The 576,716-nt window shown below is 40.0% G+C and overlaps 18 protein-coding genes and 3 long non-coding RNA genes across 43 annotated transcripts; 11 read left to right on the plus strand and 10 right to left on the minus strand.

Annotated features, from left to right (window-relative positions):
• The first annotated feature begins 2,360 nt into the window (after window positions 1-2,360).
• On the plus strand, window positions 2,361-101,051 carry adgrb3 (adhesion G protein-coupled receptor B3). Of its 9 annotated transcripts, none has more exons than XM_044045381.1 (31): window positions 2,361-2,645; window positions 4,257-5,025; window positions 41,547-41,657; window positions 44,083-44,244; window positions 49,762-49,926; window positions 50,678-50,842; window positions 52,472-52,636; window positions 53,154-53,255; window positions 59,240-59,346; window positions 60,586-60,783; window positions 62,662-62,730; window positions 65,237-65,345; window positions 69,713-69,859; window positions 70,804-70,879; window positions 72,260-72,362; window positions 72,801-72,844; window positions 81,667-81,793; window positions 82,839-82,942; window positions 83,066-83,168; window positions 89,726-89,876; window positions 91,603-91,672; window positions 92,047-92,113; window positions 93,276-93,379; window positions 93,689-93,787; window positions 94,021-94,192; window positions 94,576-94,671; window positions 95,475-95,514; window positions 96,904-97,583; window positions 97,733-97,768; window positions 98,663-98,767; window positions 100,073-101,051. In XM_044045381.1, the coding sequence occupies exons 2-31, from the start codon at window positions 4,272-4,274 to the stop codon at window positions 100,259-100,261; spliced, it is 4,620 nt and encodes a 1,539-aa protein (XP_043901316.1). In that variant the 5' UTR covers window positions 2,361-2,645; window positions 4,257-4,271; the 3' UTR covers window positions 100,262-101,051. The 9 variants fall into 9 exon arrangements, with proteins under 9 accessions (XP_043901316.1, XP_043901319.1, XP_043901317.1 ...); XM_044045384.1 differs by having other exon boundaries at window positions 93,276-93,361; XM_044045382.1 differs by having other exon boundaries at window positions 60,589-60,783.
• A 2,619-nt stretch (window positions 101,052-103,670) lies between these two features.
• On the minus strand, window positions 103,671-147,271 carry lmbrd1 (LMBR1 domain containing 1). The gene is made up of 16 exons (XM_044045921.1): window positions 147,196-147,271; window positions 145,244-145,420; window positions 144,364-144,427; window positions 134,568-134,665; window positions 132,561-132,628; window positions 131,310-131,398; window positions 127,068-127,141; window positions 120,593-120,718; window positions 119,727-119,879; window positions 115,959-116,023; window positions 115,747-115,849; window positions 114,060-114,164; window positions 113,806-113,955; window positions 113,058-113,139; window positions 105,864-105,955; window positions 103,671-105,529 (listed from the first exon to the last, which is right to left on the minus strand). The coding sequence occupies exons 1-16, from the start codon at window positions 147,259-147,261 to the stop codon at window positions 105,419-105,421; spliced, it is 1,623 nt and encodes a 540-aa protein (XP_043901856.1). The 5' UTR covers window positions 147,262-147,271; the 3' UTR covers window positions 103,671-105,418.
• Window positions 147,272-155,477: 8,206 nt separating this feature from the next.
• LOC122781686 (collagen alpha-1(XIX) chain) lies at window positions 155,478-241,410 on the plus strand. Its single transcript, XM_044045632.1, has 54 exons — window positions 155,478-155,670; window positions 158,247-158,368; window positions 158,961-159,035; window positions 159,121-159,220; window positions 164,430-164,553; window positions 164,672-164,947; window positions 165,502-165,582; window positions 166,557-166,679; window positions 167,201-167,263; window positions 170,641-170,685; window positions 172,692-172,736; window positions 179,789-179,842; window positions 181,405-181,440; window positions 183,019-183,048; window positions 183,150-183,176; window positions 183,663-183,707; window positions 199,251-199,295; window positions 206,219-206,263; window positions 206,338-206,382; window positions 207,595-207,627; window positions 210,947-210,985; window positions 211,120-211,164; window positions 211,511-211,546; window positions 211,814-211,858; window positions 213,029-213,082; window positions 213,564-213,617; window positions 214,969-215,049; window positions 216,626-216,667; window positions 217,888-217,965; window positions 218,312-218,347; window positions 218,562-218,615; window positions 218,833-218,886; window positions 219,421-219,462; window positions 220,681-220,785; window positions 221,584-221,637; window positions 222,052-222,105; window positions 222,807-222,860; window positions 222,968-223,021; window positions 223,371-223,415; window positions 224,291-224,341; window positions 224,491-224,535; window positions 225,764-225,790; window positions 226,904-226,957; window positions 227,815-227,859; window positions 228,188-228,232; window positions 228,330-228,392; window positions 228,786-228,821; window positions 230,312-230,356; window positions 230,809-230,952; window positions 231,906-231,972; window positions 232,067-232,195; window positions 236,322-236,399; window positions 239,352-239,468; window positions 240,762-241,410. Exons 2-53 carry the CDS (start codon window positions 158,281-158,283, stop codon window positions 239,450-239,452), a joined length of 3,336 nt encoding a protein of 1,111 aa, XP_043901567.1. The 5' UTR covers window positions 155,478-155,670; window positions 158,247-158,280; the 3' UTR covers window positions 239,453-239,468; window positions 240,762-241,410.
• Window positions 241,411-243,065: 1,655 nt separating this feature from the next.
• col9a1b (collagen, type IX, alpha 1b) lies at window positions 243,066-256,444 on the minus strand. Its single transcript, XM_044045633.1, has 32 exons — window positions 256,251-256,444; window positions 255,744-255,806; window positions 255,616-255,651; window positions 255,456-255,518; window positions 254,362-254,415; window positions 253,959-253,994; window positions 253,669-253,692; window positions 253,507-253,560; window positions 252,857-252,910; window positions 252,684-252,716; window positions 252,543-252,599; window positions 252,383-252,436; window positions 251,133-251,186; window positions 250,979-251,032; window positions 250,808-250,861; window positions 250,673-250,726; window positions 250,525-250,578; window positions 250,389-250,442; window positions 250,219-250,272; window positions 249,718-249,762; window positions 249,579-249,632; window positions 249,439-249,492; window positions 249,290-249,343; window positions 248,453-248,524; window positions 248,233-248,268; window positions 248,105-248,149; window positions 247,972-248,004; window positions 247,718-247,864; window positions 246,248-246,302; window positions 245,333-245,521; window positions 245,156-245,233; window positions 243,066-244,106 (listed from the first exon to the last, which is right to left on the minus strand). Exons 1-32 carry the CDS (start codon window positions 256,323-256,325, stop codon window positions 243,910-243,912), a joined length of 2,040 nt encoding a protein of 679 aa, XP_043901568.1. The 5' UTR covers window positions 256,326-256,444; the 3' UTR covers window positions 243,066-243,909.
• Window positions 244,100-248,676, plus strand: LOC122781689. Of its 2 annotated transcripts, none has more exons than XR_006361836.1 (6): window positions 244,100-244,192; window positions 245,355-245,461; window positions 247,712-247,855; window positions 247,989-248,046; window positions 248,125-248,282; window positions 248,473-248,676. It is a non-coding gene; the product is annotated as an uncharacterized LOC122781689 (long non-coding RNA). The 2 variants fall into 2 exon arrangements; XR_006361835.1 differs by lacking the exon at window positions 244,100-244,192 and adding an exon at window positions 244,327-244,407.
• Window positions 244,817-245,145, minus strand: LOC122781690. Its single transcript, XR_006361837.1, has 2 exons — window positions 244,977-245,145; window positions 244,817-244,945 (listed from the first exon to the last, which is right to left on the minus strand). It is a non-coding gene; the product is annotated as an uncharacterized LOC122781690 (long non-coding RNA).
• Window positions 256,445-257,286: 842 nt separating the features above from the next.
• Window positions 257,287-260,690, minus strand: LOC122781688 (collagen alpha-1(IX) chain-like). Its single transcript, XM_044045635.1, has 5 exons — window positions 260,231-260,690; window positions 260,048-260,121; window positions 259,291-259,377; window positions 258,638-258,770; window positions 257,287-258,381 (listed from the first exon to the last, which is right to left on the minus strand). The coding sequence occupies exons 1-5, from the start codon at window positions 260,245-260,247 to the stop codon at window positions 257,937-257,939; spliced, it is 756 nt and encodes a 251-aa protein (XP_043901570.1). The 5' UTR covers window positions 260,248-260,690; the 3' UTR covers window positions 257,287-257,936.
• A 1,545-nt stretch (window positions 260,691-262,235) lies between these two features.
• On the plus strand, window positions 262,236-276,214 carry fam135a (family with sequence similarity 135 member A). 4 transcript variants are annotated; one of them, XM_044045439.1, is made up of 21 exons: window positions 262,236-262,514; window positions 264,431-264,560; window positions 265,133-265,212; window positions 266,762-266,901; window positions 267,324-267,394; window positions 267,528-267,701; window positions 267,932-268,058; window positions 268,894-269,047; window positions 269,615-269,692; window positions 270,096-270,145; window positions 270,713-270,871; window positions 270,966-271,039; window positions 271,174-271,328; window positions 271,441-273,400; window positions 273,519-273,679; window positions 273,787-273,878; window positions 274,069-274,166; window positions 274,373-274,524; window positions 274,659-274,769; window positions 274,874-274,987; window positions 275,135-276,214. In XM_044045439.1, the coding sequence occupies exons 2-21, from the start codon at window positions 264,484-264,486 to the stop codon at window positions 275,338-275,340; spliced, it is 4,233 nt and encodes a 1,410-aa protein (XP_043901374.1). In that variant the 5' UTR covers window positions 262,236-262,514; window positions 264,431-264,483; the 3' UTR covers window positions 275,341-276,214. The 4 variants fall into 4 exon arrangements, with proteins under 4 accessions (XP_043901374.1, XP_043901375.1, XP_043901376.1 ...); XM_044045440.1 differs by having other exon boundaries at window positions 270,716-270,871; XM_044045441.1 differs by lacking the exon at window positions 269,615-269,692.
• Window positions 276,215-276,282: 68 nt separating this feature from the next.
• Window positions 276,283-287,101, plus strand: zgc:172136 (uncharacterized protein LOC566376 homolog). 3 transcript variants are annotated; one of them, XM_044045445.1, is made up of 15 exons: window positions 276,283-277,305; window positions 279,654-279,847; window positions 279,991-280,081; window positions 281,076-281,155; window positions 281,340-281,416; window positions 281,560-281,746; window positions 282,325-282,480; window positions 282,947-283,012; window positions 284,440-284,508; window positions 284,594-284,768; window positions 284,921-285,193; window positions 285,312-285,443; window positions 285,571-285,641; window positions 285,728-285,866; window positions 285,955-287,101. In XM_044045445.1, exons 2-15 carry the CDS (start codon window positions 279,770-279,772, stop codon window positions 285,984-285,986), a joined length of 1,626 nt encoding a protein of 541 aa, XP_043901380.1. In that variant the 5' UTR covers window positions 276,283-277,305; window positions 279,654-279,769; the 3' UTR covers window positions 285,987-287,101. The 3 variants fall into 3 exon arrangements, with proteins under 3 accessions (XP_043901380.1, XP_043901378.1, XP_043901379.1); XM_044045443.1 differs by having other exon boundaries at window positions 285,728-287,101; XM_044045444.1 differs by having other exon boundaries at window positions 285,315-285,443; window positions 285,728-287,101.
• Window positions 287,102-287,786: 685 nt separating this feature from the next.
• On the plus strand, window positions 287,787-299,315 carry tarbp1 (TAR (HIV-1) RNA binding protein 1). 2 transcript variants are annotated; one of them, XM_044045377.1, is made up of 29 exons: window positions 287,787-288,809; window positions 289,260-289,357; window positions 289,447-289,516; window positions 289,824-289,978; window positions 290,084-290,136; window positions 290,217-290,314; window positions 290,416-290,551; window positions 290,637-290,733; window positions 291,005-291,094; window positions 291,209-291,356; window positions 291,464-291,730; window positions 292,139-292,236; window positions 292,326-292,484; window positions 292,598-292,827; window positions 292,916-293,150; window positions 293,293-293,481; window positions 293,589-293,788; window positions 293,869-293,940; window positions 294,101-294,221; window positions 294,544-294,654; window positions 294,740-294,889; window positions 294,969-295,055; window positions 295,152-295,357; window positions 295,439-295,520; window positions 295,609-295,780; window positions 295,858-296,043; window positions 296,332-296,456; window positions 297,483-297,619; window positions 298,945-299,315. In XM_044045377.1, the coding sequence occupies exons 1-29, from the start codon at window positions 287,894-287,896 to the stop codon at window positions 299,114-299,116; spliced, it is 4,860 nt and encodes a 1,619-aa protein (XP_043901312.1). In that variant the 5' UTR covers window positions 287,787-287,893; the 3' UTR covers window positions 299,117-299,315. The 2 variants fall into 2 exon arrangements, 1 of the variants encoding a protein (XP_043901312.1); XR_006361822.1 differs by lacking the exons at window positions 296,332-296,456; window positions 297,483-297,619; window positions 298,945-299,315 and having other exon boundaries at window positions 295,632-295,780.
• A 640-nt stretch (window positions 299,316-299,955) lies between these two features.
• Window positions 299,956-303,435, plus strand: LOC122781599 (5-hydroxytryptamine receptor 1D). The gene is made up of 3 exons (XM_044045378.1): window positions 299,956-300,188; window positions 301,281-301,441; window positions 301,557-303,435. Exons 1-3 carry the CDS (start codon window positions 300,026-300,028, stop codon window positions 302,826-302,828), a joined length of 1,596 nt encoding a protein of 531 aa, XP_043901313.1. The 5' UTR covers window positions 299,956-300,025; the 3' UTR covers window positions 302,829-303,435.
• On the minus strand, window positions 303,350-350,573 carry slc35f3b (solute carrier family 35 member F3b). Of its 2 annotated transcripts, XM_044045379.1 has the most exons (8): window positions 350,381-350,573; window positions 349,319-349,533; window positions 313,095-313,437; window positions 310,155-310,374; window positions 306,905-307,030; window positions 306,322-306,514; window positions 306,084-306,173; window positions 303,350-305,460 (listed from the first exon to the last, which is right to left on the minus strand). In XM_044045379.1, exons 1-8 carry the CDS (start codon window positions 350,476-350,478, stop codon window positions 305,225-305,227), a joined length of 1,521 nt encoding a protein of 506 aa, XP_043901314.1. In that variant the 5' UTR covers window positions 350,479-350,573; the 3' UTR covers window positions 303,350-305,224. The 2 variants fall into 2 exon arrangements, with proteins under 2 accessions (XP_043901314.1, XP_043901315.1); XM_044045380.1 differs by lacking the exons at window positions 349,319-349,533; window positions 350,381-350,573 and adding an exon at window positions 326,223-326,484.
• Window positions 350,574-357,079: 6,506 nt separating this feature from the next.
• On the minus strand, window positions 357,080-365,928 carry kcnk1b (potassium channel, subfamily K, member 1b). Its single transcript, XM_044046404.1, has 3 exons — window positions 365,543-365,928; window positions 361,674-362,069; window positions 357,080-359,466 (listed from the first exon to the last, which is right to left on the minus strand). The coding sequence occupies exons 1-3, from the start codon at window positions 365,895-365,897 to the stop codon at window positions 359,210-359,212; spliced, it is 1,008 nt and encodes a 335-aa protein (XP_043902339.1). The 5' UTR covers window positions 365,898-365,928; the 3' UTR covers window positions 357,080-359,209.
• Window positions 365,929-367,809: 1,881 nt separating this feature from the next.
• map3k4 (mitogen-activated protein kinase kinase kinase 4) lies at window positions 367,810-388,759 on the plus strand. Of its 3 annotated transcripts, none has more exons than XM_044046026.1 (27): window positions 367,810-368,018; window positions 373,476-373,666; window positions 373,759-375,185; window positions 375,937-376,197; window positions 376,405-376,557; window positions 376,858-377,015; window positions 377,105-377,221; window positions 377,330-377,429; window positions 377,678-377,761; window positions 377,859-378,125; window positions 378,327-378,476; window positions 378,841-379,002; window positions 379,276-379,409; window positions 380,114-380,192; window positions 380,299-380,377; window positions 381,189-381,282; window positions 381,635-381,757; window positions 383,070-383,158; window positions 383,255-383,335; window positions 383,439-383,630; window positions 383,719-383,789; window positions 384,426-384,542; window positions 384,633-384,792; window positions 384,903-385,025; window positions 385,326-385,432; window positions 386,343-386,522; window positions 387,677-388,759. In XM_044046026.1, the coding sequence occupies exons 1-27, from the start codon at window positions 367,987-367,989 to the stop codon at window positions 387,695-387,697; spliced, it is 4,752 nt and encodes a 1,583-aa protein (XP_043901961.1). In that variant the 5' UTR covers window positions 367,810-367,986; the 3' UTR covers window positions 387,698-388,759. The 3 variants fall into 3 exon arrangements, with proteins under 3 accessions (XP_043901961.1, XP_043901964.1, XP_043901962.1); XM_044046027.1 differs by lacking the exon at window positions 367,810-368,018 and adding an exon at window positions 368,137-368,312; XM_044046029.1 differs by lacking the exon at window positions 381,635-381,757.
• A 1,509-nt stretch (window positions 388,760-390,268) lies between these two features.
• On the minus strand, window positions 390,269-395,404 carry agpat4 (1-acylglycerol-3-phosphate O-acyltransferase 4 (lysophosphatidic acid acyltransferase, delta)). Of its 2 annotated transcripts, none has more exons than XM_044046599.1 (9): window positions 395,158-395,404; window positions 394,181-394,362; window positions 393,882-394,051; window positions 393,632-393,793; window positions 393,373-393,526; window positions 393,140-393,242; window positions 392,979-393,054; window positions 392,439-392,637; window positions 390,269-391,528 (listed from the first exon to the last, which is right to left on the minus strand). In XM_044046599.1, the coding sequence occupies exons 2-9, from the start codon at window positions 394,356-394,358 to the stop codon at window positions 391,437-391,439; spliced, it is 1,134 nt and encodes a 377-aa protein (XP_043902534.1). In that variant the 5' UTR covers window positions 394,359-394,362; window positions 395,158-395,404; the 3' UTR covers window positions 390,269-391,436. The 2 variants fall into 2 exon arrangements, with proteins under 2 accessions (XP_043902534.1, XP_043902533.1); XM_044046598.1 differs by having other exon boundaries at window positions 394,181-394,384.
• A 4,917-nt stretch (window positions 395,405-400,321) lies between these two features.
• On the plus strand, window positions 400,322-405,017 carry LOC122782215. Its single transcript, XR_006361895.1, has 3 exons — window positions 400,322-400,378; window positions 403,553-403,656; window positions 404,452-405,017. It is a non-coding gene; the product is annotated as an uncharacterized LOC122782215 (long non-coding RNA).
• Window positions 405,018-406,640: 1,623 nt separating this feature from the next.
• On the minus strand, window positions 406,641-424,318 carry thbs2a (thrombospondin 2a). Of its 2 annotated transcripts, XM_044046479.1 has the most exons (23): window positions 423,918-424,318; window positions 423,596-423,664; window positions 422,471-423,024; window positions 422,065-422,149; window positions 419,472-419,671; window positions 417,578-417,718; window positions 417,396-417,489; window positions 416,903-417,073; window positions 415,810-415,986; window positions 415,297-415,470; window positions 414,538-414,665; window positions 414,282-414,434; window positions 412,942-413,160; window positions 412,748-412,855; window positions 412,499-412,658; window positions 412,289-412,407; window positions 411,966-412,200; window positions 410,769-410,996; window positions 410,408-410,679; window positions 409,936-410,033; window positions 409,591-409,730; window positions 408,516-408,546; window positions 406,641-408,211 (listed from the first exon to the last, which is right to left on the minus strand). In XM_044046479.1, exons 1-23 carry the CDS (start codon window positions 423,949-423,951, stop codon window positions 408,208-408,210), a joined length of 3,594 nt encoding a protein of 1,197 aa, XP_043902414.1. In that variant the 5' UTR covers window positions 423,952-424,318; the 3' UTR covers window positions 406,641-408,207. The 2 variants fall into 2 exon arrangements, with proteins under 2 accessions (XP_043902414.1, XP_043902415.1); XM_044046480.1 differs by lacking the exon at window positions 408,516-408,546.
• A 15,535-nt stretch (window positions 424,319-439,853) lies between these two features.
• Window positions 439,854-471,450, minus strand: wdr27 (WD repeat domain 27). The gene is made up of 24 exons (XM_044046548.1): window positions 471,091-471,450; window positions 469,845-469,986; window positions 469,397-469,521; window positions 469,151-469,264; window positions 469,022-469,073; window positions 468,829-468,899; window positions 468,550-468,664; window positions 468,330-468,432; window positions 466,543-466,634; window positions 466,068-466,132; window positions 465,029-465,141; window positions 464,076-464,149; window positions 459,829-459,898; window positions 458,887-458,955; window positions 458,699-458,802; window positions 457,994-458,083; window positions 457,536-457,657; window positions 455,378-455,511; window positions 455,169-455,266; window positions 454,342-454,463; window positions 452,275-452,372; window positions 448,434-448,536; window positions 446,361-446,459; window positions 439,854-440,596 (listed from the first exon to the last, which is right to left on the minus strand). Exons 1-24 carry the CDS (start codon window positions 471,283-471,285, stop codon window positions 440,543-440,545), a joined length of 2,424 nt encoding a protein of 807 aa, XP_043902483.1. The 5' UTR covers window positions 471,286-471,450; the 3' UTR covers window positions 439,854-440,542.
• Window positions 471,451-473,303: 1,853 nt separating this feature from the next.
• psme4a (proteasome activator subunit 4a) lies at window positions 473,304-496,940 on the plus strand. The gene is made up of 46 exons (XM_044045698.1): window positions 473,304-473,968; window positions 475,540-475,680; window positions 475,824-475,940; window positions 478,921-478,965; window positions 480,275-480,424; window positions 481,033-481,096; window positions 481,186-481,260; window positions 481,639-481,761; window positions 481,850-481,942; window positions 483,307-483,572; window positions 483,721-483,907; window positions 484,014-484,103; window positions 484,196-484,260; window positions 484,753-484,903; window positions 485,006-485,104; window positions 485,197-485,266; window positions 485,412-485,479; window positions 485,571-485,786; window positions 486,591-486,748; window positions 486,910-487,005; window positions 487,283-487,338; window positions 487,452-487,508; window positions 487,594-487,649; window positions 488,246-488,344; window positions 488,442-488,504; window positions 488,578-488,673; window positions 488,805-488,936; window positions 489,052-489,261; window positions 489,821-489,957; window positions 490,174-490,227; window positions 490,314-490,443; window positions 490,544-490,625; window positions 490,743-490,896; window positions 490,987-491,056; window positions 491,165-491,290; window positions 491,373-491,525; window positions 491,660-491,764; window positions 491,844-491,935; window positions 492,018-492,149; window positions 492,224-492,432; window positions 492,614-492,699; window positions 492,822-492,950; window positions 493,919-494,074; window positions 494,988-495,150; window positions 495,647-495,780; window positions 495,901-496,940. Exons 1-46 carry the CDS (start codon window positions 473,772-473,774, stop codon window positions 496,033-496,035), a joined length of 5,487 nt encoding a protein of 1,828 aa, XP_043901633.1. The 5' UTR covers window positions 473,304-473,771; the 3' UTR covers window positions 496,036-496,940.
• A 1,043-nt stretch (window positions 496,941-497,983) lies between these two features.
• gpr75 (G protein-coupled receptor 75) lies at window positions 497,984-500,906 on the plus strand. Of its 2 annotated transcripts, XR_006361801.1 has the most exons (3): window positions 497,985-498,295; window positions 498,568-500,544; window positions 500,692-500,906. XR_006361801.1 is itself a non-coding variant. In XM_044045138.1 (2 exons), the coding sequence occupies exon 2, from the start codon at window positions 498,682-498,684 to the stop codon at window positions 500,323-500,325; it is 1,644 nt and encodes a 547-aa protein (XP_043901073.1). In that variant the 5' UTR covers window positions 497,984-498,295; window positions 498,568-498,681; the 3' UTR covers window positions 500,326-500,906. The 2 variants fall into 2 exon arrangements, 1 of the variants encoding a protein (XP_043901073.1); XM_044045138.1 differs by having other exon boundaries at window positions 497,984-498,295; window positions 498,568-500,906.
• Window positions 500,907-501,554: 648 nt separating this feature from the next.
• On the minus strand, window positions 501,555-507,034 carry erlec1 (endoplasmic reticulum lectin 1). 2 transcript variants are annotated; one of them, XM_044046683.1, is made up of 14 exons: window positions 506,709-507,034; window positions 506,477-506,581; window positions 505,533-505,613; window positions 505,320-505,397; window positions 505,151-505,211; window positions 504,731-504,777; window positions 504,414-504,637; window positions 504,083-504,224; window positions 503,612-503,773; window positions 503,469-503,528; window positions 503,124-503,248; window positions 502,950-503,027; window positions 502,750-502,825; window positions 501,555-502,416 (listed from the first exon to the last, which is right to left on the minus strand). In XM_044046683.1, exons 1-14 carry the CDS (start codon window positions 506,847-506,849, stop codon window positions 502,345-502,347), a joined length of 1,452 nt encoding a protein of 483 aa, XP_043902618.1. In that variant the 5' UTR covers window positions 506,850-507,034; the 3' UTR covers window positions 501,555-502,344. The 2 variants fall into 2 exon arrangements, with proteins under 2 accessions (XP_043902618.1, XP_043902617.1); XM_044046682.1 differs by having other exon boundaries at window positions 505,151-505,214.
• Window positions 507,035-576,716: the final 69,682 nt, after the last annotated feature.

The following is a 576,716-nucleotide window of genomic DNA, read 5'->3' on the forward strand; positions in this document are numbered from 1 at the left end:
CATCATGTCTTATTCAGCTCTGACTACATGGAATCACTTTTCAATGATAATAATGTCCATTCTGTCTCCAGACTGCAGAAACATGCAGAGCATCTTTGGGTCTCTGGAAACCTCCTCACTCGAGAAGAGTGGTGGCAGTCTTCCTGACACTTGGCACTTGGCCTCCACATGAGTCAGTGGAGAGAGATCCTTGTCATGTTTTCATCGTTCAATTAGGCTTTGTCTTTGCTTATTGAGCCAAAAGTTCCCTGAATGCCAAAGTCTCCATTAGGGCCGTGAAAAGTGGGCTGGCCTGAGGTCACCGCTGATGTTCCACTGGCTGCCTTGGGGAAGACTGGAGTCAGAAATCAACCCAACCACACTGAATGACTCCAGTCTCCTTTAGACGTTTGGCAACAGATTGACACCGTTGTAAACACAACACACAAACAAGCTCAGATTCTCACACTGCTGCGTGGCTGATATACTGTATGTCTGTGTGCACTTCTGGAGCTTTCTTTGCAAATGCTGGCTCGCAGACACTTCACACTGAAACTTCCCGGAAACAAACAAACAAACGGGCTCCTTATGCAGCATCTGCTCACATGGAACTCGTTCAGTCAAGGCCTAAAAGTGATGGCTAATGATTGTAAAGTGTGCACGGCACAAGTGAGTAGATCGGCTGACACACAAACATTAAAAAAAGGAGAAAAAGGAAGAAAGAAAGAAAGAAAGAAAGGTCAGGGAAAAAGCCATGATGCCTTATTCCTGTTTGCACTGCCAAGTTGAACGCCTCTTTTTTGAATATGCTAATGCACATTAATATGCAAATGAACTGAACTTGCGTGAAGGTCATTCAGATTCATTTCTCATTCATTACTATGTTTTAATGAATATGAAGAGTCAGGGCCTTTACTGATGAATCTAATGTTTTATTTGCACCTGATAGCCTGAGAAAAGATCTACCGGTGAGAACAAAAAAAAGAAAAAGTCCTCTCTCCATCTTCAGTGAGGTGGCAATGATCAGCAGATACTCCATATGTCCATTACAGTTCCATTATTCCCACGAATTCAGCCAGTGGCAGTGAAGGCTATTGCAGAGCCATGCCGCATTGTCAGTGACCAAATGCTGAGAGCCTGCAGCTTTTATTGGACTTAATTGACTGTTGAGTAAAATGCTTCAAAGAAATGTGTGGAGGGCAACTGAGAAGCGAAGAAGACATTAAAGCTGAGGTTGAGCTCCTTTATTCGTCTCATGGAGACGTTTTTTTATAATATTCTTACCTGAAATACACACACACACATTCCCCTATGAGAGAGAGAGAGAGAGAGAGCACGTGTCTGAGGAATTGTTGATGGAGGAGGAGTGGGGGGGAACAGCAGTTAGGAGTTGCACCTGTAAGCCGCAAAAAAAAAGACAAAAAGAAAAGGAAAAAAAAACTTTCCAAAGAGAGCAGAAGTTGCTCCATGCGCATTTGTTCCTCCGGCAGCACGAAGGCGGCGAACAGGAGGACGTGGAGCGCGTTACACACCGCCAACCGGCGGAGGAACCAAAACAACAGCGTCTGTCACCCACCAGGAGAAAAGAGAGACAAAAATACGCAAGTTTTTAGGTCCCAGTGAGAGAGACGGAGAGAGAGAAATACAGAGTGCGTGTGTGAGAGAGAGAGAGAGAGAGAGAGGGAGAGGAGGGAGAGAGATGATGCAGCTTCAGATTAAGACCATGTTTAATCCCTACTTTCCCCCTGAACAAAATAATCCATGAAGGAATATTCCTGTTTTTGGAGAGCGCTGCAGCAGCGAAAGCGCCGCGTCGCCCTGGCACAAGCGAGAGAGGGTCCAGTTCAGGGGGGGAAACCCTTTTGACTCGAATTAAAGGGAGGCTGCATGAGTGTGGAGGAGAGACAGAAGAAGAAAAAAAGAAAAGAGAGGGAAAAACGGGGAGGGCAGGGAAGAAAGTGGTGGCGGTGCCAGACGCAGCGGCAGTAAGAAGCGTACGTACGTGCTTTATCTTAGCGGCGGAGTGTGTGACGTGATATTGCAGCCTGCTCCTGGAGCTCTGCAAGCGCCAAGCACCGCGCGTCTGTTTCTCTCTCTCTCTCTCTCTCTCTCTCTGTTGTAACTCACTAGCCCCCCAACATCTCTCATCCACCCACCACCACGGATCCCTTTCTTTTTTGTCATTCCCCCCTTTTTTTATCTCCCTCTCACGGAGTGGGGGTGCGCGGAGACTCGCAGGAGAACAAATATCACTGGGAAACATAGACGCGCGGAGTCTGCCGAATTAATTTATGGTAATACTGTATGAATTGCTGTCTTCTTTCCATCACTCCAAGAATTTCTTTCTCTCTCTCTCTTTTTCTCTCTCCCCCTCTCTCTCTCTCTCTCTCTCTCTTCCCATCTCTTTCTCTCACCCTCGCTCTCTCTCCTTCTCGGTGGCTGTCGTGTGTTGTTGCGCTCCGTTATTGATGGGAAAAAAAACCAAAAAAGGAGAAGACGGGAGGATATGATCGCATTTTATTTTTTTACCAACTGAACCATCTTGTTGCGCCGGACTTCTACTGTCGGGGATGGGGAGTATCGATTCACTGGAGGGCTGCAGAATTTATTTATAAAGGATGTGGTCAAGTATGTTGGGAAAATAGCCATAGCTTCCGCAGTGTAAGGTAAGATTATTCTTATTATTATTATTATTATGATCGTCATCATCATCAGTACACGATGCCTCTGAATCATTCATTCATTCATATGTCATATGTGTCGGGTAAAGTTTCGCCTCCTCGTTCTCGCACAGTCCTGCATTCAGCGTGATGGCTTTGCAGCTTCCATTCACTCACGTCGAGTCCAGAGTGCTTAACAGATGCCTTTTAAAAAAAAGAGGGGAGATGATCTCTCCTTCTCTCTCTTAGGAGGCGAAGAAAAAAAAAATCACTTTAAAGTGCAGCGCGTCGAGCTGACACTGCCTGAGACGCAGCCCCGTGTCTCTATATTCAGATTTCCTCTTGAGACGAAATTGCTCATAGAAGCCGAGGCAATAAAATCAGCGTCTCCTGACGACCCGATTTATCGTCTCCGGAATACTAATTTTCGCGTGTATGTAGCCGTGGCCGTGACTGTTGCGGGAGGACGAGGAGGGAGGGAATCATGTGGATTTATCGCGAATAAAAAGCTGATTTCACTCCACGCTGCTCCCACGGATCCCCACATAACACACACACACGCGCGCGCGCGCGATCCTGATGCAGTGTGATGGACAGGGGTTTTTTTTTGTTTTGTTTTATTTTTATAAAAAGGATGAAGTTTGAGACACTGCGAGTGCAAAACGTGCCCATCCATCCTCAGCTCTGTGGAATCTGTATGGGTTTGTTTTTTTTTAGTGGGATTTCAACGCCTACACACGCGCACACACACACACACACACACACACACTGCTGTGACACAGCTCACAGCTGCATTGCCTGTAGGATTAAAGCAATCAGGACATCGCATTGCATTCTCTCTCTCCCCCCACTCTCTCTCTCTCTCTCTCTCTCTCTGTGTGTGTGTGTGCGTGTGTGTTTCTCTCACACCAACACGCTTGAGAGCGCGTGCACGCGCACGCACACATACACTGGCTCTTTATCAAATTGCATTGTCAAATATGTCAAGCCCTGAATTTCACAGGCGTGCAGCTCGCGTCAGTGGCCCCAACAAAACGCGCAGCAGTGAAGTCACGGTGACCAGGTGGCCGCAGAAAGACGTTTATTCCTCAGTCCTCCAGATGTTATCAAAGTGTCGTGCAAAGAAACAGATGAACTCACGAGGAAAAACAGCTTCATTTGGATAAAAAAAGATAGATATAAATAAATATTTAATGCTGCAGTTGCATCCCACAGCTTTCACGAGGACCGCACTGACTTTGGATCACAGTCACTGCGTTTTTTTGGTGTCAGATGTTATTTCAAAATAGCCATATTTGTCCCTCCAGGGATTGCGCCATACCAAATACGACCCAATTAATAACGTCTAAATGACTCACATTATTGCACCCGCTCCTTAAAGGAAGAAATAAATAAGCCATGGCCGTAGCGGCCACAGGGTGGCAGTGTTTGCACAAAGTATAGCAGTGGAGGAGGCAGGATGAGCATGCAGAAGCCACGGTACTGAGGTTAAAGTGTCTTTTATTCCTCCATTTTCATGGCCAGACGTCATAAGAAAATGTGTAAAGCCAGTCACGGAGATCATGTGACCTCTGCTTTGACATTCCTCTGTGTAATTCTGTCCATCTCTCCTTGCAGGCCAAATGACATAGGATGAAGGCTGTTCGAAACCTGTTGATTTATATATTTTCCACATATCTTCTGGTTATGTTTGGATTAACTGGTGCCCAAGATTATTGGTGTTCCACTCTGGTCAAGGGGGTCATCTATGGATCATATTCAGTGACTGAAATGTTCCCTAAGAACTATACAAACTGTACATGGACGCTGGAGAATCCAGACCCTACCAAATACAGCATCTACCTGAAGCTATACAAGCAAGACTTGAGCTGCTCCGAATACTCGTTGCTTGCTTATCAGTTTGATCATTACTCACACGAAAAGATCAACGAATTGCTGAGAGTCAATGAGTCTATAGTGTACCTGTGCGATTCAAAGAATATTTATGTATTTTTGCTCTACGACAAGAATTTTGTTCAACTACGGAGAGTTTTTCCCTACGATTATAACGGATTGACGCCGCAGAAGCTGGATGAAGAGGAGAAGTCCATCGTGGAGTTTTTGGTGTTGAATAAGGCGAGCCCCAGCCAATTCGGGTGTCAAGTGCTCTGCACATGGTTGGAAAACTGCCTGAAATTAGAGAAAGGGACAGTGGAGACGTGTGGGATCGTGTACACAAAATGCACATGTCCTCAGCATTTAGGCGATGGAGAATCAGAGAGTATGCTCATGCTCAACAATGTGGTTTTACCTTTAAATCCACAAACGGAGGGTTGCTTGTCACCTCAACTACAAGCCGGACAGGTCTGCAATCTGAGCGCAGAAGTGAAACGGCCTCCTAAGGAAGGTAAGTATCCTGTCAGTCTCCTTCTTTTATGCTGAAATAAATGTAGAATTAATGGACTACTGTACTGCATAGATAGATAGTAATCATGTCGGTCAAATGTGCACATCAGTGACTCCCTTCTCTGCCCGTATTGCATGTTTGAAGTGTGATGGCCCATGAAACAAAGAGCACACATAGATATCTAGACTCCCGTTGGCTCAGAAATGTGTCAAGCTATAAGGAACAAAGCTGACAGAGGAGTCGGGATGCAGGAAAGACCACACCAGCAGAAACCAAACCACCCAAAGTGGTGTTTTCATTCAGTTGGATTCAAAATGCACTATCATGGCTGTGAATTTAAAATGGCTGTTTTTATACACATCAGCACAGAGTTAAAATGGCTGTGAACCCCAAGCCAACTGTTTTGGTGTGTTTTTTTTTTTAACTCTTACGTCACAGTCGTCCATACATGGACCAACAGTGGTCAATGTGGACAAATCAATCAGGTTTTATTGGCATCTACGAGACATGGAGTGATTGGGATCGTGGATTGGGCAGCGTCCGCTGGGACCACGTTTGCTCATGCGATGCAACGTTGAACAAAAATGTGTTGATGTGATCGATCTGGGAGTTAAAAATCTCGTTTCAAATGTGTAGAAACCAATTAATAAATGTACAGGGATTGAAAGAATTTCAGCATCCTCAAAGCTGAAGGCCCATAGAGCAATGCAACGTGTTTTCGCGAAATGTTGGAATTAATCAATAATGAACTTATAGTCAAGAGTTTACGGAGATCAAAAAAAACTAGACCCACTTGCAGCTGTAATTCACACATGTGCATGTTTGCACATATGTACATAAATTGCGTCTATCTACTGACATCCACGAGTAGATATGGTGAACATTTGCAGTAGTAATAGATATAGGTCATTATGTTCACCAGTGTTAGGTAAGAGGGGGAGTGTTTGTAGTCAACACATTTCTGTAGCCGTCTGAATCACAAAGGAGGTTCGTCTTGATGCATAGCTGCTTGCATTCTAACAGATAGCAGAGGATAATCCCATAGGGATATGCTACACATTTCAGAGGTGAGGCACATTTTCCACAAGACAAGAAAAAAAGGGGCATTCATCACAGCTCTCCGAACCAAAAATAATGAGTCAACCTTCAGATCTTATTTTGGGGAGAGGGGGAATAATGATAGCTGGTATGTTATGGAGCCGTGTTGATTGTGGCACTTACCGAAATAACAGTTTCTATAATTGTGCCGTGGAGAACAGGTGGCAGTTTTCTAATCCAGAAGAACAGGTGAAGTTCACCCATTGGTTGAGGCCTGTTGTGTGCTGCAATAAATCCCACTTATAGGCATGGGTTAGGGTTTGGTTTTTATATCTGCATTAATAGACCCAGATTCTACTATGCCTAATGTCTTTTTACTGCTTTCGTACTCTTGGTCTAAATTTTCACATGATTTATTAAGAGGCGAGCCTCTATCAAGTCACAGACAATAGAGCACTTCAGCAAAAATGCGTACAATCTCTCTCACAACTCACTCAGAACTCGTCTAACTCAGCTACGTATTTTTGTTCCAAATACTTTTAGCATTATAAAGTGAATCTTGAATCCCAAATATAACTGGAAAGCATTATGCTTATTTCCGCAGAACATTCCCCGCTCTAAAATAACATTTAGCATGTTTCTATCAGCATGTTAATAACAGCTTAAGTGCACAGCTTTTTTTTTTTTTCCACTTAGAAGATTTTCCACAAGCTTCTATTTATAGCGTCGGTTGATGGGAGGTTCAAATAAATCCGTTTTCATCTGGATAACAGGGAGATCACCACAGGGTTTTTAAAAGAGCATGGTGTCTCCCGTGGCATTGTTGGGACAAAGTGGGTGTTCCTGGTGCAGAATAAAGCATCACAAACATTGGACAAGGGCTTTATTTGATAAAATGGCTTGTCTTTTGATCTCCTCAGTTCCTGGGAGAGGATGGCTTTAGCACACATCAAAGAAAAGCAAGGCTGGAGGTTGTGTACGCCGGCCATGCCACTGCAATGCCCCACCAGTGTCTCGCACAGATGGAGGAAAAATGACATTTTAAAGGTTAAAGCCCGTAATTGTTGACGGTGATTGTGCAAACAATGGCCTGGCCTCAGTGCTTGACAGTGTGGGGATTGTGAAACCAGCAGTGACATCCTGAATGTACTTGGGTGACTCATGTGTGCAGTCTAATGTTGATTGCATTTTCTAATTTCATGAATAAAAGTTAGGTGGCAGCACAATGGTGCAGTGGCAATCGCAGGAAGAGTGGTTTAATTCTCTTTTTTCTTTTCTGTGCTAATGTGGGTTTTCTCCCATATCGCACGCACAGCGAGTCAAGTATACTGTTGACTCTGAGCTGGCCACAGGTGAATGAGTAGTGACTGAATAGCTCTGATGCCTCGGTGCCGTGCCCTGGTGTTTTCACGCTGTCAATCCAATTAAGGCTCAGATCCAGCTGGTGTGGAAATACTATATGCTAACATGAATTCAGGAAATGATTCACAGATTCTCATGAATTTGAACTTTCCGTAAATAAATCGGCATCGCGGAAATAAACGTCACAGTCTTTATTCAGTGGCTCAGTCTGATTCGACCCAATTGGTTGGTACTTTTCATGGTTCATTGTTTGTGAGGAATGTGCTTTGTTACGTGTCCTCCATGGTGTTCATCAACACAGTTGTAAGAAGGCTGTTTAATACAAAGGAGTTAAACACTCACATCTCTGGGTTTTTTTTTTTTGTGATTTTCGCACTAAAGTGATTTGCACGGAAGACACTTAATAAAGACAAAAAGAATCGTGTCACTTTTGTTTTTACCCCCCATCCGAATATCATTATGAAGCAAGAATGAGATCCAGGCACAAATAGCAAATAACAAAGACTGAGTGCTTAAAAAGCCTGTCCTTTCTTGCTATTTTCTTTTTTTTAGAGCGCATGGATCACCTTCTAGCTCTGAAGTACGTCATTTACCCATTTCTACCAAGAGAACCTGGCACACAGACTATTCTTATTGCACTTTGGATGTCAGAGCAACTAGTTAAATATCATTTTTTAGAATCATTATGATGACGTCTGATATATTTCCGTTCATATACCTCTGCCTCCACTGTCTCTTTCTGCAGTGTCACTGGCTTATAGGTTATAGTGGGGAAACTATGACAAATGTGCCTGTGCCAGTAATATGCCTTCTGGAGATTAGGGTTTATAATTAGTTTTAGACCTGACAAGGCTACGAAAGAACTGAAGCTCATAAGTATGTTAAATATTCAGATAAATATTTTATGAGTTCACAAAGCGGGTCTCCAAATTCACTGTTAGCACATGAAGCAAGTAAGACACATTTGAGTGCTGATACTTTGTTTTTTCAGTTCAGTGCCGATTGTTTACACATTGATTCGTCGCTTACATGCACCATGCAATATGTATGTAATATATAAATTCTTTATTTGTATTCTTTAGCTGTGTTTAACCGTGGTGATTAAAGTCAACTGCCGCAAAGCTGATCCACGAGGGTGAACGCACAATTCTGTATTGCAGTGGGTTTTCATAATAAAATATAAGAAATAGATCCGCTAATTGCAGATGCTAATCTGTGCAGATGCCTGTTTGATCATTATGGTTTTTGACGACGCAGACCATGTGCCATGTGGAAAATGGCAATAGGATTTTATTGGCAAATGTGTGTGGAGCGTTATAATGCACCGTCACCTGCCAAAGTCCTGAGCACTGCAGCAGCTCAGCCTTGCTGCCTCACACAGTGAGGCCTTTTATTCACTTTGGATCTCAGTCAAGTCACTCAGTAGTCACACTGCATTATGCTCACCCCCATTGTTCAGTACACTTGGAGGCCATTTTAGTTCCAATTCAGTGAAGGAGAGAGCTCAGCTCAACAGCACAGAATCGGTTTGTTTTATCATCGACGTGTAATATTTGTCTTTGGCTGTGCTAATGTCCCCATACCAGGATAAAATAACTTTTAAGAATAGTGTCCTGTTGTAAAGGCTGTTTCCATGTTCTGCTCCCGGATTATTTTAAAACAGTATCCGAGCGGTGCCCTCTGTGTTCATTCTTCTGTATTAAACCTCCCGCGACAGCTGAGGAAATGCTAAAGGAAGATGTTAGGCGAATGACAAGGTCAAGACAAAAAAGGGGGATGCGCCGTAGTGCAAAAATGCCAGCCATCTTCTCTGCCTTGCAGACTGCATATTCAAATGTATCTTTAAAAAAAAAAAGGAAGAAAAAAAAAAAGATAGTGCAGAGGTTGAAGTAATTATATTTAAGCTGTAATTAACATCAAAGCTCTGGGTTGAGCCATGTTTTCTAAAACATACACAGAAACCTGCTGAGATGTGGTCAAACATGACTGTAGCACGCACTTGATTTCTCTTCTACGGGGTCTGAAAGTGTGAGTGAGCAGTTGTGTTTTTGTGCAAGGCTAAAAGATTCAAATAGATTGTGTTTAAATGGAACCACACACTGTTCCTGGATATAAAAGGTGTCAACTAAGTCAGTTTACCCAGCGCTGTACAGGGAAATCACACACACTCGTTATGTTTAAAGTTCTGCTTGAGCCACACTCGCACTCACCCATTTGATGCAAATGGGCTCTTAGGAACCGCAAAAAGTCTCTGTTTTCTAACCACTGCAATTTCACGATATAATAAATTATGGGTTCCCACAAACAGGGCTCAGTATGGATTCTATTTTGTGTGGGAAGTTAAAGAATTTGGCCGATCCCAGATAGCACTTTGAGGTAATTGTCTTATTAAAACTCTGGAATTTAATTTTCAGGTTCTTTGAACTGAATTTGTGGTCCAAAACGAAAACAGTAGAGTTTGCTGCCAAAGTCTAATTTGCTTTAGTTGTTTTACTGAGCTCATTATGAATATGGTAATGTCACATATTTCTGCACGTTACTCACAGTTAAGCAACAAGCGTCATAAACTGATTGTGACAATCGCACCGTGTAGACGCTGCCAAGCGACCGTCAGTTCGAGGCTGATTCCATTCGCCACCCGTCAAAGCTTAGTCCTGTCGCTCTTTTTAGTCATATGTACATGTTTATTTGAGAGGGAGATGCGTAACATTTGGACGAGAGGGTCTTTCTATAGCAAGTGTGTAAACTTTATTGCACAGCGACAGCCTTTCCCACATGCATCACTCCTATAACGGCCAGATTTATTCTTTCCCCTTTTGACTAACCTTCATTTTGTTAAAGCTGCACATTTCCACAACCCCACTAATACAACACATTTTAACGATTGCCTTTGAATAGGTAAGAGGCCTTATGAATGAATGATAATGTGTTGATGCAGTATGAATAGTTTATGTAGTTCTTTTCTTGGATATGCAGCGCGCTAATGGACACATGACTAAAACTGAAAAAGAATTATGGGCGTTTAATTATGCTCCCAAATGTACAATGTCATTTTAATTTTACCCAATTATTAGATCCTCCATCCATGGAAGTGGCCCACAGGGTATTGGACTGACTGTGGGGCTAGCTGTGATGCAAACAGTGATAACCTGGCTGGATGGATGGTGGATGTAGATGAGCTTGTCATTTGACATGGATTTAACTGTGATTTCAGTCTTGAGGCTACGTTTCGCCAGCGCGGCAATCGGAAGTCAGAGTGAAAAACTCGACACAACACAAACCCAGGCTGTGTGCCACTGGCTGGGCTGGCTGCAAAGAAATCTGAGCCTTGTGTTGTCACAACTGAGTCAATGAAATTCAGTGAAAGTGGGAGTGGGACAACGCAAGTGTGGACGTGATTTATGGGATTCAGACATCTAGAAAGCATTGCACAGTAAGAACTAGTGGCTCCACGCTCTGCATGAATACATTTAAAGTACAAATGTACTCTTATCTGAACTATACCTCAAAGCAACTTAATTCTTCGTATATTCATTAAATTAAGCGAAATACAGTATTACCCTGCGGTGTAGTGTCAAGTGTATTGGAATAATTCAATTACATGCACTTAAAAATGTACATTTAAACCCACGTCTCTGAAATGACTTAATCAACCCAGAGTCCATGGCTGTGTTGTTTTTTTTTTGCAGTGTCATGAAGGTGACAAGTCCAGCTTTTTAACTTGAATTGTAATAAATGTCATTCGTGGGGAACAGTTGTTAATAATGTCATATTGGCGGAGGAACTGTAATCACAGTAATGGCTGACGTAATGCAGTATCTGATTTTCTGTCGGCAATGAGGAATCGGGAACGTCTGATTTATGATCGTGCATATTGTATTTGTTCGCATGTGTCCTGTGATAAAGTCAAAACAACGGCAGCACTAATGTGCAGTTAAGGTTTTTAAGATTTCAGATTTCATTAATACAAAACGTTGTTTAGATGCTTTTTGTAAGGGGCGACCGTTGGTCGAGATTTTTTTATTTTAGGTCTCGTCGTGTTGCACAACACAGAAAATTACCATTTGTAATTGCATGTCTTGCTTTGACATCACAGCATTTGTTCCTACTTTGCAATTTATGAGTTAATGATAAGTGGACCTTATGAATCAAAGAGGGAGCCACTGTTTGCTTTTTTTCTTTCCCTTTTGACTTCAAAGCGGTTTCTATATGCAAACACAACCAGTCTCTGTAGATGAAGAAAACTGTCTCATCTTCTTATTTATTATACATATTAGATTTTTTTTCATTGCCATCGTATGCATAATTCAGCACAAACAATTGGTGATTCCCTGCATTAAAAAGATAATGTTCCTGCAGGATCACATCGCAAGAGAAGAATAGTGACACCGTAAACTTGCAACTAAAACTGAGAGTGAGGTCAAGGTTTGTTGTGTTTTCCGCTATAATCCAGCTCACTGTAAAATCCATTTAGAATGCAAAATCTATTACATGGTCCTCAGCCAGTGTGTTTTCATCCTTGAAAATATGAGCAACCTTAAGAAGTCTGTGAAAGCTTTTCCCTGCAGTTCAAGATGAGTGTGAATCTACCACAACAAAAAACTACCAGATGTCTTGAACATGTTTCAATATTTTCTAACTAACAACAACAACAACAATAATAATAATAACAATAACAATAATCAAACTTTTATGTGGGCTGGCTCAATGTGCTAAATTTTATATCAAGCCTTTGTTGTGCGGTGCCAGAAATGTTAATGTAAATTATGCTCCAATCTCCAGCCTCTCAGTTGCATGTTCCTGCATTGCAACCCAGTTAGTTTTGGCCTGTCAATGGATGGCTATTTCAGCCTACAGAGCAGAGCCATTTGCATAAACATCCACCCACAAAACCTGGCAAATGAGTCTGTCAGTCAAAGACAGTGTCTGTGTGGTAAAGTGGAAGCAAAATCCAATTCTTTTTTTCCCTCAAGGGGCTTGTGTTGCTGCTCTCGCTGGCATTCCCTCTGCAGGGTACAGAGAGTGTCCTCGTGTAGTTGAAATGGATGCTGCCTTTAAACTTACATGGTTTATGTTCCAAGGCTGCGTAAAAACCTCCCGACACATTCAGTGTCATCTAACAATATCATGCCGCGCAGGCGTGCTTCTTATCAGGCAGTAAGACAAGTTATGTCGTTACAACTGGGTATTTACTGTGGAATGCACATTTGGGTTCGAGGACCCAAATGTGAACAATCTGATCCCAGATTGTCCAATTTAGAACTCAAAAAACACCCTCCTATCGCTAGAAGTCAGAGAATCCAGATAGGATTTCTTTTCGAACACTCAAATAACCACGGGGAAGGTTTCTTCTTGCTATATCAGAACTCTAGATGGGCTCATTCACAGAGCTCATTTTTTTATTTGAAATAACACAACCAAACAAAACCAGTCAGGCACATGACTGGAAAAATAGCATAAATAAAGCATAAATAAAAAGGGGCATCACATATCTATCTGTGCTACTGGACACGTTTGTAACTGCAATCAAACAAAAGACTGTATTTTATTTCAGTCATTCAGGAAACAAACACAGAGTATCTAAGAGTTTTAAAAAGACGATGTTCTTTTAAACGTCAGCACTAATTCTTGACTAATGCGTGATGAGATATTTCAGTCAGTTTGCTACTGTGGATGAAAACAGCTGGCGTTTGCTTACACTGTTTCCATGGAGGACTGTGAAGAGTTGGCTCCTCTCACAGCGAAGCAAAGTGTTACATTACATTGGACGGGATTTATAAATAATCATTTTCATAGCAATCTAGTGTCAGACATCGCAGCTTGTCTTTTAGTACAGCACAGAGCGAGAAACATGAAGGGAACCGAAATGCAAGAAAATTTCGTTTATAGATGCGATTCAAACCAAGTGCTGAAATCTGATGTGAGCAGAATATCTGGATTTGAGAGCGTGTGCATGTCACTGTCCGTCTGTTTCACTCCAACCACTAACGTCCACAGCATGGTTAGCCTGCCTCATCTTTAACTCATCTGTCGGCGATGCAGGGGGCAGACGTCTGCACCGCTGCTTTGTGTGATATACACCACGCATGAAGACAAAGAGAGAGACGGTCTGTAGTTGTGTCCAAACCTAAAGCAATGAATATCACACTTATGTCATTTTAAATGGATGATCCTTTTCCATATAGTAGCCATATTGTTTTCTTTTAGGGATTTCGTTCAACGTTTGGAAAACGGTGTTTACAACACCACCGTTACTGTATGTATCTCACTGTGTTATAGGAAGTATCTTTAAAAAAAGACATATGCTGCAATTGTCTCCATGAGGACACATTCTTTGTTTTCCAGCATCAGTTGAACGGCACCATAAAGGACTAATTCTTCCCCCAGTCGATATTACAGAGAGCGTAATTGCTCTACTTGAGTATTTAATATTATAAACATGCTATATCCCTAAATAAGGCTTAATTGTCAATTTACTCACAAGCTCCTTGAGGTCTTATTGGCAGCATCAGTGAGCGATCTCTAAACGTGGAAAATGAGCAAATCGTACTCCACTAAACTGTGTGTGAAAGTCTGCTGCAGGGAGCCCTTCCCATTTAGCCAATACAGAAGACTAGTGGAGTATTTCTGTGGCCTATGCAGTATCTTGTTAAAGAGAGAGAGCTTTCGGAGCACAGGAGTGAAATGGTGAAATGCGATAGATAAATCTGGAGCATTTGGGAAATGGCCTAAGATTACGGAATCAATACCACCACAGGTAGTTCACACCTCCCAAACCTGCTCTGATTTAGTAACAGCACCAGTGAAATCCTTTGAATCCTGTGACATTACTAGTTTCTAATGGCAGTTTTTGTGCAAAAGCCACCGAACATAACAGCCTGCAGTGTATTTGAAATGAAATACTGTGGGCAGATGGTGTCTAGCACAGGTTTCTGAGGATTACAACTGTACACACACACTGTGCAATCTCAGGCATTTTTAATATGAACTAGGGGACAATTCTTACATTTCATTTCTTCAATAATAACTACAGCAGCTGGATATGTTTGACCAACTCATGTTTACAGGTTTCTGCTTTCAGTTTGTCTCGGTTTTCTTTTTTTAAATTAGAATGACTCAGCAAGACAGCTTGTATCTCAGTGATGTGATTTGTTTTCTTCTTTATTCTACATTAATTTGCTTGCAAATTTAAAGTCGGGATAATCTGAAACACTTAAAGCTGCAGTGGCTGGTAGAGTTTGTCTCTTACTACAGTGACTCCACCAAAACTTCAGCCTTCCACAATCACTGCTGGTAATTTTAACCCTTTAACACCGAGTGTATCGCAATCGACATGTTCATGCAAGCGCACGTTGCATTGTGGTAATTATGCAGCAGTTTCTGAAAGCTGAGAAGTTGCACGTCAAAGCCAATGTGTGGGTATTACGGTAATTTCACTTGTGCCGTTGCAGGAAGCTGAAGAATCAGCATCTTTGTTGCCAGAAAGAGAAAAAATTTTTTTATTTAAAACAAATATTTAAATATTTTGTCTTCTTCATTTTGAATTGTTAATACACTGTTTTTAACGTGCAGTAAATTCTAAATAACTGCCAGATATTGAAAGCTATTCTGGAAAAATGGGCAAAAGCACTTACTCACAGGACATTTTCTGGCCCTTTTATGGTTAAAAAACAAACAATAAAGTCCGGACGGGCATGTTGATGCTTAGGTGTTAAAGGGTTATGTCATTTTGGATGGTGTCCTTATTGTGTAAATCAGGAAAAAATGCTTCCCAGAGAAGATTGTAATATAATTTAAATGGAGACCCATGTCATAGAGTCCACATGCACACATAAGGGTAGACAGAGGGTCAGGATGCAGAGTGATTCGTCCACTAACTGGAAGGTCGCTGTTTGACTGGCAGTGTGTGAAGGATGAATCTAAGAGCAAAGAGCTCTTTATAAAAGCCCAGTATCGATGTACATGGGAACAGGTGAATGACAACAATTGTAGTGTAAATATGTTTGAGTGGCCATCGAGACTCGAGTGCAATGCAGACCATTTTGCACATACACTAAGCAGTTAAAGTATATTTAAACAACAATGGTGAATAAAATGACGGTGTTATTTGTAACATCAGAATAATGATATGCCATTACACTTTCGAGCCTCGTTTTTCTATCTCCCGTGAAAAAAGCATTCGTCATAGCGGTGGCTCTGAACTACATTTTATATAACAAAGTGACTGCTAAAAGCCTCCATAGATCTCGGTGCAATCTTTAATTTTCCTAATTGAAGTTTCACATCAGTTTTTCAGTTCGTTTTATTTGCCATAGCTCATTAATAAAAGCAGTTGGATTGACTTTTATTTCACTTAGCTTTGCCGTCTCCGGGAGACAACCTGTCACCCTGGGTACTCTGTATATCAAATGTGGCTGGGATGTAAATCCATGTTCACGTCTGTAATCTGTTTGTTCTTTGATTTGGTGCATTAAAAAGGGACACCTTTGTTTTCTGGAAGAAACATTAATAGACCGTTTCTATGTGTGAAGCAGTTTTCACCAGCCTTTGATGTTGTCTCTTTGAAATGTACATCTATGAAAAGAGGTCAGACATGCAGCTGCTATGTGTGTGTGTGTGTAAAAACCTGTAGTTGTTACCCCTTCAGGACGTTAGCTGGCATAAACACTGACCTTGTCAGGACCAGTAGTCCCTAATGGAGACCAAAGCCTGGTCCCAATGAGGCAGAACCTCATTTCTGAGGTTCTATGGCAAGGGTTGGGGCTACAGCGTGGATTAACGCTTTGTTTGGACTGCCCAAATGAATGAAAGCAAACCTCTTTGTGTGTGTGTGTAATATCAAGCTCATGAATATAGAGCAAATGGCACTAAAGTGGTAATGTAGAAAACACACCACCTTAATTCTTATCCCCCTCCTCTGAGTTATTGTATTTTTTGTTTCAGGCACTATGATTAGACTTTTCTTGCACTTCTCCTTGGTGATGACTCAGTACTCATGCTATGCATTTGTACCTGCTTTAAAGATTAAACCACAATGCAATATTGAAACTTACAAGTTTAACAACCATAGTTGAGTGCATAAATCTGTAACTCGAAAGAAGAATTCACTGCAGCTATAGCACTGGACGTTCTGAAAGCCATATGCTTAACCAAGTTGGTTTTAAATTCTATAAAGCGAATGCTTTATTAAAATAAGAAGTTAAGGTGACCCCGCTGTACTTGGAAACCTATTGAAATAAAACCCACAGTGACTTTGCGGGGACTGAATGTTTTTCTATTAGGAAGAGAAATGTGAGTCTAGCAATGCTGTGAAACTGTGCTATTGGTTTTGCTTTGACAGAAAAGAATGGATTACAGGATGCAGAAGAGTTGTTGTTTTTTTTTTGTGAAAGCAACTTTTCGAATTCAAATTTCCCAACTGTTCTGTAAAATAAAGATTTGTAAATGTATTGCATAGTTTTTTAGTTATGACACAGCGGGTCAGACGGCTTTCAATTTGTCTGTAGCAAGGGGGGGGAGTTTGGTGCAATGTGTGTAAAGTGCAATATGTAAACCGTTTTACCGTTCCTTATTTTCTTATCAGGAGGTTGGCCACCCGACTATGGAGCCAAAATGTGGGGAGTTAGTAGAATTAATGAGGGTAAAAAAGTCAGGACTTTTCTCTGTTGACCTGATTAAATGTACAAGTAAAACACTCGATATAAGGCCCGAGTCTTCTGCTGCATGTTCCCATGATTTATTTGATGCAGGCCAATTTGAAAACTATTAGCAAAAGCTATTTATTTGGCTACCAAATCTGATAATGTAAACTGTCAACACAGAAAGAGGTCAACTTTGAAAGTTCTGCATTCGGGACTGTTTTTCCGTCACACACAATGACAATATTTTTAGTAGTTATTATCAAAAAGATGATGTCATTTATTCCATTTTGAAATAAGAATATAATTGATTATTGATTACAATTGATTTATTTTAGCATTGAAATCTTGATGTATAATGAAATGTCCCTTTTTTTTAAAACATTGTGTTTATCCACTCTCATAATCCTAAAAATGTATGACATTAAAGTTGCTGTTGCTGCAAGGCTACTGAGCAGTAAAGGAGGCCGTTCAGGTTCCTCTGGGCTCTAACACCTGGCGCCGCTCTGTGCGTTTAACGCTCTATGGGCACATTTATATGAAAATGTCTATACCCTGCTCTCATACTGTGATCTAAAGCTATCATTTAGCAGGTGCTATGGAGTCTTGAAAACCTCCTGCTTAAGAGCACTGCCCCTTAAACCATATTGCCTTCCCATCAGCTCAGTGGAATCACACGCCCCGACTGTTGTGATGTTGTCTCGACAGTCATAGAAAGTGCAATAATTGCAGTTTTTTGCACGGGTATGAGGTGACAATTAGAGGGAAAAAAAAGAGGATTAGCAGTGGGAGTGAGAGAATACTTTGCCATTTGGCAGAGGGGAAAGTACACATATTGAATTGTGGGAACAATCAAGGCTTTCTGTGAACAATGTTCTTTGTGGATGTCAAGAGATGCAGCGTTGACATTTTTCCCGGGTGGCTTCAGATAAGCGATAAGGCCTGCATATATTTTCATACTAACACAGGAGGTTATTATGTTGCCTTTTTCTTTGAAAATTGCAAAGTTCACCTGAGCTTTGTGGAATTAAAGTGTGATCAACATCTTTACAGTCTGTGGTGCCTCATATCTTTGACCCAAGTTACAAATGACAGGCGGAAGGCACTGGTTTTGTTATCGGGGTTCGAGCTGCGCAGACTGAAGTATTGCAATCAGCCTCTGAGGTCAGTGTCAGTGGGTGGATGCAGAGCTTGTTTGTCCTAATGTCAGTGCTTATCACAGCAGCTTGTTCCAAAGAGTCCATGCCTGCGTGGCCCTATTATGGAAACTCCCCGCCTATGAGGCCTCACTCTTTAGTCCGTGAGGTGAATTTCACCCTCCATTTGCCGTTACAGTCTCTACCCTCCAGGTCGCTGTGTACTTCTTAGAACTTGCACAGTTTACAGATTGGATTGGAAGTGTCGTTCTTAGAGCTATTTTAGATCTGACATATGTTGCTGGGACAGCAGTAAAGACAGGAGAGATGAGTTAATGAGTTACATGTCGTTTGTGGATATGTCTTTGCAGCATCACACAGTTTGTGTACAGGGGAACCTGAACGTGAAAACAAAACCGTGGGCTGATGGTTGGACACACAAACTAGCTGACGATAACCCCAGATGCACTGAAAGAACTAAAGGGCAGGCCAAAATCCAATCAAGCTTATCAAACAAACATAGTAAACAAGGCAAATAAGTCAGCCAAGGGAAAGGCAGAAACACAAAACTTGGTCAAAGATTTACAGGCAAACACTAGGAAGAAGGTGAGCGAGCTAAGCACACAGGGGTAATGAAATCAATCTGACAGGGACATGTGGTGAATGCCGGGCTTTATATACAGGTTGAACTGGTGAAAGCCACAAGGACAGGAAGAGGGCGTGGTTAGGTAAATGGTGGGACATTTAAAGTAACAAAAACAAAACAGGAACTGCAAAAACAACTGGGTTTTGAAGGTGATAAAACATGTCAAGAGCCTTGATCCAAAACCCTCGCAATCAGACTCAACACTTTTTTTTCTTGTGATTCAGGATTAAAGGAGGTGGCGCCGATGCCAAATCAAACACTGAAACAGCAGTTTTTAAAGAAGAGAATATTCACACATACATATTTATATCTATGGTTAAATCAGCGAATGCATTACATGTAAAAATGTTCCATAATTATTTTCAAATAAAACCAGTATATCCTCCGTGGTTAACATTTTCCCCACTCTTGCTTCTGTGTTTGCCGGCTGAGGTAATATTGTGATTAAATCACATCAGAAATGTTCCTTCGGGTCTCACCGAGCTCAGTGAACCATTATCAAATGTGTTTGACGAATCAGATATTGAGCAAGAAGTTATTTTGACAAAGCAGGCAAGTAGAAGTGTGGATGTGGATGATACTTGTGGATCATTATCACATGGAGTGATGCCTGCAAACCATGGATGTATCCATGCCTCAAACACACAAACACATCAACAATAGTGGAAACACAGCAGTCAGCTGTTTCTGGTAGTGGAATGGGATTTCTGTATGAAATGAACCACAACGCAGCATATAGTGTAATGATGATTATGGCACGACAGCCATTTTGGATGCACTGAGTGGACAGGGGCAATTTCCAAGATTGTTAAAGCACCAGGTTGTATCTAACCGATTGTTTACTTAAAATGATATGAATAACTGCAGTTGTAATTGACTTAACGATCCGAGGGAATTAAGCTCCACCATCACAATGTGGAAATATTTCCCTCTCTTTGTTATTTGTTGTCAGTTTGCAATTTTCTAGCCTTGTCGTGGAGTTGCTAAATGAGCTCTCATGTGAATTACCTTACATGGTAAACAAAATGAATGTCTGTGTGTTTTCACCCTACGGCCACACTTGTTCACAGAGAAAATCACTATTTTTTTGTCCTTGAGAAAAGAACACATTTGGATGTTTGGCCAGTACTTGTTATTTTTAAATAATTGTATTTATTGGTCCCACAGAGGTTTTGGACATTAATAGTGGAAAAAAAGAAAGAAAATAAATTTGATATCAGAGGGAGGGTTGCTTTGTGTCCATTCATGCAGCATGTCAAGTGTGTAACTCCAAGTCTGACTGAATTCCCAGATGGACTGAAACCATCAGTGGCAGCCAAACAGGGGAATCTAAAGCAAACAATACACATTTTCTGCTGGGGTCTGTCTTTCTAGACAGAGCAGCAATGGTAAACTTAGTGTGAAAGTGGTATTTGGTCTGGACAGTGTCTCTCTGCTTTTAATTCACAATGCCAAGGATTTGGTTTGGAAACCCCTTCACGTTCAAAGGGTATAGGGCAAAGACAAGTTAAGCCAGAAAACCTCCTGCCTTACAAAAAAGAACACTCCGATTCTATTTATTATTCAAGACCTTGGACTGTCAAGTCAAAATATATGCCAGCCATCAAATAAAGCCAGTGTTGCATCAACAGAGTCGTAACACTGTTGTGTCCGTTGTACTTCGAAGAATAAAAAAACATAGAAGAATAAGACAACCGTGATAAAGATGTGGTGAAAACCAGGCCGATACATTTTTTGGACTGATCAGCTTAAATAATTGGATATATACAGTATATACCGCCTAAATCTAACAAGCAGAAAGGGCGACTTGCCCCTAGCGGAGCGGAGGCGAACACACGTCATAAAATACATCAATTTCCCACTAGTGCTTGTGTACTGGGGAAAAGGGCAATAGTCCAATTGAATGGCGTAGTCAACTTAACTGTGCATGGACATAGTGAATGTCTAAAGTATTCACACCAATGAGCCATTTTAAAATGAAAATGGCAAATGGAAAAAATGAAGTGGAAAGTGAGCTTTGGAACAGTCACAGACATTCACATTTATAGGCCGGATCCCAGCCTTTGTCTTGAAGCCAGTAATAAAGATTTAGCTTAATTAAATTGAGGATCTCAGGTAGCAGCACCAAAGCATTATTTCTATTTTTATACATAGAAACTGTTTATATCGAACACTTTCGTCAAATTCAAGCTAACCCTTGAATGATGTTGTGTTACGTTTGTCACTCCAACTCTAACCAAAGTCAACACATTTTCAGTTGCTGTTCATCAGATAAAGAACCAAAGAACTGTAGTATAGCATTTATATTGTGAATTTGTCACCTCATACTCCAAGGACGCTGTATTCAAATTTAGAAACATTAACAAAGGGGCTAATTTAGAACACATGATTAACACATGATAGTAGTATTTTAACTTCCTTAACCTTAACTACAAAAAAAAGACAGCGTGATTGGAAACTATCACAGATATCACTGAAACTTGACAAAAGCATTAGCACCAGATTTCAGAGAAAGTAAAATTATAGCATATTGGCTCGTGGGCATTTGTGCCTTACATATTGTCCCAATTTGAGTTGGGACATAATGTACCCACTGGAGCTGGATTTCTGTGTCTGTTATGCCAGAGTTGTACTACTTCTGATCATCCCTAAGCTCCTTCTGTTGGAAATTGCCATGCGGGAGTGGTGGAGAAAAATGAGATCAAATACCTGATTATGAAGGCACATTTTTAACACAACTTCCCAAAAGCAGATTAACGATATAGACTACTGAACACCAATTCTCTCGTTTTAAAATGCACCTTAAAAACAACTCCTCTTTATAGACATACCGTGTTTCTAACAACCACTCAGCAATATCTTTGTTGTGCCACTTCATACTGATATTTTCCGGAACTGCATTCCTACTACAAAATGGTGTACACTTTATTTATCATGCATTTCTTAATGAGTAAGTATATGATCTTGCCAACAGGTATTCCAAAGCAACAGCAGACACATCTTAGACTAATAAATCAGAATCTTCCATTACCAATGTACTCACTCAACAACCAGGCCAGGGTATCTCCTGGCATGTTGCATTTTGATATTTTCATAAACATAGTCCTATTATTAGCTTGTCCTGCAGCCCTTGTGACATCAGTATGACTGCAGCAGTTTCCCTTCATGTGTCGCCTTTGCCTATTACACTTGATCTGACTCACCAGCGCGCTGTGGCCATAGGCTGACATTTCCTTCCACCTCATTAGCAGGAAGGCCAGTGAATGAAGTGAACGCCGCCTCCTACTCCAGTTAGAGGTTGACACCTGGGACTGTACAATATATATATTTCTTTGTCATTTACCTTAGACATCAACTGTGAAAACAGATACAATGAACCAGTTAGTGTCGTGCAGCTGTGATAGTCCCTTTGGAAATGATGAAAACACTGACTGCATACATTTCCCTTTTTCAGTGTGGCCATTGCACAATGGTGGTTTTTGTTTTACAGCGGCCAGAGATTGGCATATCGATCCATACCGTTTCCACTAAACATCATCAGATGCAATTCATGTATTTTTAAATGTCACCTTGGAACAACAGAGAGACATTTCTCCGCGCAGTTTTCCAAAAACAGCATTTAAACATATTAAAAGCAGACGTGATTGCAGTTCTGCAACTCTTGCAACATTAAGCCAGTAATTTGTTGGTGTGGACCATGTTATTGCTGATATTTGTTCGGTGCACAGTAAGTGTTGCTGTAGCTCATTAAATTCTTAATTGAAAACAAAAGCACAATATATTATTTTATGAACTTTTTTTGACCCTTAAGTATTAGAGTAGTAATGATCATTAATTATGTTTAAATATAATCTAAATCATGTTATCACAGTGTGATGAGCTGTATGGGAATACATGCTTGTTGTGCCCACTGATTCGGGTTCGGATTTATATGTGGCTCACACCTACTGTAAAGTAATTCTCTGTGTTAGACTATATTTTCACCTGTCAAGTCTTTTTAAAGGGCAATCTTTGTTATTAGTGGGTTGTTTAGAGCAAAACCATGAGGTCACCTTTGTTGCTTTCAGTGGCCATGCCAGCTAGGCAATTTGAAATTTTGCCATTTCGCTAAAGAGACTTAATTATGGATGGGCTAGAGCAAGCATTTATCATATTTCATACCTAATATTATGACATATTTGTCAGAGCATTAATTTAGATTAATGGCATGGGGAGGGTTGTGGGTTATCTGCAAAGCCCTTGACAGCTCATCCCTTCAGAGTCAGATGGTTTTAATGAAGGTGCACTGTACAGTGTGCAAATGTATAACAAACCCTGAGCTCAACACACAGTAAGTGTGCACGCATCCAACCCAGGAATGCATACAGAGTTAAGAGGAGGCAGGTGCTCGGTCCAAAAATAAATAAATGAAACGGTGAGGGAGGCAAAAGGGGGGGAAATTGTTCTTTAGATAAGAGCAGGTAAAGGGAAAACCAAAAATAGGTTAGTCATCAAGGGAACACTCACCCCAGACTGATTCAGTGACCCCCGCATTCATCGAACATTTGAATAATCTCACGTTTTAGATCAGCACTGAAATCCCTTTTGTTCTAATGTTGCAATAAAGCTCTACAGGGCCACCAATTAAAAGCCAACTTCACTGAGCTCTAGCTGGATTTCGCCCATCCATATGTCTTTTGACCGTCAGCATTGGCACAACAGTGTACAGAGAACGCCTGCATTATTCAAATGCACGTCATGTCTCCGTTATCTGTCATGCAGAGGGCTGTCTAGCGCCGTTAAAAAAAAAGGTGGGTGGTATGATTGTGTGCTCTCTGCTTGTCGCTGAACTGAATTGAACTTGACACATAGGCAAGAGCACAAAAACATACGATCTCAATATGCATATCTTAATCAATATGCATGTAAATCAATGGCTGCTTGTTTTCTTTCTCATCTGCTTATTGTGGCATTGTATACATATATATACATATACATATATATATCTATAAATGTATACATATATAGCTATAAATGTATATATAGATAAATCTAGAATGTAAATGTATATCTAGATGTATCTATATATAGATATAGATATATATATACTAAAAGCCATACATCTCGCAAAGATCTTCCTCTCTTTTCCTCATTTCGCTTGTTTTGAAACCCTGCAGAGAATTTACTGCCCTGACCATCACCGCTGGCCAACTGCTTTGGATTCAAGTCACATCAACTTGGGAGTCTCAATAATGCCTCGAAATGAGCCAAGTTCTCATTAAAGGAATTAGCAAACACCCCACTTAAACTTGATCTGTTGTCCACATTCCTGTTGCTTTGTCCTTTAATAGAAGATTTTCCAAAAAGGGGACATGGAAATGGGCAGGGAGCGCCAGCTCCCCCCTCCCTACTGCAATAGAGTGGTTTACACATTGGTTGACTTGGTTGCTTGGTAACAACAAGGTGGGCATGCGTTTCTCATCTTCGCTTTAAGAAAATTTTGGTTTTGTACTCATCTGATACACTTTCAACTGACCAAGCTCAATATCCCACAAATGTGAGTTCGGCGTCATCTCTGGACCAGAAGATTGAAATGAGTACAGTGTGAAAGTGCAAGGAGATTGACAAAAGCTTTCACTTGGCAGTATTATATCAATCCTTTACACAATTTACTCAGTTAGATGTTGAAGTGAAAGTGAGACCAGTGTTACTGGTTATCTAATATTAAGTTATTTTCTGGGACAGAAGCTAAATCTAGCAGACATTAGAGCATGGAACCCCAGTGAGTTCGCAAACAAACGCCTTCTTGTTCTAACTCCAGAAGCTCCACTTTGTGTTGCTTGTGGCATTGCGGTCCCCTTTGCCCTCCCCTTGCTTACTGAGAGATGCTGCTGAATAGACAGAAGGCGTGACTTCAGTGGGGTTAGAGTCAGGAGGCTGTAGATGACAATCACGTGTGACAATTTTGGGAAAACAAGTCCTATAGCCATGTTTTTATTCAGCTGAATATCAACTAAACCCAAATAAATACATTATAAGCATCTATAAACAAGATCATGGGCTTGATTCAAATGATCTAAGTGCAGACACTTTGGGGGGGAACAAGGTTTCCATGGTGCAGGCATATATTTTGAAAAGGTTGCATTTACGGTTTTAATTAAACTTGGGTGTGTTTTGGGAGTACCATGCAATAAACCAATCAAACTTTCATCTCTAATTCCCTCCAAAAGCAATTGCCGCGTGCACCTTGGCAGGCTGTTAGTATAAAAGCAGATTTTACATTAAGACACAGCATTTTCTGCAAAGGAAACAGATCTGCTCTGCACAAGCGCCATCTGTTTGTGTGCAGCAAGCAAAGTTAATGCCCATTGTACACACCCTCTTACAGGTGCAAAATAATTATAACAACACATTTTGTATGGTTCAAAGAAATGAACTTAAAGGATATGTTCGGTATTCACTGCACCCACATGGCTTTGTTAGAGGCTTTTATTCTGAAGGACACGGTTTCTTCATTGTAGGAAATTCTGAAAGGTCGCTATGTTAATGCTACATACTGGACTTCAACGTCCCATTGTATTAAATAGATGGACAAACAAAGAACAGGATACCATAAATTCAGTATGGAAAATAGTCGCTGTATTAATGTTTAAAATCTCATCAATAACCTGAAAATACTGCAGATAAAGCCATATACTCAGTCAATATAATTGGCTGTAACTGTAAGTTGAACCACAGTAGGTGCTCTTTTATGCTGCAGTCCTCTACAATTATCTTATAGGAGTTATATATATATATATATATATATACATATATATATATGTATATATGTGTGTACAGGTCCCCCACTATCATCAATATATCACAATTAAAAGTTCAGTGTACTTTTTTAAGACAGTGTGGAGAAAGTCATTAATAGACTAGATCTCCGAGCTGCAGTTCCAAATAATTGAGCCACCTGCTAACACTTAGCATTGCAGTACAGAAAAAATGGCACAATAGAATGGTCATCATTTTGGGAAGTAAAATGTGTTACTTATTTCTACAGTAATCACCAAGTAGTAGCTTGTGCCCCCCACACATAATGTGAAATGTGTGGGGGGCACAAGGGAAGATAACGTTCAACTAAATAATATGGAAATAACTGATGTTAAAACGGAATCACCTTATATTTAGAAATAAGATGGCATTAACTCCCTGTTACATGATTGTTAATATTATTACCATGTGTAACTGTACTATAATGTAAAGTTTTACCAAATGAGAGACACAATCGCCAAGTGATTTGTGCTCTTTGGAGAGACATTTCAAATGGAAACGTGTCACGTACTTCACATGTCCCTAAAAATCTGGTTTCCAAAAAGCAAGGGGTCTGCTGTCAGCTAATCGTAAATTGACCTGGGGAGGTCAGTCAGTACATGCTGTCCAGCTACGGTTGACCGTGATGTTGAAAAACAAGGAGAAACGGACTGGGCTCCTTTCTAATGAATCATGAAGGATGTCATTTAATGAAGGCTGTCTGCTGTCTCTGTCGTGTGCCTGGAGACAGTGGAAATGCTGATTGCTCCAACTTCAAATGAATGTATTGCATTTTGCATTAACTTATAAATATGGCCGTGGAGAAAGTGTCTTGGCTCATTAGTTTTAGCTATTTATATGTTATGGTGTATTTGAGATAAAGCTAGATATATAGTGGGCCTACTGTTTACTCACAAATGATGTTCCTAGCTGCAGAAAGGCTAGCGTTAACCAACGGAGGGTAATTATTTGCCTTGGAATATTTTTTTTTCCAGCTGTACATTCTGTGTGTAAAAATAGCCGGTGTTCAGCATCACTACTGCTGTCCAGGTTTCGCAGGTTTTCTTTGCTAATACATATACACAATAAATATTGAAATACTAAATTAATATCGCAGCACGGGCCACAGTGCTCATCAGCAGATAGATCTGTTTGCACGTCTCCAGTGTGCGTGCCTCAAAATGCCACTAGAATTAACCAGCAGGGGATGATAATTGTTGCTCAGAAAAAGGCTGCGCAGACACTAAGTGGAAATATGTTGCCTTTTAATGGGAGAAATCACAACAAGCAGTAAAATGCCGCCTTGTGGGAGTCGACAGATCAATAATGTTATGCAAGTGGACCCATTATGGGTTTGAATTGCTCTTTTATGTGTAATCTCCACAGTCAGGTATACGTGATTTTGTTTTAGTACAAACAGAAGCACATTGAAACATCTTGGGTAAACAATATTATACCAAAGTTAGGTTCAGAAATAGTTAGACACTGGGTTACAATAGAATTACACCAATATTACATCGATATACTATAATATTGGCTACATCTATATACTATCATGTCTACTTTCAGCTATTTATGTTATGGTGCAAAATGAACATGCTTTTGAAGCTAATAGGAGACGCACTGCATCTGTCAGTCGTATGTCAAGTGCCAAATAAAGCAACATCTTGTACTGTGCAGTGGGATGAGTCCATGTGGCTTGTAGTGGGAAGCTGGCTGCTTGGTACTAGGGCTCATGGTGAACATGAACAGGAGCTGTGTGGGAGCTGTTGGACAAGCTCTTCCATGCCAATGTATTCAAAAAAAAGGAAGTGAAATTTAGGCTAGTGTAGCATTTCATTACTTTGCGGACAGCTACTCCATCTAGTTGGATACTAATAATCTTTTGTAGAATAAGTTAACTACTCCAATTCAGTTGCGGGTTGTTGTTTTTTAAGATTTTTTAAAAGATGAAAAATAGTCATCTCTTGTTACTGGCTTTGGTAAACCTAAGTATTATTGGAGCAGTGATTTAGTGTTCACAACTCACTCTGTTGACATATAACTCTATCGATCAACATCTATTGTCCACATAATTAAAGTAATCACTCATAAGCATTAAAAAAATAAACTATGTTTCAGGTCAATAAATAACGCTTAACTTAAAACAATCATGTCAACCTTATTGTTTGATTAACGATTTACAACTTAACTGTAACAACCTGTCGGTCACTGCTCAAAGCACAGGGAAATATTCTGTCGCCAAACACCAATAAAATGAACGAGTGAACACACTAATCAGTTGCAATCCTAATCAATCAATCATTCACCTCTGTCTGTGGTGTGACAATTTGCCCATAAACGCAAACACATTGGAGGACAGATAATGACAATATGCAATATACAATTCAACAGTCCAAATCCAAAGACATTCAGCTCACTGAAATGCAAGACAAGACAAAGTCCTGACCTTTGGGAACAGCTCTGTTGAATTTTACTTGATAAACGACGATAAAATCAATATTAAAAAAAGGTGCCACCTATATTTCTGGTAATCCATCCATGATATGAAGATTTTCCTCGGCTCAGTGCAGAAGCTCAGTGATTTCTATATTCTTCTCGACAAAGGGAACTAATGGCAAGATTGTAGTCATTTTATCTAAAGCTCCTCCTAATCCTGTTAATGTTAAATATGCAATTTAATATACCTGAAAAGCAATCTAAGTAAAAAGAGAAGATTGTCCCCAAAGGTGCTGTGTACCCGAATGTCAACTGATTATTCTGCAGAATGGTCAGGGACTGGTACTGTAGAGCACAGAATATAGGGGGAGACGAGGCCTCACAATGAGTGAGTGAAAATTAACAAACCTACAATAAAAGTCATGCTAAGTTCTTAACTGGTGCAAAAATGTTCAAGGTGGTTTCTTATACTTCTAATACTTATAACTCATGACATTTGGTTAACATTTCACAACTCGTTCATTCATGTTTGAGTAAATCAGTGAAGAAGTAACAAAGACTTCTTGCTGAAATAGTTTTGTTTTTTTACAGTGCTATCTCGAGTTCTCCCTTAAAGTAAGGCATACCCAAAGTGAGGTCATTAATAATTCAAACAGCCGTACACTTCTACAAACAAACTCACAAAGACGACTGCAGGCCCAGTCATAAAAGAGCACTCAACGTCAAAGAGGCTTTTAATGTCTTCAATCCTGATGTTGTGTCCCCCTTTTATTAGTTTAAAGGTGTGTTATCATATTGACTTAAAACATCATTTGCCCGAGATGTTACCCACTGAGTAGTGCCAAATCCCATATGCTAGAGGGAAAAAAATGGTGCTTATTATTATTTAGTGTACACTGGCTCTGTGCATGCTAGCAACAACTAAAACGTTGGAAAATTACAGACCAAGGTTTACATAAAAAATCAGGCAGCATGCTTTAACAGTTAAGAAAAATACATTATTCATGATGTAAAGACAAGTAATGGTGTTTTAATGGATTGCACTTAAAATTATAGATTACCAGTGTCTGCTATTGTTTTCTGTGCATTTTACATGGGCTTTTGAACATCCAGATACAGGTTGCTCCATAGAATTCCATGTGCATTTTATGTGGTTTGCGGAGGAAAATCATCTCGTCATTATACTTCTGTGCCGTTTCTTTCTCATCTGCATAATATTCTGTAGATACATGAATAGGACGTTGAAGCCTCTGATTAGCCTCTATTTTTATATCATCTCATGTCCGTGGAGATTCAATTACTGGCTGAATATGGATGATTTATGTGACCATTCAGTCGCGCTTGATTTGAAATCAGGAGGAAATACAGAACAAATGCATCTATCAGTGGCTTTAAACGCCATAATGAGGTGAAAGGATAGTCAAGACTGGAATGGTTTCTTTTGCCTGCTATACTGCGATTTCCACTGTCTAACTCTGTGTGTAGATATTGATGTCCTTGAACTTTTGCCTAGTTTAATAAATTCTAATTAGATTAGAGCAAGAGAGGGTATGAAAAGAGCTTTTTTCTTTCCTTCTCTGATTAGGGTAGGGGAAAAAAAATGTGTGTGGTGCTACGCAGAAAGGCTCATTAAGGCTGTTCCCACAGAAGTGCAAGGGAAAAGGAAGGGGATGGTTCCGTCAGGCAGACTCACACTCTATATGTTGTTTTAAAAAAACAAAAACAAAGAATTGTTGGATGCTGAGTCATAAATATGTATTGATTATTTAATGCACGAACCCTGCCGGAAATCTTTTCATTAAGAGCGTGTCACAAAAGTAGGAGCTATTCCAAGTACTTAGATGAATTTGAACACGGTAAGTCATTTTGTTAATATTCATCCAAGCAAGAGCCCCATAAACCAGGAGACTTCATGTAGAATATTCACCATAGCGACAGCAGATAATTCTCTGTAAATGAACCGCTCCACCTGGACCATCAACGATGTGAAGAAAGGGATATGTTTTAAATTACCTCCCTATTCCAAAGGCGTGCAGGACTTTTTTGGTGTGGCTCAGAAGGCCTGAGAGCTTGGACTGCATATCAGACAGGTACATCGACAATATGTGAACTTGCTGACAATAGGTCGGGCAGGCTATTCAGGCAAAGCTATTGGGGGGGCCAGGGTGTCATGAACCTTTAAAACTACACGTTCCTCTGCAGCAAGTGTCTCGCCAGCTTCTTCTTTCAGCTCTCTGAATGGACAGCAGCCTTTGTGTGCCCGGATAATGCACTTCAATCATCCTTAATGTCATATAGCTAAAAAGGCTCAGAAGCAGCTTGGAGGGGGCTTTGTTCCCTCTCCGATCCAAATGGAAAATTTGAATGTGTAATAGGATTTAGAACTGTACGTATATTTCATACTCTTATACTGACCGGTTGTGTTGAGAGCTGTGTTGTGTGCATATAGGGATGGGAACACGATGAAGAGCTGTAGGTGTTTTCCATTGACGTGTGCTTGTGACAGCTTATAGCAGGAAACATTTAAACGGCCCTGTTAAGGTTAAAGCTGATTTAATACACTTTGTTGGTTGTTTTTTTTCATATAACACTTAATATTCTGGACATGGTAGGTTGCAGGAAAAGCTTGCGGTGTGGTAATCAATTCCATGCATTGGCCGTCACTAAGATGGTGAATGGCTAATTGACCACAGTAATGGTGCATGGCTATGCGGTGGTCGACGATGGAGACGCGCACATTAAAAAACAATTAATTTCCAATACCAATGTCACTCTTGGCTGCCTCTGCTCCTGCACATAACAAGGAGCTGTCACTGATGAATCATTTCATACTCCGTCTCAAATTTTGGCTAGGTAAAGTTAGAAGACCTTCCTATTTGGATTGATACATGATTGGGTTTGTCTGTATTAGAGCAATCTGATGAGCTTTTCAGTTGATGAGTCTATTTAATATCAATCCATCCTCTCCGGCAATAACCACGAGGTTGAGATCTGGTCATGCACTGATCACATTTTCTGTTTCAAGCAGATGAGCCAAATTTCTTTTGCTCTTGTTTATAGAACATTTTAAGCTGCAGCAGGCTAATTTGCTCTTTGGCAGCTCCACGTGGCAACAAGACATGATTGTGGAAGTTGGAATAGCTTTTGCCACAAATTGCACCACTTCAATGAACCACACATTTTAGCCTTAATGTGATGGTTCTTAGTAGCTGGGTAACGGTGGATTTGATTTTTTTCTTTTTTTAAACTGGCTTCAGTATTTGTTGGAGGCTGATTCAGAACTTTTTAATCCAAATTTTGATGTGTTTCCTCTTAACCTATAATGTGACCATATCAAAGAAAACTGCCCTGTGCCTATATCAAAGTAAAATACCTACAACGAGGCACTTGTGTGATGGAAAACGCAGTGCCCTTGACTATATGGCATAATCTGTGGGTATAAGTGGTGCATTTGATGGAACATACTGTTATAGCTGTTTGTGCACTTTAAATTTGGTTACTTCCATGGCCTTTCAGTAGCCAAGGACAAACACACAAAATAACAGATGCACAAGTGAATGATGACTTTTTGTTTGTTTGTTTTTCATCAGGCTGTAAAGCATTATTTCTAAGGATATTTGCAGAGTTTTTTTTGTAAATAATAACATGAAACCCTCTTCAGCGTGTAAAAAAAACCCCATCTTGAATTAATTATTAAAATCATTTTCTTACTCCACACAATTGTCTTGCCCTGCAGTTACAATTACCCTTCAGCATAATTCCAACAGCACTATTCAGCATAATTTAAAATTAAGATAATGCTTCTTTTCGTTATTACTTTAAATGGCACTCAGCATCTTTTCTAGAGCTGCAAATAATGATTATTTTCATAATCGATTAATCTGTCGATTATTTTCTCAATTAATCGTTTGGTCCATAAAATATCAGAAAACCATAAAACATGTTGGTGTTTGTCAAACCTGGAAATGATGATGTTCTCAAATGTCTTGTTTTGTCCACAAACCAAAAAGATTAACTTAAATGATTTCTTTGTTATCCAGAGCAAAGAAATTAAGAACATATTCACATTTAAGAAGCTTAAACAATCGGAAATCTTGTTTTAATCATGAAAAACACTTCAAACCGATTAATCGATTATCAAAATAGTTGTCGATTAATTTAGTAATCGAATAGTAATCGATTGATCGTTTCAGCTGTAATCTTTTCATTGCAAATGTTTGGAAACAAAGACAGGATGCTTGTATTAATCCTAAAAAAGTCCTGGCATCATACTAGGTAAGGTTATTGTATAAGCTGGAGTTTGTGACTCAGACTCTGGTTTATTAATTTGCCTTTTCAAAATCTTTGGCAAATTCAGTTCGAGGAAGAAGGAAAGAAACATATTAAAAAGCTGAAATGGGCTAGATTTGAAGACAGTGTCACATTGTGTCATGTGTTCCTGGAATACACTGAATGGAACTGAATCCCTGCAGGGTTTTCACTCCACTTTCTCTCTCTCCCTTTATAAAGGTCTAATGAAAATATTCCTTGTCAGAAAACTGCACACCTGACGATAATATAAAGATGGTGGGGGTTCATTCATTCCTGCCAGTGATCGGATAAATACGTAAAAAAAAATGGTACAGTTCTCAAAAAAACCTAAACGTATGCAAGGCACTAAGCATTTTTCAAAGCAATTAGCTTAGAATCCTCCGTGTATCGCACCAAGGAAACATTCATCTCAATAAATGTGTCAGTGGCATCACAAATGGAAAGACACTGGGTTATTGTTTGCGAACATCCAGCTTTCCATTGGTTGCGGCGCTGCTGGTGTGAACCCCAGCTGACATAGAGCGAAAAGCGTGGTACACTCTGGACAGGTCAGCAGTCCATCGCAGGGCAAACACATAGAGACAACTGCGGGAGGAAGTCGGAGGAACCCAGAGAAAACCCTCGCATACACGGGGGAGATCATGCAAACTCCAAGCATAAAGGCCCTTGTTCCGACTGGGGTGTGAACGTGGGTCTTTTTGCTGCATGGCAACAGCGCTAAACACTAAGGCTGCATTTTCTTTCTTTGTGTCATATCTGTATCAACAGAACAATGCTGTACTTATAACTTTAAGTAAGAGACTATAATCATTAGCTACAATCATTGATCAACAACGGTCCGGTCATAGGTCCGTCAAAAATGAACGACATACTGTAATATGAAGCATTACAGTAAATATTCTCTATTACATCAAAGTGCACATGAATTTATTTTTAGATTAATAGCAAGTATGTGCTCTTTGTAGGTTGTTCACAGGAGATGAGCTGGTTGATCAGTGGATGATCTAAAGCTTCACACGCATTTCTTCTCATTAGTGAAAGTCTCCATTCGCCAGAGAGCAATTTATCAGTGTCAGGACACACTTGCACAAAAATAAGTAAATAAATAAATAGGTGATAATACGAATAAGAATAATGCATTTATATAAAGTATGCTTAGTGTAGATAAATTGTAAATTCATGCACAGGAAAGAAGAGAAAACAGCAGATGGTTCTGCAGAATCATTTGCACGAATCGTATGCAAAGCATTTGCACTTTGTTCAAAAACACTGAGAGACTGTGTTTATGATGTGCACACGTGACTAAATGACGTGGAGGTGAAGCGTGCAGTTTTTGGGGAATCAGACTCCATGATAAAAATGATGACTTGCACATTGATATAAACACCCATAACTGGGTTTAATTATAAACAAGGCATGCAATATTTGGTGCTAAGACTCTAATCTGAGGCGGTTCATAATCTTGTTATAGAGAAGTCATTTAAAAGTCAACTTGATTGCAGAACATTTTGGCAGAAATTGCCAAGAATAGCAGAAATTAAAATAGAAATAGTATAAAAAATAATAAAATGTATACTTATTGTTCCAAAATATAATACACATTGTCGTGAAAGTGGAATATTTACATTAAACTGACGTAACTACCAGTGCTTACTTATAAAAAAAAACACAAAACATACAAACAGTATAATTACTATTCAGTGCAGCCATGCGTGGTATTGAAACTTGTAATAACTGTCATGGTTCTCATACTCACAAATTTGGCATCAGTTTTCATTAAATGAAAATCCTATCGCACTGCTGTTGTGCTCTTGTCTGAGGACATTTCAGCGTCACTGCTGTGTCCTTGTAATTATTTTGGAGAGCATATTTGCTTTAACATGAGCTCAGCCAATGAGCCAAGACAGGGCATGTTTCAGGCGTCTTCCTCATGACTAACTTGCATATGACACAATGTTCTCTGTGATGATAGATGCAGGTTGGCAGTCTGAAGCAGTGGGTCTCACCAGTTGAAAAGGATCGGACATGATTGGTGCTGTGGAAAAGCTGACAGCATGAATTATGGAAGTCTCATTAGGGGCTGCTGCAAATGATTTATCTCGCTTCGAAATATGGTTCTCCGACCACCTTTGCCTCCATGGTTACCGAGTCCATATAGTGTTTTGCTCTTTTTAATTTCTTAGGTCTGTCATTTTTCGGTTTATTAGTGAAGAATGTCCATCAAGACCAACTGATGACTCTATTAAATCGAAGGTCACCGTTTAGTATGCCAAGCAAAATGGTTCACAAAAGGACAAAGTGTGCTCTTTGAAAACTGGCTGCGGTTGCAAAGGTGGCAAAAATTGTGTCATGTTTTTCACTTGACAGATGCATTGCTTGGCATGGTGGCATTGAGCTTGGCAGTGTGTGTGACTGCTAGGTCATTTACTGGGGTTGTGCGTTTGGATTGTGCCAAGTCCTGTTTCCATAGTTTGCTGTTAGTGAGATCCTTGCACACGCTGCAGATCATAATCATGCAAAATTAAACAAACACATATCAAGATTGTGTAAAAAAATATATAAAAATATTCAATTAAGTAAATAAAAAGTGGGGAATCATGTCAAAATTAGAGAACATTTTTGTTTAACGCCCAAAGCGTTAGGCCTGAGGGAGCTTTAGTGCTAATGTGCATTTTCTGTACTATTCGTATAACATGACTTCTGTCTGAAATGGTGTCATTAGTAATCCACTTCCATCCTTGTTTCTGTCGGTGCACAGTAGTCCTTTCAGTTGTGTCCCTGCAGCAGCCCCACTTTTAGTCACGGGTGATTCTTCGGAGGTTGCTTTCTGAAAAAGACTGGTGATCTTGCAAGTTAGAGGCTGCAATCCTGGCATCGCTTTCGCATTAAAATGCTCCATAGGCGGATCCATTTTCTGGTAGCATCGTGCAGCTGAGCTGAAAACACGAGACACTGCTCACAGTAACATGCTGCGGGGATCTTTGTTATTAATAAAAATCAAAAAATAAAAAACTTAAGTAGATGACAATCTTCATTTGTTGTTGTTCTTCTTGTTTCCTCCCTCTTATTTAAACCAAAATGAAGTCTGCTTACTCAGTGATGGATACGCAAGTGTGTGTTTACAACTTCAAGAATGTGGTGCACGGTTTAATAGTGTAAATATGTGATACTCATATATTCAATTTGTACTTGTTTGGATGGGTTGGATTATTAAGGAAGCAGACTGCTGAAGTCTGTTCACTTCAGTGTATGGAGAAGAGGAGGAATGATCTGCTCACTGCACCCAGCAACAGGGCCTCTTGATTCAGTGCTTTGATAACATCAGAGCTCCATCTAGGTTGTTTTCCGAGGTACTGCTCACAACCTTGTGATTTAGTGAAAGGGCTGGAAATTGTCAATGCATTCTTCAGAGTAACCACTCATTTGCAGCCACATCAGTGACAGAAAATAACGTATATGCTCACTGCCGACAACAGACTGTAGTCTGATTGCTTGTCTCACTGCACTGACTCCATTTTTAGGAGGGAGTTCACATGACTTCAATAAGGTGCAGTGGCAGTTGCACAGAATTTTAATTTGGTTTCAGTCTAAGTCATTAGGAAAGTCAACAGGAAGCAAACAGATGGCAGAAGGAATATGATGGATAATTGTGTGTCTCAGAGGACAAATTGTAATTTGTATTTGATTTCTTGCAACCCACTCATTTTCCTAATGAAGGACTAATTGAGTTTTTTAGATTGGCTCAAGCATATGGTCCCACCAACAGTGAAAGATTTGTACAATAGGTGTAAGGAGATACATTGAAGTTGACGGGGCTCGTGTTTGTCTGGCAGTTTGAAGTTTGAGTAATGTTCTGGGAAGACTAGTTTTGGATCTGAAAGTGTATTTATGAACTAAAGAAAAAAAAAAAACCTATGCACCTTTATGTCATCACTTTCATCATCATTTTAATTTATTTATTTATATGTTTGTTTCTTCTTTCTTTTTTTTCTCGTTGAAAAGTCTTCTTAAGTTCTGTCAAAACCACTTACTCTGAGAAAAAATGTACCACCTTAATGTGCTGTGTTGCCTTTCAAATGTTGGAATAAATAAAATATCAGTAGAACCAGTATTTTACTTTAGCATTAATGTCTATTTGATGTTTTCTTTTTTAATGTACTTGTATGTTATTCCCTTGGTTTTTTTTCCTCTAGATTTTGGATTTTTTTTTCTTACCTTTTTGTATTATGCTTGCTTTTCATTGTAGCTTGTATGTTGCTGAATTTGTTTTTTAGATAGATACAAATTTTTCATGTTTTAATTTAATTTAATGTTTAGGTCAGCTATTAAGAAATGGATCAAAGACAGACATAGGAGAGGGAGGTATCTCTCTCTTCCTGCACTGCATGGACCGTACACTTGTCTATTTTGGGAACTTACACTCTAATGAAGTGCCTCTCATCAAGTGCTACATTTGTGACAGTCATTCAGTCAGTGAGGCAGGAATGCTTGGGAGGCAGTGAGCGAAGCAACCCTGACAGAAGCTTCTCATAGGGGCTTCTCGGTAAAGGCTTATTTCATGCAAGGTTAGACACATCAGTCATTGGACATGGGGCTGGCTTTTACTGCCTTACAATAAGATTACACATGGAACGTGTCCACACAGTGAAGATGAACCTGGAAATGAAATGTCTTCACTGGACTCTTTGTGTGGTCACCGCCAGTGGTCAAGCTTAAAATTCCCCGCATGCAGCACATCAAAGCCTTCGTGATGACAAAGGTCATGTGCAGAGGGCCTCTTGTTCTCTTTGATTCGTGTGCCAGGTCCTTGTTTATTTGTAATGTGTGTACGGAGTGCTCTATAGTAGCAGAGCATCAATTAAATCGCGCGTGAATATCATGGTAAATATGGCCACTAATTAAGCTTGAAAGCGTCTATGATCTGTGATGGGTCAGAAAAGCTTTGAGCCCACCAAATCACGCTCGTCGTAAACAGTTTGGCTTGGGCAGGAAAATACTGTCCAGTGCTGTTTGCACATCATTGACACTGTGATGAAGCCTGTTTTGCCGCAGCACACGCACCAGCACCATGTCTTCACATTCGTAGACCTGGTGTCCTTCTGTTATAACCTTCATTTATCATCACCTGCTGAGGTCACAGCCCCAGTGATGGCTGCGGTGTTATGTCTGCTATGGCAGTAGTTTGAGCAGGCATTTTGTGAAAATTGGCCAATGATTTTTCATTGTTTTAGCTGCAGTTCTGGCACTGCTAAGAGATCGGCCTCCGAAAGCTGATTGAAATACAAGAGATATTTTCATTTTAAGGCACAATCAACTTGAGAACTCCTGATATTCACCACTGAATCGTTTTAAGCTTTTCTAACTTAAGATCAAGGTTCTTATTTCCTTTTTTTTCTTTTTCCTTTTTTTTTTTAGTTACCTACCTGATTTGCTTTATATCCTTAACAAGCAGGCAACATGGTGCCATTATAAACTGATGGCACAGTATGGTGGCTGAACTGAAACCAGAAAAGACGTCTTACACTTACTTGAGGAAATTGCAGTTTTGACATTGTAAAGTGCTCCTGAAAAGAGTGCTAATTCTGCTTCTCCCGTGAATTACAAGCTTTTAAAGTATGTGTGTGTGTGTTGGCTGTGAGGATACATTGATTTAAATCTTCTTTTTGAGGATATGTTTGGTTTTTGTAAGGTTAAGACTTGGTTTTAGGGTTAGAATTAGGTTTCTGTTAGTGTGAGGTTAAGGGTTCGGTTAGGGCATTTAGTTGTCATGGTTATGGTTAAGGTAAGGGGCTATGAAATTTACTTAAGTATGTGAATTTGATCTCACTAAGTATATATGCTGCACAAGAATGTGTGTGTGTGAACATGCATGTGTACATTTTTCCTTAAATTCTGCATAGTCATCTTTTTTCTGTGACAGTTTTTCATTTCTAAGAGGCTTGGTTTGTATTTTTCTAAACTCTATATTTTGTATAATTAGGTGGTTGGCACCTTAGGTTTATTTTGCCTGGAAACAATTATGCAGAGAAACCAGAGAAACTAGAAAACCTATACCACTGAGAGATTATGTTACTATAGTCTCAGAGGAAAAAGAAGCTATATCTAAATGGGAATATATTTTACATATGAAATAGTGTAAAAAAAATAATATATATTTTTTTTGATTTATAAAGCACAAGTCTCAAACAAACATTAGTTATTTAGTATTTGAATGCCAAGGTCATGTAGCAATTTAGTTCTCCATGTGCAAACATATGGAATTATCCTCAAATATGTTGGATACTTCAAAAACCCGCAATGCTGCAATATTGCTAAATTAAATGGTCACTGCAGTGCTGGTAGAAATTTTTAGTTCCAAAAAAACAAACGCTTTGTCACATGCCATCAAAATTATGTGGAAAGTAAGGGAGGCGGTGATTGAAATAGCAAAGGGCTTAAAGTTTTCTATTTAGTCCAGAGCGAGGCCAAAAATCAATTTCCAAACATTTTAGAAGACCTGAATACAATCCAAACCTCTGGGGTTACACTGTCTCAAACCAAAGAACTGTTTGTGAGTAATGGCAGGCTAAATGCATCATCTGCACTTTCTGCTTCGTAAAGACACGTTGTTCTCAGGCGTTTTCGCAAATGACGACAGACTGTGCCCTCAGTTTATAAAGTTCTGGTCTGTCTCTCATGCTTATCCTTATATAGCCATAGGCTTGAATACAATAGTTCAATCAAAGCAGTATGCTCATTCCTTTCACTTTCCCTCATGTCAGGTTTTGATATCTGGCTTTCTGAAACACAGCATTGGGATTAACATCTTCATTTTCTGATATTGTAACAGATTCTGCTCTGATACACTGGAAACTAAGGCATCCTATGCAGTGAATTGTCCGGTTCCTATTAGTGTAGCTTTCTGTCCACACTGATTTTAATATATAATTTAATATAATTCATCTTAAAACTCTTAAAATGTTGAGTCTGTGATGATGAAACACACCCATGTTGTTTGATTCATAAAGTAGCAGCTCTCTAATGACTGTTTACCGTCGAAGTACATGACTGACATCACGCCTAATGACAGTTTTATAATCTCTTTAATGTTGCAGTGCTTTTGTTGTGTTGTTCATCACAAGGTGCTCAGAGCGAGATTAGATTAGGTGTGACTGACCGCTGAGCTAATAACACTGTTTATTAAGCGGAGTTGATCAATGTTTCGCGGTGGGGAAGTCATTGGTATATTGTTTAATGTACATATGTCTTTCTCAATGCAGGGACGGGGCAGTTTCTTTATATTTACATTGTTAAGAACAGAGTTATTTTTGGTTCACACAAACTGTCAGAATTTTAGCGTTTAACAATGGAAGTTAAAAGCATTTAAAGCAGCCACATTGTTGTGTAGGTATTGTCAGAATTCAAACGTCCTGTTGAGCCAAATGGCAGAAAAGTGCCATTGTGCGCTATCTTAAAGCTTTTAGTGTTTAGCTTCATTTCTATAATTAAACAGCAGTGGGCCCTGCTTTTTGTGTCATTTGCAAAGGAGCCGACCTTCAGGCTGAGTAAATCAGAGAACTTATAATTCTGCCAAATGAGGAATTGGTTCATGTTCCAAGACGCCACAGGAAAGAGCACAAAACTCAAGTCAAGAGAAAACATATACACCAGTCAGCCTTACGTGATTGTTCTCCCAAAAAACCCGCTGTTTGTCAAATCATCAAATGTAACTGCATGTTGTTTTTTGCCTGGCACTGTTCACACTGTGCTTTCATTTTACTTTGAGTAAGATAGATGTGGACACAATCAAATCAAACTGGAATACATGAGAACACGCTTCTAACGCTTGCTGCCTTGTGCAGTCGTGCTTCTCAAGATACCAATCAGCATCAAAAAGCTGTAATGTTTGTTTCCACCTGGCGGCTTGCTGTCCTTTGATTATACCCTCTTAATATTCAAATGTCTCGTGCAAACACAGGCATGGCGTTGTTGTTTGAATGTAGCTGAAGACCGAGAGTCGCTTCTCCCCGTGCTAGATTTATTTATTTCTTCATAATCCAATCAGAGAACATGTTTGTTGATATGATGTGGTTAATGCCAACAGTCTGGTGTGTAGATCAAACAGCTGCGTTTTTTGTAGTCAAGTGATTTACCATATAATTAGTCATGAAATGTGAGCTTTCAGTGGAACGTGATCAGATGTGAGGTCAGTCTGCGGCAAGAAGCGAAACAAATCGGGAGGCCACAAACCATATTAGAAGTGATGTTTTAAACACTCCCCTTATTAATGGCTGATGCATTGTATTGTGCAATGTACTAACATTAGCTACGTGTGAATTTGTTGTTGATGCATCACCTGCATTGCATATTTCCAAATGATATAATCACCTCATTAGGACCATGCTGGCAAAAGTAATGCGATTTTTCTTTTAATTAAAACATGGGTTCAAAAACAATTTGCATGAGCTACTTAAGCAGGTCAACGCTTTACAGTGTGTCACTTTGTCTGAAAACCCGCTGATGCAAGTTCTTAACTAAATATGCATTACTGCTACCACCACTTTCTTTTCAGTGTGCAGCCCGAGTCTCTTTCACCCTCTCTGGGAAACAAAGAGATTAACCATGCATTGTACTGAATACAGCTCAGAATACATTTAGTCTAATTATACCAAGGCTAAAAAGGCAAAACAATATTTTGACTGGGTCAACATAAATAGAAATTGCACAAAGATGAGCCAAACTGTTGAAGGAAACTGTGGATCAATAGCATGCTATGTCCATGACCCCCCTCCTCTGTGGCTTTCTGATGGCTTACACATTTTTACTTTCATTTTGTTTTCTTTTATTTTCTGGGTGTGCAGGAGGGAGGAAGGGAGGGAGAGAGGGAGCTGGTCTGATGAAGTGTTAGTGTCTTAAGAAAACAATGTGAGTTTATTTGCATGTTTGCTATGTGTCTACGCTGTGCTTCCAAGCTCAATTAATACTTAATACTCACCCTTATAAATCCGTTGCATTGTTCTATGCCCTAAAGTAAAGGACAAATTAAATACCAAACTTGTGTGGTCTTTGTTTCTAGCCATATACTGCGGTTGTTTCAAGCGTATTCTGAAAAACAGTTTGTAATAAGCTTTTTTTTCCCCTCAGAAGATCATGTTTAAGCCTAGCTTTCATATCAACCTCTATTTTGTCCCATAGAATATGGAATGATCGGAGAGCATACAGTAAAAAGTCAGCGGCCAAGATCAGTTCATGACACAAAGGCCCTGAAGGAGCAAGCTGAATCTGCTAAATTTATGGCACAAACTGGTAATACAATAGTTATATTTCTTTATTTTGTTAACGAAACTTAATTTCATCATGCATGCTCTCTCTTGCACTGCACTTGTACTTTTAAGTGGAAATGTTTTTGCATTATTATTATTATTATTTTTTCTTACTCATTCTCTATTGCTACATATGAACTAGGAAGATAAATTCCCCATTTATCGCAGTATTTACTTTGACTATAGAACATAATTGGGTTTTGTGGGTCTGTTTGTTTTTGTCACATACTGAGTTGGATAAACCATACAGTATATTCATATAGCGTAAATTAAACACAAGTTTAAAACGAAGGCTGTGATGTAGTTAATAGTTTCCTTCAAGGCGTGAGGAATTAAATGTCATTTGATGAAAAACTCACCCCCCGCAGCCAAATATGAAACACATACTTGGCAAAAGTTGAACTGATAGATTCTGCCCTTAGAGATAAAATGAAGCTATGTGACTTAATTAAATGTAGCATAAAGCGCCGAAATCTAAATTCATTCATTCAAATAAATGACATTTACAACATGCCACTTTTGCATTTTTAATAGAATTACAAAGTATTGGAATGAGTAACAGCAATGTTAAAGCAGAACCTTAATTTCCTCCCATTATTTGGGAACTTTTGCTTTTAATCTGTTTTAGAGATTTCTTTTTTACGGGTGGGTTTAAATCTAAGTGTTTAGATGTTAATGAGATTATTATTTATTATTTACTTTCACTTTTGGAAAATTTTTTCATTTTTTTTTCATGTATTGTTCAATCTGAATTGCTGTCATATTTTTTGAATCCTTTCATTGCCATTTTATGTTGCATTACTCCATACATACATACTGTGGTCACAAACTGGTACTAACATATACTCATTAACACCACTCCATTTTACACAAGCTGTAGATATGTTGTTTCCCTGTCCCGTCGCATTGTGCCCTTCTGTTTCTCATCATTCTCACACAATTTACTCTCCCTGTATGGCCTCATTTAACAAATTGATCCACCTTTCAGTCTATTTTATGATCTGCAAATATTAAGAGCAGGTTTTAGATTCCTATTCGGCTGAATATGTGTGTCCCTCACACAACATTTTCTTTTTGGGAAACTACTTTGAAGCATATTGTGCTCAGAAATTCAAATGTGATTCGATGACTTCAGATAACATAAATGTATTCAGAGCTGCACTTGACAACATTTCTCTCTGCAATTAAGGATTCTTCATAGACAAAAGGCCTCAAAGAGAAAGAACACTTCACCTGAGCGTTTAGCATAATCAACAGTAATCAATTATTTGGTGACAACTCTGATGTAGGGATCTGACTGCCCACTAACTTGTCACCAATTCTCTTCTTTTCATGGCGTTGGAACTCACTCACCACCTCTTTATAATGTTCAGCTTCATGACTTTGTTTTATCTTCGACCTTTTTTTTAGGCCATGAAGATTGAAAGGCTTAATGCCATTTCTTCTTATTAATATTTACAGCTATGGCCATCTTATACTGACTGCAAACAAATATGTATCCAATAACAATATGCTTATGTAAAGCGTTTATTTCAAAACCTGATCGCCAAATTTCCAAATGGGAATTTGAATGTTAGACATTCACACACATACAAGTAGCTGTGACCTGCTGAATAAAAGCAGCTATACTGTACCTTCTCAGTCCCCCCCATTTCTATGACTTCACTGGTTAAGACAGATGAGGAAATAATTTCAAGCCATCATCTAAAACAAAGAGTTTGCTCCACTGTTGTCAAGGAAACTAGATAGTTTGCTGCAGTGCAAGGAAATCCATAACTCAGAACTCTCTCTCTCTCTCTCTCTGAACTAACACCCATTAAAATCCATTTTATTTTCTCTGATGTTGTCTTTCTTGCATGTCACCATGTTATTATGGGTTTCTTTCATTTTCGTTTGAGCTGCTTTTCACACGTTTTTTGTTTTTTTTTTAAACATGTTATTATTGAGTCTCATTGAAATGCACGATTATATACATAAATGTTTAAATGAAGTGAAACGGTTAGATACAACAATGTCTACTATAATCATCCTTATAATCATTGCTAAGCCTTTTTTGTGATCTTTGCATAAATGTGATTTTAATCTCACACTATAAAGATGTCTGCTGACGCTGTAACTCCCAGTGATTGCGGACACAAAACACTTTTTTGGCGGCATATATAAATAATCAGCAGTCAAAATTAATGAATGCCGCCAATTCAGTATTTATCAAAGATCACATAAAGTTAGTACAGGATGTACAATAGTGTTTTTGTAAATTCCCAAGGCCCCATTTCTACCCAACATGAACTATGTTGGCCTCTTCCTAATTTAATCTACCCCGCCCACCTTGCCCCAACCTCACCCTGTTAGCCCTGCCCAAGGACCATATTGCTGCATTTAACTAGTGTCACCCTTCTCCCACACAGGTGAATCAGGTGCAGAGGAGTGGTCCCAGTGGAGCTCATGCTCTGTAACATGCGGTCAAGGGTCGCAGGTGCGAACAAGAACATGTGTCTCACCATACGGAACTCACTGCAGCGGCCCTTTAAGAGAATCAAGGGTTTGCAATAACACTGCCCCTTGTCCAGGTAGTGTTAGCCGCAGATTCTTGAATATTAATGTTTTGCTCATCTGTTGTTTACATGGAGGGAAATGTGTTGCAATGTTTTTAACAAACTTTTCAATGTTTCTATTAAAGAATGTGTTATTACCATTACTGTAGGTGTAACTATTAATACTAATCTGATGATTCCTTTTTAATGTTTATTTGTGAATGTCTTTTTTTCATATTCACTTTTGTGTTCTCCATCCCATATAACTGTTGGGCAATTCATCAGCAGTGAAATGGTTTAATGATATGTGGTTCTGCATGGAGCTCTGGGAGCGGTAGATACTGATATGTCATCAGCTTCGCTTCTTGAAGGTCAGCTGTGCATTTTAAAATAGCTTGACAGCGTTCCTTTAAACACGCTGCAAGGCGTCTTCTATAACCCATGAGTGTATGGCGGATGAGTCAGTGGTCGTGTGGTATCAGCACTTGCTTTTCTGACTGTTAACTACAGAGGGCTAATGTGTGTCTGACTACATCCATTTGGACAGGTTTTCGTTTCAAACAAGTCGCCATTTTCAATTGTTCTCAGTTTTTAAGCAGACAAAGAGGTGTCTGTCGTAATTAGATTCTGAAGTCAGGTTCAGTCAGTTCCTTTTGTCACTCTGCGCTTCACTTTTAGATGTGATGTGTAAATGAAGGAAAGAATGAACTCTAAATGCTAACAGGAGAATGAATAATTCCAGGAAATACTTTCTAAATATCAGCCTTGGTGAGGCTTCTCTATTGGCATTAATATTTAACTCACGCAGCATTAAATCTCTAGTTTCGCTTAAAAAAAAAAAAAAGAATGAAAAAAAGCCCTGCACAGCCCAATTCCAGGTATATGCATAAATTTGCATTAGGAATTATTATTAATTTAGAATCATAACGTACAGAGCTGCCCATGGAAGTTTATTACCGTCTGTGATTAATCTCAAAACCTGAAAAAACACTTGGGGTTTGCCTGTGGCTAATTGTGGATGCACAAGTTTCTTTCACATAATGAAACAGAAACAGTTATCATCAAATAACTCTGGGAAACCTGCACCGCAATTCTGACAAGACTTTGACTGAGACAGGACTCTTTGGACTTTTTTTTTTTAGAGAAAATAAGAAATAAGGTTACAAGATGACAATCTCTTTCATTTCTAAAATGTCTCTGCTCTTAATTTATCACATTGTCTCATGAGATTTTAGTATATTTTATTTCAAATATACTATAGTCCTGCAGTGTTGATAAATGACATTGCCTGTAATATCAGGAATACCATGATGCTTCTCTCCACTTACTTTTATTAAAACTGGGATCATAGAGCTGATATAGCACAAACCATACGCGGTTGCAGTAGCAAACTGCTCCAAAAAAAATCCCACCTGGCATGGTGCCACAGGAAACAGAGTCTATATCTAATATTCTGAAAGGCAGACTGATCAGTCAGCTTTCTTCAACATGTCTGGAGAAAGCCAAGTTATGAGAATATCTCCAAAAGAGAGTATGCTTGAACAGACACATAAATTTTGTCTCAAAGGAATTTCACCCGATTGCCACTGTCACCGAAGACATAGCTTGATGAAATTCTGGGACACTGCATCTGCATTTTAGGAAAAAAAAATGAGAAGCCCTCCATTAAAACCTGCACCAGTGGCTCCATGTTCTCCTTTCTTATGAAGAACAGCAGTTCAGTCTGCAGCAGTTCTGTTAATATTTGACTTTTTTCTTCAGTAATTCCAGTGCAAATATGCAACGCCCAGGCAGAATTAGTGTGACATTATTTTATGAGGCCAGTATCACAATTTAATATAATTCTACTTCAGAAATAAGAACAACTAATTGTTGCTATCACACCATCTCAAATGCATCAACCAAAGACTCCTAAACACTACACATGTAAACAAGAATTATAATGAGCAGGGAAACAGAGATGACATGACGGCATGATTACATTTCTCGAAATGGAGAGCTTTACTTTCTTTTATTTGTACATTACACAGCTATGTGACCTTAAAAGTAACAGCTCTACAATCATTTTGAAATTACAGTGATTTGCAATAAGGAATATGTTGCTGCTTTCATTTCCACTCTGTGCCCTGAAAGCGTGTATTTTTTGTGCTATGCAGCTGGTTGAGAAGGTGCGATCTCATGCGTGCTTATGATTGAATGATACAATCCAATTCGTAAGAATTAAGAGACATCTAATGGTGAGGATGTAGACTGTAGCAAAACAGAGGACTTCTCCATTCACTCTTCCCTTTTCCCAAAGCAAGGACCTTGTCTAAAGTACATATAACTGTCTTATTCTAATGATATGGCAATCAAGCTATTTATATTTTATATTATACACCCATACCAATACACGCATGGGTATTTTCAGTTTCTGCCAATAAATCCAATAAATGTTACACACCGACCTTTAATTGCTAGAATCAGGTGAAAAGAGAGTATCGCTAAACTGTCATATAAAAAAAGACAGCAGCAACCGTCTCTGACATCCAGCAATAAAACGTCACATGGACTTATGAACATACACCGTGCTGCTGTGTTTCAGTGCAGTTACTGGGGCTACAGAATCAGAGCTGCGGTGAAGTGATTGATGAGCTTTGTTTTCTGCATGTGAAAACAGCTAAAATGTTCAGAACTGTGAGCCCACTCTGATTAATTAGGATGCAGCAGACGCCGCTGTTGCTCGGCAGTAGATGCTCAGGGTTGCTTTAACATTTATTATTTCTTATAACACAGTTAGTCTTACTCACTGGATGTAGCTCGTGGGTATGAGTCTCCCATTGGGTGCCTAATTTAGGTGGCACATCCGGCTTATTTTCAGAAGAAGAAAAAAAAAAATCCCCTTTGCCGCAGGTTACAATACGAGCCAACTCTCTGATCTTGCATACTACATGCTGCAGATTGTTACTGAAAGATGCAATTTCACAGTCATCATACATCTTTTTAGCTTTTTAAGTAATTTTCTTTCATGTGAATTATAGACAATTTTGAAAGCAATGGGAAAATGTTCCACCAAAACAAGTTTGTGACCCAAGCTGTTTCCGACAGGAACTATAGTGCTGTCTGTGACGACTGTGATTAGATTAAATAAATTCAAATAAGTCAGAATGTTTTTTGTTCCATGATTACAAAATGATTATGTATGCTCAGATTAATTATTGTGTGGCATCACATCTTTACTTCCAACAAGTATGAAAATTTCCTTTTCACTATAATGCAGCATGGCAGCATTATATATGACTGACTTGACTTGACATATAAGAGTCACCCCTTTGCTTTTTGGTGAGATATTGGTTCACTGCCACAAATGTATATGTATATATAATGAAATATTTCCTTTCATGTGCAAACATGTGGTCTGTACTCCAAAGCATTAGATAAAACAAGACAAGATGAGAAAAGATAAGATAATCCTTCATTAGAGCCACAAAAGGGAAATTTACCAAGCATGTAGAAGCAGCCACAATTTCTTTTGTCATGATAAATGATGGTACATCATGGTGTGATTATTTCAGCCATGGAATATGTCACCCAGATTAAAGGTGTGGCTCGTGTACACATTATTAATGGGTTCAGGTCAACAGCACAGTTATAATGCAGCTCCTTCAGATGTAGGCTAAGTGTTCGAGGGAAACATCTGGGAAATTAACAGTTTTGTCGGTGGTGTTTAATACGTATAATAACATCAGCCTATATGAGCACTTCATAAAAATACACAAAGAGTTAAACAAGAAACAACATCCTGCATTTTAAGGGGCAATTCTTATTGATATAATATATATAATAATACAACAAATAGAATTGTGAATGCTAACATATCAGCTGTACAAAACATCAGTTGTTTTGGTATCAGCAGAGGTGATTGCATGTCTGTTTTAATAATAGTTATCGTTAGAATATAAAAAAGTTATAGCAAAAAAGGAAAGCTGACCCGAAACAAAAAACAATAATTACAGACACAATCCCATGGGTACAAGTAAAATAAGTAATTTTCTAAAATAACTTTACAAGAATCATCCATCTTTATTTATATCACAGATGATTCAATAAGAAAATACTCACTATCTGACATTAGGAGTATTGATTCAGAAAACTCAGTGAATCAGAAAGATTCCAAAACCATTTCTGTGATGTGTAAGTTTGGCTAACAAAAAACTTCAAAACTCACTCAAATGATATGAGAAGGCCAACCAAACCCTCGCTTTGAGTGAAAACCCTCTTGACAAATGTATTTGCTCTTGGCCACCATCTTGTATTGGTCGGAGAATTTCACCTTGCAGCACAGTGCTATTTGCTCATGGCCTTGCCTGTAAATCATAGCAGAAAGAAGTTTCATAGTTGCTAGCTGTGACTCAAGTTTTCAAAGTAAATGCTTCAGCCACCAAAGGACACTTTCCTTAGAGCATCAAAGCTATGGGGACAAGGGCCGGGACAGACATCATCCTGATTCCCTGATCCAACTACTCAACAATAGATACTAAGGTCTAGTTATTGTTCTGCAGCATCTTCAGATAAGCATCTGCACAAGCTGTTGACAGTGACCTCTCAAAAGAGGAAACATCAATGCAAACAAATTAGTATTTGCAAGATCTTAAGTCATGTTTAGAGGGCCACTTCATGTTGTCGTCCCAGTACTCGTACTTTGTGCATTGAAAATAAAGTTTCATCTCATCTAATCTATTTTAGTCCAAATATACTGTATGTACATGCACAGCTGCCCCCAGCATCGGCCTCTTGTTTCCATTGCAGTCCCCTGTGCTCTATTGTAGTTGATTAGAACACACTCATCGTGCAGCTACAATAGGTTTTCCATGGTTTAGACATTGTTGGAAAGCTGAGAAACCACACTTTCAGAATCTGTAAATACCATACATATGTATCTAATGAGGGGACGGTATATGAAACACATCTCTTTTTTTTCACCCCTGATAAATGATAAATTTCCTCTTGGATTTGGGCTGTGTGTGCTGACCTTTACTGAGTGAACATTTCGATGCAAAATATAAAATGTGGTAATGCAGAGGTCCTGGTTATGGCTTTCTTTTCTCGTGTTTAACTACAATTGTTACATTGGCGTAAAGACAAATTTGCTAAATGATTGTTGGTTAAAAAAAAACAACAACATGAAGGATCACTGGTATTATAGTCCCTCTTAGACTCATAGTTTAGAAACGCATGGCTTGTGAAACCTCCACATGAGAGATTGATATTTTTATATTCCATTTTGTATAAATTTACCTCTGCATGAAACATTATTGTAGGTCAGCGTTTGTCACTGTTTACATGACAAACAACGCTAAATGCATGGAGGTGACTTATGCTTGTGGATGAGACCTTGTGAATCCACACACTGTCTGTACGCTCTGGGATTTCACTTACATTAGTTTTGTTCCTAATTATTTTTGATTGATTTTATTTCATTCATGGTTCCGTGCAGTTTGTTACGGTTTTCTTTATGCTACAGTATAGGGACAGAGACATTGAATAGGCCTGATGCCTTTTCTTTGTCCGCAGTACACGGTGTGTGGGAGGAGTGGTCACCATGGAGCCTGTGCTCATTCACATGTGGCCGAGGGCATCGCACTAGGACTAGGATGTGTGCCCCTCCCCAGCACGGAGGCAGGGCCTGTGATGGACCTGAGACCCAGACTAAGCTTTGCAACATAGCCCTGTGCCCAGGTATAATCTGTCTGCTCTCTTACTCTATCAATAATAAGACTGAAAACAATTATCACTGAAGGCAAGAAGATGAAAAAATTGATCATTTTAGCAGTTGATTTCCTCAGGATAGTAACAGTTTCACTTACATGCGCTAGAAATCATTAATCAATACAATACTGCAGAGGTGAGTAAAAAAAAGGACGGCATTTTGTGGTGCATTTAAAGTAATAGTGTTTACGCTATAATGCGGTTCAGGAAACCCTGTCAATACTGTGATACTGACGTCCAAATCACTTACCAGCAATAGCCTGTGAGTGGTAAGCAGATTAGCGATGATGAGGTTTTTCCACACAGTAAATGTTAGCTTGGCTCGGCAGGTTACAGACTCAGTGAAAACCGCTCAGTCCCAGATGGTTCCTGTCTGCACTGACATGGAAGATGGAAGGCAGGCAGGCAGAAAATAGTGTCTGCAGTTTGTGCATTTAACATAGTAATAATCAAAATTTTTCATATGAAATTATTCTACTGTAACAAACAATGTTTTATTTTCATGTTGCCTTAGGCTGTTTCTCAGAAATCTTTTAACTTGTTTAAAACCAAACAAATTCTTCAAAATCTGCAACTAGTAATGTGATTTTTTTTTTCATTTAAAGTTTTATTGGTTTTCAGTCTGAGAGGAAATAGTGATCTAAATATCTCCTACCATATCTGTCTGCCCTCTTTTCCCTCCACTCGGGACATGCTTGTTGGGTTGTGTTTGGTGCCTCAGTGGATGGACAGTGGCAGGAGTGGAGCTCTTGGAGCGATTGCTCGGTGACCTGTGCCAATGGCACTCAGCAGAGGACCAGGCAGTGCTCAGCAGCCGCCCATGGGGGATCTGAGTGTCGCGGTCACTGGGCAGAAAGCAGAGAGTGCCATAATCCTGACTGCACAGGTAAAATCCTGAGCCTCCTAATTCTATGTCCGATTTTATGTCTAAATTTAAAACCATGATGTGACGTGTGACAAACCACAAACACTCCCCAGTCTCGCGTAGCAATAAAGATTATTAAAATAATGAGTGCCGTAATAACCTACATATCTAACTCAATGTAAGATTAAATATGGGGTCTGATTTAATTGAGCCAGGGTTTTTTGTTCTCTTTCTCTCCCCCTGTAGCAAGCAAATCTGTGTTGTAAGAATAAAAAATAATATTTAAGGCCATGCTATACCAATTGGATTTGTGAAATCCAGTTATACTGATGCATTTCACATGATTTTGGGGTTATCTGTCCAAACTGTCTGTCAACATCATAGATGTATTAGAGGCTTAAAGATGTCAGCTTATGGTCTCCAACCGGCTTTGAATTGACTTGATCATGTGAAGGGCCTGAGCACCCTTATAATCTCCTGATGCAATTTTCACTGAAGCAGTGCAAAAACTGCTGTTCTTTTTTGTCTTACACTGGCATGTGTGCAGCAAAGTGATTCCTCTGCAATTGCTGAAAATCAGTGGGAATGTTGCATAACCACTGAGCCAACCTTATGCTCTCTTGCATGACTAAAGCACTGGTAAATGCTCCTGAATATGTATTTTTAATTTGTGCGCATGGTAATGAGGCAGGAGATGCCATTGTTTTCCTCGCAGTGGGACGATGCATTATACAATTTATTCATTTAATGAGCCCGACCTTTTTAGCAATTCTGATTTGTTTCTAAGGTGAGAGATCAAACATTAGTGAGACGCAGTCTGCGCCTCCGATTAGCAAGTGTGGTGGGAAGGTGTGTGAAACCTAAACTGCTGAAGATGAAGTCAATGTTTATTCAAGAAAGAGTGAAATACTGTACATCTTTGAGTTACTCGGTGTACTAAAATGCAACAACCTTATTTTCAAAAACGAAACCAAACAAGATTTTGTTAAACTAATGATTACAATAAAGGCTGGACCAGAATTGTGAATCACATGGAGGAACTTCTTTAGAAACACATGGGGGATCAGCATCTTCTGGGTCTTGTAGATTGTTAAACCCGGCAGAACACAGCAGTTTCTGTTGTCTCCTTTTCTTGTGGAAGCAGATCTGACAGAGGTTAGTTGTAGGACATGAAACACCTTCACATGTGTGAAGTAGGGGGTAAGTGGAGGTTCAAATGAGTGTAGAGTGCGTTTCCTGCTCACTGGGTGTTGTACCTCTCTGCTCAGACAAGGGCATGTGATTTACTACATTGCTAAAGGGGCCACATCTGTTTTTTGTCTAATGCACGATTTAACAGTGTTCATTACAAGGACATAAAACATGCAGCCTGTTTTTCAAAACTTCAGCATTAATGTGTTTTAATATTTAAGCAAGGCAAATAATCACCACTCAAAGATCACCTTCTCTACTTATAAAACACGGTCTCTTAATTATTCAGATATCAAGAGATCCTGTACAGTTTTGTGATATTAACAGACCGCAAATTAATTGGAAGGTTAAATGTATTTCATATAAAAAACCAATGTTATCCAATATTCTGTGAGTTCATTTGCTAATTGTATGCGTCTGAAAGCATCTGCTTCTAACTGAGAGTGATTTTTGTTTCAGCTAATGGCCAGTGGAATCCTTGGGGCCCGTGGAGTGGCTGCTCAAAGTCGTGCGATGGCGGATGGCAGCGGCGAGCACGAGTGTGTCAGGGGGCAGCAGTGACTGGTCAGCAGTGTGATGGCACTGGAGAAGAAGTCCGAAAGTGCAGCGACCAACGCTGTCCAGGTGAGCCAAAGGATAATGAGACTTAAATCTGAGTGGCCAGAGGGGAAGCCAATTCAAAGTGGGGAGATAATTATATCTGTGCAGTGAAGGACATGTCTTGTCGCACAAGATCATTTCAAACAGAGGCTCAAGAGGAGATGCAGATAAGTGGATTCAGAGGAGGGGGTGAATGAGTATGGATTTATTCCAATAAACTAAGAAAAAAATAGATACTGCTGATGGGACATACTGGGTTTTGCAAATACCATTAAAGCTTACTGTGCACATTACAAAATCACCCCTTTTGCTTTTTCAACCTATTATTTTCTGAATTATTATGACGATTATTAGCATTATAATGTAGAACCCATAGTGAATTGAAGGTGAGTTTGCGTCTTATGACAATGTCGAGATCATATTTAACAACACGCAGGCTTGATTGCTATTCCCCCTGGAATGTAATGTGAGGAAACTGTTGCATCATGTTGTGAATGCCAGAAAGCTCTTGCACTGAGGTGAAATCCACTTTACTTTTCAGCACCATATGAGATTTGTCCTGAGGACTATGCAGTGTCAATGGTGTGGCGACGGACACCTTCAGGAGAACTGGCCTTCAATAGATGCCCGCCCAATGCCACAGGTGAGCTTACGCTTTTATTTTATTTAAGACTCATTAAGAACATTTTCTATCAGAAACTATAATATGATAGACAAACCTGAATGTAACAAGGTTTGGCTTTGAATCACAATAACTTCGTGCTACTATCATTTTGCAATTGTAGAATTTTACTGAAATGTACACACATATGATGGTAATTTGGCTTCATTATGTAGATTATTGCCACAATAGATATTGTGGGAGTTAACTAGCCTTTGGTTGCCAAATCAACACACAGTACCAAAAAGTCAAGTTCCACATTTGAGGAGAAACCACACGTATTTGCAACTCCCTACATAACCTGTCAGTGCACAGCTTGTCTACTGGATGGAGAAAAAAATGTTTCTGTGAACAGAAGCACACTGAGATCTGTTTTCAGTCAGAAAACAGAAGCTTTAATGTGTGCATGGAGAGGAGCATGAGAGCAGAGGGTGAAAGTTCAGGATGAAACAAACAAAAGAAGAGAAAGGATGAGGAGGCAACACAACAAAGTGAGATTCAATCTATGACAACGCTACAGTGACATGTTACGTTTGTGCCTAGTGAAGGTCAGTTTGCAGACAAACACAGCAGGACAATGGGTTGGTGTCGGGTATTAATGTTACATGTTGATCCCACACACTAAGCTGTTGTAAAACTTCTGGTATAAATTGACATTTCTCTCCCACAACCATAAAATGTCTAACTGGTAAATTAGTTGCTGCAGCAAACACACTGTCATTCACAGATGGCTTACCTGCGGCAAAGTTATGGCGAGGAAGATTTATTAGTATGACATTAGCTTTCTGACTTGACATTAGTTTTATGGCTAATAACTGCTCAGCACTACAAAGCTATTTCAAGCTGGCACTGAGGACTTTTTGTGTTTTTCCTTCTACTCCGTGTAATGCAGTTGGAAATGTAACACCTTTACTGATTAACAATTTGATTTACACTGAAAAGGTTCTTTGGGTCACTGTGAGACACTTTCATAAAGCTCCACTAATTACTTTCTCTTTGAGAAGCAATAATTTGTTATATTCAAAGCAAAAAACAAAAGCGTATCCATGAGTTTATATGGCAGCTAAATTTGGATCCTGTCACGCCCAACGCTTTCTCTATACTTTGCTTTTTTCTATATTTTGAAAAGCTGTGTCATGTTATAATGAACATATAATAAACAGCATGCAAATATGAAGCAAAAACATGATTGTGGTAAATCAGTGTAACGCCGTCCATTGTACATGAGCTGGGGTGAATGTCATGTACTTTCAATGTAGGCCACATCAGAAGACAGTTTCGCTTTTGGTGGATATATATGACTTGGACAAGAGTTAGAAAAAATTGTAACAAAAATATTCTTTATTGGCAGGAAGCCACTGTTCAATTGCAATAAATGAAAAGGTTCAGCTATGACTGAATTTATATTTCTCTATAGATTGGAATTTACCAATAAAGAACCTCAGTTGTAAACAACAAAATAAACAAATTTACAATAGGAATCCTGTTCAAAGTGCAAACAAAATAGAAAAAAACAGGCCCAAGGTAATAAACAAGCAAAGTCCAATAAAGTCCAAAAATAAAGTCAACCATCCAGATAAGTCAGTGTCCACAGTCGTTAGTCCATAGTCCTTCAGTGTATGGTTGTGTAATTGTTCGTCTACCCAGGTAGTGTGATTTTGTTTCTTATCTGTATGATGTGATAGATGTGCTTTCTCCAGATGCTCCATGAAGCGCCTTCCGACGTCACATCCTCCATGCATGTAAGCCGGTGTTCTGCTCCATGTTCCTCGGGTCCAGGCTCTGGCTCGCCATCAGAATCGATTCATACACAAACAAAAAACAACCTGCAAAGAGCAGCAGTTTTTATCCTTTAAATCTATTATTTAGCTCTTCATCTCTTTTAAAACATTTATCTAAATCAAGTGTACAGTATTTCTCCTCTCTTTTTAATCTTAAATCAACGTGAGCCATTCACATTGACAATGTAACTTACACAGCTATAAAATGAATTTTTAAACAGCCCCCACACACAAAATGGTGTGTATATGAAATATTTTTAAATGCTCTTAACATTTACATCCGCATAGTGCACACAAATCATGAATTGAATCCCATATCAATCGTGTTTCAGAATCATTCACTGAATTGCTGTCCCAATAACTCAGATGGACACAACTGTATGTGTTTTAGCTCATAAAACCAACTTGTTTAAGTTTGTAGCATTAGCTAGCATATAGCAATAGCACAGGTCATATATCAGTAACATGTTGTTTAGCAATAGGCCAATTGCTAAAACATAGCACTAGTTCAATTAGCACAGACAGTTATCCACACAGAAATACACAATTAACCACATTCTCAAATTCACCACACTTTTATATACCTCCGGTTGGCTTTAAACATTTTCTCAGAAGCATAACGGCAAATAATAATGATATATTCATGAAATGGGTGGGTAATTAGCCGTGTTTGGCGATGCTAAGCGCTGATGGCTACTACTCACCGGAGTTAGCACGTTAAAACGGCGATGTCCGGCAACCCAAAAACCTTCTCACGGGTGTGGATAACTTTCAGAATCAATAACTCAAAACAAAATAAAGTTGTATCCACTCTTTAGCTAATCATTAACATTTCGCCATAGCGCGTCTGTTCTCATCGGTGTCGGTGCAGGAAAAAACCTGCGAGCCGGTAAAAAAAACAAAGGAACTATGACCGTGAGGAGCGCTTGTATGTGACTAATGCGCACCCTGCTGGTGAAAATAAGGGACTACAACAAAATTCAAACTCGTTCAGACTTTATAGCTCAACATTGTTAAACTCCAAAGAAAAATTGGCCATTACACACATGTTTTTGTAACTAAAGGGAGTTACATCAGCAAATGGTGAAGCAGGGCCTTTAATGTCGAAACAATATCATGATAAATGAGTAAAATAATGTATTACTGCATGAAACATCCTTCCTGACAAAGCTGGTACTAACCACTCAAAAAAATACCATGATGGACAACAGATCAGGTCAGGTCAAGTTTACTTCTAAAGCCATTAATCACAGTTCCGGTGTCAGCAGGTTTCACAAAGCTCACATTATGAAAGTATAGAGCAAAACAACACCTCCCAACCTTTAACCTGTAATTAGATTAAGGTCAAAACCACAGAACCTTTCGATAAAAGAAACGTGTAGCGAGACGAAGCGCCTCACGTTCAGACCTTCCCCTTTCGAGGACAGTTCAGACGTGTAATGGCTGCTGAGAGCGGGTAAACAGAGATTAAATATTGATCAGAAAAAGCGGCATGACAAAACGTGTGACACGGACAAAGTCAGACTGTTTGGGTAAAATGTTCAAATGGGTTTGAGGCATGATGCCTCAATCAGAGGTGTCATCTAGGTCAGCAGTACAGCACCCAGTTCTAGGGTTATTGTGAACTGCCACCAAAGGCAAGAAAGTGTGCAGAGGATACGTGTATGAAATACTAGATACAAAAAGTACTAAAAGCCTCAACTCTAAATGATCAGTTGGAGTTTGACTCACCAAACTGAAAGAGGGAGAAATCATAAAAAGAGAAACACAAACTAAAAATCTCTTAGTGATCAATCGAAATTATCATGTGTTCTCTTGCAAATAACAGCCTCCTTTAAATTGAAAGTGGTAACGTGGCTCACATACTATATGTTCCGTTATTACTGAGGCAATGTATTGATTTTTACATTTCTGTATAAAAAAAAGAGAGGAGTGTGGATTGGATAATACTAAGGCCACACAAATCTATCCTTTAATCTCTTATTTCTCAGGTAGAAAATGCTCTTTTTTAGCCTTTTTGTCTTTGAGATGAGTGCTTGGAAAAAAAAGTTTAGAAGACCATAAAACTGGACAGCGACAGGTCATTGTCTCTGTGGAGCGCAGCCTTGGTTTTGATCACATCTCCGCTGATCTGTATGTCACAGTCGACCTACTCTACATACATCACAGGTGATGCAAGGACAAATGACAGATTGGTGAGAATTCCCAGTGAAAGCTTCCTTTTCCATACCTGACCTTGATTGACACCACTGGTGACACAGATCCAAGCCAAGAGGAAGTCAAATGTTTATTCTAGAGAGAAATATGAAACTAACTACATTCATCCATTCATTTCCTACTGCTTTATCCTCCACATGAAGGTCACGGTGCATCCAATCCCAGCTATCGCCAGTCCATCACAGGGTCACATAGCGACAAACAACCATTCACTCTCACCTATAGTCAATTTACAGTGTTCAATTTCCCTAATCCCCAAATCTGTTAAATTAGCAAAACTGATCATGAAGGGAAGAAGGGATGTTTTGTGTAATCCCTCTCCAGTGAGCATAGGTTATTCTTAATAATGTTTCCCAAGAAATGCTTATGGACAGTTTTTGGCAGCAAGTGTGGTGTTGGGTTTTGTTTTATACAGCTAATATACCTCAACCACATTCCTTTGCTATAAAATCATGAATTTTCTTCGCAAAACTGTTGTGCAAACATAAACGTGCACACTGGCCTGTGCATTTCACTTTAAAATGATTGTGGCCTCGGGAAATTTGTACCTTCTAGTACTGCTGATTTCGCATTAAAATGACATCAGACAGTATAACACTGTAACGAAAGCAGACTACAGGTCATTTGAGGGCTAAATAACTCATTGGAAAGATGGAGAAGTCTTTCGGTATGTATTGAATTAAACTCATCTTCCAAGTCAATACACAAACAAGATTCACATTTCTCATTTGAGTGGCTTTCATGTTTATTAGTTTAAAGCAGTTGTTGACTGCAGCCTCTTCTTGTTTGTTCGGTATATTTTGCCACCTCCCGTCTGAAGCACAGTGTCTCTTTTGGTCGACAGTAACCTTTGAGAATGTCGGAGCCAGAAAAACTGAATTGAATCCCCAATTTCCCTGCATCAAGCCATCATTAAATATACCTTTTTCACTGAGCCAGAGAGATGATGGAATACAGATGTGAAAGTATACTTTTGAGTGCTAAGCAAAGGGGGCGTGCAGGATGAATGTAAAAAAAAAAAAAAATCCCAGTTTGGAAGCAGATAAATGCACAGTGCAGTGTGAAACCTCTCCTGTTGTCTCATGGTGCTGCATGCCCTTCTGGCATATAGCGATGTTTTGTGTACACTCATAGCTTTAAGTGCATACCGCCATGCAGTAGCAGTGGAGGAGGTGGGCGTAAGAGGTGTGGTTTCAGTATCTTCCTGTCTGTGTGTGTGTGTGTGAAAGAAAGAGAACAAGACATAGAAGAGAGTTTATATGAAGCCCAAAATGCCTGGGGAATTGTTTTGTACTGTGGGAGTTTCCCTCAGGATGTCAAGCACCTGTGTTGGAGCGGTGGGGTGATGTGTGAAGTGCACTCCACCAGGTCGACAGCTGGGTAGGTGCAATGTTGGATCCTCTACGTAGGAGATGTGGATGGATATTGGGTGGGTCTGCTTTTTCAGGACCACTGTTTAAATGCCTGACGGCTAACACAGCTGATTGCTTGAGTGAGCCACCGGAACTTGTGCTAACGCAGCACACAGTGCGTAACATATTTGAAAAGCCTGTGCCTGTTGCTTGAAATGAAATGCAGCACTTTCCTTTCAGAAACCTCTCTGCCCTCTCTGTCAGTAATGTGCCTCAAATTCAGCGCAAAATATAATGGGCAATATCAAATTCTGACGGTGAGTGACGGGCAACAGAAACGGACAAAAAGCAAAAGCCTATTATGAAAATATAAATTAATGTTTCTGTCGTCCACTTCTCTTTTTGTCCTTCCGCTCCTTCCATAACCCCCGCCCCCCCTGCAACCACCACTTCCATCTGCCATTCTTTTGGCTATCCTTTGGTCTTAATCCCCACTCCAACCACCCCCTTCCTTCCTGAACTCGACGCTCTCTGTGCCTGCAACCATCTCCTCTCTTTCTCACATCCCCCTTTCACTCCTTGTCCTCTCCAAATCTGTCTCCTACTTGCTCTACAGGCACCACTAGTCGACGCTGCTCTTTGGATCACCGTGGTATGGCCTTCTGGGAGCAGCCCAGCTATGCTCGATGCATAACAAACGAATTCAGATACTTGCAGCAATCAGTAGGTGCAACGTCAGCTTCCTCTCACAGACTCCAATGCATCATAAATTACCTCCCCTGTGTTACCTCTGCCCCCCCCCTCTCCCATTCTCATCACACTGTACCTAAAGATTAACCACTTTCAATAGAGGAGCAAATTAGAACACTAATTTCACCATTTTTCTCTTTGTAATAAATTGACATAATGGATTTAGTTTTTCTGGCATGTTCTTATCTGTGTGCAACTTTGCTCATATATTTGAATCCATTGATCCAGCAAGAACGCATAGTGTTCTTTTTTTTCCTCTTATACGCATCAAAAGCAGCACATTATTCCTCTCTCACACGTTACTGCATCTGCAACTCATCTTTTTCAATAAATCACTTAACAGTTTTTCTTATTGACAAAAAAGCATCACCCCCGTAAATAAAACAGGAAGTGCATAAAGATAGATGTCTCCGTAAAGAGTACGAGCTCCAGTGTCTGTGCAGTGTGTGATGGAGGGGTTGGGATGGATCGACTATGATAGGGAGCAATTTGGTCGCTGACCGCCTGCTCCTCACGGTCTCACTGACCAGTGAGGGCAAGGGTCTTGTGGATGAGATTATTGATCCTGCTGGCATCTCTGGCACAGATGAGGCGCATTAGATGCCTCTGCAGCATATTGCTGCTGTCTGCGCTATCTCACAATGCAGATTCTGCTCAACCTCTGTTAAAATAACTGCAAATTCCATCTCTCTCTCATTTGTGGGCAATCTGCATACGAGATGAGACAATTCAAATGTGATGTCATATGTGTGTGTCGCGTGGAAAAACAACTCACTGGCATAGAGAGAAAAGACAATCCCATAAGAATAGGTATTTGTGATAACCCTCCATCACTGTTAAGAATATAAAGACTCAGAAGAGCTGAGAAAGCACATATAGCACTGCACCTGTGATGTGTATTTATAACTATAAACCCTGTGCAATGATGTGAAATGTCATTTCACTGTACAATTTCTGCCTAAATCTGAGTCTTCCGCTCCAGTTAACTCTTTTATTCATATTGGCTCATTTCAAAACATCCACGAGGCAGAATACATTTCAGCCCCGGCTTAGATATATACGTGTCAGAGAAAAGGCCTTGGAGAGTCAAGTCTTTCTTCCTGATTTGTTTCACTCCGTTTACTCTAAATGTGTAGCTTAGCGCATCAGTGTGTGCCTCCGGAAATCCGCTTAGGACACCGATGCCCCAAGTTCTGTGTTCTCCTGTTTTTGGAGGTTCAGGGGCACCTTGCAAAGGGACAGAGGATGCTGGCGGGGGATGGGATGTCCCAGGTCACCAAGAACCTGCTGGACCTCACCCAGAGGAGGAACTTCTACGCCGGCGACCTGCTCTCGTCTGTGGAGATCCTGCGCAACGTGACGGAGACGTTCAAGAGGGCGAGCTACGAGCCGTCATCAGACGACGTGCAAGTAAGTGAATTCATGGATGATCGTCTTTCTGTAGCGCAGTCATATCCCACTGTGCAGTGGCTCATGTGACATCACTGACAATATTATCAGCTGTATTATACCGATGTTTTGCACAATTTACAGAAAATATGACAATTTGTGCCATTTTGGGAGAGACCACAAAGGCTGACAGACACATCCCATGACACCTTTGTCTGAGGAGATTTCATCCACGTTCATAACTGCTTCATGTCATCGTGTTGGGGTGGTTGACTGCAGACTTGATCCTTTTTATGTCAATAGAATGAGGAGGAGACTACGGCTTAAGATCCACCTCCATTGTCGATAAGATGATCTTCTCACTTATGATTGTGATGTATGTGCAGTCGGTTTATTGTATCTCTTCTTTGTGTGTGTGTGTGTGACCGTGTTTGTAATGTAACTATACCAATAATTATAAGAATATGATAGTATTATTATTATCATCATTATTATTATTATTATTCTAGTTCCTCACTGTGTGATGGCAAGAACACACTGAATATTAAAACAGTTGTTTTCTGTTGGATAGCAGAAAAATATATTTGCTTTTTAATAACATGAAGGTTCAGCTTCTTTCAAATTCCCAGATGACGTTACCTTATCTGCTGAGTAGTCAGCTTTTTTTAGGTACATTGAATATGTACAGTAAACCCATATTGTTGGACTTTATACACATCTGGGGACATGAAGGGGAAGGACAAACAGATAAACTAAAAGCATCAGCACATGAACTACCTTGTCATATCAAAACCAGCGACGTATAGATATACGTCGTGATCTAAGCTCAGCGTCTTTTGGCTGTGACTCAGTCGTGTGATTCAGACCTTTATTGCCGTACAGCTTGTTCTCCAGGTTTAGGATGGAGATAATTAAATCACCAACATGTTCAACTTGCTTAATTATGCACTTCCAAAGCTCTGTGGAATTTGGACTGCAAAATGTCAGGGATGTTCGTTCCCTCAAATCTCTACTGGCAATATGCACACTTAAGAGAGAGTAAGGTGTGCGTGCGTGCGGTCTGCCGCTAATATTCTGCAGAAATAAAAAGCCAAATGTTCTGGCCACGGATGGACAGCCGAGGGCCCATTCAGCCATTTCCCCACCTTGGAAAATCTATGAGGTGAGGGAAGCATCCTGTCCCTGGTTATGATGAGAGCTATATAGCGTGTGTGTGTGTGTGTGTGTGTGGGCAGAGAGCAGAGCAGTCAGCCAGCCAGCCCACCCCCTCCATGAGCCTCTGCGCTAATGCAGTGTTAAAGTGGGCACATTACCACCAGAGGGAGCATAAGCATTCAAGTAGAAAACAAGATAGCCTGTGTCAAGAGAGAGAGCCACTCCCTCAGGCACATTGTAGACCAGACGAAATAACAAGGCTAAAGATCAGACAGGGGTCCTATTACTACTGGAGGCACGCACCTCGAGCAGATCCTGCTTTCCGCTGCCAAAAAAAGGACAATCCATACAGCAGCTCAAACATTCCCTTTCATCTTTCCCCCCCCCATCATTGCAGCTTGTGTGTTCCTCCTCTGGCATTAAGTGTCTGCTGCAAGCCAACAGGGTCCGAGGAATGTTTTTGTCAGAGCTGAAACAAAGAATCCCACCTTCTCTCTAGCATCACCATCACAGTTTCAGGGGCAAATATCTTTTCTTTTTCTTTTTGCAATTGAGCCCTGCAGGGAATGTCATTATCTCTTCACAGAAATCCCCGACTGTGATCAGAAGTGCCTGTATATTATCCATAAGTAAAATCTTTGTGTACGGTTCACGGCTCCTGGTTTTAAAGGCGTCTTGCTGCAGTGCATGCAGCTCTGTGTGGAGAGTGGGTGTCATGTATTTTCCCTTTCATCATTTCCACAGAACTTCTTTCAAATCATCAGCAACCTCTTGGAGGAGGAAAATAAGGAGAAATGGGAGGATGCACAAAAGGTAAGCATCTGGCAGTGCACTGAGTGAATAATTGTGGTTTCGACATGAATATTATGTGCATCATAAACCGTCTTCAAGCGTGTTTGTAGCGGTTCCACCTGAACAGCAGAGACGGCAGGTGGGTGTTGATAAAGCGTTTCACTCGCACATATCACTGAGAAAGGTCATTTAGCTGATGTGACATCTGGCCTCATTTAGAACGCTGATTCCTCAGACCTCCACTTGGTGGCAGCAGCACTGCCACAGTGACAAGTCCACGCAGCACCACTGCAGGACTCGTTTCCTCCTGCAGACACCTTGTTCCATCCAGCAGCTTATAGGATTCACGGCAACCAGTGTGATTAGACGATCACTTAAGATCAATTTTAGACACAAACAGTTTTATTGCCTCTACCACAGCATATGCTTATTTCTTTTCTCAATGGCAGTGTTTCCATACAGATAGGCAGTCTTTATATTTAGTACAAATACAGGGGGAGACATGAAGGCTGCACAACAGTATTGTACTATAGATAACAACACATTTTCTCAGTGCTGTTTGTCCTCTGGTGGACACATTTCTCCGCCTGAGGGGTGGCAACTCTCGTTTTCTGTCACCGGTGTCTAAGACTAAGCTGACTCGTGGAACCATGCACACCTAGACTCTGACAGAGAGACCATCTGTGATGGCTGCAAGTCTGCAGAGGGCATCTGCTCGGTTGTCGCCGTCGCTGCTAAACCGGCTCACATTTGGTATCACCTGCACCGATACATGACTGATACATACATGGTGAAAGTCACGAAATCAGTCAGATCTCCTCCTTTTTTTTTTTCCTCGTCACCATTTGCTCCGTGCCTGACTTCAGCTAAGATGGAAGGGGAACACAGGCTGTTCAAAATGTGCCAGTAGTGCCAGTTCTTGCTGTCTCTGTCTCTACAGGCAGTAATTAGGTGTTTACTAAATGCAGCTTTGGGTTGGCAGGCCACAGAAGTCGGTTGTCAGAGAGAGGAGGCTTCAAATGAGCAGTTTTGTCAATAATAATGCATCACAGATAGATCAGAGGAAATGTAGAAATAGGAGATTGTGTCTGCATGATGGAGCACCCAGAAGAAGTATTTTGACATGGGTAATTATTTCTGCAGTTATTAATATTCCTTTTCTAAGGAGTGCTGCTTCAGTTCTGGCATTGCACTAAGTGGACACGGTCTAAGCAATCGCTAAGTCGTCGGATTTTTCCAGACGACGCTTGGACTTCACAGTTCTCAATTTTTCTCACTTGCTGCCACTCCCCCCCACCCCACATTAACGAGTGTTCTGAGCTGCGTTTTCCACAGCACGCACCCACATGGCGCGTGCTGTGGACATTCGAAACCCTCTGAAACAGCTCACTATGCGGTGGCATTGGCTGTAGAATTGGCTCTGCGCAGAGATCACTATATATTCACCTCCTGTCACCGTTACCATGGCAAAGGAAAGTAAGAGCTTTGTCTATGGAACCTCCACTGCAGCCATTTCCCTCTGCTGCCTTCACATCTTCTGGTTGCCATGGACACCAGCAGAATGAGCATGACTGCACTGTGCGTCAGACATGCCGGAAGGGGCGACGTGATGTGTCTCTCTCTCTCTCCCACTACATCTTTCACTCTGCTGTGTCACAGGCTCCGAACTTCAGCGTCTCTGTACAAACACACAGAACACACGGTTTTAACTGGGAGAGAAACACCTGCCTCAGGTGTTTGTTTGAATATCAGCAATGAGTGAGGTGTTCATTGATGAATGCCACTCAAAGGCCTTTATAATTGCACAACATGATCACTGTTTTTCCTTCAAGACACATTTCTCTGACATTTTCTGAAATGTTCTTTGTAGTTGGGCATAAGTGATGACACAGTGAGACAGTTCCTTCAATGCTTATTCCACAATGTCTTGTCATTGGATAAAATAGGCCTTCAAATCAGAGCCTCTTATTAGACGTGACTCATCACCACGACTGGCAGCGAGGACAGTAAGTAGTCTCAGTGTTTTGAAGGTCATTTATTGGATGAGTCTGCCTTCGGTTTATTGACTTGTGGAGCTGTGGAGCTGACCATGGTGCTGAATCCCCGTGACCGCAGTCCCCCTTCATTGAGTGCTGATCTCGAAAAAAGCAGCACACAAAGCGAGGAGATCACTCATGACTTGCAGTTACTGGACTTGCCTTCTAGGAGAGGCGGCAACTAGCAACTGTGGTAAATGTTTTTTAGATAGATTATCATTTCATTTGTTTTAAGTTATGTATGAATACAGTGCTTTTTTGAAACTTGTAGATTCCTGTCAAAGTCAATCAAACTGAATCAAATTCAAATGTTATTTGTCACGGTATTGATGAACTTAGATTCATTCCCATCTATTATACATTTAAATCCTTTTTGTATTTGATGCACCACTGCAACACCTACTACTACCTCCTATTGGTGAAATCACGCATTCATGCTGAAATTCAGACTTCAGTCTTTTTGTCTTTTTGTCTTTTTTTATTTCATCTAGATATATCCAGGCGCAGTGGAGCTTATGCAGGTCATAGAGGAATTCATCCACATTGTTGGACTGGGCATGAAGGATTTCCACAATGCCTATTTGATGACCGGGAACTTGGGTAAGAACCAAACCCCTTTGCTCCTTTCACCATTTACTTCAGCCTGACATTAAAACATAAACCTTATGCACTACTGACTCATTGTGTCAATTTCCCCACCATAATTAATTTTGGATAAATGGCACACGGTAAAGGGCGGGGGAGTGAAATTACTGCAAATCAATAATGTTAATTAAAACTGAGATTGTGGTCTTAATGTGCTAAATTCTTATGAAAACACTTAACACCAAATCCAATATGAAGAGCATGCAGTGGAGAAACCACCACAGGAGCACTTATTAACTAGAGCTTTGCAACAGATATTGACTATAAGTTCTTTATAATCACAGCAAATGGACCAAAGCAGCGCAAGAAGAAATGATTTGTGGTTGAAGTTCGGTCCAAACATAGATTTTGGTGAAAGTGACCCGATGTTGCACCAAAGTTCAGTCGTCTGAGTGAAGCTTGAGTAGTGGAGCATTTCCTTGAACATGACATGCTGCGGCATTCAAATAAAATACATTTGTCATGTTTTGTGAGATTAGAAGTCTTTGAAAAATATTGCCGGTGTCAGATAAAAGGCAATTAAAGTGAAGTGAAATTACAGCTTAGTCTTTGCAGCTGTAATGAGCTTGCAAACATTTTTCCACACCACTGATTTTGGTCCAGATTAAAACTCTCCTTCTTTGGCTAAAAGTCTTTGGTTAGGAGTCCTTGAGCAATACTTTTTCTACCTAATTTCCTCATGGGTTCTTTTAGCTTCATGTCGTGCAGCGTCTTGGATGATCTGGAGTCTCTGTGGCATTTTGGTTCGTACTAAGCCGTAAATGGTTTCTTACTGGAATGGAATAATAGAACCGCAGTCTTGATTTATTCATGCAAGTGGATGTGAGCATGCACACAGCTGTGCTGCTGGGCAATTCATCTGACAGAGAGAGAATTTCATGTATTTTTACAATAGCTAACATTTGACCCACTTCTAGGGAACACTTGCACTCAGTGGCTCTTAATGGTGTATGATTTCCATAATGATGAATACTGTAGGTAGGCCCCATAGCATACCGAGCACTGTACAGTCAACGCACCCATCCAAATGTCATTATGAAACACAGTGAGGGGCAAATTAAGAAATGGACATTTGGAAATCATGCGTTTCATAATGCTGAGCATTAATGATTACTTTTGAAGATGTCCTGTTTTATATGTCGCCCAGTTTGGCTTAATGGTATTTGTCCTGTCTCACTGCCACTGCCTCCTCGTTATGCTTGTAAAAAAAAAAAAGCATTAAAACATGACCCCTGTGTGATAGACACCGTGTCATTTTGTCTGCGAAACTAACTCCAAGTTGACATTTAAGCATCTCAACCAAACACGTACGACAAGTTTGCATGTGTTACTTAACTTTACCTAACTTTTGTTTTGTGTTATTTTGAAGTCAGCCTCCCCTCTCAAGCCTTTGCTCAGTTCTGTGAAACCACGGATTAAAGTTTTTCCGTCCATTAGGCATGATATGACATGAAATCCGAAGCTAAACATAGGACATCTTTATCCGTTTCTTTCATTCAAATTCCCAACTATATCAAAATTAACTGAAAACTTGAAACTTCCTCAAAGATAGCAGAAAATCACACTCGCAGTGAACTTTATTTTCAGCGTCTCTGCCGGCTGAGACAAAATGTGTCTCAAATGACTGATTGACTTAATGAGGAGACTAATTTTATATCCTGGTCTGACACCTCTGATGTATTAAATATTGATACTATGAATAAGGTGAACTGACTCGCTGAGTTTTATTCAGCAAAAATGTGTCCATCCATCGCTTGCCTACTGCTATCCTCCACATGGGGGTCATGGGTCACTGGAGCCGATCCAACAACCCTTCTAAGTTAAATTTGTTTTCCAGAAATTTAAATTTGACTTTTCAGTAGAATAAATGCAAGTGACTATCAAAGGCCTGTTGCAATGAACGAGAGTCCAGTTGTCTGTTTGCTTCATTTATGTTTTCTTTTGACTGTAAGACTATACCTCAGAATACTCCTTTATCTTAAGACACTACAGTATATCTCTGGGAAGTTATAGCTTTGTTCAAACTTGTGTGTACAACTTCACATCATAGCAAGCATCGTATTTACAGAAAGTTCATTTTAAACTTCCTGCGCTGATTTTTCTTTTTATAAGGCCATATTAATTTCCATTAAACATGTAAATCATTCTGGAAAAACAGCAACATTATGGTGTTGCAGGACTGTGGCAGACAGATTTCTCAAGGACATTTAGGAAAATCCTGGCACAGAGACGGTGTGTGCGTGTGTGTGTCTACACACTTTTAGTAGTCATTTGAAGATGTTGCAGTAATAAGCTGCCTCTAAAACTCACTGGCTACTCGTGGAATGTATCCATCAATTGTGTATAGTTAAAGAAAGACTTTTATCCCTGCCATTTTGTTCATGTTTTCAATTTCGGTCAAGCTTCACACAGAGAAAGAGAGCGTCCGTTTCAATTTCGGTATTCATTTGTCACATTTTGACGACGCATTTGTGCCAAACTCAATTTTGAGAAAACATGACTTAAACATGGAGTTGCATGGAGGAGTTTTCATGCTAATTATTTTACCCATCAACGCAGCAGAGTGTTTGGTCAGCAGCCACACAGTAATTTCAGCTCCTCCCACCGTTCCCCTGGTGTTGCTCTTTTGATTAAAGGATTGCACAGTTTTGTGTCTCCATCGGTCGGATCCAAGTGGACAGCATCTGGCTGAGTAAGATATTGCGGCATGATTTCGTCACTAATTTATGGCAGCCTCTTGACACCTAGATAAATACTGGCTGCCACCCGTGCGTCGTCCTCTGTCCTCCTACTTTTAGTCAAATAACCTTGATTGCAAGAGGCTCTGCACTCCAGCAACTTATTCTCTTGCCGTACAAGCAAACATTTGGAGGGCAAAGTGAAGCTCGGGGGCATTTTAGAAATTAAAATACACACCACTTTGAAGGTGGAATACATCATTCGCTTTTGACATGTTTCTATTGTGAACCGGACAACATGGACAAGCGCATATTTAGACTTTAATGGTGATTAATTTTAATCACACACAAACAAGAGGGCGGCAAATACTAATTATTTGTTTGCAGAACGTTTGTGTTGTCTGACATTGATAGGTAGCTTGATGCTGAATGCCATTCCCTCACTGATTTAGCATTTGGATGCATCACAAGCGCACATTTTCTGTTAAAGAGTTCACTCAAATGTGGAGTTTTTCCAAGATTTAAATTGTATTTCTGGCCAAACCCAAGAAGCATTAGCCCTTTTTTTTGCATCAGTGGTTGGACTATAACCCTTTTATATTCTCTAAAACACCTCCTGACCGGGACTGGATGTGATAGCAGGGAGAGAACAGTACAGCTTTAACGCTCTCCTTGTAATACCCCGGCCTTTTCTGTTGATCCTTGCATGAAGTGGCCATGTATTGGTCCTCAGCAGGAAAGAGAGAAAAGGAAAGAATGATCAGGCAGATGACCAGTTTATACGTTGTCATGTGCCAGTGATCATTTGGGAATTTCTTACCGTTACGACTGCCTCACAACACAGTGAGGGGCACACACACACACACACACACACACACATACGCCGGTTTTAAATGCAAGAAAAAGCTCTGGAGAGGGAGAGAAAAGGATGGCAGTGCCCTCTTCAGGCAGGGAGGGTCAACTGACAAACAACAAAAACAAATGAAAACTAAATATGGCCACCAGGTCACAAATATACAAATACACACAAAAAAAAAACCCACAAATATACAAATACACAAAATAAATCCATCTATCTTCCCTTCTACTGCTTTATCCTCCACATGAGGGGGTGCTGGGGCCAATCCCAGCTGACATGGGGTGAAATGTCATTCACATACACAAATTGAATTGAATTGAATTGCCTCAGAGTGATAAGAAACACATGACACTATGTTTTTCCCTCACAAAAAGTATTGTAAGAGAAGAGACACAGTAAAAATATACTGCATGCATAATCAATACACAGTTTTCCTAGTGGGTGAAATGGTTGAACGCCTGCTGCCAGTGAGCAGTCGGAGACTTTAATGCAACACAACCGTGCAGAGTCAAGAATATTTCCATATTCATACAGTGATTCAAAAGAATCAATACAGTATCCCTCCATGAAATATCGTGATGTTTTAGTGTATTGATATTTTATTACGCAGACATGCAGCATAGATGCAAAAGAGAACTCTTTCGCACTGATCATATGAAGTGAAGGGGAATTTTTCATTATGGGCTTTTGGGGAAATGTGTGTGTAGGATGATTCCACTAATGCATAAATAGTCCCATGATATTGATCATCCATATTTCTTCATTGGCCTGTTTGAATTCTGCAGTGGCCAGCATCCAGAGACTTCCAGCAGTGTCTGTGATGACTGACATCAACTTCCCCATGAAGGGTCGTAAAGGCATGGTTGACTGGGCCAGGAATTCTGAAGATAAAGTGGTCATCCCAAAGGGCCTCTTTGTTTCCCAGTCAGCAGGTATGTGACTGAGTATATTTCACAGAACTGTCCCACTCGGAGTCAGACACATCTGTCCTCAGGACTCGGATCCACATGAGCAGGCATTGTGTACAAAGTTTATTTGCCACAGGATATGCATATAAAGTTTTCCTCCTTATAAAACCCCAGCAGTGATATTTCATAAACCTGCAGAGATGATTAAAAAAAAAAAAGTAGAAATGTTAGATCAATACTTTCTGAATACATGGTGATGGATTCAGAGCCCACTGCTGAGGAACGGAAAATAAATATGTTGACATCTCAGCAAAAGCTGAATGATCTTGGCTGAATCGCTTTGTCGGAAATCTCACAATAAGACCTTTGTATAACCACATCAGTCTCCTGCTGACTCCAGATTCCTTAATGCTTTATGGTACACCACCTCCTTTTTTTTTGGGTGGGGGGGGACGTGAAATAATGCCACAAGCCTCTGAACAAGGTCGTTTTGCTCGCCTGTATTTGTATTACGGTGCTTCGCCTCAGCATTTTTCGCATCCTTTCAAGCCGTGCCAGTTGCCACAGTAAATTTCAACGCAGAGCCAGACAATTTGGTTAATTAGTGTGATCAGTCTTATCTGGAATATATAACAAAACAAGGGATTGATTATAATCCTATAGCCACTCTAATTTGGATGGTAGAAGAAGCAGAATCAACAAAAAGTTAAAAAAATAATCCTACTTTTAGCACTAGATACTGAGTTTGCGGTACAAAGTGGTTAATGTTCATTCACAATAATAACTGTGATCACCTGCCCTGTCACTGGAAGGCAAAACAGTACACGTAGAACTTAGAATTTCAACATCAAATCTTTCTTAATTTCCCTCTTGATCAATAAAGTAAATATGTATCTGTCTGTCCACTTGTGTAAATCTGTAATGAGACCTGACAACAGTGTTCACACATGTTTAATTCTCTTCTCTAGATATGGAAGGATCCCCTGTCTTCATTCTGGGAACAGTTCTTTACAAAACTCTTGGACTGATGCTGCCGTCACCAAAGTAAGAGGAGCACATATCCATGTCTGTGTTTCTTGCTCGGGTGGCAAGAAAAGAAAAAAAAAAAAACATATTGGGTTTTTTTATTCAAAGCAGTGAATCACTTCTTCAAAACATGCCACGGCTGACTCCTCTTTCCTTGAAATGTTGTGCTGTAGAGGCATGAAACGGAAAGTGTCTAACAGGGAGAAAGTGCAAATCAAATAGCTGTGCTGCCACTGTGCCGTTTGGAGTTTGCATTTCATTCAAAGTGTCTCTCACTGTGTCAAATCAGAGCGTAGCACAATTACCGTAGTGTGTTTATTAAAGGGGTTTACACTCCATGAACCATTGGAAGTGCAGTTTAATTAAGGATGATATCTGTGCCTTGGAAAAGCAACGGGATGTCCCAGACGACCAGCAGGTGTCAGACCCGGGTCTCTGGCACGAACATCCCAAGGACAGAGCGGTCACATCAGGACCGGCCAGGCCAGCAGTCACACTGGTGCTGCAGCGGCTCTGTGAAACACACTGAAACTCTCACTCACTCTCTCTCTCTCGCTAAAGTAACGGCATCTTTCACCTGCCAAAGCTTAGGCTTGTAAATTTCAAATAAGAAAAGTAAATGTCAGAGGTTTCAGCGCGTACGGAGCGGATAAAGAGCAAAAGAGCATACCTGTTTGCTCCGTTGATTTTTATTTTAACAAAAAAGCGAGAAGACTGACAGACTCACACTATATGAAAAGGTTAGATAAAAATACTCTTTTCCTCAACTCAGGTGACGCCGTCGCAGTCTCACCTCCTGCTTCTTAGTTTTTCTCTTGTTCGTGGATTTAAAAAAAAAAATGAATAACTCACCAAAACAAGAAAACAGGGGTATAATGCCAGATTTTAAAAAGTGTACATTACAAAGAAACATCTCCCTAGGTTCAGACAAGCCTTTGATTCATGCTCTCTGTTTTCTCTGTTTTCTAAACACCCGGCAAACATCGTCTATAGCTGCTTAAACATCTCATGGACGGCTTTTCAAGCCCTTGTCATGGGGAGGGAGAGAGAGTGAAATCCTCTGACTAATACTCTGCTAGTTTGACAATTCATTTGAAGAACTTGCTTCCCCCCCAATTCTAGAAAATAAGATTAGCCAGCAGAGAGGAACTAAAAAATGCACAAAATCATCTCACACACGAGATCAGGTTTTTAATCCGACATAAGTGTTAATATGATCCTTACGTGTTAAAGCACATAAATCATCTAAGAGCGACGTAGGGTGTCTATCATTTGACCCTCAATAACAATCAAACAGTGTGTGTGATGACGATGGTAATTAGATCAGTCTAATAATACTGTGTCCTCCAGGAATTGGATTAGTTTTCTAAGTTGGGGCCTTTTTTCTGTTTGACTCAGGAACCACACAGTTGTGAACTCCAAGGTTATCGCCGTGACTGTGAGACCTGAGCCCAGGGCAACTGAGTCCCATCTGGAGATCGAACTGGCTCACCTGGCAAACGTAAGCACGCCGGGCTGATGCCTCCATCCATTATTTTGTATGTAAAATGTTCCATTTTTCTCACATGTTATTTCGTACAAACGTGCTACGACTGTGACCGCAGCTCCCATCACCTCCCGTTAGCCGCCACACAGTGACGGTTAATTGGCTCGATAATTAATTTCTCAAGTCAGATAATTACAAGGACAGTCGCTTTTATGATCCAGACCTTGTTATTCATTTGAGTGATGAAGTGGATGTAAGTCTGAAGGGGTCAACAAACACGCTTGTGTGTGCCCGGTGTAATACACGCCGCGATTTATGGTTTCTATTTGATCAATAAACATTTTCAAAAGGATCGTCACAGAAGGGCAAATATGACGCGTGTTTATAATGGCGGTCATAAGGATGTGGCATTTGTCGACGTAATTTACATTTTGTCCTTTTCCTGTCTTCTAGGGAACAATGCACCCTTACTGCGCACTGTGGGACAGCAATGTAATGTAAGTGGGCACGCACTAGCCTTTCTGTTATGTTGTCTTTGTTAGTCAGTCCCTTAAATATGAATGTGGAAGAATTGTTATTAGGTGCACAGACGACACAATGACCTCCCCACAAGAGCCTAGCTGCTAGCTGTGAATTATGACCCAAACGGTATGATAATTCTGTTTGAGTAATTGGTTCTATGCAGATACAGGACGTCCATGTTCGGCATATGCCTTCATGATTTTGTGAAGATTGATTTAAGTCACAGGTTTACTGTCAATCAATGTTATAGAGGTGTCTCTGTAAGAGAACGGCATGACATAGCGTAGGATAATAAATTCAGCGCCATTTATATGCACTGAAACGTATAGATGACGCAGCATCTCGCAGAGATCGCTCATAATGAGCGTGTATGAAAAACACTGTTAGCTAATTGAACTAAATGAAACACTTGCATGTAAAGCACTCATTAAAACCTTAGACATTACCATGGAGATAAATTAAGACCCGACATATTTACATGGCTACAGTAAAATAATGTTTTTCTTTCTGATTTATGGGTTCGTTTGGGCAGTTGTGAGGCAGTCTGAGGTGATTCCATGTCACCTCTGTTAACATCTGACAACATTGTTGTTGTGTAACCTGGGAGGCAACAATTTACTGGTTAAAAAATCAATTAACTATTGAATATTTATTGATAACACTAAAGAAATAGTATAGGTGTGCATTATGTGCTACTTATGCATTTTAAATTTCTATTTTATCACGTCACTATGTTTAGCAGTATTTTTTAAATGGGATTCAACTTGTATCTATGACTTGCTGGCTGAGGCTGAGGCTGAGGCTAGTGCTGCATGTCTGTTTGTCACGTACTGTAACATGGAAGGGGGAAAAAAAAAAAAAGTGGTGTCAGAAGACATTTGTTGAATGCGGTGAATCATCACGGCTCATGGTTTTGTTTGGGTGCACTGTAAGGAGACACACAGTTGCCCTCCTTCTGTCGCAGCTTCTGCCAGTCGCTGCTCAAGGCAGCTTCCCTGGTGGTCCGTCTATCTGTGACTTTGTTTGTTTTTTCAACCCAGCTTGAGAACCTTTTATTATTTAAAGCTCTTCTTCTTCTTCTTCATCTGCCTCCATCTTGCTCTGTCCCTTGTGTCCTCTTTTGTTGCATCAACTGCCCTCGTGTCCTGCTTCACGACGTCCATGAACGTTCAAAGCTGCTTAAGCAATTTTCACACGAGAGGGAGAACTGTTGCATTCATATCAGCACGGCTGTGATGCTGTTAGCACGACCTCTAATCTGGCAGAACGCTATTTATTCATTAAAAGTAAGAATTCTTTAGTTTGTTTTGTTTTTTTAATCAATTATTGGGCTCATCCAACACAAAAAAGTTCCATATCTGACTGTTGCCTGGCAACATAAAAAAAGGAATAATATCCCTGCACTTGTTTACCTCACAATTTACAGCAGGTCACAGTTCATGTACATGTATTTGTATGTTTCCATTTATTTGCCTTTATACCAGAGGAAAAAAGTGTCTGTTGAGAGTCACTTTGGTCGTTTAACAGCTTGATGAATCACTATGCGTCTGTAAGCGAGCTGTCAGGCCTGCAAGAGGAAACACAGATTTTTGTTTACGGCACATTACAAGTCATCATGCTCTGCTTGTGTCTGAATAAACATATCCTGCTCCTCGTACTCGTCCTCTACCCCGAAGCAAGCTGAAGTACGGTTAAAGTTAAAGTACTTGGTCGAAAATTAAATAACAACAATAATAATAATAATAATAATAACACTAATACTCATAATAATGATAATGATAATAGTAATAACAATAATAATGATGATAATAATAATAATAATAATAATAATACAATTGATTATTGATTTCTTTCATACAAGGATTGCTACTCAAAGTCCTTTACAATTAAAATAAAATAAAATAAAAGTCTAAAGTAAACAAGTAAAAAACCCTGTTTTTCACTTTGAGATAAAACAAAAGATATAAAACAGTAGCAGACATGAAATTCATTTAAAATCTCAAAATCAATGAGTGATTCTAAAATAGACTGAATTTATAGATCAGTAATATGTAATGCATGACTGCATGGTTGGACCACAGTCCTGCCCCCAAGAAAATCTTGATTCCAGTTTTGTTTTATTTGTGGATGAACCAGCTAAAGCAACAGACATACTTTCAAATCGTATGTGAATTGTGCACATAGTCTGTCCTCTAGCATAATATTTGAGGGCAACAGCCTATTTTTGAACCACAAAGATGCAACTGGGACACCTCTGCGTTATTCCCTTTCTCTGACTTTCACAAACCAAGTATTTAATATCAGCATTTTTCCCTGATTTACCCTAAGTCGTTACAGTCAGCGCACCACTGAATGACTCCATGGTATGATTATGTTGTTCATTTCAAACAGTTGGCTCATCCTATTACAGAATAGCAGCCACTCTCAGGCCTCATTGAGAGGGTAATACACCATCTGTCAGCCATGTTGGCTCAAACCAAATGAGAGTGCTCAATATAACAATTAGCAGAATGCAAATGTTTTTGCACACGTGGAAAACGGTGTCCTTGGTATTTCTCGTTGCACTTCCGCCCCGTGGTCCAGAGACAGAGGAGGAAAAGTCGGACCTGAGTCTCTGCTGCTTTCCTGTCACCACTGGGAAGGTACAAGGTATAAAATAAGTTATAAGAACAGCTTTTGACACTCACACCATCAGATGTGTCTCTGCTTCACTACGTCCGTATATGAACTTTATCTCCTTACTGTGAGAGGAGTGCTAAAAAAAAGTATTAATAAAGCCAAGTAATACCTCTGTATGTGCTATTACATATTTAATGACATGTCAGGCTTAGCATTAATTGTAATTAAATATGTAATAGCACATAGAGATGAGTTATATTGTCCTGTTTTGACTACATGTGAATCCCAGAGAGGCTGCTGCACATGACTCATTCATCACCTTTAGTAACATGGACACTAATGAAGTTGGGAATGAAAACAACATGTTTTATAAAAGACTGGAGCTTCCAGAGAGCCAATATCTTTTTTCTTTTTTTTAATATACTCTTTATATCTGCAGCTCCTCAGCAGGGAATGGAAACAGGTCAGATGTACACACATTTATTACTCTTTCAAATGGGAACATTTTAGCCATCAAACAAGCCTGAAATGGCCAATTTCCCCACCAGTGAGTCAAGTAGAGGAATGATAAAAAAAATAAAAAATAATCCAGTGATAAATATGTTTGCTGTATTCACAAATAATCTAATAAAATTATTTTTCAACCTGTCTATAAAGGTAAGAACTCAATTGCTGTAAAGTATTACACTCCGATGGCACAATCACGATACTCCATGTACTTGCATTAATCGAAAACCAGCTCATTTACAGTAGATTGCATTTTTGTTTGCAGTTTTAATGAAATTGCTTAATATAGTAGTTTCTAATCGCTTAGTGTAATAAAGTTCATAGCACAGATTTATCATGAGCACTCCGTGTCCCGCAGAATCAGAGCCCATTAATCATTTATATGTCTAGGTATGAAATGCAGCTGTTGCAAATGTTGGGTTCTACAAACGTCTGGCGGTCCTGGATTTGAGCCAAGCAGGCCACGCTAGACGCTGCTAACTTAGGCACAGCCTGTGTTTCTGTCCTAGTTTAACTAAACACAAAAACCAAGTCACACAACACAACCACTTTTTTCATGAAATGCAAAACTTACACCCAACGGCTGCAAAATTGGACGCGTAGTGGTTCAGCGTCATTCACTTAAACATGGATTTGAATTGAGTTTCCGTCAGTCTGATTGTGCTCACAGAACGGTTTCCAAATTTAACATCATGGGTTTTTGATATTTCCAAATCTTAAATGAGCACTTGCCAAACTTCCACAGAGTGACAGTATTTGTTGTTTACCCTGCAGATGGGCAGCAGATATATTAAAACACTCCCAGTTGTTTTTGCTAAGAACCTCATGGTTCGGATTTGCAGTGATCACTGTGCACTGAACAAGATGCTTACATGTTGTTCACAGCAATCCTAAGCTTCGCTCCAGCATAGACACATACAGTAATAGACTGATGGAGGTTGCTAATGTATATATTTATGTTGCGTGTGTACAAGTGCAAGGTGGGAGGTAGATTATTATGTACACGATGTAATGACTGCATGCAATGGACAGTTCTGATCATTTTGATTCTGCTTGTGATGTGTTTATTATATCAATTTCCCTAAGAAACACACATTTAAATGTCACATTAAATACTTTTTGATTCGTAAATGCGCTCAAAATGTCAGGGCACCACCTAAAACAAAAATCAATTCAAATCTGTCCTTAACTTTATCAGTTATGCTGCTCAGAGTCTGCTCAGTCCCTCACAGTGTCCGCACAGTCCGTTATATGGGAAAGGTTAATAATTCTATTCGAGGAAATCTTGAATCTGGATGTGTACCTGGATCAGCCCCAGAATCTAATGGTTTCCTCCTTGGGCCATAACCTACTGTACATTTGCAGAGAAATTGATTCCAATGCGTCCTTTACTTTTTGAGTTATGCCGCTCGTAAACAGACAAACAAACAGACAAACGGGGCCAAAAACACAACCTCCCTTGGCAGAGGTGATCAATGATATGACAATAAATGCACGGTTTGTTGAAATCAATACTGATGCAGTCATGATAATGGACACGATAAATATTAGCTGGGATGGGACGGTCTTGACTTTGTGTGCACCTATGGAGTTATTCATTTCTTCACTGACAAATGCAAACGGCAAGTTCTTTAGCTTGTGCCAGTTTTGTCACAGGATTAATAAAAACCCTTCTTTCATTAAGAGATCCAAGATGGGAGTAGTATTTTCCTGGCATTCTTCCTCTGTTTGTCATTCTGGTTTATAGAATTTCCCAAAGTGATTGTCCTAAGGCACTTTGTAGGTCCCGAGTTCAGTGTCTGGACAAAGCATGCAGGTCATTTAAAGAGGTTTTTGGATGGAAAAAAACAAAAAAACGGTGGCGATCAAAGTGTCTTATGCTGCAATGGCTGGCAAGTGAGAAGCACACAGGCTGTCTGGATATTTAGCTGCTCATTGTTTGACTGCCCTGGTGTTATGACCTAAATAACCAGAATTAGTTCCATCCGTCCATCTTCTACCGCTTTATCCTCAGATCACAATAATATGGTGCACAGGCCAAGTGAAAAGGACTAACAATTAGCACTAATCCACAATAATGATGCAGTCAAAATACACACACAATATATGGAGTCACTTAACAACAAGAGTGACACAGGTTTGATTCCTACTATGTTATACGACGGAGCATTAAGACCAAACTGAAGAGAAAAAACATTATCTTTCCATAATAAAGTCAGAATATTATGAGAATAAAGTCATTTTATGAGAATGAACAACATTACGACTTTATTCTCGAGAGATAACGACTTTATTCACATAATATTATGTCTTTATTCTCTAAAGATTAAAAAAAAGTTCGGCCCCAATACTCTGACATAATGTCAAGAGTGTCCAGTCAGATTCAGTCAAGACAAGGTATTGTGAATGTAATGCCATCAGTCTCACTGTGGTCACCATCAACAATGGCACTTTCTCGTGGGGACATTTTATATTCTGGGGCCACCGAGACGACATATCAAACACGGCAGCCGGGTTCTCCCGCTGGTGCAAAGGAGAGGCAAACATTTAGCAGGAAAATGGCAGTAACAGATTATACTGAGGATTGAATCATCAACCGTCGGATTCAAGCAAAACATCATCAAGACAAGCACTCAGTCTGTCAGTCTGTCAGTCTGTCATATTGTGAATAGAGTGAACACTGAATGGAGCTGTGTGGTGTACAGGATATATGTTGTTTACCCAGAGCTTCATCATCATCATCATCACCACCTGACTATGTCTCCAACAGGAAACGAGCAAAAGCCTGTCACTCGGACATTGTTGTAGGAGCCGAAGTGCAATTTTTGGACAGTAATTTAATACGTTCATGTTTAGTTTGCTGGACTTGAAGTGTGTGTGTGGTTTTTATGAATATTGCTTTTATAATTTTGGGAGTACGTTGTGGCTTACAAAGAAGCGTGCACATTTAATTTGCGTTTATTTTTCTTGTCTTGGAAAACTGTTTGTACCAAGTAAACAGTTTAATTGAGTTCTGTTGGTGTCTTTGTGGGACTTCATTAACAAGGAAACTACAATTGTACCATGTTTAAATGTTATTTCCCATCATGTTGAATCTCTTCAGTGGCTTTGAAGAACATAGAAGCTTTTCACTTTGGTCTATAGCAGTTATTCTTTTATAGTTGTTAGGGAACGTCATTCATCTGTAGAGCTCAAAAGATAGACGGACACGTTTACTGGTGGAAAGCTACAATAAACAATTCTTATGTTGCCACAAAAAAAATCCAAAAGTCCTTTAAAATATTGTTCTTATCCCCAGTTACTGTATAACAAGGCTTGGCTCTGATTGTTGCACTAAACCCAGGTCTTTATTGCACCCATTGGTGCCTCATTAAAGCCACTGAACCAGAACAGTTCTGTGGATATTTTACACTCATTTGGCTTCTCAGTTGAAAGGGGTTCAATCATCTTAAAATACAGTGTCTTAAAACACTCCTAGTGTTTCTCTGCCCTCCAAGGTTCACTGCTTTTATTCACGTTCTCCAGAGGAGCTCCGTCGCGTTACAACCCAACCTGAGCTCATCAAAGACTAAAACTTTCTTCATTATTGTCAAATGTCACACATGCAACGTTCAAACATGTCACAAAGAGCTTCCTTGAAAGTGGTTATAGAGACCTTTATGCGTTTGTGATCCATGCTGATTCAGAGAGTCCTTTCACTGCCAATAGAGTGAATAGGTTGTACTATTCAGTGAAGGCCATTTTTAGCAATTAACTACTGATGAACTGCTTTTCATCGTGTATTTGTTTCACAATCCAGTGACTATGAATGTTGGTGTGTGGTGAAGGTTGTTGATTTACACGAGCCACCAGTTGCTATAGCTGTATGTTTACGTGACTTAGTCTATGTTAGTCATAGTCATAGCCGTCTCTTGCTATTTTTGGACTTTGCACAGGGCCTCCAGGCCACAAGGGGGCACCCACAATTGTATGTTACTCTCATCTGTTTATCATATCTTGGCCTAAAAAACAATAACAGATCCAAAATGGTGCTGAAGGGGTTGGAGTGTTACATGTTCAGTTCCTTACCAACTCCACTTTGGCTCATTGTGGTTTTTTTGTTTACGTTTACTTGTGTTGATCTTGGGCTTGGCCCCTTTGTTTATTTGTTTTGGGTTGATTTGGTGTCGCAGTAAGAACTTGAGTTGTATTTTTACTTTCAAAATGTAGAATCTGTTTTATTTATTGACATATAGAGAATTGTAGTGGTCCGTGTATTATCTTTTTTTTAATCATATTTGCTTGGCTTTACTTAATATGAGAGGTTATAATGACTGTAGGCTGTTTTGCATCTTTGTGGATGATCTAAATGGTTAGGAATCTCTCCATGTCAACCTAGGGCCACCCCCAGACAGCATCTTGCATAGTAGGGCCCCCCACACAGCTAGAAACGGCCCTGATGTGAGTCAGAGTCATGAAATCGGCTGGGTAAGGGCAGGAATGGGTCTTGCTGGTCAACAGGTGTTTGTAACACTGACCTTAACTTATGTGTTGGGGGTAAAGATGACAGCGTTTTCCACGTGGGATATTTATAGACCAATCAATGATGATGATGATTCTCCTGAAGAGGGGTGAGAAACAGAAAAGAGGAGACGCTCCTTCATATTTCACCTATGGTTGCTGCTGGTGGTGCGAAGTGAAGACTGGCTGCAACCATTGGCGCTGCCTCCGCGGGGTGGTTTCAGTTCTGCGGTAGTTTTTTGCTGAGGCGTTTTACGCACAGGGGAGCGGCATCTTTGGTGCAAAATGGTTTTCAGGAATGACCCAAAAACAGCATTTATTCCCACTGAGTCTCTGGACTCGCCGCCGAATAAACAAATCCTGCGACAGCGAGAGTTTATTTTTCCTCATTGCATCAACGTCCACACACACACACACACACACACACACCCCTCCTCCTCCTTCGCTCTCTCGTTCTCTCTCTCACGCCAACAGGAGAGAGGAACAGAGTATCAGTCTGATGCATGTCCGCCGTTTCCAGGGTGAAAATCCCCCTAAGGAAGCATTCATAGGCTACTAATTAAAACAGCTGAGGGGGGAGAGAAAAATCAAGCGAATAGGGGAAAGAGACAGGGACACTGAGAGGGTGAAAGGGGGGGAATACAGTCGTTTGGAACATATTTAGAGGGAATTACGCAGAAAGACGCGCAGGTAAATATGAAACGCTCTTGTCTCTAAGCATGGTGGAGAAATGGCGGTGTTGTGGAGTTAGTCGTTCGTATTTTATTCTGCGTGGAGCGAATCATTCAGCACCGGTCTGCTTGGACAGCTCCGTGTGTCCCCTCTCCTCCTCCCTCCTCCTCCTCCCTCCTGCGTGTCTCTGCCTCTCTCTTTCTCCCTCTCTGCTCCAGCTGAAGCGCCGCTTTAGCCACAGAGGAGCCGTGTCGATGTCTTTTTTTTTTGAAACGTATACGTAACAGCTCTGTGTCGCTTTCGATTCTAACACATAAGTTCAATTAAAAACCCCGAAAGCAATGTCGACAAGTCGCGTGAAGTCGTGCCGCCGCCGCCGCCGCCGCTGCTGCTGCTGCTGCTACCACAGCTGGAATTAAAGCTAATTGCCCTCCTCCTCCTCCTCCTCTTCTTCTTCTTCTATCTCTTCCTCCTCTTCCTTTTCTTTTTTCTCCTGCAGGAACGATTCTTGGGGCGCCTGGTCCGCAAAAGGATGTAAAACGGTGCTCACAGATGCATCCCATACAAAATGCTTATGTGATCGTGTGTCTACCTTCGCCATTTTGGCTCAGCAACCAAGAGAAATAGTAAGTGGGCTACCGATTTGCTATTCAATGTGGGTTTTGTAGTGTGTGTCTGTGTGTGTGTGTGTGTGAGAGAGAGAGAGTGAGGGAGTGAGAGAATGGAAATTGAATCTCTGGTGTGCTAATCCCCTTAAATAGTAATTCATAGGCAAAGGGGAGGGGGGTTTGCTGGGAGATTTACTATTATTTTTTCTAGTTTGCACAAACATTCAGATTACCACAGGGTGTGTGCATGCACATGCATGTCAGTGTGTCGTCATCAATCAAATGCATATCATGGACAGAGATAAAGACCAAAACTTTCTTGTGCACCCTTGTTTTTTTTTTTGCGTAGTGACAAATCCCATTTCAGATTCTGTAGGGGAGGCATGTTTTGGTCGCCATGTGCCGCAAAATGTCGCTGAAGTGTGTAATTTTGCAAGGCAATAATGTAATTAACAGTGAGAACACAGAGTACTTCTTACACTGTGGCCTCTGCATGGTTGAAGTCAGCAGGAGCGATAACACAAACACATCTATTCCCTCTTCTCTGTTTGGGGCCTTCATGGAGTATTGAACAACCAAGCTGAAACGACACATGTGGACATGGAACTGTATTTGTTTAAGTAATGATTCACTCAGGACTTGTGTTTAAAATGTGTTGGCCTGAAACAGCGTTTTATTGTGTCTAAACCTGGCTGCAAATGCGGGGCCTGTGATTGGCCCTGGCTTGCATCAGCATGAAAAAAGAATCAACAACAATAACAATACCTTGATGCACTCAAGATGATAGATTTCAGTGGCTTTGTTTGAGCCTTCAGTGTTTTGTGATTTCATTTAAAGGCACAGACAGGTGGAAAGTTTAGTGCAATGCATCTAAACAACCTTCAGAGCCCACGCATACATTTCAAACCCCACAGTACATTAAAGAGCCCACTGTGGAGCATTCAGATTGGCAGTGGTTGTTTTGATTGGTTCCCTCGCCGGGCAACAATAAAGATTTACTGTTCTGCATGAACCACATCCAACCTCCCACTGACTGCTTTGCTTTGCTCTGTCTCCTTCACAGACCATGGAGTACTCAGGGGTTCCATCTGTGACATTGATAGTTGGCTGTGGTCTCTCCTGCCTCGCCTTGATTACGTTGGCAGTGATCTATGCCGTGCTATGGAGGTAACTGCAACACTTCCGGAGCACACGGTTCACTCTCAGGGTCACGTTGTTGCACCTTCGTGCATTCGCAAACCGTATTTGTTCAGTCAATTATGAATAATTCCGTTGTTTCGTTTGGTTTAGATACATCCGCTCTGAACGATCCATCATCCTGCTCAACTTCTGCCTGTCTATAATCTGCTCCAACATACTGATCCTTGTCGGACAAACACAGACCCACAATGCGGTAAGTGTCGTTTTTAAGGATTTATTCTGCTCAGTTTACAAAGTGTGGAGGCTGTTTTACATACCAACGGGTTTAAGTGAAGATAAACAAAATCAAACATCCCTGTGGCCTTGACGACAACGCAGCGCTCTTTATTCTGACAGGTTATTAAGGTGTATAAAACGTGTAGCATCTTAAGCAGAATATTATGTGATTTTAAAGATATAAACCTTGTGCGGCCTTGTTCTCAATCAATTTGGGACATCAGCGTTCCTCTTCTTCCAAAAAGGCTGAGATTCACTAGACATCCAATCAACAGTGTCTTTTGTGTGCCAGATGTTAACTCTGTCATTGAGCATAAGAACAAGAGTATAAGTGTTAGATTACAGCCTCTTTCAAGCAGATTACTCACTTTCTTTTTTTGTTTTGCACTAAAAAGCTATTCATATTTCATCTCAATGGTAAATGAAGTGTTATGTCTGCGTTAGTCTAAATTGGCTCAGGACCATTGGTCTTTACTCAGAAGTTTCATTCTCCTCTGATAAAAATGAATACACCCTCAACGCTGATCTTTAATTATGATTAAAAGAGATGCCACAAGAAAAACAAGAAATAGTCTTAAGTAAGTTGAGATGGATGCTGTGGTTCAAACTGCACTGAAATTGTTAACAAGTCAGAATAGAATAGTCAGAATATCTGGTAGTTAGGGAGCTTTGACAGAGAGGGAGGAGTTAGGCAGACATGATGCACACCAGGAGACATTGTTCATCAATCAATCACAGAATAATGAAATCATGCTGGTGCCACCATGAAAGGATCATCTAATGGTGACAATAAAGCAATGCTTACAAATTGTTCTTGGAGGATAAAAGCACATGTGTCATTAGTGGAATGACTCAAGGCCAGCAGAAGGATGTGAAGTATAGTTTTTGCTCAGATGTCAGCTGAATTTAAGATCAAGTCAGCAGGTACAAGCAGCAGACTGCCATACTTACACACACACACACAAAAAACCCATCTGCTCCCAATAGATATGTAAAAATAAAACTTCCTCTCTCCTGCTCGGTAACTAGCCAGTAAAGACGAGGCTGATGTAAAATATTGTTTGACAAAGAGTAGATGGGGATTTACAAGCTGCCCACACAGATGCCCGTCTAAATCACTTGGCAGCACTACAGAATGACATATTGTCCAATTACATAGACATTTATTTTGAAACCATATTCTCAGCATATACCTGTTTTGTTTGCAAGGAGCCCATTGCAGTGTTTCCCAGTGTGTTTATGCCCCACCACTGGATATTGACACAATAAGGCCAAGAAGGACTTTTATTAATTTGATGTATTTCCTAAGCAAATGTGATTGTGTTGTTGCTATACAACATGGTGACTTGCACTGTGAATGCCGGTCTGGAGACAACTGGGTCCACCAGCATTTGGGGGTCATACTAAATCTGACCTAGCTATTTGAAATGCTTCTTCCCATGATTTATTTAGTATATATATACTGTATATTTATACATGTATACATGCATGCATACATACACTGAGTATACACACACTGTAGTCTAGTCTCCGCTCAACTAAATGTGAAGAAACTGCAAATATTATTTGAATCTGCATGCAAACATCAAGAGAAAACAGCAGCCACATGTAACAGGCACATCTGTTTCCAGTCTGTTTGCTGGCCCCTTGCATGTCTGGCAGGAAATAATAAGTTAGACCATGGATGCACTGAGCTTAAGGGCATTTTTTTTTTAAATCTGAGCTGATTTGAGGCCTTGTCAGATCTAATCAGGGCTCCAGTCGTCTCCTGCCTTGATTATGAGGAGCACCACTTAACACGGGATGCTCGCTCTTTGTGCTTCTAATAGGATATCTGTCTTTGAAATCTGCAAAGAGATGACGTGCTTTTCTTCGAAAAAACCCACTGACATACTGAAGATGTCATTTCAGAATGACTCGACAAACTACCTTGGCTGACTCACCGTCTGGGAAAATAAGGCAGCAGTGACTAATCAATTCATAGCTGGCCAATATACAGTGGTTATTAATACGGAGCGTTAACGCTGCACTCATCACTATTATCATATCGCAACGTATCAGAAGACGTTTCGAGTAAAGCTCTCTGGGGTAACTGCTAGAAACTCCATGTTATCTTGTTAGCATTTAGCATCTAATGGCTGTTTAGATGGCTGTGTCAGGATTGTGTGGAAGGATGAATAGCGTGTTGTGCATAAATGTGATTTTAATTATTTAGATCTATTGTTAAATATAGGCATGGCAAATGAAAATTATTATTATTGTTTTAGACTTTTTAATTTGAAAAACCTACTTCATGAGACTTATTTTAACATCATTAAAGCAGAATAGCTTTTCCAGGTCCTCACTTAATTCGTGTTTGTTTGAATACTTAAGTTCGGTTTGTTGCTATGCGTGAAACCTTCAGGACAATGGATTCCTTACCATTGCTCCTTTGTTGTGTCTTGATTATGTTGTGATGACATTTTAGAAATGTGTCATGTGTTGTGAGGGGAGAATACACGACTGCGGTGTGGGTTTAATGGTCATGCTTCCGGACACTTCCTCACTTGTTTTTCCTTCGACTCTTGTGAGGAGTGCATATAATTGGCTCCACTGCTTGTGAATTCAGGGTTGCTCATCATCTAAAAGGAATCATCTCTTTGCTGTGGAGGTGTCCTCTGGGAGCAGGGAGCCAGTGAGTCACCTTAGCCTGTCTGTGCTTCTCCTTTGTTCATCCTGGTTCATGGAGGAAAGACAAACAGAAAGGAAGCAGACTCTGCTGGTTGCTCCAGTGGAGGTACAGAGTTAGAGAGGATGTTCCTGTGAGGTGGTCCAACCACAATGAGTAAAAATAAATAAATACACAAAGTGAGTGGAAGTCAAAGAGCCAGAGGTCGACGGCGTGTCGGCCTGTCCTCTCAGAGAGTCTAGTAAACAGATCATTGGGAATTTATTGGCTTTTATGGAATAGCTCTGATGGCATGCCATGAAGTTACATCTGCCCACAGTTGCGTCTGCATAAAAGGCACGGATCTCTCTCGGGCACACATACTTCTTGATGCATTACGAGATTAAAAGTGATTGATCACTTTCTGTTCCAACGCTGCACGTCATGTATCAGCACAGATGGCTTATCAAAGCTGGCGTCTTGTCAAAACTAACATCCCTATAATCATTTAAAGCTTGATGATAAAATGTTTAAATAAAATGTAATTAATAGGTCCCATGACATTAGCAAATTAAGTTTTTTTTTTTTTCTTGATTACATTTAAATAAAGACATAATTAAACATCTTTTTTTTTTATTGAGTATCTAAATTATTGCAGCATATGAGACAAAGATTAGTCTGAGTAACCATAACTGATGACTAGAAATAGGTAAAGTCAACATGCAGCTCATTCTGTACTCAGTGGGCTAACAGTTTGAATCCTTGAGTGAGGCTCTTTCAAGTACTGTTATATAATTTAAATAAGGTAGGCAGAAGTAGTAGTCATATAAAGCTTCATTATGCTTTGCTTAGATACCTGGATCTTCAAAATGTATTAAAAGTCACACACAGGCGTTAGTTGGCGTTAACATAACCGATTAAGTATTTTCAAATCTAGTTTAATGTTGTTATGGAGGTGGTTTTAGTAAAACTGAAATCTCTTTCAATGCACCAGCAACAGTGGCGTTATGAAAGGATTATATTATCGTCCATATAGTACAATACGGGACAGAGCGGTGCGTACCAAAAACCTGACCTCTCGCTATTGAACCCGTGTTGAGAACACCTCATCACCCATCTTTCCTTTGTGTCCGTCAACTCTGCAAGGTTTTAATGTGGTCCCTTCCTCACTTCCTGTTGCCATGGATACCGCCACAGTGCACTCAACATCTCCCGGCATTTGCCTTCCTAAAGGGCAGCGTGAACTCTACGTTTCAACCTCATTTTTGCAAGACTGCCCGTGTCCAACAAGGTGCTGTCATAAAGTTCTTATAATGTACGCCTCACAAATGCAATTCTATGTTCGAGTACTAATGAGATCAGGCAGGTATAGGAAACGGCTGCACATGACCTGTTTCCAGGAAACAAGGCAAGCTCTATTTTCAGCTCCTTGAAGCAACAGCACCAGAATTAGCTGTTGGTGTGAGTCTTTAAGCAATAAAGCTACCGCATATGACACACTCCTTTTATTGTGTCCTTCACTGGGAAGTAAAATGGCTGTTTTTCAGTGAATGTATGCTTTTCCTCCGCGATGTTTATCCCCCACAACAGCGTGACTGAACGCTTGTATGCAGATAGAGGTCATTTCATATTCAAATAACGATGTACATCGTTAGTCATACATTTTTCCTGGCTCTGCGAGCCGGAGACGTGTTTTTGCAGATGTAAGTTGTAGCAGCAGATGTTATCTCCATCCATCTTTATGTTCTCTGCTTTGAAGTTGGTGTTGAGTAATCGATGGGTGCGTTTTCTTTTTGGCTCACGGCCGTAGACTCTCTCCACGGTGTTATACAGGATTCCTGCAGAAGTGGTCAAACAGATGAGAGAAACCAGTCCGTGGCGTAGTTCATACCCAAATCATGTTTGTGTGAAATAAGGAGCTTCTCTTTCTCCTCATTGTTGTGTTTTGGTCTGGTTGAAATCCTGTTTGAAATTACCCCCCCCATTCTTTATCGTGCACTGTAATCCTCCTCGGTTTTTGTTTTGCGTTTTTGTCGTCTTGATACAAATGCAAATCCTGCCCGTGTCCTCCTGTTATGTGGAAGAATGCGAAGCCAAATGATTGTCATCGCACAACAGTGGCGCGCTGACGTTCGATTCAGAACCGCAGAAAAGCGGGGTAGACTGTATGTGGCACAGTAGAATGCTATTCTGCAGCTTATTAAAAACCTGATGCAGAGCATGAGATTCCCACGCAAGCAGCTGTACACACCTGTAATTGCTAGTGTGTATGAACATGTGGGGGGGCCTCACAGTGTTTTGCATGTTCTCCCGTTGTGTGGGTGGGTTTTATTCCATGCAGAGATTAACTGGACACTGCATTCAACTTTGTATTACTAGGGGTAGCATTTTTTGAAAAATAGTGCTTCTTAACCTCAGTTTCCCCTGAGTCGAGTGTCACTTGTGGGCACGTAACAAAAAAAAAAAGAATTAATTAAGGGAAGCACAATTTTTCAAAAATATTACCCCTATTCTGCAAATCATCTTTACAGCATTAGCAGCTCTAAAGTTGTGGAAATCTTTAGTTGTTGTTTTTTTTGTGTGTGTGTGTATTTCAGTTCATTAGCATGCCATCAAGAACCTTTCACATAAAACGCGGTCCATAACGACGCTGCCTGAATTTCCATTTCAGCGTTATTAATTAGACGTGACAATAGGTGATAAAGGTTCCGAGCGGGGTGAATTTTAACAAGCTGTGTGGAACTGTAGACGTCTGCCAAAACTGGCTCATAATATCAATCAATAATCATCTTTTATGTCATTACGGCATCAAATGTATGTTTTTCTGGCGTCACATTTCACGAGTCGTTCAGTTAAGATGCAGTGTTAACACACATTAATCTAAAACTGCCGCTTTTTTTTTTTACATTACAGATTATATGAAACGTATCCCGTCGATTAAGGCAGGAGGATGACTTTATATGAAAGCCTAGAATATTCTATAATAAGCACAAATCCTCATTTTCTACCTTAAGCCACATCTACAGTACAGTAATAGATATTCCAGGGTTTCTAATTTCCTCGGCATGAGGTAATGGAGGATTGTTTTGTGTGAACCTTGCGAACACGACAGGGGGCGGATGGGTTCAGTGTGGTTCTCTTAGCGGGAAGATTAAGTATATAGGAGATCTCACAGTATGGTGTGTGGATGCCCTGGGACAAGATGACGCACCTCCATCTCTCCCTCTTTGTGAAGTGTCACTCACATTACCACAGTCTACACACTTGCAAACAATCCAAAGACAGAAAAATACTTCATCTCTTCTCATTCACAAATGACAGTGTGTGGTTTCTTTCTTCTATTTCCTCGTCTAAACAATCCGCTCAGAGATTCCACTCCGGGAAACGCAGATGAACGAGCTAATGGAGCTGAAAAGTCCAGACACACCGCTCAGGCCTGAATGTCGTCTGCTGCGTTGGATATCATTCAGGCTGTGTTGTGGTCTATCCCCCCCTCCCCTCTCTGTGTAAAACAGTTGACCTTGGCTCACATGCCTCCAGGTGGAATCCCCAGCATACTAATCAGGGTTAGTGCAGAGAGGAATGCTATGCTGTGGCCTTCTCTGTCTCAGTTAGCCTGACTCTTATCTCTATACTACCATGATCACCTCTGTGGCTGCATTTCAAACCACTGCACAGATTGGTATCATCAGTGAATGGTCTGGAATGGCAAATCCTGTTAGTTAGAAGAGTTAAGAAAAATATCAATATAATTGATTGGCATCTGTGGGGAGCTGCTTGCATCTGGAGTCAAATGCTTGTGGAATCGGATGGAGTGCGCCTCCATTTTTATGCAAGCTGTATTGAAGTTGTCGTTACTTAACGTCGTCTTTATCTTGCTTTTATAGGGTGTATGCATCATGACAACGGCCTTTCTGCACTTCTTCTTCCTGGCGTCGTTCTGCTGGGTCCTCACCGAGGCCTGGCAGTCCTACATGGCAGTGACGGGAAAGGTTCGGACCAGGCTCATACGCAAGCGCTTTCTTTGTCTGGGCTGGGGTAAGTCAGCTGCGTGTTTTCTTAAACGTCTCCCATTATCTCCCATCATACTTGGCTGCTGCCGTAATTCTGCCAAGGTCGTCTATCGAGACGTCTTTCCAAGAAACTATATCTGCTCCATTTGCTTTTCTCGTCCTGTCCTCAGCAGATCTTCATCCTATCGGGTTCTTTGTTGTGATACATTTATGTTCCAGTTAAGCTCTTTGAGCGTCGGGTATATTTTTGAGGCTTGAGCAGTGGGGGAGACACAGAGTGGTGATGCTCTCCTGTCGCAGGTTAAAATGACCTTATGTCTGATCAAGAGAGCGTGAGTGGAGCGTTTCCACTGCAGCAAAAAAAACATTTTGTCTGGTATTCTCAGACATAAGAACTCAGGAGAGGTTTTTGTCTTTGTATTGGATTTATCTACTGGAGCTTGCTGTGACGAGATGTGATTATACAAAATCTGAAATGCTTTGCAGAAGTGAATGCAATCTGTTTCAAACAGAATACAGATATCAATGTGCAGCCATGTCATCAGTGTGGGTATTAGGATGTTAGGTTTCCACTGTGAGCCCTGCACTCAGATATTACAAAGATAGAACAATAACAATTACATATTAAGTAGGAAATGAAGGTGAATGTGCATAATAACAGCACAAGCAGGAGAAATGACTGTATCGACAATTACTATCCCCTCATTTGATGAATGTCAGTACGAATCCTTGTCCAAAGGCTTCTGTCGTATAGACTACTAGAAATCTCTTCTTTAAAAAATCTATTTGATTGTGAAATAGCCCACACTCATTCTTCTTGTTACCTAGCAACAAACAAGGCTCTCTTGCGGTGCCACTGCCTGCTGCAAAAGTGGACAAAAGCTGTTCTACAATCACACAGATTTCCACAATTCAACGATAACTAAGACTTTTTGTGTGCCAATTAAAATGCATTATGTTATGACCACTGCTACATGCAATGACTTGAAAGTGAACCGATTCTGATCCTTCACAGATTAGCGCCTGCATTCCAGAGAAGAAAATGATTCTTTAAATGATGTGCAGCACATGATACCTGTTGACTTGTAACTCAGCCTGTTTGAGCTGCAGCATCTCCGCCAGGCGCTTTCCAGCCGCTGTGATTTACGACATGCTTGTGTACACGCGGCACTCTTTACCTCGCCGGCACTGCAGAGAAGCAACGGATGGCCACAGGGTCTTTGCCTCGTGCCTCCGGGAAACTGATTACATCAATAGCACCCGTCTGTGCCGCCCTAAGAGGAAACAAAAAGAAAAAGAAAAGTGTTAATATTCTGTGCACATAGTAAGGATCACATCTATTACACCAATCTGCAACGAGGAGCAATACTGCAAAGAAAGATTCATGCATCTAAAAAGTGTGGAGTGCGTGGAAAATTCTTACAGCACAGCGAGGGAAAATGTACTGTGTGGTTTTCTGGAAGTGATGCTCTGCTGCCATTTTGTGGGCTCTCCTCTGCCATCTAATGTCATATTGTACGATTCATGTTCCACAAATTGTTGAAATGTCTGTTCTTCGTATATCATATATTACTCCGAGATCATTGTGTGGTCTCATACGAAGGCTACTTTCTAATGGAGTGAATCCTTTGTTTAATGATTAGAAGGCGCGCAGCCTGATTATTTTTTTATTTTTATTTTTTGGAAGATTTATGGATTTATATTCTCTGAGAACAGCTCAAATAACTATTGATTGTTTTTTTCTTTTTAAGGATTACCAGCTTTAGTGGTTGCTGTTTCAATGGGATTCACCAAAACAAAGGGCTATGGGACACCCTTATAGTAAGTTTCTTTTCTTTTAGTATAAGTGTGGTACATAGAAATCCATGCATTGGGTTAATGGAATGTCTTCACTGGCTTATTGATGCTAAATAGTGCCATAAACAGTCCCCCAAACCCAATCAGATTTCAAAATAGCGCAGCAAGACCCCAATTTCAGCTGAGTTGTATCCCTGCTGGATACCCAGCGCATAAACACTGCTTAAAATCTCTTTAGCATTTTATTACCCTGTGAAACTTTGGAAAAAAAGAGTTACAGCATATGGCACATCTCCCCTGACAGTCAAGGGAAATACAATTCTATGCTGGTGTGCACCATTAACTTGGATGTTAATGCCTTGGTGGGAGTTAACTGTTTTTCTCTGCTTTCCCTGCAGCTGTTGGCTGTCTTTGGAGGGTGGGCTCCTGTATGCCTTTGTTGGACCCGCAGCTGCTGTTGTTCTGGTATGTTTCAGTCATCAGATGTCAGTCCAGTTTTTACTTTTGCATGAGAACACAAGGGAAATCTCAAATCTCCATTTTTTTTTTGTAAAGCTTCTGAATAATAATAAGAATAGAAAACTGGCATTTTACTCCTAAATGCTCACAAGCCATTATCTAGTTTTAGTGATGGTAGAGTATCAGTGTGGCACAACTTCATTGTGTTAAGACAGTGTCGTAAAATGCCTAACAGGAGGAACACACTCTGGTTTCAAAGTCAAAGTAATGAGCATCCCATCAGGCAACCTGCTCAAGCTGTGAGGTTATAAATTATTTATGCGTCAGATTTGTACAAAATCCAATATACTCGAGTATTTTAATTATCTTCGTGTTGTTGTTGTACAGAGACAATTACACAAAGAATGAGTCCACAAAAGGTCTGTCACAGGAAGAGAGTAATCTTTATTCATTGTCAAACATGTGTCCTGTGGGGGACACTTTGCATTCACGGTTCATGGCACTGCATTAACAACAGGTGTCGGGTGAAAATGTACACACACACACACACACGCTGAAATGCATGCAACTTTCATTAACACGAGGAACAAACACGGCGAGGCCCAAGAGGAGTAAAAGCAACCACGACATTGACAAAAAAAGAAATAAAAAGGAATTACCTTTGGATCGTACCAATAGGGCTGATCTGAGGGACCGGACCTGTTGGAACAAAAAAAGACCAGTTGGATGAATGAGATGAGTGAAGTCAATGTTTTTAAGCGCTGTTCCCCCCGCGGCCACTGGAAATCTCCATCAGTTTTCTATTAGCGTAGTACCTCTAATAATAGGAGAAGGTGCTTTTGAAGTGTTTCTTGTCAGGGAGATCTTTTCTTAAGGCTTTTGTGCTGGGCTGAGTGGGTAGAACATGCCTCATCTACTGGCTGAAATGTCACAGAGATGAGCAAACAATAGAAGCTGGAGGTCAAAGCTCAGTGCAGATGAAAAAAAACAAGAAAAAAGAAGAAGAAAAAAAAGGAAATGCCAGCAGGATGATGACATAAACCGGTGTCTACCAGTGGAGAATGTCAAGTTGGGAAATGCAAATACTGAAGCCTATTGATTTTGAAATGATCTTGTTGCTGTTGATTTATTGTGAAGTTAATATTCCCGGTGTCTTTTCTATCGACAGGTCAACATGGTGATCGGTATCTTGGTGTTTAACAAGCTTGTGTCCAGAGATGGCATTCTGGACAAGAAGCTGAAGCACCGAGCAGGGTATGACAGCACATCCTTGTTAGTATTTCTGCTTTTCTTCTACACCTTTTTATTGCACAAATGTACGTATTGATGTATGTATAGATATGGAGATTTAGACCCCCTTCTTTCTTGCTGCCGAAAAGGAAATTAGAGGCATAAACATAAAGAGGTCAGATCTCTCTCGGGAGCGACATGGCTTCGCGTTTCTCTGGCAGAATCAGTCCAAGATGGAAATCATTACATCGCCCACACATTGGCTGTGTCTGCTGATGCTAATATGACGGAGGGGGTTTAAAGTCGGGATAGTGGCGTTGTTTGTCATGCTGTTGTCTCTATGTCCCACAGACAGATGAGTGAGCCGCATACAGGATTAACTCTCAAGTGTGCCAAATGTGGTGTTGTATCAACAACTGCTTTATCAGCAACTACAGCTAGCAATGCAATGTAAGTGCCTGTCAGTGTCTCTGAATCAATAAGACGATGCTACAGGGAGTCTCTGCATGTACACTGTGTCCACCACTACAGTTTAGACCAGTGCAGCGTGAAACCACAGGAGATCGCATGTACACTGTCATTGTAAACATGTTAAACTACTGTATAGTGTATGGTTTCTAGTGGATTAAAAAGAAGCCCTCTTACTGTATTCCCTCGACATGATCCTTCCTCCCTCGTTGCAGGGCGTCCCTGTGGAGTTCCTGTGTCGTCCTACCTCTGTTGGCTTTGACCTGGATGTCCGCAGTGCTCGCCATGACAGACAAGCGCTCCATCCTCTTTCAGATCCTCTTCGCAGTTTTTGACTCACTGCAGGGATTCGTCATTGTGATGGTGCACTGCATCCTACGGAGAGAGGTAAACGGCTTACGCTAAGGTCATCTTTCCTTTCCCCCCGTTCTTCTTAATTTACTTGACTCTTGATCTAAATGTTGCAGGGAACTTAAAGCCATTAAGTTATGAAAACCAAGGGGAATAATAAAAGACCCCCGCCCTCCTAGCTATGCTCTTTTCACTCTGCTGCCTTGAGAGAAGCAGGACAGAAGCATCAAAAGTGGCACAATTTGACTATTAAACCGTAAACTCAAAATACCATAAACTAAGAAGTATTTTATTGTTATGTTTTATGCTTATTTATTATTGTGTTGAGATATTTGTATTGCACTCGCTTTCAGAATTTCAATGTTGTCTCGTCAAAGTCTCGTCAAAGGCTATTCTATTCTAACCACCCCCATCCTTAGGTCCAAGATGCTTTCCGATGTCGGCTCAGAAACTGCCAAGACCCAATCAGCGGCGATGCAACAGGAACGTTTCCCAACGGGCATGCTCAGATAATGGTAGGCACAGTTAGCCTCTGTTATCTGTAACCACTAGATCCTCTATAATTTAAGCAGACCTAATGTCCCCTGGTTATTTATAATGCACACGCACGCCCCCCCTTGACCTTAAATGAACTTGATTTTTCCATTTTTTAGTTTTTCATGATTCCATTAAATGTGGTCTCTAAAACATAATAGGTTTACCATTTTCACACGTTGTTTTTTTTGCAAAGCTCCAGTTACATGTTGGGTAGACCCTTGGTCCTCTGATAAATGGCTCTATTTGCCTTTGGCAATCCTTTAAGCCCAATCCTTTATTCCTATTTGATTGAACTTAGTGTCCATGTTTGCCACACGTCCCTCTCATTTCCTCCTCTGTCAGTGGTAATGGAGAGCTGCTCCTTGTCTGACCTTTGAAATGGAATATCTGTCTCTTCATCGAGCGTGATGATGATGCCACTGGCACACCATAGCAATGATTTGCTATTAATATTCTAATGCCCTTCAGAGTGAAATAGTTTCCATGATAACAGACTGGTGTCATTAGCGACTAGCACAAAATGCTTCCCAGCTGCTGCACTTGCATTTTTCTTTCCCCGAGATCTCGTATTGATATATTGTTAGGAAGAAGGAAAGGACAAAAATGTCTGCTTTGCATTTTTCTAACACAGTGGGAAATTAGAAAAACATACAGTACACATATACATATACACATATATATATATATATATATATATACGTGTGTGTGTGTGTCTTTAGTTTTCATGTAAAAGGCTTTGTTCTCAGCAGCACTGACCATTTGCCGTTCCTCTTTCCTACAGACAGACTTCGAGAAAGACGTGGACATCGCTTGCCGATCAGGTAAACAGATGGCATCTTATTAAAAAAGCGTCTCCTCGCTTTGCATGTAACAAAAAAGAAGAGAAACAAAAGAGGTTAGATGGTAAAAAATAGCTCAGGTTACGTAACAAACAACAATCCCTAGAGGAGTTTTTTTCACACAGTTACCGAAACACTGACTTTTGTCTGAGAACAAAACTTGTTGGATATTTACTTTATTTGTTGCCTTCACTGAATTTTATGACCGCAGTAAATGGAAAAACAGTCACACTTATCGTTATGATATGTTATTTCATATAATGGTGATTTTAACATAATGTTCTAATAGATACAGAGGTACTATGTGCCCGATTTTGAAAAGATTATCATCTTTTTTTGCTAAGATCACTCTCCCGATATCTGCATCTAGCTGCTGGGTATGTTTTTGCCGCTGTCACTGTATTAAAGACAAACCTATGTGTCTTGTAATCAGTGGTGACAACTTGCATCATTTGCACAGAACACATCCTCCATGGAATAACAGGGAATTACGGAGCTGGTCATCATTTAGCACATTCAGAAACACGACCAGTTAGTTAGGAGACAATAAAAATGGCCAGTGTGAATGCGTGAAGTGATGCTGTGCGGACGTCCGAAGCTAAAGAGGACATTTCTGATACACGAAGACGAAACAGATAGGTGTCACTTGTAAATCATGACCAGATTTAGTACCAAGCAAAGGCAGAGTCGGAGAGAAATGCACTTTAACTGATTAGTCGCTGTGGTAAGCATAGTTGGAGTTGGTTGTTTACAGAAAGAGATTATTTTAAGTAGCAGATGTGATGTTCTGCAGTGTCATCCCACAGCATAAAAGTGTAAACTTCAGAGGATGAGAGGATTTCTTTTTTCTTTTTTTTTCTTTTTTTACATGAATACCAGACGCTGAGTGTTTTCCCCATGTCTACACTGAGCATTAAATGAAACTCACACAAAAAGGCCTATTTGTTGTTATTGTAATCTCTGTGCAGGCGTTTTTGTAAACAGACAATGCAGTACCTTCTGATTCATGAGGCAAACTGCTCAGTGGAGACAGGATGTTACCGAATCTGGTGGATTACAAGGTCACCCCCATACAGTAAATAGGGATTAGTATGAAGAGGATACTGTATGGCAGGGAGACTGGCTGTGATTCTCTATGCATACCTGTTGTGTTCCTTTATTTTTAGGTGCAAAGTCATTCACACTTATTTGTCCTGTCATGACATTTTTTTTTGCCCTGTGCAGAAATTAATCCTTAGAAAGATAGATCTTATTCATTTGATTTTTTTTTTTGGTTATTTTGATCACATGCCGGATAATCTCAGACAAACTGTGACATTACTTTCATTACTGTGAAACTCTGACTAATCCCCACATCCCTCTGCCCCTCAGCACTCCACAAAGACATGGGCTCTTGTCGTGCTGCCACCATAACGGGTACCCTCTCTCGCATTTCCCTCAACGATGAAGAGGATGAGAAGGCTCCGGAGGGCCTCAACTACTCCACGTTGCCTGGCAACATCATCTCCAAAGTCTTAATACAGCAGCCTTCGGCTCTGCACATGCCAATGAGCGTGGGTGAGCTGAAAGAGCAGTGCATGGTTGACAGCAACGTCGACATGCGGCGCACCGTTTACCTGTGCACCGACGATGCCCTGCGAAAGAGCGATCAGGACATGGGCGGCCACGACATGGACGGCCACTCGGCACAGGGCCAGATGATGGAGACGGACTACATAGTCATGCCGCGTGCCTCTGCCGCAGCGATGTCAGGGGTGGGTAACGTGCCCACCCTCCTGAAAGAGGACACCAAGATGAACATCACTATGGATACGCTGTCACACGAGAGGCTGATGCATTACAAGATGAGTCCCGATTTCAACATTAGCCCATCGGGCATGGACCACATGAATGTGAACCTGGAGCAGCAGTATCCTGGTGCTCCAGAGCAGATGCAAAACCTGCCCTTTGAACCTCGCACGGCTGTTAAGAACTTCCTCGCTGAGATGGAGGAATCTGCGGGGCTTTCTAGGAGTGAGACAGGGTCAACAATATCTATGAGCTCCTTAGAGGTACATGTGAATGTGTGAATGGAGAATGCAGAGGACACAGGGCTGCAACAAACATATATATATATATACAGTACATGGCTATGAATGTGCACATCCGCCATCACGCTGATTACTTAATAACTCAATGCCTTTGTGTTTTCTTTCTACAGAGACGAAAGTCACGATATTCTGATCTGGACTTCGAGGTACGTAGAATAAGGTTACTTTGCCGTAGCACATGCATCTAGCTTTTTTTTATGCAGAGAAGAGCCATTTTTTGCAGTTGTGTTTGTCATTTGATTTACTAGTACTTGTTGTGCCTCTTAAGCTTATTGGAGTTACACAGCCTTGACTCAACAAGATTTATTGACATGCTGTGTAGTTAAGGTAAAAGCAAGGCTGTCAACTGACAAACAGGGCAACAGTTCTCATCTACATTCTATCCTCCTCCATCTCCTCCATCCATTAGCTATACGTTGATTTCCAAAATGTATGCTTTTAAAGGTCATTTGCACATTTCACATCTGATTTTTACCACTGGTTCCAGCAATTATTATATTGGCTTTCAAACACATATTAAAACCCCCTTTGGCAGGTGTTTAGCAATTTCCTTTGCATTAATAAATCAGGCTTTACTGCATATATATTGTACACTCATTCAAAGTAAAGGAAACATGAGGCTTCTGGCAGCCATTTTGGCATGGGGAGCATTTTGTTTTCACTTATAGATGCACACAGTGAGTCTCTCTTAAAATGCAAGGTTTGTGCCAATCTTTGATGATAAGGATTTCCCTGACTCCAACAAAACTCTAAAAGGCAATTTGTCACTGAAGAATTCTGTTTAATCTAGAAACCCCGGCTCCTGCAAATTAAAATAGCTCTGACTTTCAGTGTCCTATCACCTTCACATTAATTATGTTGGTGTTTCCTTTATTTTGGCAGTGGATATATATGCAGAGACAAACAGATTTGTTTCAAACCTGGCCTATACGTAAACTACCATGACACTAACAAATTGATCAGAGTTGGAGGGGGTGGAGAGGAAGATGCATTTCCATTATTGGCTGTCAATACCAAAGAAAAAACCCTTGCCATTGCAGAAAGTCATGCACACCAGGAAAAGACACATGGAGCTGTTCCAGGAACTGAATCAGAAATTTCAAACCCTGGACCGATTTCGAGACATACCAAATATGGGCAGCATGGTGAGTAACAGGAAACCAGGGGGGTGACTGTCAGCCAATTAAAGCCAGTAACATCCAATCACCCTATTTAGATATCCGGTGCAGGACACCTAATGTGTGATTGAGCAAATGAGCAGCTATGTAGCCTAAGTATTCATGTGGAAGTTAACCTTCCTATAGATGTGAGCCTGCCAGCAGCTGGTGGGGGCGAGTGAGGGGGCCGCCCCTTAAAAGCACCGGAGCATTTTTCTCCACAAGGCCAGACTCAGGAAAGGGAAGGGAAGACCTTTGGTAATCTTGTTGCAATCGAGTGCATCCATCCCAATGCAAGGCCATGAATGCACTTTTATTTACATGCACATTTATCTATTAGCAACCCCATCATTTTTTCCATTAATGCATGGCAGATTATTTAATCTATCGGCATCTATACAAATATTACTGTAAATTCACCTCTTCTGCAACTGTCTGTGGGAGGGGGCGGGGGAGTTTTCTTCAACGTCGGGAGCGTAAAGTCAGGGGATTTTTTTTTAAAGGATTCTTCCTGACCTTGTTGCTGCAAATCAAAAGTCCCATCGTGTGTCTCCACACCTGACTGGAGCTGTAGACGATGAGGATGTCAAAGCTGTAGCCGTCTCTTAGACAACCAGCAATGTTTTCTGTATTGAATGCAACAAAGAGAAATTGAGTGGCCAAAACGCAGCCAGACTTTTTAGACAATGACAGACTTTTGGCCGTATGTAATCCTTTTTCACTCACATTTCAATCAGCCCTGCAGCACAACGTGATTCGAGGTCCGTTGCCTAGTTACCCGTTCAAGTTCCTTTGTATAGAAAACGAAGTACAATACACTCACAATCGTCCTTTTTTCTTTTTTCCCCCCAAATGAATCTGCTGCAGAGCAGGCTGGAGATATTAGTATCCATTTTGAATTCCCTGTCTGGGAGCAGCTCCTCTCCTATTTGAGATAGCGTCTCTGGGACTGTCGATGAGAGCGCATTCAGATGAATGGCTCATACACGAGGCCCATTTAGAGTACCCGTTAGGAAGCTTGGGGAAAACACAAATTCTGCTGAGTTAATGTAAGCATGTTCACATTTAATACACTGCCATTTTCTTTTGTTATTTGATGCTTTCCACAGCATTAATCCATTATTTTATTAGCGATGGGTAGAAATTCATATAATGCCTGTTTGAATGAACTGACTTCATTGCAAAAGAATTTTTTTGTATGTGTGTGTGTGTGTGTGTAAAAACAACAAATAACATTTTAGCCCCAGAGGATGTCTTGCCACTAATATCACACCCAACTGGCCATGTTCACAGGACAAGGCCATGCCAAACAAGAACCCCTGGGAGAGCTACAATCCAGCCTGTGAGTACCAGAATTACGCCACTATGAATGTACTAGAATCTGACACCAAGGACTCACTGGAGATGACGCCTGCAGAGTGGGAAAAGTGTGTCAACTTACCCTTAGACGTCCAGGAAGGAGACTTCCAGACGGAGGTCTAAGAGGGTGAAGAATGGTGAAGAATGGTGAAGAATGGAGAAAATGCAAACTATGAAAGAAGGAGAAAGTTGTGTATTTTGCACTGAATAAAGCAACAGACTTTTCTAACAGCCTTGGCATACATATCTGGATAATACGAGTGTGGCAGGGACATTATGTGCCAATACCATGAATGGACTGAGGAGAGAGAGAGAGAGAGAGAAAGAAAAATCGGCAGAAAAAACATCAGTGTTACTTTTTGTATTCTCACTAGTGTACTTAGTGTGGGGCAGCCTGGTGTACAATATTTACCATCACGTGTTTCAAATTATCTGTTGAGGTATTGGCTTGAAAAAAAAAAACAAAAAACAAAACGGAGAAAAAAAAAAGGGTTTATCTCTCTAGATAAAAACCTCACAAAGCAAATGACGTGCCATGTCGTCCCAGCTTCATTGGGTCAAGTTTTGATTTCATAAAACTTGACCCGGGAGCACAATGTATATATTTATGCAGGTTTTTAAAAAGTTTATAACAGTCTGTTTGGCCATTACTACACTTTTTACTTTATGATATAAAAACATGGGAGGCAAAGAGGATTTTTTCTGTCATATTAAAATGAATGTTTGTCAAGCTACATTCTTCATTGCTTTAAATGCAATAAAGATAATACTCACTTTTATATAAATAATATATTTCACAACTTTAATACTGCAGAATCTGCTTGAAGGATCCCAGCAAGCTCTCACATCTGCAGCTCTGTATAAAATATTTAAAAACAAAATGTTGTATGGTGTAAATAAACTTTTGTCTACATATGTTTTACTTGTGCCAATTTATTTTAATGAGAAAAAAAAAAAAATGCCAACCTGATCAAAAGTTATAGCGAAAAATGTTAACATTTGAAAAGGAATGTAAATAAAAGAGGAAATATGTTCGTACTGCTTCAGAGGTTGTGTCAAGTTTATGTTGTCTGTGACATGTATTATTCAGTTTTTTTGGTGGGCGGGGAATTGTGGTGGAACATTTTAGGCTACAGACTGGAGTATTCATATAATATCAACAAAGGCCTCTCTCCAGTTCTTCCCTTTTCACCTTTTACTGCCCGCTGAAGGTTACCACAGTAAAGTTGCCTCATAAATCCTGCCCTTTATCTGATTTCTGAATCTGGAACTATTTGAACTCCTCGTAGATTTCTGGACCACTAGATGGTTTACTTGATTATATCAGTTAGGATATTTTCCTGGGCAGCCAGGGCCAAACCGAGCACTAATGGGGAAGAGGGGGTGTGAGGGCTTAGGGTAAATCTTGTTAGTTCTGTCTGGTGAACTGCCGTCCAGCTGGCCCTCCCACAGCGGGAGCACCAGTCTGTGTCCTTCCTCTGAGGAGCCCACCCATCAGGAGAAGAGGAAGACGAAGAGGAGGAGGAGGTGTGACATGGACCTGCACCATCAGTGAGAAATTGACGACAAGAAGGAACATTGGATGACACTGGGAGTTGTGGCCTAGCTTTACCACAGAAATCTCAGTCTGGATATTGTAATACTTGGATTTGGAGTCTGTTTCAGTTGAGACTAGACGAGCATAATGAGGTTAAGTACGCACAATGCTGCTGTCTGTCAGTGACTCCAAGAAAGAGGGTTTTCATGAATATACCATTGTCAACCAGATTGAAGTCATTTCAAAGATAATCATGTTTCAGCTTAGAGCATCAGAAATAATCACTGTAAAACAAGAGACATTTGAATTTGGTTCAATACTGTATTTCTTTAGTGGGAGGATTTGTACAAAATTATATTTTATATATCAATTCTTTTTATTCCTTTTCGTTTAAGGAGCCCCAGGATAAAAAGCATAAGCGGCATAAACAAAGCTGCAAATCAAGCAATCACGATTGAAATAACCCGAGTCATCTTGGGAAAACTCATGACCTCATCTGCATTTGTGTTGTTTACCGTTCCTGCAGCTGTTGACACTGTGATCGTTTGCGGAATAAAAGTGTGGCTGACTGGGTTTTTTCCTCTTCAAAGAACAAATATCTGTAGGACGATGAAAACAAACAGTTTATTTGCCTCCAGAGACAATTTATGTGATCACATGACCTAGTGATATTCAAATGAGAAGCACTGAACGGCCAGATAATATCAAATAAATGTGCCATTTAGCGACTAGACAGCAACTAAGGCAGCATTGCCCATCGCTTTGGGGGAAGCATGTTGCCACCTTTAACTTAACAGCCCTTTTCATTTAATAGGCACCACATTTCCAATTTGTTTACAAATAAAAGCAATAACGTCATCTGTTTGAGCCACCGCTGACTGCAAACACTGACCGAGCTATAAATACAAATGGAAAATGGAAACAAGTGTTTTTTAAAGATGTAATATTTCACAATGGCTTGGCACACATTTCAGATGTTTTATTGCATGTGTTGCATTGCAGTGTGAGGTTAACCTGCTTAGGGGCTGCAAACGCTCAATCAACATAATCATTTTGATCCTGCATCACTTTTCTTCCTGGAGGATACTCTGTGGAGTAAGGCCAACTGTTGGTCACAGGCCAAGGATCAAGAAAGCATCCTGGGAAATGTTGAAGAGGGGAAAAGACGAGAGAAAAAAAAGTAATGTAATGTTTAACATAACAATAACGATAGATGAGGATACACACAGGTCATTTTTTTCTGTAAAAATGTAAATAAGAATAAGCAAAAGCATTTTAGCTGAGTCGTGTTTATTTCTTCTCTGGGAGAGAAGTTGTTGGTTGTCTTTGGAATGACTCAGCACCAATTATTTTTATTTTTTTGAACAGTTTAATAGTTCATAAATGGTATAAAAGTGACTTATACCGGTAATGTCAGTCTATATCGATAAAAAGCCATACAAGTGGTATATTCAACACAAATAAAATGTGTGCCTGCAAAAACAAACTTGTGAGCGGACGTGATAAAAACATGCATGACAGAGGGGAAAGAATTCTGGGAGAGAAATAAAAGTCAAACACTGAACACAAATCCTCTGATCTGACCGGTGGTTCACACAATCCTCTCTGTTGAACTCCAGTGCTTTGTGTTTTTGGCTTAGGGCTTGTGCGGTTCATCCGTGTGTGTGTGTGGGGAAATCACACAATGGCTTAACTTGTGAAGCAGGCTTGTACAAAAAGTTATGACAAAGCATGCATCACAAACGCTGATAAAATGTGCACAGAGAACGTTGTGCACAACCATGTGATTAAAGTGTGTTTTTTTTTTATCAGGACTGATGAAGATGGATTCATTAATTCATTCATTCATTCATTCATTCTCTACCCCATTATCCTCCACATGAGGGTCACGGGGTGGGGGTTTAGTGCCAATCACAGACAGGTCGCCAGTCCATCACAGGGCCACACAGAGACAAACAACCATCCACTCGGACTGATGAAGACAAAGCAACACAATTAAAGTTTAAATTTAATCATTTAAGTCTTGACAAAAGTTAAAATTTTTCATACAGCAACCGCTAAGTCTGTTTTAAAGAAAAAAAGAATAAGGGATGATCAGATGTATTGGGGTTCATAATGGGTAATGGAAAATAGGGAGAATGACAATTTTGAGTCAAATTGGGCTCAGCTGCTGGAAAGATGATCCCCATAGTGTTGTAAAATAACGGCATATATTTTAATAAAATCATTTTTAAAAAAGTCTCAGAAAAGGACTACAGAACCAAAGTCCTTGTGAGGCTTTGAAGTAAGGAAATGGCTGCTGGTTAGTGGTAATGACTAACACATCATTATGTGCAATGGAGATACTCTGCAATTATAAAACATAACAAAAACAGCTGTGCCATTACACATGATAGCCTGCTATCATCCACACAAGTGTTGCATGTTAAAACACTAACCATGAGATACATGGTCGCAAGTAGTCTACACAAAGCTGTTTAAAATTGATTTTATTTCTTTAAATACAGGTTTCATTCAATAGCGACAACACGTTTCACAACAGAGATCTGATCAGTCACAGGTGAAAGATGTGATGAACACCATCTCATCACTCTTCAGCTGTTGATTTAACTGATCCTCCATGAAGGTTAACCCACGGCTAAATATATCAAAAAACAGAAAACAAGGGGAAAAGAAAGAAAGACTCACCTTTTCTTTGCAGCGTGAGTCTTGTGAAGTAAACTTAGGGAAACACACACTACACATTCATGAGACACCAACGACAGTCTGTTGGGAGTCCATTATTGAAGTATATGTTGGGGGGAAACCTCTATGTCACAAGCCTGCTGCAGATGATCTCTACACTGCTGAAAACCTTCATTCAAAGAAAATGACACTCATAACGTTTTTCTTTCGTTTACTCATGTTTTCCCCTCCCCCGAACATAAGCACAAAGCGTATAAACCTACTGAGTTTAAAACCAAAAACAACTGAAACATTGAAAACACAATTGCAACAACTGGTCCTCAACATGTCATCGACAGTGCAATTATGCAAGTATAGCAACATGTTCTTAAATAATACAAGCCACCAAATTTAGGTACACAAAGCAGGAACTCCACAAGCAATATCCTCTGATTTAAAAAAAGAGCAAAAATAAATTTTACTGCGTGCTGTGAAAAGGTATTCTTTATACCAACTAGCTTTTTTTTCATGTAGACTCAATTGTCGTCAGTGTTTTATCTTCAAAAAGGTTGCAATCAAGTCTGCTATAGATACTATGATGACGCAATCATTTAAAGCATCTAGAAATTGCTTTGAGAGTGGAAAAAGAAAAACCCAATAGTTTAGACTACACTTAAATAAAGCCCAGACAGTAATGTTTTGATGCAACCTTTGACTGTCTGTCCCCACTGTCATAATAATGCGTCTCCTCCAGTAGAAAAATGGCCAATTTGCGTCAGCTTCATGCTGCTCAGAAGTGAACTCTCAAGGTGGGATCGAGTTGGTGGACGCTGCCCCGAATCCCAAAGTCATCAATAATATCGACGGCGAAAGACACTGCAATCAGTCTGAGCGGTTGGCTTTGAAGGAAGTGATGCGTCAACTCAAAACAAGGCTGGAATCCACAAAACACCACAGCAATTACTTCTCACCGATACATTAAACCATGCCAAATTACCCAGAGTCATTTATGTTCATGAAATTGTATGTCCCAGTCCCTTTTATGTGGTTGTTAGCATATCTATGAATCGGACTCATTTTCAGTGCACATATTCGTCGTCACTGATATCCGAGTCATCGGCCTCCACCTCGCCTTCGATCACAGACTTCTTTCCTCTGCAGCAGGACACCACCAGACCAATGAGGAAAGCCTTGAAAACAAAACAAAAGACAGACCATTGGATAGAGTGCATCAGGAGCACCCATTTATTAAATACAGAAGCTGCGTGAAGTCTTTGAGAATCATTTCTTTCGTCTCCTCCTTCCTGAACAGAAATTAAATTATATGTTTCCATACTGGAATTCCTGGGTTTGGACTAATTCAACATCTAAATGCATTACTCTTTAAATTTAGAGTTGCCAAAACAATTTTGAATAATCCAACCCTTTAGCACTCTTACACCCATATTTTGTAGAAATGATTACTTTGTGCCCACTCAAACAAAACACATCACAACATCTTATTTACATCCTTCTTAGACTTACCCCGATAAAGGCCCAGTTTCCAAAGTAGTAGATGGTACTGAAGAACCAGAACTTGTGGAGGAAAAGATAGGATCTCGTCATTGTGCACTGATCTGAAAGGAGACAAAGAAAACACATGGTTGTCATCTTAGATATTACCATTTTAACAGATTAATCAGAAACAAATAAAGAATTCATTCCGTACATTACTGGTGTACGGAATGACTTGTGTGTTCAATGCAAGATTAGTTCTTTTCCACCAGGTTTTTACGGTTTTTTTCAAATAATGTGAAATTTTGGCAAGTAGGGGAAATTGTGGTAACATGTGGAGTAGCAACCATCTGCTAAGTCATTTTTTTAGGTGCAAGGTTTCTGCATGACCGATAATGTAAATATTAAATATTTAAATGCTCTTAACGGTTATTAAAATAGCAAAATGACTTTTGTCATTGCAGAATTTATAAATATTAATCAGATTTTTAAATTACTGTCTCACTTTTCGGCCCCTTGGTTGGTGTTTTTTGTTGTTAAATGATTCAATTTAGCTTTCTATATATGTTTCTTCATAATGTGGATTCTCTGGAGAATTCCTTCAACAATTGAACCTTAAAAAAAAACACTAAATGCAATTTTAGCTACAATAGAAACCATAGCAGGTTGCCAAATAATAACAGCAGTGCTTTCAATGTCTCTCCCAACATAGGGAGTATTTTCATTTGGGGATTCGACAGTTTCCAGCAGAAAAAAAAGATTACAGTAACCAGTCACTATTTGGCATTTTTGGCGATTTCTTCAGCAATGTGACTGATGATAGAGGTAGAAGGTAGGAGAAGAGTAATGGGGAACAGGAGAAAGAGGAGTGAAGAAAAGGAAGTAGACAGGTATACAGTAAACCCCTGAGGAGGCAGGTTCTTTGGAGAAACTATTAAATGAAGACATGTAACAGGAACAACTCTGTAGCAGGAGAGATCCTCCAGAAACGCAGCATGAGCCCAATGAAACATGACAAATCTAGTGCCGCTGTGTTTATAAGTGCGATGGTGTTATACATCTATAACAAAGGTACGTGCGAGAGAACCTTAAAATAAAAAACAGGCTATTACAACATGAAGAAGGGCCCGAGGCGTTTTTGTCACTCACTAAAAAGAAGACGATCGGTCTTCTGAAAAGAGAAAAACCGTGTCACTGTCAGCGTCAATGTGGATACAACTGAAGTGATGCAACATTTAATGGAGTCTTACAACAAATACATCCAGCACTACGCGCTGAAAAGAAGCTAAAAGCATGGAGATCAAAGACGGCAACAACAAACTGTGAAGACAGCTGAGCACCATGTTAAGAGTAGGTAGTGCACGCAACCCCTCGTTCTCTGATGACGTCAAACGGATGCATCTCTTGAAACTCCGTGGATAGATTGCCAAGCTGTTATTTTCAAATGAAATCAACTGAGCGTTATCTGTTATATAGTGCATTCAAAATAAAAGCAAGGTTTAGTTAGTAAAGTGGCTGTATTCGAAAATCAGTTTGCAGCCATGCTCACGTATGAATCATGTTCGTAAACGCTGCTTGTGTGGACTTTGGACGGCGCCCTACTGTGGCAGGAGTCCAACACAAAAGCATGAAAGACTTCACACACCTGCTTACATCCTTTACCAAGCAGTATCTGGTTTATTTATTTATTTATCTATCACAGAGGCATTTTCAATTTCTCTTTAGTCCTGTTTTTATTGATGTCACAAGCTAACACACATGAATGCGCGTGCGAGCGAAAAGAGCAAAAAGCAATATATCCAACTTTCGCTTTTCACTTGTCAGAAATGCGTGTCAAATGTCTTGCAACCTGACAGTGACCTCTAATGCTGCCATTTTCAGGAAGCACATGTCTCAGCTTTATTCCTACATATACATATATATATATATATATATATATATATATTTCCTCAAGTGACATTCTGTTGCTGCGCCCAAAGACAGCTCAATCGATTCCGACTACTTTACACTGCGATCATAGCGACAAACATCAAAACCAAAAACACGAGTGATGAATTGCTCATAAGATTAAATAGCTTTCTTCATCTGTGGAGCTGCTCGGTGGCAGTGACATCACCTCTGAGCTCGAACTTTGTCTTTCCTTTTTTATAGAACTGATACTGCTATTGATCCGACTGGCACTGTTGGCAGGAATAATATAGGAACTGTTACGCTGAGTCATTCCTCTTCCTATGCATGAATGGTTATTGGCAGGCACATGAACCGTGGATGACGTCAAAATGTGATAAGTGCTAAGTACTTTCCCTTCAGTCCTCCCGATTCCCTTTGTTGTGTGAAAACACAGTTAAGAAAATAGGGAACACAATGTTTCCATCTTTTTATCACATGCATCAATTTAGCACACGAGCGAAATAAAAAGACAGCCATTTTAATACACTCCCAATCAAAGTCCACCAAGCTGAAGTGTGGATGAAAAGCACTGTCTGGCTATGTTAGAGAGCCATCTGGAGCATTATCACTAACCCTGCTGAGCTGCTCCTTTCACACTGTTTCACATACAGCTCTTCAACCCCACCAACAGAATTATCCCAGGTCATGCGATATCAAGGTACGCAGCAATAATTCAATGCGGTTAGGAATTTATTCATTAAAATCAGTATTTTCAAAAACGTCCCTGCCTAGTGTTAAAAAATAAAAAAAGGAGGAAAATCGGTACCGTTAGGAAGTTAGAATAAAGATTAGATAGCGAGGACCCCAGGAGTGTACTACCAACAATCCATTTCTGCTTCACCAGGATCAACAGATAATTGAAGGAGCAAGTCTATCTTCATCCCCAGGACCCCACTCTTTTTCCTTCAGTTCCTCAGCCATCTGTAGCTCTCCAGCTGCTCGGCAGAACTGCAAGGCTCCAAGTGGGACCTACAGATGGTTCACAACAGTGGCCTGCCTAAATATATTATCATGTACGCCACTGACCTGCTTCACCTTGAAATCATTACCGGCCTCTGATAAGAGCACGGGGCAGTGTGGGGGTGCAGGCAATTTCACCTTGACTCATGATACCCGGGTGAGTGCATCCCTGTGTACTATGATGCATTATGTATAAGTTTCATTTTTCTGTATTGAGACACAAACGCATGCATGAAACTGTGAGCGCAAACACACACACACACACACACACACACTCACTCTACGGGCACCGCGTTCTCCGTGAAAGCCTCTTTATAAGCAAGGACTTTTGTACATTCTTTCAGTCTAAAAAAGCAGCAGAGCACTTTATTCCAATGTCGTTTAAGGATGCATGATGTTCCTTCAACAGAGCAGTTTTGAAATATATGGGTGCCCGTATTAGTGTTGTCGATAAAGGCTCACTAAAAGCAACATTTTGACTATGTGAAACATTTTTATTTTTTAGTAGCAAAAAAAAAAAAAGATCCATTTGAGCAGTGCTCCATACTTCCTGAAGCGGACACGAAGCAGGAGACAAAGAAGTCACCTCATTTGACTGAACCTAAAACAACAACCAGAAGCAGGGAAGACAGTTGCAGCTATGCTCTATTTCCATTAATTGAAATCTGTTTTTAGGGTTCTGACATTTAGGGGTTCAAAACAGAACGACAAAAGCAAACTGTCAAACTTTTGCAGCCAAAGGCACATACAATATCCGCTCTCCTTTTAGTAGTTATTTTAGTCCCAGGTGACTTGTGTTTTTAATGGCAGAACACTTTTGACACAGAGGGCAGAAGTTTTAGAGAGGACTCTTTCTTGTTTCATTCACACAGCAGTGATGAACATTGAGGTAGTTCTGTAGAAAACATTAGGATACTGACAAAAAGTCTCCAATACAGTTGAATAATTCATGCCCATAGAATACAAATAAATATCACACTTGATGAATGTGCTAGGAAAAGAGTAGCACATAGCTGATTTTTTTCATAGTTTGTTTTTTCCAAACTATACATGAAATGTAGTTCACTACAAAAAATATGAAAAACACACTAAGCTAATTACAGGAACAGCTGGAGAAGATGTGTCTGTGGAGTATAAGATGAAAATGTGAATTTAAAAATGAATCACTTCTGACTGACATATTCCACTGTAATGCAAACTGATGGTGATCTCCTTGAAGCAGAGATAATTAAGATTAATTTGTGCTTCAGGGTACAGGAGCTTCTGGAGGAAACTTGTTTGGTAACTGACAACAAATTACAACCATCGACTCCCCTAAAGCCCTTTAAAACAATGCTGCGCTAGCAAGTTGCTAGGAAACTGGCAGCAGTCCACGGTGTGAAAACCCCTTCTTTGTCAAACATTTCATCACTGGGACTCAAACCAGAAATAATAAAATGACTCTCATCATCAGAGCTGGACATCAGCTCCCAGTGCAACATTTATGACGCATGGTGTAGCCTTCAGGGGTCTAAATATAATATTACATAAATTTGTCTCAGGCGGTGTCAACCTAATAGGTAATATAGAACAAGAGGATTATCATCAGGAAAACGGAAGCAATGACTCATGCCATGTACTGATAAATTAATGACTAGCATCTGTATTGAATTTGTTTGATACCAAGTGTGAAATAAATTTACCTTGCTCTAAATGTTCTATATTTTCCCAGCAGCCATTCCATAACACATGCTATTGTTCCTGACATTAATATGTTTTGCAACACAATGGCAGCATGGAAGTTATTCTCTTTTAATTCTAACTTAACAATAATAATTGCCGTCAAATCCTGATGTTAAAGTAATTTTGTTTTCTTGACATTTTGATGAAAGAAAAACAAATTAAACATTAAATACTAATACAATTATACAATCTGATTTTCCTGTCTTTCTTTCTGTTGCTGTGTGGTCACTGTTTAGGGTAAGACTTCATAGCAAGATGGATTTCATGGCCCAGAGCTAAAAGTCACAGTTTGCCACTTGTGGACATCATGTTGTTCAAGGGAAATAGAGATATTAATGATGCAGTTACTCGTCCAACAATGGAAACAATAACATTACAGTCTTAAGTGAGGGAGTGATCATTAGAGAAGGACACAAAGGCATTAGACCTGTCATAAAATGACATATTGTACTATATTAATAAGACGGTGACATACTTAGCTAGGTTTTATCGTGTACACAAAACCTTCAAATTCCATTTGAAAAATTATTTTTAAAGTAACTAAAAAGTGAATTAGAAATTCAATTTTACAATTAATTATAAGTAAATGTAGATCATTCAAGGGACTGTTTTTATTTTTACCCACAAAGACAGATATATTCATGCATGTTAGTCTGAGTCCATGATCAAAGCACTTACTCACCAAACCAGCGGCAAAAAAAAAAAACATTTCATAATATTGCATAATGTCAAGGATTCATCAGGTTTCAGGAGAGCTTCACGAAGCCATAAAACATTTATCAATTCATTAATAAAATTACTTATTGTGTTAATAATTGAGTTAACGATTGCGTTATGCCAACTGCTTAAGAAAGTATAGATATAAAATTAAATGGACATTTTCCGAAGGTTTAACCATGTACTGATGAAGAGTTCAGGTTGTCTGTGGTCATGACAAACTAATTCCTGAAGATTCCTTTTTCATTATGCTGAATTAATGAGTAATAGCGTGGGAATGACCTTGGACGAGATAAGCTCTTGGCACTGAGCACCTGCTGATAAGATGTTGGTGTCATTACTGTGACCAACCGGCCAATCAGTCACCAGCTTGACTCCTACCTTCTTTTTCCTTTGCTGCCTTGTGATCCAGTGTCACACTAGAGGTTATAACAAAGTGATTCCCTTTCAGGGACTGTTATAGGTTTGATACCATATTTTCTACCATGGCATGTATTATTGTTTCCCACATCCACATATATTGACCTGAAAAATAGAAAATAGTACTTTGTCCCCCAAGGTAAGGATTTTTTCAGAAAACAAGTCCAAATTCTGACAGATTTACGTCTATATGATCCATATATTTTTGTCAATAAAAGTGTGATATTTGTATATATGAATACGGGTATAGAATATGATAAGGATATTTTTTTATTATTCAAAATGAAAAGGCTGCAAAATGTTTCTTTTCACAAAGGCAATACAAAAAACATGACACACACTGACGGTAGAATCTGCCTTGGTCTAAATAGCCATTGCAAACAAGAGTATTATGGGGGATTTTCAGTTTATGTAATGACAATGTTGGCAATACATAGGATTATCCAAATGCAACCTCCATAATCACTTAGGTAAATGTGATCAAAGGCAAACAATTTTGGTGTTTTTCACACATATATGTATATATATATATATATATATATACATATATATGTATATATGTATATACATATACATATACATATACACACATATATGTATTATTAAATATTGTAAACAGACAATTCTATTAATTTTATACAAGAATAAAAAGGGCTTATTTGAGTTTCAAATGTTAATGTTTGCCGACAGGTTGCATATATCCCAGGATATGCTTCAGTGCAGCTGCAGAGTGACTTCTGTGCAAGATGCCAATGAGCAAAGGGGCCAAATAGAGGCACCTTTTTCAAATGTCAAAGGCATTAGTCCATTAGCACCTACACGTTCTATAGCTCTGATTTAGTTACCAATCAAGGACTATACCTTGTGCAGAAAGATAACAAATACGAGAAGTCTCCATCTTGTTCAGAAAATAGTGAAAAAGCTGTTCTACAGGTGCTTTTTTCCCTCCAGCTAATCATGGATTAACAACGATTACAGATTTACTCTATTCCAACATATTAATAACTCAAGAGTATTATAATCAGAAAGAAAGAAAGAAAGAAAGAAAGAGTGATATAATGTATCCTGTACATACAAAGTACATGCCCCTGTATATCGCTATTTTATCTTCTCTGCATGACCCCTAACAAGGAGCCTGGCTTGAGCATTAGGCAACTGAATAAATGACCGTGTTAGAGCTCACTAGTATGGTGTACATTCACACATTTGTGTTTTCATGGCTGATTTACTGTAATAAGCATTGGCATGGAGACAGCAGGAAGGCATTATTCCCTCTAATGAATAACAAATGGTGATAAGGATTACTGAACTGTGTTCTACATGCAACAGCCTGGTTGTACACTGTCCCTTCTTTATTATAATATAGACTAAACTTCCTTGGGGGAAATAAATCTTTTATAATCTGTTGGAAGTTCTTCCAACATCTTACCATTTGACCAGAGGTGCATTACTTACCCTCAGGCGCGCTGGCATCACAGATCCTTGTAGTGTTAATAGTAACGTTCCCAGATGCAGGATCTGTGGAGGGCATCTGACCCTGATTATGAATAAGGAGCATATATCCATTTAGTACAGAAGCACTTCAAACAGAGCATGAACACACTCTGTAAAAAAAAAAAAATCTATAATACATGAAAAACTCATTACTCATAACTGGGTCTCAATGGTTTTAAGTTTTACAAAGACACATTTCCATTAAGTTCAGCGGAAGATCTGGTGAGATACAACATGGATATGTATAACAAAGAAACATAATTTATATTATAACAGAGCAATTTGTAGGACCTTCAGTTCATCTGCTATGAATATTTTGAATATTTTCACCAAAATAGGGTGGGATTTTACTGCAAAAAAAACATATTTTGGTTAATTTAACTATGTTGTTTAAAGGACTGTTGAGAAAAATCACTGACACAAGGGTGCATACGAACCACATGCACACACCCACACAGAGAAAGAGCAGATAAACATAAGATGACACAGAGGGTGGACTGTCAAACATCGGACCCACACAATCTAATATGGACAGACAGAATTCAAGAGAAACAAGAGACTAAAAGTCCTGCTAGTAACACTGGTGCCTACATTGAACCTCCCGACGGACCACTGCCATATGCCCTGTCATCAGAGCAAGACTCCAGGCCAAGAACCAAACCAAGAAATACTCAAAAATGAAAGTAGGCCTACAGACTATTTTTCTCACCTGTCCAAGATATTTCTGGCTGCCATACATGACGTACTGTGGGGCTAAGCTGTAGATCATGTAGCTGGTGTGGAGGACAATCAAGAGAAGAATCATACAGAGGAAGAGAAGAGCCTGAGGACGGGTTCTTTTTGGTCTTATTTTGTACAGCTGGAAAAGAAGAGAACGTTAATGTTAAATTGATATTTAGACTAAACACATTAGATATGTGCTTGTATGTTAATAGTTACATGGAGACGGGATTAATTGCTTACCCTTATCCAGAAGAACCAGATGCCCATGTTGCGAATACCAGCCATGGACGTGAGAACAAAGTACATGGTGATGATAGCGATCAGGATATAATCCAGTGGAAAAATCTGTGGACATCAGTCACAAGTCTCATGTGAAAGGAAAAATCACAGATAAAGTTGAACATTCGAGTGGTCTGCCTATCAAGGATGCTCTGAGCTGGGCAAGTGTCTTCAACATCTCTTTGTCTTGGCCAAACAACCTCACGCACATCTGAGCTGGACGCTATCCACTGCACTCAGATGTTGGCAAGACTGTTCAACACCAAAATGAATAAACAAAGAAATGTATTCCTTACCCTTTACCATGACTCTGTAAAAACATGATTTACAGATGCTGTCGAGACATAAAAGCACAATGCATTTCATGTATAAATATTCATCGATCCTTGTCTATAGGCTGAAATATTCAGATTAAACATCCAAACTGATCCCTGTATCCCATCGGGGGAATGACGCACTTAATTTTTTTAAATACCAAGGTCATACTTTTAAACGCTGGCCTTAGACATTTAATCAATGCCACTATCTATAAAGCAATTATTTAATGGTCTGTGCAGTCAGTCATCTTTCCCTTCCAAAATGTGCTGTAGAATACTAAATTTAACAGAGAATATTCTGTTCCAAACCTGCAGTGATGACCTAGCAGAAGGAGGTAATGGTCATGATTTCATATTCTGTCAATCCTGTGAGTCCGCCTCCAAAATTATAAAAAATAAGGCATATTCTGCACACACTCTATCTAGGTTGCACAAAAATACAAAAATTGTAAGCTTACGCATGATTTTTGTAACAATATGTGGCGTATAACTCTGAACAACATCACACTGAGAGGCTGTAATTAATTGTACAAATTCTTACAGTGGCTGCATTTTTCCTTGTTGGATCATCTCAATTAAAATTTTTCACTAAAGTTTTCCAATTTTTGGATTGCCGAATTCTAAGAATGTTATTCATTATGTATAATATTCTATCTGTCAATGGCAATGTGGTTTGTGCATAATACAGATAGAACAATAGAAAATAGTATGGCTAATGAACAGTCTTTAGTGGATCTTAATCATATAATTTTCATAAAATGCACATGCAAAACACATTTTTTTCTCCGTAACATTTAAAGATTAAACAGTATTACCTGCATAAGAGGTTATAAAACCACTTGTGTTGTCTATAGGAGGAACTTTTTTTGTATCTGTGTGTATATCAACTGTATTCTCTATTGCCAAATGTAGTATAACTATCCAATTTCAAAGTAATTTTACCTCCACTGTCCTCCCACTCACACATGTGCTAACTAGACTCAAGTTGGACAAGCTCTTGTATAAGACAGAGAGCATTAAATTATTCTGCACTTATTCTGAAAAATTATCATATGTCTATGCATTCATGACGGTAAATGTGTTTTTGTAAAAGAAAGACAATATGGCTCATTTAATGTATGTAGCTTCTTTTGGAGTCGTTCAGTTATTTCACAGTTCACCTGCACTATACTGGAGAAAGTGCACTGGTGAATGTAAAAACAGTGAAGAATAATGCGATTTAATGACACCTCATTTAGGTTAATGATGGTGGAAAAAAGAAAATATGGCTTTGAGCATATCTTAATTGAGGATAATCGTCTTTTCGACACGAGGGATGAGAGGATACTCACGGGTTGTAGGACTAACAGAAGTTCATTCAGGGGATTGGTTAAGTTGGTGCCAAAGATTATGAATCCAGAGCTGATGCCAGCGGAGTGGAGAGCTTTATCCAAACTGAAACACAAAGGCGGACTTAATAATGTTCTGAAAATACATTCTCGGAATTACACTATTGTAAGTGGAATAGAAGGCTGTATTGTGTACAGTGCATATCATGACTTACTTTGAAATGAATAGGGCGACAGTGAAGACGAGTGCAACCACAATAAAGAATATGCCCAACATTATCTGCAAAAAAAACCAAAACAAAAACAAACAACCATCATGATAAAAATCAGAAACAAAACAAAACATGTATATGTTCTCATGTATTCATGGCCAGGAAATGCACTCATCATGAATGAATCGAAAAACCATTAAAGGTATATTTTCAAAGTTACCAGATATAACCTTTCTCACATGTATTTTTTTTTCAAGGAGAGACCATATGGCCTGGTCAGCCACAGTTTGGCTCCTTTGCCTGAGGTGACAGGGGAGAGAAATGGTACGGCCCGGCAGAGTAGGGAGGTTGCAACCAGGGCAGAAAAGAGTCGATGGCAGCCAAAACTGCTTTAAAGCCCTTTCACGACTTGCCTTCAATTGGGAGTTGTACCTAAAATAGCTCACAGTCACCATCGCCAGGTGAAAAGCAGGTGGCCACATTTAGCAGAAATTCAGTTTTTTAAACCCAAGAGTGTAATGTAAATGTGAAGAATGCCTAGTATGCTCAGACTTCCGACGATAGCTCAGTGGTAGTCGTCTTTCAACTGCAAGGTTGTGGGTTAGATTCCCTTCCACTAGTCTACATGTTGACATGTCCTTGGCCACGACAGTTAACCCTGCATTGCTACCGACAGCTGTGCCGACAGCATGCGAATGGGCATGATTTATGATGTGTGATAGAAAAATGTGCTGCAGATGTATATGTACTGTATGAATGTGTGGGTGAATGGCAAAACTGTAGTGTAAAGCAGCTTTGAGTGGTCTTTGAGTGGGACTAGAAAAGCGCACAATATTAATGCAGACCATTTACCATTTATTAATGTATAGTTGTAAAGAATTGGAAGAACTATAAGGGACCATTGATTCATTACATTTGACAAAATATATAAATATTATATAAATATAATATATTACTTGATGTAATTCAACAGTTCTTGTAGCACCAAGCATCAATTACAATCACATAAGTGATGATCAACACAGCTAATGAAATAAAATCTAAATTAAATCATCAAAATTAAATGTTATATTTATAATGAAAAGAGGGTGCAGTTTTATTGTGATGTTATTGTTTTTACCATCAATGCATGTTCAGTGTGTCATTTTCACCCACCAGTACAGTACAGAATATGTTTCACACAGCAGTGTGACTGCTTAGTGGCTTATCACTCCACACCAGTGCCCAAGTATACAGTAAATAAATCTCGCAACTCATTACTGTTTAAATTTTAGTCTGGGGACTGTCATTAGCAGTAACCCCCTTGGTTAAAGACAAACTGTTCCTGACACTGGTTTAGAATGTTTGTACATCCCTGCAGCGCGGTGAAACACTGGAAAATGAATAGCTGTGGCAAAATGTGAAATACAAGACTGATGTGGAGACTTGTCCTAGGGAATATGTTGAAAACAGTGAGACTTGTTTTAACATGGTAAATTATGACGGAAAGGAACACAAGGGCATATTATTCACACATGCTATTGTGTTCATAACAGTGCAACCATAGGTCCACTGTTAAAGGTATTAGGTCAGATAAAAAATGAATGGGAGGGAGGGGTCTAGATGCATGTCATGTTGTACTTAGGCTCAGGCCTCGTGCATTAGAATATCTTTTTGTTTTCTGCCATTATTAAAAAGTACAAAATGTGCTTAAGAGTATGATTTATGCAGGTCTAATTTCCCTGTGTGCAAATGTGTTATCTTGTGTGGTATTCAGTAAAATGTAAATGTTGCCTATAAGGCTGTTTATTAAAAGTCGCAAACAAGTGAATGATATTTTAAGCAATGGCTTTTAATTTCATGAATGCAGTGGCTTTTGGACCTGAAATTATTATTATTTTTAAATAGTATCACCAGTGCATTTAAGACTAGTTAATAGTTAATGATGTTGTAAAGGGTTAGTGAAGGAAAATATGGCTTTAAGCTCATCTGAAATGAGGCCAATATCCTTCTCACATGACAGATGAGCTGGGACTCACCCACGCCATTATGTTCACGTAAGCGCAACACTACATTTTGCTGTACAAACCACAATGCACCCAGATGTGCATGGTGATAAGGTCAAGTAAAATATGAGTAAGAGGGTGTGGAAATGATTGTGGTGAATTATTACAGCAGCATTCTGGCCAGTTCCATTTCTCTTCTCATACCCATTCAATGACTCAAGCAGGAAAAGTATGAGGGAGGAAAATAATAACCCCGTCTATAAGGAGTAAAGAAATAAGGTGCAACAATATGATACCATCATACCACAGAGTATCTTGCCAAACACTGACCAATAACATCTTCAGTAGAATTCACCGCTCGTCTTGGGGCACAACCAGCTTTGCTGTTCAAATTCTGTGATCATTGGCATTTGGATGAGAATGATGTGACTGAAAGTTGGTCTTATACATTAGAAAACAATGTCAACGAGTTTAACTCATACAACATGTGTATTTAACATATGTCTTTTCTTACATGAATTAATAGGTTGTACCAGAAATTAAGGTTCCACTCCATTTTCAGGAAAGCAAGAATCATGCTATTGTTCACATGTAAGAGTAGGTCAAACTAAATACTTCACATTTTAACCCGTAGAAGCATATTAAAAAAAACAAAAAAAACAAACATGTATTCCAGTATTATTCTGTATAGTTTGTTAAAACAACACATCTAATTGTGGCCTAAGACTTTTGCACAGCAAGTCAAAGATGCTTGTACATGACAAAGATGCTAATGAGCAGAGATAATTCATCCTGAGTAATGGAGTAGTTTAGGATAAGGATACACTGTTAGAAATTGATGGGAATGTATGGCTCCAATGAATCCTCGGCATGTACTTTTCCTACAGTGTTGACAGTTCAGTCTACACAGATGACTGCTCTATATAAACACACAGTGCGATAGAGCACGTGCAAAAGAAATTAAATTTGAAAGGGTGTTTCATACCACTGCTGGTTGAATAAGCTTTTGTCAAGGTACCCACGAAGGATCAAGAAAGCATAATGGCACTGCACTTTGAAAATCACTTGTCAGTGCATTAGCTGAGGATATTTTGTGAGGGGGGGTACATGTGTTAGTATCACAGAACCAATAAACCAAAAGTTGTTAGTTGTAAGAGTTACAACGCCCTCTTTTACTAAACGCCTTCCCACATTTGAATATGGGAACAATTATATTAAAATTCCATATATATAATATACAACCTGAAAAAGGGAAATCAAAGACAGGTTTTGTGGTTGCTTTGGTTTATCCCTGGGGAACCATGAGATCCTGCCTGAGAAATGTGAGTCTCCCTTGGAGACTTCCGAGTAAATTAGGTGAAGAGACGACTCATGGGAATCTGGTAAATATGCAGTTGTATAAAGTAGAACTTAAAGTAAATTTAGAGCAGTCTGGATAAGAACTTGGCCACAAAGAAACTGTTAAGCGGGAAGATGCATAAGCTGATAAAATCAAAAAAGACATTACAATTGGCCAAACGGAAAAATAAGTAAATAAATAAATAAATAACGAATACAATTATTAAGAGAGGAAATGTAATCTTGAGGCAGGTCTAAACTACTCCTACTTAAAACTAAACTGAAAGAGCCGTGTCAGTTAAAGCAAGACCTCTGCACAAAACGATAAATTATTGTAAGATCATATCCAGTATACAGGCACTGCAAGACATGACTTTTTTATGCGGTACAGTGTATATGGTACATATGATTTACTTCTATGGAAGCCAATTCCATAATGCAGGCTCACCTTGAAAGGTCTGAGAGCACTGCCCACTTTAGTGCAGCAGTTCCTCTCTGCAATTTCCAGGTGTCTCCCCCTGCGCTGGAGAACTTGCAGTTTGCCCTCAAGCTCCTGCAGGTTGTGTCTGTCCCTTGAGGAAAGGGGACGTCCATCTTGACACTGGGGACAAAACCATCAACAACCAGATAAATCAATATACAGTATATAAAAATATGCATTCATTTACCAGTAAATAAGTTGTACTTGTATTACAAGCTATGCTGTAAAAGTTGCCATTTGTTTAAACTTAGAAGTTTTAAGTAAACGTTTAGTTTTCAATCAATTATGAAAGAAAGCTCTTTTTGTCCTTTAAATGCACTTTTGTTTTCCTTCAGTGCAAAGGTGTCTCTGGTACCCAGGTAAACCAGGCTGTATTGGTAGATATTCCAGAGGGGTAGAGCCGAAGGAGGGAGGAGGGATCTTTTTTGCTCAACATCATCTAGCCACTGGCAACTAATATATGTCTTCACTTGTGTTTTCCTTCTTTGTGCTGCCTGCCTTTAAGAGGTTAGTTGATAAGGACAATGCTAACCATTCATAATTGCAAGCAAAGGCAGAGCAGCTCGTCAGAGAGATAAGAAGGAGGGACTGATCAGCTGGAGGCTATGCATGCGTAGCTCTCAATGAATGTGTGATTATACTCATTGCAGATTGTACTTCAGCAGAAAAAAAAAGAAACAGCAACTATTTTTGTAGATATACTTGTTAATCAAATTATCTATAGCGGTTGCTTGTAGGTTTTGTTCCATGACATTACTGCATGACTTGTAGATAATTTGCACTGTGTTTATTTCATATTGTGCCACCACTTTGTGTGATGCGATGAAACCAACCTTGGATTTCAGCTTTTCTATCTGATGCTCGACATCATCAATGTCCTCAGTGTTCTCCAGGCGTTCGTACACCACACTCCGTGTGCCTTTTATCAGATTCAAAGGCAGTACAGACATACCATATGCCTGGAAGAGAGCAGAAAAGTGCCATTATAATCACACGTTTTTGTCAAAAAAAGGATGGCACATATGAGACGTGCATCCACCCACACATATCCACCTCTCCAATGACAGATATGTTAATTGCCAAATGAGAGTAAGCAAACATCCATTAAAGAAAATCATCTAGTGTCTGACCTCCCAATGTAAATAAATGTAAATGTAAATAAATGGTGAAATTTATAATTGTGCAGAGGTTTATTGGTGAGTTTGCTGCAACCATTTTGTGTGGCTATGACTGCCCTATATCATCCTGATGCAATATACAGATGAACAGTGCCCCCATGTGACAGCACTATTCTCTAAGCAGGATTTGGTGATATTTCTGCAAGCAAAATTTCAGGGAGAAACCCCAACTGAGACGAGGGGTCCTCAGCAGGAAATTATGTGAATTTCAATAAATTGACTTCTTTTTATTTTATTTTCCATACACAAAATGTAGGAATGTTAAACAGTTATAATGGGCATACTGTAATAACAAATAGAAATAGCAGAATATGTGCAAAAAATAAAAAATAAAATAAAATAAAGCACTTTAAACAGTGGGCTTCAATCTCCTGAATGGAGGTTTGAAGTTTAATTAAAAAGCAGGGGCATCTCTAATACGAGGAAACAGACCAATCAACACAAATGAGAGGGGGCCAATGCTTTCTTGCTCTTCCTGTGCTGTCTCGCTTTTACCAGCTTGGAGAAGTGCCATTTTATGGGTTCATAATAAAACAAAGGGGCCCTCTGTGCAAAGATACTTTCAGCCGAGTCAAAAGATGCTGCCCTCTTTCATCTATTTTTCAAGTGGGGAAACGTCAGAGCCTATATTTTTCTAAAACAACTTTTACTAGTTTCTGAGTGTTAGGTAGTATTAAGAAAGTCGCATGGGATACTAAGTCAGGCTAGACTATTATTAGTCTCTGCTGTGGATCTCTGCAATGGGCGAATGTCACCTCCTGCAATGAATCATGTAGCTCTTAAGGCCGGAGCATGTCCCGAATATCAAACACACTCATAAAAGGAAAACCTGCCCCAGATCCCAAGAGAAATGCATCTTCCCCTCAACTACATAGGAGAGATTCAAAGGAATAAAGAAAAACTGGTGGCCTTCCGCTAAAATGTATATTTTTAGTTCACACATTGTAATGCAGCCTCATTAAAGTTATTTTAAACCTCACTGTGGTTGCTAATATCCAGAAGTAGCTTGGAGCAGTGTGTGTGTGTGTGTGTGTGTGTTGAATGAGGGGGAGCTGCTGGCTGTAATCTTTGGACATACTCATGTGACTCCTGAGTGGGAAGAGGGAGAACTCGTTGGATACAGGTCTCCTACACAAGCCTCATCTTTGTTGCTCTTTCCTTTGGTAATGATGGAGCCAAAATGGCAGAGGAAGGTGGCGTCTCTCCCTATATACTCACTGAATTTAAATAAAACAAACACTCCAGTAACACATACAGTGTCTAAATCGTACGGCAATCTTGATTTAAATGTTTCATTGATTTGATATTAACTGTTTTTTTTACATATCGTATAATAGGATCTAATGTAATTTTAAAGGACAGTACAGGTCATTAAACAAGGCAAGCTGCACACATCTGATGCAGAACAGACTTGAAAGCATGTTTTGGACAATATGTACTAAAACTAAAAAAGGGTCCTTACAGTTCAGAAGGGATATTAACACATATTCCGAATTCTGTCTCTGTTTTTATTCATTTGTGAATGTCCATATTTTCTGTGAATCCCAGCAAATTTTAAGGCAACAGTGAGGTAGAGGATTAAAATGTTTTCATTAACTGATTGAAAATTAAAATCAGTCTGATGGGGGATTCAACATGTCATTTTCTAAATGTGTATTGAAAAATGTAATTAAAAACAGCCCAAGCAGCATATGCCACCACTCAGTTCTGTCAAGCTGGGTCAGGGTTTGAGGAAAAACATAATGAGCCTAAGCCATCATTCTTTTGATTGTGTTAGTTCATTTAATCATTACATTGAAAACCATGACTCTCCTCTATGGTCGTTAAATCGTAATCGAAAATGAGACCCTCAGTTCCACCAGCATTTTCTGGGCCATTATTGTTGTTGACACAAACTGGAACTTACATACAAACTGTACAAAAGTTCCAGACAAAGTGTGACATACTGCTGGCTTGTTTAAATGTGCTGTTAGAACTAGAACACCACTCTCATGGTCCAAAATAAAAATTTGCTGTATTTGCGCACACCAATTAAATAAATCTTTTTTTCTTACATTATCAGTATTTATGTGGACTTTTATCTCACCACTCTGCTTGTCAAACCAAAGAATAAGTGTCTCCTTATAGGGGTTTTAAAGTGTCTTTTTTAGTTTCCATTACATGAGATTTTAGTTTTTAATATGGGTATTACTCTGAACATTGCTGAAGGATATACAGTGCTTTCCTTCTCCCACTATATGGCAAATCCTTGACTGATATAATGGAGATGATAGGTGGGATGATTAAGGGGACACTCTCCCACTGAAATATTTAAGCTTTTTTTTATTTTTAAATATTTAGTTTATGCAAATCACAAAATGGGACACAGCGACACTGACAATGTCCATGGCTTAATTATCTTATTCCATGGTGCTATATATTGAAGCTCTGGTAAAACTGAGTATCTTATCTTTCAGAAAACATTAAAACCACGAGTAATAGGATTAGCTTCACCATCAGCATCGACAGTGCTCTTTGGGGTACCTGACTTGAACTTATGATGAAAGATAAGATACTCAGTTTTACCAGAGCTTCAATACATAGCACCGTGGAATAAGTTAATTAAGCCATATACTAGTGTATGGATGTTTGCTTGACATAGACTGACAACTTTAAGCAAAGCATTTGCCTGGAATGTAACATAATTATTCTACTCAGTGTATGGTGTAGTCTCTGGAAACCAGTAGACTTTATTCACAGCATTTAGACTTTTGCAGTAAGAAAAAGTCAGGTAAAATGTATAACCTAATAGCATCCATAATAACAGGTGTCAGGGATCAGCTTACATGGTATTTGGCCATCATTATTAAATCTACCTTTGCCTTTCTTACTTTAACAATTCAAAATGTCTCACATGACTTCTGGGTCACACCTTGTGCAATGATGTTCACACAGCAGGATGCCATTCAACGGGTATTCCTTCACAGTTGAAATGAAAGACATGTTTATCAAATGATGATAAATCTTTCCCACAGCTGCAACTTTACTTCATTTAGTTAATTTTCACACAACTCAGGCCAAAACAGTGTTTTATAAGATGGATTTTCACCTGAAGTTTAACACTAAAATATTCCAGTGAATGGACTGCAATTCTGTCCAATTATCTACAAAAGTAATATAACTGGTAAAGCAGCTTTGAAAAGGCCTTGTCATGGTTGAACAATTGGGTGACCTCCCACGCTGCCTCCAGCATACTTTTAGGTTTCTCAAGATATTGTACCAAGTTTTATTCTCCTGTAATTGCAATATATACTGTATGTATTAAGCTTCTGGCAAGTTTCAAAGGGATGATAATCAGAAGTATCATAATCAGTGATGTTGATATGTTTTCAATGTGTTGATTTTTATGGGTCCCTGGGAAATTACGTGGGTTACAATGCATGAAACTGAGTGAGTATACTTGTACTATTTAACAAACACTTTCTGACACCTCACCAGTTGGTCCACCTTGTGTTTTGTTCATCAGTCATGTCAGTATGTTTAGGAAAGCCTGCGCAATGTATTGTTGTCATGGAAAAATGAACGCATGGACAATAACTTGATGCATCCTTTTAGATTTTAGTGTGGCAGGAATATAAAACATCCCTGCATAATTATGTTTCTTCTCATGAAAACGTTTGATTAAAAAACAAAACACCTCAAAGACGAAAGCATACATGAATTTCAATGGACCTAAATTTGACCAAGTGTGAAAAATAAAAACTTGTATTTTTGAGACTGTAAATTCGAACCCCGTCTGGCTTTCTCTGTATATTTAAGACACACACACACACATACATATACATATATATATATATATATATATATATATATATATATATATATATATATATATATATATATATATATATACACATATATATATATATATATACACATATACATATACATATATATATATATATAGATATATATACATACATCTATATATTTAAAATAATGAGTTCTTCTGGTATAAATACTTCTGGTAGTTCCATCTCTGAAAATTAAAAAAAAAAGCATGGAAATGATTTTAATGTAATAAAGAGTCCTAAAGTGGTGGCATCCTAATCTTCTCAACTTCTGCATCAGCATCTTGTGGCTAGCTCTCTGAGAGCGAGAGAAAGGCAGGTCTAGAAAGGCAGGTCTAGAAAGGCAGGTCTAGAAAGGCAGGTCTAGAAAGGCAGAGCCATTAAGAGCCCTCAGTCAATAAGTGAGCCAGACCTTTAAATGAAACATAAGTACTTGACATGATGCATAAGCTTTGAGTTCAGTCTGATAGTCTCATGTCATAAGAGCATAAACTGACTTTCATTTAAAATTCAAAGCAAAGGTGGTTGCCTATTTGAAATGTACTTACATAAATGTTCTTAAAGGTACAATCCCCATTTTCAACTTAACACTTATTAATAGCTCAAACAAACAAAGATTGGAACACAGACTACATATCAAACCACCAATTGCAGAATATTAAGTGCACAAATGGGTATTTTTTTGAACCAAATAACATTAAAAATAAGTTGTGCATAACAGATGTGTTTTTGGTTAAAAAAGAATGAGCGACTTTTAAAACTAGTCAAAACAGAATACTGTTCCCTTAAGTTTATGCTTCTGTGTAATATAAATTTGCCTTCCCCTTGTGCCACACATTTAACAATTTATATCCTTAAAATGTGCCAGGCTGCATATATACAGTTTACATCAAAGAACAGTTTACATTTAACAGTGCATCGCTGGTTCTGCAAGAAGAGTAGTGATACATTAGCAAAGGAGACATGAACAACATTTCCTATGCTTATGGTACCTGCCACTCAGACTCCATTAAATTAATAAGGCTTAGTTGTAACACAGCAAACAATGATCAATCACACAGCTTTTCACTAAAATGAGTGGGTTGTCACCAAGGGGAGTTTTAACACTTGCAAACAGAGGACAATGGAAAGGATATCAAGAAAATGAAAGGGCAAAAAAGGTTTGAACAAATTTGCCTTTGTATTTGTGTGTGTAAGAATAACAATTGGGGGCAACTGCTGTCTCTGGCCCCACAGGCCAGATTTACTGCCTTGATCAAAACAAGCAATGTCAAATGCACACTAGGAGTTTTGATTTCTACAAAATATTCACAGAGTCCAAACCAACACGGGTCAGTACAGATGCAAGCAAACTTCTATCCTTAAAATTTACTAGCTAATTATCTACTCTAGAGAACTGTGAGAAGCAAAGTGAGAACAGTAGATAATATCCCAGCTAAGAGGGATTATGTGTCCTAAAGGGAGATTAGTTGGACAACTTACTTGACTAACTTGTGTATTATTCATTAGAGCTCCACATTCAATTGTGTAATTTGTCAGAAAGAATTCTTTGTGCTTAACAGAAACTAGAAAGATTGGGGTTGGCTGTCACTTCTAGTACGACTCTCTGGGTTGATATGAGGTTATTTTTTTCTGGTATTTTTTTCCATGTTCACACAACTGTCTTGTTCCCATGCTGACATCAGCGCCACCTCCCGGGAATATTCACACTCTCGTTACCAAGATAACAGCTATGAAAAATGGACAGCATTATCAAATGTTACAGCACAATCAATTGTCCTGAGCTAAGAAAAAATGAAAAAGTGCAGATTGCTGAGGGAATCGAAATATAGGCATATTGTATATTAATGGGCAAAAGTGGAAATCCATACAGAATTTATAAATAGACTGGTAAGTGGTTGATAATACAAAGAAATAAATGTATACATCATGTCAATCTCTCAGGTGCTTAGGTGAAAGATGGCAGTCTAAGCAATTTGAACCACTGAATCCCAGAGGTCTAAAAATAAAGCCAAGGCACTACTGTGAGTGAAAGGTACATCTCATCAAAAAAGAAAATAACATTTGTATTTAAAGAAACTGTACTAGTGCTTTAAGTGCTATAAGTTCTATTCCAAAAAATAAATACATTATCAACCATGGGAAGTCCTATTCAATGTCAGATGTCTAAATAAGTGCATTTCTCATTAAGCTATAGGACTGGACACGATCTGAAAATCATCTTATTGGGTGATTTGCCTAAATTAGTGTTTTTGAACATATAAATAAACACTGCCCACTTGTCTCAGGTACCAACTCACTGTGTAGGTGATGACTGCCAACATGCCGATCAAGGTCAAGGTGCTGATGGAGAAAGACAGAGCAGGTAGACCATCTGTAGGTGGAAAGATAGGAAAGCCATTAGAGATTTGACCTTGACCACTGAGAGAAACATTGATTGACTCTTCTGACAAAAAGGTACAAACTTTGATGTGTGCAGTTTCATTCAGCTCTTCACTTTTCATGCTCAACAAAGACAGCTAAAATGTTTCCAGCACTCAGACCCCATTGCAGTGCCTGTACAGTACGTAATTACTTGTAAATATCTTAGAACATTATACAGACACTTGACTCTCCAGACAATCCAATTAATTAAATTGCATGAAAATGATTTGATGTTTGCTTTACGGTTGCCAACTCAAGGTTTTTTGCCAGCTATTGATAAATTTGTGGCAGGTTGTCATAATATCAACTTAGAAAATCACATTGATTTTCTATTTTTTGCTCAGCCCCTCCTTGCCCCCTCTCAAACACACCTGCCAGGAACACATTGAATCAACCAATAACGTATAATTTACCTTGTAATTATTTTCTTATGAATGTAAAAAAAAAACATTTTTCAACCCAATGGAAAAGGAGATTGTGGAGCTCTACATGTTATTTAGTTACTCATTTGTCACAAAACACTGTGCATTGGCAAATACTTCAAAAGCAACAGGAGTGCTGTGTGTCCATTGAGATAAAAATCACTGTAATTTAGAGCCAAAACTGCTCTCAGCCCACCACAGCTCGTGTAGACAGGAACAAGATGCAAAATACAAATTAGTGAGCTAAAGTTAACTACAATTTCTATGCCAGCCAACATCTGCGTGGGGAAACAATGGATGTGATCAAATGATGCTTGATTGCGAACTCACATGACTGCTTTACACTATACATTTGTAAAATAATCCAGAGGAGTCTTTGAATTAAATGGAGTAACTGAGCATTGCAACATTGTCTTGGAAAATAAATATTGTGGGAGAGTCCTAAAGGAGCGGATTGCAATAAGTCTGACACGATAGGTGTTATAATAATGCTATTGGGGGTTTTCTAGCGGGATATTGAAGACCACAAATGTTAACAAATAAACTCTGCAGAACAAACAGGTAATAGATTTTGAAATCATTGAAACAATTTAGCAGGTAGGGAAGGTATGCACATTTGTTTTTGGAGAGTATCAGAATTATATGATCTATTTGGGATCATCAAGACTAGTCCGGGTATGTTAATATCTGGGGCTTTAATTCCAATGATTATTTTAATAAATCATATCTGTAAAATTGCTCAAATGGCAATTTTAAATCGTGGCAGAAATCATGAAATCATATAAAACAGAACATATATTACAATGGCTTTATATAATGAACGTCTCATTATATAATTATGAAGCCATAGGATTGATTGTGAAAAATGTGAAACAATAAAGAAACAAATTCAAAACCTTAAATTGCATTAATTTAAGGTAATTGTTAAAGGTGTTGACCAGCTGTCAGTAAACATGAGCCTCTGTGCTAATGTGCTTGAAGGGACAGAGCACTGTATTTATTCAATGGGAGGTAATTGATAAGAATGTTATTCACAAGGACAAGGACAACGCATTCTGTAGCAAAGTCTTTCTCTGGAGACACATCTGGTCACCACCATTTTTTTCCCCCCACTGTCATACTGATCTCAATCAGTGTTTAAACAGCTGGATATTTTAGTCCATGTATGAGTTGATATGCGTCACCTCTGATGGTAGTAGAAAGGGGACCACCCATCATGCAAGGGCAACAGTAGGTGTCACACCAGCTGTCAGAGCTGGAGTTCGAAGACAGGAATTGATAAAGAGACTGATTGCCTCTCTCCCCTGTCAAGATCCCACCTGTCATAGGGTTCTACGTAAAAGCTGCACAGTTGTCCCTTTATAGATATCCCACATCCTCTCAGCAGCAACTTCATGGTGCCCGGCCCACCTGTCAGCGCAGCTCTCATACGTGCTTCCCCACAGTGGCATTTGATTACATCAGTATTCAGAGTATGTATTATTTTTTTGTTGTTTATTTATCACTTTTTGTAGAAAATGTCCCATACAGAAGGACAGAGGGGTAGTGAATGGAGATGAATTATATACATTTTCTAAATGTGCTGTATGCAAAAGAGAAACTTTGAAGTCTGACAGCAGGGCTGGAAATTAACATATGAATACATGTTGGCTATTCCTGAGTGTTGTGTTACGATTATGCTGCCTTTGTTTAGTGGTGAGCTTGGTAAAATAGACAATAGCTCCATGTTCTGCATGGAGAACACTCTGTTCATGAACTGTAACAAAGCAAAGGATAGATGTTTTCTGCCACTCTTCTTGGTTTCTTGAGCACATTTTCTGGAGATTAAACAGAAGGAATGTTGTCTATTATTGGTGGTGCATCCACATCTGTAAAGCTTTGATTCAGCAATGGAATGGGGTAGTTTTTACCTCATCCTGCATACAGCCCTTCAGGCTTGTGTGCATGTATGAGACATGCACAGAGAGGAGTTTATCAAAAGAGCTCCCTTAGCCCCAATACCCTATTTCTCTGTAATGACAGGACCATCAAAAGCAAGAAAGGAGAAGCTATACTGGCATGTTCAGGGGATAGAAAATTGTATATTGCACAACCATACCGTGCCCTTACAACAATACAACATTCTATGGCGCCTACGTATGCTGTGGTTTGTTACACTGTATGTATTGTACAGCAAAATTGGACAGGTTCGCCCATAACGGTTGTTCTTCTCGTAGTTGAGAAAAGAAATATAATTCAAGACATTGGGTTGCACAATAGTTTGTATTTAGGGAGTTTTGTGCATAAAATGTCAAAGCATCAATCGAAATGAGATCGACAGCATCATTTCACTAACCATGAAAATGTCAACTAAAGCCTAAAAATAAAAATTTATATCCCTCATTTGCACACAAACTATTTTAGAACTCGGAAAAAACACAGACCTTTGACGATGGCTCTGTACCCAAGCTGTCACCTCAAGAAACTTTAAATGAAAAATGTATATGCTTGCCATAAAAAGTTAAATGTTAGAAGTCTTGAACTGAGGCGTTGACGGTGGGTCAAACATATGAAGGAAAAAAAAAGGTCTTGAAGTGCCAAATAAACAGCGACTGATCTGGAGTGCATTCAGGAATCTTTGGAACACTGAATTATAAATGGAGGAATCTGGAAATTGTATTTACTGTGCTTTTCATCCAAGTGATTCACACACAATTTCAGGGTGACTTGTATGCTGTTCAGTGTGGCGCACTGAATGTTCCACCCCTTACACTGCGTGATGTTGCATTTACTGTGTTTTTCATTCACAAACCAAGTCCGAGGAGACATTTGACAAATCAGAGGGCATGGACTATAAACCATTCACACAGGATGTTTTTTCACTCTGCCAGCCCTAGTAAGGGCTTCCTATCTACAACCAGTATGTTTCTCTAATGTGGAATTTGTGTGAAGTAGCTTGAACGACACTCTCACAAATACGACAAGCTGGATTAACATGAGCCAAGCAATCAGAACTTACTGGCAGGCACATTTTTAACGGGCACTGCACAAGCTGAAACAAATGTAATGATGGACCCATTAAAGATGTAGTGGTCTTAATGAAGAGTCACTGCAAAGCAGTTAGCAGGGTTATGTAGCAAAAGCGCCTTTCCTTTATGCAATTAACCTCCCATCTGGAGAGAGAAGAGACGGGGATTAGAAAAGAGATGATCCTAACATTTCCTCCTTAGCAGCTGAGCAGTTTCCTCCCGTGCCAAGGGAGGAAGGCTAAGGAGAGCATGTAGGGGTCCACTATTGTGAAAAGAGGCAGATGGTCCAACTTCCTCTTTGATACTCAGATCACAAAAGGCCAGAGAACTGTTAGGAGTCCATAACAGAGGCAATTATCATGTCAAAACTTTCAAGTTCAAACAATTGCAAGGATGTGTCAAAAGGTTTCACAGCTCTTCTGTATTGTTAATTCAATTTGTGCTATCTTCAGCCAATTTGTGTTTTTCTGTTTCACATGCAGGTGGGAACCATCAGCAAACAATTACATATGCACTGAGAGAGGAAATAACATTTGAAGCTTAAAGAGGAAAATGGAAAAAAACAATTATGGAAAAAGCTGGAATGAATCTGAATTAGTGGAATGAGTCTGAAAATGAAAATAACTGGCAGGTCATCGTATAACAATACAAATAAGTCAGAAGATGTTTTTTAAGAGGCTATACTTACGTTTACTTCCCAGTTCCTCAAAAAGGTACTGTACTTTCACCCACTGGGTGGAATTCTGGTTTGGTGGAGCTTGTAGTGGAACAAAAGCTCTGAAAGCAATAAAACAAGAATAATTCAGAAGAAGTAAATAAAATGCATTATGTTCTGACTGTTATGTTACAGCACCAGGACAAAAGGTTATGAATTGTCAGTATTAACACCTTAGGTAACTGGTGTATGTGCTTTGTGTCCCTCACACAGACTCCACAGGTAAAGGTAAATAAAGGGGGAAAAATCATGATGCATAAACATTTTCAGCATTCAACATTTTCTTATTCAGCATGATAGGAAAACCAGAGAAGTACAGACAAGCTGCTTTCTAACTTTCTAATGATGGGACCTATGTATTTCACCATCTTGAGACTGTCAAAATTGAATGCCTAACCCAACTTTTAGGATTAGATAATCTAATTCTACCCTAAAATCAAGTCTCAACCGACAAAAGCGCTGTTTAAATTTAGAGAACGGACATTTTGTAAATTATTTTGTGAGGGAGCACAGCTTGCTGGAAGACTATATCCAGGCTTAAACAACATTGAGTTGAATTGGGATAGATAAAAACCCTGCAGCAGTCACAGAACAAGAGATGTTTAACATACACATTGTCTGGTAAGAGACAAAAAAAACCCCCAAAAGCCTGGTGACAGCATAGTCTGAATGTCAGTCACTAAACACAGCCATTATGTTTTTTGGTGTCAGAGAAGCAGTCCAGGATAAAAGCTATCATGTCATTGAAAATCAAAAGACCAAAGTAACAACTGCCAGAACAAAAAGCACCAATCGCCCCAGTTCATGAGGTAAAAGAGGGAGTAAATTGCTTCCGTCTATAAGAGGTCCTAACTTTTAAACTTTAAGAAAGTATAGCCATGTATAGTCATTGCCAAACCAGGTGAGCTGTCCTTCAGTTCACCATTTAATGGTTGAGGGAGCACAATACATTGTATAGTTGTAGAGGTTGAACTCCAACTATGTTGTTTTCACGGCGACAAAGGAAATCCATTATGTTGCTACTGAACACAGTCAATATAAAAGTGAAATGTGACATGGATGAGAATCTGTTGAAATCAGTTGAAATCTTCTTCCTTGAATGGCTTTGCATGTGCAGACAATTGGTACTACAAGTTTGAAGTGGTCCTATGCTTATTAACTGACAAAACATATTATAATATGTAGTGAAGCTGAGGCTTCCCAGTTTCCATGTCTCAAACTTACCCAATTAAAAGAAGAACGACGCAGACGAAGACAAATCCAACTGTATACTTGAGAGCATTTTTCACTTGCTGTAATAAAGAGGGGATCAAACTGGTCATTCATGGCAATCAATTGGAACATTATTATTCATTGTGGCAGAGTGAACGGAGTTATGCACTGTGTAAAGTTGAGCAATATGGGCAAAAGATAATATATTCTGGATATTTTTTGGATTTTGGCGATAGTGATAATAACTCTAACCCAGTAGGAACAAGGGCCTTTCTGCATGGAGTTTGCATGTTCTCCCTGTGTGTGTGTGTGTGTGTGTGGGGGGGGGTTTTCTCCAGGTTTTCCAGCTTTCTCCCACAGTCCAAAAACACGCAATATGATGATTAGGTAAATCGGACACTCTAAATTGACCATAGGTGTGAGAGTGAGGTTGAATGGTTGTTTGTCTCAATGTGTGGCCCTGCGATGGACTGGCCAACTGTCCAGGGTGTACCCCGCCTATCGCCCTATGTCAGCAGCCCCCGTGACCCTCCTGTGGAGGATATAGTGGTAGAAAATGGATGGATGGATAGTTTAAGCTATTAATTGTTGCTTACAGATCATATCAATAGGCACCATTTTCTTTAACATTTAGCATTTAAGTAAAAATACAAAAATGCATAATTGAACTACAGTGTAGGACAGTGTCTGGGTAAACATTCATATGCTCTGCTGAAAGGTAAATTGTCTGACATATAAGCAAGAGCAAATAATAAAACTATTCAAAAACCTATTTGCAAGGGCTGGTTCTTCACGTTTTCTCCATATTAGCACAGCGACGTGCGGCTAACCTTTGTTGCAGACAGCATGTGATCATTGTTGAAGCAAGGAGGGCTTCTGCTACACGCCTTCAGGGATTGTGTGGAGTTTCAGTGTGTTTCTTTGTTTTTGTGCAAAGTCATGTAAATGTCAAATAAATTAATACTCGATAATGTCAATTTGTATAATCTTTAAACCAACGATCACAATATGATCTCAGAAGATATATCTTGCCCACCTCTCTTTTACTGAGTGATATCTTTATAGAGTTAGTGTGGATCTACTTTGACCTGGAAGAGATAAAATGTCACTCTCAGTGTTTTTTGAAGGTGCTTTTAAAATTACAATACAAAAGACCCCCCTGTCTGTGACAGAAAGTGTCTCTGTCATATCAAAACTGACACATGGATGAGAGAAAAGGCACATAGACAGCTGGTGTCTAGTACATCTGTCAATAAAAAGGACTTCTTTTGTTTTTGGGTGCCAATATAAGGCCTTAAATGGAAATCAGTGGTTTCATACATTCCATTTCCTGCCATAAAAATATTCATAAACATTATTGTGATCATACTATATACAGTTCACTTTGTTAGTTAAACTTGTGCAGATCAACAGCAACAAGTGCTCAATAATATACATGATATCTCACAGCCGCTAAATAGTGACTCTGAGGACAGGCCAGAAGCAGGGCTTGACAGATGAGCCAGCTGTTACTTCAAATGAGTAATTTACTCCTTGAACAGTTAGTACATGTACCATAACTCAAAAACAAAACCAATACAGTGAAACGGACAGGAGGCATTAAACTTAGTGACAGTTACATCTCCATTTTAAATGTGTATAATTTAAATATACAAAGGGTACAAGTGTTTGGTGTTTCTTATTTTCTCTATAAAACTATAGGTCATGTGTTGTAATTATAAAATCCAAATTAAATAGGGAGTAATGAAGCTCCAAAGAGTCCACAATGGAGCTCAAAAATTAAAACTGAAAAGCCTAAAAATTTGCTTTCATTGTTTGTCATGTAAAATGTGACACTTGCAAGTAAACAGATTCATTTTCCTTAGGTTTGCTGAGGCGTTCAACTGAAATCACTTCAGGACATTTTTCGCATTAGCATATTGGTCAGCTGCAATGAATCACCTGAATAAAATTTGAATTTCTTAGCACCCCCTCTAAGCAAGCTGCAATGCTTCATGTCAAAGAAAAATGCATTCTTACCGAGCATTTGTTCACGTTGTCATCATCCCGTTCTTCATAGTAGAAATAAACAAAGGGGATCCAGAGGAAGACACAGAACAGTATGATGGAGTAAAGTGCTGTACGGATTAAAAAAAAGGGAAAATTGAATTAGAAGAATTGTAACCAAGAAATGGTCAAGCCACTTCCTGTATGCTTAAGCAGTCTGTGATCATTAAGCACATGCAAATTTGATATTACTGTAAGATGCACTTCTGTGAAGAATATTCATTATTTATCCTTAACACTGGCATAAAATAATACACTTCCCCTTTTCAGTCAAATTATTCATTTATGGGAAAAACATATTCTCAATCATTGTCCGTTTCAATCATAGGCTCATAGTATAAAAATGTCTCGGGTAAAATGACAATTCCTTACAAATTCTCACAAATAATTGTAGTTTATAGTGTGCAGATTTGTATAAATAAAATAAAGCAACTTTTAAAATGAATTATTCCTGAGAATGCCTGAGGGGGAGCTTCAGATGTAGAAACAGGTACTGTAGGTATGGCTATGACATGTTTTTAACAATGAAATGCAGGAGAGGTCAATGCAGAGCTAAATTAATTGAAATTATTGAATTAGACTAAGCAAGGTAGCAGATGCAGGTCTTTGTATATGTCTATAACTATGTTAGAGGAAGAAAATGTATTTATTTTGTGGTATTGCTTGGGATTAAAAAAAACAAAACATGTTTGCCTTCAAAGTACAAGAGGAGAAGTGTATGAAGGGGTGCAAACAGAGGACCATATATCCTGTAATTATTGAACCACACATGTTCCCAAACATTTACAAGGATTTCAGCAACAGCATCTCCAGATGGCAAAAATACCAAATGGAAAAGGACAATTAAATGGGTTTATTAGTTAGTTAACATTGATGTTAATCAACCAAAACACTTTTTCTTAAATGTTTTTACATTTCTTATTGCTTCTTTCACATACCATCACATAGTGTGGAAATGAAGCAGTGGTTTTGTTAAGTAGATGATCGAATGTCTTCATTCCAATTCTACTCCCACTGAGTCTTCTGCTTGTTAAAAAGCAGTAAAAGAAGTTAAGCTAAAACAAGGCTGGTTTAATATGAACCAGACAGCCATGTCTGAATGTCTTCCTTTCATTTGTGACAGAATGAATACTTTTGCTAACTTTATTGTGCCTCACAAAACCTGTGTCCAAAAAGAACCCTAAAACTGTTACCAATTAAACATCATATAATGACCAGCCACCTGTACACAGGTGCATTCTCTATTATGACTGCTACTGTATGTGTAAAAGCCAGTAAACAATACAAGTGGTTGTGTTTGAGTGCTTCATCCCATCATTAGATTGTCATGCAGAGCATACAACACCTGATGCAATTAGAAGGGCTTTTGCATTTTAACACATTATTCATATGACATTGACGCATCCAGTTGCTTTTAAATGTTCCTCTTACAATAGGAAAAAAATATCTGCATCGAAAAACTATTTAATTCAAAGCTGGTGGCTGTATGTATGAACTGGATGCAATACACCTCAGTAAAAGAATTTGCTATTCTGTCAGCGCCTTTTTGTTTGGGTGTTTGTTTCTTCTTGTGCAGGGACCTTTTTCTGACGATGGACCAACAATAAATGCATTAGGAATTCATAGAGTGTGGGGGTGAGGCAAAAACACCTGAATAGATTGATGCTATTTTAAGCTCGGGGCCTTTCTTTCTTCAACAAACGTATGTTGGAGACGACAACCCAGACGACCCCAAAATAACTCAAAAACAGCATGTCGTGCTCAACAACATAGCCATAGCGCAATACCTTTGTCAGGTGATCATTTGAATTGTTAGCACAAGTCACTTTGCAATGTAGGAGAAAATGCAGGAAATCAAACAGCTTTTCTGTGGCCACATCAATTTCACTAATGAATTTGATTAATCTGTTAAGACAAAAACAAAAAGATTCAATCAAGCCAACACATTAGAAAATACACACTGATCCTAAGCAAACCATACAACTATAGAAATAACTGTTTAGAATAAAAACAAATCGTGTACAGGAACAAATGTAACTGAAAACTTTGTTCAGATATCCATTAAATCTACACACTTAAGCTTTAATGTTAATGTGGAAAACAACTGTGCTCTATTAGTCCAGAATGCATGGCCTTAAGCAAATAAAAACATGGCCCCTGTGAAAGGGACTGTATTTCACAAAATGCTCTCTCTCGGCTGCTAACAAATGAATTTCACACTTATAGTGGCTGCTTTTTTGCCAGCTGTGATTGTGACAGGGCATTATTTTCAATAAACACATGCTCATTGCTCCACTAAGGTATCCATTTACATTCATTTACCGCCAGACAAACTAAGTTTAGGATGATGCCAGGAGCCAATAAATACAAGCCACGGACAGTATGCAGCCTTCGGAATATAGTTGTGGTTTAAAGCAAAAGGTAAAATTAATCATAACACCATGAATATTAACATACTGAGAGAATAGGTCACGCTGCATTACCACATATCATCCATTACTCTCTGAATACATCTTCTATTGGGAAGACTGCCTGACCATGGGTAAAAGTTGAGCTCACTGGTAGGACTAGATAATGAAATGGCCTCTTTGAACACTTGTGGTTAAACTGTTTAAAATGTATTCTCAAAATTTGCTCATGGGATAAGCAAAAAAAAATAAAAAATATGTGAAATCTATTTTGACGGGACTGGTGTATGTGACAAAACAACATAATAAAGTTGACTTCATATTTTAATGCTCCAGTGCTGAACCTATATCACCCCTGTACTTTTGTAAATTACGTATACAGCTGTATTAACACAACTTAATTGGAGATGTGTGGTGAAGGTAACAGGGGCATCTGTGATTGGCACATGCAGGCACGTGTCACGGAACTGCTCAGGAAGCACTCGACTCGAGCACACATTTTCAATAACACATACTGTGTTCACGAGAAGCCAAAATCGTGATTGTGAATAAAATGGGACAATGAAGTCCCTGCTGAATGTCCAGGTGTATTTTCTGCAGTAGAATTCTCTTCTAGAAAGCTTCATGGTATTTTCATTCTTAGTGCTGCAGTATGACACTGTCTCGCTTCTTCCACCTCACCTGACATAAAATGCATCACTCTGAGTAGCAAGGAATTGTCGCTACATGAAACCAAAAAAAAATATTATATATATATATATATATATATATATATATATATATATATATATATATATATACACATATATATATACTATATTAGCTATATTAACAGAAAGAGAGAGCCATGTGGAGCTGAAAAGTTCCACACTACGGCTTTAACAATTAACTGTGGCAATTCACAATGATTGTCAATTATCATTCAGAGCAGTAGTAACCATTTCCCTCAAGATCCATATATGGCTTAATGAGCAACATTGGTCCCTTGTCCTCACCTCAATGTGGCACTCCACAGGGGCATTAGCACCTGGACTCTTGTCCCTTGCAGACAGGAAGAATGTATTACATATTATGTAAAAACTTAAATGCCAGGGGAGATTTGTCATAGAGACACTGACAGAGTACTCCAGAGACTGATGAAAATATCTGTCTGCACAGACACTTGCTGAAAGGTATGACACTACGAGCTTGCACTCTCATTTCCTGTAAACATCAAGGGAGGCACCACTCTGGAGGGGCCAAACTAGGGATAAAACACCAGTGAATATGAGACTTAAATTTGACAGCATGAAGTACTCCGATTAGATGCCCATGTTGCTCTGTTTCTGCTCAGTGTGACCGTAAACAGGTGTTTGGCAAAACATAAGGCAGAGAAACTTGGAAAAAAGAAATAATGAAAGGTTAAGCCTCTCTTTACAGGTTAAAAAATATGTATGGCTTGTTTTGGTTACTGAGTATTTCAGTCTATCAAGCCGTTTGCTTCGCTTAACCAATTCTTATTTAATAATATGGACACGTTCAATTCAAAAACATTCCATTCTTAGCAAGGGCGACATTCAGCATGGAGAAACAATTTTAGCAAATTATATGTCAACAAGATTCCTAGACAGACAAATACAACCAGTCATCCACTGGACATCAAACTTGGCAGGTGAATGTCTGGGGAAATAGGGACGAGCAGTGGCACCTGTTATGTGTTATGGCTGAGAGGTTCTTGAGACCCTCACAATGAACACTTGCCAAAAACAACAATGACATCACCAGTAACAGCATTGCTAGTAATGTGTAGAAAACAATTGGATAAAAGAATTTGAGGTAGGCCAACAGTAGAGATGTTAATGATTAACTGTTAGATTAATCGCTTATGCTACTGCTTGTGAACCATAACTTTTCAGAAGCATCAAACACTGCTGAAACTGACTTAATAGCGGTATGACATGAGTAGCTTTTTCAAGCAAGAGCCTCACTGAGAGGCCACATGGTTGGTGTAGTGGTTAGCACTCTTGCCTTTGCACCAAGAAGACCTGGGTTCAAGACCTATGTCAACTAGGATTTGCACCAGCGTCCACCGCTACCCTTATATGGAGGATACAGCGGTAGAAGATGGATGAATGAATGAATGAGCCCCATTGTGTAACACAAAGGGTATAATGTTTCAAATTTAAACTATGAATAATAATAATAATAATAATAATAATGATAAAAGACGTGCGTTTCCACAGTTTACTGTTGAGGATTAACAGACTATTGAATATTCAATCATTCAAGGGGTCAGAAAAATGCCCCTTAACCTTCCATCTGCTGCTATATATGCAATTTCCTATGCTTGTTACCTATTGCCTGCTGAGTGGCATTGTTGTTTATAAGTACCTGTCTTATTTCCTCCTACTGTATACAGTGTACTTGTCTACCACTAAAAACATTTAATTGTATTACAGATAAATGCCAAATAGTTATTTACCTTGGTTTCATTTTCAATTGTAAACATTTCTCAAACTTTTTTAATAATCAAATTTCAGATATTCTTATTAAACATGTCGCTAATTTTATTTTTCCACATTGTTTTAATGTGATGGGCTCACATCACTGAGCAGCAACTGTAGTCCTTAGGTTTCGTCAATAGTCCAAATGTCTAAATATCTGATATCTGACAAAGTATAAGTAAAGAGCTACAGGTTGCAATTTTTGTGCAGACAAGAAAAGCAACTTTTGTATGCTTTAGTACATTCTCCTTAATAAAAGCCATGCTAAACGAATGTATCCCTCTGAAATACATCTGGAACATGTCCTTACTTTCTGAATGCTTTAAAAAGAAGCACTACTTTTCAAATAAGAAAGTCATCTTATGCAGGTGGATAAGCAGAATCACAGACAAAAAGTGTACTTGCACTGTATTTACAAGAGGGTTGCATCCTCCCATGTTTCTCTTCTACAAATGGCATCAAAAAGGCAGAGAGAAAGCAATTATTTATTTAAAAGGCCCAGGGGTATTTTGCCATGTTGCTTAAGGGTCTCATGCACCACTGCTTTGAAGCACTGAGCAGTCCAAGGAAGTGTATAAATGGACTGAGGCTGGAGATGGAAAGGCAAGGCTTTCAAATATAGGGTTCATCAAAGACACAAAAAGCTATTTGGGCTCTAAAGGGAAGTGGGTGTTTGACTCAAAGACACAAATCTACTTTGTCAAGTTGAAGGTTCATTTTATTTGATATTACACTGTAAAATGTGTCGACAACTCCAGGATTCATAGTCGAGAGACAATACGTACCATTTCACATACTGTGACAGATTTAATTCAACTTTTGCATTATTTACCCTGTGAAGTAGTTTGATGTTTTCCTCTGACTGGCAAGTCCTACTGCACAAAACAATCCTCATATGTATGCTGTTATCAGTCTTAGATATGACATAGCTGAAATGTTTTGACTTGTCCTACTTATGATGTTTCTATTAGTGTATTCCATAACAATTTAAGGAGAAAATACTCTTCTTAATCAAAGGTCCCTTGAGCATGTGCAGTGGATGAACAAAAGGGTACAAATAACCTAAGACAATCATAACCTCATCCATTCTAAGTGATTTCATGTAATTGTGGATTCACAAATCCCTTAATGTTATAATGAACGCTACATTGCAATTATCCCACCATAATTCCCCCACTATGACAACACTGTGCACATGAAGTGCCACTGGTTAATTACAGAGCAGAAAAGTGGATTTGAAACTGCTGCAGACATGTTCACACTGTCAACCATAGGTTTGATTGAACACAGAGACATATTTCTGAACAAGCAAATGACAGATATTTACCAAATCACATCCATGTAAGGCCACTGAATTACATCAAAGCAAATAATGCTGAGATTTAAAAAGAAAAAAAAAATCACTGGACATGCACATGCTTATTAACTGTATTCAGCACTGACTACATATCAATCAAGCTTGGAGAAAGAACCTGCTCCACGAGAGAAAACAGGAAATCTCTGTCAGCCCTATAATTATTCCATTTGTGGAGAGACAAATGGGCAGTGCTGTCAAATATGGCTTTAAAAAAAAATCTGCATTAAAAGGTAAGTTAGATTTTTAAGGCATCTGTGCACATTACCACTCATGGAGCTTGGTCTCCATCTACTGGCAAATAATAAAGTGATGTTCCTTGAAATAGATAGGAAAGAGTCTTTCAATTTCTACTTGCACACAACAATGACATGGTAGTAAAATGAACTACACGTCACAAATCATATTTGTAAAGCTATCATTTTTAATATATTAGTTTAAGGACATTGACATACTTAAATTGCCTTGTAGAGCTCTATCTAATAAATACTATGCAATCAAAGTATTTAACTCTTAGTAGCCAAAAACACCAGTGATAGCATCTCACAAAATATACTGTAACTGCAGTTACTGGTGCAACAGCTTCAATGAACTAATCAATTTGTCAAAAATAAATAATGTGTCTGTATTTGGTACCTCTAAGAATGGGATGCATTTAAAAACATTCAAGAGGCTTCATTCTTTAACATATTTCCAAAAACATGCTCTAAGAAACACTATTTAAAGCCAGATCTGTTTTGTTTAAAGAGGCACACAAGGTTACAGGCAAAACAATTTGCCATGTCATCATTTGGCTCCACGCAGTCCCAGACCTGTGAACTCTTTCAAGCTTCTCCAACACCTCTCTCTATCTGAGATGTATACTAAGAGTTTGCTCCACTCATGGTACATCTACAGCTAAGGAAATACATATAAGAAAATATATTTTTCTGTAAATAGCATGAACAAACTTTGGATTATAACTCTTACTTCACATACAGTATAAAATTGAAGCAAAGAGCAAAGTATATGGATCCCACAAAATGTAATGCTGTATTAGGTGTGGCAACTTCGGCACACTCTCATAAAATTAATGAGACTGTGACTTGAAATATACTTACTAAGCTAATTACTAGACATACAATAAGAGAATTTCCTTTAATCTGTAACAGATTTCCTAAGTGTAACTGCAGCACCATGAACATGGTTCCAAGGCATTTAGACCATTAAATGATTTAAATTACTAATGGGACACAGTCCAGCATTCAAGTCTACCTATTGAATTATTCTTTTTTTTTAAGTTTCAATTTAAGAGGACACCAAATACAAAGATAGATAACACGGAAAATCAATCTTGTGTATGAAATCATATTTGTGTGTCAAGAGGACAATATACTGTGGCACCCCAAATGCTAGATTCATGAGCATGTTCATGTACTGTGAAAGCCAGTTCTCTGATCATTAAACCAGTGAAATGGTTTCTTTGATTGGGCTGTCTGGGCAAAGAGACAGCTTGCCTTCCTTGCATTTGGCATTTTGGGAACAGACGGTACATAACAGTGTTGCTGACAGGCATTTTAAGCCAGCATCTGTTAGAAAATGTGTGATCTAGTGTCTCTGGCATGACTGAATTTGCTACCGTCAAAGACAACAAACTTATGTCATCCTTTAATTTAATTTAGCTATTTATTTAGTTTATTTTTTAGTTCACAGGCACTAATAGCCCTGAGTTGAAAATGTATCAGCCAAATAGCCTAGATACTGTTGCAACCACACAAAAAATGGATTTATCTATGGGGACTGGACCTGCTCTTCCTCCATCAGGCAGAAGAGTATCGGGGAGGATAAATCTAAAATGTCTGATTGAATGCTCCGCAAATGCACTAATGATGCTGAATTTTGCCACAAGCGAAACACAAAATGTCACTTCCAGTGAAATATTATAATTATATTGAGAGCAAACTAAATGTGACAATTACAGCTAATGAAATATGTGAAGGCCTGGTGAAGGTTTGAGCACTTTTGAAAGTATAAAAAGTAATTTTTTATGGAAACCTTTTTTTTGTATTTTGTTACATCCTTCTTTTATTTTTTTCCCTGTTAGGACTGTGTGATATGAAGGCACACTATACATAGTGTATAATGATAAAGAAATGTTTCACATTAAGCTCTTTTCTTTCATTGTGCCACGAATCACTCTTTCATGCAGCATAGTCTTCATTCTTTGCATTTTTTCACACAACATGGATGCAGGCTGAGGCAGTAAAGCAGCATGACAGCGACACAAATCATGGATGATCTCTCTTATGCCAAGTGCACTTACACAGGAAGTGGTTTCACTCATTCTGACTTAACAGAGTTTGGTCAGGTTGAAGTCAGTCTGAGCTAAGACAATACATCATCCACTTAACTTCCGAAACCAGTAAACACGATATAGGCCTAATGCAAAACTATTAGGGGTAGTTAAATAAACATGACCTCACTAGTGAATACTAATCACAATATGTCAAATAAATTGATTGACTCCTCTTAAACAAAGCAAATAAAAAAATGTTATGCAAAGCAGTTTCAGGAAACATTCTGCCTCAGCACCAGGTAAGCACAGGTTACCACACCCTGTTACACTTAAGAGTCCTTAAAGCCCAGGACACGCCACCACAGCTGTCAGCCAATTTAAAGCGCTGAATCGGCACTAAAGCCATTGGCAGGGCTCCTGTCAATGCTGATAAGGGTCGATGGTGCCACACACCACCTACAGAGCAAGGCCTGAGCTTTAAATTAACTACCACAATCTCTTCACACAGTCCCTTTGTCATTAACCCCCCCAAAATGTTAACAAACTGCAAATGAAATGAAGTGAAAGCTGTAGGTAATAATGACTTGTAAATATGACTGTGAACTTTCTCTACCTAGTGGCTTATCCTATCCTGTACTGACTGCCTTTGTTTTTTTATGAAGGAGGGAGTGTCTGTAACCAGTCACACGCAACAACATATGAAAATGAAACATGTGAATCAATAATTAATTTGACAAATCATCCAATGTCATTAACTTGCATTGGATTATACAAATATATGTTAGGAAAATCATCAATTAAAATCATTCTTTACAAAAAAAAGTAACTGCAAAGCCATATGGTAAACAAAAAATATAGTATAGACATTGAATAATATGCTAATCACTGTCCAGTATGGTGAATCTGACTCATTATTATGGGCATAAACTTATCCAATGCTTTGCTTATATTGCCATTTAATAGTCAAAACTTTTATTTACAAGAAGAAACACACTCAAGAATCAGTGAATTACTGTACAGACCTCCGAGTCTAAAATTTTGAAAGCAAGTCTCCACAATATAAGTAACAGTTATGGTTGACTATGGCTGGTGGACTGACACTGAATGAGGGTATTGAGTTTATGTCACTGGAAAATGACATATCCTACTGACAACCATTGTTCACAAAACAATAATAATATTGCATAATATTATAATACATAATATTGCAAAGTTAATGTACAACTATGTATTAAAAGCATCAACTTACTGTAATATCCATACAGCACAGTGTCTTCAATTTGGTCTCTTGTCTCATTGTTTGCTGCCCACTCCTGGATGTTACCAAGAAAAAAGTTCAAAGTAACAATTAATTGCAATTACAACTATCAATTAAACAAAAGCACATTAAAACAAATGGGTCTTAACTTAAAGGCAACAAAGAGCCTCCTTCATTGCTGGTGGTGTATTACTAGATACTACGTATATCAGTACCATTGCTTCAGTTTATCTTACATACATTAACACTGAATTCAAGATCCTAAAGAGGTAGAAATAAACAGATTGTCAGACCTTTGTCTCAGTCTGTTTTGTTGTTCTACTGTTTATTGTAAGCATTCTCTAATTCAACAAATAAGTAATGTCCATACATGTGAACAGAAAGCCACCATTTGTTTGTATGCTTCTTACGTGATTTTATTTCTTATACAATAGAATCGCAGAGAGTTTTTGTTTGTTTTTTAAGTAAGGAAGGTGAGATGGTGATGACTTGTGATGACACCACAACAAAATGACACATTCAACAAAAAATATCCAGAGGCAATGAAGGCAGACAAAGCAAAAATTAACAGCTGCTCAAATGAGGGCATTATTACACACTTTGCTGAACCTACAAATAGATAGAAGCAAATGCAATGATGTAGCAAAAAATAAAAATCAGCTTTCTGTGTTTAGACAAAAACAATGTCTACTCAATGTAGCAAAATTACAAAGATACAAGCCTTTTATATATATATGTATATTTATATATATATATATATATATATATATATATATATATATATATATATATATATATATACATACATATATTTTGAACATAAAAAAGGCTGCCTCCGGCTCTTATGAGTTCTCACAGAACTGATACTGACCTTATACGTGCCATTGGGATACTTCATGAATGAGACAAGGAATATATCTACTGGCAGAAGAGCGGACGTTATCAAAGCAATGGCCAGCGCACATATTGCTGTGATAGTTGAAACAACTTCACTTTCCTGACGACTTTGAAATTTCCGAATGTAGACCCAACAGAAAACCAGGATTGCCTAAACGGGAGGAAAAGTAGGCAAAAATGAATACAACATGTGTACAGAAATTAATATGATTCAATCTGATTTAATACATTTCAAAGAGTCTACCTTGGTGACATGATCAGTGCTATGTGAGGTACTGTACTTATAAAATGAAACACTCAGACATAAGCATTAACACGACAAGTAGGTAATTAGACACTGAAAATAGCCAGACCCCAGGTGCTATGACTCAACTGATCTGATTACATCATACTCATATCTCCTTTTACTCTTTAGGCTCAGTTTGAACAGAGACGGAAGATAACACACCAGATAACTTTTGAATAAGTAGCCACTAGCCAGATTACAATTACTGAAATTATTTAATGACAGTACCAGCTTTTTATAAACATACTGTATGTGTGTGTGTATCATGGTGAAGTTTAAAATGAAAAAGACAAAAAAATAATTAAAGGCATTTCCATTGTTATGGATGGGCAACAAACTTGATTTTAAATGACAAGGTCATATTCCAGACACACAAGCAGGAGGAAGAGAGGACACTGCTAAAACTAGTCAGATCAAGGGCTGCCATTAAATGACAGGATCAATTAAAGGCCCATGGCCTTAAGCCTCTGGCTGCTTGTTTTGCATTCAAATAAGAGATTGGAGAGATACAAAGTAGGGCGAGCATAGCGATGTACTGTCATCTACGCACCCTCCTGAACGGGCTCTGACTAGATAATATGGCCAACAAATTATCATGTTTTAAATCAAACAATAGCAGTAAGAATCGCAATGATTGTCATACAATTAAAGTCATGTTTTTACTATAGCCAGAGATTCCATCCAGCTGTGATTATGTTAGGTTTTTGTGAACAGAAAGCAACAAGCACATAATTCAACAGAGAAACATTTCATAAACCAGAGGTCAATGTTCAAATTTATGAATATATGTGTTGTATCAATACACATTGTTATTGAATTCTTGCCGAGGTTCTAACTTATTTAGATATGTCACCAAGTAGCTGAGTTGATGAGTTGGGTTGCAGATGACTACTTAGTCAAGTAAATTTTATTTATATAACCCAACATCACAAACACAATTTGCCTGCACCAAGTGACACCCTCGGTCCTTCGACCCTCACAAAAAACTCCTTGAAAAACTCCAGAAACCCTTGAAAGGGGGGAATATGGGAGAAACCTCAGAAAGACCCGAGAGGAGTAATCGCTCTCTCGGGATGGACAGATGTAAAGTAGGTATCACGTGCACACAAACAAGTTCAGCAGATTACAAACTATTTAAGTACAGCTGAGGTCTTCGTCTTCGCATGGGACGATTCAGGGGAAATGACATGTAATACTGGTTACAGCATCGGTGATTAAAAACGCCATATCATGTGACTCAAAAGCAATCTATTATTCATGCAGAAAGACAAGTGTACGGGGCGTTTACGTACGTCGTATTGAAAGCTAGTTTCAATACATAAACATACGCTGCTTACAAGACAAAAATGGGTTAAAAATCCTATTTTTCGACACCGTTGTATTATATACTGCTGCTAATAGTACGTAGTGTACAATATAATAAACACCACAGTGAGTGGATCATGCAAAACAACAGGATGTGCGTGTGACACGGCTAATGTTAGCTAATCAAAGCTAACATTGACGTTAATCCAGCACAGCCGTGTCGCGGTCGGTTACACGTTAATAAAGCCTCCACTCTGGCCGCTAACACATCTCAGAAAAATTGTCTCACACTGTTTTACTCAACAAAGCGAACAGGCAAGCTAACACTGGCTTACCACAAGTATAAAGGTGAAAATAGACCAGCCGAGAGCAGACTCGGAGAGCAACGACTGAATCGCCATCTTTACTTCCTTCAATAACAAACCCACGTGTTTCTGTTGACGTCATCACGGCGGTTGGTGAGCAGCGACCGTGACGTCTCCACGGAAAGGGTCTGTTCATATGTTCAATTTCGATGTGTGTTGGTGATAACAGCAGTTTTAATGAACTGTGTAATTTAACAGCTTTACTGGTCACATTTATTTTACCCATTCGTCTGGATGAGCAGCACCAGAAGACGAATGCCAGCAGAGAAGGAAAAGGTATTAAAAAACTTTTAAGCTAATTCGTTGCTATTAGTTGTGCCCAGTTCACGTCAGCCATTTGGATGGCCCACAGTAGGAAAACCGCTGGTGTAAATAATCAAATTAACGTTGGCTGGGTTCCATTTAGCTTCCCTTATTTTCCTACATGAAATGAACATCAGTCAGTAACACATGTTTTTCCTGCTAAAAGATGTCAAGAATCCATAACAGTGGTAACAGTGATTTGGGATATGTGGTTGTCTGGACCAAAGGTGATATTTCTACCATTGTGACTTATACTGTCACTGTCTATGTTTGTTTTCCTGTTTTTAATGCATACAGTATGATTTGTGTCACACATTAATTAACAAAGTATAGAGCTATAGTGATGTTAATAAAAGGCTTGAACTTCATTAAACTCAGGTACAAGACATGCAGTTCACTAGGCTTTACATTTGGTGAAAAGCTAGATGTGGGTCACTGTAAATTAGGGCAGAGGCTGTGCACCTATAACTGCAAAACAGCCTGCAAACAGCCAGATTCCATAAGACTGTAAGCTTGAGGGATTTTTGATCATAGTGAGATTCCACTCATATGCCAGTCACGCCCACCAGTTCCCACACTTCTTATCAAAGTCATCTCACACACAGACCCTGGTGTGTCCAAGCATTGGCTGTCTTTTCATTCTTCTCCCAGTTCTAAGTGCACTATGTCAAAGAAGTCAGATATACAGTATTTCAGTCAAGGAGTTACTATATTACCATAAGGAAAAACCCCAAATCATTTTTTTGAGTATTTATTTAGCAAGACCAGGCATGAAGACAAGGTTTTTGAAAATTAATATTGAACTTCTCTTGTTTGGGTGTAAATTTGTTATTTACTGAAATGAGGAACATTTTTCACTCCCTACTGATTTGGATTTTTCCACTCTCTAACATCAGTAACCAAGTCCTGCTGCTAAAGTTAATTTAGGCCACTGATTTAAAGAAAATGTGCAATGTGTGAATAGATTGAAAAGCTAACTTACAAACGTCCCCATTGATTCCCCAGTGATGTCAACACAAATATGCTTGGTATTATAGGCTTTGTGGAAATATTATGTTTCCTGATGCAACTTATGCATTATTTAACTAAACATGAATACATTTGCATAAAACTTTTGAACAAAAATCTGAACATCAATATTCTTGTTCATAGTTGTTTACAAATTAGAACATACTGCACAAAACTATTTTGCCATTTTTTTTAAATGAGATTTTAGTGAAATCCATCATGATCTGCTCCTGTGAAGGATTAAGATTAATCTTTTTTTGATTTTGTATACAGTTGTTTTGATACAGCTTTGCATTTGTATTTTGGTTGTTTTGTCTTGTATTGCTTCCTTTTTGCATTATAATTTGTCCTTACTCTGTCCTTTCTCTGCTTAAATTCCTGTCCTTGTTTTTTCCCTATTACTGTATAATTGTTTTTGTCTTTGTCTTGTTGTCCCCCACCTTTTAATTCTTTTGATCTTGACTGGTTAGTTTTCTTCCAGTGCTTGTTTCGTTGCCTCTGTTGTGGACTGAATAATGTTTATTGATAATCTGGAACAAAGACTTTCTGTCAAAAATCATTTTGGAAAAAACAAGCATTTCAAGAATTATATTGTAAAATGTCATAGGAATCCATCACTTTGGCTACTTTAGATCATTCTTTTTGCCAAAAACATGATATGGAAGAAAAATACCTGAAAATCTCAAAATTGATTTGACTGATGGTTTTCAAACATTTTACTTTGACTGATTTAATTACTTGTTAACCCAGTATTCAGTTGCACAAAGGTGGTAGGTCTGATTTATTGATGCAACCTTTCAAAACTGCAAAAACCTTTATCATGCAGTCTGACAATGTGCCCTGATAAAGAATCGGTTACACAGTTCAAATTAAAACAGGGCCAGTTTGCTGAAAAGGCAGGTGATTGAAATGCACAAATTAAAAAGACCAAATGTGCAAATATAGCCTAATCGATACAATACATCCTGCGAACATAGAGCAGTGTATTTCAGTGTCGAGTATCAAGGGAAGATTTTATTGTTACAGAAACGTCAAACTTTTTTTAATTACTTGTGACTACTCCCTGCACTAACAAGAGAACATTTCCACCAAGTCATTTTTTTTCAAGCCCTATACTGTAGATGGGTCAGTGTTTAAAAAAAAGAAGGAGAAAAAGCCCTATAAAACTGTAGCTGTCGGCCAAATTGACACATTGTTGTATGACTCTTTTTTATTTTGTCAAGATACTGGGTGTTTTCATGCCCAGGTGAGCTCTCACAAATGATGAATGAGGCTTCTTAATGGCTTTTGTGATTTTTTATGGGCACATGAAAAGACACATCAATGGCGGGTTATGTCTGCATACAGATTAGTAACACACAACAGTGTGCTGTCTTTGCCTTGTGCTTTGCCATATGTTGATTTAGTAAACGATCCTGTAAGAAGGACAGGTGCTTTGCCTCATAATCCATTAAACAGTGATGACTTGACCGGTGTGGTGAAGAAGATTATGTTCGTATTCAAGGCTAAACAATAGCTTTTGCTTGAGGTTGCGTTGGTACATATCTAGTGCAAATACAGTGCACCTGCAAAAACACACTCACACATGCAAGTACACAAATGCCCAAAGCGGGGTGGTGTATTTGTTGTATAGTACATATTCATTATGAGATGTAGTGCACTTACAGTAATCCAGCCACTGGGGTTGCATATATTGACTCTCAGTGCATGTCCCAAGCCAGCATAAATGGAGAGGGATGCATCAGGAAGGGCATCCGGCATAAAATCAATGGCGATTTAACAATGTGGATAGGAAAGATAAGAAATTTTAGAATGGAGATGACGTGGTAGTGCAGATGCAGGAAGAAGAGGTGACAAAAGTTAATGAGGTCAAGTGTGGGGTCAACTGGGCAGAAATACAGGGGGCTGGAATAGTGAGGTTATGAAGAGAGTGGAGCAGATGCAGAAGGGTCTCAGAAGTCATTTGTTAGGGTTTTTTCTTACATTATTTTTTGGGGTATTTTGCCTGTATTGTACAGGGCCGCATAGCATGAAAGTGAGGAGAGAATGGGGAAGACACACAGCAAATGACGAGGGGCCTATGGTCAATGGGGTGCCAGTCCTACCAATTAGGAGTACTTTGTGACACTAAAACCACAGCAAGAATGAGAGTCATATAATACAAGACAGTAGTGAGATCAGCTATTGGAGACAGGTCTCTCAGGTTGGAGACAGTGCTGGTGGTGGACAAAGTTGGTGGTAACGGGAACTGAAGATGATGAGGTTTGTGAAAGGAGTGGAGGACAGGATCAGGGATGAACACATCAGAGAGATGGCACATGGGGAACGTTTTGGTAATAATCTGAGGGAGACAGCAGGGTGTTGAGGATGGGCCTGTCAGGCATGAGTAAATGAGGAAATCTGGAGAGAAGGTACATAGACATGCCGAGTGAGGACATGACAGAGGCTGTGATGTGTGATGAACAAAGCTATAGAGGATAGGGTTAAACGGAGGCAAAACATTTGCTGTCATGACTCCAATTTGGGAGCAGCCAAGTGACAAAGAAGATACAATTTAGAACTACTCTAGTGGGGGAAACGTAATATAGTAATTCAACAGTAAATTGATGTTTGTGTTGTTAAATTTGAAGAAAATAAGCCTCTCCACGCTGCTCCCAATGTATGTGCATATTGATTCAAATGTGTTGGAAAAAGGGCTATAAATGGCTCTTAATATGATTTAAATGATGCCTCAATACCTGATGGTTTGTGTTGCGCCTTGATGAACATATTGTTTTAATTGTCAGTCAAAAAAAATATCTGAAAGAAAATCAATCATAAGCAGATTACAGGACACATTGTAACTTGGGGAGTTGAGTCTCTGCTTTGTCCTGCAGCTACAGCATCAACAGTAATTGTGTTGTCCTATCAATGGGCGCAATCAGATCAACATACTGTACTTATATATGTATATATATATATATATATATATATGGTGCAGTATATATATATATATATATATATATATATATATATATATATATATATATATATATATATATATATATATATATAGCTTATACTTAAAAATAAGAGGCATCTCAAAATGTTTGTGCTTCTATTTTATATATACAGTGTAGCCACAGGGTAATCTAACAAAGAATATACAACATTAACTTAACAAAGTCACACAGAATATTGTACTCAAAAGATGCTATGTGCTGATCACAGTCCAGCACATTACAGGTAAAAAGATAAATAAAGAGAGTAAAGGTGCAGTCGACAAAAAGTGTAGTACGTATGAAGGTATTGTGATTAAAGCTTTATTCTATTAACTGTCATTTCCCATGGAAGAACAACCACTGATGTTCTTTGATTTATGGGAGATAGTAACACGCTATTTGAATCCTACAGTCAGTTTTACCTTATAACTTCACTGGTTTATAGCACAGCAGTGAAGGCCTTCAAGAAACTTGAAATCAAAAAGGATTTGGGTGACGCACACTTAATACATTTTCTGTATTCTTTCTAGGACTGGAGGTTGAAATGTTTTTGAGCAGAGCATTTTCAGAGCTGTCCTGGCTGTGTAATGATTGATGTGAGCAGGACAGCAACTTATACCAATCACCTTCTGCTGCAGAGCGGCATTACATTTAGTGAGGACATTGGCCTGTCCCAGCCCAGCCCATAGCCAAGCGGAAAGGAAACTTGGCTTGTGACCGTAAGGTTGCCAGTTTTAGTCCCTGCCAGGCCAAGGGCTGGGATGCCCTTGAGCAAGATACCCAATTCCCATTGCTCATTGTTAATTGGACACTTCACACAGACCCCAGCCACAGGAGGTCACTTCTGGTGTATTCCTTGGGCTGGATGACCTTCCTGACCTTCCTGACCTTCTGTCAGGAATATCTGCCAAATTGAATATACGGATCATCCGCTTTGGCGACCCCTAGAGAGGGAGAAGAAAACATCCCTGTGTTACCAGAGCACTGACCTATGTATGGTGTGGCATCACATAGATTATGTGTCAGTTGCACAGTGCACCCAGAAACATGTAACAGTGGTGAGTCACATAGTGTTACCTGTAACAAAACACATGAGAGCGAGCAATCGGAGAAGCTTTACTTTTGTGTTGCATCTGTTGTTTTGCCACTGTTGAAAAAATGAAGTGAACATTTGCTTCGGCTTGACCGGTGTATTGAGGAATGTTTTTTTTTTTTTTTGCAAATATCCATTGTAGCCACCAACTGTGTTTGCTTTCATACTCTTAAGATTGATGAAAACATAGAACTTGATAGGTGAATAACATCTCTAAAATAGCCATTTCTGACACTATGTTCTGGAATATTTTGGCAGTCATGTCAGGAGGGTGCCAAGCATGTAATGCCTTGGGGTCAAAATCAGCATGACCATCTGTTACTTGCTGCATCTCCCGTCTCTCCCTTGTTGTCTGACTTTTCTCTGTGAAGTGTGAACTGTCTATTAAAGTCAAAAACCCATGAAAATGATATTTCAAACGTCAATATCCCTGAAATTCTGCACGGAATAGAGGCATGCATCTATCATGAGAGATTCCTTTAGGAAATGCAGCTTTTAGGCTTAGTTTTGTTATTTTTCTGACTTTTGAATAAGTTGATGTTGCCTGCATTGTACACAAAATAATGTTAAAAGTCAAAGTGAGGGCAAGGCTTGCGAATTCTTATTTACCTATTTTAGCTTTACCTAACGTTTTTCATTTCTAATTAAGCCTCAGCCAGGAAAACATCATTTAATTATAGTTTTTTCCTCCAAAGACCTGCACCTGAAAACTTGACAGCATGAGTATTATGGAATTCAAATGATTTCATGAGCTGAACACTGTCCCTCAAGCTCACAAGTTATGAACTTTGACCCCTCTTTACAGGTACAGGTTAGACTCCTGTATGTTCTTGCCCAGAGACCTGTGACCTTACTGGCCTTTAACAACATGAATAGTACAGGAGTAGAGGAAAATGTAACAAACTTTGAAAGAATACAGGAAAGATAGAAACAGTTGGAGGCCACTTTCCCATTCACTTGAATAGAATAAGAGCTTTAAGGCCCATTGACCCAATCCACTTATGTGGCATTATGATCAAAATGTATGTAATTTCATTCTTAAAAATGAAAGCTTTGCTATACCTGCTCAGACCAATATATTGCCAGTGTATGTGCACATAATAGTGCTAAAATGTTTTGGTTTTTTTTAATAGTTCTTGGAAAAAACTTTAATATTTTGATTTGTGCAGTACAAGTGGATTTTATTTCTCAGTAATGTTCCCACTTTAATTCATTCTACAGCAATCTCAAGGATATTTTAAAGCCACCTGCCAGCGTTGGGGACCTTGGACTTTATAAGATGCCATTCCAGTTTGCCGGAAACATTTACCTTGGAGTAGTAATTGGTGAGATGCACTTGTCACCTGCTGTATGCCAACACATGCTTTTATGTATTTGGTGACCTTCAGTAGCACATAACTTTGGATGATGCAGTAAATCTGTAATCTCGGGAAAATCTGCTTTAACGTGTAGAATACAAAAGTGTTGAAACGGTAAAGTAATTACATTTCAACTCATTTTAATTTTCGTAGCATGTGATTTATGCTGTAATACATATCTGCATATGTATTATCTTGACATGCCATGGCATTCACTAAGCCCCCTTTGTGCTATCTTTATTGAGTCATTCACCCTAATATTACTGGTGGCACTGGGCCATTTAGAAATATCTTGATGGTTGAGATTTCCTTCTTCATGTGTCAGTTTAAACCCAAATGAATTCATTTTTACGCCTAATAATCTAATTGAGAGGTGTCAGTCTCTGAGATCTTGCCCTTTTTACCGTGCACAACCTCGATATCAAGCCATCGTTGGTCACACTTTTGCAAGTGAAAGAAGAGGAGTGCAGTGGGCTCCATGATAACCCAAGAACACTGGATGTGATACATATTCAGGGACTGACGAGGAACAAATACAGAAATCGGCTAGTGTTGAATGTGCATCAGAAATGAAGACTACCGCTGGAAAGATGTCTTTTTTTGGTATTATTTTTCAGATAGATAGATTTGTATGTGTGCAGAAGTCTTGAACAATAAGGACAGAAACATGCTTTATGTTTTGCTTTCAATAAGGAGAAAGCCACTTCAATCACCAATTATTCTTTAACCCATTTTCTTTTTCTGCCATTACACTTCAGAAATCTCTCGCACGCGCTCTCTCTCTGAGTGGGTGTGTGCTGTCTCAAAGGGAAGGGTGCATTAAAAATCATCTGTCCAAACAGTTTTGTGTGTGTGTGTGTGAGTGTGTGTGTTGAGCCGGAACACCTGTTTCTACTGGCCGGGTGTCTTCAACTGTCGGTGTGCTGTTTCAGCCTGAGAGCAAGAAGTAGGCTGGCTTCTGCTTTAACCTCCTCACAGTTTCCACTCACACTGTCCACACTGTAATAAAACAGTATATGGACACTGTCAGTCACATTTTCAACTTGGGTGTACAAAACTGACAGGACACTGCTAAACTTGTATTAGTATTGTAACAAAACATGGCATGTTTTAAAAATAAAACAGTATGAGGTTGGAATATTCAAATATGTCCTTCTATATAGAACAGACTATTCTGCATTCATTATTAACTGCCTGGATTAATTTGGAGATAATAAGTGATTTTTATCAAAAGCAAAACCTGTCTAGACGTGTGCGTATCGTGCAGATTATGTTGAGTTTGAACAGACAGCCCCACTGTCAATAACCACATGCCTTATCTCCTCTATAGAGTGCAGATTAGAACAAATTGATGGGATGATAATGCATCAAACAGTGTGTAATTCTCGCACCTGGCTGTGTTAAATGGGAGAGTTTGTTTGAACTCCCGCGGGGCTTTTATTTCCCCCCTCTAATATGAAAGCTGTGTGCGTGTTCCTCTTGTTTGCTGAAGTCTCAGTCAGTGCATTTCAGTAATAATGACAGAGTGGGAGGGCCACTCGGTGCAACTAATAAGGACCGAGATCTTGCAGGCGATCCCACTGTGACTTTTATTTCCAAGTCCTGGAATCCGGAATCGGACCGATCGTAATCGCACATGGATTATGCCTTTTTTCGCTGCCGTTTGTTTGTTTTTGCCATAGAGGAAACTTTCACCGCAGCTGTAAGTACATGCTCACACTTGAAATCAACGCCCGTGTGAATTCAAAGAGCGGCTGAGTTTCAGTAGGAGCGCGTGGACCAAGTCGGAATCCATCAGTAACTGACACGATTTGAATAATGTGTCGCTTTAGTGTGGGAGTTTTTTTTTTTATTTATTCATTTATTTGTCATCTTCTTTCGTTATGTATTTATTTATTTATTTTCCACGCGCGGCTTGTAGTCTTTCTAACTTGCGCGGGACACGCGCTTCATGCGCTTGATGAACAGATTATGTCTGATAAATGAACGCTCTGCAGCAGAGCAGTAAACGCGGCGTATTTTATCACAGTAAATGTGCACTGAGTCTGAATGGAGAGAATATGAGCCGCTACATAATTCCGTAGTAATTAGATTTGCGAGAAAAAAAAGAAGAGAAAAACCCCACCCCCAGCCAATCAGCGCAGTCGCGCAGAGAAACACGCTCGTTTGAAATTCATGTAACAGGGAAGTTTCCATTGACTGACAGTGACTGGATGAATGATGGAGAGACTGGAGTCTCTCTCTCTTTCTCTCCCTACCTCTGTGTGTGTGTGTGTGTGTGTGTGTGTGAGAGAGAGAGAGACAACAGCCTTCTAAAATCCATTTTCTTAGGAATTAAATTGATTCACGTTTACAGCAGCTGGTGCAGGAGAGTAGTTGTTGTCGTCCACCAAAGTAAATACAGTAAACGTTATGAATCAGCCATGTAGAATAACTGTGACCGCGGCGGGCTATGAGTTCTGCTCAGTACTCTGCATGCATTTGCAGAAATGATGGGAATGCCTCATGCCTTCACACACACAAGAAACACGATACCTCTGTAGTGCTACTTGTCTACGACCCCATGCATGGTTGCAGCCGTAAGTGGCATGTTTACTTCATCCTCAGAGGCCATGTCACATGCAGGCCGGCATGCAGAACTTTATGGTCCGGCAGCAGGAGAAGGTGCACAAGTGCCTGCAGTCTGGATGGGGATTAATCACTGGGGCAAAATTCATTTGGGAAAGAAGGCGGCAGTTAAAGATTGAGAGTGAAAAATACTATTGGTCACACTTTGTGCCACTGCGCATATAAATTAACTTAATGTGTTGTGGCTATATTGTGGTACTATGAGGTCAAGTTCAGTTTGACTGCAGTGCTTTCTTCCTCAGTGAAAATAAATGAATGTGTTTGGATCTATTACGACAAAACAAAAAAAAACAACACACACACACACACACACACACACACACAAAACTTAGTTTCACTGATTAGAAAGTTACTGAAAGTCCTCAAAAAGCTTCATTTTTTTTTATTTATTGTTAGTCAGTGCACCAGTATTGCACACAAAGTAATCCAGATATGACTGAAAGTGTCTTGTTTGAGTGTAAAAATAGTTTTACTGTACTTTACTGCCTGTTCTACTTATAACGGACTCTGAACATCCAAAAGAAAATCCTTGTCTTCTTTGCAATGGCATGAGGTAAATGCAGAATATGCTGTTTGGCAGCACCGTCAAGTGATTTAAGAGACTTGCTTGTAACTGGAGGTTTCCAGGTTTGAGCCCTCTGCGTGATGTCCTTGACCGACGCACTGCTGACAGCTTACACATCAAACACAACGGAGTGTTAATAGAGATCTACAGAAACAAAGATCAAGGCTTTGGCATTATGACCAAGTACAGGCAAAGCGGCGCACGATAACTCAGGGATCACGTGTTGCAAATAGAGTTCTCGTACAATTACCTTGGCACATTGTGTAAACTCTCTCAGGGATAATGATGAATGAAGACCTGCTAATACGCTAAATTGACACTGTGATACCTGCCCATTGTGTTGTCTTTATCTTGTTGTTGTTGGTCTTATTCTCCACTGATTAAGTGTATCGGCACGGTTCCACCGCTAATTTGTGTTGATGGCATAAAGACCTAATGAATTACACACAGTCTGCAGAGAACGTGGGGCAGCTCGGCTCGCTGGTTATCAATTGAAATCTTAGCATAAACAGAGCCTGGAGTGTAATGATTTAGATGGAGTGTAGGCATCCCCATTCATCACTGTATGGCAGGTGTTCATGAAACTAATGAATGAATGGCTCACAAGTGCATTCTCCATGTTGAGTGACTTTACACAAATGCAATTAGAAGCTTTCAGGGACCTGTGAGTGGGCATAAGAAAAAAGGGGAAAACTGGGCATGGTTTGCATTTTAAAATCACTTTAGGGTGCATTTGAAAGCAAAGCCTGTGATTCTCTGTGAACTGTGATTGCAGGTACAAGAGAACTTTCAAAATAAAAGTATATTCACCATTTCCTCTTTACTTATTTACATTATTTCCAATAGGTTTGCTTAAATAATCAAACTTTGCTAAGCTGCTGTTGGTTGCAGGCAGCAAAGTAGCAGCACTGTAATAAAATCAACCGTTGTTGGCAGTTGCAGGCAGAGAACGAGGCCCGTTTAAAACAAGATTAGGGTGATTTGTGTGTTGCACCCATTAGCCAGTTTTGCTTTTGACAGATGTAAAAGTTGAATGTAATTGATTGGCTGAACATATACTGTATATATATTTTTTTTGCTCCCAGGTTTTGAAGTGGCCTGCTCATTAGTGTCCCAACCATGATGTACCTGCCAAGATGGACTGCTCTCCTCTGGACTCTGAATTTCATTCCTTGCTCTTTTGGAATGGCAGTGAGTGAACGGACAGGTATGAGTGTTTAACTGTGTTGTGTTGAGATGAAGCAGACAAGTGTTATTCGTAAGTTGAATTACCTCTCGTTATAATGTTGCAGGAAATTATACACAAATACAGCTTTTGGACATCTTTAAATCTGATGACTTATTAAAAATATGAATTCCATCCCAAATCTGTGATGACTTCATAAACTTCTATATCATAATCATCTGTAGATTTATTTTCTCATACAGTTTCATCATTCTTATTACTGTATATATATATATGTATATATATATATATATATATATATATATATATATATATATGGGCAATCCACCTCATATGCGTGAAAAGACAACTTTCAAAATGCAATACTTTCTAAAAGTGTTGTGATCAGTATTCAACAAGCCCTGCATAGTCATCATAGGTATGTTTTCAGCTTTACACTGTAGTTTGACATTTTAATGGAAATACTATCAGTAAATGCACTACGGAAATAAAAATAACGATTCAATGAACAGCTTTCATTTCTGTGTTTCCTCGTCAAACCTGGTGTTAGATATGAATGAACATGAATACCTTCCACATACAGCTTCTTGGTTGCTTTCTCTGCATCTTCTAGATGACTCATGCCCTCCTCTGAGTGTGGAGGAACACAGGTTTTCCGATGTTTTAGATCGTCCTCTGGAAATCACAGGTATGCACTGGTCGACTGCAGCTGATTCATAAATATGCCAACATCCAGCTGTGGGATTTTAAATGCATTTACACGCTGTTCACAGGATTTGATCTCACGGAAAAGTTTCTTCTCCGAAAGGGAACAACCTCAGAAGACCTGCCTTCATTTCGTTTAGGGAGCAGTCCGCTGATTAAGCCAACGATGTGAGTAGTGGGCACATGTGTGTATCTGTCAACATGTGTGTGATTTTATTTGCTGCATCACTTGGGTTCATGTGTTTTACTCCGCTCCCTGACATTGTTTGACGATAACTCACACAAACGCAGCCTGTATGTCAGTGATGACCCAGTAAATAATCTTCTTATACGTTGCTTCACTTAAATCTCTCTCTCTTGCTCCTGCTATACTCTACAAGCATGCTGTACAAGACGCAGTCATTCATGTGGGGCCAAGGTAATATATTGCAGTGAGGCCATTACTCACAGTTTCTCTCATGAAAAGGCTCTGAACATTGTCGCCTTTTCATGTTTAAGTCTGATATTTGTTATAAAAAAAAAACATGGAATATTCCTGCTACAATACAGTAAATGCCTTTGAGACTAGAATGAGCATTATAGCGTCATTTCATCGACATCTGGTGAAGGAAAAAAAACAATGTAGTTATAAGTGGATTTCGTCAAACAAACATGATGCAATACAGCCATATCTTGCTCAGTGTAATAGTTCCATTTGCCTTGACTTATAAGGGTAAACTGACGGGGGATTATTTCCACAGAATTAACAGAATTTCATGTTGCATTTATAATAGAAATCTCATACGGGCAAAATAAGTGGGACATCAATGAATAGAAAAAAAGGTCTGAGCACATTCCGTACATGTGAGGAATATTAAGTAGAAGACATAAAACACGCCAAGGTCCTTTTTACTGAAGACCTTTGCTCACCTGTTCAACTGCTCCAAATGTTTTGTGGATTCACTTTGGTGTGTCATTATTATATAGAGAACATTTCATATTGAGAGCCATAATTGATAATGTCCACTAAAGGTTATGAAATGGTGTACTGGCTGCCAAGCATGACTTTACAGTGATGTTTTGGATAAAAAAAAAAAAAAAGATATATATTTTGAGAAGTTCATTGTTTTCCGTCCTCAGGTTGTAACTGTGAAAGATAACACCTTGTCATTCTTCGGGGAGGGGAGGCTATTTTTAGTGTTTTTGCATGACATGAACCTGTAAACATTTACTGCCACTCTCCCTTTGGATAGGTGAAAGAATCTTTTGAGCCAGGTGATTTGTGATGTTCTGCCCCGTTCAGTCACTCGGCCGAAAATACATTTACTCAAGCCCGTCCCTCAGTCTGGGCTCATAGTGCAAGAAGATGCTGGTTCTCAATGACACTGCTGACAGTGTCATTGGTTATAGTGGTGAGACTGCGATCCCTCTCATATCCAATTATCTAAGTACTTTGACAGGTGATACTGCATGTCAGCTGAGGAAGCAAAGCGAGGGCAATTGCACGGAGCAGGAGGCCCCTCTGCCCCCGCAACAGCCACTAAGACATTGCTCACTTTACTCGAAGGATATGCAGCGATAGATGCTCGACTCTCTAGCGCTGGCTAATGTTCTGTCAGCTTCTTGGCATAATGCATATTATAGTACTTACATCAGATGTGATACACTCCCGGAACATTTGTATGAGGTGACAAATTGCCCAGTAAAATGCAACTTGTATTCACAATGTGCTTCCATGCACTATTAAAGCACAGGGTTGCAGTTGTTGCTGCCCAGTTACTCTCTCTATATCACGTGCTAACTTCTGTCTGACACTGTATGTTCCGATTAGATTACCATAACATTGCAAATGCATCACATTTGCAGAATGTCTGCGACTACTCCCTTTACATGTTGTGTTTTATTGCTTCTAAAATATTTATGCATTTTATGAAGGCTGGTCTGCATTTTCCAGGAGTGGCCTCAGACATAATTACTGCCAATACAGTGCAATGCACAGTTAAGTCCAGCTACGATTGTCATGTATTGTATTTGTCGGTCTAAAAATGCACCTTTTTCAGATCCTCGTGGCAGTAACTGTGATACATGCAGTAGAAACTCAAACGCTTTATCTGTTTGAGATAGAGATGTTCCGAAACCATTTTTTATCGGCCGATACAGAGTACCGATACCAGTGTGTTATAAAAAAATATATATCACACTACGCCTGCATGACTGTGATATGATTATTATTGGTGGTAAGGTTTGGCTCAGGTTAAACCCTCTGCAAAACATGAACAAATACAGCAAATGGACACCACTTATTTTTACCAGTGATATGTTATTTCGTTTTTCAGCTTGTACGTTTGTTTTGACTCTGGTCCAAACAACGCAGCACTGGCAGAGCTTCATGTTTCCATGACGACTGACCGGGAAAGGATGCGCGTGACATCATTTTTACATGACTCCAGATTGTTAAAAAAGCTAACAACGCTAACGACATGATGTGCTAAGGTCTACAGGCTCCTTGTCTGCAGGTGTTGGGTGATCAGTTCTTCACACCTCTAAAACAGCACAGTGCAACTGTTTCAAGAGAAGAACTGTGTCAGAGCTAACGGAGCTCTAATAAATTACGTGGTATCGGATCATTGCATGGACTCAAGTACTCGCCGATACCGATGCCCACATTTTCGGCAGTATCGGAGGCATTTCCGATACCGGTATCGGAATCGGAACAATTCTAGTTTGTGATATTCGATTTAGTACTATTGCAGTCTAAGAAGCACGTGTACATGCATTTGAAAAGTCCAGTGTTAGTCCGACTAACACAGTTATCGTCATGGAGTGTGAGGTGCTTTACAGTAACATACTTATTATAATTCCACATTGATCACATTGATAAATCACGTTGGCAGATTACACAGTTTTCCTCGAGAAGAAAACAGCAACATGATGACGATAACAAAGCAGTGTAACACACCTCAGGTATGCACATTCACACTCATTTGCCTAATAGTCTCCTTTTTCTATGGCTTGACCCGTGGCAGCCTTATCATACTGGCAAGCAAAGCTCTTCCATATTCAAACAGGAAAGAGGACTCCTGCTGGGAGGAAGTTCCAGTTCCTTGGAAGCATGAATGATGCATTTAGCACAGAAACTGACATGGTTGTGTCTACTTTGATCTGGTAGAGGATTGAGTGTCAGCGATGGAGGCTCACATCTGAGGTTTGATTGTCGCAGAAATCTGATTCCTCTCTCTCATTTAAATGAATCCTCCTGGATAGGATTTCGTACATGTACTAGGACACTAAAGCTGCTTCCGGAAGTTTCTCTACCAGGCCGGTACGGTGGTGTTGCTGTGACACTCTGTCAAACCTTTGTCTTTGATTAAACAAGGGTTAGTTTGCGATAGTTTCCAGACAGCCCATTGTCGTTCTGTATGAAAATGGGATTACCTTTGGTTATAACGGTTATTGTAGCCGTGCTGTTGCTCTGAGACCTTTTGTGCTTTCTCCTTATTATTGTTATGGATCATTTCTTCTTTTTTTTTCAAATACAGCACATATGCACAATCATCTGTTGGCTGGAAGAAATTTTTACTCGTGGAGACATTTTTCTCTCTTATTGCTTTGGCAGGAATTTAAAAATGGAACCAGGCTCCATATTTCACAACCTTACAGTGTATGAACAACACACAGTATATTGTCATGGAATGTTATCGGGGAGATGGTTATTTTTCTTTTCTTTATATATGTATATATATATGGACTTGAAAGAGTCTGGCAAGATACAGTACACTTACCATATATTCATAATGTAAAAGTGGGTTTTGTCATGATGAGGACATGGAAAATGAATGCAGATTCTTCTTATTCACTTCTTAAAAATGCACAGTATGGTTTATCTAAAAGAAATTGAAAAACTGTTTGCCCTAATCCCAGCACCAAGTCGCAGATGTAGCCATTTAGCCACCCATGGCAGTCAACGCGAGGTCAGGAACTTTAACCCCGTGGGTTCTCGGAGATCAAGTGTGCTGAGAGACGGTGTTTTGAAATAAGAGCAGACTTAGTTTGGCGGCTTTGTAAAGAAGTGTGTGAACCTCAGAGCCCAAACAGAACACAGCCACAGCATAGTCAGGATTATGCTCCTTCTGTGATGTCAGATTTTGGGAATCTGTTTAAGTTTATTATCTCCACCAAGTTGCAGCACTGCCTTAACTTCTGGATTGCTATTTAACATTTTTGTCACATTATTATTCCCTGCCACATTTAATAATGTGTTATACATAATAGGCACAAGTGAGTTACTGTTTGTGCGGCATCGAAATATTCTGTTATTATTTCACAGATGCTCATTTTTATAAATTGCCATGCCACTTTTCACATTGAATTGCAGCTGAAGAAGTCCTTAAGCCCTTGGGCAACAAACAACCATCTGAGTCCTTGGCCCCTCGTAGAAACATTTTATTTTTTTGGGGAGCTCTGACTCTGTATATTTATCATTTGTAGTCATGAACCATTTACAGTACACCAAAATCTCAAAGAATTGGTGGGACACAGTAGAATAGGGTGTGAACCTCTGAGAGAATAGGGGATGATATATTGGAGTGAAAACTAATTTCCAACCTGTCTAAAGAAACAATTTTACTCCCTCCCCTCCAGCTGTGCTCTGCCTTCACAACGACCTCATTGTTGCATTATTATGTTTTTTGCTGATATTGATTTATTATGTTTATGCTCTTCCACATTTGACTGTTAATCTGAGTGCGAAATTAGGGTTAGGTTTAGAATATTGTGAGAGGTACCATGTTTTTTGAATGCAGTGTATTAAAGGCAGTGCAGGTATTACCTGAGAAATGAGTTGATAAATAAACTGTAATTCATTCAAGAGTGGTTGTAATAGAATTTGAAGTATATATTGTCCTTTTTTTCCTCCATATGCCCTATTTTCTCTGCATATTTTGCTTCTGCTGGAATACATTCGCAGCCATGAAATCAGAATTTCCGCGCTCTGCAGAGCAGCCGAGGTCAAACGCATAAACCTGCTGCGGCGCTGCACTATACATCTACAACACTTTAACTGTAGCACAGGGTATTTCAGTGAAGTAAAAGATTGGCCGCTGTTTCAATCAATTTCTGTGTGTTTTCATTAACTGAATGATTGGGGAAGCTAGCACAAATTTCATCAAGCCAAATGGAATTAAGTTTGTCGGGTTTATTTATGTGAACGTCTCTTCAGTCGGAGGATATTGAAATGTCCCATCGATCGTTGAAGTTGATTGGCATGTTCATTGTTGAGCTTCTGAAAGCTTCAAAACTGTTTCTATTCAGACTCAAGATGGCACTTGACAAAATGATCTTTCATGATTGATTTTATATTAGTATTTTAAGCTCACTGTTTAATATTTTGTTTGCTTAGACTCGTTTTTCCAAATGGGCTTTCAAGCGAATACTCCCTTGTCACCATCTTCCGGGTAAGGAGAACGACAAAAAAGGACCGCTGGTATCTTTGGCAGATTTTTGACCAGGAAGGAGGCAGTCAGGTGAGCTACACTGAATGCTTTGATATCATATATCAGTTTCAGTGTCTAAAATGATGCTAGAGTATGATGGGATGAATGTTGTTTTTGCCCTGTGTTGCAACTCTCCTTTGATTCCCAGGTGTCTGTTGTGGTGGATGGCAACAAGAAGGTGGTCGAGTTCTCCTTCCAGGGTCTGCTGAAGAACACTCTACGCTACACGTTTAAGAGCCGTGACCTACATGGCCTTTTTGATCGCCAGTGGCACAAGCTGGGCATTTCTGTGCAGAGCAACATCGTCTCACTTTACATGGACTGCAAGCTAATAGAAAGGAGACTGACTGAGGAGAAGGACAGCATCGGCCCCAGTGGGCGAACGCTCATCACTACGCGAATGGAGGATGGGCGGCCCGTCGATGTAAGTCTCGCACCCACTTAGTCCAGACATATTTTGTGCATCTTTAACTAAATCCACACAATTTTCCTCAAGGTTTTTTGCATCTCTAGTTTTCGATCCTATCAAGTTTTCGAAAGCAAGTAAACGTGCTTCATGGGCCAATCTTAATAATCCGTGTAAATCCTGTATTGTGACACAGAGTACGCACTGCATTCATTCCCAGTGGAGCTTCAAAGCTCTAAAAAAACATTGAGTCAGCTATCCCATTTGGTTACCCAATAGCAGAACTTGGCTTAAGAAGCATTAACAGCTGACACCACATGATTTGCAAATATGTAAGTCAGTACAGTAGTTAAAGTCTGAGGCAGCAGAAAATCCACGAGTTGCTGAGGCGTTGCCAGACTGCACCGTATGTTTTAGATATTACGTTCATTCTTTTGGAGACAACATACATGGAATTGTCAGGCTGCTGTCAAGTCATAACATTGAACAATTCTGCTGTCCTTAGCCAGAGAAGAGGATGAAAGTATAATGTGATGCTGCAATGGTCCCTTCATGAGTGTCCTTTCCCACAGATTGAAGTGAGACAAATTCTCATCTACTGTGACCCATACATGGCTGAGATGGAAAACTGCTGTGAGATGCTGGAACCAAAGGTAAAAGGCTTAAATGTCACCACTCTGTTGTCTATATATTAGTCATGTTTAGTTTACCTCATAAATAAAAAATATCGTTTGCCTTCAAAATTCTTGGACAAAAAAAATTGTTCGGAACTTGCCATTGATTTAAGTATACACTCCAGATGTGTGAGTCTCCTGCAGTAAAAGACGGGACATTAAAACTGTAATTTAAACAAATAGCATTCAAAGCATCGTCAGATGATTTCACACAATGCTGACTAAGCCTATCTGCTCCACACGACGCTCTCTGCGCTTCTCAGTGCAATGTTTCATCTCTGGACATTCCCTCGCTGCACGCAGGAAGCGATTCGTTTTATGTCGAGACTGATGGAGGCAACATTGCAATAGTAAAGAGAGACGGCTGCAAACGTGTGTTTATGAAACGTTTCAGGAGTGAATTCTACTGCTTGAAAAAAAAAGCATCAGTTTGATGGGATACATTCTTGTGCACACAAATGCTCCCACAGTCAGATCTGATAGTATTGCTTGACAATCAGGCAAGATGCAGCATACAAAACAGCGGCGGAATAATAACGTCAACAACAACAACACAAATCGCTAAAAAGTTACACACTGCAATACGGTGAGTTCTCCCCTTCTATAGGGTATGCTATCCCTGATCATTTCATAGATCCGCCATCAATGTATAATCAATAATGGCTAATGGAGCAACTATTCCAAATGGAAAAATGACCCTTGACCCCTTGCAATGATATGTCTATATAAGCATGGTGTCATGTGGGTGTAAAATTACATGTAGGGAGTTGTCACGACCTTGAGTGAGGGACTGTTTCTGTTTCTGCGCAGGGTCTCGTACATTAGTAGCACAGTCTGCATTTATTTATGTAATGTATGAAATGTGTGTAGCCTTATGTGAGGTGTGCTGCACCACAGTCTGTGTAGCAAACGTGAAAAGGTGTCTAAAGCGTAACATTTCTGTATTGATCCAGTGTGAAGCCAAGGAGACATTTAATGGGACTTCCCCACCTCCACTGGTTACACAGCAACTCCCCCAGATGCTGTCTCAGCCGGTCTCACAGCCAATGGACAGATGTCCCTGTCCAGCTGAAAAGGTACAATTCATTCCACCCAACAAGGGCCTCTAATTGAGTAAGTGTTATGTCTCTAGTAACCGAAGCAGAGCTGATGTATATGCATCTTTACAGGCACTAAACAACCGTTTAAGGGGCATTTTCCTTGGCTGCTAACCAAAGGTTATATAGCCATAATCTATTCGAAAAATTGGTGCCATTCTCCCAAACTGCCCAATTGGAGACCTGAGAAGTTTTACATTCATGATGAGGGGAGCAGATGGTCCATCTCCATGGTGATGTCCAATTAAACACTTGCCCTTTCAGGATTTTTAGATAATTAACTTTTGTGGACTAAAAAACTCATTGATTCTTAAATTTGAAATTCTTTTTTTGAAATATCTAAATAAATAGACTTGAGACATCATAGAGGTACATATAACAAAAAGCATATACTGCATCTACTAATGTTTTTCATTACACTTTGTTAAGTCTAAGTACGGTAAGGATTTACGACAAACTGTTGTAATCATACTAATGTACAGTGTATATTATGTGTACAGGGCGATGCTGGTCTTCCAGGGGTTGTTGGCCTGCCAGGAGCAAAAGGGGATAAAGGAGACAAGGTATAGTGTTTAATGAAGCTGATGTTTGTGTGTGGTGTTTGCTTAAATCAAAATAGAGGTACATGTCAGAGATGTTGTGCTTCACTGCCTTTGAGCAGGTGGATGGCAATACAGTCAAATTTGACACTTCACAAAGTTATACAAAGTGCAGAAAATCATTGGGCCACCGTGTTGTAAATAACCACTGTAGGGACTTTTGTCTGTTTCGGCAGCATGGCTGGTTTTAAAGGACAGCAAACTGCAAGGACTTTCTGAGGAACACATTTCCACTTGATTGTCTGAGGAAGAGAAAAGCGCTCCGCGAACAAATGTCCTTGCTGTAGCGTGCGCGTTCTGCAGCCGGTGTCCTTCAGAGACGATTGCATACAATTATCTTTGTAATAAGGTGAAGGTGTGGGGAAATGAGAAAGAATGCGTGTGCTCGATCACCATAAAATGGATGTAGTTCAAAAAAATGCAAGGATCACCGCTAACATGTCAGCTCAGGCGACAGGTGGACTGTGAATGGGAAATACCTGCAGTTACTGAAAACTGTGGGCTTCGACAAGCCCTTTTAGTTGCCTGTTCATGGTTGAGAACATAGCCAAGGGTTTTACGACATAGGAATGAACAGGTGGTGGTACTGTATGGATGGCAAGGGCTGAATGTCCTTTTGTTAAGTCTGTTATGTAGACGGCTATTATTTCTCTTTCTTGTGAAACCTTTTTGACACCGTTTTAAACATCTTGTGTCTATTCATTCTGCAATAGTTTAACACTGCAAGCATTCAAGCTTGATTTGTATCATTTATATGGCTGTAGTCATAGACGGGCAAATGTTATGTCGAAATGTTTTTATTCAAAACCATGTGCATAGCAGCAGATTGTACTAATCAGATTTGTAAATGTGTTTATAATTGGCCTCTAATGATGCTTAATTGACTCTGCAGGGATCAACTCTCAAGCTGTAATGCGCACTTTAAGTGTGTTTGGTGATTGATTACTTGCTGCTATTTGATATCCCTATATTCACTGAGAGACTTACTCATCACATTTCACGGATGGGGGTTAGTGTATTTCACTTTGTTGCTCCTTTGCTCATATGAATCCTTGGTATGTGTTGCCTTGATAACTGAGGGCACATCCAAAGATGCACACATTGTATCTGCAAGCACCATACATGTGCAAAAATGCCACATTTCTGAGCCGATACAATACACACAAATCCCATCTGTCAAATTTAAAATACTATTCAGAAGACTGGGCGCCTCCATTAGTTTTATTATTTATTTATCTACGGGGCCATGTCTTGCGATCCGAATCAGTGGCTCATGCTGTTAACACCTGAAATCCAATTTTGTCAAATCAATACTTGGCACCATTTGTTTACTTACTGAACAACAAAATTCATAACAAATCCTATTACAGGCTACAGCACTAAATCAATGGAGTACATCCTCATGATTAAACCCTCAGTGGTGGCAAACTGGCACAACCAAATGACATCGCCTCACCTTTGGTACTCTATCACTGAGTAAATGCACTAAATACAGCACATGTGTACTATCTATTTATCTATTCTATTTTATAGAGTGACACATTATTAGTTGTGTTTACATACCCACCCCTAAATCAGATTCAAGTTACTAAACCTATATTTTGTACATGTGTATCAGCTGTATCAGTAATTAGTGCTTTTTTTTCTTGTCTTCCAGCAGCATTTCTATTTTAGTAATGATATGAAGATCAGTAATAACATTTTTCTGGTCTTGATTTTTATTATTTTATTGTTAAGAAATCTTGTGGTCCTTCCCCCTCCTATAATATGCTGACCTTGTTACACCATTAATCTTGTGTGGTAAATTCCCATAGCTATGCACCTTTGTTTAAGAATATTTGGTTCACATTGATCCCAATGTTGCCAAGGGAATTTCAGTGACGATTAAATTGTGTGGAACTATTAAAAGCAGCAACAGAATAATTGTGAATGCTGGAAAGGAGGTGAGCTTGTGAGACTTTTCCCCAACACATGAGAATCTCATGTCGTATGTTTTAACGTTGTAGTCGTCCGGGCAATTTAGAGCATTTAAACACCCCAGTAACAACTACAGGCCAATCGTAACGTGACCTACACAGAGCACCTCTCTGGAAAGTGTGCGGGGATTACTGCTATGGCTGTTTTACTCTGAATTGAAAGTAATATCCTCTATTACAGACAAGAGTTTGATGGAGGATTCTATACACTGCAGAGGGATTAAACCGCTATGATTAATCCAGAATCCCTCAGGAAATTAAACTGATAAATTGTGCATTATAACAATGCAGCCCACTTGAAAGGAAATCTATTTTATATGGCCGTGCGCATAAACCCTGGCATTACTAAATGTGCAGCTACTGTGTGTATACAAAAGAAAAAAAAAAACAACAACAACAACATAGTAGTGAAATCAAAAACGTATTTCCCCCTTTTATTAAACATTTTTTTTTGTAGTGAGTCTTATTCAATTTATACCTGTCATATCTCCAATGCAAATAACACCAGGTATTTTGTTTAGGGCACATTATTTGACTGACACTGAATTTTGATTAGTTGTCAAAACTAGCCTTTGTGTCTTTTTTATTCCTCAGTGTTAAAATGGTATTAGGTTTTCACTGCAGGGCTTGTACCACTGGTTCAATGCGAATATTAAATTGAAAGGAATGAACCATATGTACATTTACCTTATGCATTTCAATTGAATGAACAAACAATGTTGTTTGTTTACTTCACGAAGGAACTTAATTTTTATCGATCAGGTGCTAAGTATTCATAAAATGTAGACCGGATGAGGATGTTGTTCAGACTAATGGGTTGTTAATCCATGGAGTTGCGATGGTATCTCTGTTATTAAGCTTAGTCCTAGAGTTCTAATAAACCGGGCTTGTAATGGAGATGTGACCGTGAATGGGCATCTTTTGTAATTAGATTCTAAGTTTGAAGCAAGTACTATGTTAGGTTAATTTGTTGAACAACTATCTACGCTAATCTCCCCTCTCTCTCTTAACAATTTGTTCCCTGTCTTTCAATTTTCTTTCCCATTGTGCCGTGTAGAATTATAGTCTTAAAACAGAGCTTTTATTCCTTTTTTTTCCCCTCCTGCCCTATTCCTGTTCTGCTCTGTCCCTTTATAAAAATACAATTATTCAATCAATACAATGACCCTTAACAAGGTTCAGATTCATGCTCTGCAGTTGTTGGGAAATAGTATACTGATCTGCAGCTGCTGAGCCACTGTGTCAGCAGGAACTTATGGAACAGCTGTAGGAACACGGTCACCGATGAAATGATGAGGCTTCATAAAGCTACTCAGCAATGTGTGAACGACAGACCTTCCTCTAATTGTGTTGTTTCTGTCGCAGGGGGACTCGGGGGAAGTTGGGCCTGAAGGAAACCCAGGACATAAGGTAGGCTATCACGAGGGAAACAAGTTCGTTTTCTTTCGGGTTGTTTTGTTCTTAAGATTGTGATTGACACGGGCACGGAAACTTAAGTTTTTATCTTTGTTTCTCCAATAAAGTTTGTTTCCATTTCAAAATTATTTCGCTTTATTGCTTTTTTTTTTTACCACCAGTGGATAGCAGGTGGCTCTTTTCATTTTGTGATTTATGAAATCTGTCACTGCCCTCCTTGCGACGATTTTCAAACAACAGTGGATTAAATCACTGGCTTACATTGTGTTGACCTCCTTGGAGCATCATAGACAACAAAGCAATCCCAAAATGTAATTAAACCAACAAGTAGGTGCCCAGTTTGCACAGGGGAGAGTTGTTCTGCTGCAGAGACCAAAGTTTATTTCAGAGCAGTGGGGCTGTTGGCTTGGCTTGGCACCCCATCGGACACAGTTGGCAGTCGTCCTGGGTGGGAAGCCAGAAAAGGATCATGTCCTTGTCTCTGCAATAGCAACTTCTTGGGGATAGTCTGGCTGTCTGTACCAGAGGGGATGGTATCCTAGTGTGAACTTAAGTTGTCTAAGTTATGTTGTCTTGGTGAAGCTCTTGCTGTTGGGTGAAAAACAAATGACTTGCATAACTTAAGACATATTTGAAGTAACATGGAGCTGTGTCGAGCTCCTTAAGTGAGATTGGGCGGGATCAGTCATGAGGAGCCACTACTTTCTGGAACACCACTCGTGGGTGTCGTTTCCATGACTTAAAGTGAGAATGTCCTGCAGTGTTTACATTTATATAAAAGAACATTGTGAGGACTTTATACATCAGTGGTACAAACGGCCTTCCCTCAATCACTTAATCCTAAAGCTTTACCCACTGGAGATGTTATTTGCCTTATTAACCTTGATACAGATACATGGAATAATATGGAATAGCACTTCATGGCACAGTTCTCGCCACTTGTGCTGACTGAAATAAGGTTCAGGACCCAGTTAAAGCTTTTTTTGTTACACAACAGTGACCAAGAAACGTAATGATTTGATGCTAATGCACAGTACTATAATCTCCGCTCCCTGTCTATAGATATTTTCCTTCATTTTGATGTCTCATAAACCTTTTTTACCATGCACATCACTGCTTTGTGGCATGTTTTAATTATCATTGAACACATCGATGTCTAGCCCTCCTAGACACTTGTGTTTGTCTCATTGTTAGAACAATTTTCATGCAGCTGTCGATATTTTAAGTTATGATGTGTTTGACCTTGGAGGCCGTCATAAAAGAGTTAGTTTGAGCTTTATGGGCCTGCCGAGGTCATGAAACCGTTCAGATTCAAATCTTGCCGTGTTCCAAGTTCCAAAACCTCTTGTACATTTTTGGAAGAGTTTGTGAAAAGTAATGCGTCTGGGAGGCTCGCAGAGAGTCAGTGCTCAGGAAGATTTGTGGAAATAAGCATTTTTGGAAGTTATTTTTGTGGAAATAAGCCTCCGAAAGCTTATTCCCTGACTACGTATAATGTTACGCATGCCATCGACTGTGCTAAAGATGAAATGATGCTGTGAGCGCATAAGCAAACACCGTAGCTGGTAATTTTGTATCTGATTCCCAAGTGTGTGTCTGTATCTGTATGACTGTGTATGTCTGCCAGTGAGTTTTGTAGTTTAGGATTGATTGAGGAGCGGACAAAAAGTTTCTGGATACTCTCGCCCGCTTTAGCACTGTTTCACTGAATTACACAGTAACGTGATTAGTTTGAAGAGTTACTTGCATACATTTACGTATTATTGAGGATGGGATTATTAAAATTAGGCAGATTAGGGGATTTGCGTAGTTGTGTTCCTTTTAAAACTTGCCTTTAAGTTTATAGATAAGCTGTGTGATTGATTCCAATAATGCTGAACGGGGAAAAGAATTAAATTGCAGTTCGAAAATGTCCCCTTGGTGTTAAAAAAAAGATTAAAAAGTATGAACTTGTCAAAGGTTCCCTCTTTGCTTTTTAACTTTCAATCCTGTCATTGCAGGGGGAACCTGGATCAGAAGGGCAACAGGGAATCGATGGGGAGAAGGTAAGTACTCCTCTCTCCGGCAGACATATATTCCATACATAGCACATCAGGCAGTTCTAGTTTCGTCAGGGAATCAATTCTTATAGGCTTTTCATTTTCTGTGTGATGCCCTGGGGGGTAGGAGTGAAGCAGATCTCGCTCTGTGTGGCTGTTTTCAGGTGTCTGTCATATCTGAAGTAGAACTAAGTGTCTTCTAGGCTGCAGTGTCCTTCCGCAGTGAAATTAATTGATATGTATGCTACAATAGACCTGGCATACTAATAGACTAAACTCATTTTTAAAATTGCTGGACGCCCCTTCCATGTCATTGCGGGTTAAACTTTATTGCATGCTCTTAAATCTGTCTGCAGTGATGAAACTAATGTGTGTAATATACTGTGAAGTTTCCTTTTTTTTTTCTTTTGCTCTGTACAAATGTATTGGACAGGTTTTTTTAAAAACCTTGAAAGGCTGCGAAATTGACAACAACGCAGGGCCTCAAAGTTTTTGTAGAACTGACCAGGGCTTTTGTAAGAACTGGATTATCTGCGTGTATGTGTGTGTGTGTGTTGCTGTATCAGAGAAGGCAAGAGGCTGCATAATCTGTCAGTACTGTGACACAGCACAGTTGAGCAGTGTTGCTGTTGACTGTTACTTACTTATAACAGTGATCCCAGTCTCAAACTATGCCATGTTGGATACTTGAATTTGAGTGCATAAGGCCCTTAAAATCCTTGAAAAGTCCTTGAAGTTAAATTACAAAGAGGGTGTGGGAACCTTTGTTAGAAATTAATTAAGATGCTTCTGGGATCTGGTGTTGTTTTAGCCTCAAGCAAATATGGCCGGTCCTTAAAGTTTCAGTTACATTAAAAAAAAAGAAAAGAGTGTTTTATGTTGTACAGCATTTTTCGCCCACAAAGGCACAGTCTCAGTAGATGGTAGCTGTGCAGATGGTCAGCGGTCTAATAAAGAGACTTCTTTGCATCACCATCTCCCCCTTGAGTTGGTAAACATCTGCCACAGACATCCGCCTCCCTGCAGGCTGGTGACCTGCACTCTGCTCGAACAGTGTCTCAGGGAGGAAAACAGAAATGAAAACATCAAGCCAAAAATGATAGACTGATACTCGTCCGTGGAATCGCTGCTCTTTGACATTATTTAAAACAAGTTTGTGCAAGTTATAAAGGAGTTGATCTGTGGACAAAACCATAAAAAGCCACAGAGTTGCTTTGGATAGTTGTCAGGATGTGATACATTTATTTGATAGAAATGTTGGCAGTACATTGTTCAGCACTGTCTAATTAACAAAACGGATCAGAGGATGAATAACACAAGCCTTAAATCACTAAGGTTTACGTGCAGTTTCCTGGAAAGCACAAATTATTCATTTGATGCCCTAAAACAGTTGGTATTTAATTTTGTGTTTTCCATCAGTTTCCAGGCTGCTGCTACGCAGTGATGTATGACAATCTAATTGTTTTTTTACGCCTCCACACCGGCAACATTCAAGGCATTCATGTATTTGGTCATCTATCCGTCCCCTGTTGCTGCAATATTTCTGGGATGCCTTAGGGAAAGTCTTTTTACTCTCTCTCACATTCACTTGCACTTCGGGATGCGTAGATTAAAAATAGATTCAAGAACAAGATCAGCGTGACCTCTCCAAACATGTTATTGACTATAACTTAAGAGTCATACATAGTTTTATTTAATTCCTTCAAACTATAACTTGACCACTTGGTTACCGTAAGTCACTGATTCTAGTTTAAAGATTGATAAATGATACATTCTACATAACTTACGTCATAATAAAGTGGAAGTAGAAGTTGCGGTGATTATATATCAAGAAATATTTATGCCATATAATTGCATATGATAATAACTAAGAAACCAATCAGTTACTGTAACTTCTGAACGAAGATTAAGGAAGTTGATAAATGACGAAGAATCTGCTCATACAGACACAGATTTAGTATTTGCTACTTGCTACTTGTGTGCATTAATCCAAGTATAATTCAAGCTGAGGGAGAGGGGGAAAAAAAGTGCAGAATTGGAAGATCATAAAATCCACCATTAATTTGTCTCCCCACGACTGACCTGACTCTTCTTTGTTACGTGATAAGTTGCTACTGGCAACCCAAGTTGATGTCATATCAAGGCATTTGCATATGAATGGCAGGATCAAGTTTATTTACACAGCACTCCGGAGGAGAGTGGGACCACCGAATCAGAAATGAACACGGAGACTCGCAGAGACTCCACTGTGTCATGAGGGAAGGAAATGAATGTGCATTAATCTTCAGACGAGACTCCGCGTTTTTATTCGGTGATGAATGCGAGCACTGGCGCTGAGGCAATCAGGAGGAAAGAGTGAAAGAGCTTGAGAGCAGCTTCGCACCATAGCTCACTTAGCTGACTGGACATCGGCTTGTTCAGTATGCAGTGGCTGAGATAGTGTTATTAATCCTTTTCAACGAGAAGCAGCTGCTTAAAGCTGGCTAAAAGTTGATATCAATTGATACTTTACGCTAACATTCTCATACATCTGAATGCAGTCACTAAATATAAATATGCAACAGTAACGGTTTCATCCATTTATGCTCACATTTGTTATATATCAAATCCTATAATTGTGAGGCCTGACACTGATGTTTTCTTTTAGTGTGGCTTTGATCTTTGTACATCCCATCTGGTGTCTCAAATAGACAAGGAAAAGTCGAAAAATCAGGACTGTTTTTTTGGCATCGCTTCTGGCAGGCGTCTTCACACATCATCACACAAACTTGTTATGTAACGGCCGGCTGTGCCGTTAGGGTGTGTCTGGGATGTGTATAGCCGAGCTGAGCACGAAAATAAAGCCTGAATCAATAGTGAAAAAGATACTGTGTGTCTTGTAACTAACAAGCCGGTCATTGATCTATTACGTTATCCAAGATCCAAGAGTAGAGTAGTAATAGGTTGAACGTGTCCAATACCGACCAGATGTTGCACTAGATGACATTGATCCTCATGTTTTCGTGTGATATTGAGAAAGATGACAAACAAGTGTATGTGCCAAAAAATAGGCTGATATTTTCTTGGAATTGGTCATATGGAATTTCATTTTTTTATACAATTAATTGAAAGGGATTTATATAGAAATATTGTTTGAAACTAATTACATGAACTCGCTTGATAAATAACCTATTTACTCTGACCACCAGACTTTATTACCTGATCTGTCTTACTGCAATTAGCTCATACTCCATTTTCAAAGCTAGTATGTTATTTAAAGCTTGAGTAGACACCCGAGAAGCTAGAATTCTACGTATGAGCATGTGATCCAGTATCGCTTTGCAGATATGTGTCCGATGGGACAGGGGGAGTGCACGCAGTGTTATCTTGTGGGTTATCCAAGTTACATTTGAGGTTACATGATGTCGGGCTGAAGAGTGAGGTGTCGGAGGAGTCGAGCAGCACGGATGAAAGGGGATATGAACTAGAGGATCTCTGACAGTGAACACCGATATCCTCACACAATGTCCCTTTGTTGAAGGATACCCCAGTTAACTATAAACTGTATGTACAGTGTGATAGACATGCCAATAAGTGCTCAAAGTCTTCACTGCACTGTATGTGGTGGTCAGACGCTGAGCAAATGGAAAGTCACAAAAGGCATTTCCTGCCGTAACCTCCTTGGCATTTGTAGGCCGACACTCGAGATATCTACGTTACTCAGAGATCCTGTTCCACGGGCCTGTCTTTCAGTATAACAACACTACCCCATCTATACGTCTCAATACTTAAAACAACTAAAAGCTGAATTTTGCATCACCCAATTAGGCCAAATCCAGGTTGTTCAGTATCGATTGAATTGTGTACAGTAAATAAAAGTCGCATTAACTGTAGAGTTTGCACAGACAGGCGCGCTGACCTTCAGCTGCTCTGCTTGGTAAAAGGAATAGGAAAACATGATTAGACTGCGTTCGTACACCCGTGCCTCTTTGGCTCTCTTTATTTGCTTGCTTTAGTTGTCTTGGGCTGGGGAGCTGCCAGATTGCCTTGTGGCCCCACCGCTACTGGATTGACAAGACACAGTGGTGTGTGTAATTAGCAGGCAAGTGTACACAGCTCCCCACAGTGTTCTGACCTCGTGCTGCAGCAGCGGCAGCCACACAGTCTGCACCAGCCCCTTCTCTCTCCTTCATCCTTACCTATAAAAGCAACAAAGCCCACAGCTTGCAACAAAAGCAAACAATATACCCAGCTCCTCCAGACTATATCCCCCTCCATGTCACTGTGCACCTGGATTGGGCTTAAGGGCTTACAGTAGAGTCTGTTAGACAGCGAGGCAGCATCTTAACAAGGGTATGGTGTGGAAGGTGGGATGATAAAGAAATACCCTTTTCCCATAAGGGGTCATTAGATGTTTCCCACTTAAGAGATGGGACCTTCTTCACAAGCATCAGCATGCATCATAATTGAATAATTTAGTGTTAGTCAGGTGGGAATGTGTGTGAATCACTATATCACATCTTTCCACTTTAAAACTATATAAGTTCAAGGGTTTTAATATATTTGAAGTATATACTAAAGGAAGGGATGACAAAACAAACTGATGAGCAATATTGACCGTTTCTGTGGGATTTTCAAAAACCCAAGCAAAAATAAATAAATTAAAACGTAAATCACAGTGTTTAGTCGCATCGAGTTTAAAACTTAAACTGAATACTCCAAAAACAGCATTGGTAACTGTTGAATTTAAAATCCCAGCTAGTCTGCTGCAACCACCACGGAATATGTGAAGATAATGTGACTTTTTTGACTGACTGAGTTTCTGACTGACCTGAATTTGGTTCCTGATAAGGACATTTTGTGCCACGGGAGAAATTACTCACCACCTACATCTGTCTTTTCCAGTTGCACTACACAATTCAGATGATGGCAGTTCCCTGACAGCACTCATTGTCTTGTGTCTGCAGGAGAGGGTGCCGGGAGAAAAGAAGTTCACTTTGCAATATATTACTTTATATGTTTATGACTCACTGTATATCACAACCTCACACACCCTATAGAGAACGTAGCTCTGGGACTTGATTTAAACAAATATTTGTAGAATTTTGATACAAATAATAATGAATTTATTCATACATTTATTTTCTACCACATCCCGTTCATGAAGGGTTATATCCTGGACATGTTCCTAGTCCATCAGAGGGCCAACAGAGACAGGCATTCACACCTATGGTCAATTTGGAGTCTCCAGTTATTCCACAATTTGTTTTTGGGAGGACACCAGATTACCCAGAGTGACCGCACACACACACACACACACACACACACACACAAAGCCTTTTGCTGTTTGGTGCATGCTAATTCAAAACATATAGCTTTAAAGAAATATGTTATAATGATCAAACACACACGAACAAGCGTCGGCCACTTTATTAGGGACAGAAAACACCAAATGAAGTGGGAAGAGTGGCACCAGTGCAGTCAGTCTGCTGCTGTAGTCTATCTGCTTCAAGATTTGATGCGTTGTGTGTGTGTTCAGACATACCCATCTTCTGCGTACCTCGGCGGGAATGAGTAGTTGCCTTTCCATCATTTAAAACCAGTCTAGCCATTGTCACTGCCTCAGAACTGCGGTTATGTTCACTTTTTCGGACCATTCTCTGTATTGCTGCGTGTAAAAATCCCAGTAGATCAGCAGTCCACACCATGTCTAATCCATTGAGTTGCTGCTGTGTAAGTGGCTGGTGAGTGTTTGTAGCAGTGCGACAGCTAGGTAGTGTATTTTAATTGAAGGTCCCCTTGACTTCATGATAGGGAACGTGACATCAGGCATCACCAGAACAGGAGAGCGATGACATTTTACAGAAGTCCATGTTTATGGCGTGAAATGCTTGTGGGCGTGTACGTATCGTTATCTCCTTCTAAAAAACAAAGTGGTGGCAACATTCTGACAAGATTAACCAATTAATCAAATGCACTTTTTTCCTCTGACAGAGCCTGGTTATGTATGCCGTTGTTATCAGATGAGCCTCGTACCATAACTAGGTGGCAAATTTACTTGTGGATCCCATCGAGAGTCAAATTGCCTCAGTGAAGTACTTAAGCTGTCAATTTAAATAAATGGTTGGGCTCTCATGCACAGCAATAAGCTGAGCTGTTAGTGAGAATGTATGTGTCTGGGCTGAGGGGCCCATATATGACAAAATGTAATATAGTCATGTCACAATCATGTCATTGTAAGTGCATTTCTATAGGCAAGCTTTATATGCTGTGTATTCCATTGGGACGAGTATCTTACTCCACTGTTGCCATGGCTTCTGTTTTCTAAATGGTGTTTAACACAAGACTTGTCGGGAATAGGCAATGCATTTGTCATGTCTCTGGTGGAGTCAGACTTAATGTGATAAGGGTAGGTAATCATCTTCTGCAGATATATAATTGGCTATTAATAGCCTTTCCAGCTCTAAAAATAACCATGACAAATGATTGTGTTTCTGAGTCATTTTTTACCAACGCTCACACTCCCCATCTCTCCTGTTCCCCCTAACCTATTTCATGGAGTTTGCTGCTACTGGCCCAAATGTGTCATACCTAACAAGGCTTGCTGCAAATTTAACCTGTCAATATATGTCAAGCCTCATTCATCAGCGAACGCTCTTTAGCGCGGCTGTCCTTCATCTTTCACATTTTACCACAGGAGGCTTGACTTTGCCTTGAGCTTACACGGCTCAATCCCGCCCCCGGATCCTCTGCTTTGAGGTGCAACAGCAATGACAATCACTGTCTTTGCTAAGTGCAACCAGAGAAAACAGGGGGCGGTTGTGGGGATAAACACAGCGTAACCAGCTGACTGTGAATTCCTTGGCGCCGTGTTGACTCGTCGCTGGTGACAGCCATTTTCTGCACTTTTCTTATTGACAGGCATGTGAATCTCACACCTGCATGAGATGTTGTTTACTGAGTGTCAACACACTGACATACAGTAATACCTGCTGGTTTTTTTAAGATATTTTTTAAGCAAGTCTTTGGCAGTGATAATACATACATTTCATTGTATTGTATATTTTTTTTGTTCCTAGGGTCTGAAAGGTGACCCAGGGCCAGTTGGTCCAGTTGGTCCCAAGGGAAACAAAGTGAGTGAGTCTGGGCTAGAAAAAAAAACAACAACACTTACTACTAATTGCTTACTCTTTTTATGAAATTATTATAGGTAACTTAATTTAAACACTAATCCCAGTCTCATAAAAATTCCCAAAAAGTATCATTTATAATTTAGCGATATCTTAAGCTGAGACAGTATTTGTCACATTTTGGATAAATGTACTACTGTAAGATTAAAACCTAAATTTTAAGTGCTGGAAATGGGTGAGATGAGTTTGATTCAAAACTGTCTCCTGTTCACCTTCTCATGATTTGTTCACTGACATAATTAGATTTTGCGATACAGAAAATATTTCTCTTTTCAAACTTTTCCTTTCTTTTAATGCCACAGTGGGATTATTGTCCATGTATGAGATGAAATGGTGTTTTTTTTTCTCCCTGTAATTAGTTGCTGTATCTCCTCTTTTTATTTATTTATTTTTGTTTTTGTTCTTGTTGTCTTTTGGTAGAACTCAGCGCATAATTGTAGGTGCAATGCTCTGTCTGCCAGCCTTGAAGTTATAATGAGGTCTGTGTGTTTCTGTGAAGACAACAGAGAATCACAGAGTATTTTATCCTATTTTATGGATGGGAGGGTAGGAGGTGGGGGTGGAGAGAGAGAGAGAAGGTTTGTTTGTATTGAAACTGACAAAGGGAGGCAGATTTGGAAGCACAAAGTAATGAGTCCCCCGAATATCCCATAGCAGGCATATTTTAGCTGTGACATTCATTTAGACAATAAAATGGATATGAACTACAAGCAATTTTTTCTTTCACCATCACATGAAAAAAAAGGGTACATCAAGGTGGTTTTCCATTCAGTGCTGCATAGGCAACAGTAGACATTAGACCTGCAACTAACGATTATTTTCATAATCGATTAATCTGTCCATTATTTGAATCATTTGTTCCATAAAATATTTTAGAAAACCTTAAAAAAATGTTGATTGGTGTTCGTCAAACCAGGAAATGATGATGTTCTCAAATGTCTTGTTTTGTCCACAAACCAAAATGATTCACTTTTAATGATTTCTTTGTTATTCAGAGCAAAGAAATGAAGAAAATAAATAAATAAAGCTTAAACAATTGGAAATCTTGTTTTAATCATGATGTCGATTCATTTAGTAATCGATTAATCATCGATTAATTGTTTTAACTCTAGTAGACAGTTACTTCATTCCCTGTGTTAGTTTTGTGACTTCCTGTGTATTCCAATGACACTACAGTGAATCTCTTGACATGATAGGGTAAGGCTGTGTTTATTTTAAAGTCATTTAAAAGCACCGGCCCACCTGCTGGTCATCTGACAGTGTGGAAATCATCACACAGGCTTCACTTCATGACACACTGTAAATATCAGATAATGGTTTTTGCCCCGTGCATTCACAGAGTGCAAATATTGAAATATTACAGCCATGCATAATCGGTTTTATTTGTCTTTTTTTGTCACACCAACGATGAGCCTTTGGGATAAGATAGGATATATTACTTTGCAAACAATATGTGAAGTTGTGACTGATTTGGGCATTTTCGGCATTTTCGTTTTCCTTCACAGGGTGACGCGGGCAAGCCTGGAACTCCAGGGCTGCCTGTAAGTTCACACCATTTTTTCATTTACATCTCATTATGCTGTCTGTATATGTATAAGGACATTTCGAAAGCGCCAGAAATGTAAACTCAAGCGGTTGTGACCTGAAAAAGGTAGGACAGGACTTTTGTAAATATCACAGCCTTTTGGCCCGACCAGACACGCACAGGGTGTTAAAAGCATTAGGCCCACAGAGATGGAAAGTGAAGCACTCAGGTGAGCAGTCTCTTTGTCACATTTCCATCGCCGAGGAATGGGTCAAACAAGGAGCAGATAGACAGGGCTCAGTGGCCGTTCTCACGTTTGGCCAAAAGGCTCGGCATGAGCAGCCACGCAGGGAAAAATGGAGCTCCCAGTCGCAGGGTGGGGGTGGAGGTTGACAGATAGTCACTAGCTGTATCCTGCATGGGTGAGACATGTACTTATTGGGTTGGTGGCTGTCCCTGCAGATGTCTTTCATTTACAGACACCTGGGTAGAAGTGCAGCACACTTTATGTATTTCGATCTTATAATTGGACAGGCTGTACGAGTGTATTTTTCTGTGGTCCAGTGGACAGTGAACATAAATGTAGTCATTCCAGTGCACACTCAAATGGAGGATACATATGTCAGCAGACTGCATGTCACACAGTCCCTCATCGTCGCCTATCAACACATACACACTGTATGTGTTCAAGTACACATGTGGGCACAGATGCAAACACACACACTCACACAGTGCATCGTCGCCTGGGAATTGATGGGTAGGGGAGATTAAAGGTATACTGCGGGTGGTTAGCTAATTATGTACACATCATGAGGGGATCAGCCTGCCAGTTTTAATCAGCACTGGAGTGATACAAAAACTCTGTCCCACTGCTTCAAGCTTGTCCTTTTTTATGTCACCAAAGTGCTCATAGTACCCACAGAGCACTGTCGCCATCCCTTAGATGTTCTCTCGTGCTTATTTTACATTTTTTAAGGACATGTAAAACTACTGTCTGTCCCTGACTTTTTAAACATTTAGTCGTGGGATTGTGGGTGAGTGTTGCGCTTTACTCAAGGTGTAAATGAATGAACTGAATGGTAAGCAAAATAATGGTCCCTCTCATACAAATGCAGCTGCAAATGCTTTAGGGCTGTCAGTCACCCTTGTTATATATTGTTTTATTACGTTGCATGAGGCGACTGATGAACGAAAACTAAAGAAAATATGTTGTGAATGTCTGTCTCTGCAGCTGTTTCTAAGAAAAGTCAACAGCATTTGACTTTTGGATGCCAATTGAAAGAGGACCCCAATAATCTGGCTCCTATTTGAAAGCCGAGATGTTGTATGTGGCCTTGTGTCCATGTTGTGGCCTGCTGATAGACGACTCTGTCTACCCTTTGCCGACAGTGGTCAGCAGGGTGTCTGGGGAGTTGTAACAGTCATGCCCTAACTTTTCTCAGGGTCACTCACGTCCAAGGATAACTGCTGTACCTCAGGAACAATTGTGTTTCACGCCTATACCCAGCATTGTTAAACCATATGATATATCAATCATGTGAGGTCTGTTTTCATACTGACTGGCATTTGTTTTTATTGCTTGTTTCATTCCCAGGTTAACAAGGAACGTCTCAAAGGAGATCAGGTAGTCTATATTATTTTCTCTGAAAACATCTAAGCATCCTTTATTCTTGACTTTATGTGTCTCTCGTCTTGTAAACATAAATCCTTATTTGCCACATCCAGGGCCCTCGGGGCGACACAGGAGAAAAGGTAACAAATCTCATTTTCCTTTGCACGTAACATGTTCTAAAACAATTAAGCACCACTATTATGTTCATCAAGCAATTACAGAGGCACCGTAAGCCTATCCTTTCAGAGGAACTTAAAAACAAAATCACGGCTCAGCATATATCTACCTTGATTAACTTGTTAATAGTTTCTTATCAAGACAGAATAATGGAATGAAGCTCTGATCAACCGAGGCTGAAAATTGCCTATTAGAGAGAAGTCACCTAGAAACTGTTCATGAGTAAGAATAGAAACACGAGCTGTATATACTCTGTTCTATCTATTCATGCAATTTTCACTAAGCAAATATTTATGTTTCCCATCTCTGGAAATTCTGCTCTCGTCGACAAAGTACATTTGGCATAAACTCACACAATCACACAATTCAAGTCATAATATCTTCCTGCATGGCCAAATACACATGGATGTAGCACTTAACTCATTATGTTTGAATGTCATTTTCTTCAGGGATCGGCTGGGGTGCCAGGGGAACCAGGCAAAGAGGGCAAAAGGGTGAGTAAACAGAAACCACCCACTCGTTGTGTGGCCTGGCTGGTGTTTTACTTACTGGGCTACACAAACGGCAGCTGAGTGGTTGGTGTGGTTTTTCAGGGAGGCAAATGTGACCTGTGGCCAACAGGTCTGGTTGGTGTGGGCCTGTTGTAATGTATGGCAATTAATGAGTGGGCTCTGTGGTTAATGGGACACAGACGCAGACACAGTGTAGTGTGACAGGCAGTGCATGTGGGTTGTGGTCACCAGAGTTCACAAATTCATTAATGGAAACGTTGTATTTTATTTATTTCTTCCCTGTAAATGAATACTAACTGGTGATGAGGACATACAGGTGTCACACATGTGTGTGTAACATAATGTCTAAGAGCACCGTATGTAAAGCAGATGACGTCGTTAAAAGGTGTTGAAATGGTCCTTAAAATAGCAGTAAGAATTTCTGTGGAGCGTTGGAAACATGTTGGCTAACAAAAGTACACCTTTGACTTGTCATTTTAGATATTTTAATACAAAAATGTTCCATTTTAAATCTATTTTCAATGTTACAAATTCAGCGCAGCGTCTTTTTAGAGTTTTGCGACCCAAGCAGAACACATGGATTTTCTTGATAATAATTATTAATTATTATCGAATAATTAAGAAGTGAAGTCTGTTTCTTTCATGTAACATGTTCTTACATCAGTAGTGTAAAGTTGGTAAACACTGTAACATCACGGTGGGCTGAAGATTGCGCCTCCGAAAGAATGTCATTGTTCTGCGTCATCACAGCTGAAACACAGTGCTCACGAACAGGTGGAGAGAGTTATGCTCGGTTTAATTAGACTGGAGTTGTAAATACCTTCCCTGCATCACCATGAAAATAGCTCTCGTCAGTCAACTGAATATTCCTATTTGTATATCTATTTACCTTCCAGAAAGGGCTAATAATATTGCACAGAAATTGGCTCCAGTGCAGCAGAATATGAAATATATAGCAGGTTGAGCTGTAGAGCAACTATAAGTAGGTCAGGCAAATGTTCTTTTCAGATTCAGGAGAGGCTGAGATGATGCACAGCACTCGAGACGTCTAGTCACAAGTATCTCAGCATTCCACCGTTCTGTGCATGAGTTCATTCTTACTCCAAAAATTGCTTCAGTGGCATGAACAATTTATGACCCATCATTGGCTGGGTTACTTCTCAACAGATCGTTCCGATGCCCGAAAAGTAACACAATCTATTGTCAGGCAAAGTGTTCACCGTCAAAAAAAGTAAGCTCAGCGGCCGATGCAGATGTTTTTTCATGCCTTAGTCTGTGCCTCATTAGTCGGGTGTTATTGTATGCCTAACCTAACTTAAGCAGGGACTGAGCGTCAAAGGGACTTTGTGTCAGAAGCATCAATTATAGTGTGCACTTTTCTTCTTGGATACCGTGTTAGGATGAATCTTTCGATCATAAATGGCTCTGAGGAAACAGAGAGTGACTCTGTGTTTGATGTGGGAGCGCCTTGGTTTTCTGTATACCCATCAAACCTCTCACACTAGTTATCTCTTTGAAGATTGTGCAGGTATATAGTCCATAGTCCTTCAAGCTGGCCATCTCAGACTTTCTGCTGTTGTTGATGCTGAAGACACAGTCAGATCTATAAATACCCTGTCTTTGATGACTGGCTGGCTGCACAGTGACTGTGAATGTGGTAAGGTTTCTGCGTATTCTTAGTTCCAGGAGTCACATGTGGCCTCAAAGTTGTTGACCAACCTGTGTTTCTGCAGTCTGACGGTCTATTTTGGACGGTGGACATGTATCGTTATCAGGGGCTAGCTGGTGGTCAGCTGATACAGCGGGAGACTCTCACCCAATTAGCAACTCTTGTCCACACTCGCAACTTAGTGGTTTCACTAACAGCCATGGTCGCTTTACAAATGATGTGGACTATCTTGACGGAGACTGACCACTCTGCAAACTTTATAGGATTGCCTGTAGTGGGAAGCTTTCACAAGGCCTTAGATTCAAGCCAGCCCATCTCTCACACTGTCTGCTTCAATTTATTGTTAAAGAAAATTCGACCACTCTAAGCCATTTAGATTTACTTCAAGGGGATGCGGAGGACATTGTAGTGAGGAGAAGAGGAATGATGCCATTTGCACTAATCCTTCTCTGTAGCTTAAAGCAACATATGCAAGAGAGGATATCAAGGTCAGTTACCCAACCCTTTCCGTGACCCCCTGTCTAACATTCACAGAAACTTGATTTTATCTTATTACCTTGATGGATGTCTAGTTCAGTAAGTCGCAGCCAGTCCAGCCGTGTCTAAGAATTTATGGGAATATATTACCCCCACGTTACACATTACCATTAATAGTGATGTGAATGGCTTGGTTTTATCTATAATGGATGGTATTGACACAGAATGGCCGAGAAAGTGTAGAACTTTGGGATTCGGTGGCACATTACAGCAGATCAAAAGGAATATGGGGAGTGCCAGTAAAAAGAATATGTTCCCCTTGCCAACCGTGGTGTGTTTAAATATTCAAAAGGTTCTGTAATGATGTGCTAAGCTCTGTGTTGTCATTGTAGGCTGGCCTTTTTGTATCCAGGCTGAGGAGGTGAAAGACATGCATGCTGAAGGGGATCACCTTGGAATTTTCAAAGCACACAAGCCAAGTTCTTTTTTGAGTATCCTGTAGTAGAATTACCTGACAATCTAATACACAACAAACATAACAGGACTTTAGGAGGAAGTCATCAGGGCTTTGGATGGCAAACATTTTGTAAATAAAATCAACATTTCATAGTTTTCATGCTCGAAATAGGACTGAAAACCTACGCTTGGTTATAGCACTTGGCTTCCACAAAGCCAACATACTCACATCAAGTGTGGTTTATTCATGTCCTGCCAAGTTCTCCCATCATACTCTGCTTTGGTAGTTGGCAAGGGGTTGCGAGTGGGTTCAGTACAGACTAGGGCTCTTCCCTGAGCAAGATAGTAGGTTCCCATGGATTACATAATAATCATTTCGAACAAAACCCCCCTGACAAGGTGGATCTCTGTGTTTTAGTCCAAGCCTAACACCACATGAATCCTTATCAGCTGTATAATTATGCCTTGCCGTGTTGCGACTGTTGCATAAATATTGTAAATTCATTGCTTACATACGTAGATTGTCTCTGAAACAGTGCATTGTTACGTTGTTTCTACAGCGTCGATAACGTGGATGCAAAGCATTTTGAGATCCTCTTCAATCAGTCGTGTCAAGGATTCCTTGACTCTTTGCTTTGGCAAGTGCTCGTGTCTGACAGATGAGTTTGTTTTTATCAGACGTAGCCGTGCCAGGGCAGAGATGATGAAACCACAGCATGGCCTCGAGGAAGCAAAACACTGCAGCTGCTCCATATCTGAAATGTGTTCTTTTCAAATTAATTATGCAGTGGAGATCCCACTGATTTATTAATTATTCAAATCTAGTTAATTATTTGATTTTCGGAGTAAACAGACTGGCACAATATATATATATATATATACATATGCATGATGTACTGTATGTGGACATTTCTGTAATCTCAGACGCTACATAGAGTTGACCATCAGGTAAGAGTCGGCATTCGTAACAGACTGCTATTTTGACTGTCTCTGTTGTCTCTCTTTTTTGTGAAATGCCTGCTTTTCCCCCCGAGGGAAATGTTCAACCGCATAGCTCAGCTGAAGATGTAGGTGGATGACACTGTGCCACACGAAAGGCATGCGTCATATGTCAAGGAGATAAGCGAGAACAAATGTCAAAAATAGGCTGAAATGGCCTGGAGAACGTCGGGAGCCAAGCAAATCAAGATCCCCTACTGGAGGGAAAAGTCATTAAGAGAGAGCCCTCTAATCCCGGAGGAATCATTTTCTCGTTAAATAATATGATGTGGCACATCAATACTACAAATAAAAGAATCCACACAGACTAATGAGGGTTATGGAAGACACATTACATAGTAGAGCTTGGAAATACGGCAGGACTTTGATTTTGCTAACAGGTTGTTCGTCCCACTTCCCCCTCTCAGTCTTTATGCAGTAGACTCAGCATGGCCACTAACTGCAGGGTCTAATGGGTCGTTCATCATTTATTTCATCTATCGATCATATCTGAACTAGTGATTAAGATATGAATATAATCCACGTCAATGGTTTTCATAAGAGTACTAGATATTTTACTCTAACAGAAGCAGGTTGTCCGACATGTTATCTTTGTCCTGGAGGACAAATGAAACCAGAAAACAACTTTTGAGTGAATGTGATGTTCATTTAATGGCTGTTTGACGAGAGACAGTTTCTCAGTAAAGAGACTCTTCTTGGGTTACGTGGGAGAGATGTCTATTTTAAAATAATATGAGTCTGTATCCTAAAACTTCCACTGCTGTCACATCATGTTCTTCAGCTGTCATCGCCTTACATTGTGGGATGGCACAGTTCCAGATCAATGCACGTCAGTAACTGAAGTGCAGAAACACTTTCACTTCTTCTCTTATGTCAAAAAAACCCACAAAAAACTTCAAAACAATGTAATTAACATGACCAGCAGCTGCCCGGACACTCTGAAGTGGCATGAAAATAATCTGTCACAACTGTCTTGTCTCTGTTTGGCAAATGACAAAGAAGAGGGAGGTATTTGCTGTCTTTTGGAAATGATAGTGGTGTTTACATTTTCCATTCATGCCCTTTGCTGAATGACTGAGACAGCTGTCTTTGTGTCCTGACCAAACGCACAGGCATTTATTTTTTATTTTTTTTTACTTTCCTCCTTTACCCTTGCAATGACCCATTTCTCAAATGCTACACATGCTGACCGTCCACTGGGTGCTTTACTTTCTCCCAGGGCAAAAGCAACAACTTGATGCAATCTCATTCTTGTATCATTTTCTCCTCAAACTAACTCTTGGTCATTTCCTACGAGTGTAAGGCAAATTCTGTGCGCGCTTGCTTGACTTGATCAGATTTGAGCATGTGCACCTCTGTGGCCATTTAGCCATTAGAGGATGAATATTCCTGACCGGGAACCAATATCCTACACTGGAACTGTCTGCATTAGACAGGTTCAGATAGGTTAAAACATTAGTGTCAGATTAGATATAATACCATCCATCTACTCTAAAACAGACTCCACCTACCTACTTTACTCAGTTAATAGATTTTGACATTTAAACTAATTTATTTTTGAAAAAAAATATGCTGTTTTCTGTTAACCAAATGCACTATGTAACTTGAATTTAGATGCATCCCCTTTACAAGGCCAGGGGGATGTTGCTTTGAGACAAATGAGCTTCCGCAGAATATATTATATTCATATTGTAGCTGATGGAGTTGGCTCAGGTTCATTTGGATCAGTATGTTTGTCTGGAGAGACCAAAACTGGCAGTGACATTGATAGGGAAGGAGTTATGGTTCAGTTTTCAGGGACCGGGGACATTTGGCAGTAGTTCCTGTTGCATAGGTGGAGGCAGACATGTACAGCAACACAACTGTAACAGGCAGTTGACCTCTACCAGAGCACCTGCAGGGTGGAATTATTAAGTAACGAGTCCCTGGTGAGAAGAGCAGCCTTCTTGCCAGAAGTTCTCCACAGGAGGTTGCTGCTGATTTGGGTGATACTGTAAATGCCTGAAATCACAGCAGCACCTTGATTGGATGCAATGTGTTTTGTTGTCCAACTCGGTACACAGCTATCAGGCTGTTTCACAAGAGAAATTCTGGCATGTGGTATTAGGAAAGGCACAGGAGTGAGTGATGGCTGCATTCCATTTAGCTGCTTCACTCTCAGGGTCCTGGCATGCTGGCAAAACTGGTACACCCCCATGTACTCCTGAACTAATCATTAAGTGTCAACAGTAACACTTGAAATTGAAATGACTTAATATAATGAGGTAATATAATATGATGTGCACTGCAGTATTTTATATTTAAGATAAAGGCATTTAATTGAGGCCATTTATAGCAGAATTGTGTCATGGAACATTGTGCCTTTGCATACCTTGAGGTAAAGTTTAATTCTATATTCAAGATTAATTACTAAGATTAATTATTAACTGCTGTGAAACACAGTCTGTACGTACTTTATCGTACATGCACATTCCCAACTTATGTCCTTTAAATTAACTTTCCTTCTATTTCATTACTTTTATTTAAGACCTGGGAATCAATGAAGGGAGACCCTCATTTTCATTGATGCCAAACATAGTGGACACATACTACTACATACACTCATGTTACATCTATTAAAACGCTGTCATGGTATATTTAACTATGGAAACACAGTTGGTGATCATATTGGTGGTTCATGTCATTGAAAGAGTTGGAAATAGAAATACGGTAGTGCGATGTACATATGTAGTTACAGTTTTGGCCGGCCCATTGAAAGCTCAATGACAGAGGAAGATGCAGAGAAGAGTTTATAGGTCAGCAGGGCTCACAGCTGAGGTTTTATGGCAAGATTTACATCCTGTGTGATTTCACAAGTGGGGGGAGGATTTGTTAACCACCTTTTTTTCCACAAAATGGAATAGGTTATTCTTCACTTTCTGTCCAAGTTCATAGTAAGAAAATCCAGAGAGCCATGCTTTGACACCTGTACTACACCAGGAGGTAACGTGTTTGCCCAGTGCACGAGGCAATTAATCTTGTCAATGTCAAGTGCATTGGGAGGAAGGATGAAACAAAGATTTGACCTGATTGGCTATGAAAAGGTCTTACATTTGGACCCAGTTGGGAGAGAGGAGGGTTACGGGGGAAGCGTTTGGCACTTGCAAGGACAGATGCACACAGCTTTGATTTATCTGTCTGACTCTCGTCGTTCCCCGAGCACCCCAGTATGGTGACATCCATGGTTGTCCAGAATAAACACACATTAATTGGCCAATTAATTACAGGGATGAATAGACGGGGCAAGACTTTGAGAGGGCCACTTTGATTGCACGTTGTTCACTGGCTTTTACAGTAATTGGGTGTGTTTGTGTGTGTGTGTGTGTGTGTGTTTGTATGTTGATGTGTACAAGTAAAAAGCTTGCGTTCAACAAGGGGTAATGTAGGTCAACACATCCTGTGAGCATTGGTCTTGCTGCACTTTGCCAGAGCACGGCCCTCGTTCACACGTCTACGTCTTTTCCCTTTCTCAGGAAACAGAGCTGTACCACACAGCAGGGACACTGCAGGCAATATACACGTCCCTGCTGCTTCACTGTCCACATTTGTCAGGGCCTGGCATCCCGATGGCCCGTGTCCAACAGTGTCCACGACATTTTTAAGTATTGTTTCATTGTCAATGCCAGGTCATGCCAACACTAATGGAGTGTCCTTTGTCACATAAGGTCAACTGAACTGAATTCACTCAGCTCTCTGAGGTGTGTCACTGGACAGGAGGTGACTGGCCCTTGTGACTGTTCCAGGTATCACGGTCCATGTCACACCTTTAGTCATCCAAACAATGAGTCCGGCAGGCTCCACTGAGTCTACTAATATACAAAGACACTCTGCTGGCATTTTAGGTCAGTTTAAGGGAGAGGCCAACTTTGGGAAATGCTGAGAATGTAAATAACTTACAAAGGGCACTTTGGATCCAGGAAGCTTGGAGTGAAGCTCTGTAAACTATGTGCTGGCCATTTTCCTTGGCCAAGGTGAGGGAGGAGGACATGGAAAGCTCATACTGCAAGACGGGAGACAGGCTGGTTTGGGAGGAGAAGTAGCCCTGAACACTGCAGAACACAGAGGCGTGGTAGTGGGAGGAAGCATCACTTACAGCACACTGTTACAGCCTGCCATCCATATTCTGATTCTCCACACTCTCATCCCGCCTGCAACCAATTTAGATACATTCATCTGTGTCCACTTTAATGGCATGCCAGGGAGCAGTGCATTGACACTGGCCTGATATTATACAGATGGTAGTGTGTGGGACCTCAGTGTAATCTGTTATGCGTGGTGAATCATATGAAGCATAAGACTTGCTGAGGGCTACAATACCCAGAGTGAGCGCCCTGTGGATCTTTGCACAGTGTATTCTCTTTGACCTCAAATATTTGGTTTGTAAAATGAACCAGGGTTTATTCAAAGTCAATTTCCAGCCTCTCCTATTCACTTGTTGGATAACGAATTAATGAAACTCTCAGTATCTGTAAACATTGGATGGGAGCAATCTGCTCCGGATGAATAATACGGCCAGAAGTCCAGATGAGACTGTGAAATTTCCAAGAGCCAAGACTAATAACAGCATCCATTAGGAGATGAGAACATTCAAGAGGCAATGCTGGTCAAGGGAGGAGCCAACACATAGGCATGCAGCTTGCATGGATGCACTGCACAGCTGATCAGTGGGGATTAAGCTCATGGTTTCATGTAGATTTATCATCCTCACCGTATAAAAATGCAAATTCAGATAATGCTGTCAGCCCTCTTTTCTCTCCTTAGGAGTTGTTAAAGTCAATGAGCTCTTAAAACTCATCACTAAAGATGTGGTAGAGACATGGTTCTTGTAAAGAGATGTTCTGAGCATCCCCTGAGACCACCTTGGCTTAGTTTCCACAGACATTAACTGTCTGTATTTCCTGTGTTTGCCTTTGGCTGTAGTGTTTGCATACTGTGTGGTGGTGAAGAGCAGGATGTTTGCTGAAATAGCTCTCTAATGGTTATTTTAACCGACGATGCGCTGCACTCTATGACTGGGTAACCTTGTGATGCCACCTGTGTCCTTTATGTTGTGTTGACAGTTGAGAAGCGGCATAATGCAGTATAAAAATTAAAATTGCACTCTTGTACAGCTTCTTCTCTCGCCTGTTTCCTCCTTCTCTGATTGTTCTAAGCCCTCTACAGAAAAAAAATAAATAAAATTCTTTACCATGTTCAATGCCTAATTGCCAGACTCCCTAATTAGGAATGTTCCCCAACACACATCATATATTCATGCACTGAGCACATCCATCCCCGCTCAGAGATAGCTTAGTCTACTCCTTGGCATTGTCCCCCACTGTGTACACATTTTGTGATGAAGCTAGTTTGCCATCTAGTGGTGCATGAACAAATCACTATGTAGTCACATGCTGTCTATGATTGAGTGTCTGTGAGGAAAGCCTTCATGGACAGCTTTAGCCAAGACACTATAGGTGCAACCTTGGCCAGCTGAGCTGTGTCTTAAGTCGGCTGCAGTGTCAGCCATCTCTTTATACGTCCCTGAATATTTAGATGCCCGAGAGTTAAAGAGAGCATTGTGTGCCAGTCAGAATAGTAAAAAAAAAAATGCTAAGCTGCATTTGAGCCCCTGCCAGGCAGCTGTCGGCTTTGCAGTTTTCTTCCTGCCCCGGCCGCTCCTCTTAACCCTCAGTAAACAACTGGAACAAATCCTATTTTATTGAGGCTTTCACCAAGTGCAAGAGATCTCTGCAAGCTCCAGTGCCCAGGCATTTTCGGAGCTTGTGCCATGTCCTAAGATGGCATCCAACAGGGGCAGTCAGAAGTAGGAAATTTGCACCGTCGGTCTCTAATTGGATCCCTAATCACAAGTAGGTGAGGCTGTGGTTGCTGTGGTGTGTTCTGTGACATTTCCAACAAGCGTGATCGATACTTTCCCCCAGAAGCACTGACACAGGGAAACCAAGTTTGGTGATGATTCTGACAACTGCAGGATATGGTGCTACATAGTGCATGAATAGTTGTCTCTTTCACTTGAAGGGTCGTATAAACTCAAAGTTCACGCCGGAAACAGCTAGGCAGTTAGTGTAAATAGGGATGGAAGTACTATAAATCTAAAGGACGCGGAGAATGTGCTTATTGATCGTTTGTTTCTTATATAAAATAAAGAATCAGCATAGTTTACATCGTTTTTTGCTCTGTATCCTCCCCATTCATTTTGGCTTTGGAGTGCTCCTGAAGTCATATTCATTCCCTGAATATTAGTTGATAATTAGACACATCACCGAGCTAAACAAGGTGGAATATTTAAGAGTTTGTTGGCAGCATTTTTAATGTTTCATATCCTTTGTGCATACTTTATGCTGTTTTTCTCACTCGTTTTGCTGATGCTTGTGGTTCACGGTGCAGGTTCGCAAATGAGAAATCAGAAAATGTATTATTTGCTATGGGAAGGGATGACATTTCAGAATTAATTACAGAATTAATTAGCTTTTGCTGGCAGTTTGAGCAATTGTCTGTATCTTGTCTGAATCTGGATACAATAAGTGTCCCTTAGGGACTGAGTGGATTAAATGCATCTGGTTGTGTGTGTCACTCCATTTTCCCCCATCTTTCACAGGCCAGAAGAAGACAGGCATCTTCACTGGGGAATTAATATTGCGACAGGCTGTCTTGTGGCAAACTTTGCCTTGTTTCTGTGCGCGCATGCCAAATGAGCCCGTTTGTCTCTCCTGGTGTCTGTGTGCTTTAAAAGTCACTGTCCTCCTTCTTCCTTTGTTCTGCATATTGTTAAACAACACAAAGATTTTATGATGGGTTATCATTGTCACTATTTTACATCCATCTGTTTCCCGAGCATATGCAGCTGCTGCTCATAAGCGACATAGTCGGTTGCAGTTAAACCCAGTGTAGCAGTTTGACAATAGGCTCAGGTGGCCTGAGTACATGTCCCCAAAGGGAGACACGGAACTCAGCTCATGCAGAAAGAGTGGGAGTGGCATGCAAGTTTGTTAGTCAAGAAAAAGGTCACAGCTCCCATAAGCTACATAGCATTGTTGCAGACCAACGTGGCTCAGCAATGTCATACATAGTTCCCCCTTGATGATATTAAAAATGCTGTTGTCACTCATAAGTCAGGCAAATGAAATGCAAGCAGTATTGGGATTTCTGGTGAACAGCTATTCCAAAACAATCTTCAGGTCGGGCCAGTTTGTGCTTGGCCCCTAACAAGGCTACATTTGGTAAAAAAGTCAAAGGTTTGATGGTTTAAGAAAGGAAGAAACAGGTTACCCCTAAACGTCATTGCCAATACTTGACTAAAATGGTCACGCTCTGGCTCCAGCAAATGCATTCACTTCATATCCGGATGTTGAAGTAAACGTGGAATGGATTTATAGCTTTTTTGGAGACTAGAAGTGTAACTAAAGGGATAATTACTTTGATAGCAACAGAGGCAAATTTGGCAAAAATCAAAGATGAGTTGTGAGAGATGAATTTGAATTTGACTGACCCACTGGCAGCTGTACCTGCATATGAAAGGGAAACATCATCTTGTCTGAGTCAGTGTTGAGTTGGGTCCTCTCCTGTGGTGTTCATTTCAAAAGGTCCCCCCAGCTTATCTGCTGACCTCTCTCCACGGGGGCATTTGTCAGGTGGATTATGTGACTTTTTGATGGTATATCTGCTTTGCTGCTAAAAATACGACACATTCTGCCTCCTCCGTTTTATACGACTGTGTTATCCCAGTTCGGGTAGCGAGACGTGGAACGTCTCAGAGAACATGTTGACATTAGGGATAAGGATTATGGAGCCATCACAAACGAGTGCTTCTGCTGTGTGTCACTGTCACTATGTTGACTCTGCTCTCAGACTGGGACTTGTGCTCCAGGACTGAGCTGGGCCCCCATGTCTGTGCTTTCCTTTTACTCTTCACAACTCAGAGCAGAGCTGGTGCCAATCGAGGCTGGGATCCATGTGGATTAAGTCAGGGGTTCAAAATACGCTGTCACTTTGCTGAGGCCGGCCCCCTTTTCAGAGCTCAAAAGTATACTTACTCTACGCTTTTTCACTGTTGCTCAATGAGAAGTAAATGTGAGGTGTTTTCACACTGGTTACTGAGGAGAACAAATAAATAGTACATGTGATTATTTGTTGCATCCTGCCAGCCCGTCTTCCTTTTACTCAAGAGGCTAATTCATCTTTCACTCCCACTTGTGTTCTTTCCCTCTCTCCCAAAATCCAGTCATTCATTTGCCTCCCTTCCTCCCATCCCTCATTTCCTTCCTTAACTCTATCTCTCTCTCCCCCTCCCCCTAAACTACTGCAATGACCTGAAGGAGGGTTTCACACTGCAGTGCTCAAATAATCAAGCACTAGGATGTTGTCAAATTTATAGGACACTGTGTGTGTTGCATAGCAACAGAGATTGCCAGGGTGATCCAACAAGCACTGGAAGTTGGTTGAGGGAGAAATGGGGCGAGTGACAGGAGACAGGAGGTGGAAGGAGAGATGATGGGGGGAACAGGAGACAGGAGAGAGGGATGAGATGAGAGTAATGGAATTATGTTATTATACACAACGAGAGAGATGAACGGGAGATGGAGGGACAGAAAATGAGAACGTTAAGGCCAGTTTGGCTGAAAGAAAAGATTTAATAGTACTGCTGTATGGTTGTGTGTATGCCATTCTGTTGTATTTCAAGTACTAATTATCATCATCATGACATATTTTACTATGGCATTTTGGCGTGCACAGGCGGTGTTAAGATTGAAAGTGCCTTAAATTTTTCAGAGCAAAATAGCCATTTAAGTAATGGCCCAAGTCCAACTACAGGCTGCTCTTGCACTCTCACTATAATCATCAAGATAAACATTATGTGCTATTCTCTTCTTCTATGTTTTCTTCTTGAAGCTGAAAGTCTTCATTTCTGTTTCCAGTCTTTTTATTGCCAAGAACCTTTATGCCTTATCACCCTCAAGCATCACCTACCGTCTTCACAAAAAAAGATTCAAAATTTAAATGTTTTGTCCCTTGTGAAGGCCAAATAAAATATATCGACTTTTTTTTCTTTTTTTTAAAAATGCCCCACATATACAAATAAAATTTTTTACCTTGTGCCTGTAAGTTGTTGACAAGAAACCAAAGACACATCATTATAAATGTCCCTTGAGTTACACTTTTGACAGTCCAAACATGACATTTAGAAATAATTATGTCACTGCGCATCACATAAATAAATATAAAAAATCTACTCACTAAAGCTAAATGACAAACTTTAGCCAACCAGCATCTGTTGCTTCAGTGTTTGGATGCTCCCGGGCACCGGGATGGTTGCTGGCGTTCTTGATTCTCTGTGTTCCCGAGCCACTCTGTTATCTCGTCGTGTTGCTGACAGATATTTTAGTTCGGAGAGTCAACTCAGTGCAAACGGTGCTGACAGCTGTGCTCCGGACTAATTATTTCCTGTCACTGTGTACAGGTTTGTTGATGGCGTGCTAACCAGAGGACCTCTGGACAAAAAAGTGTCAGTCTAGCCCCAAAGTCACCTGCTGTAGTCTTTTTACTTGAAAAAGCCTGTGCTGATGAAATATTAGAAAACACCTCCTAGTGCAACATAATTGAAATTCAGCTGCACCACAAGCTATGATGCCCAAATTTAATTTCAACACAAGTCCCACCATAAAAATGGGCTTCCTATTACAGCCATTACATTACAAAACATTGGTTTTAATTAGGTGTACCTAATAAACTGGCAAGTCAGTATAATGCAACAATACTTCTGTGTCAGTAATAAAAGCAGCCACCTGAGACTGAAATATAATACTATTTCTCTTTGTTAGCAGTATGTAGGACAGAATAAAATGTGTTTTTTAAAATATGGAAATAAGGCTTTAGCAAAATCATCACTTCAAAAATGATTTTATAAACCATTTAACATTTGTAACTTTGCAACACCAGGAACAGGCCCAGGTTTGATTATATGGATTTGAGCCTAGGTCATCATTTTTAAGTTGATCAGGATGATTTATTGTACTATGGCAGTCGTAGCACCACTATTTATTTAGACGGTGCTATGCAAATACATAGAAATACAATTTGTATGCTCTTTGGAGTTAAAAAAGGATATAAGGGCAAATGTGGAGACGTGATTTTAAGAACTGCATAATTCATGGCCTGTTTGGAATAATAGCACATGAAATATTCATTAGCTAAATTACTTATCTATGTAATCTGCTTTTGTTGTCGACTTCTGAAGTGAAAGGACAGCAGCAGGGGCTAAGACTAGAACAAATAGCCTGATCTTTTTTGCAAACATAGCAATGATTGTCTGTCAGCCTACTCATTACCAGTGAAAAAGGGGGTGCCCTCCATCCACACTTTGTTTGTGAGAAATGGACCTGTTACATAAACGTGATGTGTTCTGAATCGACATATGGCACCCTGGTGCATGAGTGCTTATTAAATTTATGGTTGTCACTCTCATTGCTCATTTTCCTTCCACACAGTAATCAAGCACAGTTACATTTCATGTCAGCCGACATGACTTTAAGGTTTTTAAATGTGCTGTTTCCCTCCAAGTGAATGCAATGTGACATCTTCCAGCTCTTCTGGAAAAAAGGCACTCCTTCGTACTCACATTAAAGTGCATGAGACCTCAGAGGAACATTAACGCAGATGACTAAGAGCTGTTGGCCAAGGCTGTCTTTGAACATCAGACGGCACGAACGGAGTAAAGTGAGCAATTCCCGAGAGTATGTACACAAACTAGTTGCATTGTACCATTATTAAGGTTAATATTATACCCTAGCTTCTCCAGTTTCCATAACTCAGTATTCTGTGGGCTAGAAACAGAGACACAAGCACATCATATACACTTGAGCACACATGCAAACAGGAGATTAAAGCAAGTCATTCTTATTCAAGCGCCTTCACCTCTCTTTCAGGTAAATGTACTGTACGTGTCAAATATGACCCAGTTCATCAAACATTTGCATATGGAGTGTCGGAGAGAAGAGGGGCATTGCTCTGTGAGTCTGTTCAGCAGCCAGTGATCCCTCCATCTTCTCCAGTCTGCCAAACTCTGAAGTCAGTGGAGAATACAAGTGTCTTCGCACTGACACGCAACATACTGTTGGAGCGGATGCACCGTTTCAATGTAGCATCTGTGTCAGATGACGAAACTCCCACTGGAAAGGGGTAATCATACTTAGCCTTAATACTGTCTACGTCGTCTCACACGTCTGCGTTTGATTATGCTCCTGTGCAGTGAATTGATATTGGCCAGAGAATTATCATTATTTCCTATTTGAGTGTGTGTGTGTGTGTAAACCGTGCAAGCTTGTGATGTTCTGCCAGTTTTTAGGATCGCTGGTAAGAACATCCACAAAGCTGTATCCCCTTTACTTGGTAGAACTTAACCTCTCTTGATGTAAATTAGACCAACTTTGAGTTGGTTCGGAGAACATTACATTTTATGACGATGTCAGTGTCTCAACTCGCGCAGACTCTCAATCACTGGAGTGTTTGGCGAGTCACGACGTCAAAAAAATAAAGAATAAAATCTCAAAGCAAAGATGGGGTGCTTCACTGTGACCTTGTTTTGCAGTGTTGGACAGCACTGGCTGGCTTAGCCTGTCTGCCGCTGTATATGCTCCTTGGGTTGATTGATGCACTGAGGGACTCGCGCAGCTGGAGAGGAGGCAGTAAACCAAAGGAAGGAACAAAGAGTAGTGGGCCACACAGGGTGCAGCAATTAAGCTGTTTTCTCGTTGTTAATTAAAAGCAAATTAGAGACTGCGACAGGAGTTGCTGTCTGCTCTTAATTGCTGGCAGCATGTAAACCCAGCAACACCTGTTGTTGCATCTTCACTCACTTACCTCACACCTTTTTTTTTTTTCTTCCATAGGGACGGCGAGGAAAGAGTGGTGAGCCTGGACCCAGAGGACTACCTGTGCGTATTCCTTTACCTTCATTTACCTTCATCCGTCTTTACTATGCGTACATATAATATTACTAGATGTACGTGTTTTGGTTATTATGCATGCATCATTACAGCTATGAATTAAACACTGTGAAAAACACTAAAATGTTAGGTTAAGTTTTGCTCAGACAGCAGATAACTCACTAACTAATAGTTGTTTTATCTTTGTCTACCCATCCAAATTAGTTTATCCTCTATTATTAATTATCCAAAGCATATTAAAAGCAAGTTGATAAATACAGCTGACGCGCAATTAAAAATGTTAACTTAATTACCATCTTCGTGGTGATAGCTCTGCAGTACTCCTGTATGTAAACTTTGTGCTTTCATGTCATACTTAGGTCACATGGAAGTGGTTCAAATCTTACAGTATCTCACTCTCATATTGCTTCAAGCCGGCAGCATTATTATTTTCAAACTACATGGGTTATATAATGGTAGCACATGCGAATGCTTGTACAGGACAAGTCTGCCTGTAAGGACTGTTGACTCCCTGAATTATGGGGTTTTTTTTTTTCCTCAGGCGTTTAAACCAATTCCAGATGATGTGTGTGTTTGTGTGGTGACCCGCACTCTAGCGTGCAGAAACACCATGCTATGTAGAAAAGAGACAGCCCGTCTAACTGACGTGATATCAGCACAAACGCCCTGGATGTTCACTTATTTCCAAGGAGGACACAGGGTACTGATAAAGTTCCATTTCTGTTCACCCAGACCAAACAGAGGGAGAAAAATATGACAAAAACAACAACCAAAATATATGCACCTGAGCTTTAACTATTATTTTTATAATTGAATCATCTCCCTTAAGTGTTTTCATGCATCCCCTGCCGCTGTAATGACTAATTAAGTTGTAGGAGACAAATGTGCAGTTGAAAAAGGAGAACAGCATAGAGATGGTGTGACATTTCTAAATGGCAACGTCCTGATGACACCCTTAGCATGTGGCAGCTATTCCTCCATCTCCTGGTATTGGCATTTGTAAGTAACCTGTTTTGCTGAGGTAGATCTCATGCACAGACTCATCTATTCATAACACACACTAGGACATCACTCTCTCTTGTCCAGTGGCAGCAGGACATGCAGTTGAGGGGACAGCGGTTATTTTTCAATGTCAAATTAGCATCGCACAACATCAGGGGAGGCTGTGAAAAGGTACACAATAACGACACACTCAAAGATAATCTATAGTCTGCTGGTGGCCAGCCATGTGTTTGTACAAGCTAATATTAGTACAAAGAAAACAAGTGGCCTTTACTTTAAAAATGGAGTTGTTTTTTTCAAGTAAATGTGCCAGTTTAAATGAGGGTTATAAAGTCTTATAAGGACACACATAGACCACATTTATATGTTTGTCTTTGTAACATGTAATTATATTTTTTTATGGGTTCTTTGTGTAAACGTTGCCGGGTCCTGCATGGATTTCTGAAGGTGCAAGTGTCAAGGTATCTATCAGAATATTATTCATCACAAAACAAAGGGCCAGCATGTGACATTTAGGGTAGATTTCACCTGATAAACCAGCTCTCACTTGTCAAGATGAATTGAAAACAAGGAGTTGAATACATTGACAACACTGTCTGTAGAGAGATAGTTGAACTATATGAGAAGAGCTCAGAAAGTCTAGTGTAGAATCTATGTGACCAGAAGCCTGTTCTGTTCTGCTCTTGACTGGCATTTTTATTTTTTAGTTAAGAACAGATCTCCCACGCTGGAAATGGCACCTTTCAGTCAATTGTATCGCAGCAAGTTAAGTAGCTGTTCCCACCCTGCACCCCCTGCAGCACCGCGCAGCGTGACTCGGTACTTATTCTCCAAACAGACAGATGGCCGTTATCATACAGTGCTTTTGCAAAAAGCGCCTGCAATTATTTTCATGAAGCCCTGGGGTGCTGTAGCTCACCAGAGGCTTCAGAGATACGCTATGTTAAAAAGAAAAAACTCTCAGACATGAACCTTTACCAGACCTCCCTCTGTCAGTGTTGCTACCTGCTTCCTTCACACAACTCGACCCGTTCAGCCCCCACCCACCACCGACAAAGCCTCCATCAGCCCTCTTGAGATCATGCTCAGAGTGAAGGCTGTTGTGTACTGGACAACCTCTTGACCGCAGCTGTTCATTTGATGTATAGCTGTGTTGTTTGCTGGACTGTCAGTTTAGACCACAGAATTCCTTCTGCTCCCTGAGCCCAGAGGAAGTAGAATTGTCAGCTGGCCAACCTTGAAAAGGGAAGTTATCTATCTGAGGACATACTTATTATATCTAAAAACAAATGGATGGTGAATTTGTTTGGATTAAAAGTGATCATGTAGTATTACTATGTCCTAGAAAGTTGTGTGCTGGAGTAGAATGACAAACGGGGGTTACCTTGATTAAGGTTTTCTGTTTTGGTTTCTTAGTTTTGGCTTTAATATTTCATTTGAGCTACTTGAATTGAAGCTTAAATACGCAAAACCTCACGTGGCAGTTACATGTCACCAGTACAAGGATAGGAAATAGTTTAAAATGATCTAATAATGTGAGTAAAGTGAAAGCAAATCTGACCTAACATGGAACCTTGAGGTACACCACAGATCAGTAGTTGCAGAATCAAACCTGTAATGACCAGGCACCTCAGATAAATCCACTAAGAAAGTGTCATTTTAGTTTTGCCATGACAATAATAGGCTATTTTTTATTTGGATCTCACTGACCGTGGTTTGCCTTTTTTTCTTGAAGATATTGAACAACTGGATTAGTTGGGGCTCAGCCAGATAAGACCAGACATGAACTAACAGACGATTGTGCAAAGTAGGTAAAATATCAACAGGACTGGAGAATGATTTCTTGCTGCCCACTTGCTCAGTAAAGTCTTACAGCGGAATGTGAGAGACAGAGTTCAGAATTGATGATCGCTGAGAGGGATGAATGGAGAAGGGAGTAGAAGTGGTGGTAATGCTAGCCCTGACATTTTGGATCTCATCCACAAAGAATGTGAGAAAATAGCTGCAATCCAGCCTGACATGAGGTGTGGGAGTGACAAATAGTTGTTTACTGGTGAAAATGGGACCATTTAAGTGACCGTTGCTTCTTTAATTGTTTTGCTTAGCACATTTAAAAAGGTTGCAGGCTTAAAAAAAAAGTAATGGTCAGTAACACACCTATTGAAAACAAATGAAAGGAATGTTATGTATAAATTGTATAAAACAAAGTAGGTTTCTCAGTGCGAGTGCAACCAGGTACTTGAATTGAATTTTGAATTAAGACATTATGTGTAGTCCTGTGCAGAAGTCTTAGGTCACCATCAGCTCTGTCAAATTGGATGACAATGATGTGACTGAATGCTGCAAAATTTCATTGAGCTAAACAAATTCTATAAATATGCTAAATGTGGAATTAATATGGAAAGAATGTAAACTAAGACCCTGACAAATTTAGGAAGGTAATCTAAAATGTTGTGGATTTTATCAGCCATCTCTTTGTCCGGTATAAAGCCTGGGCAGAGAGTATGTGCTTTAAGGAGGAGACTTGACCTCTTAATGAGGCCTGTGGGAGTGGACATCAGTAGTTTGCTGGACCGGTTGTTGTTTTGTTATTGCAGTGTGACCTCCATGTCTGGACAGTAGTTGGTCCTTGCAGGACAGCCAGCCTGTCATCCAGTGCCTCTAAATAATCAGGAACACAGAGCAGTGAACTCTCTCGAGACCCAAATCAGGACTTTGACATGGATGGTGGGAGAGTTGGAGAGAGACAGCAGGCTGTTGGTGGGAAATCTTCACTAAGGATCCTGCTTTATATACAATGCCAGACGAGGATGCTCCCGGTGTAAAATGATGGTGGAACAGCCACTGAGGGAGTCTGGTTTTGCTCTGAGCAAGAGCCAGGGGTCCTCAGGGATGAAGCTCACAGCATGAGCTGAGAAAATGGCTGACCAGATGTGCAGCAGCACTGAGTGGAGCAGAGGCTGGAGCCAGTGATGCAGCATCAGTTGAACAGAAGGTAGTGCCAGACCGTTCTTCAGGTGATCGTGGCCTATGCACAGCAAATGACAATGATGGTGATAGTTTAATAATTAGCCCCATTAGTGTGCTGAATGAGCTGAACAGATTGCTGAAAAAGCTACAAAATTCCAAAAAAAACAACTTCACCACTGGCTTTTAATATGATTAGCATCTTCAGATGTGGCTCTGTCTGATTGTAGATGACTATCTCTCAAGAAGATATGGCTTTGACTGAATACAGGCTGTATGCAGTTCTGGGTGCACTGGATGTGATGAAAGTTTTACAGAGGTCAAATATCACCTACATTCATTGGTCAATGTATTATGTATACCTGTTCTAGTCAGTCAATCACATGACGGCAACTCAATGCAGTTTAGACATGATGATTATGTAGACATGATCAAGGCAAACCGAGCATCAGAATGTGGGAAAAAAAGTGATTTAATGGCACCAGACGGGCTATTTCAGAAATGGCTGATTTCCTGGGTTTTTCCACACACACACAGCCATCTCTAGAATTTTCAGCGAATGGTCCAAAGAAGAGAGAGTAGCAAGTGAGAGGCAGTTCTTTGGGTAAAAGTGTCTTGTTGATGCCAGAGGTCAGAGGAGAGTGGCTAGACTGGTTCAAAAGTATAGAAAGGCATCAGTAATTCACAGCAGTAGCTGAAATAACTTGATACAACCAAGGTATGTAGAAGACAGCAAAACACGTCAAACCTTGAAACACGTCAAAGCTCACAGCAGTTGGGCTACAGCAGTAGAAGACCACCGGACGCCACTATTAGGTGTCCTGTGTAATTATACACATTTAACGGATATTGATACAGTGTTCCCTCTTGTCTTTTTAAGTATCTATAAATCCTAAGATTGGAGTTACAAAAGTTTCCATCGGCAACAATCCTGTCAGAGAACAGCCTTCACTTCTCAGTGGCCACCCTCGTGCCTGTCTTAGCTTGGACTAAACAGGCTCCAGACAAACTAAACTACAGCTTGTGCAGCATCTGTGTGAGTTGAACCCCCCTCATGGTGTCAGTGAAGTGTGAACATTTAAAAAAAAAAAAAGAAGGTCTGAGCGGTGCATGATGGGTTGGGAAGAAAATGTTCTCATGAATCACATCTACATATCTCCCACTGACAGGCTCTGACAGACCAACGCAGATATTGATGGATAGACGGGAGTGGGATGGAGACAGGCTTAATTGTCGTTTGATGACGTGAGGTGTCTCGAAGTCGACGTATCACCCACAGACATGCACAGGTGGACCAGTTGTTACGAGGGACTGTTGAGCGCGCCGTTACACCCGCTGCACTTTCTCATTGTGTAAAAAAACAGTGATGATCTGGATAAATACTGCCGTTGTGGCGCCGTTAATCTGATTAGAAAGCTTTATTAACTTGTTGCACGCCCCTCTGCCAATGAATTGACTTTGAATGATCTTTCGAAGGATCTTAAGATAACCATTAAAAATGTCTTTCCGTAAGTCAGTGCCAGGATACAGTGCTCAAGATTTGTATTAGTGACAATGCGGGCCAATTCTAACCTTCCATTCCATGTGATTTAGATTGAATGTCATAACTCTGCAAGCTGCCTCTCTGTGTACAGCACAGTTTGCAGTTTTCTGTCATACTGTACCAAAAAAAAACACAACCCTTTCTGTTTGGAAAATAAGGCCCTTGACTGACTGATAACGCAACAATTATCCAGTTGATTTCCCTGTAAAGTTATGAGTTCCCTTGTCGTTGATAACGCTGTGCGGAATTCAATTAGTAGTCAAAGTCACTTTTGCCACTGGTCCCTCCTCCCTGCCTAAATTATTAATAGGACAATCCATCTGTTCAAAGATGCCAGCAGTCTACTGACTTAATAACAGCTCATAATTTAGACAAGGAAAAAGTGACTTTAGCTCATTAAATGATTGGTATCACAGTGGCTGTCAGGAGTGGGGGTTGAGGTGAAACTGAATGGCAGTTATTGTCTGTCAGAGTCCAGACGCCGCGAAGGAGAGTGTAAATATGCTTCAACCTTTCTCTGATGCCGCTGTCTTCTCTCGCGCTTCATAAAGTCTTAACACAGACTTACTTGAATTCTTCCCGTCAAACATTCACATTTTAGAATAGAGCAACCTTTTTGGGAATATTTTTCTTTTTTTTTCTGTTAACTGTGACGATCAACAGGCGAGTGTTGAAGAGATGCGAAACCCAACCTGACAAGCAAATGATTTGCTTCACATCCGCCGTGTCGCTAAAATACTGGCTGGTGTATATTATGCCAAGACCTTGTGTAACAGCAGAAGTACGAGCACACGAAAGGTCACGAAAAGGTGAGAGATGTTTACTGTATGATGAATCTTCTATGAGGTTCCAAGAAAGTGTAGTGAGAAGTTCCACAGCGTGTTTAGTATGGGTATAAAATTAAAAAAAAAAAAAGGTTCTATCACAAATCTGTTGAATTATTTATTCCCTGTGTGTCTTGACCAAGACACACAAATACATTTGTTTCACAGTCGTGTTTACTTAAAGTATTCTCCTCATAACTGACAGGAAGCTGTCCTGTTCTAATATTCCAAGGGAGTCAAATTAACCAGCAGTCATAAAGTGCCATCTATTGGCAGACGGAAGAATAATCTTACCACGGAAACATGGAGAAGTGCTGCAATGCATCAGGGGTTAGGTTTTTCATTATCCTGCGAGACACACATAACACTTATTCACATAAAACCGCTGCCGAGTCCCCAGTCATGTTTCTTTTCTTTTTTTCTCTCTCACATAATTACAAGCTGCTTTGATTTTGAGATGACACAGAACTGTATGTCTTTTCCTGATTACTTTTGTTCCACTCTCGGAGCTGACTGGCTTTTGCCCAGTCTTTGCTGTCGGTCACTGTCAGTGATCTGCTGTGTTCTTCTCTCAGGGGGAGAAGGGTGACTCTGGAGTCCCAGGAGAGAAAGGAGACCCTGTACGTATTTTCCTGCGGTGATATTTACAACGTCATTCTGTTAAGGCTTCATTAACCAAGGCCTTCTCCCACAGGGTCAGCCGGGTGCCGAGGGTGCCGGCGGGATGAAAGGACAAAAAGTAAGTCACGTCAATGTCAAGTGTCAAAGACGATGATTCCCCCGGTTTGTGTTCCGTGAAACTGAACCTCTCAGACTGTCTGTCAGTCTGTTCATCCTCCTGAGGTATTTGGAATCATTGAGCAGCAAATTATGAATCAGCACCTGCTTATTGCCTTGTGTTTATAGTTGCTATTGTTTGCGGATCCTTTCCTCGCATGAATGAAAGAATATGTCCTTGTGTCCATGTAATGCAAATATCTAATGCTTGTCTGTTTACCTTTTGTGTTGCACAGCATTCTAAATCTAATCTAAAGTGATTTCTGCAAAATCTATAGAGAGGTTGGGCTTGTGTCAAGAAAAAGCACACTGTTGTTTTGTGCTGACAGTGGTAAGCTGCTGACAGCCCACTTAAAATGCACCCTCACTCATCTGAAGCTACTGTACATGTACATGTATATATATACACATTGCGCTCAGATGATGAAACCTATAGGCAGTGGTGATGTAAATCTAGTACTATTAAAACAAAAGAAAGTGGATCATCAAAACCGGTAGGTTTCATCCTCCAGGAACCATTAACGTCCGTACAAACCTTCACAGCAATCCATCTAATTAAAGTGATCGAGTGACTGACATGAAGACATGATTATGATGTATGTCCTGTAAGTCATATGATTAAATCATGGACTATATATAGAAACTGGCAACAGCCTCTGCAGTCCACCTTGGTGATAGAAAGGTAGCCAGAAACATAAATTATATTAAAAAAAATAAAACCATGACAATACAACATTTCATTTTGGAGAGTACTGTAGTTGTGCAGCTTGTTCAATTAAATCACTGTGTTCCCAGGGATTTGGGCTCAAAAATGATCCAAATAGAATACAATATTCTGTGATTACGATTAGTAATTGCTCGGTTAAAGAGTGGCATGTATGTATGGGGAACTTAAAGTTCCCTGTGTACTTTATGTGCCAATGTTATGTGATGGGTCACAGTCGACATCCAGTCCAGGGTTCCTCCATGAAACAATAAATGCAGCCTTGTTTGGGATGAACAGCATCGCGGTGTGCTTGTGAACGACACTTCTTCAGGTGTTGTCTTTCACTCATCTCATGGTTTCTGTTTGGTCATGGTGTAACTTTGTTAAGCATTAATCCAGAATCAGTTGGTTCCATTGTTTGTGGTCTTTTTCAGGCACTTGTTTCATTTAAATCTGTTTTATTTGCAGGGTGATGTTGGCCCTCCTGGTCCTCCTGGTCCTGTGAGTACAGTATCTTACAAAATAATGTCTATTGTCATTTAATATGGATTTGCAATAAGAATAAGTGTTCTGATCTTTGAAACAATGCTAAGGAAAAGCAACATTGTGTGTAGTTTTCCTTTCACGGCGTACAGATCTGTCCTATTATTAGCTACGTAGTTTTGATTAAAATGTTTTTTTTTCTGCACAAACAGTGGATCAGTATTGATAAAGGACTTATAACGTGGACAGCCTTTTCGAGACGCAGGAGATTAGTTGTGACAAATGCGTCCTGGGTTTTTTTCTCCGAGTCATGTACACAGCAGAGAAATATTAACAAAGTGACAAGCAAAGGCACTGAGAGCTGCGGATTTAAGTGATTTAATGTGCGTCTGCATCTCTTAAAAAACAAAAGGTCTTCAGTGCATGAATTAATGATGGGGACCAGGCAGCAGACAACCTGCTAATGATTTAATGATCATTATAAATTGTGGGAGTTAAGTTGCAAGACACTGGTGCGGCTTGTTTGTGAAGAAGTTAAAAAAGTGAGAAGCCCTGGTGTCATGGTGGATGTTCTGAGGTATGTTGAAGGTGGCACAGAGCGACGAGTGCTATATACAGTATATTATATACAGTATATCTTAATTTAATTTATAAAAGAATATAAATGTGATGTTGTTGAAGCCTAATTGTCAAAAGGGTCAGAGTGAGATAATGGAGATCTCCATTCTAATGGCTTTTCTTCTTTAGATCTGCCGCCTGTTGAGACCCTGAAAGCTTTGGATGTAACATTGATGGCTTTCTTTCTTATTCTCATTCCGGTTGCTTGTTAACAAGCAATTCAAATGGAAATTAGACAACTTAATTATCCAGAGAGCAAAATATCACTCACTCTCCACTAGTTTCACGTGTTTTTGTGTCACCAACAAGAAGTCTACTCGCATAATAACGGCACACATCAACGTGTGCACTTTCATCGGCTGCTCAAAACAGCCAGGCCTTGCTTTTCGCAGTTTATTTTTGAAGTCGTCTCTTTTCTGTGAACGGCATACCAGCTGGAGGAAGGAGATGAAAATAAGATGGTGCATCAACACTGAAATGCTCACTTGTGTTCATTGTTGTGTTGTGAGCTATGGCTGACCCAGGACATAGGAGATATATACTATAACACAGCGTAGAGGGGGAAAACATCAGTCATTTGATAAATGAGGCCGTTTGAATATTTAGTACCAGTCTCTGTCTGCGTTCTCTGCTTTCCTGTGGCAGATAATTTTGGCAGTTAAGCATTGATTTCCCTTACACAGCAGAAGCGAGGGATCAGATCATTACCCTCCCTTCATAAACCTTCCTGTGCCTCTGTTTATTAGCGACGGGGAGGAGTAGTGGACTTACAGGCATGCCCAGCCACCGTTTCCCCCAACACCCTTAAAGTGGCAAAATAGCCATTTTAGCCCTGAGATTGTTCTGATTTTATTTCGGCCCGAATGGCTTCACAATACAGTTTTATAATCTATTAAACTGAATCTCTTATGCCAAGTTATGTTTAGTGAATGGCTCTGTACGGTATTTCACTGCTCCTGGGAAACATTCTGGCACACATTTATGATCAGGTTCACATGATGATGGCAGATACATGTACCCCAGGCAGTGAATTCTGTCTGTGATGGCACTGATATCGTTCAGTCTGAGTCTGCAGACACTCTAGTGGAACTGTAGGGGATTCAGTATTTTACATTTTGACCATTGATGGTGATGCAGGGGAGAACATTTAATGACAATGGATGTGTATAGTGCCTTGCTTATTATAACACCCTCAATGGAATCACAGATAATGTTGAAGGTCCTCCATCACGAAATACCATAGGTCATTTTGTCGCCACACTCCGATGGAGCCTGCAAAAATGTCTCCTGGATGTGTTCCCTTACAGCAGCAAGCCACTCAGCCTTTGTCGTCATGGAGACGAGGCCAGACAGCCAGTGTGTACTAGTGGTGGCATATGAAAACCTTACCTTTAAGGTCACAAGAATGAACCTATGATTTGATGATATTTGATGAAATTGTCACACTTTCTTTAGGGTTTTCACGTTTTTTTTTTTCGGAGAGAATTCTTAATGAGAAAAAAACCAAAGGAGGAAACTCGGGGCACTAATCTTGATAAGGCTCATGTCCGCTCAGAATTTAAGCTTTTACTTCCATTTTTCTTCTTTTAATTGAGTCTCTTTTATGATCAGGTTGAAAACCAGCCAAACGTTTTGCTGGTTCAGACTGCATACAGCAGTAAAACACGCCGAACGCAACATAAAGGGCCTGCGGATGTGTAGCTTTAATGAGTTCTGATGATTGTAGATACAAGATTTGATTTAGTTCTTGAATTTGCGTAGTTTGTAATGAATTCGGCTTCAAACATTACTCTTGTTTTTAAACTTTCTACCCAGTTATACCGCCAGTCTTTAGTTATGTCTGTACCACCTATTATTGATATATACCTCCAGTGGCAGTACAGAAATGTGATCATTAGTATCATATCATCAGTGGGCGCACTGCTCAAACTCTCCATGAAATATAATGTTGGTCCCTTTTTCACTTAAATAAGTGGGAAAAGCTATTAGAAAGATTGACGGGGGCCGGGCATCAGTCAAAGTAAAAAAAAGTTCAACAGTGAACTAAATTTAACTTAAAATGATATCCTGATAATCCATCATGATACTGCAAATTTAAACTATCCAGGATGACGTTGCTCACCCTTTCAAAGTAAAAGTGTTTGTTTTGATTTATAGTTCACACAAAAAAGAACACATTTGTGACACAAAATGAATCTGTTAACAACAAAAAACTAATGTAACCTACTGTATTATTAACATTAGGTTACTGTTTTCATGATCACTTTAAAGTAAGTGCAGGGACACAGGCCATCGTTTGGAGGGCCGCATGTGGCCCACGGGCCGCGAGTTTGAGGCCTCTGCTCTAAGTCTTTGTAGTTATTTAGTTTGTAGTTAGTTAGTTATGTGGTACATCCAGGGTTAGGGTTGCCTTCACTGACTGGTCTTGGTCTTTGCTGTTTCATGTAGTTGTGTTGCGGAAAACTCTGAACATTACTGTTGCTATAAAAGAGATAGATGGGAGGAAAATGGAGCTTTATTATTTTGTATTCAAATTCACAGTAGGCTCAGATTAGTAATGAGTCATCTCGGGCACATACAGTATATGAAGACAGCTAGGGTTGTCGGTCCTTTATTGCCTTTCAACGCAATCAACGGTTGAGAAATTTCTCTCATCACTTTTATATACTTGCAGTAATTACAAGACCTTTTAGAGAACACTGTCTCCTTCTTTACGTAGGTGATGACGGCTCATGGATTAAGACAGCTCTCTGGAACTGTAAGCAGCTGTTCACATCATAGTACTTGAAATGTTATGCACTGTATCTTATCGTCTGTGGTTCCTCTTTTAAATGGTGCACACGGGTCTCCTCGGTCAGACTTTGAAATACGCTGTTTTGTCTTGTGTTTGAGGACGAAGTGAAGGAGAAGACCCAAAAAGGAGAGAAGGGAGATCAGGTGACTATATTTCTTTTCACTCATTGTTGTCATTTTAAAACAAGAGATACACCTTCCCGAAGAAAGCAGATTATAGTGAAGCAGCTATTGACCAAACCAAAAATAAACTACCTGTAGAGATTCTAGGAAACATTGACATTCAATATTTATTTCATTATGTCGGGCATTAATACCAAACACACAGCGAGAATTGTTTAGAGAATGAAGGCAGAATTATTAATACTGTTGTCACCAGCCCAACTTTATGAAGGTCCTATATGAAGTTTGAGGAATAGAAGTGGGTAACTATTATATTCATGTGCATCCTTAGATATAATGGTTGTCTCTGTCCTTTACGTTTGTGCAGGGGGAGAGAGGAGCACAAGGACTGCAAGGCTTCAAGGTAACTTGTTGAAGATGGAGGGAGCACTCGTATCAACACTTTGATATGACTTGAATCACTGATTTGACTTGAGCATCTCTTGCCATAAAAAAAGATTTATGAATGCCATGACCTTACACTGTGGCAAATATTATCATAATATTATACCTTTGTGGGAGGAATCTTTGAGGGTTTTTTTTTTTTTCCAAAATCTCAAAAGCAATAATGTGAAGTGGTGTTGCCACTGCCACTCCCGTATCTTTTCCAACTTTTTGGTGATTGTTACAGGGAAACACAGGGCCGCCAGGACTAAAGGGAGATCAAGGACCGGAGGTGAGTCTCTGTATTCACGTCATGTCTGCTCTGAAGTGTCTATGGGTAACAGTAAAATCTAAAACCTGCTGAATGTGAATAACAGTGAGACAGTACCCGCCAAGACATGTCTGTGGAGGCGAGCCATGGTGTCAGGATACAGCCGCAAGATACATCCACTCAACCAAGTCTCACCAGTTAATAATGAAGTTTTCTCTATAGTATCCAATAATTACAACCAATATTTAATCATGAAAAGGAAAAGTATTTGGCATGTACTTTTTTTGAGGCCCGGGGTTTTATGAGCTATTCTGCAGCCAGCCACCAGGCGGTGAGCGAAATGTTTTTTGGCTTCACTTCCTATGCAGACATGTTTAATTCCAAACACAAAAGGGGATTTATAAAAATAGAAGCCTCCGTTTTGATGCTTCTGCACTGTTTTGTCAGTTATCATCAATGTAACCCCTCAGTTTCCATGGTAATGTATGGATCTTACACTAATGGCAATAATGAGTCATGTATGTAAACAGCTTATTTAGAATCACGGCATAACCAGCGTATGATCTTGCAAACCTGCTGCTCCTCAGTCATGACATCAGATTCACAGCATCTTTCCATTAACGGTTTAATTAAGGATGTATAAGGGATACTGTGCAGAATTCAACATCGAAACACTGCTTCGGTGCCTACTTCCTAGAAGTGTTTGTCTCATTAAATTGTCGAAGGACTCGAATAGACTCACTAGAATTCACTTGTGAAACTTAGTGGGAGCATTTTGTCATGTTCAGCCATACGCCCAAGTTTCGGCTGCTGTCATGCTTCACTAGGACTTTATGTACTACTGTGTGTCCTCCTTGCCTCCGTCAGTCTCGATGCAAAATGACTCACTTTCTGTGTGAGGCACCTGAATGTCACCAGGTGATACAAGACACTGCTCCACTGAGAAAGACAGAGAGTTGTGAAGCTGATATGCTTAAGCCGCATTTGGCAATGGCTTTAATGTAAAGGACCTTCATGTATTTCTAAAAGCTATGCTCTGCAGCTTTAAACTTAGCTATTTGAAGAAAAAAAAACAAAAAACTGTTGAAAGTGCCTAAGGTGTAGCTTGGCTGGTCAGTAAAATTCAAAGTCTCTCACTGAGCAAACTGAGAAAATAGTCCAAAGTATTGGTTTCCCTTTGTGTTTTGCCAGGGGAAACAAGGCCCGTCTGGACCCACTGGACTCCCAGGACTCCCCGGCGAGCCAGTGAGTATATTGGCACTAGACACTAGCACTTCATGTCAAGCCTTCCTCTCCACTCATTGCCTTAGCTGTCAAATTGCCATATCCCCTTCCCTTCTAACTCAGCCTGCCAGAATGAAGGAGAAATAAAAAGATAAACCTCAACAGGCAGAGACAGAAAGGAAGTGTGGGGGAAAAGTCTAGAATTTTTTTTCACAGACGATCAGTAATCAAATTTAAGAATTAATTAGTGGAAAGAGGCAAATCTTAGCACTTTATGCCAGGAATGGAGGCAGAGGCCCAATCTGTTCTCCACACCTGCTTCAGTAATGAGCATCTGTCTTTATTCAAGAGCAGGGAGGGAAAAGAGGCATTTCATAAATCCTGGCTAAGGGAAATTATGTCGGAACATGGCAGCCCACTGAAGCAGTGAGGAGGAGGAGATAAATGTGTGAGGAGATGAAGGCCTGGTGATAGATGTGTCTCTTTTCACCACTATTTACAGGGCTCGCCAGGGGAGCTCGGGGTGCCTGGGAGAGATGGCCTGAAAGGAGAAAAGGTAGGTAAACTTCAAAACAAGTTCTCACTCAAAAAGGGAACTGGTGATGTTTTATTACACTTGGAACATGCTGGACAGCTTGTGAAGACAGACTGCAGATGACCTGCCCTGAACACCACCCGTAGTCATGTTATAACTGTGTTTGTGCATCCGTTGCCTCTGACTACTCTTTTGTTTGTGTACATATTCATTTTTTCTGTTTGTTTGTGTGTTTGTTTTTGCAGTTGGACTTGTTCCAAATACCCCACTGAAAGTAGTGAAGTGGAAACGTGCACAGTTGACATGCATATTCAATTGTGTTTGTCACTTGTCAAAATAAACGAAGCTGTACTTTAGTCTTCCCGCCCACTGGAGTCACTCTACACTCCAGGGCAGAGAAATAAACATAAAGTGTTTACGCCTCCTACATCATTCACATTTATAATCCTCCTTTGTCTTCTTACTGTTAACTCCGATCCTGAAGGCAGCTCTGGTTATAGATTCATGCGGTATAAATAAGATAGAGCAGAAAACGTCTGTGCACACTGTCTAGCTTAGACAGAAGACCTATACACTTCACTTTTAAAAGAGTGTAACATTTTATTGGCAGCAATTTACTATACAACCCCTAAATATGTTTGTGTAAGTGTATAATTGCTTTAAAATAAAAAATTATTTTGCTCTATGTAGCCTTAGAATCAGCCTTTTGTTTGTACTTGAAGCAAAAGCAGCCCAAATTCATGTTTTAAAGCTATGGAAAGAAGTGGTTTAAGAATATTTGTATTCTTTCTGGCACCGTAGTTCTATAATGCGCTTGGAAAAGGGAGGTCTCACCATTAGATGTCACTCATTCCTACACACTGGACCTTTAACAGGAGTAGCTGCTAATACATTTCTGTGAGTTCAGCAACAATAATGTTAGAGCTTGAAACACTGGGAGCTTTTCAAAGCCTTTTCCAGACACAGTGTTTGAGCTAATGGAACCTATTAACTGTTGTGAATTAGCAGTAAACACAAAGAAAGACTATACAGCTGAGGCACTTGACCATAAACGCAAATATTGGGCAAATGAAAATGCTGATCTCATGTAAAAGTAGAGGAAGAGTCAGGGAATCACCAAGGTCAGAAGTATTAATCCAAAACAAAAAGTAATCCATCCAGTAGGTTTTGAGAGTCTCCTTTCTCGTTCAATGTCCAGTGAAATGTTGAATGAAAGTGTACACAGCAGGTGGCAAAAGCCACAAGATATTTTCAGAGTAACAGCCGATGACATTGTCAACCTACAAACCCGAGGGTTTTGTCGAAGGCAAAGTCACTCTGACAATTTGTCTGCCGAGGGAATTCTGAATATTGTGTGCCTTTCTGTCTGTAGGGCGACTCTGGCGGAGTGATAGGGCCACAGGGACCCCCGGGCCCTAAGGGTGAGCCTGGAGAAGCTGGAGGTGGATATATGGTGGGTACTCGATCAAAATGCTGACAGTCCCCTTTCATCTCATGATGTGGGCTCCACGCAGCCCCCGAGTCACGGAGGGAAAACGGGAAAACAACTCGAGTTAAATCAACAGAAGTTCAAAAAGCATAGATAATATACAAACAACGGAAACAGTATCAGTCAAGTTAAAGGAAACTGGCCCCCACTTTCTCCAGCTGTGTAGCTGCCATCACATCGTGGAGATGCAATGTCATTAAGTAATTCACCATTGGATAACCCCAGTCTGTTTAATCGCCTATCTTCCCATTTTGGAGCTTATAGCTGTTGAAGCACTCACTTTTATGGGCATGGCTTTGCATATAGACATGTTCATTACAGCATCCTGCAGCTAAGGCCTCAGTTCTGCAGCTCTGAGTGTGTGTACTCCTCAATCAAGTGCTCTCCGGCTTTAAACAGTCATGTTTGTTTGTGTGCACGTGGAAACACGGGAGTGAGCGTTAAGTCAGACGGTAAAGACCAACTCATCAAGCGAAAGGCGCTGTGTTCGGCTGAGCTGAATAATATAGAAAAGATTGCATTTGGACAGATGTATTTAAACTCTACTTGAATGTACTCCAGCGCCCGTGGAACATGGGGTGGAGGGCTATAAGTGTGTGCGTTCAACGGTCAAGGAGGACATGTTTGCACTGATGGCTCATGTTGTTATTTTACAAACCAACGTCTCCTGTTTTGTGCGAATGTCCTTCATGGATCCCACAGTCTTTTTATGAACTTGGCCTCTGTCTGGCAGCTTTGGAGGAAAGTGGACTCATATGGGTTTTTGTTATATAGGATGTTGGATGTTGGAGGGGGGGGAGGGGGGAAAGCAATAAACAGAGACTCTGATAGTGATAGATGCTGATCGTCTAAACATTTTTAATGAATCACTCTGCTCAAGTAGTTAATGTCATGTTATTGATTTTTCCTTTAGATGAACAAGGAGCAGTTTACTCTTAGGTTCGTTCTATTTTCTTTATTTTCACATGGACCTCACTCTTATCAAGTGCATTTTTCACCCCCATAGAGTGCAGATGCATAATGTATAATAAAATGCAGTTATGGGGTCATGATATAGTCTCCAAAAGCCCTTTACTCTGTTGAACATCATTTCTGCGAAACTGTAGAATTGCTGTGTGAGCTGAAGTCCAACTTCTGCGCAGCTAATTTACATTGTGCAATGTCGGACTTGTAACACTAATACACGCTGAGGACAGAAATCAATGTCTCATCTGGACTGTACGGTAAATTATGCTTACAGTAACCCCAATTCCAATCAAGGTTTTTCTCCATGGTATGGTATTATCAGTGCGGCCCTGCACATAGATGCTATTAAAAGAAAATGTTGTAAACAGTATTGAACATGAGCCTGTGACGCAGTGCTGTGTTTAGACTGTTTGCAGTGGAGCTTATAGAGATTCAATACTATTCTATTTTAATTCCACCACTACAGCAGCAGCTTTTTTTTTTTTTTTTCTTTCTGCATCTTGGGCCTAAAGTGAATTGCTGATGAATCTACCCTGACTCCTCATTCAGATGTCTTCGTCTTGTCTGTGTCTAGGGAGATGGGCTGTCACTGTCGAGAGGCTCTCGTGGACCCAAGGTGCGTCCTTTGTCTATTTATGTTTATGCATGTGTACCATGTTAATGTCTAAGTGGGTCATCATCAGATTGTTTGCTTGTTGACTTTCAGTCCTCCATTTGACATAGATGTTGACCCAGATGTCTGACTACCTACACTGCCATTGTTTTCATTTGGTTTTAGAGCGGGTTTGCCAGTTTTTTATTAGTTTTAGTTTTTTGTAATATGGAGTATTCGCCAGGTGGACAATTCGAAAAGGTCATAAGCAGTATTGTGTCATAAAAACCCAGCAAAAGATGCCATAGTGCTGATGAACAACCATCACTGAATCAAATATAGTCTGAGGTGTAAAATGTGCATCATACTCTCTGAGGTTGGATGCAGTTAGTGTGAAAGGTAAAAATCGAGTCGCCAACAGACCAAAGACACACATGATCACAACATATATAAATGTATATTAATAAATAACCCTCGTGAGGCACATCACATTGTACATCTGTGGGGAAAACATGAGCAATATTAAAAAAAACGAATCAACCCCTTGACTAGAGGTTTGAGATGAACCAACTCAACCCAATTAACTACGTAACGTATGTTATGTGCATTGCTTTGTGTCCCACATTGTGAACAAAAACAAATTAATAACATTTTACCATTAATGAAAATACAACTTTTCAAAAGTGCCGGCAGATTTAAAATAAACACACTTCAAAACTCTGGTTTTTATTTTAATTTCAGTTCACGAAAACGTTTTTTTCAATTTTACATTTCGTTTTAGTTTCCGTGAACTATAATAACCTGGGTTTGTTTCTGGATGAAATGGGGACACAACATTACCACATTAGACAGACTGTGACACCTTTGAAACAGCTAACAAGCTTTTATGCATTTAATTTTTTAAAAAGTTACAGACATGTTCTATTGCTCTCATGCTGGGTTTAAAAGAAATAATGCAGGATTCCCCCAATTATCACCGGTCGTATCTGAGCATAAAAAAAAAGAATGTACACTTCCGCAACTGCATCGGTTCAAATAAAATAGATAATGAACGTGTGCGTACCGTCAGTCGTAAACGTAGTTGCGTTTCTTAGCCTTGAAGTCACTGAAGCGAAAACATAAAAGGAAAATGAGATCCAGCAGAGTCTGAAAACCTAATGATCATGCAGCGCAGCAGTTCCACAGGACTCCTGGATCCACTATCACTGCCACACCACTGACTATCCTTTGTATTTTGTTGTCAGGGTGAGAGAGGTGTCCCAGGACTGCCAGGGGACCACGGTGAAAAAGGAGAACCTGGAGAGAGTATTCTAGGTCCAACTGTGAGTATAACACTGCACTGATTTAGTGTGTAATTCAAATTAAAATAAATATTAAGAGTTTTGGGCATTAGGTGCGATTGTCTTTGAATACCTGTGCTCAGATGGAAACAGTGGTCATCACTGGGAGGTAATGGTGCCGTAGCACAGTCTGCTTTCATCACATATGCTCCACACTGCTCCCAGATTCGATTGTGATTGTCTTCTTTCTTTTCTGAAATACAAGATTGTTGGAGACAGAGAATCAATAGAACAAAAGGTGTCTAACACGATTCTTTATTGGATCGTGGCTACTGGAGGGCAGATGGTGTTAACAAGATGTGCTGTGTGTGTGTGTGTGTGTTCACAGGGCCCCATGGGAACCCCGGGACCGCCAGGAATTAAGGTCTGTGGAAAAATGCTCCAAATCCACAATACTCAAACAACATGTTCAAGTTTTGTTGTTTTTTTTGCTGATTTTCAGCTCAGTGGTGTTGTGAAAAGAAATTTTGCAAATATTTTTCAATACAAACAACACCCCCCACAGACACACACACACACACACACACAGTGGTTCTGCAGTGTTTGCTAACTGTTTTTTTTGGTGGGATATTTTTCAGGGCTCTCGTGGACCTCCAGGTTTTTCTGGCCCTCCCGGAGTTCCAGGAAGAGAGGTGAGCAAAAATCCGTCTGTACTTCAGGTGAAAGATGTCAGGAAGCATAAAAAATGTCAGCCTCCCACTGCGCACGAGAACAAATATGATGTATCACAGACGCTGCACACATGTCCCACCAGCTGAGAGGGGTGTGAGAATAAATTGTTATTGCTTTGCATGACTGCCTGACATCAGAGCCAGTGGGACTAACTCCCATTCTTTGTCTTAATTAAAGGGATCCCCTGGTAGACCGGGTCCTCCAGGCCCTGCTGGACCCCCAGGTGAACCAGTAAGTTAAAACCTTTAATGTATGTTTATCTGTCTGAGCGCACATCAGTGCTGGAATCTCTCAGCTTTGGGATAATAAGCAGCAAATCCCTTTGGTAACTAACACTTTAAGGGAAAGGTTGCAGTTCACAAACAAACTGTACCGCCCTGTTTTCAAGTAAGCAACATTTACTACAGTGCTGCTGTTGTAGCTTTATTTATATTCATAATGATGTAAAGACCCATGAAACCCTTTTAGCCTACTTTACGTTTGTTTTTTTTTATTTATAAATTCAAAAATGTTTTCTCCATTCAGGAGGACGAGGATATTGTTGTCGAGCAACAAAGTTATTAAGCAATTTCCTCAAGCACCGCAGATAACCGAAACCGAACATTTTGTTCAAGATGTTTGAAAACAAAAAACTTTAAAGGCATGGAAGAACGTTTTCATCAATTGGTGTTTTCTGCCGTTTACCACAACATTTCCAAACCTGGAAGATTTGATAGCTCATATTTGTGATGACACGGTGTTGTTTTCTCTCTTCTTTTCTGACAGACCGCTCTGCCAATCGTCGGAGACATGGGTTCTTTACTTAAGGTGCGCTCTCATTGTGTTTTATAATAATCACTGCTTCTCACAAACCATAGCGTGTGAAAATGTGTGTTTGTGTTTGTTTATTTGTTACTTTTGTTACTGCTCTATGGGTGTATTTAACTCAGAAAGATAGTAAGACAGTTTGCGTGTTGATACTGAGAGTGTGTCGGGGAAAAGAGACCCATGAAACCCATGCTATCTCATCCACCACACATGTATTACACACATGTATAAAGATAGTACATGATAGAAATGCCACACCAGTGCAAACTACTTCCTTCCAGCTTGTGTATATTAAAACACACTATACTATACTGTATGTCTTTCAGAGGTCAGTCATTTTTCCGTTGAATGCCGAACTTCTAGCGGTGTTTTAAAATGCATTTCAGTCCATTAAACGACAGCGCAGAGAGGGATCAAGTTTATTATGACCTTTATAAAATGCATATTCTGTCAAAGCCTTTGCAAATGACCCATTCGTTCTCCATTGACTGAAGCAGATTCATTATCTATTGTCACCAAAAGGAGAGCACTTACTGTAAAAGGGGGCTTTTTAATTTTTTAATGCTTAATCCATGTGAGCTGCACATTGACAGATAGACGACTGCTGTCCTCTCTGTCACCCTGTGTTTCCTTTTGTGTCAAGCTTAGTGCGTCCAATTTATTCTGATATTCGCAGCCTTCCCCTGGGTTGTTTAATGACACTTATTACACTTACTAACACCATGCTGAAAGTAAGAACTGCCGTATTTGAACCAGGCATATCATTTGTATTCAGAAAGTCAACACTGGCGTGTTCTTAGTCGCCCTATTTTCACTGCATAGAGTATTTTGCATTATTTTCCATTTTGTATTTCAGCTTTTTTAATTGAATGTTTCTTTGTTAATGGTGCGGTATACTTGCGTTTCTGTCCCGGAAGGTGGCGTAGACTAGATCAGGGGAAAGTGATATTTAAGAATCCCACCTAAATGTCACAGTCCATGAGTTTGACAAAGTTCACCAGTCACCTCGATGAGACGCTCTCACGGTGGGTTCACATTATTTCTGCTCTGTAGACATTTAGCAAACACTTTGAGTCAGTCGAGGTCTTGTCCTCCACCGGGGCGAGGCGACATAATGAAGGGCGCAAAGGCAGTGCTGCAGCTCTACTTGATGAAATCTTATCTGTGCCATCATTTTTTTTTTTTTTTCTTTGCTTTCTGCCTCGCATGCACTGGCAGAATGCCTGCAGTGTGTGCCAGACCAGAATCCCAGGGCTGCCTGGGCAGAAAGGAGAGAAAGGCACCCCTGGAGTGCAAGGAGTGGAAGGCATGGTGGGAGAAAAGGTACAAATAGCTCATCCGCCTGGCGCTCAGTTTGGAACAGACAGCGTTTGTCTGACCGTGATAATGACATGTTTCTGTTGCTTATTTAATACTTGAAATTGTAGTGCTTTCAAATATAAACGACTGTCTGTTATATTCAAGCCATTGTGAAATAGAGAATCCCACAATGCTGATTAAGCCTTTCAGCTCCACATGACTGGATTTCTCAGCATAGCAGTGTTTAGCTCTCAGGGTTTAGGTTGGCGTATGACTGAAATGAAACAAAATTCAGGAGTGAATTCTGCTGCTCAAACACTTGGTCGTTGGTAGCTGGTGGGGATAAACGTTTTTCCCCGTCCTCGCCCACAGCTGCGCTGCCAGTGTGTACACGCTCCCTCGGTTATAGGTTTGATAGTTTTGATTGACAGAGCCAGTTTTTAGATGAAGGACAAATAATGTTACATCGTTTTTGTTCACTAAGATGGAATATTAGGGCCAAACTGAAGAGAATATTAAAATAGTCATAATATTGCAAGAAAAAGGTCATAATTTTACGAGAATAAAGTCGTAATATTATGTCGTATGACAAGAATAAAGTTATATTACAAGAACAAAGTTTCTTTTTTATCGACTTGATTCTCGAAAGATTACAACTTTATTCTCATAATATTACAACTTTATTATCATAATATTACAACTTTATTCTCATTATATTACAATTTTATTCTCGTAAGATCACGACATTATTCAGGCGGAGTAATAGCATGAACAGCAACAACAGCTTTAACAGTACAGGTTGTGTTTTTCAATCGTCAACAGGGAGATCCAGGTATAAGAGGTCCTATGGGGAACCCTGGAAAAGAAGGCCCAAAGGTAGGCAAAGACATTTTGGACAGCTACACACATACAGCATATCATAACACATTCCTCGTCGTGGTTTTACGGGATGTAATTGAATTACGCAGCTTCTCAGAATTTGTAAAACGAAATAGTCTCGTTTTATGATATTGTTGACTGAAATGTGTTTAGTCCAAGATTGAGAGACTCACACTGACACACTTTTCTTAAATTAACTTTTAGTCTGTGGCAACCAGCTGTTCTCCAACTCTGTGATTATTATACATTACTCTGCCATGTTCGCTGCAGCTGAGTTGTTGCTATGGATACAGTATGGCTAGACAAGTGCTGTGAGAGAGGAGAGATATTTGGAAGTTTTTACCCATCAGCCTTTAGTTTTGGGGGTTTTGTCACGTTTCCCCCCTGCTCACTGGTTCTGCTTTCCTGCAGGGGGTAAAAGGAGAGCGAGGCTTCCCGGGCCCCACTGGAGATAAAGGCGATGAGGTGAGTAAAACACATGAATTCCCTAGTTGTCGAGAGATTTTTTCAAAAGAATGTAAATATATTGTAATATTGTACTCGCATCTTGAAGCCAGTTTGCACTGAAAAGAGAAGGAGTTATCAAAAAGACGTCCTTGGAACTACATGTGCACCAGGCCCTGTGTTTTGTTCTCTGAGGAGCTTCTTTATTAATAACCTAACCTGCCCAGTGTGTGTGTGTGTGTGTGTGCGCATATACGAGCAGTGATTAAAAACAAGGCACTCACTATCTGGAGAAGCTGAGGCGCATTTCACCGGTCAACTTTAAGCACCAAGCTTTGATGACGGGATTTTCCCGAACAAGCAACTTGCTACTGGCTGTTAAAGGCTCAATATAACCATTTATTTTGCTTCTCAATAATAAAATAATCAATTGAACAGATGAAGATCCATCTGTATAAGACAATAAAACAATACATGCAAAAAAACCTTGCTGTCGACGACTGTTTCAGTTTCTGCACATTCAAAGGTAAACATCGTGAATCCCATGAGCAAAGATTATCTGTTTAGTGAGCAGGGCTATTGATGTTCTGTGGATATTATCGTTTCCTACGTCTCACTCCTCAAAGTGTCTTCTATTGGTCAGATTTTGCTGTAAAATCTGAATTTTCCGTGCATGTGAATTTACTTAAAAATAAAATAATGATTCACTTTGTCTCCTTCAGGGGCCTCCAGGAGCACCAGGACTTCCCGGTATGACCGGTCGCACAGGAGCCCCGGTGAGAAGCCTGTTCATTATATGGCCTGATAATAAGACATGTTTCACAACACTACGTAAGCATTCTTTTTTTAAGGTTTGTGCATCAGGATTCTGTTCTGTTTGCAGGGGATAATGGGGCGACCTGGTCCAGTGGGCCAGTCTGGCACAAAAGGAGAAAAAGTATGACCTTCTCTCACTTAACCATTGTTTATTGTACAGCATCTTAATATTCAGCAACATAACAACATAATTAATGTCTAACTGCTCTTCCAAAATGTAAAAATAGATGGTCGCCATGTTAAAGGATTGTTTATTTTCTTTTTTTTTGGTTTCTGGATCAAACACTAATCCCGAATAAAAGCAATGATTATAACAAATAATTTCACTATAACAAATAAGGTCATGAATAATGCCATAAAATCAGGGCTGTTTTCATATCACTGGACTACTGAACCCAGCATGGCACTGTGCTTAGTTAACATTTGCATTTTGCCGACATGTTTAATTCCTTTGATTTGTGTTTTCGCAGGGAACTGAAGGTCCCACAGGCAGACCGGGGCTTCCAGGTCCTCCGGTAAGCTTCAGTGCCAGCCGACTGGTGGCACAGTCTAAAAAACCTACAGGCTACAGACTTACTGCCATCTATTGAACCCACATTTAAAATATTCTAACATGAAGTTTTTCTCAATCGCCAGCATTGAAGAATCTTCTATTTTAGGCTCACATCAGCCAAAACCCTGCCTTGACATCTCTTACACTTACATATTGCTTTGGCCTCGTTAAAAGAAGTGTTCAAAGAAAACAAGGAAAACCATGACTGACAAACAAGTACACATCTGATTGGGGTGACCCACTCACTGGCATTCACTCGTGTTCCCTCCCTCTGAAAGGCCAGTGAGTAAGCACTTCCAAAAGCAAATCTATAGTTCATCAGCCGTCCCCTTGAACCCGCCGTGCCCTCCTACCCCCTGGCCTCATAAACTGCAGTCCAGGAAGACAGGGGGATAGCTCAGTGGCCTGAAAAGGGCACAGAAATCCACTCGCTCTAAATGAGAATCTTGACTCTGTCTACATTTACAATGGCTTCCGCTTTCCTGATGTATCATGGGAAAAACACTCTTTTATGTTGTAACAGAACCCAACGAGTCCAGATTTGTTCCCTTTGACGAATCTCTTTTAATCAGTGTGCTCTTTGTATTTCTGAGATGCTATCGTTTTTCTTTTTTTGAATTAGCAGCGGCTCAGGGGTTATTAAAGTCCACTGTTTTCAGTTTTTCCCCCCTGTTCTTTTCACTTCTCACTCTTAAATTCCTCCTCTTTGTGTAATCACCAAATGAGCTATTGATTTCTCAAATGTAGCTTTTAAGGGCTTAACACACTATTACTGCTCCAGATCCACTGTACAGTGCATTTACGCGAGTGTCTTATTTTCTGACGATTGTGTTTTAGGGTGTACCCTATGTGGAGGGCAACGGGATGAGCAGTCTGTACAAGCTGCAGGTAATGTTGCTCTGTGGTACATAATGCTGTTGTGATTCACGTGTACAGCGCCTTCAGCCATTTTGGCGCAAAACACAACTGTGTTTGTGTTTGAAATATTGCCTGAACCATTTTGTCAACTATGAGGTCATAACACAATGTCCTTTCAGAGTGGCGGAGCTGTTTTAGGACCCCCTGGAGCTCCCGGTGCTCCGGTAAGAACAATAATTGTAATGCTTGAAACACACACACATATATTTATACGGATGAGTATTAGGGCCATGTGTAAATTGAAATAAAACAGCATGAATTCTGAGATTAAAAAGTCTGAGATTAGTCAGAATTCTGGAAAAAAACATTCTGAGATTAAAGTCAGAATCTAAGATTAAAGTCAGAATTGTCCGGGGAAAAAAATCAGAATTCTGAGATTAAAATCAGAATTATAAGATTAAAGTCAGAATTCTGAGAAAAAAAAGTCAGAAATCTCTCAGAATGCTTGAAACAAACACATATTTATATAGAAAAGTATTAGGGCCAAATGTTAAAAAAATAAATAACATTAAAGAGAGAAAGTTCTGACTTTTTCTTTAAACTCAGAATGTATTTTTTTACATGTAGCCCTAATACTCTTCTGTATTATTTAGGAGTCACAGGATTAGGGATCAAATTAAAACGACTGGTCCAGCATTAACTGAGGCCCTTTTATCACAGTCAATCATGTTCATGGAGAGCTTTGAGGATGGTGAAAGGCAAGAGGCTCCCTGACTCTCAACCAGGTGTCTGTGACCTGCCCTGGGACACACCGCTTCATTGACATGCAAACTGGTCTCTGAATTTTCACCTGCTCTGCACAAGTGCCAAGCCAAAGTGACCCGATTTGCTTATCATTTTCTCCCGTTCCTCCTTATCAAACCGTTTTTTAATCTTGTCCAGTCCTGGAAGACATTCACTCACGGGCCCTGTGGGAACCCATCCACCACAACACAACACAAAAAATAGACCCGCATTGCACAATGCACACGAACCCCCTGCAAAATCTTGAGGTTGCCTCTCCCAGACTTGCATCCATCAGAGCCCCAGCAACTCCATGCAATCAATAAGAGAGCATCTAAGTCGATGTTAAAAGCAAAAGGCCCCGGTTTGTCAATAATTCCTTCTCTCTTTTCTGTGGAAACACGTTAGCAGAGTTTTTAAAAGGCATATCCAGTATTTCTGAAGCTTGTGTGATGCCAGACTGAAATATGTAATCCTGTCCATGTTTCATCTTCAAACAGTCACATGTACACTTGATGTCAGACAGACATTTTTGAGGAAAGAAATGCAGTAATGAATACTATAAATTTTAATGACAATGACGTACAGTTGCCACATGTCATTTCAGGCTGTATTTATGATTTTTATTCTAGGGAGTAATCTGTCCCTTTTTTCCCTCTTTTTTTCAAGGGTCCCAAAGGAGATGAAGGACTTGCAGTGAGTTGAAGTTTCTCATTCTGGAATATATTTTTGTGAAATATTTGTTTTTTGTGCTGCCCTATAAAAAATAGAGGAGTCAGAGTTGCCAGTTGCTTTCTATCATCATCTCTGTGGTTTTGTCCAACATAAGTCAATACTCCCTCAAGCCTGAGCACTTAACCACTCGGAGTACAACTCTAACACACAGCAGTGATCAGACCCTCTGCAAGGATGAAACTATTGTTCCGTGTTGTCATTCAGGCGAGAACTTATGAACCCTCTCTGCACTTCACGTTCCCCCTCCCCCCAGAATGATACCTGGACACAATCCACACAGACATGGAAACTATTTGACGCATCATCTTGAATTCTTTATTCTCATGGGGCCAATTGCAATTTTTTTTTTTTATTGTTTTGTTGCACAGTGATTTTTCACCAGGATGTTAATTTGACATTTTAATAAATTGTGTGAGCAGCTCCAGTGCTGTGGTGAAATTGCCCCAATCCGTCTCACAGCTGATCCTCTGGCTGGCCCACTCTGCTCTTAGCCACACTCGCTTATTCATGACAATCTACATGGGTGACAATTACCTGCACAATCCGTCTATGTCAGTACCAGTTGCCCCTCTGTTCTGTGTAATGGCATTTCTCCACGGCAGCTTTAGCAAGATGAGGTAGATAGTGGCCATCTCTTGTTCTAGAACGGCGAATGGGTCTCTATTTTTAGTGCCGAAAGCAAATCTAATTGTGACTGTCAAATGGGAATCTTTTTTTCTATCCCCCTCTGTAGCCGACACCGTGTGACAGCATATGTCATAGATCATATCATATGAAACACTCACATTTAAGTATTGTCCTCCTAGGATTATCCTCATATTGACACGTGAAGGGTTGCATTAACACCCAGGCAAGAGTTTCAATGGGAGAGATGAAAATGTGTGAAAACCTTGGCTCCTTCAGGATTTAATCTACTTTCATTCACATATGGCTTGGCTCTTGTTTTACCTGTTAGCGTGTAATGTTTTCTTGCAGGCATGGTTATTGGCCGCAAAACACGGAGAACTAATGAGTCTTTTATCAGTCGCAAAACTTTGTCTTGACACAGCAGCTGTCTTGTGTTTGTTCTCGCAGGGGGAACCGGGAGCCATGGGATTACCTGGGCTGGAAGGTCTACCTGGTCCCAAGGTAAGCAGCTATGATATCATTTAGTCAAAAACAAGACATCCAGGTTGAAAACAGAAAATGCTTCTCAGTTACTTTGGCAAAAATGCATACAAATCTAACCCCGACCGTCAAAATAAAATAACAAATATGCAACTATTAAATGTGTCAAAATAAACTACAAAATACAAGCAGCCACACCAGGTATCAGAATAAAAGAAACCGTATTTTTAGATTTTCAAAATGCTAAAAAGTGAATGTGGTGGAGTATGTATACACAGTAGTGAATGGCAATAAAATCTCTGCCGCCACGACCCCGAGAGAGGAGGAGCCAGTCATCTATTTTGTATTTTATGTACATATTTTAAATGCATGCATCAGAAATACTGCCGTGTGTAGTCATACCACAGCAGTTTGGACACGTTCTCATGTAATTGTTGTTCACACAATCACCTGCACAATGGATGTTACTATTGGATGCTTTTTCCGTAATGGAGCAAAACCAGCCCCGTGAACAGCTACAAAAAGCCTTATGGATCTAACTCAGTGAACATGTGTATATGTGTGTGTGTGTTAGGAGTGAAATATTAAAGGTGTCATATCCACAACAATTTGTCCTTCAGTGGAACACTGTCAGAGGAGTGACACATGTTTAAGACTGGAGGCTGTTTATAATACATTAGTAGTTTCGACTGAGTAGAAATGTGTGGTGTTTTAACCGTTTGAGCCTTGTTTTCATTTCGTGTACACTGAAGCCCAGGATAATTCATTATTCCCAACTTTCTGTGTCGCTATACAGTAAACGTCTGCTTGACGTGACAGTGTGTGTTTTTATGTGACGTGTTTACCGTCTGACTGACACGCGTCGTTGCTTTCTACAGGGTGATGTTGGTTTGTCGGGTCCACCTGGGACACTCGGTCCTCCAGTAAGTAAGGTTTAATTATTATTTTTTTCCCCCCCCTGATTAATTCACCTTCTCACACTGGCTTCTTCCTGATCAATCACCGGTGTTGTTTAAGTCTGCTGCTGGCAACAATTCAACGGTGAAGAACAGAAATCCCCCTCCAAAAACACGATACTACTGCAATTAAGGTCTCGGATAAACACCTGCGGTCTGCGAAGTGGATTTTCGGTGCAGCTATGGTGTAGCCTGTTAGCAATATTATAAATGGGAGGTCGAGCGGGCGGGATATGAGACCCATCGTGAAGTCTTCAAACCCTTTCTCCTCTCGTCCTGTGTCTGTGATTGACAGGGGAAGCCCGGACCTCGTGGCGAACCAGGGATCCCAGGGGAGCCGGTGAGCCGCAGCCTCTAAGTCTCTTTGAGCTGTCAATCCACGCGTCATTCCTTTGTCAGTGCCGACTGACACATTGGCTGTCTCTGTTCTCTGACAGGGTGAGCGGGGGCCGCTTGGAGAGACAGGATTCCCAGGACCCGAGGGACCACAAGGTGTTCCTGTAAGTATGCTACATGAATTCTGTTGCTCTAGATGTTGCCTAAGCATCTCCCTGTAATGTATAGCTTGGAAATACATATGGTTTATACATAGCTGTTGTACCGTTAAATGTTAAAAAAAAAGAAAATGATTCAATGACAATGCCTATGAAATACCTATTTTAGTACTATCACCATGATTACTTTCTTCTATGTGATTACCATCAGAGGTAGTTTTTGTAATTTTCCCGTGTAAGCACACAATGGAACATTGTTCGCACAGCAATCAGGATCATTATGCCTTGGTTGAGATATCTCATTAACTGTGGAGATTACTAGGAGTGCAACAGTGCTGATCCAATCGAAGGTGGGAGCTGATTCAAAATGTCTTTGTTTGTGTTGCGCTCCTTGAGCAGGGGAGACATGGAAAGGATGGAACTCCGGGAGACAAGGTGAGTTGTGCGCACACATCGCAAATCCCCTTATAGAGAGTGCTTCACATCGCCATAAGTTACAAAGAAAGATGGCACAGCAGATTTTTATCCCCCTTTCCCCATCCTACAGCCTCACGAGTGCATTAAATCTATTTGCATATTTGAGATATCCGCGATAAAAACTAAATGGAATCCTGCAGATTTAAGGCATTGCTGGTTTTTATTCCTTGTTTTGCCCTAATTGTACAGTGAATGCTTTGATGCGACGATAAAATGTTTGTAACAGAGGGCTCCAGACACTGCCTGAGTGAAACAATTGCTGCAGCATGGCTGCATGTGACTTATTCAATTTATTATTCATGTTTACTGCATAAGATTGCGTTCACAGCATGGAGAACAGGTCTGCTTTAAATAGCCATTTCCAACAAATTACACAAGCTAATATCCCAACTTGATTGACTATAAGTCTAATGTTTTGCTTCCTGATTCACAAGATTTTCTTCACCTCCCACTTTAATGACAGACCCCAGTGTTTATTATTCTTATTAGTTAATATTCCTTCATCAAAATCTCAGCACTGCACATAGGGCTTCTTACAGTGTTTTTCTCATGTCCTTTGGTGCTTTTTAGTGGGGCAACAGTGCCATCTAGCAGGTGGATTTGCTCCTCTCCTCCACCCAGACTCATTGCACACACTGCTTGAGGTTTATTGTAATGCTCAAGGAAGCACATTTCAGTGGGTGAGATGATAGATTTAAGCCCCCCATCAGGCAACGGGGAATACAGAGTACTGCAGATTAAAGCAAGCAGGGGAGAACGGCATCACAAAGAGATGCCCGCTTTAAAACCACATCATGCCAGATTGTCTTTTGCATGGCTCCTGTAATCCAACAGGAAATTGATACAAAGATGTTCCCAGAGGAATAGCTGTGAGCCCGGTAAAGGGAAGCAAGGAGGAGTGACAGGGAGAGATTGGAAGACAGAAGATGCTGTGACATAAACCCAGTGACAGGTATTTTCTCCACCAGCTTCACTGTACAGTTGAGACAGCTGATGGGGAAGCAGGCTTTTTTTTTTGTTTGTTTTTTCAAATAAACCAGGAGGGATACAGAGGAGCCATGACATTGCAGAAGGTGAAACACTATACAGGGAGATATTATACAAGCAGTACACCTGAGCTGAGTAAGAAACAATCAATGCACAGTCATCTGAAAAAGTAGATTTCTCAAAGTCAGGTAATTCAAATAAAGCTTGCTCATAGCTCAGAAAACAACAAAAAAAACAACCTGCAAATACTAGAGTTAATATCAATATTGCGGTTTGAAATATTAACTTGTCTACATTTTAGAATAATAGAGTTTTGTGTGTGCCTCTGCATGTTACTGAATATCAATATTCTGTGAGCAGTGGGTAAAAAGCTTCAGGGTCAGCATTATTTCTTTTTCCAATTATTCTTTTGACCTTTTTTCTATGACAAAAAAACATTTATTTGTCTGTTTTTTTGTAAGGGAGCCACAGGTAAACCAGGGGACAGAGGACCCAAAGGAGAACGTGTAAGTAGCATCATTCCTATTTTGCTCAAAAGAAGCTGTTTTGTGCACAAAAGAGGTTTTGATGAATACTAATGAAAGTGTTTGCTTCAGCCCCAGTTTGACTAATCCACGCGAGCACATAAGCACCAGATAAAGGCATTTAACGCTCAGTGCAGTTTCCTATTGTATAAGCAAGGCAAAATTATAGGGCTCTGTCACACTTTCACAGTATCTATTGCACATACTGGTAATAGAGGACACAAAATGAGGCATTTAGCTTTATATACGGCCACAGAAACCCAGAACCTCTGCATGGGCACTTTAATAGGAATAGGTCACTTGTGTGCTGCATGGTAAGTGAGCGTAGCATATGTGTCGGGAGGATTTGTACTGACGGCTTTGCAGCTTTTGACAAGAAATCAAATGTTTTCCATCACATGGAGCTGAAACATGTCTGGGCTTCTTTAATACAGGGTGATTCTGGGATTCCTGGAGGAAGAGGCGTTCAAGGCGAGAGAGGTCGCTCAGGAGATCCTGGCCTGAGTGGACCGATGGGACCGCCAGGCCAAAAAGGTGATACAGGCTCTCCAGGACAGGTGGAGAGTGTAAGCCTCTTGGTAAGTTGTAAAATTTGCAGATGCCTATGAGCAAAAAAATAAATAAATAAATCAATAAATAATCCTCCCAAACGGTTAATGACTAAGTCAGCCTACTTTCTACCTGAGCTTGTGCATCTAGTTCAGCTTTTGTTCCCTTTGTGGAAACATCAAACAAGGCTGTGGATGGGAGGTTGCTACTCTCCTTCCACTCAACGCTTCCCACTCCCGATCATCTAGGCACCACGCGAGGTCAGAACGATGGAGACGGCGAGAAAAAGACAGTGATATGTGGGCGTGCCTGCAGATCTGCAGAGCAGCGAGAACACCTCCATGTGCCACAGACATTTCACAAATACTGCGCACGGTCTCACAGGCGGTTACATAACGTTCACAGCCAAGATGAAAAACTCTTCTGAATACAGCAATTGAAGGTCCAAGGCTACCATTGTGTGCTATATCTAACGGTGCTGCTGAGAGTGCCAGAGTATATATTATTACATATCTATATATCTATGTACATATATATATATATATATATATATATATACATATATATATGTATATATATATGTACATATATGTATATGTATATATATATGAGCTGCTCTACAGGTCCAGACATAAAGTAACACCAAAAAATAGGTTTATATCCTAATATTTAATTCAGTATGTCCCCAATGAATGCATTTTATACCTGTTTTATTGCTGAGCAAAGTAGAATCTCATTGAATAATGTACTTTAGCAGTATTAGCTCAGTTTCTTCAACCTGTAAGGAAGACATTTTGGAGCTGAGACACTTAAATGTCATACTTTAATAACCATCATCTCTATTGAACCTCCCCTGCTGATAATTCACCAATATTGAATTTTTTTTTTCAGTGTTGTCTCCTCTTCATAGCATTATGTTTCTTTATATTTCTGTTGAAAAATACCCCCAGAGAAATTTGTATTAATCTTTTCGCACATACAGGGAGACCCAAGTTTCATAGAGGAACTCAAGGTGATTATCCAAAATGAAGTACTAAGGGTCCTTGGAGGTACGTTTTTCTTCATCTTTATTCATTGTTGTGTTATGTGTCATGAATTCTACGTGTGAAGGATGTTTGTTTTTTGGTTTTTTTACTCTTACAGAGAAGCTATCAGGCGCTGCCATGCTGCAAAAGACACCTGCAGGCATCTTAGCTCCGCAGGTTCAAGGGCCTCCAGGACCTCCTGGCAAAGCCGGACCACCGGGGGAGCCTGGATCTCCTGGTCCTCAAGGTAGGAACTCGAGCTGGCAGTTGAAACTGTTACACAGCCTCACCTTAAAACAACCACCTCAGTTCAAAAATGGCATTGTGAATGCTTTACACTGGTGTTGAAACTTGATTAACCATTAGTTTAATGTAGCCAAAGCATATGTGTATGACTCCTCGGTACTTTAAAGGGGATATATGTAAAAAAAAAATACAGCGGTGAGCTTTAATGTTTCATATGGTCACTGTATTCCCAATTCAATAGAGCATGGTTGCCAAAGTTTATGAAACAGTCAAGGAACTGCTGTCTGTTTTACTGTTTTATAAACACTGAACCTATTTGGGGCCACACGGTTGGTGTAGTGGTTAGCACTCTTACCTTTGCAGCAACAAGACCCGGGTTTGAGACCCAGTCAGAACAAGGACCTGATGGAGTTTGCATGTTCTCCCCGTGTGTGGGGGGTTTTCTCCAGGTTCTCCGATCTCATCCCACAATCCAAATACATGCAGATTTGGGAATTAGACACTCTAAATTAACCATAGTTTTGAGTATATGTGGCCCTGTGATGGACTGGCGATCTGTCCAGGGTGTAGCCCGCCTTTTCGCTCTATGTCCCCCCCCCCGTGACCCTCATGTGGAGGATAAAGTGGTAGACGATGAGTGAGTGAACCTATTTGGCTAATTCCCATGTGTAAGCAACAGGCGGAGATTGAAAGCGAATGAGGGAAAGAGGAAAAAGGGAGAGCGTGAAGCTTCCTTTTGCTTCCCTGTTGAGGAGAAAACGATCCACACAGACGTGTCTTCAACGGACCTCTCTGTTTTTTTATCCATCTATACTTTGAATGTATTTCCAATGCAGACCCTGGTTTTTCTTGCAGTAGCGAGGTCATTCGTGTTTGGTTGACGTTCAACATTTCTGACCCATCACTGCAGTTCACTGCGCACATATCATAACTCTGCTGGCAACCAGGGTGTTGAAGTGCTACGAGCTGCGTGATTAGGTAGTTGGTGCCGGATGGTGCAACGGACCAAAACATGAAGAGTTTGCAGCCAGCAAATGAAAATTTGAATTAGGAATAATCTGGCTGCACCATAGTTATCAGGAAAGCAAACATGTTTATCCTTAATCTCGGGTGACATATCATGGTCATTTTATGACTTAGTATATTACATCTCTTACATATAGCCCCTTTAAATGTTGCCGATAGTCCAACTAGCATATGCTGTATCACATATGTAACCTACTACTTTTAAAGGAGCCAGCATGTACTACTGTAAACCCAATGCTGCAGGTTGACACAAACTCAGTATAGGATGTTTTTTCTACAACTGGCAAGGTTTGGGTGAGGGCACCAATGTCGGCTAACGCTTGCATTTTGCAGGGATTCATGGGTATTTTTCTCTTGCTTACACCCATATATCAACACAGACTGAGGGGCGGGAAGCAGAGGAAAGGCCTGGAGTGTGGTGCACAGCGGCTCTCTGGGAAATATGAAGACAAGCGAAGAATTGGCTGTGAATAAGAGAAAGTATTATCAGTGTGGACAGGAAAAGAGCCCCAGTATTGATACCTCACTCCAGGAGAGAAAGCCTGTAAAATACAAACGGAGTGTAGTCAGTAAAGAGGGGTGAACACTCTGACTGCTCATACAACACTAATGGTTTGCTGGTCAGGCTTTATACCTCAGAATTGCCTGTCGATTTGTAACGTGTCTGCAGCAGAACTACGGTGCCTTCACCTTAAAGAGAAGGAGTGTGTTTCGGGTTTTGGTGCAGATCCAAGCACCACTGCATCGTCCTTTCTCAAGAGCTTTGTATCTACCTCACATTACTCAAGACCGTTTACACTTTAACCCGGCGCTATAATCTAAAGTGCCACTCTCATTTATGAATAATGTAGTTAAAGTAGGCAACTCCTCGGCTATAAATATTTGTGCTGTGTTAATTCCATTTGCATTACACATGTCTCGGATTTTGTTTTTGCTTGTTTGACTTTTTTTATGCTTCAAATGAGTGTTTTATAGGTGATTCTTAATGCAGCCTTGCAATAAATATTTATTGAAAGTAAAGCGAAAAGTTATTTCCCCTTGATAAATCAAGAAATTTAGCAACTTCTTAATTTTTTTTTCTTTTTTTCTTCTGTGTTGACTTGTTTCTCCTCTAAGATGGGGGAGAGAGTTTGGGGGTAATATTTCCTCATTATTTCTCGTCATCCTCCACTAGAGACTGTGCTCCTCTGGAATATCCAATTTGACTTGTTCACCAATATGCCAAAATGAATTGTTTATGGAGAAAAATAACCCCTCTGTTGGATTTAAACTGTTTTCTTTTTTTTTTTAACCTTATGCTTTCACACGGGCGAAAGTCTTAACGTGTTAGTGAGTACTGAAAAAAGGACGCATGCTTTTGTAATGGAGTGCTCGTTTGTGATTCTCTTCCTCTTTTACATTAGACGATGGAAATATATACACTGTTGTAAGTCATTGTATGCGTTCAACGTTTTGTTTTTATTTGTCGTGTGAAATGTGTATATTTATTAACACAGACTGGGAGTGACAGTGTCTTTCTTTACATCAGCCGTGTTTCAGAGCGGCTCCTCTTTGTGCTGTACGATATTGGACATATGAGTAAATATTCCACAGTAATTAAGTCTTTGATGGCGCAGCTGAGCAAATGTGTTCGCTTTTCTTCTTCTCTTTTGTAACGCATATCATGAATAAATAGTTGTTGCTGTTAATACGTTGTGCACAACAGGTGTGTGACTGCAATCCTGTCATTCAGACTTCTCTGGCAATTGTATTGGTTTCATTATCCAGCTTTGTTCATTAATGTTCAACCAAGTACAGAGACATGGAGAGTATGCTATTTTTTTCCATTTATCAGCGTGCACCAGTTTGGTGTTATTTCTTTGGTTGTTTTTTTTTTGTTATTTTTATTTCTTTCTTAAGGTACAGTGCTCTTTTCTCCATGGTATATCTCCAGGGGTCTGGGAGAGTTGAAAGAAGTCTCATTATTGTGGCGATGTGTGCTTACTAGCCCCGCTCTCTTTGAGACTCCGTTTTTGTGCGTTTTTAAGCTTTTTTTTCTTCTTCTCAGATTTTCTCTGACGTGTAGGCATTCAAGCATTTCCCCTTTGGGCCCAGGCTGTGTAAAATTTGATACTCATTTCAGTGTTTCTGACGCAGTCCTTACAACCGCTGGCCCTGAGACTCTATTACTTAAAGTGCCTCATGGGGGAATATTTTTTCAGCCCCGCACATTTTTACTTGGTTTGCTGCTGTTTTGAATGGTAAAGACTTTCAGGCTTTGCACGGAGTGAGGCGTCTTTGAGTTGTATGTTTGTCTGCATATTGTTGTGAAGGAGGGTACACGCTTCGATTCTTCTATACATAATCTATATCCAGTGTAGACCTTTTTTGACCGACTGAGCATGTGCTTGTGTTTTTTTCATCTTAGACGTAATTTAGGAGAGTAACAAGGTTTTTATGCTCCAGCTTGTACCTCGTTCTCTCGTGTTCCTCTCTAGAGAATTACGCTTCTTTTGAACGTGTGTCGTCGTCGAGTGCCAGAGACTTGTTGTTGTGAATAGCGATGATTGTTTACTGCATCTGTTGCATCCATTTTGTTTTCTGTAAAAATGACGCCACCTTTGATTACACATATCTTGTCACTCTGAATGCCTTCAGTGACCCGCATATCTGACCTATTTCGGGGAATCTTCAAAGACTTGCTTCTGACCCTTTTGCCGACAGAAAGCTGTTGTGTGCCCACAACGCCGCTGCCTTGCCCTTCAAACACTAATGCACACATGGCTTGTTTGATGATTTTTATTTTGACAGGATGCCGGTGTATATCTTTTTACTATTCAACCCAGAGTAACCTATTTCCACTCCCGCTTCTCCTAAAATAAGTGCAGACTTGATGCATGACACTGTCACAATGTCAATATCCACATCTTCAAGAGCACTGTCTGTAATGTTGGAGTGCCCACGTTTGCAAAAGTCTATCTTTATCTCGTCGGTTGTTGGATTTTGTGGTGTACTAATCGCACTAACCATACCATGTACTCGGCAAACATGACCCCTCACAGTTATTATACTACATGTACTACAGCGTTTGTATTCAGTCACACTGTTGTGTCTGCCCTCAGGATACAGAGGTCAGAAAGGAGAACGAGGCCAGTTTGGGCTCGGGCTGCCAGGTGATCCAGGACCCATGGGGCCGCCAGGTAAGAACACAACACTGGAATGTGTTAGATAGAACACAACACCACAAGTGTGTAGCACTTGACTGTGTGAGAAATATTGAGCAAATAATGTTGGTGTTTTAAAAACTGAAGACACCACATACAACTAGAGGCGTTGTGTCGCGTTGTGCTAATATAGCATAATATTATCTAGACGTTGTTAGCATTATATGCTATATTATTAGCATTATAGATGTGAGAGTTTATGGTGCTGTTGGTAGAAGGTGCAGTAGAATGTAAACACTTCACAATCTGAATACTAAATCCAATAATGCTCTGTGGAAAATAGTGAACATAAGCACCAAAATCATAGGTGTCCAGCAGTAGCTTTCCATCCTGTCTGTCGACACACAGGAGTTAAACGCTCACATTCCGCCCCGGTTAAGACCAACAAAAACAAAAACTCCTTCATCCCCCACAGCCATTACGCTTCTCAATGCAGGGAAAAGGAGGTATTGACTTAAATAATACATATGTTATGTACATTTTTAGTTGTTGTTGTACTTCATTGTGGACACAGGCGGCGTTGTCCGTGTAATGTGGTTATTTGCTGCCATGTCAATGTATTACGTGTGTGTTTAGGTTTTATTGCTGCTTTCAAGTTTCTGCCTGTCATCGAAGCGGTGCTCTTCGGCCTGTTTTGTTATTTGTTTGTGCGTGTGTGTTTTCCATGGCTCTGGTCTTGCTGTCCTTTCATGTCTCGCACTGTGCCGCTATGCAAATTGCCCCGCTTAGGGACAAATAAAGTTGAATTTGAATTTAAACATTATGTACAGTGTGAAGTCAGTGTCAGAGTTTGGCACTGTTCAGTTCTGACATGGCTTTAGGATAGAAGCTGTTTTTCAGTGCGATGTAAAAGACTTATTTTCCCACTGAAAGGAGAAAAGTTCTGTGCGTGTCCGCGACATTGTTGTATTTAACTGCGCTTTTACTACGTCTCAAACCTGAAATTCTATTTCAGACTTCATTTGGCGTCTCAGCGTGTTGGAGATTAACACAGCTCCGAGCTTGTGCAAACTTTTCTAAAACTGCAGGAGAAAATGCTGCCGTGTCAGAGCACTTAGTGTATGTCACTTCTAAGTAAAAGTCCATCATTGCACTTTCTCCAACAACAGCTGCAGTGCATCAAGTTTTGTTTGCTGGTAATGTTGTTATTCTGCCTCTGGTGGGTCTTTTGTGACAGAAACAATCTGACACTACATGTATCTATGCTGTGTCTTTCATCTGAAAAAGCGGTTTTATTTTAAATTGACCATGAGTGTAAGAGTGGAGGGTTGTGGCCCTGTGATGGACTGGTGACCTGTCCAGGGCGCATCCCGCCTATCGGGACCAGCGACCCCCCGCGAGCCTCATGTGGAGGATAAAGTGGTAGAAGATGGATTAAAGAATAAGAATATAAACGTATAAAATGTTAAGAATATAAACATTTAGAAAGTGTCCCATAGTGGCATGAAGTGTTATTTACACAAGGACGAGATGGAATCTACCTGAAAAAGACTGCTATGAATGTGTCAAGCTACTGTTCTAGCTCTTGCACTTAGATTATTCCCAAACAAATTTGCCGTCACTAGCTCGTGACAGGGAAGGACAGCTTGTACCCTGTCACATCCATATATAGAGGACCATCCTGCCGTACCACCAACAGGTTCACTGGAGACTGCGATATATGGGCGTCTCACAGGAGGCTCATTTTTATCAGTTTTTATCATCAGAAAGTAAAAGCTCTCTTGGCAGGCTACAGCTTCAGTGTTATTGGTTCACATGAGGACATGATAGCACAGGAGAGCAGGCGGGGAGCATCTCGGTGAAATTAAACGAATCATTTAATGTTATTTTCCTGAGAGTGATCACAATCTATTGTTGTCTTCATCACTGTATGTGACGTGATGGCGCTGCTGTTAAGTCATGCACACCTGCAGTGCATTACTTACCTTGTACAATAATAGCTAATTAGTAAGGAAGGTGGGGGGGGGGCTCAGAGATTTGATTGTTGTGCACCTGTCCACACGTTGCCTTACTATAAACAACCAATTTGCGCGTGAGCAGTTACACAGGTGATGAATGTGTTTACCGAGCGAGGCGAAAGAACAAGGCAGCACCTGCGATTTGTTCGCAGTTATTAGCAGTTCAAGTACAACACTTGACTTCGCTGTGTTGTAGGTGAAACTAGTAAATGGTGAGGATTGAAATCCCTCCCCCTCACTTTCCCCGCCTTTGAGATCAAGTCAAAATGTCTGTTCTCTGTCCATCAGTGTCATGGCAGTGAAATTAAAGAATTCAAGTGTGAATAAGAAAAACACTAAAAAATATGACTATGAATATTTTCACTATATGAAAACTCATATAGTATTAATTATGCCCTAATCTTAATATATAACACCACTGCTGTAATTTCCAGTTTGCTTTGAATCACACATACGTTGAAAGATGATATAAACGATAATGATCATTCAATCATTACAGATCTATTTGTTGATTAAAAAAAAAACTGTTGTAATTATAAAAAAAATGCATCACTTATGTGTTATTATCCCAAGGTTACATCTTGACACCACACAGTAATTTAAAGATATTCTCAATAAAGTGGAACAAAATGCAGGAAAAAAAGATGCAGAAATCTTTAATTCATTTTAAAACATGTTGATTCATTTATGTCAGTTAGTTATATCATTGTATTACTGTTTATTTTAGTCAATGAATGTACCAGTAGCTGGTAGTGGATTAAACTGTATATGAATATGCTTTATATTGGTCTGTGTTGCCATTCAGATTTGAACTACTCATAACTCCACATTTAACAAGCTTTTATAAAATTGCAGAGTCAGTCTGTATGGACAGTGAATGAGGCAACATGTGGAGTTTTATCACTTTTGGAAAACAACGATTAAAAATGTCATTCAGCAGAAATAATAATGTTTTTAATTCTCTATCAAGGGCCTCCTGGAGCCCCCTTCCAGGGCCGTCCTGGCCCTCAGGGGCCCCCTGGACCTCCTGGGACGTGCAACCCCAGCGATTGTCTCCTGCCGTCCTTGTGAATCCAGCAGCAGAGAGGTTTGAGCTTGTTGGACGACGGACTTTTAGAGCCGGAGTCGCGTGGCCTCGCTACATCCGACAGCTTCCTCGGCTCGGCTTTATCACGCAGACTCACTACTGACCTCTTTTGTTCACCTTACTATGACATTTGGATGCGGGCGGGGTTGTTTTCCTTTGGAATGCAGTGGCAAACCTTTTGAGTTTTATCCTTTCTTTTTGCTGTACTTTTAAGTTATTTCTTACATCCACTACTGTAATGTAATGCATTCCTCATCAACTCTCATTCTTTCTTTCAAAACCATGAAATGACTTTGGTTTTTTTTCTTAATTATTTGTTTGCCTCCCTAATGGGCGTGCCTATGCACTCTTCTGTGCTCTGTGATTCAGAGAAGCCTGCATGTGTGCGTGCGCGGGCTTCTACCTTTGTGAGGGTCACTTTGATCCTTAGACCTCAGTCTAGACTCGGGTCTAAACTGGGCTTTTTGAGGGCTAAGACTTTAGTTTTTGGGGTTAGGGTTTGGGGGTAAAAGGGCTATAGAGAATGTATCACTTCAGTCAGTGTCCCCACAAAGATAGAAGTACACACACACGTGTGTTGGTGTGGGAGAGAAATCTGAATGAATGTATGTGTGAGAAAATTCCCAATTTTTTTGAAACTCTTTATGCAACCAAAGTGCAGCAGATGTGTCTAATATGGAGAATTCTTTATTCTGAGCGTGTTCTTAAGAATGTATTTGACAGATGGCAGCGATAATTGTAGTAATCGCAACACGGATATCCAGTAATGTAATTACTGGGAGGTGCGCGGCTACGTTTTTGAATCAGAGATGTTCTGTTCGCCGACGTAATCGCTCATCTGCAAGAATGTTACGCCGGTTTTATGCACTCATTAGCGAGGTTTGTCGTGGCATTTTTAATCCCAAAAAACGAACATAGCTTTTGTCTGACGGTCACAGACCCCAAGGGCAAATTTGTCAAAATGTTGAAAAGTGAAACGAGATGTGAACGAGTTGTCACCTTCACTGTTGGTTTACCCTGTAAATAGGATAAATGACCCTCGCCCTCTTTTTTTCCCTTGTCTAACGGGGGCTGATGACGGGACCGTGCAAAGATAATTAAAAAGATAGTACATAAGCATCATTAATGTGTCAGCGTAACAGCGCGTTAAAGTTTCTCACGTTCGTCATCAATCACACGTCGCGGTCCGTGCCGTTTTCTCGTGACGAGGAGGATTATTCATGTGAATTGTTTACAAGGTGTTGTGTATGATGATTCCTCTGGTTTTATTTGTATATTTTTGATTATTTGCAGCCGCACAAAGGAAATCGGACGCCTACACTGCAACTTCAGACTCCTCCTCCTCCTCCTCCTCCTCCTTCTTCTTGTTGTGAGTCGTCACACTCACAAACATACTTGAACTTTTCGTGAGTTGTTTTTAGCAGTATCATGGTCAGAGGTCGTGGTTCATCACTCACTCACTGACCAGTACTGTGTCACTATGTATCACTGGGTTTTTTCTTGATGGGTGGCGGTATATCGTAATACTGGAGTTCTGATGTATTTATTTGCTGTAATATGTTTGAATTTTATTTAAATGTTCTTAAATGTTGTCAGAAAGGTTTGAGTTAGCTTTCCCCAAACGAAAAAAAAACGAAAAAAGAAATTCCAATTCACCACAGAGTCATTTATTTATAGATTAAAGATTCAGTCATGGATCTGTTTAAAGATTTTGAAGAATTTGATTGTATAAAATCCTCTTTATTAACGTATAAACAACGTGAAACAATTAAATACGTTCTGTACATGGGCGTTCACTTTGAGTGCTGTTTAAATGAAAGTTTGACTCAAAGACTTTACATTTACTTTTAAGTGCCCTGCTGTGATTAATGTTTGAAAAGTTCTGTGGGTGTATCTGACACTTCACGATGTTAAGAACTTGGCACTTTCTTTATTTCATCTTTTTAAGATCTGTTTGACACCCCTTTTTCTTTCGCGTCTCACATCACAGAAAGTCGTCACCCTTCTCTTGTGTAAATTATAACGCATCGTATTCTGCAGCTGCAGAGCGTTTTTCTTTTTCTTTCTTTTTTTTTAAATACTTCCCTCTGCATGGCAGCTTAGATTCATCTGTTAAATTTGATCTGTGTGAGTGGGTATGATTTTAGATGGGGAACTAAAAACCTGTGTATGCCAACAACCTCATTCGTGAGTTCAAAGCGCCCCCTGCTGGATATGCATTCATGTTGTCGTCACTTGTAATGTGCATGAAAAACAATCCTTCTCTGGGTTATAGGCTTCATGAAATCCTTCCTTTCTATTGACTACTGCTTTCTGATCACACTGATTTTCATATTTGGCGTAATGGCTTCCCTCTTGGAGACAGCAGCATAGACCTTGAATTAATTCAAATGAAACAGTAACGGCAAACTCATTTGTGGACTTTCTGCTGCACTGATCAGAGAAAAAGCTCCCTGCCTATATTGAATCTTGCCGGAATTGGAATTAATATGCACCAGTTTGTGACTGATTTAGCGTCACAGTTTGATAACTAAGGAAAACAGAAAATGGTAGCTGATGTCAGAGCTCATTTGGTTGCCGGCCGTTTAAGTCCATGTTATTATAAGTGGAAAATGTCAAATCTAAAAAAGTGATTTTTAGTGAAACGTGTAACATCTCATGATATTCACAAAATAGATGCAAAAACCTCAGCTTAAATGCCAACATCAGTGTGACGTCGTCGTTGTTGTTGTTGTTGTTGTTGTTGTTGTTGTTGTTACAGTGGCATAACCTGATCCATTGCCACATGCAGTCTAATCTTGTAGATATGCTTTCAATGAGGGAGAAAAGGGATAAGCCTCTCCGCATGGCCCCGTGGATTAAAAAATGTCTGCCTGCTGCTCTTATTGTCATTCATATTTGCTGCGTGGCCTCTGCGTGTCTTTAAAAACTCTTTTGTCTCGCTGGATATATCTACCTCACTCTTGGTTAACCACGTCTACATCATTAGTTATTTTTATTAAAAACTAAATATCAACACTAACCGTTGCCTTTCACTGAAGGAATAATAAAAGGAGCCAGTGTCAGTCGGCTTTAGGTGAGTGTTGATAAAGAGCAGAGGCAGTAATTTAGCGTGTATGTGGTTACCAAGTATCAGAGGTTACACCTTACACCGGTTTCTTTCTTTTTCAACATCTTTTATCGACACTGATTAATGGCACTTACACTTGTGGAATAAATGTTATTCAGTGATTTCTTTTCTTGTATTTTCTCTCGCTGTACACAGTTTCTGTTATGATCCCTGCGACCTCTAACAAGAGTTGTTTATTTCTGCCATGACAGCTGTTTTTGTTTCTGATTATATTTAATACGGTTTAAGCTATTCAAAATGTATGAAACTTATTGAATTGTGATATTTTTTTGAGATTTCAAGTTAATTCTTGACATGGAGACAGATTAAATTAAACTATTCTACTGCAAGGTCTTTTTTTCTTTTACCTGTTTGAGAAGTTTTTATCACAGCGCTGATGAAACATGTAGGAGAGATGTTCTTGCATGTAAATTTCATTTCCATGACAACAGCCGTTGGTGAAAACCATGTGGTATGATGGGAAGCTATAATATTTGTTTGTTTTTATTTCAGGTGAACACATTTGGGGGGTAATTGAGAACATTTATGTGGGTAATCTTCACAGAAATATAATTACAGGATGATACAAGTGTAGGGAATAAATAAACAGAGTGTGTGTCGCTTTCTTTATTTCTTATTTCCCTCATTCCTAAAATATATTCCCATAGCTGCACAGTTGCACTCTCTTACTGTACATTAAGGCAAAACCTCACACTAGGTTGTTTGTAGGAAATAAAACCACAAATTCAAACATTTCTTTTTTTACAGATTTACAACATAAACTGAAGTCAGTGTGACTTGATAACAGCCTCGTCCTCTCTCCTTTTTATTTTGAACCACTGCACTGAAAAGATGTTGAGACGTGCAAAAATCGAAAGATGGTCTCTGCTGGTGAGTCTTTGGTGTACAAGCGCTTCTGATTTGACTTGGGTGATTATTAAGTGTTGGATAGAGAGAGTGGAGGAGCTTCTATATGAGAAAAGATCCAGAAGAGGACAAGAAAACGCAGGCAGAGGTACAAGGAGAGTGGGATGAACACTCATCATTTCATTTGAACTCGTTAATTTGAACCCGTGCCCTGAATGAATCAAAACATCTTTCTGGTAGCACAGAAAACATGTTTTGTGTTTTCTTTTCTTTCTTTTTTTTTTTTATTTTACAGCAGGCTCCTTCTGATGGAGATGCAGCTGGCACAACAACATGCTCACAAGTCTAGAGGTTAATGGATTGAAGGCGCCATAACAACCGCAGCCCAAGGGAAGGGAACGTGAAAAATGTTTTGTGCTCAGGGGAGATAATCCAACAGTCTTTCTGTCTCTGCCAGTGTGTCTCTTAGTTCCCTGCAGGCCCCTTCACATCCAGAGACTGGTGAGCAGCTCCCGCCTGGAGGTTGCAGGCGGACGGGTCACAGTAACCATTAGGACCAGCTGCACCAGGAGATCCAGGTGCACCGGGCTGTCCATGAGTTCCAGGGGGTCCCCTCTGCCCGTCCCGACCATCCTGACCATAGCCGGATTTGCCTGGTTCACCTGTGATCAAAAGATGTACTTCAGAGAACCGCTTCCTTTTGTCTCACAACTTAACTTTAGGACATATTCGATGGACAACAAGGCAGGTAAGGGTTTTGTCTTCTGCAGAGGAGACTTTATGACCTGTAAAAACCAATACCCATAAGAATCTAAACTTGTGTTGAAGACTTGAGACATGTGATTTGTCACAGACGTCATCTGCAACCAGGCACCTAAAGCAGCAGTTTTTCTGAATCCTGGTCCTGGGGACCCACTCCGCTGCACGTATTCCGATGGACAACGACCCATTCATTTGAATCAGGTGTGTTGGAGCAAGGAAACATTTTTTTTTCCTTTCACACATCACAAATTGACACCATGTTCTGTGGAAGAAGACCTGAAACTATTGCTGGAGACCATCAACTCTTCGTGAAAATGTTTACCGATGTAAATCAAGTGAGAAGTCTGCTCTTTTTTTGCAAAACTGAGCATTTGGGAGTGAGGTAGCGGATATAAATGAAGCGCCAGTGTAAGTTCAGTCAGGAAGACGACGACTGTTGAACGCTTTGATCATAGTTTCACTCTTTTACTTCATCCTTTCATCTCCTCAAACGCGCACTCTGTCACTCAAGAAAGCTGTAATTTCCTAGAATATGAATGCTGTTTATCAGCTGAGCTTATCTGCCAAAATAACAACACGCCTGACTTGTTAGTGCCTTGTTATTATCTCCTTGCCTTTTTTTTTTTTTTTAAATGCAACTCTTTTGGTCTTCGTTCTCCCACTGTGCTGTCATGCTCACCCTCCACCTCCCCACTGCCACCAAGTCTTCACAGTGTCATCAGATCCATCATTCTTCATGCTTCATCAGCATCATAGTGTAACTTCACCACCTTCACCACCAGTGACTGGGCTTTGGAAGAAGTCCTCAGCTTTGAAATCTCCCCCATTGTGTCCAAGTACCAAAACCTCTTTGAACACTATCAGCCCTTTAATCTTTTAAATCTGTAATACTTTTTATTTGTATTTTTCATGCATGTCACTCCTGATTGAAATGACAAAATGTACTCACCTGGAAATCCAGGAGGTCCTGGTTGACCTTTGGGTCCTCGTGCAGTGGGCCCTCTGGAGCCTCTGTCTCCTATTTCGCCTGTAATACGCATGACATGATAAAGAAAAATATTGATATACAAAGATGATTCTTTCATATCAACCCTATGAAGAGAAACCAGACACTAAATCATTTTACCTTTTGGTCCTTTCAATCCTAGAGGTCCTGGTGGCCCTTTGAGTCCCGGGAGACCCCTCGTTCCAGAGTGCCCGGGGAAGCCATTGTCTCCTGGAACCCCAGGAGGCCCTGGAGGTCCAGGTTTTCCAGGTAAACCAGCTGCACCGGATTCTGGCCTCCTTAAGCTAGCTGCTAACTGGGCCAGCTGTTCTGTTGGAGCAAAAATAGAAAGAGTTCCATGACCGCTGTTGACGTCAACATTGTTATTGCACAGCATTGGAAAGATTGTCCAGCAGCCTCAGAGCGAGGTGATACCAAACTCATAATAGTTTTTCAAGTTTTTCCCCATAAATTAATCAGAAAAGAGATAATACTACTTATTTTGAGCAATCACTGACAGGAAATGTGTAGTCATGGAACAAATGATCTAATATTAATCCCCCATGGCTCCTTGCTTTACGGTACTTTGCACTTAAGATTTCAGTTTCCTGGCTGCTGATGAAAATTCATGCCGCTGCTGCTCGACTGCTCTTTTTCAAGATTTCCTTTCTAGGCAGACTCTTTGCTTGGAGCGGAGGAGTACAGGTCTGCTGGAGGTGAAATTAATTTTTCAGCACATCGCCCATAAAAAAGTCATGAACATAGGAGATGAGTTGTGAAGACGAATAAAGAGAACAGAGGTTGTGACTTCAGCGGAACATTTCTAAAGCTCAGAGAAGGAATTTTTCATCTATCAAATGCAAAAAAGGCCGAAGCGTATTTCATGTTTTGGTTAGTATACTGTCCCTCTTAGAGCGTCATTGATCGGCGAATGAGACACCATAAGTGGCGGCTCTTTGTATAATCGTGTAATAGGGCATTCGGGGGAAAGATTAAACTCAAGAAATGAGGTCTAAGAAAATTGGTACATGGGGGTCAAACGCTCGTCTGTCTTACCTTGCATGACTCGCATGCAAACTTGTTTGATGTGCTGATCACTTGGCTCTTTGCCCTGGAAAGAAAGAGATGATTTCATTGCAGCGTCTGAATCATTCATATCATGGCTCTGCAGAACTGTTATCAAGTCAAAAAAAAAAAAAAAATGAACTCCTTTTTTGTCTTAGCTCTGCCAAGGAGGTTATGTTTTTAGAAATTCAGTGTTCAGTTGCAGGATAAAGCTATATATATTAAATTACAGTCCTCTTCCCCACTCGTCACATTAGACTTAAAGGTCCAGTGTGTAAAGTTTAAGTGAAATACTTACATACTTATATTTTAATTCATGTACAATCACCCCATTGTACACTGATAATACAATCAGGTGCACTTAGATTGATTTAATTGATTTTGCATCACCCCAGAATGAGCCTTTTAAATTAAATCGGGAGCCAAGTCCGCTCTACTGAGGCCGCTGTTGTAAAAACATGGAGGTCCAAAATGGCAGTCTCTATAGAGCTGACTGAAGGCTAGTTTCTCCAACACACTTGTGGAAGGGAAGTGTGAGGTGAGGGATATTCTGCAGCAACATGCAGCTTCACCACTATAAACCTTAATCTTTACAGAATGGCAAGAAATTGTGTTTGCATTTTGACAAAATATAAGATTAATATTAAGGGATTAGCAGACTCAGTGTAGAAGCACCTGTGTCTGGCTTTCAAACCTGGTTAACGTGCTCAAAATGCACCGTAATGAAGCTAAAGATTTTTAAAGTATAATATCTGAGTTAGGCTTTCATTGATCTCCATGAGGAAACACATTCCGCCTCAGCGATGTCACACAAGAAAAGAGTCTTGTTTAAATCTCTTAACTTGTGAGTTTTAGTAAACGTGTCGAGGCATTCATTACAGTATTGTAACTAATTACCTTACAAATTCTTCAACCTCAGCGCGTCTTAAATGTTATTTGTTATAGACATTGTGAGTTGAAAGTCCAGTTCTTAAGAGAACATGTCATTGTTCAGACTGAGCTAGTTTCAAGGTTGGCTCCAAGAAAAAGGCGATTGTGTTCATTCATTGACAGTAAGAAGCCAATCAGAGCTTGATGCAACCCAAAGATTATTCCAGAGAGGTTCTGTGTCTGTCTGACTCTCATGAAATATGTCATTGGACAAATGATTATGTGTCATCTTGAGGACTGATCCTAAGAATTGCAGGAGGCTTTAGGCCTATCTTGGTGCAAGAATTTTCAAATAAATTATTTTAACTTAACTCATCACAGACTACAGGGCCTTGTACACTTCTAAATATGATAATGTAACATCATATTTATTCATATCATATATATATCAAACTAAACTAAACCTGGCAGTTATGGTAAAGATAGTCAGTAGCTTTTTCTTCTAACTTTGTCATGGTGCTACACAGGTGATGTTGTTCTCCTTATACACTTTCTTGAGATTCAACCTGAGGTGTTTTCTCTCAGACTTACTGCAGGCCCCTGGGACCCTCTGACTCCAGGTGGACCTCTGTTTCCCTGCATGCCCCGGGGTCCAGGTGAGCCAGAAGGCCCCTCGATGCCAGGCTGCCCTCGACTACCCTCAGGACCTCGTTTTCCAGTCTCGCCCAGGTTGCCAACCTTGACAGAAAAGGACATGCTCACCAAACTGCATGACTTTCTCTGTGGTTTGACATTGCAGGAAAAAATACTGAGAAACCACAATGAAGCAATTTGTTCAAACTCACCTCCCCTTTGGTTCCAGATTCTCCCGATTCACCCTACCATCAGCACAACAACAGGGATTGAAAAACAATACTGTTGTAAGTGTATTATGAAGATTAAAATTGTTAAATTGACAGTGCTGGCTTAACAACTTACACCATCGCCTTTGTCACCAGGGTTTCCCTCATCACCTTGTGCTCCCTATGAAAACATCAATTGTAAATGATGCAGACAATGAAGCGTTACTATTAAGAAAAAAAATTCTCTGCATCAGCATTTCATACCTGGTCTCCTTTGGGTCCTGCTTCTCCACGTTCTCCCTTTAATTAAAAAAGTAAGTGTGTTATGAAGTGAATGATCATTACATGAGTGGTGGAAGACTATTCAATTTGTCCACACTAGAGGGTGCTAATCATCTTGTTTCTTGCTCGACATAAATCTCTCTTAGTTTACAAGACAATAATCCTGACAAGGTCTCTGCATGGTGGCACAGTGTTTTCTTACCCGCTCTCCTTTCACCCCAGGATGACCGGGAGGACCAGGGAGACCAGGAAGTCCAGGTGCACCTTTGGGTCCCTATTATAAATAACAGGAGGAGAAGGGAGGATAAACATCAAAGCAGTTATAAGAAATGGGTTGGTATCCACACAGAGCAGCCTTTAAAAAAAAACAAACACTCAATTTAAGTGATTAAAGGAAACATAACATATTTACGTGTTGCAAAAACACCTCTTGTATGTCTATTGTTTTACCGGTGAATAACTCCAGTTTGAACCAAAAGGATATGTTGTGTTCTCTCCCACACATGTGCTCGTATAAGCTTCGTATTGCGGGTTATTTGCATGTGCCATTCCCTCTTTGATCACTGCCTGACTGTCTGAGGAATGCCAGGAGAACAGAGGGCTCATTCAGTCTGCTGCACACCGCTCTCCCCTTACTGTGAAAATAGACCTCATGTGAGATCCAGGCCCAATCTATTCTCTGAGACATTCCAGAGAAACCGCGGCCACAACGATTTACCCTGTGCTTCCCTCCTTTTTTAAGCTTCTTGTTTTCAAAGTATCAAAAACCCAAGAGGGAATCATCAACTTGTGTATGTATTCCCCAGAGGTTTTTGAGGGTTATTGCAATGGCAATCTAATTCATATTTGAAAAAAAACAAAACATACTTCCTCATCTGCAGAGCAACGATTTTGGACCATTGAATTCATGCAGCACTGCAGATTTTCATCATGATGCTGTTTTGTCACACATTTTAATTTGATTTTTTTGCATGTCCTTGTTCAGGCCGACTTCTTTTACATCTAAATTTAATTCAACTTTGTTGTGTTTGTAACTTACCCTGGCGCCTAGTTTTCCAGATGAACCTACAGGACCCTGCGCTCCTATATCTCCCTATAGGAAAGAGACAATGATCAGAATTCAAAGAGTTGAGCATGAAGTTAACATCAGGAGAAATTGCAAATAAATCAGCTAAAAAAAATACTCACTGGTTCACCAATGGGTCCAACAGGTCCGCCCTCTCCCTGTTCTCCGCGTTCACCCTGTGGAGTGACAGTAAAATAACACACTAGAGCAAAAGAGGTGACAGAGATCAGGCTAGAGATTCAACATGGCTGCTCATACTTACTGTTTTGCCAGCAGGTCCTATTGTTCCAGCAAAGCCTGGTTCACCAGAATCTCCCTGCACGGAAACAAACACACTGCCTTTAGACTTTGGCAATTTATTTGAATGCAAGAAATAATGGATTTAAACAGCTTCTAACAACCTTAGGGCCACTCAAGCCTTTTGGTCCAGGTGTACCAGGCATCCCCTGAAAAACATGGAACAGATTTGATGAGATACAAACGCAACAATGAAATATTTCCATGAGCAGGTGTCACTCTTAAAAAGAAACATTGGAGCATTAAAAAAAAGCTGGTTTATTAGGGGAGACATGTTTTTACTGGAGGCCTTGACCATAAATAAGCTTATGGTGTCAAAAGTGTATTTAAATCAGTTGATAAATGTTGCATCTATGAAGAAGACAGTAATCTCTAAGTGTTTAATACTGAGTGTAGTGGGATTAAATGTGTGAGTTTTGCTTAATTTCAATGCAACGCGTTTGACAGACAGACGTTCCTTGCATTTATAGATAGATGTAGCGATGAGTTGTTGTGCTATTGCATGTTGGAGGTACGGTGCTTGGAACTGCTCCTGGGCAGTTTACTCAGGTGCATCCAATCATCAGAGTCAGTCTTGACAGTTCGGGGGTAAAGGTCATACTCACAGGAAACCCCTGAAGTCCGACCTCTCCAGGAACGCCCGGCTGTCCGATGCCTCCCTGCAGAGGAACAGACAGTGAATAAATTAAGCGGATAGTGCTCCCAGCAACAAAACAGTAGAGCCCTGTTGTAGTAACAGAATATACTGTACTGCATATTTAAGTTGTAAAAGTACCTTTGCTCCTGGCATCCCAGGTATACCTTCTCGACCATCTGGACCCGATAAACCCTGGTCATTAAAATGGACAAAACAATATGAGTTTGTTGTGTAGAGAAACAAGTTGATTTGTCATTAATGATCAGGCTCTTACAGCATCTCCTTTGGGACCTGGCACACCTGTGATTCCTCTTGACCCTTGAGTACCCTAAACAACACAGGTGCACAATTCAATTAGTCCATTTCATAACTTAACTGAACACTTACTTATTCATGACATTTGCAAATGTGTGTCAACCAACCTTTTCACCTGTAGGCCCAGGCTCACCCATCGCACCTCTTTGACCTTGATCCCCCTGAAATTATGAATTGAATCGCATGTTTCATGACTTAAACATATGGTATTTGATTTGACTGACACTGCGGTACTAACTTACAGTTGCTCCCATGACACCCTGGGGACCTGGTTCTCCATCATGACCCCGAGGTCCCTGTCAGAAAATCAGAATTAGAATCACTAATGCATTCTGTGGAAAATATTTCATAATACTGAAAAGGATTTCACTGTGAATTTGAAAATAATTCAGAAAAACAATAAACATACTTACCATCTCACCCTTGGGGCCCATCATCCCCATGGCTCCACGATTTCCCTGAGAGCCCTAGAAGAACAATGGATCCAACAGGTGCCTCAGTAAGCAGAAAAACAGTGAACCTGACTCAGTGAAGAGAATTCATCATTCAACAGTCACGGTATCTCACCCTCGGTCCTTGGGCTCCAACCTCTCCTGGACTTCCCTGTTCTCCTTCCTCACCCTGAGTAAAAAGAAAATAAATGTGTTAAGTTCATCGGGTGAAACTATACACAGCAAAGTCAAACCAAATCCTAAGACATAACACAATTGGCCTCCCATCAGTGCCTCTCTTTTGCAGGGAAATGAGTGTGCTGCTCCAATCAACTTTGTGTTACTTAGAGAATGAAGCAGCCGTTCTGGGATGTGTTTAATATCCACTTCTTAATGGATTGCAAGGGGAGGGAGAAAGCAAGCAATTTAACTCCAAATTACCCTACTCTGAGTTTGCAAATTGCAAATAATTTATATGCTGACTTTGTGACAGACCCACGGAGGCATATCCACTGAAAGATAATGGGATAATGGTTTGAGTCAGAGGCTGTGGCTATCAGGGAACTTTCATTAAGTGTTATGTGCATTAGAAGTGGCTATTAGAGCATGTAAACCATACATAGTGGAGGATTGAATATTGCCAAACCAAACAGAAATGAACATGATTCAAAAGGTCAAAACATGTTTGCTTCATACTGCATGGAAGATAGTTAATGTTGTCGTAATTAGTCTGACTGTTTAACAAGTTTTTGTGCATAAATGGGTCAAACTGCAATCTTTAAAATATGTTCTTTCATATCTCAACATTGCTCCTCAATATCAGGAAATAACTTGCTTTCAGCCACAGCAAAACCTCCGGGTATTCTATCGGTGACTGTAAGCATCTTCATATTTGTGAAATTGGGGATGAAAAACAGGCAAAATGCGCCTGAAATGAAAGTTTCCTTGGAGGAAAAATTCATTCTCGGGGACAGAGCACAGAGTGACAGTATATCATATCCTGGCACTGGGTGATAAAGGGGGATAGGCCCAGACTCATTTCCATTTATATAGTGCATGGACACATTAGAGGGGGAGGGAAGTTGTGCTTGAAAAACATTTTCAATAAATCACTGTACATTACAGGAAGTCAGAGGCATTACAAACAGGCATGTATCACTTCCTCTATAGAAATAGAGCAACACAAATAATACTTGTCTCAACGGTGCCGGGAATCACTTTTTCACATTTGGGACAGGAATCATTTTTCCTCATGTGGAACACCGACACGTGTGACAGTCGTGGAGAGAAATAAACCCAGTAACTACAGTATTTACGCAGAGTAGAAATTCACTGACCAGATGTGTTTTTTGGTACATATGATATGTATGTTTAGAAATGCTTTACCTTGTGTCCTTGTTTTCCTGGTTCTCCTGCGTCACCCTTTACACCTTTGTGACCCTGAAAACATGGAGGGAATGAAAAGAGTTACAGGAAAAAAAAAACCTACATTTAGGGACATAGACTCTTTTAATCTGTCGCTAAACACTATAACTGCTCTTCTCACCTTCATGCCAGGAAGGCCCGGATGTCCAGAAGTTCCAGGTGGACAAGAGTTTGGACACTAAACAATGACATTTAAATGTAAGTAAATAGATCTCATATAATAACAAAAATGATGTATAATTTTCAGGAAATAAAGCGGTACCAGGTCAGCACTGCCGAGCATTCCAGCTGCACCCTGAAATTGAGGAGGAAATTTACAGTTTATACAGTTTGAAAATTGACTTCCTATTTGAACCATGTCACTGAGCCATGTGAAATAGAAAGTTAAATGTATTCAGTGGCAAATCTTGTGACATGTCAAAAGAAGCCACTTACTCTGGGCCCTGTTGGTCCCCGAGGTCCCTGTGGTCCTCTCACACCTATGGCCCCCTATGAAGGAGAGAAGAAGTGTTAAAAAATAAGACACAAGAAAACGAACTCTTCAGTATTTCCTTGAATTACAATAAGCCCCAAATCATTCATGTACTACAGGCTTAGAAGATGACTTTTTAACCTAACATGCATTATCTCTGGCCTACATAGAATCTTAATCATGTCATTCCAATGAATTTACCCTAGGGGGTCATTGTTTTCATATCTGCTAACTGATAATGGAATTTAAATATTCTGAGACAAACTACGATGGCATTTGCCAAACACCAGGCCATATATATATATGTATATACATATATTTATATATATCCATAAGTAGTTCAGCTAACATTATAATAAAAATAAGTTAAAAATTTCTCTTGATGACAAAGTACTGCTAAGTTCTGTAATATAAAGCACTTTAAAATGTCATACAGCACGTTATTCAAATTAAATACTTAACTTGTCATTTTTAGTGTTACTTCATTATGTTTTTTTAGACTTTGTGAGAAAAACCTATACGTTCAGTCACTATTTCAAAACGTTTTACTATAGTTTCAATTTGTGGCTGTACTGTATATAAATATAAATTCTACAGCTCTAACTCTACTCACAGGTGGTCCAACTTTTCCCACTTCACCTAGAAGTCCTCCATGCCCAAGTGGTCCCTGTAAGTCACATTTCAAATGATAAATATCAAAAAGTACTTGGATAAAGACACAAGTTAATTAATATGAGCTGTGCTATAGCTTGTATATAATAATTAAATGACTTACGGGGGGTCCATCTGGTCCAACACCCTGAGGAGAGACAATATGACTCAGTGTGACATAAACTGTTCATGTACACAAGACAAGAAAAACTTGAAAATAACAAAATATAGAGCACCATGATGTAACCTATTGATCAATTGTTCATCTATTAGGTTCGATGTAATGTGGTCTCCTATGTTCGATGTCAAATATACATTATTTTATGTGTGTTTGTGTGGGACGTTGGACGTCTTGGGACGCGTTTCAGATCTAATGTAATCCAATCGGAGAGTTGTTAGTGAAAAGCAACTCACAGCTGTCCCACGAGGTCCGGCTTTCCCAGGTTCACCCTACAAGATGAAGACAAATACATTAGATTCATGGGTAAATGCATTGGATTCATGAATCCTGAGACAAACACTGAAACAGGTAAAATTGAGCTGTATTTGAATCTGTGGACAGAGCAAGTTAACATTCCTGCAGCTCATCACATGACCGAGTTAAACACATTTGACCTGGCAATGTTTAGCTTAATGAAGACGCGTTGGAGCTTCATTCTTCACTGAGATTACACAAGAAGACTTGTCGGATTAAGTCTCATTTGTCAAGAGGAATTGGCTTATGGGGCGCAGCTCCTGTTGCCCATGCCAAAAGACTGAAAATCATCCTGGCACTATAGCACTCACAGTCCCTAAAGCAGGCTCATTAGTCACTCACTTTCTGTCCGGGGGGACCGTCGGGCCCAGGATCTCCAACAGGGCCAGTCAGACCCTGCAGAGAGGAGACATCAGGCTTAACTAATACATCATAACAAAGGTCTGCAGTTTTTCTTAAACTTTTCATATGAGAATAAAAAAAAACAAAAAAACAATCAAGATTGGAATCACAATTTACTGTAATTGTGTTTCTGAATAGACAAACCAGACATTTATAGGAGATAAACAAACACAACTCATTTTGTGCATGATATTTTAAATATATACAAATAAATCTTAAGTAAAAGGCTGGAAAAATCTCCTACGACCCATCAGTGGTTCCCGATCCGGTCTCTGGGAATGATTTCTGCAGTGGGAGGGAGTTTTCATAACTGGGATTAACTTAGCAAGTCAGCAATGTCAAAATTCACCCTCAGTTTTGTGATATACGTTCAACTTAACAAGCATACAGAAAAGAGTCAGCACCAGGACAGAGGGCAACATTCCTCCAGCTCTGCAAACAAGCCCACTGACAGAAATCATTCCACACTGTTTTGAGGATTCTCAACAGGAGACACGAACAGCGTACACAGAACAAAGCCGCCATTGTTTTTCCTCAATCATTGTGGATGTAGAGGAATAACAGTCAATGAACCACACTTTATGAAACCAGTAAACACAAAAGCAGACATTTCCGTGATGAGTGTGTAAATAAACAGATATTTCATCTACCTAAAATGATACGGTGAACTAATTCACATATAGACAGCACCTCTTTGTCATCAGCACTAGTATTATGTTACAGTGTTTTTCTACCCCTCTGTTAAACCCAGAGTTAATTACACTCAGGTCTGTATTTATCCTGTTAAAAAGGAAATTTGGATTTCTTCATCCTGCCTCATAAATTCCTCACATTTTTGCACATATATCTCCCCAAGCCTCTCCTCTAAATCTGAAATTTCATTGGTCACTCAGGACTAATGAGCGCTAACAAAAACTATACGGTGGGAGGATCACAGATTTTGTAGGTCCACCCACTTGCAGGTTTGAGGTTTTGGGGTGGCTATTAATGAAACAAACATCGATTGCATCAAATATAAAACACAAAGCACTCACGTCATTTCCAGGTATTCCAGGTAATCCCGAGGAGCCGGGTTTACCTGCATCACCATCAGGTCCCTAAATGCAACGATTCAACAAACAATCAACTCTACTGTGAAGAACAATGGAGATATACAGTATAATCCTTGAATATTTCATTATGTGTGTTACTTACGGGAAGTCCATCCTCGCCATCTGCTCCCCTTTCCCCCTGCAATAGAAGCAATTCAAGGCTTTAACAGAAGCCATACTGGACTCTTTAGTGCACTATATGGACAATGTTACATATCGAATAACACTTACAGAAACGCCGTCAATTCCTGGGACACCTGCAGGTCCAGGAGGGCCAGGAGGTCCTTCATTCCGCTACGTAAAATCATAGTAATATAGTAATATCAGCTTGAACTTCTGAAAATTTGTGTTATTCTTTAAATAGATATACTACTGCATGGGCTATATGTATATATACATATATATATGTATACATATACATATACATGAACAGGTGCACTACCAGAAGAAAAGACTATATCCTAGATACACTGAAATGGTGTACACCCTAAAGAGATTATTTCTACTCCCCAAAATTTGCAATAGACACAAAAGTGTTTAAAAGGAAACTTTTTTTTCCCCAGGAAAAAGTCCAATAAATGTAGTAAATAAAACCAATCCAACATTTTGCCACAGCTTCAAAAGGAGTTCTGTCATTTAGCACGAGAACCAAGAGAACACTCACCTGAACCTCTGTCACATCAGCCTATAGAGACAAACAAAGAGGACACACAAAGAGAGAGGAGACATAAGTCTTACTTGAGAGGAGCAAATAAGGACAAGCTGCAGGAGCAGCACCAGCAGTGGCCCTCTAATGTTCAGGGCCCGATCCATGATCTCCCCAAGGGCAGGAAAGGTAAAACTTGTATTCCTTTCTCTGGGAATTGATGGGCTGAAGGAGACCCCGACAAAACAACCCAACTGAATCCCCCTCAGCTATCTACGCCATCCGCAGTCCCACAGCCATCAGGAGCTCATGTTTATTCATGCCCTGCTGGGTTATACAGGAAGTGATTGGCGGTTTTGCAGAGGAGACACTACGGGGAGGGGCCACACCACAGACACTGCCAATAGGCAGGATGAGTGGATGATTTCTGCTAAGACTCTGTTTTTGCTTTTAAGTAGGACAATTCTAATTTGTGCACTAGACTAATCAGATAATTATTATATGGAGACTAGTGGAGCCAAGTACTTAGATACTTGATTTTCTTCTCCATTAACTACAACTCTGGCTCATCTAAATAACCCAGTGTTATTTAGTCAGAACTTATAGTTCAAAGTTCTGACTCAGATTGATGATTGATGATGATTCATTATGTTTGCATTCTTACCCATGTCCTGGCTGGGAGATCAAGACAAGCCTCCGCCCTGGCTCGAGTCACATCACAGTGAATCAGCATTGATTGTAGGTCAAACTTCAGCGATACATAAATGAAGTGAGATAAGACATTAGCACAGCATCATCATAACAGACAAAGTATGTATAACACTGTCATAGTCTACAGCCTGTCCATTATCACAGTGTCCCAACATCCGGATGCAGAAAGCATGTTATGTTTGGACAATATTGGGACTCATTATCTAAACATTAGTATAGGGGTGGTGAATATGGACAAAAGCAAAAGCATGTGTTTTGTCTAAAAGTGTGTTTGCACTGTGCATAACACTAGAAAATGCACTGAAAGTTTGATATGTTGATATTGAAGGAATAATATCACGACATATATTGTTAATGAATTATTAATATAGGGTATAGCAATAATTCATTAACAATATATGTCGTGATATTATTTGTTATTATTATTTATTTAAGACTCAAACCCTTTGGACAAAACTAGTACAATAAAAATTATACCCTGAAAAAGCCCTTTAATCTTGTGGGGACCAGACAAAATGTCCCCACAGTGATAGGTGATGATAAAGTTGTCAATCCCATGACGAAAGAAAGTCCTTCTAAGGATTCCTATTGACTTCCATTTATTTATAAAGCATAAACAAATCATTCATGAACCAGGTCTTCAGTTGAAGTATAGTTTATGCCTCATTAGGTGTTTTTATGCCAAAAAATTTACTTACGAGGTAACAAATACACACAGTACACACACACACACACACACACACAAACAAAACAACATGGTGAGAAATGACAGGGATTCCCAAGCCTTGAAAGTCTGCTCATAGCAATCACATGTATAATTAGGATCAGAGTGTAGAATTTTCTTCCCTTCTCTGGGGAAGAAAGAAAACATTCCATATATGGAGGAAAAAAGGCTGTCTAGCAATAACAGTATTTTTTTTTAATGATGAATATTAATTAACTAACAGATAAGATTTTAACATAATCGACATTTATAATGATCCTAATTGTTGAATGTAGTGAAGGTACTATAACCTTAAACATAAAACACTTAAATATTACTTGAATCTTTTGGCTGATTCTGGGTATTATGAGTTGCTTAAGCTGTTCTTGATGCTATAACCTTGCAAACATACCAGAGTTGCCATCACTGGGTTGTCCTTGAGTTTTCCAATCAATGTGAAGCCATCCAGACTGACTTTTACCCTGGGTGGAATGCTCTGAGACCCGACCATGGCGCAGTCCACAAAGAGGGTAACAGAGTGTCTGCTGACATCCAGCAGCACTCTGTGCCACTGATCATTGAAAAGTAAAGTCAAGGGGCCAAAAACAACAGTCTGCCTCACACTGTCCACAGCTGTGAAGGTAAACTCCAGAGACTTGGACTCCCCGTTGAGTCTGATGGCCAGTTGCTCGTTACCATTCACACCCTGCAATTGCCAAATATTCCAGTTTTTGTTAATGGTGCTGGCACTCATGCGCAACACGGCCACAAAAGCAAACTCTTCTGGCAGCCCCAGAGGATAAGCTGACCTGAAACAAACAGGATGAACTCATATGAAATATGAATTGCAGTCAAGACCAAATAATATCTCAATATTTACTCATTCTTTTTACAATGTGTTTCACTACATAAAATACAATATTTGCATTTGAATCAGTTTTAAATTGTATGTAAACCAAGCTCTCACATTCAGGACCATGGACAGGGTAAAAGGCTCTACACCAGTACAGCCACCAGGTGTCAGTCTTCACTCACACAACTCCATGGTAACGCCCACCACCTCACCTTGTGTTGATTCTGAAGTTGAATGCTGGGCCTATTTGATAAGCAACATGTTGAGGAGATGATCCAACAACTTTTTTAACAGTGCCTCGTCTTGCCAGCTCAGCAATGTGGAACTGGGACATAATATAAAATCCTGAGGGACAGAAGAGTGTTTTAATTAAAAATAAAACAAATGTTTTGAGTTGATTTCTGGTAGTGAAAGACCTATACTTATTATTCAGGTAATGTTTTATGAAGTCAAATCTATAGCGAGTGAGCCTATACAATAAATTGCAGTTGATACATGGCAAATATTTACTTTAAACTAGGGAGGCAATTATCATTAATTATCACTAATTACATTAATCTGTCAATCTGAAGTCAATGTTTCCCAAACACATAAAATCACGACCTCCTCAAACATACCAAAGACATTCAATTTACTATTAAAGAAACCAGAACATTTTCACATTTCAGAAGCTGAAAAATCAGAAAACATGTTTGTGTTTCATAAAAATAAAAAAAACAGCACTCAAACCACCTAATCACTAATTAAAATAGTTGTATATTACAAGGTATTTTCTGTAATTATCTGAAATAAGACTAATAATATGATGCTTTGTTTTCCAGGGTGAATGTCACATATATAAAGAAGACAAATTACGGGAATCCACCTGGGAAACGATCCTCCCCAACGTTAATCTGAGGGCACATGGACTGCTGCTCCAGCTGTAAACCAACTTGAGATGAAAACCGCACAGCTGCAAGATGCCAACAGAGGACAGCATGTTAGTAGTTGAAGAGTGTGTGCGTGCAGAAGGAAGGGAATAAAAGCTCTGTGTTTGAAAAGCTGCACCACAGTCTTGAATAAATATTAGGTCGTCTCTCACTGTTTGTGGTTTACTCTTTAACACTTACGCTCTAGATGTGCCTATCTTTGAACATCTGGGCAGGAAGTGAAATGCCTTCATAATGTTTAATCAATGGTTTATAGATATATATAGAATCTAGGGTTAACCCTGCACCTGCTTTCAGAATTGAATTTTAAATTAATTTTACTTTTTTATTTTATTTTTTACTTTATTATTTAATTGTTTATGTATAAGCACTGCAGCTTGACTCCCAAACCAAACAATGCTAATGCTGCTACACAAGCCTTCACATGAGATAGGCTGTGTCATAAAATATAGATATAATGGCAGCAGTGTGTACAGTGGAAAGAGAGATTATTGTTAGCACCTCATTAAACAGAAACAATTCATTTATTTATTGAGTGCTTCAGATACATGAATGTCAGTTGGCACACAAGCTATAAAAGTTGTCTGTTAACATGCATGCAAGTGAACATGACTCACCTTTGCAGGGACATGCTACACTGGTAATATTTTCACTTTTCTTTTTGTTTACCTTTGTTATCAGATGACAACTTACTCTGAGAATGAAGTCCTGTGCAAAGATACTGTGGGATCACATAACAGCAGCACAATGTGTACAGAAGAAAGTTTCTGGAACGCAATCAGATGTTGTAATATGCATAATGACAGAGTTAGGGTCTTTTTTTTGCATGGCACTCGCAAATTACAAATTTACACCCCTATAAATTTAAGGATTTACCTTTTGACGCCACCCATTGCATAGCTTGATGTTGAGATGGATGTGTCCTCAGATTGGCTTCCAGGAAAGATCCTGTATCGCTGCTTCCTCAGGAGCACGAAGTGTTAGGTCTCAGTGAGGGGTCTCTTATAGGCTAGACTGTTGTCTTTTATTTGGGGAGTGAGTCAACAGTGTCCACAGTGTCAACTCTGCATTCCATTGGAGTTCTCCTGCACCCACTGTGGATTTAACATTCTAGCACACGATACATTGCCCTTGCGTGGCTTTCTGTACACACCACTCTTGGGATGTTCATCTTCTGTGATCGCCATGGTTGCATGGTATTCAGACAACATTGTTTCCACTGCACTCTGAGATGCCGGTGCAGTACAGGCAGTGTTTGCTCTGTTGGGCCAAGAGGCAGATAAATAATTTATTATCGAGGACTGGAGACAAGTCCTGAAATATTTGTATTTTTCTGTATAGAAGTAGAGGGCCACATGGTGATGTAGTGGTTAGCACTCTCGCCTTGCAGCGAGAAGACCCGGGTTCGAGCCCCGGTTGGAACAAGGGCCTTTCTGCATGGAGTTTGCATGTTCTCCCCGTGTGTGCGTGGGTTCTCTCCGGGTTCTCCGGCTTCCTCCCACAGTCCAAAAACATGCAATGTGGGGATTAGGTAAATTGGACACTCTAAATTGACCGTAGGAGTGAGTGTGAAAGTGAACGGCTGTTTGTCTCTAGTTGTGTGTGGCCCTGCGATGGACTGGCGAACTGTCCAGGGTGTACCCCACCTATCGCCCGATGTAGCTGAGATTGGCACAGCACCCCCCGCGACCCTCTGGTGGAGGATAAAGCGGTTAGATGATGACTGACTGACTGACTGACTGTATAGAAGTAACATTAGAGATTCATGTTGTTGATTTCTGGGGCACTCCAAACTCATGATGTCTTCACAGAGGAAGCTGTTTGCAAAGGAAACTGGTGAAGAACTAACCCCTAACCCCATAACCTGATTTTTATCACTTATTTTAAGTAATAAATTATCAGGCACACGTGACTTCAATAAGTTGGACAGGCCATGTCTCTATCCAGTGACTGAAAAGTGACATTGATTGTGTGACATGCTACAAAACATTTTACCAATTAAATGTGTACATAACCTTATTTGTGTTATTATTATCTTCAATGTCACATTTACAGGTACCATTTTTTTTTGCATGTGGCGTCAGCTGTGCCTCTGGTATGTGCAGAGGCGATTTTAGAATCTGGGGGGCCCTTCACCATCCCTCCCCACCCTTGTCACCTATACACCCTGTGCTCATAACATGTTGAAGCATAAATAACTTAAAACTATACCCACTTACAGGCTTTATACACGCTGCAGACACAGCGGCTTTGAGTGAATGTCGGTGAGAACTATTTGGAAGCCTGATTTATACATACCATCCCACTGAAGCTCCTTGATAAACCCCCCTCCACATGTCTTGTACGATTACATTCATAGTTTTGTTTATAAAAAGAATGGGCACTCTACTCTTGGTCATCAACAACACTTATTCTGATTGGTTAGCTGTTAATCAGTCGACTGGATGTCATCAAAAACACTGATTGCGTTTGTTTTTTACTGACTTTTTGTCCATTACAATTATATATGGCCACTTGTGCAAATTATGTGATGAAACCAGAATCAGAATTAACTTAATTGGCCAAGTTTGTGCACAAAAACAAGGAATTTGACCTGGTTCCAGTTTTCTCTCTAATACAACAAAAAATAAATATATAAACAGAAGAAGAGAATTTTAGCGACTTCTAGAGACTTTAAGGGCAACCAATAGCTAATTTCCTTACTGAGGAATTTGCAACAGTGGGTGAGACCATTTCTCACTGATCCTCCCACCAGCTTCGTGGTTGTCATGGTAAATGTACCTGGGGGGGGGGGCTTTTCTTCAGGGGCCCCAGCATTTGCCGGGTATGCCTGTCCTGTCGGTACGCCTCTGGTATGTGCCGTGACGCGCAGTTAAATGTTCATCGGCGTGCAGCTGGAGCAGCCCCTGCTGTCAGCTCCTCAGACAGAGCTCAGTTAGCTCGACAGTTAGCAGACAACCCAACCCAGAATGGTACATAGACCGGTTGCTTAACGTATTACTTCAATGGGCGTCTTTACTGTAGCGCTAGTCAGATGAGGAAGCAAGATAGTCATCTGGGTTCTGTTTTGTGTCGGGGCCGCGCTGTGAAAAGACGACGAAAGGACTAAAATTGGAGCTAACGTTGGTTAGCCAGCTAATGTTAGCCTGCCAGCGCAATGGTGAGTAGCTCGACTGTGTGGCTAATGTTAGACCGGGCTAATTTTTACCATTAGCTAACTTGTCGTGAGACGTTTTGTTTTCGTCGAGCCGTTAAAGTGTGTTTTGATTTGTCTTTGGTGGATCGTTGCTTACCTTTATTGGGCCCCTAACTAAATTGTTGTTTTGGTAGCCTCCCACCTGTAACCCTGAGGATATTATCAGTGGCATCAAATCTGTGTCGGTGAGTTATAACTAAAACAGCTATTTCCCAACTCTCATTTTTGGTTTCTATTTTAAAAAAGAAGCCAGCAGATGGTGGCTGTTGAGGCCTCATTTATTTATATATATATATGTATATATATATATATATATATATATATATATATATATATATATATATATATATATATATATATATACATACATGTGTATGTGTGTGTGTATATGTATCCATTTTGTACAGGAGACGCTAATGGTCTTACATGCCAGTTACATGTTGCCAGTTTGTTTAGGGAAATGTGACATTTGGTTTGGTGTTTTTGCAAATGACAGTTTTGCATTCATTGTCAAGCTGTGTACAACAAACACATGACTGGATTTCACTCTGAGAAATATTGTTTAGTTCTCTCAATGTACTGTTTATGTTAATGTCTTACTATTTATCGTAATGTAGATAGATGTGTGTGCGTGAAATAGTAGTAGTTGTATGGTTGTTGCACTTCTAATCTCTTACTATTTACGATTGTACTCAATTCCATTGTAAGTCGCTTTGGATAAAAGCGTCTGCTAAATGACATGTAATGTAGCTATTTGGTGCAATGACATTAACGCTTCTACTTCAAACATTTAAGTTTAGTGCAGCTAGCTCTTATTGACAGTTTATTATTTTATTAATGGCGTGTGTCAGTATAAATATGTCAGTCGCACCTAACCTCACCCTCTGTGTATTCTGTATACAAATACAGGATTAGACTTTGTCACAAAGCTGTCATATTTGCTGAGGTCTGAACCTGTCATACCAGTTGCCCTGAAAACCCCTTAACATCAGACTAAATATTAATTTTCCAACTATTCCATGGCCTCATTGGCGTTTCATGTGAAAACATACTTATTACATACAGATTACACATTTTCAATTCCCACTTATTACAACTAGTGAAAATAGCCTCAACAGAAAATGCCACCGTTATATCACTTTAAGTTGTTATACATTTTTATTGGGAACTGGTAGGTCATATGACTAATTTATCCTATTTGTACCACTCTGTAAGATTCATGTAAAGTGTCAAGGTTTCAAGGTCTAAAAGGGGAAATGGCTCCTAGCTTTAATGTATCAGACTGTTTCTAGCAAAAAGGGAGGGATATTTGAATCGTAGCATTACCTGCTAGTAATTGCTTTGCCTTGGCCATCTGTGTCAGCCAGGTCAAATTCCCATTTTCCCTTGTGTGTGTCATTTTCATTGTCATGTATGCAATCAAGTGCTGTCTTCCAGTGGATTATTTATTCATTTCATACATGACTAATTTAGAGAGCGTCTGTATCATTGCTTTTGCCAGAAACTAAAGCCAGAAACAGTTATATTACTTTTTTATTCAATGAACAAAACACTTCATGACAAAGCTGTCTGTGTTTGTTTCTCATATAGCAAATTGTGATATTATATTTCAGGCTTATTTCTGTAATGTTATTCATAGTATTTTCCTCTACTCTATTACACTAATGCTATAATTATCTGTGCTTTTAACAAATTAAGCCCAGAGGACAAGATAGTCCCTATGCCAAATGTAAGCCTTGTGCCCTAGTAATAAATCTCTTGAATAACTGACCAACTCATGCATGTTCTTGATTTTGTTCTGCTTCTTAATACTGATGCTTTCTTTTATTTATTTATTGGCTTCTAATGTGAATAACTAGTTTAATCACCTTTGCCCATAGGCCTACCGATATATTCCAGATGATGTAAGGCACCTTTGCCTGTAGAGACCAAGATGACTGAAGTCCAGGCTACAGTGGAGTTCTCTGTGGAGCTCCACAAGTTCTACAATGTGGACCTCTTCCAAAGAGGGTGAGTATCATCATATTGTTTCTAGATGCCTATTTTTATTATTATTATTATTGTTGTTGTTGTTGTTGTTTTATGTTGTCATGCCATTAATGTCATACATTGCATCACATTTACTGTACTAGATACAAATATATAAAAAGTGTGCCATTGTTTTTTGGGTTGTTGTAGAGGGGGACCAGAATTTGTTTTTTAACATGTCCTGTCAATGTGATTTAGGATACTAAAAATTATTGCTTAGTTCAAAAAAGCAGATAATTCAAATGTGGATATACTGTTTCATATTTTTTGTTTGTGCTCTGTTTATGTGTCATTATACTTATTGGATAAAAGCCCTGCTCTCTTCTCTTAGTTCATCAGTGCTTTATGAGCTTAGGTTTACTACATGAGTGACTGTGAAAGAAAGTGCTCATTATTCATTCATGAATAGTGTAGTGTCATTTTACAGGTAGATGCACTAGCAAAAACTGTGCGGTTTGCTCATCTTTCACAGAGCTTCTAATGATGTTATGGACCAAACTAATAGTACTTGTTTTTATATTGGTGTTGATTTACATTTACATCTGTATTATCAGGTTCTACCAGATTCGTGCCAGTCTGAAGATGCCACCACGCATCCCTCACAAAGTTGAGACCAGTCTACTCCACCCGGGAGGTAAATTAAACTTTGGTACATCATTCACAAATCGATTAAATGTGTATAGCATAGTAATTTTTCCTACCAAACTTGGGGCCTTTTTACCACATAAGCAAAACATTGAACAGAGGGTGTGGTATAATTTATGAATTAATTTAGCCAGTCACTTGTCTCATGGATTTAATTACAATTAAACTGCAGCAGCTGAATAAATGGAAAGACCTTCAAGAATTAATGGTCCTGTCTTGTGTAGAGAAGCATGACCTGCACACACAGAAGCTCAGATCTGCATCAAGTGCAAGACTGTGTAGGTTCTGTTAACTTGTACAATTATGTCATAAGTTAAAAATGTTGTTAAAGATGTCCATCAATCCAACTCTGTTTCAGGTTTGATCCTGTTCTGTCTTATACCATTGTAATTCATTTAAATTTTTTTTTTCTTTTAGTGTTTGGTTACCTGTTCCATGTATTTAATATTTAGTTTATATCTTTTATTAGAAAATCCAGTATATCATTTATACTATTATGAAGTGTACATTTTTATACCAATATAACTACTTCCCCTGGCTGGGGGATGAATTGTTGATAGTGTTATTTATGTTTTAAACATTATTCCATCATTTCTCTGTATTTATTTTGGTCTTGTTGACAAAGTCCCCCAAGACATCTATTCTGAGTCTGTTTAAAAAACAAAAAAAAACAACATATTTTCTACCAATATATCAACAACACACTTAGATCTTCATTTAAATGAACCTCCTCCTTGTGCACTATGCACCCCACTTGGCATTAGACATAGGGGAAAGGGATTGTTAAGGTCAGAAAATTACCATACTGTTGCTCTTGTTGCGTGTGTTGTTTGCGTTGCCGTGAAAACAGGGCCCATTCTTCATCAATGTTCCTCTCTATTCTCTAATTAAAGCTGTTTGAAGAATATTTCAGAAGCTGGCACTGAGCATTAAGTAATGCTGCTTTTATAATAAGGCGGCTGGTTGTGTCCCTAAAAATACAGATGATATTCATCTAGTCAATACTGTCAATGCTGGTAGACCTGCATGTTGTTTTCAGCTCTTGGATATTTGTGCTGTTTCACAGAATATAGTTATTGTTTTTTCAGATTAGACTTTGCTGCCTGGTAGTTTATAGGGCACTGGCTTATCTCACACCCCACTCCTTGTTCTTGGTATTTCTCCAAGTCTTTGTGTATATGCCACTTCCCCTTTTTAGAGACCTGCACTGCTTTCTTGCAAATCTTTTAATTCAAAATGGATCATGGGGAAAATATGCAATGTTTTTACTACTTTTCTGTCTTTGTGAATCTCGAAAAAGCTACATTTAAATTTAATCCAGAATCAGTAGATTTTACTCACTGTCACTCACTGACTTTCCCAGTAATTTTGTTGCAAAACGTACCAGTCTACCGGTTGAGTGAAGCTTTCTTTTGTGAAAACCTTATTTACAATACAACTTTCTTTTTTTTTGTTATGGTTATACATTCAAATTCAAATGCAGTTTGTCTTTGATCAGTTCTCACGCAGTTAATTATAGTGGGTTTTTTTCTGTCCAGGCTCTGATCTGGCATTTCCTGCTTCAGTCCAAGATGATGCCATCTGCAGCAAAACCTTCCAAATCCTGTACAAGAATGAAGAGGTTGTAGTCAATGACGTCCTCCTCTTCAAAGTGATGATGCTGCTAGATGAGAAAAAGGTAGGTTTATGACAAAGTGGTGATACTTTGTGCCAGGTGTATATTTTCTTCACTGTTAATTGTACACTAAGCTTATGTAGACATGAAAACATGAAAATCTAATGCACTTCTGAGTAGTTGTATTTGTTATAATTCAATGTTCTATAGATGTTGGGACATCTGTCTTTGTTAACACTCCCTCCAATGACTTTGTTATGCTGCCAATCAAATAATACACTTGAAAGATCCTGCTTATGGTTGTAGGTTTCGATGTAATGGGGCACATTGACAGCCAATCTGCTTTAAGGGCCTAGGTTACATCAACTAATGGTTTTGATAATTTAGGCTCATTAGCACTAATACTATCAAACAGAAATACATGAATTATAGAATTTGTATACTGACCATGGGACTCTGTCTCCACATTTTTGTAATATTCTCAGGTCGAAGAGTCCCTCAATGACATGGATTTCCAGCTCTTCTTGGAGTTATATTTCACAGATGGTGATTACACGTAGGTGTTGCATAATTTTATTTATGTGTTACTGTTCTGTGTGAATTTGATAAAAAGGAATCTTGATGTTTGCCTCTCCTATGCAAATGTGACATTAATCCTTGTTTTTCCCCCTCTTATTTCATTTTCACAGACCAGATGATCCAAGCTCTTTACAGAATATCAGTGGCCGCACACTTCGTTTGCACTTTAGCCTTCAGCGAGGCATCCACCAACACATCAATGTCATGTTTGACTACTTCCACCTGTCTGTCGTTTCTGTAGCCATCCATGCTTCCCTTGTGGCACTACATCAGCCCCTTATCAGGTCAGACTACCACCTTACTCAAGTAAGGTATTATACATATATTTGACTGCACAGGTTGAAGCTTTTAAATACATCTATAGTTGTAATATTTAGAATTGTACAACACATTCTACCCACTTCACATAGCATATTTAACACTATAGTTAAGTTAACCAGCATAACTGCTGATTAAAAAAAAAATTCTTATACTGATGAGCTGAGTTTGAGTTTGCTTGCTTGTTTTTACCTAGTTTTCATCGACCAGTTAAAACCACATGGCTTAACCGCAACTCCCCAGCACAAACCAAGGACTCTGTCATCCCACCTCTCGAGAACGTGGTGTTTGGAAGCAATTATGTCAAGCAAGTATCACCAGATGTAAGTGAAGCCACTTGAGGATCATGTAATTGCAGATCTAATTTATTTTTGCTGAGTTGTAGTTTGGAGTTTGTATTGTTTTTCTTTTAATAATAGGGCAATACAGATAAAAGAATAAAAAAAAGGTGGTTTTGATCATGGGTGCCTGCCTGCAATGAGTGTTTTGGTTATTAAATGGACATGATTGTAGACTCAGGTTTAACAGTCTTGCACCTTGGGTAGAGAGTTATATTTCTAATGTGTCTAATGAGCTGTTGACGGAAAGGACAGAAGAGGTAGAAATTGTCAGAACACTTTCACATTTGTCCAGAAGTAATTGGTCTCTACTGATATTACAAAAGTGGCCAGCTCATGCTGCTCCCACAATGCAGTGGTGTGAATGTACCACTGTGAATCAGACAAAATTAGACATATTGATGTGCCATTAATGGACACACCTCAGGTATGATGACCCATTGATCACATTTCATTTCAGTGATCTGCACAAATGCCATGCCAGAGCGAAGTATTTAAGTTAATTAGAACCATCATGTCCATAACTTCAATGTCGTTGACATGTAGCTTGTATGTAAGGCTTTACATATAAGCTAGGCGTTCACAATCTGGACGCAAACTTCAGCGTCATGATTGACCACAATACCCGATATGAAATGATCACTTGACCAGAATTTGTTGACTGTTACCGTTACAGTGGTGTATCCACTGAGAGTTTGTCTTTAATAGCTGTGCTTAAAAACCAAGTGTGTACAAGTGCTCGTGTCCTGAAAAGCAAAGCAAAACAAAATATTGCTTACAGACTTCAGTGATCCATTTTCTCTTCCATCTGCTCCCTCAGGGCAGGACATTCTTGGTAACTGACCACTGTCTGCAACATGCCTTCAGTCTGCACCACAACCTTTGCTCCAGTCTCCTGCTAGCCTACCAGGGCCTCTTTGACTACTTCACTTCAATTACCAAGGACCTGCCCTCCTCCCATCGTATGGAACTAGGTATACTATGGCTTCCCATCAACTTAGGTCAGAGTGTGGGTTTACTATGGCTTGTAAGGCAATGTAATCTTAGTAAATATTGCATAATTTTTAAAAAAAAGGAAATGCAGTGTGCACACCATAGTTAACTTAAAAGCTTTAAGAATAAAGAGTTATACTTTACAATATCATCTTATTCATATTTCTCTTTGGATGGATTTTCATTGTTTTTCTTTTCAGCATCTGTGTTGATTTCATATTGCAAGTCTGTTGTGTTTTCATGTCATTTCACATGATCCCTTCTCAAGAACATTTTCTACCATTAAAGCAAATCACACAATCGGCAAAGTTAGGGATCTATTTGTGGCTGACTATTTTTTAGTTCAGAAACTTCATAGAGCATACATGAATTTAATTAATTGACATCTGTTACCCTGTAGACAAAAGCCACATTTTAACAGCTCCCAAACACAACTCACTATGGTTCACCAGACATAATCCACACTAGGGGAGTATCCATACTAACTCACCCCAGACGTCCAAATGATAAAAAGAGGTTAAATATGCCTATATGTGCAATCTTACTAGCCAAGCCCAGCATGCAAGTCCTATATGAACGAGTACTCAGAAGACCCTATCCTCGAAGTCAAAGGCACGTCTACGTAGGTATGTCCCAATCCTTCAAATCCGCCTGCCATTCTTTTCCTCTTCACTCACTTACATTCATGTGAAATTCAACACTATTTCTTCCCCACTTCCGACAGACTATGTTTAACCACTTTCATGTCACCTTTTCATTACTTAATACACTGAATATCAAGTCTGTCTTTCCTTCTTTATAACTGACCTTGGCCAAGGACTTGGTTAACACTATAATCACTGTAGAATTAGTTGGCTGTCTCTGTTCATGTCTTAAAAAAACTATTATCTAACACTACTGCATTCTGACACTGCTTCCTCCTTCTGCTTGCAGTACAGGTTCTTCTAACAACCTAAACCGCAATGGTTTAATGAATTATAAAAGTGATTTATAATTTTGTTTGTTTTAATGCTATTTCTGTTTCCTTAGAGCAACTCGACTTAGAGGCCCGTCTAGCTGACTTATGTGAACAAGTTAAGGTAAAAAAAAAAAGTCTCTTTCAGGAAACAATAATGTAAAATATTTATATTATCAAGTTGGTGTTTACTTTATATTTTCCTATTTAAAACTGGATATTTAGATGTTGCTGGTAAAATGAAAAATGTAATTTTCTGAATGTGTCTCTGACAGTAGGGTATGGTTTGTTGGAATGATTTTTAGAGATAATATTTGGTGTAAATTTTGTGTTTCAAGGAGCTGTGTGTAAGATATGTATTGTGATAAAAATGTCTTTAGAGATGTGTTAAATTCAAATAATTGCTTCACTAATAACAATGGTACAGCCATTTTTTATAATTCAATCTTTATGATTCACAGCCTGCAAATACTGTTTATGCCTTGGAAAAGTTTGTGTAGCTGCTCACAGATTGGTTCCTCAAACCACGTGGCAAACTAAATTCTCTGGGGAGAAGGAGAGAGGGACAATGTTTTCTGAAATTTACAGTTCATTTTATAGCCCCCTGCCATGAAGCTGCCATTCTTCTTTATGCTGATGTAATGGAAATGTGATCACCTGAGCTCTCTGGTGGTTGTCTTTGTACCCTTAGCAGAAGGCAGAGTCCCCAGATGAGCTGGCAGAACTGGTCAATATGAACCTGGCTCAGCTCTGCTCTCTGCTCATGGCTCTTTGGGGACAATTCCTAGAGGTTGTGTCCCTGCAGGAGCATGTTGCTGCCCTCCTTGCTGCAGAGCACCATACACTAAGGGTGAGTTCCACCTCCTTTAAATCAAATGTCAGACCAGTCATCTTCAAATGGCAATCTGTTTTTTGATTTGAGTAACAATGTGATGCTATTACAGGTGAGGCGTTTTGCTGAGGCTTTCTTTTGTCTTGAACATCCAAGACAATCTGCACTGGCTTATCAGGAACTACAGTAAGTTGCAGTGTCATGTTTGTCATGAAATATAGTGTTGCTCATGCCGAGACTGTGCTAGTTGTTACTTGTCTCAAATAGTTTAGAAACCCCAGACAATTTTTTTCCCTCACTACTTCTGATTCTTATTTAAGTGCTCACAGTCACCAGCAGATGACTACTGCGATAAAAAACTCCAGCTACTTCCTGTCATTGCCTCCACTTCCAGTGGAATGTGCAGACCTAGATGGCGATGTCAGCTCTCTACCAATCATCTTTGAGGATCGATACTTGGATTCTCTCACAGAAGGTTAGTAACACAGAATTGCCACAGGTGTTTAGTTATTAGGCCAATTAATTACTGATTTTGGGTTTTTTTTGTTTCTTTCTTTTTTTTTCTTAATGTTGGTTTTATTATGAAGATCGTGATGGACCCTGGTTGGGCCTGCATAATACAAGGACTGGATCATTGTCCAATAAAACGGACAAGCCCAACCCAAAGGACTGCAATGCAGCAGCCAGCCCCATGCCCGAGTCTCGCTCTGCCTCCATGGAAAACACCTGGTCAGACAACTATGAGCCACCACCTAAGTCCAAAGGCAAGTCAGTTAAACTGAAGAAAAATTCTAAATCTGACAACTCCAAGAAGTTGATTAGACAGGGTTCCAAGGACTCTGTAGTTCTGGTGGGCTACAAAAACCTCAAAGCTCCTTATGGAGACCCCAGTACAAAGTACAAGGAAGGGGAACATCTCCTCAACAAAGATGAGGAACATAATACCTTGCAGGGGGATCCAAGTACTAATTTAAGGACTAATGCCAATTCTTCTGTTGACTGTGGTGCCACAGCAGCACATTGTGGAATCAGTGCTCGTGATTCCGTTTCAGATGAAAAGGAATTGAATCTAACTGCTGCTGCTTGTCATAAAGGTTTCTTCAAAAATCCTACTAACTTGGACATACTGAATAATCCTCAGGCAGGTACTGGGGCTGTCACCGTATGCAACCAACCACTTCACAAAAATGAACAACCTTACCATGGTGGCCAAAAGCTGTCACAGTGGTCTAGTGGGCTGAAACAAATTGAGGTGAAACCAAGTAACAAGGACCCATACCAAGGAGATAAAGTTACTGTTCTTCTACCATGTCGGACTGATGGAATTCTTACCAATAGTACTCCTGAGATAATTCAGACAGACCCATGTGACTCACAGCAGTCTGCTGTGGACTCTGTGTTTGAAAGGTCAGGTAAAGAAGCAGCACAGTGTATCCAACCTGGTCTGTTCTCAGTACAGGTAAAGAGTGATTGTATTAGGTTGCCAGATGTAGCAGCCCCCAGTGCCTCGTCTCGCCTTTCAGACTCAGGCATTGAAAGTGAACCCAGCTCTTTTGCCACACAGTTTGCTCCAGGTCTGCAGACTTGCGTAGGGCTAGGCATTACCGAATCGGTTGTAGCTGCCCCACACCCCGAGAGGCCCCTTTTGGGAACTGCACCTCGGTCTTTTCAGCAAAACATTGTACAAAAGCCCAGTGGAGAAATTCTTTACCCCGAAAATACCAGTGCTGTCAGTGGAGTCCAGTCTTCTCTCACATCCATCAATTCTCTGCCCTCAGATGATGAGGGTGAAGGTTCCTCTGCAGGCTCCAGTGGAGCTGAAGTCCGAGCAAGAAAGTCCAGCGTGTTGGTGCAGGAGCAGAGCCTGGTCTTCTCTGGAGATATCACAAATAGACCAGCCATTGCTGCCACTGACATTCCAGACACTGGGGCAGGTCATTCCCAACTTCCAAAACCAGTCTCTGACTTGGAAACGGACCCCAAATTAATAGCGACGTCTGAACTGGAACATGAGGTAGCGACTGGTTCTGGGACTGTCAAAGAGTCCCGTAGTGAACCTCATACTGCCTGCCCCTCCAGTAACTCTGCCACCAGTAGCACTGACTTGGTAAAACGTGGCATGGTAGAGAACTACTTTGGCTCGTGCTCTAGCACCGATGTGTCTGAGATTAGCCCCATAGAAACATCCGCTATCACACTGGGAATCCCGACAGGATCACAGCCTGAGCAGGATGAAGATGAGACGGAACATGAGATGATCGAAAATGGTTACTATGAGGAAGGTGATGGCTATGCTTTTGTAAATGGTGTGGCTGATGAGGAGTGTACTGGAGCTGTGGATGCAGCTGCTCAAGAGACAGGTCTACTGTTTGAGCAGCTTGGCATCGGCTACCTGCATGAAACAAAGGATTTATCAAGAGCTGCCATCTGCTCCAGCCTCGCCTCCAGCAGTGTTGCCTACAGCTTGGGCAGACCTCCCTGTCCCTCTACCTTATGTGTCTCTAGTCTGCGGTGGTATGAATGTGCACCGACACCACAGATGAAAGCGTGAGTCTTGTTTTTCTTAAATCTCACTTATGTTCATGTCATGCAGATGATTCATGCAGATTATTGTTCCGTTACACACATTAAAAATTAATATTCATGAACTTAATAAATTGTGCAGGTTCATCAAGTCCAAAGATGAATTGAAGCAGCTAAGGCTGCCTGGTTTCCTGTACAGTGAGATGCCTGAGCTAGCATCCACTGTGCCATATTTTAGCCTGGAGGAAGATGAAAGCTGTGATGAAGGCATCCATCTCATAGTCTGTGTCCACGGCCTCGATGGTACAAAAACCTTGACTTACTTTCTTTAAGGTGTTTTTTTTTTGTTTTGTTTTTTTTCTTCTTGTATTAAAAAATCACTTTCATGTTCCCTTTCCTCACTGCTGCAGGTAACAGTGCGGACCTGAGACTGGTAAAGACTTACTTGGAGCTTGGGCTGCCTGGTGCTCGAATTGACTTCCTGATGTCCGAGAGAAACCAGGTGAATGGATGAAACCACAGACACTGCTGTTGTCCAAAATCTACCTTCTACCCTTAACTGAATTTACTGGTGAAATCAGTGATTGTTTATAAGCGTTAGAGATTATGAACTTGGATTATTATTATTACAGATTTTATCAGGCATAGATTAGAACACTGTCATAACATTTTTATTGAATAATATTCTACAGAATGATACCTTTGCTGACTTTGAGTCGATGACAGACCGCCTGCTGGATGAAATAGTCCAGTATATTCAGCTGTACAACCTCACTGTGTCAAAGATAAGGTGAGATTCTCTATTTTCCCGAAGTGTAATATCAAAAATAATTTAGCAGTTTTTAGAATTTTTATGTTCAAGGATACATTAGTGAGTCATTGTGTGGTGCAATAAGACATAATTTCTACACATATTATAATGCAGCATGTACAATTTTAGAAGCAACATGAATGCCGTTTGAACCTTTTCTTTTTCTTTTTTTTTTTCATTTACAGCTTTGTGGGTCATTCCTTAGGAAACCTTATAGTTCGTTCAGTCCTGAGTAGGCCCAGGTTTAAGTGTTACCTGAGCAGGCTGCACACCTTCCTTTCACTCTCTGGACCTCACCTGGGCACACTGTACAACAGCTCTGCTTTGGTCAATACAGGTAAGTGCCTATCATTATAGGTTCCACTAATGCTTCATATAATCCCCCAAAAAATTATTTCTTATGTTTGTAATGTATGTCTACTGTCACAGTGGTGGGTTCTGTTGAATGCTGCTGTTGAACTTTGTTATTAGGGCTTTGGTTCATGCAGAAGTGGAAAAAGTCGGGGTCACTCCTCCAACTGACGTGCCGTGACCATTCTGATCCTCGTCAAACGTTCCTCTACAAGCTCAGCAAAAAATCTGGTTAGAGTTACTGTTTTATGTACTTATTTTGTGTTTTTACCAAAGACGGGTGAAGTTGCGTATGCGGAATATGAAATCATTTTGTTCTTGATTTGCTCTCAAAGGTCTGCAATTTTTCAAGAATGTGGTACTGGTGGGGTCACTGCAGGATCGTTATGTCCCGTACCATTCTGCTAGAATCGAAATGTGCAAAACTGCATTAAAGGACAAACAAACAGGTGAGTTGAAGCAAGGACAAGAATATTTTGCTTCAGATTCTTAATTGGAAAAAAGAGAAAGTCCAGGTTCTACACTTAGTGGCTCAATATTCATAAAAGAATACCAAATGAATTAAATCTCCGCCCATTTCACTCTCATCTGTCCAGGCCCTGTGTATGCTGAGATGATAGAGAACCTGCTGCTGCCTGTGCTTCAGAACAAAGACTGTAATCTAGTGAGATATGATGTCATTCATGCGCTGCCCAACACAGCCAACTCTCTGATCGGTCGGGCTGCCCACATAGCTGTCCTTGACTCTGAGATCTTCCTGGAGAAGTTCTTCCTCGTTGCAGGCCTCAAGTTCTTTCAGTAGAAGAGTCATGGCTGAATGAGAGGAATGTGCAGCTTATACCTCACTGCATCGAAACCTCACTCTCTTTATGTTATCTGGATTATAAGTTGGTTTTTAAAAATGTATGATTATTTCACGACATAAGTGCAAAATCACAAACTAATTTCATGTTTATATTGGTATCACAGTGGATTTTTATTTTTCTACTGCCTTTTTTTGTGTTTTGGAAATTATTTCCTGTATCATGTGCTGTACTTTCAGTATTATTTATGTGTTATGTTTTTATTTTTCAATTATTAACTCAAAGTTATTCAATTAATTTTAAATGCTAAACTGGAAATGTAGCTGCTATAACAATGAAATGGCTGTTATGGTGATATGACATTGCACCACATATTTTCCACCGGTTCTAAGAGACATGGCATTGACTTGCACCACAACAACATTTTAAAAGCTTTTGTACTGAAACTGGTCATTTCTACAAGCTCATTTTTATTAACAATTTTCCATCGTTTTTAAAGGCAAAGATTGCATTTGAAACAGGACTGTTGCTCAGAAGTTGCAACATTGAATTTGGTCTTAATATTTTACGCCGGTCCCTTGCCATCAAAGCATTCTGCACAGATACCCAACCTGGTGTTGGAGGGGGGAAAAAAAAGCTTTGCTACAACATAACATTTTATTAAAGAGGTTTTAATCAATGATTATGATTCAGCAAAGACACGGTTGTGAATATAAACTTGTTTTATTGAAAGCATTTGGTTGGTATTCTGGTGATTATATACATGTACTTAAACTGGAAAGTGTTGCTTGGGATTTAAAAAATGTTTCTTGAACATTTGTTTATATATCATCATACTTTTACCATTAAATATGCATATTATTTCGTTTGTTATATGATGTCCCTTTCTGTGGTCAATTCAGGATTTAAATAGTTGTGTTACTCCTGATCTCAATGGGTTTGCGCTAGTTAATACAAGTACAGCTGATGCTGACATAATTTCATGAATGTGCATTTATAGCAGTAATTGCATTTCATGTTTAATTTTTACAGGTTTACTTTTGTAGTAGATCAAAATGTCCTGCAGGTGGCAGTGACACTGCAAGATGTGCTATCTATAGAGTCCGAACGTACCCTAATAACTGATGATGCTTTCAATGCTAGAAATATTAGGATGTATATTTTTTTTTACAAATATTTCGTATTGTTCGTTATTGATATTGGTTCAAATGAAACTAATGATTCCAAACTATAGTTTTGTGGTATATGACTTATTTTCACAAGAATGGTTAACTTCCCCAAGTGTTAACTTAAAATACTCAGCATAATATAGCATATATACTTTTTGCAATTCAATACTAAGCTCAAGACGGACGTTTTAATATGAAACATGATGAAGAATGTATAGGACTGTCGCTAATGTGTTGTGGTTTAACTGTCAGAACAGGGATTGATAAAATAAATATTAGTCAAAATTAACAAATTGGGAAAAGAATATACTCTACTATGTTTTCAGTTGAGTTGTAAGAAATCAGTGAATTTTACTTGTTGTCCCCACAACCCTAAGTGTCAACACCAGATATGCATTTTACGCTACGAAGTCTACCAATGAAGAACATGGAAGGGGGGTTACTTTGTCAGATGTTTAAAATCGAATCATCTAATTATTGTTAAACGATGGAATCACGAAAGGAGGAATTAACTGTTTTAACTTTAAAGCTGCAAAAAGCTAAAGTAAATATCAACCTGAAATTGTAAAACTGTGTTTAAGACATCCAGCGGCCATACCCCCCCGCCCAAGTATCCGACATGGTATGGCCCAATCATTTGAGCTTCTCGGTAGTTGTAGAAAGTTCAATAAGCAATAGAGAGATCTGTGTTCGGTAATGTCTTCAACTCTGACTATTTTTAATTCGGAAAACAAAAAAAACAGATTTTGTGTCTGAAGATTTAGGAAGCCGTGTTTCGCCTCACAATATATCATGGTGAGTAACGCACGGTCTCGTAGTTGACTGAAGTGGTAGTCGGAGTAAAGTGATGCACTTGTTGCGTTAGGTTACAACCAATTCAACTAACAGCATACGGTTGTTTATTTAGTGAATACATTCAACGGCATTAAGATTGGGATTTTAATCCTACTTTAAGTTAATCTTGCTTCGTTTCACTGGCTCATAAATATATATAATTGTACTCGCACCATTGAAACAAGCAACAAGTGTTACAGATAAGTAATGAGTCGTAAAAGCTGGACGTATCAATGTTTTTCGGGTTACATCTCACGCAGTTGTACAGAATTAATCTGTGCTCTTGGGTTGGATTTATTTTAATTCTAGTTTTGAAGGAATGTTTGAATTAATTAAACCCAATAATGTGTCACCTATTGCTCTGAGTCAACACTAAGCAATGCGCTGTTTTGTCCTCACCCCACAACTGAAAAGTGTTTTGAAGTGTTTGTTTTTTTTTTTTTTAACAGCATTGGGTACTTGAGTGTGTGTGCGCTCAGGAACAGGGATTATAAACGTCTTGGATGGGAATTATGGCATACAGATGGCTGCTCTCATGTGATGACATGGTTTCACCATGGTCAGCAACAAGGGGTGTCTGTCTGGTTTGCTGTTTTGCTCTCTGTTTTTCTTTTATGTTTTTGACAAATGTTCAAGATTAGAGTCTTCTGAAGCATGTTGAGTCTGCATTGTTTATTTCTCTTGAAGAGTTTGAGTGTTGATCATCTTTTCCAGCCAAGCTATTAATTAAATACATTAAGTTCAGATGTGCATGCAAAAAAAATAATTTGATCAAGACCATACCACTTCCCATACAAAGCACTTTTTTCCTCTCTCTGGAAATCTGTTTCGATTTTACTCTCTCATTCCTCCATGCATGATTGGCTGTAAATTACTGACAAATGTCTTTGAACAATTCATTTCAGTAATGTTTTGGCAGTATGGCTGATGTCGCTCAAAGTCTCAGCCTACCAGAGAATGCACTAATACCACTTTCATAATGGAGTAAACTTGGAGTAAATTTACAAATCCAAGTCTCAATCAGGAGATCGGAATTGAATTATTCAAGTAATACAACAACAACTTGTCTTTTTGTTTAACTATTTACTGTAGTGTCAGAGAGTAAATGTACCGCAGAGTTTGATTGTCACAAACAAGTCAGATATTCAAGCCACTGGAATATCAGGTTTTATGTCTGTTAGCACCTGATGTGTGTCAGGCTCTGTTTGAACTTGTCCATAAATTATATTTGGTAATTCAAACGTTTGCCTCCTGAGCCAAGAACACTCACTTTTATGGCTCCCATGTTTTGTGTGGTTGTTTATAGCATTTACATCTTTTACGATGTGTCTGTTGTGTGTGCTGCAAATGTAAACAACACATTTTCCTCAATCAGGTAAAAAGACACAAGTACAACATAAGGAAACAGCCATTTCTTTGTCTAAGTATCATTTTCCTAGTTTTGTTAACTGAAGTGAAAAGTATTTTCTACTTCTTTCCTTGGGAATAAGCTAAAAGTACCAGAACCAATCGCTTCTGTCACATTCAAAAATAAAAAAAAATCTAGTAAAAAAATCTTAGTTCCTGTTCAAAAACAGGATTTAGGGGATTTGCAGGCAGCGTGCAGCAGTAATTAATCTGATTATTTGATTCTGAGACACTTCAGTTAAGCTTTTGTACCAGCGAAGTGTTGCAAGTTAAACGTGAGTCAAGTAGACTGCCCACCTCCACCATAGCCATTAATGTATGATTGACAGAATATATAGTAATTCAGGACTATTACAGTATAAGCTCATTTCTCTGCCAAAATATTTCTGTTTTTCGTTCATTTTTACACAGTTAAATGATTTGCTCGTAACTTCGGTGAAGATGGTGTTTGTTATTCACTTGAGTCATGTATTTTTGGAATGGTAAATATTTGATCTCTGACCGTTTTAGAGTGAACGATCCGTGTTGAGTTAATCTTTGTTGTGGGCTAATGGGAGAGATTATTGTACTTATGTCTGGAGTCTGGTTTGTTTCTATTAAGGTAATACAGTCAAACACAATGAACTGGACATGTATTGTGAAAATGAACAATAACACTGATGCATAACGTTTTTTTTATAATTAAAAACCTTTAGGTTTCTGCTGTCACTACAAGGTCAGCAAGTAGTTTACCTGTTGCACGGCTAATATGTTGGATTTCTTTCAGTTTGCTTTTGGATATTACATGAGAGGGTGATCTGTTTTACATTCCTCCTGGGTGTCTCATCCATTCACATCAAAATGTTGTTGAATCACAACAACCTATCTCACCCTGTGTCATTCGTTGTTGTTTTTTTTTATAGATACAATATGGACCAGCTGTTCTGGAACAGATAAAAAGTAAAAGATAGAGGAAACAAAGAGAGGATTGGAGCTGAAGCACAGTGAGAGCACTTATCGCAGACATACAGAAGACATCATGTCGGCTTCAATAAAGCAGGAGCGTACCATTTGTGTTCTCCTCCCCAACAAAGACCAGCTGGACATCACTGTCAGGGTGAGTGTTAAACATGTCTCTAGCTGACCAACAACACTCCGTCTAAACAGAGTTCTGTTTTATCACTACAATGTTAGAGCTGCACCACATATCTATATTGTGACTGTGTAGTGAATTTGGATTATTTTGTTCTCTCGCTCCAGCCAAAGTCCACAGGGCAGGATGTTTTTAATCGAGTGACGGAGCTTCTCGGAGTCAAAGAGCTGCACTTCTTTGGCCTCACAGTGGTGAAGGGTAAGTTCACTCTTTGTCGACTGTTCATACTAGAGTGTCGGAAGCATGAAAATATTGAAGTTGGGATTTACTAATTGACCGCAGTCAGAGTTTCTAAACAAAGTTTCACAGTAGTGTTGTGCCAACAGAACATTTCCCATAAACCAACTAAACATTTCATTCTACCTTCCTTGTCTGCATAATTGAAAATCAAACCCCCCCCCCCTTACTGTCAGTTCCATTGTGTTCCCATTCTCTTGACAAATGCGTTGAAATGCTTGGTAATCTTGTGTGGCTCACCACTTGAACAGGCAGCCTTTTGTTTTTGTGGTGTTGTTTCAGCGATCACATAGCCCTGGATTCCTGCAAAATTAACTTCATTAGGCCTGGAATGCACCCTTGCATTCCTCCTCTTCATTGAGGGGAGGGATGGATTGATGATGGGAAAAGGAGGGTGGAAGGGAAAACAGATATTCGTCATGACACAGGCCACCTTACTCAACTCTTACTCAAAGGCCTCAGTGAAGGATAAGAGGTGAAGGAAATTGGAATGAGTCAGAGGAGGACTGAAATGGGCTAAAAGGAAAGATGGATGATTAAAGAAGAGGTTATGAAACAGCTTGGTGAGATTAATACTGCTGCACGAAGTTGAACAAAAGAGATAAAGTGAATTAAGTAGAAAATGCCAGTGTCATGACTCATAGGGCCTGACTGAGAGTCATACAACATCCTTATACTGAACCATCTCACTAGATTTTTAATTAAATTGGCATTAGCATTGGCTATATTTTTAAAACTGCACAATAGGTAATGTAAACCATGGAGATCAGAGCTTTGGTTGATTTTAATAACCTTGTTTTTAGCTTCCTAGAAGCCTCATTCATAAACAGAAGAACAACGGCTTTTTTCTTTTACCCCAGTGACTCCCATTGTTGGGCAATTTTTACGCTTGGCTGCATTATTTTGTTTCCTTACTAACTGTCGGCTTTTTTTTCTGTCTCCTTCTCCATCTCAGATAATGAGCACATATTTTTAGACATGGAGGAGAAAGTGAACAAGTACTTTCCTAAGGACTGGAGGCAAGATTCAGGAAAAGTAAGACAGCCTGTTGTGAAGTGTGATTTTGATTGTGTGGAGTGGCAGCATTTTGTTGTGACCCACAACAAAATGTTAATTGGGTGGGCCATTTCAGTGGCCCACATGCCACAATGTTTTTGTTAGGCATTAGAAAATGACTCACACACAGGGCCGACTCTGACTCAACTTTCTCTACTTGCAGACACTTCAGAAGAGACTGTTGCCTTTAATACTCTGCCTCAAAGTGCAGTACTATGTTGAGAATGGGAGACTTATTTGGTATGTTGCTCCGTCTTCCTCAACACTGAACATGCTTTCTTTTTATTGAATTGCCTGGTAAACCTGTGTTTCTGATTCATCCATCTCTGTCCTCCTTTCTTTTTGCTCCCCTCCTCTCCCATTTTTTGGTTATGTGGTACCAGTGAACGAAAGGCACGGCATCTTTACTACTCTGACTTGCGCGAGCGAGTGCTTCGCTCTGAATGTCGTCAGCAAGAGGAGGCGTACTTCCAGCTGGCAGGTTATGCCTTGCAGGCTGACCTTGGTGACCACCCGATGCCTAAGGAGTCCACCCCTTACTTTGAACCCAAGGATTACTTTCCCCCCTGGGTAGGTGTTGCCATGTGACAGCAGAGCTTAAAAACAATGTGGATTTAATGTGGTCTTCAGTTTGACATTTCAATATAATATTTATTCATTTAACTATTTTTTTCTTTTAACGCCAGTCATTCATCATTATCTCCTGATGATTAAAAACCAGAGGCTGCATTCTAAATACTCCTCTGTACTCAATTAAATGCCAGGACTCAGTATGAGGGTGCACATCAGGTGGTCCTGCAAATATTTCATTATGACAGAGACCCCACATTGGGATTTGTGTCAGCTGTCACTGATACATTGAAATCAATCATCTGCCGAAGCCTGTTAGCAATTATAACAAACATTATTGCATGAAGCAAGAACGCTTTTTTTTCCAAGAGCATTAAAAAGTTGAAAAAATATTGTTTTATGTTACATTTAGAACATATACAAAAGTGCTTAATTTGCAATTAATTCTCAGTTAACTATGGGCAATCATGTGGTTAGTCACTATTTGATATTTTATTAGATTTACAGCCCTATCTTTAACATTTTATATTTAAAGGTTATGTTGTAATCTACATCTGTCATTTCCTCCGTCTCTGTAGATTATAGCTAAGCGCGGAGTGAACTACCTCCTCTGCCATGGTCCCAAAGTGCATCAGGAGCTGTGGGGCATGTCAGCCCGTGATGCCATGCTGCTCTTCATCAGGGAGTCGTGTCGACTGGAGGACGTACCTGTCACGTTTTACAGACTGCAAAAGGTTAGGGGGGATTTTTATTATATATCCTTTCACTGTCATCAGACACATTTCTTACTGTTGGGTGTGATTATTTTCAATAGAAAATAACAAGTAACAAAACTGAGACTGTTGGACATTGAATGTGTTTTCCAACTTTAATTCCTGTCATAGTCCTTCCCTCGAACTGCAAATCTGTTTTTTTCCAGTAAGTGTTCATTTGAGCATACAGCACAAATAAAACTGGGGCAGTTACACAATGCTTCATCTATTCTACATTATTGTCCTCCCCATCTCAAACTCACTCACCATCGGAGTGATAATTGGAAGATTTGCTCATCCATTGCATCATGTGTTATCACTTTCAATTTGTTGTTAGCATCAGCTCAGTGTCTCCAAGTGAACTAAGAGAGGGGCTTAACTGTGAAATAGCTGTCTTATCTGAGCTACTCAGATGCCTCCCTGACATCTCATCATTCATGTTGTCCAGGACAAAAAGGAGGAGAGGGGAACGGCATTGCTCGGACTGACCCTGCGTGGAATGCAGGTTTATCAGGTGCGTGCGTGTGTGAGTGTGTTAGTAATGCATAGTAGCTGCGTCAAACGCGGCTGTTAGGTTCACAAGAGTAAATCTCAAAGATCCAGTCTTTGTATGTGTAGTCCTGTAAAACCTCTGACTAGACGTGTGAGGAATGTGTGGGATTGCTACCAACAGCAGAGAGCATGAGGAGATAGGAGTCTTCTGCCATGTGGTCAGTTGTTTGATCTGTCCGTCAGGGGCCATCTGGGGGGGATTAGGGCTCAGTGCCTGGCTGATTAAAGAGCCAACAGACCGTGAGATACCTTGAGTAGCTCTTAGCCTCTTTGCCAAGACCAGATGGACCCTGTAAACAAAAGGAATCGTTTATTGATGGTCAATCATTTTAAAGTACAATGACGTGGAGAGGTTTGGGCACACCTGGTCAAAATATGATATACTATCACTATATCTTGAGGAGAACATGATCAATCCTCAAAAAAAGCATAAAGTGAAACCCTTTTTTTGTACATTTTGTTTTGTATGATTAGTGCAACCATGTTAACACCCAAATGCAAGCTGGGGTTTTTTATTAAGGTCTCAGATTGGGTTTCTTGTGGCTTTTTGACAATATGATAAGGGAAGCTCTGGCTCTATAAATACTTTCGACCACTCAAAACCTTGACCCAACAATCCACTGCACTGAGCTCCTCAAAGCAGCTGCCAAACAGTGAAATAATAAATTGTCACAAAGCAGGAGAAGGCTTCAAGAAGATGCACATATAATTAGGCATTCACCTAATTTGCAATTTGATTAAAATGGCAGGTAAAGGGTGCACCTGCACAAATATCAGTCTATTGGGTTCTGTTTTGGCCACAATGAGCAAAGATACAAAAGATTAAATGATATGTGCTCGTATTGCAGCTACTGGCTCGGGGTGCATTTAACTTATAGAGGGAAAATGGGTAATGGCCCTCATGTTCTTTAAACACACCTTTTAAAACCCACATTGGCTGACCTCACCAGGCGCAAAGCTGGAGAATTTGGCAGCTCCCTCACAGTCCCCCCCAACTTAGAAGAATCTCAAATCTCAAAGAACTAAAAGCCCTTTGAATTGAACCGGAGAAAATCCTGTAGCAAACAAGAAGTGAAAGAGCCATTACTAACCACAGGCCATGCAGGTTGCCCAGACGTTTGATTCAGATGCTTTTCCTTTTGCTGATTTTCTTTTTTAATTAATCGAAGAAAAATAGAAATAAAAAAGCAGTCTCATCTTTAACTTCATGTTTTTTGGGAAATCTATTACTTGTCATCAAAGCCATCAAAAAATGTTTACCAAGGCTGCCAAACCTTGTTGTCCAGAAATTGTGCACAGAAATCTGTTTTCTTTTTCCATACACAAAAGCTCTTAAGCATTTCAGCTATTTCGTGTTTGTGTGAATGTGCATGTGCTTCATATTCACAGGAGATGAACAACATGCGACAGCTGCTATACAACTTTCCTTGGACAAACGTGGGACGTCTCACTTTCCTGGTATGTGCACTGCTTATATTCATTCACTGTTCAATTTATACGCTTTTGTCATAACTATTTAATGGGCATATCATGTCCCGTTAAGGGGAAGAAATTTGAGATCCAGCCAGATGGTTTACCGTCAGCGAGGAAGCTGGTTTACTACACTGGCTCGTCGTTCCGCTCTCGCCACCTCCTCCTGCACCTGAGCAGCAGCCATCGTCTTTACCTCAGCCTCCAGCCTGCCCTCAAACACTTACGCCAGCTGGAGGAGAGCGAAGGTAACAAAATAGTATCATGATAAGGAGTTTGGCAGGGAGGCTCTTGTACTCCTCTTCATCAACCACAGAGGACAGACGTTTATTGGTGTTTTACATTTTGAGAATAAAAACCACCACATTGATAGTAAGTTGTCTGTCCGTTTTTTTTTTAGAGAAAAAGCGTTACAGAGAATCATACATTAGTGATGACCTGGACTTGGACCCCCCCGGCAGTGAGAGCAGCCCTGGTCTGTCTCGACACTCGACCAGCAGCTCTGGAATTGAAGCAGATGCCCGTCAGCACAGCATCTCCACAGAGATGGCCTCCCTGGAGGAGGAAGGTCGGATGTGTTTTGGCTCAGCAGCCAGCCGTGTCAGCCCCTGTACCTCTGGGTTTGATGCAGGCACCAAAACTCAGACTGAAGATGAGTGGTGGCAAGAGCAAGGTGAGAATATTTTTAAGAGTATTGAGTATTGTCTAAGTTACTTGGTCTGAAATCCACAAAGGTGATACCTCATCATGTGCATCTTGAGATTAACCATATTCCACATTTTTCTTTTAAGCAGTTAAGGCCACTGATGGAAGTCCAAATGATGTTCTTGGGGAAGAACCTGATGACATGTTCCAGTTGGCTGACCTTCTTCAAGGGGTTTCTGTGGATTGTGCGGAACTCACCTTGGACACTCTTTCATCAGGTATAAATCGTCTAATTGTGATGTTCAGGAAAAGGTGTAATGACAGCAGCTAAAACATATTGTATTGTCAAATCTTTTGTTCTCTTCATCGTCGATATTGACTAATATAATCCTGTGGGCTCTACAGAAAATAAATCATCCACCCCAGACACAGATGAATATTGTGGAAATTTACACAATGAAGATATGTCACAACAGGTTTGTTGTGTCTTCTGTCTTCTTAACTTCCTGTGGATAGTCAGTATTTTCTTAACTTTTATTTTCACCTCTTATTTTTGTTCAAGATGCTGAAATCTAGGGCACCAGTATGTGTGGATCGGCACAGCCACAGTCTAGATGATGTCAGTTTCCTTCCACCTCCTGCCCCCCTGGGAACCACATTGCTGCCTGATTCCTCCCACAGCTACACATTTGGATTCCCAGGTATCTCAACAAACACAAAGACCCCCGTTGATCAAACTTGTTACCCCCTTTTGCACTGCCCAGCCAAACCTTCATTCTATGGCCGCAGGTCAACCAACAGCCTTTCTCTGGACATGTTAGATGATGAACAGTTCTTGGAATTCATTCTTTGAAGAGTTGTCCATAAGTACGTCTCATCCTTCTCTTCCTTCATTTAAGATGCAACTAAAGTCACGGGTTTCCAACACATCAGTGTCTGTTCTCTATATGATGGAAACAATGGTTTGCTTCAGTTTTTAGAGAGACATTACTGACACTATGCCCTCATTCCTGTTACTAAAGCAGACAGATCTAACAAATCAAGGAGCATATTAAACCATAAACAAAGCATATTTATTATTGTATATTGTGTACACAATACTTGCACTATTTTATTACTTTTTTAAACTTTTTTTAAGAAAAAAGCATTTTAATTTGTTTTTTTATTTTGTATTGTAATCATGGTTGAAAACGTTTAAATCTTTAAGTGTTTCGAGCATAAAGTACTACATTTTCTAACGTTTTGAATCAATGCAGTCAGCAAGTATTTAAATTCATGTGCTTTCCATGTCATCAGCCATTTTTTTATATATATATTAACTTGAATTTCCTTATTTCATTTGTAGATGCCTTGATGCTAATGAGTTGGTCCTGTATTCCCTTGTCCTATATTTTTTTTTAAATCATCTTTTATATTGTACTCCATTTCTACACTGTGTGCTCTGTCATGCATTTCCTATTAGTCTGCCTCAGCAATGTATCTGGTGATGTGGAAAATTGAACCTCCTTACAGTTGCTAATGCATGCATCCAAAGCTTCCCCCCATTTGATACTGTCCTCTCGTGTTCCCTAATTACAAGAGAAAAGTATTATTTGTAAAGAGCTATTTCTGTATCCAGCAAGTGTGTAATGAATCTGCAGTATTTTCAAATTATGTAACCCCAAAACAAACGAGCCTTTCTGACACTTTTGTCGTCCATTTTTTTCCCACTGTTTTGTAAATGATAATTGTTTGCAAAAAAAATCCCCTGATGTTTTAAGCCAGCATGAAGTCACTGGAAAAGAATGTCAGTGCCTGAACACAGACAAGCTTTAAACCAATGTTCAATAATGTGTGAATAACTGATGATGTTGAATATCGAACAATTCATTTTTTTTTTAAAAGCACTGTTTTTTCAATCATAGTGTAAATAAATTTGTAATACCACTAAACAAAACCACTTTGCTTATTTTCTCCTCATTTCAAATTATTATTAACAATAATGTACTGTATTTTAAAGATAAAAAACACCAACTGGACCATGTGACAATTGACATTCAGCAGAAACTTGATGAATATAGGAAGGAAATATTAGATTTTACATTGTAAAACCTACTGGGACATTATACAACCTTTTAATGAACAACCTGAAAGTTACCATTCTAATGAAAAGAAAATAATTTTAGGCTAATTCTGCTCTGTGAACAGTATTAATATCATTAATGTCTAATGTTTAATATGAATTAAAAATAAAATCCTAAATAGATAATAAAAAACTGACAGGATTTCAAATTATTCTTGCTCCAGACCACCCTCACCCACTGTTCTCATGTCAACTTTCATACCATTTTATTGTAGAAAAATGGAGACAAATAAAGGTTAATTGTGCTCCATGTTTAATACTGATATCCTAAAGTTGTTTTTTTCCTGTTAAATATTAATGTCAAAAAACTTGCTCCTAACTTATCCTTGTCTTTGTCAAGTTTTTCTTTAACGATGGTACTCATAATTTCCTTCTTAATTAAATAAAACCCTTAATAGGTAAGCAAGAAATGGATTGTTTCTGACAATTTTCAAGAAATGTCCACGGTGCAGACCTGAGATGAACTCTCGCGAGAGTTTGACATCACGTGTGCGGAAGTTTACATTGTACTTTAACAACGTGTTGCTCACAGCGGTGATAAGAAGAGCCGGTGTGGGTGTGTTATGAATAGCTCGTTAGCTTTTGAGTCTGTCCTCGCTTTCTACGATGTATTCTGTTTTAATTGACGCAGTCTTATCCAGCTCTCCGGACTGTGAGCGCCTGTTGGAGTCTCTGTGCTGGCCCGCTCAGACGTGGCCGGAGACGGAGCGGGTGGAGGCGCTGACGGCTTTCATCCAGGGACTGGGACCACTTCTGACAGACTCGGACAAAACTCCTTTTACCGCTGCGCAAAGACGACGTATTCAAGATAAAATAGAGTCGGTTATTTGGACGCAGTGTCTGCCTCTCTTCGCCACAATATCGGCAGAACCAGGTGAAGCCGTGCGCTGCAGGGAGAGCACAGCCGCCACCTGCCGCCTCGTGAGCGCCTGTGTCCCGCTGTGTGATGAGGCTGTGCCGGGGCGCGTGGCTCTGTCCATCCTGCCGTCACTGCAGCTGTCAGATGAAGAGTCACTCAGCGTGGAGGTCTCCAGCGAAGTCATGGCCGCTCTCATACCTGCTCTGTCGGCAGACGAGCAGCTCACACTCAGGACCATGTCTTCTGCCTTGTCCTGCATGAAAACACTCCCTGTTGCTCTGGTCTCCAAAGTCACAGTCAGACTCCTCTTGACTCTTCTCAAGTGCTGCGGTGGTGCCACGTTAGACAGTATCCTCAGGCTGGTCCTGGACGATCTGTGCAGCTGGCACTGCGCTCAGCGCACACCTGTGGTCACGGAGAGGGCTCTACTGTGTTTGACAGTCATCTCTGATCACCTGCTGACACCTCACAGCCTGTCCTCCTCCTCCATCACCACCTGTGAGCCCGACCCTCGCCTGTCTCTCCAGTTCTGGAGGATGGTTCAGGACGGATTGACGCACAGAGACAGCGTGTCACGTAAGAGGGCGCTCTACCTGCTGAAAAGGTGTGTGGCCCTGTCAGAGGAGGAGCAGGTGGAGTGTCCCCTCTCTCCTTCAGGCGAAGGTAAAATGCTCACACTAGGATTTTGATGATATCAGTATACCTACACTGCTTGCTTACTTGTTTGTTTTAGATGTTATTGCTGATTTTTAAATCCCTGTGTGGCCATAGTTTTCCCTGCTCTCCAAGATCCTCAGATGCCTCCTTACTGGTTGTTCCCAGGTCTAGGCTGAAACAAATAGCTGACAACATTTTCATTCAGGCCTGCGTGAGGAAACGAGGGCTGCAAAAACACATACTTTTCTACGTACAGTATCTATTTCTTTTAGGGCGTCAACCATTAATCAATCACTAAATAACTGTTTTGATAATCGATTAATCCGATTTAACAATGCAGATAGTTTCTGTTCCATATGCTCCATATTTTGTATTATTATTGTTTAAATATTGTTATTGCTCTTTCCCTCTGCTTTCAATGTTGTAATTATTGTTTTCTTGTTGAAATCACTGCAGGTGAGACCTTGTTCAAATGGGCCCCCACCAGGAGCAAGTTGCTCAGAGAGTTCTGGGAGGATTACGTGCTGGTGATGGAGACCCTGGAGGAAAACCAGGTATGAAAGGGTTGGATCACCATCGCCAGTTCAGCAGAAGACATCCTGACACAGCTTTGTAACCTTGTCTCTGTCTCCCTTCTGTGCAGGTTCATGTTGTCCGGCCGGTTCTTAACAGGATAGACACCTTGATCCAAACAACAGTGAATGATAGTCAAGGTAACAACAACAACGTAAAGACACAGGAAACGGTTGTTGTTTTTGTATGTTTGTAGTTTGATTGTTTGTTTTAGTGTTAGTTGGATGAAGTGAAGCAGGTGTCGTTAAAGCTAAATCAACACACTTGCTTGTCTTGTAAGAAAAGTTGTTTATTGAATGTCAAGTGAAACAAGATAATGTAATGGCAAAAGTCAATAAAGTGACTCAAAACATAATTTTTCAATATCAGTAAAGGCACAAAAGAAGCGACTGATTATCAGGTATTTTTTTTTGCCTGTTGTCTTTATCAGATCTTTCTGTGTTGTAGCTTCAGGTCAAGGCCTCTTCCACCCGTCCTGGCTGCTGTGTGTATACCAGCGGATGTTCCACAGTGAAAATAAATCCTTAATGCGAGAGGGTGTCTGTCATCTGCTTGAGCTGCAGGTCCTCCAGCAGCCGGACTTCGCTTTGGCTTTTTCTCAGGTACAGGCAGAGACATTATGGTGTGAATAAGTATCTTTCTTTTCTGTTCCACTGAAATCATAAACAAGAGAGTTTATTTGACTTTTCTTTTGCCTCACTCTTCAGTTTATTGTTGGTCCTTTCATGGATGTGCTGTCTGAAACTTCGCTCTTTTACAGGTAAGGTTGTAAATCAATCTTCCAGGAAGAAAAATACATGAAAACCAGTCCAAATTAACCCACCCCCTGTACACATGTAGGTCAGCTGAGCAGAGTGTAGGATATTCTCCTGAGCTAGGGGCCAAACTCCAAGTCTTCCTGGCCGTTTTCTTCACTAGCCTACCAGCAGAACACAGAGGTAGAGGAAAACAGAAGCCACATGTAAATACATGTAAACAAAGCTCTGACTCAGTTAGTTGATTTGTGTTTCCCTAACTGTTGTGTTTGGGTCTGTTTCAGGTTGTGTTTTGCTAGAGCTGATTCAACAACTGGGCTCTAAGCACTGGTGTGCGGTGCCTCTTCTCTTCCTCTCCCAGGCTCTGTCCAAACTCCCCCCCAGCCCCCTGCTGGGGTTGGATGGACTTGCGGCTCTAAGGTTTGTCATCACAGTGAGGCAGACTGTGTACCAGCTGGTTGTGTTGTTGGATGTGGATGTTCATTTTGTCGGTGGTGTGTTACAGGGAGGTGCTGCGCTGCACCATGATCACACATCAGGTGTTGTTAAGAGGCGCTGCCCAGTGCTTCTTACTCAAGAGTGCCCTCTGTCTCACAGATGTGGTAAGACACAGATAGTGTTTTATTTAAATGCTAAATTGTCTGATTCAAGACACGAAAAGTGCTACATAAAACTAAAAAAATAGTTTTGTCATTCACTCATTCTCATTCATCCACATGCACTTTCATACAGCACTATATACATCTATATGCTGCAATATCACAAAACTATCATACCCATTCACATGCAGCAGGCACAGCCAACTCTAAACATTTACAGCCATAGTTTTAAAGACAGGGAGTTGTAATATTGAAGTATCATTTTCTTTTCCAGAGTGCAGTGAGTCTAGATGATTTCTTTAGTTTCCTGATGCATTTCCATGCAGATGAGTCACTGTGTAGAGGGACACAGGTCTGGAATCAGGTAAAGTACTATCACGCACAAATGAAAAGAGCACTTAAAACTAATGTGTTTAACTGGCACATTTGATTTATGGTTCACTCATTGCAACCCAACATGTCTGTGATGCCACTGTAGTTGTGTGTCTGGCTGTCGGACAATGAAGGCCGTTTCAAGCCCAGGACTGTGGATGGTGATCACACCAGTGCTGCCACAAAGAAAGAAACAATCAAAGGCTATGTTCAGGACGAGATACACGCCTTTCTCCGAGTTCCAGCTAGTACAGGTAAGTCTGAAATTAAGTGGCCATAGATCAAGTGAATTATTCTATGTGCAGATGTGATTTTTTTTGAGATTGTCCTTTTTTGTGTGTTTGGTTTTCTTGATTTGCAGGCCAGACTGAGAGGTTACCTGACCCCAAAGAGGCTGAGAAGTTGGCCAGGGCAATTCTGCTGTGTGTGGATATGGAGCAGCGTCAACTTGGCACAGCTATGACTAACATTCTAGAGCTATTACTCTCTCCTCTGCTAGACACACTGAGCAGAGTCAGCACAAATATTTACCTGCCTCTGCGCAAGAGTGACAAGAGCCTGCAGCTTGTGCTACAACTCTTCCAGCTTGGACAAACACCAGGTTGTCAGAGTATTGGAGGAGAGCTGGGTTAGTAACAACAACAACAACAACAACAACAACAACAACGTTCACCCACATTAATAATGTTGTAGTGAAAGTAGATGCACAATGAAACAGTTTACTATTGAAAACAAGAACAAACAACACAAGAGGGTCATAAATGCTGTTCTCCTAAGTAGTATTTGCTGGCTGGGCAATTGTGACATTTTCAGAAGATAATATCTCCCTCATAATAAGAGGTAATGCAGTCTTGTGGGAGGGTTTTCTTACTGAAAAAACTATTATTGTACTACCTGCTGTTTTACAAACATTCCACAGGGATCATAATAATAGTTTTTCAGGATCTTTGTCCCTGGTATAAGTTTTCTGTTGATTCTTATATGGAACCCCTTACTATTGAGTGACATTCACCCCTTGTTGTTCTGCTATTTACAGGTGACACTGTGAATGTTGCATTGGAGAAACTGATTTTTAAACTTACAGATCCAATCCAGGACTTTATCTTGAGGCGTCTATGTGGGGAGCTTCAGGAGGTAAAGTGCCAGTTGAGCTAAACACCATCGCTCCAATTAACTTAAATACCTGTCGGTCTAATGTGTGTGCTTTTTTTTTTTTTAATCAGTTATTCGATGTTGAGCGGGCAGAGTTGTACCTGAGCGTGCTGAGCCAGCTGTTGGCCTCGTACAGTTCTACACCACATCTCCATATTAAAGTTCAGCAGAATAATTTCCCTAAACTCATCAAACACAACCTCACAGTCCTCCAGGAATCAAGCCAGCAGGTACAAAGTGAAATATTTAAATCCCTAGTCATAAGGCAGGAATTTCACGAATCATTTCAGTTGCTTGATTATTCTTGATTGCTTGATTATTGCTTTTTTTTTTTTGTTGCCAGATCCCTTCCATGACACACCAGGTGGCTCGAGCGGTTGCTATGGCATCCCTCGCCAAGGTTTGCAGTCTTGTGGAGCAAGAAGTGATTGCCACAAGATCAGAGACCACTTTTGCTCTGAAAGCACTGAATGACTACTTCTACAGCTCAGTGCCGTCTGTCTCACAAAGTCAGTCGTCACTGGGAAACTTCAACAAACGTTTGCTAAAACCACAGACGGGAGACCTTTCATGGTTTGTGTAGTAGTAAAATATGTAAAAAAATATATACATTCTCTTAATGCCAGTCATCCAGAATAAACATTTTCTTTCTTTTTGGTAGTGATTTAGCAGTGCAGGGCCCACTGGTGAAGGACTGGGGACGTATTGCTGCCAATTTTATGCGCGACCAGTGGATTTGCCTGAGCTTCCTGATTAAGACGATTGGGATTCCTGAGATTTCCAGATCGCCAGAGACTCTGAAAGCTGCTCTGAGCTGCAGTGTGGAGGCTCTGGCACTGCTGCCCAGTGACCTGGTGCTGCCTGTGCTCACCTTTATGGAGACATTACTGCCACAAGTGAGTCTCAGTGAATTTAGTCAAAGGGATTAAAATGTGGGTTTTAGCTGAAATTATAATATGAAGGATTTCTCAAAAAAATATAATATGTTGTCCACTGCGCTTTGGATAAAGCATCTGGTTTGTGATGTTTTGTTTCCAGTTGCTAATTACTGAAGAGGCACTCTGTGTGGAGGCTGTGACACTGAGCTGGGATCTGGTGCAAACACTGAGCTCCAATGGCCAAGCCTTCTGGCCGGCCCTGAAAGGCTTCATCTCTATGGCCTTCCATCGTCATCTACTCCAGCTGTCACACACTCAGGCTGTGACGTTTGTGGCCACCTTGAAACAGGTGATTTAAATCAGACCGTAAGATCACAGTGATTTCCTCTTTCCTAATACATTTTCCACAACATGTGCTGTATACAAACGCGGTGTGATGACGTGTGTACGACGTAGATCGCCGCCGACTTGATTGAGCTCTCTCAGGCAAAGAGCGGAGTATTGGGAGTGCTGCTTCAACACTGTTGTCAAACGTGGCTGCCCACAGACCGAAGTGGAGGCGAAAAGGCCGACGGGGCGTTTTCAAGTGTTTTCAGCCACATCAACATCCTGACTGAGGCCTGTGTCTATGGACCCGTTCTCAGAAAGGACCAACGGTAACTCTTTACAGCATTTCTCAGATATAATTTTGTCGTTTCTTGGGGTTGTTTTCACCATTTTTACCTCTCTTTCAAAGACTCCTCCAGGATGTACAAACGTACGTGGAGCAACTCGGTGATGAGTGTACTGTTAAAGTCATAGTTGCAAGGTGAGCAGGTGTAATCATTTACTGTCAGAGGTTGTGTCACGTCTCTTCTTTATTGCTGTGATTTGAACTATTGTCACTAGAGGTCTCTGTTGCTGTGCATGTTTTTGGTTGTTTTTTTTAGTTGATGAACTACTGCTTTTTTTTTTCTTTTTTTTTTCAGTGAAAACAGAGATGAGCAGTTTCCCCGCACATGTGTATTGGCTTTCCTCAGCCGCCTTGATTCTTCTAATTCAGAGCACGAAACACTGATGGAGGCTGTAGTTATGGCTTTGTTGAAAAAGGTATTTTTTTTTTTTTTTTTTACTGATAGTAAAAGGAGTGCCTTGATATTTGTAACAATATCCCTGTCATATACAATCACAAATATTCAAACTTGAAGTATATAATATATCAAATATGGTGAAATTATGATGACAGAGAATTAAAAGGGAACCATGAGCCATGCTGTGATTTGTGCACAATGTGTATTTTGTACTTTTAAGTATGGTCACAAATTGTTCTTAGCATATAAAATAATATGTTGAGCGGCTAATTTCAGGAGCACTTCAGCATTTCCCATCTGCCATCTCATCATCCATCTCAATTCCCACCTGTCATCTCCAGGATAATGACATATCAAAGTCAAAAGTGCGCAAAAATATCAACGCCCTGCAACATCGCATCACAAACAGAGTTTGGCAAACACTGCTGCTGTTGCTGCCCAAACTCAGAGAGGTAAGATAACTGCCCTCAAATTAAGAAGTGCACAGAAAATATTCAGTCTGACTGTTAACGTGTGTGTGTGTGTGTGTGTGTGTAGGAGTTTGTCGCCACTTTGCTGAACCACGTGTTTGAAGCTGGATTCTGCAGTAACCAGGCTTCAGTCAAATACCTGATCGAATGGATGATGATTCTGATCCTCATTCGCTATCCACAACACATGGACAGCTTCTGGGCCTGCTTCAACATGGTAACCTCCCAGTCTGGACGCCCATGTCCTATCAAGAAAATACTGGGTTATGAGTGAAAATGAAAATTTCTGTCTGCAGGATCAAGAAAAGACCAAGACCAGCATCTGTACTTTCCTGTCAGTCCTGGTACATTTTGATGTGATCATTCCTAATCTGAACAATAAGGTAAAATCAGAGTTGGATTTATCAGCACCCCCCCCACCCACCCTTTTTTTTCTTCACTTCTCAGTTGTACAACATGTCTCTGGTTCTGTGTTAAAGGCAGCACAGTTGCGTAAAGCACTGAACAGCATCCTGCAGTGGTGTTTCAATCATAACTTTAGCGTGCGTCTGTATGCCTTGCTGGCCCTGAAGAGGGTGTGGAGCCTGGCTGAAGTCCACGCAGAGGAAGGAGCCGATGGTTGGGGAGGTTTGTCCACTGTGATCAAAGCCTGTTTGAACCAGGCTGAGGCCATGCAGAGCACTGGGTGAGCACATGCCACAACTAACCAGATAAATGCCTTTTATTTTGTAGTCTGCTAATGTGTTTATTTTCTGTCCCACCCTAGAAATGCCAACAAAAATTGGATAAGAATCCAGGAGCACTTCTTCTTTGGTGCCTTTCATCCTATCAGGGATTACAGTGTTGAGGTTTGCTTTTTTTTATTTTTGATGCCTTGTAAACAACAGAGTAATGTACAGTAATACACCTTTTTTTTTTCTTCTTGCTCCTTTTTAGACCATATTCTTTACCTTTCCCAGTCTGTCAGAGTTGACTGATGATGAGTGGATTCCCCCATGGAAGTTTGAGAAACTGTCATGTTTCTCTGAAAGTCCATCTTTCCCTTTGAAAAATCCTGCACCGGATCTCAGCCAGCTCCAGCCTGGAGACTGGATCCAACAAGACAAAGGTACAGTTACACCGCATCGCATGAAGAAGTGCTTGATGATCACAGAACAGTCCCTCTCATGATGTTTCATCACCCAGGTCAACAGGATCAGGAGGAACGCTGGGCTGAGGTGCAGAAGAAGATCACTCCCTGGAGGTTGGGGATCCAGGAGCAGGAGCCCGAGCTTCACTTGGTTCCGTCGCAAAGGGCTGCTCGTCTGGGCAAACTGCACGGTGCTCTGCTGGTGGTCGCCTCACTGATAGATAAACCCACCAATTTAGGAGGTCAGGAGCAGCACAACAAATGGCATTACCTCATAATGTAAAGAAGTGACATTGGCTTGTTAGTCCTGATTATATTTAACTTTCACCCTCACAGTGTTAAATTAAGAGCAGCTATTTATATCCATCTGTGACAATGATGGTAGACTGGTACTGGTAGCCATTTATGATAAATCACTCGATACTAAATCAGTCATCTTAAGCCTCAGAATTATTGGTCACCATATTTAAACTCACTATGCACATTAATGGAAATTCCCTGTTCATGTTTTTGTGTTTTTGTTGTTGTAGGTCTGTGCAGAACATGTGAGATATTTGGTGCCAGTTCTCTAGTTCTGGATAGCCTTCGCCACATCAACGACAAACACTTTCAGTCCCTGAGTGTCTCGTCTGAGCTCTGGCTTCCTCTGTTGGAGGTAAATTATGTGAAACAATGTTAAATTTCATCCCAGTGATCATGAGGTTTCTTTACATAAAGGCTTTTCCCACTGGGCTGGGGGGGACATGAGAATTGCCTGATTTGACCCGTCTGGGTTTGCTTGGGGTTAAAATGATTTCAACAGACATGAACATCAAGAGCAAGCAGCAGCCAGAACAGCTGGATGCTGCAGTCACCGCTACTGATTTCCTAATGGCCTTATATTCTGCTTTGACCAAGGAAAGTGCCAATTGCCAAGTTCTTGTGATTAAAGAAAATAATTTCTCTACATGATGTGATGGTTTCGAGTACTAAATGCAATTAGTGGTGTTCATTTTAAACATGAAGCCTGGAAGAGCATGCATGGTCTTTCTATGTACACTCACTGACCACTTTATTGGGTACACATGACAGCAAATAAAAGGACAGGATTGGCACCCTCTGTGGTGTTCTGCTCCTGTAGTCCTCCTGCTTAAAGGTTCAACATGTTGTGCAGTCATAGTTGGTTGTATTGAGTGTTTATTTAAATTACTGTTACAGGTTATTGCTGCCTGTCTCATATTTCAAACCTGTCTGGACTTTCTTCTCCAGCATCAACAATGCATATTTGCCAAGAGAGCGACTGCTCGCTGTATAGTTTCTCTTTTTTTGGACCATTCTCTCTAAACCCTTCTTCTGGTTGTGCATGCTAATACCAGTAGATCATCAGTTTATGAAATCTGGCACCAACAACCATGCCAAGTCACTTACATCACCTTTCTTCTCCATTCTGATGCTTGGTTTGAACTTCAGCAGGTTGTATTGATCAGGTCTACTGCCATCTGATTGGGTGATTATATATTTGCATTAATAAACAGTTGAACCAGTGTACCTAACACAGTGGCTATGAGTATATAATCCATGGAAGTATTCTTATGGTGCAGTTCTACTATAATGTCTAATCATGTTACAGGACGTCATTATGTGCACTCATTTCAAGGTGCTTACCATTTCCCTTGAATTATAACCTGTATTTGTCCATCAGGTGAAGCCTGTGGAGCTCACCGACTTCCTGCAGGAGAAGAAGAGTGAAGGCTACTGTATTGTTGGGGTGGAGCAGACCGCCAACAGTCAGAGTCTCCAGGATTATCAGTTTCCTGAAAAGACTCTTTTACTTCTGGGGTATGATGTCATCATACAAGTCCTTTTCTTTCTTTTTTTAATCCAGTAGTCCAAAAATACATGCATGTTTACCCATGCCCTTTGCGACTCTCACCTAAGTAAAGGTGTGAGCTGACGAGGCTATTCATTTCTTTTTTTCTTGCAGGTTTAGTGTTTTATTTTTTCCCTGCGGTACCTGCGCCTCTCCTCTCTGTCATGTACCTGTTGGGGCATGCTGGGCTGTAATTGGCTCTCCCTCAGGACTAGAGCAGGGAAAAATGAATTACACAAACCAGAACAGGCAGCATGACGACAGCAGCTGAAAAGACCTTAACTGTTGCATTTATGATGCTGCCTCGTGGCTTGCACCATAGGTCAACATTAATTTTGTCTGGCCATTTGTAGCTACACATAAATGAAACATGATTGTAATACGTTTGTGTCATTTCCAGGAGTAGCTGTGTGAGTCATTCCTCACTACAATACAGTATGTGCTTTGGTGACGCAGCTGGTTTGGCAGAGAGGGAGAGCTTATATTTATTGCGTCTGCGTAGGTGTCGTGGTTTGTTTTACCCCTGTAGTCACAAAGGTGTGAGCTGTGCTGTGAGCTCAACCCCGCCCATGTGTGAGCTGAATCTTGAGGGCTTTCACAGCTGTGTGCGTGCACAGCACACCCAGCCTCTAATCTCTCATCAGGTGGCCATTATCTCACCCAGTTGCACTACAGATAAATGTAGCTCATCAAATCAAGCTTCCTCGCTGTGCAACACCCTCTGTGGAGTCACTAAATGCCAAAACTCATGACGTCTCTATGTTCACTTTGTATGGCCCATATTGCTGGCGCTCAGTATATGCGGAGTTGATTACAGTTTGAATTGCTCTCACACGAAAATGAAGGGCCAAGTTGGCCAAACATGATGAGGCTCTTAAATTAAATCAGCCAAATAAAAGCTAAAATTAACAACCCACGGTAAAAATGTTGATTTTTACTTATAGATTGATGCCATAATTGTATTACATATTGGACAGTGTTATGATGGAAATATCGGTTTTCTTAACATTGTTGGAAGAATTAAATAAAACCAGACCGGGAAGAAAAAAGAAAGAATGATAAAAAGATATGATCAGAATAATAACAACAATGAAATTGATCAGATCACGTTCAGTAAATAGGATTAGTTCATATACATATTTGCTGATGATAACCTCTTAATCCAAAGCTTTCAAACATGAAAAAAATAAATGAAAATTGAGATATTGTCGGTAAACCCTGCTTTCAAACATTCAAAATCTTTACATGTATGAATATTTGATTGATATGTATTTCTATATTTCTCTCCTTGTAGCAATGAACGGGAAGGTATTCCCGCCAACTTGCTGCAGATGTTGGACGTCTGTGTCGAGATCCCTCAACAAGGAGTGATCCGCTCCCTCAATGTGCACGTGAGCGCTGCTCTGCTGATTTGGGAGTATACACGGCAACATCTGGCCTCCGGTTCAGCTAAAGCCGACGCATAGTGCAGCTAAATAGGAAGGAAGGAACCAGGTGTACATACAATCTGCCCTCCAGATGTTGACCACTGACCTCTGGTAGCACGAGCCTAAAGCATCTTTGAATTTAAAGTGAAAAAGTCAGGAGGCTACAAACATTTACTAAATGTTTGTAGCTAATGGATTGACAAACCTATCCTTAAAGATTTGAATGTGGTCAACAGACAACAGTACTATACCTGTGCCTTAATAACTCATCACTTCTGGTTATTAAATACTCCACTGGGCACACATCTGTGGCATAAATTCAAAATGTTCTCCCTTTGATGAGGAAGTATTATTTGTGTGAGCATTGTTTTGTTTTGGTCCTTTTGGTTCTTTAGCAGCCATTTTGTCCTGTTTTAGCAGGAAAGGCACAGGTCCAGTTCATGTTTGCAGGACTATGTGATAGTGAACTATCATGCCCTCTGAAACTGAGGAAGCTAAATGGAACTCGGCCATCTCTCATGATTATTTGCACCTGTGATTTCCTGCCTGTGACATGTCAAAGTGACAGCAGTGTAAAAGGAGTGTTACACATAATATTTGGATAAATGCTGCATTTGTTCATAGAGACACAGGTTTTTTATTATTATTATAAAAATGTGATTTTAAATTGCAAACTGTATTTTTTTTTTGATATACAAATGAATAAATGAAACTTAATGGCTTTGTGCACATACTGTTGTAGAATGTTTAATTGCAGAGGTATTGAAAGAGTTAATGTCAGGTGTTCATCTTGTAGCATCCTCCTCTATGTTGGGAAGGAGTGTGTTCACCTGGTGACCAGCTGGGGAGCAGGTGGAACTCACTTGATGGCACTCATTTATTTTTCCGCGAAGACACGCAGGTACGTGGCTCTTCATCATGTGAGGACAGCGCGCTGCAGTGGGACATATGGAGGACCTGGGCAGCTCCTGGTCGGAGCCCGGGCCGCCTTTGCTGACGACAGCGGCGGCTAACGCGAGCTGGACGGCGGGAGCAGGGTCCGCAGTGTCCGGCCGGACACAACTGGTCCTGGAGATCCTTATCGTGCTGATGTGTGTGGGAGCTGTGACAGGTATACCGAATCATCTGTTGACTTATTTTATTCACTTTCTGAAAAAAAATCTGCCTAAATAATCAGAATTCCTACTTTTCTGTGGGTCAGTCAAGGCAACGTCAACAATCTGTCCTGGTTGCTGAGGGCAACACAATCTATTTTTGTTCGTTTAATTGCTCCAAAGAAACGTTCAAAATTATACAAAAAGTAATGTATAACTAATTACTAATACATTACTTAAGAAAATTGCTGAAACACATTGAAAACGGTTAATATATGTATTTATTATTATTATCATCATTATTGTTGTTGTTATTATTATTATATTATATTATTAAATTATAATTAGAGGAAAATAAGCCATTCTCAAATGTGGGTCCTTGCCACGAAAATGTTATAAGAGATAATTCCTTTATGTAAAATGGGGAAAAAATGATTTCCATGTACTGCAGCACATCATGACATGTCTTTTAGTGTGGAGTGTGGAGTCACATCATTTTGTATAATGATATACATTTTTTTCACATAATCATCGGACACAAATAACACCAGTGGTCATGTTTACTTGAACAGCCACCGATTTCTCTAACATCTTTGCTAAAAAAACAGTAGTAGTTATAATACTTATCTGCCAAGGCTCACCATTTGATGTAATTACTCATAATGTCTCACATGCTCATCCAATCCCAGGAGATTTAATTAGGATTCATTCTTGTCCTTACTCTTAATGCTCCACACAAACTCCACAGATGATGCCTTTAAAGCCCCCTTACTATACAGACCTGGAACTAGGACTCAACACCATGCTCTTGGCTGACAATACTTTTTGTTAACCAGGTTTCAGCCCGTCTGTATTGGACTGAAAGCAACATCCCTCTACCTTCTATTGTATTTTGTAATTGCAGTAACATGACATTTCCAGACCTCAATTAAATAAATCCCTAACTATCCACATTGTGTTTTGGATAAACAGACCTTGTGCATCTAGTCTGATTTTTGCAGGTCACTAATGGGGGTCATGGGCTCAGTGCTGTATGATGGTTATTGTCTGTCTTCCTGTGAATGCAACCAGTGTGAACTCACTGTGTGTCGCTGTGTGTTTGCATTCAGGTAATATCCTTGTTATCGTTATTGTGGCTGCAACCAAGACGCTCCACTCCGTGACATCAGTGCTGATCATGAACCTCGCCGTCAGTGACCTCCTGGTGGGCGTTGGAGTCATGCCGTTTGTTGCTCTGTCCGTCACGAACCACAGATGGGTGGACTATCATGTACGTCAGATTAACATCACAGCATCAGTGTTTGACAAAAAAGCAAAATGCGTGCAAATGACACCTATTTTCCTTTTTATTCACTTGTTGTTTTTGTCTTTGTCCTGTCTCACAGGACCTTTGTTTGTATGTGGGTTACACCTCCTCTGTGTATTGCACAGCTTCTGTCCTGACGGTAGCTGCTATTGCCCTTGACCGCTACCACTCCATCATGGACTGCCTTCGCTACAGCTCCCGCTGCACCCTGTGGAGAACCTGCGCTGTGGTCCTGTGGATCTGGCTGCAGGCTCTGGCCACAAGTTGCCCTCCTCTACTGGGTTGGAGCTCCATCACTTATGTGGTCCCCATGTGCAACTGTGCAGTCAACTGGGCCAGTAGTCCCAGTTACACTGCTGTAATGGCCTCCCTCTCCTACCTCTTACCTGCGGTGGTCATCCTCTTCTGCTACCTGAACATAGTCAAGGTGGCGCGTAGCCACGCCAGGAGGATTCACACACTGGAGGACTCTGTCCAGCGAAGCAGGGATCCTGCTCCTGGTGTTTCAGCTCACCGAAACTGTGAGGGACTCCACAGCCCCACGACACTGATCTGTCACATCAGTGGACAGTTTGTGTCTGATGTCAGGAGAGAAGATGTAAACATTATCAGCCCCTCTCTCCAAACTACTGCTCCAGAGCAGAATAACTCCATGTCCAGACGTTTAGTCTCCTTCCTTGCTCAAAGCACCTCCCAAACACCTCCACAGAACTCCCAGCAGCACCAGAACCACCACGGAGTGGCGCGCCTCTTCCTGGTCATCTCAGCCTTCTTCCTCTGCTGGACACCTTACATAGGTGTGGCCCTGGTTCAGGCCACAGAAACTGCAATTTCAGGCCAATCCACACTCATCCCACCTTGTGCCGTGACTTTCTCGTACTGGATGGTGTTGCTGAACTCAGACATCAATCCTCTTCTGTATGCTCTGCTCAGCAAACGTTTCCAGAGCGCACTGGAGGCACTAAGGCAAAAAATCCGAGCACGCTTGGGGAGTGTGGTGGGCAGGGAGGGGGAGGTCAGGGCTGAGGGAGACAATGGCAAGGGCAGCGAGCCCTGCACCCAAAACACCACCCATTCAGGTCCACCTTCCAACTCTGAGAGTTCAAACTCTGATTTCTCCAAGTATTCCCCCTCCATTTATACAGTACAGGAGCATATATGCAAAGTGTATCAAACCTCCTCACTCCCCATGTGGTCAGAAGCTGGTCGTGACAGGAGGACGGACTGCCTGCAGGTCCCCTCTCTGCCACAAGAGGGCAACAGACTGCCTTTCTCTGCTCTTACCAGAGAGCGCCAGGCCACTTTCTTCTACGGCCAAATAACAGTGAGAGTAGAGCATGATGTTGGTTAATTATCTGCAGATGCTGTTCCAGAAACAGTACATGTCACATCAGACTTAACAGTTGTTGTCCTTATTGAATGAAATTAAGTGACATCTTGGCCCCGCAACACAATATGTACCCTGGAGCTCAAGTTAGCATGAGATCATTATACTTTAAAATAAAACCAGCAAAGATTCATATGTGGAAAGCAGCCATCATCAGTCAGTGGTAGAGTGTGTAAGTAAGAAGTAAGAAAGACTGTTTTCTTAACTTGCTGCTAATTCTTCTTCTTCTTCTTCTTCTTAAATTCACCATAAATGTGACATAGCACGTTCAAATGTCTAATTTGACCAACATATTCAGTTTACACACACGACAAAGAAATACCAGTCAATATTGATAATATCTGCAGCTCGATGTTATATCGATCATGTGATCAACTAATCATTGTCTATTTGGCTGAAATCAATATTCAGCTTTTCTGTTTGCATTTTGCATTGATCTGTAACAAAGAGTGTGAGGTGGTAACAAAACTAGAGAAGGGACACTCTTGAAAATGAAATCTTTTATATCTAGTACATGTGATAACACTTCCAGCCATAGATCAAATAAACCCCATCATTTATTCACTCTAAATATCTCTTCCTCGAGTGTGATAATCATATGTTGCATCTCGGTGTAAAAAAAAATCTTCATTCCTTACAAAGGTTTACATTTATTTCTCGCCAAAATTCCAGAGGAATACGATATTATTATTTATTGTCATCGTGAATGACAATGGGAGACAGTGCTCAAAGAAAAGGCTGTGAAGCTGGATCTGCTCGTGCTTGTCCTTTTTTTTGTAGATGTCGTTTCTCAAGGTCAGTCAGCAACTTAATGTAAAAAGTATTTAAAAAAGAAAGGTCTGCAAGGATGTAGCAAGAACTTGTTAAAAAACAACAACACAGTTTTTGTATGAGAGCAAGAAAAGGTAGTATTAAAGAGTTTCTCTGCAGCAGTCGTGGCGTGACACTACAGAACAAATAGCACTCGGCGAGCAGGTGTGTTTCTCGAGATGTTCATACATTCACGACAAGGCAGAGATTCTTCCAGCGCTCCCACGTTTGTCCGTCCCCGTTGCCTCATGAAAAGCGATAAATGGAAACGAGTGCTGTAGGATTTTGATAAAGAGCAGAACAAAAAAAAGAGCTGGACAGATATGAGCCTTTTCCCCTCGTGCCAACACACTTCTCCCTCGAGCCACAGTGAGAAAGTTTCCATCGACTCTCTGTGTGTTTTTCCCCCCCAGAAATAAAACAGTTTATCTGCTGCATGTGTGCGTGTAATTCTAGGAAGTTAAATGAGACAGGAATTCAAAAGAGAGGCTCAGTGGTAGCTTTGTAAGATGGCCAAATTTAAAGGGCTATTTCCAAGTTAGTGCCTCAAGTCCATCCACAGATTTGGACACCTGAAGCATTAATTATGAAAGTTTTATATGATTTGAATGACAGTACATTGATACACATTTTTTACCTGCATTGCCTGGATAATAAAATGTTAGTAGTGTTGCTGCCAATGCAACAGAAATTGAGAGGATTCATGGATGGACTGACAGCACTTAATATTGTTGTTATTCTTTTTTAACGAACAACCATCTCATGCATTAAAAACCTATGCATCTGAGTTACTGGTCTTTAAATCTGTGGGCCTGAGCGACGGGTGTCCGTGCCTACGGAACTGGAGTTTAAACACATAACCTTTGACGGTCAGTCAGTATGGTCAAAATCACAGTGTGTCAAAGCTTCCTCAGCTCAGATTGATCCTCACAGATTGTCCCGACAAGTCCCTTCACACCAGATCCGCGTCACCAAAGGTGTGAAATCCAGCTATGTACAGTGCAAGGAAGGCAGGTATTTTATTATAGGTTGTCACCTGAAGGAAGCATTCAGCATTTTCAGGCATTCTTCTTCTTTGGATCTTACACACATGTCAATGTGAAAGTAAGCAAGTCCACCAGGTGTTGAACCCTCCTTTAGCCACTAGGCAAGTTTTCCCAAGTGCAAGGATGTAGTTGAAGCAATGGAATGATTTTGAGGTATGAAAAAAAAAAAAAAATACAGAAGTCAACAGAAGTCTTGCTGTTGTTTTTTTCTTTTTTTTAGTTTTCGAGGGGGGCATTAGGGATTATAGAGTTTATGAGTCCATGCCCCAACTCGGATAGCTTGTGAGTGGAATGGACGCCAAAGTAAAGATGTGCAATTTCTTAACTCCCGTGTCTTGGCTGAACACAAAGCAGTCCAAAATCTGTTTTTTCCCACCCAGGGAGCTGTGTGAGAGAGAGAGGGCAGGACACAAGGCAGGTCAAATGTCCCGGAACTGCATCTTAATGCACCTTCCTCCCTCTATCTGTATGTTTGCATTTCACATTTTCACATTACACAAGTCATCAATGTGCTAATGTGGACGTCCTGGCTCTCCCTCTCCAGTTCAGCCCCGCGGTGGTACCCGCCTCTCCGCCGCCCTCTGTTGGCTCGTCTCGTTTGCGCAGCTTCATGCTGAGCTGGATGATGCACTGGTCCCAGTCCTCGGGTAACAGCAGCATGAGGAATCCCAGGCAAATGATGAACACGGCGATGATGCGCACTGTGTTGAAATCTATTTCACATGTGTAGAAGTCCACCACTGGAAGAAAAATAGGAGGATGCATTAGTGTGATGTGCATATGTAGGGATGTGAAAGTATTGTAATTAACGGCAAAGACAATCAGACATTGAGACATAAAATGACATGATGAGATGAAGAAATCACCAATACACTGCTACCCAGCTGCTAAAAGCATGTTAAAACAGTGTATTAACAATTTAAAATGGAGACAAACAAAAAATACACCAGATTGTGTGTGTATAAAACATATTTAAACGAACACTGTCCAAAAACAGGCCAAAAAAATACAAATAACTATGTACAGGTTTTTCCAAATCTCTCCTCTCTGATGAGAAAGACACTGATTCACCGGCTTCCTGCAACAGTGTGAGTGAAATTACCGTAATAACCACATGTTGGCTTTGATGAAACCGTTGGAATTATTCCGATAGCACAAACCGTCGCGTAATTACAGACATGCATCATGTGAAGCTGATAGACTTAATCAGCATGGTGTGAACTCATTTGTCGATGGCTTGAATGTCAGAGACATGCATTCACTTTCAAACGTTACACACTGCAGCTTTAAGTACACAGTAGATTTAAAGTGAAGTAACTAAATGGTGACTGAATGCATAGAAAGAGGAAAGAAAGAGACTTACTGGCATTTACAGGAACACTTAAGACGATGCCAAGGGAGATTAATGTTGGGTATGTTATCGCAATGCCAAAGTTCACCAGGATGTTGAAAGCTGTGAGAACGAGTAGAATCAGAGCAGCAGCAGTATCAATACAACATTTACAGAATACTATTCATGGCTTATAGATATTAATTCCTGATATAATGCATAGAGTTTCAGGTGCATGCATTATATGGCTCTGTAAGACATCGTCCCGTACCGAAAAGCAGACCTGCAACCCCACACAAATACGCCCAGGGGATGTTCTCGGGTGAGCCGACGTACTCCACGTGTGTAAAATACAGGATGATCGGCACGATGCTGATGAAAACAAAGTTGGCGCTTCCGACGATGCTCAGAAAGAGCGCAGCCTCACCAAATTTGGCACTGCCCAGGACCATCTTGAAGAGCACCTGGGGATAAAGGACGGGTGATGAATGCACAAGAATGCACCACTCCCCAAGGGCCAGAGTAGGTGCTGCAGAGGCTGCACCTGCCAAGTACCTGGCGTGTGTCTGGCACAAGGCTGCGGCTGTCTTGTTTATCACATTAGGCAGCACGGACAGCAGGGCAGAGGAGACCAGAGCCCCTGTCAAAATATCACTTTTTATCCTGTAACCTCCTTGACCGGGACATGACAGTCTGAGGCCAGCGAGCAAACACACATATCACATGCTCCTGTCAGCTGACTCTTTCATGTCATTACCTCCTGGTTTCTGCCATCCATTTACATAAGCATATAATATAATATGTAATAATAATAATAATAATATATAAATACTTTTTAAGTCGTTTTTTTATACCTTGTAGAGTGCCGACATTGAAGCAGAGGCCACAACCAAAGTGATACCAATGACTGAGTGGCTGTGGAATCCATCAGCATAGGTCATCATTACGATACCTGCTATGGCCAAGATAGCAGCTACTATCTGTGGGGGAAAGAGAAAGAGAGGGAAAGAGAGAAGGAGGCAACATCAGAGAGTGACGGATGGACGACATGCTGCTCACAGTGTGGTGATAAAGACACACGAGACGTTACTGCTGTGTTGGGACTCAGCAGGCACACATGGCCCCCAATTTGTTATGCACTGCAGTAATCACAAAGCCTCACAGGACAAGCTTGTAAAAAGTATAATTAGTGGGTTTTTATTTCATTGTCAGTTCAATATGTTCCTTTGGTATTTATGTTATCTCACATGCAGACGCGCATAAATGAAAATCTGTTTTTAGCTACAGTACATTTGCAGCCAAGCCGACACAGGACAGATATTAAAGTGTCGGCCTGATTGTCTCACATTGATTTCCGTTACACTTGTCATCATGTTTACAAACCAAATTACCCCCCGGACTCCTCTCACACCCGGCGCGGGCCTGTGTGATTATCACACAGCTTCACAATGGCAGGAAAAACCATCTGTTTTCATCCAGCAATCAGTCAACCTCAGCATAACAGAGTGAGAAGTCTTACAGAAGTTACATTGAGTTGCCTTTGTGTTGATGTGTTGTGCGCACATGTGCTCGCAGCCGTTGAGGACCAGAGATAGGGACACGGTGCAAGTCCAGCGGAGTGGATGGACTCCGCATTAAGGAGGTGTCAGGAAGATAAATGAGCCGTGTGCCTTCGCTTGGGCAAAGCCCTTGGGATCCCTTGGCAAAATGTCTCTTTCTGCACTGCAGGTTGCCTGTCAGTCACAGCCATGCCTCTCATTTCTACTGTAGTGCTTACAGGGTCAGCGAACCTGCGTGTGCTACTGATTCCGTTTCATGTGGTGTTTAAGCGCGGCGCGAGGTGCAGAGGTTAAATCATGAGATCATGACACCTGCACATCCAGCAGATTAGGTGATTATCGTGTTTTTACATCTGTGTGTGCGTGCGGATTAAGCACCCAACTCCCTTTCCAGCTGGCTTATTTATCTTATGACCTTCCAACGTGTACATTGTAAAGCAGCCACCATGACACACTCGCTTTATACACAATATACTCGCGAAACAACCCTCATTACTCTCTCTCTTTCGCTCTCCTCCTCCACTTTCATGACAAACCCATTCAAGATTCCCTGCATTGCTGCAGACATCCAAACACTGCAATCCCCACCACCAAGCCAGAAAGTGAGAGTGAGAGAGAGAGAGAGAGAGGGAGAGAGAGAGAGAGGGAGAGTATGTGATGGTGCAAGAGCGAGAGAGAGAGAGAGAGAGAGAGAGGCAGGATTATCAGCGTACGAAGGCCTTTCATCACAGATAATGGGGGTGGGGAGTTTGGGATTACACGAGGGAAGGATGGAGTGGTTGTGAGTGTGTCAAGGCAAAAAACATTCCTTTGCTCACCTGTTCTGTGGAGTGCAGGGGGGCTGCAGACACGCTGAGAAAGGAAAATGGCTCAAAAAATGACTTCAACAGACGGGAGCACCCGGATGAATTGAGTTCATTCAAAGTACAACGAGGAGGTTGTCCTCATAGAACTTGGAAACAGTAGTTTGAATGAACTCAGGTGTTACCAACTGAAGTCATGACTTTGAGTTTGTCAACCATTTTCTTTTTTCCATGTATGTCAGCCTCTGAGAAACAAGTGTAAAGACCCTTAAGGCCCATTTATACTCCCTTATAATACTTTATACTCCCATTTTACGTCCCTTATACAAAATATCATCAACATCAACATAGCGACCATTAAAAGGGGTTATTCTTATTGTTCTTGATACGAAATAGACTGAGACCCACTGGATTTTGGTGGCAGGGGAAAGTAAGACCACTAAATGGGGAATATGAATCGTTGGTGTTGCCGATGAGAGAGATGGAATAAAAGTCCCTCAAATAAAACCACAGCGCGCCAGAGAGTAAAGCCAAGTGCCTGGCAGTCACTCTCTGTTTTCTGGCCGCAGGGATGAGCCAGGAAACTTTGGCAGCATGTCTTACAGATGTTTCACTGCAACTGTAAGCTGCATCTATGTAATTTCCCTGACTAATTGGACTATTAACTCTGTACTAACCCCGCGATTTCTGGTGGTTTAATCCGTCATTGTAAGCTCTCCTGCTTGGCGCACAATGACCGACGAAATTAGCGCTAAGTAAGTCTGTCTCTGTCTGTCAGTGGTAAGGACCAGCCAAAATGTCCTCACAAGGTGAAAATGTCCTCAAGGAGAGAAGTTTGTATCTGAATTTGTCCCCACAGCCGACATTTCTTAGTAAACGCCTAACCCTAACTCTAACCTAAACCCAATCTAACCCTAACCCTAAAACCAAGTCTTAACCCTCAAAAAGTCCTCACAAAGATACGCATACAAGTACACAAACACATACACATACACCAGGAGGCACGTTTGAAAGACACAGTGATCATTGGTGGGACGTCACGCTGTCTCCCAGGTTACATGTACTTAACGTGACAGTGCTATGTGTGAGGCGCACACACATTCGACTGCCACATAGTATTTACGTTAAGATCCGCGAGGATGTGAAGGAAGAATCACGTCAATTCACCTCCCAGGGCAGTTTCTTTATGATGAGTCTAGAAAACGGAGATTATCCAGGATAGTATATGAAAGGACCATTACATGGGAGTCAGGAAAAACATGAGGGATCATGGGATAGTTTACAAAACAGCAAAGAAATTGACTCTCAGACACTTATTAGTTAATGTGGAAAACCAAATTATGTTGACTTTCGTCTAAATGAAATGATCTGGGGGTGGGAAAAAAAATCACTATTTGATACGACTCGTTATAGAATGTTCAAATATTCAAATATGTGTAGATATTAAAATGAGCCTCAGAAGACCTAGTCCGCGTCTGGTTAAGCTCTACCACCATCTGAGACTGTGGTGTAGAAGATAAGGGAGGTGAGTCAAATATCCTATTAAAAGATAATATCACTCAATTCAGCTGCTTCCAAACAAGAAAACTGTCAGAGGCAGTACAAGTTGAGTAAAGTGTATTTTTTGCACATGACTTCCTAAGAGAGTTGTTTGTTTTGTTTGTTACAGATGAAAGATGCTACAGGTGTGTAGCCCCGGACAGAACAAACACACACACACACACACACACACACATACTCACCCTGACTCCCATGAAGCGATCTCTGAGTACAATCCAGGAGAGCAGAAAGACAAAGGCCTTGTTACAACAGAACAGCGCTGACACGTCTGTCGTGTTGATCTTCCTGAGAGCCTGCAGGTACAGGTAGTTGGTGAGGATCCACAGGAGGCCGAAAGGAGCAACCTTGGTGAAAAAAACCTTGGGGGTCAGTCCGTCGTCCCCGAAAAACCTACAGCACTCCCTGTGCAGAGACATAGAGCGAGAGTTAACATATTATAGGATGAGGTATAGCTATTTTAAGATGTATAATACAGTACTATGATAGTGGGGGGAACTCAATCTGAACAAATAGGAGTAGAGAAGCCAGAGGCTATATTTAAAAGTAATTACCACTAAAACATTTACATTTGCATCACAATGCATGAGGAATCCACTTCACTCAAGTAGAGTGCCTTGTTAATGAAACTACTACCTGGGCAGCTGATTTGTCTATTTCAATAAGTAAACAAACCAAGCCAGTATCTCAGCAGCTACCATGTAAGGACATTGTAAAATCATAATAATAGATTTTAACTGGTGCAGATAAATACACTATACAAGGAAATACATGGTACAATTCTTGACTTATGTTAGGTTGCAGTGTTGTACAAAATAGTACAAAATACATGTATGTGTACTTTATTTTGTTATTTATATCTCTAGCAACTTTTACTTCTTTTTCCACTACATGTCCTCTAACTATCTCTGTTATTCCTTTCTTGGACCCCGTCTTTTAATATGCAAAATAAGCTGTCAGTTCTCAAACAATTGTCATGGATGAACACAATATTAAATCGTGGCTGATAATCTAAAGCTACAGATGTTTGGTCTTATTTTGAAAAGGTTCAAGATATGGTTGCCTCTGTAAACACGTAGCTCACGGGTTCATTGTACACATGCAGTTTACTCTAAAAGCACTCGAGGCTGTAAAAGTGACGACACATCAATAACTGAGGAGTGGCGTGTTTCTGGCAACTGAGGAGCAGTTACTGTATGCGTCGGCTCCAGAGAGTTGACTCAGCACTAATAACCTCTCCCTCTCCCACGTATTTAGTGACGATGGCGTTAAAGCGCATCACACATTTCATCACAGACACTTCATACACAATAATGAATACGTGGTTTGTTCCTACCTGACTGTGGCACATGATTTACAGCTCGACAGCAGCTGACCAAGGTGGTCTGAAAGCAGATTTTAATGCGTCGAGCAGCTCGTGAAGTCAGCAGTTAGAATTTTAAAGGTTATAAATATGAGGATTTGATTTTCTATTGCAGTCACCAACTATTTGCTGTGTCAACACATAGTGGAGTAAGGGCATCCTCCGCAGAGAATGAATGAGTCACGCTCTCGTCTTTGTTTTGGTGGCCACTGAGTGTAACAATGAATAACTCAGAACTTCTCAAACTATAACAAAGACAAGCACCGACTCCTTACAAACAAAACACCAACCTAATTTCTGTTTCACTTCCCTCCTTCTACAATCTGTCAGGTAAATCTCAACTCAGCGCACAAGGGAAGATAATGAGCAGGTGCACTGTAAAAAATAAAAGAAAAAAATGGAGCATCTGCCTCTTAGAGTTAAAATCCTCTCCACTTACATTGACGACGAGAGAAGCAAGACATTAATGGTGTCAGATTCATTTCATTTCATCTTGCACATTGGCCACTGCTTTATATTAAAAGATAGGACAGCTATTACAAATGTTCCCTGATTGTCTTTGGTTCTTGGCATTGTCTGAGATTCACCAGCAAGTGCACTTTGAATGAACACAAAGGAAACACAGCGTTTGATAGTCGGAGCTCATCAGCCCCAGCGGAGCTGCAGGAGACCCAGATTCTCGCATAAGCCCTCAACAAAAAAAAAAAAACCCTAAAGAATAATGACATCACAGAAGAAATATAGAGTCCTCAGTTCACCACCAACTGACAGAAACAAAAACCCATTTTTCGGTAAGGCCATAAATAATAGACTAATAATTCAACTGTGAAAGTACCTGTACACACTTTCTTTGTGTTTGCTGCTTCATTACCAGAGTGACTGTGTTCAACAAACCAGTAAATGCAAAAGGAATATGAACATAACGCTGATTAGAAATGTGTTATAAATGTAACTTAAGGAAAATACTGCCATGGAAACACCTGTACATTAATTGAATACACTACCCATAAGTATTGTTTGTATGAATTAGAATAAGCCTTTTATGTAAGAGTAAGTGCTTTTGCTTTTTGAAGCTAATGCTTAAGACACAAATGAAGATGATCCATATCATTTCTGGTATGCAAAGTTCACTGTAGTTCCCTGACATGCTTGGTGAAGAGGGTGAGTAAGCAGAGGACTCCTCTGTTTGTTAGAATCACACAGTCTCACCATTAGAGGTCACTAATTCTTACCAACCGGACTTTTTTTCTTTTCTTGGCCTGTGGGGGTTATCATAAAGCCTCTGCATTCGCACATTCCCTTTGCCTTTTCATCAGTTTCCAATTTCCGCGGTATGTGCGCGTGCATCTGAGCTGTGGGTTACACAGCGAGACTATTTGACACCATCCGAGAAAAACAACTTTCCATCAAAATAAGCCCCGTGAATGCTGCATTACATTTACAGAGGCTGCTGTTTGGAACCATGCTTTCACTTGTAAAGATGTGAAATTGCAATAAAGAGCTAAACTCTAAAAATTGCTCTTGAGCTGTAGCTGACGTGATATTTGCTGTTGATGTTTTTCCTCCTACTTCACTTCACATCATCATCACGTTTGGCTGATTAAACATAAACAAATTAAACCTTTGATATTCAAGTGGTAAATCAATGTAATACAACATTATTTGATTTGATTTATTTTGAGCCCAGTTAAAATTCTGTAGTTCACCTTGTTCTTCATTGTAACTCCAGCTGGATGCAGGGTGACAGTGACCTTAATCTCACCTGAATCTCTGTCTGGGCGTTTGCCTCTCTGGACTTTTGCACAGGTGACCGATGTAGTAGAGAGGAAAGAAGAGGCAGTTCCAGGTGGTGGCAAACCAGGTGAGGGTGAAGGGCGCGTCAAACTGCTTAAAGGTCAGCTTGGCCAGTTGGGTGGCGCCTGCCCAGGAGGAGCACACACACATCACCATGACGACCCCCCACAGGGCCTTCCGCACCTGCACAGTCGTTACCCTGATGCAGCAGTGGAGCCTCCGTCTGTTGGTGCCGGCCTCTGCTCCCGAAGAGCCACCGGCCGCCTGAGCATCTGTGGTGCCGACCACGGTCTCCCTTGTGCGGTCTTCTCCTGCAGAAGGACACGTTCAAAGGTTACGCAGACTCACACTCACACTCACACTGAAACTTTTTTCATTTTCAACTTTAGCTATCACAGCAGTGAGTTATGATTCCAGCACATTTTTGAATAAATTAAAACTCAGCTCTTCCAGCTCATGACTTTCTCGTCCTTTGAAGAGAAACACAATGGACCACATTGTGCTGTGCTGTCAGCGTGTGTATACAGTTTATATGCAAGAGCATAAAAATGTTATATAAATGCATATTGTGTATTGGGCACAGCATACTTCCTGCAGCTTACAACAATGGCTTAAAACAATCAAAACGTGTAACCACAGATTGGCAGCACACCAACATTTAATTACAGCCACCACACATTATGAATTGTTGTATCATGTGAATTATTGTATTGTATTACACCTGCCAAGAAACTACATGCTTAAACCAGTAGCTATGATGCCGTGAGCAGTGTGAAACAAGTAGCTTAGCTTCATACATGGACAATTTCCCATTATCTTCATCTTAACATGTTAAATCTGCGCTAAAAGCTTATGTGCAACAGAGGAGTCTTGAGTGACATGGGTCAAACATGTTTTGCCATTATTTCGCCACTTATAAATAGCTATTTTCACAGTGTAATTGAACCTGGATGTAATCAGTCGGACATCTGAGTTATAAATATGGTGATCGAGTGTGACAGGTGGCAGCCACACAAAGGACAAAAGAGGACAGCACTGATATCTAATCCAAGACCTCCTATTCACCTCACAGTGCCATGTCTCTGTGTGTGAGTGTGAGTCCGTATGTGTGTGTGTCAGCCTGTGAGCAAAACAGGCCCATATAAAAACACTTTTCTCTTTTTTCCACGCCTTATATTACTCATGTCAAAACCTGACAACCTCCTTATTTCTTTAGTAATGTGTAAACTGAATCAAGGTGTTGGCAAGTTGCTTTCTGTCCCACACGCACTCCCTCAATACTTCAAAATTGTTTTTTAATTTTAGATACTTTATTATTCCCCTTAGGGAAATTATTCTCTGCATTTTGACCCATCCTAGAATTAGGAGCAGTGGGCTGCCACACTGAGAAGCACCCGGGGAGCAATGGGGGTTGGGTACCTTGCTCAGGTGTACCTCAGGTGTAATCTCACTTTCCAAAGTTATTTTGTTCCCTCAAGTTACTGAACTTACCCATAAATACTGTAGGTAAATAACAGCTATTGTCTCATTTATACAATTCTGTGTGTGTGTGTGTGTAAAAGTGGCACTAAGCTTGTCAAAAAAAGCACCAACAAATTTGAATTTGATTGTCATTTTCAACAGTATTGATACCAATAATGCTGTCTCCACCTCCTCAGGTTGACACACAACTTTACACAGCACCATAGCAGGGAGACAGGCAGACAGACAGGCAGACGCACAAACAGCTACTCCCCTAACTAGCAGCTGACCCCAGAAATTAAACACTCCCTCCACACACAGCAATACAAAAAAACGAAGCAATATTAGTTAATAATAATTTACTCATTCATTCATTTATTGTCTACCACTTTATCCTCCATGAGGGTTGTGGTGGAGACAGAGCCAGTCAAAACGGGGTACACCCTGGACGATTTCCTAGGCCACTGCAGGTTCCCCTTATCCATATGGAAAAGAAAAGCCGACTACAGGGGCGGGACATCTTAACAGTCCACCCCATCCTTCCTGTATGGAATTGTGTTGCTATGGAGTTGGGCTGGAGGGAGAATCTGCTCCCCCCCCCTCCATTATACTGATGCAATGTCTCTCTATCCTACCCACATGCATAGCATAAACAAATCCATCCATCCAGTATCTGGTGCTTTATCCTCCACCGGAGGATTTATTATTATAAATAATAATATTTAAGTATTATCCTTGCTTCCTTTATCTGCTAATGCAAACTGTGTCCAGGACCGGTATCTGTCCTTGTGCTGAGAACCTGTAGAGAAGGAGCGTATTGTTCAGTCAAACTTTCTAGTATCAAACCATAACAAAGTGGAACATTAAAAGCATCCCATACCTGTCACACACACACACATACACACACACACACTGCTCCATAGATCCTAACAAAACATTATTAGTAGAATAGTAATGTAAAAAATGTAGTATCCTCCTCCACCGGTGTACGAGCTGCTGTCAGGAACCTGCTAATGTATGAATGAAACATTAATGTGTCTTGGCTGAGTCCACATGTGAAGTATTACCAGTGAGGCCCGAGAATAAATCAGTTTAGACTTCTGCAACTGCAACACCACGACTTTCCAATCGGGGAAGTGAGAGGAGAAAACAGGAAACACTAAACTGCTCTGTTTAATAACAACTGCATAAAATGTGCCGTGCATCATCGGCAGCTTTCTGCCTTCCAACAAGTTAAAAATGAAGGATCTCCCTGATGGTGTTTCCAGAGGTAATAATGAGCCTCGGGGAGTGTTTATCTGTACTGTCTACTGTCGACTAAAATACAGAAAGCACCTCAGACGAACTCAGAGAGACAAGAATAACACTAGCTCGAACCGGAGATTGTTGATTGCCATGCAGCTCTGACGACACCGTCTGTCCTCGTGTTAATATGATGTGTGTGATAAAATGAACAGACACCAACAGTATTGGCTAATTTAAGTGGCTCGCTGCATAATCTAATGAATGAGCCGTACGAGGGCATCCATCACGCCCACTGAGGCGACTCACTCTTCCCAGAAGAGCTGCTTTTGACCTTGCCACGTGTTCTCATCATGTCATAGATTAACTTCACTGATGACTATCACCTCTAATGCTACCGCTGTCTGCTGCACACACACAAGACGGTCATCTTCTGTTTCCAAATGTACTTCTGCCACTGCAAGAGCACTTGATGTCAGTGCCGCAGCAAACTTGGCAGCTGTGAAAAGATGACTCAAGCTCATTGCATTTAAAAATGATGCGTCAGCAAAGCCCCAGAATGGACACAGACACACACATGGATGTCTGTCAAAGTCTCGGAGAACAAGGGTGAGAATTGAGTTTCTCTATTCTGAGCTCCAAGCCTCGCTGTCCCGTTGTGAAGGTCATATCGTGTTTACGATGCCCAGCTTTTGTCCTTCCTGGGCTTCTGTCCCACATCCCATGGTCCTGGCCACTGCTCTGTACTGCAGCACAGTTTAATCTTCCAAATGCAGTAATGGGCCAAGCCAATCAGCCCCCAGCGAGGCACTGGGTGCCCAGCAAAGCATTTCCAGCCCTTGCACATGTGAAGGGACTGCGTGAGGCGTCGTGACAACATCAGTATAACTGTCACGCAGCCTGCACTTATCACTCACTATGTTTCAGCTTGTTAGTAAGCCTATGTTCGTAGGCGGGTTCCAGTTTAGCTGGTTTAGCTGTGAAATATTCAAAGGGCATAAAATCTGTCTCCTCAGCAGTCCAATTCATTTACCAGCCTAGGTTTCCGCCATGCCTTTGTCACTGTTGTCCTTTGTGTTAAATAGCGGTGGAAACTGTGGTACATGTTCAGAACGCCAAGGCCATCATGAGTCAACCCTGGTCTGAGTAAATGTAGGAGTAACCTTCTAAAAAAACATAAAGCCACAACAAAATGAATAACTGTGTAAAATGTATAATATAATACTCATAAGGTGCAGAACAGATAAAAGGAATAGTAATAATCTAAGGAATGATCTCATTACTTGCCCTTGTGGTATGTCATACTTTGGTAAAAAGGCATTTAACAACATGAACTGCAGAACACAGACGCACAGTTTGATGTAAAAATGTGAACTGAATTAAATCATCTGATTTCCTCTCGCAGGTTTATAGGGAGTGAAAAAATATCCCTCCACTCAAGAGGAGGTCACTTGGAGGAGAGAGGTTTTGGATTCATCGTTTTCTGTCACCACATGGACTCAACATTGACTATAACCTTCTTATAATGAGCATTTTACCCTCCTTTGATTCATAGTCGCACAGTTCAAAGGTACATGCATATAAAATGTGCTAAAACCTTGTTTGTACATCTATTAGAAATCATTGGTAATAATTTTTGGTATTGGTATATAACAGTGTTCCTCAATCCTGGTCCTGGGGACCCACTGCGCCTCCATGTTTTACATGTTTCCCTGCTCCAACACACCTGATTCAAATAAATGGGTTGTTATCTTGCTTCTGCAGCTTGCCGATGAGCAGACTTTTTGAATCATGTGTGTTGGAGCAGGGAAACATGCTGGGCAGGGAGTCCTGAGGACCAAGACTGAGCAACACTGGTATGTTCTGTTTCTATATGTCAAAATGACCCTTGATTGATTGCCCCCATCAATCAAGACTCATTTTTGGAAATGGTAGCACACGTGTTAAGTAGGAGTGACCTACATTATAAATGAGTGCCAGCATCACAATGTTTATGGTCTTGAAGAGGCCTGAAAGTCAAAATGTCATCACTTAAGTCTTATACACGTATACATGCGGTTATAATTTTGACTCCAAATTATATTGTGTATTAGTTTTCAGTTGGACTGACATGTTTATGTGTATTTTTTAAAGGTCCAGTTTTGACACAAGAAACGGTGCTCATTCCACTGTTATAGTTATGTCTATAGCACCGATTCAGTGCTTTTAAAGACAGAAAAACTCTTTCAACCTTGACCACTGGTGATGAACAGTGTGGAGCAGTGCTGAACTCATCAATGTGCAGTGTGGGTCAGTGGAGTGGCTAAGAAAGATAGAAAGACACCCCAAATGACATCTGAGGCCGTTAACCAGGTAGAGCCACTGTAAGTGCTGAATAATGAACCGTAACCTTTTTAACCTTATCGGTTTGTAATCAAATGTCAACTGTCAAGGTCGGCACCGTGACGCCATGGCGACTGCGGTACAGTAAAAACCCTGCAGTGCAATCGTTGCTGTAATTTCAGGTGTAAAAATGAAGCTTTGTGAGCACAAAAATAGACTTTAGAGTAAGACAACTTGCAGAGTAGCGACTGGTTAATTGCTTTATCCAAATAAACTTAAATGAACCTAACAAGCCACTGTAAAACGACTGGAGACAGGAACAGAGTGTGTGCATCCTTGCAGGGATCCACTGTGACGGCTGTATCGTGCTCCTCTTTGTTGCTTCCTCAAATACATTCATCCCACCCACACGGTTGAATTAAAGCCAGTCTCAGGAGTAAAGGGGGTGTTAAAAGAAGATTCTGTCACGATGCTTATTTGACACAAACCATATTTCAGACAAAAAAACTATGACCCTTCTTTACCTGTGTGAAAAACTGTAGGTTGAAAAACACTGAAGACACAATAAATCAATATTTATCTCGGGGCATTTGTCTGCTTCTAGTTTTAGTACACCGAGCACCACATAAGCTGGTTATTGAGCACATGTCTTACTCCTGGTAGGGTCACAGCGCTCCAGTTGGTGTCGAGATTTACTAGCCAGTCTCACAGTTTCCCCTTCCTTCCATCTCACCACATGCTTCCCTGCAGCCTTGTTCCCACTCCAGCTCCACTCCCTCACCCTGCGCACGCTGCACTGCAGATCTCTCCTGCTGATTTCTGCAAATCCCAAACGTGCCAACAGAGGCCTGCCTGCCTGTCTGCCTGCCTGCCTGCCTGCCTGCCTGCCTGCCTGCCTGCTCTCACACTTCACAGAACCTGTCCACGATACACACGCACACTGCTATGTCCCTCTGTATCCCCAGGCACAGGCCACCACCCACACCATTCGCCACCCTCTCTGCTGCCTGGATTCTTCCAGAATAATAAGAACAAAGATTCTTGCAGGCGGCAGTGAACAACAGCATCGGGCTCTGTGTGTGCCGATCTTTCCAGGCTGACCTCACAGCTGTCCAGAACGCTTCACTGGGATCAGAGTGAGGTAAGAGAGAGACGTTAGTCTGTTGGGTAAGATCTCTGTGGGAGTGAGAGTGCACTGCAGAGCTCTGCCTCGCTGATTCAACAGGGTAAACAGATCAATCACTCATACACACGTCTGGACCGTCTTACTGTCGAGTCAAGACTCTGCTTGGTGATGAATGTGAATTGACTGGTGCAACTTGCATGTTCTGCCAAGAACTCATTTGACTCACACAGGTTATATACATACTTAAATTGGCACATTAAAAGAAACATTAAAAATGAAAGGCCCAGTACATCTTCATATGAACAGTTTTGCATAACATCTTGCCAAAGATTTCCATGCTGAACTACTTTATCTCCATGGATAGATATAGTCATCAGGGGTTGTATGTAAAAATACTATAGATTTGGCTGAAATTACCCTTTAAATAAAACTTAAAAGTAATATTTTAGATGACAGGCAATCATAAAACAGACAATCATCTGCTTAAAACTTGTTTTTGGCTGTCACACAGGATCAATCACTGAATTTATCCTTATTTTTATTTTCTATTTTTTTTTAAATCCCCTAATCATCATGGTGACTTTGCTTTGTCAGTTCTGAAATGTCAAATGTACATCTTTAACAGAGTCTCTTTTTCAAAGTAAGACAATTTCTCCTGCAGGAATTTGTTATGAACTGTAATCTATAAATGTCACTTCACTTGCACTGTGGCAGACAGTCGGCAGTCACAGTCTTTGTCATCTCTGTCTCTCTGACAGACACACCGGGGGTCTTTGATACTTGGCTGTGACAGCCTGCTCAGGACAAGCTGTCAGTCGGAGACCTTTCAACACACCAGGGCAGGCTCATCTGACAAGAGGCGTCTCACTCGACAACACATACAGGAAGACAGGTAAAAAAAAAAACACACACGCTGTGGCGTCAAAACAAGCGGGAAGGTGGGACCACATGGGCCAAGGGGACAAAGGCTCAAGAGGGCAGACAAGGGCGGGTTGATGGCTGTTACTGATCCTGCTCTTCTTAATTCCTCGCTGGTTTCTCCTTCAAGCTCAAAGGACACTGATGCAACTTCCTCACACTTATAATTAGTCACTGAGCTGACCTGCCCTGCTGCCTCCAACATGATGGAGGTCAATGCTGCCGCGCCCAACGTGTCTCTGTGGTTAGTGACACGGCAAAACAGAGTGTGCAAACAGGTGTTTGTGTTACACGCTCACTGGCCACTTTTATAACCGCCAATCACATGGCAGCTTCTTAGTGCATTTAAACATAGACGCACAATTTTGTAGATTATGTTCTACAGATCTACAGGGATTTAAACACACAACCATCTGCAGAGATTACAGAGAATTATCTGGGCTACAGCAGCAGAAGACCACACTCATGCTACTTCATTAGGTATTCTGCGTACCTAATAAAGTAGCTGGTGTCTGTATGTGTCAATGTATGCATTTACTGACATTGAGCACTACGGACACTGTCCTACAGTATCTTATACATTCCCTAGTCTGAAAGCATCCCTTTCTCTTTTTCTTGCCATCACTGACAACAGTGAATACATCACGACTGACCTGTAGTTTAACAGGCTGGAGTCCCAGCACATTCTGTGACAAATCAATACTTGAAAGATGGTCCACACTGTCCCTGAAGCAGTAATGGATAAACACTCACAAGTGTCAACTCTTGAGTGCTGCACCATAAGGCCACTGGTTACTTATAGGTGTCATAGCACACATAAACCTAACTTGTGACTATGCAATTTTCAAACAACTGCTTTTCTGCTTTTGATGATGATTATTTTTGAAATTGTATGATTAAAAAAAACAACAACAGTATCAAACAACACTGAGATGGAGTGAACTGCCAACTCAGGCATTTTCAAACATGAAATGCAACAAAGCACAATTTTATGCTGACATTATTTCCACACTGGTCACAGTTACAACTGCCACTGAAGGCATGATGGAAATATTGTGATATTTCAGCTCTGTGTGAGGCAACATTACCACTATAACATGTAGCTGCATTAAAGAGGGTACAGTGTATACAGAACCCTGAGGAAAGCTTGCAGCACAAATATATAGCCCTGAATTATATATATATATATATATATATATATATATATATATATATATATATATATATATATATATATATATATATATATATATATATATGTATATGTATGTATATGTGTGTGTGTGTGTGTATATATATATATATATATATATATATAAGATAAAACACTGTGACTAAAATGAATCAATTTAGCCTGTAACTTCAACCCATCTGTTTAATAAAATCTCACTCATTACACTTTAAAACGGATAGAGTTCTCCTCGCCAACACTCGATAAAGCTGAGCCTCAAACGAAACAAAAGCTCCGTCATTGTGTATTCAGTGCACGCTCATAGAAAGAGAAAGGTCTCTTTCACTTGCTTTTAAAATAAATGAAGACCGAAGGAGAAGCTTCATTCCTTAAGTCTTTTAACTGCCTTCAAAGTCCATTCAAGAGATGAAAGTAACCTTTAAATGGGGCTTGAACATGGAAGAAAAAAAATGTCATCACTGCTTCTGGTGATATTAACACCAGGTTAAATTCCTTTTTACTGCGTCAAAATTTGAGCCAAAAAAACCCACTCACTCTGTTGCAGAATTGATATTTTACACAGCACCTTTAAAGTTCTTCATGGTTTAGCCTCTAGTTGATGTTGAATATCTATGCTGCAAAGCTATACTTGTTATTCTTCAGTCCTATTCTCACACACTAAAGGTGAGTGAACTTTTTTCAGTCACGCTCCCTCAGCTCTGGAACTCGCAGCCTGACGATGCGAGGCTGCAGAATCAGAAGTTGAAAATACTGAACATGACACAAGAGTCTATACTTGTGTCCTGTGTGAATGTGCTTCAAGTAAAAGATGTCACAGAATTTTTAAACAATTGAATTGAATGCCTTTATTGTAATTGCAAGCCATGCAAACCACAACATTAGTGTGGCTCTGCTTGTAGCATTAAAGGAAAACCCACAGATGGAAACTGAGGAAAGGTTCACTTGCTGCTTCTGATGGCAGTGGGAGTGAAATATGACCATTTTCATGTGCGTGACATACAGTATGTCCACAGATTAAGGCATCATAGCTAGAATAACGTTTCAAAAGAAATCAATAATTATCATCCATGGGCTACTGAGAGGGTAGATTTGTCACAAGAATACCTAAATGAAAGGGTGATGACGGTGGTGAATCAAACCTGTGGCTTTGGGAGACAGAATAAATCCAAGGAATGGACTTTAGTTACAAAAGACAATCAAAAATAAAAACATTAGAAAGACTCTGAGATGTTTGATGATAAATGATGGTGTGTTGCCAGCCTTGAGCAACATTTATACTACTATGTCTGATGCCAGGAATTGATTGGTAGTTTCTCTCAAAGGGAAATCAAAGCTGTATCTGGTGTAAGGAAATGTCCAGTGAATCAGTGACATGCAGGAAGAATAGAACTGGATGCTGAAATCTACTAGTGTCTAACTGTTAAATGCATCTGTTCAGACTGTGCCCTGGCCGAGCCCAAACAGATCAACTTCCTCATTTAGGTCATTAAGCGCTTCCCTGCCCATCAAACCTTCATGTGTGGGAAAAGGCGTATACACTGGCCTGTCCACTTTGCTCAGAGTGGGGGAACCCTGGAGGACACATTGAGCGAGCTGCTGCACCAAGACATTTTGAAGAGGGGAGGTACAGATGGAGACATGACCAGGTCTTTCTTTAGTGCAACTGGAGGATCAATCGGCACGAGAATCGAGCAGGACAAGGAGACCCAGCCCTTTGCAGCAAACCATCGCTTTTGTCAGAGCGGGCAAACGGCCAAGAACAAAGGCAGACATACGTTTGCCTCAACAAAGATTTGGCTGCTGATGGTGGACCTAGAGCGACAGCTCAAGGATCTGCAGCAGAATGCCAACACCACCTTAAGACAGGACAAATTCTGGTGTGAAACCCCTCAAAGCACGCCACGCTCAGTGCTGTGGAAGGCTCGTTCAGGAAAGCTCATCCAATAATGGTACGGTCAGAGAATTTAGTAGTGGTTGCAGTCTGATCTCTATTCACCTTGCTGGTGTACTGAGGGAGCAGGGAGAGGGAGAAGAGACATCCACAGCTCTAATGATGAAGCAGAGATAGCTTGGCTGCTGCTAACCACTGCGTGAAGTGTAACTAGTTTACCATCTAGAGACCCAAGCTTGAGTTTGACCATCTGGGTCTCTTTGAGGAGGAAGTATAATGTTGAAAGACGATTCCTGGGACATCACTAAAGATGTGTGCAAACACTGTATGTCACAGTATCTGCTCAGATTGTGCACTTCCACATTAATAACATACAGTACATCACTAATGTTACAGCTAACTGGACACACATACAGAAAGAAATACAAGGACGTAACACCTGGAGCTGGACCTGGAGCTTTGGACCGTGGCCCCTCCAGTGTGTCAAGCATTCATCTTATAAACTACACAGTTTTTGACTTCCTTCAAATGTGTCAGCCCCCAACACAAGCACTTTCCTAATTCTTCCTCTACCCACAGCTTCTGTTAATTCTAAATTTAGTCAAAAGGCTCGTCAAATAGCAGCCTGCCACCTCACTTATGCTGGAAATAAAATATTGTGCGCTGACTTTCTCGCTAATAGGCTTAAAATCCTTGGTAATCCAGCAGTACTGATTATGCTTTACAACGACTGAATGTGCTGCAACACAGGTTAAAGGAGCACATCCATTTCTGCAGTGTCCGTGTTAAACGGCAAAATAGTTCCTCATTTATATTCCAGCAGCTGGTCGAGTCATAAATTATGAATAATGAGGCATATTCACATATTTTCATGTTAATAGACCAGACTGCTGTGAACTCAAACTACTGGAGTATATGAGTTAAACTCCGCTGGGCTTTTACTCAGCAAGCTCTGTTGTTTCAGCTTTGACAGAAACTACTTTATGACAGTGTGAGAGATGAATCATTTGAGCTATCAACCAAACAGTGTTTAGGAAATTAGCTCCACTTGCTGCTGTATCACATGTTAATCAATCACCTGTGTTTTGTATGAGTTTTATCTTAGTGTAAAACATAGCTGCCATCAACTTTTTACTATAGCCAATCAAGGAAATACAAATCGGCACTATTTTAACACGCCATGTATTTTAATTATATGAAATAAGATAAAATTGTGAAAATTACAGGTATTAATTGGTGGTGGGAAGGTAAATATATCTAATCATTATGTTTTATCTCTAAGCACCCAACAGATGTCTGCACTGCCTCCTACGTTTTTTTAGAAGGGTGTTTTGAAATGAGCAACCAATTTAAGGTCATGTGCTAATGGGAAAAAAAACTTAACTTAAGATATTCAACAGTGCTTATTAGTGTAGACAAAAAAGATAACAGTGCTGCGTTTGCACAAATGAGGCTGGAACATCAGAGAGGAGACGTGCTGTTCGGAGGTTGGAGAGCGATGGCACAGAGCTTGTTGAAGTCAGGACAGGTGTTGATACACACACACACACACACACACACACACACACACACACACTGCATTGATTGCACTGCAATCTTTGCCTTAAACTTAATCAGTTCCACCAAAATTAGGTTCTGCCTCATCAGAACCTGGATTTGGTCTCTGTGAGGACTCCTACCTGGTCCTGACAAGGTCAGTGAACACACACACACACACACACGCAAACATTTGCACAGCTATGTTACCCTTAACCTAACCTAAATTCCTAACCATAACCTTAAACTTAAACCTAATACTTCCCCTAACCCCTATAGCCCTTTTATGGTAAGGCAGAGTGAGGAACAGCCAAAATGTCCTCACTTTCACATACGTCCTTTCTTTCTGTATCCTTATGTATGTATGTATACATATATGTGTATATATGTGTGTATGTGTACACACATGTGTGTGTATGTGTGTATATATATATATATACATATATATATACATATGTGTGTGTGTGTATGTGTGTATATACTAGGATGAGGAGGAGTTTTCCCTGTGTCAGCAGGAAACCTAATAATTGCGACTCAAATCAGGGAGACCCCTGCGTGTAATGATGTCTCTGGAGGAGGGAGACTGAACAAGAGTCACTTACAGAAGACACAACTGAAATACTGAGTGATGGGTTCATGTCCTAGCTGCTCCATGGTGTGACGTACGCTGTGACTTACAGTAATAGTATGATGTATGGCTATGGATGAGGTGTTTTGTGTGTGTGTGTGTGTGGGATCCCTGCATCACTGCTGCAGTAACAACTTCAGAGCCTCTTCTTGGAGGAGAGAAAATAAATAAATGTAATGTTTGATTGAAACACTGGTTTAGCTACACTACACTGCTGTTATGCTATTCTATTATTAAATAAATGTAAATGCATGTATATCAGGCAAGCGTGAGTCTCTTTTCTATAAATCTATACATCGTAGATAAATAAATTACTGCTTCTCATAGTTTTTATGATGACATGACAATAAAGACATATTCTCTATCAGTACAATCACAAATATGGTAATAACAGAGTAATCAATTTGTAACAGGGAGGTAATAGTATGGTAATAATTTCCAGTTTGGTGATTAAAAAAACAAAAACATAGCAATAGTGAAGACATTAGTAAATAACATTATTAAACGAATGAATCACGCATGCATACATTTTGCATTAACGTTACATTATAGCTGTTTGAATGGGGAGTTACGCGCGTGCGTCCGTGCGTTATGTTGCTCGCAGAGAAAGATTTTTCCAAAGTTGATCCCTCTGTCTCACACAGGGAGAGCAGCCAGGAATGAGTCACGGGGAATATTTCAGTTGTGATCCTAACGCGGACAGAGAATTCTTCAAATCTAGACTCCCACAGTGGCACAACAGGCGTCTCCACTGTGTGGAAATGATGAACTCTTCCTTACCTTCCACTTTGGTGAGGGTGAGCACCGGACTGTTACATGCGGAGAGCGGGGCGACCCGTGCGGAGTGTTTCTTCATACTGATAATGATGAGGGGGATGATGATGATGATGAGCTCGGATGGGCTGAGCTCTGAGCCGCTGCGACTACATCCCTGAAGCTGGTTTTGGTGCAGACACACCAGACCTCCTGATGGGACCCTTGGTGTTTCTAGAGCTGCTCTCCTGCGCTCTCCTTGAATCCATCCAACTCTCTCTTCTCCTCTCACTCTCTCTCTCACTCGCTCTCTTTTTCGTTTCCCCCCACCCCCTTCCTCCTCCACACCTTCCCTCCCCAAAACTGCTGTAACCAAGGCGTCCTAATGGCTCTGTGCTCACGTACAGTTTCACAATTGCTGCAATTCGCCGCTGCAATACATCTGTCCCCCCACCACAGCATCACAACCACCTCCCACCATCCACTCCCCCCCTCCTGTCCTGAAGCAGTCTTTCTTCTGTGGTTCCTCCTGAAGCTCCGCATGGGACTGGACTGAACTGGACTGGACACTGATCCAGTCACAGATATGATGGGACCGATGCAGCTGAGGCACATACATACCACAATTGGAGCAGTTTCTGTAGTGAAGTACTATTATTATTATTATTTTAAATGGAATAGACTGAAATCCCCAAAAATTGCCCATTTTTGTTGTGTGAATATTAATTTCTGTATTTGGTCATTGGTTCACATTATATTTTGCCCCATGCCTCTAAGCTGCATGGTGCGTTTAATAAAAGACAGACTGATGATGTATTGGTCCCTGGTGGTATTCCCTTACTGGTCGTAAAAATAATAACAACACAATAAACATTCATGACACAACAGCACTTTATTAGGTACAGAAGACACCTAATAAAGTGGCAGGAGAGGCTCCCAGTGATGTGATCTTCTGCTGCTGTGCATGCAGCGATGAATTCAGCATACCTTAGTTACTGTATGGCCTTTCTGTCATCTCGATCCATGTCTGGCCATTCTCCTCTGACCTCTGCCATCAACAAGGCATTTTTTGTCCAGAGAACTGCCGCTCACATGATATGTTCTCTTCTCGAATCATTGTCTGTAAACTCTGTAGAGATGTTCATGGGTGAAAATCATTGTAGATCATCAGTTTCTGTGATTCTCAGGCATTCAAATTCACTTAAATCATATTTCTGTCCGTCTCTGATGCTCAGTTTGATGTGTTCGATGGATTGACTTGCTACTGGACGTGATTGGCTTATTTTTCTTATTTTGCATTAATGAATAGTTGAACAGGTGTTTTTTTTAAAGTGTACATTACTTACTGTTCTGTGTTCTCATAATGGCTCTGGTAACATATTCAGCCTCTTCTGAGTTTGCTGAACACATTGTTGAGTTTTCCTCAACTCTCTTTTTATCAACTCTCGTTTTGCCAACAACAAAAACAGTTTGTCAAAGCCGATACGACAAACTGAGAGTTTCACATTAGGGTTTTAATATGAGAGCCATCCAACATGTCTCGCTGAAATTGTGCAGCTTAATCATATTGATTCCATTTGTCATTCGTGATTCACTCCTGGGAAGTCATTGTACACAAACAGATAATAGGGCACAGGAAAACCAATCACTGTCTGTGGTAGAAATTGAAAAACCCAGTATTGATCTAAAAATGCCTCCACTGTCCCCATGACCTGGCTATAATGTATTTAAAGACACAAGCGTGTGTGTCTGCAGCTCACTACGTGTGTGTGTGTGTGTGTGTGTGTATGTAAAAGCCTTAGAGTATAAGCATTCCTAAAGGAAATGGCTCTGAATAATTCACTACTTCGACTCTATCTCACGCTCAGACAAGAATCCCCTGCCCAGCCTTTAACTAGGACAGGGAGCCCTAAAAACACACTCCAACGTCCCCTCAGCTACAAAACTCACTCAAGTACAAGAAAGCCACAGCGAATGAAGATCAGCGCAGGCTGTTGGATGGATTCACATCAACATGTCACCTGTGAAGTCCACATTCATGTTTGTGTGCGTGTGAGTTCCGCCGGGCACTGACAGCTGTCTGACTCCATGAACCAGTGTTGTCAGTTTTCAGTATGTCCTAACATGGACATACTGCAGTGTGTATGTGTTTGAGTGTGTGTGTGCTTGTATTTGTGGCTTTGTGAGGACCAAACGTATACACCAGGGAGTGAGGACATGTTGGGAAAGAGGACATTTTAGCCGGTCCTCACATGTTTAAAGAGCTTTTGAAGGATTAAGACCTGGATTTAGGGTTAGGATTAGGCACATAGGTGTGATGGTTAAGGTTAGGTTAAGGTGGATGCTTTATGTCAATGAAGGTCCTAACTATGAATGCTGCACAAACGTGTGTACTCTGTTACCTCTTTAAGACCTTTTCTGGCATAAACATTGACCTTGTCAGGACTAGAAGTCCTCATGGTGACAAAAACCTGGTCCTAATGAGGCAGAACCTCATTAATGTGATTTGACATACAGTGCATATGATTCATTCTTCAACTATGGTGCATTTTGGTTTGGAAAATAATTAGAATCTAAATCTAAATCTTTAAGAAAATTCCAACCTTTAAGAAAACATTTTGACATATTTTACCTCTTTATTGTGAGTTGTGATAAAGTTATTTAAAAAATATATAATGGCTGTCATTTTAATCTAACATTCAGAGGAAAGCGTCATATACATCCATTTATTTTCAGTATATATTTATAGTATAGTATAGTACAGTATAATACAGTATACTATAATGGTGTGAATATGTGTACAGATAACTGCTGATACTTTCTTTCTTTCTGTCTGTTTGTCTGTCTGTCTTTCTTAATAACAGTCAGAGGGCATCCAGTATGATTTTAATTTTTTCAATTTTAAATAATAGTTAAAAAAATAATAAAAAGAGCAGTAGAAATAGGAGGGGTCGGGAGAAGATCATTAAAAGATCCCCGTCAGTGACTCATAGACTTTTATCTGTGAATGTGGAGGAGGATCAAACCAGTCCATGCTCTATAAGACACATTCACATTCACTGTGGGTCGACATGCATAAGGACAAGCATGAGGCATAATAAACACACACACACTCTCTCTTTCTCTGCAGACACTGATGGAAGAACATCTGAGAAGACTGGTAATTATTCCTCCATGTACAGTTTAATGTTTAATGTGTTCTAAAACTGAGGTTTGTAGTTTTGTTAAATTTGAAATGTGAAAAAAATATAAATAGAACACAAAGACACTGTGATAAAAAGAAAAGGGATTTAGACACAAGAGAAAGGTACAAATACCTGGCAGAAATGTTTTTGTTCCTATACAGAAAAGCTGTAAGATTTCAGTGTGAAGCTGATCTCCCGGGAGAGGGAAGCAGAATGCGGCATTGCAGACACTTTTTGAAGCATTTATTTTAAGGGTTTACAGATGAAATTGCGTTTAATTTGTCATTTTTAAATAAATATAAAATAAACATCAAATCCAATTATTTTAGTACCAGACTGATACCGAAACAGAGAATCATTATGGACTCAACACTAAAAAGAAATTGGGAATGTGTTTCAATATGAAATAACTCTTTTTTTATATAACAAATCCATTTTTTAATATAATATAATATACTGTCTCATTGTTCATAATTTCAATTGAAAATCCCTGCAAAAAGTATTTCAGTTAAAACAAAGTATAACATTACACATTGGGCTTAATTTTACCAAGATTAAAGTCAAAAGTTGTCTCAAGATTATAGGCTACAATTTTTGTTGACTAATTCTACAGGACAGGATGGTGAGATGGAAAATGAGTTGGCCTGAAAATCAGTTTCAGTGATTATGCATAAATGCACTTAAGCTGCAAATCACACTGCACAGGTCACTTGATAGTGCAAGATGATGGATCTGCAGTGTAAATGTGGCACAGATTCACGGCACTCGAAGGGGCCATAACATTAACACCTTAGTTTTTGGCATTTAATACGCAGCCTATTCCAGTGCAAGACAAATCAATGTGTAACAGCTCTTTAGAACAAGCTATACTTATCCAAAATGAAAGAAGCCAGTAGAAAAAGACAACCCAGGCCATAATATCACGAGAGCAGGCCAGAAAGTGAATAATCTTTCTTTGACCTTGACATTGCAAAATTCTGATTTATTCACCAACATTCTGTGTTCAAAACAGACACAAACCAAAAGGCAATCACACACGTTATGGAGTTTCCGTGTTCTTCCTCCCGCAGTCCAAAAACATGCAGAGGATGATTGAACACTTTAAATTGCCCGTCAGTTGTGAATGTGAGAGTGAAGGGTTGTTTGTCTCTGTGTGTTGGCTCTGTGATGGACTGGCAACCTGTCCGGGGTGTCAGATGGGATCGGCTCCAGTGACTCGCGGCCCTCATGTGGAGGATGAAGCGGTAGACATAGGACGGATGCAGTAGGAATGTTTTTAAATTTGCAAAAGATATAAATGATCGCCTAAGGAAAGGAATGCTTCAGAGATTTGGTAGCCTTGTCTCACGAACTGGACGCAAATTTTGCATAAGCATCTCAAATTGGAGGCTTCTGAAACATACAGCAAAAAATGTAAAAATCACAAAGTCATTGGTGATCCCATAAAGCAGAGGTCTCAAACTCGCGGCCCCCCAATCAATTTCATGCAGCCCTCAACTTAATATCAAACTATAATGACTTATTTCTGTTTTTTTCTTTACATACTGTTAGGGTCTCCTGTTTCCTGTTTCCTATTTCCCTTTCCCCTCCTGTTATCTGTCTGTCTGGATGAGTGTTTGTGTTTGTGGGTGTGTCTGCTTGTCTTTTCCCCTGCAGGCTGGCCAGAGAAACCCCTTTACCTGGTTTCCCTCCAACTCACCTGCTGCAGATTACTCTAATTGCCACCACTCACTCACTCCTGTGTGAAAGTCTGGACCAGCTCACCAGTATTTGCCAGACTATGTTGTCTTCCTACCAGAAATATTCAGCCTTCATGCTTGCCCTCTCAGCCAGGGTAACTCATTTTGCATTTAATTTTTTCCAGAATCACCTGTCCTTTTTGTCCCTGCCTGCTCCCTGATTTTGTTCTTTACCCAGCCTTGCTGTTGACTATTTGTTGACTTTATTTCACTTTTTGAAATTAAGTCTTTAACATCTAAACCTCAAAACACCTGTCTGGAGTTTTTTTTTTTTTGCTTATTTTAACCATAAAAGGACCAGAAAAGTGCATTTGCCCATTTTTCCAGGTGACTTTCAATATCTGAATGAAGAAAAAAAAAGGTTTTATTTAAAAAAAACACTGTAGTTGTTACACCAGATTTTGCATGTTAAATTTGAACAGTATAAAACATTTAAAATAACATTTGTCTTTCTTTGTCTCAATGTCTGAAAACAGGCCAAAAACTGGAAACTATGTACAGGCGTTTTTCCACCTCTCTCTCCTCTCTGGTGACTAAGACTCTGATTCGCCAGCTTCCTGAAACAGTGTGAGTGAAATGACTGTAATAACCACATGTTGGCTTTGACGTGCAACTTCTCAGCTTTCAGAAACTGGAATTTTTCCTATAGCACAAACCGTCGTATAATTACAGTAACGCAAAATGCGAGTCGTCTGTGATATGCTCTGTGTTAAAGGGTTAAATAAGTTCTTTGATTTTACTTTCAACTACTTCTTTGTGTCTGACGCCTATTGGCAGCTTAACCCACTCAGTTTGCATCACACAATTATTTTTATTGCGAACATTCATTGTTCCATATCAAAACAGACACTTTTATTTTGACATTCTATGCAATATCGTAATGAAAACCATTATTTCCAGACAAGATACTGAGTGGCTCTTGGTTCATTTGAGTTTGAGACTCCTGCTATAAAGTGTAAACATACTTTCTAAACCTCAACTATCACTCATCTTTTCATACGCATTCACACCGACACGGCCATCCGGAGCAACGCGGGGCAGACGCACAGCCAGAAATCAAACCCACAACCTTCAAACTGAAAGTTGACTTGCTCTACCACTGAGCTACCGTCACTGTAGTTTATTTTCAACTTTTGCACATTGGTCAAATCAAAATTAAATGTTGCAAAATAGAATATGACACTTTTTCTTTGTCTTACCATGGATTTCAGTAATTAAAGGCCGCTCTTACATCTTCTCTGAGCCATCTCTACCCCACCATTGAATTACAGGTCACTTCAGGCTCCTACTTAGCATGGATAACAGGTAGTGCTTCTGTAAACATCAGAGCTGATAAAACTGAAGGGGAGTCTGCCTCGGAGCCCTCGCACTTAAGCGCAGCAGCTCTCAGGGCGTGAGAAAAAGGAACAAGGGAAGCCTGAGCTCTTAAACAGCAGCGCGTTTGAAACTGCAGAAAGGTCAAGTTGAATTAACTTCCCCTCTTGTGCCTGAAACGTCTTTCAGAGCAGACACAACTCATCTGTGAGGGTAAGATCAAGGTGCTGCAACTGACAACACTTTATTAGTATAATGGCCTCAGCAGGAAATCCTGTGGAATAGGAGGGAGGAAGTCTTTTTTTTTTTTTTTCCAGGTTTAGTAATGTTGTAAAGATACATGGGGGTGCACACTTGCACTGATTTTTCAAGTATGCTTAAAACATGCTAGAAACAGTGCACACTTGAAAATATAGTCTGACGGGTTTTGTAATCAGTGGTCTTTTTCAAATCAATACCCTGTTTGGAGATATCAATACCGCTATTTGTTCTAATATAGCTCCTCTGCAGAAAAAAAGTAGCATGAAATTATATGATTAGCATTATTAATCAACTCCAAGGACCTGCGTTTAATCTCGGCGTATTGATGTTGCTGTCCATAGGGGTTTATAGTTTGATACAGCTAAACAAATACAGTAGTAGCCTCTTTTTCAGTTTTTATTATATGGAAAATAATCAGTTACCAGAAGTGATGCCACTTAATGACTGAAGATTCCATACACTGTTCTGCATGTATGAGCAAATAAAGTGAGCACAGCACACAGGTAAGGATTCTGGTAAGAGGACAGACTGAGCTACACTGGCAGCCACTTCAGAATAATGTGAGACTTATCTTAATTACAACCGTGGCTAAAAAACTCCAGCAGCATTTATTAAATGCTGTCAACTTTCAATACCTCATGATTGCCCTTATAATCACTTTCTGCCCCAGTGGCCCACGCTTAATCAGGAAGAGTGACTCTCCAATAAATTTACATCCCACTAGAGGAATCAGCTGCAGCAGCACATTTCTCTCCTCCAATTAAGGTTGTTGCTGAGCTAAAACATGTGATCTGAGAAAGTTTGTGCTTGTGTGTGTTGCAGGCTAGGTGGGCCCAGAGGTTTTGGTCCAGTACAAGGACTATGCACACTGTAGAGTATATAATCTGTGCATTAGATTAGATCGACAAAGATACGCTCCCTGAAGTGGTTTTACAGTGATAGTCTTGTGTCAGTTAATCCACATTTGATCTCAGCTGAGACAAATGAATGGTCACACAGACTCAGACCAAGACTCACACACTGGAATTAAGTTTATACTAAATATCAATCCTATCAGGTTTGCTTCATATGGACTTTTACCTGAGCTTTATTAAATAACACATACAAAAAACATTTATAAAAGATGTATCTCTTGGAAATGTGAACAAAATGGAAGTAAAATAGATCATGATGGTTTCTTATGTTTAAAAATGAGTCCCCATAAACAGCAGAAAAAGCATTGCAGATGCTGTACTACATGATCTATAAGCACTTTGGTCTGCATCATTTACTTTACACATACATGCATGTTAATGAATCCAGCTCGATCACTTAGTTGCATATATCCATGTTTGGACGCAGCCAGTACAGTTTTTTTTTTGTTTTTTCCTCCTGATGAAGGAATAAAAGTGATCGGAAGGAGTTTTGTAACAGATGTTAAGAACATGTTTCATCTTATATATTGTTATATTTGACATGGTACACTTCAGCTACTTAACTATACCACAGGAACTGGTCCTTGCACCCCAGCTGCTGGTTGAAGAGAGTATTTTCCTGGAGATGAAGTAAATCTACAGAGAAAGATATATTCTGATGAATGACACTTGCTCCCTCTGTTGTCAAGTTACAGTATGACCATTCAGGATTCACTGTAGAGGTAAATGCAGCCTGTATAACAACATATTTAATATTCTGCTTTGTACATTTGACTTTCATTTTCCAAGCATCCAGAGTTTCACTTTACTTTTAATGCATTCCAGCCGTCCATGGTCCCAGCTTCTTTAAACTGCACTCATCTCGCTGTGCTTCACATTATTCAAATTGTCCTTAATTGCTGTAATTATGGGGCAGCATTTCAAAAAGCTTCTCCCCCTGCCTCTTGCTTTTATAACAAGCTATTAAAGTGTGGGCATGAATTTCTGAAACTACTAAATTTGGGGAAAAAAGGGCTTTAGGTTCATTTAGGAGATATCTTGCTCCAGACATGTCTTTTTTTGGTCCAAGATCCATAAAGTATGTGACAAATGTGGATAATATTATATTGTGTATTCATGAAGCTGTTGAATAACTAGATTCTGATCCAAAAGAAATTGGAAATACAAGATAGATCATACATGTAAAACTTGATTCATTCAACAGCATTTACCAATATATCTGTGACAACCAGTGTCCTAACACTGCAGGGCTTCCATTGTGCCTGTAGGGGTCACTGTGACCACATGAACTTAGTGATACAGACAGGAACACATTTATTTTGCTCAGTGTAGATGAAAAAATGACCAAGAAATCCATCTGCAGTTTAGCTTTGGAGAAAAAAGAAGTGGGCCAGTAGTGATGAAGAGGTGATGATGATGTGACCCACATACACAGAAGTAGGACACAAGCATGAGCAGGACAATGAAGTAAAATAGGCATGCACAATGACACAACGAGGCCTCAGATAAACACATCTGCAACACACAACCAAGTACGTACTTATACGCACAGATGAAAAATAGTCTTAGACATGATGGTGGCTTTCACTTCTGTCTTTCTTGTCCTTTTAAGGGACACTGTTAGAGCTTGGTCTCCTTTCAAACCTTGCATCTTCTTTTAAAGTTGCAACCTTCATTGTGAAGGACACAAGAGTCCATTATAAATAATAATGTGGTTCTTGTATCTTAAAGCAGAACGACAGCAAGAAGCATTCAGGTCAGATACACTGGTGCAAGCGCAGCACCAAAAAGCTTCATGTTTAAATAGTGTACTTTTGTTTGTTGATGCACAATGAGTTGCTATATGTCTTTGTAGTGATTAAAGTAATTTAAGTAATTTCCCTCTTTCTTAGGATGTTTAAACATTATTTTGTTTATGTATCTGACAAAAGTACAGTATAACAGTATGAGGCAGCTTTGAGCTTTCATAGAGTCACTGGTGCAATGCAGGTTATGTCCAGGCAGTTGGCAAAGATGAATTAACATGAATAGCAACTGGCAGTGCAATCCTCGAGCTATAAACTTTTTCTCCTTCTGTAATTGGGTTGAGGAACTGAAAATCCGGGATGTTACTATTGATTAAAATGTATTTATGTTTTTGAAACGCAGGGGGAATGAACCTCTCACATTTGTTTAGAGACATCCTCAGTAACTGCCAGGTCAGTTCTGTGAGCAACTGAAGAAAACATGAAAAATAATAACATGCAGAGCTGAGCGGAGACCAGAAATGAAGGATGTGTTGCCATATTTCACTCTGCCCTACTCCTGCAGAAGCAGAATCAGTCATTAGACCTTAAAGCTCTAGTGTGGAACCTCTATTACCCTCAGGGACGTATGAGTAATTACCAAAACAGTGAGGGTCTCTCTGAGAGAGGGGAGAGAGAAGTGATGCGGTCTTCTAAAGTTTCCATGGTGATTCAAAAAAAGTTATGTTGTAAATCTTGCAGTGAAGTCTGCATGGTGAGAGAAACAAAAGCACACATTTTCAATATTGAAGAAAACAAGCCAAACATTGTGACTGATTAAAATATGACTGCAAAGATTTAAATGTAGTATTTGGATTTAACTATTATAAGTTAACAAATATTGCTGTAAAAATGGAAAAAGTTCACTTTAAAAACATTTTTTGGAGCTAAATGTGGCAAAAATTATGTTATTTTCAGATTGAGCCAACGATACCTCATGTACACTTCCTTACACGTCCTTACTTTGGCATTACGCATAACTTTGCTTTAATGTAACTGAGGCTACTGGGTGAAAATGTGGGAGTCTGAATTTCCTTTGTGGTAAATATTTCAGTGCCATAAGGAATAGGCTCAAAGACCAAGAAATGAACCAGCAGTTGCTGCAGCAGTAACAATGTCTTTCTCATTAGGGAGGTAATCATTGAGATTCAGGTCTTTTTTTGTCTTTGAAGTCTTTCGATTATCTGCCAGGCCCAGAGGGCTCGCTCTCAACCGCAATCAAACCGGTCACTGATCAGTAAACCTATCTTTCAGTTCACAACAGCAGGTGTTGGACGCCCATCAAAAGAGCAGGAGCAGCAGGTGTGTGCGTGCGTGCTGTCAGTAGTGTAAAATTCACACTCTTGCTCTCCTCCATCTCCACTTATCAGCCTCAAACAGTAAGAGCACCCAGACAAGTAGTGCACAGACGTAGCTGGACAGAAATAGAACTTGATGCCCTCGAGTTCCCAAATGCACAGCTTTGTATGCTCGTTACACACTTTATGGATTCTTCATCAGCCGTGCGACTGTATTGCCAAAACTGAGGCAATTTATCATTCCGGTGAGAGCATTTCTCATGAGAGGGAAGTGTGTGTGGCTGTAGATAAGTGTGGTGCAAGTAATACAGGTGACAAATGTCACCTGAAGTCCCGCTTCTCCACAGTAATTATCCAAGATTCAGTAGAGACACAGGGTTTTGGCCAGGATATAAACTTAAACTTTACAATCTTAAAAAAAAAAAAACACTCTTCAATGATTAATTTTACTGATATTTACAGCAATCTAATGTACTCTTACTGTGATTCCGCCATTAACAGATCTTATCGAGTACTGCGCTTAAAAGTGGACTGATGCGTAGAGTGTGCACTTGGGCAAATGGGGGAGTTTGTGCATTCGCTTGATTTGAATAAGCATTTTGATTAAGTGCTTGTTCTGTACATGTAGTGGGCTGAAAATTTGGACCAGTCAGCTCCCCGAGGGGGAGAAGAGAGATTCAAGCTTCCTGGCTCCTTCTGCCCTCCTCCAATGGCTGTCGGCTCTCGTCCATATCCACAACCTCCTTAATTGCCTGATTTCCTGACCCTCGTTGGTTACTTTGGACGATGGGGGCTGGGGGGGTTATAATAATAATGACTTGGAATGACATGCATGGGTATATATTGCTCCCTCGGCTGTCCCGACCCATACCAACAACACTGCTCTACTGAGTCCTCAAATTAAATGTACACATGTGGAAATCTGAACCAGAGATATGTTAGGAAATCACTATAGTGATAATTAACATTATCACGAGTGCTACTGCGTGATATGACAGTAAAGTGCATATAAAAAGTGATTCTTATTCAAGGTTTAGAGAGTAGTAGGACACTGGGCAAGAATAGACATCTAAATACATCTCTCCAAAGGCGAGAGGAAAACCATAACATGCGTTTTGTGATATGTAATTTATGGGGCAAATAATGATATTGAAATATAGCTTAACAGGCAGTACAACTAAAACAACATGAAATATACAGTAAAATGATGCAGCATTTAAATGCAAAGGACAGCATTGCAGTAAAAGTGCAATTAACAGCATTAAATTGACCTGTAAATAGTTATTTGTGTTTTTTTTGTGTGTGTGTGTGTGTATATAATATACGGTATTTTGGGGCAGACTGTTCTCAAAAAAAGAAATGTTGTTTAGTTATGTATTTTGTTTATTTATTTAGCTCATTGTAAGAAACTACACTCACAATGATATACTGCAGCCAGAGGCTTTGTGGGTAACCAGAAATGATCACACCTCTATAATGGCATCACCTGTTGATTGACAAATATATCAATGAGTGGAAGGGAATCATATTTCCATTACAATATTACCTTTAAAGCATTTTCTCAGAAAATAAACAGTTAAAGCCAAAATACAAAAAGACATGTCAGTACACGTCTATTAGTGAACACATGAATCACTCATTATCAGTTTCACATTGTTGCTGATATCATTGGCTCATGATACACTGAAAGAAGATAAATCATGTCTGGCTACAGATTTTTTTTTTTAGAGGACTCCATCCATCAAAAGTTAAAATATGCTTTTATGTCCTCAGGAATGTACTCCTGACACTTAGTGTTAGCTTTGAAAGACACAAGAAGGGGAACATGAAATATCTTTTAAGTCATGCCCTGCTCAGCAAGAGGAGTTAGGTTCACTATTTATGAAACTGAAGAAACTGGTTAGTCATTAGTAGCACTCCTGTGAACTCGCCGATAATCCATGAGACAGAATGATTGAGATTGAGAATTGTCAAAATGACGAAGAGCAAACCTGTGCCGTCACAGGTAAACAAATTGAATACATCTCAATTGGTCTTCCCCTTATGATTTGAATTAGTGAGACTTAATTAACTGCAAGTTCCTGTCGACATGAACCTCAGTCTAATGAACCCATGAGGAATAAGATCATAAAAAAGAGTGAAGATATTTCCCCTTTGAACAGCATTACACCGAAGGATAAGCTGTCAAACGTTCACCAATGATATTTTCTGTCGTGTAGAAAAAACAACTAACTGGCCTATGGCAGCGTGTACAGACTACAGAGGCAGCGGGGGGGGGTCCTCTATCATGTTTAAATCGATTCATCTATCTTTCCGTCATCGCTTTGTTGTTCCTCAAAGGCTCATCTTCTTTCGCTGACTGATCTGGTTTATTTTGTGGCTGCAGTGGCTTCTCGCTCTCTCGTGCACTATCAGCAACATCCTATCAGGAAACCCTTTACCCGCTGAAAGGAGCAGTTTGGTATTTTCAGCTTATTCACTGTCCTTTTCAGTGTGTGTCTTTACTATAAAGCAGCCATAAGCAACTATTTAGCTTAGCTTCACATAAAAAATTGGAATTGGAAGTTGGACTGATGCTGTAATATATTTGTTTATATATGTATATTTTACTTTATATGTGTATAATTTCATCAAGATAATCAGGCTGCCCACATTTATATAGATTTTAGAGCTGTAATTTTGTAGTGAGTGAGTGCTTCTGCCCCTTTCTGCTCCGTTTTCCAAGATAACTTTCAATTTCGATATCTTGCAGTTATTCAACCTTTTTAGGAATAAGCGGATGTCACAACCTCTTGTTACTGAGCAGAAATGTTCCAAATTAAAATTAATGGTTTGTTATTGAGTCTTCGCGAGTTATAAATCAAATGCCTTTAAAACACACACTGCTTGAAACATTTTCACTGAAAATGGTAAGAGGATTTCAACAAATAGGATGAAAAGTGTTTTAAAAACTAATGATAGATAATTGCAAGTAAGACATAAAATAATGTTTATGTCCCTGATTTTAGAAAGACGCAAAGAAATCCTCCAGTGCTTACACTGGGCGCTGTGTCCTAGAGGCCTAACTGTGCTGTTTATGTAGTACTGTTTTTCTAAAGGCTGCACCATGAACTGCCACCACACACACTCACACACACACACACCCCTCCTCCACCATTAAAACATCCATGTGTAAAGGACGGCCTCTACAGTATATCAATTCTGTAACCATGGGTGATACATGATTTAAATTCTGACAAAGACTAAATGAGACTTTCCTCTGAACACATGCATGGCTGCTCTTTTTCTTTTCCCCATTCATTAGACAATAGAAACCAAGTCTCATAAAATGTGAAGCTCACTTGATTTTTTTTTTTTTTTTTTTGCTGCAGCAGTGACAGTTCAATGTTGACACATTTTTCTCTTTTCTAAATGCCTCAAAATAGTTTTTACACTGAAATGGAAAAGTGATTAAGACAAAGAGTAAAATAAACAAGGTCAGAGAGGGTGAGACTGGAATGGGCTTAGGTTCAGGAGTATGAAAGCTGGTCGGAAGGTAGTTCCTCACCCTGTTGCACATACAGTCACACATACAGAGTGTAAGAAATGCCAGTCTGACAAATAAAAGCAGACCATGAGTGTGCAAAATAAAAGGTAACATGAGCAGATGTTGCAGGGCTTTGTTGTGTCATTGTTTTACATGAATGTTAAAACTTAAAAAGGCATCATTATAGGCACAAACATCTGCAGAATGCATGATGATAACTTTCACTTACACTTGACTTAAAGTGCGTGTAAAGCAAGTGAAGAGATTTTCCTCTTCATACATTATTTAGAAAACTGTGGCTGAGAATATGTAAAAAAAAAAAAAATTAAAACTACAACTGTGCAGTAAAGAATTATGAAGACTCTGCAGTGTTCTGTTGTCACAATATAAAATACAGCACCTTGCTTTATTAGCTCCTATACACAACTGCCTTTGGTTTGTAGCTGGATGATACGTCTTTGTCCCTTGATGCAAAAACACATAGAAAAGCTCTGCTGTTTTTGTTTTTGTTTTTAATTGCTTAAGATGAGGAAATAAGGTACAGAAGAAGATGGAGAGGGCAGCTAAACCAGCTCTGTGTTTGTGTACATTAATGCAAATTTAGTAATCATTCCGATTTGGCACGGTGGTTAGTAACACATTTTTCTGTGGGGTAACAATCACCATAAATACAGTTCATAATCAGCTGGGACTTAAAATAAATGTAAAATACAAAATGTCCATTTGATTCTGTGGAGGAGCATTTGCTGATTATTTTTTTCCCCTCATTAATAAATATGAATTAACACTGGAAGAATTAGTCACCCGCGTGTTAACTGTCTACATACGGACAACATGAGTCACTTGTGCTGATGTTGGCGAGTGGTTGGCGTTTGAGGGGGTGGAGTCTATGCTGTAAATTTGCTCACATATGTTTTGTGTCTCGTGCTTTAATTTGTCGGTGAAGTGCTATTTTGCTCATTTTGATTGCGCTTGTGTGATGTGACTACTTTGGCATTTCTATTTACTGAAGTACGACCGTGTGACAACCTTGTGTATGTGATATATCACTGTACTCGGGGGGGCCATACTGGGCAGATACATGAGGCACAGTGCTTATCTTGTTTATTATGAATTCCACTCAAGCCTCTTGTAGGATGCATGACTAAGGCCTGTGGTGTCAGACTCTGAACAGACCTGTATGCAGTGAGAAGGTCAGCTGTCGGTCACAAAGCAAGGCAAGCACCAGCCATGCATATTATCCCAGGAATATAGAATGCTATGTGCGATATTACAGTATGTCAATACAGGAAGATAATGTATGCTGTGAAGATCTGTGCCGCAGGTGCACCCATGGCAATTTGATGTGGGAATACTACACAACTGATTATATGGACATCCTGGGGGTTTGTGTTTATAGGTCACATATTCAGGCTTTAAAAAAAATATTTTTTTTTTGTCTTATGTGTTGTTGAGTCAAAGTTATGATTCATTTTATATTGCATTTTTAGTTGTGAAATAAAGTAGCAATAATTCTACAAAATAGACTATTATTCCTTTATTCTTGTTCATAAAAACGAGCCAAGTGAACTTTGAACTGTGATGTATTTCCAAATTTCACAAATTCAATCCGGTTTTTTATATATAGTTGGTGAAAATGGTCTAGGTTATGCTGGGAAAAAAAAGATATAAGACACCCTCTGTATATATTGTACGTTTAAACAGTAATGGAAAAAGGGTTAATGTGGGAAATGTAGATCTGGCAGAGAAGGTAAATGAAGCTGAGATTTTTCTTAGTTTGATATGATTGACATTTTTAATATTGTTGGGGCTGGAGGGATGAGATGGCAGTGTCCAACTTTTTACAACCAAATCAGCTCCGTTTGAATGCACTGTTGATAGAACTGCCTCTTGTTTCTTTGTATTCTGCTACACTTTCAGTCTTGACACTCTTTCTTCTGTTACATTAATTATGTCTGGACTTGTTTTCACTGCTCACAAGAACAAATAAACACAAGATTATAATTTAAATCTGACACTTTGAAAGCTTGTCTTTTGCTTCATGTGATTCCTATACTCACCCTCTCTCCTAACACATGATGTCCATCTAATTACTCGCACAAACTCCAATTACAGTTCACTCTTTCATATATTTTATAAGAACCATTCTTCTGTGGCCAACACAGACAGTGATGCACTGTCTGTGTTGGCCACAACAGACCCTGGATTAATTACGCTGAGGTAGGAGTCATCACTTCACAACTTCTAATTAACAGCAGATAAAGGGGTGAGAGAGAGAGAGAGAAAGAAAGGGAGGATGACAGTGAGGCAGGATTTGACATTAAATTGGCAGGACTTCCATTACAAGCAAGAGTGAGCACAAGGAACAAAGCACCACAGATGTAATTCAGCGAGCAGGACTGGGATTAATTCTGAGACACAAAAGCACTAACAATGCTGGGTTGAGGCAACTCAATGTTTTAGATATTAGGAATTGATTGTCTAGGGGTTACATGTGCAATATCTAATATACCGCTCTGCCTTAAACTAAATCTCTCCCACAAGCCTGTGTCAGACTCATTGAATCTGCAATCTAATTTGGTCATCTGCATCCACTCTCCACCACTTTGGATTGAGACATGTGAGCAGCTGAAAGAGAAAAACCAGCAGCTTTTCTTTTTCTTTGAAGTGACATAGCCGATTTCACAGATTCCACAGCCCGGTGGGCACATGCAATCATTTCAGAAGCAGGTGTGTGATGATCTGTTAAATTATAGATGTGATGTTACACAACTGAAGCTGCCTCTTCTGTATCAGAGATTCTTTAAAAAAAACAACTTAAAATACACTTGTTCAGAGAAGCCCTGCTGGCAATTTCTCTACAGAACATTAAACCAGAACCACTCACCATAAACTGTGCTTCTGAACAAAATGGGGAAATTATTTAGGGACTTGTTGTTGTCAAGTGCAAAGCCGCGTGCTCTTCAAAAACATACATAATCCTCAATTCATTTTTGAACCAATTTAATGATGTTTATCTGTCAACTGGATCCCTAATATGCCTGGTACTTGAATCCATTCTTCAAGTGTGTATTTGGCTTTTAATCAGGACAAGGTCACTACTCATGACTATACGCTTGTTCCTTTTCATCACTAATTTTCCTCATTCCCTTTGGTGAATCCATGGCTATTGATATATAAATACCCACAATTGGAAAAGGGACTGCATGTAATCTCATAAATATGCAGTCCAACCCACTAACATGAAATATTAAATATATCATGATGTTCAGATCCTCTGGGTATATGTTTTTTTTTTTTTTTAGTATGTTGTGCATATCACAAAAACATGCAGCAGTGCTTTTTAAAAATGTATGTTCAAAGCAAGAACGGCAGTATAGAGATGGATCTCTGCAGGGTAATGACTTGTTTACCCACAGTTTGAAAAACTGTTGTCTGGGGCTGACTGTGCATGCGAGGAAGTAAACGTGCACAAATGAGAGTGTAGCAGTGATTCTATTTACACATGTAAGTAACGTAATCTTGATTACACAGCCTGTCCTGCTCGTGTAGGTGTTTGGTTTTGAATTTAAAAGCTACAGATGTGGATTGGGATGGTTCTCACTTGCAGGCCACTACACAGTGTAGAGCCACTAAATCACTGTGATAAAGTAACATTTTAAACGCTGCCGTCATATTGTGCACCATTCACTCGCTTAATTACTCCTCTTGACATTACCCAGTACATTTCCCACTTTCCCACATAATTCTACATTACATGATATCGGGAAACAAATACTACCTCTACTGCATAGTAGAGTACAAATGTCTTGAACAGAGAGTGACTTCACACACACATATCAGCCATCTGTTCCATTCCAGTTCCACAGAAAATGCCTTGTGTAAATATGCTGCTTTCAACGGGAGTCGTTTCCCCGTGTTCATGAGACGAACACAATTGGACACTTTCCTGTGATATTCTTGGCCTGTCACACAGTGAGACATGTAGTAGTGGCAGAAAGTAGGTCGAGGCGTCCAGCTGAAGTCCAAAAATAAAAGTAAAAGCTTGTTCTTGGGCTAAAAAGGGCTTCTGACATGGATATAGACGGGCCCAGGCATGTGGGATGGTGGAAAGTTTAACCTAAAAAAAAAGTTCTTTTATTGATCTGAGGAGTTTGCAGGCAAACTTTTTTCAAGCTAGTCTTATTAGTGCAATGAGCTGAGCTAGCGAGAATGTGCATATTCTTCTACTACTCCTTGGCTCCAGCTGAGCATGCATATTCCTGTTTCCTTCAACTCCCACTGAGTTTAAAGGAATCATCCTACTCATCAGCCAAAGTTGGCCCATACCTTTTCCCATCCCTTCCAGCTGTCGTGAATGTGTACCAGGGTACCTGTCTAGGCTCTCTCTCTCTCCCTCTCTCTCCCTCTCTCTCTCTCTCTAACCAACCTGCTCAATCCTGAGCCCAAAATAGAATCCCATCTCATTTCTTGCCTTGTGCAACTCTAAATTTGCACCACATGGGATGCTATATTTGTGATGGATACTGTGAGTAAGTTAAGAAAAGAACAAAGTCTGTTTGTCAGACGCTGGCGAGACTATTTAAGAGAAAAGACATTACAAATCAAAAAGGGCAGAAGCTCTGAAGTGGCTATGTGCAGTGGCGATGCAACTGCAATTGAAGAAAACACCAGCATAACAGACAACCACGCTCAAATATAGATAACATCTCCATCAGTTTGACAACACGGGTGCTGAAAAATCTTACGACGCAACTAAGTAATCATATAAATGAAATAAAGTGTTATTGTTGACAAACAGCTATAGATAGATAGATAGATAGATACACACACACACTGCAGATTTGTTTTCACCCTTAATGTTTCTACTTTTAGTGACTGCATGCTCAGGTACTACAAATGAAACTCAGCCTTCCTGGCAAACCTGTCATGTGGACAGGGAGAGAGGACAGCGGTGTCGCGGTGAGTCTGAGACAAGAAGGACAGGACATTGCAGCTACTGTATTAGATATGCAACCAGCTGAGTTCACATATGCTGGATCCAATGCTAAACACAGCCCAGATGCACAGCTGTGACTTCTTGGGATGAAAGGCACAAACCTGCAATATAATATTTTTTTTGTGTTTTCTATACCAGAAACAAAAGCTTAATTCTTTTGGCATATATGAATTTGACTGACGGGTCCGGTAAATGAACCATATTTTCATGTGTTTGTTACATATGCAGATGAGAAATGAGAGCATCCTGTGTGTTTGCCGTCCGTGCAGTTTCATATTCAGGATATTCATAAGATCCATTAAACGTGACTAAAAAGCCACACTTTCATCCTCAGCCTCAGTGATAGCCTATGACTAAAGCTCCCTTTCCCCCCCATCATTCTGCTTACTCCTGTGTGAGAGAGCATGCTGTTGTTTTGGAAAGCTTGTCGGCAAATGAGACAAACAGGCATCTATTTGCACTCTACTGAGAAGTACTCAGCCTCCCACCTATCCTGAAACTGGCTGCACTCAGCATCAGCCCTTCACTCCTCAGCCATTAGCTGTTGCTTTCCATCACCGGGTCCTAGTCAAGTCGTGTGTGTCAGAGGAGGCTGTGGGCTGATTCTGTCCAACACATGGCATGCAATTGTGTGCAATGTGTGACTAGTGAGGCTTCTGTTGCCACAAAGCACAGCTGTAGCTAAAGTTGGGCCAGAAGGAGCTCAAAGCTGCGTGGACTCTAAACATGACATGTTGTAATTTTGCGTTTGATTTCATCCACGAGAAACAAGAGCAATCTAAACAAACTAAACATTTTCTCAAAGGCAAAAATGGGACGTTAATTAACTGAAAGGTCACATTTCCCTGTATGCACACAGAGAATGTCTGATGCAACAGAGAGCAACTCAGCATGAGGTATTATTTGAACAGTATGGTCTATTCATTTGTTTCTGTTTGTAACTTGAGGAGTGATTATTTATTTATTCAGGTAAATAAACGTATTTTCTTGACACAGAAATTGAGTTTTTTGTGGAATGAAAATCCTCTCATTTGATGTAGAATGTCGGTTGTTTTCAAGGGAGTAACATGTTTGATAAACAACGGTTTGATGAAAATGATTCATTCTTCCTTCTAATTAGTATCTGTTTTCTACCACACAGAAAGTTTAATATCAATTTCCACTGCTACACCCCACTCCCGTCTGGCCCAGAGGCCCCATATATTTCATTACGAAACAAAAGTATAGATTGGAATACATTAGACTTAGACTCCCTCTTGCGCAAAGCAAATTTGCCTGACACCATAATCAATCACCACAATAACAATCATCTTCACATAAAACACTGTGCTTTTAGATTGAGGATGGAGTAATCAGATTCCCAAGCTCACAGTATTAAAATGTCGATAAACGAATATATGAAACCCACATATACAAACATGCGGCTGATAAATGGGCAGGAAATGAGCCTCTAATTGGAGGGTTGCCAGTTTGAATCCCCTCAAGAGCTGGGCTACCCCTGAGCTAGGTACTCATTCACCATTGCTCAATTTAAAGTGGACAATCTAACTTGACCCCGATGCTGTGTTTCCATCATGCTCCGGTTCACTTTGGTACAGTACTGTTTGGAATGTTAAAGCCAATGAATAGACATAGAACTATGACATTGAACGTGACACAGCAGGCAACAATGGAGGACATCCAGATGCTCTTTTTTTTTCATGCTCGCTTTGTGGCTTTTTGTCGCAATAAAGCATCAAGCTTTGTGTGACAATAGACTTCAGGCATTTGCATTGACTATCATGGTATTTACACCAATTGCAAGGGAGTGACATTTTTCTGTTGCCCAGTCAGCTGACTGTACTGTATTTTACTCTGGTACTCCAAGAGTCAAAGAATGGGGCCTGTTGGGGCCAGTTATTTTGGTGGATACACAGCTCTTGTGCCAGTTCCAAGCCCAGATAAATGGGAGGGTTGCACCAGGAAGGGCATCCAGTGTAAAAAACATCCCTGCCAAATTTAATATATGGATCATCTGCTGTGGTGACCCCAAGAGAAGGAGAAATGGAAATTTTAAAATGTGCCAATGGCAAAAAATCCAAACGTATTCACATCAGAGCAACAGATAAGAAATAAACAAAAGATTGACAGTTGATTGAGCGTGTGATTGGTCCAGACATCACCACAGAGACAGAAATCTCAGCTGAAGCGACAAAGTAAAGGCGGAGTGTAACTCCATACTGTACAACCAAAATCAGCAGCAGTCATAACTCAGGAATTAAAGTTCAAAAATATATTCACACAAATAAAATACTGATGCATATCTACTGATGATCTAAGTGATGAAAAGGAACCCAGAGAGTAAAATAAAAGCTGCATTGAAAACTTTTTTTCTTCAAAGAACCAACTGCTCCAAGCAACGTCCTTCATGTCTGACTTGAATAAACTCCTTTCATGCAAGCATTGGCTTCGCTGTCTGCAGCACCCAAGAGCAGCAATAATTATTCAGCTGATAACTGACAGAATGCAGGTTTATCTGAATTCACATTCAGATAAGCTCTCTTCATTATGTGCAGTACATAATAAACACCAGGCTTGTGCTTTGCTTTAACACAGAATGTGGGCTTATGTAAAGGATGAGTGGGAAAATGATGAATGGAAGCAATAGATCCTGAAATACGGCCTCTTTCACACTTTTCACCATTCACACCATTCCCATTCCCGGTGCCTGTTCGTTCTGCCCGGTTACAACTACCTCACCTGTCCGTGAAAGGTGGAAACAAAATCAGTCAGAGAGACATAAAACAAGTGTGGTCCAACTGCAGCAGCTGCCAGTGGAGGATAATTTTCCACTGAGAAAACATGCCTCTGGAAAAACAAGCCCACTAACCGTAACCCGAGCCATAAACCTAACCACCAACATTTAGACACAGTCTCTTGTGTGAGTGATTTCCCTAGGGGCCATGTCTTTCCAGAGGTGTGTTTTCCTAAGTGCCATTTGACTGCAGTTGGACGTAGTTTCAGTGGTCACTATTTTGTTCACTATAGGTTGATTGTTTAGATCAGGTTTTTCCAATCGTGGTCCTTTCGGACCCTCTGGCCTGCATGTTTAATATGTTGCCCTGCTACAACACACCTGATTCAAATGGTCAGCTCCAAGCTCTGCAAAACTTGATTATGAGCCATTCATTTGAAGGTGTCTTGTAGCAGGGCAACATGAAAACATGCACAGATCGGGGTTCCCTGAGGACCAGGATTGGGAAACACTGGTTTAGATGATCCAGTTAATGACAAATCAATACTCAGCACTGTACGAAGTTTTAAAAAGTAAGGATTCACTTCAAACATTAATGGTCATCTGGAAGTGAATACTGACTAAACAAGCACAATCCCCAAGGATGTTCCATCCATCAGCATGTTAATAAGTCAAGTTCGACGTGACCGTTCATTATTTCCGGTTTAACAGGAAGTTTATTTTGAAAGTCTGTATCTGTGTGTTTTGATGGAACTTAAACAGCGAAAAGTACGAAGAAAACGGAAAGACAAAGTTTAGGGGAATATAAACATTACAAAGATGAAGTAGATAACGCATTTGACAGATAGCAGTTATTAGCACCAGTCAAGAGTGGCAAAAAGGTAAATATTGTTGTGTGTCTTATTTAATGGCTAGCTACGTGAACTTCTGTGTCTGCTAGCTTACTCAGTGGTGGAGATCCATCTGCTATCATTATACACTGCCACGGAAATGCTAATGTTGTGTTTTTTCGTCTTTTTGATAAAAAAATGTTTAAACTTGGAATTATACTGTTTTACCAGTGTCGATGTGATATAATATGGGACCCAGTGTGCCCCATGCTGTGATCATAGAAACCTACAAATGATTACCACAAAATACAGCTACCATTTCAGTAAGAGCATCAAGCTGCACCTTTTGGAAACTAAGTGATGTTGAAGAGCCTTTTTTAATTAGACCTGCATCATATCACCATCACACTGATGTGGGGTGCCTGGGTTTATAACAGACTGTGTGGGCCAGCATTTAAAAACCCACCTGCAGATCTCTACATGCACCACTGCTATGTTACAGCCACAGAAGTTTAGGTGTATGTAACAAACTGACTCACTTTTGTAGCTCGCATTCCATGGCTGATATCCATAATAGCCAGTAATCCGCAATATCCGCTCCTCTATGGACGCGCTGTTGATGTCCTCAACTGAGCGGGACGACTTGAGGTCCTCTTTGATGGCCTCGTCCACCACCAGGTACTTGAGCTGTCTGAGCTGCGGGCTGATGTCCGAAAGCCTTCTGGGGCTCACGTCGGGAGACTTGCGCATCCCGCTGGGAAGAAAGGAACAAGGGAAGGCGGTGCGTTACAAGACGGAGAGAGACACTCCCTAGGCGAAGGGGAATGGGAGGCTGTAAAGGCTTGTATGAGACTTGATAAGATAAGAGTTCTCCTTGGTTTAAACCAGAGAAGTCAGTCAGTGCAGTGGGCCCCTGCAGCGCCTCTCTGTGCAGTGCTGAAATCATCATCCTTCACTGGCCCTGCATGCGTCCGCACAGCAACACTGAGAGAGAGAGAGACACTAAGCCAAAGTGACTGGTCCTGCAAACTGTTGTATATCCTTCTATGCTGCACCGTGCGAATCCAGTTCCAGGCTTATACGAAACTAAAGAATCGATTTGAGTTATTTATCGGGAAGCGACACTTGTGAGCGCACAGCTCTGAGCCGGACACGAGTACGCACAATTACGCACAGCCTTATATCGACAGCAGTCTAGTTGAAAAAACAAACACATTCACAGTGACCGGCAGGGCAGAAAGAACTGTGGAGCAACATTGCACTTGTGAAGCTACAGCACTGTAGTGACCTGAAAGCCTCTCAGCTGTTATGAAACATCATTTACTTATTCACACGGAGTGGAATTTACTCTCCATGCAACAGAACCCATACTGGAGCCTGCACATTGTTTTTAATATAAAATGTAATTTGCCTCCAAACTATTTGTATTAAATAATGAGCCTTAGTGGATTTTAAATTTGATTCACACACCGAATCTCCTCTATTTTACACCTCCAGTTAAGTAACATTAATGCACCTGCGGGGGAAAAAAAGTGCGCAACAGGTGTGGTTTGGCTCCAGTCTCGGGTGTGAGCTATCAATCAAAAGTTGAAATATCTTACATCGGCATCAAAGTAGTCGGAGGTCCAAGGTAGCACATGCAGTCCCGGTGCGGCCGCCCGACCCGGTCCCACACGGTGCCCTCTCCATCACCGTACATCCTCAGGTCAGGCCACAGAGAGCGCTCCGCTACTGTAAATCTAAATCCTCATCGAGGCTGATGGAGACCAGAAGCAGCATCCTGATCGTCCTCAGCCCCACATACATATGCTTGGCCACTACATTACACACACAGACTGTACATGAAGCCAAGCCTGCGCTGGGTGCTGGAGGCACTGCAACAGCATCACCTACTGGATTCACTGGAATTACCATCACCTGCGAGTCTGGGATATACTGTAGTTTTATAGTAATATACACTGCACCAGCTGCACTTGCTTTATTCTGATGTGTCTGAACCAGCAGCACAGAATATTGAAATCTATCACAGGGCCTAAAGCAGTTTTATGTTTTATTTCAGAGGACAGGAACCCGAATGAGAAAAGAGAAATCTTGTATTTACTTACATGTATATTTATTTCAATAACCATACTCTGATGCAGATAGACTTACTCATAGCTCCTACAAAATCACTGTAAATGCAATTGTTGGGTTTTATTACACACAAAAAATCTAATTAAAAAACAAATATGAACAACAAAAATGTCCCTTCAAAAGTGGCTCTTATGGTCAGAGGGCAGGTGCTGCTACAAGCCTGCACACTGTAATTCACACAATTTCTAACACATGATGATACAGTGATGGTTTTCTATCTGTTGTATTACTCTATATGACACCTGCCTCTCAGTCTGCACACACATTATTGCATTTGATATAGTGTCGAAAACATGTGTCCACTTTCTGTGGCTTTGATGCAGAAAAAGTCCAAACAGTGACCTGAAACACACACACACTGCAGTCCTCATTCCCATCATGCATCATTACTAGCAGCAGCAGCAGCAGCAGCGTTCAACTCTTTCTGGCCCTTTTACCATCAAACTGTCACAGCGAGGGAGGCACAGCAATCCTCCCTGCCTTAAGATAAAAAAATGCACAGAAGGATACTTTCAATTGTCAAGTCAGTCCTTTTTAATCAGACTATGCCAATCACATGTGATTCAGGACAGTACTGAGTGTTCTGTATAGAGACTTGTATTCGTAAGGAATATTATTCAAAAATTTAACTGTGCTTTCTTGCCATTTTTACCTTATTTCTGTTTACGCAAAACTCTTTAAGACTCTTTAAGTGAAAGAATCAATTGGGCCCCCCTTTATTATCTAGAATAATCCCGCAGCCGCATTTTTTGTAGTGCTGTTACGGTTCAACATTAATTCACAGGCCACTGGGACCTCTTTAGTGTATTATTCATACTCTCATACTCTACTTTACATAAGGAGTCCATCAACATTTCAAGATGATGACACAGCCTTGTTTCTTAAATGCCTGCTTGAACAAAGACCTTCAAGGTAGAACTGTTGTTCCTGTTCAATACCACTGTTAGAGCGGATATGGTTGATTATATTCAATCAGAGCTGTACTTCCAGTAATGGGGTAATTATGTTCACTGATGGTGATTATGTCTATGCTCAGAAATTAAAATCAAGCAACTGTCTTTGTCTGCTGTGTTCAAACGTGTGACCTGTGCCACATTAACGGCACACTTAGTGAGTTTTGTTGTTTTTAAAAGAAAAGGGACTCAAGACTGTTGAGCAAGATCCTCAATAGACCGCAGATTTTATTTTTATTGAAATGTTCTCACTGACCTAAAGAGTCTGTATATCTTAAATGCTTATTCTCCATCTATTTGTCTTTTCAGATTGATAAAGATAAGAAAACCTCTTCTCATTCAAGAGGGTTTTTCCTGTCTGGATTCAACTTTAGAACTGAATTGGCCTCTTGGAAGAGAGGTGGAACATCTTCACCAAAACTCAGGTATGTCCAGCTCTACACTTTTGAAGAAAGAGACATAAAATTAAACCATTGCTTTCCATACAACCTATAACGGTGCACAGTATATTGAATGGATGAGCAGGAAGTGGAGATTTACCTTGCCCGAATGGAGCAGTGTCGGCCATAGATTCCCACTGTCTGCATTGCGTCCGCACTCGACAGACTCCTGACTGTGGAGGGCAGCTCAAGTACGCCAACCGGTTCCTTTTCTGTTTTGAGGACAGGGCTGTATTGATCAGTGACCAGAAGGGGTGGGCTGTGGTGTGAGACCTGTGCTTACTCAAGCAAAAGAAAAGTAAAGTCCAGTCATCAATAATCACATCCACACCTCTCATTGACAGTATCAGGTAGGAGAGGCTCAGGTTTGTTTTGCACCTCTCAACTTCACAGCTCAGCCAAAGCCAAATCCCTCCTCACTTAGTCAGACACACTTTTAATAATGTGGACACCTTATCTGTGTGACACAGTTAATACATATTAAAGCAGTATATAAAAGGACCGCTGATTTGTTCAAGTCATTCACTGCCATCCAGCTCACTGTCTTCCACTTCAGCAGACCTGTAATAGAGATTTAATTGGTGCCTAAATCAGTGTGACTGCCCTTCTCTTTAAATATGGACCTGAGATGAAGTGAGACACACTGTAAGGGATGATCCAAGGTCTTGTTTTCATAAAAAGTGGATATTATCAAGCATTTGTCCACCTAATAGCATTAACACTGGCTCTATTTCATTCAATGTCTTAGTGAGTGATGACAGTCAACCAGCCTTCACAGTGGTCATAGCCCTAAGTGGAGTGTAACCATAATTATTGCTATTTTAATAACACTTACGTACATACTTACGTACATTTCCTGCTATGGGACGTGTCAATATGTCAGCCATGTCTAAAGTGAGTGAAGTTTTCTCGCAGTGGAATTGTTCGTATAATTTTATATGCCGATAATGGGACTGCTGAGGTCATTTAATCTTTTTTTTTGCCCACTTATGTCACTGCAGATGAAGATATACAAGATGTACATTTGCTTTACTTTTTTTCTTATAAAAATATAATAAATAAATGTAAAAAAACCAAACCTATATTTGTAATATTGTATATTTGTGTTTAATATTTTAAAAATCCAGTTTCTGCCTAAACTGATATCGGGCCGATAACAAAGTGCATCCCGAATTGTAACTCTGATGACCCTTATAAATCATATTTTAAAGTGTGTACATAACTATGGTATTTTTCATCCTAATAAGAACACCAACAATTAAAAAAAAAAGATTAATAATTCACTTCCCTTTTAGCTATTTTCCCTCATAGACATGCGAGAGAGAGATAGGGCGCAATTCAGTGCTTCGTCAGCACACTTGATACGAACCTTGAGCCACTTTCTCTGTCATTTCCATTATTTCTCCTGCTCTGCTGTGTCTGCTTGCATACAGTTATTATTTTTTTTTTTAAGTGTTGCGAATCCTCTCTGTTCTCGCCATCAATATTTAATGCGGCTGCGAGCCTGGAAACAGTGTGACAAACGTCTCCTGATTGGCGAAGAGAAGTGAAAGTCTGAACCAGTGGAAAAAGAGTCACATTTTTCCATATTTTATTTCTCAACCCTCTCTGTGTTTGATCAGCATCTTCCTGACAGTTATTGTCCAGGGAGCCACGAGAATTCCTCTGCTCTGTTCCTGACGAAATTGCTCATTTGTTGAAATGTTATTTCAGCCAAAAGGACATTTATAACCTTTATGGAGTCGGCACCCTGTTGTCACAGAGGTCTGTGTGATTTCTTTAGGGTATATTTGTTATTCAGCTGCCATTATTAGTAAGGTTGACACACAGCTGGAGAATAAGCAGCAGAATCTCTGAGGACGAGACGACCCGCTGATGCTTTTATGTGTCAACATTGTGAACCAGTTAGCTGCCCGTGCAGACAAATCGCTTTAAATGGGAAAAGATGAGATTGGCGGCTTAACTGCCCTCATTTGCATTTTTAGATGTTCCCTTTTTTGAATTTTGACATGACAAATAAAATATACGATTTAAGTTCTGGAGCCTGGCTAACACACATTTTGTGAAACTATTAATATTAACAGAGGCTTCTGGAAAACTTCAGAGGTGCTCCAGCATAATGGCAACAAATAATAAGTCCATAAACTGCAGGGTTCAAACGAAAGACATCACTTTTCTTTTTACACCGCATACCACACCATGCAGCTCTTATTTTATCTGCCCTATTAAATCATTGTCCCCTCTGCCCTCTTTCCTTTATATATAATTCTCCCATCAATTTGGTGCACTTCTACTGTCCTAAATATCTGATTATCATATCATTTGTTGTCCAATTTGCCAAAAAGGAATGTGAGGTCATTTGTCACATTTGTTGCAGCGGGGGGAAAAGAAAACACAGAGCTTCTCCAAGTCCTCAAGGTTGCCTGACAGTCACTGCTTCCATTGAATATTTATAACCAATTATTTTCAGGTTTGCGGGTGCGGAGACTCAGTGAGAGCTAAGAATCAGGGTTTGTTCGGATTATTGTAGAAGCACTGTAAAGATTGAATACCTGGCATTTCAGCTAAATTTGTCAGCATGGACTCCGTAATTTGATTTTGCTGTTTGCCATTTGTTGTTTCGCCACAACATTTCCTCGGACTTGCTCAGATTAAAAAAACAAACACATTCATGTTGGTTTTCCCTCTTATGATGTCTGAACTCTGGCAGACAATGGCATTTTTATGGATGCATGGATCCCTCAAAACATCACATAAGGCAGAAATAATTGCAAGAGAAGGACAGTCAATGATTGCAGCATCCACCTGTCCCTTTGTGTATATTTATTTGTAATTTACTTGAATACACCACTTTTCCTTTTAAGCAAATCTACATGATCATGCAGAAATATAGTAATAAACAGTCCCTCGCACAAGCACAGCGCAGCCATTGTGTTTGCAGTAGCAAATGAGAGCAGTGGCAGAGTCAGCAGTGGGAGCTGTTGGTGCTTGAGGCCTTCTGCATTTCCACACAGTCCCAGTGTGTACTTGTACATCAGGATATAAATAGAGTTGCTCTACCATCAGAAAGCTTGTGCTATAGGGGAGATGCCAGTCGTCGCCTCAGTCCAGTCCAACCCACACGGTGTCCTGCCTCCATGACCCCCAACGCCCTCAGACTGCGAGTGTACGAGGGGCCACGGTTGCAACAACAGACTTGTTTCTAAACCTGAGTGATGACACACCACAAGTGCACACAACAAATGCATTATTTGCAACCCTAATGCAATATGTATTCCTTCAAAAATTGTTTCGGATTCAGCGACGGAGATAAAAAACAAAACAAAAAAACGTTTTGCAGGATTTAGGCAGTCGTCTGTATTCTTTTATCCTCACAGCTCACGCTCAGGTAGTTTCCCCCCACCATGTATATGAATGATGCAAGAAGATCAAATGGTAATATTAATGACACGAGGCGGCTGTGTGTAGAGCAGTCTTTGAGGGAAAGTCCTGTTCTGCCCCGATACACTCCTGACAGACAGTGTGGTTACATCTCCTGACAACTGCGCTGCATGCGCCAGTTTGTGTGTGGGGACAAATTAAAAGCAAACGAAGGAAAAACAGTGGGGAGTTAGAGAATGTGATGCCCTAAAGTAGTTGAAGTTAAGCTGCAGAGAGGGGAGCCAAAGGTGGGAGGTATTTTGTCTCTCTGGAGTCTGAAAACGCAATCTAATTTCTCTGACAGAATATGCAGCATTTTAATCAGTAATGTTAATTATTTTTATTGTTCTTTTATTTCTTTTTATTTGTTTTTGGTTAAAATTTGGTTTGTATAGAAACAAGAAAAGGTATCATAAATTATGATCATGTTTAGATTTGTTTCAATCACACATTGTAAATGTTACTGCCATTTGCTGCTAATTCTGAATGCAGATTTACTTTATCAGTCTTGCTGACACTCATGCATTTATGCCCAAGCACTGTGTGCATACGGATGATTCTGTTCTCACTATGCACACCTAATAAATACTTGCCCAGGATCTGCTTTCTCCTCATTTTTATTCAGGAAGTACAACTTAATAACAATGACTTTGGCTCTGTGGATTTGCAGTAAGAGGCATCTGTGAGGTCATTTCAGTAAGAAATTCAGTACTTTTTTTTTGTTAGAATTTGTTAAACGAGATGCCTATACTCCAAAAACACCCAGTTAACCTTTTTCTCCTTAGAGAAATGTATGCTGCTCATACAGTAGAACATTTATTTTACACTATGGGATACTATGGTTTTTTTTTCATTATGTCTTGCTGTTTCTTTGTTAAATATTACACAATGGCCCTGAGCAAATTTGAAAAATCTTGGTCTTATTCTTTACATGCTCTCACAATGAAAATGCTGTTGAATACATGTGCATGGAATTGTATATCGTATATATATTGTTCATCAGGATATGGCCTAAAAATATCCAGATATTATTTATAAGCCATATTGTCTAGCCTTAGTTTAGATTTCTATTGTGATATATATCGATAACCATCCATCTTCCTGATGTAAAAAAGTATATCGTGATTTAGATTTTTTCCCGTATCACTCAGCCCTCCCCTGAATATAATTACACTGCATATATCTGTTTTCCAAGTCACTTGGAAGTGTTTGTGTACAAAAGTCTAGCAACTACCCACAACCCATACCCTTGCTTACACTCATTCGAAGTGTATTCTTATAATGAATGTGTTATTCGTGTAATTGAGCTACTGATCTGAACTGGTTTGGGGAAATAATTCACAGAAACACCAAATGAGGTCATAACAAACCAACTGTTTATTTGAGATACACCAACATTTTACACTTCATGGATTCATTTAAGTTGAAATGAATTTTTCAAGAAAACCTTGGTGCTCCCCGGCAATCCTGTACAACACAATGTGCTATAACACGACAAATACTGAACTGTGCACAAATGTACCACAACTTGTGAAGTATTTCTGAATGCTAATATTCCACTGTCCACAAAACAGGTCGGTTTTGTCAGCATGAATAAATAATGTCAGCATAAATCCATTTGTTATCCTTGACACAATGTTTACTCCCTGAACAGAACAAGAAGTGCTTTACCTGCAGATTTCATGTTCAAGACAAAGACAAAAAAAAAAAAAAGGCTGGGGGGTTTAAGAGTTGACATTGACTTACACAGTATGGTATTTACAGAACTGTTAAATATTTGAGAAAGCACGTGTTTTTCCTCACATTCTCCTCCTGACAGTATAAACAGTATCGCTGCTTCACAGTTTGCAGAAAGGCCCAGAATGGTGTCAAAAAAAAAATCAACAACATTCCCACTGAAAAATACAGTATTAAAGATGAGCCACTACACACTTTCAAATCGACTTGTTTCTCTTCAACTAACAGAGCAGCAAGTTAGCAATTCAGCAAATAGCAAAGGAAAAAAAACCCACATCATTACATTTAAAACTTTATAAAACACTACAAATGCGTGCTAAGAAATGAGGTCAGAGACACTGATGGAACAAACACCACGTGTATGTATGTCAATATGGTTAAAGGCATGAGATCAGTACCTCTGTCAAAACATCTAACCTTGTGTAATCTTTCATAATATGCATATTCAATATTTAGTATAAGTCAGACTATGGAAAGTCATCCATTAGCAATGAGACTAAAAACTGATCGTTTCAGGTTCCCTCTGATGTGCCAAAGTTGGCATAAAAATCCCTTTCATGAATCTATACGAAAATTTTGTAAACCTTCCTCGTCGTGCCTTCTCTAAAAATATACATTTTGGAGATTTAAGTGATGCAAATACAGTAAAATAGTTTCTCTTCAAGTTTTAAACAATAACCAGGCCTTCCACTGCAGAAGGGGCACAATCTTTCTCATTTAAAAAATCTCTGCAAGCAAGTCCCTTTTTCTTTTAGAGAAATCCCAAACAGTCATTTATTTTTCTGTACTACTTCCTGGTTCCAGTACATGTGCAAAGTTAACCGAGCTCTCCTTATCGACAGCAAAATTCAATTAGCCAACCAGTGCTCTATGATTCCATTTTTTTCTTTTTTTTAAAGTCAGCCTAACCTCCTTTCCCTTTTTCCACACAATGCAGCACATGTTCACCCTTTTAGGCAGATCAATAAATGATAGTGCCAATCGTTACACACACAAAATTGAAATAGCTCCGCAACATGTGGAGAAAAATACACATTTCTGCAGACAAAAACAATGAAATGTGACAAAATGGAGTGCAACCGGAGTCGTTAACACCTCTGTATAAATGAGCCAAAAATGCTACACAACAGTTGTTGTTTTTAGATTCAAGCTGAACAGAATATAATTGAGCATTTCGCAGTTGACCCAGCAAAAACACTGATCAGCATGGTACAGTATGCGTTTTCCTGTCAATGTTTAAAATAATAAATAATAAAACTCTTGCCTTAATGACAATTCATTGTTTAAAACATGTTAAAGTTGTGCATTAATTTGAGGTTCCACGTACCTTAAAAGTTAACATTACTGTACTACTGTGTGACAGACTACAAACAACTGTCCTACATTTCACCTAGATTTAAAAGACCAATTACTTTCTAAAACTGTTGCTAAATATGCAATAAATGATACAGCTCATAAAAGCTTAGCTCCTGTGAGTCATAAAACGGCATCATCTCAGACTACTGTTAAATATCATTGTTCTCCTTGATTAATGCAAATAATTTCATCTCTGATGCAAAGCGCTATATGTTAAATGTCATAGAGGGGATTCTTTTGCTTAATCTTAATAGTCTGACCTAGTTTCACAACTAAAATTAGCAGGAGTGAGCTATGACTTGTGTTCTAGCTACTGTATGTATAGACTTGTGACAAAATCCTCTCCTAATTTCATGTTTGTACCTTCTTCATTAGACGGCTGCTCAGTCGTTTACTGGATCATGGGGTCATCGTGAGGAGAGGCCAGAGGGGTCACCCTGACAAATGGCTGGAATTTGTCTTCCATGTGGCCTGCAGGTGTTTCGGGCACAGTGGTGAAGGACAGGTGGTCGTTCTCCAGAATGACCATGCGGTCCTGCGGCTTCTCTTTCTTTAGGTAGAACATCTTCCGCAGCTGCTTCAGCTGCTGCAGCTCGCAGAAGGTCTCCAGCACCACGAGCATGACTATCAGCCCCAGGATCAGATAGACTGGTGAGACAAACACACAGACATTGATTGATTTTAATATTCCCCTAGGTTTTTATAGTGTTTACAAGCATGCTTTCAACACAGAGCTTCCCACCCTGGAAACTGTCTACAACGTTTGCTGTGCCAAAGGAATTTCAAACACCCTGGTTATCTGTTTGTACAGAACAATAAAAGCTCTCTCAAATAGAGGGGGAATATAATGACATATATTGACAATTTAGTTCTTATCTTATTTAGTTTTTTTAGACTTGACACAATTTGATCTGTTTTATAGTAGAATTCCTTACAAGTCATTCTTACAAAAGCCAGAGATTTTCATTTCTTTACTTTGGTCCCAAGCCTGTTGTTTATCTGTACTGTCACAAGGGGGCAGTGTCTAGCTAACCATATTAACAGAGAACGTATGTTATGTGCAGACAGACAGTTGCAGACATGGCTGAAATCCCACTAAATCCAAGGTGTGTTTTCACCACCTTTTAAACCACTTCTTACAGAAAAACAAACAAAAAAAAAATTTGTTTAACAGAACTAGTGGAGGTATGCTGAGTATTGGCGCTTGAGGCAATGGTTTATAATATCAACATTCTTTTACTTAGGAAAACACAGTGGCTGAATTAAGAGGGCAGGGTAGACTGTGTGACAACAGAACAGGGCAACACCCTGCATGCAAATCACTGAAGCAATGACTGCTTCTCACCAAAGGCAAACAAAACATTAATGCAAATGGTCCAAACTGTTCAATAACACATTTCTGTTATTACAGAAAATGGTGACGTCACTGGCAGTATGGACAAGTATTTAGCTTGTTTGTTTGTTTGTTTGTTTGTTTGTTTAAAGAGAAGAATGTACAAATGAGTCTTAATGTCATTTGCAGGAAACACAGCCATGTCTCCTCACACTGCGCCTACTGAATGACGTGTTTGTGACTGGTGCGTAGTGCCACACTCCCCCACACCACACATACGTACAGTTGATGGTTCACTGGATTAGTGTTCAACATTTTCCAGTCTCCCAAGACTATGTGGGTTTGAACTGAATGTGTCTGATTAGATTGAATAATTCCTTTTTCTCTTTCTCTTTTTTAATTCAAGTCACTTGAAGCCCTGCTGCTAAGAAAAGCTGTGTAAATCACCCAGGAAACGTAATCAATGCCTTGATGCTCTGCTTTAGACCATGTCCTGATGTGTATGTATTAGTGTGTTGTGTCATTTTATAAGCATGGTTTGATATAGCTTTTAACATACAGGAAAACAATGTTTTCAATATTATGCTATGCTCTGAACTCTCAACAAGTCACTTGTCATCACTTTGAGAATCATAAATTATGAAAGCACATTTTAGGCTGGTGGTTTATTTTGTAAGTTTTGTAACAGGACTTTTTTCACAGCAAACATTTTTGATACGTTTTAGCAGGAAAAGCACAGGTAACACAGGCAAGCACAGTGTTAGCAGTGAGCCAGCAAACACCCTGAAACAGTGAGGCAGCTAATAGGATTACAGTCATTGTTAATTTGATTCCTGTCACCTGTGGTTTTCCTACTACAACCTGTCAAAATGAATGGCTCAATGGAGTCCATTTAAACTGGTTTTACAATCAGATAGATTGCAAATAAATATGCAATAATTGGTGTCTAAGTGTTAAATCATATCTTAACCTTGGTTTCACATAATGGGTTACCCATCTGCTTATGTCACAACTGGATAGGTCAAAGTTCACAATCATAGAACCGACAGCAGGTAATATTCTCACATCAGCAAATCATTAACTCCCTCAACTCAACAAACAGGCACTAATTGAGGGACCATTACATGATGTTGCAACGGTGTGGACAACTTTATTGGCTTTCATTGTTCTAAGAGTTTAATCAGGAAGTGGGAGCTGTTGTTTCTGTACAGTAAGATCCTCTTTGCTATAGGAAGCATCGGAGTATATGCTGGTACTCACATCTACCACCAACTTATTGCAGAGCTACAATCAAAAACAATGAACCAGTGATGGAAAAATATGCTGCTATAAAAGGCACTCATAACCAGTTGAGCAGTTCCATTAAGAGAATAATGGGGGGAAATCGTTAATATTCTATTTGTCCAATATTTAATTTCAATACTGTGAATCCATTGTGTAATTTCTATTATTTTAGTCGGGATAATCATGAAATGAATTTCTCATAAGCATACCACACCTACAAGGAACCATCAGCACTCACCAGTGATGCCCACTTTGTAAAGCTCCCTGAACCTCTGATTAACAGCCTCTCCAGGTACATAGTCTCCCAGGCCAATGGTGCTCAGGGAAATGAAGCAGAAGTAGAAGGACTCCAGGAAGTTCCAATTCTCCTCCAGAATGGAGAAGATGGCAGCGGGGATGAGGAAAAAGCACGACATGGCCAACAAGGCGAGCAGAGTGGCGTGAACGATGGCCACCAGTGGCTTGGACAGGCCCCAGTGTGTGTGGATGTACATGACAGGCCTCCGTGTGCTGAACACCATGATCCTCTGCACCACAGCGGTGAGGAAGAGGAGGGTGAAGGGGATGCCAATCACTGAGTAGATGATGCAGAAGGCCTTGCCACCATCTGACAGAGGAGCCGTGTGACCATATCCTGCACAGAGACAAAGACAAACCTCTGATTATTACACACAAACAAACATAATGAAATGTCTGTACACAGCCTTTCATCTATGTGTTAATGGATGACATAATTCACCAATAATTACTCAAAATGCATCTTTATGGGGTTTTTTTAGTGTGTGCATGAGTCTACACATCATCTCCTTCACCAGGTTCTGGGACTAATGTTGTTTCTGGGTTTTTTATTTGTCCAGGGTAAACAAACATTGTCATGACATGAACTACACAGAGTACTTAAACACACTAGCAAACAATAAACTATGTACAGGTTTAATTACAGGGAGTTGAATGCAGATAAAGGATGATTACAAGGATAATTCTTGGTGCTATGTATTACTTACGAGAGGGAAGTATTTGTCTACAAGTCTAGCATGTTCTCATGAGGCGGACCTAATGGCTTTTTTCCACTATATAGTACCACCTCTCCGCCTCTACATGGTGTGGTTGGTTTCCATTACAATATTGTACTTCCTTATCGTGGGTGGGGTCATCACTTCGTCACACACAAACTATTAACTAGTGACTTGTAAAGCAGTTGTTTTCCATGTACTGAATCATTAGAATCAGTTAATTAAAAAGATGTGTTCAGTACTTCCTGTTTGACACAGTCACTGAATACAGCGGCAGGGTTTGTGATGCGGCTCGCCACTCGCGATTGCAGGCTTTCAGCAGTGCTGTCACTGAATAGACCAGACTCCTCTGTTAAATGATTAGACTTTAGACATTTCCTTACTACTTGTTGGAGATTAACCCACATTTTAAGGATTGTTAAGTCTTTTAAACTGAACTACAGTTCAGCATTGTTCGGTTTGATTCTTGTGCCGCTTCCTGTGATGACACGCTGACCAATCATTGCACGGCAGTCTGACAACGTCACGCATAGTGTCGGCTCAGCTCGCTTGGAACCTGGCCTGAACAGGCACTAAAAAAAGTACTATGTACCAGGTACTATCGCTAATGGAAAAGTAGAATAACCGTGCAGATGCGAGTAGAGTCGCGCTAGTAGAAACACGCCATGAGTGTCAGAAATACCATGACACAGTCACAGAACCATGCAAATGATTGCTATAGATCCCAAAGAACTCACTTTCAGCTTCTACATCAATGCTACATCCGAGTGTCTGCACACTGGTCCCTGCCCCTTTTTTTCTGTCTAGTATGTGGTAAGTGCCCTGTCTGTTGTAACTGCTGAGTAGTAAAGATGTTATCCAGCAATTATGGTTAGTGGAAGGGAAATTAGTACAGCCCATAAAAACAGCTACATGAAGGTGTAGCTCCTGAATGTCGAGCAATGTATATGTAATACACATGTCTGTCTGTTTGCTTATGTCTCGCATATTGGATTAAGGTCGATTTACCTATTTTGTTTTTCTGCAATATACTGTGTGTTATTGGAGGGCGCTTCCTGTTCAGTAAAGACTGCCGAGAGCAAAATGGGGTTCCGCGCGTGAACATACACGCAAGATACAAAAACAGTCTACCCAAATAACTAAAGCCTGTAAGCACAAACATATCAAAGGTGTGTTAATCTGTTTTAATCCTCTGCTGTGCGGTTTGTAAGAAGCTGAAGATGAAATGCAATTTTTGTTTTGTTTTATTGTCCTTCGTTTCGAGTCTTTTTGTAAAATGAATATAGAAGGACATGGGCATAGGTTGTCTATGTCTGATGAATGCAGTGAGGATTGACACCAGCAGTCCTGTGACCCTTATGTGGAGGACAGAGCGGTAGATGATGGATGGCTTGAGTTTATGCCTTCCAACTATTCAGGAGTGCACCCCGGTTTTGAATAGATGTATATATCTTGTTTCGCTAGATCTGCAGCTGCACATGTCACTGTTATATTTTCTAGTGTCTTGTAAGCCCATGAAAACACAGCACATTTTGGTGCACGACAATGTGGCAAAATAAAATTATTAACTAACGTACTCCTATGACAGCTTTACAATATATGAGAAGAAGTTGTCAAAGTTATAATGGAAATACAAACGCATAAAAGGTCAAGATGCCCTACATTTGCTTCAGTCTGCATAACACACAGTGTAAGGATTGTTGTCTGGCGGTGCACAAGACAATCCAGACTCTTTTCATGTGTCGTTCCACGCTGGTGGAATGACCTACCGAGCGCTACCAGAACAGGGGTGACCCTGTCTATCTTCAAGAAGCTCTTGAAAACCCAGCTCTTCCAAGAGCATCTTCTGTCCTAACACTTACCTACCCCCTCCCCTGCACTTGGATCCAGCTCTGCACTCTCACCCTCTATCAGTCCATTGTTCCTATTTAGTGGAGTTCTTTTTATGACTACTTCTATGTAGCTTATTCCTCTTTTGTAAGTCGCTTTTAGTCTATTGCTTGTTGGTTTTATTCAGTAGGTTGCATGTTTCTGTAGAGATGGTGGCTCTAAAATTCACATGTAGAGGTTGACCTTCAATATACAAGTTATTCTATAGCTGATGCCAATTTTTTTAAAAATATGGGCATATGGGATATATATGATGCTAGAATTTTGGGTGGCCAATAATTCGACATGTTTTCTTTTTCCCTTTAACATGATAAAACCTTGATTTAATAAGCTCTATTAAATATCTTCAAGGTGAGCGGCTAGTGTAGCTAAACTGACACTGATGTCATTCCACATTGTAACGGGAGTTTGTAAACTACTCAAACTCCCACACCAAAGTCCATAGAGAAAATCAGCGCTTTTAGTTTTGGGGGTGTCAGGATCTACATGTATAATTCAAGTATTGGACTGTAGTCAAGACAATACGAGAAAAATGTGATGAGATTTATAGTAAAATGTACTGTATGGTATTTATGTTATGGTTTATTGTTTTGTGTCCGAGAAGTGTTTATTGTTGTTGCTCTTGTTTATTACACTTTTCCTACAGTGTGAGCTTTGGTTGAAGAGGCACATAATTACATTTTGGTACATGTACAACAATGCACAATATATTGTTAACATGTCTTTCAATCAGGTGATTGATTTGGTGAAAATATCTAATGGTGATTTTTCTGACAATCATATAGATTTGATTGGGGTACATATTTTATATTCAAGTATATGTTTAATATTTACAATTTAAACTAATTATTACATGACACACCATTTAAAGAAGGGTGAGAAATTGCAAATGTAAATTACTTCCGACGTGTGAATTGAAAAACAAAACTGGAACAACTGTTACAAGAGCTCTGACAGTTATTAAACACAGTTTGCAATTATAATAGACTCTTAGAACACAGTTACGTAGTTATTTCATTCATTTAAGTAATTATTTTGCAATATGCTGCATTACTGCCTCCCTCGTTTTGCTTTCTTCTTCATTTCCGATTAGCAGGTAGACCGATTAATCTGTATCCCCATCATTTACGACGTTGTAATGATAAAAACATGGCTGAATGTACATTAAATATTAAACACCTGCAGCATCACACAACTCTCTTACCCGTGGTGGACAACACCGTGCTCGCGAAAAACATCGCCGACGTAAAGTCCCAGTTCCAGTTAGCCGAGGCGTTGTTGAGGATGGATACCCCATAGTTGCTAGCATCCAGCGCTTTCTTCAGAAACCACTCCAGACGCTCCTCGGTGAGACAGTTGTTCTCCTGCAGGAACTGCTTCTTCACGGCCCGCAGCTCTTGCCGCAGCTGGTCCTCATAAGGCAGCTCGACCGAGGAAAAGACAACGGCGCCGAACACGAGATAGAGCAGGTACCCCAAGACGAGGGACACGAAATAACATGTTGATTTGTGGCTCTTTATCAGACGCACACATGAATTACTGGCGAGAGACTGGAGCATTTTCAGGAGGTTTATCTCCCCCCCCGTGTCACCTCACGAGCTGAGACGAATGTGGCGGCAAAGGCAGCACTTCACTTCACCGCCTCAGGTTTTGTTTTACAGATACAGCCTTGACAAAAGGGGATGTTGTTGAAACAAAGCTCCGACGTTGACGTCTCTCTTTCCCTTTCAGCGCAACCTGCTGTACCACCTGAGGCTTTCAGGTGCAGTCGGAAATGTTATGGAAAGAGGAAGTCGGTAATGAAACTGCTTTAAAACCACAAAGAGGAAGAAGAACTGCCAGGATCCAGAAATGATGATTATTTGATCTTTATTCTTCTCTATTGTAGGTCGATCTCTACATTATGTGACTTTATATCAGACACAAGTTGTACTTCAATCTTACATGCATATAGCAATTAAGAGCCTCGTCTTTTTCTTCTTAATTCAAACTAAATAATAATTTTTGCATCGGACATTTTTTATAGAGCAGTCCTAGTAGAGGCATACCTATACCTAGAGGCATATAACAAAATAAATCTCACCACATTGTTTTAGCTTTTGTTGTTTTTAAAGTGCTTGGTAAATAAATAAATAAATACATGTTGTATTTGCCATTATGTCCACCTCTGTTATACGTTCGTTTTCCCGGTGTGGGATCAATAAAGTTAAGTCTAATCTAATCTAGACAATTTGCAGTTTTACATTGTTTGTTTTATTGTCGAACTTATTGTTTGACTTATTTATGCAGGGTTATTTTGCTTCTTCTTTTCAAATTCATTGTTCAGTTTTTAATTCAGAATGTTTCACAGTAAATGCTCGAGACTGTGTAGTTATCGTTTTTCCGAGCTTTTAAAATACAGTGAAGGCAGCAAGTGATGTGGCGGCGACAAAGGACGAGTGACGTAGGAAGTGTGACCTCGTCCTCGCTCTCTCTCTCCTCCCTGGAAATAGTCGAATAGTTTTGTTTTTTTGTTACTTTCGATTGGTTTCATGGTGTCATTTAACAGGTCATTGTCAAACTGTCAATGTTTTTTTTTACTGTGCCGAGAAAGAGAAAGTTACAACTCCCCCGATACATAAACAGATACTTTATTAACATCAGCAATATGCAGGAGAAGTTTGGGTGTAATAAGTGAGGACAACGTTATTGATCACGGAAGTGTGAAAATATTTCCAACTTTACTGAAGTGTTTGACTCATGGAGGGTTTGGCATCAGGGAGAACTGGTCAGTCAAGCCTGCACAGGATAGACACATAAACCTTTACGTACAATATGCACACTTACATAAAACAGTCAGTAGGGCTGATTGATTTTTTATTTGATTTTTAGATTTTTCTATAGATAGAAACATAGATACAACAAATAGATATACATTATAAGATAGTTAGATAAAAATGCGTTTTAATGTGAAATGTTATAATAAAGTGTAAAATGTAACATTGTGTATTCCACCCTATGTATACATAATGTCACACACCAGTAATTTTAGAATGACATGACTAATTTGACCACTAGGGGGCACCAGAACCCCATAATGTCAAGGCGCAATTTCGACTATTATATTGTTCTTTTATTTTATTATGAGTCGAACCATACCGCTAACCTGATTTCAGGTATAGTAATTTGTACGGAATTTAATTGTATGCAAAACAAGAGCCGTCATGTGGGTTCATGTGATGGGATTTACAGATTTACAGTTTCGTTTTCTAAGATAGAAAATACAAATTATAGCTTCTAATCATTAAAACAGAAAACAACAGGAAAAAAACGATTAAATCGAAGGGAGAGTCATTATAATAAGATACATTCAATTCAGGACATCATACAAGCTTTGTCATATCTGTGCTTGCACAGTTGTTGGCCGGGGATGACCCATTCGAGTTGCCGTAGCAATGCAAGACCGTGGTACTCCTCCTCAATGAGCGTCGGAAAGATGGCGACGGCATACGCGCTAGCGAGAGTCGACTGTGCCGGTGGATAAAAAGTGCTTCAAAGAGACACAAATCCGCGTCTTTTGCAAACATTAAGCGGTGCAAAGTCTGCCTGAAACCGCCTCGACATGGTTGAGTCCATGCACGGTTAGAAACCCGAACCCGATGCCTTGCAATGGAGCCTCCGGATCGCAACAAGCCCAGCAGGTATGCGAATTTTGTTGAACAGACCCTACACCATCAGGACCTCGCGCTTGCCAAATAGAGAGCTGAGCGTGAGTCAGTGTTGCACGGGAGCGCTCGCGCTCATCCCTCACTAGTCGTTTTCCTGCCAAATAGTGGCGCGCGTGCAGTCGCTGCATTTGCAACGCTGGAGAGTTGCAAACTTTTTTTTTTTTTGTCGGAGCAACATTTTCGTACGCACTCCGGTGCGGATTTTTAGCCGCTCTTTAAATCCCTGCTTGCTAGAGAGGGAGGCAAACATGTCCGCCAAATGCTAAGGTAACAAGACGAACTATTTTTATTAACAGTGCAACATGTTAGGGAACAAGCTAGCTGCCGTCTCCTGTTAGCTGTCGCTTGTCAGTGTATTGTTCACCAACAAGTTCGCAAAGATAAAGTTTACGATACTGAGGCGAGTGTTGCATTGTGGGTTTGTGAGACGCACCTTAAAGAGTGTTGTTGTTGGTTTGATATTGTCATATTGTGCATTTCATCACTATACCGAGACAGACAATTCGCTGGCTTTAGCTAGCATTGCGCCCCACTGTTATTGTTAATACTAGAGCTAGACTTCTGCTGCTCTCGGCTCACACTTCACTGCTGAAGCATGATATTATGCGCTCACTCACTCTGTGCACTTAATTTATACGCGTTTGTGTTATTTTACCTTCAGCCTTTCAACTTAGTTGACTGTCTCCTGCAGATTATGTGGAGAAACATATCTTTCACCGTGTATGTGTGTGTTTAGACGACAAGGCTACTGCATGTCTGCGCACACACACATAGAGACAGACACTTTTAGAGGTTTTCCTCATATGAGCACATCCACATCTAATCGAAATGTCGCAGTGTTTGCCCCTGACCGCTGGCGACAGACCCTCAGGAATCTGCTGCTGTTGTGTCTTCCCCCTGTCCTCCCTCCTCCTCACATGCAGTAGTTTGTCTGCAGAGAGACTGCGAGTGACTTTGAGGCTTTTATCATGCTGGATCAGCTCTGTCATCTTCCATAATTCTAGTTTTGAGCACATTTGTGTGCGTTTTTTTCATTTTTTTCCTTTCTCTTGTTCAGTAATGACTGAGCACCAGCCAGTTGTTCTTTTCCCTGCAACCTTGTGGCCACTCAGTTATAAGTATAGACAGGTTTGTGCTGCTATTATTGCTAGGACACTGCATTGACGTTCATGTACTTGGATAGGCTATCCAAAGCCATGTCCCAAACTTTAACCCGAATCAGTTAATGCACAAGTCAGACCTTAATATAAACTCAATTCACATTGTAATCCTAACTTTAACCAGAGCCTCAAAAATAAGGTTCTGCCTCATTAGGACCAGGCTTATGTCGCTGTGTGGGCTTTTGGTCCTGACAAGGTCCTAAAGAGGTAACAAAAACAAGCACACACACATATTGCATGATTATGCAATACTGGACCTGTTTATGTAATTGCTGTCCAGCACTGTCACATACAGAAAAACACAGAGCCATGCCGTTGCTGGAGGCATGAGGCATTTTAGTGTAATTTTGTTGTTGAGTGCAAGTTAAGTTTGTGGTGAAAGGTAAACTATGATCTGCAAAGCTCAAATAATGTGTTTGCTGCATGTTACTGTTTGTTGTAGGCACAATTTCTATAATAATGGAATTGTGCGGAACATACAGCTGTGCGTAAGGGGGGCCTTATTGCCAAGATGGTGGTTTGCAGGGACACATTAGTTCAGCTATTGCATTCTAACTTCAGAGTGAAAAAACAGGCCTCAAACATTCAAAAAAGTATTTAACTTGTTTTCTAACAGACATCGTTTTACCTGACCTTGATGAGTGTTTGTACTGTTAGGTTTACATTGTCAACTATTTTGAGAAGGGGGAGTTATGTGCTTGCTTGAATTGAAGGCTATCGCTATGGCTGCAAGTACAGAGGTCTTTTGTCAATAGTGAAGACATTGTGGCTGACAGGCATTCCAGGGATTTCAGGATGTGGTGGCGCTGTGCACAGTGGATGGAGCCCTGGAGACGCCTGTGGGGCAGAGCTCATCAATGCCTGCATTTGCCAGCAGCACAGGCTGTAGGATACAGATGGACCGCCCTCTCGCATTTCCTAACTGCATCCTGTCTCTTTCAACACCTGCTTTAGAGAAATTAATGCTGTTCTCACATTCTGTCACTCTCATCTGTCGCTTCATTCAAACAATAGGATCTTTGCAAGTGCTATAACTGTGGCACTTGATGTTACTGAAGTGCTGCAGAGGTAGATTATGTTAGATGGTAACAGAGATGGAAGGCAAAGATGGTTAAGTGCTGCAGATATACAAATTCTTTGATTAGATTTGGTAATATCTTGTGCTTAACTGTTTGAGAGAGAGAAGAGTGAGTTGAAATCAGCAAAGGCTTTGGTTTTTTTAAATAGTGGAAAAGACAACTGCCTGCGTAGCATTTATGATGCAACTGGAATAAGGAGAAATGTGTCATTACTCACATTTTACCTCATGCTGCTTCGTCTGCAGTGTCTACATTTAGTTAATTTGGGTCATGGGATTTGTTGTGGTAAATGTCATGAGCTTCTACTGGTGGAATAAGGTTTGCGTCTTAGTTGATGTTTCCCTGGGTTAAGCAATTTGCAAAGGCATATGAGTACAGCAGTGTTGTAACAACGCAATAATTTGCTGATTGTTGTGAATGAAAGTGACTTTCTGCATATCCTGTCATGTCTCACTGAAGCAAAGGCCTCACTCGTATATGTGAAGTATGCATTGCACAGTGCACGTTAGAGAGATTGGGTGGTCCACTCCTGGCAGCGTTGCACTGTTCCATATGGGGGTGTGGTTAAGTGAGTTGTGTGCATTGTTTCTGAATGCTGTCAGCCTATGGAGCACACTCTGGCTGCTGCTTCAGTTCTGCCTGTTCATCAGGACTTTTACTGCAGGTCAGATGTGAACTGTTGCACAAATGAAGCACACTGCCACAGGAATTTTGGAGCATACATGCACATTGCACACACAGGTATTGTGTTTTTACTCAATAGTCAAACTTAGGCTGACATTACATGGCAGCAGACACATCCTGTTTACTGTGTGTGTGTGTGTGTGTGTGTGTGTGTGTGTGTGTGTGCGTGTGCGTGCGCGCATTGGGTGGGAGGGTGTAGATGCAAATCTAGATTTAGTCCGCCAAGCATCAGTTATGCCAGCATGACCCGATTAGTGGAAATTATGTTCTTAGAAAACTTTGGCCCCTTTCTCCTCCTTTTCCCTTTTATTTTAGACATTGTGAGCAAGTGTGCTCACTAACCAGCTGTGTGCTATTCAGCTGTGTGCCTCACGGGCCACGTGTCACAGCTATACAATAGAGTGCCCCTTCCTAGTACAATGGTATGGATGGTCGGTGTCAAAGGTCAGCCCCCCTGACTCTGGCAGCTCTTGGTAACATTGCTTCAGTCGTCATACAGAAAAGAGTCCTCATTTTGTGCTGTTTATTATGCACTCAGTGTTTCTGCCTGGGGGCTCTAGCATTCCACTGGCCTTTATTAGAGCCCCAGTGAGCCATCAGATGAGCCATTGAGAGCGGCCAGACACCATCTGCAGTGATAAGTCACCAGTGGCAGCCAGGCAGGGACAGCTTGAAGACCTTAGCGTGCAGGGCATGCAGGCCAGTTACTTCCTCTGGGCAGCCTGCAAGTACATTTTTGCTGGGAAAACAGTAAGGAAATCGGCAGAGAAATTTGCATAGCATTTATGGCAGTGTCTCATGGCAACCAAACAAACTGACATGCAGTAAGAGGGCGTCATTGGTTCCGTTGTCATTCCTCAGTGATTTAGTCATGCCGTTCTGCGTCAGGTCTTTTTAAAACTCCCTCTCTCTCATGCATTTGCTATTTCTGTCCTTTGACACCACACACCCATGCACGTACTGGAATGTTTACAAATGTGTGCACAATCTGATCATAGCAACGTACGCAGTGGGAGGTTAATAGCTTTCACTTGATGTTCGTGGTAAACTACACAGGTTCCTGATACCTGTTCTACCTTTTTATTGAGCATGCACATTGCACAGCAATTTCTGTCTGTTGCTGTTATGCTAAACGCCTTATTGTAACACAAAAGGTTTCTTACTGTGCTGTCTCGTGCCTGCATACTGAAAAGATCACTGTGGTGTGCTGCTCCTGCAGAACAAGCCCCTTCACAATTTCCCATACAATGCACTCATAGAGGCAAGTGCAAGTTATTCTGCAGTTTCAACACTGTTTTGGTTATGAGGGTGGTGGTGCTGTTGGTGCCATTTTTGCAGTGTGCTTTGTCTATGAAGTCTTGATTAAATCTGGAATCTAATTGCATGTAAAGTTGCACGATTTGCAGCAGGTGTTGGTCCAGTTTGTGTGTAGTTCTACAGCTGCTCCCATTGGACTGTGTGTGTGTGTGTGTGTGTGTGTGTGTGGACAGATTCCCCTTTGGAACAGAATAGCATTAGAAGTCTAGACAATATGTTCGGCTCCTTAAAAAGCTGAAGCGAGTGACTTCCAGATTAACCATCCTCCCTTAACGCTCACTTATACTCGCTCGGTGAAAGTGATCCAGCCTTTGCCCCTTTCAACTCGGGCACGTGTTGGGGAATGCTTTTCAATAAGATGATCGATGGGGGAACACATGGCGACCAGCATATGGAACGTCCTTTGTCATGCCTTTCTTCTTCTTTCTCCTTTTGTTTTTCTTTGGGGGAGTCAGACCTTCCGACCTTTCTCCCTAATCCTATTAAAAACCCCTCCAAAAAGCCTTAAGGCACAAGCCTGTGACATTGTAATCCGGAAAAGTGTGCCACTTGCATTATGCTTTTTTTCCTTCTCTTTCAGATAAGAGTCACTACTATTACATGAAAGTGATATGGTGTTTTGCATTCACTCGGGTTTTGCCTACAGTCACAGAGTGTCAGTACTCCATGTAAACCTGACTTTAGCAGAAGGGTTGATGACTTAGCAGACAGAGTTCATGAGGGTTACTATTTCTCTATTCCTCGTTGAGCCATTTTGTTTACCTGTACAGACAGGGGGTGTCCACAGTTTATTATCCCATGTCTGGACAGCTGTGGTCATGCACACAGGATAGTTGCTGTACATTTGGGAGGCAGCCAGTCAGTCTGCAAAGGACAGACAACGCGTCAGTCTGTTGTAGGTTGCAGCAGCCATTTAGTCTAGTTGCAGTTTAGCAACCTGTTTGCTGTGAAATTAAAAGAGATTTGCTGCACAGTCTGTCTTTCAGTAGAACAAACCCAGGATTCTTAGACATGCACACATTTCATGGGTTTTCATGTGATAGGGCTGAAACTGTTTCGTAATGACAAAGCATTGACTTGGTTGGTTAACAACACTTTCAGGTAGCAGTTATTATATGATGATTGTAATCTCTCACATGTTGATAGCTTGTTCCCACCAGTTTTGCTTTAATATCACAAAATGTTGACAGGCAGTCCAAGCCAGTGAAAGATGCATCCCAACAGAACTCTGGGGTGGATGAATCCTTGGACTCTCCTAGTGAGGAAGAGGAAGCTGTGTATGGCACAACACCTCCCTTTAACCACCGTCAGATGAAACGCATGTCTGGCAAACATCAGCGGAACAGCCACGCAAGGAGTGTTGGACGTTCTCCTAACAAGGGTAAGTTAAGAAATTCATGATTAACAGATATGTTAATAAATAAATATTATTACTTTACTAGTAGTAGAAAGTATTTCCTTTTTTCATTTCAGTGGAACTTGGCCCCTCTGTTGTGAGAGAGAGTCACAGGCCAGTGGAAACCCCAGAGGAGCATAGCTACAAGCAGGACAAAAAACATCGGGCCACACTGCGCTCCACAGAGAGAGACCACAAGAAAACCTTTGAAGAATCCTTCATGCTGGATCCACTCTCGAAGTCGAGCCCATTTGGAGGCCTCAGCATGGATCCCAGGAAGCATTACTTGAGTTTGGGCTGCAGCAGTGGCAAACTGCCTGTGTCAATGCCACATATTGCCCGCACCCACCGCCAGACCTCCAGGACAGACTGTCCTGCTGACCGCCTCAAGTTCTTTGAGACTCTGCGCCTGCTGCTAAAGCTCACATCTATGTCCTCTAAGAGGAAAGAGAAGGAGCAGAGAGGCCTGGAGAACACAGCCTTCATGGGACACAACAAGGAGGTCATTTGGTTGGAGCTGCAGGCTTGGCATGCACGCCGCTCCACCAGTGATCAAGACCTTTTTCTTTTCACTGCCCGCCAGGCCATCCCTGACATCATTAATGAGGTGTTGCACTTTAAGGTCAACTATGAGAGCCTGAGAGGCACCCTGTGTTCAGGGTCTGAAATGGTCCAGGAGGATTATCAGAGCATCTCCGGTTTAGTCTTTGGCGAGGAGAGGGAGCCTGGTGTAGCAGAGACCAACCACTGTGGAGTAGATCCATGGGGATTTAGCTCATGTCCTTCGACTGCGATGAATGCAGCAGAGCCTCTGGGTCCTGGCACTGACTGCAGGGAACACCTTCAGCGCCAGCGGCTGGCCTTTGAGCAGGTTAAGCGGGTCATGGAGTTGCTGGAGTCTGTGGAGGCTTTCTATCCCTCACTGCAGGCTCTGCAGAGGGACTATGAAAAGTATGCAGCACGAGACTTCCAGGGCAGGGTGCAGGCGCTCTGTCTGTGGCTCAATATCACCCAGGACCTCAACCAGAAGTTGCGTGTTATGGCCACTGTGCTGGGCCTCCATGATCTATCCCGTATTGGATGGCCTGTCTTTGAAATCCCTTCACCTCGCTGCTCCCGTGGCAATGAAGACGATGAGAATGAGAACAATGAGGAGAGTGACTCGACAGCGACTTTTACAGCTGAAAGTGAAGGGGAGGACAGAGATCTTGAAGAGGAGGGGGAATTAGGTCATGTAGCAGATGGAGAATTGTCTCCCTCCCTTACTCGTAAATTTGCCCGATTGTTGTCAGAAGACGAGTTTCTCCCAACTGCAACTGAAGGAAGTGCAGAAGCAAAAATGGGAGGGGGAGTTTTCTGCCCCACAGCCATATACAGACCGTTTGTGGATAAAGCTCTGAAACAGATGGGACTTCGTAAACTGATTCTCAGACTGCACAAACTGATGGACCGCTCTCTTCAGCGGTCCAGAGCGGCACTTCTACGCCACACACCTGCACTGGAGGTGAGAATGGAACATCTGCAAGCTGCATTCCAGCTAATCACAATGTTATTCTTAATCATTTTGCATTAAGTAGTAAAAAGCCCACTAGTTCAGATACTTAAGCAGCCATTTGAAGTAGCAGGGATTAGTTTTTAACATTATTATGTTACTCAAACTTTTATCTATGATTAAGTTTTTATTGTTGAGGAAAATAAGCTGATACCCTTCAAAAGTTTGGATACAACTGATCAAGTTCATACAAAGTTTTAGGATACGCTTGAGGAAATCCAATAGAGTTAAGTTATTATAATGAAGGTGTCTGGGTTTTGGAAATAGTAAGCTTGGATACATTTAGAGGAGCAGTTTAAGGAGGTTTAGACACTGCTCTCCTCCTGAGAATGTACTTGATGGAATGCGAACACGTTTGAGAAGTTGCAGTCCCATAACATCGACCAGTTCTGGAACCATCTTTGCACAGTTTTAGCTCTGGTCAATGTGATGGAGCCACAATAAGTTGTTATGATTTCAGTAATGTATATACTATATTCTGTGCTCGAAAAGGGATTAATTTTTACATAATCTTTATAGGCTTCTCTCCAAGATTGAGCAAGCATGATAGTTCATGCAACAACAAAAAAACAGTTCAAGAAATATTTAAAAAAAGGCAACAAAAATGAAATTGTAAAACCAAACGATTACTCTGTTGATGATATAACAACAACAACACATAACTGGCTGATTTAACTTTCCTCCACCTCTGTTCCACCTCCAGTTTGCAGACTTCCCAGATCCTATGCTGTATAGTGACTACCTGCCAGAGCTTGCACGCCACGAGTCCTGCAGTAGTCCGGCTAATCCAGAACTCGGAGCAGACCCGGTATCCTGGGAGGATTTGATGGACATGGACCTCCCATCCTTCCGGCCAGCGTTCCTTGTGCTGTGCAGAGTCCTTCTCAATGTCATTCACGAATGCCTTAAGCTGCGACTTGAACAGAGGCCTGCTGGAGAGCCGTCACTGCTCAGTATCAAACAGGCAAGGACTTTCGATGATGATGATGATGATGATGGCGGCACATACACCTATGGGCTATACACATTTCTGGTTGCCTTTTTAGACAATTGTGTGACTCGTCTGTGTTACTGAGACAACTATTGTTACCATTTAACAGAATGGAACTGTCTTTGAAGACTAACTAATGTTGAGTGTAGAGCTAATTTCTCTGTTATTTTTGCTTTGCAGTTGGTGCGTGAGTGTAAGGAGGTTCTTAAAGGTGGTCTTCTGATGAAGCAGTATTATCAGTTCATGCTACGCGGGGTTGTCACATATGCTCAGGGCGTGCAGACCAATGCCAATATTGATGAGTTTGAAGAGGATCTACACAAGATGCTTGAGGTAAGCTTTGATAGTGCTCAACCATTGTAGAAGCTTAGGATCCAGGACTACAACTAACAATTATTTTCATCATTGATTAATTTCTCCATTATTTAATTAGTTGTGTGGTCCTTAAAATGATGAAAATAGTCACATTTTCATTGGGTTCATTTTCTTTATTGACAAAAAAAATGCTTAAACCAGGAAATTGAGTATCCAAATAGTAAAATATTATTTTAGTTGTCATTTACTAATAGATAAATATTGTAGCCTTAGAAATTGTGCATTATTTAAATGTAATATCTGTCCCTGTCTCTGCAGGTTTACTTTGACTACATGCACAGTTGGATCCAGATGTTGCAGCAGCTGCCTCAGGCCTCTCACAGCCTGAAGAATCTGTTAGAGGAGGAGTGGAACTTCACCAAGGTTATCACTCCTTATATCCGTGGTGGAGAGGCCCAGTCTGGGAAGCTTTTCTGGTGAGTCCATGTAATGTATGAAAATGACACTGAAAACCTCTCCAACTCAAGAGTTTAATAATTTATGAGGTTTGTTCCTTTCTTGACAGTGACATCGCTGGGATGTTGCTCAAATCCACTGGGGAGTTCCTGGATGCTGGTTTGCAAAGAAGTGGTAATGAATTCTGGGAAAGTGCAGATGACAGCTCGGCCTCAGATGAGATCAGGTAAGGAGAATAGAATACCATGGTAATGATTTTTATTCATCCAGTCATTAATATAGTCTGTGCTCCCAGCGGCAGTGTTTTAAACTTAAAACATTTTGTTTCTTGTAGACGGTCCGTTATTGAGACAAGTCGTTCACTTAAAGAGCTGTTCCACGAGGCCCGGGAGCGAGCGTCCAAGGCTCTAGGTTTTGCCAAAATGCTTCGCAAGGTGAGAGAATACAGGAAATAATTTCACAAGGACTAAGTAATATAGCATTAAAATCAAATCTCTGAAATACTCTTTGATTTTTTTTCCTCTTAAAAATCACACGATATATAAATAAATAAATATTTTAATTTAAAAGTTTTAAACATGAATTTTCCTATGGGACCTGACATTGTAAATAACAGTTTATTTAGGGACACGGTTTTCTCTCTGTGTTCTAACAAACACCTTGTTTTATTCCCTCTCTGCAGGATTTGGAAGTTGCTGCAGATTTCAGTATCACTAATGGGGTGCCTTGTCTCCTTGAGGTGCTGAAGAAGAGAAACTTTGTCAAGGTGTTTGCCCTTCTGTAAATTTTGTACATATTTAATCTTCTTATTTCTGTCATTTGGGTCACTTATGTGCTGTTTAACCTCCTTTTTTTATATTTAGGTTCAGATCCCAGGCTTGGAAGAGCTCCAAGTTTTTGTCCCCTGCGCTTTGATGAATCAGAGGCCACTCATCTTGCAGCTTCTCAATGCTGCAGCAGGCAAAGACTGTTCCAAAGAGCCAGAGGAAATAGCTGATGACGAGGCCTACCTGCTGATGAGTAAACACAGAACTGGCTTCACTACTGATTCTGACTGGGCTCAGTGGGACGGAGAGTTGCTGAAGCTGGTCCCACAGGTGGAAACTGTTGACACTTTAAGCACCATGAAGGTATGTACAACTAGCACCCAGAGGCTTAAATACAACACAAAACCACTGTCAAGAATAGCATTTCAAAGTTTCGCTACATGTGTCATGTCATGGAATTGGGATATTTCAGTGCATAGCTATTTTTTTTACAATCCTAGAATTTGTAGGTGTCGTTGTAAGTGTATTATTTACAACCCTCCCACTGGTCTACTGTGCTCTCAGGTGGAGAACATGCTCTTGATCGTGATGCAGTCAGCTCACCTGGTGGCCCAGCGTAAGGCCTTTCAGCAGTCTATGGAGGATGTGCTCACTCTCAGCCGGGAGCAAACATCGAGTCAGCCACTCATCGCGGGCGCTCTGGAGGAGCTCAAGGTATTTTTTGAAACCACAAGCCACACACTTGTTCACAAACTCCAGCTCATGTTGTTGCTGTTGTCAAGACAGGTGCGTGGTCGCTGTCCTCTTTTCAAATGTGTTTTTACCACGTGCTATCAGTTACTGTGAATTACAGTTCTACTAACATTATGTGGTAAAAAGACGAAGGGCCACAGTTCTGGAAAGTTTGACATCTGTTTCAGTAAAACTCAGATATATTTTTTCAAACCCACAGGTTTGCTACCTTGCTGCAGGTGCACTACTTTGCAGTGAAGAGTATTAATACCACATGCAATGTCTTGTTTGACATAGCGTAATCTGTACCAAAACTAAATCTCACCTTTCCTCGCTCCCGCCACAGGACGAGGCACTGCAGCTCTGCATTAAGATCAGCACTGCCATTGAACGAGTGGAATACATGTTCACCACAGAGTTTGAGGCAGAGGTGGAGGAGTCTGAGTCAGCCACTCTGCATCAGTACTACAGGGAGGCAATGATACAGGGATACAACTTTGCCTTTGAGGTGAGAGCCTGCAAGATTTTAGAGGTGTGACCTGCAGCTCATTCTATATTTGTACAGAAGGACTTTATTCAGAGTGTAAACCTCTTTTTTACTCATATTTGAGCATGTAACATAACATAACATGTCCTCTTCACGTACATAAGGTAATGTTGACCTTGTAATATTGACGTGTTTGTGGGACATATTTTTCAAAGGCAACACATTAATTGCAAAGTAATCGGATGAGATGAAGCTGAGGTGGTTATCCTAAATATACTCCTTTATTGTTTACAGTATCACAAGGAGGTGGTGCGCCTGATGTCAGGAGAGTTCAGGCAGAGAATCGGTGAGCGTTACATAGCATTTGCCCGCAAATGGATGACGTATGTTCTGACCAAATGCGAGAGTGGCAGGGGCACCAAACCCAGGTAAGGCCTTACCATCTGTCAGCATTTCATCAATACATGACTCAAGGATGCTTTTTGTAGCACTGCTGCAAAGAAATTTAAAGTTAGTCTCATCAATCTCATTGACCAGTCAGCCAATGTATTAGTGCAGTTGGTTTTGTATAAGTAAGTCAGCAAACAATATTTGTAATTGCCACAAATAATTGCTTTTTACTGTTTTTAGTGGTTAAAGGGGATTTTATTGTGTGAGAAAAGCCCCATTTGCTCTCTTGTTTACTGTTTTACAGCTATTTTTAACTTGGAAAAATACATATATACATACTTAAGTTTTCATGTAATGGCCACAGCATTAATATGCATGCCTTTAGTTTTTTTCCATACTCATGCTTTGAGCCATTACATGGAATTCAACTGCTCGCAGCGTGACACGTTACTTCCTGTTCCCACAGAGGAGAGCACAAGGAGCTGCTTAGAGCAACTTCCTCAAGAGAAAAGATGCTGAGATCTGTTAATGAATCACGCATACTAGATCTGTGTACCTCACAGTGCAATCAGCTGATATGCTTCTCAGAAAAAAACAGCCGTTTGTCATACGTGTGTATTTATTTTAATTCAGTTTTTTATTTTGGCAATGTGTACTGATATGCCTTTAAGACAAAATAATAAAATGAACAGTCACTGGAAGCTTTGGGACCCACTGATTGATCCCTGTGTTGCATCTACAGGTGGGCGACTCAGGGTTTTGATTTTCTTCAGGCCATTGAACCTGCCTTTATATCAGCACTACCTGAGGATGACTTCCTGGTAAATGGCCTGTTTTCCCTCTCAATATAGCATGTTTGCACAGGAATATGTAAAATATGACAAATGTATTATCTGTTGACTGTAAATGTTGCATTTCTTCCTCCAGAATTTACAAGCTTTGATGAATGAATGTATTGGACATGTGATCGGAAAACCCCACAGCCCGGTCACTGGCCTGTACATTGGTAAGATGAATCCTTTGTGGTATGAACTGTCAGTGACTGTTGCATCTGGAGTTCATGCTTTTTGTTAGTGTTTACATTCTTTTGCAAGATTATTAGTTCGTTGTCAAGGTGACACAAAACAGACACAACACCAATGAAATTAATGTCCTCTTCTCACTCTGTGTTGAGCGACTACACACTGCTATCAGTGGCCGTCAGTAAAGAACTGTGGTTTCTCTGGGCAAATGTGATGATATAACCGAGTGTTACTGGGGAAGAAAAGCATGTTTGCTCAGCAGACATTTTCTGAGTAATAGGGCAAATGTTATTGCGGGTGAAATAAGGAACATTTAGTCAAACATCACATATTGCCTTATTAAAGTGGTTCTTCAAAGAGTGAGTGCCAAATGTTAATCTATGACATCTAAGGTTTGAGCAAACTAAGAACTTAAAGCAAAGTAAAGCATCACAGTACCTCATGTACATGATCACTGCAGCATAGTTCAAACACAAAATCTTCACTTTCTTTTGCTTCTTACTTGAAAAAGTATCTTAAATGTGTCTTGCCTACCTTTCTTGACTTGGATTTTTATTTTATTTTATTTCATATTTCCCTATCTTTCTGTCTCTTCTTAGTGTTCTGCAGCCATCTATTTTAAGAAATGTTGCTGTATATAGTACATAGCATTTGCTCCCTTGCTCACAATTTTCCGCCAGTGTTTTACCACAGCAAGCTAAATTTCTGTAGCTCCTTGATCAATGCATAGTCTGTTTGAGGTTTGCTGTGGTAGGTAGCTTGACTAAATGGAGACATGGGTGTTTTTCTATTCAGCTCCCAGGAATAGTCCTCGGCCCGTTAAAGTTCCTCGCTGCCACAGTGACCCACCGAACCCTAACCTGTTCATCCCTAACGCTGAGGGATTCAGGTAAGTGATGGAAGATTTTACACTTTTTGTTTTTCTTCTGTGTTTTACTATTAATACTCTTTCCTGCATGGCTTATTGTGCCTCTTTACCTTCCTTTATGTATGCTTAATACTGGTGTGGCTCTGTAGATAAGTCTGTGTTACATGGGCTTCCTTGTGTGTATGTGTATCTTGCCATGTATGTCATATTGTAATTTATATAATTATACTGAGTGCGTGTGTGTGTGTGTGTGTGTATGTTCCACAACTCGTCAGACACACACACACACACACACAAATACATGTGAACATATCCCACGGCAGCCACCTTACCTCCCGGGCAGCGCTCTTCAGTTTGTCTTTTCACCACACAGCTCTCGAAGTCTACCCTGTGATCTCCGGAACCAGCTGTTCCCCAACGGCCCTCGCCCCGTCCCTCAGGGCCCGGGGGAACACAGCCACACCAAAGCTCCAGGCAGCACCCCCAGTGACGTCAGGTAGCCTTGCCCCCCCCAGCCACTTGGTAGAAAACACAACCCCCAGATACAACATAAGCCACCTGACAATGGAAAGAGAACATTTTGATATTTGCAGGACATTTGTTCTGTATTCAAGAGAATTTATTTAATTTTCTTTTTGGCAATAGTCATCCACTTAGAGCCAATAAAAAATAAATTCACCCTCTTTTCAAGTTGGTGATGTGTGAAATCAGTAATAATCTTTTTAATAGGATGATGAGAAGGAATTTTTGCCCATTTGTTAGCGCTCATGTAGAGGCACGCTTTATAGCATACTATTCCACTTGTAGTGTGTTTGCATTTTTACTTTTTTACTATTCATCGACAAACATTTGGAAATTCAAATCATCTAAAAAGTCAGTCTGCTTTCCAGGCTTTGGTACAACATCAAATATTCTTTTTTTTTTTTTTTCGATTGGACCAAAATGAACCAGTTTTATTAGACTGTATATAATGAGTAATTTCTCCTTACCTGAAATGCCTGAAATTTAAAAATGTGCGTGTGATCCTTCTTAATAACATGCAGGGATGTGATGTCGATTTAAATTAAAAATGTAACGAAGAATGTTACCTTTAAAGTCTTAATGTATGTAGAGGCACCGCAGTGTCACCAAACCACAGATAGGGCCCTTACACAAGTCTTATCACAGGATATTGTTGTGCATGGTGTGAAAATGGAGGGCAAAAAACAGTTCTAAAGTCTGGGCTATGATAATACTCTCTTCTTTACTGCTATTAACATCAGTCTTGCTTTAATGCTGATGATTCACTGCCACATAGTTTTCCTAGTGTGTTTGTTTGTGCTTTTGAAATCTGAACATGCACTCTTGAGATGTAACCTTGCAATTGCCTCTAATGCATGCTCAACTGTTGGTGGGTGAGCTTAATCTTTGGTTGTGAGATAATGCAAATGACATCATCTGATTGTTCCAGAGAAACACAGTTCTGGTTTTGTAGCATAGACATGTGTAGTGTTTGATTGGTTAAATTGTGAACTTTATTATGTGTGTGCAAATTGCATCTTGCACACAACTCTGGTACGGTTTTCCCTAAAAGCGTCTCAATATTAAGAATGTCTAACCATCTGCATGCAAAGTTTATCACAACACAAAGATTCTGGTAGCAACATTTTAAATGTTGTTGATGTCCAATGCATAAAAATATAGTAACCCTCATCTGAGCTTCAATTTGTCCATTAACGGAGAAACCGCCAGACTTCAACAATCCATACGAAGCATTGGTTTTACGATTGGACCCCAGTGTTGCATCAGCATGTTTTATGTCTTTGCAGGGGATCCAATTTCCATCTGTCTTCCGTAGCAGCAGAGTTGCAGTTCAAATCTCTGAGCCGCCACTCCAGCCCCACGGAGGACAGAGAAGGTGGGTGTGCTCGGTACACAGCAAGGTTTGAATCCAAATTGAAAAGTTAATCTACCTGATAGCAGAACAACACAGTTGATTTTTCTTCTTCTACAGAACCCTCTTATCCTAAGGGAGATCCTAACAGCACTCAACGTCGAAGCTGGGAGCTCCTCACCTTCATCAGCCAGTCCAAGGGTGAGATTGTTGAGTGATGAGACACGTTGCACCAACCAGTCCATGTGCTTGTTTGACTTATTTTAAGTAAACTAATCTTTTTTCTTTCTCCCTCTGTAATTAGACACAGCAGCACGGCAAAGCCCCATGGAGGCCGTCCGTTGCTCCATTCGCAAATTTGAGGATAAGCGTTACGCCGTGATGAAGCAGCGCAACATCATCGGCCAAGTGTGTCACACACCCAAGTCCTACGACAACGTCATGCATGTCGGGCTCAGGAAAGTGACCTTCAAGTGGCAGAGGGGCAACAAGATAGGTGGGACGAGTTTGTGATTGTATTTGCTACAATGTGAGGTATTATTATGCACATACAGCAACTGTCGTGTTCGTTTGTGTTGAAACAGGTGAAGGCCAGTATGGGAAGGTATACACTTGCATCAATGTCGACACTGGAGAGCTAATGGCCATGAAGGAGGTATGTACTCCAACAGCAGGTTTGCAATTATTTATCTGTACTACAACTCTAATAACTATAATAGGATAGATAGATAGATAGACGCTTTATTGTCATTGTATACCTTGTATATCTAACAAAGCAGTATCCTTAACCATAACCACTTAATTTCTAACGCTATCCTTAATTTAACTGCACTCTAAACTCTAAACCAGTCCTAAACTCAACCAGTCCCTAAAAAATGAGGTTTGGGTTTTCCATGAGGACTATTGGTCCTGGCAAGGTCAGTGTTTATGCCAGAAAAGGTCCCAGAGAAGTAACAAATATAAATACACACACATTCTTTACAACCATAGTTCTCAAACTGGTACGTGTCAGAAACCAAGTTCTTCTGTATATACCAGGGTATGTGTGTGTAGAACATGAAACAAATAACAAAAACATAATAATGAATTAAATAATAGTAATTACAGTCACCTTATCTTTCACTCCATCTTTATCTAATTTCGCCATACCAGTGTCTTTCTACACAAACCCGGGTCTATTTGATGCAAGGCAAAAGTGCCAACCACTACTCCAATTTAATTTATTTCAAAATAATGACAAATAAACAAATGGCAATAAAGTAATGTATATGTTATTTATTTTTTCACCCAGATCCGATTCCAGCCAAATGATCACAAAACAATCAAAGAGACGGCCGACGAGCTGAAAATATTCGAAGGCATCAAACACCCAAACCTTGTGCGATACTTTGGCGTTGAGCTCCATCGGGTAAGAGAGGAACACTTCACATCGGTTCAGACATCACTTGGGTTATATGGACAAACTCTGATTGAAAAACTTAAACGCGCTCTCCTGTAGGAGGAGATGTACATCTTCATGGAGTACTGTGACGAGGGCACCCTGGAGGAGGTGTCCAGACTGGGCCTGCAGGAACACGTCATCAGGCTTTATAGTAAACAGACCACTACAGCCATCAATGTCCTCCACGAGCACGGCATAGTCCACCGTGACATCAAAGGTCAGTGGCACTTGTTTTGTTTACCTTATCAGAGATGCAGAAACAGCAGTCGTTCGTGAACTCCGTTTTCCAAATTGCTGAGGCCATCTGTGTTCTTCTGTTTCTATCAGGAGCCAACATCTTCCTGACCTCTTCCGGTCTGATTAAGCTAGGAGACTTTGGCTGCTCAGTCAAGTTAAGGAACAACACTCACACCATGCCTGGTGAGGTGAACAGCACACTAGGAACTGCCGGTAAGTGCTTTTTATGTAGTGTATGGGGTCCAGTCTACCAGCAGGGGTCACTGTGGCTTAATATTTTGGTTTGGAGTCTGCTGTCTCAAGTTTTATTAGAACAATTATAACGTGAATAAGAAAATGTCCTCTTATTTGTCTCTAATTGATACATTAACATTTACTTTTTAATGGGTTTTTTTGTGCCTATGTCTTTTAGTTTTTCTTGTCTTGTCACATAAAGCAGTACGCCAACATTGCTGCTTATTAAATTCTACTGCCATAACTGGTTTTCTCACTTTTTTTTCCCATTTTCTTCAGCGTATATGGCTCCTGAAGTAATCACTAGAGCAAAGGGCGAAGGTCACGGACGAGCAGCAGACATCTGGAGTTTAGGCTGCGTCCTCATCGAGATGGTGACGGGAAAGGTGAGTCACGATAGAAAAGACTTAAAGGTAGAGGTTTAGCATCTCATGCAGTATATGCATACCTATGCAGAATAATGGAGACAATGTGACTTTAGGAAAAAGACAGCAGATCAGTTGCTCTGTCAAACGGGGGAAAAAAAGAATAAATGAAGCTGTAGCTCTGCTGAGAGACGGTAAGATGATAATTCTGCTGCATCTTCGTGTCACCTACTCACTCTGCCTGGATCATTTTAGACTGCATAGTTCCCCATTGAGATACACTTTATGTGGTCAATATGGACTTAAAGTGTTGTGAATTATGGAATAATGTAGTTTAATAAAAAAATGTTTTGATAAAAAGCACATTAATTGTAATTAAAGATTCAACAGCTATACTGTTAACAAAAATGTCACAGAGAGGAGACGACAAAACGGATATTCTTGTATTAATGTATCAGGTTATTGCAGCAAATACCTGATACCTCAAAGAGAAAGTGCGTTATAAAATAACTGTGGTACATCTCTCTCTTCATTTAGGCAGACATTAATTAATAAGACCGTTCACACTAGCTGTCTGAGCCGTGGTAATAGACCTCTTGTCTGTATTTCATGTGAAAAATATACAGTGAAAATGATCTTTCTTCACAGATTTAGCACCTGTTTCAAAGTAAAAGCGTTCAAACACTTTGTTCCCCTGTTCCCATTCATTTTCTTCAAGAAATTATGAAATGATATATATTCTTCAGAAAATATCTCTACGGCAATGTTTTTGTAAATGAAAACTAGCAGAATTTGCACAGCAGGTGAGCAGGAGTCACGCACTTGGTCATGCATCCTGCGTAAATCCAGCCTTGCGGTTGTCGGAGACAATTTTTATTGTATACATTATAAGCTGATACATGAAATGACTCGATTTAATTTCAACCTGCAGAGACCCTGGCACGAGTACGAGCACAACTTCCAGATCATGTACAAAGTGGGCATGGGCCATAAACCCCCCATCCCAGAGAAGCTGAGCACAGAAGGCAAGGACTTCCTCGGACACTGTCTGGAGAGTGAACCCAAACGCCGATGGACAGCTAGCATGCTGCTGGACCACCCATTTGTCAAGGTGAGATACTTGTGTTACAAATGTCACACATACAGTTTTTGCTTTTTGGGATGTTACTCACCACCAGGGCTGCACAATATGTAAAAAAAATGTACCATCTTCATTACATCACTATGTACAAGATACACATTTTAAAAGATTTACACATACGACAGAGACAGTTTGCACTGCAATACACTTTTCTATGGTATATTGTGTCTGTTTTGCTCGGCCACAATCTTTCCTAAATGTAGATATTTGTTTTATTATTAGTTTAATTATTATTTTATAATTTTGTTGCCGAGAACACTTTACACACCCTCATTCCCCCAACAGCAAAATGGTTAAATAATGAGACAGTATTGACATTAATGAAACATATTGCAGCAAAATGAATTTGTTAAGAAATGTTTTATTTATTTTGTGGGCTGCAACAACGGTTAGTTTCATTATATGTCAATGATTTTCCTGATTAATCGATCAGTTTGGTTCCTAAAATGTCAGGAAATTATGAAAACTGTTCATTGTTTTTTCCTAAACCTCAAACATATGATGTTCTCTAATGTCTTTTTTTTTGTTCACAAACCAAAACTATTTGAATGGTTTCTTTGTTATATGTAGCAAAGAAACCATACAATATTCACACTGAAGAAGCTGAAAAATCAGAGTGCTTGTATTGGTTATAAAAAATACTTAGTTGGCTGTCAGTTTAGTGGTTGATCAAGATCTGATGAATCATTACAGCCCTAATTTGTTTTAATTAATTCAGTTAGAAGGGGATGTTTTGTTGTTTTCAGCATCTGCCTCAAGCCAAAGCAGAAATACATTGAAACCATATGTTTGTAGGATATAGCAGCATCTATTGGTGAAGCTGCACATTGCAGCTGAATATCTCTCACCTCACCCTTCCTGTCATGTAGGAGAACCTATGGTCGCCTTAATTTTTCATTAAATCTCAAAAAGTAGTTAAGTTTGTTACATTTGTGGTGGTCCAACATAGCAGCCTCTTGTCCCGATGTAAATACAAAGGGTTTATTCTGAGGTAATGAAACAACAATCCATGCATTCAGATGATGGTGCACTGGAAAAAAAGGACTTATTTTATATTCCATTTCTATCAAACCAAAAAGTGAACATTACATTACAGCTGCTGTCTGCTTTGTCTTGTCTCTCAGGTCTGTACAGACGAAGAGTGAGTGAGACCTGCTCTGACGCTTTCAAGTTTACACATAAAAGCACTACTGTACACACTGCTGGCAAAGTGGAAAAAAATGAACTGTGGACACTGAGAAGTGGGAGTTAAAAAGGCTGAAGGCACATGGAGCTAAACTGAGGAACTAATATATCATTTCAGAGAACAACTGGACCTATGTAGTGTAGGGTTGTTGTGTCTTTATGTACCCATGGATGGGGAGACAGAGGAGGACAAGGGCGGGACTGTACATACTGTAAGAAAAAGGATTGGCTTAAGTTCTTGTATAAACAATATTGTGAAGTTAAACTATTACGACATTTGTTCTCACTGGTTAAGAGACCTCTGAAAAGGCATTGAGGAATACCTCAATAGACAAAGAAAGGTGTATGGGGAGGGGGGAGGGGGGTTACATTCTATGGCACTTTTAAACTGTTTACCCAAGGGGGGCAGTGGAGTAGAAGAGGGAGACTTCATTATTTCAGTCATCATGTGAGGCAGAAAAGGATGCGGTGAAACTCTGTATGGAAGGAGACGCTGGTTTAGCTTATATGAAATGAGCAACATCCAAATAGATTTTTAATTTATCACTTGTCGTTCGACAAGCACGGGCACTAGGAAGGAATTTTTTTTGTCATGTGTATTGTTGTTGTTTTTTTCTTTCTTTCTGTCTTTGCCTTTGCTGAGGGGTAAAATTTCAAGTTCAAGCAATGTTCAAGTCTGTTCACTGTTGAAGAGCTGTTCATGCTACTGGAGCGGAGCCAACAAAGGAGAGGCAGGGACCTGCTGCTGAACACAGACCTTTCACACAACCAAACATAATGACTCACACCACAACTTCTGGTCCTCTGCTGCTCTTATAGTGTTTGCTATGTACAAACAATATTAATAAACCAATTTGTTTTGTTTTGTTTTTTAAAAAAACTGAAGTCTTTTGCTATTTCATTTTCTAGTTGACCGTAAAATATTTATCTTAACTCAGGCTGTAGCTTATAATTTTGTTCTTAACTGATGAATCTATTTTATATACAATGAATTGGTTCAGAAAATATTCATTGGTAAAATTCATAGTTCATTGGTGTTTCCCAAACCTCAAAATAATATTGTTTTGTCCACAAACCAAAATTATTCTTTTCTTTGTTAAATGGAGCAAAGAAACTAGAAAGTATTCAATATTAAGGAGCTGAAATATCAGAGCACTTGTATTTCAAAAGAAAAAAGAAAAACACTACAAAAGATAAATTGATTATCAAAATAATGTGTGTGTGAATGATTGACTGATTGATGTTAATCTGACAGCCTTAATCTTAAATTCTGTGTGTGTGTGTGTGGGGTTTTCTCCGGGTTCTCCAGCTTCCTCCCACAGTCCAAAAACATGCAATATGGGGATTAGTTAAATTGGACACTCTAATTGACTATAGCAGTGAGAGTGAATGGTTGTTTGTCTCTATGTGTGGCCCTGCGATGGACTGGCAATCTGTCCGGGGTGTACCCCCGCATACCGCCCTATGTCAGCTGAGATTGGCACCCCCACCCCCCACGGCCCTCCTGTGGAGGATAAAGCGGTAGAAAATAGATGTATGCATGCTGCCTGGATCTATATGTCTATCTATCTATACTATTTTTCAAATTTCCCCACTGGGGGACAAATAAAGGAATATCTTATCCAGTTTCATGATTGGACATCTTCATGTTGGTGTTGAAACTGGTAATCATTACTACATTTCTTTTTTCTCTTAACATATTAAATTAAACCAAATTAAATTCCTAATTCCTAATAATTGTTTCACATGACCCCTGCATTAACTTTTTTTTTTTAATCACAGAAAGATAATAATCATTTAAAAAAAAAAACACAAAAAAAACCTGTATGTACCACTTTAAATCTGTTTCCAAATGACCACACTTAGCCCGCCCTTCCACCAAATGTCAAGTTAATCATTGGGGTTTTTTTTGTGTAATCCTGCTGACAAACCACACCTGAACATAAAACATTATTACACAACACAACCACCTGCAAATATCACACACCTGACTTTGGTACTTTGGTGGACAGCTTTCAAACCTATGTTGACAAAAGGTGCGACATCACATGTTTTTACAACTCTCAGCCTGCTATAATGTAAATAATAATCTTGACAGAAACTTGAGTTTTGGATTTACTGCAGAGAAATGTATATTTGATTAATAACTTGGATTTAGATTCAGAACAACCTTTTTTAAAATGTAGTTAATAATTCAGTTTGAATAGATCAGATTTTTACTCACAAACTTACAAATTAGCCACGTGCAGCTTTGTAGCATATGACAAAGCAAAGCATCTAAATATAATTACATGAAGACAGATATTAAATTGATGAATTATCCAACAGTAACAGATCCCCAAGCTTAAAAACCTCTTAAGCCATAATGAGACCTGTTAAGCAGACTGTAATATGGTACAAAGACACTTAGTGAATTACACGTTTCTTTTTTGAATATATTGGTTTATAATTTATTAAAACCAAGGTAAATTGTATTTTTTTAACTTTGTAAAAATGTTAAAAAAATAAAAATGTTCTTTGGAGACGCTACATGAGCTAAAGCATTATTTAATTCACACTCAGGCTCACAACATTTGTTATGGTAAAAAAGCAGAAATCACATCAATTTTCTTAATAGCTTAGGGGAAACAAAACAAAAAAGAAATTCCTGTCGGTAATGACTGAAATGTTCAGTTACAGGTTGGGAGGATCAGGGAAAAGGGAAGGATATCATAAGATAATCATACGATATCAAAAATAATTTACATATCATGTTGTCAGTCTTCCTAATAACTATTGCAATATATTTGTCCTTTTGCAGACCTGAGTGAGCTGGGTGACGGGTTCGGTCCGTCAACATCCCAACCACACTGGTGCCATGTGTGAACTGGATGAATTTAGTTCTTGTGTCGTATGCGATGTGACTCCTGACAGCTTAATTTTGTGTATCAGCAGTTTGTATCAGCAGAGGACAAGGGTCAAAGACGAGCAGCGGGAGGAGACTGGAGTTTGTTAAAGAGCTAAAGGGAGCGAGGGAGGAGTCAGACTGAAATGCACTGTAACTGCACTTTACAAAGGATGCATTGTGGACGATGCATGGGTCTCGTGTGTGGTGATTTGCCTGCACTACAGTGCAATCTATTTATTGCGATTGCTGTGTATATACTGTTACTTATCACTTGCCATTTTTGCTTTTAGCTTTGTGGAATACATGACAAGGTGAGGCTTTTAATGGAGTTTGCTGGTGAAGCGCTGTCCCTGTGACAACAGTGTAGCTTACTTGGTTTATAAATAAGGCCTACTCCCCCTCTCCCTCTCTGCTGCTGAACACACAAAACATTCACACACACTGACACTGACGCACACCACACCTTCTGGTCTTTTGCTGCGTTTACTGTAAACACTTCTCAATCAATTTTTTTTGTATGTAAATACACAGTCTTGACCATCTTTCTATAATGAAATGTAGTAAAGCCATTTCTCATCTTTGGGATGTGATCGCGCTGTAACCTTTTCAAAGGAGGCTGCTCAACACTGTCCTCTTTCATGATTTGGAAAGTTGAGCTTGTGCAGCATTAGCATTAAAACAAAACAGCCCTGTTTGATTTGTGCAACGATGCAAGTTCGCACTTGTTGAACCAGCAGGATCACGTCAGACTGGTGCCTGTAGATTAGCAGTGACGCAAGGAAGCAGCCCTGAGTCAGTCAAGTCATGGTCACTTAGTTGTTATTTAGCGGAGCCTCCTTATTTCCATAGCTCGACCCTTTGTTAATCTCAGTCTGGCCAATCATCCAACGAACGCCAAGTGAAGCTGGGGAGGAAAGATTCAGAGAGAGCACATTTATAATAGGGAGTTTAGCAAGTCACAAAGACTTTAAAGAACCTGTATACAACTTGATTATCTCCACAGTAAATTTCTTGTTTGAGTTGAACCTCAAAGTAAGAAGAATTCTCAGGATCAGAGCTAAAACTGTTAACTGTCAACTCTTAAATGTAAACAAACGGCTGCTGATTAAGCCAATCAGCTCCACACAACTCTCTCTGTGTTTCTCAGGGAAGCCGGGTTTAGCTCTCATGTCAGCCAGCGAAGTGAATTCTACCACTGAAGAACCCTGGTCGTTCAGCAGTTTGACAGGATATGTGACTCTTGCCCCTGTCTGCACCCGTGCTGTCACTGTATACACACTAACATTCCCTCAGTCATAGTATCGCTTTAGAGAGCTCGTTTTCAGGTGAAGGACGCGGTATACAAATAAAGCTACATTCAGTGCTTTTACATGCATGTTAAAAGTCTGATTTTAGTCTGACTAAGACATTAATTCGATTTTCGTAATGCCATGTAAACATGTTAGTCCGACTAAAATCGAGCTAGTATTAGTCGGAGTAACATTCATAGTCCGACTACTCCAGAAACATGGGTACTCATTTATTTTGGAAACTGTAACATGCTCCTCGTGAACCCATGCTGTCAAGAAATCCTTTCTCCTTGACTTTGGTAAATAAGCACATGCCTGAATGGTGCTGGGGACATGCTCCCAAGAGATGAATCATATTTTCCAAAAGAGGGACACTTACATTTGAGTTGTCAGATCTGCTGCTTTATGGAACGTTTGAACAAATAGGAGCTGGTTAAATTGAGGGAGTCTTATAACCTTCCCACAGTGACTTCATTGTGTGCTTGAATGAATGAATGAATGAATGAATGAATGAAAGAAACCAACCTGCCGTGCAGAGAGCCACAGACACTACGATGGTAAGCACGGATCCAGAGCTGATGAGTTGAGTGAGGAGCAGGCCTAGAGGGTAGAGGAGCAAGCAGCACCAGAACAGCCAGTTGATTAAGGTCCAAGGTCGGCGTGGAGGGCTCACGGTGGGACCAGGGAAACGGCTCGTCTTTGCATAATGCTCCTGAAAGCTGTCCTGCAGATAAAAGATCACGTCAGGCTGAGGCTACATTCATACAGCTACAATTACATTTGAAAAGATAAGATAAGAGTTTTAGCAATCACTACTTTGGAAGCCTAGGGGATCTAAATGAAACAAGTGTAAACAGAGCTTTTTTGTTCCACCTGATAGTAGAGTAGTGGCCAATGTGAACCCAACTGGAAGTCAATGACAGTAACTACATCATCTCTTTCAAAAGGTCCTCATTTCAGAAGTGTTTTTGTTTTTTTTACTTTGATGCAGTTTCAATATCAAATGGAGCCCTAGTTAGTTCTTTGAAAAGCCATGTATGTAACTATGGTGTAACACACTACTACCTTTTCCTGGTAGAGATGGTGGAGCCAAGCGGCGCACTCTGCCTCATCTTCTGGGATCAGCTCTAAAGGGATCCTCCTGCGAGGACGACAGATCTCGCAGGTAAAGACCAGTAAACAGGAAATAGTGAAGCATTCTTGCAAAAAAACTTTTCCTTTCTTACCTCACATATAAATCTGCATGATATTTCTTCCCATTTAAAATCCCAAGCAGGGTCGGCACCTGATTGTTTCTGAAGTTCAGTGTGGAATCATAGACAGCCGCAACTACATAGGAACAGACAACACAAACAACAGTGGTTAATTGCATTGCTCATTTGATATGCAAATCCCACTCACAGAGTCTGGTATCGACTAACAGCCATATGTAAATACCTAAGCAAAGGTAAATACTCACCAGTTCCCCTGAGGTTTTGGACAGTTATCCAAAATCCTTTGGTCCTGGGCAGAAGATGATACTTGAGTTTGGGCAGACCTTTGCTCTCAGCCACCTGCATGCTGACCTGGTGCTTCTTTGGTGTGAGGCGTGTTCCTTCACAGAAAAGCAAGAACTAGCCCCAGGAATAGAGCATTCATCAGTACTATATTTATTATACTTTCCAAATCTCACTCGCTCTCTCTCGATTTTACAATAACCTCCACGGTTTGAAACATACCCAGTAATTTTCCGGGTAATCATGCAGGTTCTGGAGACTCTGCGCCACTGTCCTCCGGTCCTCCTCCCATTTCCTCTTACAGAACACGATCTCCAGGAAGTACCACATCCAACCAATTATTGGAACATAAGCCAACTCTTTTTTGGCTAATACTTTCGAACTCTGGGAAATACGAAACAAAATCACATTGTTGGGAAAAGAAACATTGTTCATAAAGTCATGGTCAGGAGTGTGGCTTTCGTCCTCCTACCCCAAGGACACCGAATCTTTCACAGAAGGTCCAGCCACACAGGAAGTCAATCTCAAAACTATGATTCAGAACCACGATGGCCTTCTCATTTCCATACAGTGGATAATTCTCTGGATCGGTGTAGAGAGTGCATTCTGTCCCAGACCACCACTCCAAGGCTGCCACCAACTCTGAGAAACATGAAGACACAATCATTTGCATAAGAATATATGGTGTATGCTCCACTACAGAGTTTCAGCAGCAACATACAACCCATGTCAGTATCACCTAAGTGCTGGGGCAATAGGAGGAGTACTTACGGCTGGCGATGCAGTAGGCCAGTCTGATGTTGACCCTTCTGGCCAGCTGTTTACTGACCAGCCACAGAGGCAGAGTACAGAGCTGCAGAAGGTTGATGATGAGGCCACTGACCAGGAACACGTAGCAGATGACCAGATGGCACAAGAACTGGGATTTCAGCAGCTGCAGGAAGCCCATTGCTCTGGGAAAAGTTGCATTAAAACCTGGACAATGACAATTTCATGTAGTATTTTGTTTATATATTTTTGTAAGATAAAATGGAGATACAAAACGGAGATTGACAAGGCAGAAAGTATTGTTCACTAAATGTTGAACAACATGTTTAATCAGACAAAGGAAAAACAAAACTAAATAAAATTTGGAAAATGAATAAAATTTGCATCAAAATGGCCATCGGCTGCATCATTTCTAAACATTGGCATTGGCCATAGGAAAAAAAAACAGTTTAGGAGCTTTTAAACTAAATACTATATTTGAATATTGTATAATTTCCTTTACACAATATGGAGGATTTTGTTTAGGGGGCAGCTGCAATACCTTATACACCCAACAGAGGGAGCATTGAACTAAATCATTAAAATATGACTAACAAAGTGACATCATATTTCAATGATCCATATTTAAAATTAAATATGTTTTGCTTTTGTTTCAATGAAAGCACAGAGATTTAAAGTTATAATGAACTTTGGTAAACTTGTATAGGCCAATTTAAGTTTAATGTAAAGTTGATTTACATGCATTTGCTGTGTTATTTTATAATATGGTCTGAAAAAAGTTCAGACCAATCGGGTTTAAGGCGTTCAACAGTTCCACAGCTGCAGAGACACATTAACATTCTCATTATTTACCCTTAAACCAAACAAACAATGACAGAGATTTGTTCAACAAGCAAAAGTCATATTTAAACGTTTTGAATGAGAAACAAATGCAGTGATACATTCATTTATAACTGTGACTGAGACATGTGACACTTTACCTTCAGTGTGTGTGCAGTATGTCCTCCCCAGGAACTGTGATGTCCTCACACAGACCGGTCAACCAAAAGAAAACACCACTGTTTACTTTACGCCCATGCCCCTCGGAGTTGTAGAAGTCATGTCCACTCAACGTGAACAACCGGTTGAGGGAGAAACTTCCCAGTACATGCAGCCACACCCATCAGAAAACCCCGCCCGGACCCGGGGAAGATGGAGACATCCGTGCGCTGCTTCCTTCTAGAAACACTGAAGTGGAGGCGGCTGCAAAGATCGTTTCTGCGCTGCGAGATGATCACATGTTTGGAGGGAGCGAAGCCACTGTGTTTGACATCACATCAAATGTCCACTCAAACTCTTCATTGTATCCACACAAGAAGGTTTTTCCCTTGGGCAAAAGAGCAACAGAACGGCTGCAGAACAACTCACAGGACGTCCCCACACAGCACATGCACACAATATAAAACACCAGTCAATTAAGACAGTTTAAGACTGCAGTTTTCTGTCACAACACCTTTTATCTGACATATACATACAAAAAAGCCATTAAACATATACATAGCTAACGAAAATGGTTAGATTTGACACCTAAACCCAGCACCCGTATGGAAAAATGAAAATATATACTGTATGTAGTAAGTCATAATTGAGTTGTAGTAAGTAATCATTATGAGATACTACATCATAATAATTAGATACTAAGTCATAAAAAAGAGATACTTAGTCATAATTTAGATAACACATCATAATAATGAAGTACTAAGTCATATTAAAGATATACTAAGTCCTAATAAAGAGCCACTAAGTCCTAATAATATGATGCTAAGTCATAATAATGACATACTGACCCATAATAATGAGATACTAAGTCATAATGAAGATAATTATGTTAAAAATTGCTTTGCAAATTGTTAAACTCAGGTGGATCGATTTATTATGGACAATTTATGGCTAATTTTTTTTAGCACTTTTAGCACGTTTTGTACTTGATATGTAGAGGCCTGGTTGACAAAAACAAACAAAAACTGTGTGTGGAAATACTTCACCTATAGTCTTATGTGTTGATTAAGATTGTGATGTAAAGTTTTTAGGAGTTTGGGATTGGCTGCCGTAAGTGACTTGGACATGGAAAAGAGTGAGACATCTCTCTGTATTCCCCCCTCTTTGCGTTGTCTTTGAGAGAGGTGGAGTGATTGTGGCTCATGCGCAGTGGTTTCAGTGGTTGACAGTAACGTTACCAGCTGTATGATCACTGTGACACTTTATTGCTCATCTTTGATTTGAGTGCATGATAAGTGCAACAACTCTTACTCACTCTTCGCTGTGCTTAATGTGTAGCCATGTTCATTTAACAGGAAACTAGTAAATCAATACCTACAGGTAAAGTCACATATGCCGGGCCTCAGTATCTACCCAACAAGCACTAGTTAAAAAAACTGCTCCCTGCCAGTACAAACTCTGAAAGAAAACATTGTTTTGAACTTCTGTACTTATTAACTTGTTTAAAGATTGTTAAAGTTGTTTTTTGACATTTCCCCCCAAAGCAGGATTAAAATTCAACTTTTACTCTCATACAATCAATAGCGCTCATAGTAAGTAATCCAGAAAGCCACATTTTTATCACTTTTGATTGCAGTTTTCATCAAATAAGGGTACTACTATATTTCTCATGTCCAAACTTTGCTGAAAAGCAGTTTAGCACTACACACTCAGTCTGGCCATTGTAAGATTCAATGAGGAAGTAGGACTGTAATTGTGTTATACAAAGAAATTCAGTTTCCACATAGCATAATACTGTATAGTTGTTGCACACAATCTGTGCTCTGATGGACTTGTATCTCTTCATGTATCCTCTTCCTTATTTGGTATGTTGTTAAATTATATGCTATCATTGACTCGATAGGATAAGGACTCAAGAATCTTCTTCTTGGTGAGAACCAGCAAAGCTTTACCTCTCCACAAACCCTATTCTCAAACTTCTTTCTGGATGCAAAGCCATGCTTTATAAAAGCAAGATTGTACACAAATGCAACAGGCTGAATTATCCTTTGATAGAAATTCCATGTATATATTATGTATATATAAATGGTTCCCCAAGAAGTAAAACTAAGGTGTCAATAGTAATATCAGTGTCTAATAGCTCTTGCATAAATATACTGAGTTTCTCTTCTTGGTTAAAAATATCCACATTCCTCAACCAACTATAAAACAAAGAGGAAGTGGGAACAAAATCATTCACTTTCACTGTGTAAAATAACATCTCAGACAAGTTCCTCATGCTCACACTCTAACACTAGAGGGCAGCAAAGCTGCATTGAACACATGTGCCCTTTTGATTTTGAAAACAAAAACATCTAAATGTTCCTGCTGCATGTACAGTAAGTAAACATTTAAACATTTAAAGCATATGTTATTGTTGGAAGCTCTATGTGGAAGCTCCATACCAAACCAAACAGTATAGATTTATGTCTCATGGCAACACAGGGACACCTAACAGGAGTTTGATGGGGGTCACATGACTCACATGACTCCACTGTGGGCGTTGCTGTGAAGTGTTTCTAAACATTTTTTTTTTTACTAGACCAATAATGCCTCAGCTGTCATGTCCTTTATTGCCAAACAATCTTAAAGAGAGGATGTGCCTGTGTGAAGAGGAAGAAACACACAATAAAATAGCCCAAGAAGCTCTTTATGTTCAAATAACAAAGACAAAGACACAAAACCAAGTTAAGTCACGGGTCTCAAACTCAAATGACCTGGGGGCTCTAGTCTAGTTTAGTCGGAGGCCGGTCAAGTGAAAAATAATATGTATGATTATATTTCAAAATAAAAGTGTTTTTATATGGAATGATACAAATACTTTACAATCTTAGCATATTTATGATGCAAAATTAATCTATTAATAGTAAAAAAAAACATTCTGAAATAACTCATTGTAACGTCTTATGAAGTGGCAGCCGCATGAAATTGATTGGGGGGCTGCATGTGGCCCACCGGCCTGGGTTCATTTATATTATGAATTTGCACTCGTCAACCATTTATACACATGTTTACCTGCTATTAAAGCAATCTAATCTATGTAGAGTGGCATTGTTGTGACAGGTGGGCTGTTCTATTTCAGAAACTGCTGATTCACTTAGAAGTTGGAAGTGATCCAGGTATGGATCAAAATCAGGATTTAAAAAACTTAAATGTAAGCAACTGAAAGATAAGGGAGTGCACTGACACTGTGGGAAACTGAGCGGCCTCTGCAGAGGAGTGTTCAACTGCTGGATGTAGGAACATCAACATCTAGTTCTTTATTTCAGAGTCCATTTGGAATTAATGTGCTTGGACCATCATTTTGTGATGATGAGTCATGCTTGTGCCATGCATGCACTTGATTAACTCAGATTTAAGGTGAGCTTTTGCCAAACTGTGCACACACTGCAGCCTTCAAACTATAAGTAAAGTGAAATCAAGCAGAAAACATGGGATGGAGGATGGGCTTTAACTACTTGTGCCATAAACAGGTTTGTATCCTCCGCTTTAACAAAAAAAATAAATAAATAAAAGGTACTAGATGCAAGTGAAATGATCAAAAACAGTAATGTTGTAGCCTACCCTAAAAGCTGCCCAGGCTTCAGTTCATACGCAAAGCCCTGCGATGCAGAAGCCTGTACATATTAAACAGAAAATGGAATTCAGAGTGAAAACATACACACTGAAAGTGGCTGTCAAAGTGAAAACATGGGTAGCCAGGAGTGAGACCGTCTCATTCTCATTTCACTGACGCATTAGTGTGAAGGTGCAGCGGATATGAGGTTACTGGATTCAGAAAAGCACTGCAGGGACACCTCACCATAAGTTAGGCCTTTCCCAGAAATGTCATCTTTCATTAAGCGACTTGTGTCACCGTTAAATTTGCCCATGTCGAGCTTTTTCTCGGCAGAGCAGAAAACTGGAGACCATTTTTCCGAGCAGTGTCGTGACTTTGAGTGCCTGTCTTGACATTTGTTGCATGACTTTACCCAATTCCACAACTCCAATTTGTTGTCCACTCTTAAATCAAACAGAGAGATGAGAACCACTCTGTTATCACTCTGTTAGGAATGCACAACAATTTTTAATTGCAGGTGATGTAGATTATGATTTATTTGTTTAGTATAAAATGATTAGATACTCTTTGAAAAATCAGTCACAATATCTGACTTTTTTTGAAGTGATTGCATCTGCCAACAGTCGGGAGGAACTGCACTTTTCACTCAGTGACACAGAGATGAGTCAGATAAAATGTGCACCGGCGATTGGTCGTATTGGTCTAATTGGTCTAATATGGTCTAATTGGTCTAATATGACAAACTTTGCTTAAGGATATAGGACAGAGGTCTCAAACTTGTGGCCCCCCAATCAATTTCATGTGGTCACTTAATATCAAGCTATAATGACTTATTTCTGATTTTTTTCTTTACATACTGTTGAGTCTCCTGTTTCCTGTTTCCTCTACCCGTTTCACCTCCTGTTATATGGCTGTCAGTCTGTTTCCCTGTCTGCATGAGTGGGTATGTTTGTGGCTATGTTTGTGGGTGTGTCTGCTTGTCTTTTCCCCTGCAGGCTGGCCGGGGAAACCCCTTTACCAGGTTTCCCTTCAACTCACCTGCTGCAGATTACTCTGATTGCCACCACTCACTCCTGTTTGAAAGTCTGGACCAGCTCACCAGAATTTGCCAGAATGTTTTGTCTTCCAACTGGAAATATTCAGCCTTCATGCTTGCCTTCTCAGCCACGGTAACTTATTTTGCTTTTCATTTTTTCCAGGGTGAGCTGCCCTTTCTGTCCCCACCTGCTCCCACTGATATTGTTGTTTACCCAGCCCTGCTGTTGGTTTTTTGCTGTTTTGGGGTTGACTTCTTTATTTCCCTTTTTGAAATGAAGCCTTTAACATCTAAACCTCATATGCCCGACTGGACCTTTTTGCTTATTTTAAGCAAAAAAGGACCAGAAAATGTCCTGTAACTAAGTGCCTTAATGAAGAAAAACAAAACACTCTAGTTGTACATGAACACCAGGTTTTTGCATGTTAAATTTGAACAGTATAAAACATGTTTAAAATAACATTTGTCTTTCTTTGTCTCAATGTCCAAAAACAGGTAAAAAAAACCTGGAAACTATGTAGAGGCGTTTTTTTCCTCCTCTCTCCTCTCTGGTGACTAAGACTCTGATTCGCCAGCGTCCTGAAACAGTGTGAGTGAAATTACCGTAATAACCACGTGCTGGCTTTGAAGTGCAACATCTCGGCTTTCAGAAACTGGAATTTTTCCTATATCACAAACCGTCGTATAATTAAGGTATCGCAAATGTGTCATCTTATAAGTGTGGTTCAGGAACAGACTGTACAGGTGGTGATAATAAAAAGTGACTAAGGGTCTCATGCATAGAATCAGCTTCATTATAGTTTGTATCCTGACTGGGAAACTGACTGACTACATTTGTGCAAATGTTTTAAATAATCTTCTAGATAAATCAAGAATAACTCTCTTCTTGAAAAGGCTGTATTCATTCAGGTTTTGTCCAGGCTTTAGTAAACAAGGTGCTAAATCTGATTAAGTAATTTTCGTGACTGCTTGGTGGAATACCATAATGCACTCTGATTTTCTGAATGCATGCATCAGGCTCCTGGGCATATAGGGGGGAAAAAAAAGTGCAAATCAGAAAAAGTGACAGCATTGCCTGGGGCCCAAACTTTAGTTGACACGGTGTATATGTGCAGTGAGCCAGTAATGGGATCCTGATGTAGGCAGGGCCTTTTTCCTCTTTGGTCCCAACTCTGTAGCATCGTTCATCAGGCAGACGATAAGTAACCGTGGCCTCACCGACACATCCGACTGTCAGTGAAACACTGGGAGGTTTTCTGGAGACACCTGCTCTGTGGCTCTCATGGGTCCATGCATGAGGCCTGAACCAAGTGCCAGAGAAGTACTGGCCTGAGTGAAGTTATTTGATGTAATGCCATCACCAAGGCGAATACTGCATGGTTATGCAATTACATGTCCTCTTTTTCAACTTTTACTCCTACCTCCTCTGACAGATGTCAGAATTGGGATTTGAATGCTTAGGAATGAGAAAAAGATTAAACATGAGGTCACAAATCTCTGGCTGCTGGTCACAGCACATGTGTGATATTAAAAGAAAAAGGGTTCTGCTGTTGTGATAATATATCCTCAGCAGAGAAGGAGAGTTGCACTAATGAAGAAGCAGCACGATTTTCCTCAATAAATAGAACAGAGACTATTGTCCAGGATAACTGCATTCAAATAAAGCAATAATAACCCATGCATGTGATTTTTAGTGTCTCTTTCTCCTCCAGTCTCAATATTAATTTTATTTATTTTTGCTTTAGTTTGGCAAGCTCCAAAGCATTATTTTCCTTTATAATATAATAAATATTGTCTCTTTAGCCCATTACATTTGACAGTTACAGTTGTTACTTTATTTAAAAACCTTTTGAATTATCTGAGGAGCTACTAACTTTTTTTTTTTTAAATGGTGAAAGGGGCCCCTCATAATGTCAAAAACAGATTTTGCCGTTCCTCTCAGTTCTACTGCCTGCCTCTTTTCAACTCATAGTTTTGGTTTTATGGTTACAACGTTACTGTTTTGGTGTTCACTTGTTTCCAGATCAAGAACAGCTGTTTTAAAATCGGTCCAACAAACCCACTGCATGCTATGCTACCTTACCAGCATCAAATGCCAGTTTCCAACTCAAAGCACAAGGAACTTTAAGTACCAGAAACCCTGGAGGACCTAAAAGGTTTCTGCAGAACACTGTTATCTGTGTTTATGCCATAGTTCTATGAAGATTATGCAAATAAGGCCTCTGGTGAGTAAAAAAGTGCCAGGTTTTTCCATTGTCAATTTCCTGTGGAACCAAACAAGAAACTGTTCCCCTCTAACCTCTTTGCAAGAATACAAAGATACAGTGAGTGAGAACCTCTGCTATGCTTGTAGAAACCAAAACCGAGCTAAAAGTGCAGCTGATATTGGACTCTATGCATAAAATGTACTTTACTACAAATAAATCCAACTAATTACTTCACACGCACCATTCACATCTGCAGGAGCACAGGGAATAAGCCCCATAGCTCTGTGTCAGCATTCTTGCAAATGACTGGAGTGGTCGAGCCTGTTTTCACTGCTCTGACAAGCATAAAAAGCCCCCCCACATTTTTCCCAAATTGCTTGTGAAGTTGTGTAGTGAAAGCATCGCCGAGTAAGACCTTCATCACGTACACGCAACGGCTGTGCTTTCAGACGTGCGCGTGTCCACAGATGATCTCACAGAAGTTAAAAGACTGCTGGAATATTTATAAAAACAACAGACTGTATGTTGTTTTACAAGCAGACAGACTGTATACAGTTTATTCAGTTATATGTCAGTGTGGGAAAGCAGTGCATGCTGGCATTTAGTCAAATAAGACTAAACCACATATTCCTCAAGATTAATTATTTGGCGATTAAGCATTTTTCATTTTCTCAAGTTCTGAGCTGAGTCTGTTGGTCAACACCAGACTATCGATTCAGAACTGTATAGTTTATGAATTTCTGTATTAAAGTTAAATTACATGTAGATACTATTTAAACCTTGTCACACGGTAAACAAATGTGTTGAAAGTGATGAATCATTTTTACGTAAAGAAGATAATACATGGAACAATTTCCAAAGGGACAAATAAAGGGGAGAGGAAAAGAAAAAGGGCATTCATTGCTGTTATCTTGCTGGCTTGCCATGTGTATTTTTCATGAATGGCTTTTCCATTACAGCAGAGCACAACATGGCTGAAAAAGCCATCAGAGATGTAAAAGGAGATGTCATGATCACTTGTTTCCACTGGTGAAAAAGGGAGGGGAGTGTGTAGCATTGTAGTCCAGCTCATATAAAGAGCAGATGCGGCACTGCCTTCCTCTCCTGCTGTCACAGGACAGGCCTTTATACACTGGAGACCCTGTCTGACTGATTTATCTTTCCAAAGAATTATTAAAATTAATAAAGAGAGAGAGTTTGAACACCATCCTGTTTACATGTTGCAAGTAGTTCATAAACTATTAAATGCTTTGTAGCACATTATATACATGTATTAATCTCTTATTTAAATCTCTGGATTTTGTCCTGTGAACATATTAACTTCTTCCACGTCCCAGTGAATAAGTCTCCCCTGAAGATTGATAAATATGTTATACAGCGCTTACCACAAGCCGTTTGTACACCAGTTGCAACTCTTACTGTATAAGTGACAACATCATTGTTTATTATAAACTGTTTATGTGATATTGATATACCATTTATAAATTAATATTTGAGTGTTGCTGCTTAAATTCACTGATCACCAGTTATTGATTTTTCCCATTTTGTTATTTCAGGTGCAGGTGGAACACAATGTGATATCAGGACTGTGTAAAAGTATTTGCACATGCCAAAGGCTTTGACAATTCCCCACGTGACTCCTGTGGACACTGCATTACATGTAAGTGTAATTTAAATATAAAATATAAAGTTGTGAATAGAGCTATTTCTTTGTGTTTGTAATGTGCTGGTAATTATCAAATCATTTCTCATTTTTAGTATGAGTTAGTTTTTTCTTTTCCTTTATGTGACCGGCACTGTTGACTTCTCCACTAACTCTTCATTTCTGATTTTTGTTTTTCTTCAAAACAACTGGGGTTTTAAACATCTTCTTAGGTTACTTTAATAATTTATTATCAAGGTTAAAGCTTCCTTGATGACAGAGTGATAATTTATGTGTGTTTATGTGTCACAGTGTGCAGCCAACACAGCTGGCTCCTTGGAAATGTGTGTTCTTGGATAATACCATTTAAAAAGGAATTAAATGTGATTTATGTCAGTGAGGGGAGGTAGGGGATATCTTGATTGTTTCTCCCTTAATGGCTGCATTTGATCAGATTTTCTTTTTTTGTTAGTCCGATAAATCAGGGCCTGAAGCTATTTGCATTATATCAGGCTTTGTTTTGTACAAGGTTACTGCACGGCCAAGACTTCACAACCTGATTTAATGAGACCCAATGCGCCTGTTCTCAGTTTCACACCAGTGTCATCAAGACCTGAGTGGAAACAAGCCTCACTGACACCTAGGGTGCTTTTCAGGATCTGCAGAAAAACAAGTTCCAATGGGTTTTGTGAATATACATCCTATGCTTTTTTTAGCCTGGTTTTCAGCAAAATGTTTGAACCCATAATTACTGCTGCTTGGGGAAACTCCTTTCTTTTCCTTCCACTTGAAAACATTCTCTATTTCTTTCAGTTATGGCTTCTTGACCATTGTACCAGCCATATGAAACATCTGAAGTAAAAAAAAATGTTGGGTTTTAGACATCTTGGAGCCTCTGTGCTGCAGGACCACAGCTTACACATCAGCGATGCTCTTCTGGCACCTCCATTTTCTGGGAGTGTGTGCACCCATGGCTGGCAGAAAGAAGGGCCAGGGATTTTTTCCCAATGACTCGAGGAACGTATGCCCTGAAATAAATGACTCACTTTATTCTTAACAACAAGCCCACTTCTGTCCTAGCACACTTGGCTGTGTTGACTTGGTCGTTTTTGTTCAGCAGCAACGACTATATGTTGACACATTAAAGAGTCAGTGAGAACACCAAATGCTGACTTCTCGTCTTGTCTGATTCTTCTTAGAACTCAAAGTTATATGGATCAAGCACATGTTTCCATTGATGCACTGGCCTCGTTGGCTGGAATTTGAGTTTACATTTAGGTTTAAGTTTCTGATTTGAAAGGTGGACTTTGATACCATTGGACCGAGTCAGGCTAGCTGTTAATGTACTTACTAAAAATATGTAATTATTCCTAATAGAAAACATATCTGGAGAAAAAGAAATAAACATGTTTTAAACCACAGATGTATTTTTTTAGTTAAGTTGCATTGGAAACAGATGGAATTATCTCACCTGTTGGCTGATTTCTTCAGGTTCTGAGAAAATAGATTTGTAGACCAGATTAAATTAATCTCTGGATAGATATTTCCACTAAGCTTTCATATTTTCAACAAGCTGATAATTTGATTCAGACATTTTTTCTTAAATCATCTCATGTTCTGAGTCTCATTTGCATTTGTCCAGCCACACTAGAAGAGTACATTTTTATATTGATGATATGAAATGTGGACACGGAAATGGAGTTTGTGTGTGTAGAACAGTTGCATTATTCAAGCGTCGGACAGGCTGGTATTTCACAGCGGTGTGAGTGAAGGAGAACCACACCACACACAGATCTGCTCTCCTTTTAGACTTGTATTTGGCCTTGACCTCAGCCGTGCGTGTGTCCATGTGCTGTTAAAACTGACAATCTGGTGTCAAAGTCCACATCTCTGCCTCCAGATACATGAAAAATGAATATGAACTTGTCCATATTTCACTGAGCATGGGGTCACTCCTCCTCAGCTCACCTTGTAACAGTGGTCAAGGTTTCCCTTTTCCTGATGCTTCCATTACTTGCAGCCAGTTTGTTTGAGGTCGCCCATTCTAAAGGTTCCCTTGTCTCTGAATACTCACCTCAGCAGAAAAAGGTGGTTCGCTGTGTGACACATTGACATCCTCTGGCAAAGCTGTGTGAACCCCGCTGGAACGTGCTCTGGACTTGAAATCAGCCGCCAGTGCCAGACCCACATGGCCCATCTTTGGTGTGTGTGTGTGTGCCACGTGGATTATTCCAGGACCCTCAACCCAAAAAAATCTCCACCACAGAGCTACAGGATAGAGATTTTGACTTCCCCATTTTCCCCAATGGCACATTTTTTCCTGGCCTGACCATCATTTAGTAAACCTCCTCACTCCTTGGATTCTGCACTGTGAGACAGATGGTCTGGTACAAAACCACAAAACCTTTACATACTCTCGGAAAACCATAAGATTCCACAAACTCACTTGTAAATCGTCACAATGATCTATTTCTATCTTTTTTTTTTTATTGTACTATGAAGGGTATTTGAGGAACTTTTTGTTTTTACAAGAAATTAATATTGAGTTCATTACACACATGTGTCAAACACATGTCTGATAAACCTTTCAAAGAAAAGGATGTGGTCAGACATAAAAAGAAAATATGAGTGACATTAATAGGCGATTCATTGTTATTATTATTGTGTAACGATGTACTGCAGTTGTGATAGCATGTTTGAGAACACCAGTGAACATATCTGTTTTTATTGTACATTAATCTGGCACTAGAAAATAGTTGTGATATGTACTAAACACGACAGCGTTTGTTTGAGTTTGGGACTGAATGCCACTGACAATCTAGGAAAGCCATAAAGTATAAAGAGATATTTGTTAGAAATAGCATCGATATACAGTTAACAAATCCAGCCATTAACCTTTTAAAATGTATTTTAGCATGTGTGTGTATATAAATGTACTATGGCACTATATTTACAGTAATTATAAAGGGATAATCTGTCAATCCTCATATACACAATCCATATAAATGTGTACAAGTGATTTATTTATGAAACAGAACAATCTGACACTAATGTTTGTAGAAAATGTATATCTAACAACACAAGTATACAAAAGGAAAAGAAAAAACATTTACATTGTGTGCACTGCAATCTCTCAACAAAAAAAGATCCAAGATGGAAATCAAACAACGAAGAACATAAACGTTACACAGACACAAAATGATGTTCACTAACGCGTCCTCCATTCACACGATACAGACACACAGTCGCACTGTTTTCATTTGGATTTTCCTTTCCTGCCAAACACTGAGCGTTTCACAGCATCGACAAATATGACTATATGAAAGAAAGTATAAAATGCTTTCACTGCGTTTGTTCGTCATCACACATAATAACTGACTGAGGAACGGAACAGTTGTTAAAATGATATGTCACATGGTGCTTGGTTCACAACTTTACACTTAGAACTTTTAAAATGATGCTGCAAATGTACCCTGATCTACCTTCTTTTTTTTTATTTCAGATAAGATGTTTTTAGTGATGGACCATTTATGCGCTTGTGTAGATTCACAGATTGAGTGAAAATGTTTCGTCATGTACCAGCGTGATATATCACTTTGACAACAACGAGGCCTCGTATGCACAGCATCAGAAATAAACACAGTGGCTTTTCTAAACATACTGTACACATCCTACCAGAAGTCACTTTCTCTTTTCAGCTACACTATTATAATAATCACATACATAAACACATGCTCTGTTTATGTATGTGATTATTTTAAAAAGCAGCTGCAGTTTATCCTCATGCTACAGTTATATCTAAAACTCTAAAAGTAAAGGAAGTGCACGACAACAGTATAAAATAAAAAGAGAAAAAGAAACTTGCAATACTATAAATGTGCTATCTTGATGATTGCGATATTCAATGTGTTTTGTCAGTGTAAACAAATAAATAATTATTTACAAGCATAAAATGAAACGAGCAAACACAAAAGCAGGGCATAAATAATTTACAAAAAAAAATTATACAGACTTAGTATAAACATCTTTGGCACTTACTAAAATGGCTTATTTCAATTGTTAGCACATACTTTCTGCATGAACACATTCGAGATGAAAAGAATGGAGAGGAAAAAGTCACAAACAGTTAAATGGGTTTTCGGGTTTTTGGTTATGGTTTATGTTTGTCAGGCACGGAATTATCCAGCTGTTCTGCAAAACAGAAGACACGACCGAGCCTCGGGATGCAAACACATTTAAGATTGAAGAACTGAGTCACTTATGAGTTGTACAAAGTAAAAAGCACACACAGCATGTAAGTGGTTGTACAATTAGACCTTTAAAAATGTAGACATATGTAGGTACACTAGTTATAATTAGATATTCTGCACAGCCTTTTGTCTAAACTTGTCCACTCCCATTTGTCTTTTCCCAGCTTGGGAAATATATGCATGTCACAAGGAAAACTGAAATTGGCCATGGATTTCTTTCCAGTGGATGGAGCAAGTCACAAGACGGAAATGTGTAAAAAGTCTCATTTATGCTGAAATTTACCTCCTTTCTGATCGTTTTCCTGCAGACTTGATTCAGTTATCTGTGGAAAGACAGAACAGGCTCTTTTAATGCCACATTTATGATGAACTCTTACGACACTTAATAATGAGTTTCACACATGTCCGAAGAGACAGAATGGAGTTACAACATGAACAACAAAAAGCGTGATGTGTCTACATGTACGGTGACGTGGTGCAGGCTGATTTCTCACTGTTGAGCATTCAACAGAGGACGTGAAAAAGCTTTTCACAGAGCATCTGCGTCATTGTGCTGACATGCAGAAACAAAGCGTGACTCTTAGTCTTGCTTTAGCCGACACACAACACAAAACCTCTCATCATTACCTTGTGAAAACTGTTGGCAACTCCAGGTTATCTGAGGTTTGAAAAAGATTTGGCTTTGTAAAGTCTTTTCACACACACACACACACACACAAACCACTCAAACACTTTCTCCCTTAGTTTCTGTTAGGGATGGGACGAGACCACTTTTTTTGTGCGCGATACTGATATCAGAAACTCAAGTATCTACTGATATTAGTCTGATACAGTCGTTTTAGACCATTTATGAACTATGAAGCTGTTAACGCATTTGTGCTCAGTCATTTCAAAGACATAATTCATCAAATTGACCAGGATTTTGAGCAGTATGGACCAATACTTATTCCCTAGTATCTGTTTGTTGCATTTATTTTCAATCTGTGAGGCACCATATAATTCAAGTGCTCACCTGATGAATTGTTAAACAGCAATAAATATTAAGTTCCTTGCTTGCATTTATTAATTGAAGTTGTGGATGCATTATGACAAAGATGATATTTCTACTTTGATATTAGATTACATATAATTTCATGTTATATATATATATACATTTGCCTGCCTCTGTAACAGAGTGATTGGACCTAACATCCCCCACTGTCCATGGAATTATTTTTCTTCTGACCTGCGTTCACAATACTCTTGAACTTGTTGGGCCTGACTGTGGCACAACGAGTGTATGACTATGACTTTTATTAAGTTACACACTTCTCACAGTTACTACCCAGGACAGATGCAGATTATAAATGAAAGAGGCACCATTCTCCCTGTTATATCAGTTCTCAATTTTTTTGCAATTTTTTTGCAAATTTCTACAGTTGCAAATTCTTAACATAAACTCAAAAACCACTGTCAAACAAATCAAAACCAACTACACGCTTGTTTTTACACATTCTAAACACAGCGATGACTGCTATTGTCTGTTGTCTGAGGATGTGGTGAAATCCATTTAGGCCTTGGCTAAATCAATGAACTTCGTCCAAGTGCATATGTCAACAAACACTGCGATGGAACTTAATATCATAGTTGAAATCACACATTCATAGATGTCAGAAACATTTGCGGTTACAACTTCAAAGAGAGGGACGTTATCTGTACTAACCTCTGCACTCATACTTGAGGTCGGAGAAGAACACCAGCTCTTGCGAGAAGACAAACAAGCCTAACCGTCCTCCAGCAAATGTCTTGTCATAAACTGGTCCTGAGTCAGCCATGATCTGTTTTCCCTCATAGACCACAACCCTGCAAAATACAGGACCAACTTGAACTCATTTATGGTCGACTCCTTCATGTGGTGAAACCATGGTCACATAACATGTTCATCAATATAATTTTGCTATGTCACTGGTTGACAGCTAGCATGGTGACTTCACAATATTTTCTATGAGTCACTGAAGGGTCACGAGGCAGAAGAACATTGTACAGGACACACGCATGATGTTCTCACCTTATAAAACCAGTCTTTGGTCTGTGGATGAGATGCCATCTGTACGCTGTGTAATCCTTCCAGCCCATGTTTTTAGGGTCATGCCACAGAGTGCGAACCTATATAAAGAAATAAAAAAAAATACTTAACATAAACACTGCTATAACCTTAAATCAGATGAAATAGTAGTTTGGCCCAAACTTTACCCCTAACCCTTCCCCACTGCAAGTGGAAGTTGTTATAATATACCCTCATAAATTTGGACACCCCTGCAATACTGTAATGCATCATCACTTAATGGGTTTATATTTAAGTAGAATAACTGCAAGGTACTGCAATCCGAAAAAAAAATCTCTATTGAAAGGCTAGTTAGTCTTATACTTAACCCTACCCCTCATCTCAATAAAAATGGGGACACTCTGTTTCACGTTGCTTGTCCCAACACTTATTCACTAAGTGTTGAAATGGGATTGAGCCTCAGATTGTAGCGCACCTGTCCTTGTGTGTCTCCCGTGTGCCACAAAGCATTCCTGAGGTTTTCTCCAGTGCCAGTGACTGAGTTGACAACTTTGAGTGAAACTCCAGAGATGCCAAAGGCCTTGGAAGGCTTGTCCTCCCAGTACGTCTGTGTGATCTGCTTCCACATGACCACATAAAAGCGCCCACTCGACTGGTAGCCAAACACAAAGCCTGCATAGTCGTCATCTCTATCTGTGTTCACGTACATCGTCCCACTGAAGTCCACTGAGCTGAACTCATCAAAACCTGCCATCACATGAAAACAACACCAAAAATATGAAGTCATTTCAAGAGCAGCAAATGAATGAGGAATATGTTGCTGGTGAATTGCTCACCGACTGCAATGCCTGGGTCAGAGTTTGCAGTCTGGACCAGCTCTTTGCCTTGATGTCTGACCACCCAGTTGGGATCAATTTGAGTGGTTCCTTTAGGATCCAAATGGACCATCTGGAATTTTCTGAAATCTGTTGCCGTAATAGCATTGTTCTCTGGACACACGTCAAAAATATCTGGGACATTGTCATTGTCAAAATCATCTTTGCAGGCATCCCCTCTTCCATCGCCTGTAAAAAAAACCAAAAAAACATCAAAGCTCTGACCTGATTTAAATTAGACATGCATGATATGAACTAGATTGTTTCCACAGGCTGGAAAACTCTCTTTGCACATGGTGTCAAAGTACTCCCAATGCAGTGAGTGCAGAGGAACTCCACTAATATAATATTACAAAAGAATGGAAAAAAATAGCAGTTCCTCCCAGAAAACTGGATTTAATATCTTTGTCTCCTAAGGCATCTTTCCTGCTGTGACAACTTCCACTGATACTTGTTGCTCTCTGAAGCCTGAAGTTTATTAGAGCCAGACCTCAGGCTTCTGGGGTGCACAGGGGAAAGGATGCCACTGTGCAGAGGTGGCTTGCTGTTTTCTATCTTTATTATTGCATAAAAGAGCAAAACATTTTAACAAATTAAGACTGCCTGACGAGCTGTGGTAAGAGTTTTCACTCACATACAGCTGTACAAACTCAACAGGTAATCCTGCTTCAATATGACACTGTAGATTAATCACAAGTGAAAACCTAAAGGAAACAAAAACTTCACGGCTTGGTGTGTGACCTCCTGGACGCTTTCCGTTAAGTCATACATCATGACATCACCCGTGCCAATGCAGTTGCTGGCTCTTTCCACAATCACCATATTTAAATCCTGCTGTATTGAAGCTAATTCCTAAGGAAATGATTATAATCTTGAAGAAAAAACATGTCCGTTTAAAGAAACCATACAGGAAACGCCCATGATGCATTCAAAAAGCTCCCATACCCTGTGTCATGCTTTCTAAATCTTTCCAGAACTTCTAATATGTTATAACACATTTTTCAGTAACACTAGTGTATACTTTTAATATTTGATTCAAATGTCAAAACTTCAATGCAAATGTGAACACAAATCATTTTCAAAACCAACATCAACAGCAGAATTCAGATGTGATTCTCAAGCAAAATGTTGTAAAGACACAGAACATTTCCTTCTCACCATCAGTGTCGAGCTGGTCTGCGTTGGGTGTAAGTCTGCAGTTGTCCTTGTCGTCAGGTATACCATCGTTATCGTCATCATAGTCACAAGCGTCTCCTTTCCCGTCCTTGTCATGGTCGGCCTGATTGGCATTGGCCACGTAGGGACAGTTGTCCAAGTTGTTCTGATGACCATCTTCATCAATGTCCTGGTTGTTATCGCACTGATCTCCAACCAGGTCATTGTCCACGTCCACCTTTATAATAAACGTAGATGTTGAATGAGTTAGTGACTCCTGTACTTGCTCTTGAACTGGAGGCTGTCATGTGTGCGTGGCACAGTACCTGGTCAGGGTTGTGCAACATTGGACAGTTGTCACACTGGTCACCAACTCCATCCATATCAGTGTCCTTCTGGTCGGTGTTGTACACATAGGGGCAGTTGTCATTCTCGTTCAAAATTTCTGGGTGGGAACATTTAAAGATGTAAAGATATGAAAACTGCCGTAGACCCACACATAGGATTGTATCTCTTGAGGCCTGTATCTGTTTTACCATCTCCGTCAATGTCCACTGCACATTCATCCCCTTCTCCATTGTGGTCAGTGTCTATTTGAGCAGGGTTGTGTTCATAGGGACAGTTGTCACATCTGTCACCAACTTCGTCCTTGTCAAAGTCAAACTGCCTGGGGTTGTAAAGAAGGGCGCAGTTATCCTGTAGTGGAAAGCAAGCAGTTATTAGAGAATACTTTGATTAAAATGAATGTAAATGAATGTAACGCCATATGTAACAGACTCTTGTACCCGCTCATCTAGAATTCCATCGTTGTCATCATCCTTGTCACAGGCATCTCCTTGACCATCCCTGTCAAAGTCTTCTTGTCCAGAGTTGGGAAGGTTTGGGCAGTTGTCCTGAAACAGCAGCGTTGCATTAAGAAGATTTCAGATCCAGTACAAACCAGCAAACCATATGAGGGAATGAGGTTTAAATGAAATACCTTCTTGCAGTGATAAGTGGCATTGGCTCCACACACAAGGTTGTGATTGGGCCAGCCATCCAAGTCTGAGTCTTCTCCACAAATGAAGCCATCTCCAGCGTAACCAGTCCGACATTCGCACTTGTACATGGGGTCGTTGAAGTGGCTGATGTAGATGCATTCAGCGTATTTGTGACAGTTGTGGGTCTTCTCCTTGCATGGGTTCTCTGGCTCACACACCTAAAGGGGAAAGAAAAGGGGAGGGTGGATTTTGTATTTATGAGCACAGGGCAGTGGATAAAAATCAGTATGAAAAGGAAAATATACGCCTGACTATGTTCTTGTGATTAGTCTTGGTTTCCATTTTATTATTGCCACTGAAAATGGCAAAAAATTACTTCTGCCTTCTTCTAGGCAGCAGTGACTTTATGAAATCCCATATGTATCCCACTACGACCCACTGTTGCCCTTTACTGCAGCACAAGGTATCCACAGCTGCCAATCATTACCACAGGATGATGGATAACTCCAGTTTGGATGCCACTCCATGAGCTCATAAAGCAGCAGCATGAGCAGGCTTTTGATCAAAACTGTGTGATGGTCAATGCCAGCGATGAGCCAATTCCTTTTTCCCTCACTAAAATCAATTAGTGAACCTGGGATATCACATTAAAGTTAAGCAGCTCTGGAAGCCAAAGAGTGACAGAGTCCTCCAAGAAGGATGTTGTGGGGGTGGCACTGCAAGTATTTCAGTTTTCCAGCGATTTTGTGAATTCAGTGATCACATGGGAGGAAAAGAAGAAGCGTATTCCACTTCAGTGATGTGACATACTGTGTATGAAATGACATATAACCAGTGATACGGATACATTTTGGACAGAGTTTGAAGTGAAAATATTAAGTTGTTATACAGATCGAGTGAGTTGAGCACAAATGAAGAAAAAGAAAACCATTCACATACAGAAGAGTGAAAATACAGCTGTTTCAGTCCTTTTCTGATCTTAGAGTGAAAGTATCTAAGATGTCCAACATGTGTTTATTGTTAAGGGTTGCCCGAGTCTCCCTCTGCTTGCCGATACTGCATCACATTCATACAATATGTGGCCAGGGCCTCCCCTCCAGGACTGTGAAAACACTCACTGCAGGACTGAGACTTATAAATCACCTGAGCTGCTGCTTCCGTCATTCATAAATTTAAATCTGACAAACAAAAATCCGCACAACTGCGTTTCAAAAAAAAAAATCTGCCTGGAGCTGAAGGCCCATATTTTATCCTTTACTTTAACATATTCAGTTCACGCATGTTCAAACATTACTTGTGTTTGAAGCAGTCTGACATTGACTGGGCGTTAACTGCTCACCTGTTTGTTCTTCTTGGCAGCCTCTACGCCCATACCGAAAGGCTGGGTGCCCTTGTAGCGTGGTGGACAGGGCAAGCAATGGAAACCAGGGTCAGTGTTAACACATCGCTGTGCTCCACTCACTTTGTAGCAAACATCGGGCACCATATCACACTGTGGGAGAGAAAAGCATTGGTGCAGTGCAAACACAGGTATATGAATACACTTTTTGGGGGGGTTTTCATGTGCATAAGGAAATAAAAAGACCAACTTTTACCTCATTAATGTCTTCACAATGAGTGCCATTTCCGCGGAAACCAGTAGGGCATGGGCCGCATTCCCAGGATCCATCTTGAGCGCTGCTGCAGTCCACTCCACCGAAGCATGGGTTAGACAAACATCCATCTGCAAGAGATTTGGACGACATGAGTGGATACAAACCCAGGAAAATGGATTTAAACAAATCTGTCAGGGAAAATCTGTAGAGGATGTCATTCAATGATTCAAGTTCTGTTTGTGAGGGTTTAATCTCAACTCGATGCATCAAGAAAAAAGCCCACCAGCTGAGATTTAAGCCAGATGAACAGGAACTCCGCATAATGTCCAGAGAATTGGCTCGGACATTGTTTGGAGTTTGCCATTTATTTATGGCCAACGCAATGGGAGACATGTTCACATCAGGATGATAATCTCTGGAGGATCTGGAAGATCTCAGTGGGTGGCATCAGGACTTAAGCCCATTCACTCACAGTGAATTATCCAGAGTTTGGGGAGTTTCTGCTGTATTTTCAAACAAGTTCACTCAGATAATATGCAGAGATTGGACTAGGGAGCTGGCAGACGACGTTTTTTTGGACATTTATGTTCTCGTATACACCAACTCACATTATCTCGACATGTCGACACTTCAGTGGGTTACGTTAGTCAGTTGGGCCCTTAATGTGGCTACACACAGAATTTATAGCATATCCTTAAAATCCAGGCGTTGAAATCTCTTATGTCTCTATCTGTGATAGAGAAATACATTGGTGCTCACCAATTGGACATTGATTAGTGTTACAGCTGTCACTGTCTTTGGTTTCCCCGATGCAGTTCTTGCCACCGTACTGAGGTTGAGGGCTGTTGCACTCCCGTGTCCGACTTCTGATCCCACCTCCACATGTTGCTGAGCAGGTCGCCCAAGGTGACCAAGGACCCCAGCCGCCATCAACTGATGAGATACAGAGGCATGACGTTGACATCAAGCATTTAATTCCACAGATATTTCAGTCTCTGTATTTCTTAATAAAACAGTGTCAGGATTCCACGTCTGCAAGTCAAAAAAGCAGCAGGAGTCAGACGCCTGGAACTTAGCAGCGCAAGAGAAAACATGCTGATCTGATTTGGGTCAACATTTCCTGAAAGACAGACAAGAGGCCAAAAGACACGAGGAGTGTTGCCTCGGGGGAGACATGAGGCATGAGGAAGTCTGGTTATTTGACGTGGATTCTAGCTGTTGTAATAGAGACGCTGCTGTTGAATTTTTTGCCGCACAAGCTGAAATACTCACTGGGACACGGATTGGCAGTGCAGCGCTGAGTCTCTCTTCCACTTCCCTCACAGTCTTTGCCGCCCAGCTGTGGCACAGGAGCATTGCAGTGTCTTATTCGGGTGATCTGTCCTTCTCCACAAGTCACAGAACAGGACGACCACGGCGACCACAGACTCCACCCTCCATCCTGGCGCACTGGGCAACATCAAAATCACAAATGTCAGCGAGAGAGCGCAGAAAAACACCTCATGTATTGTCCTCATGACTTCCATTCAGACAAATAGTGACAGACATTCATAATCTAGAAAAGTAAACGTCCACATTTTGTACAAGTAAACACTGTGTGATGTTGTCAGTGATGGCGCGCTTTCAAAGATGTTCCAAGATGCCGGAGCCAGTTTTTATGTCACTGAGGGTAATCTATCCTCCAGTGGTTAAACTGATTCAGTCACTCACTCCGATGCAATGTAATCTTAGCTGCAAACAATAACACATGCTAACACCGCAATTCATCAAAGACACATTTTGTGTGTTTCGCAATCGAGCACACACTCCACCCCATGTGTATGGTACATCTATGATCGCATTGATATTGTGTGGTGAGTCACTGGACCATGAAAATCCCCTCTGTGACTTATTTGGAATTAATTTTGACCATATGAACCAGCTCCTCGCTTGAATTCATCCTCAGTCAGGCAAATGGATTCTAATTAATTACTTAAGCACACAATATGTCGTTTCTACCACGAGTCTCCCAACCGAGAAATTGAACACAAGACCCAGTTCAGTGACGCCATGAAGTCATGGAAATTGTTGTTCAGCGAGAGCTTTAGTGGGAGAATGTGCGGCGAAACGGCAATGAGTAGTCGCGATCCATTAGTGATAAATACACACAATAAAATGTAAAAACAAAAGATTATTTCCTCCACGCTGATGTTTTATAGAGAGTTTGCTGCATATATGGTAGTATACAAATGTAGTTTGCTTTATAATAGATATTGGGTCACAACAGTTCATCATCTTTAAATTGTATGTAAGGGAAGATAAAAAAAACAAAAAACGGTGTGAATTCAGAGTGGATGACATTATAGGTTTTAAGAAACGTCCTCACCACGGCTGTCACATTTGCCCAGGCTGCATTTACGGGTCTGGATGGAAGGTCCGGTGCAGGGGTTACTGGTTGCGTCACATGACCGACCTCTCTGCTGAGTTCCGATCCCACACGTGACTGTGCACTCCGTCCACTCTGACCAAGGGGACCAGCCATCGTCACTGAAATTAGCTGGAAAAAGTAAAAGCAAAACGGTTAAAACTGTACTCCCGCTTTTTTTTGCATTTCAAAGTCTCCCATATCTATTCATTGTTAAACATACAACAGTCATACAAGTAAATAAATAAGCCTGTTCAGTGACCAATAAACATGTGGTTAACTCACAAAGAAAACCTGGCTGCTATAACGCTGGAGTATTAAAAATGTAATATGTGTGGGATGTTGTCTTAATCCTACATTCTTTTAAAATAGCATGCATGCATAAAACTGCAAGTGTGATTATGTTTATCTGCTGCGCAGATCGACAAATACGACAGACAGGACGACTACTTACTCATACACACGGGGCAGCACTCGCCGTCAATGAACGAGGGGCTGACACATGCCACAGGGGGACACGTTATTTGGTGACACACAATCTTGGACTCCTGTGATTAGTGAGATTAGAGATGCATCAGGGTCACTGATAATCTACGGGGAATCTGTGCATTATATTCTGTACGGGTTTTTCACTACCTGACATGTGCATTTGGTGCAGCTGTCTACAACCCAGTCCTCCTTATCATCAAACAGGCGTCCATCCTGCCAGCACATGTTTTTCTCTTTAGTGTTCCTCATCCTCCCAAGAGCCTCCTTCATTACTGTGTTCTCCTCTGTCTGAAAACACATTAACAGAGAGATGTGAGCAGTGATACAGGTGTGATGCATTTTTATTAAGCTTGTGAAGATGGACACCTGCTAATCGGGCAAAACCATATGGTCAGAAACATATTTGAACCATGAAGTAGAGTTTATCACTTAGATATTATTCATATATTAGTAAGATTACTTATTGAAAGGCAAGTTGTGATCAGTCAAGTTCCAAAAAGTTAAAAATGACACATTACACTGCACCTAAATCTCTATCAATAAATGCAAACAAACACCATTAAAACAGTTTTAGTAATCAAAGGCCAAATGTGACCTTCTGTCACGCTGTGATGGTGTGTCTCACTCTGTGAGATGTTATTTTGGTGAAGCTGTCACACTGACACATGTTCCTCTCCAGTTCAGTGTTGTTTTGACATTGCCTCGTCAAAGGGAAGAGAGTGATAGTGACAAGTAAAGGCTTGATTGACGGTGTGAAGGAAGTATGTGTGTATTTGTTCCACCAAAACATAAAGAGCATAGGAACTGAACCTGCCGTCAGAGCGAGTACCAGAAACAAGCAAACGCAGAAGATAAATCGATAAAGAATGTGACACAGCTGGTAAAACTTGATTATTGTCTTAGGTCTGGTCCAGCAATGTGGTATAATCTGATATCTGACTGGGACAAGGAAACCTCAGAGTTGGTCTTATGTGTACTGGATCATTAAATAACAGAAAGTGGCTCTTATTACTTTAATATTAGTCTCTTTGTAGTGAAGAAGTCTGTAACATCACTTAAAAACAGTAGTTATGAATTAATAAGTACACCAACAAAAAATCTGTGTATGAAAAGGAATACTTGTAAAACTTTAAAATGTGATTCTTAGTTACAACACTCTTCAATGTACTTGTGATGTCATCCCACAGACAAGTAGCCTTTTATTTAGTTATGCACACTGTGACCTCCAACCCAGTTGGAGACTATGAGATTTCTGGCCGGATTCTTCTGAACTTTCAGTGGATAAACTGCTGCCAAAGTGTGTGTGTGTGTGTGTGTGTGTGTGTGTGTGTGTGTGTGTGTTCATATTTAAGTATACATATATATATATATATATATATATATATATATATGGGTGTGTGTGGTTGCATCCTCCTCTTGGAAAAGGGAGGCAGCAGTGAGCAGCACCAGAATCTGAGACACCACTCGGTCTGGAAGAGCCTCAGGGACCCTTCTCATCCCTGCCTTTTTTTTTCCCAAGGTTCATGCCCAGACTCTTATTGCTAGGAGGCTCCCAGAGGAAACACATGGGCTGTTTAAACACAACCAGACATTAGACTGGACCCTGTCGCTGCCAGGGAAACACTTCCTATATCCACATGTAACATGTCATAAAATCTGTCTGACTCACACTGCCACAGATAGAGCGGGAGTCAAATGGGTTCAGCCATCGCAGGCCACTCTATAAACAGTCCTGCCGCTACTTACTGTTTGCTTTAAAAGTCATGTAGGTTACCTAGTAACCTAATTCAAACCTCTTAGCTCCGTGCTACCGCACCGAGGAGTATGTCATTTATTTTCCTAACGTGTCAGTTTTCTATAAAAATGTCAACTCTCTTCCCTCACATGAAGGCAGACTGTGGCGATATCACATTCATCACAATGTGGCCTTTGAAATGTGATAAATCAGGCAGCAGCTTGTCTAAAACAAACACGAGTCCGGATTATGTTGATTTTCACTGTGCAAGACAGAATCAGCCAGGTTGTCATGTCCACCACTTACCACTTTTTGCAAGCCATCAATAAGGTTACTGACGACAACACGGAGGCCTTTGAGCTCCTGGAACATGGTGCTGAGTTCCTCGCAGGAGCGTTCGCACATATCGCTGCCCGTCTCGTCCGTCTTCTGACCTATGATGTTTGTCGTGATGGAAGGGCTCACATCCACGATTTCTGTGCTTTCACTCACGAGATTAGCATCATCTGGAGGAGGCGGGGGAAAAAGAACAAAAAAGACAGAGACATCAACACTGAGTGGTGATGGAAAACATATTTGAGCGATAAGATGATTGAAACTCGTTGCAGTAACAGATCAATTTCCTGTTTTCCTGTAGTTGGCCAAAAGGCCACAACAATGCAGTGATTACACTGTTGTACTTTTTGCTCCTGAAAACAGATGTCGAGTCAGCAGGGTTAGAAATGGGTGAACTGTAAATCTTTCCTGCACAGATGACAGTGGGGGAGGACTGTCGGCGTTGGCACTGCACGGCTCAAAAAAGGCGAAACTGATGAGAGAAACACACCATTCTCATAAATCTCCATGCACTTTCAGATTAGTGGACACTTCTGATATGAACTTAACAGACTGGAGTAATTTGGAGACTGGAGTAAATTTAATTTGGAGAAGGACATCCCCACTGAGTAGGGCAATCATTCAGCAATAGCAATTCATAGCAATATCATATAGGTTTAATCTTGTTTTGAGCTTTAAATGTTTTTGCCATAGACTGCAGCTGTGAGACGAAAGATCTGTCCGGTGCCATGCCAAAGATGTTCTCAGACATCACCTGCAACCACGCAGCTATCAAACAATACCAGCTGTCAATCATGCTGGTATTGGGTGTGCAGTGCTTCTCATCTATTCTTTTCTAAATGGGAGCGTAATTACGTTACAAACCAAGTGAAAAGTAGACGAATTTCTCCACTTAAATTGAGTTATTTTACGCCCTCTAGTGGTTAACGGCTACTTCCTAGGCTTCCCTTCACAATCTATGGTTTTACCACATACTTGTGAAATGGTTTTCTGTTTAATTAATGTTTTAAGTTTAAAAAACACAAAAATCAATCTTTAATTATCTGTTATTTATCAATATTTATCACTGTAACTACTCCTTTGTGACCATATCACCAGCCACTTGGATCTGTGATCTTGTGCTGGGGAGTTTGCAATAAATCATGTGAAATCATGCATTTAATTTAGCTCTCAAATTATGCCCCAAAGTTGTTTTTTCACACTACTGAACCTTGGAAAAAAAGTATGACCTGTATGAATGTGTGACACTGAAAACAAACACGCGTCAAAGCGCCATGGAACGAATGCCTCTCGTTCATTCGTTCACACCGAATATGACATGTGCAGCTGTATTGTGCCGTGTGAATTAGTGAAGATGAATAACAGAGTTGGGGGTTCTAAATCAAGAAGTCACCCAAACTGTGCAGCGATGTCCCACTGCAGCCAGTGCTGTTTTCTTTCCTTTACAGTCTGCTGGATTCATTTAGATCTCAGGAAGGCTCCGTGCCGCGTGTGTGAACGCGTGCTTGCTCATCTGCGAAAGCATTTACACATTCTTTTCTCCCTGATAGACGCGTTCTATTTTCTCATCACAGATAAAGGAAAGAATTTAAAGAAGGGAGCAAAAAAGCCTGAGTGGCTTTAGTGCTGCTCGTTAATGTGCAACATGACAGCTTTTATGGGTTTATAAGTGACTATTGGCATTAAAATTGCTACCAGTGCAGAAGCTTGGCTGTTACTAGCCAGTGCGCAGAAAATTTCCACGGCTTTTTGAAGGGAAAAAAAACCAAATCTGCTGGAATTCAACACTACTTGTGGCAACAGAAATCCAAAAACCCACATTCTGCACATGGATTTGCTTTGTCACAGCAACCCAGAGACATCGTTTCCAGATCTTGTGACCGGTGTTTGATGATTGCTCAGATATCTGTACTTCTTTGCGTGAGTCCCACTGAGGATCACAAAGTGCTGAGAGAGATGCAACCCTAACAGCCAATTCATGACTTCACTGTGTGTGTGAGAGAGTGAGAGTAGCTGGAAGCATAAGCTCCCTGCACTGCAGCAAACCACTCGCGTTCTCTTTTCTATTTCTTTCCCAGGAAATTATTCTAATTCCACTGCCAAAGGAAATAAACGTAAGCATCTGTATCTCTTTTTGTTCACCACGCACATTACTCGACCTCAAGCCACTGCATCAGTGCATTGACACGGCTGTTTCCGTAAATATGAAGTCATGGCGGGAGATTGTTCCACATATTAAATCTTCAAGTGATTTGACTCACTTAAGAAAAAAAAAAATGCTGAAATCAGATGAAGGGAATCAAGTATGTTAAACTGTTTGGTTTGGAAAGTTGCTGTGTCTGATACTTTACAAAATACAGATATCGTGCCTCGCAGGATTTCACGTGAATGAGTTTCCTAATCACATCTGCAAGGTATCGAGGGACTTTTCAAACACAATTATTTTGACTCATCTTTTGGATTACGAAAATTCCACAAATAATAAAACGATCCAGCTGATCTAACGGAGCATGAACCTCGGGGTAAACACTGGTTTAAATACCTTCCTGATAAGCACGCTTACCTTCCTTGGTGACCTCACAGTCTCTGCTCAGGAGGACGTCCTCCACCGGGGTGTCAAAGATGAAACGCACATTCTGCAGAAGGCCCTGTTTGACAAGAAAAGACACCGTGGAATTTGACTAACAAACATATTAACACTTGAGCCTAATCATTCTTCACTCTTGACCTTATGACACACATTCACACACACACAGGGAAAATGAATGTTGAAATATGGAGTTCTTTCTACACAAGTAAACCAGGGAAACTCTTTGAAGCTGGAGTGTGCTGGTCTCCACCTCTGGAAACTTTGGTTAAAACCACACTGCTTATTGTGGGGCACCGTTTTATTTATTGAAACTCCTGAGAGGTGAAAAACTATTGTAGGGCCAGTTCACAAACAAATTCGGTCATCTTTTTGGCCTTACCCTGAAGTGGTTCTCCCGAATGGATCCCTTAGCAACATACATGCGGCTTCCCTTAGCCTGGAGGTGCTCATAGAAAGGCTCATCCAGGATGAAGCTGTCTATCAGGCTGCAGCCCACAAACAGGTTTGCATTTTCCCCATGAACTTGAAGTGTGACGTTCTTCCACTGCGAGTCGGAAAGGTCCACATCCTCGAAAGAAACCACATTTTGTGAACCATCCACCCAGTACACCAGGTCAAGAGTATTGGCCCGTCCATTGGACACAATCTCAAACTGCCTCTGGCCATCAGCGCTCTCCAAACCAATCAGTGTGCCCCGTGAGGCGCGGTCCTGGCGTATGCTGGCCACAAACACAAAGCCCTCATTGTTTTGCATCTGTTGCAGTATTTGTTTGAGTATGGGGGGGCTCACTGGGGGAAGGTGGTCGAAGCGGATGAAGCGGTACGCTGGGATGTCTGAGTTCTGGCCCCGAAACTGTTTGGCCCCCAAAGTTTTGCGTGTGATGTGGCTGATTTCGAACAAGTCGAATGACGTCTCATCCTCCTGCTCGCCATCTACAAAGTAGACAGTGGGGGGAATGCAAATGGGTATTAATTTATTAATAAAACAAAAAATAATAATCACTATTTTTCAGACAAAGCAACAGTAGTAAATATCAGCTAAATGGAAAATATTTTGGGAGGAGGGGCTAGGACTTCAGGTCCATCTTGACAAGGGTAACCTAAAAGAAAACTTAAGACAAGAACATAAACTATATATATATGAAGTTAAATAACTATTAATATTATTGTTACAACTACTTGTACCTTAATTTCTCACATAATTACAGCTATCAATTAAAGAGTCCGTCCATGACTCTGAAAGCTTGGCAAATAACAATCTGCTTAACTATGAATCATCCTAACAACAAACTCTGTGATCCGAATAATGTTTTAAATTCTGAAAATGAGCACCATCAAATCAGACTGAAACAGGTTTTTGTGCATTAATCCTTAAATGAAAAAAACGGTCACGAACAGGTGAATTATTTGATTAATCGTGGAGCTGCTATGGCAACTTCTTTACACATGTGTCTATCAATCAAAGAATGCATCCTTATTCATATGTTCCATGTTGTCCACTTACCTTCAGATAATGCATGGAGGGAATTAAAAGATAAGAGCAGCAAGCAGAGGCTTCTGAGTATCATATCTCCTTGAGAAACACAAAGAACACAGATGCTTTTTGTGAGTTTTAGGGCGACTCATCTTTCTATAGACATCCTCAACATCTGATATGGATCCAGGTTGAGAAATATAACGAGTTTAAAACATCTCAAAACCCATTTCTGACTGTGAAGGAATTAAATGTGGGTCAGGTTTCATAATGGAAGTCAAGTAGCTGTACTGTTTTCCCCACACCACAACTGCAGTGTTACGACAATAGTGTGTCGTGCGTTGTAACTTACCTGACAAACGTGTGCTTATTGTGTTTTTATTCATTCAGATATCCGGCAAAAAACGATCAAATTCAAACCTGTCTTGGTCTGATTAGATGATCGGCTGAATAAAAAGTGGTGTCAAACCCAAAGGACACAGAATAGCCCCGTGCGTAAAACGCGTAAAGTCCACTTTGGTCCAGTACATCCACAGTCCGCAGCATTTGAGGCACAACAGTGACTGGATAGGAATCCGCCTCCCTGCTCTTATATAGAGGCTGGCGGAGCGCCTGTCAATCAAAGTCTTTGGGGGTTTGGAGCGTTTGTGGTCGGTCGTTAAGAGACAGATTACATAATTGCCTTCCGATGGCGTAATTTTCTGATCCGCGCTGACACTCAAAGTGGACGATTCGTGACCCCTCCTGCCTCTCTCTTTCTTTCTCTCTCTCTCTCTCTCTCTCTCTCTCTCTCTCTCTGTCTCTCTGTCTGTCTCTCTCTCTCGCATTGCGATGCCCATCGTTCCCTCCCTGTATCGGACCCACAACCTTCCTCGTTGTGTTTGGAGCTGGTTCACTTTTTTCTTTTCTTTTTTTCAGGGGAAAAAATGTTGGAGGAAAGAAGTGGCATTTAAAAAAAAAAAAAAATCAAGTTTAACAGCTGCCGCAGTAGTTCTGTTCAATATAATTACGAACCAGAGAACTACAAGATTTCTTTAAAATATTTACATATCACTAGAGAAAGTAAACATGTTAAAACGTGATGTGACACAGGATTATTGCACAGATTACATCGACACAGACTGGATGATTAATGCAGGTGAATAGTTGATATTTGATAGTGTGACAGTGTAACAGTGCTGCTCAGGGACTTTATATATTGTTCTATTGAAATGTGAATAGACGTTCAAAGCAAAGAAGTTGCAACTGTTAAAAGAACTAGTAAAATCTAAATACATGGAAATATAAAATGCAACACAAATAATAAATCAACACAGAACATGTCATATACTCATTGTATTTTTAGTTTTAGTAGAGTTTGCCTGGCTGAGATCCTCTGGCAAAGTTTCAAGACAGAATTCTGTGTGTGGAGCTTTTTTTTACCCCCATAAAGTAAAGATGTGGACTGTATATGACCAAAGTTGTTATAACTCAACACTCAAATCTCTCTGAACTCCGAGAATCATATCATGTCTGCAATGCGAGAGGGGAAAAAAGAGAAAAACATAAAACTGACCTTTAATACAACAACACTCTGGATGCTTCCCCTCTGTTGGCAAGCAGTGCCTTGCGTCTGGAGATTGTCAGGTGTTTGCCAAGGCTTCCTTATTGCAGTGTCAGGGAAAGAAAAGTCTTATTATTGGAGCCATGCAGAGGGATCCTGAGGCTGGATGTGGGGAGGCCTTTGTGTATCAATAGGATACGTCTGAGGGACGGGTTTGCGTCAATTGGAAATGTGCATTCCATTTAGAGGAAAGACAGGGGATGAAGAGTGGACAGTTTTCTTACCAAAGGGGGCCATTTCCTTTCAACAACACGAATTTACTAACCTGATCGAAATTAGAAACAGTAGTCGACGGTTAGTCAGACGTAGAGGAGAAATAAACAATGATGATAAATGCATTCTGCAGTGAATGTCAGACCGAGACTGTCAGCAGTGGAAAAAGTGGGAATAGTCCACAGACTCGTTAAATGTGGTAATGCAGCTGTCAGTTATAGTTTCTCAAAATGGGGTTTTAACGAAATGTTCCTTTTCAATCCTTGATTGTGAAAAGTGAGATATGGAGGAAAGCGGCTGCTTTTTTACAAAGTTGTATTTGAACGTCATCTCTTTATATGAAAATTAGAAAAAAAGACACACTACAGGCTTTCAACGCTTGCTGTTATTGTTGTGAGAAAGCACTTACGATCTCCAAGGTGACTCATTTCTGAAATTTGCATTTTAATCCTCATCTTCATTTACTTGAACTCTTCCCTCAGTGCAGTCGTTAGTGTTAGTTAGTTTGTTTGTATGACAGCCGCAAAAATTTGTTATTGCTTCAAACCACATGTGTTTTTTTCACTTTTTAGTAGTGCTTACCTGGTGAGCAGAAGACGCCTGAGATTTGGATGAGCCATGGGGGTCGGGGGGATAAACGTCTGTTATGTTGATAAACAGTCGCATATTCCAACTCTCTCCTCCAGGCTGTGACTTCACCGTGGATCTTTATGTGTTTTTTAAGTGTGACTCAGTAGCACAATCCAAAAAGGAAATCTGGCACCTGAGATGTTTAAACTACGCAAAGCCGGAGAGTGTAGCACTTATAACATGCAAATCTCAGTGAGTATGATTTTAAAAAAGTTGTCTTTTTTAAGGTGAAGGATTACTTCAAATAACCCCCATAATTAGATCATGCCAAACGATGAGTAATTCAAATCTGGCTAAAATGGCCTGGCGTCGTAAAATGGCCTCGCATAATCCCACAAAATGGTATAACGGCTCATTTCCAATAACAACTGCACTATAATGCACATCATGTATTTAAACAGCTGGAGAGATTATCCTCATCTTCATTTACTTGAACTCTTCCCTCAGTGTTAGTTAGTTTGTTTCTATGACAGCCGCAAAAATTTGAATTGTTATTGCTTCAAACCACATGTGTTTGTTCCCATGTTTAGATTATATGACACCAGAGGTGGACGTTGGTGGTGCCAGCATACATCATTCTTCTAACACTCATCATTGTGCCTGATTAATACTCAACACTAATTGTCACACTACTTAACTTAACCTAACAAATCGAGCGATGTTTGTTTAACCCCACACTTCCATGCTTCCATTTTGGGAGCACAAGAAACAGAGGTGGTCAGTGGTTTCCTTTTCCTTGACTGCGTCTGCACGTGAGTGTGAGATGGGTTGCAGGTGTGCAGTTTGATTGAATGACATGTGTGTTGAGTGTCTGTAGGTGGATGCTGCGAGCTGATTGGTCTTGCACAGGAAGTTCTAGTATAAGAGGCCTGGTCATTGCAGCTGCAGTGGACTTCCTTTGAAACACTTGTATGGTTAAAATGGTTTGTTTTACTTGTTGCTGCTGGTTCCGAGGGAGTCTCTGCACACTCTTGTTGTGATCAGGTTTACCCCCAAGAGAGCAACAGGGAGAGTAGGGTATTGTATACTTTGGCCTGATGTTTTCACAGAGACAGTTGTCACTCAACATTCAACAAGTCTGCTATATACACTCACCCAAACACAGCTTCTATTACTCAAACCTCTTTATTTGTCTTTTAAGTAACGGTTGTCTTATGTTCACATTTGTCCATTCAGTATGTGAAGGCATATCCTTTGCTTTTAAATTAATGTTGCTCTCTGAATGACAAGACTAAGTTAGCATTTTGCTATTTAGTATTGGGATTGACAGTGTCATTCGTTGTTTATCCACTATTTAGTTTCAGAGATAAATGCCTGAGTTTATTTCTATAGCGGAGAGTTAACGTCGACAGTTTTGGTCAGGGCTCTCAAACTCAAATGACCTGGGGCTAATGAGCATCTACTCTGGTCATGTGATCATAAATCGTTCAAATATGTGGGAAATGATGATATTTCACAGAATTTCAATGTTTATGATATGGAACGATACAGTTGACATTTAAAAAAAAAAAAACCCTGTAAAATAACATATGGACCACTGTAATAGAAAGACAAAACACAACATAAAATGATCATATATTTAATATTGCTCACTGTTTATGACAATAGCTAACAATCATATTTAGTGTTGTATTATATTCTGTTAGGAAGTGGCGTTTGAGACCTCTGGTTTTGGTTTTAAATGTCGTGACAGCAGTAGTATTGTTTCTGCATGACAAAGAAAGAAAGAGACATGAAAGTTCAGCATTATTCACAGTTTTCCTCGGCCAAAATGGGTCACTGAAGTTTCATCACTTGCTGACGTCATTTGTTATTGTGTCTTCCTACCATTTTAACGCAATTCTCTCCCTTATTTTATTTTACTTCTGCAAACACACAAGATTGTTTTTTTCCCCCCTCATAAGTTCATGTAAACCAATAAGACAGGACACTGCGTACAACTGATGTATGACGCCACATCAAAGCCTCTGTGATGACGGCGATGGAAAACGAAAACAGCTTCACCAGAAAAAGCTTTTCAGTTACAAAATATATTTTTTTCAGCTTTTTCATTCAAAAACACTACATTTATTTGCATTTTGGTCTCTGCAAAAATCACGATATATAACTTCATGATAACCAGAACGTCCTGTTTAAATGTGCTGATCTTATTACTACTAGGATGTAAAGAGCCGTTCCTCTCACTCTGAAACGGATAGTTACAGGTACTAATTTACCACAAACATCCGAGTCACTCGCCAGGCCTCTTTTTACACAGCACAGCTCCATGAATTGATCGTGTAGGTTTTGTGAGAAGCCAACAGGGGAGCAAGGAAACTGTGGAAAACATTCATGCTGATCCGTACACATCATTAATCACTAAAAATGCAGCAGTTTAACTCTCTACCGACATACTGGCACTCTCCAACAGTCATACTGCACTTTAAACAAAATGGTAGTCATAATACGATCACATCAAAGATATTCCAATCATCTATAAGCTGAAAATACATTTTTACAAAGTCCAACATGAGAAGAGAGCCTTGCAATTTGTTTCCAGGATACCACATGTTTGCTTTTAAAGCATCAAATTCCAATTTTTATATAAAAGTGGCTCACATATTTTTGGCTCCCACCACACATAACATCGAAATGAGATAACCACTCTTTGACCTCTCTCAAAGGTTTGCATGTGACTTACGTGAGTGGGATCTGTTGATTCACCGTTTGCAAATTAAACAAAAGAATATTTCTTGGGTGATATTATGCCAGATGGATATTGGAAAAAAACAAAAAAAGCAAAACAGATCATACCGCTCAAAACGTAACCCTTCCAAATCTTTAGCCAATATTCTTAGTGGAGGGATTAACAGAGGGAATCTTGTTTACTTCCTCTGTTGCCTGCAGGACTGTTGGAGGATGGCAGGCTGTAAGACCACTATAATTGTCTCCTGGTTTTCTTGTGTTTATTGCCAGTTGTATGTGGCATGAACGTAGTTTGTCAGAGCTCCAGTCAGTCCATCGACTGACATCGACTGATTGCCAGATGTTTATTGGATTTGAATACAAATTTCCCCAAATGTCAAGTCTGAAATACAAAGTCTGGGCTGAATTCTACGTTTGAAATCCACGTGATAGGAAGTATATAGCAGTAAGAGACGTGTTACCCTTCATTTACGTTGACTTATACTTACCTACGTTATAACAGAGGGGGGATTCCATGAGAACAATTCTGCTTCCACCCTCTTTTCTCACGGTTGAACTTTAATTTTTCTCTGCGATGCAATCATTTGGTAATGACTTCCAGATTCCCATTTTCCTCTGTATGCTGATGGGATGAGTGTAGTTATGGCACACAAGAAAGATATATTGTCCAAATTTATAAGAGCATAAGAAATTGGAAAAATTCTGGCCGCATTTTTAAAGTCAACATGTGCTTGTACGACTAAGAGATCCGAGAGAGAGAGAGCAACAACAGGGGACCCATAAAATGACTGATGTACACAGACAGTGAAAGCAAGCAATATGAACACTGTTGTGTAAGAGAGAAAGGAAAGAAATGAGTGGGAGATTTCTTCAGTGTAGCAAGGAGGAGTAGGAGGAGGAGGAGGAGCTCTGGCCTTGGGTCCCTGGGCACAGAAGGTGCTGCAGCATAGCTAAAGCTTCAGTGACTGTATGAAGTCATCCTGCATTGTTGTGGCTTTTGGATACAAGTTGATGTGTCAGGTCACAGATATGTCTATGACACAGAGTGTGGTGGACAGTGGCGTACAATTACTCAAGGGAAAATTACTGGAGCGATCTAAATGGCACATATATGGATCTTTATGGTTGGAGTATGATTGAGCACTTCTTATATTTTTGATGTGTCATGTGACACACTGACCTCAAAGCAAAGCACACAAACTGGGCACGTGTCTTCAAATTAATATTTTATTTATTTTAATATGGATATTAATATTCCAAAACACCTCTTCTTTGTGACATACTGGCACCAAATCATTGCCAAGCTGCAGCACCACCCTAGACAAACGGGACATTTGACAGAGAGCTCATTGGACCTTGACACAAAAACACTTATTGAAAACACATTGGAGAAAGGTGCAGTCGGCATACGTTAAAGAATACCAAATGTTCCAGAGGAGAATTTCCTGCTCATTATTGAGGCCAGGTTTTATAGCTGGCATCCTGCTTCTGTCTGCACACCGACAGTTTTAAGCATCCAGGGGAAAATTAGCACGTAGCATGTAGTTGTGGTTAAAGGAGGAACATTTTTCTCCGTCCTCGCACAAGTCGCTGTATTCAGAGATTTTGATTGTGGGACATTTTCCTTGCTGTTGACTTGGGAGTATAATATCTGAGGGAATGAATGTCTGGCACAACATGAAACAGTGATGTTATGAGCTTATTCCTCAGATTTAACATATTCAGACAGGTGATAGTCATGCTTATTTGACAACCACATGACCTAAATAATAGGTTCAAGATAGAATACCAAATACCACATTTATAATGTTCATGTTGATGGATATTCTGTTGCCAGCATATTAAATTCAAGGATACTCTGATAACATCGCTCTCTTCAAAGCTTTATGACAAAATGTACAGATTAGATTTCATGTGAGAGTAATATTCCCAATCACCAGCTTATACATGTGTATCAATCAGGCCTTTACCAAAGAGGAACTCATCCTTGTGTGTGTGCTGTTAGTCACAAAGAGAAAACATTGAGGGAATCAATTCAGTCATAAAAACTAAGGAATTTGCTGATGCTGACATGCAGTCTGCGTGTCAGTGAAAGGCCACAGTTTAGTTTGGTGGGGCGAGTTAAAAATGTCCAGACACTTGATGGTTTATTCTTAGATGCCAAACTATCATCTCAGCTCACCCTTGCACCTTGGCTTAATGGTGCTGACTTAAGTGTCTTGACGTAACAAAAGTGTTTCTTCTTTTAAGGCCACAATTGAAAACCTGAATTTACTCGGCACCAGAAAACGCCCCCGCAAGAGCCAGCAATAAACAAAGCTGAAGATAGATATCGAAAGGGTTACTATTTAAAGAAATGTCAAGTCAAATTCAGTGATCTGGCACCTCGTGTGAAGCGCTTCTGTTTTCCTCATTTGTCCTGCTCACTCCACAAGGGCTTTGTGTTGATTTATCGAAGTGTTAAGAACTTGCATGTTTATGCTTTGCACCCTGGATGACACCATCTCCTGCTAATCTGTGTTTCCGTCGTTGTCTGCACACTGCAGCCCAGAAAAGACACTGATTTGCCTGTCTGGCTCTTTCAGTGCGGCTCCATCTGGATATTTCACCGGTACTCACTAGTGACTCTACAGCTACAACATGAATGTGCATCCTTTGCAGTTACCTTGTGGTGTAAAGACTTACCGTAACTGCTAAGTAATGAGCGGTAAGCTCATAGCGCCTCATGTTAAGGTCACCACTGATGTAAAAAGTAAGTAGCTCTTAATAAATCGTTGGCAACACTTCAGTTACTGCTCCCCAAAAGGCTTTTACCCCTGAGGAGGTGGCGTGTCAATCTCACCCCACAGATGCAATTGAGAATTTCAAAGCAGAGCAACAACAACAACACTCACCCATTAAGTAAACTCTAAGGTTTTAGAGACGTTACATAAACATAAATGAATAACATTAATAATCCTGTGATGCTAATTATTTAGAAATAATCTTGATTAGTCTGCCGTGTGTCTATTTTATGACTATTTTACTTTTTTTGACCACCCATTAAACTTCAACTGTGGTCCTTTTTCCAGTCCATTTTATTAGCTATCTGTTTCTCTTGTAATTTGTTTAGGACTTGAGCCAACGTCCAAATACTCTCCTCCTTTGCTTCCTCATCTATGTTTTTACGTACTTGTGCTTTCACACTGTGTGTGTGAGACCAGCATGTCTGCATCATGTTGGCACCCATGTTCACAGAGTAGAGCAGCCACACATGCCCTCATGAGACGTGCAAATCAATCACTCTTCCATCAGTTCTCACATCATTTGTTTTCATTTGCAAATTAGATCATGAAAATGGTCATTGACCCTTAGAACACAGAGCATTTAGGCTGCACTTTTTCCATTACTAGGTTAAAACATATGGAGAGGCTATAAGTATATATAAATATAATGTCCAACATCCTCTATTTCAGCACATCCTATAGGCAATCTGATGAAATGATTAACTATAATAAACAAACTGAGCAAAAATATTTTAATATCTGATTGAATTTGTGAAATTTGGAAATGCGTCACATTTCAAAGTTAATATAGGTCTATTTTGTCACTTCTGTGCAAGTATCGCTATACTCCCTGTATTAAAAACAAATATGCATTATAAAATGTATCATAACTTTGACTCAACAACACATAAGAACACGGAAATACACATTTGGTAAAGTCTGAAGATATGACTTATATACACACACCTCCAGGACGTGTGTAATATTCCCACAGCAATTTACCAAGGCTGCACCAGTGGCACCGATCTGTGCCGCATGAGCACTAAGGGTTAATGACTATGTCAGTTTTTGTACCCATGTTTCAAAGTAAAAGCACTCACACTCTTTTCCCTGAATCCATATGCAAAACATACAGTAGCAGCAGATCCACCGCAAGCACACAGCAGACATGCACCTTATGTGCACATCACACAAAGACGCAGCAGCCTTCACTGACTGCAGCTCAACTACTGGTGGGTTTCTGCCCGTCTAACAAGTAGCATCACTCTGAGGAATCACGGAATCAGATAAGCTAAAGACTCACACGAGTCACTGCTTTATGACAGCAGTTTCAGATCATGTGCACAAATCCTTCCCTTGACTTTTGAGTTGCGCTGAGTTTATGAAAACAAAAAAGCGGAGATCCTCAGGGGTCTTTGGGGGATCGTTAAACTGCACGTGTCTCTTGATTTATATCTACGTTTTCTTAATATGAAGTACTCACGAGGGGAAAGTGAAGGCCTGCACTCAGAGCTTAGGCTCGAGACTAGGGAGCCAGTTGACTACCCTCACTATCTTTTTGAGTTGTTGATGATGCTGAAAAGTAAAATTAATGTCTGGAATGGGAGTTCTGACCTGTGTCTTCCCAAGAAGTGACATTCTGCTTAGTTCAGTACTCTCACGGATCCAGTGTCCCAGTTCTTTGGAGACAAGTTGTTCTCTCTGGCAAATTAAATGATAAAGTATTAGGAGACATCAAACTTTGGACCGGAGTGCATTATGATGATGTATGGGTGTGACTATGCTTGAAATCCCTTTAAGTATAAACACGTCATTCTTTACTGGTGAGATCAATGCAGGGAGTGCCCCCAAAACTAACTCACACAGCCAAGGGATGTGAGCGAGTGAGTCCACCAACACAACAGTTTGCTTTGTGGAAGTGAGCTTTTTCAATCTTTGGAATAATTCATTCAAGATACTGACAATCCAGTGCCTTAAAGTTGAAAAAAAGAAGAAGAAAAAAAAACATGGATACATAAATTTAATCAAAATAGTTTTGCTCCAGCAGAAAAGATCTGCAGGAACACTAAAGCTCCCTGTGACAGGATCTCTGTGGCACATGCACACACATATATAGGTATAATGTACATAATTAGGTGGAGGACAAAAGAGCAGGTACCCGAGCCTTGACCCTGCTTTTTTTTTAATGTAAAACATCAGGTTATGTGCCGCATCATTGCTCTATTTTATCCAAGCCAGCTGCAGCTGGTGCTACTCAGAGCAGAACAACGTTCATGGGCAGTTTGCCTTTGTATCACACAGTCCAAAATGAGTAAATCAAACACAGAAATTTGGACATTGGACAGGGGAGAAGGTAGAAGATGAGCAGTCCTCAGAAAATGCACCTCCGTCTGAGCGAGTTCAGACATGGGAGCCTATCCCCTATCGCCAGCGTCAGACGAAGTGAGTGTCAGTAACTTTCCTTGAGGACAGGGACTGAGAGACACTTGACATTTTATTCACATAGGCAGAGTTTTCCTTTTAGCCTCTCCGAAGACTCGACTGTAAGGTCATAAAATGTCAGCTCTGATAATTCAATCGCTGCTTAGTTATAAGATAAACACAGTTTTACTGGTCAACAAACAAGTGAAAATTATGATTCTGTTTAAAGAAACAAAGGCATCAGTGAAAATACGCGAGGGAATTTTTGACAATTGTACTTTAACGTTTGATAAAGAACCACCAGCACACATAAAACATTTTGAGTGTCAAAATAAAAGAGAAACCATCAGAATATGATAAACCCTTTGAGATGCATGTCCTCAATAGATTATTACTGATGGAAAAAAAATACAGTTGTGCTCCAACAGTGACAGAGACATAACAATTCATTTAAGAGCTCACCAGAGCTGAGCGGGTCATCCAAAAATCAAATTATCAGAAACTCTTGGAGGCAACGGTGAGAGTTTGGCCCAGTCACGGTAATATATACCAAACATGATTTTCTTTATTGATCAATAGCAATTGAATACAATAAAAAAAGGTCCATCAGAAATAACTGTGAACTACACATTACATGCACATGGTTATTGCACACGCAATACCAATGATATATCTTTTATTAAATCTTTTATTAAATCTTTTATTCCACTGAAGTCCAGTATTCTTACTTCTCTTCTAGTGTAGAGAAGAGTTGCTGCGGAGTGTGCAAACAATGAGGAAGGGTGTGTCCGTATCACCAGTAGTAGTGTCTGTGTGTCTGGGAGCCAACAAGGTTGCACCCAGTTGATGTCATTGCTTTGTGTTCTGATCTGCTAAGGAGCATGAACACAGAGTGCTGTCGATGAACAGCTATTCCACTAAATCTGCTTCTTGAACTTTTAGCATGCGCGTGAACCCCCGAACAAATGGTTTTTCCACAATATTTGCTTGTAATTATCTGCTACTGTGTAAAAGCTTCATTACATTAATAAACCCAGAAAGACACACAATCAAACCACAGATGTCCCTTTGGATCTTAGTCAAAAACATGGTCTGCTGATGCAGACTGGGGTGTGCTGAAATATGTGACTCCTTTTGTAGTAGAAATTGCAAGAGTGCTTTTAAAACTTGTGCCTTGTGTTTGATCATCATTGAACACCAACAAACAAAAGTCTTGTGTTTTCCTTTCACAGTGAAATCCCAGCCACAGGGTTGGAACTGTTTTAACAAAACCTGCCTGCATGGTCTTTGCAGTGATTACCCAGCCGTGTTGGGTGTACTGAGGACAGCAGTGCTAGTGTCTGGCCCCAACTGTTGAACTAAAACAGTCTCAGCTTCCCATCCAGGATGGGAAGCAGTCAGCGGCCTGGAACGACAGAGACACAAACATGACATTACGCTTGGGTATTTCTCTTTGCTGGAATTATGTCACACACCACTATCTCTCTCTTTTCTCTCTCACTGTCCTCTGACCAAGTTGCATCACTGCACCACAGTTATTAAAGTTAATGAAAACTCACTGAAAATAGAACTGAAATAAAAGTAAAAACTAGAATTTTTTAAAAAAACAGATAACCAACTAAAATTGTACCAAAAATGTGCTTAGTTTTCCTCTTTGTAAATTTATTTCATACATAAGTCACTTTTGAAAGGTTGTATTTTCATTCATAATAACATATTTTCAATTTGTCTTTGTTTACAATGTGGAACATAAGGCTATGCAGGTTATGGGCTGAGTTGTTTCATCTAAGTGAATCAAACCTCTCGTCTTTTATTGGGTTTAATTGTTGAGACTGAGCTCCCTGAGACTCCTGACTCACAATGAGGGTTATTAATTATTATCTTATGTTATGTCCATGTGTGTCTTCAGTCTGTTGGCTATTTGATTTTTACCTGACACACTGACTGCATCCAACCTCAGCACTATGATGCACATTTTGCACGTCAGTCTATTTTCTTGTTATTATCCTGTTATATTTGATTCAGAGATGGTTGTTCCATCTGTCCTCATACATTTTTAAAGATGGCATCTTTTGTTGTTGTTTTTATGACACACAATACTTATTGTGACCTTTTTGCATCTTGCATACTCCATATTACAAAAAACTAACAGTAAAACTAAATATTTACAAAAAATAAAAACTACCAAACCCACTCTAAAAACTATTGTTTTTTAAAAACAAAAAGTCTAAAACTAATGACAAATCCAAAACTATTATAACCTTGAACTGCACACATGCCTTGAAGAAAATCAGCGCCATCAAGTTGAAGAGCCATATTTTATTTTCTTCAATCATTTTTTCCCCCCACTGAAATTCTTGATTTTCCATACCTACCATCCATCACAAAAACAAGATACTGCCTGCACAGAGAACTGTTATATAACTGCTTGACCAAAAGTGATGCTCCAGGTTCCTGCCAGTGTTAGTCATGAAGCAACAGATTAATAACACCCACACATCAATAAGCTCATATAATCATACACATGTGCACAACACACACAGAGAGCACGCACCAATAAACACATGCTCAACATCCCGTTCACAATATTTATTCTAAAGCAGCTAAAAGTTCGACTTTCATCACCCAGTAAAGCAGATGAGGCTGATGCTTAACTATCAATCATCAGTTACAGCAAATTTCCCCCTGAATAAACAGCTGCATATAATAAACGGTATATAATAGTACAGTTGTTCACAAATTACTCTATTTTCATGCTATTTTAAAGCAGATGTGATGAGTCACTGAAACTATTTAACACTTTTTGAAACAATGGACTACATTTAATTCCACTTTAAAGCTCCAGTGTGTCACTTCTGTTGCCAAAACGTTGCTAGTGTTGCTACCACCCCCAGACTTAACTTCTCACCTTAGGTGAACCTGCAAAGCTCTCTGAAAGGATGACTCCATGTTCCAAATATTCTCTTTGTGGAATCTCACTACCAGTGTCAAAGAAGTGGGGTTAATTCCTTAACCTAAAATCCACTGCCGTCTCACTTTACTAGCGTAGCTGTTATGCGTCTGCCTTTCCTCCGTCAGTCGTGATGTAAAACACATCGGTCTGTGTCACCACAGACACAGACAAAACAAAACAGCATGTGTGAGTCATGTGTGCTTAATCAAGCGTTGTGTGAAATCATTTGACAATGTTTGAACATTCCGGACATTAGTTTATACTGAAAAGCGACACACTACAAGTCATCACATCCTTCAAGATGAAAAACAATAACAACACAACATATTGTCAGGCTCAATGTTGAATATTGTACGTGGATAAAATGTCCCTTTTTTAATGTGTAATAACAATGGGAAACCTGCAAAATATTGATTTGTCAAGCAGTGATAAAAACCACATTTGGTCAAACAATAGTCCAACATTTGTTCCCATGGACTGAAGTTGTTTGATGCAGGAGAATCATCTTTTACCAGCAAACAGATGGGAAAAAGAGAGTTCTAAGAGCTAAGCTCTGTGACTCAGACATCACAATGACTAAAGTGGAGCAGATCTAATCTTCTGCTGATGGGTGATCCTTGCCGTTTCTCTCCTAAAGACAAATAAATGTCTTCCAAGAGCGCGTGTGGAGCCCAAAGACATGAAAAGGCAGCCACGTAAATACATTGAACAAGTCATTCCTAATGACTGGATCAGGACCCAGTGGTAGGTCACGGGAGATATTTTTGGTTGAGTTATTGCATTCATAAAATCAAGGTGTGATTCATTTATCAAACTTTGCTGGTTTACCTATCCAAGATAATATTAGGTGTCACAGAAATGGCAGTAAAATAGAAATATTAATGTCAAAAGTGTGCCTTGTGTATGTTATTTGTTGTACTAGTGTTTAAAAATGTCTGAGACTGGACATGTTGACAGCTCTTCCATTGTCAAGAAGACTTCTTTCACCATGACCTCCTGCTCAATGACCTTAATGGACAATAGCCAAGCTGTCTGGCTCCTGCCCCCAGGCTGCGATAATAGTCATTTAAAACTTAAAGAGGGTCAGGGAGTTGTTCCGTTAGCAACCACAACGCTCTTGATCGACTGCCATCCAAAACCACTGGACTGTGTAATCACCCCGACATCACAGTCCTCCATGTTCACAGCAGTCTCAACTAAAACTTTGTCTTAAACTGTGATGATAACATTAATGTCACATCAAAAGTCATATAATCCAGCACATTCCATCTCTGCAGGCATCCATCTTTGATGGCCCAAGGTTTTAGGCCACTTTCAGGGTGAGACGTCAGAACCTGCTGTGAGAAGTACAACGTGGGTCATGCTGGGCCATCACATGTGAGTTATTATGCTTTCCTCAACATAAAACTTCCAGGAAATGCTATTTTTATTAGGTTAATCTTCACGTAAAGATTTATTTCTACTGCCAAATGTCCCGCAGTCCTATAACCACTGAGCAAAACTCCAGTATATAAAAATTCCGAGTAAATACACTAAAATGGTAGAAAGGTCAGTGGTGAATTGCACATTAAATTCAAGGAACGTTTGTGGTGTTTTACTGATAACTGTATGGGGTTTTTGCTGTGTTTTCAACATATTAATGTCTCATTGAAACATTTTCAGGGGCTCTGGGATTGTAAATCCGGTTGAGGAGCTGCTTGGTATGTCATGCGTATTACATAATCTAAGTTATTGTTGCTGTCTCAGTGCCGCAGAGGAGCAGCAACAAATCAATAGTTCAAAGCAGGAATCAAAATGATGATTAAGAATGCAACGTGGATTTCATTTTCCAGAAAGTCGACAGACAGCGAGTGTCTGTCTCGGTAGAACTTGGTATGAATTATAAGCTTCACAAAACGCCAACATATCAGGATGTTCTGTGCTGTACATGTTGCGGAGGCTGATTTGCTTGATTGATGAGGAAAAAGGGCCAGATTGTAACCATGGTTTTCTCTGCTCTGAGCTTACAAACTAAATAATGTTATAATTAGAAGTAAAACATTTTAATCAAGCAGTTACCAAGACATTTGTTGTAATAGTAAAACTTTCTCAATTCTGTTAAAAATAGAAAAAGGCAGGGAATTCACTTATACTTTCCTGTAAACAAGTCACAAGTCAGTGCTTATCATATTTATGATTGGTGAGGTAAACATTCCACATAGATTTTCTTCAGGCACTTCAAAGACAAGGCCTTACAATGTTATAGAGAGAAAGAGAAACTGAACCCGTGCTGAAAGTAACACAAAGGTTTTATCTGTCAAGCTCAAGATATTCTGCCAGTTCTTCCATCTGGTCGGTGACCAGTTTCTGACAGTTCCGTGTAAATGCAGAACTCATCTCTGAAGCCCATCTGAGTGAATGTGATACAGAAAAACACAGAATCTCACCATGTGTTTGCTGCTGCATGTGGATTTGTCTTTCAGAAAGGTGCAGGGAACATCCAAAAATGAAAAGAACACTGAATGTCTATGACGGCTGGCACAATCGCAGAACACGTCATGATTTGTGAAGATTCATTTATTACTCTATGGCCCTGTCAACATCTCCTCCATTTTAAGGCTATCGTCAGAAATACAGAATAAAAGAGAATATAAATATAAAACTTTTAATTAAAACGGTTGAGTGAATGTAACACTTGTCAAACAATTGTCAAATGAGTTCACACAAAGCTGACTGAGACTAGCAGCTCCACACAGCTCTGTCTTTGTTTCTCGGCTTAGTGGTGTTAACATCTTGTGTGAAGTGATTTGTTATGTCAAGACAAATGGAGGCAAAAGCAACAGTGTGACAGCCACAAACATGTTGGAGTACGACCGATAACACAAAGAAGTGCCAATGAAATGTTTCAGAAGTGAATTCTGCTGCTGGAAAAGAAAAAACAAAAAAAAAACAGTTTCAGGGGATAAACGCATCTTATCTCCGCCTCTGTGCTGCTGCTGTATTCACACAAACACACCCTTAGTCAGGTCTAATAGTTTTGCTTGACAGAGCAACAAACAAATAATGTTACATAATTTCTGTTCATGAAGACTAAATAGAGGCAACAGCATCAACAAAAAGGTTGCGTACTGCAGCTTTAAATACAATGTTCAGCGCTTTTACAACAGAACAGAATGAATTAATGACAACATTTGACATTTTGTTTTGTACACTTGTACTTTGTTGCCAAGAATTGAATGGCAAGATCTCTTATGTGTGCATGCTACATAACCCAAGGAATCAGGTGGTTTATCTTAGCTCATACAACATGAAACCGTTCAAAGGCTTTTAGACAATTGCAGAATGTTTTTTTCTCTTTTTGCTGTGTTACACAGATTTTTGTGGGAATCAATATATGTTGAATCTGTTAAAAAAAGTGCACAAGACTTGAGACGTTTAATAATTTTGCCTTCATTCCAAATGTAAATGTGAATATCTGAACATCCTTAGTGCATTTCGGCTGCGTGTCAACCTACTTTCAACATTGTCCTCCATTGCTCTGGCAAAGAAATGGGACAATGACACCATGGTCACCAGAGAAAATACTGTCTACTACATGTAAGAAAAAAACAACAAAAAAACTGTGATACTTAAAATGCTTCCTGTCATTTTGCAGTTGCACGCACTTTTTAGTTCCTCACTTCCTGCTCATTGCAGTTCCAGCTGTGCTGAAGGCAGGCCAGTTGATCTCAGAGAGTGGACTCAAACAGTCTCAGTTTCCCATCCAGGGTCCCAGTCAGCAGCTGGGAAAGACAGTGACACAAACATGGCATCACATTCAAGTATAACTCTTGATAAGACAACAGTGTCACACACACACACAACTCTCTTTTTCAAGGCTTTTTTCTGTTCAGGGGGGACCAAGCAAGAGCACATCTGCTGCTAAATCGATCGTGACGCTCCAGGTTCATGTCCATTCTAGTCATGGTGATTAATAAGGCTAAAAAATCAATAAAAATTAAAGTATACTGTTTGTGTGCACAGAAAGGACTCTCTAACAAACCACCTCCTCACTATACTCACGTTAAAGCAGTGAGGAAGTAGAGCAGATGAAAGCGGACCAGCATTAACTAAACAATCAATCAGCGGCAACAGCAGAAGGAAACCCTAAATGTGGGGTTTCTGAATGACACATACGATAAACAGTTGCTCCAGTGGAATATATAATATGATGGAGGAATTATAATTTAAGGCAGTTGTGCACAAACGACTCTGTCTTCACATTATGTTTCAGCAGACTTAATGTGTAAGATCAAGGCCGGTATCTAACCATCTATCAACGTTTCAGGCTGTCTCAGTTCAGTCTGTGTCTCACTCTAATGTGACATTCTGGACCAGACGGCAGAGTCCACCTCTGTATTTGCTGTCTGGCCACTAAGAAGAGAGCGTTTTTGCTCTCTGTGGACAAGCAAAGAGGAAACAGCGTGATTGATTTCATTTCTTTTTTCCAGCAAACACACACATGCACTTCAAATTTGACCAGCTATCAGAGTGCATCAGGGGGTTCAGGTTCTTGCCTAAGGACAGAGCTTTCTTTATTATTATTAAGGCATTGTAATTTTAACCAGCACACAGTTCATTTAAATTACACAACAAAAAATGAACCGACTGTGCAATAATAACCCTGAGGGAATGGACCCCGGAACCTTGAGATGCCTACTTGATGGTCGAATGAGGGTGGAAAACATGAGAGAAAAACGAGTGGAAAATATGCTGAGCATTATCTGTCTGTGCCTCGCATCAGGGGGAAGATTCTCACAGCAGTAAATATGGGGAACATCTGGCTAAATTAACAAGGTGAGCACAGGGTGCGGACACCTTTTAAAACCGTTTTCATGTCTTGAAATGTACCTTGGCCTTAGTTCACTGTAAGACCAAAGAGCCATTTCCTAGATTTTCTTTCATTATAGAATCAAGTACAGGAATGAAACTTGTGAGGGAATGGACCCCCAGAACCCGAGATGCCTGTGTGATGGCCTTTTAAGAATAAGGGTGGAAAACATGAGAGAAAAATGAGTGGAAAATATGCAGAGCATTATCTGTCTGTGCCTCGCATCAGAGGATTCTCACAGCAGTAAATATGGAGAACATCTGGCCTTCAAATCTGGCTAAAAAAGCAAGGTGAGCACAGGTTGGGGACACTTTTTTAAAATCGTTTTCATGTCTTGGTAAGAAGAGAGCACAGGCTCAGGAAATACAGCAATGTTACCATTACTGATGTCACAGAGCCTTGGACTTAACTGCAAGACCAAAGGGCCATTTCCTAGGGTTCCTTGAAGTTCTGCTCATTTTTTATTTTCACATCTCTCCCTTGGCCACAAACAAAAGAAAAATAGAGATAAATATGATTGCATCCATTCCAGTCAGACATAAGATCAGCCAAATCAAGATTAACTAGAAACATTCTCACAAAGCAGAACCAGGCCCTCAGTATATCAGCAGAAGATCAACTGTCTACAGACATGAAAAGAAACACTGGAGGAGTGCTTGACGTAACTCTTTATATATGTGTCTCTATCTAAAAATTGTACATTCTGCATAATATTAAGGGAGACTGCTCTCATAAATGACGAGGACATTGCTAATATAAAGGTGTAACTTTCTGGATTCTCCATAGCTAAAATCCTCAACATCTGGAAAAAATTATTAAACCTCACATTTTCCCACATACTGAACAAAGATTTTTTTTTTCTTCTTTCATAGACACAGACTGAACTGTTGTGTCCCATGTCCAACCACTTAACCAGGCTGCAGTGCTGCATTAAAAAAAGGTTAGGAGCTCTAGAAGCATCAATGTTTTACATCTGACACATGTGTCAGGACCTGACATGTCTAGTTGATTTTATATACGGATATCAGCAACATTTGACTGTAGTTCTTCACAATTATATATTAAACCAATCTGACTGCCTCTGTTGGTGAGTAGGATGTGAATACATTGGGGACAATGCAAAGTAAGAGGAACTCAAGTTGAGAGTGTAGTTTCTACTTTTCACAAAGAAGAGGAATGAATTGATGAGGAAAGGGTTAACTTATAACGTAAATTTGGCGTCAAAAGTGATATGAATGGAAACACATTGACTGAGCTCACATCTCAAGAGGTTTGACTTCCTGACAACTGAGCGAACGCTCTCTTTCTACCAATCTGCCCCTCCAAACGATATGGCTGAAAGCTGGTTAGACCACTCTGAAATTAATTTGGGGAAACTAATGGGCACGTAACATTGTGAATCAGTTCAAGTGAATGTTACCTCAGTTTGATAAGAACTGCAGATGTTTTCCTCTCTTAAACACGGTCTGGAGAAACACTAAATAGTGAAAATCTTCTGTTTAAGCAAACAAAAAGGTATGCTTTTCATGAACACCAATCCCTGTGCTCTCATGAACACATGAATGCGACAAATAACCGCCACAGTAAACATTAAAACTTATACTAAGAGTACTAACACAGGACACAGGGGAACTAAAAGGACATTGCAATTTTCCAATGTGGGAAGATTCGTCGTGGCTCTTTATTTAGCTGCAGACCCATTGGAGCCTTTCTGTTTCTTTCACACCTTTGTGAATTTTATGACTTCACTCTTAGCAGGTATCTGTAGCATGAGATTTGCCACTGACAGAAATCTGAGGGCGCAAATCAATAAAAGGCGACCTCATGAAAAATGACACACGTCTGAGGAAAGGCACGTTTGAACATTTTGTGATGAAATTTGTGACCACATTTTCTTTGTGGCGCTAACATTTCAAGGTGCTCCCATGGCAATGGATGACACAGATGGTTATAAAAATCAAATTGCGTTTAAGTCTACAAGTGCCAAGATTTCTTGATTTTGTTGGGGTTTGTGCTACAGCCAGGTGTCCTATCAAACAAAGCAGAATGTCCAGGGCTACGGCTGGGATGTGAGCGTACTCTCACTGATGAAGTGTGTCTTAAAACTCTGCAGATCTTTGTAAATGGGTCATGGTTGATGGACATTCAGAGTGTATTCAAATATGTTCCTCAAATCAAAACAAGAAGTCTCATGACATGAGGTTGTGATATAATATTTTCTTTCCTTAAAAAAAAAGAAGAAGCAAGAACTGGAAAAGTCAACACCTCCAAGGGAATTGTTGAACTGAAATGCCCTTGAATGAAGTAGCAGTGAAAAGTTTAATTTCCTGTGACAACAATACAAAAAATCCTGTTCAAAGAATTATTACGTTTTGTCTGGGGAGATGACCTACAGCCTACGGTGAAATTCTATGGATATCTTAAGCCTGATTTATACTCCGTTGCTCTGACATTTTGAATTTATGCTCCGGCAAAAGTTTCCAGTCATCTTTGTGTAACCGCACGCTTTCTTTCAGCCACGGTACTGTCAGCTTGTTTATTTGGATTTGCAGATACATCCATATTTGTGCTACTTATCTTCCTTTTGATTATGGATCCATTTAAGGGAGGTGTTGACACAACAGAGATAGAAGAGATTCTGAATTCATTTTTACTGAGACGACAACAGTAGCACAAGAAAAGGAGGTGATCATGTGGTGTGTGTGAAACAAATATGTTTTGGTCATGTGCATGGAGATGGTGACTAACAATCACATTGCACAACAAAATATGATGGTGTCTGTAACACAACAAAGTTCTACAGGTGTGTAACATTAGAGGGAGGTTGTGGAAAATGTAGAAAGCAACCTCTGAGGTCAGTTGGACATGTCTTTGTGTTTTGCCTTTGCAAAGAGCAAGTAGAGACCAGTTTTACCGCTTGACTGCAATTTTTGTGAAATTGACATGATAGCATAGTAGGGCGCTAACCATTAATTGATTACTCAATTATTAATCCATTATTAAATTAATCATCAACTATTTTGATCATCAAATAATCCGTTTCAGTGTTTTTTAAATAACTAAAACAAACTCTAGAACAGAGGTCTCAAACTCAATCAATTTCATGCGGCCCTCCACTTAATATCAAAGTATGACTTATTTCTGTTTTTTTTTCTTTACATACTATTAGGGTCTCCTGTTTCCCTTTCCCCTCCTGTTATATGTCTGTCTGTTTTCTGCATGAGTGGGTGTGTTTGTGGGTGTGTCTGCTTGTCTTTTCCCCTGCAGGCTGGCCAGAGAAACCCCTTTACCTGGTTTCCCTCCAACTCACCTGCTGCAGATTACTCTGATTGCCACCACTCACTCACTCCTGTTTGAAAGTCTGGACCAGCTCACCAGTATTTGCCAGACTATTTTGTCTTCCTACCAGAAATATTCATCCTTCATGCTTGCCCTCTCAACCACGGTAACTTATGCTTTTGCTTTTCATTTTTTCCCAGGATCACCTGTACTTTTTGTCACGGCTCCCTTTGATTTTGTTGTGTACCTTTAACATCTGAGCCTCAAAATGTCACAAAAACAAAACACTGCAGTAATACATGAACACCAGCTTTTGCATGTTAAATTTGAACAGTATAAAACATTTAAAAGAACATTTGTCTTTCTTTGTCTCAATGTCCAAAAACAGGTCAAAAACTGGAAACTATGTACAGGCGTTTTTCCAACTCTCTCCTCTCTGGTGACTAAGACTCTGATTCGCCGGCTTCCTGAAACAGCGTGAGTGAATTTACCGTAATAACCACATGTTGGCTATGACGTGCAACTTCTCAGCTTTCAGAAAATGGAATTTTTCCTATAGCACAAACTATAGGGAACTATAGTCGTATAATTACGGTGATGCAAAGTGCACTTGTGCAAACGTGTCGTCTGCGATACGCTTCGTGTTAAAGGAGCGTTTAACAAATTTTAAAAATATTTAACCCTATATTTCAAAAGTGCCTGTTTCAAAATAAAACAGGCACTTTTATTTTGAAATTTTATGAAATATTGTAATGAAAACCATTATTTCCAGACAAGAAACTGAGTGGCCCTCAGTTCATTTGAGTTTGAGCCTCCTGCTCGAGAACAAAGAAATCATTAAAACTGAATCATTTTTGGATAATGGAGACAATGCATTTATGTAAATCATTATTTCCAGGTTTGGTAAATATAGATTAACATTTTATAAGCAACTAATTTATTATTCATTATGAATATGAAATAAAATTCAAGTCATTTAAAAGTCCAAAAAAGTCTTAAAATAATGAAACAATAGACTGAGGATGACGTTGACCTCTGACTGACACTGCTTTTCACTGTGACCTCTTTGCAACAGCTCCTCCTTCATACCTGTTTGAGATGCTTGAGCTAAAACACAGGGTTCGGCATTTGACCCAAATCCACTGATTGTTGCTGACTCTATTGTGCATTGACGATGCAGAGAAAATGATCCATATATGTTCAAGGACACTATGCTCCATGACATAAACCTTGACTGACTGCAGTCTTCAGTATTGATGTGTATCCATAATCGGTGATAAAGCAGAGCGTAAACACACTTACTAACAGCGCCTTGTTGAGAATTATGAATGATTGTTAATTTACTGAAAAGGAAAATAACACAACCACAAAAACAAAAGGTAAAATAATGTTCTTACCTGTGGTGTGGCAGGGTTAAACGTCACACTGAGAACCGTATCTGAGTGTTTTTGAAGTTTGTGGAGGTAGCTGCTGCTACGGACGTCATACACATAGGCCTGAAATGAAGGAGATTGACCGCATGAACAACAGCAGGAGGGCTGAACTGAACTATGCAGCGACATGCTGGTATAGGACACAGTAACCCCATATGTTATTAGTTAAATTAAACAATCTCGCGATTTCCACTGCACTTGTTGGACTGAATAAGAGACACTTATTAATGTAGAGATCGTATAACTGCATACAGTGGAAAAACAATACAATCAGATGTAGGAATGGGAAAAGATTCAAGAGAGACCTTGTGCACATCTTGCTGCAGTTTTACAATTGATATGACTTGGAGCTCCAACAAAGTCATGGTGTGTGTAGCTCATGTCCATACTGTCATTGGTTGATTGGGGGTGAATGAAGTCATCTTTTGACTGGACTCAGTAATCGGCAGTTTACTATGAGTATTTTTAATACTATGAATAATACTGATGACTTCTTGATCATCACCAGACTGTTATGTTCAGAAATTGGCGAGACAGTGAGACTTGGCTTGTGTTGATATCAGTAATCAGACAGAAAAAAGAACCCATGCCAAATGACTAGAGGTCAGTTGTGTGCATTTATTTGTGTGAAATTGTGTTATATATCTGTCTTATCAGAGGCTTGTACCAAATAAAAATTAACTCTTTACTCTTATTTACCGAAAAAAAAGATTACAATGATTTAAAATCTTATTGCAAACCCATTTAAACATAAAACACAATAAGTATTTTAAAATCAATTAGCAATTGAGGCTGATTAACTATATGAACCTTTTTTAAATAGACTCCTGTTATTGATCGTTACTGTAATTGATTTTATATCAGCTAAAAAGAGAGGAAGTTAAAGCAAACAGGTTAAACTCCACATAAAAATGATGTTCTCCTACCAGTGGTTTGGGCCTTATGCCTTTTGGAAAATGTGTAATAAGATGTAGGGAATGTTTTTTCCAAGACTGTTTGAAGTTTTTTGATATATTAAGACAAGTATGAATGTATCTGGCTTATCGAAGTCTCATGGCAGTAACAGATAAATACGGTGTAGCTCACTACAGAGAATGCTCTCCCTATTTCCACAAAAAGTTGGAAATGTCGGATCTCATCAGAGATGTTCTCAAATGTCGATGCTGCGCTGAGTCCCCGTAATTAATAACAACCAGTGGCATGCATGTATTATTCCACTACTTTCAACAAGCACACACACACACCAGAAGAAATGAGAGAAGGATTAGGAAAAGGGAGGTCGTCTTCTGAAAACATCTCAAACGCAAGTATAAAGCAGTCTGGAAAATAAATTAAACAGTTCTGCTTCAACATCAATGTTGAGTTTGACTTTCATGGAAAAAGGCTTGAATCCAAGTTAAAAAAAATCTCTGCGTCAACCACACACAGTCCTCACCTTAAATAGAGGTAAAACTGTTAAAGATACTGGTGATGCCTCATGTATTTCCCATGTACAAATTGAAATAAGATATAAACATTATTAGGAATGTATGAATCATGTAGATGAAATCATTTGCGCTGGTTATGCCTCTGGAGAAATGCAAGAACAATACTTAAAACACAGCAGCAGATACAGGAAAGATAATATTTAATTATTTGATAAATCTGTCCTGTGTGATGTTTGAAATGATAGGTATTCCAGGCAAAAACTGTAGTTTCGTTTTAACCGCAGTGGAGCAAATAAAAACAAGTGAGAGCTACAGAGACCATTGCCCCATGTGTACCCATGATCCTTTGCTTGATATCTGTGTTGTTGCTTTCTTATCGGAGACATAAACTGGCAAAATACTGATACACTGACATACGGCCATGCACATATTCAGTTTTTAAGACCTTTAAAAACGCAACATGCACTATCCATCACTTTAACAACTGTGAATATTAATACAATTTTAAAAGGAAACATCGTTCAGTTTGTTAATGGTGATGGCACACAGCCTCTTATTGGCTGAGATAACCACCACATCACATGTAAAAACCCAGAGTACCACAACTTACACAGTTGTCCTCGGAGCCTGACGCAATGTACCGGCCACATGGCGAGATGGCTGAGGAGCATGGATGGCAGCGGTTGAGGTGGTTCTCGTAACGTCTGACACATCTGAGGAGGTGATGCACACGGTGGTGAGAATTCACTGAGGTTAATATAACTGTGACAGGTCACAGTAAGAGAATCACATTGTTTATAATAAAAATGGATGATGGTTGAGTTCCATTTATCTTCAGCAGTTTCAGGGTACATGCTGGTTCACTGTACCTGACTAAAGCTGGGAACACACTACAAGATCTTTTGCCAAATTTTACCTTAGTCGTGCAGTCAAACATGTTTGAATTTTTTGAGACGACTCTAACCCTTGGACACAATCTGGTAGTGTGTACTGATTTACTAATCAGACTGCAAATATATGCTGCCAACAGCCAAGATGGAACACAGGAAATAGCACCAGAAGAAGTAATGGGAACATCAAAACAACAATTGTTTGTCTACCCTTTAAACAGTCGCCTTGCCGCCAATTTGAAGCGTTCATTTGGCTTCAGTAGGTTTGACAAATCATGTGGTCTGTGATCCCTCATCAGGCGCAGTCGTTAAATGCGTGATCCCCAGTCTTTCTGTCGTCATAAAAAAAGTTAGTGTGAACTCCAAGTCTTTAGAGTCAGAGTCTTGAGCTGAACTGAACAATGCCGTCATTAATGTGATCACTAACACCGATATGCATGGGACATGCAACAACCTACACACCTTTTTTTTGAGGACCAATCATTAAAGAGGCAACTGAACACTGTAGGAACAACCAAGGAGCAAAATGCCACCCTGCAGACTTGAGCGTGAGCCTCACTCAAGCAAAGCAAAGGAAAGGGTTTTAGATGACAGATGGCCCCCTTGTGCAGCTTCTGCGTTGTTTCATTTGGTTTGCAACAGCATGTAATGTCTTTACAGTGCCACTAACAGCTAGCTGAGCTCAGATTTCTACATGGGGTTGTCATATTGGCTGGGTAAGGATTTGAGAACATGTCATGCTAATGTCATTAAACTGGGCTAAAAGTAGGTCATATTCACTGGTGTTCACCAGTTCTTGTTGTGCACACATTTTATGTCAGTGGGATTTTTTAGTTGGCGTTGTATTGAATGGAGTCACGTTATTCCAAAGTGTTCTTCATGTTTTTTCTGGCTGCTGGTGAACACCTAATTAGACTGAGTTGCATGAGCCAAAATTTGTCAAGTCTTAAGAATGTATTAGCCAATTTATCTCACTTTTTTCTTTCTTTTTTTTTTAATCATAGAGAAGTCCACAAGAGCCACATTTTGAGTTTGTTTCCTTAAGGTAAATCCAAACAAAGTATTTCAAACACTGACTCAACAACTCCTGTGTGCTCTGATGTCAACCCCACTTCAAACATACTTATCTGACCTCTAAGCATTCAGTGCAAATTAAGACAAGTGAGATTTATCTGTATCTAAATCCCCTAAATAAAGCCTAGATACAGCTTTCTACAGCATCCCTGACACAACCTATCACTATCACGCTGATAAGGAGTTTAAAAATGTTATAGAGTAAACAGTCTTGTGGTTTTCTAGGCCAGACTGTGGGTCTAAAGTTTGACTGAAGGAGAGGAGATGCCAGGCTGGGTCATACACACACACACACACACACACACACACACACACACACACACACAGAAAGAGGGAAAGAGAGAGATTCTTCATGTTGTGAAAGTGATGACTATATGGCATTTGCCTAATGACTAACACAGCCTCCACTGGAGGGTCTGATCGTCCTGAGTGGGAGCCTACACGGTTCATAAATCCACCTGGGTATTCTGTGTCCGTCGTCATGTTAATCACAGCTGAGTATTCGCTGCCAACAACTTTTTTTCACTTTTTCACCCAACGTAACTGTGTCGGTGCAAATCAGGTGAAAGCTTGCTTTTACTGTAGGATTTGATATGAATGTGGTAATAATCTATCTGGTGAAGGAATGTATTGCTCAGCATAAACGTATCAGCTGATGGGAATTCCAGGAGATTTGAATGCAGTAAAGCCCAAATAAAGAGAAACAGATCACCATCTGCTCACTGTGGTTTAAGAGTCTGCATCAGACTGAAACTGCATTTGTTTTATGTGCTAAATGCTGGTGTGTAGACACTTAAGCTGGACCCGTGCGCACTTCAACATATCATTTGGAATTTTAATGGATGAGGGGTTTAAAAAATAAGAGTGTAACCAATCCCATGGTTTACACAGTCAATAAAACTCTTAAAGTGTGCTTTCAAAATCCATTAGCCTCATTCAATTTTTGATGGATACACATGGGTAACATGTATGTTTGTTCTTCTGTCTGAACAGGAAGGTGCTAAGGGGTTTTCTGGTGAAGAAGCAAGGGCAAAATTAAGATTGAGTTGCAAATTTCCACTCAGCGTAATGTATACTAGGAGTTTTCAGGAAGTTATTTAGTTCTGACAAATTTAGGTACAATATTACCAGAGTGCAGTAAATAATTGTTGTGAACTTGGACCTTCTGTCAGTGTGTGTGACTTAAGAGTACAAATACATGATGAGCACTGTTTATAATTTATGGCTATTTGCAAGTAAGCTTCCGCATCAATAACAATGTAATGCTTAGTCTGTTTGATTACAAAATGGAAATGAACTTACTTGTATTACTAACAAAACCGCCTATGTATGCCCATTTTAGACAAAGTCAGCTTTTGTCTAATGACATGGCAGCACTTTTTTCTTTAAAATGTCCCATTTTTTTCTAAGATTGTGCCGCCAGGTCAACACACGAAGGACATTTAAATCTAATACACTGAAAAATTATATTCGAGAAAGCAGAAACCTGGTTTTCCCAGAACTTGCTCCACTGACCCCTGAGATTGTGCTGTAACTACTTGATAGTATCTGTCTCTTTGATTTGTTTTCATTTTGATTAGTTTTTCACGATCTTTCTCTCAAGTCCTCAACGAAAACTATATAAAAGCTAAGAGGGCACTCACGTGAGCAACATACGTAAACTTTACTCATGCTACGCATTGTTCCAAGATTTTTTTTTTTATATGGCCTTAATATATCATGAGAGGATTCTGATGATCATAAAACCAAGAGAACTAGCTTCACCTCTTACAAGAAATATACACACTTTGGGGAGCTGTAACTCGTTTTGTGTTTGGTACTTGCTTCCACATAAGGTTTATCAAAGAGGGAAATAAAAATTAACAGGCTTGACAAAATGAATATTTCACCCCCAGAAAAACTGCTGATGTCAATTCTAAGAACCAGAAGTTTAACTTGAAAAACCAGGCACAAACATTCATCAAATAGCAATAAGGTCAGTGATCTGGGACACAGAGAAGCATGGAGAAGCATGGAAGCAATCGCAAGGTTAAAATATTCAATAATGTCTTGTACTAGGCCAAAAAGAACATCCAAGAGAGTCTACTTGAATTATCTGCCTTATAAGGATATCATCTACTAAAGGCCAAAACAAAAACTGAAATTGAACAATTGCAGACTTACTCAAGAACTAAGGAATGTTTGTCTAAGGAAAAAAGTAATTGTTGTGATTTAAATATGAGGTCATCTTATACTCCAGAATAATAAAAAACTAAAATGTTTCTCCCTTGATGATGAGAAGAATGAGAAGAATGCCTGAATATATATATATACACATATATATATTTTAAGAAGGTTCCATTCTGGTGTTACAAATGCCTGAATCTGAAGAAAAAACACCTACATGAGGTATTTTACCAAACATCCATCACACTTTTCTTGCGTGCTTTTGACATTAAAAGGTATACTGGTGACTCAGTGAATCAGTACATCAGAATCAATACATACCTAAGTGTGCGAAGGTCCCAAATCTTCACACCATCTGTGACTGCACTCGTGAGAAAGAGGTTGTATGAATCCGGTGCTTGTGTGCTGAACATTGAGCCCTGTGAAATGTATATATATATATAAAAACAAACAGCCTCGTCAGCACATACTTTATGGAAGTCAGTTGTAATTCAATATTTTATTGTCCAGTTGTGGAATATTCTGATTGATTTGGCAAATACTTTATTATTTAAAGAGAAAAATAGCAGAGGCTGACAGGAGAAGTCAGTGGAAGCTGCCACACTGAGAGCGGTATCAGGTGTAAACATATTCATCTATACATTCATTCTACAATACCTTCTACACCAGGTTTGTGTGAGTGTGTCTGAGAGAGACCACGTGGGGGGCATTGAGGTTGAGGTGACTTTTGTTTGGATTTCCATTAAGAGTGTGAGAAAGGGAGTCTGAGAGGGCATTTCCAGTTCCATTTTCCGAGAACCTCTCTGCTCTGATGAGTTCCAGGTGAAGTTTGCAGAAGCTATGGAAATTTCAAGTGGGAAAAGCTGCTTCACATGCTGCAGTTCCTCATATTTGGTCCATCTCAGGACAAGAAACCAGGAGTGGAGAGAAGACTGATGTTATGAGTGCAGTCTCCAGGCAGGGGCAATCCCTCTGATCTGCTGGTATTAACCCTACAGCACCCAAAGAAAGGCCCTCAGGCACACAGCCAGAGGAACCCACACTGACGCAACAGCCAAGCTGAAACAACACACCGCAAACTTTCCACTATGTATGAAACACAATAGCTGGCGTGACAAAGATCAGGCACCTTTTGAGTAGGAGTACGGTCTGCTGTGCCTCATAGGAGAATGAGTTAATGCATTTAATCCACACCACTAGCTGCAGTTTGTTCAGCTAATCCAGGTAGTGGATTAGCAGCATGTTGACCTTAAGTATGCGCAGGTCAAAACAGAAGTGATTTAAGTCAAAACACCACTGGGCACAAGCCTCTGTTTCACACACATATTCACACTTTTACTAATTACAAAGATGGCAAGAATTTGTATAGCTAGATAGAGAGAAACCAGGACATGCAAAGCTGCAGATGTGAAAACATTAATCTTTTACTTGTAATTGAATTTTGAGTGAAGCAGTATTACATTTTTATAGCACTATAATGGTTATGGATACAGGCCCGAGCTGTCAGCTTGTAGAGCACCAGCATATTGGGCCCACGTTGGGCCAAGACAGTGACATGTGAGTCAAGACCATATAAACCCAAACTGCATCATGGAACAAATACTCCAAGGCCATCATCTGGCATGGAATCTCCCTCTGCTAAGACTATCTTAGTCTTAATCCTGAGGTATCAAAGATTTACATTTTAACACTCAGTAAGATGAATGATAGTGATGATGGCACGTCCCGCGGGTCATGGAAACATCTGAGCAACCATGACATTAATTTTAACCATGACCTCCTCGTTCACGCCGCAAACTAACACTTATATTGTGTAACTGACACAGCACTCGTGTAACATTTTTAAGAGGCATTTTAAGAGTAAGATGGAACCGATGCAGAGTCAAGCAAATTCTTTACCATGTGGGTCAATGACTGCATGTCTGTGGTGTGACGTCTCTGCTGCAAACACTCGCTGATGTCAGAAGGTTTTTGGAATATCAAATTGGGAAAACAGTCAGGAAACATGTTATTTAAGAGAGTAAACCTTAAAACACAGTTAATTATTTGGCAACTCTAAAATCATAGGAATGAAGTTGCAGCCTGTGTAATAAAGGCAGCCCGTGGACAGCCCGTGGCCAAGTGGAAAGGGAACTTAACTTATAACCGGAGGGTCGCCGGAGGGTTCAATCCCCACCCGGCCAAAAAAGGGCTGGGGTACCCCTGAACAAGGTACCCAACCCCCAATGCTCCCCGGGCGCTACTCAGTGTGGCAGCCCACTGCTCCTAATTCTAGGATGGGTCAAATGCAGATGAATACTTTCCCTAAGGGGATTAATAAAATAAAATTCTAAAGCCATGTGACAATGTAATCTACACACATTCAACCAGAAATAGAAATAGCCTCACCTTATTCTGTGTAATGTGGTGGACAGCTCTACTGTGGGCATCAGGCAGCTGTGAGGCAACTGTATTCTTGTTCATATCAAATACCTGAATGGATCGATCTGAACCACACAGCAGAACAATGTCTGAGACGGCTGTTAAGAGACATTATCTGAAAAACTCCAGGCCTGATTTTGAGAGTATGAGCACACCGTGGTCTTTAAGGCTGAGCTCAGTATGTAGCTCAACACATTAGTTTGCTTTTCAGATGGATAATCCAACGGATGATTTGTGAAGCATTAACCCCAACCTTTTTATTTGTGAGCCATTACATTTAACATTTAACGAGTTTTCCTAACTATGTTGTGTGATATTTAACAAGGGGAAAAAAGACATTTTTAAGGAAATTATTGTAAATAATAATGTAAAGTGAGTGCCTCCTCTTTCATTGAGTCTGAAATTAGGGACTTTTAAGGTTACTCACTGAAATGAGTTAGATTAAAAACCCAGACAATGGTATTTGCCCTGTGAACAGAGAACAGGAACTCACTCATCAAATATAAGAGTTATTGGAAAATAAATACACTGTAAACCCTAACAAGGGGCTCTAATGTAGACATTCCTGAAATATTCAAGACAACTAAACCATTTACAGGTAAATTCAGCAGTGGAGGCCCCAAGGCAACTTGTGAAGACTTTAAGAAGCACAGACAGACTACTGTGGTTGGCATGGAGGTAGGCCAACCGCATGACCACAGTAAAACTGTTACAGGCCTGTAGGTTCAATTTGCCCTCCCCACCATGAGTGCATTTCATGTTACATGAACAATAAATACAAGTAAAAAGGATACGAGAGAAGAAATCATTCACTGCAGACAAGGCTGTGATGTCTCTTGGTAACGTTGTCGTAAAGCTGCTTGCCAGTTTGACGGAACTCCGGTGCTGATATCTAAAGAAGGAAAATAAATCATATTGTTCACAATGATAGCCATTTTTACTGGCTGATTTCATATCTAGTGGTTCCCATGCATACGTATACATATACCTCATTTGTAATTACCTCTTAATGTCATCTTGTGTGGTGTCCACATTATACAGGTACAAGTACAGAGAAGGTCCAGAGGCAAAAAGGAGAAATTTGTCGAGGTAGTAAAATTGAGCACCTCTTATGGGTTTGGAGAACAAGCCGTCACCCTACAAGAGAGAACACAGATAATAATTAAGCTAATCTCCTAATATTATAATATCATGCATCGTGCAGAAGCTTTAAAAAAAAAATACACTTCAAAATGTACCCTGTATTCTGTAATGATTTCAGAAAACAATTAAAAATGGCAACAAAACTCTTGAATATGAGCTCACCAATTCATAACATTTTTCAAAACCCCTCAATATTGTCTCTTTCCTGTTGCAGAAACCTATAAACTATCTGATATGTAAAAGAATTCCACTGACAAATAATATTAGAGAATATTATGTGGTTCAATTATTTCTTTCTGGAGCCAAAAATTACAAATAACTCTGGCTCAAACCAGCAAGACTCTTGTCCCTGAAAAGACTGTTTGCCAGGCTGTTTCACAAGAAGACCAATCAGTCAAATGCTGCAGACCCAGCCAAGTTCAAAACAATCAGAGTGAGAGGAGCAGAGGATGGTTAGTGTCAGACTGAGTCGAAACCTTTGTTTTCACTCGACATAGGCCTGTGGAAAGTAGATACATTTCCGACTGTCCTATTAAATGTGATACCCGGTGAAATAGCAGGGGTCTGCATACGATCAGAGTTCTGGATACGATGAGTCCACAGATGCTTTGAATGACAAAGTCCCTGAGCCAAGAAACACATCATTTATCACCTCTATCAATTTGGCTTTCCTGTTTTTAATTCCAAAAAAGCTTTTCTACTCGGAAAGGAAAAAGAGAATTGAGCAAGTTTTATGTCAATCTGTCAAAGAACATTGCACAGACATACTTCTACCGCCGTGCACCGTTCAAAGTTTATATCGCTTACCTGCAGTATTTACCTGTGTCGCAGACAAAGCTGGGCATTTTTATACTTCTTACAAATGAGAAAATGGAACAAAACACTGTAGCTACAGTAGCAAGTGCTATTTTACTGACATTCAAGTATGTTATTGTTGTCTCCTTTACAAAACTGCAATTACAGAAAAAAATGCTTCCAGCAGTCCCATCTGTCTTTGAAGACAAGCGCAAGAGGCATGTGTCTGTAGTTATTTTGTTTTACTTCTGACACAATATGAGTAGATATTCAGAGGGAGGACATTTTTGAGACATGAGGTCACTCTGGCTGGTCCTCATTTCACTGCTTTTTGTGGTTAGGATGAGGACGTGGTAAGTCTAAGACAGGGGTGTCAAACTCAATTACAGATGGGGACAAACACTGAGACTGTCCTCCAGGACTTGTAAAAATTGTGTCCAAGGTGAGAACCAGATGAGGTCAAATAACATCAAAGATCAAATAAGATGCAATACCAGATCAATAAGAATGGAAATGTAAACTAAAAAAAAAAATTTGCAAACGACAAATGTGCAAAAACAGTATAAAGGTGACATTGCTTGCTTTTTTTTATACCTTTTCATTAGATAAAATTAATTGATTTAATCATGGAAGAGCCTCACAGGGGCTGAATATCAACACTGAACTACTGTTTCAAAGTTATATGCACGTCATAAATGTAGTGCAGTGGTAAATATTGTGCGGTTAATCATTTACGAATGATTTTTCATTGAAATCAGCAGTGTTGTAATGTAATTTCCTGATTTCCGCCTGCTGTATTTCAGTAGAACAGCACATACAGGCCTGTAGTCAAATGTATCTTAGCCAACAATTTGCTGATTTCTACTAGAATTATAAAGCCAAAAGAGATGGAGCAAAATACAAACAAGGGGCTGAGTCCACTTATAGCCTGTCTCTGGTTCCAGTTTTGTGTTTTCAAAGTCCACATTTAATTTGTCTATTTCTTTCACAGGCTGGGTAACTTGATCCGTGGTACTAATAAGTTTGTCAATGGAAACAAAGACTTAACATATTATCTCGTGGGCCAAATATAATTGTATGGCGAGTCGTATATGGCCCGCGGGCCTTGAGTTTGACACATGTTGTCTAAGACCAGGCTGACAGAGACTAAACACAAGCCATACAAAAAGGACAATTAAAAAAACAATATACCTTCACACGTTTGAGTGAGCGAATGTGTTTACCATGATAATGGCAGGGTCTGAGCTGCCATTGGCCCATATTCGTAGAGACTGGTCTTCTGACGCACTTAACCACCACTGTCTGTTGAGGCTCCAGCTGACGCTGCTCACTGACTTGTCATGGCCTGCATGCACAAACAGAGTTACAAATTAAGCTGGAGATACAGTGTGTGACCACAACATTTACTTTTATGGTGCTGCTCAGTGAGTCAGACGATGTGAGGAGGAGAGGCTCATTGTGACCCAGCGGTCAGTTCAACAGCTGTCTTCTTATCTCTGCTACCCCCTAGTGGAGACTATATTTCCACAGCACTCAGTTCACCAAGTGTCTGACAGATGTTTGACCCGCAGTGTTTGCTACTAAACATTTAAAATCACTAAGGTGTCTCTGAGCATATACTATATACATATACCCAGGCGTTGTTAAGGTATGGATGGACACTCGTGTTCACTTCATGCACCTGTGTAGACAGCTGGATTGCCAGTGAGGGAGGACTTGTACAAAACCACGGTGCTGTCACCAAGACCACACAGGATTTGTTTTCCATCACCTGGGGGAAACATAGAAATGGAATTTATTGGTTTTTATTGAAACATTTCTGTCAAAAGCTGATGTATTTGAGGGGTAAAAATCATACAAGAACATTATTCATTAATTGAAAATGATATTTGAAGAGTTTGCCTTTTGTCACACTTCTATTAGAAGATGGCCACTGCTACATAAAATGCAACTTTAAGCACTATATATTGTTTTGTAATTCGCGTATATGCCTCCATATTGTGCAATCACAGAAGATGATCTTATAACCCCCTGTTACCTGATGGTTCACATACTGTTTATCTCTAATGGTTCTGGTGTAACAAAGGCCTAACAGAATAATGGCAGTTGCTATGACATTTACAGTAAATCCAGTAAAAATGTCCATCAGGCCACCTGCGTCAGGCTTGAGAAAATAAACTCCATCTCCATTTGCACTTTAAAACTGACTTAGATCCTCAAACTCCTTAAATAAACTCTTGTCTGTCCTGTGCACTCACACGTCTTTTTATTACCACTTTAACTGAGAGTTATTAGTGTGAATATTGAGTCATTGTTATTTGCACTCACCTCTGATTTGTATTGTACTCATATGGTGATAAATGTTGCAGCATCTGCGTTGTCTCACCTGAATACTGAAGGCAGTACACTGGTTTGTCTGAAATGCTGAGATGAGTGTGTGGAGTAGTGGGTGCAGCACTGTCTGCTGGATACTCTCTGAGAAGAGAACCCCTGAGTGACAAAAACATTTGGCATTTAGAGAGAGAACAAATAAGACTTCTGGAAAAAAAAACAAAAAACATTGAGGCAGCTTACATATTTGTCTCAGCCTTTTTAGAGGACGGTTTCCTCTGGTTGTTTGTTTTAGGTGAGAACAAAATCTTCCTGAAAGGAGAGACAAAAATCTGGTTAAACTTTGTGTGCCTGTCAGTTTATTTGATTAATCCAGCCTTATTTCGTGTTGTGTTTTTTGGATTGTTGTGCGATGAATCTAGCCAAGCTGCAAACTGGTCAGTTTTTGGTGATTAGGTTTCTACAGACTTCACAGGGGTCCATGCAAGGTTTTCAAGACTCCATTAGAATTAGACACTTTAATGTTTCCATTCCAAAAAGTTTTCAACATGTGAAGAAACTAAACGTCCTTTATTTGTCTGTCTTTCAACTGTGTGATGTGTCCCTATGTCTTTTTTTCTTGTATGTTGTGATTGTGGTTATTCCTATAATCCACAACAAACCAAGTTTCCTCTAGAGAGGAGAACAAAGATCTCTGAATAAATTTGAATAGTTAATAGACTAGTGTCACAAGGGGTGTCCCCAGAATTCTTTGAAAATCTGAATTGGCTGTTTAAGTTAAAGTTTAATAGACCCTGTTTAAAACCTGCTGCTCAGTTGTTGCTGAAATAGCCGTAAAGGGCTGATGGGAGTTGTTTATGATGTTGACAGAGATGGCTGCATAACAGCCAAAGTCACAGTACTGGAAATTCTCTTGGACTGAAAAGAAAATCCCAAAAGGGACATAATCAAAGTTTCCGAATGAGTGCCAAGTGCCCTCACAGTGATTAAGATCAGTTTGTAGATATGTTTCATGTCGAATGTGTTTCACAGTAACTACAGGGTGACAGATGATAAAGGGCAACGCTCTACCAATTCAAGATTAATAAATAAGGAAAAAGTGAGTTCATTTCTTCCTTTCAACTTCAACCATTGCAATAAATGGTAATTTGATTGTCTATGAAGCAACAAGTTTCTCTAACGTACCGTGGGGCACTGGTGTATCCAGATGACTTCACTTTTGAGTGGAAAACCAGAGGCTGCTCCTTCATTCCTCCTTTGTAGACAGACAACCACAAGTTACACAAGAATAATGACAAACAAAGATAAAATATAGTACAATGAATCATGGTTACAAATCTGTGGAGCAGTTATGCAATATGAGTCACATTTTCTAAGGATAAACTCTGTGCACAACTTTTAATAATTAGGAGGGGAAAAAAACTTCAACTCATGATACTGTGGTGGGCTTCCTTAAAATAGCTCTGAGTGACCGATCTGTGCTGTAAGGATTCAGTGCATCAGCCACAAACTGGGTGACATTCTCCTTCCTATTCAATATCAGTACATTTGCTATTAAACAATAATCTCACTTTTTCCATTAAAAGTTAGTGCCTTAAAAAATAATTATCTTCTTAAATTTGAGCAGCAACAGTACTTCTAATACAATATTGTAAAAATGTTATCCCATAGATTCTTAGATAACTGTGTAAATGTCAGAATGGCAGGTATCATGTATAAACGTGATAATAGTAACCACAAGCAAGGCTTTGGTTGATGGCACTACAAACAAAAACAACATATGAAAACAGCTAACCAGGTTCATCTGACTCTAAATGGACCAAATACTAACTCACAGCTGGCATGGTGCCAACTCAATCATGACATATATAAAGGAATCCAAGCCATCAACATCAATACGAAACACAGCTGGATCTCTTTTCAATCCACTCTTATCTGGGAGTGTTTTTCATCTTTGATGAGCAACACCAATAACCAATGTTCTCCAGTGCTGGCTTGAATTTCATTTTCCTATAGGCTTGACAACCTCTGAAAAGTTAGGTTTTTCCGTTTCCCTTGGATTTTGAATAAAAGTTGAGCTTCTTCAGTTACATTTAGTTTCTTTATCTGTTCAAGTAAACGTAGTGTTTATACTGTTCATGCTGTGTTGAGTCTGTCAATGCAGTATTCTTGATTTCTTCATTATTATAAGCTTCCATTGTATCATTGCTTTTATAGCAAAGGATTTTGTTGAATTGAGATTTAGCTGTGGTCAAAGCAGTACTGCACGGCATCAATTGGACTGTATATATCTCATCACATGAGACTGAAACAGCCCGTGCAACTGGTTGCTTGTGTGTTCTTCCATTGCTTTGCATGTTGGGTGGTGAAAGCAACGTTTGATGGAGAACGGATTATATGCACACGACTACAGTAAGCATTTTAGGCCAAAAAAAGGAATTACCTGACAATAGAATCACTTAATAGCCCTATTGGCCTCCTGCTGGTATATAATGAGCATTTAGTTTTATGGCGTAGTAAAAACCTGTAATCTGTGCTGACTTTACACGTGATGCTGTTTGAATCAAAGTGAGTGTTTCAGACGAGTCGAGTCATCTCTCCTTTAAAAACCTAAAGCTGTTGTCGCCATTATGGCCCATAACGTTTCATAATATTTTTAATTAAGTAAAATAAATGAAGGCACTAAGCCTCTGAACAGCTAAACACAGAACAAATGGCTGCAGTCACTGAGTGAAAAGCAGCAACATACCATCCTGCTGTGTTTTGGTCTGTGCCTGTAGGACTATTATTTGACTGTGTGAGATGCCATCCCATAAAATATCTAACCCTTTTTTAAAATGATGTGTTTTTAAGAGATGACCATGATTCTTAAATTACAGTTTAAATAGTCTGCATTAGATAAAAAAAAGTCTCAGAGGTTTATGCTAGAATGAACCACCTTGCACTAAATCAGAGAGGTGGTGAAAGCAAAACTGTGTGTGTTAGAATGTGGATCAAGAAAAATACCTCATAATCCTGGCTTCTAAAAATGTATAAGCCACAGCAGGTATATTTACTGTATATGACTATTTTGACTGTAACCAGAGTGACTTACTGAACTGTGAAAAGCAGGGAACACTGGAGGAAAAAGGAGTAAGAGAAGAAGTTCAAAGTTATCTCAAAAAAGTAAGATGAAATTTCTGGTCATGTAAATCATTTGTCCAAAATTATGTAAAGAAAATAAAATTATTTCTGATTATTATTAAACTGTGTGGGCCCTGACGTGCTGCCAGCAGGTGGCTCTATGTCCTTGACTTAGTTTCCATGTGTTGATGATTTCAGGCCGGGTCTCTTATCTAAGTTACAGGCCACTTCCTGTTTTGTGGCAAAATGGTGGCTAAATTCAAGTGATTGACTTCCTGTTGAGTTGAGGCCATGGTCCTAACAGGCTGTGTGACATGTTTCCACCAAGTTTGATGAAATTTGGTGCAACTTAGTTCCAGCTTTTTCCTACCGGGTTTCACTTTTTGGAGGCGCTACTGTTCACCAGTTCTGATTGTGTGCCAATTTTCGTAAATCCTTGGGTCCTCACACCACCGTGTGAACCCTAATTACTACATGTATATTTTGTGGCCCAATGTCACAATGGTGTCAAAACGGAAAAGTAGAACACAATGACTTGACTACCTCCCTCCTCCTCTGACCTTCTAATGCAACAACTTTGTTAAAATGCTGTTCCAATAATGAAATAAAGAAGAGATGGAAAGACTCTGTGAGGAGCCATGATAAGAAACAACTATCTGCACCACAGTTTTTAACAAACTTGCACAGAGACAACTGTTATTTGCAGATAATCTGTTGAATGGGGCTCTCCCTAGCCTCCACCCCACTGTTCCAACAATATCTAACACCATCATCTGCAGTACGAACCCACCAGTGAGTTTAGTTATTATGATTTAGCCCATGCGTGTCATGGAAAACATAAACTGGCAACATTGGCAATCACCACCCACCAAACTTGGGCTCTTTTTTTTTAGCTGGGTGTTTTTTTTTTTGGCACTGTGATGGCATGATGAACTCAGATATTCTCACATATTCATTACAGCTTCATATCAACCTGTCAACACTTGTCTGAGTCTTACTGTTTTTCCAGTGTCACTCTACATATAAAAAAAGCATAGATTCATATAAAAGTAGGCTGACGATATGCAGAAGTGTAGATAAAACATATGTACTTTCATAAATTCATGTGTTTTTCCTTTAGAAATCAGTCCATTCTTTTAGCCATTGGTGACCTTTAAAATCAAATTATGCCAATCTTAGTTACATAATCCCCCTAACAGAGACAAACACTGACATTTTTCATTTTTGTATTTTTATGTTTAGTGCCATTAATGATTTGATTAGACTGTCAATGGAAAATGAATCAAAATAACTTTCACAGCTGATTCCTATTTTGGTGATCCCTAATATCCCAAACTAAATCCAGACTACAAGACATTTGTCTTCAGAGTGGTGACACCTGGGAAAAGTAATGGCACCTGATTATCACCATTCTGAAAAGCCAGCAGTCACAGTCCACCTCATGACTATGTGTAACACTGTGTGACATGACAACATATAGCCTCTCTAATCAGCTGTCACAATTCTTTTCACAAAACTCCTTCAGACTGGTGCCAGACTCGCAATGGAAGAACATTTTCCTTTCCAGGAGTCTCAGAGGTTTATGGCGTGATTTGTATTCACTTCTGCAGATACCTCTGAGAATACAAAGATATGTGATGGCAGCATAGTGGGCTGCAGTAGTCTGTAAATGTTTGCGGTATTCCGACATTTCAGTCATGCAGCACTTCTAGACTCCCGTGAAGAACTCCTACATATTGAGTCACTGACAGCTCCCTTCACTCCAGCTGTGGGGAGACCAGCTAATACTGCCTTTCTCAGAACTCACTCTCTGTAAGAACAAACCTCTGTATAATCTCTGTCTCCGGCAGAAGAGGTTTAAGCTGCCAAATCCTAATAACACTCCAAAGAACCATAAACAGGCTCACATTATGTAGCAATCCACCGCTGCATGAAGCAGCTGTGCGACTGGAATTTTATCAGTCTAAATGTATTGTTCTCTTATATTGTCAAGAACCTGCCTACATGTACAGTATACTGTATGTGGAAAATAAAAACCAAAGCAATGCCCTCTTCAACATTGAGGATTTTACATTTGCATAAAATGAGGTGGATCTTGGCTCTTGTAACTGAAGACAGTTTAAATAAACCTACAAGAAGTATGAATTAAAATAATCATCTGTGGCTCAGAAAAACAGACAATGAGCCATTCATAGAGGGAACTACAAAGTAGGTCATTATTTTGAAAAACCCTGAGTCATCAAACGGCAGTTGCTCCACTTTTTATTTTAATGTGCAGTGAACGCTGAGACTACAACAGGGGTGCTGACCTTTCTTTTTCAGTAGATTGGGTTCCTTTTTCTTTAACTGAGCATTCAGGGGAGATTCAAGCAGTGGAGGGGAACTGAAAACAAGGGAGGGGTGAAAAAGAGAGAGTTACTGGAAATGAAGGAGCACAGCATTTTCCACAGTTATGGATTATTAGCCTCTCTAATTCTCGGTACCGTGATAATGATGACTCATGAAAATTCAGATGGCAAGAGGCCTTGTTAATATGGAAAGGTCACAGGCAGAGACCGACTCCAACAAAGGCCAAATCGCCTATCATCTCCAATGTCCTATTGCTGCTGAGTTTAGGTGACCACTTTCTGTGTGAAGGTAACTAAAGTCTGCACTGTTTTTGCAAAAAGAGAAGGAAAAACAAGCTAACGGGATTATAATACAGCTCATACAAACATGTTTCAGTAGAAACACACATTGATTAAATTATTACAACTTATTGATGCTGCTGGATTTTTGCAAAAAAAAAAAAGGTGATACAATCTTTTGGCATTTATATAACACTGTTATTGTGAGAGTACGTATTAATTGTAGGTCTTAGGAGAACATTCAGTGCAGACAACTTTATTAAAAGTCATCTGGATTTAAAAGCTTTGACATGTTCAAAAATGTTCTTGGAGTGAAGTCATTCAGTGAACACAGCAGTTCCAGACAGGAAACAAATGATTATGTGAACTGAATAGAAACAGTTGTTTTCTCTGACTTGTGTGTTTTGTAGACGGGCTCATTATATGTGGACAACTGCCACCAAACAAGCAAATAAAGGAACAACAAATTATTATTTAGGAGGGAGCCATTAAACAGAAAAACCTGGTTTTCATATTTATCCTACTTTATAAACAAGACGAGGCCCAAGGATACGACGATGTTTTACTAATGGAACTCAGCTGTTACGTTATCACTTTACCATCGCTAGATATTCATCGGGTTTCTTCAGGTTTACCTGGGGAACACTGAAAAGCCTTCTCCACAAGCCCGACTCCTCCCGAGGTCACAAAGATCCAACTCCAGCAGCGCCACAGTTTGATCAAACAAAGAGGAGACTACAAACACCATCTGTGTGGCAAGGAATTCAACAGTTGATTCATGTAATAACATTAAAACAATTGTATCAGTTAGTATTCACATAAGTTTTAAACATGAATGTAAGAACAAGGACGACAATAAGTCAGTGTTATGCTTTTACAATGCACTATAACACGTAATTACTCCACTGTACAAGAAAGGGGGGGAGAAATCATTTCTCTTCAGGATGCAATCCACAGTCAAACTTGTAAAAATGTCTTTAAGTGGATTGTGAGGAATATAAAACATTAACTGTAGCATTATAAAAGTACCAAAGATTAAGCACAGGAGCTCCTTAAGACAGTCAAAATTAATACAGGAAACACAATGAAAACCTCCACAGATCCAGTTAGTAAATAGAGAATAATTTCAGTGGTTATTTTGGATTTACTTTTATCATAAGCTGACAAGATTCACTATAAGAATGATAAACATGCACAGTCTTCATCAAGTATTACAATACAGGTGTGAGAGTGAAAGTGGAGGATGGAGCAGAAGAAAATGAATGAAATAATCCTAATCAATACAAAATCTTCCTTTTATTTATCAAGATAGCTCACTGTTTATTCAAGGAAACGTCTGCCTGCATGTCCGTCAGTTAATAGCATTAAACTGTCCAACGGTTAACTTGACAGGCTTCAAACTTGGCAGGTGACTTACAAAGGGCACCAGTGTGAGCTGTGCCGACTTTGACATTGCTTGGATAAAAACTGCAAGAGATATTTGTAAACTAGACGCTCCGGCCGTGTCTCACACATAGAAATGAATGGAGACAGACACTTCCCTCACCTGTGGGTTACCAAGGCAACCATGGTAGTAAATGATGCATGGAATGCTCTTTGTTAAAAGAAGACAGCAGTCTGTGAATACTTTGACTATGTTTGGACTGTTTTATACTAGTCGTCAGTATTACTCACAGAGTTATCCAGTCCTGGAGAGATTGACCATGACCCAGCCACTGTGACGCTCAGGTTGGGGAAATCTGGAAAAACATCCATCATTGATTTGGCTGTATTCAATTTCCACTTCATATCTGCACTTAACAACATACTGACATTGAACTTGTGCTGTCATTCATTATAATTACAATACATAAATGTACAGTACACTGTGTATGCTATCATTGAGAAGCTTTGTTTATGCTGCCATCTGTTGATTCATTTGTGAACCAAATAAATGTTTTTCTTGCGATACATAATTTTATTGGTCAATAGAGGAGCAACATGGTAAAACTATTATATTTAAAACTAAAAATAAAAGATTTATATCATGATTTACAAACTGAAATCATTCAGCCAATTATGAGTAGATGACGGCCAATATTGAATAAATACAAAATTGTTTTACAACAGTGCAGTAGTAACCAGAGAGATCACATGACCCGTAGCCTACCTTTGAAACGCAGTGCTGTTACGAGCTCTGAAGAAGCCAGATCCACCACATACAGACCATCAGAGCTTCCAATACATAACCAGCTGCTGTCCCTGCAGGGGCCCACACAGAAACATATGGAAAAGCACTGTTACAGGATTTCCCTGAAAGACTTTTTTTTCCACCTTCATATGGGAAATACAATGTCACCAATTTGCAAAGCATATGCAACATAGGAGAATTGGTTTTTATTCAAGTTTCCTTTGACTTCATGTAGTATAAACTATGTACACCAGGCAAGATGGAAACTACGACCACAGAGTGCGGTGGATGTTTTTTATCCAGTTTCTACAGTGAGCTACTGTACATGTATTTGAATATGTTCAAATACATGTTTTACATTATAGTGTTACAATTATTTCCATGCTGAACATGACCTCATGTACATTAATGTTTGTTTGTAGAAACATAAACACTGTTCCTTCCCATGGGATCTTTATTTACTCTTCCATTGGGGGCCACAAAAATCTGAGTTTAGATGAAATGTGTCCTGTTGTTGATGATTATGACACACCAGAACATTTGTAAACTTGGTGTGTAGATGGGTGACAAATGTCATCTCCCAGTTGCCAGTCGCTTTGTATAAAAGCATCTGCAAATAATTAAATATAAATGTGTACAGTAAAAAGGGCTACATCTGTGCATCATTCAGTTGAGGTATTTAGATTTTAAACAAAAGTCAAGTTTAAACACAAGTCGGATCACACATGGGCAAAAATACATCAAAACGCATTTTGAAATAAAATACTAAATACCTAACTCACAAATGTATCAAACATAAACTGTAAAATACAGTAGCCAGTATAGTAGCAATATTATGTGCCAGAACTGCTCTGAATTGGGGAGTATGTGGTGTTGCTGTTGCAGCACACAGTGGTGAGTGACATTAAGGTACAAATGCATGAAACAAAATGACACCATGTAGTGACATAGCAATACACCATATTTTAAATGCATATTTTAAATACATGTATCAGAAATACTGCCCATCCCTGGGTAGGATGGTGACAGACACTGCTGCGCTCACAGCAAAACGGAAGGAACGGTTCACAAGATACACATAGTTATATCGGTGCTGTCATAACAGAGAGTGTTTTAACAGCCTGCAACTATTTATGCACAAGCTTGCAAAGTTTCCTGTGATGTGTGAATTCTTCTGACACATGGAGCAATTAGCCATGACAATGAAGCGTTTAATTCATGTTTTTTTTCTAGCCTTTTTGTGAGCGTTTGTGGCGTTAATGGAAGAAATGTGCAGCTTTTGTTGGTTTTTTTTTTTCATGACATCTGTGTTTGATACGCTTTTGTCATATTTTCCTGAATCGCATACAATCTTTGCCTTGTGGAAATAAAGAAACGATCGTAAGGCCATTAGAGTGATCACTGCACTGACACCGGCATGTCTTGTATCAACATTAATATTCCTTAGCCCATAAAATCCAAAGTTTTTTTGTTGCTTTGTTTTGTTTAACAGGATTTGAATAGATTTTCACAAACCTTTAGTGGGGGGGGAGTGGGGACTACGAATTACCAACACCAACCCATTCAATTTTGGTGTGGACCTGGATAAGAAGTTGGCTTAGCTATATGGCTTCATAGACTTTAAGGTGAATGTTTGCTGTTTGCAGGTAGGAATCTCCTGCGGTAACTGAGCTCACAAAATCTTTTTCATGCACAGATCAAGATTCCACAGTAAGAAAATGTTTTAAAATCAGGTATGAAAGATTTCATATTCAGTGTTAACTTACTTTTCATGCTCATTATTTGTGCCAGTAAATGAGCTACATAAAGCCATTCTGAGGACTGGTTTAGCAGTCTCCACTTCACCCACAGTCGATTGTTCCACACTCCCTACAAGACAAATATCCATAAAGGAGTGTCAGCATTTCTCAGTAGCTGAAAAGAGGAAGTTTTCTTCATAAATTACCTTTACAACACTCTGTCATTGTTTGTAGTTTGTAACGTCACCTGCTTGGTGGCTCACAGACTCTCGGTGCATTTGATGTCTTTTCTCCATCTTTTCAAGATCCATTTTGGTCACCAGTTGACACTTGTGGTCATCTTGAAGGGAAAAGCACCACACCTAAATCCAACAGATACACGTTTGTTACTCACTGTAACTTTGTTTAAGATGTCCACATTAAGGGAAGTCAATGCCGTGTCCTAAGAAGAATTCAATTTTGAATTCAATTTTATATGTATATCACCAAATCACAACATACATTATCTCAAGGCACTGTCACTGACCTGTCCATCAGCTGAACCAGTGATCAGGTGCCTGGTCTCCTCCAAGAAGAATGCGCTGAGTAGTGGAGAGGCTAAACAACAAAGATATGCCTTCACACCCTCATTCGGGTACATATCCAAATTTCAAAATATTAAACCACTAAATCTTGTAATTCTAATCTCAAATACATCCTAAAAAAGTGCAATAGCATACCTGAAAGCACAAAAGATTGGTAGCAAACTGCTCCAGTTGTTAAGTCCCACACCTAAACAAAGGCAAAGTATTTTTAATTAAACTCAATTACAGTGTATTTAATATTTGGTCTTTGTGTATAATCTGTACATTAAAAGTGCGGTCCTCCGATGTGGTGATGAGAATATTTTCCTTCCAGGGACAAAACTCTGCAGATGCTACAGGTCCCACATGTCCAGTTAAGGTAGAAATAACTTCCTGTCTCTGATGTAAACACAGAATAGAGTGTAACATGTAAAGGCTTTTGACAAAAAAAGTAAGTGTCATTCTTGCAAGCATTAAAATACAGTATTGCATTAACCAAGAGAAACTGTACAAATGTGCACCATCTTATACCTTTGAACTAAGAATGTATACAGAAGCTCCTGAACACACGGCCACTCGTTCATCAGAGAAACAGAATGAAAGATAAACGACTTCCCCCAATGAAGTCCCGATAACTACTCCAGCTGCAACTTTACCTGCAAACAAGTGCATTTGAAACATTCAAAGCAGAAGCACTTTACGGCAAAAAAGTATACACATAAGTCATGTCTGTGAATATTTCACTAGAGGGCAGACTTGTCCATATTTTCGCACAGGAAAATAATCATACTCATTGATCAATATCTAAACCAGTAGGGGGTTATAATAAGGATTATGGCAGAATGTTGATTTAGGCATTTTAATTATACAACAGCCAGGGAATCCTGAACGGTTTAGCATTAAGAATGTAAATACCACTGATAATTCTGCTGACAGATAAGAGAAGAGCAACTCCTTGAGACACAAACATTTTCCTCACCATCCTTCACTCTCTTCTGGCAGCGTTCAATATCCCAAACAATGACATAATCGGCAGAAGCAGAGCACAGGAGAACAGGTCGGCCTCCTTTTCCAAAAGTCATGGCGCCTATCTCACCATGGTGCCCAGTTAGCAGCAGGGGCTGTGAACAAACATTTGGACTCCATTAAATATGCCATATATTATAATTAATGAATGCTGCCTGTGGCTCCTAGACTCAACTATTATTGACAGAGGTGGAGAACAAGTTAAACACATCCAGCACTGCAATCTCTCCCCACTCAGTATAAATTATCTTACATTGTTGGATTAAAGTAAAGTGTTACATATCATACATAACAGACTACCCTCTCCACCTAACACACAAATTCCTGTACTTATGCACAGTGCCATGCAGAGACATTTGGAAGGGCAGGGGCATTTCCCACTTTCTCATACAAATACCTATACGGGGACATCCTTGACAGCACAGCATCACTTTCTATCACAGAGTTGGATATTTTCTACACATCGCTGTATGTCATTTCCTCTAAGGACACTCTTTGGGACACTGTTGTCATGTAGAGACAGTAGGGAACTTCATCTTTTTTGACTGTAAGGACACCCATAGGAAACAAAGTTGCAAGGGCATCTTATAGCACTGCATCACTTTTCTCCATTAGAAAGGCACTCCTTTAAGAGCAATATATATTTTTTTGCCTCTACCCTTCCCCTGTGCACACCACTGCTTATGCACCCTCCTTAGTTTTGTATGTTTTGTAACTGTGGTGTATGCTTCTTATTTTCTGTTTTATTATTTTGTGATGCATTCTAATATTTTATCCCTCATTTAAGGAAAGAAGGAAAGAAAATTTTCTTTTGATACTGTGTATTTTTTTATGAAATTCATAGGTTGTTTATTTAATTTCCTATACTTTTATAGTTTATAAACCTTTCAACCTACCTACACCTCCCTATCTATCTAATATATGTTGTATTATGACATACACAGAATAGTACGCCTATTAAAATGCAAAACAAAACAAATAGTTTTACAGAAGATAGTCAATAAGTAAACTAATCCATCTATTTATCTATCCAGCTGCAGTCTGTAGCACACTCACGGCACGCTGCCTGCTCAGGGAACACACACAGAAACAAATCCTCAGATCCCTCTAAACTAACAATGCAACCTTTCACCCAAACAAATTAAAAGAAGTAATAAGTAAATAATAAGCAAACAAGAAGAGAATTATAGGAGACAAACCTGCTCTGTGTCTACATTGTTGTAAACCAGTATTTCCTTTCCATGCAGTGGTATTCCACAATAAGCGGGACAACAAGCGAGCAGACAGAGTGACCGCAGTCTGTTGCCACACGTCAAACTTAGCTTCTCTATCATCATTAGCTCCTCGCTGTTGCTCAGCTGCTTTTTTTTTATTAAACTATAAGATGTGTGCATTTGCCGCCTTTGATCCGTCCGCGGTCTACTTTAACTGTCTTTGATCTGCGATCTCTATTCATGTCCTGTGAGGAGACAATGTTCGGAAAGTAACATTTTTTAAAACGTAGAAATAGTAGAAAACCTGCGGGATGCGGAGCAGGTGGTACGAAAAACGTCCGGTAGAACTAATGTTACTGGTTGCTAGGACACCAAGTCAATTTCCTAGATCGTCTATGACAGGAACGTCTCTCACACTCAAGCAAAACAAACAAAGCCGTGCTCAGATAAATATATACGCTGCCTGCCAAACACTTACTTTCATACACTAACTCAAATGTGTTATTTTGAAGATATGTCAACATCTCTCTGAAGCACGCGGTACGCTAAGCCTTATTTGCAGAGGACTACGGTGCATTTGATTTGGTCGCAGTGGTGCTAGGAAATACGGTACGAGTGAGACCTCGTTCTCGTTCTCGCTTCTTGTCATTGCGTGTTTAACCACAAGATGGCGAATGGTCCCTGTTGTTGACTTGAAAGACAGTGACATGTTGCTTACCATCATTTGTATTAGTTACTAACCCTGAGTCCCCAGTTATTTTCAATCCTGTCTGAAAATAACTTTTAAAAAAAACTCTTATTTAGAGATCAAGGTGAGAAAAAAGGGTTTTTACTATTTGAGCTACAAAAAATATGTGTCACATCCTATGCCTACGTCATAAATAACGGAAGGTCTCAAATAGATATACAACGCTCTGTGGTTTATTTCAAAAGTAGGCCTACACATACCAGTGTAAACCAGCAGTTTTCTTTTTGTAGTTCTTAATTTTCATGAATGCAACAAACTCCAGTTCTTTCTTATCTCTCTATATATATAGTTAGTTAGTTTTTATTAATCCCCTTAGGGAAAGTATTCCTCTGCATTTTGACCCATCCTAGAATTAGGAGCAGTGGGCTGCCACACTGAGTGGCGCCCGGGGAGCATTGGGGGTTGGGTACCTTGCTCAGGGGTATCCCAGCCCTTTTTGGCCGGGTGGGGATTTGAACTGGCGACCCAAGTCAAGTTACAAGTCAAGTTCCCTTTCCACTTGGCCACGGGCTGTCCCCTTGGCTACGGGCTGCCCCATATATAAAACTAATTACATGATGTCATCTTCATTTTATGAGTTAAATAGATTTTGCAGCTCCAGTTTAATTATATTTGGTTTAATTATATATATATATTATATATCTGACGTAGGGAGTGGGATTTTTTTCATAATAAAGGCCTGAATTTGTTCCTTACATGCCTAAAGTGCTTGGATTGCCTTCTTTTATCTCATTTATTGAAAATCCTATCCTATAGCAAGAAAGGGTTAGTAAATACAGATGTCTGTACCCCGTGCAATATTGTAATAAAGAGGACTGATCTTCTTATTTGGACGACACTGAATGATTTGCTGGCTACCAGTCAGCCAGTAACCAACCTGCAGGCACCCTGAGTCTTCACACCAAGCCAGAGAGGATGAAGGGGAGACAGTGATGGAGAAAATGCAGCCAACATTTTTAGTTCCATTACAGAAAACAATTTTCAGTGCTTTGGGGGTGCAGCTTTGATGATGTGATAGTGTGAGAGTTATGTGAGACAACTGCATTTGAAGTTCAACTTCCATCATCCGTGTTACAGCAACAGATATCACAGACTTTCTCAGATTCATTCTTACAGGACATAATTTAATTATTTGTCATTGGTTTTGAAGATTTCCTCAGACCTGACAAAGCCTCTTGGATGAGAGATGAAATATCTTCAAGACATCTACACGTCCAGGTGTTACTGATTCAATGGACGCAATATTAATTATAACTATTTACATAGCACTTTTCAAAACAAGGTTAAAAGATGATAGATGGATTCCAAGTCCTCCCAGTTGAGTGGCTGTAAAGTGGAAGGATAAACATCTAAAAAAGCATGAATGGAGAGAAGAATGCTGGGACATGTTGTTTTCTAGCGGATGTGACGCGCTTGTTGTGGAGCTTGTAGCTGGGTGTCGTCTTCAGCCTGCTTTGCTGTCGTTGGTCAGATCAGTCGACGTCGACAGTCCTTGGGATATGCCAGTGCTTTCGTAGTAGCGAGCTAACTTTAGCTAGCCCGTTAGCGAATTGTACGGAAATTAGGATACCGTTAGCCGAAGGAGCGGGTGGTGCCAACGCTTTCTGTATAGTTTCTTGCCAGCCTTAACATTTGTATATGCCGACACCGGTGATGTTAGCATTGTCCGGTAAAGGAAGCTGACACAACTCAGGCTAGGTAGTAGCTAGCGTGTTACAACTTATAAATCTCTCAACTTGGCTAGTGTGCGTGGGCCACAACAGCCTGTGTAATCACCAGAGACTGTAGCTAACGGAGAAGTCAGTTAGCCTGAAGGCCGTAGCAGTAGCATAACAGCGTGCACTGGGAAGCCGGGCGAAGTCAAACCCGGTAGGATATTTTGCTAGCACAGTGGAGCTAGTCTGTTGGCTTTTGTAACATGAAAAAGTCACAGTCAGACACTCTGGGTTTTGTTCCTCAGAAAGACATTGTATACAACAAACTTCTGCCGTACGCGGACAGGCTCGATGACGAATCCAATGATATTTTGAGTAGAATTAAAGGAAACTTGAGTCGAGCTGTTCAGCTCAGAGAGATATGGCCCGGGGTGCTTTTCTGGACAAGGAAACTTTCCACGTAAGTAATATTAATCTTTGAAATACCGACCACTTACAAAACTTACGTTTACACTTTTAACGTTTAAAACCAGCCATTTTACGGTAACGTTATGAACACAAAGCGGACCTAAATATCTTTTTGTTTACCTTTCATTTCATGTTAGGCAATACTGAAGGTGGTGTAATGATGACAGGTCGTTCTTGTTGTAAATGAACATACTTGCTCAGTGGATGGCTCAGAAACCCAGTCTGATGTGTTACAAAACTTACGTTTACACTTTTAACGTTTAAAACCAGCCATTTTACTTGAACGTTATGAACACAAAGCGGTCCTAAATATCTATTTGTTTACCTTTCATTTCATCATTACACCACCTTCAGGCATTACTGAAGGTGGTGTAATGATGACAGCTCGTTCTTGTAAATAAACATATTGTGCTCACTGGATTGCTCAGAAACCCAGTCTGATGTGTTTTTTTCATAGTCTCTAATGGTGTATTGTTATCATATGGTTTATTTAAATTTAAAGAAACAATTTATGCTCTAAAAACTTAAAACTCCCCAGCGAATTTGATAAGGGGCTGTTTAGTTTCATAATCGGGGGCAATGGCATGTCGTAAACATCTTTACACAAGCATTGCAGCACAGCTGAAGGTCATTGGCATTATTGCTCACCTTATTTTCTGTTGTTGCCTCAGGTGGCAATTTCTGTGCTATCTAGACATTAAAGCATATTTGTTAAAATGGTTGCCAGCCATTTTCAACGCAGTGGCCGAATTGACATCTATAACAGTCAATGGTAGCCAATGAGTTAATACATTTCTTTTTAATTCAAACATTAAAATGGAACAGTCAGTGCAGGATGCAAGTGATCCAAAACCATATATATATATATATATACACACACACACCTGCTCAAACCCACTCTACATCTCTAAAATCGTATATACTCTTACATCTCTCATTCATGTTTTACACCAATAAACATCTACCTCCAGCTTTTGATATGCAGAGTTACACATAGTCAACTGAGTGACTGTTAGCTGTTGAAGCTTCTGTTTAAAACCTGAATTGATTTGTTTCACTCCATTTACTTTACTAATTCAGTCATTCTGTAATATGTCACATTACATGAGTGAAACTATTGTCAGTATTATGAGAGTAGATTACACTGTGCTGTTTAATTTTGTTTTACTTGGTTGCTGGGCTCTCTGTAATCCGTTTCAGTCTCCAATGCCAGTGCATTGTGCCTGTCCAATAGTGAGTCACTGCCGGCTCAGAGAGATGGAAAGTTTACTGTGGGGTTGACCTAGATTCTGTTCACTTGTTATTTGGCATTTTAATAGCAATACAGGCATTTTATAATGGTTAATTTCAAAGCTGTCAGGCCTTATATAGTTTGTAAAATGAGTCGATGATCCCTTTCTTTAAATTTCTGGATGCACACCTTTTGTTAAAATCATTCCTCCATGCACGAGGGAACACAAATATCATTTACCATTTCACTGGTAGTGGTCAAGGGGCCCTGATCACTTTGTTATCAATGTTTAAACTCGACCAATGACCCCTAAATCTGTCCCTCTTACACAGGTACATGAGACTGTATGGTCGAAAATTCAGCAAAGAAGACCATGTGCTCTTCATCAAGTTGCTTTACGAGCTAGTGACAATCCACAGACTGGAGATCAGCATGATGCAGGGCCTTGCTCGGCTGCTGATCAACCTTCTCAAGTAAGAATTAACCTGTTTCACTTAAAAACATGTTCAAATAAATATCTATTGTAAACATGATTGTGATATTGTCTGGTGTTAAGCTATATATTCTAAGCTCTTAATGTCAATACTTGTCTATTTGTGTCTGATTCTACAAATAGGAAAAGGGAACTGTTATCAAGGGAGGACCTTGAGCTGCCATGGAGACCACTGTACGAGCTGCATGACAGGATTCTGTTCTCAAAAACAGAGCATCTGGGACTCAACTGGTTTCCCAAGTATGCCTTTGTTCGATTTTGTTGCTGAATGACGATACATACGCTTTTTAAAGTTCCTATATTCACTCTTTTTGTTTTACACCTTTCAGTAGTCACAAAGCTTGGACAAGCATATTTTCACTTATAATATCCTATTTCCACTGCAAATTCTATTTCTTTGACTTCCATGATAGTTAAATTAACAATAGAGGGAAACACTACAGATGCTAGAATGTGGCCTATCTGTACACCCAACAAGTAAAATAAACACAGTAAAAGTCTTGGAAAAGGTTATACGAATAAGAGTAAAATCAAATGAGTTGTCACAGCATGGAAAGGCATTCACTTCTGGGCTTAAATTGGGGTTCATTTTTTGGTTTTATTTTTCTTCTGAGCTTACACTATTGATCAAAACATTTCTCAGCATGTACTTTTTTCACTGCCTTTTAATTCACATTACAAAGCTGTTCACTTAAACATTAATATAATATACTCAACTTTCTTTGATGATGAATGATTTGCAGTGATAATATTTTAATCATATTTGTCCATTTTGGTAAAACAAGATGATTGTATGGTACTCTTAGATGTGTTTCTTATGACTGAATAGCTTCTGATTGCCTTGGCATAATTGTTGGGAGAGCAAGTTGAACCTTATTTATGCCACATACTCTTCAGAACTGTGTTGTTTAAAAGGAACCATATCCACTTTGACCATTAAACTTATTGAGGGTCTTGGCAAGCAGTGCGAGGTGCTCTTTTATGGTGCTATGTAAACATTGTATGTTTATCATCACATACATGCATTGCTAGCACAGTCGAAGCTGATGAAAGCAAGCTGCTTTGGCTGATTGCTGCCTAATTCCTGATAAAACTATACTAATACACACAAAAGCTGATGCTCTGATAACATAAAATATGTATTCGTGCACAATATGTTCATTTGAGTGATTGGCATTTTGTCACATGCTGAATGTGTTCTTTATGCCTTTGTCTCCTTTTACATTCAGTTCTCCACGGCCTCGTTCATCCTCTAAACTCATAATGCTAAAATTGGTTCAGAGGTGGTAAGGACAATACTTCTTTGTGTTTTTTTACTTTGGAGTCATTGACTGAGGCACTTACTTTTTTATTTACACTGCATGGGAAAATCAAAAATGGTCAGACTATATGCAGCTTATGAAAAAAGGAAAATCACAACATAAGCAATGTTAACATTTCACTCATATCGGAGACTGTCGCACTGCAGCTAACCATTTGTAATCTTCTCCTATCCCCCCATACTTTCAGTATTCAATAATGGTGTAATAATTGATTATTTAATGGTTTTTAGGGGTTTCAAATAATCCTTTATTTTGTATTTCTCCCATCTTTCAGCCATAGTGGATTATGTGACAGTAGTATTTCAATTTATGCTCTCTGAACTGTTGTCTATATTTGGCTCTCCTTCAGAGGAGTGTTTCCTGTTACACATCCCTCCCCTTAGCTCCATTTGAAATTAAACATCCCTGCACCACTTAACAGCATTTTCAGAAGTCAGGAAGGAGCGCAGAATCTTGTCACGTTTTCCTCCTCTTCTGGAATGTGTTGAGGTGTATGTGAGGGTTCAGTTCAACTCAGATACAAAGGTCATAAAGTGTCTGGGGTTCTTTTTCCCTGAGTGCCTGAGCAGTTTGTAATGGGACACTCAGTCTGACTAGTCTTTGTCATTGTTTAGAGATTTGCAGTGCATGGGTTTGACCCTGGTTTGTGGCCTGTGTGTTGTGGGCTTACAGTGTTAAACAGTGGACTAAACCAATGCATTTAGATATGTGTAATTGGATTTGCATTGTGTCACCCATGATTTAGGTATTGAGTATTAAATTTGGATCGTGACGGCTGCTTGAATGATGGAGATAAATAACCAGTTGTTGAGTGGGATTGGTAGGGCATTTCCAACAAGGCATGGCTTGAGCTTGCATGTGAGCAGAAAGGTGTGATAGTAGGCCAGGAGCTCAAAAGCGGTGGTTATATTGGTCCCAGGCTTTAAGTGACCATAGCCTTGTGTTTGTAGTCTATATGTGAACATAATCTTGTCAGGATTTTGTGAAGTGTAAGATTTTGTACTGTAAGTAAATAGCAAACCACCTCTAAATCACATGAGATTAGGGCTGGGCGATATATTAAAAATAAAATCCCTGATTTTTTATACCAGATCCAAACTACTAAATACAAAATAATTATTATATTTAATCCACTTTTTTAGGATTGTTAAGTCTTACTGATTTACAGTTCGGCAGTGTTCAGCTTGATCCTTGTGTCGGAGGTCTCCGGAGCACAGACTCAGTCTGATACAGTCACATACAGCGGCAGTTTATGCAGCTCGCCGCTCGCCGCTGGTGATCAGCAGTGGCGATCAGGTGCTGTCCCAAAGTCTTTTTAACTTATTTACTGTTCGGCTTGATCCTTTTGCCTGTGACGGCACTCTCGCTGTTTTCTGCGCATGCTGCCATATTGATATTGTCAGAGAACTAGTGGGGGGAGGGGGAGAGTAATGGAGCAGAGTGAGCGCAGTAAAAAGGACAAATCAGAAAAATCGATTTTCATTTTTTTTTAACATCGTCCAAACAAATAAATCCGATTTCGATTTAAAATCGTTTAATCGCCCAGCCCTACATGAGATATGATCAAATATAAGATGACACAATTATACATGATCAGTAAGTAGAAATATTTTGTAAACCTGTATTGCAGTTAAAAGGAGCAGCTACCATTGACAAGTATATTTATTTTTTCTGAGCCATATTTTATGTTTCAACACGGATTCATTGCAATCTCCTCACTACTTGTCAACCCCTCGGGTTTTCTCTCTCACTGTCTCTACCAGTCAGTTGCTTAAAGAACTTATTGTCTGCATGCAAGTCAAGTTGCATTGGTGTGGGGTTTTACTGTTGTTCTAACATCCCTTATTCACTGTTTGTACATATGTGTGACATTGTTTTTATTTATTTTCTTATTGCAGCTCTGTGGAAAGTGTGTTGAAAACACTTGTGAAAAGCTGCAGACCGTAAGTACATCTTAATACCGCTGTTCATATGTTCTACCTTATCTTTATATTTAGGCGCTAGTAGTCTTTCATTTATTTAATAAATAAATATTCCCTTTGCTACTTTGGGAGAATATTTAACAACAGGGCATGTTCATCTAAAATTACAGTTGTGTAAAACTGAACTAGTGCTACAGAAAAACCCTCTGTTAAAATGTTGTATGTCATGGTGGTTATAGATATCCAGTGTTGGACCCTACAACCACACTTTGTCTTCCCTAAGCTTTGCTGTCATGGCAATTCCCTGATTGTGTTCACACTGGAGGTGCATGCAAATATCTTGGGCTTGCACTCTGACTTGTCCCGCAGTTTGCACTAAGGAAGATAATCCTATTATCTCATCTAATTTTGTCTTGTGTGAGAGTTTCCTGTTACGGCGCGAGAGGAGAGTGATTTGTGTCAGTTGCTGAGACACTGTGGCTCAGCATTGAGGTCGAAGGAAGTTGCCTCTGTAGGAAGTAACAGTTTTATCAATGCATCCCTTGGATGTGGATTTGGTGAGGAGGCGAGGTGACCTGAAGTAACCTGCATAGTATACCCTCACACATAGTGACGCATTAAAATCCCCCTGTGGGACCACAAGCCCACTGGAACCACAGGATTTACCCAAACAGCTTAAAATGTGCCTGGTGTATTACTTATAATCTCCTGTTTATGGAATATTGAGCTCCTAGCATTGAATCTTCAGTAGCTGGTTTATATGTATCACAGTCTTTAGTCTGTAATGTGAACATAACACATACATCCAGATGGTCTTGTTGAATGGAAACAGAACATGAATACTAGAAGCTTCACAGATATATGCTGTTGCTCTCAAGCTATCACATTGTTGTTTAGGTCTCACAGCAACTTTTGTTGTTAGACTCTTATCATCTAAGTAATTTCAGAGGTGTGAAGTCATTTGTAAGGATTCTCATAGGCTTGTCCATCTTTTTATTTTTGTGTAAGCTGCTCTGCTAGTTGAGATGCCTCAAAACCATTTATGTCCATTTAGAAACTGATGAACATCACAATCCAGCCTCTGCTAGTCTACATGCCAATGTGTCCTAGGGAAAGACGCAGTGTGTGAATGGGTATGAAAGATGAGTGATAGAAAATGGGCTGCACCTAGATGTACTGTATGAAAGTGTGAGTGAATGGCAAAATGTGACTAGAAAAGTGCTATATAAATGCAAACCATTTATAATAGTAGTAAACCTCTTCATCACCTACAATTGGCTAGATTTTACAAAAATGAAATCTAATGGGTGCATCCCCCCCTTTTATGTAGATACTTTTCAGAGTCTTCGACTCAGGAGATGCTGGATGAGTGGAGACCACTCTTCTGCCCGTTTGATGTCACCATGCAAAGGGGAATCAGCTACTTTGAGCTCTTTCTCCCCACAACTTTGCCTCCTGAGCTGCATCACAAAGGGTTCAAGTAAGGAAACCTCTCATCCTCATAATTATCATGTCAGGATCAAAGCTACAGTAGTTCTTCAATCTGGAGATAGCTTAGCTAGTTAGGCCTGAGATTTGTAGATAGAAAAAAAGTGAAATAAAATTTGTACTGAGGATTAAAAGGTCTGTCACAAAGAGAATTGACTATTTTTCATATGTTCATACAGTCATTTTCTCTTGAAGTTTCCTTTTAAGAACTACTTGAACTGCTTCATTTCCTATCTAAAAATATCATCATTATTTTTAACTTGAGTCATAACTATAAATGTTGAACTTGCACATTATATCATTTTTGTCTGACACTGCATTATGTCCATATTTTCCCTATAATTTACACCAAATTACACATATCTTTATTTTATTTATTGTAAGTTTGATGTGCCTGGAAAAAAGCACAATCTTACATGCAAGTATATCGATTAAAGTAGTTGGTATGTTGGTGAAAAAAGTGACCTTGTAGTAACTGAAGTCACAAGTCCCTCTCTTCCACTATCCATGATGTTACTTTCAGTAAAATACGATGACTTTATAAAGTCACATACATGCACTTTGTGAGGTTGTCTTTCTAACCATAGCATATGTTGACAGGTTGTGGTTTGATGAAATGATCGGCTTATGGGTGTCTGTGCAAAATCTCCCAAGCTGGGAAGTGGTGAGTAGATTGATTTGTTAAAAAAATATTTGTACTGTCGGTAATATCTATGTTTTTACTGTGTAACATGTTGTCCTACATCTGTGCAGCACCTGGTCAGCCTCTTCGCTCGCTTGGCTAATGATAACATTGGTTACATTGATTGGGACCCCTATATCCCTAAGGTTTGTTACCGTCTTTTGTAAAAAAAACAAAACACCACACCAACTGTTTTGTAGGTTTCTGGCACATGCTGTCATGCTTGGCTCAACCTTAGTGATTTTGGCTATGGTGGTCATTTCAAAGCTATTGCAGCTTGTCAGAGGAACAAACTATCAAGTTTCCCTGTCGATCTTGCGCTCAGTCACATAGGCAAGTGAATTGCATCATGTTTGTGCTTCAAAGGAGTGACTATTTAGGTCCTTGCTTTGTGGCAACACCGGTATATGTTACAAATAAACAAACATGCTCCTCTGACCTGTGAAGCCTAACTGACAAACAACTCTGCATTAAAAAAGTCTAGTCTTTTAATGCATGAACTATAACTGTTTTTCTCATTTCAGATTTTTACAAGAATTTTGAGGAGTTTGAATCTCCCTGTGGGGACCGGTCAGATGATGGTGGCACGACATATCACCAATGCCTATGACATTGGTCATGTGGTGCTTTGGGTCTCATCCCTCCTGGTTTGTTTGTTGTTAGTAACATTTACATCACAGGAACACTTATTATACATTAATGTTGTTTCAGTAAAGTCTGTTATGTCTTTTTCAGGGAGGACCCAGCAAGCAAACTCAAGCTCAACTCGGTGGCCTTTTCAACAGTATTACGTCCTTCTTTCACCCATCAAACCATGGACGCTGGTTGGTGAGTCAGCTGTCGCTGGGTGACACAAGATCTAAGCACTATTAACAAACACAGAGAGAGTTGTGTGGAGCTGATAGACTTGATCACTGTGTGAGCTTATTTGACAATTATTTGAATGTAACAGGCATATTTATGTTTAAAAGTTATGCATTACAGTTATAAGTAAACCTAATTGTTCATGGTTTGACGATGGTACATCATTCATCCAGCTTGTTCTAACTATAATTCCAGCATCATGTTAAAACGGCTTTACTGGGCAGATGACGAACGTCAACAATGACAAAGGACATAGTCACTCGTCACCATTTTTCCAGGAAGCTTCCTGAATCTTCCTGACAGTTGGGTGTCTTGTTCAGAAGCGGCATGTGATTGAGGGGGCTGCAGTGCTGTTAAAGGTCACTGGGAGCTGGGCCACATGCCTTTCTGTTTTGAGGACCTCCTGTACTAGATAGCGTAGCACCACAGACAACAACCTGTCCTCATACCCAAACCTTTATTTTTGGGAGGGGATGAGTTTGTGTGTTGCTTAAAACATGTGAGATGTAGATTTATTACATGTAAACACTATTTTGCAACTGACTAAAGGCCTTCACACACTTTTTTCGTACAGTTTATTTGCATGCTAAACCTGTATCAAGTCAGTGTGAGGTTTCGCAACGGCAACAAAAGTTTTGGTTCAAGTGGTACCCATTTAGCCAATTAGAATGCTTGAAATTGAATATTTAAATTAGCAAATGTGCAATGTCATCCTTCAGTTTGCCCTTAAGCATTTTTTTGTTGTTGTCTTTTTTTCTGTTAAATAACTTTAAGCATTAGCTCATCACCATGACGCGATTTTTTTCTTGGTCCTTTCTGAAATGTGTTGGCTTACTGCTGCCACCCTACAAGCAAATATATAGTTAATATATATAATATATATGCAAAAATGTACCCCTGAATTATTCGCACGTTTGTGCGGTTACCTGCCTCACCACTGATGTGTGAAAACGGCTGTTGAAGACGGGTCATAATATATCATGAATAACAACGAAGGCTTATGACTTTTCAAAGTCTCAGCTTAGCTGCAAAGAGAAACGTTTAAATAATACAATATATCAAGGTCTGAAAATTAATAAATGAAAAATCTGATTGGACTGTACATAAGTGATCCCAGTTTGCACGTACATGTACTCGCAAAATGAGAAGACAAAGCCCTATTCACAGGGAATTGGTTTGTGTTTTTATGTCCGTCACGTCATCTTTTGTCACCATATGCTCCATACAACACCCTCTACCTTTTGTTTTGTCCAGACTACATGGTAACACACTATCCATCTGTTTGTCACCCCTTTGTCATGTATCTGTCTCTCTGTCCTCATGTCCAGATGAAGCTAATGAAGCTTCTCCAACGTCTCCCGGCCAGTGTGGTGCGGCGGCTGCACAGAGAGCGCTACAGAAAGCCCACGTGGTTAACACCGATACCAGACAGCCACAAACTCACAGAGGAGGATATCACAAACTTCGTGGAGAGCATGATGCAGCCGGTTCTGCTGGCCATGTTCAGCAAGACGGGCAGTCTCGATGCAGCCCAGGCCCTGCAAAACCTGGCTCTAATGAGGCCTGAGCTGGTCATTCCCCCTGTGCTGGAGAGGTAAGTTTGCACTAAACAGGAGAATCTCAAGCACCATTCTGCTTCTTAAGAATATGGAGCTCTGTTGAAAGCTTTCTGTTTTTAAAAGGGATAAGGCCATATTTTGAAATGAACACAAAAGACTGATTGTTCTCCCTCTCTGCTAAAGAACCTACCCTGCTCTGGAGACGCTAACAGAGCCCCATCAGCTGACGGCTACTCTGAGCTGCATGATTGGTGTGGCACGGAGTCTAGTGTCAGGTGGGCAGCGCTTTCCTGAGGGGCCCACTCACATGCTGCCCCTGCTTATGAGAGCTCTGCCAGGCGTCGACCCAAATGATTTCAGCAAGTGCATGGTGTGTTCCAGTTCTACAATCTCACTGTTTTTGTTTTTTTAGAAGCTTTATTTAGTTAAGACTTTGTGCATCCTTTTGAAAACAAACACAACTCCTGTCCTTACAGATCACGTTCCAGTTTATTGCTACATTTGTGACTCTTGTGCCTTTGGTGGACTGTTCATCTGTCCTACATGAAAGAACTGACTTGTCAGAGGTGAATAGCAGTTGCCCTTTTCATAATTAACACAAAATAAATGTCTTTCATTCTTGCAAATAGGTTTTTCAAATCTTTCTCATGATTTTCAGGTGGAAAGAGAGATGTGTTCAGCCTCAGCTGAGTTTGAAGACTTTGTGCTGCAGTTCATGGACAGGTATGTGGAGACAAAATATTGCACAACAGCACAAGTTGCTTTCAGTTTCAATTTGAATACCAATGACCAATCCAGATGGTTCCTACTATTTCTAACTCTGCTATCCAAGGTGACAAATCAGCCCAGATATCTACTATGTGACAACCAAATAATATATTGTTACTATTAGTTAATGGGAAGAGTGGATGATTGACAATATTATGACTAGAAATGACTACTGCTCTGTAAAGCATGATTTATTTGAACATGTTGGATCCGACTTCTTTCTTACCATGTTTGCTAGAGTTTTACACCTTTCACAGGAACAAATTAAATCGGTAGCATTTAGACTGTACTTTTAGTGTAATTGATGGTGTGTTTAGGCGAGCTAAGAATAATTTTACATTCGTATTAGCTATTTACGCCTTGATGTTTCAGCATTGTGTTAATCCAGCCCTGTGCCCTGCTGTATTTTAATAACCTTTTAACTTACATTTTTTTTTATCTACGCAGATGTTTTGCCCTGATAGACAGCAGCACTCTGGAACAAACTAGAGAGGAAACGGAGACAGAGAAAATGACTCACTTGGAGAGTCTGGTAGAGCTCGGCTTGTCCTCCACGTTTAGCACCATCCTCACACAGTGTTCCTTGGACATCTTCAAGGTCAAGACATAGCATTTGCACACCCGTTTCATATTTGTTTTTACTTCTATATCCACGTGTCTTTGTACACATGAAAATGCATTCAATACATCATTTCAACAGGTGGCTCTGGTAAAAGTCTTCAACTTTGCAACCACCAACATCTTTGAGACACGTGTAGCAGGGAGGATGGTGGCTGACATGTGCAGAGCTGCTTCAAAGGTCAGTTTTATCCACTCATAGTCTTCGTGTAGGCTCATTAATGCCTTGTAGATTATTTGTTTACTATCTTCATCCCTGTTTTGTATCTGCAGTGTCACCCTGCAGAGTCTCTCAAAATGTTTGTGCCACACTGCTGCAATGCCATTAACCACATTGCTGTTAGTAAGTGCTCACCACACAAGAAGATTTTAAGAGTTAGTTAGTTTAATAGTTTTAATAGATTAGAATATTTTTCACATTCATCATGTGTTTTCCTCCATGTGGCTTTTTATTTCCTTGATATATATGTATTTTTTTTTTATCACAGATGAGGAAGTGTTGAATGAGGAGGAGCTTGACAAGGAGTTGTTGTGGAATCTCCAGTTACTGTCCGAGGTGATTTCGATGACTCTTTGTCTCTGTTAATCAACACCTCCAGTCTATAGTTCTATACTGAAACAATATTTTCTCGCCATGTGCACTCTAGGTTACCCGGGTGGACGGTGACAAGATCCTGCTCTATCGCACTGACCTGGTCCAGATTTTGGAGTTGACGCTCCACCTCAAGTGCAAGCAGGGCTACACACTAGCATGCAACCTGCTTCACCACATTCTCCGTTCTTCTGTCCTCCTCTACCCGACAGAGTACTGTAGTGTGCCAGGAGGCTTCCACCAACCAGTCAGTGACTACCTCCCCATTAAGGTACCAGTAACAATAACCTCTACATGTTTTCTAGTTATGATGTCGCCCTTACTTTCAGGCACATTTGTGCTTACAAACTTGTTGACCAAATGTTTACCCCTGGCGAGATTGTGTTTTGGGTCGTTTGTAATTATAGATATTTGTCCTTATACCAGATGAGTTAAGTAAATATAAATGGCACTTACTATGATCTAATTTAAATTTAGGTAGGTAGTCGGTTAAGACAATCTTTGATCACACATATTCTCCTTCTTGGTAGAGATGTGCAGGAGATCACTTGGCAGGATAACTGTCTCTCCCCCACACACAGGTTCTTTAATGTGATTTCCACTGGTACAAGCAGTAGTGCAGGCCAGGGTGAACGTTTTACCATAATATGTATCTATCTCTTCAATGTGGTCACATCATGTATCCCTAACCTTGTTAGACTTTCCTTTAAGCCACTTAACACTTAACACTTTGCGTGTCATAAGACATTCTGTTTTGAGTCAACTAAGCTAAAAGATATAGATTTGCTTTGTCTTAAGTGTTGGTAATACCCACAGGCTTTCTTAGGGAGCTTGACTCTCCAACTATCAAGTCAGTGTTGGCAGATAGTCATCGCAAGTGCTTCCACATACAAAAGTGAACTACACTAGATGAGAAAATAATGAGCCTATATTTCCTTTGTAATTACTCAGTAGATTTGTGCCACAAAATCGTTGGTTAATTTTTATCACTTTCATGTCTTTATTTTTTTATTAAAAAGTAAACAAATTAAGTGCAAATAGCTGAATTATTGTTAACTGGTTTCATCCCATGCAGGACTGGGGTCGGCCTGGAGACCTGTGGAATTTAGATATTCAGTGGCATGTGCCCAGTGTTGAGGAAACATCTTTTGCTTTTTATTTATTGGACCTGATCCTCCAGCCAGAGCTTCAGCGCCTTCAGAGATTTGCTCAGGGAGAACAGGACATGAGCAGGTAAAGAGGAACAAGTCTTGAGTGCCCCTCTTTGCTTATTTAAAAATCAGATTTGTGTGTCTGCCAATGTCACACACTGCAGACTGTGTTTAGCTCACTTAAGTTCTCTGTAATGGATTTTTGCTGTGTACATGACAAGTGTTTCTTTTGTGTATTTGCAGAGATGATGTGTTACAAAGCCTGACCATTATTCAGCACTGCCTTCTTGGTGCTGGGAGTCTGATGCCTCCACTGAAAGGAGAGCCCATTGCTGAACTGTGAGCTGCTGCATTTAAATGATCTGACTAAGACTTTATTGATACCCACAAAAATGGTTGTCTTCCTGGCCTATGTTTTAGCTCCGTATTATAAGCAAAAAGAGTATTTGAAAGAATTTTGTGAATTTCACTTAACAAAATGAAATTCAGTAGACAATCCTATGTGGAACAAATTCCCTATGAATTTTTGGACATATTGTATTTCCACTAACTTTGAATTTGTACATCATTTTAAAAATGTAGCTGTTAAGTTTTGAAATTTCCTTTTTTCTTCCAGGGTCCACAGCATGGTGAATCTAGATGAGACCATCCTGTACACAGGAATGTGCTATGGTATGTGAGTTACTTTTCAATAGATGTGGGATGATAAATGTTTTGCTCACAATAGTAAATGATAGGGTTTGTTGGTGTATAATCTTTCACTGTAATGTGGTTTGTGCTGGCAGACGAGTCCAGAGAGAACTACAGAGATGCTATCTGCAATGTTATGAGACAGCTGCTGCGTAAGTGTTCATTCAGTCGTACACTGATTTAGTTCAATCTTATAATGATCTGTGACCTTCTGTCTGACCTTCTGTCCTTTATCAGATTACATACTGGAGCACTCTGAAGATGACACCAAGTCTCTTTTCTCCATCATCAAGGTGGGCATCCAGGCAGTAATCTAGTAGCATGTGTACTTAAAGCTCTTTTGATATTTTTGTGTTGAATAAAGTGCGATGTAATATCAGGGTCCAGCAAAATGTCCCTGTTGTTCTCACCAGTACTTTCTGCTCATGTATTTGTCTGGTGTCTAGAAAAATCACTGGGTACAATGATAATAATAATAAACATACACTTAAATGCAGTGGCCGTCTCGCTCACCACAGTGAAAAAAACTAGTCTGTGTTGCCGCATAGAGATTAATTGAAGCTGAGCTTCTACAGGTTTTAATGCGAGCTGATACGGCAATTTATGTAAAGAACGTCACATCAGACCATCTGTGATGAGCAGCTGATTCTGTACGAACTATTCATATAGTTGATCGAGTTATAGCGAGCTTTTAGTCATGAAATGTAAATACAACAGTACATATTTTAGAGGAAGCAGAGCTTCCCTTGCTGTCAGAGAGCAATAGCCTCTGCTTAAATGATATCCTTTGGAAATTCACTTCCTTTAATCATTCAAAGTCCTTAACACAGACTATTGCCAAAAGTCACCTTACGTTGTTCAATATTTTTTGTTTTTGGTATCTTTTTAGATTATCAGTGACCTGTTGCACTTCAAAGGTTGCCACAAACACGAGTTTGACTCCCGCTGGAAGAGCTTCAACCTTGTGAAGAAATCAATGGAGAACAGAGTGAGACATCTGTCATTTGAGTTTACTTTTGTTACCTCTGTTCTGGCTCAAATTGTATACAAGACTGATGCTACCCCCTGTGTCACTGTGTTTGCAGCTTCACGGCAGAAAGCAGCACATCAGAGCTCTTCTAATAGACAGAGTCATGCTCCAGCATGAAGTAAGACATTTATAGAGAATTTTTCATTATTATTGTGTATTTCCTTTTTAACTGAGTGTATGTGTTTCATCAGCTACGGAAGCTGACTGTGGAAGGGTGTCAGTACAGGAGCATTCACCAGGAGCTGATGAGAGATCTCTTGAGACTTTCTACGAGCACCTATAGTCAAGTGAGTATCTTACTATGATGCATTATTTTATGCTTCTTCTTTTTTTCTTTTTTAACCTTTAAGGTCTGAAGGATTCCAATCACATTTGTAAAAAAACAACAACACCTAAACTGAGATTTTTTGCCTTCCAGGTCCGCAGCAGAGCTCAAAGTGTGTTGTTCACTGCACTGGGAACCTACAATTTCTGCTGCAGAGATCTAATCCCCCATGTCCTAGAGTTCCTCAACCCGAACAATAGCAAAGTAACACAGCAACAGTTCAAAGTATGACAGTCTCCTTGCTCTGAAACATAAAACCCCTCAAACAGTTATTTAAGTTTTCATATTCGTCTTTTTATATTTCTGATTTTCTCATGTGCTCCCCTTCGTATGTTCCCAGGGTGCCTTGTACTGTCTTCTGGGGAATCACAGTGGAGTGTGCTTGGCCAATCTGCATGACTGGGAGTGCATAGCTCTAACTTGGCCTGCCGTTGTACGCTCTGGCCTCAGCTCAGCCATGTCTCTGGAGAAGCCCTCCATTGTGCGGCTGTTTGATGACCTTGCAGACAAAATCCATCGGCAATATGAGACTATTGGCTTGGACTTCTCTGTAAGAAAAACAATATACACCTACACAAATAGATCATGAGGTCAAAAGCCACAATGATATCTAGCTGCTGAGCAGAATAACACCAACACCACATATTGACATTAGGTGTTAGCTTGACATCAGGACTTTATTTGCTCCAGGGTTTTTAAGGAAAATCCAACCCCCACAAAGTTATTATTTTGTTATCAGATTATTGGCAGAAATTAATCACAGGGGTTTTCATTGAACAATCAACATAACTTGATACTCTCTGTGTGTGTGTCTCCCCCCCCTCCCTCCCGCTGCCCTAAAACAACCACCAGGATATTTGTATAAGTACTGTGGGAACATTATGAGTGACACTGACACTTCAAATATTTCTTTTGAACTATGATATCCACCAAATACTTAAAAAAAAAATCCCCCTTGGCTTTTGGCTTTTAGCCTGAGCCTTCACTCCAACATTGTTGTGCAAGGAAGTGTCTGTGTCTGTTCATGAAGCATGTAACATAACGGTTGCCTTCTCTGTTACAGAATGAATTTGCACTTACTTCTAATATAATGCATTTCATCTTTTTAGATCCCCAGTGAGTGCTGCATGTTGGCTAATCGACTTATGATTGCTGGAAATCCGATTCCTAAGGACCCTGTCCCTTCAGCGGAAGAAATGGCAAATGGTCTAAAGAAGCAAGAGCTCAAGAACTCAGAGTCTGTTGAGTAAGTTTACATCAACAGCAGTCATCACCACACTAAAGACCAAATCAACACTTGAATACATCCTCCTCAACTATTTTGGTTTAACCTGAAATAACACAGCATAGCACACATTATCACATGGGCGTTGAACAATACTGATACTTTTGTGTCCATAAAGCATGATTTAATTACATTTTGGTTACGGTAAGTTTTAAATAATTATGTCATTTGTTTTAGAAAGTACAAACAACTCATTGGTGATCTGCTGGGTTGCATCAACAACAGGAACATGTAAGTTAATTCATTATTCATGCTATTAAAATCACGTTTATGTTTGCATTTATTATAATGTATAACACTGGCTGGTTGTTTTTCAGGCCTTGGAAGTTTGAACACATAGCAATTGGCTTCTTGTCATTGCTGCTGAGAGACGACCACCAACTTCCACCTCCTGCTGTTACGTTCTTTGTCAAAAGCCTCAACCATGACTCTCTCTATGTCCGAAAGGTGTGGTTTTGATTTATGAGTCATGTAGTAGTAATAGAGCTATGAGCTACTGTATTTCAGACATTCCATTTTTCTTGAAATGTCTCATTTTCCCCATTAGGTGGCAATATCAGCTGTAGCAGGGATCCTGAAACAAATAAAGAGACCACACAAGAAAGTCCCCATCAGCCCCTCTGAGCTTTGTAAGCATCATTTGTTTGTTTTTTGTGTGTGTCAGCATGACTTTTTTTTTTTTTCTCCAATTTCCATTTAATTGTACTTCCTGAATCTCATCTCAAAAATCTCCTAACATTGGTTAGGTGGCGTGAAGGACTTGAGTGGACAAGTATCAGGGGACCGTCCAGATAACAAGTGGCTCCAGTACAACAGCAGCAGGCTCCCACGCACACAGCAGGACTGGGATCACTGTGTGTTTGTGGAAAAGACTCACTGGGGATACTATTGCTGGCCAAGGTTCTCATTTTAATAATGCCTGCATTCCGTGGCTCTCATTTTGTTTACTTAACTCTTCTTTAATGCCTTCTTTTCATTATCGTTCTCTAGAGAACTGATGATGTATGCGCCACTGGAGGAGCAACCCAAACTGAACCTAGTCAGAGATGAAATGACAGAGGTAAGTGCACACTCATTTTGCAAACACCTGCAAGTGAAATTGTGCACAGTAGTGGAAAGTAACGCAAATTCTATCTAGTCAAATTCATTTTCATGTATTTTCTCACAGTGGGAGCAGATCATCTTTGACCATTTCTCAGACCCAGTATTCATCAACCAGTTCATTGAGTTTCTGTCACTTGAGGATCGAAAGGGCAAAGACAAGTTTAGCCCTCGCAGATTCTGTTTGTTCAAGGTTAGTGTTCCTGATAATACTATAACATCTCACCAGTCAAGTTAAGTCAGCCAGTTAAAACAAATATATCTTGCTCTTCTAGGGATTGTTTCGCAATTTCGGCGATGTGTTTCTTCCTGTGCTGCAACCACACATGAAGCGCCTAGTGGCAGACTCCCACGAGAGCAAGCAGCGTTGTGTTGCGGAGATTATGTCCGGGTTGATCAGGGGCTGCAAGCACTGGAGCTACTCCAAGGTATGGATTTGAATCTTTATTGTATGAAGTCTGGCCAATTACAACTTTTATCATTCTTGCTCCTGAATGAGGTTTTTGATATGTGCATGGGTTGGTCCAGCCCTTCATTCGTAAAATCTTTGTCCTGCTTACAGATCGAGGGTCTTTGGGAGGTGTTGTGTCCACTGCTCCGCACAGCCCTGTCAAACATCACGGTAGAAACGTATGCAGACTGGGGCACCTGCATTGCCACTGCCTGTGTAAGCCCCTGTCCTCTCCCATATTCATCATGTCTTTGTCTTCTTCTGTTGTTTCATATGACTTTTGTGGCTTTTACAGGAGAGCAGAGACCCACGCAAACTCTACTGGCTGTTTGAAATGCTAATGGAGTCTCCAGTCAATGGAGAGGGAGGCTCCTTTGTGGATGCTTGGTGAGTTGAAGGCAATGCTGACTGATGGAGATTTTGAGGTGACATGACTTTTATAATTTTGCCCTTTTTTTTTCCTTTCCAGCCGTCTGTACGTGCTGCAGGGCGGCCTAGCTCAGCAGGAGTGGCGCGTGCCAGAGCTCCTCCATAGGTTGCTACAATACCTAGAACCTAAACTCACACAGGTCTATAAGAATGTGCGGGAGCGAATCGGCAGGTGAGTGATTTTCCTGTACACAAATGTGAATATAATTTTGTTGTTTGCTTAACTCTGGTTTTGTTTCCTTCCAGTGTGCTCACTTACATCTTCATGATTGATGTGAACCTGCCATACACCCAGCCAACCACCTCTCCACGCATCTCGGACTTCACTGAGAGGATTTTGTTGCAGCTAAAGCCTTTAACCGAGGGCGATGAGGAGATCCAGAACCATGTGATTGAGGAGAATGAGGTGGGGGTGCAGGATGAGAGGACACAAGCTATCAAGCTACTCAAGACTGGTAGGTGGGGGATGTGCTAGCTGCTAATGCTGCACTCAGCTGTTGCAGTGAATGCATATTATTGTAGGAATTATTGCAGAAATTGGGAATTGATTTTAATCAGTCAGAGAATGTAATATTTAACTAAAGCACCGTTTTATTCTTTAGACATAAATAGTGTTCTGTGTTCAACCTTCTGCAGTGCTCAAGTGGCTGATTTCAAGTGCAGGTCGCTCCTTCACCACTGCTGTACCGGAACAGTTAAAGTTGCTTCCCCTGCTTTTCAAGGTAAAACGCCCTCTCATTCAGCTAATTTTATCATTATCAAGCTTCCTCCCTTTGTTTACACCATTAGTAAACATAAAACAGCAGCAGTCTACCTACAAAGATAGATTCTTTCTATGTTCCAGATTGCTCCAGTTGAAAATGACGACAGCTACGATGAGCTGAAGAGGGATGCTAAGACCTGCCTGTCTCTGATGTCTCAGGGACTCCTCTACACAGAGCAGATCCCTATGGTACTCAGTTCTCTGCAGGAGGTGAGTCTTCTGGTCATTTCTGCGTCATAGACTGGGCATTTTAGAGACAAAGGCAAAAAATAAACAATAAGATTAATGGGAAGAAGGTTGACTGGTTCAATTTGACTGACCGCCCATTCTTAAATGGCTCTACTTGCACCGTATCTTGTGTCATACAATGTGATTGTAACAAGAAAAAGAGAGATTTCATAAGGATAGCAAAATAGTAAAAAAATCTTTTTTACTTAACTTGCAAATCAAAATTTAGAAAAATATTCAACATTATATGCACATGTGGGTGTCTGTAAACCAGGTGTCTCAAACCCAAATGACCTGGGGCCCACTATAGTATATCTAGTCTGGTCACGATAATGCAGTAACGATATTTGTGATAATATTTATGGGATTTTCAAGAAAGTGTTGAGTGATTAATAGTTCATATTTGGAAAGTAAGCCAATGGTAAAATGGGTTGTCCTCCAACAAAGTTGGATGTTTGATCCCCTGCTACTCTACTCTACATGCCAATGTGTCCCTGCCTGGGCAAGACATCTAACCCCATATTTCTTAATATATTAAGCCACACGCCTCTCTCAAGCCAGAATAAATTAAAAGATTTGAATCAGGAAGGACATCAAGTGTAAAAAAAAAAAATCAATGGCAATGGCCAAATCAACAATAGAGGTAGAAAAAAGCAGCTGAAGTGACCTGACTGCTAATCTAGAGCAGGTGAAGAAGGCAGAGGAACCAACTTGTTAGGAACAGTTGATGACTTACACGTGATCCTGATTGATTGATGTGACATGTACAAGCAGGAGTAACTGACCTTTGTGTTTACAAATTCTGATCAAACTGTTATAACCAGTTTGACAATGGGAACACCCATTGGAACAGAGCTCATTTAAATCCTGGACATGTTCTATTCCTTTTATAAAACACATTCTCTGAGCATGTTATTGATGTGCAATGTCACTGTCGTCGTGTGTTGCAGATTGCCGGCAGCAGCTCCTGGCACGCTCGCTACACGGTGCTCACATACCTCCAGATTATGGTTTTTTACAACCTGTTCACCTTCATGAGTGACCAGAAAGCTGTGAATGACGTGCGGGCACTGGTCGTACGGCTGCTGGAGGACGAGCAGCTGGAGGTAGAATCAAGCACTCATTCACAGTAGTTTATTCAACGTGTTAACACTAAAAACCTGAAAAATGTCAGCAGTGTGCTACAAACAGTAAGTGGAGGTAGCTGGGAAATGAACAGATGGTGGTCTGATTATATAATAATCAATTGGCCAGTGCATACTTGTTTATGCTAGCAGGCATTTTCACTGTCTTTCAGCTTCACTGTAGTGATTCAGCACTCTCCTCCTGGCTCTATACCCCCCAACACACACACACACACATATATCCCACCCCTCTGGTTTTCTAGCTGTTGCTATGCCTACCACAGGCTGCAGTAATCTGTTGCCATGGAGATAACGTTCAGATTGAAAGAGGATGAGAGGGAGAGGGGATGGAGTGGAGACAAAGGAGGAGTGGGGGATGGATGGAAGTAGCCATTTGTTTTTAGCTTTTTAAAGGAACTTAAGCCTGATTTGAAGACATTAGCTGTTTGGCACATTTTCTCCAGAATCACCTTTATTCTGAAATCCATCAAATGTATACAAATTGTAATTTGCACCATAGGGAAAGGAGTAATGTTTGCCCTAGCCTCTATTTGATATAAAAAGTCTTCCCTCCAGAGAATGCTGCTCAAATATCTGCATTATAAAGAAAAACACATGTTTTTATTTGCTTCGAATAAACCATTTAATGATAATAATAATAATAAGAACGATTGTAGCTCAAGTAATAGAAAAGCTCCTTTTTCTGTATGTGTCACTGTTGCTTCAGGTTGTCAGTAAGTTTTTGCTGCTTTTGTGTTCCTAAGTTCACAACACAGACTAGACAAGAGATGCTCTGCTCATTACATCAAGACATGCCACATAATCAGCTACATAATATTGTAGCATTTTCATTTTTCAGCTTCCCTAATTCAGTCTTTCTGCCTTTGTTTTGAAGGTGAGAGAAATGGCCGCTACGACACTCAGTGGCTTCCTTCAGTGCAACTTCCTCTCCATGGACGCCCCAATGCAGGCATATTTTGAGGCCCTCTGCAAGACTTCTTTACCTAAAAAGAGAAAAAGAGAACTTGGAGTTATAGTGGACACCATACCCTCTGCTGGTAATTTTGAAAGTAACAGTATATAAAGTACAGTATTGTGCAAATGTTTTGGGTCGGGGTGGTGATATATCATTGTCCTTTCTCGTGCAATGCGATAATTGATACACTGGCGCTCTAAAGTAAACTCGGGCAGAAGTTACCTGGCGGACAAAGAAGGAGTTTACAGCAGGACAATGGTGGAGAAAGCTACATTAAGAGATGCCCCATCCATGTTTAATACATAGATTCTACACACTCTGTTCTCTATGTTGTGAATTAATAGAGAAATCCTGCACTTTTAACTTTTCGCGGACGTTTTGTTTTCTTCAGTTAGACAGATATCGTAATGTATCACTATATGACTGTTGCAATGTATTGTTTATCACAGGATCGTATCATGATATTAATGGCATCGTGGACCATGTATCGCATATCGTATGTAATGTAATCTATATGTGATGAGGCAAACATTTAGTTTTTTCTTATTTTAATGGAATGCCTTCGTATATTTTTATAGACCTGGTGCGGCGTCACGCTGGGGTTCTCGGGTTGAGCGCGTGCATTCTCTCCAGTCCGTATGATGTGCCCACCTGGATGCCGCAGCTCTTGATGGACCTCAGTAATCACCTCAATGACACACAACCAATTGAAGTATGTGTAAACTCCTTATTATATATATTTTTTGCAGTGAGTACTGATAAGCCTGTTTTTTGTCCAGTTGCTTGGCACTTTGCAATGTGATAATCATCATTTGTGCTTGCGGTCTAACAGATGACTGTGAAGAAAACTCTGTCGAACTTCCGACGAACCCACCACGACAACTGGCAGCAGCATAAGCAGCAGTTCACAGACGACCAGCTACTCGTCCTGACTGACTTACTGGTCTCCCCGTGTTATTATGCCTAAAAGCTGGTAAATCATATCACGTAACTCGACACTGCTCTTCAAACATGAACATTTAACTGAATGTGTTCACAGGAACCACCCAGGTGTTAGTGAAGCTGCAGAAGGGATCTCTGTGGAGGGAGAGAATTCCTCGAGCTACTTTTTTACACGTACGTTTGCTCGTGTGTCACTTGTTTTACTTTGGGACACTGCCGCACTGTACAGACATTTTGACTGATAAAGACGGTATCACCAAGCTTTTAAGAATGGCACACAGAATGATTGAAAAGTTGTGTATTTATGTATTTCGCTCATTTACATTTCTACTATACTTAATATTTAAGGATCAATCATAGCAGGGATGACTGACCTGCTGTTTGTATCATTACTGTACAGTACTGTACAGTTTTTTTTGGTTTTCATTCTTGTTTTGGTGTGCACAAATGTATGAGTGTGGCGCGCAATCATGGGATGCTTGAAGACATGGACTGGTGTCCTACACATTTCTCAGGATTATATTGCAAGAATCAGCTCTGAGCCAACACCATGTCCAGTGTAGGACATTCTATTTACTATCTTCCAGTAGTGAAGTGTTTGCTACAAGCCACAAAGAAGAATGGTCTCCTTTGGTTAGACTTGAACCTGCGACACGCAGTGTTTGTGTGGCTGTTTGATCTATATGTGATTGTATGCACCACGTGTGCATATATCAAACTATAGCAAATGTACACAAACATATTTATTTATTTATTAATTTGATTTATTTTTTGAAGTGCTGATGGCTTGAGACCAGTCAAAGAGTTGAAGCATTTAGTACCTCACCTATGTATAGTGTAGTGCCAAAACTGCAGTGATTTTGGGTTTTTTAGATGTACTGTTTGCTTATTGATTAAGATGAAAATAAATTGTTTTTAACAAAAACTGCATTTAATGACTTTATTTATTTATTTATTGAAGGTTTGACTGAGTTTTGTCTAATTGTCTGGTCTTGGAGGCAAAGTAGTGCTGGAAAAGAAAAATGTATTTAAAATACCCCAAGACTTCACCTGAGAATATCCTCTCAATCAATCATTGTTTCGTCCAAAAATGTCATAAAGTATTAAATGCATTCTTCTGGTGTCTGAGTTATAGAAGAGCAAATTAATTCGGAAATAGTCATATTTAAGAAGGTAAAAAATGTTTTGATAAAGAGAAAAATAAACCTCAAACCTATTTACTGATATCCAATTAGTTAGGCAATTGATTTAGTTGTCCTTCAATAGTTGCAGCCCCAAAGTAAAAAGAGCAACTCCATATCTGTATTTTTCTGGGGGTTTTTTTTAAGGGGAAATGTAATTCATATTTTACTGCATAGCACGGATGGTAAAGAAGGTGCTCCACAGTCCTAGTTAATACAAAATACTGGGCCCTTTCTGTTTCTTTCGATTTGACCGAGAGTACAATTTAGTTTTTTGTCAGTTTTATTCTGCCCATTTAGTAGCTATAATATTGTTTTAACCATATTTTATGTATTAGAAGTTTCAGGACAATGCAGTGCTAATAAAGTAGTGACCAGCACCAAAAACATAACAAATGCTGGTCCATACTGGTCCACCACCATCATTATGCTGGTCTATGCTGGTCCACCACCAGCACAAACCAGTATAGACCAGAATATGCTGGTTTTCCAGCTTTATTTTCAAGTTTAATGAGGCAAACAATGCCTTTGTATTGGAATTCGTCTCAGACGGTTGCTTTAAATATCACCACAGTAACGTCGCATATTATTTAGGCTAGTCCTGATTAAATATATTGTTCGTATTTTTTTTTTTTTTATTATTTTGAAATACGTTTCCATGGTAGAGAAAAAAATCGTTGTCTGCGGTAAGTGACGGTAATCTCGTAATGTCGGTGTTTTACTGGGCAGCTTTCTCTCAGAAGGACTACTTTAATGCAGTGGTCGTGCTCATGCTCTCATACGTAGGCAGTGACTTCATCATACATATCCTCAGTGCAGGATCCGCTGTGGCCGTCGCTCCTCGACGAGAATGGATCATGAGGCGCCAAGAAAACACTGTCATCCGGCTTTGCGCTTCAAAAACACGGACGTGTAAGGAACCTTTTGTATTTATTATCATTATTATTATTAATAACATCATTATTATTATTATTGTGTCTTACCCGCGTTTGTTAATGAGCTGCTCTGCTGTGGAGGAGCTGCTGCTGCTGGAGCTGCAGCTGCGCTTTCCCTTGCGATGATAAAGCTTGAATATGATGATGGACACACGATTGATTTCAGGAGGTGGGTTCTATGTTTTATCATTCTGAGTGCAGATTATTCCAAAAATGTTGATGTGTGAACTGTTGATGTGAATATTTCCTGTAGATTTCAGCAAACACTGTGTGAGGGGTGGGGGTTGGGGGGGAGATGCAAGGTATAATTGGCCAAATGCAGTGGTGCATATCATCTACTGACGCTTCATACTAAACATGTACCTGCTATTATCAACAGTGAATGTGTCAGTGAACAGCTAATACAGCGACTGAAATGATTTTTTTTTATCCTCTACCAAGGTGGCAGTAATGACGGAAGCAGCAGACACTGGGATCATCGTGTCCTCCTGCCACACAGAGGAATACCGTTGAACTGGACGACCGTGGGATTCTTATAAATCGTATAGGAATACAATGAACACCACTGTTATGCCCTCAGACCTGGTGGACGTGCCAAGACATCAGACCTTCAATGGCACCCTGGGCACCCAGACCTCATCCGGTTGGGCCGCAATCCACACCGCTACACTGACCTTTTGCTCTCTGCTCCTCATCTTCATCTTCTGCCTGGGCTCTTATGGAAATCTCGTGGTGTTCCTGTCCTTCTTTGACCCGGCGTTCCGCAAGTTTCGCACCAACTTTGACTTCATGATCCTCAACCTGTCCTTCTGTGACCTGTTCATTTGCTGCGTGACTGCTCCCATGTTCGCGCTGGTGCTCTTCCTGGATGCAGGCGGAGGGGACGGCGTGTCCAAGAGTTTCTGCTTTGCCTTCCACCTGACCAGCTCGGGGTTCATCATCATGTCTCTGGAGACCGTAGCTGTCATTGCGTTGCACAGACTGCGAATGGTTTTGGGGCAGCAGCCCAACCGCACCGCTTCCTTCCCACGCACGCTGGTCCTCACTGCGCTGTTGTGGACGTCGAGCTTCACCATGGCTGCCCTGCTCACCATGCGAGCATATCCACGTCGAGATGGGCCTTGCTTGCCCCATTTTGGCCTGGGAGGTGGACAGGCCCGGGTTGTATTATATGTCTACCTGGCAGACTTTGCCTTCTGTGTAGCTGTGGTGTCTGTGTCCTATCTGATGATTGCTCAAACACTGAGAAAGAATGCACAGGTGAGGAAGTGTCCCATCATCACAGTAGATGCCACATGCCCTCCACCCCCACCACCTCTCATTGCAGCAGGCTTTGAAAGCATGCAGTGCTCTGTGCAAGGCCCCCCTCTGTACCGTAACCAAACATACAACAAACTGCAGAATGTTCAGACACACCCGTACGCCAACAGGACCGGTCTCCCTTTGGTTCCAGGTGCTGCCCAAGGAGCCACCTGCTGCCAGTTGGTGTCTACAGTCAACTTGGCCACAGCCAAAGACTCTAAGGCGGTTTTCACCTGTGTTGTTATCGTGTTTTCTGTGCTGCTCTGCTGCTTGCCAATGGGGGTCTCACTGGCACAGGACGTTTTGACACCAGAAAGTACCTTCACACATTATCAGTTTGAGCTGTGCGGCTTTGTGCTCATTTTTCTCAAGTCGGGCATCAACCCGTTTGTGTACTCGCGCAACAGCGCAGGCCTCCGCCGCCGTGTGCTGTGCTGCTTCCAGTGGGCAGCAGTGGGCTTTCTCTGTTGCAAGCAAAAGACTCGTCTGCATGCGATGGGCAAGGGCAGCCTGGAAGTCAATCGCAATAAATCCTCCCATCATGAGACCAATTCGGCCTATGTACTGTCACCCAAACCCCAGAGGAGGCTGGTGGACCAGGCCTGTGGGCCTAGTCACTCCAGGGATTGTGTCGGTAGTCCAAGAGCAACAGGTGTGCGCAAACCTCGACCGCCGAGTACCTCCACACCTATCAACACACGCATTGAGCCCTACTACAGTATCTACAACAGCAGTCCCTCGGCAGGGCCCAGCTCCCCCACCAGCCTGCAGCCTGTCAGCTCTCAGACGTTTGCCTTTGCCAAGTCATATGTAGCCATGCACTACCACACTCACCAAGACACACTACAAGACTTTGAGAGCACGTCAGTACACCAGATTCCCATTCCCTCAGTCTAATCAAAGAGCTGACAAAACACAAAGCTTTGAACAATTCCAAAATGTGAATTGAAACAGGAACAAGGACATTGTGTGTGTGTGTTATGTAGTTGGAATCAGTATCACTCTCTTGTTCTCTTTCACAGTGGACATAATACAATACAAGTCAAGTTTTCTTAAACGAAACAAATTACAGAACCAGTCATAAGCTTTTCCATGGAAACTAAAAACATGCAAGAGGTTTGTAATTTAAGTGTCTGTTTGAAAAAGTTCTTCTCTGTTACCGATTTCTTTCTTTTTACAAAATACTGAACTTTCACATGAATCTGCCTCTCTGTTGCACACGCATGTGCCATTATAACCTGAGACTGTAGATTTTCATTGCAGCAAAGTGACTGCAGTTGCTGCTTTCACCGCCGCCAACTCTGAGGGGCTGACGCTGCTGAGTGATTACTGACATCAGCTGCTGTGGTGTTGAGCCGCACATGGATGTTGATGGTATGTTGGTTGCACTTTGAAGGACTTTTTTTTGCTTCTGAAAAAAATGTATACGTTGACCCCATATACACTTTTTGAAAAGAATAAATGTTTGGCAAGTGTAATGGATCTGTGCTTTCACTGTTATGTCCTTAAAAGGAAGATCAGTTAAAAACTATTCAATAATATTATTGCATACTTCTTATTTTCATTGTCACTGTTTTTCTCTGGCTTTAGATTTGAAATGATGACATTAAATAGTTCTGATATTTTATCACTCACAACTAATGCTATGATGTTATTTCATATGACAACATTTGATGCACCAATCTGTAGAGAATTTCATTTTAATTGTGTTGACCCAGCTGCAGATGAACCATTGCAGAGGAGTTTTCCAAACTAAAAATGGCTGAGACTGCAAATGCTTCTTGCTGCAGTGGCTCATTACTGCAAAACTGCAATTAATATTATTATTCCTGTATCAACTCCTTTTGTTTTCTTAGAACAAATGGGGGTTCATATACAGTAATGGTTACACTACGCACTTGGTGTCAGCGCCCTCTAGTGGCTTTACGTTTACCTTGGCAATTTAAACAGTACAAGTTCTTCAAGAATGTACCATGTTTTAAAAAGAGAAAAACTAATGAAATTCTATTGTTAAAGCCCATTCAAGTGACATTCTCCCCCCATAATAAAAGTAATAATAATATTAAGTAAACCCAGTATTTTTAAACCTCATTTTTATCTGTGAGACAATAACAGAACAACGTCAATAAGGTTTTATATTTTAGCTTTATTCTCTTCTCAGAACGCACTTGTTTTTATCTCTGTGATACAGCAGTGATCAGGATCCCAGATTGCATTTTTACATTTGCGCACACACACACACACACACACACACACATATGAGATTTTACTCAACCACTCCACCTGGAATTGAACACAGCATATATTCATACTACTGCTGCTACTCATATCTACACATACAAAAAAAATCCACAGTCAAACTCTCATCTCACTCATATTATCACTTATATCTCACACACACACACACACATGCACACTTTAAAGACAATAAAACCACCATGAATATTGTTTGATTCCCCTGATGATCATGAATCCCCAAATTCATCCCTTATTTACTTGCAATAAATCAACACAGAGAGAAGCATAGACACCGAGGACAGGCAATAAATTCATGGCCGAGTGGAGTGCGGCATTGAATCTTGAATCAGCCCCTGTTTCCTTGTGTTCTCACAGAGTCTGAGCTCACCTGCTGGAGTAGTTTGTGACGTGGCATTTCACAGTGCACAGATCAGGCCATGTGGTGGCGCTGTGCTGCTGTGCTACTTCAGCTGTCCAGCTTCAGGATCACGTTTCACCTCTGTTGAAATGAATGTTGGCTTTTTAGTGCAGTATCATGGGCATCTCTCTTCCTCTGCAACGTAGGCTTCTGTGTTGTCATAGTGTCAATAAGTCTCTTCAAGTAAATCCCCCTATGCTCGTACGCGTGACCTCTCTTTGTCCTTCATGCACCGTTGCCGCCACATGAACTGGGCGAGTTTAGCTGTTAAGCGACAGAAGTCCATGTTCATCAGCAGTGTCAAGAATCCTGCATATGACTGGAGACTCGACCTAGAGGGAAAGAAAGATATGTCAGTCAGGTTGAATGTGACCTACAGCTAGAAAATAGAATTTCTGCTCTCTTCTTTCACAATTTAAATTATTGCTATACCCACAGCAATTGCTTAAGTTTAAGCAAGTTTCGGGCTAAGATGTGAATTCGTTAAGGTTAAGCATTAACTGGTTATGGTCAAGATTCACGATAACGCTATGTTTAAACTGTCCAAATGAATGGAAGTCAATGCAGTGTTCTAAAATGAATAGCTGCACAAACCTTTATGTGTGTGAGAGAGACAGAGAGGGAGAGAGTTAGTGAGTTGATAGTGTTGTTGATTGTGAACTTACCCCAAGGATGTACTGACAAGTCTGAGGCTCCAGCATATAGACAGTGACCGCATGGGGAGACTCAGACTCCTTGCATCTGACATAGAGAAGAATGAATCATTAGGTTGTAGGGCCACTCTACTGCTGCTTTAATCACGCACGCACGCACGCACGCACGCACACACACTCCCTCTCTTCCTTCGTCCAATGACTCTACTCACTTGAGCTTGACAATGACCTGTCTGGGCTTCCCTGTCAAATCACAAACATCCCCGTGGCCATAAAAGTGGGAAACCAACCTGTTGGACATCAGAGAACAATAATGGAGGGTGAGAAAAAAATTAACAATATCTATCTGCATCCAAGGTTCCGGTCCAGATGTGTGAATAACATACTTGACTTTCTGCACTCCGTCATCTTTGAGCTGGTAGGATCTGGCTACGTTCTTCTTGGCCCAATCAGTGTGCTCCTCATTGTTCCAGTTCCCCACCACCACAATGTTTTTTCCTTGCTCTTTGTCCTGGAGAACATTTTGATTAATTATCTTTAAATTAAAATAATTTCAGCGACTGTTGACAAATTGAGGAATGTTTAATTCCCAAAATAAGCAGCAACATGTTTAATCAAGACAATTATAAGCAGATTGATTGTGTAAATACTTAGACAAGTCGATACTGTACTGTACTGAACCGAACCTTTCCACTAGGTGGAAACCCCGCTTAGCATGGAGAGATCCTTACCTCATGGTACTGATGAACATGCCTTCCATAGCAGAACTCATATTTCCACCAGCCTACTCCCTGAAACAAACATTCAGACAATTACATGTCACTGAATAGTTGAAGCAAAAATCACTCGGGTGTTATCGATGAACCTGTCTCACCCCATGCAGACAGTATGAGCCACTGAGGAACTCCTTGATGAGCTGGTCATCTGTCAAACGGGAGATGTGGGTGGTGCCCACAGTGACCTGAGCCTGCCCTCCAACTGTGATTGGTTTGTGAGTGGAGGTGAAGGCTTCCTCTCTCACTGGTGGCACCTCCTCCTGCAACATGTCAAAGATACAGGAGTTGTCACTGCATGCACTGTCCATGTTTGTCCTCTTGTGATCTTTCAGTTAAATGAACTGTAGTAATCTTTCACAAATTGGGAATCAAGTGATCTGAGAGAGAATAACACTTCTGCACCTCCTCTGGAATCTTGTTTACAGCCTTTCAAATAATCTGCAGTGTGGCAGGACTGATTGCTCCTATTTGCTGTTCCACTACACCTGCTCTGTATACAGGTCCTTTCAGATGCTGTAGCAATGGCAGAAAATGACTGCTTCAGAGACTGACTAGCTTTAATGTCCCACCTCTCTGGTCTCAGATGAAGCACTGAAAGGCGGTTTAAGCTGCTCCTCTTGTTCCTTGTCCAACTGGGTGAGCCGTTGAGGTCGCAGCGGGGAGCCTGCCAGAGCTTGGCAAAAGATGGTGTTCACTGGTGACGACTTAAACCTGGCAGGAAGACATGTTGAGTTTGAAAACAGCAAGATACATGGAGGGATTGAACCTGACAGACATCAGTAGGGATGACTAATCTCAAAAACCTGCATTTCAGGATTTACACACTAGAAAATTCAACATGTATCTGATGGCAAGTCACAGTCCTAGAATAATTAAACAGCGTCCTTTTGTGTGCTTTACCTGTATTTTGGGTGAGCACAAAGTAGCGGAGTTAACACCACCACTTCATATTCACACGTTGTGACTTCAGCGACAGACAGGATCTCATGCTTAGCCTCTGGGTGACACACGTACAGTACAGATGTGGCACGAGGCTCGTCCTGTTTCAGCACACAAGGAGTCCCATTTCCCATTTCCAACGAGTAGTAGGGAGTGAGTTGACCTTCTATGTTCTTAGTGGGCACCTGGACACCAGCGGAGTGAAAGAAGAAAGGTAAGACGTGATAAATGTGTGAAGTATCAGCATGTCTGGATGTTTGTTTTGGTTTTACACGTACTTCCGTTTCAGCAGTTGATTTGACATTTTCTGCCTCTTCAACTTTATCTGAAAAAAATAATTTGCGGTCAGTAAGATAAAGTATTCAAAACCAATCCATCTTTATATGTGAAGCATTTTAAAACAACCACAGTGGACCAGTACTGTACAGAATAATAAATAAGACAGAATAAATATAAAGCATAAAAACTCAACAATAAAATACATTATAATACATTAAGTAAAATACATAAAAATGGATGAAAGAAACAGCCAAGCAATAAATCACAATAAAAACTTAATATTGTATTCCCTGCCCAGGGACCACGGATGCAAATTAGCTATTTAGGTTCTGTACATGTTCCCTGTCAACTAAACTAAATTATTAAAAATAATTTAAACTAAATATATTCTAAACGTTGACATTCACAAAGAGACTCACCTGTCTCTGAAGAGTGGCTCTTCTGTGCCATATTCCCCAGAAAGTATTCTTGAACACTTATCTTCTGTGGAAGCACACACAGTCAACCTCTGCACATGTTCCACTAAGTAAGTTCACGTCTTCTAATTCCTCACATTTTAAAGTTATTCTACAGAGAGAAAACACTGACCTGCCCAGTCTCCTTCTCTTCGTGATACTGTCGTACATGCTTTCCATGGCACACTTCGTATGTCCAGTATGACTCTATCTGTGAAGTTGACAAGCTTATTAGTTACGCTCTGCTAACAAAGCATAGCACTCCATCGAAAAATAGTTTCAGTCTCTCTGCTGAGAGAAATAGGGAAATGAGATGAAATTAGACCAGAGACGTGTGTGGTCTTACCCGATACGAGCAGCTGCTGCGTTTGAACAGTGGCTCCAGCAGTTCACCTGGACTGAGTCCACCATATGCCTTATCACCGTCCTGAGACAAAACACACACCAAGCTGAGGCTTAAGTGACATTTTTTTTATGAATTCTGTTTCACTTGTTTGGCTAGGATGACACAATCAAACCATTAATGTGTTAAACCTGTTGAAATGACTGGGAAAACACCCCCAAAAAACATTTGATGTATTTGCTTTGGCTTCTATATGTTATTACTGCAGTACCATTTAGCTTCCTCCATTTCAGGGTGCATACTGGGTTACTGTCAAGACAGTGTATATTATGTTATTATTTACTCTTTTTGTTGTTTTGTCAATAGAAATGTCAAGTTGTTGTAAAACCCTCAAAATGAGGATGTCCAAAAATATTGTGGTTCTTTCAGTAACCACATTTATTCAGTTTACAGTTATAGGGAAATTAATATAAACATTTAAGAGGCCAAACTCTGAAGTAAGTTTTTAACTATATCATATAATGCTCTACTCAAACTGATTAATCTATTATTAAAATAGTTATTGATACATTTTGTTAATGAATTAACATTCAATTCACCATAGTACACAGTACAGCCACATCAGCCATGGAAGCAAGCATCCTTTAAATACCATAAAATAATCCACTAAAAAGCCAATGGTCGTACATGGATGGCTCCAGAAGCCCTTTTTCTGTTATTGTGTCAACTTGGCACCTGTAATTAATTGTATCTTTAATTATGTTTTCTCAAAAACAGTAAAAGGAATTTTGCCATGTGTGGCCTCAATATTTCTTTGAACCACATGATGACATTATTCCAGGTAAAGAACAAAGAGGCAAATGCGTGCACCTAAGGGAAATCGAGTGTGCCATGTGGCATTAATCCATTGGATAAAACAGTTTGATAAAGGGTAAAAAGCTGCTTACCTCATCTCCAGCTGTCAGGGAGGGCAGCAGACATTTGTACTTCTCCTTCTCCGTTGTTGTCATGATAACAAAGTCATCGTCGCTGTAAAGTGCACCTGAGGTTGGCTGAAACCCACAGACAAACCGAAATTATTTTAATGTAAGAGACGGAGGACTCTGAGTACACGGGAACTGCGTGTCCCTTACGCTCATTATTGTTTCATGAAAATAAAAACACGACAAGGAGACATACCAGTGAAAACTCAGCGTCAGGCCAGGTGATTTTGAAAGGGACATCGTCTGTAAAAGAGGGATAGCCCCCTCTGTTAGCGGAGACGCCGCCGCAGACCTCCAGCAGCCCGCACACAATCACCAAGAGCAACCCAGCCGTCATGACTCCTGTGCGGCTGCGGAGCTCCTTAGCACAGCCAGTTCTTCATGTAAGACAACAGCCCCCCTCACCTCACAACAGCACCGGCCTGAGCGATGAATGTAAAGTCGCAGCAAAATCCGAGGAGGTCTTGTTTGACAGATCTAATGAAAGACAGTGCAAGGCGGATGTCAACAACACCGCATACAGCACAGGAAGTGATCTGTTTACTTGCCACGTCATGTTCCGCACATCCGCTTTCGCATTGGGCTGAAACATCAACATCGCCCCCCTACGTCCATATGAAGTACTGAACGTTTTATGGCAACACATGGCGGAAAGGTTCAAGTTGAATTCTGAAAGTTGTATAGATTATTACTATTCAGTATTTAAAAGTATACAATTCATTCATTCATCCATTCTCTACCACAGACAGTGTAAGGTTTAATAGGTCAGCACCTCTTTCCTACTCCTTTCAGTTTTTTTTTTTTTCTAGCTGTGGTATAGTATTATGTTTTAGTATAAACATGTTTTTGATTTTCAGTTTTGTAATTAAGTTTTAAATTGCTGTAAAATGTGTACGACAAACTTTAGGAAAAACTGATAAGAAATAAAACAAACCCATGGTGTTTTACTTTTTCTTTCTTTTCTGACCTAGTATAGCATATATCAGTATTGTGACATTATGTGTATCCAGTGCCAGCCAGTCAACATACAGGGCTTTCATTTAATTTTCATTTCAGTATTTGCACTCGGTGTTAGTTTGTACATTGTAATTCCTAAATTGTTATTTATGTGGATGGATAATTGCGTAATTTGAGAGTGTTATGAAGCTAAACATTTCAAACATGACATGGAGCCCCGCTGTAACAACCACATGCATGTGTTGAAAGACATGCAATTTCACAAATATAGTCAAGTGGACTCATTATTTAGCTGCACTAAATTGTGGGACCCCGCACTCTTCGGTTTGGGAATTGCTGGTTTAGATGTGATGTTGAAAATATGTAATATTTATTAATTCTACAGATAAAATTTTATGTGAGGGTGAGTAGCAGATCATTTCATTTTCTGGTGATATGATAAAAAATATATAAATCCATAGGGTTAACTGCTTAAAATGAATACATGAATATTCAAAATATGTTTACTAATCACAAATTAACCACATTATAGTATGAGCAGGACACAAAAAGCTGTTAGTGAATACAGTGTGAAAAGTGACTGCAGCTCCAGCTTGCCTGAGGCATTTTGGCTACTGTTGAGTTTAAAAGCCTGAGAAAGGTTTCCACATGAATAAAGCACAAAATAAAACCTTATATCCTCAACAATGCCACCCACTGGATGGATATTTTAAGATTTTATTGTGTCTGTGTGCCTGCAAACTGATGTTTTAAGATGTTCTCACAAGTATTTAGGACCCCATGCAGAACTGAAGATGAATGGTAGCAGTATGATGAGTCAGCTGTGATTTACTCACCATTTCCCGGACATAATGTTGGTTGACTTATATAGGGGCAATGATGAGACCAGCTCTCAGCCTTTGTCCTTACTCCTTTATCCTCCAACCCTGTTGATTCAGCATTGCTGTGTGCTGAATGACAGTAAATAATTTTCTGTCCAGCTGAGCAGCTCACATGGAAAAAAATTAAAACAATGGCCTTGGAAATATGTGGCGATGCATTTCACACTCAGGGATAGATGGTGAGGGTTCCTCGGCTTGGGCTGATGAAGTGTGGCGTGTGAACCTGAGGTAGGCCATTTCCCACCTGTTGGTGGTGCTGTTGATGCAGGGATGTATAGTATGCCAGCTGGGAGAAAAGAAAGAGAGAGATGGAAACAGAGGTTTTGACAAAGAGAAGAATAGAGGGAGGGGTACAAGCAAGAGACCATCCCACTATACATCATCCATGCTCTAAAACCACTCCTCTCCTCTAAAGTGCATACAACTATGGCAGGTCGTTTTAACATTTAATCGCCAAGTTTGGCTGTCTGGAATTACCATTACACATAACTGTGACATCATTCTTACTGGTCAAAACTACATTTACAGATATCTGTAATTCAGTTTTTACCAGTCAGAATGATGTCACTGTTTGCCATTCATGTGTATGGGTTTTGCCATATAGATATAGAGATATCTACAATTCACTTACAGATATCTAGAACTTCTTTCTGACTATCTGATACTTTCATTGAAGATATCTAAAAAAGGACAATGTGGATATCTTCAAATGAGGAAGAACTGAAGATATCTCGAAATTGAATTGTGACTAGTACAGCATTTATCTGAAACTGGAATTAGAGATATCTAAATTTCAGTTACAGATATCCGCTGATTTGTGAATGTAGATATATATGCTGACAAACCCAATACACAGGAATGAAAGTAAGAATGAATATCCTGTCCAGTGATTAAATGTTAAAACAGCTTGCCATATACACCTTTTACTTGCCTCTGTACTTGGGATTGGGAGGATAAAGGATGTGTGTGTGTGTGTGTGTGTGTATGAATAGGTGTATGTATATGTATGCATATATAGGTTGTTGTTTTTCTGTGTTTTGTAGTATGCAGCAAAATTCTTGTCTGCTTGATTTAATTTTTTTTATGTTTTTAATGTTTTAAATTGTTTTTATTTCTATAGGCTACTTGATTTTTTATTTAAATTGATTTTGTTTCAATTTCCAATGTATTTACTTGCTTCTGTAAAGCACTATGAATTGCCTTGTGTAAGAATGGCGCTATACAAATAAACTTGCCGTGTCTATGTATATCTGTATGTGTGTATATATATATATATATATATATATATATATATATATATATATATATATATGTAGAATTATTATTTATTTCATTATTTTTACTTTTAATAGTTCAGTTATAAACATTTCGATCCACATTCCATACCAGATGGTGGCGGTAATGCACCAAATCGTTGTTTGCCAACCGCCATAAAACCTCAGAAAAGAAGACGAAGAAGAAGTCGAAGACGCATAAAGCGGAGACTGATTGATTGGTGGCACTTAACACACCTGCTCGTCTTCACGCAGGTGTTTTACAATCAGCTGATGACCGCAGATTGCGTCCTCCTCCTCCTCTTCTTATATAATCTTTCTCCACCCAACAGTTCCCTGATGCTACTTTGAAGGGAAGCTGCACCAGCCGTGAAACGAAAAAAAAGACACGAACAAAGTGTCGCTGCTTAACTACTGAAAGTGTTCCGGGAGGAGGGAATTTGTGGCGGTAATGCACCAACCGCCATAAAACCTCAAAAAAGGAGGGAAATTTAAAAAAAGAAGAGAGAAAAAAAGTAAACTACCGCGGCATGACGTCAGACGCCGAAAAGGTGCCCGCGTGTTTCAGCTCCTGTATAAAACCATGGATTAATAACGCAGCAAGGCCTCCAGGATTGCGTGTTCGGCCTGGTCCATATTGGTGGCCCGTCCAGAATGGTGAGTAACTTTTGTCAAGTTATCTTAATGGTGACTCTGTTTGCTGAATTATATGTTCAAACTTAGCTCAAGCTGTGCCTCATTGTCAGCCAGGTATCTGAATTGGCAGCTGTTTCTCTGGTTACAGCAGTTAAATCGTTGGTTTAAATGGGGCTGCATCTAATTTTTATTTTCATTAACCTGTGATTTATTTTCATGTTTGGTCCATAAAATGTTAAATGTGCTCTACTGTTAGTAAATTCAGTTGTATTCTTAAATTATTTGGTTTCAATGATAGCTTAAATAGAGTAAAGAAATGAGGAAATATTCACATTTAATCAAATAAAAAAAACTTTTGAAACTCAAACACTTATACCAATCCATTATCAAAATAGACAAAACAAGACTAAAAACAATTGAAAATGGCTGCTGTGCTATGTTAAGTCACTGTTCCACTCTTGGTCATTACTATTGAGGTTTTTCACTGGAAAGACTTATTTGTTTTTTATGTTATGTTCAGGGTCATACATGTCTTTTATACTTTAATGTAGTCATTAAAATACAAACTCTTTTAATACAAACAGGAACAACCTGCTTCCTGCTCACAGAGACCTGGTCAGACCGCCATATACGAAAGCCTGAGGCTGTCAAAAAAAGGTGAGTTACACCTTTAGAGATAATTTACTACATCATTGAAAATGTTATGGCTAATTTTCATAATGTATTTAACTGATGGCAATATATCATATTAATTTAATCACACATGTACTGTATGATATAAGTTTATAAATATAAGCGTGTGGCTGTATGAGGTACTGACATTTCTATACATGAACTTAGGCATTCCTTAAATCTTAATCAACTTTATTCTACATCACTTGTGATTATGTTAATTTCTTTGTTTCACTGTTGGAATAGAATTTGTTCTGGTGTAGTGGCATAGTACTCTATCATTGCATTGTGTAGTTTAACAGAACGGTTATTTTGGGTATTTCGGACAATGTGCGCACAGAGCGTACCTGACAGAGGGATAAATAATACAGTCAGTCTCCGGTTCCTCTCACACACACATACATGCCTGAAAAATGTAAAATGAAAAGAAAGTGCAGGTTAGCTAACAACGTGTAGCACCAGTCATTTTGTAAACAAAAATAAAAGAAAACACCATTCAACTTTTTATGAAAAAGGACATCCTCCACCGTTTGGGAGCTATATGCTTAAAAAAATTACAACTTAAACCACCCCTTAGTATTAAAAGTAATTAATATAAAACAATCGCGGAGCTCATAGTTCATGCACCTACCAGGGAGACAGTGAGGTCCGACTGCTGTTACCCCCCGGGGTGCACGACCCTAATCCACAGGGGTGCCACATTTAAAATTTCTCTTTTTATGGCAAGTGGAATCACACTACTTCTTAACTCTGTTACATTGGCAGCAATGTTTTCACTGAAAGTGAGTCTTTATATCACAGGCTGGGTGAACCATGTCTGTACCTCATACAAACACATTCTAGAACACCTTACCTAGTTATTTTACACCTGTACCAGTATGAACTTGAACATTGTCAGGGCTGGAGACTGGACTCAAACAATTTTTTGTTTGTTTTTTCCCCCAGATTGATCTTCATGAAGATCGTCAAATAGTAGGTGTCATGATTTAATTCTGGGTGGCCGCCGTGTCCCCACTCTTTCTTGGCCCTACATCTCTCTGCATTGTCCAACATGGTCACGTTCTTTCTGTTCTCCTGCTTTCCATCTGTCAAATAGCTGAGGGTTGTACATGGAGCATTTGCCACAGGTTGGTTTTGTATGTTCCTGTCCACTTTATTGGGTGGTCTGAAATCTGGTCCTTGTTGGTTATATTTTTGTGGAACTGCTAAGTGAGTGATTTGAAATTATGAGGTGAATGATGGAGTGTTTGAAATTCTCTCTCTGACTGAATGGTTTGTGTGTGACTGAGATGCCTGGATTGAATAGTTAAGATGGTCTGAGAATATGATTATGTTCAGCAGTTCACATTAAAGTAGATATGGTCTCTTGAAGGGCTTAGATGCTTGATAAATTATAATGCACTAACATTTCCTTTTTTAGGTCTGTCTACAAAGGGTGAGTTCATATTTATTTTTTATTTCTTCTCTGGGGGCTACTGTCTTGGCCTCCATGTGTGCTAGGGTTTGCAGAGTAGGGGAATAAACAAAAGAAAACTTGTGTGTTCTGTTTTTTGAAAGTGAAGGTACTTCACTTGCTAGTCTGGCTGCCCACAGCTAACTACCGGATCACATTGACAATTTACATGCAAAGGTATGAACACACTTCTCTATGGAGGCATTTTCTTGCCTTGCCATTGTTCCCTTAACCACTTTTTCTTTCCATCTGTTTTGGTGAGTGACAGGCAGGCCGCGGGCCATCGCTCTTCCGACCGCCGTGTCGATCTGTCCTGGCCCTCGTGCCTTTCCTCACTTCTAAAAGGAAAAAAAAAATCAACTTGAGCTGTTTTGGTTAGCACTAAAATATAGTGATGTTGGAGGACCAGATCTTAAATGAGGTTTAAATGGATGTTGGTGTACAGTTAAAGCTAGATGGTAGGAATAAAATTAATGTTGTGCCTTGTACACTCTGTCACAAGGCTTAGACTTCTTGGCTGCTGTGCCTTTATTTTTTTTTTTCTCTCTCTTCTGTGGCCATTAATCTAGCCATTAGCTACCTAGAACTAGTTAACGTTAAAATAGATCCTGGTGATCTACAGTACCTGGCTTTAGATGGCAGCCGTGCCATCGCCTTTGTATGGCCATACGTCCCTTAATGCAAGTAGGCCATGATAGCTAACTGTGCCCGCGCCTTCATGGTCTATTTGTGTTATTGTACGTCTGGCTTGCGCGTATAGTCATTTTACATAGGCAAACATGGGTGCCTTCCGCGTCCATGCACAGTAAGTGAACTAACCTGTACTTTTCTTCTAGCATCAGTCAAGAGGAGCACCGACATCACTGCATGTCCATCCTAATTAGATTGCGTTTTAGTTATGGTAAAATTTAAAATGTTAAATGCAGTTTTTCTTTCTCGCTTGGCCGCCGTGCCATTCCTATACCTGCTCTGACCTGAATCTTGATTCTTTATGGCCACTGTGTCATGACTGTACTTGGTGTTCATGCCAGTCTATAATTTCTGGCTGTGTGTGTGTGTGTGTGTGTGATGACTGACTTGGACTGACGTCAATCTGACCTTTGGACCAAGACTAACACTCAGGTTGACTTTACTGCACCAGAAAGGTGAACAAAATGTATGCTGAAAGACTGGCAAGATGCACGCCAATTAGACGACAAGCAAATTCAAATTCTTTCAAAAACAGGTCAAATTTTTAGCTTTCAGGTAAGTATTAAAGGCCTTTGGCACATGATCTTTGTGGATAAATCGTGTCCACTCAATTTATAAAGTTAATTTGCATCTAGACATTTACAATGCCTGACACAATGGCATTACAATAATGTAATTTTTTTATTTTGCTTTACTGAGTGCAAAGGCCTTTATTTACACACTGACACATGCCAAGACTGTAGTCATGACATGTGTCACATGTGTTTCCTGTGTGTCTTTCTGTCTGTCTGGTCTCTGTCTGTCTTGTGTGTCAGGTCTTTGTTCTTTCTGTGTAGTGTGTCGGATTTAGTCACTTTTTTAGTCTCAACTTAAATGGATGACTTTAACGTTGATTAGTCTTGAGGGGTCTGATTTCTCCAGGAAATTCTGGTACCTTATTTTGAAATGGTATAGTCACATTAGATTGTAGGTGTTATTCAGCCCATGGATAATGTTATGATAAACTTTAAATCAGGCATTTGTTGGCACACTTTTGATATCCATTTAAGTTTAACTTTACGCACTGCCATTGTAGTCGCTAACTGAAATCAAATTCAATATTAATGTTGACTTGTCTCACTCTACCAAGTTTATTTCCCTCTAAAGGAGTTGAACCTTTTTGTGTTCATAGTCTTTTTGTGCGTCATGTTGGGAGGCCTCCCAGCAGGGGATTTTTATCTTCCCCTGCAAAACTATGTGTTACTCGCCTTAGGGAATCAGGGCTACCCTGCATAGTTTCTTTCAAAATGAGATTGTAGGTTGCAGGATTAGAGCGCTTTTCTTTTCTTTAGGAGGACACAAACCTGGCAGAGAGACAACTCAGATTATTTAAGTGAAAGTTGCGCCAAATGTTCGAACTTTTTATCTTTCGATATGATGACTTGAAATAAAACCTTTATTCTGTGGGCTGAATTCAGACAGAAATCAGACAGAATTTGACTTCATGTTCAAGACTGTTGTGCAAGTACCCTCTTGTAGCAGGAGTGAGCAGCTGCAGCTTTTTAATTTATTTTTCGTTATTTGATTTGTTTCTTGGATTGACTTGGTGTCTGGAGCTTTTTGGTTAACAGTGATCATGTAAACGCGTAAACACAAGTGGTCTTTTGCCTCTTATTTGCAAAGCTGGCAGCTGGTTGAAATGATAGGACTTTATGGCTTGCCCAAAGTGGGATTTTTGATAGAGCATAGGGTTAACACCTCACCATAAACTAGCTATGATTTCACAATTTAGGCAGCTTGTAGAGTCATTAGGAAGATGCTTAATCCCAATGTCTTGGTTGGTTGCATGAGAAACTGCTATCTCTTAGATGTGTTGACGAAGTTCCTCCTCTTGATTTTTGTAGACTTGCCCTAAAGTTTCTCTCCGCTTTAACTCTTGTTGAGCTATGCATTAAATGATTCCTCCAACTTGTCCCCATATCAATTTTTTCTCCCTGCAGTCTTCCACCACCCACTGCTGCTGTTGCATCTGCTAAAGGTAGCCGTATCCTGATTCACTGCGTCTTCATGTGTTGGGTAAGAAGTGTCAATAGACTACTAACAATGAAAACACCTTTTAAATGCTTGATCTAATTTACCCAAATGGTTCATCAGTTTAGGACAGAAAATCATTGAATTTGACATTCTTGGGGTCAGTAACCTGACCTCTAAATGTTTAGGAAACCATGCAAAAGATCGTAAGCTCTCTGCATGACCCAACAGCATCGATGTTTGAGTTATTTAATTGCAATTTTTAAATTAGTCAAGATTTTATGTGCTGGGTCTTCTTCACACAACAGAGAACAAGGTAAATTGAGTTGACTCGTAACGTGGTAAGGCATTTGGTCCTTCCCCTCCTTCTCTGTGTGTGAGGAAATCTGGCCACGGATCCTGACTGAGTGGCATACCATGGCTGTGCAGTTTCCAAAATCAGACAAGGATCCGTCTGATTTTGTGACTTGGCCTGTCATGATATACATGTATCTTCCTTTCGAAACAAAGGATTGGAATGGACAGGTTTGTAGAGTAAATCACATCACACGTAGATGGTGAAGCATTTGTTTAAATTGGGTCAAGCATTTTCAGGTGTCTGCTTTGTCAATACTCTGGTGCCACGTCTTGCTAAACACACAAGAAGCTCTGAATTGTGAAACTGCTGCCTCTTGCAGATGTTACAACAGCAATGGCTGTTGAAAGGCTGCAGGGAGAGAAAATGAGATCTGTAGACAGGAAAGTGGAATTAATTTCATGCTTAGCAAAATGAGGGATTCAGCAGAGGACCTTTTTGTGGTGAGGCTACAGAATCAGAAGGAACGCTTGTCTGGGCAACTGGGAGATTTACAGTTTTTCATGCAGCCAACCAAGACATTGGGGTTAGCATCATCCCAAATGGCTGGCTGGCAAAGATTGCTTGTACCTGTCAGTGTAGGACAGGAAAGGCAGGTATAGGTTAGGGAGGGCGTCCATCGGTGACCTATGACTCAATGTGAGGAACTGTCACACTGGACCAGGTGAGCTACCTGAAGATTTGTCATTCGTTTACTTCTTTTTTGTTTTCTGTGACTTTTGTTTTCTTGTGATCAAATTCTTCCTTGTTTTGAAGAGATGAAGGCTGCAGCACATTCCTCAATCAGAGGACTCCATGTTGGACACCACGACCTGGAGAAGTCCCGTCCTGGATGGCTGCGGTGATGACCTAGCCCAAGATGAACCGACCCTTCTACGACGAGGACTTCGCCCAAGATGAACTGACCTTTTCCACCTCTGTTCCACGGGATGTCTTCAGGTACATTCTTTCAGATGGTCCTCAATATGTTTAATCCATATTTACTTAATACTAAAGTGTGCTGACTCTTATTTATTTAATTTTTTTTGTTAGATGTTGGACCTTGCCAAACTGTACACATGCCTCAATGGCTGCTACGTCACTCTGCCCAAGAGGACATGGACACCGAGATTTTTTTAATTTTTTTTAAATGGACTTTAACCCCCGTCCCCACTGACCCACAACCACACATGACAAATCACTGTAGATGTGATGCATCACCACACTAAAATACAGATACTGCTACTTTCAGCCTGTAATGTTTGACATTGAAAACTTGTATTTATTGCCTTCTTTATATCAAGTAAAACTTTTGTTCTTAACTTTATGGTTGACTTGTATTTTTTCAGTGATTCTGTGATGAGTGTTATTTTGACAAGTTAGTGCTTTGAACTTAAAGATGGGGAATTATTTTAAAACGAATTGCACTGATCTGTTACTGTAGACTTGGCACCTTTTGACACTGCTCCAAGTGTTTGGTTGATCTTAACCAGAAAACTCAAACCCTGTATGGATTTGTACAAGGTTTTAAAGGGAATATAATAAATTTGACTCTAAAGCAGGGAATGCTACAGTGGATGGTGATGCTGCTACTTGCCCCCATCTTACAACTTCCTTACTTACTAGCCACTAACACTAAATATGGCTAATGCATATAAATATGCCACTGAACATTAGACTTCTTTGCTTTAAAATGCCTTCTTTAAACTACAGATGTATTTTTACCATTTTATTTCATCTGGCTTTTCATTTTATCTTTTAATTCTGTCTTTACCATTTTATGCTTAAAGGTTTTATTTTTCTACTATGGAAAGCACTTTGTAGAGTTGTTTTGCAAAGTGCTATTCAAATGAATCACAGCCACATAATGCTCCACACATTAGTGCAGGAAAATATTCAGCGGTTAAATAAAACACGAAGAAGAAGAATAACTCTTACAGTTTCAATAAAATTAAAAATATATATATTGTTGCAAGGACACTGACAAATTAATTGACTATTTAGTGAAGCTATAGGCTAATGTCTCCAACTACCAGTTAGCTTAGCTTAACAGCTAACCTATTGCTATTAAACAGAGTAATAAAATGATATAGTACAATAGCTTCCTGTCTCAGCTTCCTGTATTGAACAGGTTAGTGTGTGTTACTCTGGGTAGATAGTAGGTAGGTACTGGGTCTGGCTGTGTTATCACAATATTCTTTAAGGATGTTTAAAACCATGTTCATGTTAACATTTGTAGAAAAATGTAGAAAATGTGAAATAAGAGACTCAATTAGTACTTGCACTGCTGTGCAATTTACTCCCATGCGAGCTCAGGTGTAAATGAATGAATCATGATTGTGGCCTCAGTATTGGTGTTTTGTTGTGTTGTCATAGTGTAACATGAGGAAACTATAAGTATATGCCATGGTCAATTTAAAATATGAGATGGGAGTATGTCACACATATGTCCCAAAGACACAAAGTCATTCTTGCACTAATCAAGCCCCTGCTTTAAATCAAGCAATTTACAAATCAAGTCATATGAATGCAGAAGATGAAGATGATTTCCCAGATATTCCACATTTATATATGCTAAACAAATAGAGTTTTTTTATCAGAAACTGAAACACTGTATTACTCATACAATGTGAGGAGTAAATAAACTCAAATATTAGACTAAAAAACGGCACCTTTTGCACACATATCATAACCAGCTTTTGACCCAAGATGTTAACTAGAGTTAATTTGTTAAAATAGCAACCAATTGACTTCCTGTTTTACCTTCATTTGTAGGATTTGATGTGTTGAATGGAATTTCTCATAGTGGTGTTGGTGTCGCAAGTCTTGTTTGTTGCTAAAACTGAGTTTTTGAATGATGCTGGTTGACAGCAGTGGTTGTGTGAATTTACCGTAGCAAAGAGATTTCTGATGTCAAATTTATGTTTAGCTTAAAGTCATTTATTCATATACTGGGAAATGTGTAACTCCAGCATGTTTACATATATACAGATCATGTATAAGAGGTTTAAGAGAATCATAGAATGTGTGAATGTGAACAGCACGGCCGGCAGACCGACTCTTTTCCTGCATTTAACAGGTTTGAAGCCTGTAACATAAGCATAGCTCAAGATGTGTCTATTTTTAAGTGTATGAACTGTGTTATGTATAAATTTCTTCGCAGTAGTGACAGCAATACAACCTCTTGAGGAGGGTCAAAGCTGCTTTTGTGTCTCTTCCTTAGTGGTTGTTCACAGAATTTTCTGGAGCCTGTCTGGCAGGAACTGAACTGAACTAACCACTTTGAAATGAGCATTCTCATTTATTTCACTGCCAGTGCATTGAGTGAACTTCATTTGCATGCCCTCCACACGCACACACACACACACGCGCACACATACACACATATCTAATGCATAATTGATACAACTGTCATCACCCCAACTATAATAACATCATTCCAAAGGGAGCAGAAAGAAATGAATTTTGGCATTTGAATGTCTCAAGTGAGATTAAGATATCTTCAGCCCAAAAATATCCATGGAATATGTCAGATGACAGATCAATATTGTCGCTTTTCTTAATGACAGTCAGTATTGATTTGTGTGAAGCAGAACGACTTGTGTTTCTTATTTAATATATAAAGGTTTTCCTCACTAAAAGTATTTTTTTTCCCGACTTGGAATTCATACTAGACTCAATTATTGTTCATTGTAGTGTTTGCGTCTATACTTATTATATCATACTTTTTTTTCTGCCACATAGATAAGACACTTAATATTTGTAGTGATGTTTGTAGATTTTACCATTTTGAATAAACAGGATGGTCTACCGGCTAGTCTAAAGGAATCTTTTAAAGGTGCTGCCACATTAATGTGTGCAAAGGAGCAAAACAACAAGTCTGCAAACAGGAAAGAAATTGATTCCACCATGCTATTGGATCAGAGTGTTGGCCTCCACATCCCTGATCAGGAAGTAATACGAGTGTGTTTTTGTTTTTGCATGGAGTTTGCATGTTCTCCTGTGTGTATGTGCGTGGGTTTTCTCTGGGTACTCCCAACATCTGAAAACAGTCTAAATTTCCTGTAGGTGTGAGAGTGAATGGTGGTTAGTGAGTTTGCCCTGCAATGGACTGGTAACCTGTTTCAGGATGTAACCCGCCTTTCACCCTGTGTCAGTTGGGATTGACTCTAGTGACCCGTGACCCACATGTGCAGCATAAAGCGGTAGATGACGGATCTGGGTAGTTCTCCAAACATGCACAGCGCTAACCTTGCTATATTTGCTTGTGACTCAGACTTAGCTCTTAAATTAGAATACCAGGTGAGGGGTCAGGAACTGGCTGACTGTTTCTGAATAAACTGTGACAGCAGATGAAATTCTAAACTTTACACAGTGTAAGTCTGATGTCAAGGATCAAATGAGTATCAACCAAATGCTGAAATGATATCACCCTTAGTGTGCATGTTTGGGTTGTTAAAACAGGATTTGTTTTTGTTTCACACATCCATGGCTTTACTTAAAGCAAGCTCCTAACTTGGATAACACTAAAGCAGCCCATCTGACCATGGCTATTCTCCAAGGTGATGATCATTTGCACTGTCTTAGATTTTAAGTTTCTCTTTTTAAGTCTTGATGCCCACAATGAATAAATACAAAAGAATACAAAATACAAAAGTGAAACCCCAGATGTATGGTATCTACATGAAAATGCAGCACAAAAAGAGCTTTAGGGAAGCTGTGGGGAGGCTTTGAAAGTGAAAGTCATTAAGAGTTTCTTTACAGTTTGAGAGAAATTGAGCTACAGAAACAGAAGCTCAAACTGATGAGACAGAGAGTGGAAACTGACACTCTAGTTGTTGAACAATTGTAGATCTTCAGCAGCCAAGAAAATGCAGGAAGATTAATCAGGATTATAAAGTAAGTAGTGTAACATAAAATACCAAACTCATTGTGACTAAAATGAAAATGAAATGAATGTGAGGTTCAACTTTTACCCTAAAGTGAACGTTGAAATTTGCTAAAACAAACGGACAAATACAAATACTGGCTGCACGATACTGCATCTTTTTCTGTTTTCTATGAATTATCATAGCCAAGGAAGTAGAGCTGCAACTAACGATTATTTTCATAATCGATTAATCTGCTGATTATGATGTTCTCAAATGTCTTGTTGTGTCCAAAATGATTAACTTTTAATGATTTCTTTGTTATCCAGAGCAAAGAACTGAAGAAAATATTCACATTTTAGAAGCTTAAACAATTAGAAATTGTGTTTTAATCATGAAAAAAGCTTCAAAGAGATTATCAATTATCAAAATAGTTGTCGATTAATTTAGTAGGTTTACTACAACCCACATTCGTTTGCTATTTGCAGAGTAAATAAATACTTTATTTTCTTTGCATAATTCCTTACAGTGCAGATGACACGTACAGCATGCACCGCATTTACTCCGTCAGTAACATTCGATTGGCTGCTCTGGTGTTATTGATGCACAGAAACCCTACACAATCCATCATAATTTGAATGCTGTTGCAAAATCTCATTGGCACCAATTTGGACCACAGATGGGCTGATGCATGTGTATATGTGAGAAATGACAGCTTCTTCCATTTTATGCCGGAGTACACGGTGTCTGCCACTTGACTGATGTATAAAGCATCCACTAGATCAGACTGATATGACAACTGGCAGCAAACATTCAAATAGTTTAATATGAAGGAATTAACCTTGTGTGTGTGTGTGTGTGTGTGTGTGTGTTCTTCAAGGCACTCGTCATCATACTCCTGCATGATTGTGAATGGACATTTCTGCTTTTAGCCTAACAGCAAAGTGCTAATAAAACAGTTGAGGGTACTTGACTCATGCAAGCGCAACGTTATTGCTCTGTGAATTAACTCTACTGTATGCTTTATGTAGCGTAACACCAAAAATGTAGAAGCAACCAGTACATCAAGCCTTATTATTACACTGAATGTTAGTGGATATATGTAATATAGAAGTATTAGTATAAATACAGCCGTACATTAAATACTCAGCACATGAAACCACTACAGGCACTTAAAATTAAGTTAAGTCAAGTAGAGTCCATTATTTATTTCTGATTTTTTTTAGTATAATGTAATGTAATCATCAATCATCATAAAGTCATCATTTTACAGGAGTACATTTGTAAAATTATGAGAATAAAGTTGTAATATTTCGAGAATAGAGTAATCGTTTGATGAGATGCCTCATGATGTGCTCCGCATTTTGACGCAGGTTTACAGCTGATCATCTGAAATGTTGCTGAACAATAATTACGACTTTATTCTCCTAACATTACGTCTTTATTCTTTGTAATATTACAAATCGATTTCTCCTAATATTGCCACTTTTTCTCATAATATTACTACTTTTTTCTCGTAATATTACGACTTTATTCTCAAAAGAGTAAAAAAAAGATTTTCTTTTCAATTTGGCCCTAATACTCCGTCGTAATAAATAAAGTTGTCTGATTGGCAAAATAAGTAAATAAAAACATTTGGTGCAGTAGGAGACTGAAGAAGCTTGCAATAACAGGTTGAACTTCAACCAGTCTGGTCTCTTGTCAAAAAGCTCCACCCTCAAAGCACAAAAACACACTCACAGCCTGACACACAGCTCTTAGCTGAGGGGAGCAGAGAGTGGCAGAGTGAGAGCACAGCTTTGGTGATACATACTACATCATGTCAGAATTACCCGTGAGAATACACTAAATATTAAAGTCATAAACCATGCAGGTTGGCAGGCCAGTGAGTGACAGCTATGCCAGCCAATCACTATGTCGAACAAAATAATTGGTCATGATTAACAGTATTGCAAGAGTTACCCCAACTTTATTGATGATTGCTATCAGGATGTGAATTATTTAAATTGACCACATCTGCATGTTAATAGAATAACGCTAACTGGCTCTAAATTTCTATTTATATGTTGCCAACTAATAAGAGGTCATCAACATTTCCCCTAATACATGGCACAGTTTTCCAGTCTGGTGTATTTTGCTTAATGAAAACCATACACAGTCTTGTAACGGTCATGATTTTTCCAAAGCTGTTCCACGCACAGCTCTAACTCACTATTTAATTTAGTGTGCATAAGTGTTGCAGCAATTTCTTAAGTTAATTTCCAATTAACACCATGTCTCTTTCTTTTTGGCCTCCAATGTTCTTTCCAAACTTCCTCCCTAACATTTAGTTTGTCAGCCGCGGTAAACTCTTTCGCAAACAATGTATGGTGTTAACACTCGGATGAAAAAGACATGCAAAGAAATGATATTGGCAGGTTGGTATCACACTGCCTCTTTCCCAAATGGCACAAGGAGTCTGACCTTTTCATGATCTCAATGCTGTCAAAAGATGACCTTTGAGCACAGCATCACATAGTCCGTGTGCATGATCTGTAGACAAGGCACAAGCTGTGCCTTTTAAAAAATCGCTTGAGCAAAAATGATGAAAAATAGCAATTTTATATTACACATGACTCACACATATTCCCGCTACCTGGTTTGCAAGTTGGTGTCTTGGGTTCTGGCTGGAAGAAAGAAGAGTGATTCAGAGACGCATTTACCCCGAGTCCTTTATTTGATGCCGTTAGTGAAGGAATCTCTAGTTTATTAAAGGAAATCCAATTAAAACACCTCTATGAAATCAGTTTTTTTTAGGACATTCTCACACCTCTTTTGCCGGTAGTTGAGAAACATGGTAAATAAATACATTTCTGTTACAGTTTTTGGTTTGTGGGTGTAAGCTGAGGGAATAGCAGCAGCAGCAGCAGAAGGAGGAGGAGGAGGAGGTGGTTGGGAACCGGCAGCTTGGTTCGTGTGGTGGGTCAAGGTGAGTCTGTAAGCTTGATGATTCACTCTGCAGATGTCACCTGGTCATTATTCTGAGGCAGCCATCTGCCAGTTGGTCCTGCAGGGCCTGGCCACTCTGTCTTCTGGGCCCTGTGTGACTGGCAGGATCCATGCTGCTTTCACTTCTCTTCTGACCTGCTACTCCACCTGCCTCTAGCCAAAACGCCAGGCTGGTTAGGGCCAGAGGGAAGACAGAGGACACACACAGAGAAACAAAATGGCGAGCTTTGAACTCTCTGCCACAGTGTAAACTGGGATAAATTAATGATCTCGCCACGGTTTCTACCTGGGCACCCCTCACAGCTGACTGCTTGGCTTCTCACTCGCGGCTCTGCCAGGATGTGACGGCACGTTGCCAAAATAAACTCCAGTCGACTCACCAGTTCCACTTGTCAGTAGTTGTATAGAACTACTGGACAGGATTGCTGTTCTAATTCTTAAAATAATTTATTGAGAAAATCCTCTGACCCTAAAACTAATGACCAGAGTCATCACATCACAAACTTTATTGCCAGCCCTTAAATCTTCCAGAGTTGGGTCTCATGGCAGATAATGATCTTGGGGGAAAATAGAGCCTTACTTTTAGACATATTTAATCATTCCCTCCTTCAAGGTGTTGGATTTGGTTATGACCTCTGCTGATTTTGACTTGATAAGGTTTTGCCCTGTTGGAATGAAGTTTATTATCTGAAGAGAGCAAAAGAATCATTTTGGATGTCATTGAGAAATAGCTGTTTTCCCTGCTTTCAATATATAAACTAAGATAAGCTCAACTGAGTTAGCTGCTTCTTGACTCCAGTGCCTACCAAAACAAACAGAAGAGTGGCTTCAACCTCAGCAAATTAACTTATTCATTTGGTCAATTGTTCTTTCGAATCATTGAAGCCTATCACCGCATATAGGAAATGTACCAAGCAAATAAAGAGACCACACAGCTGCTAAATTCATTTTTCAATTCCCGTGTTTTTGCATTTGGACTAACATGCACATGGCTCTCAAACTGTGTTTGTAATTGCACCGCTATCTCCTACATCAAAAATAACAAACTGCGTTAGGTTATGTTTTAATTAGACACCACAAATGAGAAAAAGTGTCTACAGAGTTACAGCAGAAGATAATTACTTTGTCTGCAACTTTTGCTTTTATATATGACTTGTTTTTGTTGAATGACAATTGCTTTTCTATATTTTAGAAAAGCAATTGTTATCTTCAATCTGCTCCTCTTAACTTTGGAACTGAACTCTGGAACAGGAGCTTCTCTGTGTCACTCTGTGTGTGTATGCATGTTAAACGATTCTAAGACAACAATTTGGTTTTCTTAAAGTCCGACTAAAATCGAGCTAGGCTTAGATCTTGTATCCTCTGAACATCCTTGACCCAATGTGAACTCCGGGGCCTGCAGTAATGTCCTAGACACAAATTCCTGCATGGGTAATCTGCTCCTCCTTTCCTTCTGTTGCTTTTTGGATCAATATACTGTTGTGCCGCGGATGCGAGTCCACCACAACTTGAGTTTTGGCTGCATTTCCAGCCCCTGATATAGAAAGGCGCACCATGTTTGCGGGAAGCCCACCTTCTACCCTGCCGGTACCCCTGGCAGCCAGAATGGGCCAGCTGGTACTGTCAGCAACCCTGATAGATAACCTGCTGAGTGGATACTTTTAGCTTATGATTCATCCGTCGTCATACAACATACTGTATACAGAAAAAAAGCCCTTTTTTGAGTGACCACACAATGTAGTCAGTGCAATTATGGTCCACTTTAAACCATGACTGGGTAATTCTGCTTCTGTTTTGTTGATTTGCTGATCTATTAATGTCAAACATATACAGTAATACTGATTGCTCATGTACAGTACAATTGAACAAATGTTATAGTATTTTATATGGTGTGTACATAGTGACTGTCAGGTTTGAAACTCTGGATGAAAGCAAACAAATGTAGATTTTCAACACTTTTCTCTCAATTGTTCAGTATTCATACTGCACAAAATCTATTTCTGAAGAGGAAACAGGTTTTATTTCACAGTACGCTCTGACTTTATTTCCTGAAAACTTGAACTTCTGCTCTCTTACAGTAATTCTGCTGTCTCTGTTACAATTGCAACCCACGCAGAACCTGCAGCTGGATGGTGTAGTGCTCATTCTGAAGGGTGTTTAGGGCCAGTATGGAAAAATGGAAGTTGAGAGTTCAGTTTAAACTAAAAGACAGAACGCGCCATGAAAACTGCATTTGACAGACCGCTTAGCTCACTGCAACAGTATAAAATGCTCTCAGATAAATGAAATTATTATTTTGAAGATGACTTGGACACTAGTTTCTTATTTGTTTCATAATGTTGACATTAAATCTTGACAATTTTTTTTATTTTTTTTACAAATTTAGCCAAAAATGGACTCAATCCAAGTGCTTTGGTTGACAGTTTTGCAGTATCCTATGCCCCATTTGTATGACTGAAAGTGATTTTACATTCAATAAGAACAGAGATCGTGTGTGAGTACAGACTGAATTTGAACTGCAGTTCAAAGTTACTCATCAAGCTTCCGCTGATTTCCTGAACACATCACTTGAGAAAGTGTCTTCAGTAGCTGTAGGCAACTGGACTTGCTCGAGTTTGAAGACGTTTCCCCCTCTCATCTTCAGTTCACTTGCACTTTGAATGCAAATACTTGAAGTTGAATGTGACAATTTACCAACAATTACAGTTCATTTCACAATTCATATTCAAATGTCTTTACTTCAGTGTATCTCAAGTGTCTGAACATCTGGAGGGAACTGGAAGACAGCTGCCTCCTCCAAGGCTGCCAACAGTGGTCTCACGCTCTTCACTTAGCCAAACTGTGAGTCATGTGGCACCATGCCTTTTTTCATCTCCTTCGCCAGTGAACAAGTCCTTTTTACACTTGTTGAAAGGGATGCAAATGATGCCTTATAGCTGCTAATGGTGGGATGAACAAAGCACTCACACGTGTTTGGCATTGGTTGAAAAGTAAACTAGGGTTGTGGTAGAACATGCCAGTGTGAAATGACAAAAATACAGCAGTGATAACTACAGTTGTGTTCATTTTTCCGCATCTTGTTGAGAAAGAAGATAAACCGGTAACTGGCAGGGAGGATAAGTGAGGTATGATGCCACATGGCTTGAGGTTGGTGTTCACACAAGTTTGCAAATCTATGTAAATGTCAACCATCAAACTGAAGCCAAGAAGGTCATGAAGGGAGCTGCTTAGTCTGGAGATTTTAATCACTCTTTAACATCCTACTGTGCTGCAAGTGACGCAAAGTCAATTTATGACTTTTGAAAAAAATCACAGTATAATATCAACAGCTTAAACCACAATATCCATGCATTCACATTCAGTTTTCATGTCAAAGACATTAGATTTAGTGACTACATGTGAAAATGGCTCTCTTGGAAAAACTCATTGTTGCCCAGAATCAATAACAGAATTGTTAAATGCACCCAGGGATGGTTTATTGAGCTTTTCCGAGACCCCAAGGAAAGTATCTGAAGTGCTAATTTTGATCATGGCTGCAAACCATGGAGTTCAAATGTTTAAACATTAAATAAACAATATTTTCTTCTGTAGAATATACAGACAGAAATATTGTTCATCTAGTTCATTTGGATTTTTCCTCCACTCTCACTTTTAATGGTGCTGTAATATTACCAAAGAATACATTTAATTATGCATTGTCACTTGCTGTTATTTGAACACTTCACTGTCTGCTGCATGAGCTCACTCTGTGAAAGACTTTTATGGCTGTGCGTGGTATAAAGGCACACGCTGTAATTCCCTGATGCACTGTGCAAAAGGCTTTATGAACATAAATCCCAGCTGACCCAAGAGGAAAAGCACAGCTCAGTTCTTGTTGAAAAGCTGTGACCAACTAAAATCAAATCAAAACAAGAACAGCTTTAAACAATAAGATGGACTACAGTCACACCAGCCACAGATGGGGGGTCTTGGCAGCCCGTGGCCAAGAGGAAAGGAAATTGGCTTGTGAACGGATGGTCGCCGTTTCAGATCCGGGGCAGGCCAAGGGCTGGGGTGCCCCTGAGCGAGGCACCCAATCCCCAGGAGCAATGGGCAGCACTTTTCTGCACCTGGGAGCAATGGGGATTGAAAAGGATGGGTTAATTCTAATCTAATTCTTTGTATTAAACCGAGTGTAAAGAAAGAATAAATCACATTATTTTTTATAACAAAATAACTTTTTTTTTGTCTGTGCTCTGATAAATTCTCTCTTCCTATACTACCCATGATGGGACAAAACAACCTACTACATCACTACTACTTTAAACCGGATTTGTCCTTTATGGAGTCAACTCCTACATATGTCATCAAGCTGAGGGCTGAATAATTATTGTGACAAATGAACTCCATTTGTATGCACAATTAAATACCATTCAAAACTGAAGACATGAAAATGTGTCTCACTTAATATTCTCCTTAAGGTTAGTGCCCCCGTTTGTAGTAGATCAAGCGATCTTAATTTTAATTTAAATGATGTTTAATGCGACTCTGGTGATTAGGGATATCACGGATGTGCCCAAATCACCACATCCATCTCCAGCTGGGTGTTTGAATCCTACGTTAAATAATTGTTTTGACATTTGAACTGACTGTGGTTGTATCTGTGATGACAGTCAGGAGAAACTTAAACCTGGTGACTGTGACAGAGTTGTTTATTGTTTTGTTATTACATCTCACAAGACGAAATGTATAAATCTACATGGCAAAAGTTGTCAATAAAAGGATTGCGAAAGGTCAAAGAAACAAGACAAGAAAGGCCACAAAAATGTGTGTACCCTTAAATAAAATACACAACGTAGCTGAAGCTAACTTTCTGAACAGGTTTATTTGAGGACTACGTCTCATTTTGAAAAGTTCCACTTCTGTCAAAAAGCTTTTTTTTTTTTTCTTTTACATTGAGATTCTTTTCATATCCTCTGAGGTTTGAGTCAACTGCAGAAAAGTAGATTTAAAATTGGGTGGAGAGGGAAAATATAAACCAATGTGGAGAAAAGTAAACCCCCCACAATGTCTATGGAGCTGCATGGTGTGATTGGCCCCATTACACAGACATTAATTCCTGTGACATATACGGTACATTACTAATTTCATTAATTATGCATCATTCTTTGTTTGTATTACAATCTTGTTATCTTGCCTCTTTCTCTCAATTCTGACGACACAGTATAAGTCTTGGCTTTAATTTTAGAGAGACGAAGAAGATGCTCCTTTCTCATCAAAATGTGGGATTGTAGATCCATCCTTGTCTATTATTTCATGAACTTTGCGTCTGTGGTGATAATGTATCTACCAATTTCATGTGTCGTGAACAATGCAGGATGAAAGATCCCCCTGTTCTTGTCAAACGGCATCATTCTTCCATTTAATCTCTATCAAAGTTGTCAAAAAGCAGATCGCTGAACAAAAAAAAAACACAAGGGGTTGTAGAGTACACAACAGCCTTCTCACTAGATACAGACCATGACTCTCTGTGCTATTAGGATGTCATATTGATTTAGGAAAACATAATAGATTGTAGATTAAATTTAAGGTCAACAGAATGTGAGGAAAAATGTCTTTGCATAGGGCCTCTTCTCCATTATTTATCCTTTCTAATGGAATGATTTATGTGGTGGAGAGGAGGTTTGAGGTCACCACTTCAACAGCTCAAAGTTGTGAAAAACATTTGATTCACGCGATGATAAAATCTGGATCTGGCAGAGCAGTTCATACTCTATTTACGAATAGGTTCCGGACCTCTCGTCCACATATTTCACAAGGGACCTAAGACCTTTCATAGCATCAGACTTAAATGTGCAGCCGTTTGCTAAACAAAAACACTGACTTTCTTTAGGAACACTGGTCAAACATGTGCATCAGGACCTTTACTCAGTCAGAGGCCATGGTGCATGTTTTTTTTCTTGCATTTTCACACACAGCAGCAAAGGCTAGCATCTTAACCCAGTGTTTGCGTGGGTGCTCTCCAGGTTCTCTGGCTTCCACCCAGTTCAAAAACATATATGTTGGCTCTGTGATGGACTGGTGACTTGTCCAGAATGTACTATGCCCCACGTTTTGCAGCTATGGCAGTTGGGATTGGCTCCAGCTCCCGCTGCAACCCTCAAGTGGAGAATAAACTCGTAGGAGATGTATAGCCAACTTCAAAAAATGGACGTTTGAACAGATTGGAACAGAATACCCACTTTTTACCTCCGGGGAAGAATCGTGCAGCAAATACTAGTGAATGACGTCACCCCGGTGATGTGTCATCCATCCATCTTCTACCACTTTACCCTCCGCATGAGGGTCGCTGGTGGGGCCGCTGGTGCCAATCCCAGCGGACATAGGGCGACATAAACAAACGCAGTCTGAGAGAAAATGTGTTGCCCATAAAACTTATTTCGAGAATGCAGTTGAGTTGTGTGGGAGTGTAATGCTTTGAGACAGGGTTGCGACTACAGTGTGTTGGCATGGTGGCTAATGAAAAACAAACAAACTATGGGTTAGGATTGTAATGCTTTTTTTCCTCTGTGCTATATCTATATCTATATATCTATATCACTTACCTGCTGAGATGTTACAACTCAACAGAGTAGGTGGAAACGTAGGAAAGCATGCAATATCTGGAAGACTATATGCAGGGAGCTGAATCTGAATCTTGATATGAAACAGACACAGAATGATTATCCTAGTTTACCAAGACAGGCTTCATCGGTCACTTTGCTCAGGAAAATTGGGCAGAGTTTTGATCCACCAAAACTATGAAGTGGAAGAACTCCAAGATCAAATGGCGTGTTCCCACCGAGTGGAACTGTTTGGCACGGTGTGTATTGTTTAGCGTTTCCATTAGGAAGAGTACCAAAATAACCAACCGGCCCCATGTGTTCCATGTTTCAGTACCCTTCCGTTGGGCTACCAGAGTAATGGAAAAGTGTAAATCAGAAAAGTAAATCAGAAAAGTGTCACTCCCTTGCGACCGGTGTTTCTTCAACGCCTGCGGTCTATTCTCATACAAAGCTTGATGTCTTGTTGCGCACAGTGCACACCCCCATACCAAATATAGGTACTGTTCAAGTCTGATCAAGGACTTTACCGGTCCTAACCGTACTGTACCAAGATGGAAACACGTGGTAGCACATCTCTCTGGCTGCTGGAAGAAGAAAGTAACATCCTCTCATGAGAGGTTTGTGAAATCTCTTCCACTCTTAAAACCCACATCTAAATAATAAATAAGTGAACAAATGGGTTTCATATCATATCAAGTTTAGTTACAAATACTGAATCCAACGCCAAATGTTGGGTTAAACATCCATTAAGTTATCTAATGAAAAGTCCTGGATTCATTATAGATTGTCAGGGATCTGTGGGACATTTTAGGACTGACAGAAAAAGGGAAACAAAACCAACTATCTATTTGAGAAGATCTGTGAATTTGTGAAAATTTGGAATCCAAAATCTATCCTGGGAATAAAATCCCTTGACTTCAGTACTGGAGAACAGTCGGAGGAAAAAGAAAGCTCTGTTCCACTGGGATCCAAGAGCAGTAAAACCGATCGATGCTTCTTTGATCCCCTGCTCCATTTCTCCTTTCTCCTGCCTCTGCTCAGCAGGGGGAGGAGAAACAGACTCCTTCATCTAAATTGTAACCATCAGAGGTGGCTTTGGTGAGAGGCTAGTACTCGGAGGATTTAACCTCCTGCCTCACAGGCTTTTGGGCCCAACTGCTTTCTGCACTCTCCTATTCATAATGCTCAAAATGACAAGGAACCCTGTAAATATATGTGGTCTCCTGCTGTTAGGGCAGAGCATGTGACATCTACAGTCACTGCGAGACAGAAATGCCATTTCTTTCAAAAGGTCGCCCCTGGACAAACATGCCATGTTTGTTTACACATGAATAACCCATCACTCCTCGTGTCACTTCCTGATAAGTGACAACAACTCCAACTGTTGAACGATGTACAGGTTATAGGGTTTACGAGTAAGACTGTTTTATTCATGCTGAAATATTCCTTAACCCTTAGTGCTCACGCAGCACAGATCTGTGCCGCAGGCGCACCCTTGGTAAATTGCCATTGGAATAATGCACAATTCCATATATGGACATCCTGGGGGGGGCGGGGTTTAAACCCATATTCAGGCTTTAAAAAATGCGTTTTCTTTTGTGTTGTTGAGTCAAAGTTATGTTTGGTAGCGATATAATGTAGCAATAATTGTGCAGAAGTCACAAAATAGACAGTTTTTTCTTTTCTTTTTGTTCATAAAAACAAGCCTTGCGAACTTTAAAACTGTGACGTATTTCCAAATTTTCCAAATTCAGTCCAATTTTAATCATCTGGATTGTTTTTATATAATTGGTGAAAATGAAAATCTTTTTTTTATCAGATTGTCTAGGTTGTGCTGAAAAAAAGATATTGCACATTCTTATAGTCTCTGTATATACTGTGCGTTTAAACATAGAGTTCTAAGGGTTAAAGAAGATGGGAAAAGGCAAAAAGCACTCATGTTAATATTCATCTGCATTAGACACACATCTCTTCTCTAACAACCCAAAGTGTGAATATTCACAGAAGTAATGTTTGTCGGATTATAAATTGTTTGCTCGGGACTGTTTCCACCTGGAGATTAATATGCAATTAGTGCACCAATCAAAACGTCACTTTATCACTTTCTGAATCCTCATGCTAATTGTTATTTTTGTTTGTGCATGACCTGCACATCAAACATTAGAATTAATTGGACAGTGGATATGGTAATGACTTGAAAATCTACATTGCATGTTTTGGCAAACACAAACAAACATGCTAGTTTAGTTTTGGCAGTTGATTCACGAGGACAGTATACTGATAATACACAACACAGAAGCAAGTCGGTATTTAAAAGAGAGCAAACTTCTTTTTTTTTTTCTTTTAATATACAATCGCTTTGATCTGAAATGAGGTGTTGTGTGTGGACTAAATACTTGTCATGCTCCCAGGCACCACAGTTAATAAAAAATAGTTCAAATAACAAGTCATACTGTTTGGAAGTATTGAAGTAGTGCCTCGGTACTTGCAGCTCGTGATTTATGTGAGATCAAATGCAGACCCTGCTCCTGCCGGTGGTTAATATGTGCTCACGGTCAATGGCGTGTGTCTCTCTACATTCATGTAAAGGACGGGGGTGAGTTAGTTTCTCGGGTTTGGGGCGACTCTCCTGCTTTCTCGGATAGCTGCTGCACAGGCTTCAGTGCGGTTGAGAGACGATCAGGTTTAATAGATGGAGACCCTCTAAAATCAATGAGGCTAGGAAAGCAGGACAGCCCCTCCTTTTGGTAAGCAAGGAGGCCATCAGTGTGGGAAGCAGGATGAGGGCTGTGTGTGATGTTCATGCGTGAACCTGGGGCTTCAGAGTAATGGTGTGTGTCTACCCTGCTGCCACGCCACATAAACTCAGGACCTCCCTGTCCGATCCAGACTTAGGGCCTGCGGCAAACACACAGGAGGAGTCTGCACAGGAAGGATGGACTCGACATTACAAATGCTGATCTGTTATCGTGTGGGTGTCACAATTAGGACTCATGGTGCGTCAGTAAAAACTTAAACCAACACTTTCTTCTGCTACTTAAGCTTGTTTGTAGGTTTTATCTTTATTTTGTCAGGACGCTAAATCCGTATTAAACCATTACACATTCAGGGACATTGGCTTATTGGCTACTTTGACACTGAATTTGAGATAACATTACATTGATTAACATGAATTATTATAAGCAAATACAGGCAACATCTACTGAATGCTGAGGCAAACCTATAATGCTGGCTTTGTATGTGGAAGAAACCCCTGTTTACAGCTAAGGTAGCTCAATGTTGCTGTTTCATGAACAGAACAAATGTTTGTCAGACTCTGTGATCAGCACACAGGTGATCAGCAGCAAGTGTGTTCACACTTTCACTGTGTGACATTCAACATCTGGCATTATTTGTTGGGAAAACATCTGCATTGCTCTGCTCATTATATCAAACAATGCGATAACGTATTCAAAGTATACTCACCCCCTCTGTGCTTTCACTAAATGCCGCCTTTGATGAATACACAATTGTTTCTTACTAGCTGCAAAAGCTAACTTTGTAGCGTCTTGTTCAGCTGCGTTATTGCTTCGGGATGCATAAGATCATCCACGCTTCCCATGTGACTAGGACATAGAAATACATTTTTGAGATGACTCTAAAAGAACATCCTAGTCTAATGTAAACTATATGCATGACATCTGAAATTACCATATAGCAGGCCAGAGGCCGACATGCTGCATGAATAATCACCTGTCTACTGAGAATCTGGTGCAACATCCACATAGGAAAGGGGAATATTTTAGGGAAGTCAGTTCTGCCGCATTGATTACAAGAATAGTGGTTGCCAAGGCCAACTGCCTGTATACTATGGTTTTATTTGGTCCAGACAAAGGTAATGCAAGGGCAATCATGAATAAATGAAAATGTATTTGTCACCCTCGCGATGAAGCCCTCACCTGATCAGCAGCAGTCGCACACAGTACAAGCATTCAGTGGCACTGCAATCAGACACAGACCTGACCCAGTTGTTTGGAAATCTCCTGTGCAAAAGAAGCGGAGGCTTTTCCATGAACATACTTTCAATTTGTTCACGTCCACACAAGCAGATTGACGCTCTGTTCGAATAGCATCTGCAACTTCGAATTAACGCTTTTGCATGTCATGAATTACATTTACATAAAAGTGGAATGTCTGGAAACCTTCCCCGACCTCGCCGTCGCCTCTCTGAGTGCGTTGGCAAATACACCCAACCTCTGCATTGCCAGAGGCACTCCTGAGGTTGAGCTTAATGTATAAAGATGGGGGATGTGGCGAGCATGTAGGTATGAGACGTTCCTGAGTTGCATTGGGCACATAAATAAGGGAGCAGCACAAAGTTATCCCCCAGGACTGCTGTCAGTTGGTATCTTAACACACTGGATACTAATGAGACACAATGCTGCATCACGCACCTTATGCAACAGGGAACAGCCAGATGGATTGGGTTGTTTTCTGTGTTTACAGTAAGGTGGCAGTCATGTAACCAATCAGTGCCAATATAATTTATCCGACCTCTTATTCATAGGAGCAGGTGGACTGCCATGTCGTACTCATACTATGTTGCTTGATGTCAAATTATGAGACGATGTGAATGGTCTGTACAGAGACTGAACACAAAGAGACAGATGCTACAAAGATGCTATCAAGTTTATTTTCTCGTGCAAGAAAGTCATAAACTCACCCCTGTATATTCCGTGTTCTGCAAGGCTGTTGATTTAGGGCCTGTCCTCACAGAAACTCGTGTAGGTGAATATGTATAGTTGTTGTTTTTTTTTTATGTCCACAAGGAAATGGCGTTTTGGGAGAACTGAAAGTGTATTTTTTGAAAACGGGTCACAGAGTAGGGAAAATCTCAAAGCGAATGAATAACTGCTTTGGGAAAACAATGATGCCGTAGTCCCACCTCTGTCTTGGGCTGGCATTCACTGTCCTTATCTCCGTCGTTGTTGTCATCATCCTTCTCTCGTGTGTATCGAGATTGTTCGGCAGTGTTGGGAAACTGCTGTCAATGAAAAGTAAATAAAGTCACCCTGAAAAGACGATAAATATCACCAGACACGGGGGGTGTCAACAATAAAGTGTTGAAGATTAACAGTGAAACTGAATCGTAAAATAAGGTCTGTGAAGTCACCAAGTTGGCAGCACTGTTGTTTGGTCTGTTTGCTTCATGATAACTTGTATTTTCTTTCTTTTCCCTGGCTTGGTTCATTTTGTCTCCGTTTCTGTGATTATATTCATTGTAATGTGTATACTGTCTTCTTCTTCTCATTTTTTGGTGTAGTGTTACAGCACCACTTACAGGCCTGGCATCTGTACTACAGTGTTTTGTAGCAGTCATTTTGGGGGGTTGCATATGGATGGAGATACAATTTACCTTTACATCCGATTAACTCCACAATTTAAAGGCACCGACATCATATTTGTACGGATAGTAAATACGGTGTAGAAACAATAAAGTGTCATTAAGTGTAAAAGTGTCCGTTTGCTAGGTGTTTCACGTCTTTGGGCTAATTCTGCTGCGCCATTCCGCTGCTGACGCACTGTAGTTTAAATGAGCTTTAACAGGAATAGGAGAGATGCTGTCCTTAGGCTCTGACTACATCCGTCTAATGCAACCACTTTAGCACAGCTTTTCTGTTTGGATCGAGGTTTCACGAGCAGACAGGAGTGGCAGCAGAATCCTTGTTAACATGACTGTACAGCGCCGCTTCCCTGCAGCCAGCCACGCACCACTGACAAACAACACACAGGAAACACAAGGACATACAGCGCAGTGCAGCTGGAATTTATAGTCACAGATGAGAGTCACGGATGTTCAGGTAAAAATGGATGAAAAAATACCACAATATAACCCTATATATTTATATATCCTGCAAAATAAAACCAACCAAGTTTTCTGTTCTGTGAATTTCTAATGAATCTTAAAAAAAAGGTGCTGCCACAAGACTTACTGTGGACACACATTAACATTCACTGTTGTTATGTGTGTGTGCAAATGAAGCTGATCAAACATTCATAATATAACGGTGCCGAATGCAAAGAGCAATTGTAAACAACCAAGCAACAACAACAACAGATTGATTCAATTTTAACGGAAGGCTTTCAATTAGCATAACATTAATACTCGCTGTCGATGGGCTCTCAAAGGGCTTGAATCTCGTCTTGTAATTTGAGACTTGGAAATTCCCCCGTGATGCACAAGCACTGGAAGAGCAATAACTGCTTTTCACAGCTTCAGATCAGTGGCGCTCTGACGTGTGAGATGACTTTGGCAGAGAGGGCGATGCGCGTGTATAGAGGTCCATCGGAGAACCAGACAACAGGGAATTATGTCTGAGGCTTTGGTGAATGTGAGGTTCACTTTTGAGGCGTGGGGTTAAAAACATGAGGAATTGTCTGAGGCTGTAACTTTTTTAGTTAGTTTTATAGATCACACTTTTTTATTTCTATTGTATTTACTTCTTCGTATAGCCTTGGGTTGAGTCCTTCCAATAAGATGTACAGTATAAAGTTGATTTACACTACACATTATATTCACTGTGGTTTGGTTTCAGGGAGCTTAAATAGTATTATTAATTCAGTATATATCTGGTAGTGGTTATCAACACCTGCATTGAAAAAGGGCCTTTCTGCATGGAGTTTGCATGTTCTCCCCATGTGTGTGTGTGGGTTTTTTCTGGGTCTCAAAAACATGCAGATTTAGGGATTAGGCAAATTGATCGCAGGTGTGAGTGTGAGAGTGGATGGATATTTGTCTCTATGTGGACTGGTGACCTGTCCTGGGTGTATCCCGCTTTTCACTCTATGTCAGCTGGGATTGACACCAGCGCTCCTTTCGACCCCCATGTGGAGGATAAAACGATAGATGGTGGATGGATGGATGGATAGTATATATCTGGGTGGAGATGATTCACTGCTGGGCTGAATCCGTGCTTCTTTTTCACACAGTAAGTGTGTTAGCTGATGTAATCAAACCCGGGTGGGAATCTTTTTGACAGTATCTAACATAATGCAGTATAATTCATTGATATTTATAGACTGTTCTTGTTTTGAAGCCTAGAGATTTGCAATTAAACCAGAGCCACGTCAGCTTTTCAAACATGGGCACCTATGGATGAGACCAACTGTCAATCATATGGTGTCCACTCATACTGTATGTGCCTTTCTTTTTTTATCTATTTATCTATCCTATATATTATCCTCCAAGTGGGAAAATAATAGAAATCTCCATTTAAACTTCTAGAGTTCTTTTTTACAACCAGTGAAAAACACTATACCTTCGTCCTACTTCAGGCTGAAGGGTTACGTCCATTTCTTACTGATGTATAGGAGGACGTGTTTGTGTCCCACGTGGAGTGAAGATGACTAAATATTTTAGTCTGTGATTCCTTCGGATCCTGTGAAGATATTAACACATCCTCCCCCTGTTTGCTTTAGTGTCACACTACTATGGCTGAGTACTGCAAATAAATGTGCAAATACATTGACTACTGAATGCTGACGTCCTGTGTAACTTGGAAGCCAATTATCGCTTGCAAATCTTCAGCTGCCCATAAAGTTGCAAAGTGCAGCTGTTTGTTGTGCCGTTATGAGGAGATGGCAGAAAGTCAAACGTACATAGATAGGAGAGGCAGCTGCAGCTCTCTGGATTTTTGTCTTTCTTTTTTGGAGGCGAACATTCGCACTGCTAATCTTTATGTCTTTAAATCGTAGTGACACACAGAGATGGAGCCACTGGCAAAGACCAGCTTTTGCAGGGATAGAGTTGCTGGAGTGTGGGCTGAAGAGTGAACACCGAGGCTACATGTGCAGTGACGCGTATAAAGACATGCCAGAAGAAATTAATGAACATGCAACACTGATGCTCATCTGCTAATTAAATATAAAATGATTTCCCTCTTTGCAGATTAAAGGGATTTACAGGGAACACTGGGCAAATAGTCCAGAGTGTAGAATTTAGTTGGGATCCATCACCAGAGGTTGAAGTGAGTACATTTTAAATGTAAACAAATGTCCCTTTGATTCAAACCATTGTCAAAGGAGAACTTTTTTTTTTGGATGTCTTTAAAAAATGTTTTAAGCTGCAGCAGAGTGAATAATTTCAATTATTTAGTTTCAGGTCATTGCTCATTCATTTATTCATGTATTCAATGTCTTTACCTTATAATTACTTTACTTGTTATTAATGGTTATGCAGGAATGGAGTAAATCCCAGTCCATAATGGGCAGAGGAGGATAAGCCTTTGTTGACATGTTGCTGATCCACTGTAGCAAATCACTGTTAAATAAGAATGCATTTTGTGTTTTGAATAATATTATTAATAATAATAACAATGATGATGATGATGATAATAATCACCATCATCATTGTAGTCTGGGTGTAGAGAGTGGAGAACATAGCCACTGGGGTTTTAACCAGAATGTTTGAACATGTCACCCAGTGTTTAGCCTTTTACAGTCCACTGACTTCATGTATATTTTTGAATTGATTTAAGTTTTTTCTTTATATCTTACAAAGCACTTGATGGTGACAATATATTGCCTTTTATCCCTATACAATCCTACTCGCACCGTAAGATCTTCTAGGGGTGTTTTAACTGTTCCAGATTTTTGACTGAAACAAAAACATTCGAGGCACACATTTATTTTTGCTTGATTTTTTAGTACTTTTTTAGTACCTGCTCTGACGAGGTTAGAAGTGAGCTGAGCTGGTACTACGTGTGGTACGACAGCCACTGATTGGCTGGCAGGAAAAGTCGTGAGCACGACGCCCGACACAAGAACAATGCCTAACTGTAGATCAGTTAAAAGGACATAAAAATCCTCAAAACCGGCATTAATCTCCAACATTTACCAAGCAAATGTCTAAAATCTCAACATTTAACAGAAGAGTCTGTGCTTCGGTCTTGCAGGAAGTACTGAACAATTCTGTGCACAAATCTTTTTTAATGAAAACAACTGCTTTACAAGTCACTAGTCACTAGTTTGTGTGTGACGTGTATAAATGAAGTCCTTGCAGCTTCATGTAGCCCATGAGGAGGTACTATAGTAATGGAAAACCAACCAAACTGTGTAGAGTTCAGCCGTGTTGGAACAGTAAAGTGGAAAAGCGCCATTTGTATCTTTGTTTGGAGAGCTGCTGAATAAAGATACTGTCATCAGTACACATAAATACTCAGTGCACTTTGTCATCCTTGTTGTACAATTCCGTCTCCATCTCCCAAATATACATTGATCTCTTTAAATTAAATACCAATGACACCACCTGATCAGTAGGCAGAACGCACCACCCAGGAAGCAAAGATGTGACACCTGTCAGTGTCCGCCTGGTTTGAAGCTATGGAGCCGATACTGCTGAGCCACCATGCTCTGGAGGTCTTTGATCAGCCGGCAGTCAGATGAACAGGCACCAAGGAAGAACAGGCCCTTTGAAGATCTCAATCGTCTGTTACTGATAAGGTTATTATGTTGTTGCTCTCTGCCTTCAAGGCTATAATCAAATGTAACAGAGGGGGCCCTGCTGCTGGTCCCATAGGGAGGCAGTGAGGTGTATGGCAGCAGGATTTTGACATGTGAGGCTGAGCGTGGGGACACATGAGGAATCATAAGATATTTTTTGTGATGCAAACAACTTGGCAACCAGCTGCAGCACGATCAACCAAATCATGCTAGCATCCGCGGGCAAAATCCAGCTAGGTGTCAGCTGGAAACAGGAGGTTCCGCTTCATGTGAAACATGTGTCAACAATATGTCTAAATTCCCACAGGTTGCGAAAAGGAAAACAAGGGAAATTTGTTTCGTATACGACATGCTGAATACACACATATGTCACCACATTAATAGCCCATCAAACTGTGCCCCTTAATTTTACCTGTGGCTTTCCGTTTCATCGCATCAAACCCCAGAAGAATAGCGATCCTTCAGAAGAATCAAAGCCTTCTTTGTTGTGAAATCACGGCTTGAATAAGTCATGATGCCCTGTTAATGACTATACCGTGCTGTCCTTAATATAATATTTTATTTTATAGTGTGTTAGTAGATGTCTATCAAACAAAGTATTCGGCTTAATACTCTCTGCGCTACTTATAAACAGTCAAAATTAAATTAAAGTTGGATTATGACTAATTAATGTCACTGGAACATTGCCATAGTGCACCACTGTGTAAAAAAGAGAGTATGGAAACATTTCTCTAAAAATTACTATTCGCTCAGGTAGTTTGTGTGGCCTTCATGACATCACATTATATTAAAGTAAATCCGTCTTTCTGACATCACAATCAGCTCAGAGAAAACAAGAGGGGAATAACAAGTACGGCGTGTGGAAGAAAAAAAGAAAAAAGAACCAGTTCTTCCTTTAATCTCTTCCATCACACGTTCACACCCCTAAAATCCAATGGATTATGCCCTGCAGCCCTGAGCTCACTATCATACTGCAGGCCATTGGTGCATGAAATATCTTTTATCACCTTCATTTCTTTTTGGGCAATTCATGCCAAGCCTTCCTGCACAGGTTCTTTAAAATGGAGCCCATACAGAGCACAATTTTCAGCAGGACACATGCAGGGGTTTTATGAGGAAGGCAGCAAAGTTTAATCAGCGCTGGAAAGAGAGAAGGGGGCGACGGTGAGAGAGCAAGAGCGAAACAGATAACTTTAAATCCCTGCTGAGAAGAAAAAAGCAGATGGTAGTTGATAAACAATATTCTTAGTCAGGACAGGCAAACATGAGTTTAGGAAATGGGCGTGAAGCCAGACAGGGCAGAGCTGAAGGTCACCAATCCATCATCTGCTTGTTAAATAACTAAAATGGAAATCAAAGAACAATAAAACAAGGAATCAATAGTGGCTGAAGTGCAGGGATCAGACCCACTCCTTTGACAGGGATTATCAGCCAAGCTTGCTGGCTTTTAAATGGCAAGCAAGGCGAGGAGCTCTGCCAGCAATGCAACGAGCTGCGGCTGTGTCACGCACACTTCTCCCTCCTCTGTCTCGCTGCTCCTCGAGGCAGTGACCTTTGCAGTAATATTTCCATAGACATGCTGTTAATGGACAAGGCTGACATATAAGCATGCCTTGCAAAGTTTGACATCAAGGATTATATAACCACCGTCGCTGACAGCGCGCGGGGGAACGAGCACCTGTGACAGGCCTTTAGGCGTTTGATTTCTCACTTGATTAGATGATTAGCCGAAATTTCATAATTGCAACCTCATTATGTCATTAAAGGTACAGAGTTGATATGATGCAGTAATGAGGGAGATTTCTCTTTCCACTGTACTGATCACTAATAACTGCAATTCATTTTCTGCATTGGTTTGGATTTGGAGAACACGTCATACCATTACATGATGTAATCATATGTTTCTCATGTAATTTGTGAAAAGGAAGATCAAGAGATAGACCACAATGCACAGAGCTTCCATTTTTCTTCAGATTATACTTCCCAAATTAGTCATGTAACCTCAGCTGTGCAAAATCTTAGATTTTAAATGTTCAGTCATGTTCAGTAAATTCATGTCATTTTTCATTTTTATTTATTGTGTAGGGAAACTTTGCCCTTCAAGGCCATTACATAATTCATCCAATTCATCAAGACCTGAACACCACCGTGAATAATGGCTAATCAATAGCCGTAATGATTCAATCATTAATAGTTTGTATTAGCTATAATCTCATACTGGTTTGGTTGAGTGAGCAGCCTAAACAGGTAATTGAAAGTCGTAGAAAGTCCAAACACTTTTTGTCCTGAAAATGCAAAGTTTTTGTTCATTTCCAACGTGTTTTATAGACATTCAGTGCAAAAAAAACAATCAGTGATCATTATATCACTTATATATAAACTACCTGTTTGTTATTTTGACGTTTTGCTCATTATCAGACCAGCTTGACTGGGTGAGTCCTATCACTTGCTTTCAGACGCACAAATCTGGTCAACTGGTCCTCGACATTCAAGTGAGAATGCAGCACTCTCAGTTTGCATTCAGTTTGATTACCAAAAAACACGGAGACTGAATTGCACTCATTGTAATGCGTTGTCACTTCACTGGTCAAACGATGCCGCTGAATGTCAATGAGCTCGTGATAAATCATGTCTGCGCCAGGACAAAGGCAGTTATGCAATGTTGATCCAAGGACAAAAAAACATCCAAATTAGACGGCGTTAAATGAAAATAACACGTAGTAGGTAGTAGAAAATTGGTGTTAGAACATGTTAGGCAACAAGGTATTCAAACACTCATTGCCTACCACGGGGTCACACCCTGGACAGATCGCCAGTCCATCGGAATGCCAACACATACAGACAAACAACCATTCACTCCTGCGATCAATTTAGAGTTAACCTCTGCATGTTTTTGGACTGTGGGACACGTGGAGAACATGATAACTCTACACAGAGGAGGCTATTGCCTATTGCTGTTCAATTTATCATCTATTTTCTTTGGTTTTCATTCATTTTGCAACTTTTTTTTTTGAGTAGTGAGAAGGAATTATTCCATTGTGATCAACTTAATACTAAGGCTACTCAAACATGCGACCCACACTTAATTTCATGCGGCCCAGTATGTGTTATCATGAAAACAATTGGCATAAAGAGTGAACAGTTTTAACTATACAAAAGGTTATATTATCACATCAATACACATATCACATATATAGTGTTTTAATAACAGCTTTATTTTTTGATTCTACTTTATTTCTGTCTGTTATTTAAAGAATAATTCTATGGGTTATAGTTTCATATCAAAACAAAGACTTTTACTTTGAAGGATCATCATGAATAACACAACTACAATATCATGGTGGGATATTGTGATACTGAAACCACTTTTTTTTCACTTAACTGGCCCCCTCTTGACCAGACTAGTATTCAGTGGAGTTTGAGACCCCTTTACTAAGGCGATAAACAAAAGGTTACTGTTAATAAATACTTGCATTTTCAGTCAGCATAGAACATTTGTATGTTCTAAAAATAATCTAAAAATGTTATTTATTTTAAATCCTTTTTGTGATGTGATGCAACGCTTTGTAAGCAAGTTAATTACTATCAGAAATTATTCTGACTTAATAATTCATGCATTGACCATTTCCTGTCTGTAGTCTGTCCAGTAGGAAAAAGCTCTTAGCCTGGCATTTTTGCATGAATGGGCAGAGACACGTTCTCTGCTGATGTGGCTGTAGATCAAGTTACAGGTCTCCTGAGTTATTATGTTACTTGGTCCATAAAAATCTCACTTCAGTTAAACACGGGAGACTCATGATGTCATGATGATTTTCACCTTAATGTGATCAAATACAGTATACTGTGGGTATAATACATTTACAGGTTGTAGTATTATGTCGACGTCTTAAAGGTCCAGTGTGTAACAGACAATTGTAATTGTAATTCAATAATGAATTCAATTCAATTCAATTCAATTCAATTCAATTCAATTCAATTCAATTCAATTCAATTCAATTTAATTTAATTTAATTGGCAACATTTTTTTTTACTCTTTTTTAGGTGTCTTTGCAGCATAGGCAGTTAGGCCAGTTGCTAGTACTGGATTAGTAACCTGATTAGGAACCTGAATCCATAGCAGTTGTAGTAGGACGTCATTTAGGAGTCAATAAGAAGCTGCCGTGTGATTGGTCAAAGTCTCCAGTAATAGGTCAGATCTCTTCAAGGCTTGAAAAAGGCCAAATGAGGTGCATACGTTTTCTTTTAGATTTTTCTTTTAGAATACTAAAAGAAATCCTGCCCATTGAACCTTCAAGGCATTGCAGATATCAAGCAGACGAACAGCAATATCTCCTCAGAGCTTCTCACGCTCATGTTGTTGGTTGGATATAAGAAGCTGGTCTATACAGAGATGTTAATGAGTTGTTGAAAAGTAATAGTATTTGAGTCTGAAAAGGCCAAGAAGCATTGCAAGTTTGAACATTTTTAAAAAGTTTTTACTCTTCTTGAATTCACAAGTGAATAAATGTTTTTCTAAACAAGCACATTTGAATATTCTCCCACTCATGTGGTTGGCCGGTTGAACTGTGATACAAATTTCTCTTTAGTTGAATTCAAAGATTTACTTTAGCGGCAGGAAACATGCAAGAAAAACGTCTTACTTTGTGCCATTTCGTTGAAGCTGGGTGGCACTCTAGCAGCCACTTTGCAGGAATATATCAGGGATAATGCAGACCATCAGAGAAGCAGTCAAGTCTTTGGGCCAATGGTTCGTGAGCTGTTTAATGAGGACTCAGGGATTCTCCCTCTACAGCTCAAAGGGCCATATGGCTTGCAGCAGCTGCTCGCTATGACTGCTGATCGCATGTGGCGCTCGCAGCTCGAGGTAGTCATAGCCATATCACCCCTTTAATCTCGCTATACGATTAAATGTTCTCCAAAATGTCTTTGTTGCAGTGTTGAATGGAAGCGACTTTTTTCCCGGCTTTGGGTTGCCGACACTTCAAACTGTGAAATGCTTAAACATTAGTACATGACACACAGTCCTCTAAAGAGACAATAATTCATGTCATCACAATGTGTCTTGGCTTGATGTTATTATTGACATTAAACACTAAAGGTAAGGTGGCAAAAGTAATTATCATGCCATCATGTTTCATTTAAAGCAACATTCATTAACCCATCAAAACTGCATATGAGATGTCATACAAAATACAATTAATAGTTTGGATAACTCACACCACAGGCTGTGAGAACATATGCTGCACATTTAAACACAAACCATAACTCTTCAAAATTGACTGTGCCTCTTTATGTGATAAATGTGGTATTTCAGCCCCGTCATGAAGCTCTGGGATTTCCACAGTGTTTTAACCCACTTGTTTCATGTGTATTTAAAGTGCTTGTCAACCCCAAAAAAACAAAACAAACATCTGATCTTTCTTCTTTTCGCAGGGGAGCAGTTGTTAACCGTTGTGAACAGTTGTTACTGTTCTATGATGCTGTGACAACTGATGTATGGCTCTGTTGTCTTTTTATCTGAGGGTTTCTAGGATGTACAGGGAGCTCGGTTTTCATCAGTACTCCAAAAAAAAAAAAGGTACATGCAGTATCTAATCAAGAATGCCATCCTGCATCTTCACTGAATACTAAATCAGCCTTTGCCACAGACACACAAAGCAGCCTCTTCAACAGAATTACAATTACAATGCCGTGGCTCACAAAGAGCGGAGTGCCCCATTTTCCACAGCCAAGATATGAAATGAGACCCCACTCTTTTGTATCAATATAGTGCAATTATAGGCTACATAGAAACTTCTCATGCAGCGCGGCGATCCATATACTTCTGTCAGTCGCCACATTTCAAAAGCAATCATAGACACGGCAGAGAAAGCAGGATGTCGACTAAACAACTGTGTTTTTCAAATGGACACTAACATCCGCACACTCCCCTAAACACCATGAAGGACCTGATGTCATTAACTGTGTATGACAAATAATAGCCACGGATAATGACACTAATTATGTGAAAAAAATATTTGATTTCTTTGAAGACAGTGCAGACAGCATCTTTGTTCACGGTTCTTCAAACATCACAGGCTGGGATGTAATAAAGTCGAGGCTTGATCCAAAACCTGGAGAGAGGAGAAATGGAGCAGAAATAAACATCTGGAAATGGCAAAGAATAGTTCCCTCAAGGTGCTCCGTAAAACCACTGGAGAGCAGGGCACAGTTTGCTTGTTTTTTTTCCCCCCTATAACTGTGATTAATGTCTGCCATTTAAATGACTGCTGCTTTTGTCACGAGAGAATACCATGGTTTAACTGTGCAAGACATTTAACAGGATCTGTGAATTTCAGCTGTGTCCACTCATTTCACACACACACACACACACACACACCTCCAGTTATTCCACTCCACACGATTGATGGATAATTCATCAATGCTAATCTGCTGGGTTAATTTGCTCATTGGGTTCGTGAACACATTTAACTGCACAAATTAGCAGCAACATGTGACCTGTTGTCAACAAGAATCACAGTGGCAGGCTGCTTTTCCATTAGTGATAGTACCTGGTACTTTTTTTTTAGTACTTTTAGTAGTTCCAAGTGAGCTGAGGCGATACTACGCGTGACGTCGTAAGACAATGCCGAACTGTAGATCAGTTAAAACGACTTAAAAATCCTGAAAACCTGCGTTAATCACCAGCATTGAGCAAGAAAAGTCTAACATCTCAGCATCTAACAGAGGGCTTTAGTGTAACTTTAGTGTTACTGCTAAAAGCCACTGTATTTCAGTCCAGTGACTGCGTCAGATGGAGTCTGTGCTCCGGTCATGCAGGAAGCACTGAACAAATCATTTTAATGAACTGATTCTTATGATTCGGTACATCGAAAACAACTGCTTTACAAGTCACTTGTCAATAGATTTTGTGTGTCACTTGTAAAACAAAGTCCACGTTGAGGAGGTACTATACTGTGGAAAACGGAAACCAACCCAACCGCGTAGAGCTGAGCCGAGTCATGCTGTGCCGTGACGAGGCGCGGCGAGCTGGGACCATGTTGTGGAAAAGCGGCATAACACACACAACTGTCTCTCTGTAAGTGTGAGGACATTCAAGGACACAATGCATTCCCTATAGCCTTTTACCCTTTTACAACTAAACTACATATCTAACCCTAAGTTGAACCATTCTCCATAACCTAAACGTGATATAACCCTTACTTCTTTGTTTCTTTTTATTCCTTATTTGAATACGTATTTGAATTCAGCCTGTACTTGCTGTTGTTTGTACCCTTAAAAAGTACTTTGAGCTGCCACTAGTATCAAATGTGCTACATAAAATATGAATACATTTGACTAATGTCCCCCAGGGAAAAAGAAAGTGTCAATGAGGAAACTTGACTTGATGTATTCACAACATAAGATCAACTAGAGATTTCCCATTTCGCTGTGGCCTCATCATTGCACCAACAGTGAGAGCTTTCTAGGTCAGTGATTATTCTTATTAAGGGGACAGAATACCAAAGCATGACTCCAAATTATAATTCGGAGTAACTGATAAAGTACCAAAAATACTTGGTCTGTGTGTCCGCAGAGCTTTCAAAAAGGTTGACTAGGTCACCAAAGCCAAATAAAGGGACAAGAAGGCTGGTAATAGTATTGAGAATATCCATCTTTTATTTGCATTGCTGCATGGTTTCATGGATCTCAGGAGATGGATTTCTTTTGCACAGTCTTCCATATTTACACGGCCTTGGTTCTTTCGGGGAAAAAAGATAACAGGGTGAGGTGAGAAACCTGATAACTATGAGAGATATGAGAAATGTAATTTCCTGTTGGGCTATTTTTCCTGCAATTCCTGTGAAATACATTGACTGTAAACTGGTTTTGAGCTTCAAAGCGTTGAGTGTCCCATGACCCATTTTGGTCACGTGAAATTTGTTTTTAACTATGTTTTGCATCAGCAGTTAATTTCCTTTTCTCCCTCCTTTACCCTCCACTGTGAGTAATTGGTTGAATAAAATAAAGACTGCAGACTGCTGCAGTGCAAACAAGAATATCACAAGTCCTAAAAGCCCTATCAGCAAATTCCTCGACTCTCCTACCTGACATATGAGTACACATGAGATCATTTTCCACACAATCACATCTGACACTAGTGGCACAGACATAATCACTTTCTACATAGAACTACAGAGAAAAATTAGGCATTAATTAATATTTGCTGAATCGAAATATTTTATATCATTAAAATGAACATAAACCAGCATCTCATTGACTGAATAACAGATTGTTACAGTTCATGCTTGAGTTATGTTTTCTGCTTGTGCAGTTATTTCCATTTTTTTGTGTGCATTTGTTGACTGGATGTTGTCAAAATGGGTCACAACACAGCAAGACAGGCTGTCCCATTTCAATTTGATTTGTCGTCTCCTTCGAGTGCGGCTGACACATGTGGCCGACGTTTTCCTGGCTGTGAAGGATACATCGGGAGGACCGTTCGCCGCCGACCATACCTCAGAAATCTTTGCGTGCCACTGGAGAAATGTGTGACATCATCGGTAAGTTCTCTGTGGGCGAGACGTTTTTGTTTCAGAGCGCCTCACTTGAGTCTCCTCACCGCATCTGTCAAACGCATCCTTCGGAGGATCCAGCCTGTGGACTGGGACAAAGCTGTATCTTCTCTACCCGTGCTGATTGTCTACCCTGCCCTAATTATACACTATGTGCCTTGTCCTGTGCCTTCCCTTGCATATTTAAGCTCTTTGTTTCAAACTGAAACAAACAAAATGTCCAGCAATTTTCCCGTGATAGTGTTCCAGTATATGACCCAGTTTTGTTGTTTCATTTAGGTCTTTGCCTGTGGTTTTGTTTGGATACCTCTGCCTCATTGGACCTCTGCTACTATTAAACCAACTTAGATTAGATTAGATTTTTGAAAATATATCTTTACATGTAATGCCTTCCGGCTTCTTCTTGCCAGACAGAGATGCACATCCATGCTGCATTAAGCCCCAGTCAACCTGTTAATTAAAACATTTTTGTCAACCATGAATACACATCTTGTGTAGTGAATGTGTCTTTGTCTATCTTTGTCAGAGCACTTGGTGTGTTTGTACTGCTATGGGAAATGTTTGACTAAAGAAAAGAGGGAATTCTTTTAGACAATACAAGAGTATGAATCACTGACTCCGTCCCTCTTCTTTGCTGTGACCACTGCACTTATACCTTGTCAACCCAACAGAGACTTGTGGAGGGAAAGTGAAGGTGATGGATGTTTCTCTCTATTATCTTGCAAAGTTTTAGGCTGCTGCTGCATTTTTCACATGGTAATTTTCCTCTCTGATAAGTACAGAAGTAGAAAAGTGACCCCGATTCTCTTCAGAAGCCAGATTCTGCTCTAAAGCATCTAAAAGCATGAGGCGGTGACTGAATCTTGATGTAATGAAAAATCTGTTGATATGTGCGAAAAATGCTTTGTAAACTAGACTCATCTGTGACCAATTCAAAAATACACTGGATTTACCACTTCTCACTCAGAGATGGTAGCAGTGGACGTGCTGTTAAAAGAAATGCAGCTATTATTTTCCCTGGACTCGCTAGCGTGAAGTGTAGTTCACCTAACTGAGAAACAACATGGTAAATCCTGTCATTCTACCTCAACAATTAATTGAAACTAATTCACACAATAATCAACTTAGTGGCTACTTATCCACTGTATGTTTTTGCGTCTATCAGTTTGTGAGCAGCATAACAAAAATTTAAGACTTAAGAGATTTTGACAGAATCTTCTGGGCATGTAGGTTATGGCCAAAGAAAGAAATGATTAGAGTCTGGTTTTGGTCTCCTGTTGACTGTGTTGACACAGTGGGGAACTGGGTGGCCTTGGCAGAGGGTTGTGCTTTCTGAAATAATTTATTCTAACAGTGTGGTCAATTGAAATGTTTTTCTGATTTGATCTTCTCAGATTTCAAATCTGCAGAGTACATTTGCGGTGTAAAAAAAAAATACAGTTTCAAGGTTTTTGGTATTCACATCTAAACTCTATGCTCAAGCTATTTGAACATGTGATATACCAAAGGCTATGTCAACTTACTCTAATTTACTAATAAAAAGCTATTTCTGGTTGTATAATATGTTGAGAGTCAGTCGCTTAACCTTTCGATCTGCTTCTGAAGGACATTTCTGGTGTAAGATTTGCTGTTTTGGACAAAAGTAATGGAATTAAATGTATTATAGGTTTATCCACTGGTGTTGATTCTCTCATCTCGACCCTGGAAAGAAAGCTAATGAGTGAATTTTTGTCTGTCAGACTGTTGCAAAAGTTAAATCTGAAGTGAAGAAGTGTTTGACACCTCTGTCTGAATAAAAGCAGACTGATCAGAGACGAGAGGCTGAACTATGTGAACAATTTAAATGTGGCTCGGCTTACGTGTGGTGTATTGTCTGTCTGGCAGCAGCAAGGAAGAGAAATACCTCCATAAATCTGAGGAGATGCTTGGAGAGAAGATTATGAGACCATAACACAGGCCCGTCAGTGCATTTAAGTGTTAATTATTCATTTTTCTTCCTCATAAATTTTAACTGCAAGCTTTTGTGATTAAAACAAAATATCTCCATGAGAATTTCCTTTGGGAACTGGCATCCTTTAAGCCCTTTAAAGAATTGTGAATAATGGTGTTCCTCTCATAAAAACGATCCCTGGAGGATCGTGTCTATTTTCTCCTCTTCACTACCCTCTGAAGATGAGCTGTTGTGATTAAGCAAAGTCCATTTGTGCCAGGGAAGAGCCAACAAACAATCCTCGGCCACATAAAACATACAACAACTGAACTGTGCGGTTATAAAATACGTTGTAGCCTGTGGGAGCTCTAATTGCCTAATGATTCAGTTAGTGTACATTATATTGGCTCCATCAGGTGGAGGTGTACAGACAGTAATTTCCTCTTAATTTGTTAAGAGGATAGTTAATTTGATGGCTATTCAAAGACAGTAATAATCCTTTTATCCGCCACAAAGCTAATCTCCAACAAATAAGCCCCTTCTTGCGTTCTTTCCAAAACCATTGATTCTCACTCACACACCCACAGTGCTCCAACAGTATCGAAGAAGCACCAATGGGATCTTTTTTTTTCCATCCCGTACACGTATTTCTAGATCGTATATGTATTCACAGCCAGACATTTGCTGCTCACTTATAAGTGACCAGTTTTTTTTTCCTTTGTCGATTTGTAGCAACCACTAGATGTCACAATATTAACACCAGGCAATGCTACCGCCCCCCCAGCAATAAAATATCCAGCGTCTGAATCATTTGTATTGTTATGTAAATGCTGGTAAAGATAAAAGGTCTTGCATGCTTTTTTTCTTCTACTAAAGGCATACCTCCTACCTCTTCACTGTCTCTCCTTTCCCTTTGAAATGTGTGAGCGCAGCTTTAAAAAAAAAAGAAGAAAAAAGTGATATGGCAAAGTGTTCTTCGGGATATTTGATAAATGTAATGGAGCGATATAATCTGCAAAAGAATGACCCCTGTTTGTTTGCGTTTAAAATAGGGAAATTGTATCAAATTATGTCTCTGCAGCTTAAAGATTTCATGTCAAACGCCCAAATGAGGCTTTGATGAATGACCCCCGGGAGTTAAAACATCTTGCTGCTGTTCTGACACAAACAGAAAGATGTTGAGTCTCTTGAAGCATACCACAACTAATTAGTCTGATGCTATGAAGGGATTGTTTGTGGATTAAGCTTGCATGCGATGAGAGATATTCAATATTAAAGGCATGAAGAGAGAGAGAGAGACACACACACAGATACTTCTTTGTCCATAAGGATTTTGGTTGAGTCTACCCTGCACTTAATTCCATGTGGACATCTTCCTCAGAAGTTGGCCAAATTTCCATAACTTTTATTTTCCATGCCTGTGCCTGGGTTTGCACTGACCCTGCACGTCCTCTGGGATCTTTGATTATTCGTACACTGAGACCTGAATGCAAAAACAGTTTCTTTTGATTGAGAGGCTGCACAGAACTACAGTATGTGGAAGGCAACATGGGCAGTTTCAAGGTCCTCGCAGGGCACTGTTGATGTAATCTGAACTGCCTTTTAAAAAAAAGTAAGGGTGACATTTTTGAAGATGGGATCACATGTCATGACGTGCATGCAACACTGTAATGTAAAGATGTTTGAATGTGAGGAGGAGTTCAAATACAGGGTGCTGTGTTCTGCATCTATCCTAGTTTGAAGGACTGACAGTGTCCATGATGTGTCCAATAGGCTGAATGCCTATTGAAGCCAAATGCTGGTAACCTAATTTCCGGTTTTGATTTTTGCAGACGATGAGTTGGTGAGGAAATAGCCACAATGCTGCTGCTGCTGCTGCTGTGTGCCTGAGGGAAATTAAGGGAAATCAACTTGGTTCGAGTTAAGTGGGAGCCAATGGGAGCTGAGCTCCTATAAAGAGGGTTTGAGCTCCCATGAAGCTAGTAAAAGGTGTACATCTGTGGGGGGTCACTAAAATATAACCAAAAGCCATGTTTTAAATATTTATTATTCGTATTATTTTAATCACAAATCATGTAGTTTTCAGTGTAAAGAGTATAATTTACATAAACACGCTAAGGCTGGCCTATTTTGTCTGTGTAAAGGTAAGAAGGTGGCTTTTACATTTTACTATAGGCTATCGTGTTACTGTATATGGTGTGTGTGCTGTCATACCTTTTCATCTACCTGATATAATTGCAGGCTGCTGTGTGTGTTCAAGTGTTGGAATGCACAAATAACAGTGAAGTTTCTCCCTCTCTTCTATTACACGGCCTATGGGTACTGGGCTATGTTTGTGTGTGTGTGTGTGTGTGAATTATTTATTTATCTCAGCCTTAGTTTGACACCACTAAATTGAAATTATAACTTGAACCCTGGAAATCAAGTCAAAATATTGGATTGGATTAAGTTTCTTGGAAGCCAGTGGTTGAGTCTGGATTCAGATTATTTACTAAAGTAAGTACCAGTAAAATGCAAATGTTTAGAGCTCTAATAAAAGCAATAGAAGCAAAACACTATCCATCTATCTAATAATTATAGCTGTCATATAAATGTAATATTGCTAAAGTTCTGAAATGCAGTGACGTGAATGAAAGGAAAATGGCTAACTTTGGTAGGTTTATTTTTTATTATTTAATTGTAAAGCAGTAGGGCTGGTACCAAAACCTCATCCTTTTTAATGACTTATAAGTCGAAACTTTTATCCTAGTTTTATGATGGTCGGCCACGGTCACTGTTACTGGGTGTTTGTATGTTTGTTTATTTCTCTCCGGCGGAAGCCCCCCCACGCCGCCACGGTGCCTCGGCTCTATTTTCCCTCAGCGCTCATTGGACCGTGTCACACCTGATTTGTACCTGTCGTCGCCAACGGTCAAGTGTTCCGGTCCGGCCCTGCGGAACTCCTCCGCGCAACCTGCAGCCTCTGTGTCGGGGTTGCGCGGACAGCTGATGCCGTGCACACGTCGGTTCCTGCCAGCGTTGGCCTGGTTCATGCTGGATCACCAGTAAACCAAACTTTTATCTTAAAGGATTATTTCACGTGCCGGCGGTTGGACTTTCTCTGTGTGACCGAGACGTGGCTGAGTGTTGGTGAGTCCTTGTTTTATGTCACGTTTTGCCTGTTTTTCAACGTCGCATCTGTGTGTTGTTTGAGGTCGCTGATACCTACAGTCATAATACAGTTGAAACTCGCGCTGCTGCTGATATTAACCTGTCCACCGCTGTTCAGTTCTCTGCTGTTTGTAATCAGACCTGTGTCTTTCCTGTGTCTGTGTGTGATGATACAGTTGAGCTTATTAGCTCATGGTTTCACTCCACCTGCCAAAACTGTCCTTGACTGTGGCTTTTGTTATGATGTAGATGCCATCCTGGTTTGTTTTAACATGCTAGACGTGTACTTTTATCTACAGAAGTACTCACAAGCTATCGATTCAATAACTAAGTTCATATGCGTCGGTGTCATGGCCAAGATGATTCAATTAATTTGACACACTTTGTCACTAACAGTGCATTTTGCTTATGCCTTTAACCCTTCTCTTACCATCGTATTGACTGCATACTTCTCATTACCATAACTCCATTTCTGGTATCTAGAAAATCCAAAGTTTCGTGCACATATACTTGTCATGACAGTTGAATGACCGTCCAATCACAGACAGACAGTTTCTTAGTACTGTAATTCCTAAATGGTTGAATAACTGCCAGATATGGAAAGTGAAAGTTACCTTGGAAAAAGGGGCAGAAGCACTCACTCATTGAACATTTATTTGACAATTCTACAGCCGTAAAATGAAAATAAATCCGGGTGGCCTGATTATCATGATGGTCATAAGAGGTAATGCTTTCATGAAGTTTATACAACTGACTAAAATGCACTCAAAATAAATGTCAAAAGCACTGGGGCTGACGATACCTAATCGAGTTTCTTGTTCACTTGCTGTTGCAGTATGTTATGCATGTGCGCTGTGAGTTGTTGACAGTAGGTAACAAGAAAACGTGGAGTAGATTTTCAGTGGTATGTGTATTCCCCTACGATCAAGTGGAATGTATAAATGGCAAAAGAATGTTCTTAATGACATGTAAACACGTTAGTCTGGCTAAAATCAAGCTAGTTTCTTTTGGCTAGGAAGGATTTAAGGAAGTTTTCCCCTCCCCCCCATCTGTATTTACAGTTATTAATAGCAGTCTGCGCTCAGGTGTGGTCCCTGAAAATTTACAGTGGTGCAACCTCTGATATAAAACATAACAGCAACAGGTCTAGATGCTGCAGTTTTTGCTAATTATAGACCTATCTCCAAACTGCCTTTTATTTCTAAAATCCTTGATTAGATAGTTTTCAGTTAATAATTGGCTATTCGAGAAGAACACAATATTCTCAAGGTTTTCCAATCCGGTTTTAAAACTCTGCACAGCACAGAATCAGCTCTTTTAATGTCTTTTTTTTAATGATATATTTTTAGGTACAGACTCTGGTGACTGTGTTAGTCTTGTGCTTTTAGATTGAACTGCTGCTTTTGACACAATTGACCAGGAGATCTTGATCTCTCATTGAGAGCAGTGAGTGGACATTAGGGGGGTACAGCACTGGAGTGATTCTCTGTATCCTTCTCTGCTCCTCTCTTGTGTGGAGTTCCACACGGCTCATTTTTAGGCCCTCTTCTTCTCTCTCTATCTGCTCCCACTACTTTGGAGTCATGGCATTTCATTCCATTGTCAGCTATAGTATGCCCCTCTTTTAAGTAATTAAGTGCATTCCATCCAAGCATTTCTTAGGTGTCTGACGATATAAAGGCCTGGCTGGCTCTTAACGTTTTAACTTTTAATGAAAAGAAGACAGAAGTGATGTTTTTTTGTGGCACCACTGGGACCCCCCTGTAGCTCTGGGTCCCTTGGCCCAGTATATAAAGCAAACCCTCACATTTCTAGGTGTTAAAATAGACTTCTTTGGTCTTTTGTACACACAGCACAGGAAACAGAATGTTTGCATAGACAAAAAGACTATTATATTCTGTTTCACGATTTGGTTAGCTGCAATATAGAGAGATTACATTTAACGTACAGTCACATGTATTTACATTGGTGTTGTCTGTTTTTGAGGAACATGTTTAGTCTCACTTTTCTATTTCAATGAAATACAAAGCAATGCATTTACTTTCCTCCTTTAGTGTAAGCAACTGTTTGTACTATATGTTAAAGTTCCATTTGATCCTGTAGTTGATGTTCAACATTGGAAACCAGTTCTAAATATTGTATGTCAATACAGTCATGTATAATACATGTCCACCTTACAAAAGTAAGGTAATTTATTTGGTCACAGATGACATCACTGACGAACCAACCACAACACATAATAATTGTTGACAGAGGAAACACTATACATTTTGTTTCCTCTTGAGCACATTTTGCATTTGTGATTATGTGTATTTGTATCACTTTCTGTAATAATACAACACATTTACATTGAAGGAACTCTATTAAAGGAGATTCATCTGTCATAGATTATTCTGAAGCATTACAAGTGTGATCCTGAGACTTCAGCATGCTGCTTGTTAAGAAAACAGGCAAACTAACAAAACACATTCAAATGGAGCAAATACCATCGTCAGTTTACAAACACATTTATGGCATCGATGAATACACTGCAAATACTGGGTATCTGCCAGTATTAACATACTGTAGGAGTTGGAGAGATTATGTTTATGAAGAGTCAGTATGTTAATTATATAACACAGATAATGGATTGTTACTTTAACATATACTACACTTCACTAAGCAATACAGGTCACCTGAACTTGCTCTAATTTTAATGTCTGTATTACTAATGAAAAAGTATTCTTTATCATATAGCATTTTAAATGGACCTGACTGAATAGGAAATGAACCACATCCATCTTTGTGACAGTGCTGTGCGAGGTACTTTCCTCTAGAACCATCTCTAGATGACCTTGCTATTTAAAGTTTTTTTTTTTCTCTCCTCGATGCACTGTCTTACACCTGAAGGATGGTTCATTTAATCGCCAGTGATTCTGAAAGAAAGATAAAAAATACAACTCGTGGTGCGCCTGCACGATACTAACAAAGTCTAAACTGACTGACCGCATAGAAAGCCATTTATGAATTCACACTTGTATTTAACACATTTCTAGTATTCAATTTAAGAAAAAATGAGGGTGATAGAAATATTAATTAATTTAAGGAATTCACCATCACTGCGCCCCATGATGCGCATGACTTGGTCTTCAAATATGCCTTTCTTCCTATTTTTCATTAAATGTGACCTTTACTTTAAACCTTCCCCTCATCCTGTGAAGCTCTGAATGGTTTTGTCGTCTATGTAAGGAAAGCTCAGAAGTAATGCACAGCCACCAAATCATCTCTTGACTATCAGACTTAAATCATAAAGGAACATGTTAAAAAGACAATATTATACTTTTGATAATGGTCTATTTTTGTCATAAATCAAATCAAAATACCCAAAACAACAGTATTGTCTGTACAGTCATTCCTTATTCATCAGTGCCATACAGCCTTCTGTATGACATTATAAACATAACTATTAAGAACACATCAGTGAGCCACTGCACTGGCTAAAACCTTCCTTTATTATGATAAACAGAGGCAATATAGCTTATTCCATAAATACTCTCCTTAAAACGTTCAGTAGGGCTATGTATTCATGTGTAGCTGGAAATAGTCTTGTGCATATGCACTATTTAGTGCAGTTTATTTAATGTTTCCTGCTTATCAAAGATTCTTCACCCTCACTACAAATTAATGAACTTGTAGCTCAGTGCGTGCCATGGATTAATAGAGATGCAAATTAGAGACGAACGCAGAATCAGAAGAGGGTTCTGTGTTTCAAATGAACTTGATGACAAAGTGTAGAATATTCACTGTTGACACATGAATACTAATATACACTAACTACTATTATTGGTTCAAATCTCTCAGTCTGTATCTAGCCCTTAGACAAAAGGTTATCTATCAGTGAGGCTCTGTTATCTGGAAAGGACACATAACTTGCAGTGGATGTCATCAACAGAGGGAGTTGCTGAGGTTCATTACTGAATCAAATTATTTTCCACAAGCCCAAAACAGCTAGAATGTTGTTGACAGATACATACATATATAGCACATACATATTCATATCTTTAATGAGCAATATTCCCCCTTGAGCATCTAAGAAATTATGAGATATTCACTCAAATTCTGAAAAGGGCCTCAAAATGTTTTTCTATCACTTACCCAGAACATAACAGGTTTCCACAAGAGACACTTGTCCTGAAGGAACAAGCTCTGTGATATTTCCCCACAGCCATTATACTTTAAAAGACCTTGCTTTGGTTAGTTTAGTATGAAATTACAAGAGGCCCCAAAGATGCAGTGGTAAATAGTTGACTCTTGAAAGCATTTTTTTGAGCTCACATGGAGTAGAGTGGGCAATTATTCCGACTGCATATATTACAGACCTAATGACACTTTTCCACTGTACAGGTCTAGCACTACTTGGCTCAGCACACCTCCCTTCTTTTGTTTGACTGGATGCTACAAGTGGAAAAGTATCTGATAATAGTCCAATAGTGCAAAAGTGCTAAGCTGGTAGCTACACATTTGTGGTGATGCATTTTCCACCTACCGCCATACCCAGCCTTTTCAAAAATATAACGCTCCAGATTTAGCTCAAATGCTGCTGCTGATTTTTGTTTACTTTTTTCCCATTATCCAATATCAGAACCATTAATGTTGACCAGCATGAGACTGACATTACTGTAATACTGAGCGCTGTAACAGCTCACCCCTAAGCATAAGAAGTAAATGATGTATTTCACCATGACAACAAACCACCCCAGTATCACCCTTCATTGATGCTGCACATGACAAGAATAAGTTTTGTTTCACTCTTCTCAGAATACTGATCACTCAGTGGACAGCCTTCACATTGTTCTGCCTCTGTGGATGATGGTGATGTGAGCAAAATCAAGAATTGTGTATTATGTGATCAAATAGTAATATAAAAATATCTCATTTAAGCATAGGCTGTTTTTTTCTAGTTCATACGATTATACTTTCTGGCATATAAAAAAGGCAGGTCAGCGGACGGGTTGGGTAAATTTTAAGCAGGACACACACGCCTGCACGAGTGCCTGAAACTTTGCTGTCAGTGTTCATTATTCTACATTTCATATCTTTTCATTTCATAAAGAATTTCATATCTTTATGTCTTTCCCGCTGAAAAAGTAAGTGTTTGAATTAAATTCATCTTTTGATCAAAATCCTGACATTCTGTGTGGGTTGATGGGTACCGTTTGATTGTGCATCACTCAGCCCAAATCTGGGACATAACTCTAAGTGACTGATGGTACAGCCAAAGGACATTTAAACTATTATGAGCTCAAAACTTTGTATGACGAAAAAGCTCAATCCTTCAGGTTTGCAAGAACAAAAAGAGAAAAAGAGGAGAAGAAAGGGAAATCTAAATGAGGAAATAAATAATATGGTGACATTAAAAATGCTATTTTGTGAGATGTTGTAGCCAGATCTCTAAATTGCAATTTAGCTTTTTATTGCTAGGCATAATGTTTCTGATAATCTAATAGTGGTAGAAGTAGTATTCATATTATTGGCATAGCTAATTAGTGTCATGGTTTTGCTCCAGTTTAAAAGAAAAAATATTTTCATTTGCAATTTGTTCTCAATATATTTTCTCCTCTTTTGTTTTCTGTGTTTTAGGTTGGCATTAGTAATATTGCAAACCACCTCCTTCTAATCCACTATTCTATTCTATTCTATGCTATTTTATAATAAATGAATTTGTAAGTAACATAAAGTAGCCTACTTTTAGTATAGTGGCTATTTTCATTTTAAGTCATGTATATCTAATAGATTTTCTTTCCAAAATGAAAGTGCCACTTTTTTAAAACAAGCAAAAGTCTTTAATGTGTCTGAAACTATGCATAACATAATGTGGAACATCATTTCTGTCTCGCTTTACTTCTGTTCTTACTTACTATTTGTCTTTTGTCCGGTTAACAACGATAAGATTGACTCTCGACAGTCGTCAGTATTTGAGAAAGCGGTCACACTTGTTCGCTGTCATGATAGTATGGAAGCCTGCACAGTATAATCTATAATGTAACATGCAAAGGGAAATGTCATCATTTATGCCAAACACACGCAAGTCCACAAAGACATTGCAGAGTGACCCTGTCTTGAACTGAAGCATATGGTTCAACCCTCAATTATGCATGGATAAATATTCCTTCATTCGCCGTGAATGAGCACACAGAGTTATTTTAGTGGAAGGTGACCTCTTTAGCGACGATAACAGTGATGAGCATCAGGAAAACTTTGACCTATAAATCCAAGAGCCCCTAATTTCCTTTCTACCTTATTAATGTTTAAGTTTTGACAAAGGTCACTTCAACTTTTCTAGCTGATGCGTATTTTCAAATCAAATAGGCAGCACTTTTAAAAAAATAACCACTATGTGATGGGCTAATTTAAATATCCCATTTTCAGATGGAGAGTGGACTGGCCTTCTTTTGAAATTATGCGGTGAAGTCAAGTGAACTTGTACCAGACTTATCCAATTCAAGATTTGAACAGAATACTGTGTACTGTATTTTTAGCCATCCACTGGGAAAATGCTACAGACAGCCAGAGGGTGGTGCAGCAAAGGCTCAATAGTTGCAGAGAAGCAGTGAACATGTCAAAACTCAACTTTATTTATTAGTAAGAAAGTTAAGTTTTATTTATATAGCACATACACAATCTTTTCTCTCTTTTAATCCTAACGAAGAAAACATAACATTTAACAAACAAAGCACAGCGAGAAACAAACCAAACTAAAAAAAGTGAAAAAGTATATGAAAAATGTTTTTGAGAAGATAAAAGTTTTAGAAGTTGACTGGGCAGGATGTGGTAGTATCAAAGGGTGTACAATCATCTCATCTCAGCAGGGGGTCGCGGGCAAAAACTGAAGCGCTGTATATGTAATCAGTTGGATCTTGTAGCAAATTCTACATTTTGAAATGGAGGATTGCACGGAACAGGGTTAACATGAGCACAACAGGTAGTCCTAGTTTGCTGCTTTTTTAACAATTTAGAGCTAGCTTCACAGAGGGCTGGGTAGAGAATGAAAGATTTATGTTTTTAGTTTGGCTGAGAAAGAGAAATTACAAACTCTAGCCTCTTGGAGAAAGAACAGCTGATCCATATTACTAAATCTAACAGAAACATAGATCTGTGACTCATGTTATCATAAGTTTACTGTAAGGAAGCACAATATATTATGAGAGGAGGATTGATCCATGGGATGAACACTGAGGGCTACATGGCAAGAGGTAGTTAAATATGAATTTGTGAACAGACTTCACCTAAATGGCCTATAGATGGAATTGAAGGTAGCAATTAATTTGAGCAGCATGTAAATGACATATTTCCTTTTATCTGGACTTTACTTACTACATTTAGTAACATAATACAACATCTCATTCAAAACACTAAAGATGTATCAAAATACCAAAATACATTAAAACCAGTTTATGTATCACCATATTCCAGCATACATACATTACAACAAATGTAGTACTCGTCAAATTTGTTTTTGACAGCATAACCATATCAAAGTAAACATTTTCAAGTATGGGTTTTTACAAGTGTGCATTTAAAGTCCAATTTTGATTCCAACCTGCACAAGAGAAGCACTTCTTATTCTAAGCATCACAGATTTGAAAGGGGAAAAAAAGTTTTTGTATTCAAATTCCAGCAGCAGAATTTATTTATTTTAGGACAGCTCGCATGTTAGAAATTCAGTTTGCAGTTTATCTAAACATGTACGGTTCTCAGCTGTTTACATATTTACAATAATGTAGACTCAACCAGTCTGTGAAGAACATCATTCAGCCATGAATTAATTAAGGCTTTCTGCTCTGATAAGTACCAGCCAAGAAGAGAGAGTGCTGTGTTGAGTCTTACTAGAGAGAATGTTCATTAACTCTGTGCTGAAGGGAATTTCCTTCATTGTTTTGTCCTCTCAAAAACTACTGGGAAACTATGCATGACTGTCAGTGTTGGGTACATCACTTTCAAAATGTAAACATACAAGGTTTTTAATTATCTGAGGATCTAAATCTCTCATAGAGATTATCATCTTGAGGAGAAACAGCAAAATGACAGGGCTGTTTTTTTGGGCATATTCATCCCAAACTCTGAACATAACCTGTTCAGAGTCTAAGTTACCATGGTGATGTGTGTTAAAAGAGAGTCTCTTTCATGACACTGAAGAGGGACTTTGGTTGAGTTTAGGCAAAAATAACTACAGCGGCACACAACCAAGACAAGGATGTCACTTGTCGTCACCACTTAATTTTTTTTCTACCAGTTCAGCTTGACTGGCGGATGTCAGATGACGTAATTTACAGTTATGCAGAGTACATGTCATAAAAGTAATATAATAGGAAAAAACTCACAGTTTCTCCTCCTTCTTCTAATAAATTAATACATTTTTGTTTGGTTTATAATAATCCAGGCTCCAACAATTGCTCTTTGCTTATTCGCAAAGACTTCTGGGATATAGTCGGATAGAATGTGAAAACGTCGGCCGTATTCGAAGGAACTGAGAGCCAGCATTGTGGTGCTGTGACACATTTTTGACACCATATGGACGAGGATCCAGCCCCTGAACTGAGACACAGCTATAGTGTTGAGTTGGATCCTGGGACCTGATTGGTCCTGCACAGGAGGTTCCAGTGTAAGGAGACTGATCATTCCAGCTGCGGTGGACTTCCCTTGAACCACACACAGACGGAGTGACAGCAGACACCTCATTCTTGTTTTAATACACTTTTAAAATGGATTGTTTAATGTGTTTCGCGTGGTTTCTTCGGCCGAGAGAGTCTGAACAAAAATGTTTTTGTGTCATCAACACCAATATTTAAACAATTTAATGGAGCTGTATGGTTCTCATGCTCTGATAATGTGATCATGGCCAAAATAATAACTTCTCTCTCGGTAGATATGTGTGAGAATGCATGTGTGTTGGGGTAGGGAACGGAGGGATTGGAGGTGGGGTGCAACTGAATCCATTTCAGTCTCTGTCCTTGAGACTAATCTTGCTTGTGTGCACAATGGCTCACTTTATCAATGTAGTGGCAGCCTGGAGTCTGTCTGGAGTTTGGAGGCAGCAGCAGCAGCAGCAGCAACAGCAACAGCAGCAGCAGTAGTAGCAGTGATACTTTCCTCATGACAGCTCACAAAGACCAAACAGACGATCACCTTCTCTGAGCTCACTGTGTGCCACACAAGGACAAGGCTTGACTTTTTATGTTTTAGTATTTACCTATGATGCATCATATGAATGACTTCTATCAATAGAATTCATTTTAATAGCAGCCAAGGTTACTCATTATGTCCCGATGACTGATGAGTTTTGATGTTGGAATTATAGACATGCCGATTTCCTATTACTATTTCACCGTTTTGGATTGTTTTGCATTGGAGAATAACTCTGGGTCAACTCTGTAAAGACAGGATTTAAGAAGAAAGAAAGAAAGAAAGATTAAACTAATATATGTTACATTCAAAATGAGTTCTCACAAAGTTGACTAAACCAATGGGCTTCACGTGACTTCCTCTGTGTTTCCCAGCGTAACAGCTTTTTTCAGTTTGTTTCAGTGTCCGTTTGAGACATTTTATTTGGCTGAGAACACCAAAAACATACTGAAGTACTGCAGGAACAACTTGAGAGAGATTCATATATCTCTCCCTGTCTCTCTCTGTATGTATGGTACAGACACAACACACTGCTGTGTTGTGTTCATTATTTAGAGGTCCATGTGGGTGATAGAGGTCTTGTATTGAAGCTGACATATGTGAGAGTGTGACCAAATGTGTTCTCCAAACTGTTAAAGTATTCCCCAAGTGATAAACTGACAACAGGTTCAGTCACTTATTTAATTACTTTTGTTCAAGTTGAGATTTTGTCTGGATAAAACCTGGTCTCAACAATCATCAGATCATCAGTCATATCATTGTTCATATAAGGCATTTACTCACCATTTACCATTTTCTCTCTCAGCAGGCAGCAAACATAGTAATCTGCCGCTTTCATTGTTTCTGACCAATCCTCCCCGTGTGCCTACCTACTGCTCGATTACTATCCTTTGCCTGTTTCTATGGAGTTTTGTACACGATAATATAAATTTTGAATGCCACAATAATCTTGAGTGTAACACTTTTCATTTACATTTTGGTATTTTAAGCACTGAAGTACTTGTGTTTGTGTGCCTTTTTAAAATGGAAAGACTGCATTAATGCGGCCAATTTCGCTTGCAGCCCTGACTAGTCATTAGCCTGTCTGTCTTACACTGTGAGGCTAAATTAGGTTAAAGAAAACACACACAACCAAGTTGAAAAACATTGGACGGAAGTTGTTAAAGCAGGTCATCAGCAAGGCAGAGTATGTATGAGATGTGCCTCTGGTACAGATTGAGCTCTGCTGGCCGGTATCCCATAACAACCACCTTCCAAAGGCAGCAGTCAAGAGCTCAGCATGGACACCCCTGTGGTCACCCTTTATAACCCCTTTTTGAGGTTAAAAGAGGGTTTGATCAAGGGATCTGCCATCCCACAACCCCTGCTCAGATGCAGTCTGTGTGCTTCTTCATGTCCAGCGCTCCGCATTGGTCACCTTTGAAGCGTGATGCCAATTACACTCCACTGAAGCTCCACAGATGCTGTAGAAAATTGTACAATTTATTTATATTATTTTTGTGGTATTTTCGTAAGTAAGAGAGAGAATAATATTATTTCTAATTGCAATCTTTCGTAAGAGGTATAATAATATTTAGACAACACTCGTTGCTGGAAAACTGTAAATGGCACTATGAATCCCAAATTCCATTTAAAGAGCAAACAGGTTTCCAAGACGATCGGGTTGACATTCTTCTGGTGTTTATTTAGCTGAAGCTATTTGTGGGTTCTCCAGTCTGTGCATCATGGCCTCTGCTGAATTAAATGCAAGTGTGTTTGCGTGCGTGTGTGTGTGTGTGTGTTAGACAGTGAACAATCAAGGGACCGTTCGAAGCTTGAATATCTGTTGCGAACAAGTCAACAAATCCTCACTGATGCACAGTATTTGCAATAGCTTTGCCGCCTTTATGTCAAAGAGTCATTTCAGTTGAAGTATGTTCAGTGTTATTGCCACCACATTCCTCCCACTCTATGTTGCACAGAATCTTAGTGTGTCTCTGAGCCAATAGTGTGAAACTCAACTGGAAAATAAATGAATAAAACAAATGGCAGCACATTATCAGTAACGGCACCTGTGAGATGATTGCAGTCTCCTTGCTTGGTCAGCACCTTTCAATTGAGCAAATCATTCTGAGGTACACACACACGTCATTTAAATTAACATGAGTATACTCGTCTATTATGGCTGCTGCAGTGTTGGCACTCGAAGTTCATAACACTGTCATACAGATGAAGTCTTAGAGCTAAACTAACTTAGACAATCAGCACCGCTTTGCCTTTTGTGGAGCTTTGCCTTTTACCTCAGCACAGACAGGACACCACGTACGAGCCACACACACACACACACACACACACACGTCACATCGACTTATTACCAAGGAGGGTGAAAATCACAAAGAGAGCAAAAGGAGAGACGACAACAAAGAGAGACACAAATCAATAGGACGACACAGTGCCAAACAAAAGGGTTTTCACAGACGTCTATGCAGTTGTGCAGTGGAGCATGGAGTCTATGGAGGCTGGAAAGAGCACCTGCAAAAAAACCTGTCTGTTTTAGGAATACTCTCTATGTGAATCCATTCTTTCAAAGCTATAGATTCACCTAATCTGAGCCACTAGTTCATTAACGTCATCATATTAGTGCTAAATTAGTTTTCATATATCTTTTATTCAGCACTTGGCACATACAGACTCGTGCAAAGCAGGTGGACATTTTAAATCAGGCAGTGAGGGAAAAGTGAGACGAGACGCAGATCATTCCACGCTTCAGTTAGTGCTCCAGGTTATCAGGTGTGGGATGCTGGCCGAGAGATGAATAGGTCCGTTAGGCATGGAAGAAAGAACCAGAGTTGACGGGTCAGACCTTTGACACAATTTATGGAAACGGAGAGCTGAATTCAACTGTCCACTCCTCGAATAATCAAGATTGATGGAAACGGTGCAAATAAAAATGGCAAAACTCCACTCTTTCATTTTTCTTTTTCGGCGAAGAATGAATGTTCTTGTGTCAAAACGAAAGCCTTTGGAAATAAAATGTTTCAAAGTAGTGTCAACAGTGTTATAATCATGGTCATTATTTCTTCATGCATAATACTGACTTCTTGAATTTATTTGAGTAGTCAAAACAAATACTTGTATGTCCTTGGTTGTGTCTTCAGAGGTAGAATCATTTTTCAAATTTTTAATAAAAAGGATCTGTTGCTTGTCTTCTGAAGAATTGTAAGGTCCTTGTGTCTCATGAAGAATATTTTCGCACATATTAAGTCGGTATGATGTGATTATTTTGGCTGCGCCTAATATCAGAGCATAGAGCGATATGGGAGAATGCCGAGAGGCATTTGAATGTCCATTTGTATTTGACGCACAGGAGTTGAGGTCTGACAGAATCTAGTAGATGTGGGGGGATCTCACTGCTGTATACATGTAGCTGATAGCGCCGTAAGCCAGCAGTACAATCCATATAGAAAAACACTGTGCTATATATTTTTTATCAGAAATGAAAAAACAAAAGGAAAAGGAAACGCTGCACTGCAGTTTTTTATCACCAGACCTCCAACAGTAAAGTATTACAAGTGCAAAATATCCTCGCTCTACAATGTCATGTACCAGTGGCGTTCCCAATTTGACCGTTTTTTTATGAATTATTTCCACTTTGGGAACAGACAGGCAGACTGACACCAGGATAAGCAGGATATCTGTCCACAGTGAATAGATTTCTCAGAAGAAATGTATCCCCTGGAAGTGATTCATTCTGAGTCAGCCTCTCAGTGTACCAAGATCCAGTGTAGTGTCATCAGTGTCATTTACAGTTCACCGGAGGTTTTTCCAGCAGTGCATGTGGCAAATGAATTTTCCTCACATATGAGTAAGGGTTAAAGTCCTGTAGTTGAGTCAATGGTCTGATATATAGAATGTTAACAGTATGTTTGTGTCTGAAGTACAAACACAAGTCCGGCATTAATGCAGTTACATTAATAAAACAAACTGAATCACTTCTCGATTGTTGCTGGTGTTTGTGTGGTCCCTCCTCATATGCTTTTCCCCCCCACTGTGTATTATTGCTTGTTTCTGTTGTATCGTTAGTTGTTTTTATAAGCAGACTTTAGAGCTTGTGATTTGCTTTGGGTTTTACCAGTGGTAGTTTTTGATCCTGTCATTCCGCACCTTCTGGTACCGAGGAAGACAACTGCAGTCTCGCTGTGTGGAGAGTATCCTTGCATTTGCACGTTTGCACGGCCATGTCAAATTTAATTTTGAGTTTCATAAACAGAAGTCTGAAGCCTTTGGGGAAATGATGCCCTCTTACACTTCAGAACGAGAGAGATTAGAGGTAATCGCCTCCCCCCACTTTATTCAATTTCTTGCCTCTCTTTGCGCCTTGATATACTGTTCCTTCCCAGAGAAGAGTGATCTATCAAGGCCTTGGGAAGATGACACATGTGAGAAAGCTGTGCCAATACACAAAGTCTATGGGAATGACTCCAGCTTACTGTCAAGCTAAATATAATATACAATGCTTTTGTTTGATATTTGACAGAACACTAAAGAAGAATGAAAGGACGACACGATTTACTGCAGTTTCCTGCTCTCTGGTATGATTATATGCTAACCTGAGTGTCAAAATGTAATTTATATGTCGCCATAACAGGCATTCAGACCTGACTTCTTAAGCACATTTAATAGCTGCAACATTAAAATGTAAGAGCAGGTGTTGAAAACAACCTACCAACGTCGGCATGAGGTGTATTGATTTAAACTAAACAAACAGACATGAGACCCAAGTTCAATTATACAGTCAGTCCCACTTGCCTCCTTGATGTTCTTTCATCACACCTTTCACACTATGCTCTCAGCAAAAGGAGGCTGAGGCTCATTAGTGCAGATGATCTGTAATGGATGCCTGGAATGATATGAAAACATTAGTTTATTAATAATCCAGGACCCCGTAGCAGAACCAACAGATACGTGAGCACGGACAAATAAGTCCCATCTGACATTCTGCAGGTCTGTGGGGTCTCTGATATGAGAAGATGGCGCAGTGAAAAGTGAAAAACCACCTGACCGATCTTTCTTATGTACGACGGTGAATCAAACACACACACACAATTTAATAGAAATGATTTGTCTGCCTTGATTAGAATCAAGCACCTGTGTTGATCTCGCTGCCTCTTTCTCTTTCCTCTCACCACCTGACATCCAACTCGCTTGCTTACAGCTATGGCAACCTGTTATTGGTAAAACTAAGCTAACGCTCATCTGTGTTGTGACCGGTGTTTCTTCACCCACCAACACCTACAGTCTATTCTCATACAAAGCTTGACGTCAAACGGCCACAAGCTGAGCAGAAAAACGAGCTGCTGGATGTACTCCGTTGTAGTCTGTACTGGTACTGTTCTCACTGGAAACATAAGCCTGATTTACCGTTCCAAACTGTACCGTACTTAAATTTATAAGAATTCACTTCACTTGACAGATATTTGAAGGTCCCTTGTGTAAGATTGTAAGTACAAATGGAGAACTAATTCATCCCTTTTTACAAGCGTATCGGGAAACTAACAGTGGCCCTGGCCTACAAGAGAATATGTAATAGCAAGCTTCAAAAGGTATATAAAAAGCTTATTCAATAAAAAAAAAAAACATTATTTTTGAGAGATTATACACATAAAAACATAATTCTAATCGTATATTTATTTTCTGCCAATGCATTTAAACGGAAGTTCACCATTAGTGTGCACACTCGGATTCACACATTTGTGTCATTAATTGCACACATCAGATAACTGTTAGAAAAACCCAGTTTTACAGAACAATACAAAAAAAAAACTGCGTAATTGTGTAAACTTGAACAAACACCATCTTACTTCTGTGTTAAGTTGTGTCCTACTTCTACTTTAATGACCAATATACTGTATTTTCATATGCAGCTCATGTTAAGCTGCTGTAATTAAAAGTTGAGGTTGTCCCCGGAGATGTGGGCTTAATGGATTTGCTGCCAGTAAAGAGCTTTGTTTGTGTGAGCAAAAAAGAAACAGGAAGACGGCTCTTCGCTAAGTAACAGGAGCACATGGCTCCAATCAGAGACTGTTCAGCCTGCAATTTGATTCTGCCCGAGAGAATCAGCGAATCTCGAGCTGTAAACGATTTCCTCTGGTTACTGTCGCTGATGTCACTGTGCCGCCGCTGCCTCTCCTGCATAGAGTTCTTGGAACAGATCGAGCAGATGGAGACGCAAGGACAATTTATTCCGGGGTTGATGTGCTCCTTCGTTCCTTTTGTCTGAATAGTAAAAACATCAATCCTCTCAGTTTCACGTGCCTAATTTTAATATTTATAATACATGAAATACATTGTCAAATGTGTCTGAACACCTTGTGGTAATTTGTAGTAGTTTCCATTACTCACACATAAGCCTTTCTTTCTTTCTTTCTTTCTTTCTTTCTTTCTTTCTTTCTTTCTTTCTTTCTTTCTTTCTTTCTTTCTTTCTTTCTTTCTTTCGTTCTTTCGTTCTTTCTTTCTTTCTTTCTTTCAGCATTTTTTTCCAGTGGCATAAAAATGATAGATGCGTCTGACTCCGTGTGTGAAAGGTCACATACTGACAGTTTAATAGAAATGCATGTGTGTGTCCCCAGCAACGGTAAAAAAGGAAAATCAAGATATCACAGTCCATAACGCAGTCTGCTATCTTTGCAGGGCACATGACTCTAACAAGAGGATTTTTCTTCTTCTTTCATACATGAATGACAATACAATGCACTCGTTCAGATAGTGCACACTCACATTTACCCCATTCATTTATTTACCCTTTAATGATGAGATCATATGTGATCTATTGCGTGCGTCTCCACTGCCCAAAATGTGAAGCACAGCTTGTTTCACGTGTCACCCTCCTCCTGATCTATGTTTCATACAGCGAGATGAAGAGACGAGCTGACCTTTCAGTCACTTAGCTGTTGGGAGCCAACAGTGCGCTGCCAAGGGTGTGTGGCAGACCATCCATATAAACAAGACAGCCGGATGTTCTGCTGCGCTGCAATTAGACTCCTAAGGCTTGTTTATTGTGAAATAATTGCTGACATTTTGCCTTTATTTGATAGCTGAAAGTACAAAGGAAATGTGCAAAAGTAAAAGGATGACATGGTACAAAAGTTGCCTGGCTGCTAATAGGAGGTTGATTTTGTAGATTTTGATTTTGAGATTTTGTAATTAGGAAATAATATAATGGTCATTTTATCATATCTCTATAATAATCACCAATAAATAACTAAGTTATACATTTTTCGTGATATTATCTGCTTATTACCACATTATTACCAAGCTGGAAATTGCATTACAAATGAGATTGTATTACCATATTATTACCTCCCAATTACACACCGGATTAACTATTATCACAATATCACAAGTGTTACCTCTAATTAAACCATTAAAATCATTAAAAAAAAAAACACGTTTTAAAAAGATAACTAATTTGCCTTGCAATTTAACCTATCATTTTAAAAGGAAGATAATAAAAATAATTCCAACCCCCAGAGTCAAATAAATCCTTATCTGTTTAAACTGGGTAAATATGTGATTAAAAATGAGTTCATTTTTAATTTTTAAAGTGAACTAATGACGCTGTAAAATAGCTTTGGCTCTGCTTCCTCGCCACGACAAACACATAATGCAGTGGCAGGAGTGCAGTTCAGGAGTCATCTCAGCAGCATGTTTACCTTTGTGTCATCAGAATATACATGAGCAGCTGGCAGGTGTGTCGGGCCAGATGTGCGCTCTGAGTTTACAGTGGGGGCATTTGCAAATGTTGGGCGGTGTGAATCCTGTCCCTCCCTGTGATGACCCACATAAGTGTTTCCTCAAATGGCAGCAGGTGATGTGGTACGCTGATGAAGTTTTATGACGTTACAATGGTTATGTTTGAACTCAGTTATTTTGTCATGAAATTGTACAAAAACTAATCAAACTCATATAAGCCTAAGGTCTAATAGAATGTCAATTCCTCTTTTTCTGCGATACTACAAATGAGTGTCTTTCTTGGCAGCACGGTTGTCTAGAACAATGTAATATAATACAGCATAATATAATCTGAACAAATAGTAGTAGCAGTACATAGATGACTGTCAGTATAATCAAAATGTATCAAAATTAGATTATGTCCTACACACACCTTATATTTTTAAGGTAATGCTGTTTACATTATTACCTGGATATTACTAAAATATCCCATCAATACTATCCTGCTACTAGAAATTGAACAAATAGAAAAGTGGTACAATAACTGTTGTTTAAAAAAAAAAAAATTAATTCATATATTTAAATCACAAACCCCCTATTAAGACAAAGTGAAAGGTAGTAAGATGAGGAAAAAAACATGTCAGAACTAACTTTAAATTCATTAGCTCTATGAGTGAGATACATTTTTGCAAACAGATATTCCTAACTAACTACAGGCTCTACGAGTATGAATTTAAGTAGAAAGTTGTTTTTGACGCTGGAGAGAGGGCTGAGTTAATAACAGACCTCGGTCTATTTCCTTGTAGAGTGCTCTCTCAAGGTCATGTAGCAGTGGCTACAGAGCTGCTTATCTCCTCCTCAGGCGAGACCTAGTACCTCCATTAATCAAATCCATGTTAGCCACACAGACAAAGTTCCAAGTGAGTGGGCAAGTCAAGGTTTGTGTTTGCATGTAAACATATGCACATACATTTGTGTTTTCCTTTGATTTCAAGGTTCTGTCATGGTATCTGGTGATTCTCAAAAGATACTGTAGTTGTGATGCGTTACAACCGCCAGGGACATTCACTTATACCAATATCGATACTCATGCCGTCTTTCAACTGGAAGGTTGTGGGGCTGATTCGATGCTCTGATCGTCTACATGCCGACTTAACCACTTATGAATTCAACTCAATCACAACAAACCTTATCTCAAGGCACTGTACATGGACAACATTATCGAGAGCAGAGAAGCCCAACAATTCACACTGTGAGCAAGCACTAGGCATCAGTGGAGAGAAAAATCTCCCTTTTAACAGAAAGAAATCTCTGACAGAACCAGACTCAAAGATCATCACCTGCCTCGACTGGTTGGGGTGAAAGGAAAAAATGGGGGACAGAGAAGAGGTCGGGGACAGAAAGGACAAGAGGGAGGCGAGGAAGAGATAGAAGCAGAAATACAATTGTATCAAGTTGTAATTTTAGACAAGACTGTTCTGAATCAGTGATGACATGTTTATAGAACTACAATGTCATTTATACAAGCAGACATTGTTGATAAAGAATTATACTGATATTAACTTTAATTACAGCATAATGCTGCAAGATGAGGAGACAGAGAGAGAGACAGAGTTTACTTTAGAGTAAATAAAGTAGAGAATCAGGTAATAAAGTCAAAAAGCTGAAAGAAAACATGTTTTCTGCTTTGGTTAACTTTGTAAATCTATGGCTGTGGAATAATACACTGTTTCCCAAAAGAAGTAAGGCACAGTATATTACATGTGGATACTTCATGAGTCTGTGCACACCGCTTGGAACAAGATAAATGATGAAGTGAGACAGCTAGTTACATTCATCGACAACACGATTGCCTGACTCTACCGTATCTCTCCTGCTCTCTCTGTCACTGTCTCAAGGTTTAATGTACTGTAAAATGGAGCTTGCTTCACTAAGCCCCCTTTATTGGTTTTCTTTTTATAGGGAAATGATTTGCACAAATAATTTCCTGGGCTCCATATGTTCGATATGGGCCGGCGCTCAGGTATTCCTGCTAAAATGAGCACTTATGTAATAAGCCAGAGCTGTGATGGTGTGTGTGTGTGTGTGTGTGTGTGTGTGTGTGTGTGTGTGAGAGATACTGTATTCACAGTACTATACACAGTACATCTGCACATACAGTACACTCAGAAAACAGACACGATCCATATTTCTCCTCTCACCTCCTCTGAAGTAGGCTTTTTTTTGCACAGGAAGCTGCTGCTGGTGGGATACTTTTGTCCTTTTCAGATCATCCTCTGTAAACCTTAGAGACGCTTGTGTGTGAGAATCCCAATGGTTCAGCATTTTCCAAAACAATCAGCGAAACCAAGCCTGTTTGCCACCAACAACCGTGTCACTATATTGCTATATATACTGTATATATATATATATGTATGTATGTATGTATGTATGTATCGCTTTCTATGTTACTTATTGGAATCGTTGTGTTTCTGCTGTGTTCCTGGTCCTGACCTGGAAGATCAGCAGTCTGCTGATCTTTTTTGAGTGGCCATCTACTGTATTATGGATGAGCAGGATTTGGCATTCCCCTGCTATCCTGAGGTCGTTCACAGTAGTCACACTGAAGGTATGCTATTGGTGCGTGGCACATGTGGGCCTTGTGCAAGCCACTTTGATCGCATTTTCACAATGACTTGCCTTGTGTGATCTTACTTGCAGCTGACAGTGCAAAGCTTAGGCTCGTTCATGGCTACAGGGAAACAACCATGAGAGAAGATGGGGTTTGAATGAGGCTGGATTAGTGCAGTGGATAGTGCAACTGAGGGACATTTGAATGGATAGTATGTGATCTTGAATTATGAATGTAAGATGGTTGCATGCATGCATGGTAAGTGCTGCGGCTGTGCTGCGCCGCTACTGATGGGATGCAGAGTGACATCAACACAGGCCACATACATGTTTTTTAATTGTGCAGCTTCATAAAATCTTAACAACGTAGATATTTTTTGTTTTTTCAGCATTCAGAGGACAAGATGTCTGCTTCAGTGGAACTGACACTGCCGGGTTATATAAGACCGACAATCATATAGAATGTTATACAGAAGTGCATGAGGCTAAAGGAGTCGACTGTCCTTGAACGTCCTTCAGAGATGTCATGGTCTTGCCTTAATGGAGTGGATATGTCCCGGTAAAGGCTTCCAGTCACAGAGGGAGAGTGGGCTTCGTAAACACTTCATGCAGAAATTGTCAGTTTTCTGTCAGTAGTGCTGAAGAAAATACCCACTTTCACTATGGAGGATCCCTTTTTATAGGAAGCCTCATAAATTCTCAAGATTTACTACCTAGCAGCCAACCGTAGTACTGTGCAAAAAAGTCCTGTGTCTCTGGGTCCTCCTCTGCTTAAATATCACTGAAGGAGTGGAGAACTTCATTTGCCCTGGTAATTTCTGCTCTATATGTTTTGGCTTAACACTTTGATTGGAAATGACTTTGTTCTCTTTTAAAGCGTTTTGTCCTTGTCAAATGATGTGTTGCCTCTTAGCTCAATCCATGAGAACAAGAAGCTGTGCATCGGGGCCCGTCTTCTGCTGAGAGGCATGGAAGCGGCTAATCTGGTCCACCAGACACATGGAGTGCACATGATGGGCTTCATGTCCTTTTGTTTACTAAGCTCATATACAATTCAGGGGGAAGCGTGTGTATATAAAGTAGGTTTAAACACTTTCATCTTGAACAAGACATTGAGCGGGTAGAAATACTTATGGTATCGAGGATCACCCCCAATTATTGACAATGAATGCAAATAGTCAGGAGGCTTCAGGCGGGCTTCTGTTTGCTTTAACAAAATCAAGATTCATGTCCATGCTCTCAAATGTGCTCTATCCTAATAAAATGGCAACCGCAGAAATACCATAACTGGATTGATTTGATCTCCTCGCCTACAGCTGGGAGTCCCTGTGGGAAACGTGAGAGCCTGGAGTGCACCGCAGCTAAAGGCAAGGAAGCAGTTGGTGGTGTTGGACATGGGGCCTGTTGTCGTGAGGGTGCAGTGTGAGGAAACAAGGAAGCTTTATGTGAAACATTATTAGGAAAGATTATGTATTATTTTTTTCTGCTTGAGATACGAGCCACACTGAGCTGCCAATACAGCTGTTTCTCAAAGCAATGGTGCTACTTAATCGACAGTCTTACGCAACTCACAACTCACAAGTAGTAACACCTCAACTCAGGATGATGTGGTTCACTGCCTGTGATATTTCCTTGAACATCGTATCAACGGATGAAAGTGGGGTGTGACCTTTTAAAAAGACAAAAAAAAATCATGAAATTATTAAAGGTTATAGTGTTACTGACAATAACAAGCATCACTCTGATGTTATGGAGACTGGTTTCCTCAGCCAGCTAACAAGACTTTTGTTCATTACGTCTGAATGACAGTAATCCTCAGCTTCTAACAGGCAATTGATCATCTTCCTCCACTATTAAAAAGCTTAACAAGATCATTCGTAAAGTAAACAAAACAAAACCACTTGCTCCACAAACTATGAACTGTCACTCTCACCACAGCCATTCTCGGAGCTGGTGGCTCTAAAAACCTCTATGCTGGAAAAGAAAAGGGAAAAAGAAAGAATCATATTCTGTCTGTGTCACACTTGCCAGCGCCTGTGGTGTCTCAGGGTATCATACTGGGGCTCTAATAGCATCCATCCTTTTGTATTTGAAGATATTGCTCAGCCTGCAGATAGTCAGGCTCTTAAAGGTCTTGGCCGGTGAATTGTCAATCCCTCCTGATAACAATAATCTAAACAGACTACAGCCACTGGAGCAAATAAACAATTAACCTCCACAGTCGACCACAAGTCTGTTCTCTCCCATCTGTTCACAGGCTGTTATCATACAATCATCCTCCTTTGTCAGTTTGTGACCTTTTGTCTGTCTGATATTGTTCCCGTTTTTCCATTACAATGACCACTGAAAGTTTTTTAAACCTTTAATTGTTTAAATGGGTATAGTAAGTAACGTCTCCACACCACATCATGTCTTATTCTATTCTATATTTTTAACAGTGCTGTGTATGGATGCTGGAGCTGTTAATTTCCTCGAGGGAACCTCCCAAAGGGATTAATAAAGTCGTCTGTCTGTCTGTCTGTCTGTCTGTCATATCTACAGTAAATACAGACAATAATAGATTCATGTCCAGGTTACGGCCCAGTTTGGGTGCAACCTGACCTGAACTCAAGAGAAATTTAGATTTCTAGGCAAATCGTATGGTGTAAAGAAAAGGTATAAACTTTACACAGTTTCATTTCCACACAATAAATGATTATATATCGAGATAACATATAACTTGTGGGACTTCTAATGACTCATATTGTACCCGTTTGATTTTGGCTTTGCCTGTGACAGAGTTATAAATGTTGAAATTCACAGCGGGGTAGTGCCACTGCACAGTCTCCCTGGGAGGGCTGATGAAAAATCTTCACGCGCTAATGTTTTGAAATATATGAATTACATCAACATTTAAATATGCTTTCTTTCAAGCTCAAATCTGGGCAGTGCATTCACCCTTGCAGCACGTTCTAAATGTTATTTACCACATTCATAGGTAACATCTTCTCTTCAGAGAAACATGGGTAATCTATATATAAAGTATATTGATTTGTTTATCAGATAAAGTGGGGTATTGTTAACTATTCGTAAGAGATTATTATTGTTTGCTTAGGAAAAAAAAGGCTTAATAAGAAACAAAGTCTTTTTTTCTTTTGTTCTGTTTGTGTTTTGAGTAAAATCACTACATTTGAATATTAAACCAAAACAATGCGTTTTCACAGAGGAAGAGAAGTGTTTCCAAACAGTTGCCTGGAGCATGAATGATGCATATCCAAATGAGCTGCCTGATTATAAAGACTGTCAGCAGTTACAACTGCTGTGGCACTAGCTCCAGGGAACCTTTGGCTCAAGGATGTTTTGCAGCTTGGATAAAAAAATACAGAAATTCAAATCCTTGCCCAAGAATTGCATTAATATTAATTATTATTATTATTAGTTACTACATTATTCTTTGAAAGAAAATAGAGCAGCTGAAGGAAAGTCTTCTTGGTTGGTTGAATATCTATTTGAAGAAGACAAGGTGAAATAAATGTTACTATGATCCTCAAGTGGCACAAGAAAAAACAAGCAAAACAAACAAAATGGTGCAGCCACTTCAAGCTGTTAGTGATATTCCGAAACGGCGCTCAAAAGGCATTTTTTAATCTTTCACCTGCAACAGGTGGAAGTGGCGCTTTGCTTTGTGGTGTTTGATGTGTTCATATCATTCTCCACGGCAAAGCGACAATCAAGCAGGCTTAAACCCGCCAATACTGAGCTACTACCTACCACTGCATATCATATTTGTGATCACACTTTCTAGGTGGAGAGCGCCATGAATATTCTAATCATCTGCGTCTCACGTCGAGATTTCGCACTCGTCACCATGTTCATCCAAATAATCCTGAAAGCAATTAATTTGCTTTCGTTCAAAGAGCGCTTAGTTAACAGGAATGTAGTTTACTTTGCGCCGTGTGGTACACCTGCCCGGCAGCAGGAAATTCTTTGAATTAACAAAGTATGAAGAGCTGCTGCAACAGTAGGGCAAGGAGGAAATTTCTTTGTACCAGCTGCCAGGGTAATTAGTTCCTCACTGAATTATGCATCAGTCAAAGTGTCAAGCAGTATTAGAATCAGGCAGGTACGGAGAAAGCGAGAGAGGACAGAGGAGAGCTATCACACAAAGCTCATAAAACCCAGCAGCCAGCCTCGCCAGATTGGAAGCCTCTGCTAAGACCATCAGAGCAGCAGAGCAGTAAATAGATATTATTACAATATAACCTAACCGCACGAGACAAA

Source organism: Solea senegalensis, linkage group LG15 (assembly GCF_019176455.1).
Source record: "Solea senegalensis isolate Sse05_10M linkage group LG15, IFAPA_SoseM_1, whole genome shotgun sequence".
Taxonomy (NCBI): Eukaryota; Metazoa; Chordata; class Actinopteri; order Pleuronectiformes; family Soleidae; genus Solea; species Solea senegalensis.

What these genes read in the sequence shown, in the direction of transcription:
- zgc:172136 (XM_044045443.1), top strand. Translation starts at nt 279,770, where the DNA reads ATGTCGGCTTCAATAAAGCAGGAGCGTACCATTTGTGTTCTCCTCCCC. An exon ending in GAGAATGGGAGACTTATTTG is followed by an intron (nt 281,417 to 281,559) that starts GTATGTTGCTCC and finishes ATGTGGTACCAG; the next exon opens with TGAACGAAAGGCACGGCATC. An exon ending in CCAGCTGGAGGAGAGCGAAG is followed by an intron (nt 284,769 to 284,920) that starts GTAACAAAATAG and finishes TTTTTTTTTTAG; the next exon opens with AGAAAAAGCGTTACAGAGAA.
- LOC122781599 (XM_044045378.1), top strand. Translation starts at nt 300,026, where the DNA reads ATGGAGGACCTGGGCAGCTCCTGGTCGGAGCCCGGGCCGCCTTTGCTG. An exon ending in GTGTGTGGGAGCTGTGACAG is followed by an intron (nt 300,189 to 301,280) that starts GTATACCGAATC and finishes GTTTGCATTCAG; the next exon opens with GTAATATCCTTGTTATCGTT. An exon ending in ACAGATGGGTGGACTATCAT is followed by an intron (nt 301,442 to 301,556) that starts GTACGTCAGATT and finishes CCTGTCTCACAG; the next exon opens with GACCTTTGTTTGTATGTGGG.
- LOC122781686 (XM_044045632.1), top strand. Translation starts at nt 158,281, where the DNA reads ATGATGTACCTGCCAAGATGGACTGCTCTCCTCTGGACTCTGAATTTC. An exon ending in GGCAGTGAGTGAACGGACAG is followed by an intron (nt 158,369 to 158,960) that starts GTATGAGTGTTT and finishes TGCATCTTCTAG; the next exon opens with ATGACTCATGCCCTCCTCTG. An exon ending in AAGGAGAGAAGGGAGATCAG is followed by an intron (nt 211,165 to 211,510) that starts GTGACTATATTT and finishes ACGTTTGTGCAG; the next exon opens with GGGGAGAGAGGAGCACAAGG.
- kcnk1b (XM_044046404.1), bottom strand. Translation starts at nt 365,897, where the DNA reads ATGCTCCAGTCTCTCGCCAGTAATTCATGTGTGCGTCTGATAAAGAGC. An exon ending in CACGGTGTTGTCCACCACGG is followed by an intron (nt 362,070 to 365,542) that starts GTAAGAGAGTTG and finishes GTCTCTGTGCAG; the next exon opens with GATATGGTCACACGGCTCCT. An exon ending in TTACAAAGTGGGCATCACTG is followed by an intron (nt 359,467 to 361,673) that starts GTGAGTGCTGAT and finishes TTGTCTCACCAG; the next exon opens with TCTATCTGATCCTGGGGCTG.
- agpat4 (XM_044046599.1), bottom strand. Translation starts at nt 394,358, where the DNA reads ATGGGCTTCCTGCAGCTGCTGAAATCCCAGTTCTTGTGCCATCTGGTC. An exon ending in CATGCAGATTTATATGTGAG is followed by an intron (nt 393,055 to 393,139) that starts GTAAGAAAGGAA and finishes TCGTCCTCGCAG; the next exon opens with GAGGATCCCTTTAGAGCTGA. An exon ending in TGTGGCTCTCTGCACGGCAG is followed by an intron (nt 391,529 to 392,438) that starts GTTGGTTTCTTT and finishes TTTCCTCCCCAG; the next exon opens with CTTCACTTGGCGTTCGTTGG.
- fam135a (XM_044045439.1), top strand. Translation starts at nt 264,484, where the DNA reads ATGACTGAAGTCCAGGCTACAGTGGAGTTCTCTGTGGAGCTCCACAAG. An exon ending in CAGTCTACTCCACCCGGGAG is followed by an intron (nt 265,213 to 266,761) that starts GTAAATTAAACT and finishes TTTTCTGTCCAG; the next exon opens with GCTCTGATCTGGCATTTCCT. An exon ending in TTCACAGATGGTGATTACAC is followed by an intron (nt 267,395 to 267,527) that starts GTAGGTGTTGCA and finishes TCATTTTCACAG; the next exon opens with ACCAGATGATCCAAGCTCTT.
- map3k4 (XM_044046026.1), top strand. Translation starts at nt 367,987, where the DNA reads ATGGAGCCTCCGGATCGCAACAAGCCCAGCAG. An exon ending in GATACAACTTTGCCTTTGAG is followed by an intron (nt 379,003 to 379,275) that starts GTGAGAGCCTGC and finishes TATTGTTTACAG; the next exon opens with TATCACAAGGAGGTGGTGCG. An exon ending in CTTCATCAGCCAGTCCAAGG is followed by an intron (nt 383,336 to 383,438) that starts GTGAGATTGTTG and finishes CTCTGTAATTAG; the next exon opens with ACACAGCAGCACGGCAAAGC.
- erlec1 (XM_044046682.1), bottom strand. Translation starts at nt 506,849, where the DNA reads ATGACGGCTGGGTTGCTCTTGGTGATTGTGTGCGGGCTGCTGGAGGTC. An exon ending in TGTGCTCACCCAAAATACAG is followed by an intron (nt 504,225 to 504,413) that starts GTAAAGCACACA and finishes TCTTCCTGCCAG; the next exon opens with GTTTAAGTCGTCACCAGTGA. An exon ending in GACGGAGTGCAGAAAGTCAA is followed by an intron (nt 503,028 to 503,123) that starts GTATGTTATTCA and finishes GATGTCCAACAG; the next exon opens with GTTGGTTTCCCACTTTTATG.
- tarbp1 (XM_044045377.1), top strand. Translation starts at nt 287,894, where the DNA reads ATGTATTCTGTTTTAATTGACGCAGTCTTATCCAGCTCTCCGGACTGT. An exon ending in CTGGATCCAACAAGACAAAG is followed by an intron (nt 295,781 to 295,857) that starts GTACAGTTACAC and finishes TTCATCACCCAG; the next exon opens with GTCAACAGGATCAGGAGGAA. An exon ending in TAAACCCACCAATTTAGGAG is followed by an intron (nt 296,044 to 296,331) that starts GTCAGGAGCAGC and finishes TTGTTGTTGTAG; the next exon opens with GTCTGTGCAGAACATGTGAG.
- adgrb3 (XM_044045381.1), top strand. Translation starts at nt 4,272, where the DNA reads ATGAAGGCTGTTCGAAACCTGTTGATTTATATATTTTCCACATATCTT. An exon ending in CTTTCTTTGTCTGGGCTGGG is followed by an intron (nt 89,877 to 91,602) that starts GTAAGTCAGCTG and finishes TTTCTTTTTAAG; the next exon opens with GATTACCAGCTTTAGTGGTT. An exon ending in CCGCAGCTGCTGTTGTTCTG is followed by an intron (nt 92,114 to 93,275) that starts GTATGTTTCAGT and finishes TTCTATCGACAG; the next exon opens with GTCAACATGGTGATCGGTAT.
- col9a1b (XM_044045633.1), bottom strand. Translation starts at nt 256,325, where the DNA reads ATGGATCGGGCCCTGAACATTAGAGGGCCACTGCTGGTGCTGCTCCTG. An exon ending in ACGGTCCCCCCGGACAGAAA is followed by an intron (nt 253,995 to 254,361) that starts GTGAGTGACTAA and finishes TTCATCTTGTAG; the next exon opens with GGTGAACCTGGGAAAGCCGG. An exon ending in TGGGCCCCAAGGGTGAGATG is followed by an intron (nt 250,862 to 250,978) that starts GTAAGTATGTTT and finishes ATTTTCTGACAG; the next exon opens with GGACCTCGGGGTCATGATGG.
- psme4a (XM_044045698.1), top strand. Translation starts at nt 473,772, where the DNA reads ATGAAAAAGTCACAGTCAGACACTCTGGGTTTTGTTCCTCAGAAAGAC. An exon ending in TGTTATGAGACAGCTGCTGC is followed by an intron (nt 487,509 to 487,593) that starts GTAAGTGTTCAT and finishes GTCCTTTATCAG; the next exon opens with ATTACATACTGGAGCACTCT. An exon ending in TATCAAGCTACTCAAGACTG is followed by an intron (nt 492,433 to 492,613) that starts GTAGGTGGGGGA and finishes AACCTTCTGCAG; the next exon opens with TGCTCAAGTGGCTGATTTCA.
- wdr27 (XM_044046548.1), bottom strand. Translation starts at nt 471,285, where the DNA reads ATGCACACATCTTATAGTTTAATAAAAAAAAAGCAGCTGAGCAACAGC. An exon ending in TATACATTCTTAGTTCAAAG is followed by an intron (nt 469,265 to 469,396) that starts GTATAAGATGGT and finishes TGTTTACATCAG; the next exon opens with AGACAGGAAGTTATTTCTAC. An exon ending in CAATCTACTGAAAAAGAAAG is followed by an intron (nt 459,899 to 464,075) that starts GTCAGCACCCCT and finishes CTGTCTACAAAG; the next exon opens with GAGGAATGAAGGAGCAGCCT.
- lmbrd1 (XM_044045921.1), bottom strand. Translation starts at nt 147,261, where the DNA reads ATGGCGATTCAGTCGTTGCTCTCCGAGTCTGCTCTCGGCTGGTCTATT. An exon ending in GTCGCCCTATTCATTTCAAA is followed by an intron (nt 115,850 to 115,958) that starts GTAAGTCATGAT and finishes TTTGTGTTTCAG; the next exon opens with TTTGGATAAAGCTCTCCACT. An exon ending in TTCTGTTAGTCCTACAACCC is followed by an intron (nt 114,165 to 115,746) that starts GTGAGTATCCTC and finishes TGATGTCCACAG; the next exon opens with ATTTTTCCACTGGATTATAT.
- slc35f3b (XM_044045379.1), bottom strand. Translation starts at nt 350,478, where the DNA reads ATGTACGGTGATGGAGAGGGCACCGTGTGGGACCGGGTCGGGCGGCCG. An exon ending in ACGCCCAGACAGAGATTCAG is followed by an intron (nt 310,375 to 313,094) that starts GTGAGATTAAGG and finishes GTCTCTGCACAG; the next exon opens with GGAGTGCTGTAGGTTTTTCG. An exon ending in CAATGTCGGCACTCTACAAG is followed by an intron (nt 306,515 to 306,904) that starts GTATAAAAAAAC and finishes CTTTATCCCCAG; the next exon opens with GTGCTCTTCAAGATGGTCCT.
- gpr75 (XM_044045138.1), top strand. Translation starts at nt 498,682, where the DNA reads ATGAACACCACTGTTATGCCCTCAGACCTGGTGGACGTGCCAAGACAT.
- thbs2a (XM_044046479.1), bottom strand. Translation starts at nt 423,951, where the DNA reads ATGAATAAAAACACAATAAGCACACGTTTGTCAG. An exon ending in CCTCCATGCATTATCTGAAG is followed by an intron (nt 423,025 to 423,595) that starts GTAAGTGGACAA and finishes TCTACTTTGTAG; the next exon opens with ATGGCGAGCAGGAGGATGAG. An exon ending in TGTTGCACAACCCTGACCAG is followed by an intron (nt 412,201 to 412,288) that starts GTACTGTGCCAC and finishes TTTATTATAAAG; the next exon opens with GTGGACGTGGACAATGACCT.
- LOC122781688 (XM_044045635.1), bottom strand. An exon ending in CACAGGACTTCATTCTCAGA is followed by an intron (nt 259,378 to 260,047) that starts GTAAGTTGTCAT and finishes GGCATCTTGCAG; the next exon opens with CTGTGCGGTTTTCATCTCAA. An exon ending in AACTTCAGAATCAACACAAG is followed by an intron (nt 258,382 to 258,637) that starts GTGAGGTGGTGG and finishes TGTTTGTTTCAG; the next exon opens with GTCAGCTTATCCTCTGGGGC.